The 549,727-nt window shown below is 43.7% G+C and overlaps 2 protein-coding genes across 4 annotated transcripts; one reads left to right on the top strand and one right to left on the bottom strand.

Annotated features, from left to right (window-relative positions):
* Positions 1–76,249: 76,249 nt before the first annotated feature.
* On the bottom strand, positions 76,250–253,469 carry TEX55 (testis expressed 55). Of its 3 annotated transcripts, none has more exons than XM_066599348.1 (6): positions 253,446–253,469; positions 109,027–109,076; positions 98,926–99,783; positions 89,134–89,271; positions 88,571–88,633; positions 76,250–77,770 (listed from the first exon to the last, which is right to left on the bottom strand). In XM_066599348.1, the coding sequence occupies exons 2-6, from the start codon at positions 109,072–109,074 to the stop codon at positions 77,735–77,737; spliced, it is 1,143 nt and encodes a 380-aa protein (XP_066455445.1). In that variant the 5' UTR covers positions 109,075–109,076; positions 253,446–253,469; the 3' UTR covers positions 76,250–77,734. The 3 variants fall into 3 exon arrangements, with proteins under 3 accessions (XP_066455445.1, XP_066455446.1, XP_066455444.1); XM_066599349.1 differs by lacking the exon at positions 253,446–253,469 and adding an exon at positions 194,701–194,739; XM_066599347.1 differs by lacking the exon at positions 253,446–253,469 and adding an exon at positions 111,696–111,822.
* Positions 234,220–476,384, top strand: IGSF11 (immunoglobulin superfamily member 11). The gene is made up of 7 exons (XM_066599345.1): positions 234,220–234,963; positions 460,605–460,768; positions 461,979–462,186; positions 468,607–468,762; positions 470,253–470,375; positions 471,345–471,492; positions 471,853–476,384. The coding sequence occupies exons 1-7, from the start codon at positions 234,900–234,902 to the stop codon at positions 472,301–472,303; spliced, it is 1,314 nt and encodes a 437-aa protein (XP_066455442.1). The 5' UTR covers positions 234,220–234,899; the 3' UTR covers positions 472,304–476,384.
* Positions 476,385–549,727: the final 73,343 nt, after the last annotated feature.

Below are 549,727 nucleotides of genomic sequence, written 5' to 3'. Positions count from 1 at the left end.
ACATGATTCCTAACTTGAAGCTCCTGGCCACTTTAGACTGTCTCACGAAGAGAATGCAGCGGATAGCGGTGGCGTTGAGTGCATCACTCTGTCATTCGTGGTTGGGAATTCGCCACGTATGACGAACATCACTGGCACTGATTATGTGACCATCCCTGTTGACCAGAGGAAAGGACTGGTGGTCAACGCTGCTGCTATGGACTGCACTCAACACTCAGCCTAATTTCACACAGGCGAGCGCGATGTTGGTCCGTGAAACTCGGCCTGATATCCCGAGCTTGGGAACGTACAATTTTCCCAGAGATGCAAGGCATTTTTGTGTCAAAACTCCCCCCGCATGACTTCAGGGAAGTCTCGCTGTACAATCTTTGCCCGCACCATTGAAAACAATGGGCGATGCATCCGAGAAAAAGGACATGCTGCAATTATTTTTCCCGCAATGTGACTTGGGAAAAAAATATCTCGTATATATTCCCCCATTCGAAACATATTTGTGCGAGAGTTGTGCGTCTCACAATGCAGGAAATCTTGCACGATTTTCTCGGTCTTGTAAAAGCAGCCTCATCGTAATAGAAAAAAATTCCTTCCATACGAAGAGTTGTTGGACTCGAATGAAACTTTCTCTGTGTGATTGTAAGTAAGTAATTACAATATCAGAGCTAAAGGATAGTTTATTGCAGAAAACTGACCTCTTGAAGGGAAGCTCTGGTACTGCCTCTATTTTGGATACAAGATGTGATACGGGCGGGCATGGAGGCTCTAGTACCCTGTTCTAGTTTGGATACAAGGTGTGATACGGGCGGGCATGGAGGCTCTAGTATCCTGCTGTACCGCCTCTAGCTTGGATACAAGATGTGATACAGGCGGGCATGGAGGCTCTAGTACCCTGTTGTACTGCCTCTAGCTTGGATAAAATATGTGATATGGGTGAGCATGGAGGCTCTAGTACCCTGTTGTACCACCTCTAGATTGGATACAAGATGTGATACGGGGGACATGGAGGCTCTAGAACCCTGTTGTAGCGCCTCTAGCTGGGATACAAGATGTGATATGAGTGAGCATAGAGGCTCTAGTACCCTGCTTTACCGCCTCTAGTTTGGATACAAGATGTCAAACAGGCGGGCATGGAGATTCTAGTACCCTGTTGTACCGCCTCTAGCTTGGATGCAAGATGTGATACAGGTGGGCATGGAGGCTCTAGTACTCTGTTGTACTGCATTTAGCATGGATACAAGATGTGATACAGGAGGACATGGAAGCTCTAGTACCCTGTTGTACCACCTCTTGTTTCGATACAAGATGTGATACAGCAGGCATCAAGGCTCTAGTACCCTGTTGTACTGCCTCTAGCTTGGATGCAAGATGTGATACGGGCGGGCATGGAGGCTCTAGTACCCTGTTGTACCGGCTCTAGCTTGGATACAAGATGTGATATGAGTGGGCATGGAAGCTCTAGTACCCTGCTGTTCCGCCTCTAGCTTGGATACAAGATGTGGTACGGGCAAGCATGGAGGCTCTAGTACCCTGTTGTACCACGTCTAGCTTGGATACTGGATGTGATATGGATGGGCATGGAGGCTCTAGTACCCTGTTGTACCGCCTCTAGCTTGGATATAAGATGTAAAATGAGTGGGCATGGAAGCTCTAGTGCACTGTTGTACCGCCTCTAGCTTGGATACAAGATGTGGTACAAGCAGGTATGGAGGCTCTAGTACCCTGTTGTAGCCCATCTAGCTTGGATACTAGATGTGATATGGACGGGCATGGATGCTCTAGTACCCTGTTGTACCGCCTCTAGCTTGGATACAAGATGTGATACGGGTGGGCATGGAGGCTCTAGTAATAATAATAATAATAATAATAATCTTTATTTGTATAGCGCCAACATATTCCGCAGGTAGTACCTTATTACCGCCTCTAGCTTGGATACAAGATGTAGTACAGGAGGCATGGAGGCTCTAGTATCCTGTTGGGCTGCATCTAGCTTGGATACAAGATGTGATACGGACGGGCATAGAGGCTCTGGTACCCTGTTGGGCTGCATCTAGCTCTGATACAAGATGTGATACTGGTGCATGGAGGCATGCAGGTTCTGTATGGTATCCTGTAGCATATCGGTTCACATTTGATGTAACTGAGCCTCTAGATTGTGCAAACTTGAAGACTGACGAAGTTGGTGACCCAAATGGTCTCATACATGTTTTATTGGCGATAAATCTAGGGAGGCCACAGAAGTATGACAGAGTTGTGGGGACATTCCTGAAGACAACCTAATTCCACTCCGTAGCAGTCCAATTTATTTGTTCACAACACCACTGCAATAGTGAGTGTCAAAGGTCGTACACATAATGGGTGCCATGAGACCAAAATGTCCTTTAACCAAGCGCTTGGAAATGGTTCCGACAGATGCAGAGGCCTGTAAAGATGGCGCCACCTGTCTCTGCATGGTGGACAATAAGGTGATTGGAGCTGCTTGTGCTTGTCGGACGATCAGATGATCATCTCTAATGGTGGTCTGTCGAGGGCATCCTTAGCCTGGTCGCCTTGTGTGCCCTCACTCATCCACTGGTCCCCACACCTCTTAACAGTCTGGTCAGAACAGCCCAGGTAGCGGCAATTCGTTGATAAAACCATCCAGCTTCTCAAACTCTGCTAACTGGAGGAAATTTCTTCTCTGCGACGTAGAGGCATCTAGCGGTCAACAAGCTCTACACAAGCGGAAGAAGAGGTCCCTGCACACAAGGAGCCTCCGAGAGCCCTTTTTATAGGCCGAGGGTGAACCACTTTTAGGGCCTCTAATTGTAAGACCGTTCATCTAATCATGCCACAACTCTAATCACTTGCATAACTTCCTGAGATGTAACTGCATGCTGAGTTTTGCAGCAAAACGACAATTCTTTTTGGGTGTTTGATTTTCTTTTTTTACAAAGAATGTATTTATAAGACCGACTATACCACAAAATCTCCGGCAGCCACCAACTAGCAGGTACCATCTATAATATTTATCTGATGTGGCAGAGGGGCACCAGGGCCCAGTTAAGATGGCTACCTCTGGATCCCTTATGGCAGAGGCGATTGCTTGAAAGGACTGAGTTGCCATACCTAGCACAACCACACAAAAAAGGAAATCATTAAGCCAGGTAGCGCGATGAATGGGGCAGCCGGATCACATAACATTCACACGATATAAAATAACAGAAAAAAACGTTATTTTGTTAATCAGGATAATTCTCACTGTGACATCTCAGATCTCATTGAAAAAGTTCAGTGGTGTTCGAAAGCAGCTTCTGCCATCTTGCTGACTGAAGTAGAAAATGACACAGTGTCCACTTCCTTCCCCATTTAGAGGTAGTAAATTGGGGGAGGTTCTGGCAAAATCCTGCTTCTTGCAGTTGCAGTAGGCTGCTACCTGAAAAAAAGTTTTTTGAGCATTCTTCATGATCTTCTAATTAGCTTACAGAAGAAAAGAGTTGAGCTGACCATAGACCTAAAATGGCTGGCAAATATCTGCTATAATATTGTCCCTGATGTAAAAAATATATACTTCTGCCCATATGTAAAAGAATATAACTACTATAATACTGCTCTCTATGTACAAGAATATAACTGCTATATTACTGCCCTCTATGTAGAAGAATATAACTACTATAATACTGCCTCCTATGTACAAGAAAATAACTGCTATAATACTGCCCCAAATGTACAAGAATATAACTACTATAATACTGCCCCTATGTACAAGAATATAACTGCTATAATACTGCCCCATATGTACAAGAATATAACTACTATAATACTGCCCCCTATGTAAAAGAATATAACTACTATAATACTGCCCCGTATGTACAAAAATATAACTACTATAATACTTCCTCTTATGTACAAATATATAATTAGTATAATACTGCTCCCTATGTACAAGAATATAACTGCTATAATACTGCCCCTTATGTACAAGAATATTACTACTATAATACTGCCCCCTATGTAAAAGAATATAACTACTATAATACTGCCCCCTATGTACAAAAATATAACTACTATAATACTTCCTCTTATGTACAAATATATAACTACTATAATACTGCTCCGTATGTACAAGAATATAACTACTATAATACTGCCCCCTATGTACAAGAATATAACTACTATAATACTGCTCCCTATGTACAGGAATATAACTACTATAATACAGCCTCCTATGTACAAGAATATAACTACTATAATACTGTCCCCCTATGTACAAGAATATAACTACTATAATACTGCTTCCTATGTACAAGAATATAACTACTATAATACTGCCTCCTATGTACAAGAATATAACTACTATAATACTGCCCCTTATGTACAAGAATATTACTACTATAATACTGCCCCCTATGTAAAAGAATATAACTACTATAATACTGCCCCCTATGTACAAAAATATAACTACTATAATACTTCCTCTTATGTACAAATATATAACTACTATAATACTGCTCCGTATGTACAAGAATATAACTACTATAATACTGCCCCCTATGTACAAGAATATAACTACTATAACACTGCTCCCTATGTACAGGAATATAACTACTATAATACAGCCTCCTATGTACAAGAATATAACTACTATAATACTGTCCCCCTATGTACAAGAATATAACTACTATAATACTGCTCCCTATGTACAGGAATATAACTACTATAATACGGCCTCCTATGTAAAAGAATATAACTACTATAATACTGTCCCCCTATGTACAAGAATATAACTACTATAATACTGCTCTCTATGTACAAGAATATAACTACTATAATACTGCCCGCTATGTAAAAGAATATAACTACTATAATACTGCCCCCCTATGTACAAGAATATAAATACTATAATACTGCCTCCCTATGTACAAGAATATAACTACTGTAATACTGTCCCCTTATGTACAAGAATATAACTACTATAATACTGCCCCATATGTACAAGAATATAACTACTATAATACTGCCCCATATGTACAAGAATATAACTACTATAATACTGCCCCATATGTACAAGAATATAACTACTATAATACTACCTCTATGTACAAGAATATAACTACTATAATACTGCCCCCTATGTACAAGAATATAACTACTATATTACTACCTCTATGTACAAGAATATAACTACTATAATACTGTCCCCTATGTACAAGAATATAACTACTATAATACTGCCTCCTACGTACAAGAACATAACTACTATAATACTGTCCCCTATGTACAAGAATATAACTACTATAATACTACCTCTATGTAATGGAATATAGCTACTATAATACTGTCCCCTGTGTACAAGAATATAACTACTATAATACTGCCTCCCATGCACAAGAATATAACTACAATAATACTGCCCCTATGTACAAGAATAAAACTACTATAATACTGTCTCCTATGTACAAGAATATAACTACTATAATATTGCCCCCTATGTACAAGAATATAACTACCATAATACTACCCCCTATGTACAAGAATATAACTATAATAATACTGCCCCTTATGTACAAGAATATAACTACTATAATACTGCCTCTATGTACAAGAATATAACTACTATAATACTGCCCTCTATGTACAAGAATATAACTACTATATTACTGCCCCCTATGTACAAGAATATAACTATAATAATACTGCCCCCTATGTACAAGAATATAACTACTATAATACTGCCCCCTATGTACAAGAATATAACTACTATAATACTGCCCCCTATGTACAAGAATATAACTACCATAATACTACCCCCTATGTACAAGCATATAACTATAATAATACTGCCCCTTATGTACAAGAATATAACTACTATAATACTGCCTCTATTTACAAGAATATAACTACTATAATACTGCCCTCTATGTACAAGAATATAACTACTATAATACTGCCTCTATTTACAAGAATATAACTACTATAATACTGCTCCCTATGTACAAGAATATAACTATAATAATACTGCCCCCTATGTACAAGAATATAACTACTATAATACCGCTCCCTATGTACAAAAATATAACTACTATAATACTGCCTCTATGTACAAGAATATAACTACTATAATACTGCCCCTATGTACAAGAATATAACTACTATAATACTGCCTCCTATGTACAAGAATATAACTACTATAATACTGTCCCCTATGTACAATAATATAACTACTATAATACTGTCCCCTATGTACAAGAATATAACTACTATAATACTGCCTCCTATGCACAAGAATATAACTACTATAATACTGCCTCCTATGTACAAGAATATAACTACTATAATACTGCTCCCTATGTACAAGAATATAACTACTATAATACTGCCCCCTATGTACAAGAATATAACTACTATAATACTGCTCCCTATGTACAAGAATATAACTACTATAATACTGCCCCCTATGTACAAGAATATAACTACTATAATACTGCCTCCTATGCACAAGAATATAACTACTATAATACTGCCTCCTATGTACAAGAATATAACTACTATAATACTGCCCCTATGTACAAGAATATAACTACTATAATACTGCTCCCTATGTACAAGAATATAACTACTATAATACTGCTCCCTATGTACAAGAATATAACTACTATAATACTGCTCCCTATGTACAAGAATATAACTACTATAATACTGCCCCCTATATACAAGAATATAACTACTATAATACTGCCTCCTATGCACAAGAATATAACTACTATAATACTGCCTCCTATGTACAAGAATATAACTACTATAATACTGCCCCTATGTACAGGAATATAACTACTATAATACTGCTCCCTATTTACAAGAATATAACTACTATAATACTGTCCCCTATGTACAAGAATATAACTACTATAATACTGCCTCTATGCACAAGAATATAACTACTATAATACTGCCCCTATGTACAAGAATATAACTACTATAATACTGCCCCTATGTACAGGAATATAACTACTATAATACTGCTCCCTATGTACAAGAATATAACTACTATAATACTGCTCCCTATGTACAAGAATATAACTACTATAATACTGCTCCCTACGTACAAGAATATAACTACTATAATACTGCCTCCTATATACAAGAATATAACTACTATAATACTGCCTCCTATGTACAAGATTATAACTACTATAATACTGCCTCCTATGTACAAGATTATAACTACTATAATACTGCCTCCTATGTACAAGAATATAACTACTATAATACTGCCTCCTATATACAAGAATATAACTACTATAATACTGCCTCCTATGTACAAGAATATAACTACTATAATACTGCCTCCTATATACAAGAATATAACTGCTATAATACTGTCCCCTATGTACAAGAATATAACTACTATAATACTGCCTCCTATGTACAAGAATGTAACTACTATAATACTGATCCTGCACAGTATGATGCAATGCTATGGCATTACATCATACTGTGCAGGGACTGGACAGACTTCTATCAAGCCTGATTGAAGCCTGTCCGGTCAGATCGCGGGACACAGTGTGGTTGCAGTGCAGCCTGGGGCCTTCTATCAAGCTGTGCGCGGGACACTGTACGGGCCCCCTGAACGCCGGGATCCCGCTTCGTACAACCTCGGGTGCCAGATGTTTCTTACAGACGGACCTGGCGGCAGCAGTTTCGACTCCATACAAGCATTTGTTCGGACTTGCGAACCAATGGACTTGCGAACAGGCTCCTGGAACGGAACCTGTTCGCAAGTAGGGGACCAACTGTAGTTGTTACTTCCCTTCAACCATAACTAGCAGATCAACAATTGGGTTTTAGGGGAAAGCAGGATCTCTGAAGAAATTTCCTCCCTGGTCAGAGAGAATATGAAGTTCTGCTCTGTTCTGGGGTGTAATGGGTGGTGGTGGCTGTTGGGTATAATGTGTGTGTGTGTATGGGGTGGGGGTATTAGAAGTGATTCAGATGATTATCATATCTTTATGTAGATAATTTACTTTTACTGCAGCATTCTTGTGGGTGACTAAAGATGATTTTTACAGTTACTTGGTATTGACTCCTATTTTATAAGGTTGGGAGTCATAGCTGAGTGTCCCCAGATGAACTGCGGATGATGATATTAAAAGATTATTTTTTAAATAGCCATATTTAGGACATATGAGGATAGAAATTCGAGCACAGACACACAGCATTGACCGTAATCTGAAGCAGAGTCACAAGAACGCCTGTGTTCAGATTTGCTAGCAAATTGTCAATTTTGTTAGATTTGACAAGAAGTTTAGTACAACAGGTGGAGGTATTTCTCCTAACCAAATGATGGATGCCAGCCCTATTGTACACTATGTCATTGGAGTATGTCAGGACCAGTGAGAGCTGGTATATAACAAATGTGACACTGTGTCATGGCTTCTGCTCTGTGAAAGCCATAATGCAGATTTGAATAGCGCCAAAGGTGGAGACCAGATGACGCCAACAATGGGCACAAGAGTGACAATCATCTAATACCTATGGCCAGTATTTATGCAGAACTGAGATGTCCTCTAAGGGCCCTTTTATATGGGCCGATAGCAGTCATTTTGATGATCACCGATCAACTCGATCAACTTGATTGGTACTCATTTAAATGGCCTTTACACAGGCCAATATTGATTGTATTGGATATTGACAACCATTAATGTGATCATTATACCCCATACACTTTCATTGGTGTCTGCAGCAAAAATCCCCCGTTCACATGGGAAGATGTGCGGTTAACATTTCCTGAACTTAAATGACTCAACCTACCCATGAAAAAAGCACTTGCTTGCTCATCAGTTGATTGGGAGCATATTTATATGGCCTGAGGATCGTACAAACAAACTTTTCTAGGCGAATGTTCTTGTCTGACCATGTAAAAGGGCCTTTAACCCCTTAACGTAATCTGACATACATGTTTACAGCATATGTGTGCGATTTATATGGAGCAGGCAAATTCCTATCCCACAGCCAAGGAGTGGGCGGGGAAGATAAGGATTACTTTAGCCATGGTGGCTGTACCAACTCCTCCCCTGGGGGTAGCATGGGACCCGTCCAATTCACTACTGGGGGAGGTCACAGAAAAGTAACGGAGAGTTACCTTAATGTCCTTTTGTCACTCGTGACCCCACTGTTCTGTCCTCTGTGGTGAAGCTGGATGCCATCAATAACTCAGTCCACACACAGGAAAACTTTATGGACAAACCGGCAATGGTTGGTAATGTCTGTTTATTGTAACTGGTTGAACCTTCAGAACATCAACAGGCTAGCACAGATACAATGAAATAAAGTGGTGTGACAGGGAGGCTTCTTGGGATATTGCAGACGATCCACAGTCCCAGTTATCTGTGTGATCCCACTCCCGGCAACTCTCTCTCTTTCTTGCTTTCTACCGGTCCACACTCACATTTATGGGTCCTTAATTTCTGGCTATGCAGTGGTCCTTCTCTCATACTCAGTACTTAAAGGTAGTACTGGAACACTCTAGAGGAGCTAGTCCCAGTCCAAGCAGTAGGAATCGCTCCTCTTCCTCCATTCTCCACACACCGGACGATCCTTCAAGTCTGGATGACCGACTTCTCTCACTTTTGCAAGCAGAACCCCTCTCTCTTCTCCTCTCACTACACCTTTCAACCACATATGTATGTGTGTATGTGTGTATATATATATATATATAATATATATATATATATATATATACAGTCACATGACATACAACATGATACGTTTCTCAGACATAACCCAGACATTTACCCATTCAGTGCTGCAGAGGTGCAATACACATTACAAATGCACACTACATGTAAGACACTGACAGTACAAATGCACAAGACAAACATCCAACATTATGGAGGGGCCCCACTAACTTCGGGCCACTACAAATTACTAACAGTGGCATTTAAATGGCCTCTTAGAAGGAGGGAACTCCCTCTGTTTCCCAAGTGGCCCACCCACATCACAAAATTAAGAGATGCCATGTTCATTTCATTTTGTGTTTTGTTTGCCATGACATCCTAGAGCCTTGTGGATATTTACTTATTAGGCCTTGCCTGTAGCAGGAATTAATAGGATGCATGCAAAAATACAATATATTGCAGTACTAAAGAATTGCACTATATTGTATAATCAATCTAATAATTGGAAGTTCAAGTCCCTTATGTAGGTTTAAGACACCTCTTTTATAAATGGCACTTTGTAGGTGGGTGCCTATTAGAGATTTTGCTCTAGAGTCCAGAAGCTTTGGGTCAAAAGAGTTGGCATACTTATTCTTAAGACTCTTTTAACCCTGCCCCCAGCCCACCCAAGAACACCAACAAAACATCCATGAAACATCCACTTTTATGCATTTTCACTAGAGATGAGCGAGTATACTCATTAAGGCACATTACTCGAGTGAGTAGTGCCTTGCCGAGTATCTCCCCGCTCGTCTCTAAAGATTCGGGGGCCGGCGGGGGGCGGGGAGCAGCGGGGGAGAGCGGGGAGGAACAAAGGGGAGATCTCTCTCTCCCTCTCTCCCCCCCTGCTCCCCGCCGGAACCCACCTGTCACCGGCGCCGGCCCCCGAATCTTTAGGGACGAGCGGGGAGATACTCGGCTAAGGCATTACTTGCTCGAGTAATGTGCCTTAGCGAGTATACTCGCTCATCTCTAATTTTCACCTATGTCATGTCTAGTTTGTGACCCATTTCATGGGATTATCATGTGAAAACGAAACTGTTGGGAAGTTTGGAGTTGGACCCTTCTATATCACCACAACCTCAGTATTTGTCATCCAGTACTCACATCTTAATGCCCCCACTCCCTTGTTCACTTCTATAATGTCCCATGACACATAAGTGGATGCAGTTCCTCTTTATCCAGACCATGAACCCCCAATAATTATGACTGGGAAGGGATGAGAGGGTAAAACACTGACAACCTCTATGGACACCAGTTTGGGATCTCGAATTTAGTTGTCTCTTCCTCCTACCAACAGAGGAACTGAAGAGGAAGACATTTCTCCTGGTCCACAAAGAAGACAAAGAGAATTTATTAACCTTATACAAACTATAAAACAATTTTTTGAAATGCAAAAAGTTGTAATAATCTAAAATCACATCCACTGAAATTCAGTCCAGAGATGTGAACAGTAATCTTGTGTGTCTGGCCTCCAGCCAGAACAATAAAATAATCTAATTACCTCGCTCTAATTCCTGACGGGATGGAATGTTTACTGACTTCTAATATGTTCATAGAAATTATAGAGCAGCAGTGATTACTTAGAATTCATTAGTCGCCATTAAATGATTGCAAAATAATTTCTGGGCAAGGCAACACCCGCATCTGTCCAGACATCCAGCAGAGCTTACAATCTAATTTCACCATACACTGAATAGGGCCAATTTCATTTGTAAACTTCTATCTATCTATCTATCTATCTATCTATCTATCTATCTATCTATCTATCTATCTATCTATCTATCTATCTATCTATCTATCTATCTATCTATCTATCTATCTATCTATCTATCTATCGACCCAGAGTAGGGTCCCTCCATCGTTTTGTAAATTTGTTTGCCTTTGAGTAAGTTTGTTCGTCTCCCTGTCCCATCAGTGTGTTGTGATTGGTGGTTGGAGAGAAGTGGGAGGAGCTTGTGAGTAAAAGAGTGGGAGAAGAAGTATGGTGTGGTTGTAAATCGAGGTGCACGCAGGAGAGACGGGCTGATGCTCCTGCCGGAGCTAGGCCGCGGCTATGTCTCTGCGGCAAGAAGGCTTATCTCCTCAGGGGACAAAAGCACAGGAGATGCTGCTTAAGACTTGGTGTGGGAATGCAGGAGCCACATGTGCCCCTGCTGAACTGCATCTGGAGCGGAAGTGCAGAAATCCGTTATAGCCAATAGCTGAAGTGAGTTGGATTTGAGAGACCGTGTAACACAAGAAAGTGTCCTTCAGATAAGAGCAAATGAGGATGCGTGTATTTCTTGAGAAGAGGCTTTTATCGACAACTGTGTTCAGAAAAGGTAGAGTTCAGAAATCTGTTCTGAAGCCGGTATCTTCATGTTGAGAAAATCAAAGTTGGAACGTGAATCCAACTGTGTGTCCCCTGTTTTGAAAAGCACTTTTTTGTCTGTGAGCTCATTTATTTATCGTGAGTAGCTCATAATCCCACGACTTATCTAGGGACACTGGCATCATGATAATTATTTAGAACTGAACTGCAGTTATCAAGTCTGCCAAAATCTTATCTCCCTTGCCAGTGACCGAGTTGGGCTATACTTCAGCTTTTGGAGGAAGGAGACAATAGAGCTACCATGAACCGTTGCCATCTTGTACCCGACTGTCTCCTCGCCTGAAGGCCTGGTTCTCGGTCATTGCATCTATCTATCTATCTATCTATCTATCTATCTATCTATCTATCTATCTGTCTGTCTGTCTGTCTGTCTGTCTGTCTGTCTGTCTGTCTGTCTGCCTGCCTGTCTGTCTGTCTGTCTCCTGGATCCTGAAGTGCCCTATAGTTCTCTTCTGCCACATAAGAAGACACTAATACTATAAATGGTGTGTGGTAGATGGGGACTTTGTTACAGATTGTGCAATGGAGCCCAGGAGCTTCAGGTGACTCTTCTGTTGTCCATAGAAGGAACTGTGTTGAATGAACTTTTGAAAAGTTCAGTTTGGTCAGTCCGCTGAACTTTTGCAACAAGTTTGGTTCGGTCCAAATTAGTTTGAACAGAATCAGACGTTCACTGGTGTATAACCAGGGGTGAATCTAGCTTCTCTGCTGCCTGAGGCAAACTATAGGAAGTCGCCTTCCCCCCTCCCTTCATCCAGGTCACATCAATTTCCCATGAGGCAAATTGGGCCACTCACCTGAGGCAGCACACCCTTGCAGGAAGTGGGATTCAGTGTAGTGGTGTATAGTGGTGGGGTTCGGTGTGTTATCCAAGTATAAGCATTAAAAAAATCAAAGCAAAAAATAACATAATTAGTATCGTCCCGTCTGCAAAAGTCTGAACTATTACAACATTGAATTACCTATACTTCGTATTAAATATCATAAAAAATGCACAATGAATAGTAATATAAAGTTATCAAAAAGTTGTGTGTACTCAAAAATGGTACCAATAAAAGCTACTAGAGATAAGCGAGCATACTCGCTAAGGGCAATTACTCGACCGAGCATTGTCCTTAGCGAGTACCTGCCCGCTCGGAAGAAAAGGTTCGGCTGCCGGCGGCGGGCGGGGAGCGGCCGGGGAGAGTGGGGAGGAACGGAGGGGAGATCTCTCGCTCCCCCCTGCTCACCTCTCACGCGCGCCGTCAGCCGAACCTTTTCTTCCGAGCGGGGAGATACTCGCTAAAGACAATGCTCGATCGAGTAATTGTCCTTAGCGAGTATGCTCGCTCATCTCTAAAAGCTACTGCTCACTCTGCAAAAAACAAGCCCTCACACAGCCCTCTCCTTGAAAAGAAAAAGTTATGTCTCAGAATGAAGTAAAGAAAGCAATTTTCTGATTTTCTTTTTACTTTAAGAAGTAATATAATAAAAAAAAGATATTAAATAGTTATCACTGTAACTGTACTGATCCACATAAAAAAGTGAACATGACCTTTTAGGGCATTGTGCCATAAAAACAAAGCCCATCAATGCCACAATTGCATTTTTTTTCTATTTCGATTCATTTTTAAAACTTTTTTTGGAACTTATACAATATATTTTATGGCATTTTATATTAAATTAAGCCAGGAATGAAAAAATTGAAAAAGAAAAAACAAAGAATGTCAGATCTTCAAGGGGTTAAGGAAGTACATGTTTAAGGATAGTTTCACACCTGCATTGGGGATTTCGCTTTCCTGCTTCATTTGGGGAATAGGAAAAAGGAATCCCTGTGACTGAATGGTTTCATCCCTGGATGGAACCAAACATTGTCGGACGGACCGCATTGCCTATAATGGGGGTGCATCCACTTTCTACCCACTTTTGGATAGAAGCTTTGGTATTTTCAGCCGAATCTGTGACGGAACCTCTGGCAGGAGGTTCTGATGTAAATGAACTTTTAGCAAAGTCTGACCTGAAGCAGGGTTCTACTGGTTCAGTTCACTCAACACTAGCCAGGACCTTAGAGGTTGTCTAGACTGGATACACTACAGTATTGAGTGACGACGGGTTTTCAAGCATCTGGATGTATGTTCCATCCACTGACAAAAAGTAGAGATCTTGAAAACATTGAACTGAAGTACAAAGTAGATTATGTTAAAGGCGTTTTCCAGAACTGAACTGTTGATGACCTATCCAAAGCATAGATTATGAATAGTTGATCAGTGGTGGTCTGACATCCAGGTCCCTGTCGATCACCTGATTGCTGTAAATAGGAACTGCGCCTGCAATACCATCCTGGACCACTACAGTGTATATGGAGCTCTGTGTTTCGGGTAACATATTGGGTCCATACACTAGTCCAGTGGCCCAGCAATGAGTTAATTGGTAGGGGTCCTGGGTGGCAGACACCTACCGATTAACAATTCATGACTTATCATAATGATAGGTCATCAATAGTTCAGTGCTGGGAAACCTCTTTAAAAAAGGTGCGTGGCTTTTCCATAAACAACACCCGAAGCCCTAAAATGATGAGCTCACTCCTTTGTGGACACTTTCGGACAAGATGATACATCAAGTGTCTTCTTAGCACTTCTGGTAGGTCCTGTTACCATAGTAAATGCCTTTTTGGAACCTTATTTATACCTCCTTCAGCTTTACACAAGTCAAAGTAGGAAATATAGAAAAGGAAAAGGCAACACTTGGGCCATTTTGGGGCTTCTGGCTGGACGAAAGGAGTCACTAAAGAGTGGACTTCATGTTTGAATATATTTTTCATCTTAATATTCCTAATTGGCATTACATAGATGCCATTAGCTTGGATTTACAAGAGCCCTGACTAGTGACAGATCCTCTTGAAATGCTTTTTAACCCTTTCCAATCCACTGTCTGACTGTACAGCTCCGATGTTGGAAGACGTCCATCTGGGTTCTCTTACTGTATATTGCCACCCTCTCTGCTGTCGGAGCCTATCCAATGTGTCACCTCATGCAGTACTGGCTTTAGCCAGCATATAGCGCCGTTGTATAATGGCAGAAAAAGAGTAAGCCCCCTAGGAAAACCAGGATACAACTTGGATTGGAAAGGGTTAAGGCAAGACTGAAGAAGTCTCAACAACTGCTAAGATGGCCCCTCATTGTGGAGTGAGCATTTTCCACCCAGGGCAAAAGGGATTGGGGATTGTTTTCCTTTCTCAGTCCTTTTCATACCAATTGGGTCTATTTCAGACCCCCTTGTTTGCTAAAAATGCTTTTCCTCAGAAGACAAGAGTCTGCAATTGGGTATTGGATCGGTCAGGACCAGACTCCTTCTCTATTAGGGGTCCATTATAGCTGCCCTTGTTTATGGAGGTTCTTTTATCATACACTAGCTTGGCTTTTGCTCTGAATGTTATGGCCACCATTACTGACTCCTCCACCCCAACATTAGTGCTAAGGGCATGAATCCTAGAGGGTATGACCCCATTGTTTTCCCCTAAGGAAATTCTACAATTTCGACCTGCAGAAGTAAGGCTGCCAATATGTTTTAACCGTTGTCGGGCAGCTATCTCACCTGGCACCCCTATACACATGCATGCTGGGCATGGCTGAGAGTGCATGTGGTCTTTTGCTGCCAGGCACCTCTGTACTCTCCAGACGACTCTGGCAGCAGCATATCTACTGAGAGGAAAAGGATACAGCAGTTGAAACCCAACTGTTCAATTCTTATCTCCTCAACATCTGCCACCAGGGGAAAGTTTGGAGACCCCCAAATGCATTAGAATATTGGCTGATCCCACCAAAATTGTTGGGTTCAGCTAATCTAAATCTAATGGGTATGACGACCCTAAGTTGATGCCATCAAGACTCAAAACCTTAGCATAGTCTTCAGTCATTGACTGGACAGTTCGAAGAAGCCTGAGAAGGAAAGAATAGTGGACTGGGAGTGGTTGAGGGGGTTTCTGTAAAACCAGTTTGGTGTGTTTGCCTGGGAATGTGTCCCTATTAATGTGAGGAATGAAGAATTTCAGCATTTCAGGTTTCAGCACTTCCTAGACAAAGAAACATATTTACTACTGATACAAAGAAGACAAGAAGAAGCCACTTCTGTATCTGCTGGGGTGACCTGATGTGTGACCTGCCCGTGCAGATACCATTTTGCATAGCAAGTCTTCTCAATCCCCCGATCACGTATATCTACAGAGGGGTGACCTGTTATTAGCGAGAGACTGTGGAAACCATGTCCATGCAGCATGGGAGTCATCATGTATTAATAGCGTCCTGTTACTACAGAAAATGATTCATGGAGGTTGTGTGGCTCTTCCGGAATTTTAGCATTTGAGCTGGAAAGAAACCAATATGATGGGTCTCGTCTGTAGAACTTGAATCTATTTTTCTTGCCATAATCACTAAATCACAATATTGCCAAAGTCACTCCTCTTTCAAAAATGTTGCATTAGTTGGAATATGAAGAGAAGAGGATAAATTAATGTATTAATTAATGCAAAGTAACAGGTGCCATATTCATAAAGTTAGGGAGACGCTTGATAAACATGGTGTTCATACTGCACCCCATAGTTACAGAACTCATGAGATTGTGGAAAACTCAGATACTGCAACCTGACTAACCAGGGATGGAGTCTTAAGGAACCTACTACTCTCTAAAGGATGTATGGAGATCTCCAGATCATGGCACCCTCCAGCAGTTACCAAGTGACGTCAGATCTGTTACTGGAGCTACAAACATAAAGAAATACAATTCCTCTTCCTCACTGAAGGGTATATATTATATTTATTAAAGGGGTTGCCCTACTAAAGCCAGTTATTCCCTATTCAGAGGATAGGGAATGACCTACTGATTGGTGGATGTCCAACTGCTGGAATCCCCACTGATCCCGAGAACGGCTGTCCAGGGTGTTTCTGAATGAACGGAGCGGCCCAGCACATGTGTGCTCACTGCCAATCCATTATTTCAATGTCACCGCTTGAGATAGCTAAGTTCAAGCACTCGGGATTGATGAAGGTCCCAGTCGTCAGTTCCCCACCGATCAGTTCCCTTTCTAGTGGATGGTGGGGCAACTATCTAAAGTTTCCATTGTTATAAACCAGGAGATACAAAATGTGTTGCTTTATGTTATATGTATTTTTTATATAAAATGTATTTGATTAAACTATTTTATTTAAAAAAATTTTTTTTGGCATTTTTGTACATTTTACGTTTTTCAGTCAGCAGTATCGTTGCATACCTCGGCATACCAGCATATTGTACCTGTGCAGAAAAATATGCACAGCAGCCTATTAAGAAATATTACAAATTTAAGCATACACATGAGATAGCGCTTGGGGACTTTTGTGTCTCCGTGATTATGCCAGCCCCGCCTATGATGCCACCAAGACTGGCAATCACCATTACAACGGGGCTTCCTCCGTTACACTGCACTGTAATTATGTGTGATCACAACACTGAGGGGGTTGTCTACAGACACCTAAGTTTGCTCTGATCCCTACAGCAGTAGGGCTGTAAATTATTACCCCACTCCTGCCGCTGATCCCGCAGGTGCACTGACAACACCATCATCAACATCAGCAAGTTAAAGCGGTAGTACCACGACACGTTTTACCTATCATGAGATATGGCAGCCACAGCTTATTTCCAAAAGAAATAGGAGCGGATGGCCGCACATATACATGGCCACTCAATTCACTTAATGGGACTTCCGGGGACCATTGACCCGGCTTTCTCTGGGGGTCCCATTGAAGTGAAGGGAGCGGTGGTGCGCATGCACGGCCACAAACTGCCATTCACTTCGAAACTGAGTAGTAGCTGGGTTGTCTCATGACTGGTAAAACCCTTTATCACAGAGTTTCCTGCTGCTGAGACCCCCAGCGACTGGCTGTAGTCTGTACACAAGCATGGCAATAGTTTATTGTAATCAATGAAATGTTTATGTAATGCATGAGCATGTTGGGTCCCCCAAAGAAAGAAACACTTTTTGTATCCGCTGTCTGCTTCATCTAGATATAGCTGAGCACCACTGGCATAACTATAGGGGATGCAGGGGATGCGGTTGTATCCGGGCCCAGGAGCCTTTAGGGGACCCATAAGGCCTCTCTTCTCCATATAGGGAGCCCAGTACTATGAATAAAGCATTATAGTTGTGTGCCCCGTTACAGGTTTTGCATTGGGACCCTGAAGCTTCAAGTTATGCCTCAAGTTGCGTTAAGGGGTTAAGAGAAGTTGGGGGCCCCAAGATAAACTTTTGCACCCGAGCCCATGAACCTTTTGCTACGCCCCTGCTGAGCACCCTATATTAACTCAGAATACCAGACAACTCCATTAACATTTCTAGTCTATGGCCACTCGTCGGTATATCATGAATAATATTTTTGTTGGTGTGGGCCTTATTAGAGTTCCTTCCATATCAGCATTTGGGGTAAATAATCTGCAGGATAAATAATGTTTGTTATGACTATGATTATTCTTTATTAGTCCAGAGTTATGTATTTCACGCCTGGCTGCTGATGAGTGACTGGAATGCTTCCCTAAAATGACTCACGAGACGGTTTTGTGTGTATTTGGCACACAACTGCAATGTACTACTTGCCTGCACATCATAAGACCAGCAGACAATGCCTAATTTCAGGAGTCTACGTGTTCTTCCCGTCCTTCCAGGTCCTAGAAAAATGATAAACGCTATCCTAATGTTAGACTCTCGACACGTGATTGAGATGTCATCATTTGTTTGTATGTATCACATTCTTCGTGGTATCTGCTATGGACTTGTTACCTGTTGGAGATTTCTGGCAATGTACTGTACAGGTTGTTAATGGGTATTGGCTTTTATCATACTTGCCAACTCAACCCATCATGGCTATCTGGTCTTCTCAGTCCTTCATGTAGTGTAGGTAGTATTGGATGGTACCATCTGATATTTACTTGAGGACCACGCTAAACCACCACTGAGCCAACGGACCTTCAGCTAATGTCCATGGCAAGATTGACATTGAATGGAACATGTTCAGAGTGGATCACGATTACTAGTGGGTACCATAGGAAGCAATATTGGGTCTCATGGAATTTAATATATTTATTAATGATTGTAGAGGGATTGCACAGTTCATGATCTATTTTGGCAGATGTTAGCAAACTGTGTAAAGTAGTTAACACAAAAGAAGACAGTATTTTGTTACAGCTTTACCGATGCCTCCGCATTATGCCACTTGCTGCATTGGCTGCTCATTTATTACAGAACTTAATTTTAAACTCATAACCCTCACTCTCAGAACTCTCCCTCCTGTCCATACATCACCCAGTCCGCTCGTTCCGCTCTGCCAACACAGTCTGACTAGATGTCCCCCTAATACAGACCTCACATGCTCGCCTCCAGGACTTTACCAGAGCAGCACCGATCCTCTGGAATGCTCTACCCCAAGATACCCTTATAATCCTTGACACATGGAATTTCAGAGTGCCCTAAAGACCCACGTCTTCAAAGAAGCATACCAACTCTCCTAATTTACTCCCTGCCCTCAAATGACGCCCTCCTGTACACTCCCTACCCCACATCTCCTGTACTACCCCATCTCGCCCTGATTGAGCTCCCCATGCATCAAAGCATTTCAGAATAAGTTGGCGCTATACAAATAAAGATTATTATTACAGATGGATCTGGATACGTTGGAGATTTTCGACAGAGAAGAGGCCAATGTGGTTAAGCACAGATAAATTTAAGGAAAAACACATGTCAAACATACTTGGGCACAGATGCCCGACAGGTCATCCCATCAATAATTGTTCCTATGCTTTTACACAGGAACGAGCATCACTGAGTAAATGGTGGTGGAGCGAGCTAGGGATCGTTCACCTCCATTCACAATAAACAGGCAGTCGTTCATAAGTCAAGACTGCCTGTTTACACTAACCGATTCGTCATTCAGTTTTCTGCATGCAGAAACTGAACGATAAATGAGCAGCTAACAAATTTTCTTTGGTCGTTCAATTGGGGCATGCATTTACACTGAATGATAACTGTTCAGATTCCCGCTGGATGCAGGAATCCAAATGATTTATTGACCCATATAAAAGGGCCCTAAATAAGAAAGCACTGGGTCAAACTCACATGGAAGAACTTAGGGATATTAGTTGACCGTAAACTTAACTGGCAGAACCAGTGTTTGGCAGCTGCTGCTAAGGCAAATAAGATCATGCGGTGCACCAAAAGAGGTCTAAGGGCGCATGACAAGAATATAGTTCTATTATTCTTTAAATTACTAATGAGACCACAAATAGAAATTTTTCATAAATGAGGTGCATTGTTCTAACAATGAAACTGTCCAATCAGAGCATAGCTTTCATTTCTTAAAATGCCCTGGAAAAATGAAAGCTGAGTTCTGATTGGTTGCTATAGGCAGCATGGACAATTTTATTGTTCTTTTACACAAGCTGTTTATTGAGGCTGAATGTTCCTTTGATTGCTCGTTCACCTGACAATCAAAAAGGACCAATGATCTGCTGAAGAACGAGTGAGCGCTCTGTCGTTGGCTGATTGTTTAGTTTCAGAGAACATAAAAATGATTTCTGATTAGCAATATGTCTTCCTTTGTGACATGTACCTACAACCTCGCCCTCCACCACGCCAAACAAGTCTACTTCACCTCTCTAGTCTCCTCACTATCGCACAACCCTAAACATCTCTTTGATACTTTTCACTCCCTTCTCAGCCCAAAACCACAGCCCCCGGTGACGGATCTCAGTGTTGTAGAGTTGGCTGCTTACTTCAAAAAGAAAATTGATGACATTCGTCAGGAAATAACTTCCCAATCCCAGACTAGCCCTGACCCTAGTCTTGTCAGCACTGTATCTAGCGCCTGCTCACTGTCTGTACTCACGACCAGCAACAGAGGAAGAAGTCTCCAAATTGCTCTTCTCTGCTCGCCCCACCACCTGCGCTAGCGACCCCCTCCCCTCACACCTCCTGCGATCCCTCTCCCCAGTGGTCATCTCTCATCTCACCACTAAATGCAACCTCTCTCTGACCTCTGGCATCTTTCCCTCTTCTTTCAAACACGCCATCATATTCCCACTGCTAAAGAAGCCGACTCTGGATGCGACTGATGCTGCCAACTACCGACCTATCTCAAACCTCCCCTTCATCTCCCAACTACTAGAATGCCTGGTTTACTCCCGCCTTGTAAGCTATCTATCAGAGCACTCTCTCCTAGACCCCCTACAGTCTGGCTTCCGACCTCAACACTCAACAGAAACTTCCCTTACAAGGGTATCCAATGACCTACTGACAGCCAAATCGAGGGGCGATTACTCCCTACTGATCCTCCTCGGCCTCTCTGCAGCATTTGACACTGTTGACCACAAACTCCTCCTCAGTATGCTTCGCTCCATCGGCCTGAAGGGCACTGCTCTCTCCTGCTTCTCCTCCTACCTATCTGACCGCTCTTTCAGCGTCTCCTTTGCTGGCTCTACCTCCCCTCCTCTTCCCCTTGCTGTTGGGGTCCCCCAGGGCTCGGTCCTCGGCCCCCTCCTTTTCTCTATCTACACAGCCCCAATTGGACAAACCATTAGGAGATTTGGCCTCCAATACCACCTGTACGCTGATGACACCCAGCTATACACCTCTTCCCATGACATCTCTGCACCTTTCCTCCAAAACATCACCGACTGTTTTTCCGCTGTTTCTAACACTATGTCCTCTCTCTACCTAAAACTAAACCTCTCTAAAACTGACTTACTGGTATTTCCACCCTCCACTAACCAACCTCCTCCTGACATCTCCATCTCAGTGTGTGGCGCCACCATAACTCCTAGACAACATGCTCGCTGCCTTAGGGTCATATTCGACTCTGATCTCACTTTTACCCCCTACATCCAATCTCTTGCCCGAACATGTCAGCTGCACCTCAAGAACATCGCAAGAATCCGCTCTTTTGTCACTGTGACCACACTAAAAACGCTTACTGTTGCCTTCATCCACTCTCGGGTCGATTATTGCAACTCGTTGCTGATCGGCCTTCTCTGCACCAGCCTCTACCCTCTCCAATCCATCCTGAATGCGGCAGCCAGGCTCATCTTCCTGTCCAGTCGCTACTCGGATGCCTCTGCCCTGTGCCGGTCACAGCACTAGCTGCCTGTTAAATAGAGAATTCAATTTAAACTCGCTACCTTCATCCACAAAGCCCTCCATAGCGCAGCGCCCCCCTATATTGCCTCCCTCATCTCAATCCATCACCCAGCCCGGGCTCTCCGCTCTGCTAACGAAACCCGACTAAGCGCCCCTTTAATTTGAACTTCCCGCCTCCAAGACTTCTCCAGAGCAGCACTGGTCCTCTGGAACGCACTACCAAAGGCTACCCAAGCAATCCAGGACTTGCAGAACTTCAGGCGTGCTCTAAAAACACACCTCTTCAGGGAGGCATACCGCATTCCCTAAACAAACCCCTCAGTACTCCGCCTGATAACATGTTCCCTGACCTATTGACTGCAATCCCCACCATAAACCGCTCCTGCAGTCATATCGATTCTGCCATCACATGGCTAAATGTCTGACCATTGTCGATGTGTATAGAATCCCCCACTGTCCACCTCGCCATACCGTGCACATCTCCAGCCCTTTACCTTCTGTATCACCCCATTACTTGTAGCATGTAAGCTCGTTGGAGCAGGACCCCCACCCCTATTGTTTCCATCAACTGATTACTATGTAAACGTGGTTCTGTAATGTTTGTACTTTTGTCTTTCTGTATCCCCCTGTCTATGTAAGCGCTGCGGAATATGTTGGCGCTATACAAATAAAGTTTATTATTATTATTATTATTATGTACAACTGGCCTATGGGGACGAACTATCATACTAGCTCTTCCTGGTTCGTGTATATGAGCAACGATCGACATGCATGTTGAACAGTGGTCATTAGATTAGGTTGAGAAATAAAATAAAATATCATATTAAAGGGGTTATGACATGAATAATGTTTTTATGCTTTAGCAGCCATTGTTCCCTGGTCTGCCTAATGGACCCAGGGAACCCATGGGTTAATGGCTGCTAAAGCATAAAAATCTTATACTTACCTGTTCTCCTGTTGTTGTTGACATCGGGGGGTCATCTCCCGGCAGCATATTAGCACTTTCTGCTTAGGTTAAGCAGCCTGACTAGAGCCACCTGATTGGTGCACGCTGTGCAGTCACGTGGTGCCGAAGAGCCAATCAGGTGGCTCTAATCAGCAGCGCTGCTTAACCTAAGCAGAAAGTGCTAGTATGCCTCCCAGCAGGCAGTCTTCTTCCTCCAGCAGCCGCGCCGCTCCGGGATCGCGCGCATGCGCAGTGAAGAGGTGCCCTCTGACAGGAGTCAGGACGGGCCGCGTCTCCACTGCGCATGCTCAGCATTTCGGAGTTCAGCCAAAACGGACGGGCCGCCCACAGCAAGCACTGCTTGTGACGTGCTTGCTGTGGCGGTCCGTCCGTTGACCTCGGAAGTGCCTGACGGACGGACCAGAGCAGGAAGCGGTCTTATTGACCGCTCCTGCTCTGCTTTAAAGGCACAGAAGAAGATGCCGGCTGGAGGGGACATGCCTGGCGATCGGGCCAGGTCAGGCAAGGTGAGTACAATTTTTTTTTTTCATGTCAGAACCCCTTTAAGACCAAATACATTTTATATGGCTCTAAAATTTAGGACCATGATTTTAAGTGGAAAGATACTTCCATACAATACTTAGGGGATTCGTCTTCCTGCAGACACAGAAGAAGTGTTCCCATTGAACTATAAACAGAGTCTGATCTTAAACAATAGAGTAGACTTCCACTTTTCTGGTTTGGTAGGATTGGTGCTCTAAGGATGGATGTCCACCTGAGGATATTATATATCTTCCAGACTGTCCCCTGGGATCTACCCAAAACATTTCTCGGCAGGCTTCGAAAGATGGTAGCTAGATTTTTATGGAAAGATTTTATGCCATGCCAAGTTATGGGTTGTTGCCTCAGTCAAAATTAACTGGAGGACTGACATCTTGATTTATACAACAAAGGGACCATTTGTAACTGTGTTTTTGACCATATGTATCATAACATGACCAAACTTTGGGTGCCGATAGAACATGACCTAAGTCCGGTAACTGTACAGGAGATGTTCTGGATCCCTAGGGGGAGTTATTGGGATAACCTAGGTGCTTCACCTTTCCTGCTTAGTCTAATGAGATCCTGGAATACTTTGGCTAAGCGTTATCGTCTGGTCTCCTCTCCTGGCTCCCTCAGTCCTTTAGTGGAAAATAGTTCTCTGTTATTCCTACCTGAATTTCCTTATACTTGAATATGCAATGTAATAGATTCTACAAGGTTGAGAGCTCTCTCGGATCTATCGAGTAGACTGAGTATCTCGCTAGGGTCTGGGTTGCCTTAACTACTTCACCGATTCTTGTTTTCACATCTGATTTAACCCCTTTCGAAAAACTGTGCTTCTTGATGGAAGCCCCTTCACATTTGGTGTCTTTGGTGTATAGGATCCTGCTGAGTGAGCATACCAAGGACTTTAATCCTAAGTGGATGGAGATGATGGGCTAGTACGTTTCTGGGGAACATACAAGAACCCTGGATAATAAATAACTCTTACTCTGGTTTGTATTTTTCTTGGGCTGCCTGGAATGATTTTGGGGACTGTATATGTCTTCTCCAATTGGCTATCTCATAGTATACTTCCATCTTAGGTGTCTACCAAATTATAGCACTGTGGCTTGACCATTGCCAGGGACACCATATTTCTTAATTCTCTTTTCTTTTTCTTTCTTCCTCACTGACCTTGCTGTCTACTTTTGTTTCCTCTCCTTGGTCACCTGAGGTTTTGGTTATGTTACTATCTTTGATATCTCACTATCACTTCATTTGTAAGTCATGTTATAGATTCCACTAGTGTTACGAAGAGATTCTTTCCTTCCCATTTGTCATTGACCATTGCTTTTTGCCATTTCATTGTAATTCATGTGAAAGTGAGTTGTCGAATAAAAATTTCTTGAACGAACTATCCTATCTATCTATCTCATATCTATCTATCTATCTATCTCATATCTATCTATCTCATATCTATCTATCTCATATCTATCTATCTATCTATCTATCTATCTATCTATCTATCTTATATCTATCTATCTCATATCTATCTATCTATCTATCTATCTATCTATCTATCTATCTATCTATCTATCTATCTATCTATCTCCTATCTATCTATCTATCTATCTATCTATCTATCTATCTATCTATCTATCTATCTATCTCATATCTATCTATTTATCTATCTATCTATCTCTCCTATATCTGTCTATCTATCTATCTATCTATCTATCTATCTATCTATCTATCTATCTATCTATCTATCTATCTATCTATCCTATATGGGCAGGTCTTCCTTCTCATCAATAGCATTTGGGGTTTTCTGGGAAAATGCTATTGATGACCTAACCTCAGGATAAATAGTTGATTGGCTGAGGTCCACTGCTCAAGACCCCAGACGATCAGCTAAGTAGGCATCCACTGTCCGTTCCACAACACACAGGGGTACGTAGCGGAAGCAGTTACCTCTGACCCCTGTGTAATTGCTGGCGCTTGTAATTTAAACCAATGATAGTGGTGCTTGCAATTACCAGCTGCGGCCACTACACAGGGTTTGGAGCTAACTGCTTCCGCTCTGTACTTTGCAGCACAGGAATCATTTTTGCTGTATAATCCATATATTATAGGATCTTTAGGGAGATGATATTTAATACAGATCTTCTGGTTATTGTCTTTAAGCTGGCATTTTATGGGCAACAGGAGCATATATGCAGGTAATGCAGAAAATATTATAATTTAAGGTTTATATCATGACACATGGGAGAAATCTCTGGGTGTTGTAGAAACCAAAGTCTACTGCCTGCCAAAAATATTCTATAAAATGTAAATTGCTGCAAGCAGAGGTATAAACGGCTCCTATAAAACTAATTGTATAATTATACTTTTATATCACAGGATGACTTTTCTTTGTTGCTTAGTAATAACCGGATTAACAAATCACGAAAGCTAGAATCTATTGAATATAAATAGAAATCTCCATATTTATGTAATATCTACAGAATTTCCCATCTATCTATCCCACTGATGACCAGTTTCTGCCTTGTGACCATTCCTTCTATCTGCAGATCTTGTACCTTACTATTTCCTAACAAACTTTAAAAAATGGTATGAATTGGGTAGCGCCATAGTCATACTGACCACAGAATAACCTTAACATGTCATTTTTACTCCACTATGAACGCTATTAAAGCAAGACTCCCCCCCAAAATGTCTGAATTGCATTTCTTCTCCATTTTAATCCAACTGGAAACGTTTAAAAGTTTATTAATACATTAAATGGTATGTTGTATGAAACCCTTCAAAAATAAAAATCACCACCACAAAAAAACAAGCCCTAATACGGCTCTGTCATCAAAGGAATAAAAAAGTTATAGCTCTTGGAATGAGAGGATGAAAAAACAAGAATGAAAAAAAAAAATACAAATATGGCTGGTAATTAAGGTGTTAAACGTCTGCTTCAGTCCTCTTCCTCCATCTTCCGCTGGTCTCCATCACTTAGGGATTTACATCTAGGAGCGATAACATGTTATGTATGGTGCGATCACTCCAGTAGCCAATCATCTCCAGTGAAGTTTCATTAAGAAAAAAAAATTGCCTTCTGCCGCTACTTTCTGACTCATAACTTTTTCATTTTTCCATCGATGGAGTTGTGTTAGGGCTTGTTTCCTGTAGAGCGAGATGTAGCTATTATTGATATCATTATGAGTTACATACAACTTTTTGATCAATTTTGTAATGACATTCGTGTGCATGAGTGACCTTCACTCTGTTCCTTTGGAGACCGGACTCCAGCTTTCGGGATCGGTGGGGGTCCTAGTGGTCGAGGCCCCCACTTCACCTAATCAGTTGATGAGTTAGAGCTTGAAAAACCATAAAGTCTCTGGAATACCCCTTTAAAATATTGGACATTGACTTGAAGGGAAGCTACATTCCAGTAGCGATGATCGCTAAGATCTATCATTGGCCGCAGCAGTCTGTTTATGGGACGACACAGGCTGCTTGCAGCCTACAACCATTATGTCATCAGAGAGACCTGGTGGGCAATGAGCAGGGGACCCGAAAGTAAGAGGCATTTATTGTGTTTTGCACACCATGGACCCGTTTTTATATAGAAGCTGTATCTCCTAGAACCCCTTTAAGTCCTAGCAGCTGGTGAGTATCTGTGTAGGCAACTACAACAAAGGGGAAAGTTACGGAGGAACCATGTGGTCCACCAGGCCATTGTCTCTAAAAACCAGGAGGAATATGACAATCATGTAGAAATTATTTATTCTGGGTGAGTCACCATTTATAAATCATCATAAAGTTAAATTTTGACCGCTCATCAAACGTATAAACCTATCATCTATACAAAGCCATAAATCCACAGGTGAGGCAATATATCTGTCAACACTGGCGAGTGATGAAGCAATATGATGAGACATAAGACTTTGTTATATGGTAACTTGTAGTTATGACGAATTTAAAAGGAGCTTTCCATATGTCCTATTAGCACATCTTTTAAAGGTAGAGGGGGTCCTGCAGCCAGGACCCTCCTGAACTATCTAGTTGAGAGATTTATTCAACATGGCTCTTGGTACTGGTGAAAAAGAGGAGTCTATGGATGTCATACATAGCAACATAATAACGTAGTATGTTACGCCGAAAGAAAACAACGTCCATCCAGTTCAGTCAATTCCCCACCCCCCCTTGTTGATCCAGAGAAAGGCAAAAAAATATCCATTCAGTGTAATTACTACAGTGTTGTGTTTCCTTTATGCCCTTCAGAAAGAGCCCATCGGGGGGTTCTTACAAGCAAACACCCTATATTTAGCATAATCTGGAAAGGGGTTGTCCAGACCAAGCAAACCCTTGAACAGTTGTTCATGCTCAATGATGGGCTAACAAAATAGCTTTCATGGCAAAAAGCAAGGGGAACCCCATCGAAGAGGGACATCAATACTTGTCTCACATCTTAATAGTCCTGAAGAGATATGGGATACTGTTTTATGCAGGGCTGTGGAGTTGGTAAGCCAAACCTCCAACTCCGACTCCTCAATTTTCCCAGACTCTAACTCTGACTCATGACTCCTTCATATATGACTCATGGTTTTTTAAATGGTAAACACAGGCTTTTTATCACCATTACGATAGAATAATCAAGCTATTAAGATAGAACATAAAATATAATTATTAGATTACAATTTCAGAACATAAATCTTTACTAAATTCCTATAAAACGAAATACGCAACAAATTCTGCATTGAATTTAATTAGACCATATTTATAATATATATCTTTCATAAGCCTTACATGTCTATCATATCTGACTCGACCAAAATTGGACTCCAATTCCACAGCCCTGGTTCTATAGATAACACAAAGCTTTCAAAAATAAAATCCAAAATCCGATTCCACATGTGGTGGTGATAGCAAGATTGTTACTTGTGTAACCATATAGGTCCACCTAAATAGGTTGCATTGGTCTGTCTAGTCATTTTGCTTGTTAGAGTCTTTGGGGCATCTGGTCTTCTCCCTTGCTCCCCTCAGGGCATTGGATTTGACTATAAGATTCCCCCTGGTTATGCCCACAGAGTGACTGCCGACAAGTAATCAGATGGAAAGGAGACCAGGAGGATGGTGGAGAACAAGCCGGGGCTTGGTACAGAGTAGTCAAAGGAAAACACGGGAGTCAAGACATCATACATTGTTTCCGTCTTCTTGGCCACTACTTAACCAATGGTGCTCCTATCTTGGCCATGTATGGATAGGATAGGAACATCACATAATTATGCCTCCTCTTTTTTTTCAATTTAATATGGTTGCTGGCCATCACTAAAAGTTGTATGTGGCTAAAAAGGTGCAGAAGGTTGGGGGAACTTCATTCTATATGAATATAAAAACCTTCCTATCACAGAAAGTTTTAGAATTTTCCTTATCGTTTTTCATCTTTGTCTTCCAAGACCCATAACGTTTTTTTTATTTGTTCCTAGACATAGTCATATGAGAAAAAAAGTTGTATTTTTAAATGATAAACAGAATATGTTGGTGCTATACAAATAACGATTATTATTACTGATAGCATTTAGAGGGGTTGTCCAAGATCATTTTTATATATAATTCAGCTCCCCCTGCCATAAAACAACAAGGAGGCATATACTCACCTCTGCCAACTCCCTGCTGTGTTGGGTGCTGCCGCTCCATCTGCAACACACCAGAGGGATGACCCCGGGCACTTGAGCTGGGAGGGGTAAGTGTTGGCTTGCACGGCGGCACTTATCGACTCCTTGTCCCAGAGAGATGATACGCATCCAAGGCCAGAACAGGATTGCAGGCCAGCTTTGACACCCCTAGGATAGGGAATGCCAATAGACGGGTTGATGGAGGTAGTAGTAGTTATCACTCGTGACGCCACCGTTCCCACACATCGGTATGCTACTCGGCGGAGAAATAACACAGAGACTTGTGTATAGTACCTCGGGTCCCCAGAAATGGTTAGGGCCCCGTATAACTTTACTTGAAGAATAAACTTTTACAACAGGTATTTAAAGCAATGCAGGTACAATTCTCTTAAGTGCAAGTAGACTAGAGCTCAGAGGTCAGGGAGGAAACGCAGGATGAAACTGGTCCTGCAGTCCATGTTATCTGAATGGCACCGCTCCTGGACTGGGAGCATTCCAGAGGTGGAAGGGGGTAGGGGTCACTTCACAGACACGCTGGCAGACAATTATTTAATTGAAAGGCTTTAACAATAACACCCCACACTGCAGGCGCGTGGGTGGGACTCAGTGGTGTACCTCTGTGCAGTGATCCTGAATCACAGGAAAAGCTTGTAGTGTGAATTGGTACCTGTATGGTGGGTTCCTCTATACAGAATTATTTGGGGATGCTTTCTCTCACTAGAATCTTGGGACTCATTCCATTTACATCAAAACTCCAATCGCTATAGGATATCGCTCCTCTTCCTCCATCTTAACCTACATGGAAACTGAAGGTGCTGTGTTAGCACTCTCTAAGGTAGACAAAATGGACCCCCTTTCCCGCTCTCAAGCACTTCTATTTATACCTTCACTCACACCACATGACAAGACAAACTGATACATCTACATGCAGGCAGTGATTTTATTACTGTTAACCTCTCATGTGCTGCAGCTGTGCTACACACACACTGGATATGACAGGACAAGCTTTTCACAGCACATCTACATAAGATAGACATGTATGACATTTATGGAGGGGACCATGATGGTGTTCTGGGACACTACACATCCTCATTCCCATTGTTTGTTTACAGGCTGCAGTCCAGCCTGTTTACAGGATATCACAGGCTGCGGCAACCAATGACAGAGGTCAGCGCTCAATCAATGAGCTCTGTCATTGGCTGCAGCAGCCAGTGTCATCCCATAAAGAGGCTGAGCAACTTGTAAACATAATGTCAGAGCACAGTGTGGAATACAGTGGGGAGCAGGGAGAGGTGAATATATGCCTCCTTAAAGGGGTTGTCCCGCGGCAGCAAGTGGGTCTATACACTTCTGTATGGCCATATTAATGCACTTTGTAATGTACATTGTGCATTAATTATGAGCCATACAGAAGTTATAAGAAATTTTTCACTTACCTGTTCCGTTGCTAGCGTCCTCGTTTCCATGGAGCCGTCTAATTTTCAGCGTCTAATCGCCAGATTAGACGCGCTTGCGCAGTCCGGGTCTTCTTCTTTTCTCAATGGGGCCGCTCGTGCCGGAGAGCGACTCCGTGTAGCTCCGCCCCGTCACGTGCCGATTCCAGCCAATCAGGAGGCTGGAATCGGCAATGGACCGCACAGAAGCCCTGCGGTCCACCGAGAGAGAAGATCCTGGCGGCCATCTTCAGCAGGTAAGTAAGAAGTCACCGGAGCGCGGGGATTCAGGTAAGCGCTGTCCGGTGTTCTTGTTTAACCCCTGCATCGGGGTTGTCTCGCGCCGAACGGGGGGGGGCTGTTGAAAAAAAAACAAAAAACGTTTCGGCGCGGGACAACCCCTTTAATGTTCTATGGAAGGGAGAGATAGGTTTCATATGTATAAAAAAAAAAAAAATTTGGACAACCCCCGTAATGTACCATATGGTATATTAAAAAAGATTAAGAATTTCCATGTGCACCAGATTGACAGCAAACAAGGACTGTTACATCTATGTGCAGCTTTAGTGTATATTATATTGGGTTTACATTGTAACACAGGAACAAAGCTGTGAGACCTACATGGACTGAAGCTGCAGACTCGGCGCTATCCCTGTATATTTCTAATACATTTCATCCTTATTATGAATTACAGGGAATAAGCAACTGAGTCATTGCTATTAAATGGGATTTGCAGAGATTATTCCTGTTTTAAAGGCACTTACCGTACATCAGACCTGCGGCCTAATTGGCATAGAAGTAGAAGGCAATATATACGTCTTCATGAAGCAATAATGTACAAACTAGTGCTGCCGTCACATTTATTGCAGTTTTCACTTTTACCCCATACATTCTCTTGTAAAAAATTATTTCTTGACTGTACTTGGTCACAGATATAAATATTGTTCATTGTCGTTGATTTTTTTGCCCAATTTGCAGCCTCGAGAGAGAAGGGGGGGGGGGGGGGGGGTTACTGTTACACCAAATAATCATCTGCAAAAAACAGTTGGTTGAAGTCCAGCTAAAAACTTCTTCCTTAATTATAAACTTGGGTAAAACAATACAGCTGTGATAGGAAACACTCATCTTACGTGTTTCTAACTTCCAGGGTCCTTAGTCAAACCATGAGTAACTGGTATTAAAACCAATGTTAAATACTTAAAGGGGTTGTCCCGCGAAAGCAAGTGGGTCTATACACTTCTGTATGGCCATATTAATGCACTTTGTAATGTACATTGTGCATTAATTATGAGCCATACAGAAGTTATAAGAAGTTTTTCACTTACCTGCTCTGTTGCTAGCGTCCTCGTTTCCATGGAGCCGTCTAATTTTCGGCGTCTAATGGCCAAATTAGATGCGCTTGCGCAGTCCGGGTCTTCTTCTTTTCTCAATGGGGCCGCTCGTGCAGGATGCCGCCTCCGTGTAGCTCCGCCCCGTCACGTGCCAATTCCAGCCAATCAGGAGGCTGGAATCGGCAATGGACCGCACAGAAGCCCTGCGGTCCACCGAGGGAGAAGATCCCGGCGGCCATCTTCAACCGGTAAGTAAGAAGTCACCGGAGCGCGGGGATTCAGGTAAGAGCTGTGCGTTTTTTTTTTTAAGTCCCTGCATCGGGGTTGTCTCACGCCGAACGGGGGGGGGGGGGGGTTTGAAAAAAAAAAACAACCCGTTTCGGCGCGGGACAATCCCTTTAAAGACACTGTTGCAAGCACCTATGATAGTTAAAGGTGTTTCCTATTGGTGCTCTATACTCAGGATAGGTCATTAATAGCAGATTGCTAGGGGTCCACCACCCGGGATCTCCACCAATCAGCTGATGAGAAGGAGGCTGCGGCTTGGTAATGCAGCTCTCTCCCATTCACTTTGAATGAATAGAGCTGTACCAAACCAGGCGACTGCGTTACCGATGGAGTATTGAGAGGCTTTGCCATCCAAAGCTCCTAGTTACTTGGCTGCTGTGGTTCCCCGGTGACGTTCCCCACAGATCTACCATTGGTCACCTATCCTGATGATGGGCAACATGCAAAGACAAAGGATGAAAGGATGAACAGCACACCTGGAACTAATTTTATTACTAGAGAATGCTCGCTCCTCAAGTAGAAATAGTCCAACGATAACCCAACTCAGAACTTGTAAAATAGAAAAACAGAAAGCAGCATCCTAAATTCAGTTTCAGAGAATTCAAAATTCCATTTAATTCACAAAATACAACGTCTCAGTTATTGTTATGCTTGAAAAAGGCAAAAAACAACCAACTCTTTGCATTTTGTGGATTGAAGGTGACCCGTCATCACCTATAAGCATCATAAACTAAAATTAAGGGTTTATAGGACAGGGGCTGTTGTGCCAAATTTAATCCACTTCTTGCTGACCGTCTTCACTGTGTTCCCTGGTATATGTAATGCCTCGAACATGTTTGGTCCCCGTCTCCGACCCATAACTTTTTAAATTGTCCATAGACATAGTCGTATGAGAAAACAAAGTTGTATTTTTTAATGATACACAGAATATATTGGTACTATACAAATAAAGATTATTATTATTACTGATAGCATTTAGAATGGTTGCCCAAGATTTTTTTTATATATTATTCAGCTCTCCCTGCCATAAAACAATAAGGAGGCATATACTTATGCCAACTCTCTGCTGTGTCCGGTGCTGCTGCTCCATTCTCATTCCCATTGTTTGTTTACAGGCTGCAGTCTAGCCTGTTTATAGTGTAGTAGCCCAGCACATCATCCTGGTCCCCTCCATAAATGTCACACATGTTTTGTCCTATGTAGATGCACTGTGCAAAGCTTGTCCTGTCATATCCAGTGTGTGTGTTGCACAGCTGCGGTGCTTGAGAGGTTAAAAGTAATAAAATCACTGCCTGCATATACATGTATCAGTTTGTCATGTCCTGTGGTGTGTGAGAAGATATAAATGTGAGTGCTTGAGAGCAAGAAAAGGTCTTCAATCTGTGTCTTCCATCTTGTCTACTGAGAGAGTGCTAACATAGAGCCACATAGAAGCACCTTCAGCTTCCATGTAGGTGAGGATGGAGGAAGAGGAGAGATATCCTGTAGTGCTTTGAATCTGGAAGCGAATGAAGTGAGTCCCAAAACCCATGAGAGAGAGCATCCCCAAATAATTCTGTATAGAGGAATCCACTGTACAGGTACCAATTCACACTTCAGGCTTTTTCTCTGCGGCCGTCCAGAGTCAGGATCACCACACAGAGGTACGCTACTGAGACACACCCACACGCCTGCCATGCAAGTTGTTATTGTTTAAGCCTGCATGTAAATAATTGTTTGCCAGAGTGTCTGTGGAGTGACCCATACCCCCTTTCCTCCTCTGGAGTGCTCCCAGTCCAGGAGCCTTGCCATACAGATAACGTGGACTGTAGGACCGGTATCATCCTGTGTATCCTCCCGGACCTCTGAGCTTTAGTCTACTTGCACTTAAAAGAATTGTAACTGCATTGCCTTGAATATTTGTTTGACAAAGGTATTTTCTTCAAGTAAAGTTATCCTGGGCCCTAACCGTTCCTGGGGACACGAAGTAATATACACAAGTCTCTGTGTTATTTCTCCGCTGTGCAGCATACCGGTGTGTGGGAACGGTGGCGTCACGAGTGATATCTACTAAAGATGAGCGAACACCAAAATGTTCGGGTTCGCGTTATTCGAAACGAACTTCCCGCGATGTTCGGGTGTTCGTTTCGAATAACGAACCCCATTGAAGTCAATGGGCGACCGGAACATTTTTGTATTTCGCCGATGCTCGCTAAGGTTTTCATGTGTGAAAATCTTGGCAATTCAAGAAAATGATGGGAACGACACAGCAAGTTCTCCTCTGCCACAGCTGTAACAGCTGTGACAGAGAAGAACGATGTTAGCCCATTGAATTCAATGGAGCCGTCAATACAGCCGACTCCACTGAATGCAATGGGCTGTCGGCGATCGCGGGATGAATTGTCGGAAAGGGGTTAAATATATAAGCCCTTTCCTGCAATTCATCCAGAAATGTGTAAAAATAAAAAATATATATATACTCACCTGGTGCCGGCAGACGGAGTTCAGCGCGGCAGGCTGCAGTTCTCCTGAACTGCTCTGAACAGCTGTGAGTAGTATTCAGCAGCCGGGGATTTAAAATCCCCGCCTGCTGAATAAGATGCCTCTGAATGGTCACAGCCTGACCAATCAGAGGCCAGCCCTCACTCACACCCATTCATGAATTCATGAATGGGTGAGTGAGGGCTGCCTCTGATTGGCTCAGCTCTCCTGCCCCTGAGCCAATCAGAGGCAGCCCTCACTCACCCATTCATGAATTCATGAATGGGTGTGAGTGAGGGCTGGCCTCTGATTGGTCAGGCTGTGACCATTCAGAGGCAGCTTATTCAGCAGGCGGGGATTTTAAATCCCTGGCTGCTGAATACTACTCACAGCTGTTCAGAGCAGTTCAGGAGAACTGCAGCCTGCCGCGCTGAACTCCGTCTGCCGGCACCAGGTGAGTATATATATATTTTTTATTTTTACACATTTCTGGATGAATTGCAGGAAAGGGCTTATATATTTAACCCCTTTCCGACAATTAATCCCGCGATCGCCGGCAGCCCATTGCATTCAGTGGAGTCGGCTGTATTGCCGGTTCCATTGAATTCAATGGGCAAACATCGTTCTTCTCTGTCACAGCTGTTACAGCTGTGGCAGAGAAGAAGGATTTGTCTTCTATATGTTCTCAATGGGGTTGGCGCTGCTGCCGCCGGCCCCATTGAGCGCATATAGAAAAGATTTCTCAGGGAAGAAAGTTAAAGTAACCCGAACATCCGAACATCGTGTGGTGTTCGTTACGAATAACGAACATCCCGAACACCCTAATATTCGCCCGAGCATCAAGCTCGGACGAGTACGTTCGCTCATCTCTAATATCTACTACTACTCCCCTCATCCCGTTTATTGGCATTCCCTATCCTAGGGGTGTCGAAGGTGGCCTGCAGTCCTGCTCTGGCCTTGGGTACGTGTCATCCCTCCAGGACTAGAGCCTGGTAAGTGCCGCCGTAACAAGCCAGCACTTAACCCTCCCAGCTCTACACAGTAGTCAAGTGTCTGGGGTCATCCCTCTGGGATGTTGCCACAGGACATCACAGGCTGCTTCAACCAATGATAGAGTTCAGCGCTCAATTGATAAGCTCTGTCATTGGCTGCAGCAGCCAGTGTCATCCCATAAAGAGGATAAGTAGCCTGTAAACATGATATCACAGAGCAGATCCAGAGCAGCAGTGCGGAACACAGCGGGGGAACAGGGAGAGGTGAATATATGCCTCCTTGTTGTTCTATGGCAGGTGGTATGAAAAATAGTGTATATTACATTGGATTTACACAGTAACACTGGAACAAAGCTGTGAGACCTACATGGACTGAAGCTGCCGACTCGGCGCTATCCGTGTATATTTCTAATACATTTCATCCTTATTATGAATTACAGGGAATAAGCAACTGAGTCATTGCTATTAAATGGGATTTGCAGAGATTATTCCTGTTTTAAAGGCACTTACCGTACATCAGACCTGCGGCCTAATTGACATAGGAGTAGAAGGCAATATATACGTCTTCATGAAGCAATAATGTACAAACTAGTGCTGCCGTCACATTTATTGCAGTTTTCACTTTTACCCCATACATTCTCTTGTAAAAAATCATTTCTTGACTGTACTTGGTCACAGATATAAATATTGCTCATTGTCGGTTTCTTTTGCCCGATTTGCAGCCTCGAGAGAGAAGGAAGGGGGGGGGGGGGGGGTTACTGTTACACCAAATAATCATCTGCAAAAAACACTTGGTTAAAGTCCCTTTGAAAACTTCTTCCTTAATTATAAACTTGGGTAAAACAATACAGCTGTGATAGGAAACACTCATCTAACTAATCTTTCGTGTTTCTAACCTCCAGGGTCCTTAGTCAAAGCATGAGTATATAGTATCAAAACCAATGTTAAATACCTAAAGACACTGCTGCAAGCACCTATGATAGTTAAAGGTGTTTCCTATTGGTGCTCTATACTCAGGATCATTAACCCTTTCCAATCCATTTATTTTTTCTCACCCATTCTCCCCAGCTCCAAATAAATTGGAGCTGGGGAGAATGGATGAGAAAAAATAAATTTTTCCTGCACCCTCCTGAACTGACAGAGTTCAGGAGGGTGCAGGGAGGGACCTGCTTACCTGTCCGGCGTCTTCCACTTTCTCCTTCTGCCTCCCGGCTCGGCGATCATGTGACCGCTGGGGGCAGGTGGCACCTGGCGGTCACATGATCGCCGGGCCCGGAGGCAGAAGGAGAATGCGCAAGACACCGGTCAGGTAAGCAGGTCCTCCCACGGTGCAGGCTCCTGGCTCGGCGTTCATGTGACCGCTGGGGGTCAGGTAACACCGGCGGTCACATGATCGCCGGCCGGAATCTCTATGCATTGCATAGCGCTAATTGAGCGCCATGTAATGTGTAAAGGAGAGGGCAGAAAGGGTTAAAAACTCTTTCTGCCTTCTCCTCGGGGGTCCTCGATGAGGACCAGTGCAGGAGTGCATCTGCACCCGATGTGTCTGATGATTGGGTGCAGATGCACTCCTGCACTGCAGTGTCGGGCCTGTCCCAAAATCGGAGCTGTGGAGGAAAATGATGATGTCGGGGCAGGCCCGACATTGGATTGGAAAGGGTTAATAGAGATGAGCGAACATGCTTGTTCGAGCTTGATGCTCGTTCGAGTACTAGCATACTCGATGGTGCTCGTTACTCGAGCGAGTACCACGCTATGTTCGACCCCTTCTCGTTTTGACCCTTTCCCGCATTACCACTTCCAGCTGTGACGTGCCAGCGTGCGCACGTCCACAGCAGTATGTGGCTGGCTGGGGGGAATGGGGAGAGAGAGAAAAAAAAAAGCTCGGCACCCGGAGGGTCCATTGCAAAAAAGCTCGGGTCTCCCATTGACTTAAATGGGGTTCGTTACTCGAATAGAGCTCTCAAATATTACGAAAAGCTCAACTCAAATAACGAGCACCTGAGCATTTGGGTGCTCGCTCATCTCTAGTCATTACCAGTAGATTGCTAGGGGTCCACTACCTAGGACATCCACCAATCAGCTGATGAGAAGGAGGCTCTGGCCATCCGGAACTTTAAAAATGCCATCCAAAACACAATAATATGCTTGGGTAGTGCAACTCTACCACTTTCACTTCAAAAGAAGAGAGCTGTACCAAACCAGACCACTGCGTTACCCATGAAGTATTGAGAGGTTTTGCCATCCAAAGCTCCTGGTTACTTGGCTGAAGTGAGTCCCCGATGACGTACCCCTACATAAGCACCATAGACTAAAATTAGGGGTTTATAGGACAGGGGCTGTTGTGACAAATTTAATCCACTTTTTGCTGACCGTCTTCACTGTCTTCCCTGGTATATCTAATGCCTTGGACATGTTTTGGTCCCCGTCTCCTGACTGATACCTTCCAACAATCAGACCCCTGTGATGTGCTGTAAGATCTTTATGGCTTTTGCTGAAAAATGCAAATAAGAAAATGTCAGGAAAATCAAAACTAGAAGAGCTGAACTTTATATGGAGGAGATCAGAATCCCTGTAAATAATGGCAGCAGAGTGCTGACTACCATCTAACATGAGCTTAAATGTGATTGGCTGATTCTGAACACAACCACATCAACCACGTTCACACTTATCAGCCACATTATTTTAGTTTTGCTATTTTTATTTTTCCACCCTAAATGATTTCAGTTTGTTTTTCAATGGAATTGTACAGATACGGGGTCACAATGAAGGTGGACATAAATCTGTAGAGTTTTTATATTGTAGAGTTTTTATATCCACTGTAAACAACTAAAAATGTGCTACTAAAACATAAAATAAACCCAAATGTAAGTATTTCCCTACTTGTTTAAGATGAAACCTGTTCTATGGTTCAGTTCATATGGAAACGTAGTAGTTAACATAAGAATGCCGAATCCCTCCCTGATGTATAGGGCTCTGCTCCAGACTCTGCCTCTGGCCTTGGCTGATAAAGGCAATGATACATAATCCGAGAAACGATAACATTAATCCGAGCCATCCTAAATTGTTATCCCAGGATATTGGAACAGATCAGCACTTCTTTCACGTTAATAAGAAACTTTGCGTTCCTGGAAATAATATGGGAGGCTTACAAAGCTTTCATATGGGGTATTTGTTTTGTCAATTGATATCAAGAAAAATGAAAGATCCAGGGGATACACTAAAACAAGTAAAGGCTGCCTGGGAGCACACACCGAATCCCTCAGAGGAGACGAAAACATATTGGCAAGGAATTCAATCATGCTATGAAAATCTCCGGAATCAAGAAGCTTTACAGACTGTTTTTGGTAAATCCGGGGTGTTTTACCTAGAGGGAGGGAAATAGTGGAAAATTTCTGTATTATTAATTAAAAATCAAGAACAAGCGTTATTTATTGCTGCAATTAGAGGCACCAATAAGGAAATATATAATTATCTGGGGGAAATTTTGGAAGAATTTGCTTTCACCTTTAAGGATACTTCTTCCAGTGTCTTCAAGGGACTGTTATGCTCTCAGGTCAGCAGGGCTGGCTGCATAGCTTTGCAACTACAGCCCCACTGACTCTATTGCAGCTCATCTTTTGAGTCTACTCCCCCTATCCTGCGTCACAGAAGGGGAAACAAAAAATTAAAAACAATCACAGAAAATGGCCGTTACTTACTGGGTGAGGAGTGCATATAGCTGCATCCTCTCACCATGCAGGTAACTGACCACCAAATGGAGCAGCCAATAACACCTGTGAGGGCAACGATAAGACAACCACTCACACTGCCTCTTGATAATGAGGGGGGTGGCTGCTTGGCGTATACTCCCACACATAGTGGATACAGGGTGCCAGACCATTCTGATATATGTAGCTCACCATGCAGACCAGCAACCTATTAATGACGCCATGATAATTCGGTGGGTTGCCCTGCATTTCAAACAGTGAACCACATTGGTATTGCCACCTTGGGCTCCCCCTGGAGTCTTAAAGCCACACTGCAGGTGAATGACAGATAATAAATGCAAGACATTGGTTGGATGTTGGCCAAGATACATGAGCCCACCAACCACTTCACGGTTCCTTGCGTTGTAGTGGGTCCCTACACCAATATAAATGCGTCACACAAGGGGAAACAAAAAATTAAAAACAGTCACAGAAAATGGCCGTTACTTACTGACTGAGGAGTGCATATAGATGTATCCTCCTCTCACCATGCAGGTAGCCGACCACCAAATGGAGGAGCCAATAACACCTGTGCAGGACACCGATGAGACAACCACTCACACTGCCTCCCAATAATGAGGAGGGTGGATGCTTTGTGTACACTCACACACATAGTGGATACAAGGTGCCAGACCATCCCCCTATCCTCCATTATTTTCGTCTCCCAATGCTGGAAATTTGTCAAGTGGGTGGTTTACTCCATCAATGTTAATGGATGACATACAGGTTTCCCCTGCCCACTGATATCACCCAATGACAATAAGTAGAAGAGACCGTCCACTTGACATATTCAAATCATTGGATGCCAAATCTAATGTGGATCGGTGCGGGAGAACAGTAGAAATAGGCACAAAATACAAAGATCCACTATAGTTAGCAGGGTCAAAGCTACAAAGATAACTCATATTTAGATACAGTATGATTTCCTTTATTATTACAAGAACATAAACTTAGATGCTGAACTCAAACTGGCCCTATAACATCCATAGGAGTTTTTTAACTTATCAATATCTAACCCTAGACGAGTTCATCCTTACTCTGGAAGACACACAAACACAGTCTTCTCAAGTCTATGTAGGATACTCCTATTGTAGTGATTAGTGATGAGTCAACTTTTCATAGATTTGGCCAGTTTGATGAACGTTTACAAAAAAAGTGGTTCAAATTAGTTCAAAACAAACAAGAAGGTCACCAAATCCCCTAAAACTAGTGTATAACACGGTCTAAAAGCCATAGAAGCCCTGCACAACACACTGAGAGTATACAGGACATTTATGTGATGCAACTCATAAATTGGCCAAAATCTACGCCGCTCCATTTTAATCTGTTTTAGGCCTCAGGCCTTAGTCAGACGGGCGATTTTTCGCGCGATTTGCGGATCGCATGACGGATGCGCATCCGCAAATCGCGTGACCGGTGCGCGCAAGTCGCCCGCAAATCGCCCGAAAATCTGCTCCTAGCCGCGTTTCATTAGAAACGGGCCGGAGCTGTCCAGCGCATTGCATTCAATGGAGACGGCAATACAGCCGTCTCCATTGAAAGCAATGCGCTGCGGGCGAGCCCGGGATGAATTGTCGGTAAGGGCTTAAATATATAAGCCCTTCCCTGCAATTCATCCTAAAATGTGTTAAAATAAAAAAAAATTGTATACTCACCTTCTCCCGGCAGCCGGAGCTCCGCGCGGCCGTCCTGCAGTGGGTGTGAAGGGGGTGCGAGTCAGACCTGCCCCCTGATTGGCTCAGCGCTGAGCCAATCAGAGGCATGCCTCACTCACACCCATTCATGAATTCATGAATGGATGTGAGTCAGACTTGCCCCTGATTGGCTCAGCGCTGAGAGGCAGCAGTCACTCACCCATTCATGAATTCATGAATGGGTGTGTGAGTGAAACCGGCCTCTGATTGGTCAGGGCTGTGACCAATCAGAGGCAGATCATTCAGCAGGCGGGGATTTTAAAGCCCCGCCGGCTGAATAGTGCCGAGAAGCAGTTCAGGAGAACTGACAGCGGCCGCGGTTGGACTCCGGCTGCAGCGGAAAGGTGAGTATACAATTTTTTTTTATTTTAACACATTTTAGGATGAATTGCAGGGAAGGGCTTATATATTTAACCCCTTCCCGACAATTCACCCCGCGCACGCCGGCAGCCCATTGCTTTCAATGGAGCGGCTGTATTGCCGCTCCATTGAATTCAATGGGCAAACATCGTTCTTCTCTGCCACAGCTGTTACAGCTGTGGCAGAGAAGAATGATTTGTCTTCTATATGTTCTCAATGGGGTCGGCGCTGCTGCCGCCGGCCCCATTGAGCGCATATAGAGAAGAGAACAGGAATCGCAGATCGCAGATAGGTGCGATCTGCGATTTTTTGTTCTATAATTTATCGGACGAGCGCATAAAAAGCGCTCATGTGTCCGATACCATTGCAAAGCAATGGTTTTATAAAATCGCCGGACGCATGCGCATGCGCAAATCGCGGCTAAAAACGCCCGTCTGACTAAGGCCTTAATTGGCGTTTACTAGGGAATCTACAGTTTGTGGGCTTTTTTCATTTAGTTACATATAATTTCTAGAGTTGAGCGAACATACTCTGGTGAACTTGATGCTCGTTACTCGAACGAGCATCAAATCGCGTTCGACCCCGCCCCAGCTTTTGGCTCCTCCCTGCAATGACGTGCCCGTTTTGGCCCCTCCCCACCGCGACGCAGTGCGCGTCATTTGAAAATTTTTAGTCTGGCAGGAAGGGGAAGGGGGGGGGGGGAGAGAGAGAGAGAGAGAAACACGAACCAAGGAAAAAACAAAACAAAAGCTCGGGACCCTGCGTTCCACATACAAAAATGCTTGAGTCTCCCATTGTAGTCAATGGGGTTCGTTCCTCGAGTAGAGCTCTTGAATTTTACGAAAAGCTCGACTTGAATAACGCGGACCCGAGCATTTGGGTGCTCGCTTATCTCCATGATTTCTAAGAATTAGCAAACTTGTGTTTTTCTTAACATTTTATCCTTATTAGAAGTCCTGTGACATAATGTAAAGGCTTGAAACAATGTTCTACTCTTTAGGGCCTCCAGGTTCACCGTAGTAAAGATGGCAGTACTTCCCATGGAGTTATGTGTTCAAGGCAGCTCTCTTAAATGGGTTCCAAAAAATTCTTCACAATGTTAGAATCCATTGTAAATGGCAGGGTAAAGGGGCCTGCACAGAGTATTGTTAATTATGTCTTCTAGTGGTAGAAGTAGGATTTGAACCTCCAGATTTCAAATGATACTTTTTGACAAGTCAAATAGAGTAAAACATTTCACAGATTGGAATTACTTGTCTGCTAACAGGACAATCTTAAATTTGGGAAACTTCAGGTATTTCATTAAAATTACCTTTGAACCAAAACTCATAGTGTATCATCTGTACCCCAAATCTGGGTTATGTTTCAAAAAAAAGGTTGGAATGCTCTTTTTTTAAGCGTTACACCATATTTTGCACTTTAGACTGATCTTAGATAAAAATATATGGAAACAATGGGGTATATATAAAGTTTTGCATTTATTCTACTATGGCAATATCAAATATTTTTATGTTTTATAGCAAGAATTTTGGATATTTTTGTTAGCTATAAATTAAAGGGCCAGCCTGGCAAAAAATAAAATTAATTCATCATATAACTAGTCCCCCGGTATATATAACTAAGCTAGTATTCCTTCTTTCCTATCTGAGAATTCCTGTACTCTTTCTCCTCAGTTGGGTCATGTAATCTCAATGTGACTATCTGGGAATTACTTGTCTTTCTATTCTCTTCAGGAATCACTATTTCAACCACCAAACCTTCCTGGATGATGAAACGGTATGGACTGTACCACACAGGCTCTTCACAGGGTCCTTCTATCACAGTTATTGCTGATGTTATAATGAAGGCGATCACAGTTCATCCTCCTTGTCTGTACACTTATGGCCTTCAGCTTATTTAGAAGAATATAGAGAGTAATGATATTTACACTGTCTTCTCAGCAGGCAGAGATGGTAGTGGCTATAGCTTGTCATGTGATGCTGTGCTGGTACATCATGGGATTGCTAGCACAACATAGAAGAAGAGAAAGCATGGGAAAATCTAACAATCGAGATTGTGTTCAATAAGTATCAGACAGGAGGCTGCACTGCATGGAAGTGACTGCAATGTACAGAACCCCAACTTGTTTAATAATTAGCCAAATGCCACCCCCACCCCACCTCTCTGACATGTTTTGCTTCTAACTGGTGTCTTCATGGGTCTTAGAGCAATGCCGAACTGTCAGGCAGACAGATACAGATCCACCTTGCTACATAACATCACTTGGGAAGCCCCGTTTTTTAAGCCTGACCCCTCCAAATGGAATACCAGCTTAGCTGCGGGGTCCCTAGGCCATTACACAAAGAGATAGTCCCGGTAAGTGGCGAAGGGGCCGAGGTGCGCAACCTGCAGGTCTGAACAGCAGAGTAGTGGAGAGACGGGCTTGAGTCATGGTTGGCAGCACAAATGCATAAATATGGTCCAGGCTGTAGATCAGGGCAGGCAGCAGAAAAAGGCAGAGTCGAAAATACAAAGCTAAGGCCAGGCAGCACAGAATTCAGAATCGTTGATAATCATGCACATGCACCAATTGAGGTTTTGTCACAGTGGCTAATGAGACCAATTACTTAGGCATCCTCCATGAAGGGGATGGGAGCGTGCACAAGAGGACTGGGAGTGAGCAGAAGCATAGGATAGATGGCGGCACCCAACTGCAGCCCCAGGTGCAGGTAAGTGAGGTGAGCAGCGGCGGTGCATCGTAACAGGAATACCATATTTGAAACTTAAATAACCTTATAACCGTGTCACGGGGGGGGGGGGGGGGGGTTCTAATGAATAACCAATGACACTCCGAGAAAAGATGCCTGATGTACGAATGTATGGTCCAGTCTCATTCAAGTCAGAAGACCGGCAGACACTAACAATGTGCGCACCTGCACCAGATCCATGCAAGGTAACATCTTACATCATTTTACAGTGTGCGTTAGTGGCTCGACATTCAGGATTTTTCTTGCAGTTGCACTGTATCATGTGAAGCGTTGTGCCATGTGGAGCCTATTAAAAGCTGGTGTGACCGGTTTTAAACCAGAATCTAGTTTCTCAGAGAGCATTTCATATGTGTGCCAACTCTCTTACCTAAAAAATGGCGATCCATTGAGCTGGCATCACCAAAGTAGTCACCGTAATAACACACCATGTAAATAGTCACTTATTTATAGGGGTGTTAATAAAGTATTATCTAATTACGTTCAGCAGTTTTCACAATATACGTTAACTCATCGATTATATTACATACCTAGACGGATGTTTCATATTGGATGGAGCGAGTCTTCTTCCTTTCCCAAATATTGTATGTTAGTTGCGGATGTTGTACACATGACTTGACGAGATTCAAAATTTTATTGGTACCGGACTCAATTAATTAGATACTAAAGATCTACATTCCATATTGATGTAAAGGTAATGCTACTACTCCGGCTTCTGGGCGATTAGTCAGAGAAGTCTTATTTGAGGGATAAAAGATTTATAGAACTATTGCTACAACCAGTATCGGACTGGTTGCCCAGTATGTAAAGCTGAAGAAGACACATGTCCATCGAGTTCAGCCTATTACCCCCTCCTCAATGTTGATCCAGAGGAAGGCAAATAAACACCAGTAAAATTCATTCTGAACGCCCCTGTACAGCTACATGCAAATATTTCCTGATCCTCATTAACTAATTCCTCATCACTATACTTCAATAGAAAGGTGGCTGCGTTTGCATGTGGCCTTTTTCCACTGAAGTATATGGAGAATGAAATGTGCAAATCCTGGGCACAGCTCATGCGGGGATAGGGACTGGTGGCCCATCTTGGCTCAGAGCCCACTGGGAGATTCACCTGTTCCCCTGTGGGCCAGTCTAAACCTGGTAACAACTGCTGTTTTTGTCTCACTTGTAGGTATAGGGGGATCCTAATTAACCACTTAGAAGCCTGTTTGCACCTTAATGACCAACCAATTTTTCTTTATCGTCGCATTGCAAGAGCCACAACTTTTTAATTTTTCTAACATAGCCGTATGAGGACTTTTGTGGGACAAGTTGTATTTTTAATTGCATCATTTTTGGGGACATATAAAGCATTGTATAACTTTTATTAATTTTTTAAGGGAATTGAGGGGAAAAAAAGAAATCCTGCCATTTGCTTTTTTAATTTCATTTTTACAGCATTAAAGACTCAGTTAGACGAGCAATTTTTTTGTGCACCTATGTGCGCAAATAAAAACGCTCTAGACATTAGCAAAATGCACGTGACCATGGCTCCATGCCCATTGCTTGCAATGGGGCCGGTGCTACAGCTGTCAGCCCCATTGAAAGCAATGGTCTGCAGGCAACCCCTGCAGTGATTATCAGGGAAGGGCTTGAAATATAAGCCCTTTTCTGAAAATCATCCATAGCTGGTGTAAAAAATAAAAGAAACATATACTCACCTGTCCACCGCTGTCGGGGCTCATTCGCGTCATTTCTCTGCAATCCCGGCAGTGTTCTGAAGCTCTTTCAGCAGGCAGGGATTTAAAAATCCCCACCTCCTGAAAGGGCTGTGTCTGATTGGCTAAGCGCTCAGTCAATCAGAGGCAGCACTTAGCCATTCAATGAATGACAGCTGAGCGCTGCCTGTAATTGGTCACAGCGCACAGCCATTCACTGAATTCTTTCATCCCCATGGGGAATCCCCTTGTCACTGAACACTGTGACAGTGCTGTCACAGTCTTCAGTGATTAGGGGACTCCCCGCGGGGAATCTTTATGCGCAGCATAGACCTTGCCGCTGCACGCATGTCCTATCTTTTGCAGGTGCAAAGATTTTGGCCCTGTCAAAGACGGACATGTGAACACATCATAGCGAACCAATGGTTCTATCAGACGCGCGTTTATTGCACACATTGTAGCGTGCAAAATCTGACTTTGCCCTCATTGGGCAAAATAAATAATGTGATAACATTATTTTCTGGGTCAGCACAATTCCAGATTCGGCGGCGGCTCCTGCAGCGGAGCTTCGCCGTGGGATACCGCATCGCCCATGGGCAGCCGGCCTTATGTGAACACCAAATCGATAGATGGTTTATTTGGTTTTTGTTTATATATTTTTTGTTTATCGCTGTATTCAAAGACTCCTAATACTTTTCCTTTCCTGTCAACAGTGCTGTGCAAGGGAGTTTCTTTTTTTGCGGGATGAGTTGTACTTTTCAATAGTACCAATTGTTGATCCATGCGATGTTTTGATAACTTTCTATTCTGTTTTTGTAAGGTGAGATAGGCAAAATTAGCTATTTTCACCGTGTTTTATGTATTTTTTTCATGACTTGCACTGTAAGAGTTAAACAATATACCAACTTTTCCTTGGGTCATTACGAACAGATTATTTAGATTGCCAGATTGGAGTCAGGAAGGAATTTTCCCCCTTAAATAGGGAGAATTGGCTTCTACCTCATTGTTTTTTTTTGCCTTCCTCTGGATCAACATTGGGGGGTAATAGGATAAACTGGATGGACATATGTCTTTTTTTACAAATACACAGAAAAGTGTACTGTATCCCTTGATTAAAATTACAATTTTATTAGTAATGAAATTATATATATATAAAAAAAAAACTGCACCCTATAATATCCCAAACTATAATGTCTGGATGAGCAAGTGGAGTAACCATCCCGAAAAGAGCGACCCCACACTGAAACCTGACCTGCTTCTCCCTATATATCCCTAATTAAAGATAGGGAGGGGATAAGCGAAGGTAGAGTTATCCAGGTCAGGACAAAAGAGACCTGATTCAAATAATAATAATATATATATAAATTCCCCCAAAAATTAATAGAAAATAGCACAACCAAAATGAAAAAATACCCAAATAAATTATATATATTTAGTATCAAACCCTCATGACAACATTATTTCCTCATGACTTTTTTATTTCCTACACGTTTTGCAACTAAATTCAAAGGGCTCAGGAGGGATCTTCACTCAATAACAGATATCATTTATAATATATAGCCAGATATTATCAGTTATCAACTACATATGATTACATCATATGAATATATTTTGGTTCTCCATACGGTCTATTGGTACCTGGAGTGATGAGGTAGAAATCATATGTAGTCGGGAGCCTTTTCAATCTGGGATTTGATTCCTTCAAATGTTGTATTATTTTTTGATAACTTATAATATCTGGCTATATATTATAAATGATATCTGTACCTGGCATCAATCATTGAGTGAAGATCCCTGATGAACCCTTTGAACTTAGGCGTGAAACACATGGAATGAAAAGGAATCTCTATCGTTTGATGTCATGAGAGTTTGATGTTTTATATATATATAACTATTTTTTTGTATTTTTCATTTTGGTGGGGGCATTTTCTATTAATATATTTTGGATTTATTATTCTTTTTCATTTTTTGGATCAGGTCTCTTTTGTTCTGACCTGGAAGCTAATACCACCCCTTCTCTTTTTCCCTCCTTATCTTTAATTAGGCAAGTCAGGTTCCAGTGTGGTGTTGCTCTTTTCGGGTGGTTACTCCACTTGCTCATCCAGATATTATAGTTTGGGACATTATAGGGTGCAGTTTTGTTTTTTATATAATGTGATTACTAATAAAATTAGAATTTTAATCAAAGGATACAGTAATTTTTTCTAAATGAATGTATTTCTAAAAATGGGAATTTCTGCTATTTACACTGAACGATCAGCTCATCGTCATCCTTATGTTTATGCAGCATAAACGATGGACAATGAACTATACGACTATTGTTCAGTGTAAATAGCAGCCGTCCAGTATTGAATGGCTGCTATGCTAAGTCAATAGAGAGGGGCGGGGTAAAGCGAGGAGAGAAATCTCCTGCAGCTGCCCCATTGTGATCCAGCAATACTCACAGCAGCAGCAACATGAGAGCAAGTATGCTTTAGTTCCATTTTTAAAGGGAAAGGGAACGGTATTGAAAGGCCCACTTAAGAGCTTTACCCACTAAAATGGAAATGGATTGCCTATTCCAGAAGCTGGAAGCGTCTCACAAAAGGGACATCTGCTTTATAGCAGAATATACATCACATAGGTCAGAGACTGTTGACAGTGGTGGAGCCGCAGGATAAAATAATAGACACCATAGACTCTCACAAAAAGGCTATACAGGAACAGGCACTACAAATCTCAAAATTATTCATGCAACTGCGTGATTTGGAAAATCTCCATCGGAGAAATAATATCCACATTAGAGGTCTTAGTGAGTATATTGGGAGTTCCCAGCTGGAGGCATGGGCCCGAAACATTCTCCAGAGTTTCCGTAAAATATCGATTGAAATTGACAGAATTTATAGTTCCTCGGCCCTAGGACCTCTGACCCTGTATGACCCCATTACATCATTTGCTGCTTTAATTTCTATAAAGAGAAAGAGTTGATCGTGAAGAGGGTGAGAGGTTCTGAGCCCCTGTTTTTTAGGGACCTCACTTTCTTATACACCCCCACCTTTCACACAATTATACTGGGCTCTGAAACCCTTGCTGTCTGCTGAGCTCATCGCTGATCTTTTATGCTGCATAAACGATGAGCTCATTGCTCATTGTTCAGTTTAAACAGCGGCCGTTCAGTAGTGAACTGCCACAGTGTTATCTCAATAGAGAGGGGCGGGGGAGCGAAAGGAGAGAAATCTCCTGCACTGCCCCGCCCCCCTGCTGGCCACTCCATGAGTGAGACAGCTCTGCTAGCTCCCGTACAACAGTACAAGAGCGAGGAAACACAGGGACGAGTGTTGGGCATCGGTTGCCCGACATTCGTACCATGTAAATGGACCTTAAAAAAGGAAAGGTCAGTTAAATTAAAAATTCTCCTAGCTGATCTACATATCAAGGGAACTTCTAATAAAATAGAACCCCTAGATATGTTAAAAGCTGAGAAAAGGTGTCTTCCCTCTGACAACAAATCTTATCATTACTAGACCAACGCTCCCTGGGTTACAGAGACAATATCCGCAGAGGCGCATTTGAATACGGGGATAAATGTTGGCACTAGTTGGCCAGAACACTCCACCCAAAGCTACCTTAATCCCACATACCAAAAATTCACTCTAGCCATAGAGCAATTATCCACTCCACCTCAGATATAGCAGAGGAATTTAGATCATACTGCAATAAACTTCACAACATAAAAAAGATCCTTTGGTTGTTGGGTCCTCAGAGAGTGGTAACATGGACATTTACCCAGATAATCATGCTCCCAACATGACAGACGCAGAGGATGCTCAATGAAACCAAATTTCTCAACTCCTGAGTTATAGGAATTAATCAAAAATTTAAAAACAGGCAAGAGTCCAGGCCCCAATGGTTTTTCAGCTGGATTCTACAGAGTGTTTAGGGAGATTTCCCCCTCATTCTTTATTCTTTCAACTCAATTTCCAGTGGGTGCTCTTTTCCCCCACAATGCATACAGGCCCACATAGTGGTCATTCCAAAGCCAGGAAAGGACGAGCCAGGATTTGGAAACTTTAGACACATCCCACTTATAAACATTGATGTAAAAATGTTCTCCAAACCGTTAGCAGATCAGTTACAATCCCTAATTCCAAATCTAATTCATAGAAAACAGGCGGGATTTGTCCCAGGGAGGGAGGCTAGGGACAACACTATGCCATGCCCGGGACACCAAGGACATGGATCTAAATCAGGCTCCCCTCTATGCCTCCTGGCGGTGGATGCAGAGAAGGCTTTTGATAAAATTAGTTGGGATTTCCTAGAAGTGACTCTAAACAAAGTAGGAGTGGGTCCCCGCATGATAGATCGGATAATGGCTCTATACAATGAACTCACTGGTAGACCAAGTCAATGGGTCCTGATCCAGAATGGCACAAAACAGGGATGTCCTCTGTCTCCATTCCTCTATATTTTAATCATGGAATCCCTGGCCATCACGATTAGACAAAATGATTCCATAAGGGGGTAGCGGTGGGCCAAACAGAACACAAGATGTCACTCTTTGCTGACAACCCTTTCTTATATTTGTCTTGTCCAAGGATGAGCCTTCCAGTGATAATCCATGAGTTTAGAAAATTCAGTGCAATCAGTAATTTTAAGGTAAATCTTTAAAAGTCTGAGATTTTGAATATCTCTTTGCTGCAGACCGAGATGTCATTCGTAGAGAGACAGTTCCCCTTTTGATGGAAACATTTCTCTATAAAATGCTTAGGGATTCACTTGCCAGATGATCCCAATGAAGCCTTTTCCCTGAACTTCATACCATTTGCCTCCAGTTTGGAGAAGGATTTGGATAAATGGAATCCCCTCTTTCTGTCCTGGAGTGTTAGGGTAAACGCCATTAAAATGAACACTCTTCTGAAGTTCCTGCAACTATCTCCGACTATCCCAGTGCGAGTGCCCAGGCCTTTTTTGCAGCGTAGTCCTACATTAATCACCAAATTTGCGTGAAGTGCCAAGGACCTCACTTTATGCTATAATCTTCTCACATGTACAAGGGAATCTGGAGGCCTGGGTCTCCCAGGATTTCTCTCTATTCTATAAAGCCAATATTTGCAATTGTGTCCTAAACCTACTGAAACATTTGTTCACTAATAGTTATGGGTACCAAAATAATGAGTTAATATAGGAAACATTCTGGATCCCTGGTAGCCTCCTGGGAAATAAGCTTACCCTATCCCTATTCCTCACTCAGATGGTAGATGTTTGGTATGGATTAGCCCCCAAATACAATTTGATTTCCTTACCAGGCCTTCTTATACTGTTAGTGTATAACCCTAATTTGAGGCCATTACACATAGCTCCTCTCTCCTATCGCTCCCCACCTTTCCCATACCTTGAATTAGAGACGCCATGACCAGGTCGGGTCTTAGACTGCTGGTAGACATTTTTAGAGACACTACATTTCCCCTTAGGGCCTGGATGCAATACTTCCAGTTAAGGGGGCTTTATAAAATCTCTGACATCTGAGGGGAACATGACTAAGCCACTTACTCCCTTCAAGGAAATGTGTTTGTCCTTGGATTCTCCCAAATACTTGATCTCTATATTATATTAGATGCTGCTGTCCTGGGAGATGGGGAATGAAGCTCCAGGGTACGTGGAGGCATGGAGGAGAAAGCTTGGTAGGTGCCTGCCACGGGAACTATGGCATAAAGCTCATATTCTAACACACAATATGGCAGTCTCATGTAAATTGCAAGAACTCAATTACAAGATTCTTTCTAGGTGGTATAGAATTCCTGAGAGATTGAATAAAATTTTTGATCAGATCTCCCCTTTGTGCTGGAGATGTTCTGGAGCTATTGGCACTATGATTCAAATCTGGTGGGAATGTCCCTCCATATTTGCTTTGTGGTGGGATATTGCGGCCCTACACAATTATACATGTGGATCAACCATCAGGCTTACCACTAAGGCTGCCCTATTACCTATATTCCCTGGTTCTGTTTTACTTATTAGGAAAGGCCTTCTATGGTTCTTTGTCTTTGCAACTAGACAAATTATCACCAGGAAGTGGCATTCCTCCACTCCCCCTCTAGGGTGATGTGGGTTGATGTGATGAATACCCTCATGAGGTTTGAGGAGATGAGAGAAGATGAGGTAAATACACACCTACACTTCTATGCTGCCTAGCAATCTTGGATTTCTATTTGGGTATCCTAGAGGTTTGATAACTGGATCACAACGGGGAGCCTAGGCATGAGTAATCGTATATTGATTGTTCCCATGATAGACTGGATAGTCTGGGACCAATGTCCTGTCCTGCTTTACCCCGCCCTGTTCTTCCCTTTCCCTTTTCTCTAATACATTGGGTTTAGTTTTAATTATTTTTATCGTCTAAATCTATTAAAACATTTGGGGCAGTGGTATCTCTCCAAGCATGTATTAGCACTTCTCAATAGAGATTGAGTAATATGACACTTCTTTGATGAAAACTGTCTACATAAATGATATCTGAGAGACTGCTGTCTTAAAACTTTTTTTAAAACATAAAGGGATTTTCCAGTAGAAAACTACTTGTGACCCATCCTCAGGATAGGTCACTAATAGCAATGGCAGCAGTGCATTTCTTGGGACCCCTGCTGATAAGTTGATTAGAATGAGCTGTGAACTGTCAAAATGCTATCTGTACAGTGATACAAAAACCATAATACAACCTCAAACAATGACCATATAGAAGTGTAAGCCGAATCTAAACAGACCTTCTGCAGATCGTACAAGTGATTACAATAACATTATATTCAATGATCACAGGTAACATATCCTCTGACTGGAGTCGTTCACTTTCCTTTTTTTCTCCACTGGGCCCAGACTTCCATGATGACTTCTATCAGTGATAACTTGTTTCTGAAGAATTTGACACTCATACATCTTTGACTCCTTAATTTCCTAGCCACCTGGCTTCATTTTCCAAATGTCTACACCAGTGGCTCTCAACGAGGGCGTTATTGCCCCTTGGGGGGCGTTTTTACATCTTAAGGGGCAGCAGGAGGGCGTTGGAACATAAAGGGGGTGTTAGGGGGCCGTTCCGTGTTTGCTCTGTTGATATTTTTCGGCTAATAACTACATTTTTCTAAAAATTAGTAGTGATACCTCGGTTTTCATCGATAATCTGTCCAAAAACAATCAGTGAAATCCAAACCAACGAAAACCAAGGCAATTATTTCTATATGAATCACTTACATGTAATGGGAGTTGTGTGCAGCCTGCGTGCCTCTATCCTATAATGTATGACTTTTATAACTCCATGACTCCGCTACAGATCAATCACACTTCATAACACTGGATAACCTACAGCACAAGCTAACCCGCTATATTCCATAATGCCGCTGATTGGCTGGAACCGCTTCAAATTTTCACTTGTGTGGGACTCTGGGAGTTGTAGTCTTAGTGGACGCCATGTGTCTTTTCAGAACAGTGATATAAACTACAATTCCCAGAGACCCACACAATTGAAAGTTCCAGCTAATCAGCGGCATTATGGAATACAGTGGGTTATGTTGTTCTTTAGGTTATCGAGAGTGACTGATCTGCAGCGGAGTCATGGAATTATAAAAGTCATACATCATTATATGATAGAGTGACATAAGCAATGCATTCTTGAAGCATACTTTAAAAAATGGCTGAGAAGAAGAAGTGCCGCCAATATTCAAATGAATACTTGAAATACGGATTCATCCCTTCTTCTATACATGAATAGCTTACCTTGTGCCTCATTTGTCAAAAGGCATTTTTGAATGAAGCCTTCGAGACTGAGTGATCACTTGAAAAAATGCATTCAGACAAAGTGGGTAAGCCTATTTCATTTTTCCAAGGCTTACAGTCACAGTTTGAGAACCGCAGCACTGTAGGCAAGCTATTTGGAAAATCTGCTCTCAATGCTGACAAAGGCTTCTTTGTTTCCTATAAAGTCTCTTTATTAATAGCGCAATGTGGCAAATTACATACTATTGGGGAAAGACTTGTGTTACCCACTAGAGATGAGCGAGCATACTCGTCCGAGCTTGATGCTCGTTCGAGTATTAGGGTGCTCGAGATGCTTGTTACTCAAGACAAGCACCACGCGGTACTTGTCTCGATTAAATGAGCACTGACCATTGAATTCAATGGAGCCGGCAATACAGCCGGCTCCATTGAAACCAATGGGCTGCCGGCGATCTCAGGATAAATTTTCGGGAAGGGCTTAAAAATATAAGCCCTTACCTGAAAATCATCCTAGAATGTGTAGAAAAAAAAATGTCAGCATAAAGATCGTTCTCCTCTGCCATAGCTGTAACAGCTGTGGCAGAGAAGAACGATGTTAGCCCATTGAATTCAATGGAGCCGGCAATACAGCCGACTCCATTGAAAGCAATGGGCTGCCGGCGAGCGCAGGATGAATTTTCGGGAAGGGCTTAAAAATATAAGCCCTCACCTGAAAATCATCCTAAAATGTGTAAAAAAAATAAATAAATTTATGTCAGCATAAAGATCGTTCTCCTCTGCCATAGCTGTAACAGCTGTGGCAGAGAAGAGCAATGTTAGCCCATTGAATTCAATGGAGCCGGCAATACAGCCGGCTCCATTGAAAGCAATGGGCTGCCGGCGAGCGCGGGATGAATTTTCGGGAATGGCTTAAAAATATAAGCCCTTACCTGAAAATCATCCTAAAATGTGTAAAAAAAAAAAAAATGTATACTCACCTTTCCGCTGCAGCTGGAGTTCAGCCGCGGCCGGCGGCAGTTCTCCTGAACTGCTCTCTGTAGTATTCAGCAGGTGGGGATCTAAAATCACCGCCTGCTGAATGAGCTGCCTCTGATTGGTCACAGCCTCACCAATCAGAGGCAGCTCTCACTCACACCCATTCATGAATTCATGTTACAGCTGTGGCAGAGGAGAACGATCTTTATGCTAACAGTGCGGGAGGGGGGCACTCTTGCCGCTATTGTGGCTTAATAGTGGGACCTGGGAACTTGAGATGCAGCCCAACATGTAGGCCCTCGCCTGCCCTATCCGTTTCTGTGTCGTTCCCATCACTTTCGTGAATTTCCCAGATTTTCACAAATGAAAACCTTAGTGAGCATTGGCGATATACAAAAATGCTCGAGTCGCTCATTGACTTTAATGGGGTTCGTTACTCGAAACGAACCCTTGAGCATCGCAGGAAGTTCGACTTGAGTAACGAGCACTCGAGCATTTTGGTGCTCGCTCATCTCTATTACCCACAGTTAATAATAATCTTTATTTGTATAGAGCCAACATATTTCGCAGTGCTTGCAAAGACAGGGGGAATACAGAGAGACAAGAGTACAAAAATTTCAGAAACACGGTTACATGTAGTTGTCAGTTGATGAAAACAATATGGTTGAGCGTCCTGCTCCAACTAGCTTACATACTACAAGTAATTGGGTGATACAAAAGGTAAAGGGGCTGGAGATGTGCACAGTATGGTGGGGTAACATAGTAACATAGTATGTAAGGCCGAATGAAGACAATGTCCATCTAGTCCAGCCTGTCTATCCTACTGTGTTGATCCAGAGGAAGGCAAAAAACCCCAAGGCCAGAAGCCAATTAGCCCTTTTGGGGGAAAAATTTGTTCCCGACTCCCTAATGGCAATCAGACTGTTCCCTGGATCAACCCCTAATAGTTCCTACCTGCCTATATACCAGGATTGATACTTAACCTAATATTTATATCCTGTAATATCCTTCTTCTCCAGAAAGACATCAAGTCCCCTTTTAAACTCCTCTATGTATTTTGCCATCACCACTTCCTCCGGTAGAGAGTTCCACAGTCTAACTGCTCTTACAGTAAAGAATCCCCTTCTATGTTGGTGATGAAACCTACTTTCCTCTAATCGTAACGGATGTCCTCTTGTTACCGTCGTGGTCCTGGATGTAAACAGATCCATGTGTTGTCCCCTCATGTATTTATACATGGTTATTTGGTCGCCTCTTAACCTTCTTTTTTCTAGAGTAAATAGTCCCAATTTGGATAGCCTCTCTGGGTATTCCAGTCCCGTCATTCCATGTATTAGTTTAGTTGCCCTTCTTTGAACCCCTTCAAGCACTGTGACATCTTTCCTGAGCACCGGTGTCCAGAACTGTACGCAGTATTCCATGTGAGGCCTGACAAGTGCCTTATATAATGGAAGGATAACGTTCTCGTCCTTCGCCCCTATACCTCTTTTAATGCACCCCAAGACTTTATTTGCCTTTGCAGCAGCTGACTGGAATTGGTTACTCCAGTTTAGTCTATTATCCACTAATACCCCCAGATCCTTTTCCATATCACTTTTCCCTAGTGGTACCCCATTAAGTGAATATTTGTGACATCCGTTCCTCCTGCCCATGTGCATAGTCTTACATTTTTCAACATTGAACTTCATTTGCCATTTTCCTGCCCAAGCCCCCGACTTATCCAGGTCCGTTTGTAGCCGCACATTGTCCTCCGTTGCATTAATTATATTGTATAATTTTGTGTCATCTGCAAATATTGATATTTTGCTGTGCAGCCCCTCTATCAGGTCATTGATAAATATGTTGAACAGAGTGGGGCTTAGTACTGAACCCTGTGGCACCCCGCTAGCGACTGTGGTCCAATCAGAGTATGAGCCATTTATTACCACCCTCTGCTTTCTATCATTGAGCCAATTTTTTACCCACTTACACACGTTTTCGCCCAGTCCGAGCTGCCTCATTTTGTATATTAGCTAGAGATGAGCGAACACGTTCGGCCCCGCCCCTTTTTCGCCCGAACACCGAACTTTGCGAACACTTCAGTGTTCGGGCGAAAAAGTTCGGGGGCCGCCGTGGCAGCGTGGGGGGGTGCGGCGGGGAGTGGGGGGGAGAGGGAGAGAGAGAGGGCTCCCCGCTGTTCCCCGCTACTGCCGCCCGCGCCGCCGCGCATCTCCCCGCCCCCCGGCGGCACCCGGACCTTTACGCGCGAACACTGCAGTGTTCGGCAAAGCCGGTGTCCGGGTGCGGATGTGTCCGTAACGGACATGTTCGCTCATCTCTAATATTAGCCTATTATGTGGCACGGTGTCAAAGGCTTTAGAGAAGTCCAGATATACAAGATCAATAGATTATCCCTGGTCCAGCTTAGAGCTTACTTCATCTTAGAAACTGATCAGATTTGTTTGACATGAGCGACCCTTCATGAATCCATGCTGGTGAGGAGTTATTCCCTTAATCTCCTTGAGGTACTCATCGATGGCGTCTCTCAGAATCCCCTCGAAAATTTTTCCCATTACTGAAGTGAGACTTACTGGCCTGTAGTTACCAGGCTCACTTTTGCTCCCTTTTTTGTAAATTGGAACCACGTTGGCAATGCGCCAGTCCAATGGTACTACTCCGGTCTTGATAGTGTCTAGAAATATTAGGTATAGCGGCCTAGCTATCTCGTCACTTAGTTCCTTTAGTATCCTTGGGTGTAATCCATCTGGGCCCGGCGATTTATCAATTTTAGTTTTCTTTAGACGCTTCCGCACCTCCTCCTGTGTTAGGTATGAGATATTTTGTGAGGGGTTCGTTTTATTCCCCTGCATCTCGTGTGGCATTTCCTTTTCTTTGGTGAATACACTTGAGAAGAAACTGTTTAGTAGATTTGCTTTCCCTTCGTCATCATCAATGATTTCTCCTGCATTGTTTTTTAAAGGGCCAGCGCGCTCTCTGCAAATCCTTTTGCTGTTAATGTAGTTGAAAAATAGCTTCGGGTTGTTTTTGCTCTCTTTTGCGATCCGTCTTTCTGCTTCCTCCTTGGCAGTTTTGATCGTATCTTTGCATATTTTGTTTTTTTCCCTGTACGATTTTAGCGCTTCTTCGCTGCCTTGTTGCTTTAGTAGTTTGGGTGGAGAGTAAGGGTTTCTATACACATAAACAATCGTCAGACAATAAGGCCGTGTGACGGCAGGATCAGTGTGACTGCAAGGAGAATTTGATGGTGCCCAGCAGAGATTGCAGTTAATAGGTCAGGGAGCAATGTTATCAGGTGGCGTACAGATGGGTTTGGTTTAAGAGATATGGTATGCCTCCCTGAAGAGGTATGTTTTTAGAGCACGCCTGAAGTTTTGTGAGTCATGGATTGCCCAGATAGCCTTTGGTAGTGCGTTCCAGAGGACAGGTGCTGCTCTGGAGATATCTTGGAGGTGGAAATGAGAGATTTGAATTAAAGGGGCACTCAGTCTGGTTTCGTTAGCAGAGCAGAAAGCACAGACTGGGTGATGCATTGAGATGAGGGAGGCAATATAGGGGGGTGCTGCACTGTGGAGGGCTTTATGGATGAAGGTAGTGAGTTAAAGAGATTGTCAGTACTATGCTGGGGCCTGATGTGTGTGCCATGGTGAAATCGATTCCTTTTTGAGTAATGACACCGTTTCAAGAAGAATTGACGAGATGGATTGCTTTGCAATCAAAGCTACAAGGAGACAAAATGAATTCCCGTAAGGCTAAAGGTATAATCTCTGCCTTCATTGCCAAACTGGACCTTCATACCAATAACCTGAGTTGATGCAAGCTCTGTCAGTTTTCAAGCCTTTCAAGAAATTGCACGCGAAGGCGGAGACAAACTTCAAGATGCAGACTTAGACGTTTTTTGCTCACACCTCAAACAAGCCAAAAAACACAAGCAAACTAGGTTTCATGATCTATGTACCCTTGAAATACCAACATGGGTACTCAATCCATTTTCAGCAGATGCAGGAGAGTTTCATCCCAGATTACAAGAGCAGTTGGTCGACTTGAAACACGATAGTGAAGCCCAAGCACTTTTCCAACAATGTGGCTATGAATGTTTTTGGGTGAAAGTGAAGAATTCCTATCCTATCCTGTGGCAAGAAGTTAAGTTGCTCGTGTTAGCTTTTCCATCTACATACTTAGTTAAGAGGGGCTTCAGCGCAGTTCAGCAGCTCCTGACAAAAGCAAAAAACAAACTTCAGATATGTGTAAGGGGCAACTTGCTGACGAAGAAAGAACAAGATATCACAAAATTGTCGTCTGCTCATCAGGCCCAAGGCAGCCATTAATGACAGATTGATTGTGGCAAACATTATTATTATTAGTTGAATTTAATTGTTGTTGAATTTTAATTAGTATTCTGACCATTATGGATTAAAGTGCATCTTGTATTTCTGATTTATCATAGAATGATAATTAAAGATGGTATTATTATTATCTTCTGCAATAAAGCCTATTATTTTTGTACCCACAATTAACCTGTTTTAAAATATTCATCTCCTACGTTTTAGCTGCTACAATTTAGCTGACTAAAATACTTCTCTGGTAATTTTTAGAGACGTGTTTTCACAATTAATGCTAATTTTTTAAACACTATCAAACTTTCCGAAAAAAAGAATCCTGTGTTTTAATTTGTACTTTTAACTTTGTAAACAAGGTAAACTTTGCCTGGGTTTAAACTAGTAAGGCTTGGGGGGGAGGGGGGGGGGGGCGCTGGTCACCATCCCAATACTAAAAGGGGGCGCTGGGATGAAAAAGGTTGAGAACCATTTGTCTACACAATCTCTCTATCCATAGTTCCCCATGTAGCAATAATGCCATTGATGCTGTCCCACAGATTAATAGTACCCCCCTTTTCATGCTCAATGTAGGTTCCACATAGTAAGTGCCACTTTTAGTGCCCCGCACATAGTGAAAATGCCTCCACTCAGTAATAATGCCTTCTTATTTCCCTCACTCGGTAATAGTGCCACTCATGGCCTCTATTAAGCTGAACTTTTGTACCTGGGCCCCTGAGCCTTTAGCTATACCCCTGTTGCAGACCAACATCTTCTATCAGAGTTGGTCTGCACAATAACCTCAGGTCTAGGCACCTGTTCAGAGAAGAACACCTTCAATCTAAGTCTTTTAAAAAAGCTTCGCAGATCAAGATCCAATTGGAACCAATCCCCATTAGATGTCAGAAAGACAAACCTTTCGATAATATCGATACCTGGCTGTCAGTCAAAGATTTATATGAAATATTCACCACAATCAATGTCTGACCATTTATACAGGTCTTTGGAACACTGATTGGGAAATGAAAACAGTATTACAAACATCTGAAAAAAGGGTCTGACATTGATTTGCAGGAATACTGCCATCCAATCGGTGGCGCTGCAGAGATATTGTTTCATCTTCCTTATTTGCATATATACCCCAGAGTAGCATGCATGGCATTGTAAGTCTTCTCACTCACCTCCTAGATGCTATCTTTAAGCAGTGATGATACTTCTCCCGACTCACATCCTAGGCCTCTCACTAGCCAAGCCAGAAACCTACTGCACAGTGATTAGGGGCAAAAACACTGAAACAGCTGTCTGTGTATGGATTCTGGATTGGTTTTCAATTCCCAATTAGTGTTACAAAGACCTGTATAAAGTGTCGGACAGTGATTTGCAAGAATGTTGCTATCCAATAGGTTGTGCTGCAGACATATTGTTCCATCTTCCTTATTTGCATATGTGGTCACTCTACCTGGAAGTTAGCCAACAACCCATGCAGCACCTACTGCAGAGTCCAGGAGCAGGAGGAGTGATGCAGGGGAGTAGAACTGTTTTTTTGTTTATTGTAGAGCACTCCCACAACAATTAGTTTAAAAAAATATATCAGGCTGGGCCCCGCAACCCACTTGGGCCTTTATACAGCCAACTGGCTGCACAGGCGCTATGTCCGCTCCTGGTACTCCTATATGTTACACTTCAACAGCACCACATATGATACAAGACATCCAGGAAGTAATGCTCATTTAGCTGTTCTACCCTCTGGTTAATAGATGAGGACCTTTCCCTCTATTAACCCCTTTAATGGTATACCCAGAAAATCTCTGGGGCTTGCTGCACTGACCATGCAGTTAAACCTCGGAAAATTTCCGTGGACAGCTCTAGTGCTGAAATGCTGGCCAGGACACACAGTTATTGTGCCACTGTACACGTTTGCCACTTCGAATTACCTCAGAAAAATCTTCGGGGCTTGCTGCGCTGACATGGTAATAATAAACCTGCCACTGAAGGGGTTACATCAGAATGATTAAATATTTGATGGGAATTCTCAACCAGTCTATGCCTTAAAATGGTTAGATGATTTTCAAAGGTTGCGTTTCCATTGGCATGTCTAGTTGGAATGAGGGTCATATCCATCTTATTTCCTATGGTAGCACAAACTGCAAATTAAGTCACAGCCTTGTAGAGTGACCCCGAATAAATCTTGTCCCATCTCCGACCCGCTAGAATAAACCATAGATTTATAAACTAAACCCACAGCCCCATCTCTGCCCAGCAATGCTCTGCGCTGTGCCACAAGTATCCGTGCACTGAAGAGTTTACGATCTAGGAAAAGCACTGATGCCAGGCATGTGGCATTCACCTGACGTGTCTTGACAATTTTTGGTTTATGGGGTCAATTTCTAATTATATGTTAATGAGCTGACACTTCACGAGCTACAGCTTTAAAGCAGCAAATAAATTATTTTTGGCGATAGACTCGTTCCTCCAGCATTACTCACACAACAGTAAAGTGCGAACCTCTGACAGTCAGTCCCTAATTACTGGTATATGTCTGTAATTCCACGAAACCATAGCATGTTCTGTGTCCTGAATGACTGGACTAAATATCTGGATATTCACAAATGCATCCCACAATGGTCATCATGTCCCATTTACAAGGAGATAATAGAGGGATGCCCCCATTTGGATCCTCTATATTAAAGGGGCACTTCAGTGATTTTTTTTTTTAATTCTGTTTTATTATATAACTAGCCCTCAAGCATTTATAAGTCCGCTAGTATTACGTTGTTTGGTTACACATTTCTATTTGAACCTTCTGCAGTTCTCCTCTGCTGGTACATACACTCATTGTAAAAAAAAAATCTCTCCCCTAGAAGGAGTTGTCGGAATGGAATGAAACTTTATACGTGTGATTGTAACGTTGGTATAAGCAAGTGAATGAAAGATCAGAGCAAAAGGATAATTTTTACTATGTTGTACCACCTCTAGCTTGGATACTAGATGTGATACGGGTGGGCATGGAGGCTCTAGTACCCTGTTGTACCACCTCTAGCTTGGATACTAGATGTGATACGGGCGGGCATGGAGGCTCTAGTAACCTGTTGTACCACCTCTAGCTTGGATGTAAGATTTGATATGGGCGGGCATGGAGGATCTAGTACCCTGTTGTACCACCTCTAGCTTGGATGTAAGATGTGATATGGGTGGGAATGGAGGCTCTAGTAATGTGTTGTACTGCCTCTAGCTTGGATGCAAGATATGATACGGATGGGCATGGAGGCTCTAGTAACCTGTTGTACCGCCTCTAGCTTGGATACTGGATGTGATATGGGTGAGCATGGAGGCATACAGGTTCCGTATGGTATCCTGCAGCATGTTGGTCCACATATAACATAGACTCTAGTTTGTGCAAACTCGTAGGTTGTCGAAGCTGGCATCACATATGGTCCCCTACATGTTCTATTGGTGATAAATCTGGCCACCGGGCAGCGACAGAAGTGTGACAATGTTGTGGGGGCTTCCTGTGACCCCCTTGTGTGCGCGGCCAAGCATTATCCTGCTGCCTCTTGGAAGCCGCCATGAGAGGAACACATGTGGCTGCAGGATGCCCTGAACATATGCTGAGCTGTCATTGTGCCTCTACCACTGCTAGTGGAGACCGACTGTCATATGACACAGCAAAGGCAGGATTCTGGCGTTCACCCAGAGGTCCCTAGACATGAACACGGCCGTCGTCAGCGCCCAAACTAAACCTGGATTTGTCGCTATAAGCAACCCAGTTTTGCCGTTCCTAAAACCACTGCAAACTGAGGGGATGGAGGATGTTGAAGGCCGTACATGTAATGGACGCCATGAGAGATGTCCTTTGGTCAAGTACTTGGAAATGCTTCCCACAGACACAGGGGCCGGATGGTGGATAACAAACAGTTGGAGTTGCTGGTGCTTGACGGACAATCAGTCTATCCTCTCTACTGGTGATCTGTTGGGGGGTCCTGAGCCCTGTCGTCTTGTGTGTCCTCACACATCCACTGGTCCCAACACCTCCTAACAGTCTGGTCAGAACGACCCAGGTGGTGGGAAATTCATCAATATGACCATCCAGCTTCTCACATCCCAATAATGCGCCCCTCTCAGACTCTGGTAACGGAGTGAAATCTCTTCTCTGCGCTGTAGAGGCGTCTAGTGGTCAACAAGCTCCACACAAGTGGAAGAAGACGTCACTTCTTAAGTGGCAAGACTGTTCATCTAATCATTTGCATATCTGCCTGAGATGTAACTGCATGCCTAGCTTTGCAGCAAAACGACAACTTCTGGCAGCCTTGTAGGGTGTATCCGTCCTGCTGAAAGAGGCCAACACCATTAGAGAATACCGCTGCCATGAAGTGCTGTTCTCAGTCTGCAAAAATGTTTATGGTATGTGTCACTATTACATCAATAAGAATGCCAAGGCACAAGGTTTATAAGCATTACACCACTTGCCTTCTTTCCAAGTTACATCAAATGGGAAGATGGAACAATACCTCTACAGCGCCACCTATAAGAAGGTAATATTCCTGCAAGTCAATGTCTACCCCTTTAACAGGCCTTGTACAAGACTCTGGCTCTGACTTATATTCCCAGCCATTGTTTTAAGGCTTGTTAAAAGGTCTGACATTGACTTGCATGAATGCAACCTTCTAATAGGTGGCGCTGTAGAGGTATTATTCCATCTTTGCATTTGCATAAACTTCCCAGAGGAGCAATTCTTTCTAATTTTCCAGCTCATTATGTATATTATAAATAATCCTGAAAGTCTGCAGTTTTCACGCTGACCAATAAGGATCCTTTCACATCTGCGCTGGAGACGTTATTTGGAGCCTCTGGTGCAGATCAGGTAAGCTTTTCAGCAGTTATCTCATTGCCATCACAGGCAGGATGGCCTGATTGCCACTGACTATCCCGTATGACATATAATATCGGTCCTGTATGTAGCAGCTGAGCTCCGAGGCAGTGATTGTGAGAGAATTCATCAGGGAGACACAAGGCTATTTCCATAAATTAATCCGCATCCGGGGAAAATATCAATAAATAAATCATTTGTTTTCCTCTTACAACTTATTATACCCAGTATTAGGAAACTAATGTGTGTTACTGCTGCCATCTACTGGTCAACAGTTGTATTAGCACCATTATGACAGCAGTCCCCAAGGTGACAGCTTAAAGGGGTTGTCCCGAGGCAGCAAGTGGGTCTATACACTTCTGCATGGCCATAATAATGCACTTTGTAATGTACATTGTGCATTAATTATGAGCCATACAGAAGTTATAAAAAGTTTTATACTTACCTGCTCCGTTGCTGGCGTCCTCGTTCCCATGGAGCCGACTAATTTTCGCCCTCCGATGGCCAAATTAGCCGCGCTTGCGCAGTCCGGGTCTTCTTCTTTTCTGAATGGGGCTCCGTGTAGCTCCGCCCCGTCACGTGCCGATTCCAGCCAATCAGGAGGCTGGAATCGGCAATGGACCGCACAGAAGCCCTGCGGTCCATGAAGACAGAGGATCCCGGCGGCCATCTTCAGCAGGTGAGTATGAAGACGCCGGACCGCCGGGATTCAGGTAAGCGCTGTGCGGGTGGTTTTTTTAACCCCTGCATCGGGGTTGTCTCGCGCCGAACGGGGGGGGGGGTTTAAAAAAAAAAAAACCTGTTTTGGCGCGGGACAACCCCTTTAAGGCTAGTTTCACACAGGCGATCGTGATTTTGCAAAATTTCGTCTTTGTTCCCGTGATTTTTGAGCGGCAGTGATACTTTTTCTTGAGAACAATCTTGCATTGCATTGCTGCCGCCTGCGATAAAGTCGCGCAGTTTTTGTTGCAATAGTGAGTAGGACTCTGTAATGTTAAAAATGCATTGCATCGCATGAAAATCGCAAGTTCGTGAGTTGTGATAAAAAGAAGTCTCCATAGGGAAACATGGGAGATAAAAAAAAATAAAAAATCACACATCGTAGAAAGATAGAGCATGCACAATTTTTCTTCTTGCAACATCACAAAAGTGAAAATATGGCATATGTGAAGGAAACCATGGAAAAATCATTGGTTTCATAGTTCTGCATTTTTACTCACTCTTGCATCGCGCAAAAATCGTGCGATTTTTATAGCCTGTGTGACACCACCGTAATGGACAATGAGAGAATATAGTAACCGGTCATTATACTTGTGACACCAGCCCTTTTATCATTGGCGCTTCCTTGTATGGAAATTAGACCTGAGCAGCATAAAGTCAAGCGATATGTTTTCTGTGGATCGGATTCAACGTGAATCCCCATTACAATGGGCAGACAGAAAAATGTGAGCGACATTTGTGAGAAGACATTGTCGCCAATGCTAGACTAGCCGGGGTCAGGATTTCATACTCTGATAACCTTGTGGGGTTGGACGGGTACAACGGGGTGGAGGGTAAACTGAGAATAAAGTGATCAAGGAAAGGTATCCAGGGAAAGGGGACAGTGGACATAGACAACTTACTAACAAAAGGGGTCAGAGGAGGATGTCAAAAATCGTTCCGCTGCGGAAGAGCGGTAAATAGGCTAAAACAGCAAGAGGAACAGTTGAGGTATCATTGGAACATTGAGACAGACAAGAATGCAATAGGCAGAGGCAAACATTGTATCACTGAGCAGTGGAAAAACATTCCCTGATCAGATTTCTGGTGCACCGTGCTGATGGGCAGTCCGATTTTGGTGCAAGCAGCATGAATCGATGACCCCTTCCTGTCAGCTGGTCAGAACATGTCAGTGCTTCCATCTAATTTGTGGCAACTCCAAAAACTTCCTGTCCACAGGGGCCAATAATGTTTAAGAATTACTTCATCACTTAGTGGAATCCATGCCGGTGTGAAGCCCAAAGAAGGTCCAACGTGCTACTAGATGGGGGTCTCTAATAACGTGGCCATTCAGTGTATCCCACATCTACTATACAATAGTTACCTCTCGGTGTGCCCTAGGTCCTACCGATTGAGGCAACATGTCTGATGTGTGGTTTCTGGTACCTTCTGGACTACATCACCCTAAGGGAAGGGGCAGTCATGGCCTTTGTATAACCAGGGCGTTCACAGGTGGCGGTAGGTGTACACTTGACGGTACAGAGCGTAGTTGCGCCTGAATGAGGGAAATTTCTTCCCTTTCCCTGGCTTTTCAGACACAGGAGTTTGAAAAAAAACCACGGGCAGATAGGTGCCGCCCGAATTTCCCCGCATGATGTATTCACTATGTGCGGAGGAGATGGGGCAGGTTCTATGTTTTCTCGCCCGTACAATTAACAGGTGAGAATACCGCTAGTGGAAACAAAACCACAAACCACTGAAATCCTATTGAAAATCAGCGGTTTTGTTTAGTCCCGTTATGCGGATGCGATTATCACGGCCGCATAACGGCAGAAATTCACATTCGTCTGAAACCAGCTCCTTCACACTGGTGGTCACTATATCGGAGCGAGAAAATCACAGCAAAATCGCGATTGTTTTTCCTGTGATTTTTGAGTGTCGGCGCTGCTTTTTCTTGCAAAAACATCACTTTTCCTTGCGCTTTTGTTTCATGTGATTTTGGCGTGATATTTTAGCATGAAAGTCAATAGGGCTTTCTAATGTTAAAAAACGCATCACACGAAAATTGCAAGTTCGTGCTTTGCGATGCGATAAAAAGAAGGCTACATAGGGAAACATGGGAGATTAAAAAAAACATAAAACGCTCAAAGAAAGGACATGCTGTGATTTTTTTTTTCTCGCAACATCGCATGTGTGAAAACATCGTAAATGTGGAGGAAACCATTGAAAATCATTGGTCTCATAATTCTGATTATTTTACTCACTCGCATCGCACAAAAATCGCGTGATTTTATCGCAAGTGTGAAAGTGCCCTCAGGCTGGGGCGGAATCCCGTCGGAAATAAAAAAAACTGCGAGATTTCCGCTGGGAGAAGCGCTGCTTCAAAACCCGTGGCACTTAGCCGCGGGTTTTAAAGCGGCCTGGCCGCTCGCTCTTCCGCTGCAGCTGGCGCTCCCATAGAGGAGAGCGTGGCCGCAGAGAAAGAAGAAAAAAAATGAACATGCTTCTGCCAGCTTTGCCGCGGTGGATTCGCCATCCCGTGTGGACGAGATTTCTGAGAAATCTCGTCCAGATGGCTGGCTAGTCCCGGCATTAGCAGCCGCAGGCGGAAGTCCGGACGGAATTTCTGCGGCAAATCCACCCCGTGTGAACCCAGCCTTATACTGTATAACCACTAGGAACCACAGCATGAATATAATGTAGATGGCTGCTAAAAAACAAAACTCCCTCAACCACCTCGGATCACTTGGGAATCAAGTATTAACCCCCTGCATTACCAAAGACCACTGAGAAGTGGATATTAACACCCCAAATTCCCATGTTACTGTACACACAAGGGACGTGGGCAATAACCCACCCCACCACTACTTAAACTACAGGGTGGGCCATGGAAAACCAGGCCGGCACTCTTATGAAAGCTGTCTGAAAGACATCGGTCTTTGTTGTCCATAGCAACCAATCACAGGTCAGCTTTCATTTCTTACACTGCTGAGGTAAAATGAAAGCTGCGCTGTGATTGGTTGCTATGGGCAACAGAGACAGATTTTCTTTCAGACAGCTTTTATAAGAGTGCGGTGCCGGCCTAGTTTTTCGTGCCCCAACCTGTATAAAGACAAACACTTAAAGGAATATTCTGACTAAGGACCTCATATGTCAATACAGCTTCACAGTAAGAATGTCCCTGTCAGTCACAGCAACCAATTACAGCGAAGCTTTCATTTCTTATACTGCTGAGGTAAAATAAAAACTGCTCTGTGATTGGTTGCTATAGGCAGCAAAGACAGATTTGGTTTTAGAGAGCTTTTATAAGAGTGTGGGGCTGGCCAAGTTTTCCATTATTAACCTGTACCAGGGAAACTTTCATTAGCACTACCCTAGAATCAGGGGCATAACTAAAGGCTCAGGGGCCCAGGTGCAAAAGTTCAGTTGGCCCCCCTCTATTTGTACCTATACTCAGAGGCGTAACTTGAAGCTCCTGGGCCCCAATGCAAAATCTGTAACAGGGCCCACAACTCTAATGATTTATTTATACTACTAGGCTTACTATATGGAGAAGAGAGGCCTTATGGGCCCCCTAAGGCTCGTGGGCCCGGATGCTACTGCATGCCCCTACCAAGAATACTAGGAAAAAGGACATTAAGCTCCCAGCTATCAGCATGGGTGGTGGTAATAATCCTTTCCACTCCACTATGGTGACCAGACGTCCCGATTTAGGTGGGGCAGTCCCGCTTTGGGACCCTGTGTCCCGCTTTCCGCCAGTACAGCTTTTGTCCCGCTTTCGGGATGTCAGGTCACCATTATAGTGACTACTGGCTGGGGTGCCGCAGCTCACCAGCTGGTAATCACTCTGCAGCACTGCAGGCTGGATGCATACACGGACGGCAGTGTGTGCATCTAGGATCTTCCTCCTCTCTTCTTTCGTTTTGCAAGAGAGGAGAGGGGAAGAGGTGCTGCGGCAGGCGCACACAGTGCTGAAAGGAGCAGCTGCGCTGTGAAGACCAGGAGGAGCGTAAGTATATGGGAGTGCAATACTATTGGAGCTAGTGTGTGTGTGTGTGTGTGTGTGTGTTCACTATTATTATTGCTGGGGCTATTGTGGGGGTCACTATTATTGCTAGGGCTACTGTGGGGGTTCACTATTACTACTTTTTTCCCTGAGGCAAAGTCAGAGCCTATTGTCAGAATTTTTATGCCCTTCACAGTATAGAAGTAACTAAAATATGTAAACACACAAACATACATGCATACACACGATATACAGGGAACCTTGAGATGCTTGTGGTCCACCATGCTTTATCACAGCATTTGATTATTTTACGTCTATGATTCTAGACCTTATGGGCTGGGTGATCGTATTATTATACTCGTCTTGAGCCACAGATAGACATTAGGCTGTGTTTCTCTTTTTGCTGCTAGCAAACTTTTGAAATCTGTAAGATAAGTGAGGAATCCTATGCGCAGAGAGCCTTAGACCAAGTGCCTACTTAGCTGTCCTCTCTATCCACCCTTTGAATATCTATAAGGGAAGCATACTATATTGAACCCTAAGCGCTGATTGAATATTTATCACCGGTCTAGGATCATCATAGAGAGAACCTTAACTGCTGTGCAGATCTTTGAATAGTCTTCACTCACTTTTTCTCCTTGTCTATCTGCTAGAATCGCCCTAAGGCCTCATGTCCTTATTAAGGCCTTATTTTAAATCCGCAGCGTTTTTCCGGCACGTGGATCGCGCCTCATAGGGATGCATTAGACACCCGCAGGTAGTTAAATACCTGCGGATGTCATTTTTCCCGTCAGGCACGGATCCGCGTGCAGGAAAAAAAATGGACATGCTCCATTTTCGTGCGGATCTCCCGCAGGCTTCTATTGAAGCCTATGGAAGCCGTCCGGATCCGTGGGAGACCCGTACCAGAATTAAACTCACCTGCTCCGGACGATGCAGATCTTTCTACTTTTGCGGCCGGATCTTCTTTCTTCGGCCCGGCGGATGTGCCTGACACATGCGCGCGGCATGCTGCCGGTGTGCCAAGCACATCCGCCGGGCCAAAGAAAGAAGATCCGGCCGCGAAGGAAGGAAGATCCGCATCGTCCGGAGCAGGTGAGTTAATTCTGTTTTTTAGGCCTCATGTCCGCGGGGCAGGAGGGACCCGCTGCGGATTCTACATGTAGAATCCGCGGCGGGCCTGATTTTCTGTGTGGACATGAGGCCTAAGTGTTCTAGGTCTTTACATCTATTTGGTTCAGTTTCATCAATTACTATATTGCAAGTCATTGCATCTTCACCTCTCTTCTAGTCAGATGAACGTCCATACGGTTCCTGATGAACTGTCCAATTAGACAAGGAAACGCGTCGAACCTTCTAGAATGAACCTATTAGAATTGAACCTACTAAAATGAACCTATTAGAATTGACTACCTAGGAGCATATTATGTGCTCTGATCGAGCATCTCTCAAGAATATGCTTGATACTATTTGAGTTATTGTACTAACAATATTATTATTATTATTATTATATGTACTGTTCGTTGTTATAGGGGACCTTCATCCACACTCTTTTGCATCTCCAGTCTGTGTTACTGGGGTGTTTAGGTTCCCTGTATATCATATGTATGTATGTTTGTCTGTTTCAGCCCTTAATTCACTATTACTACTGGGGACACTGTGGGGGGTCATTATTTCCCCAGCAAATTCCGCATCTAAAAAAAACTGTCAAAATATGTATTATTGCTACAGATATCCGCAGCTGACTCCTCCGAAGGCTTTTCGCTGTCAGCGCTCCCTGGCTTCCAGTTCCCTGCAGCCTAGTCGGGTGCAGCGTCGCTGGTCAGGTGAGGCCACTACAGGCTGCTGGGAACCAGAAGTTGGGGAGCGCTGTCAGCGGGAAGCCTACAGAGGAGGTGAAGGGGAGCGCCGCATAGTACGAAATCAGCTGCGGATACGCGACTGATTTCCAGTCTAAATCTGCAATCAAAGTATTTCAACTGTTTTTTGGATGCAGAAATGCTGCAGAATTTGCTCCGTCTTTTTTTGAACCAACCCTGCACTTTTTATAACGACGGAGGTAAAATCATATGTTGTGTAAGCCCCTCCCCTGACCACACCCCTTTGTCCCATTTTAACCCTGGAAAAATCTGGTCACCTTAAAGGGGTTGTCCCGCGCCGAAACGGGGTTTTTTTTTTTTTCAATAGCCCCCCCGTTCGGCGTGAGACAAACCCGATGCAGGGGTTTAAAAAAAACAAAAAACGGATAGTACTTACCCGAATCCCCACGCTCCGGTGACTTCTTACTTACCTTGCGAAGATGGCCGCCGGGATCTTCACCCACGGTGGACCGCAGGTCTTCTCCCATGGTGCACCGTGGGCTCTGTGCGTTCCATTGCCGATTCCAGCCTCCTGATTGGCTGGAATCGGCACATGTGACGGGGCGGAGCTACGAGGAGCAGCTCTCCGGCACGAGCGGCCCCATTCAGAAGGGAGAAGACCGGACTGCGCAAGCGCGTCTAATCGGGCGATTAGACGCTGAAATTAGACGGCACCATGGAAACGAGGACGCTAGCAACGGAGCAGGTAAGTGAATAACTTCTGTATGGCTCATAATTAATGCACAATGTACATTACAAAGTGCATTAATATGGCCATACAGAAGTGCTGAACCCCACTTGTTTCGCGGGACAACCCCTTTAACTACACTAGACCAGCAGGGAAGTCTAAATCAGCATGAAATCTTTTTTTTATTTCCTACTGTCTACACCTGCGGGCGAAAGATAAATTGTAATCAAGCCTAAGGCTACATTCACACGGGCGATATCGGGCCTAAAAACCCGCTTGTCAACGTGCGTTTTACCAGTGGATGTGTATGTGTGTGTGTGTGTGGGGGGGTTCATGTAAAAATGCCTTGCATCACTTCTGTGAAAGCCCAACCTTCCGGCGCCTGTTTCACGCTCGTCAGCGGATCGGCAAGTGTTTCCTATTGATTTCAGTGGCACGGCGTGCGATATGTTTGACTGTCCCATTGAAAACGAGTGATGGACGCGAAACGTGGGACATGCAGCAATGTTTTTATCTTGCAGCATCGCTGTTAGGGAAAACATTGCTCATGTGTGGGACTGCATTCAAATGAATCGCCAGTGTAAATACACCTTGACAGTAAACACTGACAGCAAGCAGAGATCTTAAATACGTTATTGAACTGAAGCAGAAAGTTTATTAGAACTCTAAAGCAGAACTTTATACGATGATTAAGCTTTATTCACAGAAGACCGGACGACCGTTTAATCCTCAGCGCAGCCCCGGCTCATTTTTCTTCTCTTTTCAGCTAAAAAGCGAGTTTTCTAGTGAGAAAGTACAGAATTTCAGCCCACTGGGGAGAAGCGATGGCGGGGGACTGTGAGGCTGAGGAAACAAAGCCAGAAATCTCCGAGATTCTTCACTGTGCAGATATAGCCGCTCGTTCATTAGACGTGTTCTAGCATATGGTGAAAAGTCGATAACGGTGCCGCTCCCTGGGGACGTCATTACCGCGCAGTAACAAACATGAAGTGGAGCCGAGCACGGACCGCTCACATCTACACCGCTACCTCATCCTCTCGCAGACGCCACGTGTAACCGCTGGTATTAATCCTGACACCATCATGACCAGAAGATGCTTCATCTTATCTATTCCAGCACTTACATGGATGTAACCCCGCGGATGCTGGATATTAGTTACAGCAGGGGAAGCGCTGCAGGGTGAGGCCCATCTACACGAGCCGATAGCAGTGAGAGATGAGTGATGGTCATCAAGATCAGCATTCATTTAACTGTCCTTTAACCCTTTCCAGCCCAATTTTGGATAGAGGGTTTCCTAAAAGGCTTCCTCTTTTTGCTGTTATACAACGGTGCCATCTGCTGGCTAAAGCCAGTGGTTGTGTGCCAGAGAGGCTTCGACAGCGGAGTGGCTGGCTATAGACGGTAAGAATACCCTGTCGGACGTCTTCTGACATTGTAGCTGTACAAGCTTCAATTAGAATGTAGGAAGACGTCAGGCAGTGGAATAGAAAGGGTTACAATACCTGTATTCTTTCTGCAAGATGCACCCAAGGCCGGATTCACGTGAACATATGCGTATTCGCATGCGCTTGAACAAAGTGTTTTTGCGGAACGAACGATGGCTTTTTGCGGGTGCATCGTGTATTTTACTGTACTTTTTCCACCCACAGGTCATGTTCATTGGCAAGCGGCAAACAAAAACGCATTGATTAAAACGGCTAGTTCGTGTTACGAGTTCCAGATGTGTTCCTTTTCCAGCAGAATTGCGCAGCCTATCACGTGGGTGTATTTGCATGTGTATTTTCGCCTGCAGAATGCAGAGAATAGGACCCAGTGATATCAATGGGTTTATTCTCATTTCTCCTTTTTTTTGCATTTACATAAAATACAATCTGCTCTATTTTGTGCACAATTGCGCATCGAAGGGCCCCATAGAGGCACGTGCAATCTGCAACGAAATGTGCAAAACCGCGGGGAATAGAACCCATCTGGACCTCATTAGGCTGAATAGCCTTTTAAATCAGGGCAGGGGTTCGTCCCGCGCCCATGTGAACATGCCCTGCGGGCGGAAAAAAGTACAGTAAAATGCACAGATACACACACAAATCTACCCCGTTCATCGGACAAGTACATTGTGCTAAAGCATACGCAATTGCACATGCGCTCGTCTGAAAGAGCCCTAGGAGGCATTTTCAACCGGACAGAATGGGCCAGGTGACACATCAAAACCCACAGGCTACTCTGCAGATTTTGGTGCGGAGTATACTTTGCAGTGCATCGTGTGGTCTATTCTGTCCTGTGTGAAAAGTCCCTTATGGCTCCTTCAGACGAGCGTATGCGCAATTGCGCACTCTTCAGCAATCAATTACTAAATACCCATCAAGAGGATAGAATTATCAATTGTTTTTGGAAAACCCATTTAGGGTAATTTCTCACTGAGAGAATTAGTCATCGTGGATATATCTGCATCCCAATTGTATCCCTATGGGGCTTGAATTCGATACATGTCAAGATCCGTGTGTTACTTCAAAACTGCAACATTATGGTTGCTTTCACACGGACTACAAAATCACGTCATTTTTTTCGCGATGCGACGGCGCTTTATATCGCATTATGTGGAGCCCATGCTTTCCAATGGGTACCTTCACATTAGCAATGTTTTGTGTCATGGGTTAAGGCAGCAGTATGCAGTCCTAAGCTCTCACTCATGACCTGAAGGTTGCGGGTTCAATCCCTGCATGGTTCAGGTAGTGGCTCAAGGTTGACTCAGCCTTCTATCCTTCCAAGGGTTGTAAAATGAGTACCCAGCTTGCTGGGGGGTAAAGATGACTGGGGAAGGCAATGGCAAACCACCCTGCAAAAACAGTCTGCCAAGAAAATGTCATGATGTGACATCACCCTAGGAGTTGTCACGACTCGGTGCTTCCACCTGGGGACTTTACCTCTTTATCTTGCAAGGAAAAAAATTAGTGACGTGCTCTATACAGCCACGTTTTACGATTTTTTTGTAACCCATGTTTCCTTCCCATGTTTCCTTCCTTTGAGTTTCATTGCATTGTATGAAATTCCGGTGCAATGCAACTTTAACAGTAGGAAGCCTAAAGTAAGCAGCTAAGCAGACAGTAACCCTCTTGATCAGCTTAGATACACCAGAGACTTGGATGAAGATATAACACGCTGACGATACAAGAGAATAATCTGATTTTTATTCTGTGCATTGAGCTGAATGAGGCATCAGATGTGTAGTGATCAGCCTCCCTTCCTGTCCTGCGGCACATCTGTACGTGATGATGTGCCAGTTGTGAGGCGCCACAATCAAGAGCCTCGTTTGCATAGCAGTTGATGTAGAAGTCAATCAGACAACATGGGATTCATGATTAGATGGGAAGACAAAGTGCGGCGACACGGTGTGAGACAGGAGCAGGCGGAGAAAGGAATTATACATGATTAACTAGTGGAAAACATGGTATATGTACAGCAAGAGGCACTGAATACGATCTACTGCTCCCTGTTATCAGTCATGCAAGACAGGGAAAATGCTAACTTAAGAACAGGAGGATTTCAGCCGGTGAAACGGAGGCCATATTCACACAGGGAAGAATTCCAAGCGACTTCTCTCCATGTCTGAGATGGACGGTAAAATGTGATTGTTCTCAGTAAGAGAAACGACGTAGTCTTGTAGATATGATACCTTTTAATGGCTAACAAAAATACATGATGTAATAATAGCGAGCTTTCGTACCAACGCAGGGTACTTCTTCTGGCTTATGGATTGGATCTGAAGAGGCATGCATATTTATACACACTTATAACATATGATGGACGGAACTTATACGGAAAAAGAACCCGTTCATTTGATTGGGGTTCAATCACAGCAGTGATTTTCTCACTCAAGTAAACGGTCCGAGTTTGAAAAAATGCTGCATGTCCTAAGATTGTGTGGGTCTCGTACGAGAATAGGAAATGGCATTGCGTGGCGCCGGCAAGCATGGTTGTGTCTACGCTCGTCTAAATCCACCATAAGAAATACAACACAGGCTAAGGGTACATTCACTCCTTTACGATTTCTGCTGCGAGTGCGATGTGTTTTGTGAAAAACGCATCACATCTCTGCAACATGCGATTCACAGCATGAGGGCTTATTCAGACGACCGTACATCGGCCGGGTTTTCACGCCTGGCCAATATACGGTGTCCCTCTCTGCAGGGGAAGGAGGCTGGAAGAGCTGGGAGGAGTGAACTGAGCTCTTGCTCCCTCTCCGCCCCTCAGCACTATTTGCAATGAAAGGGGAGGAGCTAAATCCCAGAATTTAGCTCTGTCCCCTCCCATTGACAATTGCGGTGAGGGACGGAGAGGGGGCGGGAGCTCAGTGCACTCCTCCCAGCTCTTCCAGCCTCCTCCCCCTGCAAGCATTTTGGTGCTCGCTCATCTCTAATAGATAGATATGAGATAGATAGAAATAGATAGATAGAAATAGATAGATAGATAAATAGATAGATATGATATAGATAGATAGATAGATAGATAGATAGATAGATAGATAGATATGAGATAGATATGAGATAGATAGATAGATAGATAGATAGATATGAGATAGATAGATATGAGATAGATAGATAGATAGATAGATAGATAGATAGATAGATAGATAGATAGATAGGAGATAGATAGATAGATAGATAGATGGATAGATATGAGATAGATAGATAGATAGAGATAGATAGATAGGAGATAGATAGATAGATAGATGGATAGATAGATAGATATGAGATAGATAGATAGATAGATAGATAGATAGATAGATAGATAGATAGATAGATAGATAGATAGATAGATATGGGATAGATAGATATTAGATAGATAGATAGATAGATGTGGGATAGATAGATATTAGATAGATAGATAGATAGATAGATATGAGATAGGTAGATAGATAGAGATAGATAGATATGAGATAGATAGATAGATAGATAGATAGATAGATAGATATGAGATAGATAGGAGATAGATAGATAGGAGATAGATATGAGATAGATAGATAGATATGAGATAGAGATAGATAGATATGAGATAGATAGATAGATAGATATGAGATAGAGATAGATAGATATGAGATAGATAGATAGATAGATAGATATGAGAGATAGATAGATAGATAGATAGATAGATAGATAGATTCTAGTATCCACATCAAATTGTTCAGATTTGCCAGTGCAGATATTCCTGAGGAAGCTGACAAACAGAAATGGGTCAATGGTCTTGAAATCCTCACTTATGGATTTGGCTGTGGATTTACTTGTGGATTCGTTTCTTCCCAATTGAAGTCACTGGGAAGAATCTGCAGCACATCCGAGTCCAATCCACAGCAGATCTGACATGTTCAAAATCTGCAAATCAGGTGAAAACATGTCATAGCACATAGCTGAGATTTCCCACAAATCCACTGCAATTGCACCATGTACTGTACTTTCAATTAATAACCCCAGTGCCACGGTCTCCTATGCTTCTGACGATATGTTCCACTGCCGATTTTCTGATTGATAAAGCCTGACCTGATTCCACTTGCTCATAAGGTACACTGCTGCTTGCTGTCAGTGAATGGAAGCATTCTAGTTTACATCCAGAGACTGAAATCATCTATAGACCAAATACTTCTAAGGCTAACTTCACACGGGCAGGGGATATATGGGGCCGTGAATCCCACCCCTATGTCACACTTGCAATCCACGTGAAATTCCTGAGGATGCAAGGCACTTTCATGTGTAAATAGCCTTGCATTACTTCGGGGATGAAGAAAACAGCCATGGCAGACGAGTGTGGAGTTTCTCCCATTCCTTTCAATGGAGCTGTGATGCGAGATCGCGCAGCTAGATAGGACACGCCACGATTTGATTCCCGCATCGCATCCCGGTGCCACGTGGAAAAAAATAAATAAAAATCGCTCATGAGTATGAGCTCATTCAAAAGGATGGAGTTCATATTTGTGCATGTCGGTCTTACAGATGACTTTTTTTTTGCAGTTGTATCAAGTCTACACAACACTCTGTACGTCAAATACATCAGCAGCACAAGTCTTCTTCCTGTCCTGATGGTTTGTTACAATGTATCAGTGAAGGTATAATGTATCAGTCTGGAGTTTAGGATTATTTACTTCACATGGGATGGAAGCAAACCTGCAACTAGGAGAACTTTTTGGTCCTGGCCAGTTTTCAGCCACTGGTTGTAAACAAGAATATTCCCACTGACAGTCAGCAAGCAGAGATCTTGAAAATGGTGAGGAATTAAAACGAAGACTATAAGGAAAGCTCATGATCACTCCCTTACAAAGCTTGATTAAAAAAAAATCAGGTAGGACGATGTGCCCATATATAACTTAGAGGGCGTCATTGACTGTCCCGGAGGATTAGTATCACTAGAAGTTAGAAGTCTCTCCTGATGTTACATGCTCCTTCATAGCAGAGGCCGCTGAATCCAATGGTTGAAACGGGGGTATTTCTTCCCAACCGGCACCGCAGATCATTACTGCTCCTCCTTACTGGCGATCATAGACTGGACCTAGAAACAAAGATAGATGGGCTCAGAGGTGTAACTTGAAGCTCCTTGGCCGCAATGCAAAGCCTATAGGACCCACACCTACAATGTACCATTTAGAATACTTGTACCTTCTTACATGGTAGAGGGGCCCTTTATGCCGCCTGGCACCAAGGCCAGCCTACACTATGTCCATGGATGGAGTGAATTACAGTATTGGTGCTTAATTTTGCTCCAAAATTCATGAGACAGATCACCTATATATTCTTGAGGGACAAACAAAATTCAAAAGGGAATTCCAGCTATATACAATTATACAATCCGGCGAGAATCTGAAAGATTATCTTTCAGTGTACATGCACGCACAGACCGAACAACGAACGATAATTCATCCGCCTATCGTTCGTCATTCAGTTTCTGCATGAATGAAAACTGAATGACCATCGGCCCGTGTAAACAGGCAGTTGTTCATCTATGAATGACTGCCTGTTTACTGTGATTGGAGGCGGCTGGCCCCCTTTATGACATAACAAGAACAGAGAGAGGGGCCATTCCACATGCACCCGGTGTCGAACCAGGCTGGAAGTGGAGGTTCGAAGCCGCAGGTTTGTGTAATTATTTAGCCTCCTTGGACAAGTCCTTTAAGGTTCCGAGTGAAGCTAAAGCAACCCACCACTCCTGGACAAAAAAAGATGGCCGCACTACATCTCTGACTACCTGATGCACACTGTATATAGAGGCAGTCTAAGACACTACGTGCGGCTCCGACTGGCTGGTACTGCTCATGTGGGCAGCACCCACCAATATAAGCAGGTGTAGTCACTGAGGGTGATCTGCAAATCAAGCCGCCCATAGGGATGCATGGGCATCCACAAATTAATTAAATCATGCAGATTTAATTTGCAGACCTTTCAGTCCGGAAAACTAATCATAGTCTGCTCAATTTTTCTGCAGATCCCAAACTGACGGCTTCCATTGAAGTCAATGAAATCTGTCCGATCTGCGGCACACCCGCAGCTGACACTGCAGACGTGTAACGGATCCGTCAAGAGCAGAAGATTAAAAAAAAAAAAGTACTGCGCATGCTGCGCACCGGCACGCATCCACTGTGCAGAAGAAAGAAGACCCGTACCGCATCCAGACAGGTAAGAAAATATCCATGGGCATGGGCAGGGTAGCATCCGCTGCGGGCTCCCGTGGGCAGAATCCGACCCACCCGTGGACCTGAGGCTTTAGGGTCCTTTAAGAGGAGACTATTCTCGTTTGAACAAGTGAATGACGTCACTGTTAACTCATTAGGCAAATTCATTGTTGTCTCATTCAAATGACAATAGTTCAGAATCGTTAACTCCCTGTAAAAGCGAATAGGAATGACTGAACGGACGCTATTTATATTATCGTTCATTTGAAGGTTAATCGTTGCGTCTAGAAGCACGCTTAGACTAATAATGCATACTGGCACACAGTGTGCATCAGGCAGCCAGAGATGCTAAGTGCGGCCATCTTTGTTTGTCCAGCGCTGGAGGTTAACCCCCGTTTACACAGAACGTTATCGTTTAACTGAACGAACATGAACGACAACTGTTCAGTTTAAACACAAGCCGACGACTAACAAGAATCACGCACTTCTCGTTGGTCGTTCAGCTTCGGTTGGCATAAAAACCAGCGCCTGCTCGGGCACTTATCATGCCATTCAAACACAGATTGTTTATAAGAATCTGAAACACTGAAAGATAAGTGTCCGAGGACCACGTGACTCTCCAGGTATTGTGCAGTCTAAACACAACACCCGTGCGTGGGGGACCCCTCATGATGAAGTCACCAGCTCATTCCATTGGGCAAACGAGAATCATGAGATTCACCGCTCGTGCGAAAGGGCCATTGCCTTAAACTTTTATGTTACTATCTCTTTAAAATTGGGAGCTCTAATCACAAACAGTTAACGATAATGACACATAGCAAAGCTGAGGAGAAGATTTTCATACCATTAGTGAAACAATGCATTCTACCTGGTCCTTGTAACGAGAATATGAGTGAATAAGCAGAGTATACTGCCGAGGAATGTTCCTAATCAGCAAGGAACATGTATTGTATTGTGTGATGTGAGGCTGTGGCACACTGCACTGTCAATGCTGAACCCGTCAGCTATTAGGGGCGCTATGGTGGATAATTTCTTTGTACAAACCAGCGTGAGGTCATGTCAGATGACATCATGGAGAATACAACCAGAGATTAGACAATAAGAATAGCACAATAGTCAATACAATTACATGGTGATGTGAACTGTTAAGAAAAACTTTGTTGTTATACTGATATATTTAATTTTTATATGAATACTAGAAACAGAAAAAGTCATATATATTCAAATTAACTAAGGGATTCCAACAACGTTTCCCAAACTCACAATAATTATGTCACTTATGGAAAAGAATATAGTTACTATAATATGCCCACTATGTACCAGAATATAAGTTCTAAAATACCGCCCCCCTGCGTACAATAATATAACTACTATAATACTGCCCCCTATGTACAAGAATATAACTACTATAATACTGCCTCCTGTATACAAGAATATAACTACTATAATACTGCCTCCTATGTACAAGAATATAACTACTATAATACTGCCCCCTATGTACAAGAATATAACTACTATAATACTGCCTCCTATATACAAGAATATAACTACTATAATACTGCCCCCTATGTACAAGAATATAACTATTATAATACTGCCCTCCATGTACCAGAATATAAGTTCTAAAATACTGCCCCCCTGCGTACAATAATATAACTACTATAATACTGCCCCCTATGTACAAGAATATAACTACTATAATACTGCCTCCTATGTACAAGAATATAACTACTATAATACTGCCCTCTATGTACAAGAATATAACTACTATAATACTGCCCCCTATGTACAAGAATATAACTACTATAATACTTTTCCCTATTTACAAGAATATAACTACTATAATACTGCTCCTATGTACAAGAATATAACTACTATACTACTGTCCCCTATGTACAAGAATATAACTACTATAATACTGCACCCTATATACAAGAATATAACTACTATAATACTGCTCCCCCATGTACAAGAATATAACTACTATAATACTGCCCCCTATCTACAAGAATATAACTACTATAATACTGCTCCCCATGTACAAGAATATAACTATTATAATACTGCTTCCTATGTACAAGAATATAACTACTATAATACTGCCCCCTGTGTACAAAAATATAACTACTATAATACTGCTCTCTATATACAAGAATATAACTACTATAATACTGCCCCGATGAAGAATATAACTACTATAATACTGCCCCCTATGTACAAGAATATAACTACTATAATACTGCCCCAATGAAGAATATAACTACTAAAATACTGCCCCCTATGTACAAGAATACAACTGCTATAATACTGCTCCTATGTACAAGAATATAACTACTATAATACTGCCTCCTATGTATAAGAATATAACTACTATAATACTGCCCCCTATGTACAAGAATATAACTACTATAATACTGCCTCCTATGTGCAAGAATATAACTACTATAATACTGCCCCTATGTACAAGAATATAACCACTATAATACTGCTCCTATGTACAAGAATATAACTACTATAATACTGCCCCGATGAAGAATATAACTACTATAATACTGCCCCCCATGGTCAAGAATACAACTGCTATAATACTGCTCCTATGTACAAGAATATAACTACTATAATACTGCCCCCTATGTACAAGAATACAACTTCTATAATACTGCTCCTATGTACAAGAATATAACTACTATAATACTGCTCCCATGTACAAGAATATAACTACTATAGTACTGCCCCCTATGTACAAGAATATAACTACTATAATACTACTCCCTATGTACAAGAATATAACTACTATAATACTACTCCCTATGTACAAGAATATAACTACTATAATACTGCCTCCTATGTACAAGAATATAACTACTATAATACTGGCTCCTATGTACAAGAATATAACTACTATAATACTGCCCCATGTGTACAAGAATATAACTACTATAATACTGCCTCCTATGTACAAGAATATAACTACTATAATACTGCTCCCTATGTACAAGAATATAACTACTATAATACTGCCCCCTATGTACAAGAATATAACTACTATAATACTGCCCCCTATGTACAAGACTATAACTACTATAATACTGCCCCCTGTGTACAAGAATATAACTACTATAATACTGCCTCCTATGTACAAGAATATAACTAATATAATACTGCCCCCCTATGTACAAGACTATAACTACTATAATACTGCCATCTATGTGCAGGAATATAACTACTTTAATGAGTTTGAACTGACCCAGCATTTGCGCTTCTCATAATTTAATAAGGTTATTACTTTTGTGTTCTCTGGTAAACTCATGTTTATTCGTACATTTCACCTTCATTTCCTGCTCTCTTGGCTTTATTATTAGGTTGCAGCCTCATTCCCGGGACTTGGGCTGTGTAGCTATTTGTGCCTCTGTAATGTTGGCTCTGTATTATCTAGCGTGGTTTATAATGTGTGTTTTGCAGATTACGGTAATGTCTTTGTGACTATATATTGAGGTTGTTTAGCAGTAAAAACAATAAGAGGCGTATGTAGCGCAGCTTTATTTATTCTAACGCATGCTCCGATATTGATATTTGCATTAGAGGTGCGAAGTAATGGCGGTACAGTGGCTGTAACCAGACTCTCATTAGTGCCGGCAAAACAGCCCCGAGATTAACGTAGCAATCAATATCATTTATCGCTGCAGAATCTACCCAACGACAGCGACTTCGCTAAGTGTATATTTCTCAGTGTTCATATTTTCTCACTGCAACTCACCAATATTGACTTTTTCCTTTCTACTAAGTCTGCTGTTTGAAAATAAACTGCAGGGAGATCCTTGATTACATACAAGTAATGTAGAGATTATAGAGGCGCTCTGTGGGGATTATATTACAGAACTGTGCAAGTATCTCTATTCTAATAGAATGTGCAGTTTACATGGCAATTATAGGGATATATGGGGCAGAGCTATAATAATACTAGCATCCTGGTACAAAGAGGGCAGTATTATAGTAGTTATATTCTTGTACATAGGGGGCAGTATTATAGTAGTTATATTCTTGTACATAGGGGGCAGTATTATAGTAGTTATATTCTTGTACATAGGGGCAGTATTATAGTAGTTATATTCTTGTACATAGGGGGCAGTATTATAGTAGTTATATTCTTGTACATAGGGGGCAGTATTATAGTAGTTATATTCTTGTTCATAGGGGGCAGTATTATAGTAGTTATATTCTTGTATATAGGAGGCAGTATTATAGTAGTTATATTCTTGTACATAGAGGGCAGTATTATAGTAGTTATATTCTTGTATATAGGAGGCAGTATTATAGTAGTTATATACTTGTACAGAGGGGGCAGTATTATAGTAGTTATATTCTTGTACATAGGGGGCAGTATTACTGTAGTTATATTCTTGTACATAGGGGGCAGTATTATAGTAGTTATATTCTTGTACATAAGGGGGCAGTATTATAGTAGTTATATTTTTGTATATAGGAGGCAGTATTATAGTAGTTATATACTTGTAAAGAGGGGGCAGTATTATAGTAGTTATATTCTTGTACATAGGAGGCAGTATTATAGTAGTTATATTCTTGTACATAGGGGGCAGTATTATAGTAGTTATATTCTTGTACATAGGGAGGCAGTATTATAGTAGTTATATTCTTGTATATAGGAGGCAGTATTATAGTAGTTATATACTTGTACAGAGGGGGCAGTATTATAGTAGTTATATTCTTGTACATAGGAGGCAGTATTATAGTAGTTATATTCTTGTACATAGGGGGCAGTATTATAGTAGTTATATTCTTGTACATAGGGAGGCAGTATTATAGTAGTTATATTCTTGTACATAGGAGGCAGTATTACTGTAGTTATATTCTTGTACATAGGGGGCAGTATTATAGTAGTTATATTCTTGTACATAAGGGGGTAGTATTATAGTAGTTATGTACTTGTACATAGGAGGCAGTATTATAGTAGTTATATTCTTGTACATAGGGGGCAGTATTATAGCAGTTAGATTCTTGTACATATAGGGCAGTATTATGGTAGTTATATTCTTGTACATAGTGGGCAGTATTATAGTAGTTATATTCTTGTACATATAGGGCAGTATTATAGTAGTTATATTCTTGTACATAGGGGGCAGTATTATAGTAGTTATACTCTTGTACATAGGGGGCAGTATTATAGTAGTTATATTCTTGTGAATAGGGGCAGTATTATAGTAGTTATATTCTTCTACATAGGGGGCAGCATTATGGTAGTTATATTCTTGTACATAGGGGGCAGTATTATAGTAGTTATATTCTTGTACATAGGGGGCAGTATTATAGTAGTTATACTCTTGTACATAGGGGGCAGTATTATAGTAGTTATATTCTTCTACATAGGGGGCAGCATTATGGTAGTTATATTCTTGTACATAGGGGGCAGTATTATAGTAGTTATATTCTTGTACATAGGGGGCAGTATTATAGTAGTTATATTCTTGTACATAGAGGGCAGTATTATAGTAGTTATATTCTTGTACATATGGGGCAGTATTATAGTAGTTATATTCCACAACCTCTTCACCATCAAACACTTCATCCTGCTCGCCCTCACCGAAACCTGGATACAGCAGTCCGATACCACCTCCCTTGCAGCATTGTCCTATGATGGCCTGAAGTTCTTCCACACCCCCTGATTGGACGACAGGCCCGGAGGAGGAGGAGGTGTTCTCCTATCGCCAAAATATACCTTCCAAGTCATTCCCTCGCCTCCCTCGCTCAACTTCCAGTCATTCGAAGTTCACACCCTACGACTTTTCCGCCCACTCTCTCTGCCCATCTGCCGGCCCCAGCGGACTATTCCTAGACCACTTCACTGCCTGGCTCCCCCACTTTCTATCCTGTGAAATCCCAATCCTCATTCTTGGAGATTTCAATATCCGTACTAATGACCCCAGCTCCTCATCTGCCTCCCAGCTTCTAACTCTCACCTCCTCCCTCGGCCTATCACAACTCAGAGGCTCCCCCACTCACAGAGATGGCAACACTCTCAATTTAATCTTCGTCCGCCTGTACTCTGCCTCCCTCGTTACTAACTTCTCTTTTCTGCTCTCGGATCACAACCTCCTCTCTTTCTCCATCAGGCACCCTAGCATCTCCCCTGACCCTCCTATCTTTTGCACCTGTAGGAACCTGCAGAACGTTCACACCCAACATTTCATCTAACCATCCACTCCTCCCTGTCCCCTAACTCTCTCCTCTCTTGCTCTAACCTAGCAGCCGAACACTACCACACAACCCTCAGACGTGCCCTGGATGAAGCAGTACCAGCAGTGACCCGAGCCATTAACCGCAGACCATGGCTACCTCGGCTCATGTCCCAAATGTGCTTCATCCGGCGGTGCTCCAGGTGTGCCAAAGGGCTGTGGAGAAAATCAAAGTCGCCTGCAGACTTCCTCCACTTCAAATTCATGCTTAATACCAATAACCTCGCTCTTCACCATGCCAAAAAGATCTACTTCATCTCCCTTGTCTCCTCACTATCATTCAAACACTCTAACATATCTCCTTTGCTAAAACAAAAACAACCATTGACCAGACGAAAGCTGTCAACTACCGACCAGTCTCAAACCTCCCCTTCATCTACAAATTACTTGAATGCCTGGTCTACTTCTGCCTCATACGCTTTCTCTCTGACAACTCTCTCCTAGACCCCCTCCAGTCTGGCTTCCGCCCTCTATACTCGACCGAAACTGCCCTCACAAAAGTATCAAAAGACCTAATGACGGCAAAGTCTACAGGCAACTACCCCCTACTAATCCTCCTCGACCTCTCTGCTGCATTTGACACTGTCGACCATAACCTCCTTCTCACTATGCTCCGCTCTATCGGCCTAAAGGACACTGCTCTCTCCCGGTTCTCCTCCTACCTCTCTGACCGCTCTTTCAGCATCTCATTTGCTGGCTGTATCTCCTCTCCACTTTCTCTCGCTGTCGGGGTCCTTCAGGGCTCAGTCCTTGGTTCCCTTCTCTTCTCTATCCACACAGCCCCAATTGGACAAACCTTCCGCAAATTCGGCCTCCAATACCATCTCTACGCTGATGACACCCAACTATACACCTCCTCCCATGACACCTCTGAACCATTCCTCCAAAATATCACCAACTGTCTGTCCGCTGTCTCTAATACTATGTTCACCCTTTTTCACAAACTTAACCTCTCTAAAACTGACCTTCTCGTCTTTCCACCTTCCAAGTGACCTCCCCTCAACATCTCCATTCCAGTGTCTGGCACCACCATAACCGCCAGACAGCACGCCCGCTGCCTTGGGGGTCACACTGGACTGGGATCTCTCCTTTACCTCCCACATCCAATCTCTGGCCCGAACATGCCACATGCACCTCAGAAATATTGCTAAAATCTGTCTGTTCCTCACCACAGACGCGTTAAAGACACTTGTTGTCGCCCTAATCCACTCCTGACTTGACTACTGCAACTAAGTATTCATTGGCCTTCCCTGCACCAGACTCGCTCCACTCCAATCATTTCTCAGACACCTCTACACTATGCCAGTCACTGCATTGGCTGCCCAACCACTGCAGAACGAAATTTTAACTCCTCACACTCACCCACAAAGCTCTCCATGGCGCCGCGCCACCGTACATCGCCTCCCTCCTGTCCGTACTCCACCCAGCCTGCACACTCTGATTCGCTAACAAACACTCAGACTAAACACCCCTCTAATATGAACCTCACATGTTCGCCTCCAGAACCTCACCAGAGCAGCACCCATTCTCTGGAACGCTCTACGCCAAGGCATCCGGACAATTTCAGACGTGCCTTAAAAACTCACCTATTCAGGGAGGCATACCAAATCTCCTGCTCTCTCCCTATAGCTCCCCGTACCTTCTACCCTGCTTATTGCATACGACCTCTACCCCTGCACCTCCTTACCGCCTCTTCCCAGTTTGCTTCCTAATAACTGATTTACATATGTAATTCCTGTACCGCCTGTGTTCTGCAGTATTACAGTAGTCATATTCTTGTACATAGGAGGCAGTATTATAGTAGTTATATTCTTATACATAGGAGCAGTATTATAGTAGTTATATTCTTGTACATAGGGGGCAGTATTATAGCAGTTATATTCTTATACATAGGGAGCAGTATTATAGTAGTTATATTCTTGTACACAGGGGGCAGTATTATAGTAGTTATATTCTTGTACACAGGGGGCAGTATTATAGTAGTTATATTCTTGTACATAGAGGGCAGTATTATAGTAGTTATATTCTTATATATAGGGAGCAGTATTATAGTAGTTATATTCTTGTATATAGGGAGCAGTATTATAGCAGTTATATTCTTGTACATAGGGAGCAGTATTATAGTAGTTATATTCTTGTACATAGGGGGCAGTATTATAGTAGTTATATTCCTGTACATAGGAGGCAGTATTGTAGTAGTTATATTCTTGTACATAGTAGGCAGTATTATAGTAGTTATATTATTGCATATAGGAGGCAGTATTATAGTAGTTATATTATTGTATATAGGAGGCAGTATTATAGTAGTTATATTCTTGTACATAGTAGGCAGTATTATAGTAGTTATATTCTTGTACATAGTAGGCAGTATTATAGTAGTTATATTCTTGTACATAGGGGGCAGTATTATAGTAGTTATATTCTTGTACATAGGGGCAGTATTATAGTAGTTATATTCTTGTACATAGGAGCAGTATTATAGTAGTTATATTCTTGTACATAGGGGACAGTATTATAGTAGTTATATTCTTGTACATAGGGGCAGTATTATAGTAGTTATATTCTTGTACATAGGGGCAGTATTATAGTAGTTATATTCTTGTACATAGGGGCAGTATTATAGTAGTTATATTCTCGTACATAGGAGGCAGTATTATAGCAGTTATATTCTTGTACATAGGGGGCAGTATTATAGCAGTTATATTCTTGTACATAGGGGCAGTATTATAGTAGTTATATTCTTGTGCATAGGGAGCAGTAATATAGTAGTTATGTTCTTGTACATAGGAGGCAGTATTATAGTAGTTATATTCTTGTACATAGGAGGCAGTATTATAGTAGTTATATTCTTGTACATAGGGAGCAGTATTATAGTAGTTATATTCCTGTACATAGGGGGCAGTATTATAGTAGTTATATTCCTGTACATAGGGGGCAGTATTATAGTAGTTATATGCTTGTACATAGGGGGCAGTATTATAGTAGTTATATTCTTGTACATAGAGGGCAGTATTATAGTAGTTATATTCCTGTACATAGGGGGCAGTATTATAGTAGTTATAGTCTCGTACATATGGGGCAGTATTATAGTAGTTATATTCTTGTACATAGAGGGCAGTATTATAGTAGTTATATGCTTGTACATAGAGGGCAGTATTATAGTAGTTATATGCTTGTACATAGGGGGCAGTATTATAGTAGTTATAGTCTCGTACATATGGGGCAGTATTATAGCAGTCATATTTTTGTAAATATGAGTTATTATAATAATAATTTTATTCTTGCACATAGGAGGCACTTTAACATAAAGTCAATACAATTGCAGATAATATTGATGAACGTGAATTGGGATCATGACAAGTACAATATTTTATTTGGCTTGAATTGCACTCTCAGTATACAGTACAGTTGGGGTTGCAATTTATGATTCACCTTTCCAAGCATAAATCCCAGTGGATCCTCAGGTTTTTCGAACACTAGGTCTTCTGTGATCTCCTAAAATAAAGCAAAGGATAAGGAAGAGAAAATTATAATAAACAGTTGTAATTCTATTAGAAGGTGCCATCAGTAACTAAAGCATGAGTCGGGAGGGGTATTGTGTCTCCTTGAGGAGAGCACCTTGAAGGTGAGTGAGGAGGCTTATAAGGCCATGCATGCTTCTCTGGTTAATATGCAAATAAGGAAGTTGGAACAATGCCTCTGCAGCGCCACCAATTGGATGACAGCATTCCTTCCAATCAATGTACACCCCTTTATACAGGTCTAAACAAAGTTTGGAAATTCATAACCATAACTAAAACATGAGATAGATAAAGATCATTTACAGCGCTGCAATAACAAGTATGAGCACATAGGGGCAGTATTGTTTCACAAACCTTTTCTCTGAAAGGATACAGTATAAAGGATACCTTTGCATCTGCAATCTGGAGTGGAGAAGCGCCTAATATTCTAGTGGTTCCCATATTCTGGGTAGTGGGATATCTGGGATATGTTACCTGAAATATCTGCAGGATGTTGTGTTTCTCCATGTACTTCAGAGAACGATCAAAAGGATCCTCATAAACCAGGGGGTTGGGAAGTGTGGAGCTCACCAGGTGACCTATCTCTGTGATCAGAATCGAATGACCATCCATCTACAGAGAAGAGAACAACGGGAGGAGAAATCACTCAACAATGAAGAAAATTCTGGACTATCAGTAAGGGTCCGTTTACACCAAACAGATACATCGTTGGCTCGTTCCAACGTAAAATCATTCAGTTGCTCTCAATCGCTGTATAAGGCCTCGCTCACACGAGCATTTTTTGGCACAGTCGTGTGTGTGCACAAATCCGCACGTCCACGCACGTGCCAAAACATGCGTGAACGAAGCTGCATGCCTATTGCCGTTAACGTGTCCGCTGCTATAGGATGCCGGCAACCCCGCAGTAATTTACAGGGAAGGGCTTTAACCCCTTCCCGCTCCATGACGTACCGGTACAGTGCGGGCGTCAGCTGTTTATAACAGCTGACACCCGAGGGCAATAGCCGCAATCGGACGTTCGGCCGATCGCAGCTATTAACCATTTAAATGCCGCTGTCAATTCTGACAGCGGCATTTAAATCCCCCGAATGATGTTGTGGGGGTCTCGCACGGCCCCCCCCCGCGGTGAGATCGGGGGAGCCGTGCAGGTGTCATGGCAGCCGGGGGCCTAATGAAAGGCCCCAGGCCTGCCTTACCAGACTGCCTATCAAGCCATCCCCGCGGGGTGGCTTGATAGACTGCCTGTTAAATTGCAGTATGACGTAATGCTATAGCATTAGCGATCAAAGCAGGAGCGATCAAAGCATCGCATGTTAAAATCCCCCAGGGGGACTTCAAAGTAAAGTAAAAAAAAAAAAAAAACAATAAAGTTTTTTTAATTGTAAAAAAAAAAGTTATAAAAGTTTAAATCACCCCCTTCTTGCCATATCTATTATTAAAAAATCTAAATTATAAAAAAAATTAGTATTTGGTATCGCCGCGTCCATAAAAGTCCGATCTATCAAAGTAGCGCATTATTTTTCCCGCACGGTGATCGTCGTCCGAAAAAAAAGAACGCCAGAAATGCACTTTTTTAGTTACCCTGTCTCCCAGAAAAAACGCAGTAAAAAGCGATCAAAAAGTCGTATGTACTCCACATTGATACTATCGGAAACTACAGGACATCCCGCAGAAAATGAGCCCTCGTTCAACTACGTCAACAGAAAAATAAAAAAGTTATTGTGCGCACAAAATGACCGCAGAAAATAATTGAAAAAAATTAAATGTCTTTGAAAAAAAAAGAAAGAATAGTATAGTAAGAAAAAACCTATACAAGTTTGGTATTGTAGTAATCGTACCGACCCATAGAATAAACTTATCATGTCACTTTTGTTGCCGTTTGTGCGCTATAGAAACAAGACGCACTAAAAGATGGCGAAATGTCGTTTTTTTTTTCATTTTACTCCACTTAGAATTTTTTAAAAGTTTTTCAGTACATTATAGGGTACTTTAAATAGCATCATTAAAAAATACAACTCGTCCCGCAAAAAACAAGCCGTCATACAGTGACGTCAATGGATAAATAAAGGAGTTACCATTTTTTTGAAGAGGGGAGGAAAAAAAGAAAATGGAAAAAGAAAAAGGGGCCGCGTTATTAAGGGGTTAAATATAAGCCCTTCCTTGAAAATCATTCCTAGCTGTAGTAAAAAATAGAAAAATATATATACTCACCTCTCTGCTGCTGTCGGGCTCGGTGCGTCTAGCCACTTGGTCCCTGGCACTGTAATGAAGTTCTTTCAGCAGGCGGGGATTTAAAAGCCCCGTTCAATGAAAGGGCTGTGTCTGATTGGCTGAGCACTCAACCAATCACAGGTAGCGCTCAGCCATTCATTAAATGACAGCTGAGTGTTGCCGGTGATTGGCAGAGCGCTTAGCCAATCAGATACAGCTCTTTTAGCAGTCAGGGATTTTAAATCCCCGCCTGCTGAAAGCTTTAGAGCAGTGTAGGGAGACAAGGGGCTAGACGGCCGAGTCCTGGCAGTTGCGGAGGGGTGAGTATATAATTTTTTTATTTTTTAAACATGCCAGGGATGATTTTCAGGGAAGGGCACATATTTTAAAAGTCCATTGCTTTCAATGAAGCAGTCTACGGCAGTGGCGGCTCCATTGAAAGCAAAGGGAGAACATTACGATCCTCTGTCACAGTCGTCACAGCTGTGACAGGGGATTACTTCATCCCCACAGGGAGTCCCCTCATCACTGAACACTGTGACAGTGCTATGACAGTGTTCTGTGACAAGGGGACTCCCTGCAGGGAACATTGATGAGCAGCACAAACCTATGGTCACGCATGTCCTACGTTTTGCAGGTGTGCACCTTTGCACGCCTGTAAAACATAGACATGTGAACACATCATAAGAAACCAATGGTTCTAATACGTGCACAGTTTTGTGCGTGCGTATGTGCGCATGTAAACACGCTCTTGTGAACATGGCCTTAGGTTTGCTTCACACGAGCGTGTGTTTGCTCGTACATAGGTGCGTACATAAGTGCGCACCCATGTACATGCAAAAACACGCGTGAATGCAGGTCCATGCATTGTTTTCAATGGAGCTGCCGCTGCTGCCGGCGGCTCCATTGAAAACAATGGTCTGTCGGCACCCCTGCATTCTTTTTCAGGGAAGGTCTTTACATATAAGCCCTTCCCTGATAAAGAAAGATTTTAGTGTAAAAAAAAAAAAGTAAAAAATATACTTACCTGTCCGCCGCTGCCGTGACCTCTGCGGGGATGAAGAACACATCTGCCGCATGCGGCAGATGTTTCCTTTATCCCAACTAGTATAAAGAATTCCCTGCTGCTACATCTGCCACATCTGTGACAGATGCAGCAGAGGAATTCTTCAATTCTCTACCGCAGCTGTCACACCTTAGCCCTGGCGGACAGGTGAGTATATATTTTTTACTACAGCTAGGGATGATTTTCAGGGAAGGGCTTATATTTACAGGCCTTTCCCGAAAATCACTGCAGCAGCGGCGGCCCCAATGAGAACAAGGCTCTTAACCCAATTTTTGTCTCTTAAATTAAATAATTTTTATGGATCAATCATCTGTTTGAATGAAGCCTTGAAAGGATAATAAAAAGAACTAAAACAACCTACACATAACTGGTATCACCACAACAAGAGTAACTGTAAAATATACATTATTTATCCAGCACCGTATATTCATTAAACAAATGTAAAAATAACACTTCATCTCGCTTACCCAAAAGAGGAATAAAGAATTAATGGACCTTTCTCACAGGACGGAATATTCCGCAAAAGCATTACGCTACGGGGCTGCAAGAAATCGCTAAATTACGAAGCTAATGGCTTCCAATGGCTCATTTCACATTTGCAAAGCAGCATGAAAACAAAATCACACCATGTCCTATCTTTTCGCAATCTCACCCATTGTTTTCAATAGGGCCGACGACAACAGCGCCAGCCTCATTGAAAGCAATGGAAGATTATCACGATCCCCTGCTGCAGATGTGACAGCTGCGCCAGGGGATTCCTTCACTTCCCCGTGAGTCCCCTCATCACTGAACACTGTGACAGCAGCAGCAGGGTGTTCAGTGATGAGGGGACTCCGAGGGAGTGGAATTTCCTGCCGCACCTGTCACGGCAGAAGCAGGAGATCTCCCTATGTTTTCAGTGGAGCAGGCGCTGCTGCTGCTGTCAGCCCAATTTAGAACAAGGTTCAACCTCTGGATGTGACAGCATACCAAGGAATCTCCTGCTGCAGCTGTTACATCTGCAGCAGGAGATAGCGATCCTCTCCCATTGCTTTCAATGGGACCAGCGCTGCTGCTGTGCAATTGAAAGCAATGGGAGAACACACAATCTCCTGCCGCAGCTGTGACAGCCGCAGCGGAGATGAAGGGAATCCCTGCAGGGATGTGAGGCAGTTTCCTTGTGAAAACGCCTCGCACCAAGGGGGTTTCTGAGGTTTGCGAGATCACCTACAATTATGCTTCCGCTTTGAACCCTGTGTATTTGCAGTGCTGACAGCATGTACAGTGACCGAGGTGACACTTGTCCCGGTGGCTCTACAGAACTCTTCCCCTAAGGGACGTGTGCAACCTCGGCCAAGGCACTGCTAGGCCTCTTCCAGGCAACGCTGCGGCAACGGTTACCTGAATAAATTGTGTAGTGGGCTTGAATAAAGATGTCACGGGTGATGCCACCGTTCCTTACTCCGCAGGATGTCCAATGGGAAAAGTAAGAAAGTCCACACACAGATTTGACAACTTCAGTCACTGGGAACGGTCAGAGACTGGAACTTTACTTTCAGAGATTATGACTTCACACACCAGTGCAGGAAGAACAGGTTAAAGAGGTCAGGGAGGAGAACGCAGGATGAAACCGGGGCTACAGTCTAGGTTATCTGTATGACTCCGCTCCTGGAAACACGCAGACCGGAGGCGGACACAACACTCCACTAACACTCAGTTACAGACAGGTGTCTGAACACTGCACGGCAGCTCCTTCTCTGTTTCTCTCCTAGTATAGGGGTCCTGGGGTTAACTCATCCGGGAACCTCTCTTCCATCCTTCATCACTTGAGGGTTGAAGGTACCCCCATGCGGCCGACACTCTCCCTCCACACTCAACCATTGAAGAAAATGGAACACCTTTACTTTCACCTTCCACTCCTATTTATAACTTACATACCCACGTGACAGGACAATTGGTTACAATTTCCAGACATATCCCAGACATTCACAGACATTAACCTTTTCCATGCTGCAGCTGTGCAAAACACATAACTAAAGACAAGACAATTTGCATCCACATAAAAGACATGACATGCATGACAGCTATGGAGGGGCCAGACATATGTACTTCGGGACACTACACATGTACTCGCTTAACTGAACAGCCAGGTTCCCGAGCGCTGGACCCTGGCCGATCCATTATTGATGACTTATCCGGAGGGGTTAAAAATGTACTTAAGGAGACTGAGTTCTGCACCAAATATATTTATATGAGACATAAATTCAAAATTTACAAAAAAAAAAAGTGACATTTTCGGGAGTTTTTTTTCAATTTTGACGTGACTGTCGGAGGTTAAAACTTTAATGTGCTATTCAAAAGTGGCGGATTGTGCCTCGTGTCTCATTTATTTTTATACAACCCTAATTCTAAATGGCAAATGGCAAGTGGAAGTGACTCCGCAGAATGAGCCTTTCCTGTCCAGGCTGCACCGGACCTCTCCACCGTAACCACATTTGCGCAGCTGGAGCAGAATCTAAACACCTCTAGGCTGCACTGAAGAGATTAAACTCATCCCGTGCTTTAATTCACCCGCTGCATCATTTTCAGGGTCAGAGCATGTCTGCAGAGTGACGAGGAATACAATTACTTATACACCTCTGATGAGATTACTACGCCGCTGTCCCTGCGTCCTCCTGCAACTTTCCTAATATGCTCAAATTGGATTTACAAGCATGTTGGCGTGTAGCTTTCTATTGTGTTGCTCAGTGAATTGTTCCAGATTATTCCTTCTTATCGAAATGTTCCACTGACAGCTACTGAAAGGAAACTTGTTATCGCCGATGAGCACCATAAAGTAACAGCACGTGCGATGCGGCGGACTCATCTCTGCCAGCTATGTACACCACAATGTTAATACGCCTGCAGAGAGGACTCCACTGTACTTTCCCCACTTCCACAGTGACAGCACGGGAATGGGGAGCCAGGTAAGTAAAATTCCTGGACTCCATGGGACCTACCTTATGAGCACCATAATTTAGTTCATGGTTTTCATAGATGACAGGTTCCCTTAATCCCAAAACTAGACTCCCTAAATAGTGAGGTGGTGAGTTCTCCTTGGGAGGCGAGTGGAGCAGGTTGCCACGGGAGGTGGTGAGTTCTCCTTCAATGGAAATGTTCAAACAAAGGCTGGACAAATATCGGTCTAGGATGATTTAGTAAATCCTGCACTGAGCAGGGGGTTGGACCCGATGACCCTGGAGGTCCCTTCCAACTCTACCATTCTATGAATTAACACTAGACTCCCCCAATAAATATAGACCTCAGATCATACCCCTAAATATATACAGACCCCCTACATAAATACAGACCTCAGGCTCTCCAAAGTACTACATTCTACCCAATTAGCTGCCACCTCCCTCCTCTAGCCACCCTAGGCATTGGCTTCCTGCAGTCTGTATTAGAAATGCAGGACTTAGGTTAATTTAAGAATCAACCAAAGTGTGATGAGATTGTACTTCTCTTGTGAGGGAGCTCTTCGCCTTCCTGTAGTGCTGGATGTGTAGGGAATGAAATTGTCTTTTTGTTCCTTCATGTAATATGTTATATTTATAGCGCGATTGTGAGAGGTAACGTCTAGAAATGTTCCATGGAGCCCAGCAGAATGCAGACACTTATAGTGATATGTTAATAACTCCTTCGCTGGTACTAACTAGAACAATAGACAGAGGTAATGTTCCGTACCAGAAGACACTGCGCGCAGTAAAACAGACACGATGTAGCAATGTACTTGTTTTTAGAAATGCAATAAAGGCAATAGTGCTACATACATATCTCCCCAGTGGTAACTGGAGTAAAACCAGCGGCAATGTCTACTTCATCTAGATCAGCGGTTGTCAACCGATAGCGTTATGGGGCATCACATGCCACTCCGGGTTCCTTCCAAGGTCTGTACTCTACACTACATTCATTGTCTCTGCCATCACTCTCCTATATAGTGTATAGGAGATATGGAGAAGGCCAGTTGCATTCCTATAGAATGCTGGATTAAATACAGTGATACCTTGGGTCAAGAATGCCTCAGCTTACAAACTTTTTGACTTAAGAGCAGGCTCTCTCCCGAATTCTTGCTCTGATTTAAGAGCAAAAACTTGGGTTAAGAGCCTTGCTCTCAATGGGGCCGCCGCTGCGGCCGGTGGCCCCATTGAAAGCAATGGCCTGCCGGCAACACCAGCAGTGATTTTTGGGGAAGGGCTTTAAATATAAGCCCTTCCCTGAAAATCACCCCTAGCTGTAGTAAAAAATATATACTGCCCTGTCCGCCGCTGCCGGGGCTCAGGCGTGTCTAGCCGCCGCTTGTTCTACCTGCATTTTTAATCCCCGCCTGCTGAAAAGCTTCAGAGCAGTGCAGGGAGAACAAGCGCCGGCTAGACGTGCCTGAGCCCCGGCAGACAGGGGAGTATATATATTTTTTTAATACAGCTACGGATGATTTTCAGGGAAGGCCTTATATTTAAAGTCCTTCTCCGAAGATCACTGTGGGGGTGCCGGCATCCTATTGCTTTCAATGGGGCAACACCATCCCCATTGAAATCAGTGGGAGAGCTTTGCAATCCGGAACAGATTAATGGCTTTTCCATTTATTTCAATGGGAAAAATTGATTTGACTTACAAGTGTTTGGGGTTAGGAGCTCCATCAAGGCCCCACTGTACTACATTTTTAAGTACTTTTGCCAAATCTTTCCCTCCCAAAGGCATCAGCAACACGGTGCAACTAAAGTCACAGCACTTTATACAGAGATTGCTACCTACATCCATATACAATGATATCCACAAGGTTCCTAAATGCAGTGTTAGTCACAAGCTTCTCACAAACTGTGCCCCCGTGTGTAGTTATATGCCCCATATATAGAGTCCAGCATTTCCCCACATACTGTGGGCAGCAACATTTGCCTCCTAATAGGGAAATCATGTCCTATGAGGATCGGTTAAAGGATCTGCGAATGTTTATCTTTCAAAAAAGAAGGCTGAGAGGAGACTTAATAGCTGTCTACAAATATCTGAAGGGCTGTCACAGTGCAGAGGGATCAGCCCTATTCTCATTTGTACAAGGAAAGACCAGAAGCAATGGGATGAAACTGAAAGGGAGGAGACACATTCGATATTAGACAGTGAGGGTGATCAATGAGTGGAACAGGTTACCACTGGAGGTGGGGAGTTCTCATACAATGGAAGTGTTCAAACAGAGGTTGGACAGACATCTCTCTGGGATGATTTAGTGAATCCTGCACTGAGCAAGGGGTTGGACCCGATAACCCTGGAGGTCCCTTCCAACTCTACCATTCTACGATCTTATGAGTGTAGACATACACTGGGGGTGGACAAGAAAATAGATATACAATACGAAATGCATGCCTTAAATTACATAGTACAAATAAATCACATTTCACAATACTACCAGTAAATATTAACTAGATCAATAAGACATGTAGAGACTGATTTTAAATGGAGGCAATATGACACAGATGCTGCCGGGCAGAATATCTGCCCAAACAACAAGGTTCCATTGGTCAGGGGTTTCCATATTTTTGTCCAACCCCTGTATTTATCCTCCCATTATCGAGTCCAGCATATCCCCATATAGAACGCAGCCACATGCTTCCCTTTAATGCAGCCACATGTCCCCCCTATATAGACTACAGCCACATGTCCCTCATGCACAGTGTAGCCTAATGCCCAAATATCTACAAGCCCTCTCTCCATTATGTATAATATTTAGCTCACCTGGGCTGCAGCCTCCTCCTCTCCCCAGTTCTCGAGAGAAAGAGAGAGAGAAAGAGAGAAAGAAAAAGAGAAAGAGAGAGAAAGAGAGAAAGAAAAAAAGAGAGAGAAAGTAAAAGAGAAAGAGAGAAAAAGAGAGCGAGAGCAAGAGTGAGAGAGAGACATTACAGATAATGAGGACTGTATGCACCATGATACCCAGAGTTGCCTCCCTGCCTCACTACTGAGAGAAGTTGTTCTAAAGCCAACCCTCCATTGCGAGAACTGTTGTGTATTATTCCTGTTGGATGTTCCAGTAAAGAATGGCTTTACCGACCGTTCTCAGTTTAGTCTATTTAAAGTACAGCCCTGTGTGTGGACTATTAATTGCACCATCGTCTGAGTTCACCGCAGTGGATGGAACGGTGGCGTCACCCGTGACAAATACCCAAGTTCATCTACAAAAGTTTATTCAGGTAATCGCACCACCAGTGTTGCCTGGAGATGCCTGTCAGAGACTTGGTAAAGGGTTGCACGAGTCCCTCAGGTGAGGAGATGGTAGTGCCACCGTGACATCCCTAGCAGCTACCCTGCCATCTCCTCAGCTGTGGCCCCTGCACCTCGGTCACTGCAGAAACCCCTTTAAAGGGGTTGTCTGAGGTTACAAAAACATGACTGCTTTCATCCAAACACATCACCACCCTTGTCCGTAAGGTTGTGTGTGGTATTGCAGCTTGACTCCATTGAAATGAATGGAAGCTGAGGTGCAATACGAGACACAATCCACGGATAAGTGTGACACTGTGTTTGAAAGAACGATGCCATGTATTTGCAACCCTGGACATACCATTTAAGATTTATTTATCTAAAATCTGAAAAATCCCTTTAAGAAATCCCTGGCCATCTCTAAAACTGTCTTGCCGACTAACTTGCTATTTGGTTGCAATTTCTGACACTATAGAGTTCAGACAGCATATAGGATTGTGTACAGAACAATATGTAGACAGTAATCTCTGGAGTCATCTGAATAAATTCATCAGGCTTCAAAACTTTCTACGTCTTACATAATCACACTAGTAAGAATACCGTGAGACCTTGGCATGTCACATTATACAATATTTAATTAGATTATTCCCCAAGCTTCTGGCAAAATTACAACTCCCTGCAGCTGTCAAGGCATGCTTTGAGTTGTAGTTTAGTAAAAGCTGGAGGACCACCGGTTGTGAAATATTGACCTAACATGACTAATAGTTCTAAATAAGTCTACTTACCCCCTGAGCAGGAGGCTGCAATGGACTTGCAGTGACAGTCTCCCGATCAGAGTCTGGAAGCTCAACATCATTGTTGATGCTTTCTGATGCCTGTTCCTTCTCCACAGTCTCAGCAGATTGTATGGTTTCTTCTTCTGTGGTGTTGTCTTTCTCTACAGTAGTTTCGTTGGCTCCTGAAGGTTCAGTAGAGTCAACCATATTGTTGCTGCCTATAGTTTCCTCAGAGTTGACTGGTTCATCTCCATCAAATTCTTGTGCAGAGTTTACAACCGCGTCTACTTTGGAAGTATCAGTGGATTGTACAGAGTCGGAATCCAAGGTGGAGTTGCCTTGACTGTCATCTGTGTCAGTCACTTTTGAATGTTCAATTGCTGGATCTGAGGCTCCTCCGTCAGTAGATGCTGGTCCTAATTTATTAACCAGATAACTGGTTTCTAAGTTCTGCTCATGTACTGGCCCAAATTCGCCCTTAGATTCTTTTTCAAGATGAAAAGATGCTTCTGAGGTATCTTCCATAAGTAGAGTCTTCTTGTCCCCATGGCTAGACATAGTGGTGATGTCATCTTGCAAGACCCCTAAATTTGTGGGGTCTTCTACCGGAGCATCATTTGTGGATATGTTCGCGGCCAGAGGTGGAGATATGCTTTCTTCTTGTGGTATCTCTTGATTTATTGTCATAGCGGAAGCTTCTCCATTGGTCCTGGAGGACAGGTCAACTTGTTCGTCAGAAACAAGGTTCTCCGGTACAGATGTCTCTTCTCCCAACTTGACTTCTTTAGGTTGAGTATCCGGAGGATGTGATAGTGTCATCGGTTTAGAAGTTGTTCCATTCTCTGCCCTTTCGTCAATTATAACTTCCTGATGTGAACAGAAAGAAATGAGATAGTACTAACACAGCTCTATGTAATTACTACTGAATACAATGACAACTTACCTATCGATTACAGCATTCAATATACCTGTGTACATGGTTTAGAGGTAGACTAGATCCTCTTAGCCATTATCAATCTGGAGACCTCAACAACAGAGGTTGGCATAGACAGCCGAAAGTCCTCAGTCAGAAACTGTATTTGGGTCCCATCCTGTCTAGGAGCATATTTACCTCCATAATGCCCTAGTAGATCCTCCACCAAAGTGCCAGTTTTTCATCTATATTTTAGTACTTTTGAGTCCCAGTTCCTTGACTTAAGTCATGGAAACCAACAAATTGTTACCCCAGTCCATTCCTGGTATCAGATCTAATGATTTTTCTCTTAAGCTTATGTCTAATGATGTGGTACGTGGTTGTCTTTTGACAGTCATGGCTTTCTCCATTATCGGAAACAGACACTTTCTACTTTGTGACAGGAAGTAGTATCATATTGACAAACGAGGTGGGGCTATATCTAAAACAAATGCCAATATTAATTAATCTGTCCGATTGTGGGCCCTTTAACAAATTGACCATAGACAAGTTGGGCAATTGACTCTTTGTAGACATAAGGTGTTGGTGGTAAGGCACAGTACCCCCAGGACCTCTGTGAATAGTCTGCCCTGGTTCATCCAATGCTATGTTTGTCCATTCTGTTCCTGAATCTCAGTAGTTTGTAACTACAATCTCTCTCTGGTATGGAAGGGCACTAGGCTCTTACTGAATGTCTGTGATACGAAAGATCAGTGTAAAATGGCTGTAAAGTAACAGCTACTTCACTGTCTATGACGAGTCAGGCACTTCCATGGGAGAGCTCCCATATCAACTGGAACTGCAGTATATGTGGAAGGCAGGCCTATGTTAACGAATATGGGCCAATTAAATGGTCATCGTAGTTGTCAATGGCCCTGTAGCATCACATGCGAGGATGGTATTTGGGAACGAGGTCTACGGTACATTAATCACTACGTTTAAATGTGAGCCTATTTTAGTCTGTCTTTTAGTAAAACGGGTGGGGTGGGCCCACTTACCCTCTGGGGCCCTATATAGTATTACTCCAGTTGCAGTGTTATATTAGCCATAGATTCAAAGATCATCATTAATCATAACTGATCAGTCTTAAGAACGAAACGTGGGAAGATCGGTTGTGTACAGAGAAGAGACGAGGGGCCTCATAGCAAAAATGAAAATGGGTCCCCTATTATGGTGGTGGGTTTTGCCAACAAGAATGGAAGGGCTGGCGTCTGCTTTCCTCTCTATGCCCCCTACACTTCCTTGCATGGCACAGGTTCTCACCATCTAGTACTAAAACAGGTGGGACCAACCAGGCTTGGGACCCCTCTTTCCCAGTGCCCCACAGTAGCTGTATGATCTGTCTTTATAGTATCTATGCCCTTAGTTATCATTGACGTTTTTCTTCTTTTTCTCGCTCGTTCTGGATAAACATACACTACGCTTGTCAAGCCAAGGTTGGGAAAACAATGGCCCGTTAGGACTCTGTCGCCCGCATACATTTGGTCCTGACCCTTTATCAACCTCTCATTTTTATAGACTCTGGCAAATGATGAGAGCGAAACTTCTATTCCCCTCGGTGAAGTCTATCTCCATTCCCCTCTGGAGAGGAACTTGTCCCGTTTCCAGGCCCCGTCGATGCGGCGCTCTCAGTTGGAATCACAACAGTTACTTTAACAACCTGACAATAATCAGCCGGGAACGGCCCGGGATCTGCTGCTATGCAGCGCATTTTTAAATAGCTTGTGTCTATTTTAAGAGAATGCAGCAAAATCGCCCTTGTTGCAGCTATTTTAAACCAGGAGACAAAAGGCTGATAAGGCTTGTCACTGCCAAACATCTCTATTATGGCTGCTCATCCTATGCGGGCAAATCATCTCTCCTCTCTAGAAGAAGCGGGCGTCCCTATCGTAATCAATGCGTGGCATTATAAGAACAGGGGGACACTGCAGGGCCGCAGCATTAGCAGTTCTTTCAGATGCAAATCGATCAATTAGTTTTCATTGTATAATGAACAGACAGATAATACAATCACATAGGATAGGGATTTAAAGGGACCCTGTGCCAGGACGCGATCTCGTTAGAACGCTATTATACCTTATAAAACTGAACCAATGGCCATAACTGTGCCCAATAAAATACCCATAGAAAGGTAAATTTGAGGACAAAAGATGTTAGCTCCGCCCTTGACTTCTTCAAACTAAGCTCCTCCTATTTCCAAGAACACGGGGCCAAAAGAGGAGAGTATCAACTGACTGCTGTTGGCTCTGCTGAATGGCTAAGAAGAGAGGGGCATATGGCATTTTCTAGCTCCTTAACCCTTTCCAATCCAATTTCCCTGCCACCAGCACGCTCCCCAGCTCTTATTTCTTTTGCATGGGAAAGCGCGTTGTAGATTCCTTTGAATTACAGAAACACATAAAAATGACCCGTCATGATGTTTTTATTAGCAGTTTTTTGAAAATTAAATGTGAGTTAATGTGTATATTACTGTGTTTCCTTGAAAATAAAACCCTGTATTATATAATTTTTCACCCCAAAAGAGGCGATAGGTCTTATTTTTGGGGGGTGTATTATTATACTTACCTTGTAGACTCGGTCCAGATCCCTCCCGCTGCTCTCTGGAGCTCCAATGTGCTGAGCTGCAGCATTGATTGGCCAATTCATAAATCCTGCCTCCACAACGCGATGGCTGTGATTGGTGCTTCGACCGCTCCTCAGCCAATCAATGCAGGGCTCGTTGAACGAATCACAGCCATGGCTTCAGTTCATCGAGCGCTGCAGTGGTCGGCTGGGCAGCACTCGAGAACCAATCAGAGCTGTCGCTTCCTAAAGGTAGGATTTATGTATCCGGTAACCAGGAAGTGATCTGCGGGCGACCAAGGACTGCAAGAAGTGTGTTGGGGCTCGGGAGAACAGCAGTAGGGACTTGGACAGAGCCTGCTAGATAATGCATTCTTTCGATAATGCATTTTTGTTCATCTAATGGAGCTAGGGCTTATTTTCAGGGCAGGGCTTATATTTAAAGCCTCCCCGAAAATCTCAACAAATCTGCATAGAGCTTATTTTTAGGGTAGGTCTTATTTTCAGGGAAACGGTAGACTATATGTGTATTATTATATAATATATATGTATATTACACTATATGTATATTATATATTACATAGATATTATTATATATGTATAATATACATATATACTGTATATAATATATGTATATTACACTACGCAGTAGAGAGGTCTGACATTGGACCTCCCTCCTGCATACCGTAATATACATATACAGAAGAGAACTTGGGACTGCATGGGAGCTATGCAGGGACATCTCACGAGGTCCGACACTGGATTGGAAAGGGTTAAATAGGTATTCCAGGCACAAACTAACATTTTAATATCTAATGTTTACATGGGGAGATGTGCAGCCGAGCAGCCAATCAGTTGATGAATAAGCATTTGGTCAGCTGATCGTTGGCCCCTTTACACGTTCCATCTGTCGGGTGAAGCAGCATTCGAAGGGACATTCGGGCCCGATATTCAGGCCGCGTTAAAACACTTACGTTTGTTTTCCGTTTTAAAGAGGAAATAATAGCGCACATTGTTTAATAGTACTCCATTGTTTCCGCAAGAAAAATGAAAATTGGAAAGCCTTCCTTTTTTTAACATAATAGTCACTGATTGACAGAACTTAATGAAAAAGTTTCCATTTGGTTCCGTTGTTAGCGAATGTATAACGGATCAGTGGTGATCAGTGATCGGTGGTGATCAGTGATCGGTGGTGATCAGTGATCAGTGGTGATCAGGGATCAGTGGTGCCCTGCCTATAACTCATCACTTCAAAGGGCATTAAAGGGCAGATTTGCAGCCTCTTATCCTAGGTTGATATGGTATTGGTGCTTTGCCCTCCTCTAACTGCCCATGTCCTGATATCGCCCCTTTAAGGGACAGATCCCCAAGTAAACAATCTTATTTTTAATATCCACCATTTTTTTTGCTACCATTTTCATGATAATTCTAAACGGCTTGGACTCGCCATAAACTAAATTGCCGGCGCTGCTGAGTGATTTAATATAGTAATTACCCTGCCTCCTGCATAATATGATCTGCGTAGATCAGGAAGGCTTCAGCGGCTGGCACTGAGGCGGACGGGGTTAAATTCTGTGGGTACACTCCGATTCATAACTTAGCCGGCACTGCGTGTAATCCTAAATCTACTTGACTTCTGCCATCCGGATTTATGATGCGCTCCGGCTATTTTCTATTATCTGCGAGGCAGGTCTCCAAGTGCTGGGGCTGCAGTTTTAGGTTAACCATGTTAACCCAAGTCGGCTGCTTCCTACGGCTCAAGGAAAATGGCATACCCATCGCTTTTATGTGCCAGCTCCACTGAGGAAGAGGGTGGCGAACGCTCAATGCTGCCCCCAACAAACTGGGGCATTTCCAAGGAGGGAGAAACAAAACTGTACATTATACAGTACAGAACCGATAAGGTCCCGTTCACATCTACCTTACGTGTGCCAGCTTTTAACAGATCTGCTATCAAATTAACCCCTTAGTGACAAAGCCTGTTTGCACCATAATGACCAACTCATTTTTCAGTTCTTTTTTTTTTTCTTTACCGTCGCATTCCAGGAGGCAGAACGTTTTCATGGGACTAGTTGTACTTTGTAATGGCATCATTATGGGGGACATATAATGTATTGGATAACTTTTGTAGACAAAAATTCTATAGGGGTATTGGGGGGAAAAAAGAAATTCTGCCATTAGTTTTTAGGACTTCATTTTTATGGTGTTCAGGGTGCAAAATAAGTGATGTGATAACATTATTCTCCGGGACGGCACGATTCCGGCGACACCGGGTTTATACAGTTTTCCTATGTTTTGCTATTTTTGTATACAAAAAACACATTTTTTTTTTTAAGACCTGCTTTTGTGTCGCTGCATTCCAAGAGCCTTAGCAGTTTTATGTCGATGGAGCTCTATGAGGGCTTGCTTTTTACAGGGGGAACTCAAGTTTTCATTTATATCATTTTTGGGAACAGATAACATTTTATTTGCTCTTTATTCTATTTTTTTATGGATTAACAAAATCTGCAATTATGGCATGTTTTTTCTTTTTAACAGAGCTCATCATGGAGTATAGATTATATGTCAGATTAATTCTGCAGGCCGCTACGATGACGTCAATACCACATTTATACAGGTTTCATGCACATTTTTCATATATATATATTTGTTTTTGTTTTGTTTTTGTTTATCGCTGCATTCAAAGATCCATAACATTTTTCTTTTTTTCTCAATGGTGTTTTTTTGTTTTTTGCGGGGTGCGTTGTACTTTTTAATGGTACCATTTGTTGATCCATGCAACGTTTTGATCACTTTCTATTCCATTTTTGTAAGACAAGATAGGCAAAAGTAGCTATTCTTGCCATTTCTTTTTCTTGACATCCCCTGTGCGGGTAAAATAATGTGCTAACTTCTGAATGCATCAATACCACATTTGTTTTGTTTTTTACCTAGTAAAGGGCAAAAGGTGAGATTTTGGCATTTTTATTATTAATTTTACAATTTTTTAAAATACTTTTTAAACTTTTTATTTGATTATCAGTAGAGATGACTGAGCGTACTCGCTAAGGCTAACTACTCAAGCGAGTAGTGCCTTATGCGAGTACCTGCCCGCTCGTCTCTAAATATTCAGGTGCCGGCGGGGAGGAACGGGGGAGGGGGGGGATCTCTCTCTCCCTCTTTTCCCCCGCTACCCCCTGCTCACTCCCGCAATTCACCGCTCTCCCCCGCCGGCATCCGAATCTTTAGAGACGAGCGGGCAGGTACTCGCATAAGGCACTACTCGCTCAAGTAGTTTGCCTTAGCGAGTATGCTCGCTCATCTCTAATTATCAGTATCTTTAATCATTCTTCTAATACAATACTATACCTCATGGCCCCCCCCCCGTAGCTGTCAGATCCAGAGGCTATATTCAAGTCTCCAGGTGCCATAGCAACCCATTGGGACCTCGTGATCACTGACCGCACCGCGTAAAGGGTCAAAGGTTTCTTCAGTACGCACTGTTAGAGCAAGTGTCCGTCTGAGACCTGCGCCAGGCTTCTAATGCAGCGCTGTCAAGAGCGTCGATATTGGTCCATAGCAACCAATCAGAGCTGAGCTTTCATTTCTGAAACTGCTGTGGTAAAATAAAAGCTGAGCTCTGATTGGTTGCTATGGGCAGCAAGGATAGTCCTACTAATATTGGACAGTTTTGACAAATGAGGCTCATTTGCCTATGTAAGTACTACATGGTGGCCACAGAAAAGTATCCCAGCACCAAACTGTTATGAACGCTGTCTAAAAGAGCAACCAATCACAGCACAGTTTTCATTTTACCACAGCGGTATAAGATATAGCAACCAATCACAGCACAGTTTTCATTTTACCATAGCGGTATAAGATATAGCAACCAATCACAGTGCAGCTTTCATTTTACCTCTACAGTTGAAGAAATGAAAGCTGCACTGTGATTGGTTGCCATGAACATCAAAGACTGATTTTCTTTTAGACAGCTTTCAGAGGAGTGTGGGGCTGGCCTATGTTTCCGTGACCGCCCTGTACTACATCTCCATCTTGCCGTAATCACCCAGTCCTGATAACGTCATCCATGAGGGCCAATCTGTCAAAGAAGCGCTGCTCTATATAGACACAAGAGCGGAGCAGCAGTGAGATGTGCGGATGCACGGCCTGAGAGCTTACAGAAGGCCAGCAGAACTATGAATGCAGCACTGGATGTGACTAGAGAATTGCCCATGTCATGTATGGAAATGTATCTGAAGCCATCGCTGAAGATATTCGACTTCTGGACGTCCTCATGAAGACCACTGCTCTTCCAAGACTTAAAGGGGCATTTCGGTTCCAACAAGTTATCCCCTTTTGAAGGGATAGGGAATAACTAGCTGCTCAGTGGAGGTCCAACCACTAAGATCCCCACTGTTCATGAGAACGGGGACCCAGTCGGTCCCCCAATGAAGGAAGCGTAGGTCGGGCAGGCGCACCGCGCTCCATTCATTTCAATGACAGCGCCGAAGATGCCAGAGTCAGGCACTGGGAATCTTCAGCACTCTTATGGAGTTGAATGGAGCGCAGTGCGCCTGCCTGACCTACGCTTCCTTCATTGGAGGACCGACTGGGTCCCTATTCTCGAAATCAGTGGGGGTCCCAGCAGTCGGACCCCCACTGATCCCCACCCATGGATAGGGAGTAACTTGTTGGAACTGGAACACCCTTTTAAAGTGGTTTTCCGACAAAAGTATTTATTACCTATTGACAGGATAAGCGATACATATTTGCTAGCTGGGGGTTCTGACTACTGGGATCCCCAGGAAGCATTAGAAAGGTGCCCCCCGAGACCCCCGGAGCAGCAGTGCGAATGCATGGCCCCCACTCCAATGAAATCTATGGAATTAAAGGGGTTGTCCCGCGCCGAAACGGGTTTTTTTCTTTTTCAACAGCCCCCCCGTTCGGCGCGAGACAAACCCGATGCAGGGACTTTAAGAAAAAACCGCACAGCGCTTACCTGAATCCCCGCGCTCCGGTGACTTCTTACTTACCCGGTGAAGATGGCCGCCGGGATCTTCTCCCTCGGTGGACCGCAGGGCTTCTGTGCGGTCCATTGCCGATTCCAGCCTCCTGATTGGCTGGAATCGGCACGTGACGGGGCGGAGCTACACGGAGCCGCTCTCCGGCACGAGCGGCCCCATTGAGAAAAGAAGAAGACCGGACTGCGCAAGCGCGTCTAATCTGGAGATTAGACGCCGAAAATTAGACGGCACCATGGAGACGAGGACGCCAGCAACGGAGCAGGTAAGTGAATAACTTCTGATAACTTCTGTATGGCTCATAATTAATGCACAATGTACATTACAAAGTGCATTAATATGGCCATACAGAAGTGTATAGACCCACTTGCTGCCGCGGGACAACCCCTTTAAGGCTGCATTCAGACGACCATATATCGGCTGGGTATTCATGCCGGCCGATATACAGCGTCTCTCTCTGCATGGGGACGAGGCTGGAAGAGCCGGGAACAGTGTACTCTCATTGGAAATAGTGCAGAGGGGGTGGAGAGGAGGCAGAGAGGGGGCGGGAGCTCAGAGCACTGCTCCTGGCTCTTCCAGCCTCCTCCCCCTGCAGAGAGAGACGCTGTATATCGGCCGGCGTGAAAACCCAGCCGATATATGGTCGTCTGAATGCGCCCTAAGAAAGATAATCAAGCACATCGCTCTGCTGAGTCCCACAGAAGTGAATATAGCAGTGGTTTCGTATGCACACCGCCACTCCATTCTCTAGTGGGCCTCTGGGTACGCCATTCTCATGATACCTGGGGGTGCCAGTAGTTGGACCCCAGTGATTAAACATTTTAAACCCATCTTGTGCATAGGTGATAAAGGTTTTTGGTGGGACAATCCTTTTAAATGGCTGACAACAGGGAACAATAGATTGTTTTCATCAGCAGAACACTAATAGGTTAAGCTTTAGGGTACTTCTCACAAATTTTGACGTGGATCCGTGGCAGGAAGGGGTAAAGTTGGCTACGGTTTTGCATCAAAATCTGCGCCAATGTTATGCATTGTGACACTTTTTTTGGCGAGGATTTTTATACGGCTTTTGGTGCTGATTTTCGGCTGCAGAAAATCCCCACCAGTTCGGCAATGTGTAAACATACAATTAGGGTCCTTTTAGACACGCTGAGTCAAGAAGAAAGTTTGGGCCTGTTAACCCTTTCCAATCCACTGTCTGACGTCTTAAGACATTCTGATTGAAGGCTGTACGGCTCCGATGTCGGAAGACATCCGGCAGGGTATTCTTACTGTATATTACTGGCCGCTCTGTTGTCAGGGGCCTCTCCAGCATGTCCCATACCGCAGTACTGGCTCTAGCCAGCAGATGGCGCTATTGTATAATGGCAGGAAGAGAAAGCCCCCTATGAAACCCTGAATCCAAAATTGGATTGCAAAGGGTTAATGCCCATGTAAAAGGCCCCTTAAATAATGCAGAACGCACACAACCCTCGGCTGAATGACATTTTCTGCATGAGAGTCCTGCACACTACATCTCCCACAATGCAGGACAGCTGGCCGATTCCCAGGTGGAGCTTCACTTGTGCACAGAGTAGCTGAACTACACAAACTTACTTTCTCTGGAGGTAAGTTTTCAGGGAGCGCCCCTTCTGGCTCGTCCATATCTATCGGTAGAAGAAGAAAGGAGGACATAGTCTTAAAGGTGGAGATCTAAAATATAAGGCACTATAATAACAGAGTAGTTCGTTCCAGATGAGGGGCGCCTCTTTACAGACCCAACCCCACAATGGGGGCAGGAGTTATATCTCTTATGCCAGCCTTGTGTGGATGGATGCAATGTCTGGCACTACCATCACACCCGCAGAGCTGCTTCCCACAGTACTGCCATGTGCAGTGCACGTTACTGGTGTCACCAGAGGGGGCAGTAATGCAGTTTATGATCTGACAACGTCCTCATGCATATTCATACATGTGATACTGAACTCGGCATGTGATGCAAATGAGATGGGACACTCAGCTCTTTCACTCTGTATGACTGAGTGTATGAGGCTAGGGACTGGCTGCCGCAGTCACATGCCATCTAACGTGATCGGAGGTGAGGAAGGACGGGGCTGCGGCAGGAGGAGCAATAGAGGGATCTTCTTTATTTTACATAAAGCGAGACATTATCACTGATGGGGCAAAAGGCAGCAATATTAGTGATGGGGGCATTAGGCAGCACTATTAGTGATGGGAGAATAAGGCGGCACTATTATTAAGGGGAGAATAAGGCGGCACTATTAGTGATGGGAGCATAAAGGAGCTTCATTAGTGATGGGGGCATAAGGCGGCACTATTAGTGATGGGGGTATAAGGTGCCATTATTATTGATGGGAGCATAAAGGGGCATCATTGGGGATGGTGGCATAAGGTTGCACTATTAGTGATGGGAGAATAAGGGAACAACATTAGTAATAAGGGCATAACATGGCATTATTAGTGATGGGGGCATAATAGGGCATTATTAGTGATGGGGGCATAAGGTGGCACTATTCAGTGATGGGAGCATAGGGCGGCATTATTAGTAATGTGAGAATAAGGCGACAATATTAGTGATGAGGGCATAAAAGGGCATTATTAGTAACATAGTAACATAGTTTGTAAGGCTGAATGAATACAATGTCCATCTAGTCCAGCCTGTCTATCCTCCTGTGTTGTTGATCCAGAGGAAGGCAAAAAACCCCAAGAGCAGAAGCCAATTAGCCCTTTTGGGGAAAAAATTCCTTCCCGACTCCCTAATGGCAATCAGACTGTTCCCTGGATCAACCCCTAATAGTTCCTACCTGCCTCTATACCCGGATTAACAATTAACCTAATATTTATAGCCTATAATATCCTTCCTCTCCAGAAAGACATCAAGTCCCCTTTTAAACTCCTCTATGGATTTTGCCATCACCACATTCTCAGGCAGAGAGTTCCACAGTCTAACTGCTCTAACAGTAAAGAACCCCCTTCTATGTTGGTGATGAAACCTACTTTCCTCTAAACGTAGCGGATGTCCTCTTGTTACCGTCGTGGTCCTGGGTATAAACAGATCCTGGGAGAGATCCTTGTATCGTCCCCTCATGTACTTATACATGGTTATTTGGTCGCCTCTTAACCTTCCTTTTTCTAGAGTAAATAGTCCCAATTTGGACAGCCTCTCTGGGTATTCCAGTCCCGTCATTACATGTATTAGTTTAGTTGCCCTTCTTTGAACCCCCTCCAGCACTGTAACATCTTTCTTGAGCACCGGTGACCAGAATTGTACGCAGTATTCCATGTGAGGTCTGACAAGTGCTTTATATAGTGGGAGGATAATGTTCTCGTCCCTCGCCCCTATACCTCTTTTAATGCACCCCAAGACTTTATTTGCCTTTGCAGCAGCTGACTGGCATTGGTTACTCCAGTTTAGTCTACAATCCACTAGTACCCCCAGGTCTTTTTCCATCTCACTTTCCCCTAGCAGTACCCCATTTAGTGTATATTGGTGACATCCGTTTCTCCTGCCTATGTGCCCATGTGGAACCACGTTGGCAATGCGCCAATCCAATGGTACAATCCCAGTCTTGATAGTATCCAAGGGGCATAAGGTGGCACTATTAAGTGATGGGAGCATAAGGCAGCATTATTAGTGATGGGGGCATAACGTGGCATTATTAGTGATGGGGGCATATTTAAGGCATTATTAGTGATCGGGCATAAGGTGGCATTATTATTGATGGGGGCATAAAGGGCCACAATTAATGATGGCGGCATAAGGCGGCATTATTAGTGATGGAAGAATAAGGCGACATTATTAGTGATTGGGGCATAATGTGTCATTATTATTGATTGGAGACTAAGGGGCACAAATAATAATGGGGGTATAAGGTGACACTACTAGTGATGGGAGAATAAGCTGGCAATATTAGTAATAGGAGCATAAAGGGCAGTATTAGTGATGGGCGCATAAGGCGGCATTGTTACTGATGGGTACATAAAACAGGACATTATTACTGTGAGGGCGCACCATTACTATGTGCAACACAAAGAGGGCACTATGAAAGCAGGGGCGCTAATACTGAGTGTCACAAGAAGGACAGCAGGGTCAGTGTTTAATTCCATTTCCAGGTTTCCTAATCACATTTAGTTTACACTCCACCTAACCAGTACAATGTAATCAGACACGCCACTGCTGATGGGGAACTACAGGTCTCAGCATGCCCTGCCAACTAAACTACTATTCCAGCCATTAGAGCTGAGCGCTACCACCCTGCACCTACCTGCTGTGCACTGGATGCGTTTCTGATGCCGCTCTCAGGCGCCAGGTGAGCGCTGCCGTCTACAAATGTCCATTAGCGGCCGCCTTAGTGTGGACGCTCAGGCCGTCGCCATGGCGACTCTCCGCAGTAGGACGTCTAGGAGGCGATCACGTGATAACGCTCGGACGCCGTAGCAACAACATAGCAACAGTGTGGCTGCGCGCTTGTTTCGAAAATGTCCTCTCGGGGCTCCCGTCGAATGAACTCCGAGCTCGTCACCATGACGACGGGGAAGTGAGCGCTTGGTAACGCTCAGTCGTCATAGCAACGCCTTAAAATCTGAACTTCTTCTTGTTTACAGTTGAACTTTTGTACTTTTAGTTACTTTCAAACAAATCACTCGCATGTTTCTATATTTTTTTTCTGGCAATTCCTAATTTCGGTGGGTTCTGTGTTTTATGGCGGATGAAAATACAGTAGATAGAGCCCATGCATATCCGCTGATATTCTGAGTACACCTAGTGGTTGCCATTGGTAATTACAGCTACCCTTAACCCTTTCATGACCAAGGGTCAATGATGCTCTCTCGTTCAGGTGACATTCTGCAGTTCTGGTATTCCTACTTTTGTTATTTTCCGGATGACATACCTACACGAGGGTTCGCTTTTTTGGTGGGACGAGTTGCATTTTTCAATGGTACCATTTAACGTATTGGGAGACTTTTAAAAAAGTGGAGCAAAATGAGAAAACACCAGTAATACAATGGCAGGGGGTGGGGTGGGGGTAGGATTTTTATGGCGTTCATGGTGCAGTCCGATTATAGCGATATCAAATTTATATAATTTTTTTAATATGGTAATGCTTAAAAAAAACTTTTTAAAACTTATTTAAAAAAATGACTTGCTCTCTTCCACCATCTTTTGACTCCCGTAACTTTTTCATTCTTCCATCTGGGTGAGGGCTGTTCTTCATAGTTTGTATTGTTACCCATTTGCAAAATATTCAACTTTTTTATCACTTTTTATTTAATTTTTGCTTGGAGACAGAGTGACCAAAAAAAGCGGAATTCTGCTATTGCATTTTTTTTTAACCATGCAGGATTAGTAATGCAATATATTAATATACTTAACCTGTACAGGTGTAGCGATAACAATTTTTAGGTTTTTTTTCCTGTTTTTTTTTTTAACGTGACCACTAGGAAAAAAGTTTATTATTTTTTTTAAGGTTTAATATTTTTTAAATTTTTATAATAATTAACAAATCTTTATTTTACTTATTTCCTTTCTTTTTTTTTTCATTATTCCCCACAGTGGACTTGAACTTGCAATCGTTTGATCACTCATACAGTATAACGCAATACTATGGTAGTGCATTCTGCTGTATTTTAACAGGCTAAGTATTAAAGACCTACCACGGGCTAACTATTAGACCTACCCCCCACGATCTTATCAGGGGCGGGGGCATTTAAAACTTGTAAATTCCAATCAATTGTGACATGTAAAGGGTTAAAAGTAGCAATTGCGTTATCTCTAATTGTGGCTGTTGTGTGCAAGTGTCAGCGGTCAAAGACAGTGATGCCCTCCATATACCCTCCCAAGCGCACTCCTTACATGGCATATGCTGTGGATGGCTATAGACATCTGTAGCCATACCTGTCATTTCTGTTCTTCATCTGTACTGCGGATGGACCCAGCAGCTCACCATCTGACATGCGCAGTACAGATTTTTTTAATCAATTGTTTTTCCGCGCCGTCGCTAGGCAAAGACGCGGAATCCAGAATCTGTCCACAATATTAATTATGGATGGGCCATTGCAAGCCGTCTGCGCGGAATCTGTGCAAAAATAGAGCATGCTGAGATTTTTTCTCCGCTCATGTGCAGGAAGAATCGATTTCCCATTGCATGCTATGGACGGTACTTGCTGCAGATCCACAGTGCGTTCGGCCGCCGCCGATTCCATAGCAAAATTCTGAATGTGTGCAGGCGGCCTAAATAGAAATTATTGGTTAACTTAAAAAAAAAATATATATATATACACTTATTTTTTGGGGGGGAGGGGAATTGAAACTTCCCACTCCCCCCACAAACTGAAACTTTAAATTTGAAATAGTTTTTCTGAATCTTTTGCTCTGATGCTCTCTTTCTGTTGCATCTGCTGGCTGGTCCTCTGTATCTCCAGGTATCCTCTGAGCTTTGGCCCCCCGGTCATCAGGGCCCTTTCACTCCCAAGCATGGGCATATAGTCACTCATGTTGATCTCTGATTAGCGGCCGCTCCCTTGTCACAGGTCTCCCCACTGCTGTGCTGCGTCACACTCTGTAGGCTGCATCCCCCTCGTTGCTGGCTTTCTTCTTGTGGTGCAGCTTTAATTCATTACATACCAGGCGCCTGAAGTGCTGAGAATGTTCTGGCTTGTTCCCTTGAGGCGTGGCTTAACTCTGCATTATCCCCTATCATGGGGACAGTATTTAGAGAGGTGACGCACTGGTTGCATCACTGCTGAGTCAGTGAAGGGGCGGAGCCTACTCCTGGTAGTGTTTTTTCGGGCTGAGCCAATCCGAAAATTCTGAATTCACACGAGTGTAAGCGTATTTGTGACACAATTTTGCGGAATGGGTGTGGTGTATTTGCGCGCCCATTGGAGTATTTTACTGTATTTTTTGCACACGCAAGTTGTGCACAATGGTGCGCACAAAGAACCCCGCACACACGGATTCTCTCAGCCATTGAAATGGCCAATAGTTTCATGAGTTCAGAATGTTTTATTCTGCTGTTTTGCACGCGCATCGGAGTATTTTACTGTACTTTTTGCGCATGCAAAGAATTAGGCTACTGAGTTCCAGATGTGTTCTTTTTTATGTACAATTACGCAGCGTTTCACACATCTCCTAGCATATTTTGCGCATTCCCATTGACTTCTATGGAGACTTTGAATGCGCAAATGCGCAGGAAAATAGGGCATGCTGAGCATGTTTTTTTGTGTGACCGAGATGCGCAGGAAAAATATGTTCATGTAAATAAACCCATTGCGATTCTTTACATATTGCGCGTGCAAATATTACATGTGCAAATATGCTTGTGCGAAGGGGGTCTTAGGCTAGTTTCACACAAGTGTTTTATTGTGGCGATTTTGGCACAATAAAATACCGGACAAAAATCGCGACCATCTGAGACATTGGATTCCAATGCATCAGTTCAGATGGGCAATTTTCCAGCATGTAAATTGGCTGGCTGGAAAAGATAGCACATACGGTTCGCATTCTGGCTGTCCGCTTTTACATGCGACTAGAAAAGATAGGACTTGTCCTATTTTTAGCGGGAATACGCTGGCTGTTCCCATGGACTTCAATGGGAGTCTATGAGAAACATTAGAAAAGGGGAGGTGGAGTTTAGCAGCGGCTCACGTTGCTAAAGTCTCTCCCCCTGCCGGTAGCTCCCATAGGCTGGGGAGTGAAAGTTTAGCACGACTAGTTCTGCTAAGCTCCCGCCCCGTCCCATCCTGTTGTAGGCAGGTGACAAGGGGTGGAGAGGGTGAAGGAGTTTAGTTCATTAGCTCTGCTAAGCTCCCACCCCCTCCCTTTGCCAGCAAGGGGTGGAGAGGGGGAGGGAGTTTAGCAGAGCTGAACTTTCTCCCCCAGCTGATGATATTCCAGGCTGCAGCGTATATACGCCGCAACTGGCTGTCTGAATGGACGAGAAAATGGGAGATGCAGTCACAACTTGGTCGCAGCTGCCTCTCGTTCATGCAATTTTCAGCCGCGGTGCGGTAAGCCGAAAGTCGCAGGTCCTGTGTATAAGAGCCCTTAGACTGGCATTTCATATGCTGATCTAAGTAAACTGTGCGCCCAGTTATAAGCAATAAATGTTTTGCAGCAGCCGGCATTAGTCGTTACAGGGGAGACATCGGGGTAAAAGCAAGATAGATTTTAACGGTGGCTCCGCGGTCCCTCCCCGTAATGGCTGTGTTGGGCCTAGCTCGGTCACACATAGGGCAATGTCAAACTAGCAATGAAAGTGTTTGATAATGAAATGTCACATGACGCCAGTACTTTTGAGGGGCGAACGCGGATAAATGGTGAAATAATTGAGGCAAGTGCACTCAGCTTTTGTGGTAAACTGAAGGTACACAGTTTACTCAATGCTTATTGTACAACTAAGCAAATACAGTTCACTGTTTGCAAATTTCAGTTAGCATCCACTTTAGCCAGCATTTGGCAGCATAAATAGCAAATTTCTTTTTCTTTAATGCTCTCTCTCTCCTTTAGTTACCAGAGATGAATCCACCAGTCTCAGTTATCTGGGGATTTTCCTTAAGAATTACTTTGTAGAAATGTATTAAGACACAGCCATCTGTAATGTTGCTAACTTGAGATTCCCAGGCGCAGATCATGCTCACAGTTGTGGATACTGTAACTAGATCCTCTCTTCTACTCTGTGCTGATTCCGGTTCGTTTTCTCTCCACTCCACTCTAATAAACTCGTTAAATCCTGCAGAATCGCGCTGCACCTCCTCACTCGTCCACCTCCAGACAGCGACTCCTCCTAACTGCTCCTTCACTTCCTCTAGTTTCCTGCACTTCTCCTCCAGACCCGGACTCATTTCCTGCCTCACCCTGCTCACTTTCCTGGGCTTCTCACAACTCCTCCCCCTCAACCAATCTGGGGAATTAATGACAACCAGCCAATCAGAAGCAAGCTGTTGCAGGGAAAATAGATTTAACCCGTACATTTAGGGGAAAGACAGGGTCTCTCTCCTGTACAATACCTTCGATCTCTCCTGAGGAGCTCATAGACAGGTATACACACCGCTGAGTGTCTGACTACACTGTAATACCCTCTGGGTCTCTACAGTTGCCCCCTATTTGAAACACAGCCGTCCTCAGCGTGAAGATAAATCCGAAGACTTGTGACAGTACATTAATTTTAAAGAATTAGAATACTTGCAAGTATAAAAGTTTTTAAGGGAACACGTCGGGCAAAGACGGAGACTTAAGTCCCGCCTAGCTATGGAGCCCTTACATTTGATGCGGCTTGTCGCTCGCAACAGCGTTGGGACATGGCATGTTATGCAGGACAAGGGTTAATGCACATTGTGCAAAGATTTCTGATTGCTGTCTCTCTATGCTGCATGGGTGCATGCTGACTATTAGTCATTCCTGGGAGAAGGTTGAGGGTGTGGTTCTCTAGTTGCTCTTCGAAATCAACTGGTGTGGAGAGCTTTATATTCTTACCCCTCTCTTTACTCCCTACTGCTTATTCAGTTCTTTAGAGGAGAGGTTGGTGTTGGTGATCCTCTAGCCTGGGTAAATTGCTCCTTATTCAGATAACTGCTTTATTGTCTTGCTTTGTGGTGTCAGTTCATCTCTCCAGGGGTTCCTACAGGGATAGTCAGGGCCCAGGAAGAAGACACCGGGACTGTCCTTATCAGGACAATTACTCCGCTTTCAGGCAGGGACCTTTCGCCTCCCTGCTAGGTTATGGACAGGCTTCTATCTTCCTGCAGTGGTGCTTACTGTACAGCATGGAGTGGTGTACTACTATTACCATCAGTGTGAACATCACCCTATGCCAGTGCTGAGCGTGGTGCTCTTGTGCCGGACGAATAAGACATACAGGCTTTCATCTTCCTGGTGTGGTGCTCACTGTCCTACAGTGCATGGTGTAGTACAACTGCATTAAGTGTGAACGTCACCCTGCGCCCGTGTTGAGCGTGGTGCTCTTGTGCCGCACGAACGGTACAACATTATTCTTCTCCCCACATTCTGGCAGACTTGCATAAACCACATTAATGCATGAAATAAAATTTTCAAATATGTACTATAAAGTAAAAAAACTGGAAGGAGAAGAATTCAAAGGTTAAGCAGTAGTCAAAACATCATGACTATAAAGTCTTCTCAACGAGTCCATATGCATGAAGATAGCATGTAAGGAAAACATGCAATCTGACATTACTGAGTCCAAACTTGCAAACCTTCAGGATGACCATTCTACAAAAGGGTGAAAACAAGTCCAGGATGCACCTTGCGGTACTTTAGTCCAGTGACTATGAAAACAACAGGTACAAGTGAATGAAGGAAACAAAATAGAAACAAGAAACACACTATTTAACTCTTTAAGCAGTCTCTTGAGGTGCAATCTTTAACGTTGCCAACTTCTCTGAGAAGCCTCTCAGGGTGCAACCTTAGTATTGTAAGCCCATAAATTAAGGGATAGTTGTAGTTCACGGAAAACAAATTACTCCAAAGGTGTAGCGAAAAACAGATTGACCACAAAACTCCGATGAAAATTAAAAATACATTTGTGCACAACAACAAAAACAAAAATAGAAAACTGGGAATTCGTCTAGTTGCTAGCACTGAAATGCCAGACTATCTTCTAGATGCAGGTGTGACTGGAGCAGGAACTTGTGGTAGAACCAGTGGTGGAAGCAGTTGCTATACTTGTGGGATTGGTGACTGCAAACTTGCCAAGGGGTTTTGATGCCACAGAATCAGATTGTTGAAGTCAAATGAAGATGGACATGGAATTTCTTGGAGTTCCTCTGTCTCAGCCTCAGAAGCTGTATCTGCCTCCTCAGTTCCGGCATCTGTTGATCCAGGCGAAGATGGGGTTTCAAAGCATATTTTTAAATGCATCCGATGTACTACTTAGGAATGTTTGTTAGGCTGTTCAATGCAATACAGTCCTTTCTTTTCAGACGGTACAGCTGAAATAGTGTAGGGTTGTAGTTCCCACTGAGAATCGAATTTCCCTGTACGGTGTTCCTTGCGGAGCCATACTTTGTCTTCAAGCATAAGGTGGGAGCATGAGCATGTTTATTAAAGTCTCTTTCCTGTTTTTTCCGTACATCTTCCAATCGAGCATCTACAATAAGTTGAGCCTCTTTAAGACATCATTGGTGATCTTGAACCCATTTAGTGGTGGGCAAAGGATTTATCTCATCTGGGACTTGGATTCCCAATTCTAGATCAGCAGGTAGTTTCCCTTGTCTTCCGAACATCAGATAATAAGGAGTATACCCAGTAAAGCAATGAGGGTATTGTTGTAGGTATAAATTAGTTCAGGAAGAAGGTCAGGCCAACAAGTTCTTTGACTCGGGGGGATAGTTCTTCATAAATGTAGAATGGTTTGGTTGGCTTTTTCACAAAGTCCATTCTGTTGTGGGTGATATGGGGTAGTTCTCAGCTTTTGACATTTGTACACATCACAAAGTACATGAAATAGTTGCGATTCAAAAGCGGATCTTCTGTCAGATAGAATTTTTTCCGGACAACCATAACGCAGAATAAAGTATTTCCATACGATTGCTGCTGTAGTTTCGGCAGTTATGTCTTTGACAGGGATGGCTACGGTGAACTTGGTGTAATGATCGATTAACGTCAGAACATAGCTGTGGCCTGAAGAACTACTTTCTATTTTCACATGGTCGATAGTCTTATAGTTCTAGAGGTTTGTTGGCAATGATGAGATGAAGAGCAGCTTTTTGATAATTTTTTACTCATCGTCTTGTCTCACAAACAGGACTTTCCTGACACTACTTTTCGATATCATCTCGCATTCCTATCCAATAGAAGCGATGTCGGATAATGGCTTCAGTTTTATGCACACCAAAATGTCCAGAATGATCATGGTATGCCGTCAGGACCTGACTAGCATCTCAACGTGGGATTAGGATTTGGTGGATGCGATTGCCAGAGATAGGATCGGTAGAATTTCTGACAATGAGATTTTTTTTTTAGAAAAATTCTCTGTCTCCAGAGATATTACAGTTCTGGATCACGGGTTCAGCGGGGAATGCCTTTGGGGGCCGCACCAGACATTAGATACTCTTGCAGATCTTCAAAAGTCCTACTATCTTGCTGTAGCAAGAGCCATCTTTGGTGATTATCAAGAGAGTCCAATGTGTTTGGGGATGGCTTGTTGGAATAGGAGCTAGTTTGTTGTGCTTGACGAACTCCGAAGTCAGGCATCTCAACATCTTCCCACTGATCTTCCTCAGGGAAGTAGTCTACTGCTTCAGGTAACCTAGAGAGAGCGTCAGCATTGGTGTTGACTTTACCAGCTCTGTATTTGACAAGGAAATAAAAGTTAGCAAGTCTTGATAGCCATCTCTGTTCTAGTGCTCCTGGCTTTGCAGAGTTCAGATGAGCTACTGGGTTGTTATCAGTATAGGCTATGAATGTTGCAGGGGCTAGATAGTCCTTAAATTTCTCAGTTATAGCCCAGAATAATGCAAGTAGTTCCAGTTTGAAAGAGCTATAATTCTGAACATTACATACAGATGCTTTCAGGGAGCAGCTGGCATATGCAGTTACTCTTTCTTTCCCCTCTTGTACTTGACTTAGTACAGCATCTAGCCCTTTGAAGCTGTCATCTGTGTATAGATTAAAGGGTAAGGTATAGTCCAGATACGCTAAGATTGGAGGCATGACAAGTTTCTCTTTCACAGACTGGAAGACTTATTCTTATTCCTCCTCCTTTGGGTATCCGCCTCTCAATATTTCTTGTAAAGGAGCAGCTATGCTGGCAAAGTTGGGTATGAAGCGCCTGTAATAGCCTACAAATCCCAAGAAGCTGCGAACATCTATAAGTGTTTTAGGCGTGGCCCAATTTTTGACAGCATCCGTCATTTCTGGATAAGGGTATACACCATCAGCACTGACAATGTGACCCAGTTATCACACCTGTGTCTGCAGTAGGTGACACTTGGAGGGTTTTATTTTGAGGCCATGGTTCACTAGAATCTGAAAGACTTCACTCAAGTGTTGCAAGTGTTCTTCATAAGTTTTTGAATAGACAATCACGTCGTCCAAATAGAGTAATACTGATTCAAAATTTTTGTGACCTAGACATCGTTCAATCAACCTTTGGAAAGTGCCGGGGGCATTACAAAGTCCAAATGTCATGAAATTGAATTCGAACAGACCCATTGGGGTAGTGAAAGCTGTTTTTTCTTTGTCTTGTTTGTTCATGGGTACTTGCCAATACCCACTAGTACGATCCAAGGTAGAGAAATTGGCGGCTATACCGGTTTGCGGTATCCTTCAATCCGGGGAAGTGGATATGCATCCTTATGCGTAAAGTTGTTGAGTTTGCGGTAGTCAACGCAGAACCTTATGCCACCATCTTTTTTTCACAAGATCAATAGGGGCAGCCCAACGACTGTAACTTTCACGGATGATGTCATTATCCTTCATTTCTTTTATCATGGCTTTCACTTGTTGGTAAGAAGAAGGGGGTATGGGACAGTATCGTTCTTTGATCGGATCATGACCATTTGTGGGGATAGTGTGCGAAATACCTTTCACATAGCTAAAGTCCATACTGTGCTTACTGAAAGCTTCCTGCTTCTCTAAGGCTACATCTCGTACACCTTGTATCTAAGCTTCGGATGTCTACGAATCCCCTATGTGTAAGTCAGTTACCCAGGATTCTTGGTTGGAGGACACTGAGTTGGCCTGTTGGGTATACTGTCGTACATTTTCCTCTTCACATTTCAACACATCTTCTGGTGATAGTAACGAAACATGTGCTGCAGCAGTATATTTTTTTAATTGGACAGGGACATTTCCAATGTTAATTAGGCGAATGGGGACTTTCCCATCCGTGACGGTAACAAGACTCTTGATGGCCATTAAGAAGGGATGTCCATCAATGTGAATAGGCTCTACTAATGCCTAGAATGCTTTTCCTTGTAGGCCAGGACGAGTTTGACACCAGAGCAGGAATTCAGATTCAGGGGGTACAAATACTGGCCTTACATCTTTAACCCTTGCTCTGCTTACATGTCCTTTTGGATTGGTGAATCGCTGCTGTGCCGATAAGGCTTTGATTGCTTTTCTTAATACTACACGCTGTGTTTGGGATGCTGCTGGGACAGACTGTTGTAGCGCTTCTAGCATTTCTGTATAAGTGTTACGAAGGATATTCATTTGCAACGTAAAAATGGGGGCATTTTTGTCAGGAACGTCTACAAGGAGGATGCCTTGCTTTGGCAGCTCAGCTCTTCCCACTATAATGGTGGTCTCCCAATACCCGACTATGGGTACCTATAATCCATTGCTAGCGATAATATTTATCAATAGTTTCGGGGGGCAACTTAACGCATCCAGCGTCCAATATTTCTCAAAGTCTATTTTACGGATGGTGGTCACTTGAGACCCCGTATCTAGCAAGGCGGGTAAAGGAATGGCGTCCACATAAAGGGTTATTTCAGGGTGTGGACCGACATATTTAGCGATCCGGTTGGACCTATTTTTTGTCCACCCGGGGGGCAGTCCTACTTCCCGGGAGACACCTGTTTGCAATGCGGTCTTCTAACCCGGCCAGCTGGGGTTCCATTCCCAGTACCTGGATGGCCAATTCTTTAAATTCTATAGAACTACTATCAAGATACTGTATGGATAGCATTTTTAACCGCCCTACAGAGGGTTTCAGCCAGAGGCCCTTCAATAAATTGTTCTCTCAATGCCTGGTCAGACCCATCAGCTTCCTTGGGATCAGCATGAACTACCTTTCTTCATGTCTTCCTGGAGCGATAGAGCATATTCCTTTATCTTCGACATGGTATATACATCGAAGATACCTTGCAGTCTCTCAAAGATATCACCTACTGTCTTTTTGTGTTCGCAGGGCCAGGTTTTAACTTCCCGAGTGGCAGTTCCCTCTAGCTGTCCTATGAGAGCTTTGTTTTTTTGCTCTGCAACAAGGGAATAGAGCAGAAACACAGCTCTCATTTTACTTTTAAAATCCCTCAGAGTGTGCTTTTCTCCATTGTATCGCAGCAACCATGGGGTATCTAAGCAGTACGGCATAGTTAATGGCGCAAAAGTGGACATATTTGGAGCTATCGGGGCAGCTGTTACAGGAGGAGTGACAAGCGCGGGCTGGCCACCAGATTGCTCCACTTCTTCGTCAGACGTTTTAAGTGGATATTTGACGGCTGTTGAATTTTTGGAGCATTATTTTGAAATGGAGGACTGGCCCTTTGAATTTCAACTTTTGAGCAGTACTTCGAATTAGGTCACAGAGGCAATAGATCCTGTTCGTGACGCCAAAGCTTGCGGCGTCTAAGCAGGCATCGCCCATTATAGGGGAGACATTGGGTGAATTAATTGCAAAGGGCAGTGCCGGTATTATTAATGGCTGGTAAAAAATAGTCAGCTGTGAGCACCTGCAGCTGGGCAGCAACTCGGTACCATCCTGTGGATAGGGCATAACTGGGATAACTTGTATTTGTGGTACAATCCCTTTAAATCGGCTGCAAATCCGTAGCATTTTCATACCAAAATCCACTACTAAAACTTACCATTTGCAGTATTTTCTTATGTTGCGGATTTTCTGCCCATTCTTCACTGTGGAAGACCCACAACTTATTTGCATCCGTATCCTTTAAGTACATCAATAGAAATTCGGAGTAGCAGTCACTATACTTCTGTCCAAACCTGGACACAGAAATTGCGATTGCCACACACATCAGACCAGCTGGGGATTGTGAGTGCCAATTAAAAAAAAAAAGGCACTATTTTGTAAAACCGCAAACTGCCTCAAAATTGTCACTTTTTACATGCCCCGTTGTTATATCAGACGCAAGGGGGTTCTAGACCGTGTTTCGACATCATATGAGTTTGTGAAATAAATACCCGAGTTGCTGATTATTCCGTCCAGGATGTATTTTTACATTAATTTAGTGCCCTGCCCCAGTAATGTCCATAATTGTAATTAAAATTTCGTGGGATGGTTGGTGCTAATCAGGTTAATGAAGGTGCATTAGTTAATGGCACAGAACATCCTGATTAGATTATGATGCCGGTAATCCCTGCCGCCTGCGGACTAGATCTTCTCCGCATCTAAATCATAAATGTCCACTTCTGAGCGGTCAGCGCCGAGGTCTCCGGATCAACATGGGGAGCAGATTTCGAGCACATGTGGATTAGTGGATTATTATTACCGACACATCATGTACTCTAAAATAAATGAAGTTCAGTATTGTATAATCACTTGTCCTAGAGTCGTCCTCTCCTGTCTGGAAATGCTGGATGAGGCACCACTGTCACAGCAGCACCCATGGGGGTTGTCACCTAGCTTTTCCACGTACGATTTTCACAGCATGATGCGTTTTTGATTAAAAATCACAATGTTTCTGTGAAATTGCGATCTTCACGTGCGGATTTCACATGTGTGAAAGGATTGCAAGTGTTTCCCATAGACTTTAATTGGAAAAATTGCATCGTATTGGCATGCACATAACATGGTATGCGAGTGCCATGCAAAAAAACAATGGACGAAAGCCCAAATGGAGGAAAGCCCAAAAATAGGACATACTGCGATTTTTTTTTTGGTTCCGGCATTTGAATGTATCAACTCAAAAGAATTTCACAGTGGCTGTCAGTGGCTAGTGCCATTGTGCAAATTACATATAGGCTGAGGAAGAGCATTTCTATAATGAAGTCCAGCAGTGGGTTAGTGCAACATCTGGGGCCACAAAGGAGAGCAGTATGGGGCAACACTGGGGAGCAATTTGAAGGACACAGAGATGAGTACTATGGTGGCCATAGAGAAGAGCACAATCTGGGCTACATGGGGGGTACTATAACTTAATGTGGGAACTATTAGAAAGTCCGGGCCACAGAGGGGGTATCCTTTTTTTGTGAACCCATAGAAGGTGCACTAGTACTATGGAGGCCACAGAGGGGGCACTAGTACTATGGAGGCCACAGAGGAGGCACTAGTACTATGGAGGCCACAGAGGGGGCACTAGTACTATGGAGGCCACAGAGGGGGCACTAGTACTATGGAGGCCACAGAGGGGGCACTAGTACTATGGAGGCCACAGAGGGGGCACTAGTACTATGGAGGCCACAGAGGAGGCACTAGTACTATGGAGGCCACAGAGGGGGCACTAGTACTATGGAGGCCACAGAGGGGACACAAGTACTATAGAGGCCACAGAGGGAGCCCTAGTATTGGGGAGGCCCCACAGAGGGGGCACTAGTGCTATGGAGTCCACAGAGGGGGCACTAGTACTATGGAGGGGTACTGAGAGATTCATTGAGGGTAGTGACAGTATTGGGAGAGTGTACAGAGTTGAATAATGGGTGTAAAAAATCTTCACTGCTAAATCCCTAAACCTGCTAGCTCTAACAGAAACATGGATACAGCAGTCTGACACGGCCTCCCTTTGCTGCACTGTCTTACAATGGCCTGCAGTTCTCCCATACCCCAAGACCGGAAGACAGGCGAGGGGGAGAAGTAGGTGCGCTTCTCTCCTCACAATGCACTTTCCAGGTCATACCCCTAGTACCCTCACTTACTTTCCCATCATTTGAGGTACATGCCCTACGGCTTTTCCGTCCGCTGTCCATGCGAGTAGCAGTTATCTACTGCCCCCCAGGTGCTCCTCGCTTGTTTCTGGACCACTTTGCCGCCTGACTCCCCCACTTTCTTTCCTGCGAAATCCCAACCCTCACCTAAGAGATTTCAACATCCCCACTAATGACCCCATCTCCCCATCTGCCTCTCAGCTTCTATCTCTCACCTCCTCCCTTGGTCTCTCACAGCCTCTCCCACTCACAGGAATGGCAATACTTTGGATCTGGTCGTCTTCTGTCTCTGCTCTACTTCCAACTTCACTAACTCCCCTCTCCCGCTCTCGGACCATAACCTTCTCTCTTTCTTTGTCAAGCTCCCTAACATTTATCTGTCCCCTATCTCTCTCTTCTCCTTCCCCAACCTGGCTGCCACACATTACAACACCACTTTCAAACATGCATTGGATGAAGTGGTGCCCCCATAACCCAAGCCATCCGATATAGACCGCGGCAACCCTGTCTCACGCCTCAAACGCGATTCATCCGCAGCCCGCAGACTTTCTCCACTTTAAATTCATGCTCAGAACCTACAACCTTGCCCTTCACAATGCCAAACAAGTATACTTCACCTCTCTCGTCTCCTTACTATCCCACAACCCTAAAAGACTCTTTGACAGTTTCCACTGCCTTCTCAGCCCAAAACTGAAGCCCCCCGTGACAGATCTCAGTGCAGAAGAGCTGGCTGCGTACTTCAAAAAGAAAATTGATAACATCCGGCAGGAAATAACCTCCCAATCCCAGACTAGCCCCGACCCTAGTCTCGGCAGTACTGCATCTAGCTCCTGTTCACTCTCTGTACTTAGACCAATAGCAGAGGAAGAAGTCTCCAGACTTCTCTCCTCCGCTCACCCCACCACCTGCACTAGCGACCCTCTTCCTTCACACTTCCTGCGCTCCCTCTCCCCGGTGGTCATCTCCCACCTCACCACTATATTCAATCTTTCTCTGACCTCTGGCATTTTCCCATCCTCATTCAAACACACTATCATTTCCCCGCTGCAAAAGAAAACGACTCTTGACTCGACCGATGCTGCCAACTATCGATCAATCTCAAACCTCCCCTTCATCTGCAAACTACTAGGACGCCTCGTTTACTCTCGCCTCATAAGCTATCTTTCAGAAAACTCTCTTCTTGACCCCCTACAATCTGGCTTCCGCCGCCTACACTCGACAGAAACCGCCCTGAAAAAAGTGTCAAACGACCTCCTGACTGCCAAATCGAGGGGCGACTACTCCCTACTGATCCTCCTCGACCTCTCTGCAGCATTCGACACTGTCGACCACAAACTTCTCCTCACTATGCTTTGTTCCATTGGACTAAAGGACACTGCCTTCTCCTGGTTCTCCTCCTACCTATCCAACCGCTCCTTCAGTGTCTGCTTTACCTCCCCTCCTCTTCCCCTTGCTGTTGGGGTCCCCCAGGGCTCAGTCCTTGGCCCCCTCCTCTTCACCATCTACACAGCCCCCATTGGACAGATCCATCAGGAGATTTGGTTTCCAGTACCATCTCTATGCTGATGATACCCAGCTATACACCTCCTCCCGGGATATCACAGCAACATTCCTCCAGAACGCCACTGACTGTCTGTCTGCTGTGTCTAACACTATGTCCTCTCTCTACCTAAATTCTCGCAGCGGGACCCGACCCATGCCCCTGCAGGGACCACTGCGGGTCTCACCTTCTCCCGTGGCTTCGGCTCTCTGATGTGCCGGCTGCTGGCCAGCCGGCGCATGCGCAGAGCGGAGCCGACGACCCGGGAGTGACATTTCTGTGCGGGCCTCTGCGAGACCCGCACAGAAATAGATCATGCCGCGATTTGTTTTCCGCTTGTGATTTTTTTTTAATGCAATCCTATGGCAGCTTCCGTGGGCGGAAATTCTGCAGGAAATCCCACCGCAGAATTTCCGCCCGTGTGCAGGGGGCCTGAACTGAACCTCTCAAAAACTGACCTACTGTTATTCCCACCATCTACTAACCGACCTCATCCTGACATCTCCATCTCAGTGTGTGGCACCACCATAACTCCCAGACAGCATGCCCGCTGCCTTCGGGTCATTTTCGACTCAGATCTCTCCTTCACCCCCTACATCCAATCTCTGGCCTGAACATGTCAGCTGCACCTCAAGAACATCGCTAGAATATGCCCTTTTCTCACTGTAGCCACGCTAAAAATGCTCATTGTTGCCCTCATCCACTCTCGGCTCGACTATTGCAACTCTCTGTTAATAGGCCTCCCCTGCTCCAGACTCTACCCTCTCCAATCCATCCTGAGTGCGGCAGCCAGGCTTATCTTCCTGTCCGGATGCCTCTGCCCTGTGCCAGTCACTGCACTGGCTGCCCTTCAAATACAGAATACAATTTAAACTCACTACCCTCATCCACAAAGCGCTCCACAGTACCGCCCCGCCCTACATTGCTTCCCTCATCTCAATCCACCAGCCAGCCCGGGCCCTCCGCTCTGCTAACAAAATCAGACTGAGTGCCCCTTTAATTCGAACCTCTCATTCCCGCCTCCAAGACTTCTCAAGAGCAGCACCTGTCATCTGGAACGCGCTACCAAAAAATATCCGGGCAATCACTGACACAGCCCCTTTACCTGCTGTATCACCCCATTATCTGTAGTATGTAAGCTAGTTGGAGCAGGACACTCATCCCTATTGTTTCCATTAATTGATTACTACATGTAACCATTGTCTTGTGTTATTTCCCCTGTATTGTAAGCGCTGCGGAATATATTGGCACTATATAAATAAAGATTATTATTATTATTCATTGTAGTCTGCTCCCGGACAGAGAAGAATCAAACTGTTGAGAATCAAACTTCAAAGTATGTTTATTCTGAAGTGCTGCAGTATTTCAGAATAAGACATACATGGGCGCAGTGTACATATCTGTTCCAGGCTCATGCTACCTATGATTTGGGCAGAATAAACCTGATAACAGGTTCCCTTTAATAACTGAAATTTCTCAAGAAATATTGCGACATGCTTGCAAAACCCTTGAATCCTGAAAGCCACAACACAACCACTGGGTGGCCACAATGCAATGGTGTGGCTATAGGGGGCACAGTTGCGACCAGATCCTGAGCCAGGGGGCTCAATAGCCAACCTTGCCACTGGGGATACAAAGGGAAGCACTGTCCTTGTGTATCGGGCACTGAAAGAGGCATTAGAGGTAGCAGCAGTATGGAGAGAGTGTACAGAGATTAGTCGTGAAGAAGTCTTCATAGTGGTCTGGGTCCAGATAAGAAAAGGGAAAACAGATAACTGTAATCAAAGGAGATGTCACTTGATCAATATATTTTGTGGTATTAGGTGTGATTAGAGATGAGCGAGCACGCTCGGTTAAGGCAGATACTCGAGCGAGCATGCAGATTCGGGGGGTGGGGGGTGGCGGGAGGGAGCTGCGTGCTTGCTAATCTCTAGGTGTGATAGATATCTAAGGACTATATATATATGGTGGTATTACATGTGATAGATTGATAAGCAGTGTATGATAGTATATGTGATATATATGTGGGTACTATATGGTGGTATTACTGTATGTGTGATAGATATGTAAGTACTACGTTGTGGTAGTATGTATGATAGTAGATATGTTGTGATATTTTGTGGACATCTTAAAGGAATAATATCTTGATACTCTATAATATTTGGTTGCTACATGTTGGTATTATGTTAATAGATATATGGGCACCATGTTATGGTAATATGTGGGTTGAGCCACAGTTGTTTGAGAGCTGGTTGAGCCAATCAGAGCCAGCACTGGATACGTCCATTTGCAGCCATTCAATGAATGAATGGCTGTGATTGGACACATCCAGTGCTGGCTGTGATTGGCTGAATGGGCTGTCACTCAGCCAATCAGAGCAATATCTTGTAGGAGGCAGGGATTCATATCCCTGTCACCAGAGAAAAAGTTCCCCTGCCAGCTGAGAAGTCCCGAGAGTGCTGCCGGTGACAGCGACATCATCTGCAAGGTGAGTGTTGATTTTTTTTTTACTCAGGCAGTGTAGCTAGGGTGTTTAATGCTGCCAAAAGCACAGTACCAAATTGTGCCGCGTTTTCGGCAGCGCTTAAACCGCTGTCCCTTCATTTCAATGGCAACATAGGGCTGAAAATGTCCAAAAGTAGGATATTCAACGCTGTCAAAGTGCAGCGTTGGAGATGCTGTGTTTTCAGCTTTGTATGAGCAGGCGCATTGAAATGAATGGGAGTGTTGTACAGCGTTTAGCGCAGTGCTGAAAAACGCCTGTTTGAGGGAGGCCTAACTGCATTTTTTGCCACTTAATGCAAATTTTAGCCATTGTATGGCAGTGTACGTACAAGAATCTATCTAAAATAGTGGTGGCGGTTGTGTGTGTGATGACTGGGGTCCCACTTTTATAACGCTAGACCTGGACCTGCAGCAACCCTCTCACTATCCATTATTAATTCTGTCTTCCTAGTAGATGACGTGATTGACTGACAGTCCTAAAGAGGGTTATCCGTTTGCCCTCCAGACTCCGGAGTTTGCAGCAGACAACCTGAGTGGGCAAATGTGACGTAACAGTAAAGAGTCACCTGTGGGTGCAGTGGTGACCTCGGCTGATGGATGGCACGGCTCTGCTGTGTAGTATTGATGGTAGGATAGTTAATGGTATCTCTGTCCTGTGTATTAATTGACCTGTGCAGTCTTGTGGTATCAGATTTCCATTTATCTGTTCTAACACTGGAAGTCACAGAGTTATCTATCAGTCCCCAAGTGACCGCGCATGTAATGACTCTGTCAGCACACCCTCATTACTCCGAAGGAAGCCGCTCCTAATAACTCACCGAGGACTCAATAAACAAGGCTTAGTGTCCCCTCGTCTCTTGCATCATTAATCTTTGCAATAAATGGCGCTCTCGTAGGGACACATACAGACCTTGTATAGTTCATCATACATACTATCCGCAATATCTCTGTTCCTAGGAAAGGAATATTATGGTCTCTGTTAGACTTTCCACTGGGGGCATTACTACATGGCAGATTTGCCATTCAGAAGTCTGGGAAAGCCGGTTGACAACCTCCATCGTAGGTAACTAGACTGACAATATTACATGAAGAAATGGCTGTACGCTCCCCTTTTTCCCTTCCCCTTCCCTTCCCTTTTGCTTTCCCTTTCCCCTTTCCTTTTTCTTTTCCCATTCCTTTCCCTTTAATTTTTCTTTTCCCATTCCTTTCCCTTTCATTTTTCTTTTACCATTCCTTTCCCTTTGCTTTTCTCTTTCCTCTCCTTTTTCATTTCCCCTTTCCTCATTCTTTTCCTTTCCACTTTGCGTTTCCCCTTCCTTTTTCTTTCCACTCTCCTTTTCCTATTCCTTTCTTCTTTCCCTTTCCTCATTCTTTTCCTTTCCACTTTCCTTTTTCCATCCCTTTCCCTTTCCTTTTTCTTTTTCCATTCCTTTCCCTTTCCTCTCCTTTTTCTTTACATTTCCCCTTTCCACATTCTTTTCCTTTCCACTTTGCTTTTCCTTTCCTTTTTCTTTCCCCATTCCTTTTCTCTTTCCCTTTCCTCATTCTTTTCCTTTCTACTTTCCTTTTCCCCTTCCTTTTTCTTTCCCCATTCCTTTCTTCTTTCCCTTTCCTCATTCTTTCCCTTTCCTCATTCTTTTCCTTTCCCCATTCCTTTCCTCTTTCCCTTTCCTCATTATTTTCCTTTCCATTTTTCTTTTCCCCTTCCTTTTTCTTTCCACTTTCCCTTTCCCATTCCTTTCCTCATTCTTTTCCTTTCCACTTTCCTTTTCCCATTCCTTTCCCTTTCCTTTTTCTTTACATTTCCCCTTTCCTCATTCTTTTCCTTTCCACTTTCCTTTTCTCATTCCCTTTTTCGTTTCCCATTCCTTTGCTCATTCCCTTTGCCCATTCCTCTCCACCCTTTTCTTTTTTTTCCCCTATTCCCTTCCCCCTGTCTTTTCTTTTCTCATTTCTTTCCTTTCCTTTTCTTCCTAGATGCCTGCACTTTCATGCTGGAGCACTCATGTTCCATCGGCAATTTACAGCTCTTTCCGGCAGCTGAAGATGGCCACACATAGCTCCATACAGCATTATATGGGGCCCTCTTTAGCTACCGGGAGAAGCCAAGAATGGCCGAAGGAACACGAGCGCTCTACGTGAAAGTGCAGGTACTCTTTAACACAGCAAAAGTAATTAAAAAACTCAAGTTAAAGTTTGCTACATGTATATCTCAATGTCTATCGATCTGTGATGCTGTACGTCTCATTTACACTTGTGTAACTTAGGAAGTCACATGTGATTGGCCAATAACTGGTCCCTTCCTCTAAAGCGATAGCTAGATAGAAGCAATACATATGATTGCTGTTGCGGTAATAAAGTGAATTATTGTGGAATTCTTATCTTTATCATTACTATATCATCACTGTAGGTGTTATGTCAGGAGTGAGCACTGGGGGCGCTGTGGCACAGGACAGCACACCAGCTCCACTACTTCTGTGAAGTCCAGCATTACCATACTATATCCTATTTGTAGTCTTCCCACAACCCTCAGCGGGATCCTGTTCCGTGCAATGTGTTTATCTCCCGGCAGCTCCCTGAACACTTCACAGCTGAACTAAGTCCAAGAAACGGAAATCTTAACCCAGATCATAATAGTCCTGGAGGTGGTGGGTTCTCACCGGGGCGTAGAATATCGCACTTCAAAAACTGAAGATTGAGATAGACCTTAAAGGAGAAGGACAATATAAGAGACATAGGTGCAAAGGACCAATAGCGCCTGGCAGGTGGGGGCTCTTACATAGGGGCGCAAGAGCCTAAAAATACAGAAGTGTCAATGAGTGAAGAGAGGGGTCTGTCTCCAGCAACCGCCAGCTAAGGGTGGCTTCAATTGCGCACGCTTCAGTGCAATATAGTCGTGCTATGAACAAGGTAGATTTGCGCATATATCGACGCATTTTACTGTACTTTTTGCTCATGCAGGGTTTTTTGTGCATGGGATACTACCACATTGCGATTTAAAAGGCTATTTAGTGGTCCATACGTGTTATTCTCTACGCAGAATTGCGCAATTGCGCATGTATCGAATACCTCCTATAGACTTATATGGGAACCTTTAGTGCATACTGCAAAAGCACACACAAATCTGTCCATATGAAGAAGCCCTAAGACCGGCTTCACACGGGCATAAGTGTATTTACACAGGCATTTGCGCAGCATTCATTGCATTTTTGCGCTCATACTGTATTTCTTGCGTGCGCATGCCCTGCATACCTGCGTGCCTATAAAAAAGCTCGCAAGCATGCTACCTTTGTTTTCAATGTCCAAGTAAGCTTAACAATCGTTGGATCGTGCGAATTTGAATGATGATTGTTCAGTGTAAAAACGGGCACTGAATGAGAATTCATTCACTTCATTTTATGCAGGCATACATATCATCGCTCGTTTACACATTGATGCATGTAAACAGCCATCGTTTAGTCGTTCGCATTCACTGTTAGCGCTCTTTCACACGACTGTATGCATCTTTACGTTCACTCGTATGCTCTATAAAACGAGCATTAATGAAGAATTGCCACGATCGAGTCCCGAACTTCAGCCGCGTATGTTCTGCTGTTCACCCTTTTTTTCCTGCTTCCATTGAAGTCTATGGGAGCTTCCTGTGTATCTCAGCAAAAGATAGGGCAAGATCTATCTTTTGACGTGGCGTGTAAAATCGGTAAACCAAAAATGGCCATGTTTGTGCTCCTTCTCCTTGCACCCAAAAATTGTTTATTTCAATGAATACATTGGAATCCAACGCTTTGGATGGTTGCGTTTTTTTTGGCGATTTTGTTTTACGCAGCTAAACAGCAGTGTATATACAGTCGGGTGAATGAGGACTTACAGTGAATGTGAATGAATATACAATAAATCTGCCTGTATAAATAGGCGGCACAAGCGAATGACAAATCGCTCCATGTAAAAGGACCCTTAGGAGTGCTTCACACGGGCATATTTGCACGCATATTTGCGCACGTAAGATTTACGAGCCCTATATGCAGAGAATAGAACCTATTGATCTCAATGGGTTCAGACACATTTCTGTATTGTGCACACACCTAAGGCCTTAGTCAGACGGGCGTTTTTTCGCGCGATTTGCGCATGCGCATGCGATTCACGCATATATAGAACCAATGGTTTGCTTTGGTATCGGTCACATGTCCGCTTTTTATGCGGATATGCGAAAAATTATAGGACACGACGATTCGCAGATCGCGCCTATCTGCGTTCTGCGTTTTATGTGCGCACCAAAATCATTTTTTTCGCCGGCCAGTCTAAGTTTCATGCGCATTTTGATGCGCACGGCGATTTTTCTCCGGTCAGACGGGCGTTTTGCTGCGCCGATTTACGTGGCTAGGTGCAGATTTTTCCCGCGATTTTTCGCCTCCGGACAAGCGATTTGCGCATGCGCATGCGACATGCGATGCGCAAATCGCGTAAAAAAACGCCCGTCTGACTAAGGCCTTATGGTCACGCAGAATGCTCTACTTTTTTGTGCATTTACGCACCAAAGGTCCCCATAGAGGCCAATGGGGGGGGGGGGGGGGATGCATTCGCAATATGCAAGGAAATGTGTAATATGCTGCGTAATTCCGCTGGGAAAAGAACACATCTGGAACTCATTAAATTAAATTAGCTGTGTGTCTTGTTTGCTGTACAAATGAACATACCCTACGGGCGGAAAACTGAGATGTGCTGGTATGTGTGCAAAAAGCCTTGTTCAGTGCGCCAAAAAGTTGCACTGAAGAGCGCCAAATGCACATACGCTCGTGTGAAGTAGCCCTTAGGCATTAATTCCTATATACAGAGACAAGACATAAAAGTCAGTGGGGATTATTGACTTAGACTGGCGTTTCACACACAGATGTACGTAAAGGCAGTGCCCAGCTATGAGCCTAATACATTTGTGTAATCTGTCAGTACCGCCGCGTGCAAAATGAGAAACCTACTTTACCAAGGAGCTGGGGTCAGCTTTTACTATAATCTACGCCAGTTTCTAGTAAATATGATACGCCATGTGTGGCCACACCCCCTATAGCCGGGCTCCACTCTCTTTTTTAAAAAGTGTCAAGGCGCACAGTACAAGCCCCAAAAGTCACCGTTTTGGCACTGGCGGCAAACCTGCAACTTTTGGACGCCAGAGGTTCTTATGCAGGCCCCATTGACTTTTACGGAGGCAAATGAAGGGGGCTTATTTATTAATGGCCGGATGCCAGAAACTGGCTAGATTATACCGAAAACTTATTCTAGTTCCTAACTGGAGCAGGTTTTTCATTTGGTGCACGAAGGTGCCGCCAGATGAAACCAATGTATTAAGAGGCTTGCACCTCTGAATACACTTGCTTCTGGGACATGGCCGCAGCTTCATTAGACTGGTATGCAGAACGCTGGTCTAAAGGTGCTTTTACACAGAACGACCTGCCGGGTGCAAGATGCCCAACAGCTCGTCCCAGCAATAATTGTTCCTTTGATTGTACACAGGAACGATTATCGCTAGTGGTTGGAGATGGAGACGTCCAGGGATCGGTCCACCCACCTCCATTCACAATAAACAGGCAGTCGTTCATAAGGCAAGACTGCCTGTTTACACGGCCGATTCATTGTGCGGTTTACTGCATGCAGAAACTGAACGCAGAACGAGAAGCAAGCGAATTGTCGTTAAGTCGATGCATGCATTTACACTGAACGATAATCATTCGGATTGTCGCTGGATCGCAGGAATCCAAGAAGTTGGCCTGTGTAAAAGCATCTTTAGTAGAGATGAGCGAGTATACTCGCTAAGGCACATTACTCGAGCGAGTAGTGCCTTAGCCGAGTATCTCCCCGCTCGTCTCAAAGATTCGGGGGCCGGCTCGGGTGACAGGTGAGTTGCAGGGGGGAGAGAGGGAGAGAGAGATCTCCCCTCCGTTCCTCCCCGCTCTCCACTGCCGCTCCCCACCCGCCACCGGCCCCCAAATCTTTAGAGACAAGCGGGGAGATACTCGGCTAAGGCACTACTCGCTCGAGTAATGTGCCTTAGTGAGTATACTCGCTCATCTCTAATCTTTAGTAAATATGCCCCAAGATGTTTTATACAAGGAAGCTTTAGATGAGACGTGTCCTCTCTACCCGTTATTAACAGCACACTGTCATATATAATGAGAGATATCACCTATACATTGCCGGATATATCCTCTTTAGAGATGAGCGAACGTGTTTGTCCGAACTTGATATCCGTGCGGATATTAGGGTGTTCGGGATGTTCGTTATTCGTAACGAACACCATGCGGTGTTCGGGTTACTTTCACTTCCTTCCCTGAGACGTTAGCGCGCTTTTCTGGCCAATTGAAAGACAGGGAAGGCATTACAACTTCCCCCTGCGTCGTTCAAGCCCTATACCACCCCCCTGCAGTGAGTGGCTGGGGAGATCAGGTGTCCGCCTAATATAAAAGTCGGCCCCTCCCGCGGCTCGCCTCAGATGCCTTGTGAGTTAGTGAGGGACAGTGCTGTTTGTACCGGAGCTGCTGTAGGGAAAGAATTGGTAGTTAGTGTAGGCTTCAAGACCCCCAAAGGTCCTTATTAGGGCCACTGATAGCTGTGTGTTGGCTGCTGTTAGCAGTGGCAATTTTTTTTTTTCTCAAAATCGGCTCTGCAGAGCGTTGCACCCGGCATTAGGGACAGAAGTGTTGCATAGGCAGGGAGAGTGTTAGGAGTGAGTGTAGCCTTCAAGAACCTCAACGGTCCTTTCTAGGGCCATATTTAACCGTGTGCAGTACTGTGCTGGCTGCTGTTAGCTGTGCTGCATTTTTTTTTCTTCTCAAAATCGCCTCTGCAGAGCATTGCACCCTCCATTGATACTGCAGGGAAAGAATTGTGTAGGCAGGGCCACAACACAGTTATTATTCATTGAATATACGCAGTGCGGCCTTTTGCTTGTAAAACAAGTGAAAAAAATCTATTTGTCCTGCCTCTGTCCGTCCTAAGGGCTGTGTGTACGTGTCGGCTGTGTGTGCAACGTTTAAAAATCAGACGCACCCAGCTACGTTTTACTGCTGGCTTCGCCATTTGCTTTCCTTAATTGGGAAAAAAATACCTGCTCTGCCAGAGTTATAATAACTCTGCTACCCTCACGTTCTGTGACACATTAGCAGGGCCACAGCACAGTTATTAAACTTCTCATGTTCATTGAATATACGCAGTGCTGCCTTTTGGTGGAAAAAAACTGAAAAAAAATCTATTTGTCCTGCCTCTGTCCGTCCTAAGGGCTGCGTGTACGTGTCGGCTGCGTGTGCAACGTTTAAAAATCAGACGCACCCAGCTACGTTTTACTGCTGGCTTCGCCATTTGCTTTCCTTAATTGGGAAAAAAATACCTGCTCTGCCAGAGTTATAATAACTCTGCTACCCTCACGTTCTGTGACACATTAGCAGGGCCACAGCACAGTTATTAAACTTAGATTATACATTCACTAGAGGCAGTGGGGCCTTTCGTTTTCAAAAAAGGGAAAAAATTATATTTGGCCTGCAGTCTTGCGCCAATTTATTTCCTGCCTGTGAAATCAAATCACTGGTAATACAGCATGCTGAGGGGTAGGGGTAGGCCTAGAGGACGTGGACGCGGCCGAGGACGCGGAGGGCCAAGTCAGGGTGTGGGCACAGGCCGAGCTCCTGATCCAGGTGTGTCGCAGCCGACTGCTGCGCGATTAGGAGAGAGGCACGTTTCTGGCGTCCCCACATTCATCGCCCAATTAATGGGTCCACGCGGGAGACGGTTATTAGAAAATGAGCAGTGTGAGCAGGTCCTGTCCTGGATGGCAGAAAGTGCTTCGAGCAACCTATCGTCAACCCGCAGTTCTGCGCCGTCCACTGCTGCAAATCCGAATCCTCTGTCTGCTGCTCCTCCTTCCTCCCAGCCTCCTCACTCCACTACAATGACACCTGCTCAGGAGCGGGAACACTCCCAGGAACTGTTCTCGGGCCCCTGCTTAGATTGGGCAGCAGCGGTTCCTCTCCCACCAGAGGAGTTTATCGTCACTGATGCCCAACCATTCGAAAGTTCCCGGGGTCCGGGGGAAGAGGCTGGGGACTTCCGCCAACTGTCTCAACAACTTTCTGTGGGTGAGGAGGACGATGACGATCAGACACAGTTGTCTTGCAGTGAGGTAGTAGTAAGGGCAGTAAGTCCAAGGGAGCAGCGCACAGAGGATTCGGAGGTAGAGCAGCAGGACGATGAGGTGACTGACCCCACCTGGTGTGCAACGCTTACTCAGGAGGACAGGTCTTCAGAGGGGGAGTCAAGGGCATCAGCAGGGCAGGTTGCATGAGGCAGTGCGGTGGCCAGGGGTAGAGGCAGGGCCAGACCGAATAATCCACCAACTGTTTCCCAAAGCGCCCCCTCGCGCCATGCCACCCTGCAGAGGCCGAGGTGCTCTAAGGTCTGGCAGTTTTTCACAGAGACGCCTGACGACCGACGAACAGTGGTGTGCAACCTTTGTCGCGCAAAGCTCAGCCGGGGAGCCAACACCAACAGCCTCACCACCACCACCATGCGCAGACATATGATGGCCAAGCACCCCACAAGGTGGGACGAAGGCCGTTCAGCGCCTCCGGTTTGCACCCCTGCCTCTCCCCCTGTGCCCCAACCTGCCACTGAGATACAACCCCCCTCTCAGGACACAGGCACTACCGCCTCATGGCCTGCACCCACACCCTCATCTCCGCTGTCCTCGGCCCCATCCAGCAGTGTAGTTCAGCGCACCGTCCAGCCGTCGCTTGCGCAACTGTTGGAGCGCAAGCGCAAGTACGCCGCCACGCACCCGCACGCTCAAACGTTAACCGTCCGCATAGCAAAATTCATCAGCCTTGAGATGCTGCCGTATAGGGTTGTGGAAACGGAGTCCTTCAAAAGTATCATGGAGGCGGCGGCCCCGCGCTACTCAGTTCCCAGTCGCCACTACTTTTCCCGATATGCCGTCCCAGCCCTGCACGACCACGTCTCCCGCAACATTGTACGCGCCCTCACCAACGCGGTTACTGCCACGGTCCACTTAACAACGGACACGTGGACAAGCACAGGCGGGCAGGGCCACTACATCTCCCTGACGGCACATTGGGTGAATTTAGTGGAGGCTGGGACAGAGTCAGAGCCTGGGACCGCTCACGTCCTACCCACCCCCAGAATTGCGGGCCCCAGCTCGGTGGTGGTATCTGCGGAGGTGTATGCTTCCTCCACTAAAGCACCCTCCTCCTCCTCCTCCTCTGTCTCACAATCAAGATGTGTTAGCAGCAGCATGTCGCCAGCAGTCGGTGTCGCGCGGTGTGGCAGCACAGCGGTGGGCAAGCGTCAGCAGGCCGTGCTGAAACTACTCAGCTTAGGCGATAAGAGGCACACGGCCCACGAACTGCTGCAGGGTCTGACACAGCAGACCGACCGCTGGCTTGCGCCGCTGAGCCTCCAACCGGGCATGGTCGTGTGTGACATCGGCCGTAACCTGGTGGCGGCTCTGCAGCTCGGCAGCCTCACGCACGTGCCATGCCTGGCCCACGTCTTTAATTTGGTGGTTCAGCGCTTTCTGAAAAGCTACCCACGCTTGTCAGACCTGCTCGTAAAGGCGCGCCGGCTCTGCGCACATTTCCGCAAGTCCCACACGGACGCTGCCACCCTGCGCACCCTGCAACATCACTTTAAGCTGCCAGTGCACCGACTGCTGTGCGACGTGCCCACACGGTGGAACTCTACGCTCCACATGTTGGCCAGGCTCTATGAACAGCGTAGAGCTATAGTCGAATACCAACTCCAACATGGGCGGCGCAGTGGGAGTCAGCCTCCTCAATTCCTTTCAGAAGAGTGGACCTGGTTGGCAGACATCTGCCATGTCCTTGGTAATTTTGAGGAGTCTACCCAGGTGGTGAGCGGCGATGCTACAATCATTAGCGTCACCATTCCTCTGCTATGCATCTTGAGAAATTCCCTGCAAACCATAAAGGCAGCTGCTTTGCGCTCGGAAATGAGGGCGGTGGAAGACAGTATGCCGCTGGATAGTCAGGGCACCCTCCTGTCTATTTCTCAGCGCGTACAGGAGGAGGAGGAGGAGCATGAGGAGGATGAGGAGGAGGGGGAAGAGACAGCTTGGCCCGCTGCTGACGGTACACCGGCTGATTGCCTGTCATCCTTTCAGCGTGTATGGCCTGAGGAGGAGGAGGAGGATCCTGACCGTGATCTTCGTAGTGAAGACAGCCATGTGTTGCGTACAGGTACCCTGGCACACATGGCTGACTTCATGTTAGGATGCCTTTCTCGTGACCCTCGCGTTGCACGCATTCTGGCCACAACGGATTACTGGGTGTACACACTGCTCGACCCACACTATAAGGAGAACCTGCCCACTCTCATTCCCGAAGAGGAAAGGGGTTCGAGAGTGTTGCTATACCACAGGACCCTTGCGGACAAGCTGATGGTAAAATTCCCAGCCGACAGCGCTAGTGGCAGAAGGCGCAGTACCAAGGGCAAGGTAGCAGGGGAGGTGCGGAGATCGAGCAGCATGTACATCCCAGGCAGTGCAACAGTCTTTAAGGGCCTGGCCAGCTTTATGGCTTCCCAACAAGACTGTGTCACCGCTCCCCAGTCAAGGCTGAGTCGGCGGGAGCACTGTAAAAGGATGGTGAGGGAGTACGTAGCCGATCGCACGACCATCCTCGGTGACGCCTCTGCCCCCTACAACTACTGGGTGTCGAAGCTGGACACGTGGCCTGAACTAGCGCTGTATGCCCTGGAGGTGCTTGCTTGTCCTGCGGCTAGCGTCTTGTCGGAGAGGGTGTTTAGTGCGGCTGGGGGAATCATCACAGATAAGCGTAGCCGCTTGTCAACCGACAGTGCCGACAGGCTAACACTCATCAAGATGAACAAAGGCTGGATTTCCCCAGACTTCTGTTCTCCACCAGCGGACAGCAGCGATACGTAAGCAATACGTAGGCTGCACCCGCGGATGGAAGCTACGTTCTCTCTCACCATCCAAAACGGGGACATTTCTGCTTCATCAATCTGTGTCTAATATTCCTCCTCCTCCTCCTGAAACCTCACTTAATCACGCTGAACGGGCAATTTTTCTTAGGGCCACAAGGCTCACTCAAATAATTTTTCTGAACAATTTTTATAAGTTTCAATGCGCTTAAAAGCGTTGGAACTTTAACTTGAACCAATTTTTCGTTACACTGGGCTGCCTCCAGGCCTAGTTACCACTTAAGCCACATTAACCAAAGCGATTCACCTGCCATCTTGGTTGGGCATGGCCAATTTTTACTGAGGTACATTAGTACTGTTGGTACACCAATTTTTTGGGGCCCTCACCTACAGTGTAATCATAGCAATTTGTATGTTCTTCGCCTGCACTCATGGTACAGAAAGGTGTGTGGGGTTGGCCTACACTTTAGCTACATAAATGTAACTTGGGCCTTGGCTATACTAAGGCTACTGAAATGGAACTAAGACTGCGCTCCCACTATACTGCTGCTTCAGAATTGTTACTGGGGCCTGTCTTGAGTGCTACTATTGCTGACATGGAACGAAGACTGCGCTCCCGCTATACTGCTGCTTCGGAATTGTTACTGGGGCCTGTCTTGAGTGCTACTATTGCTGACATGGAACGAAGACTGCGCTCCCGCTATACTGCTGCTTCGGAATTGTTACTGGGGCCTGTCTTGAGTGCTACTATTGCTGACATGGAACGAAGACTGCGCTCCCGCTATACTGCTGCTTCGGAATTGTTACTGGGGCCTGTCTTGAGTGCTACTATTGCTGACATGGAACGAAGACTGCGCTCCCGCTATACTGCTGCTTCGGAATTGTTACTGGGGCCTGTCTTGAGTGCTACTATTGCTGACATGGAACGAAGACTGCGCTCCTCCTATAATGCTGCTACTGATATGTTAGTGGGGCCTGTCCTAATGCTACGGCTGAAATGTTACGAATTCTGGGCTCTGCCTATACCGCTGCTAATGGTATGTCTCTGGGGTGTGGAAACAGAGGCTTCCCAAAGACATGATGGCGGCGAGGCCATTTCCCACCAACGCGGTTACTGTTAAGGTGCATATAACCACGGACACGTGGAGAGGACACGTAGTGCCTCAAAAACATCCCCCTCCTCCTCCAACAGGGAAAACATTCTTGGCAAATGCCTTTGCATTGGTTCGTCTGGTGGCAGTCCAAGAATTTCACCTTTACCGACACAACAAGAAAGCCCCCACACCATCCCCCCGCCACGGCCCACTTAATCCTGGCCACATTCCGAAAACCAACAAAATACAACCGTGCTACTAGGTCCGCAGTCACCACCACATTACCACCAACGCGGTTACTGTTAAGGTACATATTACCAGTCTGACTGGGGCATGCAGACACCTTGACAGAATGAATAGTGTGTGGCACATAGGTTCCCCATTGCTATGCCCACGTGTGCAGCTCCTGATCACGGTGGCACAGGATTCTATTTCTCATTGCTTCTGTACAGCATTGTGGGCTATCGCCCCGCCCCTTTTAAAGAGGGTCGCTGCCTAGCCGTGCCAACCCTCTGCAGTATGTGCCTGCGGTTCCTCCTCATGGCAGACGCACTTCTAAATAGACATGAGGGTGGTGTGGCATGAGGGCAGCTGAAGGCTGCGCAGGGACACTTTGGTGTGCGCTGTGGGGGGGAGGGGGGGCGGTTGGTCAGCATGTAACCCAGGAGAAGTGGCAGCGGAGTGTCATCCAGGCAGTGATTGTGCTTTGTTGTAGCTAGTGTGGTGCTTAGCAAAGGTATGCCATGCTAATGAGGGCTTTTCAGAAGTAAAAGTTGTTGGGAGGGGGGGGGGGCCCACTCTTGCCGGTATTGTGGCTTAATAGTGGGACCTGTGAACTTGAGATGCAGCCCAACATGTAGCCCCTCGCCTGCCCTATCCGTTTCTGTGTCATTCCCATCACTTTCTTGAATTGCCCAGATTTTCACACATGAAAACCTTAGCGAGCATCGGCGAAATACAAAAATGCTCTGGTCGCCCATTGACTTCAATGGGGTTCGTTATTCGAAACGAACCCTCGAACATCGCGGGAAGTTCGTTTCGAATAACGAACACCCGAACATTTTGGTGTTCGCTCATCTCTAATCCTCTTCTTTCTGTATTTTACCTTTGCATCCAGTGAGTGGCTGAAATGTGAGGATTACCTAAAGTAACACGACTAAAATAATATATACCAGACATTCTGCTGCGGGAGCCAAATAAAAAAGATTGATTGGCTTGAGCACAATCCAAATGTGTCGGATAAATCAGAACAAGGAGGAAAACTGGTATAAACTTTATATACACTGAGCGGCTGTGTGCGTTCCACAGGAAAACACTACTATTCCTAAGATATGCCATCACTTAATTTAGGTGATACTCAAAGGGTATCATAGCCTTATCCATCAGGTATGCCTAATTATATACACGATGCATCGGAGAAGAATACGGTGAGAAACAGCACTTCTTCTGCTTTATTGCTATATACTTCTCTCTTAGTAAATCATTACAAAGGTTAATTGTAACAGATCTCTATGCTCAGCACGTCATATCCTGTTGGTTAAATTTCACTACCATGCATGTCTTTTGCACATATACATCTTGCTATGAACGCGGCTCACAAATATTATGCATACGACACTACCGCGTAAGATATAATTTAATACTTTCACATTTTATAAACGCTGGGGACCCCCACTGATCTGGAGAATGAAGGGGACACAGTGCTGGTTTAACACTATGGCCCCTTCTTTTTTTCCTTTGCCACTTGATATGTAGGGAACTGCAGCATATCCACAATAGAGTGTATGGGGCGGGCTGCAATTCCCTGCACAGCCAGGTAGCCGGGGGCGCTGTTGTGCATTAAAAACTTAAAGGGGATGCAGTCTACACAAGCATTGTGTCTCTTTTGTTCTGATTATGATGGGGGTCTCCGCTGATCATATAGTGATAGCATATCCTAGCACGGTATAGATATACTTAAAATTCAGTATTTTTCTATATCCTTCTACAATTTCACTCACTCCAGTATTCATATCTGGCTCTATATGCTTTATTGGCTGATCTTCCTAGCCTATGAATAGAATGTAAACCTACAGTTAAGACTGACACAAACTCAGACAATGCTTGTGAGGATGCATTTACACGGGTAATTTTATTATGTGAGTCTTCTGCACTGCAAACTCAAGATACAAAGATTGTGGCATGTCCTGTTTTTCTACAATTCTGCAACAATTTGTTCGCTATTTTCTATGGGTGAGTAAAAGAAAAAGAAACGCACTCGCTTGTACATTCACGTTTCATGCGAGTGCGATGCGATTTTTAGATTCTCTTAATGAAACAACATTTTCACAAAACGCATTGTACTTTCTTATGTAGATTTGCAAGTGTGACAACAGTTCGAGTTTCTCGAACCAATATTGTACTTGCTCGTGTAAATGCACCTTAAGGCCTTATTCATACAACCGTATGCTTTTACACATTCACCCGTACGCACCGTATAATCGCAGGAATTAAGAATTACCATGATCGTGTCCCGATCTTAACCCCTTAGTGACGGCCCTATAGCGTTTTTACGTCCTGCTGTTGCAGGACGTGTATGGACGGAGATAGCGCTGCTATCTCCCTCCATTTAGCGCGGGCGTCAGCTGTTTATTACAGTTGACACCCGCGGGCAATAGCTGCAATCGGCTGTTTGGCCAATCGCGGCTATTAACCCTTTAAATGCTGCTGTCAATTCTGACAGCAGCATTTTAATCCCCCGACAATGTTCGGGGGTCCCGTACGCGCACCCCCCCCCCCCCCCGCGGTGAGATAGTTGGAGCCGTGCAGGTGTCATGGCAGCCGGAGGACTTCTGAAAGGCCCCAGGGCTGCCTTAGCTGACTGCCTATCAAGCCATGCCTGTGGGGGTGCTTGATAGACTGCCTGTCAAAAAGCAGTATGATGTAATGCTATAGCATTACGTCATACTGCAGGAGCAATCAAAGCATCGCTGGTTGTGGTCCCCCCTGGGGACTGAAAGAAAGTATAAAAAATAAGAACAAAAAAGTTTTACTAATTATTAAAAAAAAAAGTAATAAAAGTTCAAAAAAAACAACTTTTGCCATATTTGCAATAAAAAAAATCTAAATAATAAACCAAAAATACGTGTTTGGTATTGCTGCATCCGTAAATGTCCGATCTATCAAAGTAATGTATTATTCACCCCGCACGGTGAGTGTGGTCTGAAAAAAAAGGAACGCCCGAAATGCACTTTTTTGGTCACCCTATCTCTGAGAAAAAATGTCATAAAAAGCGATCAAAAAGTCAATTTATCCGAAAATGGTACCAATGGAAACGACAGGACATCCCGCACAAAATGAGCCCTCACATAACTATGGCAACAGAAAAATAAAAAAGTTATTGTGCGCAGAAAATGGACACAGAAAATAATTAAAAAAAAATAAAAGTAGTACAGCAAAAAAAAAAAAAGAATATAAGTTTGGTATCGTAGAAATCGTACTGACCCATAGAATAAAGTTATCGGGTCATTTTTGTTGCATTTTGTGCGTCGTAGAAACAGGACGCACAGAAAGATGGTGGAATTTCGTTTTTTTCCCATTTCTCTCCACTTAGAATTTTTAAAAAGTTTTTCAGTACATTATATGGTACAATAAATAGTACCATTGAAAAACACAACTCGTCCCGCAAAAAACAAGCCCTCATACAGCGACGTTGATGGATAAATGAAGGAGTTACGATTTTTTAAAAGGGAGGAGGAAAAAACAAAAATGGAAAAAAGCAAAAAAGCCCGGTCACTAAGGGGTTAAGGTTTATTAGCGTATTGTATGCCATTCACACGGGCGGCTGTTGCGTATCGGCAAAAAAGTAAGCCAAAGCAAAGAAAAACATTGATTGTTGTAAAATGCTCGGAAGGACTAATAATGCTTAATTAGGGCAAGCTGTATTCTTTCCCCAGCCTTGTGTGCAGAGAAACTCCTTCGCTCTATGAAAGCTTCCTGCGTATTTCGGCAAAGGACAGGGGTAGACCTATCTTTTCACGCAACGTATAAAATGGTTGCCCATGCGCTATTTTTCCTGCCATGATTTATTTACACGCCCAAAAATCGTTCATCTGAATAAATACATTGGAATCCAATGGTTTGGATCTTCGCTATTTTTGGGCGATTTTTTGCGGGGTTAAGTACCTCTGTAAATACGGTCGTGTATGGGGGCCTACCCACTAGTGATATTTTTTGTTGCGATGCGAGAGCGATGATTACAAGACCAATTATTTCCAATGGTTTCACACTAATTTGTGATTTTTTTCTTAAGTCTCGCAGCGCAGAGAAGAAATCTACGATATCACTGAGTGTTCTCAATGGGGCCGGCGGCAGCAGTGGCAGCCCCATTGAAATCATAGTGGGTACATTGCGGACTTCTGCCTGAGCTGTGACAGCCATGGCAGAGGATTCCTTCATCCCAGCAGTCCCCGAAGGAATCCTCTGCCACAGTTGTCACAACTGTGGCAGAACTCTGTGATGCTATCCCATTGCTTTCAATGGGGTTGGCACTGCTGCAGTCCTATTAAAAACAGTGGATTGCAGGCAACTCGCACAGCTTTGATTTTTGGGGAAGGGCTTAAAATGTAAGCCCTTCTCTGAAAATCAGCCATAGCTGTGAGAAAAAAAAATTATTCTCACCTACAAGAGCTGTTCAGCTCTTCTGTCCGGCACGGCAGTCTTCTTCTGTGTTCTAGAGGCCGGGGATGGAAAATGCCCGCCCCCAGAAAGCACTGGTCTCATTGGATGAGCGCTCAGCCAATCACAGGCAGCACTCAGCCATTGAATGACTGCTGAGCGCTGCCTGTGATTGGTCACAGCGCTCAGCCAAATCACAGGCAGCGCTCAGCCATTCATCAATGAATTTTTCAATCCGCGGCCTCCAGAAAACAGAAGAAGGCTGCCATTCCGAACAGAGGAGCTGGACGGCTCTTCTAGGTGAGCGTAATTTTTTTTTTTTACTTTTTTAACACCTGTGGCTGATTTTCAGGGAAAGGCTTACATTTCAAGTTCTTCCCCGATAATCATCGCTGCGGGGGTTGCCTACAATCCACTGTTTTCAATGAAGCCACAGCAGTGCCAGCCCCAATGAAAGCAATGGGATAGCATCATGGACTTGTGCCACAGCTGTGACAGAGGATTCCTTCACCCCTACGATCCCCACGGGAATAAAGGAATCCTCTGCCATAGCTGTCACAGCTGTGGCAGAAGTCTGCGATGTACTTCCTATTTTTTCATTGAGGCTGGCGCTACTGCTGCCATCCCCATTGACAACAATGAGTGATATTGCAGCGTTTTCTGTGCTGCGAGGCACTCGATCTCACATCGCTAGAAAAAATACCGCTTTTTAGGCACCCTTAAAAAGAGGTAGCAGAGGGTGAATACAGCTCTGCATGACTATCCACTTTTATATGCCATTCTGGGTTCGTGAAAAGCTGGATGCATTCTTAAATAGATCCGCCATACTTTACTCTTAGTAGACCAAAATAATTCCGAAACAACTGATTAGAATTTTAAAAGGCTTCAAAAAGAGGAGAACAATTTCCAAGTATAATTTTTCGTGAAGCGGAATACGTTTTGCAACAAAAGAGCTTATTTTGAAGAAAATATGTATTTTAATGTTGTACTGAAAGTCTGCGGTGTCCTGGGAACGGCCGTGCTTCCACTAATCGCCCTACAAAACTTTGTGATCCCGCAGCCTCCTGGTCATTACGTATTCTGGAGGGGGGATGTAATTAGCTTATAAATATACATATCAGTGTTTTATGTGAGTGCAGATTCTCGCTTCAGATACTTTCTGTGCTGGAACTGTCTGATCCACTTTATGTCTCTGCTCTTCATATGAAGCTGCGTTGTGTGAGGTACCAGCCTGGCGGGGAAAGTCGAAAAGGCAAATTGCTGAATGTGTCAGATCCACAAGCGGGAATTTAAAGGAAACCATTCAATGTTTTATTTTTGTAATATTCTCTGTTTTAAAGTGAAAGTTGCTTTTAAACACTTTTTTTAGTACATTTTTTGGTCCAAAATTCTGTACTAATTGGTTTCTAAAACCACCGCTAGGACCAGTTGGGGAGTTTAATGGACTTCCATGACAGTTCATGTCAGGATCAGCAAATGTGAACCCGTTGAGCCACATGTTGGTTTGACTTTGGGTTAAATCCTGATGCGACACTTGAGGAACCCTAAAGACGTATTATCAGCAGCACTCAGTATCATCCAATAAGATAGGACCCAATTAATGCAGCAGCCGTTTCAAAGGACTTGAGTCATCGTCCCGAAGAAAGATTCCAATAGAGAAAAGGACAAAGACAAAGACCTGACACTAGGGTTGAAACATAGCACTTGTTGTAATGGCTGTGGAAGAATAAAACTTTTGGATATTTTTTGCACCACTGTATGCTGCCGCGAATCCTTTTCTCTATTGGAAACTTGAGGAACCCTAGTCTTCATCCAAACAGTTGGGATCTGGGTTTCCATTGCAGGTGGTCCTAGTTATGTGGCAGCTGGCACAACAATAAACCATGGCATGGTACTGTAGCGTGTGAACAGAGTCATAGTTAGAGAGTTGCGGGTCATGGTTGGTGGCGTAACTTCAATACAAAGGACAAGCCAGAGGTCAGGGCTCACAGAGTAGTTTCAGTACAGTACGATAGGTCAGGAATCAGGGCCAGCAGCAAAAAGGAGAATGGTCAATAAAGCAAGACAAGGTCAGGAGTGGAGAATGCAGTGAAGGCATGTATAACCATAGTCAGAAATCACAAAGTTAGCACAAACATATAGGCCTTCAGCTGGACCAGAAAGACCTAAAGCTTAGGCACCTTCCTCATGGGGAAGGTGCCTGATATAACCATAGGTGCTCCATGATTGGAAGGGGATAGAAAAGGAAGGTGCTCGCTGGCTTTTAAAGACTGCAAGCGAGTTTACGCACGAGCTCTTCAAGCAGCAGAGATGGTCAAGTTGAAGCACAAAGCCAACCGCCTGCTGCAGCCATGGAGAGAATGCGAACCGTGGCCGCCAGTGTAGGGAAGGTGAAGTAAGATGGAAATCATAACAGTTCAATAGGAACTGTACAGATTTGTATATTGTGAGCTCCCCCTAGTAATAACTGCAGATAGTTAGGATTTTATCATTCACCTTTATGATTATTCGGAAAAGTTTCAAAAGTTTTAGGTTGTATTTACACGCTCGAGTCCCATCTAATAGCAATATGGATGGGACTCACATGTCAAAATAGCACGTTAATTTCAATGCGATTATTTACATGAGTGATTTTTTTTTCTCAGACCAATGGTCCGAGATAGAAAAATCGCAGCATGTCCAATTTTTGGCGAATTCTTTTCAGGAATCGCCCATTACTTCGTATAGGGGGAAAAATAAATCACATTGCACTTTCATGTAAATGTGAGATTCATACAAGTGCAATGTGATTTTTCTATATTTATTATCAAAACGTGATTTTCACGTGCGTAAAAAAAAATTCATCGGACCAATATTGTTCTCACCCATAGACATACAGCTTTAGGGCTCCTTCACATGAGAGAATTTACGCAGCTATCTTACCTGTGCAAAATAATGTGACTATTTGAATCAATGGTTTCCTATGGAAACGTTCAGATGAAGGAATTTAAGTCGCGCCAAAAGAAAAAAAAAAAACTAAAAAGATAGGACATCAGTGACTGAAATTCAGCAACCGAAATTCCTTGCTGCATGAAAATAAAGGTCTGTGGCGTGCAAAGCACAGGATTGTCCATGGACTCCTATGAGAGCTGGAAAAAAAAGATGGGGGAAAGGAGATTAGCAGTATTAAACTAAACATTTCCATTGTTTAGCTTAAACTGCTAAACAATGGCAATAGAAGGGGGAGGAATTAGTAGTGCTGAAGCTAAACATCCTATTGTATGTATGTACTGTATATAGTGTAGTGAAGGTTTTGTGCTGCCCAGACAAAATCTCTCAGCAGTGCATTTTTTCAACAACACAACGCTATGATCATGTGAAGCCTCATGTGGTGCAGTCCTAAACTCTTTCTCACGCCTTGAAGGTTGTGAGTTCAATCCCCACTTGGTTTAGATAGCTGGCTAAAGGTTGACTCAGCCTTCTATCCTAACGAGGTTGGTAGAAGGCTGAGTTGGAGGGTAATAAATAAAAATTATCTGAAAGTGCTGCGGAATACATTGGTGCTATACAAATAACAACTTTTAATGGTCGATATTAACACTAACGAGGCCCACAGGAAAATCGCCCACTTACACATTTTGTGGCACAAACATTTTTTTTGTGCGATTAGGTCCCACATTAGGTCCCATTTGGCTAGCACAAAATACCAAACCTTTTTCTTCCGCACACCTCTAAAGCCATCCCTGATTAGTACCAATATGGTTGTTATCCTACACATATAATTGAGGATTGCTATCCACTATCCCTTTCCATATAGTCATCACATATCAAGGCCTATTTTTAGTCAAACACAAGCAGATGCGGAATCTTGTTTCTCCTTAAACCTATTTAGTGTGCAGCTCGTTAAAAGCTTTCATTGTGTTATAAAAATTTACATTAATTAATCATTCAGATTCATCTCCATTTATTCACCGCCTTCTATTGTTCAATAAATTATCATTTTTCACCATCTCCATAATTCATTGGAAAGGCTAAAAATACTTCTGTATTTCTTCGCACTTAGATTAAAATCTGTTGAGAAGACGGCAACGAAAAAGGGATACGAGCCAAAAAAGTGCAGACGAGGGCAAGAAGTCACCTAGAAAATCTGTGGATGACGTTGTTTTCAATTTTTTTTATTACTTTTACTTTATTTTTCTAGTTTCTCTTTTCCTTTTTTAAATTTTTAAATTTTTTAATTTTTCTCTACATTAAAAGAATCTGAAAAATCTAGCAGGTTTCATCTGCCAGGAACACGTTTCCTGTGGCGCTCAGGAATATTGTGTGTTGCTATTAATTTTTAAAATGCAGCCTATTTTTAACTTAGTAACTTAATAAACGAGTAGAGGTCATTATCCTGCTTACTGTCTTCTCTTCTCTTACAGTTGCAATCAACATTATACATCCTCCGTTGCAAATTAAGTGTATTTGCCTGATTTACAAATTTTCAGCGGTTTGTGAAAAGAAATCCCTGAAGATTTGGGGGGGGGGGGGGGGGGGAGAGTGAGGTGAGAGATCTCTCTATCTCCCTCCAGATCCCCTCCGCAACCCCCTGCTCACCCCCGCAGCCCCCCCCCCCCCCCCCCGAATTTTCAGGGACGAGCCAGCAGTTACTCGAAAAAGGCAATGCTCTCTCTCGAGTAAATCACCTTACCGAATATGCTCGCTCATCTCTAGTCAACACAACTAATATAATAAGGGATTTGTCCGAATTCAACACAAAATTCCACTTTTAATGTTCCTGAATTATTCAACTCTCTGAACAAAACCCCTCATCAGAGCACACATTTGCAAATCAGGTGTTCTCACAAGCACACCCGATGCAACTAATCAACGGCTTCACTAGTTGCATCAGATGTGCTTGAGATAAAACACATCAAATACCTGGACTGGCTAGGACTTTGGGTGCTATTATACACTATGTTATTGCACTGCAAAACACTGGGGGAGCTACACTGATTACAACCGGTAGTTAGATTTCTCATAGTCACTGAACTAAGACATTCCGCCTCCATTCACTTGAACAACTATTGCTCCTGTGTTAAGCACGGGTGTGATAGTCGGGTGGTGTGTTTTCATAGGCGCAGGGCCTTGTACATACTAGCAGTTGAGCTGGTACAGCAGGTAGTATTTCTACCTGACCCATTAGCTTACTGCAGTACAAGTGCTGAGGTCCTTTCGTCATGATGATCAGAGGTCACACCCCCACTGATGAAACAAGAATAGTCCATCCATGGTATAGTCCCATGGAAAACCATTTTAAAGGAGTTGTTAACTTAGGACAACCTTTGTCTTGCCAACAGCTCCCCAGGCCACATGCTGATAGAAGGGAGTCCAACTCCTTGGATCCTTAAAGGGATTATCCAACCTCTAGCTGTATTGCTGCAGGAAGCAGATGACTGTACATTTTGCAGTGGCCTAGGCTGTACTGCAGGCTGAGTGCCATTCACTTCAACAGAAGTCAGCCTGCAGTACCAACCCGGGTCACTGCACAATTTATGGAGCTGTTTGCTCCCTTAAAGGAGTTGTCCAGCTCCAAATGATTGATGACTTACCTTTAGGTTAGGACATCAACAGTTGATCAACAGGGGTCCACTGCCCAGGGCATACGGCGATCAGCTATTGAGGACCTATCCTGAGGATAAGTCATCAATCATTTAGAGCTGAGCAACTCCTTTAACCCTCCATATATTAGTGAATCAGAAGATTTATCTTGTTATTCAAGGGATGTTGTTACTTTTTAAGGCTAGGGCTATATGGTGACTTTTGGCTATGACAGGGGTTTCATAGCCAAATACATTGTGTAGTCTTGTGACCTTGAACTCACATGGGGTCGTAATGCAATTCGCAGCTTGTCATTACTGCAGGTCACAGGTTGCAAAAAAATCCAACCTCAGTGGATTTTTTTATGACTTGCAACCTGAAGTCATGACAAGCTGTGACTCGCACTGCGAACCCATTCATTTCTAGGTTGTGGAGCTACACAGTGATTTTTGGTCATTCATCCCCTGTTATTGCCAAAGGTCACTATGTAGCCAGCCTTATTCTGCCAATTTTTGCAAAATTTAACAATCAAAGCATCACAGTCTGTAACGTCTAAGCAACTGCCCTTTTCTCAGGATGTAGCAGATATTAGTGTGACATTTAACATGTTATGATAACATTACCTACAATGCACTACAATGCTGTAAATGGAGATATCATGCTGTTCCAATCAATTTAATGATTGCTACGTCTGTACTGTGAATTACAAGTTGGCAGTTTATCAAAATACTGACAACCAATTTCTGAATTAGAGCTCCAAATCCTCTGCATAGACATAGAGTCACATGTGAAAATTCTGGCTTCCTGCGGTCACCACTAGGGGGAGCTTTTTTTGCGTACAGAAGACACATATTAACCCTTTGCAATCCAATTTTGGATTCAAGGTTTCCAAGGAAGCTTTCTCTTTCTTCCATTATACAATGGTGCCAGTTGCTGGCTAGAGCCAGTACTGCGCTATGGGACATGCTGGAGAGGCCTCCGACAACAGAGCGGCCAGTAATATACAGTAAGAATACCCGGCCGGACGTCTTCTGACATCGGAGCAGTACAGCCTTCAATCAGAATGTCTTTAGACGTCAGACAGTGGATTGGAAAGGGTTAAAGGGGTTTTCAGGCAATTGTTATTGATAGCTTACATTCAGGATAGGTCATCAATAGTTTATAGGCTGGGATCTGAGTGGTTGAGCACCCGTTGTCATCGCCACAACACACAGGATAGGAAGCAGAAGCAGTTAGCTCTAACCTCTGTTGTGGCCGGCGCTCATAATTGAGATGCAACTCCCATTGATTTTAATGAGAGCTGCGCCTGCACTTACCAGACATGGTGACTACACAACGGTCAGAGCAATCTGCTTCTGCTCTGTACCCCTCTGTGTCATGGTGCTGACAGCAGGTTCCCAATTAGCTGATTGGCTGGGGTCCCAAGCGGCAAACCCCAGCCAATCTACTAGTTCATCAGTAGTATTTGCCTGGAAAACCCCTTTAAGTTTAATTAGAGCTTACCTCCCCCTAGTGATGGCTGCAGACAAGCAGATTTTTAAAATATAATTCTATGACTATAGAGGGGATTTGAAACTCTGTATCAGAAAAATGAAGCCCCAATCAACATAAAGATGTATTAAGAACTTAATAAGGACCGTGTTTTCTCTAAATAAGTATTTCCCGCATGGAAAGAACGACCACCAACACTGATCTGCATATAACCAGTAATTAAGACAACAAGATAATTTCCGGATCAGTGGTAATGTATTTTCTCTATTCTTTGCACAAAGTACACATTGCTGTTAAGAAGACAATTAGAAGACCCCAGGAAATATCTTATAGGGTGGCACTAATTGAGGGGTACATCATTTGTAATTATACACAGTTAAAGTGCTGCTCCACCTCTGATTCACATCGTCTCTATAGTCATCAGTGTACAATCCAGCATCTACAATAGGCTACATCTATATTATATTTTTGCTGTTTTCACTTAGTTCTTAGTTTCCAAGCGAAAAAAAAAGAATATCCTCCTCAGCCATCTTTTTTCTAAACTAAATAACCCTAATTTTGATAACCTCTCTGGGTATTGTAGTCCGCCCACTCCATTTATTACTTTAGTTGCCCGCCTTTCTACCTGCTCAAGCTCTGATATGTCCTTCTTGAGTACCTCTGCCCAGGACTGTACACAATATTCCACGTGCCATTTTTAGGCATATGCTGGATTGCGTGATTTAGGCTCCACTTTGCTTCTCTCAGCCATGCATGAACTTAAACAGTTATCTTATGTCCTGGACAGAGAGCTAAAGTCTATGATTATGGATATGGAGTATCAGAAAAGAAGTATTTATGGTTGTGTAATAAAATGTAGATGTGTATGTCTTAAGTCATGTTATCATACGTCCGGGAGGAGGATCAGCTGCATATATTTTAGATGAAGATTGCACACAATCTGTCTCATGGCCTAAAATGATGTCATTTTGTCATGAAGACTAAGAAATCGACACTTAGGCATTTTTTGCTAAGATAATATAAAGGTTTTACCTTTCAAAACTAAGTCAGAAGATATTCAGACAAGCGAGGGAATGCCCTACTTGACTATTTCCTGGAGAATTTCTCAGTCTTGGCACCGTTTGAAAGTGGGCTTCTCTAGCTGCTGATATACAAATTAGATGATGCTACCTCCCAGTGATATAATATAAATTCCTGGAGAAGGTTCTCTAGCAAGCCAGATGCTACTACATTCCAGTGATGCAATGTAAGTTGTAATCTTTATACTTTGTGATGTGATGTAAATTGCAACCTTTATCATATATATATATATATATAAAAATAAAAAAATCTATGTATATATAAAAAAAAAAAAATATATATATATATATATATATATATATAGAAGCAACCAGGGAGGACAGAGTGACTGTGAATCAATTTTAAGTAAAGGGGAAACCCCTTTAATAAATGTATTTAAAAAAATTGGGCCCAATGAGGCCCCCTGTGCTACCCCACTAGTAATGCTGACCTAATCAAAGTATGTAGCATTAATATCCAACCTTTGCTTTGTACTTTGATTGTATAGTGGTTTCTTGTAGTAAGGCCATCCTCACACATGGGGGAAATTCTGTGGAACTTCCACTGGCAGAGTCACTGTGGAAATTCCACAGCATTTACAGTACAAGCCATGTGGAGGACATTTAACCCATTAAAGACCAAGCGCTGTAAATTTACAGCGCTTGGTCCTGGGCTTTAATCCCACCCAATAGTAAAAGTACAGCACGGAATTAAAGCCCCTGTTCTGCAATCCAAAAGCAGGTCAGCTATCAGCTGTTAGTCACAGCTGAGAACCCTCAGGGAGAAGAGAGAACTGTTTTTTAACCCCTTCTGCCTTCTCCTTTATATAACTTCCACTACACGAACTGGCGGTCATGTTAGGCGGATCCCCTGGTACTGCAGAGCTACAGGGTCCTAGCAGACCCTGATCAGCTCCTATGGATGCCCCGGCTACAGTGCAAAAGTGTGTAATAAAAAAAATGAATTTTCCCCAAAGGTCTTATCTGAAGTTATAGTAAATAAAAATAATTACATAAATAAGTAAATAAATATATATATAAAAATATAATAAAATAACACAAGGCCAACGCCAACCAAAACTGTTCTCATATGCGCCCTGTTATCCAAATCCGTACATATTATATATCAAAACATCCAAAGCAAAATGAGGAACCCATTCTCATACTTTATTTTAGCCTAAATTTACTAATTAAAACGAAAATAACTATAAATGTTAAAAAAAATCATTTTTTAGCTTTCTACCCTCAATAAAATGGAAAAAAAACCTGAAAAAAGTCAGTCAGAAAGATATTTTAAAAATTGCCCTTTCAATTGTGTTTCAAAAATGTCACGGAAAACAGAAAACGCAGCACAAATAATTTTGGTAGCTGAGGGAAAAAATATAGCACAGTTAAACAACCACATGGGTAAAATCCCTAAAAAGTGTCTGGTCCTTAAGGTACAAAATAGTCTGGTCCCGAAGGGGTTAAAAAACATCCTTCGCATGGAGTGGAAAATTTCTGTAAGGAATCTGCAACATTTTTTTAAAAAGTGCGGATTCTTAATCCACAGCATGCCTATTTATACTCAATATTTATGCTGCGTAAATCAATCCTGGAAATACAGAGGTTAAATTCTGCATCACATCCACTTAGGTGCAGATTTGGCCTCTGCGGGTTTTCTGCTGTGGAAAGCCCACAACAGATATGCCACATGTGAAGGCACTGCCTCGCTCTCTCTCCCCTCCTTCCGACCATGAACGAGTCCTTGGACTTTACGACTCCGGTTAGTGCTTGGTGGAGCACACGGGTACAAGATTTATAAAGCACCTTGAGGAACCAGATACAAGGATATAGAACTTACAATTAAATACCACTAAAGCAGGAAGGTCCCTCATAATAGCCAACCCACGGAAGGTCGTGAGAGACCCGGAAACAGGATTTAACCAGTTTTATTCGTTCCTTTTGTTGATGATAAATTGTTGCTAAAAGCAGTGATTTCTGCTTCAGGGCCTTATGTGAGCTATTCAGGGAGCCTATGGTCTACTGCCACCAGCCAAGCTCATTTTCAGATCTGGCCTGCTCCCGAATCGGTATGGTCAGAACCAGGACCTAAGTCCTTACTGACACACTTGTCTGAACATGTGGATAAGAGCAAGATGGTCAGAGTTGGCCTGGAACTCCTGGTCCTAGAACTGGAACTCTTCAATCCCTCCTGAAGCGAATCCCCATTGCCTTCCTGAGCCTGATACTAGGGTTCTCTCACACTTGGAATATGTCAATTGGGTGGTCCTCACCACTCACTATCAATTTGTGACATTGAACTTGATTGACAGTGAGCGGTGAGGACTGCCTAGTTGACAAATGTACAGTTCTGAACTGAACTGGCTCTTCTAAAAAGTGCCAATAAGGACAGTTGTAAGTACGCAAAAACAAAAAAGTGTGCCACTAATGCCAGTTTGATCATGGCTACCGAACCGTGTAGCAAGTCCTGCCGACATTACCCCATGATGACCTTGGAGACAATTAATGTGAACTGATTGTAGTAAAATAGTAATATGTTCCTTCAGCAGTTCTCAAAACTACTAGAGGGTGGCCTTGGAAAAGTAACCCAGCACCACACTCTTCTGAAAGCTGTCCAAAAGAAAAAAAAACAAGCACTGTTGCCATAGCAACCAATCACAGCGCAGCTTTCATTTTTACCTCAGCAGTATAAGAAATAAAAGCTGTCCTGTGATTGGTTGCCATAGGCGACCAAGGCAGATTTTCTTGTTTTTTTGTTAGGGCTTAGTCACACGGGCGCATCGGCAGGTAGAAGACGGACGCACTTCAGGATGGACGTCTCTCTGCAGCGCCGGAAGAAAGAACATGTGACCGGCTTCATTGCCGGTCATGTGTTCTTTCTTCAGCGCTGCGGGGAGTCGTCCGTCTTGAAGTACGGCCGTCTTCTTCCTGCAGTAAGGGCTCAGTCACACGGGTGCATCGTCTCCCGTGTACGGGTGCCGATGCACCCGTGTGACTAAACCCTCAGAATGTATACGGTAAATAAAAGACAGAAAATACGAAACTGACACACATATCATTTTACTGACTTTACATAGCACCTGAAGACATGTTACAGGGCTTCCCACCCAAGAGAAGCGAGTTGTGAGGACGTGACCTGCCCCTCCCCCGCACCAGAGTGAGTTATATTTACTACATTTTATACCGCAGCTGGTGATCAATTTTCCCTCCGCCAACAAGCAGTAAAAATAGCAGAGTAATGCGTTCCTATATAGTACGATATCATAACGTAAGAGACCGCTAAATGCAACATTTTCCTCCAATTAGAAAGCATCACTCGTTAGCAGTTCCCAGCAAGGTGGGAAAAGTAATGTTTCACTTTTCTTATTCCGTTGCTCTGGCAACCGCTGCTTCTCGGTTCACACTTGGCAGCTCGAAGAATCAAAGTTCTACCTTAAGATTCTGACAAGGTGCTCCGCGGGTCACTGCCCACAAAGGTGCCAACCTACTGCTGGCCCTGACAACTGGCAGTCAGTGCCACATACTGCCAACAATACATGCCCCCCCCCCCCTCAACTCAATTTCAAGGTTCATATCTGGAATATTGATCAGCAAAATGTGCAATTTCATTAACCTTTCTTCCTTTATAATTTCTCCACAATTGAAGGATTCTTGGCAGCGTCTTAATCCTTCTTGTGTTTTTTTTTAATCACCTTAAAATCCTGCATTAAAAAATCTGCAATTTAAAAGAAAGGAGACATTTGAGGACGAGACACTAATGTCATTACTGATGAAATCCTTTAAATGTCAAGGCTTCCCTATGTAAAAGCTGCAAGTATCGTTCCAAGGTTAAAGGGGGTTGTCCACAAATAACTGATCACATGATATCCCATTACTGTGATCCTGTGATCGGTGGAGGAGCTTGACAGCAAGTGTTCAGTTTCCCTAGAGTGCCACCACAGGATATATGAAGTATTACATGCTGTTCATTGAAATCAATGGGTTATTCATGTAATGCACAGGCATGGTGGGTCCAGACAGAGAAACGGTCTTTTATAACTGATCTCTGCTCTGTCTAATTCATGAAGGAGCGACTACTCTCCCACTTCAGAAAGCCCTTAGGGCTACTGTGCTTCCCCGAAAATAAGACCTTCTTTTTTATTAATTTTTGGCCCAAAAGAGGCACAGGGTCTTATTTCCGGGGGGTGTCTTATACTCACCTAGCAGGCACCGTCCGGGACCCACCCGCTGGGCTGCGACAATCCGTCAGTCATCCTTGCAGTCCTCAATGCCGATGGAGCATCTCTTGCAGGTGATGGGGCTTGAATACCCCGCCTCCAGGAAGCGATTGCTCTGATTGGTTCGGGAGCACCGTCCCAGCCAATCAGAGCCAGCACTTGATGAACCAATCACAGCCATTTAATGATGTCTTTCAATGAATGGCTGTGATTGGTTCATCGAACGCCGACTCTGATTGGCTGCGGCAGTGCTCCTGAACCAATCAGAGAAATCGCTTGCTGGAGGTGGGATATTCAAGCCCCATCACCAGGAAACGATGCTCCGTTGGATTTGAGGACTGCACGGAAGCCTGCCTGAGCACTGCAGCCCGGCGGGAGGGACCCGGACGGCACCTGCTAAGTGAGTATTCCTTTTTTTATTGTCCTGTAGTGTAGCTGGGGCTTATTTTCGGGGTAGGGCTTATATTTTAAGCCCTCCCTCGAAAATAAGGGTAGGGCTTACTATTGAGGTAGGTCTTATTTTCAGAGAAACACGGTAATTCACATGTGTATTCTCAGTCTGTGTGCTATCCAAGTCTACATACAAACAAAGCTACACATGGGCTTATGCGTATGTACAAGTGATTCAGCACACATATTTGCGCTATGAACGAGTACTTTTTGTGCACATATCGTCGTATTTTACTGCAGTTGTGTCCACAGGGCATGTTCATTTGCGTGCGGTAGATTATTTAAATGGCTATTTAGCGTAATGAGGTCCAGATGTGTTTTTTTTTCTTGCGGAATTGCGCCACGTGTTGCGCGCGCATTTATACCCCCCTTCATAAACTTCTATGAAGACCTTTGGTGTGTTCTAGCTTTTGTGCACGCAAAAGCAGGAAATGTGTACGACATTGACATCCATAGGCTCTATTCTCTGCATATTGCTTGCGTAAATATGTCCGTCTGTGAAGGAGCGCTGACTAGGTCCTGGCAGCACATGGACCCGTAGTCGTGAATGTGCCAATTCCCAGATCCGTTTCCTCACTTAGACACATGGATCACATTCTCTTAGTCAGACATCTCCTTTAAGACTCATGTATATACCATCCTTCTATAGATCTGCAGTAATCTGTACCCAGCTCCAGTCCATTCTATAAAATTGTGCTTAATCAGCAGTGCATCATGGGAAATCCCACAGGCATAAATTATCCACCCTCCCGCATTGAATATTTAAGATGAGCAGTACGAGATCGGTTGGCGGAGGCTCAGGCCATAAAGATTATTGGCAGATCTGCTCTACATCACATTCACTACACATAATTGAAGAGACGTTCACTTTCTATTTCTAATTAAAACGCGCGGCAGCATCAAAACATATTTATTAATGGCGCAGAATTGAAATATAATTAAATGGGGCGTCTACTTTGGCCCTATGAGGGCCAATGAGGGTGATAACGGGACTCAAGCTGTATTAGGCAGAGCAGAGGGGTACAACTAAGGGCTCTTTCACACGAGCAGATATACGGCGACTGCGTTTTTACACCTGCTCTGTATAAGCGCCTGAATGGGCGTTTTCCACGATCATGGCCAGCGTTTTCTCGACCATTCACATGACCGCGAGTGTGGCTTTTAGTGAAAAAATACGCCGCACCCCGGAAAACCCTCACTCTGCCAAAATCCTCAGGATGCCTTCCAGTGCCTATATAGAGGCACCTGTTGGACGCTGCTAAACTGCCTCCCCCTCCTTTTTTTCCCCAGCTCCCATAGGAGTCTATGGGAGCTGCCAGCGTATATCGGTTGATAGATAGAACTAGAACTATCTTTTTACCCAGGTATAATAGCAGGCGTGGATTTCGGACGTTTATGTTCTATATTTTATGGTGCAATGTTTTAACACGCCGCAAATTCGGCCATGTGCACAAATGCATTGGAAACCAAAGCCTCAAATGGTCGCGTATATCGGCCGGCCCGCGAAAACGCCCAAACGTAGATACGTATATACGCTCATGTGAATAAAGCCTAAAGCTCAGTCAAGAGTATAAATGAATAAAATAAAGAGCAGTCACTTAGCTTTCCTGCAGTCCCGAATGATACATAGTGCTAGTTGTACAGCAGACATCGCCTACATATGCTGCATACTGTATCTCCAAACATTTGAATCCCAAATTGTGGGACATTTTAAGACATGGCTCCATTCATTTTGGGAACACCCAAAACAGTGATTAGAAACACCTCTTTTATGCAGATCTGCACCTCTCCTTCATTGGTACCATTTAGGGGTACAGAAGACTTTTTGATCACTTATTGTTTTGCACATGCTTGTGTGCGCACAAAGCCTCATGTCCATGTATGTGCCAAAACACTCATGAATGAAGCTGCATGCCTATCACCATCAATGGGCTCAGGCACGTCTAGTCACACCAGTACCATGATAAAGTGCTCTCAGCAGGTGGGCATTTAAAATCCCTGCCTGCTGAAAGGGCTGCGTCTGATTGGCTGACTGCTCAGCCAATCAGATACAGCCCTTGCAGCAGGCGGGGATTTTAAATTTCCGCCTGCTAAAAGAGCTTCAGAGCAGTGCAGGGAGACAAGCGGCTAGACGCGCCTGAGCCCTGGCAGTGTCGGAGAGGTAAGTATATATATTTTTTATTTTTTACACATGCTAGGGATGATTTTCAGGGAAGGGCTTATTTTTAAAGCCCTTCCCCGAAAATTACTGCAGGGGTTGCCGGCAGCTCATTGCTTTCAATGGGGCTGCCAGCAGCAGCAACAGTCCCATTGAAAGCAATGGGAGAACATCGCGTTCCTTTGCCACAGCTGTGGCAGGGGATTCTTTACTCCCCGAGGGGAGTCCCTTTGTCACTGAACACTGTGACAGCGCTGTCACAGTGTTCAGTGATGAGGGGACTCCCCGCAGGAAATATTGACCTATGGTGCAGGCGTGTCCTATCTTTTGCAGGGTAATTGGGGAAAATTGAATTTTATTTTTCTACTTTCGTCTTCATTTATCCAATGTTTGGGAACATGTAACATTTTGATTGCCTTTTTACCATTTTTTCTAAAGGCAGGGTTAACAAAATCTGCATTTCTGGCAAGTTTATTTATTTTTAACAGCATTCACCTTGCAGTATAAATGATATGTTAAATTAACTCTGCAGGCCAGAACGATTACACCAATAATAAATTGATTTATTTATATTTTTGCAACTTTTTCATGCTTTCATCACTGCATTCATAACTTACATTTTTCTTTTTTGTCAACAGTGCCACGTAAGGGATTTTTTGGGGGATGAGTTGTACTTTTTAATGGTACAATTTGTTGATCCATGCAACATTTTTTTCACGCTCCATGGCATGAATTATTATGAATGTGTCGATAACAAATGTGTGGGCTTTTTTAATTTGCATTTTCCAATTATAAATGAATTTTTATTGCATTATTTAGCTTCCGGCTGCCATGGCAGCCAATGGCACATGGCTATCAGATAGCGAGGGCGCTGATGGGGTGAAGCAGGGAGCCCTCTCCAAATCTGATAGATTTCACAGTCTGCAGTAACAGAGGGTGTAAAGGAACGGTGGCGTCACGAGTGACAACTTCTCAAGTCCACTACATCACTATACAGGTAACCGTTGTTCCAGCATTGCCTGGAAGAGGCCTAGCGGTCCCTTGGCTCAGGCCATATGCATCCCTCTGGGGAGGAGTTTGGTAGAGCCACCGTGACAAGTGCCATCTCTTCTCCCGCCATCTCCTCAGCATGTGCCTCGTGTCTCCGTCGCCACAGGACTAAACCTGTTCTTTTGGCATCCCACGAACAGGATAAAACGCCTCTGTGCTGCATCCATGTGCTTGCGTTATCGCAGGAATTCAATTTTTCTTCTGGCGTGCTGGGAGAGAATTCAAATCTCCGAGTCAAGTTTCCACCATGTCTTTATCCAGTACCCAAGAGGACTCAGACGAGTCGGGACTGAGTCTCATGCTTACAGTGAAAAATCAAACAGGAAAATTCCTCTCAAGCTGCAGTTACCAAAATGTATTATACTATGAGAGATAATGTTATAAGGCTGTTGGACTGTATGCAATTGATGAACTTTGTTATAGAGCCCCACGTGAGTTCCAACATGGACATCCAAGATGGTGCCCAGCCACCTTGTTTTTCTTGTTCTTCTTTGCAAGAGTTCCTGCCAAATATTCCCCACCAGGAAGTTCCTACCTTGGCTGCAGAAAAAGTAGGGCGTGGGACGAACCCCAGGGAGGAACTTCGGTGTGAAAATCAGGACCGCCCCCAAGAGGTGGAGCCCTATGCTGTAGAGGAACTGTTGGACCTCTTCGCTCAGAGGGCCTTGAACAAGTCTTTTAAGAAGATGCTTCCTCTCCAGCGAGAGACCCAGGGTGCCAGGAGGATACAGTGGGCATGCCTGCGAGATACCCTCCACAGCAGCCGTGGTTTTATTGGGGAGACGAACCGGAGCCCCTTGGTCTGACAACACCCCTGTCGACTCCTCTTCCTCCAAAGAAGAGTGCAGGGGAAGCTCCTGGAAGAAAATTTATTTGGCCAGGGACCCTGAAGCAGACTAGCCCAGAAAACGAGTGTGGCCTACCCGCACAGAAGAAGTCCCCGCATCGGCTGCAACCCGTCGGATCTATCCTTACCAGAAGGGACCCATGATCCTGCCCCAGATCATTATACACCAGTAGAACCGGGTGGCCCGTGATGCGATACCCCCAGGGTTGCGTTCCTTTGTCAGGGACTTTGAGGACTCAGGGGTAAAAGTTTTGTTCCATTCCAGTGAGCATCTGCACTTAAGGAGAGAGATACGGCAGCCATTAGTGGGACGACCTGGACAAGAGACTAATTCAGATCAAGTCTACCGTGAGGAAATTCTGAAACAATTAATAGGACATTGTCCACAAGATATAGTGTCTCCTAAAAGGCATGTGGAGAGATGAGTTCGGGATCCTGATAGTCCCTCATCTGTAGCTTCACTGGGGATCAGCACATGGTCGAGTCTGCCCACCCCACTGGCTGGTCTATGGACTCTGATTCTAAAGAGCCAATTCCTGCCCACAGAGTGTTGTGACCTAGGAACTGTTTAAATGTTAATGCATAGACTATTTGTGTAAGAGACATTTCTGTTTGTTCTGTTCAGTAAGCCCCTTAAAAATTAAGAACTGCAAAGTTTATATTTTCCCCCATATGCATAGTTTGATGCTGCTACTTGTTTATACCGTACATTATGCTATTATGTGCTAAAATGTTATTGCAACGTTAAAGTTAAAGATTATGTGCAGGAAGAGAAAACAGTAATAAGTTAAGTGAAGTAATTGTTAATATGCTGAAAGCTCCTGTTTGAATGTGACCGCGCAAATGGCGTAAATGCCTAACTGTGTATGTTTTGTTCCCCACCGTGCGTCTTTTGTGCCAGTGTCTGTCCATCATCCTAACTGTCCCAGTAGGTGGGGCTTCCTTTTCACCTCATCCTCTAGTCCCAGATAGGGGGGTTTTGACTTAAGCTACCACCCATCACGGAGTCTTTTCCTTTTCAGAGAAAGTGATGGTCATTCCACTTGTCTCTTGTTTTTCCTGCCAGTCACCCTTCTCTATTCTCTAGTACCGTATCAGTGTTATATTCTCTCTTTTCAGAGGACGTGATATTCATTCCACTTGCCTCATATCTTTTGTCTTTGGGAAGAAGGGCCATGTACATGCCCCATAGCTATGTTAGTGTATCCTGAATTCAGTTCAGCCTAGCAGAAATTCTTTCATGGTTTTGGCCAAAACCATTTCACACAAGCTGTCATAGTGTAGTGCATTACTAAGAAAGTAACATTCTTCAGGTGATCTCAGAACACTAGAATTGGTTAATTTTCTGTATAAATAACCAGAGGGTAGGAGCTGTGTTTATAGGTTTCACCTTGCACACTCCAAGACTGCGCAGTGTTCCTAGAGGTGAACTGGATAAGTACACTGAGATATCCTTACTATGGATATTACACTCTGTTTTGGAGGCACCGGGTTTGGCTTATTTTAAAGAGGGGGGAACTGTAGTGGCCCCAAGTCTATATATCTGGCCCCTTCATAATTGTCATACATGTCATGTCTTCAGTGTAGATGCACTGTGCAAATTGTCTTGTCTTTAGTTATGTGTATTGCACAGATGCAGCATGTAAGAGGTTAATGTCTATGAACGTCTGAGATATGTCTGGAAATTGTAATCATTTGTCATGTCACGTGGGTATGGAAGGTATAAATAGGAGTGCAATGTGTCCAAGAGAGAGTTCAGAGCCGTTGCTTCAATGGTAGAGTGTGGAGAGAGAGTGCCGGCCGCATGGGGGTACCTTCAATTCTTATGTAGTGAAGAATGGAAGCTGAGGAGAGCTATCCTGTTGTTCCTGTCCCAGGAGCCCTACCTAGAGAGTGTGTTCTTCCTGCACTGGTGTGAGAAGTTTGCATTGGAGAAATAAAGTTCCAGTCACTGCCCATTTTCAGTGATTGAGGTATTCAAATATAACTGTGTGTGGACTTTATTATTTTCCTCCAGACAACCAACAGTGTGTAGGAACGGTGGCATCACAAGTGACAACTTCCTAAGTCCACTACACCGCTATACGGGTAACCGCTGTCCCAGCATTGCCTGGAAGAGGCCTAGCGATGCCTTGGCTCAGACTGTATGTGTCGCTCTGGGGAAGAGTTTGGTAGAGCCACTGTGACAAGTGCCATTTCTACCCCCGCCATCTCCTCAGCATGTGCCTCCTGTCTCGGTTGCCACACAACCGTCATCGCATGTCACCAAGGGGTTAATAAAGTGTACGTGACAATGCTGGCTGGAAGGCAGAATTGGACTTTAACTATATCAGTTGCATTTCCCGGGTACTAACAGTGTATCCAAATACCCCGGTGCCAACAGGGCCTTACATGGGCTGATAGTTTTTTAAGAGACTGTATGAGCGCTGACTTCACCGCTAAGGTCGTCAGAACTCGTGCAAAGCATTTAATCTGTAAGACTTGCCGCAGGATCGCAGGTTTCTTGTCTGCTTCTCGCTCAGCGCTCCACCTCCTACGGGAAGCTCTGAGCTGGAGCATACTAGGGCCACAACTATATGAAACAGTTATCAACACTAGTAGGTAACAAAGATACAAGACTAGGAACTCACCAATAGATGACAGGAACAGAATGGTGATAGTAATCAGATGAGGATGAGGATAAATTAAGATAATGGAGCCCATGAAGAACCGATAATAAACTGACAATAAGTAACCCTATCTGTAGTTTTCTTTAAGAGCTCATTTACACGCAAAGACAATCTTTTAAACGATTGAAAGATTGACAGTTCTAGCGATCATTTTGCATAAATTGCTAATGGACACTAATGCCCATTAGCACTTTATTAGCTTCATTAGCATGTAAGTGAGCTTCCTGGAGCTGCTTGCAGAACTCAGCAGATGGTCTGAGCTCTGCAATCAGTTCCTTAGTTCTCTCAGGAGCTGTCAGCTCAATACAATGTAATCAGCTGCTCCCATGCAGAACACAGCTTGTGGTCTGTGTTATTGACTCTCAAGCTTAAAGATGGATTTTAAACTCACCTTAAAATCATCGTTCAGCTGATGAGTGAATGATGGTAACATTTACACACAACGATTATTGCTCATATGCCATTCTTTGAACGAATTTTGAGCGATAATTGTTGCGTGTAAATGGGGCTTTAGTCTTTCCCTAATCTATCCCTGACCCTAACACCAGACACCCCTGTCCCTGAGTATCCCTAGAGATATTCCCTAATGGAGACTGTATATAAAACCCTGATCCTGACAAACAATCAGTGAGCACTTAGGGCGCTTATACACAGGCCAAGAAATTATTCAGATTCTCACGATTAGTGAGAATCGAAACGATTGTTGTTTAGTGTAAAAAGCATGCGCCAACTGAATGACTGACAATAACTTGTTCGCCATTCAGTTTATGTATGCCTAAAAACCAAAATGACCAATTGGCCCATATACACAGGGAGTCATTCATCTATGAGCGATGGCTTACTTATACTAAATGGAAGCAGGTGGGCCAGAACTATCCCGATCCCACTCTGCCTCCATTCACTGAGTGATGGAATGATCATCGCTGGGACGACCTGGCATGCATCTGCGCCCAACAGCTGGGTTTAAGTGAACATAGTTTATGAGAGTCCAGCATGAGGATATTTTTGCATTATACTTAATTATTGGACATTCTGGACCACCAGAGCTACCGAGAAGTTGCCAGATTACTAGAATGTTACTATATATGCATATTCCCTCAATATTATATGTAGATTTATATTGTCTTCCAGAACAATACACTTGAAGAAGGAAAAAGAATGGCAGCGAAGCTTTACAGTTCTTCTACGCACTGATGTTATAGAGGGGCTTCATAAAAGGTGGAAACCAGGAAGAAACCCTGTTAGCTGCAGTACCAAGACTTCATAGGATGCCGCCCACTGGGGCCGGTGTGAAATGTGAGCTGGAAAGTAATGGCTGGGAGTTAACCAAGTGAGGGTCAAGCACTCCAGCCAAAGCCTCGGAACCAAAGAGCGTGGTTTTAGAATTTGCCCATTTACCATCTTGAGCATTGGCAGCCTGGTTCATGAAGATGTCTTTATATAGGACCTCTGAGGCTTCAGGAAGGATAATGCAGAAGGTGCTGATCCTCTGTGAGCCTGCCAGCCAGCCAGCCGCATTGTGCAGAAGTAGTTTTATAGATACTGAAAGGTCTGTCAGGAGCAATCAGAGGATCCCATCATAGAAAAACTGAGAAGGGACAGCGCCGCTCCTCACGTCAATGGATAGGTGGCTGCGATACAGAAATGTTTGCATTAACCCCTCATACCCTAAGTGGCTACTTAGGCCCATTATATATTAAATCGCATTGCACTTGGCAATAAAATGCAGCAGTGCTGGTTCCTCTTATATAGCGGTGCTGGGTTTGTCACACGAAACAAGAATTTTACATAGAACTGCAAATAGAAACCCAATACTACACCTTTATTTAACCCCTTCAGTGGCAGGTTCAGGTAGTCGTCAGCATATTTCAACACTGATTTTTAAGAGATTTTCTGGGCGTGCCACTAAAGGGGTTAAATGAATCTTCAAAGACGTAGGTTACAAATTCAGCTCTGCTACATCCAAACATTCAACGTTACAAATCCTGAATGGCAAATGTGCTCTTGCATTCAGGTTTTGCCGCTTTCCTTTCACATCCCTGTTTTATATCAGTTTATAGTCCAAACACCCAACACGAGATTGATGGGAGGCGACCATAACACAGCTATTACCTTGCGTAATCAGATAAATGCTTTCTAAGCATATCTTGTGGCTTCACATATCTACCGGCCGTTTAATTTTGCTAATGTAAGTTAAGCAATGCAGCAATACATTACCTCCAGAGCAACGCTCCTGATGACATTTTTCAAATTCATTCTTTTAATGTAATCGTAAAGCCAAGATAACCTTTATGGAGTCTTGATAAATCGTTGTCTCCGTGCTGCACTAGTAATTGCCTACGTGATGTTTACATTAAAGGGATTCAGATTACTGCAGATATACCATAAGAGATGTATGAGGAGCTGCTGGGGTGGGGGATTGGAGGTAGAATAGCAATGTGGTCACATAAGGACAAGATGCTCAAGGGCAACTCCACCAAGGGACACTGCATGAACAGAGGAAATAAATAGAAGAAATAATGCAAATATATTCTTAAACATAGAGAGCAGCATGATGGTAGATATATTCTTGTATATGGGGGGCAATATTATAGTAGTTATATTCTTGTACCAAGGGGCAGTATTATAGTAGTTATATTCTTGTACATAGGGGGCAGTATTATAGTAGTTATATTCTTGTACATAGGGTGCAGTATTATAGTAGTTATATTCTTGTACATAGGGGGCAGTATTATAGTAGTTATATTCTTGTATATAGGGGGCAGTATTATAGTAGTTATATTCTTGTACCTAGGAGGCAGTATTATAGTAGTTATATACTTGTACATAGGAGGCAGTATTATAGTAGTTATATTCTTATACATAGGGGGCAGTATTATAGTAGTTATATTCTTGTACATAGGGGCAGTATTATAGTAGTTATATTCTTGTACATAGGGGCAGTATTATAGTAGTTATATTCTTGTACATAGGGGGCAGTATTATACTTGTTATATTCTTGTACATAGGGAGCAGTATTATAGTAGTTATATTCTTGTACATAGGGAGCAGTATTACAGTAGTTATAGTCTTGTACATAGGGGGCAGTATTATAGTAGTTATATTCTTGTACATAGGGAGCAGTATTATAGTAGTTATATTCTTGTACATAGGGGGCAGTATTATAGTAGTTATATTCTTGTATATAGGGAGCAGTATTATAGTAGTTATATTCTGGTACATAGGAGGCAGTATTATAGTAGTTAAATTATTGCACATAGGAGCAGCATTATAGTAGTTATATTCTTGTACATAGGGGGCAGCAATATAGTGGTTATATTCTTGTACATAGGGGTCAGTGTTATGGTAGTTATATTCTTGTATATAGGGAGCAGTATTATAGTAGTTATATTCTTGTACCTAGGAGGCAGTATTATAGTAGTTATATACTTGTACATAGGAGGCAGTATTATAGTAGTTATATTCTTATACATAGGGGGCAGTATTATAGTAGTTATATTCTTGTACATAGGGGCAGTATTATAGTAGTTATATTCTTGTACATAGGGGCAGTATTATAGTAGTTATATTCTTGTACATAGGGGGCAGTATTATACTTGTTATATTCTTGTACATAGGGAGCAGTATTATAGTAGTTATATTCTTGTACATAGGGAGCAGTATTACAGTAGTTATAGTCTTGTACATAGGGGGCAGTATTATAGTAGTTATATTCTTGTACATAGGGAGCAGTATTATAGTAGTTATATTCTTGTACATAGGGGGCAGTATTATAGTAGTTATATTCTTGTATATAGGGAGCAGTATTATAGTAGTTATATTCTGGTACATAGGAGGCAGTATTATAGTAGTTAAATTATTGCACATAGGAGCAGCATTATAGTAGTTATATTCTTGTACATAGGGGGCAGCAATATAGTGGTTATATTCTTGTACATAGGGGTCAGTGTTATGGTAGTTATATTCTTGTATATAGGGAGCAGTATTATAGTAGTTATATTCTGGTACATAGGAGGCAGTATTATAGTAGTTATATTCTTGAACATAGGGGGCATTATTATAGTAGTTATATTCTTGTACATAGGGGGCAGTATTATAGTAGTTATATTCTTGTACATAGGGGGGCAGTATTATAGTAGTTATATTTTTGTAGATTGGTGGCAGTATTTTAATAGTTAAATTCTTGTACATAGGGGGTAGTATTATAGTAGTTATATTCTTGTACACAGGGGGCAGTATTATAGTATTTATATTCTTGTACACAGGGGGCAGTATTATAGCAGTTATATTCTTGTACATAGAGGACAGTATTATAGTAGTTATATACTTGTAGATAGGTGGCAGTATTTTAATAGTTAAATTCTTGTACATAGGGGGCAGTATTATAGTAGTTATATTCTTGTACATAGGGGCAGTTTTATAGTATTTATATCCTTGCACACAGGGGCAGTATTATACTAGTTATATTCTTGTAGATTGGTGGCAGTATTTTAATAGTTAAATTCTTGTACACAGGGGGTAGTATTATAGTAGTTATATTCTTGTACACAGGGGGCAGTATTATAGTATTTATATTCTTGTACACAGGGGGCAGTATTATAGTAATTATATTCTTGTACATAGGGGGTAGTATTATAGTACTTATATTCTTGTACGTAGGGGGTAGTATTATAGTAGTTATATTCTTGTACATAGAGGACAGTATTATAGTAGTTATATTCTTGTACATAGGGGCAGTATTATAGTACTTATATTCTTGTACGTAGGGGGTAGTATTTTACTAGTTATATTCTTATACATAGAGGACAGTATTATAGTAGTTATATTCTTGTACATATGGGCAGTATTATAGTAGTTATATACTTGTACATAGGGGGCAGCAATATAGTGGTTATATTCTTGTACATAGGAGTCAGTATTATAGTATTTATATTCTTGTACATAGGGGCAGTATTGTAGTAGTTATGTTCTTGTACAAAGGGGGCAGTATTATAGTAGTTATTTTCTTGTACATAGGGAGCCGTATTATAGTAGTTATATTCTTGTACATAGGAGGCAGTATTATAGTAGTTATTTTCTTGTACATAGGGAGCAGTATTATAGTAGTTATATTCTTGTACATAGGGAGGCACTATTATAGTAGTTATATTCTTGTACATAGGGGGCTGTATTATAGTAGCTATATTCTTCTACATAGGGGGCAGTTTTATAGTATTTAAATTCTTGTACACAGGGCAGTATTATAGTAGTTATATTCTTGTAGATAGGTGGCAGTATTTTAATAGTTAAATTCTTGTACATAGGGGGTAGTATTATAGTAGTTATATTCTTGTACATAGGGGCAGTATTATAGTATTTATATTCTTGTACACAGGGGGGCAGTATTATAGTATTTATATTCTTGTACACAGGGGGCAGTATTATAGTAGTTATATACTTGTACATAGGGGTTAGTATTATAGTACTTATATTCTTGTACATAGAGGGTAGTATTATAGTAGTTATATTCTTGTACATAGAGGACAGTAATATAGTAGTTATCTTCTTGTACATAGGGGCAGTATTATAGTAGTTATATACTTGTACATAGGGGGCAGCAATATAGTAGTTATATTCTTGTACATAGGAGTCAGTATTATAGTATTTATATTCTTGTACATAGGGGGCAGTATTATAGAAGTTACATTCTTGTACATAGGGGGCAGTATTATAGTAGTTATATTCTTGTACAAAGGAGGCAGTATTATAGTAGTTACATTCTTGTACATAGGGGGCAGTATTATAGTAGTTATATTCTTGTACAAAGGAGGCAGTATTATAGTATTTTTCTTGTACATAGGGAGCCGTATTATAGTAGTTATATTCTTGTACATAGGAGGCAGTATTATAGTAGTTATTTTCTTGTTCATAGGGAGCAGTATTATAGTAGTTATATTCTTGTACATAGGGGGCAGCATTATAGTAGTTGTATTCTTGTACATAGGGACAGTATTATAGTAGTTATATTCTTGTACAAAGGCGGCAGTATTATAGTAGTTATTTTCTTGTACATAGGGAGCAGTATTATAGTAGTTATATTCTTGTACATAGGGAGCAGTATTATAGTGGTTATATTCTTGTACATAGGAGGCAGTATTATAGTAGTTATTTTCTTGTTCATAGGGAGCAGTATTATAGTAGTTATATTCTTGTACATAGGGGGCAGTATTATAGTAGTTGTATTCTTGTACATAGGGAGGCAATATTATAGTAGTTATATTCTTGTACATAGGGGGCAGTATTATAGTAGTTATTCTCTTCTTCATAGAGGGCATTATTACAGTAGTTAGATTCTTGTACATAGGGAGCAGAATTATAGTAGTTATATTCTTGTACATAGGGGCAGTATTATAGCAGTTATATTCTTGTACATTGGGGGCAGTATTATAGTAGTTATATTCTTGTAGATAGGTGGCAGTATTTTAATAGTTAAATTCTTGTACATAGGGGGTAGTATTATAGTAGTTATATTCTTGTACATAGGGGCAGTATTATAGTATTTATATTCTTGTACGCAGGGGGCATTATTATAGTATTTACATTGTTGTACACAGGGGCAGTATTATAGTAGTTATATTCTTGTACATAGGGAGTAGTATTATAGTACTTATATTCTTGTACGTAGGGGGTAGTATTATAGTAGTTATATTCTTGTACATCGAGGACAGTATTATAGTAGTTATATTCTTGTACATAGGGGCAGTATTATAGTAGTTATATTCTTGTACATACTGGGCAGTATTATAGTAGTTATATTATTGTACATAGGGGGCAGTATTATAGTAGTTATATTCTTGTACATAGGGGGTAGTATTATAGTATTTATATTCTTGTACATAAGGGCAGTATTGTAGTAGTTATATTCTTGTACAAAGGGGGCAGTATTATAGTAGTTATTTTCTTGTACATAGGGAGCCGTATTATGGTAGTTATATTCTTGTACATAGGAGGCAGTATTATAGTAGTTATTTTCTTGTACATAGGGAGTAGTATTATAGTAGTTATATTCTTGTACATAGGGAGGCACTATTATATTAGTTATATTCTTGTACATAGGGGGCAGTATTATAGTAGCTATTATCTTGTACATAGGGGGCAGTTTTATAGTATTTATATTCTTGTACACAGGGGCAGTATTATAGTAGTTATATTCTTGTAGATAGGTGGCAGTATTTTAATAGTTAAATTCTTGTACAAAGGGGGTAGTATTATAGTAGTTATATTCTTGTACATAGGGGCAGTATTATAGTAGTTATATTCTTGTACATAGGGGCAGTATTATAGTATTTATATTCTTCTACACAGGGGGCAGTATTATAGTAGTTATATTCTTGTACATAGAGGACAGTATTATAGTAGTTATATTCTTGTACATAGGGGCAGTATTATAGTAGTTATATACTTGTACATAGGGGGCAGCAATATAGTAGTTATATTCTTGTACATAGGAGTCAGTATTATAGTAGTTATATTCTTGTACATAGGAGGCAGTATTATAGTAGTTATATTCTTGTACATAGGGGACAGCAATATAGTAGTTATATTCTTGTACATAGGGGGTAGTATTATAGTACTTATATTCTTGTACATAGGGGGTAGTATTATAGTAGTTATATTCTTGTACTTAGAGGACAGTAATATAGTAGTTATATTCTTGTACATAGGGGCAGTATTATAGTAGTTATATACTTGTACATAGGGGGCAGCAATATAGTAGTTATATTCACAGCAGACTCCTTAACAGCAGACATGTACAGCAGAAACAGAATGTACAGTATGGACTTTTCCAGCCAGCAAGGGGAGCTCACAACAGCACGCTCATACAGCACAGCAGGGACAGGATAACAGCAGACTGTCTGCAGATCTACCTATACATCTGGAGGTAGGAGACAACGGGGATGGCAGCAGGGGACAGGCCTCTTGACTTGCCTGCACACTTTACTATGCCTTACTATAGGGGGTGCCTTATATTTGAGACTTCTGCAAATTTCAGGGGGTGCCTTATTTTCGGGGAAACGCGGTAGTAGTTATTTTCTTGTACATAGGGAGCCGTATTATAGTAGTTATATTCTTGTACATAGGAGGCAGTATTATAGTAGTTATTTTCTTGTACATAGGGAGGCACTATTATAGTAGCTATATTCTTGTACATAGGGGGCAGTATTATAGTAGCTATATTCTTGTACATAGGGGGCAGTTTTAGGGTAGTATTATAGTACTTATATTCTTGTACATAGGGGGTAGTATTATAGTAGTTATATTCTTGTACATAGAGGACAGTAATATAGTAGTTATATTCTTGTACATAGGGGCAGTATTATAGTAGTTATATACTTGTACATAGGGGGCAGCAATATAGTAGTTATATTCTTGTACATAGGAGTCAGTATTATAGTAGTTATATTCTTGTACATAGGGGACAGCAATATAGTAGTTATATTCTTGTACATAGGGGGTAGTATTATAGTACTTATATTCTTGTACATAGGGGGTAGTATTATAGTAGTTATATTCTTGCACATAGGGAGCAGTATTATAGTAGTTAACTTCTTTTACATAGGGAGCAGCATTATAGTAGTTATATTCTTGTACACAGAGGGCAGTATTGAGAGGCCTATGACGTGGGTTGGCAAGAATTTCGAGTAGCCCTATAAGGCCACCCAACCTTTTCTGGGAAAGATGCTGGTACTGTTGTCTATCAGTAGGTGGTGCTGTAGAGGTATTGTCCCATCTTCCTATTTTCTTTGTTTTCCAGAGGAGCATATATGGTCTGATAAGTGCAGATTCACAGAAATGTATTTGTACAGCATTTTGCATGTGTGATAGACGGTGTAAAGAACCCATTGATTTTCTGCTTTTTTCTTACTGCGCATAAAAATAGCGCACATTGAACTAATTAACTTACTTGCACATCTCAATGAATGGGAGCATGGTTGTGTTTTTTTGCGCATGCATGTGAAGCAAAAAATGCACATGCATGTGCAAATACTCAACAACCATTGCGCAAATTCTCAGTGCAAATGATCGCACAAATGCTCTTCTTTAACATGTGACTCCATCCTAAGGGCGCCTACCCACTTGCGATTTTTTTTCCTTTGCGTTTTGCGTTTTTCTGATGAGCAATTAGGATAGAATGTGTTCTTGTCCATTTGCGTTTTTTTTTCCGGTCCGTTGCAATTTTTAACATAGGAACTGTCAGTTGCATATGTGTCCTTATTTTTCTCTTAAAGGGGTTGTCCCGCGCCGAAACGGGTTTTTTTTTTTTTTTTTTTTAACCCCCCCCCCCCGTTCGGCGCGAGACAACCCCGATGCAGGGGTTAAAAAAACAACCCGCACAGCGCTTACCTGAATCCCGGCGGTCCTGCGTCTTCATACTCACCTGCTGAAGATGGCCGCCGGGATCCTCTGTCTCCTTGGACCGCAGGGCTTCTGTGCGGTCCATTGCCGATTCCAGCCTCCTGATTGGCTGGAATCGGCACGTGACGGGGCGGAGCTACACGGAGCCGGCATTCTGCACGAGCGGCCCCATAGAAGACTGCAGAAGACCCGGACTGCGCAAGCGCGGCTAATTTGGCCATCGGAGGGCGAAAATTAGTCGGCTCCATGGGAACGAGGACGCCAGCAACGGAGCAGGTAAGTATAAAACTTTTTATAACTTGTGTATGGCTCATAATTAATGCACAATATACATTACAAAGTGCATTATTATGGCCATACAGAAGTGTATAGACCCACTTGCTGCCGCGGGACAGCCCCTTTAATGCACCCATGAATGTCAATGGAAATTAACGGAAAAGGCGCGAAAAAGCCACGGAAAACGCTGCGTTTTTCACGCACGAAAATCGCAAACGCAAGTGGGTAGGCCACTGCGATTTTTTTCCCTTTGCATTTTGCGTTTTTTCTGAAGAGCAATTAGAATAGAATGTGTTCTTGTCCATTTGCGGTTTTTTTTTCGGCCCGTTGCAATTTTTTACATAGGAACTGTCAGTTGCATATGTGTCCTCATTTTTCTCTTAATGCACCCATGAATGTCAATGGAAATTAACAGAAAACGCGCAAAAAACACAGCAAAAAACGCGCGGAAAACGCGCCAAAAACGCTGCGTTTTTCACGCACGAAAATCGGCAACGCCAGTGGGTAGGCGCCCTAAGGGTCAGTTTAGACCTGCCGATTTCTAATTTGAACGATCGAACAATGTCAGGGTTCGCTCGTGCAGCCTGTTTATACAGCAGATACATCGTTAGCTCATTCAAGCGAGAAATAGTTCAGTCGTTTGCATTCTCTGTAAGTGACTGCGAACGACGGTAAGTTTGGCATTTAAACCGAACGATAAGTGAACGATAATTTTAATGCTGCATGGAATGAACGAAAATCAAACAATTCATTGTTTTAACTCGTTTGAACATTTTTTTTAACCCTAATTGTTCCGTGTAAAAGGGCCTTAAGGAGAAACTGTACCCTTCTCGACTCAGCAGGGGGCAACACTGAGCAGAAGAGAAATCTCTAGCCATGGTAAATAGAAGCCGTATTCATGTATTCTACAAAGCCTCTTATTGTTCTGTAGATGTTCTTGCTTACGATCGGTTCTCCATACTTAGCAGTATTTGGCGATAATACGGTAGTGCTGCTCCCCCCCTCCTCAACCCCGACCATCCAATCTAATAATCTTCCTATACGAGCGTCTTACAGACGTGACTGAGTAGTTTTACATGTGATTAGAGCCTGGGAGCTGACAGTCATATCAGCGGTGGGGAAATGCTTAATGATCCATTGTAACATTTTACATCCTGACAAATTGGTGCCCCCTCTGGGACTACAGATATATTTATCAGAGCCCGTTGTTAAATAGGGTGTTCAGACAGGATGAGGTTGCTAAGAGACTCGGCGCTGACGATCGGTGAATTTATCTCTTGACTAGGACGGCGGCGACGACTGGAACGGTGACAGACAAGGGAGATTAGTGACGTGACGGGTGAACTGTGACAAGACGATCACTGATAAACCTTTGGTGACAAGTTACCAGCATTAAGTCTATCAAGACGGGAGAGCAGATCGCGGTCATATAAGAAGCGGATGGAGAAACTGCTTTTTCATTCACAAGCAAAATATAGAATGAATCATCTTTGTCATTAAATTCTATACCTCATGTCACACAACTAGGGTCCACAGTGTGAGGGTCCTAATGCTGTCAAGCTTGGCAACTAGTAATTGGCGTTGACCTGTGTGGTCACTGAATGGTGTGCTAAAGATGGCCTGGTGCCTGATGCTTATGACCATCACAGATTGTTGAAACCTGTCACTTGGTTTATGCTGCCTCGACCATGGACAGCACGAATTCAGGACAGTGTATCCATGTATGTGCGGCAGCATTTCAGAATAAGCACACTTTAAAGTTTGACTCAGAATGGAGATCTGAGTCAAAAAGGTGGGCCGCACTGGCTGCTCCCCACCCACAGCATGCTGATTGACAGTCTTCTCCCTATACACAAGCATGGAAAGGAGGTGTTAGTCAACATGCTGCAAATGTGGAGAAGCCGGCATGACCCGACTCTTTGACTCAGTATAACATAGTATGTTAGGCTGAAGGGAGACAATGTCCATCTAGTTCAGCCTGTTTCCACCCCCCCCCCCCCCCCTTGTTGATTTAGATAAAGGCAAAAAAAACAATGAGGCAGAAGCCAATTTGGCCCATGTGGGGGAAAAAATTCCTTCCTGACTCCATAATGGCAGTCAGAATAATCCCTGGATCAATTTTTTTAAAGTTCCCACCTGACTACAAGACCCGGATCAGCAACCCTGCTGGTTATTTAATGTCTATATCCAGTAAGGTCATAGCGCGCTAGAGACGCATCTAGTCCCCTCTTAAACTCCTCTACCAATTTTGCCATCACCATTTCCTCGGGCAGAGAGTTCCACAGTCTCACTGCTCTTACAGTAAAGAACCCTCTTCTACGTTGGTGAAGGAACCTGCTGTCTTCTAGACATAGCGGAAGCCCTCTTGTTAGCATCGCAGTCCTAGGTATAAACAGATTATGGGAGAGATCCTTGTATCGTCCCCTCATGTATTTACACATAGTTACTTGATCGCCCCTTAGCTGTATTTTTTCCAGGGTGAATAATCCCAATTTTGTTAGCCTCTCTGGGTATTCTAGTCCTCCCATTCCATTTATTAATTGAGTTGCCCGTCTTTGGACCCCCTCAAGCACTGCAACATCCTTCCTGAGCACCGGTGACCAGAACTGTGCGCAGTATTCCATGTGAGGCCTGACAAGTGCCTTAAAAAATGGGAGGATAATGTTCCCATCCCTCGCCCCTATACCTCTTTTAATGCACCCCAAGACTTTATTTGCCTTTGCAGCAGCTGACTGGCATTGGTTACTCCAGTTTAGTCTATAATCCACTAGTACCCCCAGATCCTTTTCCATATCACTTTTCCCTAGCAGTACCCCATTTAGCGCATATTGGTGACATCCGTTTCTTCTGCCCATATGCATAACCTTACATTTATCAACATTGAACTTCATTTGCCTTTTTTCTACCCAAGCCCCCAATTTATCTAGGTCCACTTGCAGCCGTACAATGTCTTCTGTTGTATTAATTATCTTGCATGGTCTCTGACAGTCAAGCACGAGACCTGTGGCTGCAAAACTCTCCTTGTAGGAACCTTGGTTTTGTGGTGCTAAGGAATAAAAATCTAGGCCAGAAGTGTACAATAGCTTATAGATCCTGGGCCCCAGTGCAAAATCTGTATTAAGCCCCCAACTATCATGTGCCATTTATAATACTGATGTCTTCTTAGCAAAAAGGCAATATCGGGCACCAGGACCTGGGTGTAACTGCTACCTCTGTACCCCTATTGGTACATCCACCAATCTGGGCCTCAGCATTAAAATAATCCTCAGTTTGATATTTTGGGGTCTAATATGAGCCAACAAGACTCCTTCCACCATTCCAGCGCCACCTCCAGGCCAAACTGATGACATATAGCAGGATGGATACGTGGATTTCAACCCTTCCGTCTGCATCGTGCAGCAGAAGCATTAACATCTATTAGACCCCAGATATATATATATATTTGGTCAGAAGCTTTCTTCCCACAACACATCTGTAGCAATCTCCGAGCGGCTGGCAACTCGCCATTTACCGACTTAAGAAGGTTATTTTTAGTATGACCTGCGAAGGAAAGAGCTTAACCAAAGATAAAAAATGTCATGACTTTTTATTGGACAGATTTTATCATCGATTCTGCATTTATCCGACCGGCTGTTGATTAAAGATCTGTATAACAGAGTACAATCTGGAGTCCGTATTCATAATTAATGAGATGACTACGTGGTGTGATTCCTGACCATTCACTGTATATGTTCATCTCTTTGTACATCCTCAATTAGAGATGAATGGTAGAAGGATGGCAGGTGCTGATTATTATTGACATTTCTGTAATATTCAACTGCTCAGTATTAAAGGGTTATCCACTTGGGTAATCGCTTTTTGCTAGATGCTTATCTCATGGTGTGCCGCTGCTGCGATCCCTAGTGATCAGCTGTAAAGGAACCTGGCAGTAAGTGTTTCATTTTCCTGCAGTGCCACCACAGGGGAAATGAAGCATTGCATAGAGCTTATTGAAAAAAATGAGATGTCTTTCCAATACATGAATATGCCAGATCCTCCAGCGTAAGAAAATCTCTTTTTACCCACCCTGATTTAGATGAGAGTCCTGGATTTATGCCACCCCCGCCTCCCCATAGTTATCTATGAAGGAGTATACTTACCCGATCCAGTCCAGGGTCCAGTGGTGTCAACACCTTTACTTTCAGCCCAGTTCTGGCACCTTGTCGCATTTTATGTAGTCTTCCTCCCCACCTCATTGTTGTTGAGGTCATCGTAGGGTGCTGGCTGACTGTCTCATTAACTTAAGCAATAATTTTAATAGGTAAGCCAGACCTCTTCTCTATCATGGTCAATACAGAGATAAAAGTACCCTGTTTCCCTGAAAAGACATAACCTGAAAATAAGACATAGCATGATTTTCCAGAATTTTTGAGGATGCAAAATGATTTTTCAGGCTTTTTGAGGCTGCTTGAAATAAATATAAGCCCTACTCCAAAATTATGCCCTGCTAACAGTTAATTTAAAAAGTCAATTTAAATAGTGTCCAGGCAGCTATACATGTAAAAAAGTTAAACCTTTTTGAACAAAAATTAATATAAGACACTGTCTTATTTTCGGGGAAACACGGTAGTTTGGCTTACTTATTGAAATAAACCAGCATTGTCAAATTATGTCATTGACAACTGGGGGAAAGAAGGGATGCAGGGTTATAGCTGAAGGCTCATCGGTCCTAGAACTCATAGTACAGAATTTCAGCTTGCCCCCTCACCACCAACACTATGCAATGTTTCTTCACGATTGCCAGCCTTTATAATCTAAAGCGTTCAGGGACCCAAGCCTCCAGACAAATGTCTGTCTGCCCCCCCCACCCCCAAATTAAATTATACTCAGGAGACACAGCATAAGACAGCTTTTATAAGCAGGCCCAGGTACAGTGGCTCAATTATATGTATAATAGTATGCCTCTAAATAAAGCAGTCACCAAGTAATGGTCAGATACTAGTTCTTTACAATGACAGTGGTTACAGTGCAGTTACCTCCAGTGATAACAGGTGATGTCTGTTTTTCTTTTTCTTCTCAATCCTGGCCCAGACCATAATGCAGACTTCTTCCATTTACAGCTCATCTCTGAACAATCTCCCCATCCTGTTAATATCACAACGCTTCTCTCAGTGCTGCCATAGTAGTAGAGCTCCCTCTGTAGCCCCATTTTCTAATAGTGCCTCCTCTGTGCCACCACAGCCTATGGGGCCCCCTTTGTGCCCCAACAATCATATGGTGCTCTATTAAGGCCCCCACAAACTCTTGGTGCTTTCTTTGTGCACCACAAGCAATGGTGCTCCCTCTGTTCCCCCACAATCATATGGTGCCTTTTTTATGTTCCCACACAATCTTGGTGCGCTCTTTTTGCTCTAGAAGAATACAGTGCCCTCTTTGTCCCCCCCCCCCCCCCCCAAGCATATGGTGCTTCTTTTGTACCTCCCCAATCAAATGTTGCTTTCTTTATGCCTAAAAAAAATATGGTGCTCTACCTGTGCCCAAAAGCACAAGGTGCCCTCTTTTTGCCCTAAAATGCATATGGTTCCCTCTTTATGTCTCCACAAGCCCATGGTGCGAGTTTTTGTGCCATCACATGGCCTTTTCTACATGTCCATGTAGTAGTAGAGAACTTTAATATATAAGCTCAACTTTCACCTCTCTGATCTGTCCCATCTTCCACACGGCTGCAGCAACTTGATGATAGAGCCTCTCAATGCATACTCTTCCCCGGCTCTGTCTCCTCTGATTTGCCTCAGAACATCAGAGAGAAAAGAAAAAAGGCATATGCCAGCCGCACAACCTGGATTGCTGTTACCAGTGAGGCAGATAAAAAATGCACAGTCACAAGCAGGAGCCCAAATCAAGGGTGCACTAATGTAACAAATAAAAGAAGTAATGTGACAACATAAATGGTGCAAAGAAGTAAAAAATTTACTTTATTCCTCCATATGAATAAGCAACGTTTCGACTTAGTAGTCTTTATCAAACAGTAGCTTAACGTGCTTGATGAAAACTACTACTAAGTCGAAACGTCGCTTATTCGTATGGAGGAATAAATCTTTTTTTTTCACCATTTATGCTGTTATATTACTTCTTTTTTTGCAACATCAGAAAGTAAAAGACTCCTCCTCCTTTCTGCTGTTCTTAAACCTGGATTAGAGAAGAGGGGGCCACATAGAAGAATGTACAGTATTGAGGGGCTCGTCATACAGTCAATATGACTGGTCAGAGGGCTGAGGGTCGAGACATCTATATTAAAAAAATACAAAAGCATTGCTGACAATTTTCTGGTGTGAAGAAGGGATTCTGCAGTGCCATAGCTAAGAGGCCTTGTCGTAACTGCATCCCCTGTGACCCCTATAGCTATGCTATTGGTGAGGAAGACTCCATACCACATTACCTGGTATCTAAACTTGGTCAAGAGTGGAGGTGCTGACATTTCTGGGCCCAGACTACACTGGATACTTTCCTCCCTGGATAATCCCTTTAACCCTTTCCAATCCAATTTGTATCCTGGTTTTCCTAGCGGGCTTACTCTTTTTCTGCCATTATACAACAGCGCTATATGCTGGCTAAAGTGAGTACTGCATGAGGTGACACGTTGGATAGGCTCCGACAGCAGAGAGGCTGGCAATATACAGTAAGAGAATGCCGATGGATGTCTTCCAACATCGAAGCTGTACAGCCTTAAATCATAATGTCTTTAGACGTCAGACAGTAGATTGGAAAGGGTTAACTTTGAATTTTCAAATATCGTATATACTCGAGTATTAACCAACCCGAGTATAAGCCGAGTCAATAAGTTTTACCACAAAAAAAGTAAAACTTATTGACTCAAGTATAAGCCTAGCTAGACTCGAGTATATACTAGGTAAAAAAAAAGGCAATACTCACATCCCAGCTGGCGTCTGTGTCCCCGGTGGTGCGGCAAGCTGCTTGAGAATTCTCCCTGCTGTCATCTCCCTGCTTGGCTTTGAATTCCCCCGCCATCAGCATTGTGTAAGTAAGCACTGTGATTGGATCGAGCGCCAGCCAATCAGAGCCAGCGCTCGATAAACTAATCACAGCCATTCAGTGATGTCATCCACTGAATGACTGTGAATGATTGACCGCTGGCTTTGATTGGCTGGCGCTCGATCCAATCACAGCGCTTACTTACACAGCGCTGATGGCGGGGGAATTCAAAGCCGAGCAGGGAGATGACAGCGGGGAGAATTCTCAAGCAGCTTGCCGCACCACCAGGAAGACTATCGCGCCGGGGACACAGACGCCGGCTGGGAGGCAAGTATTGCAGGTTTTTTTTTACCTCCCTCAAGTATAAGCCGAGGGGGGCTTTTTCAGCATAAAAAATGCTGAAAAACTAGGCTTTTATTCGTTGCCACCCGAAGAAAACCATGGGCTGGTTAGTTTGAAAGCTCAAGGTACAACAATTCCTTAGGTATGGAACCCACTGATTGATAGTGCCATATACTTTCTCATTTTTAAGTGCACTTGCCTCTATTTTGCCTGGGCCTTTTGACTTGGCTTCACATGGAATATTCTTTAGCTTTCCCATCAAATGTTCCCTTGTATGTCAAATGTTCACGTCCAGCACTGTGCAAAGGTTATAGGTAGTTACCAATGTGGTTCACTCTTTGAGGTGCAGGGCAACCCGCCTAACTATTATGGCATCATTAATAGGTTGCTGGTCTGCATGGTGCACCACATGTATCAGACGGTCTGCTACTTTGTATCAACTCTGTGTGGGAGTATACACCAAGCAGCCACCCCCCTCTATATTAAGAGGCTGTGTGAGTGGCTGTCTCATCAGGTGCCCCTCACAGGTGTAATTGGCTCCCTCATTTGGTTGTTTGCTACCTGCATGTTGAAGGGATGCAGTTCTCTGCCCTCCTTAGTCAGTAAGTATATGGCCACTTTCTGTGATTGTTTTTATATTTTCCCTTCTGTGATGTAAAGGTTATAGGCAGGAATGAAAAAAATGCTAAGCATGTGTTATGTGTTAATAGTTTACTTTTGTCAATTAAAAAAATGCAAAGTGAATGAACAAAAAAGAAACCCAGATAAAATTAATATTTGGTGACCACTAGAGATGAGCGAGCACCCAAATGCTCGGGTCCGCGTTATTCAAGTTGAGCTTTTCATAAAATTCGAGAGCTCTACTCAATTAACGAACCACATTGACTACAATGGGAGACTCGAGCATTTTTGTATGTGGGACGCCGGGTGCCGAGCTTTTTCTTTTTTTTTCTAGGTTCGTTCTCTCTCTCTCTCTCGCCTGCCAGACAAAAAAATTTGCCAATGACGCGCGCTGCGTCGCGGCAAGGAGGGGCCAAAACAGGCACGTCACAGCGGGGAGGAGCCAAAAACTGGGGCGGGGTCGAACACGGCTTGATGCTCGTTCGAGTAATGAGCACCATCGAGTACACTAATACTCGAACGAGCATCAAGCTCGGCAGAGTATGTTCGCTCAACTCTAGTGACCACCCTTTGCCTTAAAAGTAGCATCAATTCTTCTATGTACACTTGCACACAGTTTTTGAAGGAAAACGACAGGAAGGTAGTTCCAAACATCTTGGAGAACTAACCACAGATCTTCGCAGGATGTAGGCTTACTCAAATCCTTTTGTCTCTTCACGTAATCCCAGACAGACGGGGGGGGGGGGGGGGATGTTAAGATCAGGACTTTGTGGGGGCCATACCATCACGTCCAGGACTCCTTGTTCTACTATATGTTGAAGATAGTTCTTAATGACATTGGCTGGATGTTTGGGGTCGTTGTCCTGCTGCAAATCAGTTGGTATTGCATCATAGATAAGCTTCTGCCTATATTTCTATATAATCCTGATCAAATTCCCAACACCATTTGCTGAAATGCAGCCCCAATGCAGCTCCAAACTTGCAAGGAACCTCCACAATGCTTCACTGCTGCCTGCAGATACTCATTATTGTACCACTCTCCACCGTGCTTCATTGCTGCCTGCAGACATTCCTTATTGTACCATTCTCCACCATGCTTCACTGCTGACTGCAGACACTCATTATTGTACCGCTCTCCACCATGCTTCACTGCTGCCTGCAGACACTCATTATTGTACCAATCTCCATCATGCTTCACTGCTGTCTGCAGACACTCCTTATTGTACCAATCTCCACCATGCTTCACTGCTGACTGCAGACACTCATTATTGTACTGCTCTCCAGCCCTTCAGCAAACAAACTGCCTTCTCTTACAGACAAATATTTCAGATTTTGAATCCTCATCCCAGAATACCCGCTGCCATTGTTTCTGCTCTGCAGGTCCTATGTTTTAGTGCACAGTTTGACTCACTTGGCTTTGTTTCTACTTCAAATGTATGGCTTTTTGGCCACTCTTCTTTCATAAGGATCACTTTTGGCCAGACTTCTCTGAGCAGTAAATGGATGTACCTGGATCTCACTGGTTTCTGTCAGCTCTGAGCTGATGGCACTGCTAGACATCTTACAATTTTGAAAAGAAGTAAGCTTGATGTACAGTATCTTTCATCTACTGCACTAAGTTTCCTTGGCCCACCACAGTGTCTAAGGTCCTTCATGTTGCCTGTTTCTATATGCTTCTTCAAAAGAGCTTGAACAGCGTGTATTAAAACCCCAGTCTGCTGTGAAATCTTTGCCTGGGAGAGACCTTGCTGATGCCATATAACTATCTCTGCCTTTTTGGCTGTGCTCCGTCTTACCATGGTGTATGACCTGTGACATGAAACTGTTTTCCACAACCTCACCTTTCTAGCAGAGGGTGGCGATTCCTCACCCAGTTTTAAGCCTCCTACACAGCTGTTTTTTTCAGTTATTGGCTGTATTCCCAGCTACATATGAAAATGCTGATCATTATCACCTGTTTGGAATAAGTGGTTAATCAAACACCTGATTAAAATCCTACAAAATCCCTAACTTTGTGCAAGTGTACCTAGAAGAATTGATACTGTTCTAAAGGCAAAGGGCGGTCACACCAATCATTGATTTAATTTACATTTCTATTTTGCTCATTCACTTTGCATTTTGTTAATTGACAATAACAAACTATTAACACTTCTACTTTTTCAAACCATTCTTTGCAGCATTTTTCCCACTTCTGCCTAAACCATTTATAGTATATCTATCTCAAGGATCTTTCCTGCTCCAATTCCTTATGCCAAATTAACCTTGATGGTCTACAGATTAAAAGTTTGACCTTTAGGTTCTTCAAAGTCCTACAACTACAACTCCAGTGTTTTTGGCAGAGCCAAACCTAGACTTTGAGCCCAGGTGAACATTTGGGCAGCAATTTAACCAAACACCAGACCACGAATGGGCTATTCTAAGCTTCGATGAAGGTTGACCACTTGTTCTTGGCCTTTGTGAAGCATTGTTGCTTGGACGGTTAGGAAATGGTCAATGCCCTTACTCAGAGGCATAACTTGAAGCTCCTGGGCCCCAATGCAAAACCTGTAACAGGGCCCCCAACTATAATGCTTTATTCATAGTACTGGGTTCCCTATATGGAGAAGAGAAGCCTTATGGCCCCCCCAAGGCTCCTGGGCCTGGGTGCAACCACATCCCCTGCATCCTCTATAGTTACGACCCTGCCCTTACTCCTTTTAAAGATGGATTCTGCATTTTTTTGTGATTTATGCCACTTTTTTGTACTTGAGTAAAAGAATTATATTTTTGAAGCCCACAATATTATTGTTATAGCATTGCAGTCCGGGGCAACTGAGGACACGTACAGTATGATCATCTGGAAAACTTTCCGTGTCTTTTTCTACTTTGTCAAGGAAATTCCTTCTCCTAACGTCCACCCGTGACCTCATGTATTTTAAGTTCTGACGCACTAGGCTCTTTTGAATGCCATCCTAGTGCAAAATAAAATCCTGAACCACAGCACAAGATACCGTACATATAACCTGGACTTTATCTAAAGACATAGCTCTCTCCAAAATGCCTTTCATCATTATCCACGCGCCAAGGATCCAGGAACCCCATGAAACGCAACAATGGCCATTTCAAGTTTAATTGGCGGATAACTTGTGCACGCATTCATAGAAACTGCAAAGAATAGCTCAAAGCCCGAAACAGGGAGAATATCATTACCATTCAATAAGTGCAGGAGAAATAATGGCATTCTTTCTGCGGAGATAGATGGGGGGAGGGGGTAAATCTGATTTGTATGTTCATACACATCAGGCAGATAAAATTAAACATATTTAATTACAATTGACATAAAAGGCCAAATATCTAAGAATACTTTGGAATACTTTTGATGTGTTGGGTTGTCATGGGAACACAAATAGCCGAGCTGAACTTTTCAAATTATGATCTATGGCACGACGTGGCGATAATAATGTTTTTTCTCATTTTTTCCCTCGGCTTCTCGCATTGCAAAGTGGCGACACACCGCTGATTACAGTGTACATGATCTCATTGTTTGTGTGGTCAATCATTTAGACTGTAGAAGCTTTCAGAGTGTCGGTAATGAAACCTGCTCCTATGTCAAAGTCATACATTAGAGTAAATCAGGATTTGTGTTTTATTATATTGAAAGGGGTCATCTGGTTAAGGGATTATTAAGGGATTCAGAGATAATAGACGGGGGAGGAGGTCTCATCTATTAGTCAAATTGCAAAGTGACTAAAATGAGAATCTCTCTCTGCATTACATGGACTGTCCATTGATTGCAATGAGTAGTGTGTAATACTACTTTTCCCCTGTGGTGGCACTGCAGGAAAATGAAACACTTGCTATCAGACTTGCCTGCGGGTTAAGGTTGATCGCTAAAGATCAGTTTATTTTCCTGCTCTCTTGTTTTCATAAACAGTGTTGGCACCATGCTTTATAAGGTGGTTACCACTTAAAGGGGTCTGATTAAGGCATGATTCACACTGCAGGGCATACATTTAAGTCCTGGGTGTGCGGGGTTTATATGGAGTGGGATCCAAAGCTGATAGCAGACACCCGCCTGCAACAGCATTGCGGATGTTAACCCTCTCAATGCCGCTGTCAATTCTGACAGTGACATTTAAATGCCCCAATCGCTGATTGGGGGTCCTGAATGACTTGCTGCGATGCAATTATGGGGTGCTGTTCGATTGCCATGGCAGCTGGGGGCTGTCTGGAGGCCTGCAGGGCTGCCATGTATAAATGCCTATGAAGGCATGTCACAGACTGCCTGTCAAAATACGGTAAAATCTTGTCATGTCTGGTCACGATGCACTGAAGCCTGTCCCCTGAACAGTTCCTGGGCTATGTTGACACAGTGGAACAAAGAACATATACTATCATAGGAAATTTGTGGAATAACAGATGGAGAGGGGAACTTTCCCAATATGACTTAGACCACACCTGCCTATAGCAGATGTCCCATCCTGGTAAGAACACACCCAACCCATGATCCTCAGCCACTCACGATCCCTATCAGAGACAGAAGTAAATAGCTAAGTAAGAATACAACTTCCACCAATAACCACAGTACTTAGCTTGAGATGAGCAGGGAAAGGCAGGAGACCAAAATCCAGCTGTGAATCCAACAACCATCAGATGAAGATTGAGAATAATCAGTAAAGGTCCACAGCCAAGACAGGAACAAAAGCCCTTCCTAATTACTAAGCAGGTAGCAGAACACTCCCATAGATACTCCCACTAGTGGTAGATCAAAATCCAAAATAGTGCTAGCATAAACCAGACCTCCGTAAGCAAAAACCAGAACCTATCCAAAACCAGAAATGGGGACTAAATAAAAAAAGGAAAAATAGATTAAAAAAAGTTTTTTAATTATTGAAAAAAATAGACGAAGTAAAAGAGTAAAAGTAAAAAAATTTTTTCCCATCTTAATAATAACAATAAAATAAATAAATAAAATAAATGCATATTTGATATTACTGCATTCATAAAAGTCTGATCTATCAAAGTAATACATAATTTATCCTACACAGTGAACGTTGTCAGAAAAAAAAATAACACCAAAATGGCACATGCCGTTGCAAAAAATGTAATAAAAAGTGATCAAACAAACTCCAAAGTGATACTATTAGAAACTCCAGGACGCCCCCCAAAAATAAGCCTTCACACCACTAACTTGAAAAGTAAAACGGTTATGACTGTCAGAATTCGGTGGCAGAAAATTAAGGGGGTTTTATCAAGATTGCTAGTTATCCCCTATCCATAAGATAGAGGATAACTAGCTGATTGGTGGGGGTCTCACTGCCAATCTCCAGAACAGGACTCCTATGTCCCGTTCTGCCTGTCACTGGGGGTTCACTTCTTCCCCCACAGTAACATCAGCATAAGGTTGCACTGGCTGAGCAAGCACGGTCAGCACTCCATTCATTTCAATAAGGCTGATGGAAATGCTCGAGTAGGTGTGGATATCTCCACAGCCCCATTGAGAGTGAATGGAGCGGTAGTGCGCTTGAATGACCAGTGTTCCATTCAGTCTCCTTATTACTGTGGGGGGTTCAGAAACCTTGCAGTAAGGAGGACGGGGAACATAGGACCCCGTTCTTGAGATTGGCAGTGGACTAAGCAGTGAGACCCCCACTGGCCAGCAAGTTATTCTGCAGTATTGGTATACCCCTTTAGGGAACTCTGAGTTAATAGAAGGGGATCCATTATTTGTCATATTGAAAAGTTACTAAAGCAGTGTCTTCTTGCTTTGGAGGACTTGGGCTCACACAGGCAGCCCAATGATTTTATTCTGAAATGTGTAATACCTGATTTTTCCTGTGGTGGTGCTGCAGGAAAGCAGAACACTTGCTATCATTTCCCTGCAGATTACCGCTGATTTCAGGAAATTGTCTTATTTTCCTCTTCTGTTTTTATATAATAGGAGTGGCAACATTTTTATAGTCTGGTTAGACCCAATACCATGTAACCAATATAGGCATGAGGCCTACAGAGCAGGGAACAGCCCCAACCATCCTACTCACAAAACCTCTACTCTATCCCCCCAACCACCAATAAGAATCTTCATACAAACTCATACTATCACATGAACACTGGCAAAAGCGCTTTGATGATCATCTAACTTCACTCTCTCCTGCTGTCAGAGTACAGTATTCAGGAAAGTGAGGAGTTGGATTATGCTCAGAGCGTTTGGTTAGTGTATGTGTGATTTTGTATGAGCATTCTTGCTTGCGCCTAGCATATCAGTGGGTGGAATGGGACTCAAGTCCATCATTACTAAGCAGGGGCCAGTGTTACTAAGTGGAGACCACAAAGGGGGATACTGTTAGGGCTGTAGGTGTGGACCCACTGTGCTAACCAACAAAACCTAGCTTTTAGACCAGACCTGGTATGGCTGGCAGCTGACCCCAGTGACCCCAGAGGTTCCGAGTCAGGGAAAACTCTGATGGGTAACTTGCCCTTAGCTAAGCAGGAAGACCCCTGCCTATAAGCAGGGTAGGCGTCCTGATAAGAACGGCCCCACGTTAGAACCTTGGGGCTGACTATCCCTGACAGAAAAACAGGGACAGTGTACACAAAACCCAGAACAGTACTGACTACCACAGAAACGTGAATGATGCATAGTCTGGACAGCAATGGACAAATGCACACAGGCTAAAGCATAAGGCAAAGAACATACAAAATAAACAGATACCGGCTCAAAAGACAGAACAGTCTTAAGGGCTCCCACACACTTGAGTTTGTTTAACGCTGCTTTTTTTTAACGCGAATGTCAATGGGACTTTCTAATGTTAAAAACACATTGCAATGCAGGATGCGTTTTTAGCATTAGTAAGTCCCATTGACATTAACAACTGAACCCTAAGACACACAACCTAGATGTTCTGGGCGTCTGAAGCAAAGACACATCAATTCTGAGGCAAAGAAGGAGGGTCCTCAGCTCACTTAAGGCCCATTTAGATGGGACAAATGTCGGGCAAGACATTTCCCCGAGACTCATCCCCGCATGTACTTGCTCTCGTGCTGCTGCACAAGAGCTAGTATTGCTGGCTCCCAGCCGGGTGGCTGGAGGAGATTTCACACCTCGCTCTCCCCACCCCTCTCCATTGACTTAACATAGTGGCCATTCAGTCCTGTCTAAATGGGCCTGTAAATAGGAGAGTAATTGCTATTTAAGCTGCAGCTGGCCTGTAAACTCTGAGAGGAGTTAACTCCCTCATTGCTGATAGAAAACAGAACAAAGAGTACATTTTAGCCGGGATAGCAAGAGGGCGGCAGACATAGGTAGCAGACCTAACAGATACTATTACTAAGTGAGGGCCACAAAGGGGGCACTATGACTATGGGGGCATTGAGGGATGGGGTGCAGTGTGCAGTGCAGAGTGCGTAAAAATGAGTTGTGGCTGAAAGAATTCTTCATGGTGGCCTAGACCCAGATAAAGAAGAGATCATCGGAGTGTTGTACTAGAAAAGAATGGTGACAGGTACACAGGAAAATAAATCTATAAGGAGGCAGTTTTTTTGCTTTTGTGTTAAAGCCGGTAATCCAACAGTGAGCTCTACTGCTTACTTGTTCTGTGATCTACAAGTACATCATACTCTACTGCTTGGCTACCACTGGTCTATACCATTCTAGAATGCTAATATTATCTTGGCTGTCCAACATATTTTTCTTTTCTCCTTCCCATATTCTTTTCTTCTCCTTGAACATGCTGTTCTATGAACCTTTTAATTTTGTATGGTGGTCTGTATTGTTCCTTGTTCTTGTTGACTACTTTTGATGGTCTATACCATTCTATTTCCCTTGCAACATACTGTGATGGTGTTCTAAGATCAATGCTGTCTATTGTCGTGTTATCTTAATATTGCCCTATGGTAGTTTACACTAGTATGATATTCTAGCCGTCATGGTGGTTCGTACTAGTGAACAATTCTCTCATTGACCTATTCATTACTATTGTATGATCCGCTTGCCTCACTATGGTAGTCCATAGGACTCTGTGATTCTATCTTTGTATTAAGGTGAAGGGAGGGGTCTATAGAGTTCTGTAGAGCTATTCTTGAAGTATAGCGATGGATAGAGCTCTGTGGTTTTCTATTCCACTCTTTCCGCTTGGTGAGCAAGGTGATCTTCTTTATGACCTATGTTGTGCCCTCTGTTGGTCTACGCCATTCAGTGATCCTCTTTATGATGTGTGGTTCAGCTGATCTTCGGTCTTTGCCATCTGTTGGTCTTTGTCGCTCTATGACCCTTTTATCTGATTGTCCCATTATAGTAATGTATTGTTGTTTTTAGGATTATGAGCAGTTTTATTAAAAATGTAAGTGCTAACACTGATTTATTTTGTTAAAGTGCACTTGACTTTATCTATCTGTGAGTAACTTAAGTATAGGTGCACAAAAAAATTGTGCCTATATTGCGCTAAAAATCGCATAATTGGGCAGCTGCTCATTGGAGCAGCTGCGCTTAAAAAGCATATCTGCTCCAGGAAGAAAGAGTGAAGAAGTCCCACAGGGCTTCAGGATTTTCCCATAGCAGGAAGAGAGAGAGAGCAGTGCTATGGGGGTTAAACCAATAGCCCCACTCTGTCTCTCCCTGCTAGGGGTAATCCCCCATAGCCCTGCTCTCTCTCCCTGCTATGGTGGATTAATCCATAGCCATAAACTCTCTCTCCCTGCTCTGGGGATATCCTCAAAGTGCAGATAGAGTAGGCGGTGCTAGAGAGAGGGAATGGGGCTATAAGGCGTCTTATAGGGATTCCTGATAGCAAAGATAAAGGGGTGGGGCTAGAGGGTGGATTCTTCTAGCCCCACCCCCTCCTCCCACGCTCTCAGGGAAGCCCTGTAACCCTGCCCCCTCTCTCTCACTGCTATAATGAAATTCCTTGGGGAGAGAGGTAGAGGGAGTCCCCTACTGCCCCTCAGTGGGGCTGGAGGAATACCTCACTGCTTACAGCAGGACATTTAAAATGTGCTGCCAAGAAGCACATTCTAAATGTCCTGTTGTAAATTCCTGTTAGTCCCCAAGGGGATTAAGGGAACCCTCGGGAAGTCCCCTGATCCTGTGGGGACTAACAGGAGTTTACAGCACTTCTGGGCAGCACGTTTTAAATGTCCTGCTGTAAGCAGCAAGGTATTCCGTCAGTCGGCAGAAATCCTCTTTTCCTGCACAAGAGTTTCCATAGACTCCTGCTCCCATAGGAGTCAATGGAAACTCCTGTGCATCGCACTCCAAAGATAGGGCTGGTCCTATCTTTTCTCGCAGCACGGACCTTAGATGTGGGCATTGTAGCCACGCATGTCCTATCTTTGATCGGTGCAAGTATTTAGTATGTCTAAAATTCCCTTATGTAAAGACTTCTATAGGAAACCATTGGTTCTTATAGAAGCACTCTAATGCACGAAAAAAGCGCTTGTGTGAACTAGGCATAATGGTTTAAAGCACATCATTCTTATGGCCATTTTTCAAACTTCACAAAGCAGCGGGTCAGCAGTGAAAAAAAAATAAAATGTATAATAATGAATTCTTCTTACAAATAAATGTCCTTGTATTCATAATCATGCTTCTAGATATTTTGGCATTTATGTACTGGATGTCTCATTATCAAGGCTCCAAGACCTTAGAAGTGGAACATCATGTAAGAATGCTCTGCTACTAGACCCATGAATATGCAATTATGGATAAATGCTTGTGTATGAAGCCATGACTCGCTATGAAATGTCTATTGTATTTTGGATGTTGGCGGGGTGAAGTAGCTCATGAACAACTCTTGACAAGTGCTAGAAATGTAGCTATAAAATAAAGCAATAAAGAGGACCTTGGAAGCATCACTTGAGTGTTTTTCACTGTATTCTTCTCCGGTGCATTGGATAATAAATAGGCATACTTGATTGATAAGGCTATGATACCTGTTGAGTATCACGTAAATTAAGTGATTACCCCAATAATCTATCTATCTAAGGGCTTACACCCACTGGCGATATTTTCTTTCTTGTGCCGCGAGAGCACATGAAAACACTCGCCATGCAGCGCAAGAAAGACACCGGACTAAGGCCTCCTTCCCACGAACGGATTTCCGCCGCGTAATTCGCGGCGAAAATCCGCTGCGTTGCCCGCAGCTATTAGGTTCTATTGAACCTAATAGCACAATGCTCACGATGCGTAATTCCACCGCGGAATTACGCACCGCGATTTCTCCCGTCCTCACCCGCAGCATGCTCTATTTTCTGCGGGTGAGGACGGGCTGTACGCACTGACGGCTTCCATTGCAGTCAATGGAAGCCGTCCGTTCACGCTATCTCCCGCTGTCACCAGCGGGAGATAGCGTGAAAAAACGCTTTCCCGCCCACCGCCGCGCGTCATATGACGCCATATGACGCGCACGGCCGCGTCACGTGACACGGCCGGCCGCGTCACGTGACACGGCCGGTGACGCGCGGCGGTGGGCGGTGACGGGCGGTGACGCGGCGGCGGTGGGCGGGGAAGCGATTTCACGCTATCTCCCGCAGGTAAGTATAGGGGCTCTGGGGGGCGCCGTGACGGGCTTCGCAGCGGAATATTACGCTGCGGAGTCCGTCACGCTCGTGGGAAGGAGGCCTAAGACCGGGATATCGCCAGTCTTTTCAATAGGGCCAGGGGCAGCAGCGCTAGCCCCATTGAAAAGATATGGAGAATATCGTGGACTTCTGCCACAGCTGTCACAGCTGTGACAGCTGTGGCAGGAGTTTCCTTCATAGTGCTTAGCTATTGGCTGACTGCTCAGCCAATTACAGATAGTGCTTAGCTATTCATTCATGAATAGCTAAGCACAATCTATAATTGGCTAAGCGCTCAGCCAATAGCTAAGCACTAGCTGCTATTGGCTGAGCGCTCAGCCAATCAGCACAGCCCCTTCAGGAGGCGGGGATTTTTAAATCCCCGCTTGCTGAAAGTGCTGGACAGCAGTGTCGGGGAGCCAGCCGGAGGACGCGTGTGAGCGGCGGACAGGTGAGTAATTTTTTTTTACATTTTTTTACCATTTATTGATGCTTTTCAGGGAAGGGCTTATATTTCAAGCCCTTCCCTGAAAATCATACTGCAAGGTTTGCCACAAACCACTTCTTTCAATGGGACCGACAGCAGGGCCGATCCCATTGAAAGCAATGGGATAGCATGCTGCACTTCTGCCACCGCTGTCACAGCTGTGACAACTGTGGCAGAAGTCCGCAGTATTCTCCATATCTTTTCAATGGGGCTAGCACTGCTGCCACTGACCCTATTGAAAAGACTGGAAATATTTCGGCGTGATCCCGTTTTTTTTCTCGCACGGCGAGGCGACAGTTTTCACTTGCTCTCGCAGCGCAGTGGAGAAAAAAATGCCAGTGGGTGTCCGCCCTTAGGAAGATGAAACAAATCAAATGAGAACATGCTAATACCAGTATAATAGTATCCTAATGGCCCATTCACACGGGCATATTTTCTGTCCTTGTGAGGTCCACATTCTTTACTGACAGACTATGGACAGCACACAGACCCACTGTAGTAAATTGGTGTATTCAGATGTGCTTTTCTCATGTGGACCAATGTTGCCCATAATAAAAATGCATTCTGTCCTATTTTGGTCAATATTTTTGGACCAAAATTGCCCATGAAAGTCTATGGTAGCATAAAAAATTGCAGCATACACAAATGTTACATGCATGTTGCCAAGAGTCAGTGATAACAAAAAAAGTTAGAGCAATTGCACCTTCCTGCATTTTTTCTGTTAGTGTGAAAGCACACATATGTAAAAATAAAATGCACATACGCAATAAAAACGCATGTAAGATGCACATACACATGCAATAAAATTGCGCCATTACCTTCTATTTATTTCTCCGTCCACTGACTGAGACCACATGGAAAGATAAGCTTTTCTAATCTGTTCATGTGGCGTGATGTTGCATGGTGGTTATTGACTTGGTGGTGCCGTGTCTATACGGTGGTGTGGCCCTGGGCTAAATGGACTTTGTCTGACAGCAGGAGTGTTGTTGGGCTGTTCAGGCGCTCCACTGTGAAGATGGTTAGTGGGTTTATAGAATTTGATCAAAATGTGTATTAAGAAGTTCATGTTCATGCTTAGAAATAAAACAGAATGTCACAGTATAAAGATAATAAATACTGATGCCACTGTACAATGATAAAATAGTGATGTCACAACAGCCAGATGATAAACAAGATGATGTCACAATAATAAAAATACTGATGTCACAGTACAGGGATAATAAACACAGTTATGTCACAGTACAGGGTTAATAATAAAAAGTGATGCAACAGTACAAATCTCAAAACACATTAATATCATAATACAGTACAGGGATAATAAAAAGCGATATAAATAATAGAAAACACAATGATGTCATAGTAGTACAGCACATGGATAAAAAACAGAGATATCGCAGTATAGAGATAGTAAAAACAGTGATGTCACAGTACAGGGATAGTAAACACACTGATGTCGTAGTACAGGGTTAATGAAGCAGTGATGTCACAATACAGGGATTATAAACACAGTGATATCACAGTACAGAGAGATAATAAACAATGATGTCACAGTACAGTGTTAATAAAAAGTGATGTCAAACAAAGCAATAGTAAACAGACTGACATCACGATATAGAAATAATAAGGAGTGACGTCATAGTACAGACAGAAATTGCAGAGTAAAGAGATAATAAACACAGTGATGTCACAATACACTGATAATATACACAATAATGGCACAGCATAGGGATAATAAACAGTGATGTCACAGCAGAGGAATTGGGCAAACAAAGCCATAATTCCAACTAGAGATGAGCGAGCACCAAAATGCTCGGGTGCTCGTTACTCGGGACGAAATTTTCGCGATGCTCGAGGGTTCGTTTCAAGTAACGAACCCCATTGAAGTCAATGGGCGACTCGAGCATTTTTGTATATCGCCGATGCTCGCTAAGGTTTCCATTTGTGAAAATCGGGGCAATTCAAGAAAGTGATGGGAACGACACAGCAACGGATAGGGCAGGCGAGGGGCTACATGTTGGGCTGCATCTCAAGTTCCCAGGTCCCACTATTAAGCCACAATAGCGGCAAGAGTGCCCCCCCCCTCCCAACAACTTTTACTTCTGAAAAGCCCTCATTAGCAATGCATAGCTTAGCTAAGCAACACACTACCTCCAACAAAGCACAATCACTGCCTGCATGACACTCCACTGCCACTTCTCCTGGGTTACATGCTGCCCAACCCCCCTCCCCCCCCCGCACGACGCAGTGTCCACAGCGCACACAAAAGTGTCCCTGCGCAGCCTTCAGCTGCACTCATGCCACACCACCCTCATGTCTATTTATAAGTGCGTCGGCCAGAGGAACCGCAGGCACACACTGCAGAGGGTTGGCACGGCTAGGCAGCGACCCTCTTTAAAAGGGGCGGGGCGATAGCCCACAATGCTGTACAGAAGCAATGAGAAATATAATCCTGTGCCACCGCCATCAGGAGCTGCACACGTGGGCATAGCAATGGGGAACCTATGTGCCACACACTATTCATTCTGTCAAGGTGTCTCTGCATGCCCCAGTCAGACCGCGTTTTTTTATAAATAGTCACAGGCAGGTACAACTCCGCAATGGGAATTCCGTGTGCACCCACAGCATGGGTGGCTCCCTGGAACCCACCGGCTGTACATAAATGTATCCCATTGCAGTGCCCATCACAGCTGAGGTAACGTCCGATTAAATGCAGGTGGGCTTCGGCCCACACTGCATGCCCCAGTCAGACTGGGGTTCTTTAGAAGTGGACACATGGAGTTACAACTCCGTGTGGACGGACAGCATGGGTGGGTGCCAGGAAGCCACCGGCGGTACATAAATATATCCCATTGCAGTGCCCAGCACAGCTGATGTAACGTCAGCTTTAATGCAGGTGGGCAAAAAATTAATTGTATTACACTGTAAGCGAGGGCCCCAAAAACTTGGTGTACCAACAGTACTAATGTACCTCAGAAAAATTGCCCATGCCCAACCAAGAGGGCAGGTGAAACCCATTAATCGCTTTGGTTAATGTGGCTTAATTTGTAACTAGGCCAGGAGGCAGCCCAGTTAAAATAAAAATTGGTTCAGGTGAAAGTTTCAACGCTTTAATGAGCATTGAAACGTATAAAAATTGTTTACAAAAATTATATGACTGAGCCTTGTGGGCCTAAGAAAAATTGCCTGTTCGGCGTGATTACGCGAGGTTTCAGGAGGAGGAGCAGGAGGAGGAGGATGAATAGAATACACAGATTGATGAAGCAAAAAGGTCCCCGTTTTTGATGGTGGTGATAGAGAACGATGCTTCCATCCGCGGGTGCAGCCTACGTATTGCTTAGGTATCGCTGCTGTCCGCTGGTGGAGAAGAGAAGTCTGGGGAAATCCAGGCTTTGTTCATCTTGATGAGTGTAAGCCTGTCGGCACTGTCGGTTGACAGGCGTGTACTCTTATCCGTGATGATTCCCCCAGCCGCACTAAACACCCTCTCTGACAAGACGCTAGCCGCAGGACAAGCAAGCACCTCCAGGGCATACAGCGCGAGTTCAGGCCACATGTCCAGCTTCGACACCCAGTAGTTGTAGGGGGCAGAGGCGTCACCGAGGACGGTCGTGCTATCGGCTACGTACTCCCTCACCATCCTTTTACAGTGCTCCCGCCAACTCAGCCTTGACTGGGGAGCAGTGACACAGTCTTGCTGGGGAGCCATAAAGGTGGCAAAGGCCTTGGAGAATGTTCCCCTGCCTGCGCTGTACATGCTGCCTGATCTCTGCGCCTCCCCTGCTACCTGGCCCTCGGAACTGCACCTTCTGCCACTAGCGCTGTCGGATGGGAATTTTACCATCAGTTTGTCCATCAGGGCCCTGTGGTATAGCATCACTCTCGAACCCCTTTCCTCTTCGGGTATGAGAGTGGAAAGGTTCTCCTTATACCGTGGGTCGAGCAGTGTGTACACCCAGTAATCCGTAGTGGCCAGAATGCGTGTAACGCGAGGGTCTTGAGAAAGGCATCCTAACATGAAGTCAGCCATGTGTGCCAGGGTACCTGTACGCAACACATGGCTGTCCTCACTAGGAAGATCACTTTCAGGATCCTCCTCCTCCTCCTCCTCCTCCGGCCATACACGCTGAAAGGATGACAGGCAAGCAGCATGGGTACCCTCAGCAGTGGGCCAAGCTGTCTCTTCCCCCTCCTCCTCATGCTCCTCCCCCTCCTCCTCAACACGCTGAGATATAGACATGAGGGTGCTCTGACTATCCAGCGACATACTGTCTTCCTCCGCCTCCATTTCCAAGCGCAAAGCATCTGCCTTTATGCTTTGCAGGGAACTTCTCAAGAGACATAGCAGAGGAATGGTGACGCTAATGATTGCAGCATCCCCGCTCACCATCTGGGTAGACTCCTCAAAGTTTCCAAGGACCTGGCGGATGTCTGCCAACCAGGCCCACTCTTCTGTAAATAATTGAGGAGGCTGACTCCCACTACGCCGCCCATGTTGGAGTTGGTATTCCACTATAGCTCTACGCTGCTCATAGAGTCTGGCCAACATGTGGAGTGTAGAGTTCTACCGCGTGGGCACGTCGCACAGCAGTTGGTGCACTGGCAGATTAAACCGATGTTGCAGGCTCCGCAGGGTGGCAGCGTCCGTCTTGGACTTGCGGAAATGTGCGCTGATCTGGCGCACCTTTCCGAGCAGGTATGACAAGCATGGGTAGCTTTTCAGAAAGCGCTGAACCACCAAATTAAAGACATGGGCCAGGCATGGCATGTGCGTGAGGCTGCCGAGCTGCAGAGCCGCCACCAGGTTACGGCCCTTGTCACACACGACCATGCCCGGTTGGAGGCTCAGCGCCGAAAGCCAGCGGTCGGTCTGCTCTGTCAGACCCTGCAGCAGTTCGTGGGCCGTGTGCCTCTTCTCTCCTAAGCTGAGTAGTTTCAGCACGGCCTGCTGACGCTTGGCCACCGCTGTGCTGCCACGCCGCGCGACACCGACTGCTGGCGACGTGCTGCTGCTGCTGACACATCTTGATTCCGAGACAGAGGTTGCGTTGGAGGAGGAGGAGGGTGGTTTAGTGGAGGAAGCATACACCGCCGCAGATACCAGCACCGAGCTGGGGCCCGCAATTCTGGGGGTGGGTAGGACATGAGCGGTCCCAGGCTCTGACTCTGTCCCAGCCTCCACTAAATTCACCCAATGTGCCGTCAGGGAGATATAGTGGCCCTGCCCGCCTGTGCTTGTCCACGTGTCTGTTGTTAAGTGGACCTTGGCAGTAACCGCGTTGGTAAGGGCGCGTACAATGTTGCGGGAGACGTGGTCGTGCAGGGCTGGGACGGCACATCGGGAAAAGTAGTGGCGACTGGGAACCGAGTAGCGCGGGGCCGCCGCCACCATCATGTTTTTGAAAGCCTCAGTTTCCACAAGCCTATACGGCAGCATCTCCAGGCTGATCAATTTGGCTATGTGCACGTTTAATGCTTGAGCGTTCGGGTGCGTGGCGGCGTACTTGCGCTTGCGCTCAAACAGTTGCGCTAGCGCCGTCTGGACGATGCGCTGAGAGACATTGCTGGATGGGGCCAAGGACAGCGGAGGTGAGGGTGTGGGTGCAGGCCGGTAGGCACTCGTGCCTGTGTCCTCAGAGGGGGGTTGGATCTCAGTGGCAGGTTGGGGCACAGGGGGAGAGGCAGTGGTGCAAACCGGAGGCGGTGAACGGCCTTCGTCCCACCTTGTGGGGTGCTTGGCCATCATATTCCTGCGCATGCTGGTGGTGGTGGCTCCCCAGCTGATCTTGGCGCGACAAAGGTTGCACACCACTGTTCGTCGGTCGTCAGGCAACTCTGTGAAAAACTGCCACACCTTAGAGCACCTTGGCCTCTGCAGAGTGGCATGGCGCGAGGGGGCGCTTTGGGAAACAGTTGGTGGATTATTCGGTCTGGCCCTGCCTCTACCCCTGGCCACCGCACTGGCTCGGCCTGTGCCCACACCCTGACTTGGGCCTCCGCGTCCTCGCCCGCGTCTACGTCCTCTAGGCCTACCCCTACCCCTCAGCATGCTGTATTACCAGTAGTGCAGAAACAGAACGCTGTAATTAAATGTGCCGCTTATTGGCCTGTGGTTGGAGGCTGACTTCGCTTACGGAATGCACAGCAGAGGCAGGAAAGAATTTTGCGCAAGCCTGCTGTAACACTTAGCTGGCTGCGTATGAATTAGGACAACTACCCCCAGCAGAGACCCAGTACACTTGTGGACAGGAATACAGCGGTGATGTAAGAGGCAACACAGAGGCAGAAAAGAATTTTGCGCAAGCCTGCTGTAACACTTAGCTGGCTGCGTATGAATTAGGACAACTAGCCCCAGCAGAGACCCAGTACACTGAGGACGGTCACAGGCAGCCCAAATAGATTTTTTTTCCCAAATGTTTTTGGAAAGGCCCACTGCCCATATACACTAAATATGTCTTCTGTCCCTGCCTCACCACTACTGGCCCTGGACAATGTAAAATTACTGCAGGACGCAATGCTCTGCACGGCCGATATACAAAAAAAATAAAAATGTGCAACACTGCAAAAAGCAGCCTCCACACTACTGCACACGGTTAGATGTGGCCCTAAGAAGGACCGTTGGGGTTCTTGAAGCCTAAAATAACTCCTAACGCTCTCCCTATAGCAGCTCCGGCACCAGCAGCACTGTCCCTGATCTCTGTCAGAATGCATCTGTGGCGAGCCGCGGGCGGGGCAGATTTATATACTTGGGTGACACCTGATCTCGCCAGCCACTCACTACAGGGGGGTGGTATAGGGCTTGAACGTCGCAGGGGGAAGTTGTAATGCCTTCCCTGTCTTTCTATTGGCCAGAAAAGCGCGCTAACGTCTCAGAGATGAAAGTGAAAGTAACTCGAACATCGCGTGGTACTCGTCTCGAGTAACGAGCATCTCGAACACGCTAATACTCGAACGAGTATCAAGCTCGGACGAGTATGTTCGCTCATCTCTAATTCCAACGTAAGCCGTTATAGACATATTAGACGGAAAATGTTTTAGCTGTTTTCCTTTCCTAAGGTTTTCATCGCCTATGCAGATCTTGCGGTAGCTTTCAAGTTTTGTAAATAATTACAATGAATTTTGAGATTTGGAAAGGAGATCTATTGGGTACTAGAAAGTGAGAAAAGTTATGAAGTATTTTGTTGATGATGGTGATTTATCTGTTTAGTCGTTGCCGACTTTCGGTCACCTTGTGGACCCACATACGTCATACTTCTCTGTCTTTGGCCGCTTCCTTCAGATTTTCCACAGTCATGTTTGTGTCAACCTTGATTGTATCTAGCCATCATGGTCTTTGTCATTCTCTTCTTCTGGACCCACTCACCTTGTCAAGCATTAATGTTCTTTCCAGAGAATTGGCTTGCATGACATCAAGTATGAAAGCCGTTGCTTGGTAATTTTGCTTGACCTACTTGAGCATGCTAGAGTCACTTCCACTATGACCTGACCCCTTTGCTACTTTACACCCAAGTGATACGCTGAGACCATAGTATATTCGTTGGATACTTTGGCCATAGCAGCCATCTTATTTAACAGAATAACAATATATATTAACTCCTTTTAGCGTACGGAGAGGAGGTCCTAGAAGCCACAATAAAAAGGTCTGGTGTTTCACACATAAAACCAAAGCTTAGCTCCAAATGTACACCTGGCGCGGAGACACCACTAACCCCACCCCCAATGGGCGGCTAGAATATAAAAAAATGATCAAGGCCACACGGGATCCCTTCTCTTGCCTTACCCAATACATCAGATCCAGCCATGATAAACAAACAGGTGGGGAAGTCTTAAAGTTGAGGCCATACCCATCAAACTCCCTCCACATAATACAAAAACCTGGCTCCAAGGACGCCCCCGACCTGCCACAGGCTGCCAAGACATGACATGCACAATTTCCACCATACCTATTGGTATCACTTGAACTTCTTAAACTCACGGAATGACCTACACTCACCTTTCACCTCTCCAGGGAGGGTGGGCAGGACTCTTCTCATTTCTTCTATCCTAAAAAGGCGCTTCCGCCTAAAACTTCCCCCTTTTATCACTTTTTCTAGCTCACTTCACTAATTCTATCTCCCCCAATCCCCATCTTTACCTTCCTTAACCTCCATGCCCCCGTTTACCTCATACACTCTCCTATTAACTCTTTCCCCCCTTAGGGATCCCTGGGCCCTCAGATCTGCCCCTGTACTTTATAGTCCACCTTTTGGTCTGACACGGTCTAGGATCGCCCTATTTGTGACCATCTCTGTCCATGATAAGCACAGCATACACCGCCAGCACCACAGCTCAGAGGCCTCAATCCTTCTTCTGTCTACTTTCTTGAGTGTCCAACTCTCGCATACATAGGAAGTTATTGGGGAAATGATGGCATTGATTATTCGGATCTTTGTTGTAATGCTGATGTCTTCGCTCTTCCATATCTTCGCCATTCCTTGCATTGCACTACAATCAAGGCTGATTCTTCGTTTGATTTCAGGCCCCGATTCGCCACTGCAGTCGGTCTTGGATCCAAGAAAGGTGAAATCTTAGACTCAAGACTTAAATTGCGATTTTGCGCGATCGCGATTTTAACATTACAAGTCCCATAGACCCCAGGAGAAAAAAAATGCTGCGAATTTCGCAGGGAAAAAAAAACGCCAGTGGGTGGGCGCCCTTAGACTTAGATTCAATTTCTTCATTGTAGATTGTTATGTTTGTCACAACATTGCTTGCTGTTGTCATCAGCTTTGTTTTCTTAATATTGACCTACAGTCCCATGTGTTCGCTTTCTTCTTTAAGTCTTCGAATTAGGTATTGAAGGTCCTTTTCATTTTCAGCTAGTAGTGTTGTGTTGTCAGCATATTGAAGACTGTTTATCTTTCTTCTACCAATTTTCACTCCAATTGGGGAATCATCCAGGTTGTATCACCTGCTGGTCATTTCGGCATACAAATTGAACAGGGCTGGGGGTGGAATGCAGCTTCGTTGGATGCCTTTCCTGATTTCAAACCAGTCAGTATAACCAAAAGCAGTCTTGACTGTGGCTTCTTGGTTCTCATAAAGTGATCTTGTCAATTCTTCCAGATGCTCTGATATTCCCATTTGCTTTGGGCATTTCCACAGCTTGTCATGTTCGCCACAGTCAAAAGCTTTGCTGTAGTCGATGAAGGACAGGTATATGACCATTTGCTGTTCATACGACTTCCCAATGACCCAGCGCAAGTTTGCGATTTGGTCTCTGGTTTCATGCCCTCTGCAGGACCAAAATTAAACATCAGGGAGTTCTGCTTCAATAAAGGAGGCCATACATTTTGGAATGATCTTTAGTAGAATTTTACTTGTGTGTGTTATAATGGTCCGAAAATTGCCATCAAGTATTTCGTTACAATGTGTCAAAAACTCACATGTGTTTCTGTTTATACTGCTAATCATACTGTAATATTCCATATATCTATATCCATATATCCCATGTCTCACTTCTTATATCTTGTTAGTTGAGTCAAAAGAAGTTACCGAAATTCTTATCCTTGCCCTAAATCTGCTATTCTGTTGTGTGTATATTGAGAAAAAATAATAACACCCCCTATCCATAGAGGTCACGTTCTCCAATCTGGGTATTAAGACAACTGTGTAACAGGATTATAGCTGCTCTCGGTCATATAAAGAGAGAAGTGGAAATTCACATCTTGGAATTACAACCTTCGTAACAAAGACATTATTTGTATAGGAACCAAGAGTAAGTCAGGTGACTGCATAAACTGTTTGCTTTACATTGAGTGGTAACCCCATCTGTTCCACTGTTTTCCAGACCACTAGGTATAAAGGACTGGAGCCAGACTGTAAAAGATTCCTAAAAGCTAAATTTATATGCAGCTTTACTGGCAGGACTGACCGAGGCACTGAGCTGCGCTGATTGTAGAACATTTACTAACAGCATCAAAGGAAACAAAGTCTAAGGTCCAGGAAAAAATGTATTATCACCATCTACCAGCTGCAGAAGTGATCCAACATCCAACAGTCTGGCAGGATTAACAAAAGAGCAGTGCCAATCACTACTGATACTAATATTATCCTATAACATGTCAACTATAATACTGCCATGTATTTGCAGGAATTTAGCTACTATATCTTCCTATGTACAAGAATATAACTACTATAATACTGCCTCCTATATATAAGAATACAACTACAATAATACTGCTCTTATGTACAAGAATATAACTACTATAATACTGCTCCCTATGTACAAGAATACAACTACTATAATACTGCTCCTATGTACAAGAATACAACTACTAAAATACTGCTCCATATGTACAAGAATATAACTACTATAATACTGCCCCCTATATACAAGAATATAACTACTATAATACTGCCTCCTACGTACAAAAATACAACAACTATAATACTGCTTCTATGTACAAGAATACAACTACTATAATACTGCTCCTATGTACAAGAATACAACTACTATAATACTGCCTCCTATGTACAAGAATATAACTACAATAATACTGCCCCCCATGTACAAGAATATAACTACTATAATACTGCCCTCTATGTACAAGAATATAACTACTATAATACTTCCTCCTATGTACAAGAATACAACTACTATAATACTGCTTCTATGTACAAGAATACAACTACTATAATACTGCTCCTATGTACAAGAATACAACTACTATAATAATGTCTCCTATGTACAAGAATATAACTTTGATAATACTACTCCAATGCACAATAATATAACTACTATAATACTGCCCCTATGTACAAGAATATAACTACTATAATACTGCTCCCTATGTACAAGAATATAACTACTATAATACGGCCCCCTATGTACAAGAATATAACTACTATAATACTGCACCCCATGTACAAGAATATAACTACTATAATGCTGCCCTCTATGTACAAGAATATAACTACTATAATACTGCCTCCTATGTACAAGAATATAACTACTATAATACTGCCTTCTATGTACAAGAATATAACTACTGTAATAGTGCCCCCTATGTACAAGAATATAACTACTATAATACTGCCTCCTATGTACAAGAATATAACTACTATAATACTGCCCCCTATGTACAAGAATATAACTACTATAATACTGCCTCCTATGTACAAGAATATAACTACTATAATACGGCCCCCTATGTACAAAAATATAACTACTATAATACTGTTCTCTATGTACAAGAATATTAATACTATAATACTGCCCCCTATGTACAAGAATATAACTACTATAATACTGCTCCCTATGTACAAGAATATAATTACTATAATACTGCTCCCTATGTACAAGAATATAACTACTATAATACTGCCCCTTACGTAGAAGAATAAAACGACTATAATACTGCCCCCTATGTACAAGAATATAACTACTATAATACTGCTCCTATGTACAAGAATATAACTACTATAATACTGCCTCCTATGTACAAGACTATAACTACTATAATAATGCCCCCTATGTAAAAGAATATAACTACTATAATAATACCTCCTATGTACAAGAATATAACTACTATAATACTGCCCCTTACGTACAAGAATAAAACGACTATAATACTGCCCCCTATGTACAAGAATATAACTACTATAATACTGCCTCCTATGTACAAGACTATAACTACTATAATAATGCCCCCTATGTACAAGAATATAACTACTATAATACTGCCCCCTATGTACAAGAATATAACTACTATAATACTGCCCCTTACGTATAAGAATAAAACGACTATAATACTGCCCCCTATGTACAAGAATATAACTACTATAATACTGCTCCTATGTACAAGAATATAACTACTATAATACTGCCTCCTATGTACAAGACTATAACTACTATAATAATGCCCCCTATGTACAAGAATATAACTACTATAATACTGCCCCCTATGTACAAGAATATAACTACTATAATACTGCCCCTTACGTACAAGAATAAAACGACTATAATACTGCCCCCTATGTACAAGAATATAACTATTATAATACTGCTCCCATGTACAAGAATATAACTACTATTATACTGCCTGCTATGTACAAGACTATAACTACTATAATAATGCCCCCTATGTACAAGAATATAACTACTATAATACTGCCCCCTATGTACAAGAATATAACTACTATAATACTGCCCCTTACGTACAAGAATAAAACGACTATAATACTGCCCCCTATGTACAAGAATATAACTACTATAATACTGCTCCTATGTACAAGACTATAACTACTATAATACTGCCTCCTATGTACAAGACTATAACTACTATAATAATGTCCCCTATGTACAATAATATAACTACTATAATACTGCGTCCTATGTACAAGAATATAACTACTATAATACTGCCCCCTATGTACAAGAATATAACTACTATAATACTGCCCCCTATGCACAGGAATATAGCTACTATAATACTACCCCCTATGTACAATAATATAACTACTATAATACTGCCCCCTGTATACAAGAATATAACTACTATAATACTGCCTCCTATGTACAAGAATATAGCTACTATAATACTGCCCCTTACGTACAAGAATAAAACAACTATAATACTGTCCCCTATGTACAAGAATATAACTACTATAATACTGTCCGCTATGTACAAGAATATAACTACTATAATACTACCTCCTATGTACAAGAATATACCTACTATAATACTGCCCCCTATGTACAAGAATATAACTGCTATAATACTGGCTCCTGTGTACAAGAATATAACTACTATAATACTGCCCCCTATGTACAAGAATATAACTACTATAATACTGTCTCCTATGTACATGAATATAACTACTATAATACGGCCCCCTATGTACAAAAATATAACTACTATAATACTGTCCTCTATGTACAAGAATATTAATACTATAATACTGCCCCCTATGTACAAGAATATAACTACTATAATACTGCTCTCTATGTACAAGAATATAATTACTATAATACTGCTCCCTATGTACAAGAATATAACTACTATAATACTGCCCCTTACGTAGAAGAATAAAACGACTATAATACTGCCCCCTATGTACAAGAATATAACTACTATAATACTGCTCCTATGTACAAGAATATAACTACTATAATACTGCCTCCTATGTACAAGACTATAACTACTATAATAATGCCCCCTATGTACAAGAATATAACTACTATAATAATACCTCCTATGTACAAGAATATAAGTACTATAATACTGCCCCTTACGTTCAAGAATAAAACGACTATAATACTGCCCCCTATGTACAAGAATATAACTACTATAATACTGCCTCCTATGTACAAGACTATAACTACTATAATAATGCCCCCTATGTACAAGAATATAACTACTATAATACTGCCCCCTATGTACAAGAATATAACTACTATAATACTGCCCCTTACGTACAAGAATAAAACGACTATAATACTGCCCCCTATGTACAAGAATATAACTACTATAATACTGCTCCTATGTACAAGAATATAACTACTATAATACTGCCTCCTATGTACAAGACTATAACTACTATAATAATGCCCCCTATGTACAAGAATATAACTACTATAATACTGCCCCCTATGTACAAGAATATAACTACTATAATACTGCCCCTTACGTACAAGAATATAACTACTATAATACTGCCTCCTATGCACAGGAATATAGGTACTATAATACTACTCCCTATGTACAATAAAGTAACTACTATAATACTGCCCCCTGTATACAAGAATATAACTACTATAATACTGCCTCCTATGTACAAGAATATAACTACTATAATACTGCCCCCTATGTACAAGAATATAACTACTATAATACTGCCCCTTACGTACAAGAATAAAACGACTATAATACTGCCCCCTATGTACAAGAATATAACTACTATAATACTGCTCCTATGTACAAGAATATAACTACTATAATACTGCCTCCTATGTACAAGACTATAACTACTATAATAATGCCCCCTATGTACAAGAATATAACTACTATAATACTGCCCCCTATGTACAAGAATATAACTACTATAATACTGCCCCTTACGTACAAGAATAAAACGACTATAATACTGCCCCCTATGTACAAGAATATAGCTACTATAATACTGCTCCTATGTACAAGAATATAACTACTATAATACTGCCTCCTATGTACAAGACTATAACTACTATAATAATGCCCCCTATGTACAATAATATAACTACTATAATACTGCCTCCTATGTACAAGAATATAACTACTATAATACTGCCCCCTATGCACAGGAATATAGGTACTATAATACTACTCCCTATGTACAATAATATAACTACTATAATACTGCCCCCTGTATACAAGAATATAACTACTATAATACTGCCTCCTATGTACAAGAATATAACTACTATAATACTGCCCCTTACGTACAAGAATAAAACGACTATAATACTGTCCCCTATGTACAAGAATATAACTACTATAATACTGTCCCCTATGTACAAGAATATAACTACTATAATACTACCTCCTATGTACAAGAATATACCTACTACAATGCTGCCCCCTATGTACAAGAATATAACTGCTATAATACTGCCTCCTGTGTACAAGAATATAACTACTATAATACTGCCTCCTATGTACAAGACTATAACTACTATAATAATGCCCCCTATGTACAAGAATATAACTACTATAATACTGCCCCCTATGTACAAGAATATAACTACTATAATACTGCCCCTTACGTACAAGAATAAAACGATTATAATACTGCCCCCTATGTACAAGAATATAACTACTATAATACTGCCCCCTATGTACAAGAATATAACTACTATAATACTGCCCCCTATGTACAAGAATGTAACTATTATAATACTGCACCTATGTTCAAGAATATAACTACTATAATACTGTCCCCCATGTACAAGAATATAACTACTATAATACTGCCCCCTATGTACAAGAATATAACTACTATAATACTGCCCCCTATGTACAAGAATGTAACTATTATAATACTGCACCTATGTACAAGAATATAACTACTATAATACTGCCCCCTATGTACAAGAATATAACTGCTATAAAACTGCTTTCTATGTACAGGAATATAACTACTGTAACACCACCTCCTATGGGTGCGTCATTAAATCTGCTTTGGTTTTGTATTCTACTTTTAGATAACAGAAGTATTTTCATTATTTTTTCAGGATAAAGAGAACTAAAATATACTAACAATAGAATCTCTGTAATGTATGGATTGCTGTAGAGAGTTGAGGACTGGTCTTTCTTTACCCCAGGAGCAGCTGTGTAGTCACATTGGCTACAGACACCTGGTCTGTTTGAGAACGTACTTTTCTCGTATTATGCAGCGCTCATCCTGCCACAGTAACCATATTATAGTCACTGAGATTAATGTGCAGGATGCCGTCATGGGGGAAAATCAAGTTACACTTCTACCTGCTCACAGCAATCAAGAGCTTCGGAAAGTCACATCAATATCATGATGAATTCCCCTTGTTATGATGGAGAAGAGAGGTCCACCTCAACTGCACCCAATTTGCTTAACTAAAACTACATGAACAGGGTATAACAGGGTCTTTTCCTGCTGTTGACCTGTAACCTCACACACCTTATACCCCTTTCAATCCACCTTTTCCTTAAAAAAAAACACAAATTATTATTTAAATAATTTGGCCACAACATTCATTTTATCATATTTAACATAAATAATTATTTCAACTAAAATAATTAACATTCCACCTACGGAGGGAGGTCCTCGCAGACCCAAAATTTGGTGCCTCAAGTTTTAAAGGGAAATATCCCATTTACCTTTAGCCGCCAACCCAGGCTCGGAGGCACCACTAGCCCTTATAGGGCTAATAATAACCCACCATCTCTGAGGAACTCCACCCCATCAGAGCCAAAAAGGGGGAGGTGGGTTATCCTCACCCTAACTCTCCTCCAACCAATTTTATAACTGACTTCAAGGACCTCCCACTCACCACCGTTGGTATGACTTGACAGCCTCATGCCTGCGATGCACCCCACAGCAACAATGCTCTTTCGATTCCTTTTTGCATCGCCAATGCCCATAACTCAATTCCCACGGCATTAAAGTTGACACCATCTTTGCATCAGAAATGACCAAGGGCAGATTCCATATCTGAGTGTCTAACCGCCATTCCCCAATTCTGTGCCTCAAAACCCTTCACCTGCGCTTCACCTGCGCTTCATGAATCCCCTCTACCGATCACAATGAAACCTAATCTTTTTGTTGCCAAACCATTCGGCCCATAATGTGACTGCGACAATGATAGGGAAAAGCTCAAGCATCACCAAATTCTTCACAAATCATAACCCAACCCAGCCTTCTGGCCATTGACTGGCGCACCATTACCACTGAAAAAATGTGCCATACCCAAAACTGCCAGCCGCATCTGTCAACAGCTTGCAGTCAAAATTCTCATTCGACTCCGCAATCATCAACAAATTTCCATTATAATATTCTAGAAAGTACATCCACACCTGCAAATCTTCCTTATGTTCCTTCCCCAAAGGACTATAATGATGGGTCGCTTCTTCTCCAGACATGGCAGCTGTCAAACTTCAACAAAAAACCCTTCCCTTGGGCATTATCCGACACACAAAATTAAGTTTTCCCAAAAGAGATTGCAAACCTCGCAGCATAATCTTATTGACCCACCGGGTCCTATTGACCTCTTGCTGCTGTGTCTATAGTAATATCAAGGAAGTTCAAACAAATAGAAGGCCCTTCTGTTTTTTTCAGAAGTTAACGGAACCCCAAAGCGTTCTACGGTAAAAAGGAGAGTAGAACGTTTTGGCGAATAGCCAGGCCTAAATAAAAAAATTGTCCAGGTAATGAATAACCGAGCCAATACCCAATACATCTCTTATTACCCACTCCAAGAATTAACTAAACACCTTGAAGTATGCTCAAGAAATCGAACAACCCACAGGCAAATTTCTATCCGCAAAATATGACTCCTGCCAATAACATCCGAACAAACGGATGCATTCCAGATGAACCAACCAAAGGCGAAAGGCCGATTCAATATCAGTCTTTGCCAGTGATGCCCCCCTTCCATATTTTCACACCCAAGTAACCGCCGTATCAAATTACGTATACACCATGGAACAAAGCTCTGGATCTATGCTGCCATTGACCGACACACCTTTTGGATTTGATAAATGATGCATCAGCTGAAATTTATTTTGCTGTTTTTTGGTGACCAGACTAAGCAGGGAAACTACAAAATTCTGAAAAGGAGGTTTCCTGAAAGGCCCCAACATGCAACCCAAAAGCACTTCCTTTTCCAGTTTTTCCCTGATTACTGCTGGAAACATTAGTGCAGACCGGAGATTTTGTATTGGAAAAGGGGTGGGATGTTAACCCTCCCAAAAACCTAAAAACAAAAGCTCCACCTTAACCCTATCCATGAACCTAATTAGGAACAGAACCACTAGCTGATCCCCTCCTTTTTCCTTTCTTAAAGGGGTTGTCTCACGCCGAAACGGTTTTTTTTTAAAATTCAATAGGCCCCCCGTTTGGCGCGAGACAAACCCGATGCATGTGTTAAAAAAAAAAAACGGGTAGTACTTACCCGAATCCCGGCGCTGCGGCGACTTCTTCCTTCTTCTTACTTACCTTAGTAAGATGGCTGCCGGGATCTTCACTGTGAGGTCCATTGCCGATTCCAGCCTCCTGATTGGCTGGAATCGGCACACGTGACGGGACGGAGCTACAAGGAGCAGCTCTCCGGCACGAGCAGCCCCATTCAGAAGGGAGAAGACCGCACAGCGCAAGCGCGTCTAAAATCGCCAGAAGAGGCGATTTTAGACGGATCCATGGAGACGAGGACGCCAGCAACGGAACAGGTAAGTGAATAACTTCTGTATGGCTCATAATTAATGCACGATGTATATTACAAAGTGCATTAATATGGCCATACAGAAGTGCATAACCCCACATACTTTCATGAGACAACCCCTTTAAAGCACCGGGATGCCCTGTGGGATGTTCTGTTATAGTAGGAACAGATATGTTTAAATCTGCAGCTTCCAGAGAACTTACATTGACCCTCGTTAAATGGCCAACACAAGCCTGACTTTTGCCCTGCTGATTGCCTAGACTGCCCGGAAATCTGGGAACTCCTAGGCGAGTCGGATGATCCAACTTCTCCTGTAAAGGACTGCCTGTATCTTACCAGGGTCATCGCCCTCAACCACAGGCTAATGTCCTTGTGATCCTATCTAATATTGGGGCGCACCACTTTTCTTTGCCTGATCTGTTTGCCGTAACGCACCCTTGTTTACCTACCATATACCTGATAGGCTTTCTCCTATAGCATCCATACAACAAAAGAGAAGGGAACAGTTTTCCGGCACCTTTTTCCCAATGATGCTGACTAAAATGTCGAACACCTGCAACCAATTTGTAAATGTCTGCAGGATTAAGCACCAAATTTTTGTCAAACTTTTCCTCTGACCTGTTAGCGGACCCTCAAAACATGTATACACCTCCCCATTCGCTTTGTCGTCCAACCCGCATCCTTCTCTGCCTGCCTGAGGTTGCGCGAGAGAGGCAGCGGGTGAGGGGTTGCAGCAGCGGGTGAGGGGTTGCGGTAGCGGGTGAGGGGTTGCGGTAGCGGGTGAGGGGTTGCGGCAGCGGGTCAGCAGTTGCGGCAGCGGGTCAGCAGTTGCGACAGCGGCACAGCGGTTGCGACAGCGGCACAGCGGTTGCGACAGCGGGTCAGCGGTTGCGGCAGCGGGTCAGCGGTTGCGGCAGCGGGTCAGCGGTTGCGGCAGCGGGTCAGCGGTTGCGGGTCAGCGGTTGCGGCAGCGTGTGAGCGGAGTGTGAGCAAGTCTATCTTCACTACTTCCACAAGTAAATTGTAGATCCCCATTAGGATGAGCTCCATGCCTGGCAATGTCATCCAGTGTGCTACTTGTGCAATGTATGCGGTCCTTGATCAGCCGATCGAGGGTGCATACTGTTGCGCAAGATGCATGCACGTTGCAAATTTAGAAGCCCAAATTCTGGATCTAAATGGGCAACTGGCAACACTGAGAGCCATTGACATCATGGAAAGGAGTTTGGTGCTCACTGAGCAGGCACTCGCTGGGGTAGAGGCGGGGGCGGATGGTAGTACGGAAGAGCAGGGGGAGCAGGCAGTCAGCTGGGTGACAGAAAGAAGGAGGGATAGAGGGAAGAGAACCAGGGAGGCTAGTCCTGAACTGGCACAACCCAACAAATTTGCAAGATTGGCAGATGAGGGGGATGCCATTACAGAGCCAGCACCGCTGCAGCACGACACGCCCTCTGAACGCCAGGGGGATGACTGCTCCAGTGAGACGGGGACGGGAAGCGCAGGACAGGCTAGACAGGTTCTAGTGGTGGGGGACTCAATTATTAGGGGGACAGAGAGGGCAATCTGCCATAAAGACCGGGATCGTCGAACGGTGTGTTGTCTTCCTGGCGCTCGAGTTCGACACATCGCGGATCGGATTGACAGATTACTGGGGGGGGGGCTGGTGAGGATCCAGCAGTCATGGTGCACGTTGGCACCAATGAACAAGTTAGAGGTCAATGGAGGGCCCTCAAAAATGATTTCAGGGACTTAGGGTCCAAGCTCAGGGCGCGGACCTCCAGGGTAGTTTTCTCGGAAATACTACCTGTACCTAAAGCCACACTAGAAAGGCAGCAGGACCTTAGGGAGGTAAACAAGTGGCTCCGGAGTTGGTGCAAGAAGGAGGGATTTGGGTTCCTGGAGAACTGGGCTGACTTTGCGGTCGGCTACAGGCTCTACCGCAGGGACGGGCTGCATCTAAATGGGGAGGGTGCAGCTGTGCTGGGGGAAAAGATGGCTAGAAGGCTGGAGGAGTGTTTAAACTAGGGACTGGGGGGGAGGGTAAAATGAGAAATAGTGGGGTAGCCAGTGTAATTAGCGATCTGGGTCCAAGCAAAGGGAATGGGGGACGAGCAGGGGGTGGGGTTAGTACAGTTAGAACTGATAGATCAGCCATAAGTACGAATAGCAACAAAACAAATTTAAAAAACAAAAAAAATGAAATAAATTGTATGATCACGAATGCACGAAGTCTGATCGGTAAAGTGGGTGAGCTTGAAGCAAGAATGACTGATGAAAGTTATGATATAGTCGGAATTACGGAAACATGGCTTGATGATAAGTGCGATTGGGCGGTGAATTTGCAGGGGTACAATCTCTTCAGAAGAGACAGAAGGAACCAGAAAGGGGGAGGGGTATGTCTGTACGTCAAATCGAACTTGAAGCCGAGGCTACGGGAGGATATAGGGGTAGGAGACGAACAGGTGGAATCTCTGTGGGTAGAAATACAGGGAGGAAAAAATAACAAAATCCTGATAGGGGTCTTCTATCGACCACCAAAAGCAACAGAAGAAACTGAAGACTTACTACTAAGGCAGATAGAAGAGGTGTCAAAACGATACGAAGTAATTATCATGGGGGACTTTAATTACCCAGATATAACATGGGAGAACGAAACCTGCAAATCTCACAGGGGTGATAAGTTCTTGAGAGTAATTAAAGACAATTACCTGAACCAACTTGTGCAGGAACCAACAAGAGGGAGAGCCATTCTGGACCTAGTGCTAACTAACAAACCGGAACGTATAAAGGGGGTGCAGGTTGAGGGGCACTTGGGGAACAGCGACCACAATATAATCAACTTCCAGCTGTCAATCAATAGGAAGCCTTATCAGGGAGAGACAAAGAAACTAAACTTTAGTAAAGCAAAATTTGATGAGCTTAGAACTACTATCGGTAACATTAATTGGGACAGCATCCTCAAAAATATCAGTACGGAGGACAAATGGGAAAAGTTCAAAAGGATCCTAATCACCTCATGTGAGCAGTTCATTCCCTTTAAAAATAAAAGAAACTCAGCTAAAAGGAAACCAATGTGGCTCGACAAGACGGTACGAGGGGCAATAAACGAAAAGAAGAAAGTGTTCAAACTACTAAAGCAACAAGGCAGCGAAGAAGCGCTAAAATCATACAGGGAAAAAAACAAAATATGCAAAGATACGATTAAAACTGCCAAGGAGGAAGCAGAAAGACGGATCGCAAAAGAGAGCAGAAACAACCCGAAGCTATTTTTCAACTACATAAACAGCAAAAGGATTTGCAGGGAGAGCGCTGGCCCTTTAAAAAACAATGCAGGAGAAATCATTGATGATGACGAAGGGAAAGCAAATCTACTAAACAGTTTCTTCTCAAGTGTGTTCACCAAAGAAAAGGAAATGCCACACGAGATGCAGGGGAATAAAACGAACCCCTCACAAAATATCTCATACCTAACGCAGGAGGAGGTGTGGAAGCATCTAAAGAAAACTAAAATTGATAAATCACCGGGCCCAGATGGATTACACCCAAGGATACTAAGGGAACTAAGCGACGAGATAGCTAGGCCGCTATACCTAATATTTCTAGACACTATCAAGACCGGAGTAGTACCATTGGACTGGCGCATTGCCAACGTGGTTCCAATTTACAAAAAAGGGAGCAAAAGTGAGCCTGGTAACTACAGGCCAGTAAGTCTCACTTCAGTAACGGGAAAAATTTTCGAGGGGATTCTGAGAGACGCCATCGATGAGTACCTCAAGGAGATTAAGGGAATAACTCCTCACCAGCATGGATTCATGAAGGGTCGCTCATGTCAGACAAATCTGATCAGTTTCTACGATGAAGTAAGCTCTAAGCTGGACCAGGGAGAATCTATTGATCTTGTATATCTGGACATCTCTAAACCATTTGACACTGTGCCACATAATAGGCTAATATACAAAATGAGGCAGCTCGGACTGGGCGAAAACGTGTGTAAGTGGGTAAAAAATTGGCTCAACGATAGAAAGCAGAGGGTGGTAATAAATGGTTCGTACTCTGATTGGACCACAGTCGCTAGCGGGGTGCCACAGGGTTCAGTATTAGGCCCCACTCTGTTCAACATATTTATTAATGACCTGATAGAGGGGCTGCACAGCAAAATATCAATATTTGCAGATGACACAAAATTATACAATATAATTAATGCAACGGAAGACAATGTGCGGCTACAAACGGACCTGGATAAGCTGGGGGCTTGGGCAGAAAAATGGCAAATGAAGTTCAATGTTGAAAAATGTAAGGTTATGCACATGGGCAGGAGAAACGGATGTCACAAATACTCACTTAATGGGGTACCACTAGGGAAAAGTGATATGGAAAAGGATCTGGGGGTATTAGTGGATAATAGACTAAACTGGAGTAACCAATGCCAGTCAGCCGCTGCAAAGGCAAATAAAGTCTTGGGGTGCATCAAAAGAGGTATAGGGGCGAAGGACGAGAACATTATCCTTCCATTATATAAGGCACTTGTCAGGCCTCACATGGAATACTGCGTACAATTCTGGACACCGGTGCTCAGGAAAGATGTTACAGTGCTGGAGGGGGTTCAAAGAAGGGCAACTAAACTAATACATGGAACGACGGGACTGGAATACCCTGAGAGGCTATCCAAATTGGGACTATTTACTCTAGAAAAAAGAAGGTTAAGAGGCGACCAAATAACCATGTATAAGTACATGAGGGGACAACACATGGATCTCTCCCGCGATCTGTTTACACCCAGGACCACGACGGTAACAAGAGGACATCCGCTACGATTAGAGGAAAGTAGGTTTCATCACCAACACAGAAAGGGGTTCTTTACTGTAAGAGCAGTTAGACTGTGGAACTCTCTACCGGAGGAAGTGGTGATGGCAAAATCCATAGAGGAGTTTAAAAGGGGACTAGATGTCTTTCTGGAGAAGGATATTACAGGATATAAATATTAGGTTAAGTGTCAATCCTGGTATATAGGTAGGTAGGAACTATTAGGGGTTGATCCAGGGAACAGTCTGATTGCCATTAGGGAGTCGGGAAGGAATTTTTTCCCCAAAAGGGCTAATTGACTTCTGGCCTTGGGGTTTTTTGCCTTCCTCTGGATCAACACAGTAGGATAGACAGGCTGGACTAGATGGACAATGTCTTCATTCGGCCTTACATACTATGTTACTATGTTACTATGTACTGCCACTGTCATTGATGTCGAGCGAGATCCTCTGTCATACCAATTTAAAACTCCAGCATAGACTCGACTATTAAACCTTCCCACTCTCTGTTAACCCAATCACATGGGCCTTCACCTACGGCCCTTAGGCATCTGTTATGGGCCTTACCTTATATACGATATGGGGAGGTTCTCACAGAGCTGGTTGCTAAGTGTAAAAATTTCTTTCAAGTACTCAGTGTTTGAGATAAAATGTACTAATGTGATAGCCAGTTTGACAACTCGTAAAAGTGAAAAACCCTTTATATACCGAATGGAATGTTTCTTCTGAAAATTTTTTATAAAGTGCTAGCCACTAGGTCTCCCTTCCTTGCAATTTGCTAAAATCACATCTACACTATCCTACCAAAGGTATTTCGACACCCCTATCAGTAGAATGAACTGTGTCTTATTAGGAAGTCACGTGTCCTAAACCCTGCTACATCAGATGCAGACCCTCAGAGGTGTTGGCCATAGTTTGTAATGGGAACTACCTACTATTGGATATACAGATTATACCGCTGCTCACAGGCTATGTATGAACAAAAAGCAATGCATCCGCCTGTCTACAATGGTGTCATCATTGGACAGTTGAGCAATGGAATAACTTTCTGTGTAGTGATGAATCGCGCTACTCCATCTTCAAATCACATGGACATACCTGGGTGTGGAGGACACCTGGGGAACACCTTTCACCTGAGTGTGTTGTGCCAACAGGTAAGTACAGTGGAGGTTCCATTATGGTCTGGAGATGTTTTATGTGGCAGATACTATCAGAAACTGAATGAATCTTGGAGGGGGGTTTTTAGACATCAATGGAGATTATGAGACATGAGAAACCCAGAGCAGAGGTAACACATTGGCCTTGTGGTGACCCGTAACATGAATTCAGAGGCCATAAAACTTTCATATTCCTTTTCACTGGACTAATTAAGTATTTACTGTTATGCTCATCCCTTTCTGGTATTTATATAAGTGCTATTAATCACAACATGTTTGTGCCCTCTTATCCTGTTCTGAAATTCATTTTAAAGTGCAAATTAGGCACACCATGTTTGTGCCCTCCCATGCGATCATGTGTATATATTTTTATAGAAATACGTCTTTAGATCTATTCCATAAGCCTGAGGAAGAACCATGTGTAGGTTGGAAAGCTCGCCATAACATCTTGTATTTTTGTTAGCCATTAAAAGGTATCATATCTACAACATTACTTTATGTCTCTTACTGAAAACAATCACACTTTACTGGTACTACAATTATTTTGTTTGAGATATCCAGATATGGGATAATATGTTGGGGCACATCTAGGGGTTTATGGTCCTTAGAGATGACTCCCTGAGGTTTGGCATGATCATGCTACTGTTTCCAGATATTTAATGATATGTGGGTCAGAGGGGAAAGACAAGAAGGCAGAGGTAAATTCCATAAGGGAATCACAAGTAAGGATTTAGTTGAGACTGAAAATGCTAAGTGATTCTTTATATGGACACGATATTTCTCTGTTTCAGACTTCCAATATGGAGCAAGTTGGGAGATATGCAGAGCTATATAATAATAATACACATCTGGAAGACCCAAACTCCCTGCCCATCTGTCCTTTGTATTGCACTATGCATGATTTATGTTGTGCCCAGATAAAATGAGATACAGTCCGGCTCATGGCAGTAAAGAAAAGTCTTGGTAGTTCAACAGGAAGAGTACAAAATAAATACTGTAGATTCGGTAACAAAAGCATTTTAACTAGAGATGAGCGAACGTACTCGTTTCGAGTAATTACTCGGACGAGTACCGCCATTTTCGAGTACTTCAGTACTCGGATGAAAAGATTCGGGGGGTGCCGGGGGGGAGGGAGAGGCGTGGCAGCGCGGGGGGTAGCAGCGGGGAACAGGGGGGAGCCCTCTCTCTCTCCCTCTCCCCCCCACTCCCCACTGCTAACCCCCGTGCCGCCACGGCGCCCACCGAATTTTTTCGCCCGAGTACGGAAGTACTCGAAAATCGCGGTACTCGGGCGAAAAAGGGGCGTGGCCGAGCATGTTCGCTCATCTCTAATTTTAACCCCTTAGTAACCAAGCCCGTTTGTGCCTTAATGACCAGGCCAAATTTTGGAAATCTGACATGTGTCACTTTAGCATAGAATAACTCCGTAAAGGTTTTGCATATCGAAGCGATTCCGACATTGTTTTTTGCCACATATTGTACTTCACTTAGGGGGTAAAAACAGACTGATAGAATTTGTGTATATTTATTAAAAGTGCCAAAATTGTGAACATTTTGAAATAATTGTCATTTTTTTCACACTTTAATTGCAATATCTCAAATATGTGCAAACATACTGTACACATTTTTGATAAGATATATATTCCCATCTGTTTACTTTATTCTGGAAGCACATTTGAAAAACTTTAGTTTTTTTTAACCATTTAGGAGACGTACAAATTTAATAATACTTATTAATGTTTTGAGGAACATTTTGTTTTCCTACACCAAGCCAAGATTGCAAAGGCTTATAGGTGTCAGGATGATAGATACCCTCCCACAAATGACCCCATTTTAAAAACAACCCTTAATGTATTCATAATGAATATTTAACCCCACAGTTTTTTCTCAGGAGTTAATGCAATTTTGAGGAGAAAATAGTGCATATGAAAAGGAGGATTTGCACCCCAATATGGATACCCGTGTTTGTTCTGTGTTTAGAAACATACCTGTTGTGGCCCTAATATTTTAGTATGCACAATGGGGCCCAAACCAAAAGGCCGGTGGTTTCAGAACAGACATTTTACTTGAAGATCTTTCAGGCCCCCATAGCACACTTGTAAAACCCTTGAGTTGCCAAACCCCTTACAAATGACCCCATTTTGAAAACTAGACCACTTAACAAATTCATCTAGGGGGTACTGAATATTTTGAACCCACAGTTTTTGAATGAATCTAAGCAAAGCAGAAGGGAAAAATTATGATTTTCATTGTTTTGGCAATTGTGTCAATTTAAAAACAATTTTTTTTTGTACAACACACATATAAATGAAGACTTTCACCCTAAATGGATACCCCTGTTTGTCCCGTGTTCAGAAACATACGCATTTTGGCCTAATCTACTTATAGGACACATGGCTAGGCCTATAATGTAGGGAACATCCATTGGATTTCAGGGCACAAGTGAATAAATTCCAGGCCTCATTGCCCACTTGTGCAGAAAAAAATTTGACTCCCTAAAAATAACCCCCCCTCCTTCACGCCCTTTTTGGCATTCCATAAATCTTAGATAAAAGTATTAATGTAAACTGTGTGGTATGTCCGAAGACAGGGTAACTACGGGGGCTGGTTGGGATGGGCGCATGGGGTAATAAAACCGGGTATCCCTTCTCCTCTCATGCATTTTTGGGGAGTATTTCTTGACCTCAGTGTCAGGGATGGGGTGTAAAAAGTGTCGCTCTGTGAGGCTTTGTAATGTTGCTGAGGAACGGCGGTCTCACATTGAAGACGCCTAACAAGCTGCTCCTGGAAGGCGAGCGTTCCCGGGGCTTCTTGTAAGCGATGTATTACAGTTAGCGATCTGAATAATGGTGGGCTCACACGGCCATATGTGGAATCCGCTTGCGAAAGCCCGCAGTGGATCCCAGATGTGAGCCCGGCTGTGGCGTTGCGTACGGCCGCGTAATGTACTGCACATAACTGCCTACTCACGCAGGGAGTCATGCGCAGTACATCGTTTTTTGTTTGTATTTCCTGCACTAAATGGCTTCCATATTTTCTTCAGAGAAGGAACCTTCCATAGTAGCTAACTGAAAGGCTTTACACATGAGCAGGGATAAAACCTCTCGAAATGTTTCGTAATAGGTATTAATAAACCCATATGGTGATTTACCAGCTGGTAGAGAATTGATATGATCCAATACTTCTGCTACTGTAAGAGGGGAGTCAAGAGCTTCCTTTTGGGCTCCAGAAAGGTTGGGAAGCTTTATTTTTTGGAATTCTTGGATATGATGTGTTATGCTTGGAAATATAAAGGTATCATCTTTCACGTTATACAGGGGGGGGGGGGGACAAAAGTAAGGAAACACCATATGAATTACCTGGGATTTTAACCATTAGCACTGAGCTGCCTTTTGGCCCCTGCTTGGCTGAAAGCTTTCCCTCCAAATTTGTGTTTACTTCACCTCTTGCCCTTCTCTGGGTGATTTTGGGAGCCAATAGGTAACAGCAGCTGAGTGACTTAAACCCCCAACCAATGGAACCTTGTTGCTCAGGTAGATGTTCACTTCTGCCAGGCAGTATCTGTGTCATATTACCTCCACTTGTTACATAGGACTATAAATCATATTTAATAAGGCATGCATTTCATACGGTGTTTCCATATTTCTGCCCACCCCCTGTATAAGTCCAAGTAATAGTCTCTAAAGCTATCCGCTATGTCTACTGGGTTTGTTAGTTCTTCCTTATTATTCTGGCCAAGTAAATATGGAATACAAGATTTGAGGTGCTGAGCTTTAATGCGAGTGAGATGACAGCAGTTTTTCGGATTTATTATTTTACTAGTAATATTGGGCTTTAACTCTTTTAACCCTTTGCAATCCAATTTTAGATTCAGCATTTCCTAGAGGGTTTTCTCTTTCTGTCATTATACAATGGTGCCATCTGCTGGCTAGAGCCAGTACTGCGGTATGGGACATGCTGGAGAGGCACCCGACAACAGAGCGGCCAGCAATATACAGTAAGAATACCCTGCCGAACGTCTTCCGACATTGGAGCTGTACAGCCTTCAATCAGAGTGTCTTTAGATGTCAGACAGTGGATTGGAAAGGGTTAATTTCCTCGCCTAATTTTGAAGTAGGGTATATTGGAGTTTTTGCCTGTATTGAAGGAACTCCTCCGCCCACTGCGGTGCTTGCGTCAGCTTTTTTTTGTGCTTCTAGTATTTTAATTTCATCAATCAACTCATCTAAAACCTCGATCCTTTATTTTTTCCACATAATGAATAACCCAACCTAAGAAACGAGTCCTTCATATAAGTGTTATGAGCGTTCCGTAAAATATGGGGGTTTATATTAGTGAGTGCGTTGAGAGTGAAATATTCCTCTAGGTCTCTCTCTAGATTGTTATGTTGTAGTATGGGCAGTTAGGAGTAGAAGGAGTAGTATCTCTCCTTCTAGTAGAGCTATGCATCGCTCGCCCTACTTCAAAGAGCTCCTCCCTCCACGTGTCGCCCAAACATTGGACATAAATTGGAGGTTGTGTCCAGATTGCATTAAAATTGCCACAGTTGAGAAGTTTCCCCTGCTTACATTTAGAGAGAAAGCAAATAATTTAGTGAGTAAAGCTCCGCTGCTTTTTGTTCGGCGCATAAACTGAGGCGAGCGAATATACTGCATTATTTATAGGACAGACTATGATAACATATCTACCTTGCGCATCTGTTTTTTTCTAGCATAAGTTGATACACCGTAGAGTTTTTTATGGCGATTAAGATTCCTTTAGATTTATAGGTAAATTGGGACGTTGTAGGAGAACGCGGATGTTTTAGGGCGCCTACCCACTGGCGATTTTTTTTCCTGCGATGTTTTGCGTTTTTTCTCAAGAGCAATTAGTATAGAATGTGTTCTTGTCCATCTGGGTTTTTTTTTTCCGTTTCGTGGGGTTTTTTCACATAGGAACTGTCAGTTGCATATGTGTCCTTATTTTTCTCTTAATGCACCCATGATTGTCAATGGAGGGCTGCAAAAAACGCGCGTTTTTTGCGTCATTTTCGCGGCGTTTTCCACGCGTTTTTTTGCGCGTTTTTTTGCAGCCCTCCATTGACAATCATGGGTGCATTAAGAGAAAAATAAGGAGACATATGCAACTGACAGTTCCTATGTGAAAAAACCCCACGAAACGGAAAAAAACCCCCAGATGGACAAGAACACATTCTATACTAATTGCTCTTGAGAAAAAACGCAAAACATCGCAGGAAAAAAAATCGCAAGTGGGTAGGCACCCTCATACGGAAAAACGCATCTTTTGAAACTATATGCAATTCTTGCGCACAAAAACAACCTGGAAGTAGCGCTTTGACACATGACCACATAAATGCTGTTTTCTCCCTTGGCTGTTGACCCCCTTGACAGTTAGTGATACGACCTTAATCACCATCATGAATAGTAAGAAAATAAGGCATAGTTACATTGCTTCTCATACAGTCAAGGCGGTAACCCCTAAAGACATGGCCCTTATTTTTTTTTCCATTTTCGTTTTTTCCTCCCCCCTTTTAAAAAGTCATAACTCTTTTATTTATTTTTTATTAATTAGTAAAACTTTTTTAAGCTTATTTTTACTTTTTATTTTAGGCCCCATAGGACACATGAACTTGCTGTCAGGACAGGGTCCGGGATAATGGAAGTCCCTGAGAAAACCCGCAACACCTGTCCCTGCCTACTTGCCTCCCTGGGCTAACCCCCAGGGCGGCAACTGGGCGGCGGTCCCTACACTCACTAGGGAAGCGGGACACAGGAAAGACAAACAGACATTGGAGACAAACAAACAGTAGAATGGTCAGACTATCTGGGTCAGCAATAGGAGGGTACGCGGTACAAAGGGGTCAGGCAAAAACGAAGTCGAGTCCAAAAGCAGAAGTCAGAAGGCCGGGGTCACAACAGGAGTCAAAATAATACGCGGGTGCAGATGGAAGACCAAACTAACACTGGCAATGCTGGAAGGAAACAAAGACATTTAAATGCTGTCAGAACTCCCGCCCCAGCAGCTGATTGGGGCGGGGAGCCTGGCAGCAGCAGGACCCAATCAAGGAGATGCTGGGAACACCGCCCCCAGCCTTGCTGAGCAGATGGATGCCAGGGAAGCATGCCTGGTAGTCATGGAGATGGGGACGCGCGGGGCGGCACCTGCTGCATCCCTAGCAACCCGGCGGTGACCAGAGTTACAGCGGCCAGGGGATATCACTAGAACCGGAGCTCCCCTGCGCCGCACTTCTGCAACCCGGGTGGTAGGACTGGCAGTGCGGGCACAGAGGCCCCCGAGAGTTGCCAGTTCTGACACTTGTGATGCTTTGATCGCTCCTGCAGTATAATGTAATGCCACAGCATTACATTATACTGCGGTCTGACAGACATTCTGTCAAGTCGTGCCATTTCCCTTTAAACATACCCCGCAGCTGCAAGACATAACTGTACGTCCTCTGGCGTTAAAAGACGTCATCTCAAGAGTGTCCAGTAGGAGGCAGATAGGCTAGTGGAAGAACCTGGCATTTGGCAGAAAGAGAAAAGACAGAATAAAACAACAGCAACAGCGAACAAGTCTTCACGAGGCTAGAAGTGAAGAAGCCGACGAAACAGTTCTTCCAGAGCTGAGCTTCATGTGTGGGGGTACGAGTTCTCAGGTGTTTCTGAATTTTGTCGGTGTTCAGTGCTACACACCAACATCAACCAATCATTATTATAAAGACTTGTATAAAGGGTCTGACATTGATTTGTAGAAATGCAGCCTTCCAATAGGTGGCGCTGCAGAGGTATTGTTCCATCTGCCTTATTTGCACATATTTCCCAGAGGAGCTTGCATGGCCTTATAAGTCTTCTCACCTATCTCCCTAGGTGCTCTCCTTAAGGAGAGACGATACTCTGTAAAAGGGGGTGCTGAAAAGTATTGAGCCATACCCAGAAAAAATTGAGCTAGGAAGCTGAAACTGCCAAATTATTCTACATATTCCCCCAGGATGTCAATGCACCTGTGCCTTCTCTCCTGCAGCCTTGTAAGTCCCTGCAAATAGAATTCTTCCAACTACTGGTCAAACCTCTTATTTGCAGCAATATTTGCCTCCAAAACACTCCCAAACCTTTGTCCCTTTAGGTGTTTTTTGACATTCGGTAACAGATAATAGTCAGACATCCTCCTGCTGCTGTTGCGGAGACTCCCGTCTAGTCTATACGTGGCTTCCCTGCGAATCAAGGTGGAGTTGCAAGTGACTCTTCACAGATTTGAAGTGCAGTCTTGCTATCCAATAGAACAGAGTGGGGGAACGTTCTGCAGGCGCTGATGCAGGGTAGCTCTCTTGCGGGTTTTCTGGCTTCGCTATCTTGGTCCTACTCTGGAGACCTGGAAAAATAGGAATTGAGTGGCTTCTCTTGTTTCATAGTCAATTACTTCCCTTTTTTGGCATCCTGGATGTGAAGGTGGCAAGTAAGGCTCGTTTAGTTGAGTAAATACCCCTTTCAAGTTGCTAAAAGCCCATGGTGGTACAGGAGCTCTTTGCGCAGGCAGCCATTCACTTTGGCAACCATGCCCCCCACAATTATCCAAGTGGTGGCTTGGCTGACTACTGACTGCCATGCTCCTGCTCTAACAGCCAGGAATGAAGAAAACTCATATCCTGTAGTTTATCTCCTTATATGCCACAATCAATAGCAATTGCAGAATGTAAGCAGCTGACACAGTGAGTGGGCCCCTCCTGTCACCATCAGCACCCTGCAATTCAATTGCAAGGTACCAGTGGATTTCCATGGCAGCCAGAGGCCTGACATAGGCTTAGGTGTCTCCCATGTAACTCAGTCTATTAGACCCCACCACCAGCAGAGTCTTATAGGCTGATGTCATTGACATGGTAGAATGCACTATATAAGTAATGCAGTCTACTATCTTGGCAATCGAACAATTGCATCCTCAAGTCCCATACAGGGGCTAAAAATTAGTATCAATAAAGTTTTCTAAATAAAAACTCCAGTTAAAAAAATGTGCATTTTTCCCCACAAAAACCTTTTTTTACATGGATAAAATACCAAAAAAAGTTTTGAGAAAAGCAAAACACAATAAGTATTACCATGTTTGTAACGACCTAAACAGTGAAAATATTTATATCGCATGATGACTGCCATAAAAGTAACTTTAAAAAAAGTAATGTCAGAATTGCTATTTTTCCTTCGCTCACCTCCCAAAAAATACTGAAGAAATTAATCCAAAAGTCACATCTACTTCAAAATGGTACCAATAAAAACTACAACTTTTCCTGCAATAGACAAAGTCTCACATAGCATGATTGCTAGAGAAATAAAAATGTTATGGGTCTCAGAATTCGGCGATGCAGAGTCAATAGTTTAGTTTTTTTTAAACGTGATTTTTGTGCTGAAGTAGTAAAAAATAAAACCAACTCCATAAACTTTGTATTGCAGTAATCATGTATCAGAATCATACAGTTGGAAGGGACCTCCAGGGTCATCGGGTCCAACCCCCTGCTCAGTGCAGGATTTACTAAGTCATCCCAGACAGATGTCTGTCCAGTCTTTGTTTGAACACTTACATTGAAGGAGAATTCCCCACTCCTGTGGCAACCTGTTCCACTCATTCATCACCCTCACTGTAGTTCCAGATAAGAAAATCATCATGCCATTTTTACCCAATAGTGAATGCCATGAAAACAAAACCCCAAAAGCAATGTAATATAAATTATACAACACATTATATGTACCCCAAAGTGGTGCCAGAAAAAACAAACAAGCCCTAATATGTCTATGTCCATTAATTATGTCTCTTGCAATGTCACAATGGAAATGACTTGGTCCTTTACGTACAAAATAGGTTGGTCATTAACCCTTTCCAATCCACTGTCTGACCTCTGAAGACATTATGATTTAAGGCTGTAGAGCTCTGATGTTAGAAGACGTCCGTGGGGGTTCTCTTACTGTATATTGCCAGCCTCTCTGCTGTTGGAGCCTATCCAACGTGTCACCTCATGCAGTACTGGCTTTAGCCAGCAGATAGCGCCGTTGTATAACAGCAGAAAAAGAGTAAGCCCCCTAGGAAAACCAGGATACAAATTGAATTGGAAAGGGTTAAGGGTTAAGGTAATGGGGGGCATTTAGCGAGTGTCCTGTGTAACACGTCAGGTAGTATTGTGGCAGCACAATTAGCTCCGTATGTAATCTCTATATCTGTATGTGAATTAAATCTTTTCCTATTCCGACCAGAAACAGCTGTAGTATTGGGTTGTAATAAGTTTGCAATTATATTTTGTAATTATCAGACAGGCAGATTATTAGGGTTGCTGCGATTAGACCTGTCGCAGGATTAGCATCCATGCTTTGTGCCGAGGCTTGTATTCTGCTCAGGTCACTGTCTTATCACACGTACAATGGATCCAAAGTCATTTTCTGCGGTGTATTTTTCCTTTCCTGCGTTAACAAGAAAACTCCCGTCTTAATGTATTTTCCTTCCGCTCACACACTCAAGTATTAAATTGCTGCTTCAGTGACCACTTCAGAGATATTACCCAGACTGGCAGCGTCATAAGCTTCATTTAAATGCTAATTCAGAGGCCTTCAAACAGTTAATTAAACGTGATTGTCACTTTCCTTCTGTACTCTGCTTAAGAGACTCAGGATATAAATGTGCCACTCTGGCAACCATCCCAGGCAGGTACAAAATACTAATGTACCACTCTGCCCACCACCCTGGTAGATACAAGATAGTAATGTGCCACTATGTCCACCACCTCTGGTAGATACAAGATACTAATGTGCCCCTATGTCTGCCACCTCTGATAGGTATAAAACACTAATGTACCACTCTACCCACCACACTGGTAGATATAAGATAGTAACGTGCCACTTTGTCCACCAACCTCTGGTAGATACAAGATACTATTGTGTCCCTATGTCTGCCACCTCTGAAAGGTACAAAACACAAATGTGCCACTCTGCCCACCGCCCTGGTAGATACAAGATAGTAATGTGCCACTATGTCCACCACCTCTGGTAGATACAAGATACTATTGTGTCCCTATGTCTGCCACCTCTGATAGGTACAAAACACAAATGTGCCACTCTGCCCACCACGCTGGTAGATACAAGATAGTAATGTGCCAGTATGTCTACCACCTCTGGTAGATACAAGATACTATTGTGTCCCTATGTCTGCCACCTCTGATAGGTACAAAACACAAATGTGCTACTCTGCCCACCGCCCTGGTAGATACAAAATAGTAATGTGCCACTATGTCCACCACCTCTGGTAGATACAAGATAGTAACGTGCCCCTATGTCCACCACCTCTGGTAGATACAAGATACTAATGTATCACTATAGCCTGGTTTAGACACAATGATTATCGCTCAAAAGATGTCTTTTGAGCAACTTTTGAGTGATAATCATTGTGTGCATTTAAAGGGCAAGGTGATCGCTCAAATCAGCGGATACTCATCTCTTTCCACTCCCTGCCTCTTCTCCGCGGCTGGCTCCGGTATCCGCTGCCTTTGTTTACTGGCTGCTGTAACCTCCTGTAAATTTGCTGTAGCAGCCAATGACAGAACTCAGCTATGATCGTTGATCACTGTCATTGGCTGCAGCAGCTTGTTTGTGGATGGGCCCAGACTGACTGCATGCAGCCTGTAAAGTGACATCTCGGGAAGATCGGAGCCAGCGGCGAAGCAGGAAGAGGTGAGTAATTGCTGCTTTGTTATTTTAAGGCATGTGGAACAAGGTGACAGAGGTTTCAGTAACTCAGACAACTCATTTACTTTTAGAGAGATGTGCATTGAAGCTGTTGGAAGGATCTAGAGCACACATGTCAAACACAAGACCCGTGTGCCCAATTTGGCCCACCGCCTCATTTAATGTGGCCCGCTGGCCATGCATTAACCCTTTCTAATCAACTGTCTGACATCTAAAGACATTCTGATTGAAGGCTGTACAGCTCCGATGTCGGAAGACGTCCGGCAGGGTACTCTTACTGTATATTACTGGCCAATCTGTTGTTGGGGAGATGGTGCCATTGTAAAATGGCAGAAAGAGAAAGCCCCCTAGAAAAACCCTGAATCCAAAATTGGACTGCAAAGGGTTAAACCTTAACCATGGTTAGCCAGGCAGCGCCCACTGGTATATACTGGGGTCAGAGCGGAAGCTGCTGCTCCAACTCCTGTGTAGTAACTGGCGCTCGAAATTAGAGGCGCAGCTCTCACTGAAATCAATGGGAGCTGCGCTTTTAATTGCAGGCTGGCATCCAATTGATTTCAATGAAAACTGCACTTGTAATTACGAATACCAGCCACTAAACAAGAGTTGGAGCTGTGCATACACTCCAACCCCAGTGTATTCGTTGGCCACTGCCTTGATAACGTCTTTAATGGAATTCTACTCACCAGCCTGCATGTCCGGTTTGGCGGTGCAGTACAGAGTCTGTGACCTGTGACCTCTGCTCCGAGGTGGGAGGTCAATGGTAACAAACTCAGCAGCAACTGTCACCGCCAGACCGGAACTGCAGGCGGGGTAAGAGGAATGCCTGTAGGGATGCTGCCTGGCCAGAAGCCAATAGGGGTGTTGCCATTGGCCTTTGGCCAGGCAGCATCCCAGGGACCACTATAGGGGTCATTATTACTACTAAAGCCACTATAGGGCCACTGTTATTACTAGGGCCACTATGGGGGCAGTCACTATTACTACTGGGACCAGTATGGGGGTCACTATTACTACTGGAGCCACTATGGAGACACTGTTATTACTGGGGCTACTAGCATGGCTACTATGGGGCAGTTACAATTATGGTCACTATGGGGGTCACTATTACTACTGGGACCACTAGGGTGGCATTGTTACTACTGCGGCCACTATGGGGGTCATTATTAATACTGAGGCCACTATGGGGTCACCATTAGGGCTCGTTCACATGTCTTTATGTGCACAAATACACTGAATATTTGCGTATGCAAAAAAGAATGCAGACTGACTCCTTGAAATTGTTCGTAAATGCGCAGGTTTCTTGCATATTCACTGCATATTTACACCCACCCATTCACTCTATTGCCTATTGTGGTATGTAATACTTACCAAAATAGCTCATGCTGCATAGTTTTTCACGCTATTGTACATCATGTGAAAAATATGCTCATGTGAACGAACCCATTAAAATCAATGCGTTCTATTCACTGCGCATTACGTGTGCAACAATCGCAAGTGTAATATTGTGCATAATCGCTCATGTGAACGAGCGGCTTACTATACAATTACAATCAGTCCTTTGAAGGCAACCATAAGGGCGGTTTCAGATGTCCTTATGCGCACCTACGCTCACCACTATGGAGTATAGTTGCACATGAACGGCTTGCCCCCCTTTTCTGGCTTTTCAAACTCTGTGCCATAATGCAGGAGTTGGAAAAAGAATAGCGGGAAGATGGGACATGGCCTATCTTTCCTGAATGTAGTATTAACAAAGTCTCATAACGAGAGTAAAACACGTCTATCTGTTTAAGCCCCCAGGCTGCTGTCGCCCTCGGTGAAAATGAGTTTGACACTCCTGGTCTAGAGATTTCCTGGTCCTGAACCTTCTGCTGTCCATGGTGCTGAACCTTTGTGAGAGCAGTGGGAGCTCCATCTTTGACGTAAAACGAAAAAAGTTTGGTACCATGTTAACCAGTAGAGCAAAATGTGATTGTTCCCAGCAAGAGAAACCAAGTAATCCTGTAGATATGATACCTTTTAATGCCTAACAAAAATACATGAGGTTATAGCGAGCTTTCCAACCTACTCAGGGTTCTTCCTCAGGATAGGCCTGTATTAGTGCATGCACTCATGTGCTTTTGCCCTTAGATGCAAACTGCTGTTTACATCTCTTTTTATCTAGATAATCTACAAATTAGTGGTTTGGCAAATACCCTACATTTCTGTCTAAACATGTTGAGAATAGAGCACACATCTCTTGATTTTCATGTCCTGTGAAGAGTTTTTTGCTGTGTTCATTATTGGCTACCGCTGAGCAGTGTACTAAGTTAGAGTAGGTGGAAGGAAGATGACAACAGCTTTGAAGAATACTTCTGGCTGTTGTCAAAGTTCATGTCTATTCAGCTTCTCTCCTGACAAACTAAGCTGAATATTGTAACCACACTAGAATGAGGTGGCAGGGAGGAGACAGAGAAGAAGATGCCAGGAGGAGACAGAGAAGAAGGTTCTATGGAGGGACAGAATAAGGTGCCATAGGGGAGAAGGATGAAGTGCTAGACCAGAAGCAGAGGAAGAGGAGTCATAGAGAAAACTGGAAGAGGAGCCAGGAAGGTGAAAGAAGATGACATGCCAGAAAAGAGACTGAGAATGGAAGCCAGGGAGGAGAAAGAGGATCAGTAGGCGGGAAGGAGATGGAGGTTGAGAAATCAGGGAGGAAAAAGTGGATCAGAAAACAGAGGATGAGGAGCCAGGAAGACAATGAGGATGAGGAGCCAGGGAAGACAATGAGGATGAGGAGCCAGGAAAGACAATGAGGATGAGGAGCCAGGGAAGACAATGAGGATGAGGAGCCAGGGAAGACAATGAGGATGAGGAGCAAGAGAAGACAAACAGGATGAGGAGCCAGAGAAGACAAACAGGATGAGGAGCCAGGGAGGAGACAGAGGATGAGGAGCTAGGGAGGAGAAAGGCATTGAAGAACTAGGGAGGAGAAACAGGATGAGGAGCCAAAGAGGAAAAAGAGGATGAGGAGTTGGGGGGAAGAAAGGATGAGGAGACGGAAGGGTGTGTGTGTGGGGGGGGGGGGGGAGGAACCAGGGAAGAGCTGGAGGACCAGTAGCCATGGAGGAGATAGAGTATGAGGAACCAGGGAAGCGAGGAAGGATTAGGAGCTAGGAAGAAGAAAAAGGATGAGGAGTAAGGCGAGAAAAAGAGGACGAGGAGCCAGGGGAGAGAAGAAGTATCAGGAGCTAGGGAGAAGAAAGAGGATGAGGAACAGGTGAGAAGAAAGAGGATGAGGAGCAAAAAGGAAAAGGGTGAGCAGCCAGGGAAGAGAAAGCAGATGAGGATCAAGAGAAAAGAAGAAAGAGGAGCAAGAACAGAAGGAGCCAGCAGGTTCGAGAAGGAGAAGGATAAGGAACAAGGGAGGAAAAAGAAAAGGGGAGTATCATCTGAGGGAATTGGAAGGGACCTTCATAAACATGTTTTTTCCCTATCAGCTGGTATGTCCCATTACAGAGATACATCTACCTACAATACAAGTACAGTATGTTTATCTATAGTGTTACAGGGGCGACTCTGCAGTAGTGTTTGAGGCAACCTCTGAAACATCTGCTACAGTGTCTCACTGCTCCTGACAAATGTTTCTGAGGACATGTTCAGGCATTTTTGGTACTACCTCTAGATGCCACTTGCACATCCTGTATACGGCTGGTTTCACATCTACATCGGAATCTCCAGCCGGAGGTTCTGTCACAGATCAGGATCATAATGCCAGAAGAAAAAGCACTGCATTCCCCTTTCCTGCTCCCTGAATGGAGTATGCTAGGAGATGCGTAAAACACTGTGTAATTGTGCAGGAAAAATAACACATCTGGAACTTTAATTAGCCATTTAAATCGGTGCGCCTTTGTTTGCTGTGCACAAAATGAAAATGCCTTGTGGTTGCAAAATATGATGATGCGCATGCAAAAATGCATTGTTCAGTGCCCAAAAAGTTGTGTTGAGGCACGCGCAAATGCACAAATGCTCGTATGGAGAAGGCCTTTGAGTAGCCTACATGCTATGCTAAGCAGCTATATGGTATATAGAGCACTTTGTACAGAGTATCCTGTGTTCTGTGCAGAGTGGTATATATAGTGTATACTCTCCAGAGCAGATAGGAGGATGTTACAATGCCTCTACAGTGCTACCTATTGGAAGGCAGTGTTCCTGCAACTAAATGCCAGAACTTTTAACAAGCCTTGTACCAATGACTGGGAATTGTGAGCCAAAGCCGAATCTTCGCCAGAAGGAAAAGATAACTATGTACAGAAGACTGTTTCAGGCTGATTGCCCCTCATCAGTGTACAGTAGTTTGCTAGCTGGCTAATGAGAGATTGTTTCATATTCCTATTTGCATATTTCCCAGGGGCACATGGACAGCCTTTTAAGTCTCCTAACACCTTCTAGGTGCTCTCCCTAAGCAGAAACAATACCCTTGCTGATCCTCTCCAGAGCACCTGGCATGCTTAGTAGGCAGAACATCTTATACAATGTGCAGAGCAAGTCTATACTGTTCAGGACACCCTGCTTGTTGTGGAACGTATCTGCATACTGTAATAGACAGAACACCTTGTATAATGAACAGAGCATCCTAGTGCAGAACACGGTGTACACTGTGCAGGTCATTCTGCATACTGTGGTAGCACCCATATAGTAGGCAGAGCACCTTATATATGATGTTAGCAATCTTATATAATATGCAAGGCATCCTGTGATCTATGCAGGGCACATTGTATACTGTTCCGGTTCCCCTGCATGCTATGAAAGGCACCCACAGAGGAGGCAGAAAACCTTATATACTGTACAGAGCAAACTAGAACTATACAGAGTACCCTAGAAATATGCAGAACACCCTAGAAGTATACAAAGCACCCTAGAACTATGCAAAGCGCCCTAGAATAATGCAGAAACCCTAGAACTATACAGAGAAGCTTAGAACTATACAGAGCACCCTAGAACTATGCAGAGCACCCTAGAAATATGCAGAGCACCCTAGAAATATGCAAAGCACCCTAGAACTATGCAAAGTGCCCTAGAATTATGCAGAAAACCATAGAACTATCCAGAGCACCCTAGAACTATACGGAGCAAACTAGAACTATGCAGAGCACCCTAGAAATATGCAAAGCACCCTAGAACTATGCAGAGCACCCTAGAAATATGCCAAGCACCCTAGAACTTAACAGGGCACCCTACAACTACACAGAACACATTAGAACTATATAGAGCACCCCAGAACTATACAAAGCACCCTAGAACTATACACAGCACCCTAAAACTATGCAGAGCACACTAGAAATATGCAGAACACTCTTAACACTCTGCTGATAACCTTGTAATGTGCAGAACAGCCTGTTATCTCTGCAGAGCTTATTGTATATCGTCCTGCAGCAGCACCCATATAGTATGCAGCAGATGATCCTTGTATAAGAGCCCCCTACAACACATCCATTCTGCAGCTCGTCTCTCCTGTCACATCCGCCTGCAGCATCCTGCACTCCGCACCCGTCCCGCTGCCGCATCCCATCGCACAGGGCTGCAGCTCTCACATCTGACCGGCAGAGGGCGCCATAATTCACGGCAAAACAAATGCAGCCTGAGCCCCGGGTCCGGGCAGGCGGGGGTGGCGGCGTCCCCGGGTTGCTCGGAGACGGCTCTGTCAATGGAGAGAGGGGGAGAGGGAGGGAACACGTGTGGAGCGGACACTCCGGAGACAGCAGTGCCCAGCACAGGGCTGGAGTGCCGGCTGCTGCCTTCTGCATCCCTGCCCACCCTGTGCATGCCAGCTGCAGCCCTGCAAGCATCAACCTGGAGCCTTCTATAACGGGATCGGAGCTACTCTCTGCACCCCTGATACCAAGGGTTAATCTTGTGCATGCCCAGCTGCAGCACTAGAAGGGTTAATCCTGCCTGAGGAGCCTGGGTACCCCAACATAGACTCCTCTGCACCCCGACCTTCATGTGCATGCATGCCCAGCTGCATCCCTGCAAGGGTTACACCTGATCCCACCTTGGCCAGGGGCCCCTTATCCCAGGGCCACGTCCCTTGCATTGGTTTTCCCTCTGGCAGTGATCTCATCCTTTGGCACCCTCAGCGGATGAGCTCAGCCCGGGTGCCCTGCAGCGGGTGATCGGGTGTAGTGTGGACCCCGCAGTGCCCCCCAGCTCCAGGTGGGTCTTGTGCGCATCCTCTCTGGAGTTGGTGCAGGATCCTCCTTGCTCCGGGATTCCAGGGATCCAGTGGATCACAGCCCATGCTCTGGCCAGCTGGCACACCTCAGGAGGGCACCTCACCCATGCGCTGTGGATTGTGCTGCTGACTGCTGGATTTAGGAGTATTGGAGTTTTTCAGGGACCCCCCCTCCGGGCACAGGTGCCCCCTGCAGGATGAGGAGGAGGACGGGATCTTGGGGGATCTGCTTGGTCCTGGGCGCAGTGACTGCTCTGAGAGGTAAGTGATGCTGCCGGGATAGACTGGGTGCAGATGGCAGGAGGCTGCTGTCCATTGTCTACAGACATGTGTCTGCCTGGTACAGACGAGGTCTGCTGGGGGCATCAGTGTACACTGTGTGCCTAGAAGTATTGAGGTACATGAGGCACGAGGCTTATTATCATGTGTCTGTAGAGGGGGCATCAGAGGACTGGTACCCCCAGCACTGCAGCTGAAAACTGGGCAACTTGTCACATTTTGTGTATTGTGTTACTTGCAGTATCTGGATATTTGCTGATCCTTCCTTGTGTCTTACATTGTGTTAGTGTTGATGGGATATATACATGGATGGATAGATATAAGTTAGATAGATAGATAGATAGATAGATAGATAGATAGATAGATAGATAGATAGATACAATTGAATAGATAGAAAGTGATAGGGAGATACATAATATCAGATCGATAGATAAATTGTGATAGATGGATTGATAAATATGATATAGATAGATATGACGTAAATAGATAGATATGAGATAGATATGAGATAGATAGATAGATAGATAGGAGATAGATATAAGATAGATAGATATGTGATAAGTAGATATATATGAAATGGATAGATAGATAGATAGATAGATAGATAGATAGATAGATAGAAGAGAGATAGATAGATAGATAGATAGATATGAGATAGATAGATATGAGATAGATAGATAGATAGATAGATGGATAGATAGATAGATAGATAGATAGATATGAGATAGATAGATAGATATGAGATAGATAGATAAGAGATAGATAGATAGATAGATAGATAGATAGATAGATAGATAGATAGATAGGAGATAGATAGATAGATCGATATGAGATAGATAGATAGATAGATCGATATGAGATAGATTGATAGATAGATAGATAGATCGATATGAGATAGATAGATAGATAGATAGATGTCTTTTTATTGGTTACAGTAAAGATGAGATTTTTTGCATTCCCCAGACTTCCTGTTCAGATGGGGGGTATATAATTACTCCTCAGTGGAGTTTAGTTTGAGGTCTCTCCAGTTTGCGCTGTAATAACCAATCTTGAACCCACAAGAACCGTAATCTCTGCCTCTATCTGCTCTGGTCCAGAACTTGGTACAGCAATGCCCAGATATGGAGGCTATCAGCAGACTACTCCGCCAGTGTTAACAATAGACCTGTCCGGCTTGTGAGGGTCACTTACCGGCAGCTCTACCTCTGACTACCGTGTGTTGGGATAATATAACCTCTTTTATCTGATATCTTTGTTATTTTTTTTGCCATGTTAAATTATTTTTTTTGTTTATTTTGTACAGTTTAAAGGGAAAACCACCACCAATCGGCGTCTGACTGATCCTTTGCTCTTCATAGTAGATGCTGTACTGTTCCCAAACCTGCTCTCTGATGAGCGTACTTTTACTCTGTGTTTTGCGGACCGTAATACGGAGTTATTGTAAATTTATGTGCCTATGTATGTGGGCGTACTTTTCGCGCCGTGTTTAAAGAACGCAGCTTGCGCTATTTTTGTTCGTTTTTACCTCCGTATTTCCATTCATTGATATTATTTCCTATTGGGCAATGAGTTATCAGTATATGCCCAGTAGAAAATAAAAAAAAGTGACAGGCAATACTGGTGACATACGGCGGTAATGTCATCTGTGACACATTTGTATTATGGACCTGTGACAATATGTAACTGGCCAAATGGTCTGTTGAGCTAATTGGCTCATTAACACCATAATACTCTAACAGTCCTGACTCATCTGGAAACCCCTTCTTAGAATTAAGTCTGATCGCTGTGGGTGTGGCTTCTTTAATCGCAATCAGCTGTTACTTCTGTGGGAGGCTGTGTGCGGTCATTGCGGGAGAGATGGACTACTACATGATGGTTCCTAATAAAATGAATGGAAGACGGGGTAATACACAGCAACAAAATCCGGATGATCATGAGCGACTCTTTGCTGCAACTCTATGATTTAGTATGGGCCACAGGAAAGTAGCCCGCCACCATACTCTAAGGGTGCGTTCACACAAATGTATTTATGCGTGCAATGTGAAGAGAATAAAACCCGTTGATATTAATGGGTTCGTTCACATGCGTGTATTTTTCCTGCGCATTTCAGCTACACAAAAAACCCAGCAGCATACTCTATTTTCCTGCGCACCAAAGGTCCCCATAGAAGTCAATGGGGATGCGCAAATGTACGCGCAATATACCAGATGCGTGAAACGCTGCGCAATTCCACTGTCAAAAAATAAAAACCACATCTGGAACTGATTAACCCTGTCCAATCCAATTTGTATCCTGGTTTTCCTAGGGGGCTTACTCTTTTTCTGCCGTTATACAATGGCGCTATCTGCTGGCTAAAGCTAGTACTGCATGAAGTGACACGTTGGATAGGCTCCGACAGCAGAGAGGCTGGTAATATACAGTAAGAGAACCCCGACGGTTGTCTTCCAACATCGGAGCTGTACAACCTTAAATCATAATGTCTTTAGACGTCAGACAGTGGATTGGAAAGGGTTAAACTAGTAAGCCATTTAAATCAATGTATTTGTTGGCCGTGCGCAAATGAACATGCTTTGCAAACGCAAAAAATACAGTAAATTACGCCGATACGCATGTAAAAAAGCCTTGTTCAATCTGCCAAAAAGTTATGCTGAGGGCTCCTTCACACGAGCGTATGCGTTTTTACAGTCGCCCGCACACGCTGTAAAAGTCCCAAGCTTAATTAGCGTTTTCTCGTCCATTCACACGACCAGGTGTGACATATTAGTGCAAAAATACGCCGCGGCCTGGAAAGCCCTCGCTCGGCATAAATCCTCGGAATGACTTCTAATGCCTATATAGAGGCACCTGTAAGCTTATCTCTGCGCTGGCCGCTGCTAAGCTGCCCCCCCCCCCCCCTCCCTTTTTTTGCAGCTCCCATAGGAGTCTAGCGTATATCAGTCACAAGATAGAGCAAGACCTTTTCTGGCAACGTATAAATTTGGTCGCCAATTTCGGTCGTGTATGTGCTAAATTTTCCAGCGCAATGTTTTTACGCAGCTAAAAATCGGTCATCCGAACAAATACGTTGAAGTCAATGCTTCAGATAGTCGCGATTTTCAGCCTACGTAAAAACGCTTGTGTGAATAAAGCTTCAGGTGCAGGTAAATGCGCATATACTCGTGTGAAGGGGGGCTTAGGGTACCTTCACATTTAGCAAAAATTCAGCATTTTTTTCCGAAGTTGAACATTCCAATTCAAAATCCGCAACATTTGCCCATAGAAAACAATTAAATTCCGCATTGGTCTGGATTTTGACTTGGAATTAGCTGTGTGTCTGCAGCTCCTTTCAGCCTGCCGCTCCTCTCATATGACATATAGCATCTGCTTTGGTGAGTCTGTGATGTTCTTTCCTGTTTGTTTTTATGTATCAGTTTATATACCCTGTTTCCCCGAAAATAAGACCTACCTCAAAAATAAGCCCTAGCTACACTTCATGAAAAAAAAGAAAGAATACATTAGCTAGCAGGCTTGGTTCAGGTTCCTCCCGCTGCTCTCCAGAGGTTCAGCATGGTGCCTGCAGTCCCCCGCCTTTTACAACATTACTTCCTGGTTACGGGATTCATAAATCCCACCTCTAAGAAGTGATGTCTGTGATTGGTTCTTCGACCGCTGCTCAGCCAATTAATGTAGCGCTAGATGAACCAATGCGATGGCTGTGATTGGACGTGGCTCAGCCAGTTCATAGATCCCACTTGCACAGCACAATGGCTGTTGATTGGTTCTTCCACCGCTGCTCATCCGATCAATGCATCACCTTGGTTTATCCAGCACTTGTTCATCGCATTGGTTCATCCAGCGCTGCATTGATTGGCTGAGCAGCGGTTGAAGAACCAATCACAGCCATCGCTTACTGGAGGTGGGATGTATGAATCCTGTAACTGGGAAGTGATCTTGTATGAGCAGCTGAGGACTGCGGGAAGCGCATCGGAGCTGCGGAGAGCAGCGAGAGGGACCTGGACCAAGCCTGTTAGGTAAGTAAAATAAGACCTAGTGCCTCTTTTGGCGCAAAAATTAATGTAAGACAGGGTCTTATTTTGGGGGAAACATGGTATTATATACATGGAGTTAATCGTTAGTAAGACATATTATTATTACTAGTAGTAGTACACTGTTTGTCAAAACAAAAATTGCGCCCCTAGAAAAAGTTGTTTTTTTGCTGTAAAACTTGTCCTGCAGTTCCATCTCAGGCAAATATGCAGATAATTAGATGAACGATCTTACCACCTGATGCCCTATAAGTGGTCCCCCCTTGGCCTACAAAGGCTCTCGGAGGCTCCTTGTGTGTAGTGACCTTTTCTCCCGCTTGTGTAGAGCTTGTTGACCACTAGACGCCTCTACGACGCAGAGAAGGGATTTCACCAGATAATAGAGTTAGAGAAGGGAACGTTATTGGAATATGAGAAGCTGGATGGTCATATCGATAAATTGCCCGGCATCTGGCCTGCTCTGACCAGAATATTAGGCGGTGTTGGGACCAGTAGATGTGTGAGGGCACACACATAAGGCGACTGGGCTCAGGAAGCCCCCTACAGACCACCAGTAAAATGGATCATCTGATCATCCCACAAGCGCGAACAGCTCCGACTGTGTCATTGTCCACCATCCAGAGACAGGTGGCGCCAAATTATCAATGTGTCTGTCGGAGCAATTTCTAGGCGCTTGGCTGAAGGACATTTGGTCTCACGGTGCCCATAAAGTGTCCTGTCTTTGACACTCACCGAACTTCGCCTCAGTTTGCAGTGGTTTTGTGAACAATGAAACTGGATGCTACAGAGAGAAACCAGTATGTCTTCAGCGAGTTTGGGCACCAATGCCATGTTTGTGTCTGGAGACCTAGGGGTGAGCTCCTCAATCCTACCTTTGCTGTGCAGTGACACACTGCCGCCTGCTGATGTGAAGGTCGGTACTCTTGTATCTTGTCTCTACCGGAAGCTAGGGGCTGACTGCCCTTTTTTTTTGCAGTGTATGCACCCTGTCATGCCCCCAGCTTCTGATTGGGTGCTGCTGTTCGGTTCCCATGGCAGTTCTGCCCCCACACATAAAGCTATGGGGCCAGCAGAAGACAGCGGGATGGGTATGTAACTTTGCTCCCCACACAGCATAATACCGCTCTGGTCTGCTTAGTTTGAGCCGAGTGCTTGCTAGTGGCGCTGTTAGTCTGGGTGCGCCAACTTCGCTTCTCTGCTACTGAAGGCGGCATGGCTGCCCCAGTTCCCAGCTGTCAGTGTTATTGGCGGACTGCCTGCTATGTCCCCACCGGTCACTGTGAGCGGCGGTCTATGTGTGCTTCCATTGGGAGGGCAGCGCTGACACTGACAGCAGGGGAGCGCAGCGGAGCTGCTTGCCAGAGTTTGTTGCTGTTCTTCCTAGCGGTGTAAGTGCCAACACTGACACCAGGGGACCGCGGAGACAGTCACAATGAGGGACCACGCCAACACTGGGGGAGCACAGCGGAGCCGCTCTGCCGCGTTACTTCATCAGCGGCGATACAGTAAGACCGGAGCACACCGCCACCAATACTAAACACAGCGCCCTGGTGACTTACAGGACGCTGGAGGGAAATTGGTGGTTGTACAGCAGGGAAAGTCACAGGAACCCCCAGCGCAACACTTACAGCAGGCAGGAGGCTAACATGGGGGACAGCACACCTGCATCAGTGAAGTCACTGTTGGGGGCATCTCCTGGCCCTTTCCTGCATCAGCCAATCCATTGCTAGGGGCGTCAACTGTCACTGATCCAGCACAACTTATGTCTCCACACCTACGTCCGGTCGCGACAAGATACAACAATACCATGATGGTCTGGGGGGGCATCGCATACAACAGTCGGTCACCCCTAGTAGTGGTACGAGGGACAATGACAGCTCAGCATATGTTCAGGACGTCCTGCAGCCACATATTTTCCTCTTATGGCGGCTTTCAAGGGGCAGCAGGATAATGCTCAGCTGCACACACAAGGGGGTCACAGGAATGTCCCCACAACATTGTCACACTTCTGTGGCTGCCCGGTGGCCAGATTTATCACCAATAGAACATGTAGGGGACCATCTAGGATGCCAACTTCAGCAATCAAATGGTTTTCATGATTCAGAGGCTCAGTTAGAATAAATGTGGATCGATATGTTGCATGATACCACATGGAACCTGTATGCCTCCATGCCTGCCCGTATCACATCTTGTATACAAGCTAGAGGCAGTAAAACAGGGTACTAGAGCCTCTATGCCTGCCCGTATCACATCTTGTATTCAAGCTAGAGGCGGTACAACAGGGTACTAGAGCCTCCATGCCCACCTGTATCACATCTTGTATCCAAGCTAGAGGTGGTACAACAGGGTACTAGAGCCTTCATGCCCGCCTGTATCACATCTTGTGTCCAAGCTAGAGGTAGTACAACAGGACACTAGAGCCTCAATGCCCGTATCACATCTTGTATCCAAGCTAGAGGTGGTACAACAGGGTACTAGAGCCTCTATGCCCGCCTGTATTACATCTTGTATCCAAGCTAGAAGTGGTACAACAGGGTACTAGAGCCTCCATGCCCAACTGCATCACATCTTGTATCCAAGCTAGAGGTGGTACAACAGGGTACTAGAGCCTCTATGCCCGCCTGTATTACATCTTGTATCCAAGCTAGAGGCAGTACAACAGGGTACTAGAGCCTCCATGCCCGCCCGTATCACATCTTTTATCCAAGCTAGAGGTGGTACAACAGGGTACTAGAGCCTCCATGCCTGCCTGTATCACATCTTGTATCCAAGCTAGAGGTGGTACAACAGGGTACTAGAGCCTCTATGCCCGCCTGTATTACATCTTGTATCCAAGCTAGAGGCAGTACAACAGGGTACTAGAGCCTCCATGCCCGCCCGTATCACATCTTTTATCCAAGCTAGAGGTGGTACAACAGGGTACTAGAGCCTCCATGCCTGCCTGTATCACATCTTGTATCCAAGCTAGATGCGGTACAACAGGGTACTAGAGCCTCCATTCAATTGTTTAGTTTTCTGCTATAATTTCTCCTTTTGCTCTGATATTGTAATCACTTACTTTTAACAACTTTACAAGCAGATAGAGAAAGTGTCATTGGATTCCAACAGCTTTTTCTAGAGGGGGGATGGTGTTGACACTCAGTGGTCTCTCAGTCTGCTGGGTCACATTTTCATCTCTGGATCATGAAAGAACTTATTACTGATATTGTATATAAATCACTTGACTTCCCCCTTGGAGCAGCAGCACCGCATATCATCTGTCAGGCTCTACATTGTAGCCCATCTACTTGCTGATTGTGTGCACTTCCATCAGATGCCTTATTCCAAAGTTATTACATTTCTAATATAAATTCTGTGTCTGCCATCACAACAAGGGTGGCACTGTTCTAATGAGTTCTGGAGTAAGATTAAAAAATGAGAGGATCAAAAATTGCTAAAAGAACTGCAACACTTGAGCACCAGGGGCTCTGAGGCAATGACACACTGACACTTGGCCAACGATCTGCTGACCCTTTGGTTGCATGACAATGACTCAGTGACACTTGTGGTAAAGAATAATGACACTGAAACTTGGGGTACAGAACAATGACACACTGACACGTGGGATGAAGGACAATGACACACTGACACGTGGGATGAAGGACAATGACACACTGACACGTGGGATGAAGGACAATGACACACTGACACTTGGACAACAATCTGCTGACCCTTTGGTAACATGACAATGACTCAATGACACTTGTGGTAAAGAATAATGACACTGACACTTGGGGTACAGGACAATGACACACTGACACTTGGGGTGCAGGATAATGACACACTGATACTTGGGATGTAGGACAATGATACACTAACACGTGGGGTACAGGATAATGACACAGTGACACTTGGGGTAAAGAATAATGACACACTGACACTTGGGGCACAGGATAATGACACACTGACACTTGGGGCACAGGATACTAACACACTGACACTTGGGGTAAAGAATAATGAAACTGACACTTGGGGTACAGGGCAATGACCCACTGATACTTGGGATGTAGGACAATGACACACTGACATTTGGGGTACAGAAAAATGACACACTGACACTTGGGGTACAGGATAATGATACACTGACACTTGGGATGTAGGACAATGACACACTGACACTTGGGATGTAGGACAATGACACACTGACACTTGGGGTATAGGATAATGACACACTGACACTTGGGGTACAGGAGAATGACACACTGACACTTGGGGTACAGGACAATGACACACTGACACGTGGGGTACAGGACAATGACACAGTGCCACTTGGGGTACAGGATAATGACACAGTGACACTTGGGGTAAAGAATAATGACACTGACACTTGGGGTGCAGGATAATGACACACTGATACTTGGGATGTAGGACAATGACACGTTGACATTTGGGGTACAGAATAATGACACACTGACACTTGGGGTAAAGAATAATGAAACTGACACTTGGGGTACAGGACAATGACACACTGACACTTGGGGTACAGGATAATGATATACTGACACTTGGGATGTAGGACAATGACACACTGACACTTGGGGTACAGGATAATGACACACTGACACTTGGGGTACAGGATAATGATATACTGACACTTGGGATGTAGGACAATGACACACTGACACTTGGGGTACAGGATAATGATACACTGACACTTGGGGTACAGGACAATGACACACTGACACTTGGGGTAAAGAATAATGACACTGACACTTGGGGTGCAGGATAATGACACACTGACACTTGGTGTACAGGATAATGACACACTGACACTTGGGGTACAGGACAATGACACACTGACACGTGGGGTACAGGACAATGACACAGTGCCACTTGGGGTACAGAATAATGACACACTGACACTTGGGGTAAAGAATAATGAAACTGACACTTGGGGTACAGGACAATGACACACTGACACTTGGGGTACAGGATAATGATATACTGACACTTGGGATGTAGGACAATGACACACTGACACTTGGGGTACAGGATAATGACACACTGACACTTGGGGTACAGGATAATGACACACTGACACTTGGGGTACAGGATAATGATACACTGACACTTGGGATGTAGGACAATGACACACTGACACGTGGGGTAAAGAATAATGACACACTGACACTTGGGCTGCAGGATAATGACACACTGACACTTGGGGTACAGAATAATGAAACTGACACTTGGGGTACAGGACAATGACACAGTGACACTTTGGGTACAGGACAATGACACACTGATACTTGGGATGTAGGACAATGACACACTGACACTTGGGGTACAGGATAATGACACACTGAGACTTAGGGTACAGGATAAAGATACACTGACACTTGGGGTACAGGATAATGATACACTGACACTTGGGGTAAAGAATAATGACACACTGACATCTGGGGTACAGGATAATGACACACTGACATCTGGGGTACAGGATAATGACACTGACACTTGCGATGTAGGACAATGATACATTGACATTTAGGGTACAGGACAATGACACACTGACACTTTGGATACAGGGCAGAAATACACTGATACTTGGGTACAGGACAATGATACATTGACACGTGGGCTACACAACAGTTGCAGACACTTGGGGTGCATGACAATAACACACTGGCACTTTGGGGAGAGGACACTGACACCTGGGGTAAGGGACAATGACACTTGGGATAGAGGACAATAACATCCTAATACCTGGGGTGCAGTACAATGGCTCACTGACAATTGGGGTACAGGATAGTGACACACTGATATCATGTAGATTCCTCTCCCATCTCTGACATTATTTACCTGTCCTTTCTGGGAAGCGATCAGTCATATAATAGTAGAATTTAGCTAGTTTCCATGATTTACAGGGCAGGGAGCCCTCGGGGGGCACTTTCCTCCTGCCCGGGCCACGCTGCTTCTCTTAATTGGTTTGGTAATTTAGGAGTGTACTCAGTAATGAGTTATGTGGTTAAGGACCATTTAAGACTGTGACACCTACTCAATACAGCTGCAACCAGCTCAGCGGCAATGAGACAAGCCTGGATCTTACTCAGCACAACTGCCACCGGGGCTAAAGGCAAAGGGTTAATGTCCCCGGCTTAATTAGCTAGAATGGAATATAGCTTGTGGCCAAGGGAGCGGAGAGCGCACTAATAGCTTCCACCGCAGAGCATGGAGCCTCATGGTGACTCCACCACCCAGGAGCAAAGTAGTCTTGTCTACAGGAATTGTGGCCATAGTGTAAAATCTCGTATGTATCAGCTATACTTTATATCATTGATTTGAATTGTGGTAATTAACCCTTTACAAATCAGGGGATATTTTGGATTTCTTACTTAGGTTCACATCGAGTAACATATTGATTTCAAAGACTGTTCAAACATCTTGGAAAAATGGTTTCCAAATACTTCAGTCGGGTATTGCTGTAAATCTGTCACCCAATTTGCATACATCATTAATTGTCAAGACGATTCTGTGAAATGGTGCACTTTCTTCCTCAAATTGGAGATGGGAAAGTGAAGGTAATGGACATTATATCTGCCAGAATACCCCCTCCTCTTCCCTAATGGAGTTGCTTACGCTGAAGTTCTTAGCTTAGGGCAGCTATATTGAGTAGGTTTACACTGCTAAGTCAAGAACTTCAGCGAAAGTCAAGAACTTTTGTTGTCTGTAGAGTTACTAAAAGTAGTTGCTGGAGCGTACGAATGACTGTTGTTTTGTACTTTACACTTGTTCCATTTTGCGATCCTTGAACGAACTGTCAAGAGGATTTACAGGGGCCAAAATATCATTAGTCAACTAGTTAGAGATGTGAGGGTCTTTGGCAGGCATGTATTTGCAATTCCGATCCAGCCAAACTCATGCTGATTGGTTGCTGTGTCCACTGAACACACGTGGGAGCAGTCATGGAGTGAATACTCGCGGCAGTGGTCTCTTGGGGGTTCGACTGAACAGCCAGTTTTGTAGTGAGTGTATCTTCAAAAACCTAAACCAGCCAAAGGCCATAGTAGTGAGTCTTCTTTCGAAGACCAGTCAAGGATCACTCATATGTATTGACTAGCTGATATACCCGGCTTCGCCCGAGTTAATTTGGTACTGGTGTTTATCTGGTGTTCACACGGAAAATCTTATGAAGTCGTGGTTACTTTAGAGATACTGAGGAAAAACATATGTTCACCATTTTGCATAGTTCTCTGCGTTACCCAGGAAACACCACGTGGAGGTAACCATGTGACGTTTCCTTCATATAAAATGACATCAGGAAGTGAAAGAATTAGATTACATACATAAAATTTGGACACTAATTCTTTTACGCATAGAATTGAATAATCGAGTTGGGACCCATTAGCTTTTCCTATTTATGACATAATCAATGCTTGTGCCAAATTTCATGTTTCTATGACATTGGGAAGTGAGAGATTTAGATTCTGTATGTAAAATTTGGACGCTAATGCTTTTGCGCATAGAATTGAATAATGGAGTTGGGACCCATTAGCTTTTCCTATTTATGACATAATCAATGCTCGTGCCAAATTTCCCGTTTCTATGACACCAGAAAGGGATAAAATTACATTCCGCACGTAAAATTTGGACGCTAATTCTTTTGCGCATAGAATTGAATAATCGAGTTGGGACCCATTAGCTTTTCCTATTTATGACATAATCAATGCTCATGCCAAATTTCCCGTTTCTATGACACCGCAAAGTGAGAAAATTACATTCCGCACGTAAAATTTGGACGCTAATTCTTTTGCACTAGAATTGAATAATCGAGTTGAGAGCTATGAACTTTTCCTATTTATGACATAATCAATGCTCGTGCCAAATTTCACGTTTCTATGACACCGAAAGTGAAGAAATTACATTCCGTACGTAAAATTTGGACGCTAATTCTTTTGTGCATAGAATTGAATAATCGAGTTGGGACCCATTACTTTTTCATATTTATGACACAATCAATGCTCGTGCCAAATTTCATGTTTCTATGACATTGGGAAGTGAGAGATTTAGATTATGTATGTAAAATTTGGACGCTAATTCTTTTGCACATAGAATTGAATAATGGAGTTGGGACCCATTAGCTTTTCCTATTTATGACATAATGAATGCTCGTGCCAAATTTCCCGTTTCTATGACACCGGAAAGTCAAAAAATTACATTCCGCACGTAAAATTTCGACGCCAATTCTTTTGCGCTAGAATTGAATAATCGAGTTGGGACCTATGAAATTTTCCTATTTATGACATAATCAATGCTCCTGCCAAATTTCACGTTTCTATGGCACCAGAAAGTGAGAAAATTACATTCCATACGTAAAGTTTGGACGCTAATTCTTTTGCGCATAGAATTGAATAATGGAGTTGGGACCCATTAGCTTTTCCTATTTATGACATAATCAATGCTCGTGCCAAATTTCAAGTTTCTATGACACCGGAAAGTGAGAAAATTAGATTCCGTACGTAAAATTTGGACGCTAATTCTTTTGCACATAGAATTGAATAATGGAGTTGGGACCTATGACCTTTTCCTATTTATGACATAATCAATGCTCGTGCAAAATTTCACATTTCTATGACATCGGAAAGTGTGAAAAATACATTCCGTACGTAAAATTTAGACGCTAATTCTTTTGCGCATAGAATTGAATAATGGAGTTGGGACCCATTAGCTTTTCCTATTTATGACATAATCAATGCTCGTGCCAAATTTCCTGTTTCTATGACACAGGAAAGTGAGAAAATTAAATTCCGTACGTAAAATTTGGACTCTAATTCTTTTGCGCATAGAATCGCATAATGGAGTTGGGACCCATTAGCTTTTACTATTGATGACATAATTAATACTCGTGCCAAAGTTCCTGTTTCTATGACACCGGAAAGTGAAGAAATTACATTCCGTACGTAAAATTTGGACGCTAATTCTTTTGCGCATAGAATTGAATAATCGAGTTGGGACCCATTAGCTTTTCCTATTTATGACATCGTCGATGCTCGTGCCAAATTTCCCGTTTCTATGACACCGGAAAGTGAAAAAATTACATTCTGCACGTAAAATTTCAACGCCAATTCTTTTGCGCTAGAATTGAATAATGGAGTTGGGACCCATTCGCTTTTCCTATTTATGACATAATCAATGCTTGTGCCAAATTTCACGTTTCTATGACATTGAGAAGTGATAGATTTAGATTATGTACGTTAAATTTTGACGCCAATTCTTTTGCGCTAGAATTGAATAATCGAGTTGGGACCCAATTACTTTTCCTATTTTGGAGATAATCTATGCTTGTGCCAAATTTCATGTTTCTACGACATCGGGAAGTTGGAGAACTTTTGGTGAGTCAGTGAGTCAGTCAGTGAGTCAGTGAGGGCTTTCGTCTTTATATATATATATATATATTAGCTGATATACCCGGCTTCGCCCAAGTTAATTTGGTACTGGTGTTTATCTGGTGTTCACACGGAAATCTTATGAAGTCGTGGTTACTTTAGAGATACCGGAAAAACATATGTTCACCATTTTGCATAGTTCTCTGTGTTACCCAGAAAACACCACGTGGAGGTAACCATGCAACGTTTCCTTTATATAAAATGACATCAGGAAGTGAGAGAATTAGATTCCATACGTAAAATGTGGACGCTAATTCTTTTGCGCTTAGAATTGAACAATCGAGGTGGGACCCATTAGCTTTTCCTATTTATGACATAATCAATGCTCATGCCAAATTTCATGTTTCTATGACACCGGAAAGTGAGAAAATTACATTCCGTACGTAAAATTTAGACGCTAATTCTTTTGCGCTAGAATTGAATAATCGAGTTGGGACCCATTAACTTTTCCTATTTATGACATAATCAATGCTCGTGCCAAATTTCACGTTTCTATGAGACCGGAAAGTGAGAAAATTACATTCCGTACGTAAAATTTGGACGCTGATTCTTTTGCGCATAGAATTGAATAATCGAGTTGGGACCCATTAGCTTTTCCTATTTATGACATAATCAATGCTCGTGCCAAATTTCACGTTTCTATGACACCGAAAGTGAAGAAATTACATTCCGCACGTAAAATTTGGACGCTAATTCTTTTGCGCATAGAATTGAATAATGGAGTTGGGACCCATTAGCTTTTCCTATTTATGACATAATCAATGCCCATGCCAAATTTCACGTTTCTATGTGAGAAAATTACATTTCGTACGTAAAATTTGGACGCTAATTCTTTTGCGCATAGAATTGAATAATGGAGTTGGGACCCATTAGCTTTTTCTATTTATGACATAATCAATGCTCGTGCCAAATTTCACGTTTCTATGACACCGGAAAGTGAGAAAAATACATTGCGTACGTAAAATTTGGACGCTAATTCTTTTGCGCATAGAATTGAATATTCAAGTTGGGACCCGGTAGTTTTTCCTATTTATGACATATTCAATGTCCGTGCCAAATTTTAGGTTTCTATGTGAGAAAATTACATTCCGTACGTAAAATTTGGACGCTAATTATTTTGCGCATAGAATTGAATAATCGAGTTGGGACCCATTCGCTTTTCCTATTTATGACATAATCAATGCTCCTGCCAAATTTCACGTTTCTATGACACTGGAAAGTGAAAGAATTAGATTCCGTACGTAAAATTTGAACGCTAATTCTTTTGCACATAGAATTGAATAATCAAGTTGGGACCCATTAACATTTCCTATTTATGACATAATCAATGCCCGTGCCAAGTTTTAAGTTTCTATGACATTGGGAAGTGAGAGATTTAGATTATGTACGTTAAATTTCGACGCCAATTCTTTTGCGCTAGAATTGAATAATCGAGTTGGGACCCAATTACTTTTCCTATTTTGGAGATAATCTATGATCGTGCCAAAATTCATGTTTCTACGATATCGGGAAGTTGGAGAACTTTTGGCGAGTCAGTCAGTCAGTAAGTGAGTCAGTCAGTGAGGGCTTTCAGCTTTATATATATAGATGTGCTGTCAGGAACAAATGGGCATTAAGTGGGAGGGCAAAATGTTCAAAAATAGCGGAAGCCAATCAGTGTCCAGGGGGAGGTGCACGCCAAACACACAACTACCTGCAAAGTTGTTGGCTAGTAGTTGAAAGACGACAATTATCTAATTACACCTGACAATTAATTAACCAGCGACTATTATTAGGTGAGCTGAAACGAAGCGACTAGCAAACGAACTTGTGACCGTCACCCGGTTGTTGGCCGTGTTTACAACTGTCACATTTCATCTATTGAGCGACTATTCGGACGATAGTTGTCCCGTGAAGAGCCCCCCTTATGGATGCCCCCTGACTGAGATGTATCCTATGTTAATATAGTATGTTAGGTGCAACTTTTTCATGTATTAATTATTCCTGTTTGGGACTTTTAATGAGGATTTTGTATTCTTTATTTCACAGAGCAAGCGATGAACTAATCAGCCATAACTTGAGGGTAGATACACTACATTGGCCCTAACATTGGGCCTTGTGATCTTATCTGGGACCCAGGGCTGTCTGATGGTAGAGGGAGCTCCGGCTGATGACATCACTGGGGTTCCCTCTACGATTAGCCCCCTTTGGATCAGTAGTGATGGTGCTGGTTGAGGCTCCTTGGATGTGCACAATTAGGAGGTTCTATTCAGGGACCATAATGCACTTCTGCATAGCAAAATAATGAAAACACATCCCACCAGGATGAGTCCTACATTTATCTTAGCAGAACCGTCTTTCTCACCATGTGTGGGTGAAGGGAAGTGACAACCCCTATGGGCACCACAATATGGAGTCCAGAGTTGTCACATTTATAGTATGGCCAGTTACACTCAGGGCTGTAACTATAGGGGATGTGGTTGCACCCGGGCCCAGGAGCCTTAGGGGGCCCATAAGGCCTCTCTTCGCCATATAGAGAGCCCAGTACTATGAATAAAGCATTATAGTTAGGGGCCCTGTTACAGATTTTGCATTGGGGCCCAGGAGCTTCACGTTACGGCTCTATTACACGGTAAGGGCCATGAAATAATCCACTAAGATCGGTGTTATAACAATGCAAAGTATCTCCTGTGTGGAATATGATTACATTGGTGTTACTACAGTAACAACCAACATTGCCTCAATGAATTAATATGTTCAAGTAGGGTATTATATGCTCAGTGTGTGGGGCCATTATATGCTCAGTGTATGGGGCCATTATATGCTCAGTGTGTGGGGCCATTATATGCTCAGTGTATGAGGAAATTATATGCTCAGTGTATGAGGACATTATACGCTCAGTATATGAGGACATTATATGCTCAGTGTATGAGAACATTATATGGTTAGTGTATGGGGACATTATATGCTCAGTGTGTGGGGACATTATATGCTCAGTGTATGAGGACATTATATGCTCAATGTATGGGGACATTATATGCTCAGTGTATGAGGACATTGTATGCTCAGTGTATGAGGACATTGCATGCTCAGTGTATGAGGACATTATATGCTCAGTGTATGAGGACATTATATGCTCAGTGTATGAGGACATTATATGCTCAGTGTATGAGGACATTATATGCTCAGTGTATGAGGACATTATATGCTCAGTGTATGAGGAAATTATATGCTCAGTGTATGAGGATATTATATGCTCAGTGTATGAGGACATTATATGCTCAGTGTATGGGGACATTATATGCTCAGTGTACGGGGACATTATATGCTCAGTGTATGAGGATATTATATGCTCAGTGTATGAGGATATTATATGCTCAGTGTATGAGGACATTATATGCTCAGTGTATGAGGATATTATATGCTCATATGCTCAGTGTATGAGGACATTATACGCTCAGTGTATGAGGACATTATATGCTCAGTGTATGGGGACATTATATGCTCAGTGTATGAGGAAATTATACGCTCAGTGTATGGGGACATTATATGCTCAGTGTATGGGGACATTATATGCTCAGTGTGTGGAGCCATTATATGCTCAGTGTATGGGGACATTATATGCTCAGTGTATGGGGACATTATATGCTCAGTGTATGAGGACATTGTATGCTCAGTGTATGAGGACATTATATGCTCAGTGTATGAGGATATTATATGTTCAGTGTATGAGGATATTATATGCTCAGTGTATGAGGACATTATATGCTCAGTGTATGAGGACATTATATGCTCAGTGTATGAGGATATTATATGCTCAGTGTATGAGGACATTATATGCTCAGTGTATGGGGACATTACATGCTCAGTGTGTGGAGACATTATATGCTCAGTGTATAGGGACATTATATGCTCAGTGTATGAGGACATTATACGCTCAGTGTATGAGGAAATTATACGCTCAGTGTATGAGGACATTATATGCTCAGTGTATGGGGACATTATATGCTCAGTGTATGGGGACATTATATGCTCAGTGTATGAGGACATTATATGCTCAGTGTATGGGGACATTATATGCTCAGTGTATGAGGACATTATATGCTCAGTGTATGAGGACATTATATGCTCAGTGTATGAGGACATTATATGCTCAGTGTATGGGGACATTATATGCTCAGTGTATGAGGACATTATATGCTCAGTGTATGAGGACATTATATGCTCAGTGTATGAGGATATTATATGCTCAGTGTATGAGGACATTATATGCTCAGTGTATGAGGACATTATATGCTCAGTGTATGGGGACATTATATGCTCAGTGTATGAGGACATTATATGCTCAGTGTATGAGGACATTGTATGCTCAGTGTACGGGGACATTATATGCTCAGTGTATGGGGACATTACATGCTCAGTGTGTGGAGACATTATATGCTCAGTGTATAGGGACATCATATGCTCAGTATATGAGGACATTATATGCTCAGTGTATGAGGACATTATATGCTCAGTGTGTGGGGACATTATATGCTCATATGGACATTATATGCTCAATGTATTAGGGATGGTAAACTCTTGCAGGCAGTACAATTTGATTATTGGTTTTAGAATGTATGTAAAGTCTGACTTGGTCTCTATATGTACCCTCTAATTTGTAAAGCTCTGCGTAATGTGTTGATGCCCATACACTGATCTTATAATATTAGCCAAGTAATGATTTGGCTAATAAGATCTCTGTATGGGGACATTATATGCTCAGTGTATGGGGGCATTTTATATGCGGTCTATTGGGACTTTATACATATAGTCAGTATATAGGATCATTATACAATATGCTCCGTCTGCGGGGACATTTACGGAAGCTCTAGCTTACATTACGTTGATATAATAAGCTCTCACGGTGAATATAGCACTACTAACAATGCGCCCATTCAGTGCGGGGGTGTGGGTACAGTTGGTCAGAGCGCTGCCATCTTCACACAGCCAGCTGACAGATTATCAGACATTACCTAATTAAGCAGCCACTTACGCAACGTCCTCGGAGAGCAATAGCTTCTTCACGTTCTGTGGCAGCTCCCTGATTTTACAAGGAGCCTCTAAGTTTCAGGAAAGCGTCTTAATCCTTGCTCATTAGCACAAGCCTATTTATTTTGCCTTTGGACGTCCTTTATTAGATTCCCTGCACTAAGGAGTCTGGTCTCTCTCTTTCTGCCGCAGCGACCTTTACGTCCCGCAGAGTCTGGAGCCCGTGATTCCTGCCATGTCAGGCATTTTTAAAAGGGTCTTTGTATCATCTTCAATTTGTCTTGTATACTTGTAGCGCGCGTCCGGCAGAGCTCCAGTGCTCTCTGTGGATGCCCAGAAAATCTATCCCGATGTTTCTTATGTATACCTGTTCCTGGAAATACTGGGTGACCATATAGCTATAAGTGTCCAAATAGTAGGTCACTCCTAGGTGGTCGAGCCCCGGGTGCATCCACACTGTCTATGTAACTAGAACTTGAATCCCCACCACCATGCAGCAGGCCTGCTGGTTAAGTCACTAGTGGTCTGCACAACTTCAGCTTCTTCTGAGGCCGGCCTCACGTATGACCAAATGCAGAAGTACTCTTAGATGTCATCTCCCCCTCCCAGAGTGGGAGCTCTGCAGCACAGTCCCATGTTCTCTCACAGTATAGCACTTATATTCTTAAAGATAGGGGGCAGTATTATAGTAGTTATATTCTTGTACAGAGGGGGCAGTATTATAGTATTTATATTCTTGTACATAGGGGGCAGTATTATAGTAGTTATATTCTTGTACATAGGGGGCAGTATTACAGTAATTATATTCTTGTACATAGGGGGCAGTATTATAGTAGTTATATTCTTGTCTATAGGGGCAGTATTATAGTAGTTATATTCTTGTACATAGGAGGCAGTATTATAGTAGTTATATTCTTGGATATAGGGGGCAGTATTACAGTAGTTACATTCTTGTACATAGGGGGCATTATTATAGTAGTTACATTCTTGTACATAGGGGGCACTATTATAGTAGTTATATTCTTGTACATAGGGGCAGTATTACAGTAGTTATATTCTTGTACATAGGAGGCAGTATTATAGTAGTTATATTCTTGTACATAGGAGGTAGTATTATAGTAGTTATATTCTTGTACATAGGAACAATATTATAGTAGTTATATTCTTGTACATAGGAGGCAGTATTATAGTAGTTATATTCTTGTACATAGGAGGCAGTATTATAGTAGTTATATTCTTGTGCATAGGGGGCAGTGTTATAGTAGTTATATTCTTGTACATAGGGGACAGTATTTTAGTAGTTATATTCTTGTACATAGGGGGCAGTATTATAGTATATTCTTGTACATAGGGGGCTGTATTATAGTAGTTATATTCTTGTACATAGAGTGCAGTATTATAGTAGTTATATTCTTGTACATTGGGGCCGGTATTATAGTAGTTATATTTTTGTACATAGGAGCAGTATTGTAGTAGTTATATTCTTGTACATAGGGGCAGTATTATAGTAGTTATATTTTTGTACATAGGGGGCTGTATTATAGCAGTTATATTCTTGTACATAGCAGGCAGTATTATAGTACGTATATTCTTGTACATAGGGGGCAGTATTATAGTAGTTATATTCTTGTACATAGGAGGCAGTATTATAGTAGTTATATTCTTGTACGTAAGGGACATTATTATAGTAGTTACATTCTTGTACATAGGGGCAGTATTACAGTAGTTATATTCTTGTACATAGGGGGCAGTATTATAGTAGTTATATTCTTGTACATGGTAGGCAGTATTATAGTAGTTATAGTCTTGTACATAGGAGGCAGTATTATTTTAGTTATATTCTTGTACATAGCAGGCAGTATTATAGCAGTTATATTCTTGTACATAGGGGGCAGTATTATAGTAGTTATATTCTTGTGCATAGGGGGCAATGTTATAGTAGTTATATTCTTGTACTTAGCAGGCAGTATTATAGCAGTTATATTCTTGTACATAGGGAGCAGTATTATAGTAGTTATATTCTTGTACATAGGGGGCAGTATTATAGTATATTCTTGTACATAAGGGGAAGTATTATAGTAGTTATATTCTTGCACATAGAGAGCAGTATTATAGTAGTTATATTCTTGTACATAGAGGGCAGTATTATAGTAGTTACATTCTTGTACATAGCAGGCAGTATTATAGCAGCTATATTCTTGTACATAGGGGGCAGTATTATAGTAGTTATATTCTTGTACATAGGGGGCATTGTTATAGTAGTTATATTCTTGTACTTAGCAGGCAGTATTATAGCAGTTATATTCTTGTACATAGGAGCGGTATTATAGTAGTTATATTCCTGTACATAGGGGGCAGTATTATAGTAGTTATATTCTTGTACATAGGAGGCAGTATTATAGTAGTTATATTCTTGTACATAGGGGGCAGTATTATAGTAGTTATATTCTTGTACATAGGAGCAGTATTATAGTAGTTCTATTCCTGCACATAGATGGCAGTATTATAGTAGTTATATTCTTGTACATGGGGGGCAGTATTATAGTAGTTATATTCTTGTACATAGAGGGCAGTATTATAGTAGTTATATTCTTGTACATAGGGGCAGTATTATAGTAGTTATATTCTTGTACATAGCAGGCAGTATTATAGCAGTTATATTCTTGTACATAGGGGGCAGTATTAAAGTAGTTATATTCTACATTACTTCTCTTGTGTATAAGATTTTGGATATGACTGCCATTGGATGTATTATGGGTTATAAGTTGGTGTCCTATTTATGACCCGTACATTCTATGAAGCTCTTTGCTATGATTTCTGCAGTAAGTGAAGTACTATTACAGGGAAGTGAATCTGGGTGTTATTTTGGGACATGTTTGGAAGTTTAGTTCCCAGTGAGATGGTGAATCACATTGATCTATCAAATATGTCGGTATATGCGTTATTATCATACCCATGCTTGACGCTGCTGTCAGACGGAGTTGGCAGATGATTTCTGCGTGGAGCATTGGTGTAATTTTCACTGTTACAGCAGCTTTAGAAAACACTGTCATTTTGATATGCAACACCTGAAAATAGGCTTTGGCTTCTGTGGGTTTTTTTTTGTGTTTTTGGGGAGGGATCTAATAGACTGGGAATACAGTGTATCGGATGTCACCATTATTCACATGTCATATAACAGTGCCTGCACATCTTCCGTGTCTTCGTGCATTTAGCGCACTGTATGCCAGGGATAATCATACTAAGTCTGCCATCGGAAGTGCCGGGCTTTATGAATTTCCCCTGTAATGTCTGTCTCATAGGGTCTACATAGGGCCTCCCTGTATGCTGTAAGCCTGGAATAACCTTGGTTGCGCCATTTCATTAGCGTAATGCCTGTCCGGGGGAATATTTCCTTCCTGACTCTATTGATAAATGTTTGGAGCCTCCGCTTTAATTATCTCACAATATGTTTCTGTTTAAAAAAAAGTACAACTGATTTATATTCAATAAATGAGATTAATTCTATTTGCCGCTCGGGGCTGTGGTGGGGTGCACTTACTAATGAACACATCATGGACTTGTAATTGAATTTTGTCAAACCAGGGCTCGAATGGGTAAGAGCCAAAGGAGAGAGAAACTAAGAGCGAGCGAGCAGGATTGAGGCCGTATTTACACCGGCGAGTGCGATATCGGTCTGAGAAAAGCAAACCGATATTGCACCTAAACCTGCGATTTCTTCTGCGATTGCGATACATTTACGAGAAAAACGCATCCCATCGCTGTGCTTGTGATTTTTTATGTGCGTTTTCCACGTGCGTGAAAAAAAAATCACATGTTATTCCAATAGGAAGTGAATGGCATGTGACTGCGATGAGTTTTTTTTTCACTCACCCATGGGAAATAAAAAGTGATTCTTGTACAAGAACCACCCAAAAATCGATCTGAGAGTAAAATCCCTTGTGGGTTATTTTCTTGTGCGATCTCCATCCACATCGCAATCGGAGGGAACTCGCACTAGGAAATTGCCCATGTTAATAAACTCTAAAGTTTTGTTATTTCAGCAAGCAGCCACTAGGGGCATCAATCTTTGCTGTGTGTTCATAAGGTAGGGTGGGGTGGGGTGCATTTTCGGTCTGCGTGGTATCCCTATATTCTGAAAATTGCCGGAAATGAAATGGCATCCCAACAGAGGTATTTGTCAGATCACATAGCTGTAAAGTGTACAGTAAACGCCTGAAAAGCATAAAAGTGCAATGCAGAACGAACGCCAGTGGGATCTTTGTTCCTAGGATCTTGTAGTCTAGATTATGGGGGTGCATGGGAGAACATTTGTAGACGATTATGTGAGGAACAGAGTAGAGGAGAGCAGAAAAGGAGGTCTTACGAGGACTGGAGGTTATCTGAGAGGATATATTGGGATATTAGGTCAGAGACGTATGGAGAGGACAGGTTGTGTATAGCCTTGTATGCCATTGATGACATGGGTGTAACTATAGGGGTAGCCGTAGGGGCCTCATAACGCCTCTCTTCTCCATATAGGGAGCCCAGTACTATGAATAAACCATTATAGTTGGGGGCCCTGTTACAGGTTTTGGATTGGGGCCCAGGAGCTTCAAGTTACGCCTCTGATTGATAATGTCTTCAATTGGATTCTCCAGACAGTGGGCAGCCAGTGAAGAGGTTTGGCATGGGAATAACAAGGGGAGAGGTGGATTAACCAGTTGAAAATGGATTGGAGGGCCACAAGAGTGTTGGATGGAAGGCTTGCTGAGAAGGATGTTGTAGTATCCTAAATAGGAGATCATGAGGGCATGCACTAGCATTGATTTGAGGTTCAGGAAAGATCATATGCGTGAAATGCTTTGGAGCTGGGGACAGCAAGAGGTGGAAAGGATTTATGTGTATGGTTTGAAGGACAGGGCAGAATCAAATGTTACATCAAGACAGCGGACTTGTGAGACTGATGAAAGTATGGAGCCATTCATTGTGATTAATAAGCCTGGTGGGAATGTTGAGAGAGAAGGGGAAAAGATGATGAATTTAGTTTTCTCAATGTTGCATTTTAGAAAGCGGGAAGAGAAGTAGGAAGATATATCCAATAGACACTTTGGGATTCTGGATAGTAAAGAGGTAACATCTGAGCCAGAGAGGTAGATTTAAGTGTCATTTGTTTTAAAGGTGGTACTGGAAGCCATGGGAGTCTATGAGCTGTCCTAGGCCAAGGCTGGTAGATGGAGAAGAGTAGGAGGCATAAGATAGAGCCTTGAGGAGCACCAACAGAGAGAGGGTGAGACGAAGATATGGTGAGTGAGTGGGAAACACTAAATGTTCAGTCAGTGAGGTAGGAGGTGATCCAGGAAAGGGCCAAGTTTGTGATACGAAGGGAGGAGAGTAAAAGGAGGAATTGAATGACTGCATCCAAAGGTGGAGGACAGGTCTAGGACAAAGAATATGGAGTAATGTTTTCGGGTTTTTGCGGTTAGCAGATCGTTCGTTAGCGACTTTGTTTAGGGTGGTGTCAGCAGAGTGGTGGGGTCGGAAGCCGGATTGCAGTTGAATGATTAGTGAGTTGGATGAGGTGCGAGCACAGTTCAAGGTGGACATGGTGTTCCAGGAGTATTGATGGAAATGGAAGCAATGAGATGGGGTGATAGCTGGACATAGAAGAAGGATTGAGGAATGGCTTTTTGAAGATGGGTGTGATGGATGCATGTTTAAAGGGCGAAGGGAAGATGCCAGCAGTTAGTGAGAGGATGAAAAGTTGGGAAACATGGAGATATGGTTGGGGATAAAGTCAGATAGGACTGGGTCAAGTGCGCAGGTGGTGAGGTGTGATTTGGAGAGAAGGGTGGAGAGCTCGTAGACTATTAAGGGAGGAGAGGATTGAGTAGCTATGCAGAGGAGTTGTGGGTATTGTAAGTTAAAGCTCTCTCTAATACTGTCGATCTTGTGTTTGAAGTGTGTGGCAAAGCCCTTGACGGAGATCAGAGATGTGGGAGGGGGCATTGGGGGATGGAGAAGAGAGTTGAAAATGTATAATAGCTGTCTGGGGTTGTGGGAGAGGGAGGATATGCGAGTAGTGAAGTAGTGCTGCTTGGCAGAGGTGAGTGCAGATTTGTAGTTGAGGATAGCTTCTTTGTATGCTGTGAAGTCTTCCTTGGAGCGTTTTTTTCCCCCCCAATGCCTCTCTGCAACCCTGGAAGCAGACCCTGGCACAGGTGCCAACAGTCCTGGGAAACGGGATGAGGTTTCTGTGGTTTCTTGGCATTCCTGTTCATTTGCCGGTGGTCCCTGAGGCAAGACTTCAATGGGATCTCCAGGGATAGCTAGTTGGTCACCTGCTACCATGTATTTTGGAACTGAGCCGTGGGTGGGGTGTCGGCATGACAGCTAAAAGCTATTATGAGACAACCGCTGCAGATATACTAGGTTATATATCATTTAATTATCATATTAATTTCCACTCAGCTTTCTCAAGGATGGACTTCTGAAGAACTTATGGGGAATTCAAATTTTTGATTTTTTTTGTATGGGGTTAACACCCTTTAAATAAAGAGGTTAGTGGATATCATCACGTTAAATTATAATCACTATCTATATATCAAGTCAGCGTCTTATCATATGCTGCCCCCCTCCCGCGTGCAGGTAGGAAATGACTGCTGCAGCAGCGCTTTTCTATGATCACTAATCAAAAAAAAAAAATCCGCTGTAGCGAGTGTTATAAGCTCATTCTGGGCCCTTGAAGCTGTTTTACACCTCGCAGTCTTCAGTTCTCTGACGCTCGATGCCAGACAATCTCCGATCTGGCATTCGGTTACCATGACAATACTAATAATGGTTGAGGTACTACTCAAAATAGTCTTGTGTGAACACCTCTATTTAAGTATGCGGCGCAGTCACGGAAGATGTTTTTCTGACAAAAAGCTCATGTCGTATCTGTATAAATACTAATAATGCTCATCTTTTCCTTCACATTAGAGTGAGATATAAAAAATAGAGAAAAAATGGTTTAAGGCAGAATCTTCTAGTGAAAGATGGTTGAAGGTAGAATTTTTGCATGGCTTTTTGGTTTTTTTTTGTTGCTTGTCATGACACATAGAAGGCTAGATGGATAGAATACCCGGATACAAGGAAGTACGATATTTGTAGGGCTATCATGTAGTCAACCTACAGAATGCTGGACATGTGCCCCGGGGCTTCCAAAACCCACCATCAGGGGCGTAGCTAAAGGCTCATGGGCCCAGGTGGAAAAGTTTTTTAACTTCTCTTAACCCCTTAATGCAGAGGCATAACTTGAAGCTTCTGGGCCCCAATGCAAAACCTGTAACAGGGCCCCCAACTATAATGCTTTATTCATAGTACTGGGCTCCTTATATGTAGAAGAGAGGCCTTATGGGCCCCCTAAGGCTCCTGGGCCCGGGTGCAACCGCATCCCCTGCATCCCCTATAGTTATGCCAGTGCCCACCATCCTCTCTGCCAAAGGTGGTCCCCCTGATGCGGTGATTAACATCACAATGCTCCTCCCCTAGGTAAGACCGGTCTCACACGACCTGATTTGAATGGCAGATTCCGCGATTGCTGTCCACGCGGACGATACACGATGATATGCGGGCATTGAAAGGCATGGATGTGCAGGAAGGAACTGCAACTTCCGCGAGCGGAAGAAAAATCGCAGCATGCTCTATTCTAGCATGGATTCCACACATATGGGCTCCATTGATCTGTATGGATGTGGCATTGCGTACGGGCATGGATTTGCTTGCAACTTGCCAGGAGTCCAGATATAAGAGCCTGAATTTTGGGATAGAGAGAATATTATCGCCTGCGATGTTCTGATGCCACTCCCTGCTTGCGAGATTTCTTCTCGACTATACACTGTCCATATGCGACATCCATACAGAAAACCGCACGCATATGTTTCCACGATCACTCACAGGTCTTCTGCTGTGGATATCCCATTCACGTGAGCCTAGTACCTTTTCATGGGCTTGTCCGAATAATAGCTTGAAAGAGCCAATGCAAGCGATAGTCGTTCCATGTGAACACGGCCACCAACACGTGATAAATCGTTCACTAATCGTAGGACATTTTGTTTCAGCTCACTTAAAAAATAGTCATTGGTTGACCAGAAGTAGTCTGGTGTAAAGTTGCAGTTGTTCGCATTTCAATGACTTGCAGACGGATTTGCATGGAGATTCTCCCTACGGTCGATATGTTGACAAGCAACTAATGAACAACATGCGCTCTGTGGAAAAGCAAACAAGCGACTGTCGTTCGTACGCTTCAGCAACTTGTGACAATAGTCGCTCAGTGATAAGATACCCTAATGTGATAGGCAGAGAGAAGGAATTCGGACGAAGATAGATGTTAAACACGATCTATTACTAACATTACATAAGTTTAACTAGAGTCTGTGAGCTGAACGGCTAAATACATTAGTTGTAGTCAAGAGAGACTCAGGCAATTCATTTGTCAGAAGACAGAGTCACGAGAAGCATATACACTATCCTACCAAAAGGAATTGAGCAAACTTCTAAAATAGTATTTATTTCCATATGTTAATACTTAGTGGGGCTCCTTTGGCTCTAATGACGTTAGATACTCTCCATGGCAACTTTCTACTAACATCTGATACACTTCAGCTGGTATTTCCCTCCATTCATCCTGCAAATGTCTGGTGAATTGTGTCAAAGAAGTTGCAATGGCCCGTCTATAATGGGGAAAGGAGCATCGTGATTTGACAGTTGAGCAATGGAAGAATATTCTGTGGCGTTACTCTACTCCATTTTCAAATCACATGGACAAACCTGGGTGTGGAGGAGCCTGGGAAACACCTTTTGCCTGAGTGTGTCGTGCCAACAGTATGGTGGAGGTTTTGTTGTGGTCTGGAGATGTTTTATGTGGCATGGATCTCGATCTGTTGGTTGTAGGGGCAGGAACCATGAACACGGAGTTATACCTTGACATTCTAGACAATAATGTGCTGCTGACAATGTGACAATACTCTGGGAACGGTCAGCAGTACTTCGAACAAGACAACGCGACTCGTCACAGGTCTAATGCTGTTTTACATTGGTTTGAGGATATGAATGTTCCACAATTGGACCGGCTGCACAGAATCCTGACCTGAACCTACTGGACATCTTTGGGATGTACTAGAACAAACAGGAAATATAAACAGTGTTCGTCTTCTTTTGAAGAACTGGGCAGACATTTGCAGGATGAATGGAAGGAAATACCAGCTGGCTGAAGTATATCAGATGTTAGTAGAGAGTATCCAATGTCATTAAGGCCAAAGGAGCTCCACTAAGTTTTAATAAATACTATGCTTGATTCTTGCTCAGGTGTCTCAATACTTTGGGTAGGATAATGTATAAAACATAATTGGTTAAATTAGTAGGCAAGGAGCTTCCACTGTGTACTGTGACTGACATCCAACTGGAAATAACATTTGGGAGAAACATTGCAAGGTGAGTGTTGTCTACCAGTTGCACTTAGCCAGTCAGCTTTCCTGAGAACATTTCCAGTGATGCTGATTGGCTAAGAGCAGCTGACATCTAGGACTCTCCTCACATTGCTCCTCCCAAATGTCCTGTTCAACTGGATACCAGATACTGTATTTAACTCCCAAACTCTAATTGTGAGAACTGTATAGTGGGATCTCTTAGCAGCAATGATATAAACCAAGTGGTGAGAACAGGGAACAAGAAATTAAAGGGTTATCCAGTTATTAACTATTGATGACCTATCCGCAGGATAGGTCATCAATAGTAGATCAGTGGCCGCTTACCACCTTGGACTCCTGCTGATCAGCTGTTTGCTGCTGTGCTTCTGCACTGCCCTGATATCTGCAGGAAGCAGACAGCCCTGTCTCCACTGCAGTGGCCAGACTTGGTATTGCAGGCTATTCACTTGAATGGGAACTTTGCCTGTAATACCAAATCATGGCCACTATAGTACAATCCCTTTAAAGATGGGTAGTGTAAATGTCCCCAGAGTATGGATGGCCCAATGTGGTTGGTAGCTGTACATTATCGTTATGTTTATCGATGAAATCTGCGTGTTTGGGCAGTTTTATACTGTGCACATATTTATGTGGACATTTTTGGACCCCATGGCATTTCTGCATTACTAGCAACTTCCTAATTACTGCACAGTAATGGGGACTCATCTGATGATAGCTCTTTCTATCATATCCCAGTCTGACACATTTTACAGTACGTGAATGCCCCATCACACAGAAGCTCTATGGATAATTTTGTCTTAATGATGTATATCTGGATTTCGGTTGCAATATTATGCGCTTCGTCAGGGTAATATCTGCAGCGAGAGTTGGGCTGCTAATTATCACATGATGTGGAGGAGTTAAGCACAAAGATAAAGGCCGATCTATCAAACTGCACAATTCTGTTTTCCTGGCATTTAATTCCTCTGGAGAGACACTTGAATACACGCCAGTTCATCCGGCACATTGTATTCTACATTTTTGTCTTTGTTCCTCTGTCATAATGAAATCTTTTCATCGATGCCTTGGTAAGAATTAGAGATTTGCTAATTGCCCAATCAGAAGAGTCTACAGCCGGCATTCAGTCACTGAAGCCCTGCAATGTTTTTGTCCAGAACCCGGCTTGCAGAACGAATGAGTAAAAACAAAAAAAACACAAAAATGCTAAATATTGTAAAAAGTCAATCTGGTGGAGATGAAGTCGAGTTGATAGAGATTGTGTAATGCGTCAGGGTTATGTTTGATGAAACCCCGCTTCTCGGATCCCATTGTAGAGTGAGGACTCTACAGAAAACCAGCTTCATGCTTAGACTGCCTACATATGGGAGAGCTTGATATCGGGGCATGAACGTGGGAATTTACCCGTGTTTTTAGGCAAAAATGCATTGCATCTATGAAGTTTCGATGAGCTTCTCACACGATAGAGGATCAGAAGTGTTTTTTCCATTGATTTAAGGCAGGGGTCCCCAACTCCAGTCCTCAGGGACCACCAACAGGTCGTGTTTTCAGGATCTCCTATAGTAAGAACCCCTGTGGCAATGTCTGAGGACTGACGATAATTACATCACCTGTGCAACACTGAGGAAATCCTGAAAACCTGACCTGTTGGCGGTCCCTGAGGACTGGAGTTGGGGAACACTGATTTAAAGGACCGAGCCACCATGCTTGAGGAACAAGGTAAAACTAAATCCAATGAGAACATGTAGCCTACAAGCAGATATGCATAGTCAGATCATGATCCTAGAACCCCAGTGTTGCAAGGTATGGTGGCTCCGCCATTAGCACTGTTGCCTTGTGGTACTGGAATTGTAGGTTTAAATCTGACCAAGGCTGACGTCTCTTTTGGCTTTTTATGTTCTTTTTTCTTTATATTCATCTTGCTCTGCTATTACTATGGTAGATCATGCAGCGTGGCTCAGTTGTTAGCATTGTCGCCTTCCAATACTGGACTAGTAGTTTCAATTCTGACCAAGCCTGATGATTGTATGGAGTTTATCAAAGTTGATGTTGCCTTTGATGACATTTGAACCTAAAACCCAGCATTGTAAGACAACTGTACTAGCTTGTTGAACAACAGCATTATCAATACTGAAAAACGGATATAAGCAGAAAGCTTTATAGCCTCGCATGGCTCAGAGTGCTAAGGCAGGAGAATGCAGTCCTAAGCTCTCGCTCACAACCTGAAGGTTGCAGGTTCTCTGCTTGGTTCAGGTAGACGGCTCAAGGTTGACTCAGCCTTCCATCCTTCGGTAAAATGAGTACCCAGCTTGCTGGGGGTAATAAACAAATTACCTGAAAGTGCTGTGTAATAAGTTGGCGCTATACAAATAACAAGTCCCCCCCTCTTCCCTAGATGACTTCTATTTCTCTTCCAGGTTTAATAAACCTGGATTAGTTGAAAAAACCCCAGTGTGACGTTAGCCATAGTGACATACATTGTAACAAATGCAAGTGAAAATTGGACCTCCAGAAAGCACATCTGATGTCTGTTTTCCACATAATGATCACCCATCGCACCCTCAAGATCGTTGCAAGCTTGGAGGCGCTAAGCCACATTTCCGCACGCATCCCTACACGCCTGAACTGGAATGTTATTGAATTCCTCAGTGATAGCAAGCTTCAGTTGCAACGACGAGTGTTGGGGACTGACGAGGCCAATTTCCATGTTTCCGCAGGACTTGACAGACTCAACTGTGTTTATTGGTGACCTGGAAACCGTGAAGTGACAATTGAGGTGGATAACAGCAGTCCAGGTGTGATGATCTGGGCAGGAGTTTCGTATCGAGGATTGATAGACCCGTTCTTTTTCCCTGTTTACCCCATCATCCGGGGATATTTTCCCCAACATGCGGTCGCAGCAGGACAGGCCCCATCTTATTCTGCACTCTATGCTCTTGACTATTTAGTCAAGACATTTCCAGGTCGTTGGATAGGCAGATGTGGGCTAGTGGACTGGCTGGTTTGCTCCCTGGATCTTCCCCCACCTAACTTTTTCCCTTGGGGCAATCTTAAGGATAAAGTATATGTACATCCCATTCCAACAGTCAACAAATTGAAGCTTGCTATCACTGAACAATTCATTAAGATTCCAGTTCATATGCGTAGGGATGCGTGAGAACATGTGGCTTATGGTCTCGAAGTTTGCATCAATCTTGACGGTGCAATGGTTGATCATTATGTCGAAGACAGATGTTTTTTCTGAATGTTTAATCTTCATTTCCATCTGTTACAATTTATGTCATTGAACTGGTTTTGTACTTGCATTAAATTTATATATCTACTTCTGCCCCACCATATAGATTTTATTAGAAGTTATTTCCTATCCACCACCAAGGTCCACACTGATCCTGAGAATGGGAATCCCATGTCCCCCTCTCCTCATTTTACCCCACCCGCATTGACATCAGAATGAATGGAGTACTGGCCGTGCATGTACAGCTGCCACTCCATTCATTACGCGGGGGTTGACAGAAATTGTTGAGCACTTGTCGTTGGTTATGTCCAGGAGTCCAATGGATCAGCACCATGCTGCTCCATTCAATCTCCTTCTCACTTTAGATTCTGCACCTACATCCTGGTCGGAATTCATTTGAATGCTATGGATATCCATAAAAAGAACTTACATAGGTGGCCGCACGGGTATTTTCCTCATTGACTTGGCTAAATCTGCATGCAGATCTGTGGCAGAACTCCGATAAAGGCTCTACATAAAACACAATATGAGCGAGGTCTTTCAATAGAAGCCCCTAGGATTAACGGGTGCAGAAAAAAATCCATGTAGAAACCGCAGTGGAATTGACATGCGTTGCGGATTTCACATCCATGGTATATCAATTAATGCTGTGCAATTTTTAGGATTCACTTCTTCAGTTGAGGAGGTGAAATCTGTGCCAAACCTTGTACCCAAATCCGCATCTTACTTATGGATTTTTGTGCGGATTTTCATGTGGGTTTGACCTGCACCCTAATCTGCAACAGGGGTTTAGTAGCAGGAACCTCGCGACGTGTCAATGTAGACTGAAGCCTAAATAAAGTCATATCCATGTCAGATACTGTATTTCTGATGTGGATATGACAGAATTCGGAGACTGAGCCTCGAAGTTCTGCCTTGGATTTTGCAAATGTAACCCTACATAAATGGGGCAAATCCAGCTGTGGCTGACACTGTCCAAGCCTGGAGAAGGCAGTATGTTCTTCTGATATGTCATTGATGATATGAGTATTGACCCTTTTATGGCTACGTAATGATTGTTCTGTCCCCGGTCACTGATCTCTCCACAGGGAAGTTCGTAGATGGATTACAACCAGTTGTTTTTTTTTTTTTTGGCCGAGCGTCATAACACATAGATCTGGAGTCCTGAACATGATTAATGTCTCCGCTGCCTCCTCGCTGCTTGCCACCGAATTATGCTGCCTTGCACTTTGTAGACCTCATTCTGAATTTCAAGTCTTCAACATACTTCACCTGCATTAAGGTTTGGACTCATTTTCTACTGAGTTCAGCAGGTATCCATCTAGCGCCAGGCCTTGACCTGCAGCCGTCTCTGCTAATTAAATGATTATAACTGGCGGCCATCCCGGGGTATCCAGGCCCCCACCTATCAATCACGCCCATGCTGTCCTGCGCTCCTTTGGCCTCAGCAGCAATCATCTAAAAAAATCACATAATAATATATTTGGACCCCCCATAAATCTTATAACCAACTGTGTTATTTATTACTCTTACTTGCAACTTTTTGCTACATTGTTGCCATTTTCAGATGGTTGCCATACTGTACAAGAAGCTGGTTGAAGGACTCTGCATGCACCTTCTTTAGACTCTCTTCTTAACATTTTCATTTGGCTTTACGTTTTTAACTAATCCCTCTACAATCCTAGAAATAAAGTCCAAAAACAGATGCCAAACCGAGACAAACGATACTAAGTTTTTCAGTTTTCTGACATATCAGTTGGATGTCTCCATCCAAAACGGGAACATTAGCTTCCCTTGAATCATTTTGGCATCTGCTTGTGAATCCATGTATAGGATCCGTTTTTTTAATTTGCCTTTCTAGTTTCCTTCTGAGCAAAGAAAAAATGGATCTGTTAAATGGAATAAGTGACAGATACACTCCACTGAGGATAACTTGCAATATTGGTACAACCCCTTTAATCTCTTTTATTACTCATGTCCTATCCTCAGTTGAGCCATCAGTATTTTATTAGTGGGCGTCTGCCGCTCAGGATCTTCCCGCCACCACACTTACTTGATTTCAATGGGAGTTGTATCTTTTATAGCACTTCCGGCTTCGACCGCCCACCCCATTTTCCCAATGTAGATACCTGCCATTCGACTACTGATGTACTATCCCGAGGACAGGTCATCAGTACTGCAAGAAATTAAATGTCCGGAATACACCTTTAAAACGACCCTCTGGGCCTGGAAAAACAACTCTGTATTAGTATACATCAGTAGTCCAAGACCCTACACCTGCTTTGATTGGTCAATGCTACCCATGTGAGCAGTGCCGAGCAGTCAGAGTAGCATGTAGTGTCTTAGGGCTCAGTCACATGGGTGCCGACCCACCCGTGTTCCTGCACAATAAGACCGCTGCACTGCAGGTGCAGACGACTCTGCGCACCGGCCGGAAGAAAGAACACATGGCCGGCAATGGAGCCGGTCATGCAGAGAGTCGTTCGCAAGCGGTGCGGGCATCTTATCGTGCAGAAACAAGGGCGTATATGCGCCCGTGTGACTGAGTCCCCTGACTGCTGATGTATACTCTTCCCAGTGTGCCTCAGGTAGTCGGAGAAGCGGTTCAGCCATCTCTGTTTGTCCAAGCCCGGAGGGTCGCTTTAATATATGTGTGCGGTATGATCTTGCAGTCATGCTCCACACCCTTAGCTGAGAGACGAGAGAACTATATGACTGCATGATCACACCACACACAGGGTTTGTTCACAGTGTCTATGGAGACGCATAGGTCTAAACAGGAGCTGTATGCTCAAAACAGTAGTAGATTTTCAATCAAAGACTGCTGGCAAGTTTGCATTATTTCCTATTTTAGATGCATTCAAGCTGAAAAATGATGGTTGCAAAAGTCTACATACCCTTTAGTTTTTTTTTACTTCTAAGGCAAGCCACCTGACCCGCCCAGACCATAGAGTCAGCAGCACCCAATTCACCCTCAAGCAAAAGTGGGCAACAATTTGCATATGTAGCCAAAGGCAATCCAGAGTCACCAGATGTGTGCTCTGCAGTATTTAACAAAATCGGAATAAGCCAAGCTCTGGTACTCAGATATTTTCGTCAGTCCCCTTTGAAATGAATAGAGCTGCAGTCGTACATGCCCCGCCACCACTCCATCCAACGTTCATGTCACTGCAGTGGGTACAGCAAGCCCCCAGTGAGGAGAGAGACTTGGGAACCCTGTCCTCAGGATAGGTGGGAGTCTCAATGGTAGAAACCCCACCATTCAAACTGTTATCCCAAATCTTGTGAATAGGTGATAAAAGTACATTTTAGGACAACCCCATTAAATTGTTTCAGAAATAGCGCCACCTATTGGAAGGCAGCATTCCTTCAAACTAAAGTTAGACTCTTTATACAAGCCTTGTAACAATGACGTGGAATTAAAAGCAAAGCCAGACTCCATGTACAGACAGCTGTTTCAGGGTATTTATCCTATGTAGTGTACAGTAGGCGTTTTAGGAGGCACTTGTATTTTCTGGCACCTGTATGGATGTAATGACCAAATAAAATCTCTTTTTTAACATTAGTTTTTACTTGTATTTTTGCATTTTACAGGGGATAAAATGATGCCGATAAACAACACATAAGCCAAATAAAGTCTCTTAAAGGGGTATTAAAAGGCAGGTTCCTGTTCATGGCCATAGAAGAGATCCACAGCAAAGAACAACACTTTGAAGGACCGTTCCCGTCTGTCTTCATCCTCAGGCCCCCAATCTTATGGCTAATCAACCTAAGAGGACTGCCTCTTTAAGACAAATTTGCAACTGATTCCCCCTCATCACTGCCAAGAACAAATATTTGCCATTGTGACCTGTACTGTCATTGTCACTATGTAACATTATGGCCGGCTTATCTTCTTGCCATGGAGCATCTGATAAACCTTTTATAGTAAGACCATCTCCTCGAAGGAACAACTTTCTCAGCCCTCCAGGCGACTCTTACTTATTCCTGCCTATGTATGCCTCCAGCAAACATGTCTTAGTGAGGCCCTAAAAGGCTTTATTCCGATCGCTGGGCTGTTTACCTGACAATTAGAGTCTCCTCGTGTTAACTCTTCTCTGTCAGTGGAAGGCGTCAATGCCCCTTCCAGGTTTATAAATGGCTTTAGCTTGGGGGTATATTAAAGTTTAGCAGGGGGCGCATGGTATAAAAGATGGGAATCACGCTGTACAGAATGTATTTTTGCAAGCATTTTGCAATCATCTCCAAGCTGAAAAGACCAGCAGCATCTAATAAAACCTCTGCCAGCAGGTGGACGGGGGAACTGGCAGCCGTACAGCCGCCATTAGGAAGAAGAGGACATAATCTGGCCATAATTATTTCAATCCCATCTTTAGATATAATTACAATAACAATTTAGCAGAGGAACTGTGCTTTATGTAACACCTTGGAAACATGAGGCCCCGTAGATTCCTACATAACATCCTATTTACATCTCATTTCACTGGAAGAGGCGATAGAAGAAATATCTATATATGATTTGATGCAGCTTGGAATGGGGTTTTTTTCTCCCTTTTTTGGTTGTTAATGAGTTGACCCAACGGGACGCTGTTTCTGCTGGTGTGATATATAGATTATGTCTGGATATTATGAGATCATTTCAGTCGCTATTGATCTGAGCATCAGTGGAGTGACAATAATGGGAAAATCTTTCTCCTGTTCCCAATGCCGCCCTTTGCAAGTACTGCGTTCTGTATGATCTGCTGAAAGAAGTGGGCATGATTTTGAAAATACAGTGTTTTGGCCTCACAAAAACTGTCATCTGCTATAATACTGCCCCTTAAATTCAAAAATATAACTACTATAATACTAATCCCCTTTACAAAAATATAACTACTATAGCACTGCTCCTATGTACAAGAATATAAATACTATAATACTGCTCCCTATGTAGAAGAATATAACTACTATAATACTGCCCCCTATGTACAAGAATATAACTACTATAATACTGCTCCCTATGTACAAGAATATAACTACTATAATACTGCCCCCTATATACAAAAATATAACTGATATAATACTTCCCCTATATACAAGAATATAACTACTATAATACTGCTCCCTATGTACAAGAATATAACTACTATAATACTGCCCCCTATGTACAAGAATATAACTACTATAATACTTTCCCCTATATACAAGAATATAACTACTATAATACTGATCCCTATGTACAAGAATATAACTACTATAATACTGCTCCCTATGTACAAGAATATAACTACTATAATACTGCTCCCTATGTACAAGAATATAACTACTATAATACTGCTCCCTATGTACAAGAATATAACTACTGTAATACTGCTCCCTATGTACAAGAATATAACTACTATAATACTGCCCCCTATGTACAAGAATATAACTACTACAATACTTTCCCCTATATACAAGAATATAACTACTATAATACTGCTTCCTATGTACAAGAATATAACTACTATAACACTGCTCCCTATGTACAAGAATATAACTACTATAATACTTTCCCCTATTTACAAGAATATAACTACTATAATACTGCCTCCTATGTACAAGAATATAACTACTATAATACTGCTCCGTATGTACAAGAATATAACTACTATAATACTGCTCCCTATGTACAAGAATATAACTACTATAATACTGCCCCCTACGTACAAGAATATAACTACTATAATACTGCCCCCTATGTACAAGAATATAACTACTATAATACTGCTCCCTATGTACAAGAATATAACTACTATAATACTGCCTCCTATGTACAAGAATATAACTACTATAATACTGCCCCCTATGTACAAGACTATAACTACTATAATACTGCCCCCTATGTACAAGAATATAACTACTATAATACTGCTCCCTATGTACAAGAATATAACTACTATAATACTGCTCCCTATGTACAAGAATATAACTACTATAATACTGCTCCCTATGTACAAGAATATAACTATTATAATACTGCCCTCTATGTACAAGAACATAACTACTATAATACTGCCCCTATGTACAAGAATATAACTACTATAATACTGCCTCTATGTACAAGAATATAAGTACTATAATACTGCCACAGATGTACAAGAATATAACTACTATAATACTTTCCCCTATATACAAGAATATAACTACTATAATACTGATCCCTATGTACAAGAATATAACTACTATAATACTGCTCCCTATGTACAAGAATATAACTACTATAATACTGCTCCCTATGTACAAGAATATAACTACTATAATACTGCTCCCTATGTACAAGAATATAACTACTATAATAATGCTCCCTATGTACAAGAATATAACTACTGTAATACTGCTCCCTATGTACAAGAATATAACTACTATAATACTGCCCCCTATGTACAAGAATATAACTACTACAATACTTTCCCCTATATACAAGAATATAACTACTATAATACTGCTCCCTATGTACAAGAATATAACTACTATAACACTGCTCCCTATGTACAAGAATATAACTACTATAATACTTTCCCCTATTTACAAGAATATAACTACTATAATACTGCCTCCTATGTACAAGAATATACCTACTATAATACTGCTCCATATGTACAAGAATATAACTACTATAATACTGCCCCCTATGTACAAGAATATAACTACTATAATACTGCCCCCTATGTACAAGAATATAACTACTATAATACTGCCCCCTATGTACAAGACTATAACTACTATAATACTGCCCCCTATGTACAAGAATATAACTACTATAATACTGCTCCCTATGTACAAGAATATAACTACTATAATACTGCTCCCTATGTACAAGAATATAACTACTATAATACTGCCCCCTATGTACAAGAATATAACTACTATAATACTGCTCCCTATGTACAAGAATATAACTACTATAATACTGCCCCCTATGTACAAGAACATAACTACTATAATACTGCCCCCTATGTACAAGAATATAACTACTATAACACTGCCCCTATGTACAAGAATATACTATAATACTGCTCCTATGTACAAGAATATAACTACTATAATACTGCCCCCTATGTACAAGAATATAACTACTATAATACTGCCCCCTATGTACAAGAATATAACTACTATAACACTGCCCCTATGTACAAGAATATAACTACTATAATACTGCTCCTATGTACAAGAATATAACTACTATAATACTACCTCCTATGTACAAGAATATAACTACTATAATACTGCCACCTATGTACAAGAATATAACTACTATAATACTGCCTCTATGTACAAGAATATAACTACTATAATACTGCCCCCTATGTACAAGAATATAACTACTATAATACTGCCTCCTATGTACAAGAATATAACTACTATAATACTGCTCCCTATGTACAAGAATATAACTACTATAATACTGCCCCCTATGTACAAGAATATAACTACTATAATACTGCTCCCTATGTACAAGAATATAACTACTATAATACTGCCCCCTATGTACAAGAACATAACTACTATAATACTGCCCCCTATGTACAAGAATATAACTACTGTAACACTGCCCCTATGTACAAGAATATAACTACTATAATACTGCTCCTATGTACAAGAATATAACTACTATAATACTGCCTCTATGTACAAGAATATAACTACTATAATACTGCCCCCTATGTACAAGAATATAACTACTATAACACTGCCCCTATGTACAAGAATATAACTACTATAATACTGCCCCCTATGTACAAGAATATAACTACTATAATACTACCTCCTATGTACAAGAATATAACTACTATAATACTGCCACCTATGTACAAGAATATAACTACTATAATACTGCCTCTATGTACAAGAATATAACTACTATAATACTGCCTCCTATGTACAAGAATATAACTACTATAATACTGATCCCTATGTACAAGAATATAACTACTATAATACTGCTCCCTATGTACAAGAATATAACTACTATAATACTGCTCCCTATGTACAAGAATATAACTACTATAATACTGCTCCCTATGTACAAGAATATAACTACTATAATAATGCTCCCTATGTACAAGAATATAACTACTGTAATACTGCTCCCTATGTACAAGAATATAACTACTATAATACTGCCCCCTATGTACAAGAATATAACTACTACAATACTTTCCCCTATATACAAGAATATAACTACTATAATACTGCTCCCTATGTACAAGAATATAACTACTATAACACTGCTCCCTATGTACAAGAATATAACTACTCTAATACTTTCCCCTATTTACAAGAATATAACTACTGTAATACTGCCTCCTATGTACAAGAATATAACTACTATAATACTGCTCCGTATGTACAAGAATATAACTACTATAATACTGCCCCCTATGTACAAGAATATAACTACTATAATACTGCCCCCTATGTACAAGAATATAACTACTATAATACTGCCCCCTATGTACAAGACTATAACTACTATAATACTGCCCCCTATGTACAAGAATATAACTACTATAATACTGCTCCCTATGTACAAGAATATAACTACTATAATACTGCTCCCTATGTACAAGAATATAACTACTATAATACTGCCCCCTATGTACAAGAATATAACTACTATAATACTGCTCCCTATGTACAAGAATATAACTACTATAATACTGCCCCCTATGTACAAGAACATAACTACTATAATATTGCCTCCTATGTACAAGAATAAAATTACTATAATACTGCTCCTATGTACAAGAATATAACTACTATAATACTGCCTCTATGTACAAGAATATAACTACTATAATACTGCCCCCTATGTACAAGAATATAACTACTATAACACTGCCCCTATGTACAAGAATATAACTACTATAATACTGCTCCTATGTACAAGAATATAACTACTATAATACTACCTCCTATGTACAAGAATATAACTACTATAATACTGCCCCCTATGTACAAGAATATAACTACTATAATACTGCCTCTATGTACAAGAATATAACTACTATAATACTGCCCCCTATGTACAAGAATATAACTACTATAATACTGCCCCCTATGTACAAGAATATAACTACTATAATACTGCCTCCTATGTACAAGAATATAACTACTATAATACTGCCTCCTATGTACAAGAATATAACTACTATAATACTGCCCCCTGAATAAATAAACAAGTGCTGATCCACACTGGCATTGGCATCTGTTATAGATTTCCAACTGTGCATTCCTATTGATTTCAATGTCTTTTTTTTTTTTTTTTTAAACTGCGGTATTTATTCCATTTGAAAAATGGAAATGAAACAGAAAGGAATAAAACGAAAATAAACTGAATTTTTCTCCGTTTTTAATAAAAACCCATTAAAATTAACGGGGAACGAAACAGAAGCGTTTAATTCCGTTTTTCTTTTAGCTTAGCTGCTCCTCAACAGAGAAGCGGAGACGTATAACTGAGTCTAGCGCCTCTGTGGATGAGCCCTTGCTTCATTGTCTGTTTCCCTGCTGTGTACATTGTAAGAATCAGCGAGGAAATTCTGCATTTGGAGATTTTTGGTGGACATGTAAGTAAAGATTCATTCTGATATGGGCGCACAAGAGAGCAATACAGTTTCAGCAGTGTCGAGGGGAAATCATTAATCTTCTGTTGGTGCTGTGGGAGCTTGCTGTGCAGATGCTAGATCATACAGGAGAGGGAAGAAAACAAAAGAGACAGTCACACAATTTTATCTATAATTTATCGGTTATAATGTGGACTGCATCCTATATATATATATATATATATATATATATATATATATACACTACCGTTCAAAAGTTTGGGGTCACATTGAAATGTCCTTTTTTTGAAGGAAAAGCACTGTACTTTTCAATGAAGATAACTTTAAACTAGTCCTAACTTTAAACAAATGCACTCTATACATTGCTAATGTGGTAAATGACTATTCTAGCTGCAAATGTCTGGTTTTTTGTGCAATATCTACAAAGGTGTATAGAGGCCCATTTCCAGCAACTATCACTCCAGTGTTCTAATGGTACAATGTGTTTGCTCATTGGCTCAGAAGGCTAATTGATGATTAGAAAACCCTTGTGCAATCATGTTCACACATCTGAAAACAGTCTAGCTCGTTACAGAAGCTACAAAACTGACCTTCCTGTGAGCAGATTGAGTTTCTGGAGCATCACATTTGTGGGGTCAATTAAACGCTCAAAATGGCCAGAAAAAGAGAACTTTTATCTGAAACTCGACAGTCTATTCTTGTTCTTAGAAATGAAGGCTATTCCATGCGAGAAATTGCTAAGAAATTGAAGATTTCCTACAACGGTGTGTACTACTCCCTTCAGAGGACAGCACAAACAGGCTCTAACCAGAGTAGAAAAAGAAGTGGGAGGCCGCGTTGCACAACTAAGCAAGAAGATAAGCACATTAGAGTCTCTAGTTTGAGAAACAGACGCCTCACAGGTACCCAACTGGCATCTTCATTAAATAGTACCCGCAAAACACCAGTGTCAACATCTACAGTGAAGAGGCGGCTGCGGGATTTTGGGCTTCAGGGCAGAGTGGCAAAGAAAAAGCCATATCTGAGACTGGCCAATAAAAGAAAAAGATTAAGATGGGCAAAAGAACACAGATATTGGACAGAGGAAGACTGGAAAAAAGTGTTGTGGACGGATGAATCCAAGTTTGAGGTGTTTGGATCACAAAGAAGAACGTTTGTGAGACGCAGAACAAATGAAAAGATGCTGGAAGAATGCCTGGCGCCATCTGTTAAGCATGGTGGAGGTAATGTGATGGTCTGGGGTTGCTTTGGTGCTGGTAAGGTGGGAGATTTGTACAGGGTAAAAGGGATTCTGAATAAGGAAGGCTATCACTCCATTTTGCAACGCCATGCCATACCCAGTGGACAGCGCTTGATTGGAACCAATTTCATCCTACAACAGGACAATGACCCTAAACACACCTCCAAATTGTGCAAGAACTATTTACAGCAGAAGCAGGCAGCTGGTATTCTATCGGTAATGGAGTGGCCAGCGCAGTCACCAGATCTGAACCCCATTGAGCTGTTGTGGGAGCAGCTTGACCGTATGGTACGCCAGAAGTGCCCATCCAACCAATCCAACTTGTGGGAGATGCTTCTAGAAGCGTGGGGTGCAATTTCTCAAGCTTACCTCAACAAATTAACAGCTAGAATGTCAAAGGTGTGCAATGCTGTAATTGCTGCAAAAGGAGGATTCTTTGACGAAAGCAAAGTTTGATGTAAAAACAATGTTATTTCAAATACAAATCATTATTTCTAACCTTGTCAATGTCTTGACTCTATTTTCTATTCATTTCACAACGCATGGTGGTGAATAAGTGTGACTTTTCATGGAAAACACAAAATTGTTTGGGTGACCCCAAACTTTTGAACGGTAGTGTATATATATCATATATGTGTGTGTATGTATATATATCCCATTATAGAACTTCTACACATTATGACTGCTATGTATGGTAAAGAGGAAACTGCTAGAATATAATCATTAATAGTGAATGAATAGGCTGCGTTCTCAGTGATGTCACAGCTGCTCTCTAGTGAATGGATAAGCCGCATTCTCAGTGATGTCACCACTCTCTAGTAAATTGATAGGCTACATTCTCAGTGATGTCACTACTCTCTAATAAAGGGATAGGCTGCATTCTCAGTGATTACTCCACTCTCTAGTGAATGGATAAGCTGCATTCTCAGTGATGTCACCACTCTAATGAATGGATAGGCTACCTTCTCAGTGAGGTTACCCCTCTCTAATGAATGGATAGAGTACATTCTCAGTGATGTCACCGCTGCTCTCTAGTGAATGGATAAGACACATTCTCAGTGATATCAATGCTCTCTAGTGAATGGATAGGCTGCATTCTCAGTGATGTCACCACTCCCTAATGAATGGATAGGCTGCTTTCTCAATGATGCTACTACTCTATAGCGAATGGATAGGCTACAATCTCAGTGATGTCACCGCTGCTCTCTATTTAATGTATAGGCTACATTCTCAATGATGTCACCACTGCTGTTTAGTAAATGGATAGGCTGCTTTCTCAGTGATGCTACTACTCTATAGTGAATGGATAGGCTACAATCTCAGTGATGTCACCGCTGCTCTCTATTTAATGGATAGGCTACATTCTCAATGATGTCACCACTGCTGTTTAGTAAATGGATAGGCTGCATTCTCAGTGATGTCACTACTCTCTAGTGAATGGATAGGCTGCATTTTCAGTGATGTTACTATTCTCTACTAAATGGATAGGCTACATTCTCAGTGATGTCACCACTGCTCTCTAGTAAGTAGATAGACTGCATTCTCTGTGATGTCAACAGTCTTTAGTGAATGGATAGTTTTCTTTATCATTGATGTCACTGGTCTATAGTGAATGAATAGGTCTATTCTTAGTGATGTCATCTGTCTGTAATGAATAAATAGCCTCGAAAATATTATTCAATGTTTTTATATATGTATGTATGTGTGTATATATATATATATTTTTATACAGAGTTAATTTTTGATGTTCACGAAATGTAAAGTGATTGTTAATGTGTACTTAATTGAATGTAGATTACTCACAGGCTCTCTTCTGGCGAGCTGTGCCTCATGGTCATGTGCACAGTGGCTGAATGGATGCCTCCCTAAGGCAGCTCTGTTGATATTTCCCATGATTGAATTGCAATCTGTTAGAATATTCTATTTCCATGTACACAATGCTGCTGGAGGATTTATACACAGACACTTGGGCTGAAGTCGTGAATGTCTGGGACTCATTTTTCTTCAATGCCTTCGGGTTAGGCTTCTGAAGATGATGTGGACTGTATGAAGGAACGCATGGTTCCTTACAATGTAATAAGCTTAAAATTAGAATCTCTAAATTTCTTTCAACTATTTGTCCAGGATTTGGAGTTTGCAGATTGATGATCCACGGGGGCAAATTTCATTAGTGGTTAAGTCAGGTACACCTTCAGGGCTTAGTCACACGGGCGTTTATTGCCGCGATTTGCGCATGCGCATGCGTCCGGCGACTTTTTAAAACCATTGCTTTGCAATGGTATCGGACACATGAGCGCTTTTTATGCGCTCGTCCGATAAATTAGAGAACAGAAATCGCAGATCGCACCTATCTGCGATCTGCGATTCCTGTTCTCTTCTCTATATGCGCTCAACGGGGCCGGCGGCAGCAGCGCCGACCCCAATGAGAACATATAGAAGATAAATCATTCTTCTCTGCCACAGCTGGAACAGCTGTGGCAGAGAAGAACGATGTTTGCCCATTGAATTCAATGGAGCGGCAATACAGCCGCTCCATTGAAAGCAATGGGCTGCCGGCGTGCGCGGGGTTAATTGTCGGGAAGGGGTTAAATATATAACCCCTTACCTGCAATGCATCCTTAAATGTGAAAAAATAAAAAAAAAGGATGTTCTCACCTGCTCCCGGCAGCTGGAGATCCCGGCGGTCGGCCTGCAGTGGGTGTGAAGGAGGTGTGACTCAGGCTTGCCCCTGATTGGCTCAGCCTGAGCCAATCAGAGGCTGAGCTCAGTCACACCCATTCATGAATTCATGAATGGGTGTGACTGAGACTTGCTTCTGATTGGCTCAGCGCTGAGCCAATCAGGGGCAAGCCTGAGTCACACCTCCTTCACACCCACTGCAGGCCGACCGCCGGGATCTCCAGCTGCCGGGAGCAGGTGAGTACATCCTTTTTTTTTATTTTTTCACATTTAAGGATGCATTGCAGGTAAGGGGTTATATATTTAACCCCTTCCCGACAATTAACCCCGCGCACGCCCGCAGCGCTTGCATTCAATGGAGCCGCTGTATTGCCGGCTCCATTGAATGCAATGCGCTGGACAGCTCCGGCCCGTTTCTAATGAAACGCGGCTAGGAGCAGATTTTCGGGCGATTTTTCGGCCGATTTTTCGGCGCCGGTCACGCGATTTGCGCATGCGCATCCGTCATGCGATGCGCAAATCGCGTGAAAAAACGCCCGTGTGACTAAGGCCTCAGTCAGCAGATCAGTCAGACACATCACCAGTCAACAGATCAGTCAGTCACATGATAAGTCAGAAGATATGTTGTACCGTATGCATGATCAGGCGGGAAGCAGTGGAACACATCATCTGTTACATCTAGATATTTCAAGCACACTTTCAGCCAGGAGATGGAATAGGCATAGTGTTTCTCAGGATTTACATTGGACTTACCTTTAGTCAAGAAAATATTCTTATTAATATAGGATAAAAATAACAATAAGTTGGACAAAACTGTATTCAGGAGATATTTTGGGCATACACTACCCTACCAAAAGTAATTGGACTACTGAGCAAGAATCAGAAGTAGTATTTATTTCCATATGTTAATACTTAGTTGGGCCTCCTTTGGCCCTAGTGACATTGGATACTCTCCATGGCATACTTTCTACTAATGTCTGATACAATTCAACTGGTATTTCCCTCCATTCATCCTGCAAATGTCTGGTGAGTTCTCTCAATGAATATGGACGCCGTTTATACTTCCTGACCTGACGTTCCAGTTTGTCCCAAAGATGTTCAGTAGGATTCAGGTCGGGACTCTGTGTAAGGCCGCCTGCACGCGGCTGGGTTGGATTCCGCATGCGGTATATCGCAGCGGAATCTGACCCTGGTCCCGGCCAGTGACCCCAGCATACCTATTCACTGTCTTTTATATCTGTGCTGCGGATGTGCCAGCTGACGCACATGCGCAATACAGGTTATGTGGCGCCGTCGCTAAACGATGACACGGATCTCGATGATTGCGAAGGGTTGCGGGGCGGACAACTTTCATTGACTTCAATGGAAGCCATCTGCATGGAATCTGCACAGAAATGCAGCATGCTGCGTTTTTTTCTCCGGGAGCGGAAAATCACAATCAATTTCTGCTCGTGTAGAGAAATTTGCGTTTTGCCATAGCATGCTATGGGCGGCGTTTTGCCATAGCATGCTATGGGTGCTCTGGATTCCACAATGCAAATCTGCCCATAAGCAGCCAGTCTTAGCCAGTGCAATCGTGGAGCATCCATATTCCCAAACAAGTTGGTCTGACTTTCAGTCATGAGATAATTGGATATTGTATTGATCAGGAGATAAGTTGGGATCACCATCAATAAAGAGATAACTTGGGTACCCCATAGATCAGAAGTTGAGTACAGAAATTGGGTACATTATTGATCAGGAGAAGAGTTGGTCAAACTTTCAGTCATGAGTTGTCTTTACCATGAGTCAAGAGAATTGTTAGATACACCATGAATTAAGAAATCTGTTGGGTATGCCATCAATCAAGAGATGCATTGGGTACAGTAATTGATCAAGAGATAAGTTAGTCTTAATTTCAGGAATGAGGCAAGTTTGGTACACCAGGAATCAGGATGTGAGGTACCTATACACAAGCCAATAGTTGCCCAAATAATCACTCAAACGAGCCCCCGATAGGGCACTGAACAAGTTGTCGTTCAGTAGCCGTTGTTCTGGTTCAGCTCACTGAAATCGAACAACTACTTAGGGGCTTTTTGCTTAGTGTAAAGAGGAGTTGCTCAATCTGTGAACCACTGCCTGTTAATAGTGAATGGAGGTGGGCAGCTGGAAGAGATCTCCGGCCTCTCCACCTCCATTCTCTGGCACATAAAAGCACAGGAGCGATAGTCGCTGGGAGGGCTACCAGGTGCTTATGTCCCAGACAGTAGTCATGTGTAAAGGTACCTCTACAAGAGATGGGTCATCAATTAGGAGATCAGTTGGACACACCATTGATTAAGAGATAAATTGTATATACTATAGAGCAGAAGATAATTGGGTACACTATTAATTAGAAGATAAGTTGGTCTTTCTTTCAGTTATGAGCTAAGTTGAGTACCCCATGAGGCAGGAGACCAGTTAGATACTGAATCAATATAGAAATGTGTTGTGTGATTGTTCTCAGTGAGAGAAACCAAGTAATCTTGTAGATATGATACTTTTTAATGGCTAACAAAAATGCATGATGTTACAGCAAGCTTTCGGGTCTTCTATCGATCCTTCATCAGGCTAAAATGAAACTGTTTTGTATGGGGCACATACATAATATACAGAGAGGACACCCCTCTTGATTGAAATACAAATATTGAGACTGTTGTGCACTCAAAACTTAAAACACCAGACAAACTGAGCTGAGAGATAAATACTTAATCAGTCCACTGAGCTCAGGAATGTGACAGTTTTATGGTGTGTCTTATCTCTCTTTTAACCTGCACATGGAAGGTGATGCAGCACCACCTATTAGATGGCAACATTGTTAAAAGTTAAGTTCTGAATTTTCATGAAGTTAAAAAAATGATTGGGAAGAGGGCATCCCTCTTGATCTCCTTCAGACCTTTCATATTCTCCACTTATGCAAGAATCCTGGGCTGAGGTTCATTCCCTTCTTAAGGGTATCAAATATGGCCATAAATTTGTATTCCCAAGTTCTTCTGTGACGCTGTGACTTGAAGTTGCCCTTCAGTATGATAATTCTCATCTGCTCTATGCTGTGTTCCTGACCACAAAAATGTTTTGCTACAGGTAATTTAGTCATTCCCTCTCTAATTGAGTGTCGATGAGATCTCATCCTGGCTCTCAGTTTCTGCCCTGTTTCCCCAATATAAAGTCCCCCAACAGGTCATTTATTGCACAGGATCAGGTACACAACATTGGGCGTGGAACATGTAAATGTCCCTGGGATCTTAAAGTCCTGCTGTGTGTTGGGAATCCGTATCATGTCCACGGTCAGTATATGTGAGCAAATCTTGCAGTTCCTCACATTACAGGGATACGTTCCTTTTTGTGTGTCAGAGGGCAATGCACTCCGGATTATAAAGTTCCTCAAGTTAGGAGGTTGCCTGTAACATAGTAGGGAAGGGTCCGGGAATATGGTTTTCAGACAGTCATCCTTGTGTAGGGTATGATGGAGTTTCTTTGAAGTCTTCCTTAGTATCTCTAGCTGTGGATTGTAGGTCACTACTAGAGGTACATGTCTGTTTTTTTTTTCTTATATTGGAGTAGTTGATTCCTGGGTATCCTGGTGGCTCTGGTGATTTGGTCATCAATTGAGGTGGGATGGTGGCCCTGATTTAAAAATGTCCTTTTAAGATGGTATAGATGTTCCTCTTTGTCTGTTGGGTTGGAGCAGATCCGGTTGTATATGATGGCCTGGCTGTAGACAATGGACTTTTTGATGTCTTTAGGATGGGAACTGTCCCATCTGAGGTATGGGAAATGTGTTGGGTACACCATATATCAATCAAGAGATATGTTAGGTACACTATTGACCAGGAGATAAGTTGATCTTACTTTTAGTTATGAGATAAGTTGGGTACACCATGAATCAGGAGATAAGTTGGGCACATGATTGATCAATACATAAGTTGCGCAGACGATCATTTGCGATATAAAGGCCCTTTTACACTGCAAAATAAATTGGAATGAGCAACACTCGACTTATCAAATATTTATATGATAGTTGTGCTGTATAAAAGGCCCTTAAGTTTGGTCCACCATAGATCAGGAGATAAGTTGGTCTCACTTTCAGTCGTGGGATAAGTTGAGTATACCAAGAACCGGAACATAAATTGGTCTTAATGTGCTTAATATGGCCAAACACATCAATCTAAAGTCGATCAAAATGGACAAGTTGAATCAAAAAGCTTGTTCGTCGGGTGCAATCTAATGACAAACATTGTTTTGTAGCCCACCGATGGCAGACTGCCATTCTTTAGAAAGAAGCTGGCAGAGTTTTACATTTTTGTTGGATAGTTGCTAGTACTCCAATGGCAGGAGCCCGTACATTAAGGAGGGATCCAAATGGGAATATATACATCCCATTCTTTGCTTCGGTTTTGGTGGGTGTTGAGTTTCAGTATTTAAGTACTTTAATAAAAGTTGAGTTTATGTCTGCTAAATGTTGCTTTGATACAGAAGGCCATGGCCGAATAACTTATCCACCACTCTCAGGTAAAGTCTCATTTATTTATCTATCTGTATTGGCTAAGATGTATCAAGATGTTTATATGTATGTGCTATACTCCCATGTATACAGTATGGTGTAGTCATTACATGAATAATCATTTATGGACAAAAGTTCCCATAATGAAAGATCATTCGTCCGGCAAAAGATTGTTCATTCCTCCACCGATATCACTGAATATACGTAGCAGCGCCAACATGCCTGCTATTGCATGACACTAGGCATTGGGGGCCATAATGGCAGCTGCTACATCTGTACGTCCAGTTTGAACAACTTTCACTACCTATATGGACTAAAATGCACATGGCTAAGTTGGTGAAAATCTGAAGGAATTGGCCAAAGACACGGAAGCATGGCGTATGCCGATCTACAAGGTGACCGAAAGTCGGCAACGACTGATCGGAAAAATCATCAAGTTGGTGAACCAGTCGATTGTTGTATGGTTACTCAACCATCAGCCTGCTTCCATCTAATGAGTATGGCCACCAGCTGGGTGCACGATTGATCAGAAGATAAGCTGGGTACACCATGAAACAGAACATGAGTTGGAGACCCAATAATGTTCTTGCAGGTTATCTACAGTAAATAGTAAGGTCCAAGCAGAACCAAAAACAGTAACAGCCCAGACTTGTTCTTGGTTCTTTTTTTCGGACTAGACGTACCCTCCAGGGACCGCATTGTTCTGTGCCCAGCATGTCTTACGGAGCACGCACTGTGACTACCAGGCCTTGTTTCTGCCCAGCAGTCTGCAGTACAGCTGCCCCCATGGTCTGGTAGCCAGGCCTGCACTGCCAGCATCACGTCACCCCTCCCTTGGCTCCTACCAGGCAGCTGCGCTCGTTTTGCTTGACTACTTCTGTTAACAGGTCAAAACATCTTCATCATCAGTTTTACAAGCTGTGTGCACTTAGCATTTCCCACACATGTGGAGGGTTTTTGTTAACTCTTTAGTGCAGCAGACAATCGCTTTGAGTTATCATCATTTCTGGACTTGGGTGGATCAAAAATTTTTGAAACAAACTTTTGCTGTCAAGTTTTCCATGTTCTACGATTGAACCTGTGGGCGCCATATACTTCAGATTGATGCATATTATAGGGGGTCTGTGCTTAAGGAAGTGGTGCTCATAGACATCAATAGAGAGGGGGGTGTAACCTCATGTGATACTACTCTCTGCACCGTAAGTGAGGCTTACTGGGGGGGGGGGGGGGGGCAAATGTTGGAAATCTAAAATATCACTTGCTCTACTTAATCTCCACAAACCTGGCAGGCAAAACAAAACGGGATCTGGAAAGGGGAGGAGTAGCTCAGAAAGATACACCCCAACCTGGTTGCTACTTATGGGGCACCAAATCTACGTGCGCTAATCACAGACAATAGTACCCATTGATTTCATGGGTTCGTTCTCATAAGCACATTTTTGCGTGTTAAAACTCTGTCCGAAAATCCCGACCATCTGATGCTTGGATTCCAGCATCGCTTTACCTCTTCTTTTTGCAGTGGGGGGCACTTTAATTATCATTAGCTCCTATAGTCTTCTAAATAAGCTACAGCCTATAAGTATACACTCAAGAGCTGTAATCTCCTCTATTATAGCTGTGTGATCATCATCAGTAACCGTGAGAGGAATGGTTGTGCTTCCCCCTATAGGCAGGTCCATGTAACAGCATCACACAGACTGAGAAACTGACTAGAAAACTAACACATAACCCCAAGTAGATCGGAGCTGGTTAGAACTGTGATCACATGACCATATGAGGATAGAGAGAAATAACTAACCAAAGTAACACTAGCCGACATATATACTGGGGGGATAACTACATCATGAATGAATAAAACAATCACCAGACTGGCCCTTTAAACGGACCTTTTGTATGTAAGCGACTTCGACCAATAAAATGCAGAACGGTTTCATTGCATGTTTTACATCCATGTGTTATCCATTTTTCATGTGTGCAAAAAAAAAACCCAAAACAAGAGAAAGCCCAGCTCATGTTCGCTGGTGGGTTTTTATACACTTCCATAGACTTTCGGGGGCCACTGTGGTCCGTGAATGGTGGACGAAAATAGGACGCACTGCGATTTCTTGTATACGTAAAATCAGTGCGCATGACAAACGCAAGTTTGAATACACCAAATTGCTTTGAAGGATCCATGTGCTGTCCGTCTTTAGTGAATGGGCCCTTACTCAACATTTGATGTCCCCTTGGAGAATTAGTGTTGGGAGCAGCACTGCCTTCATGTCTTCCTACGGTTCTTGGTGATCCGGAGAAGGCGGATGGCAGCAGCTCATCATTTCATTCGCCCACAGGACTATTGTTCTCTCAGCGCTACGCCAAAGGTGAGCAGATCCAGTAAAGAGCCCCCGTTTAGACACCTTCACATGGTTATAATTGGGTTGCCCTATGAAGCCCTTTCCCTTTTTCAGCTGTTGCTCTTCTGTAGTTCTGGCATTGTAGACTGAGGATGAGCCGAGCGGCAGCGGATGACATTGTGGGAGAACGCGGGGATACACGGTCGTCAGATAATGGGAATTACAGATTATCCACGGGGCTCCAGCAACAGAGCTTGAATTTTTGTATGAAGTCTAGAAGTTTCTGCCCTCAACCATTGCAAGCACATCTGGCACAGCGCGGCGAATGTCCATCCGACTTATGATAACTCCCAGCATTGCGCACATCCTGCAGTACATTCTAGAATGATTCAGCCGCTCTCATCACTCGATTACCCTTAGTTATTCATGCAGCAGAGCTGAGTTTGTCAGATGTTACTGACCTTAGCTATATGATAAAGTCAAGTTAAGGTAAGGGTGTGTTCACACAGGGGGCGATATACCCGTGCGAGTTCTATCTGATTCCGACAGCGAAAGAACTTGCACGGGCACAGAACCCGATCGCTTGAATAGTTTAGTTGCGTGTGAATATCGCATGTATATGAAAATAGCAATATTGTGAAAAATCGCATAAAAAAGAGTTACTATTCAAAACAGAATGGTTTTCAGGTGTAAATTGCGCCACAGAACTATAGTACCTCGTTGCATGATATTTATTATGTGTTTTTAGACATTTTTGTACAGTTTTTTCTGACTTGTGGAAAGAAGTTTCGGAGCTTCGTGAAAAGATCCACAGCTTAACTTGTGCCAAAAATTGCACCAAAATTTTGGTGCAATTTTTTGGAGCAAACTAAGCCAACTAATTGGTTGTCGGGCTCACTCAGGCGGATTTGTGCTGCGAGCCTTTGCAGTCGTTCGCAGTACAGTTTGGAGAGGTACGCAGGGTCACCTGACGGGACACATCAGTTTTTTTTTACACGGACTGCGAGAAAAAATTAATGGCTTGCACAATTCTGATACGATTCAGGGACAAGACTAACCCATCCAGGTCAATGGGGATACAAAAAAATGGACATCAGTCGGACGTAGAGATGAGCGAGCATGCTCGTTTAGAGCAATTACTCGATCGAGCATCGCTTTTTTCGAGTAACTGCCTAATCGGGCGAAAAGATTCAGGGGGGTGCCGGGGGCGAGCGGGGGGTTGCGGTGGGGAGTGGGGAGAGAGCTCCCCCTGTTCCCCCTTGCTACCCCCCACTCTACCCCGGCGCCCCCCAAATCTTTTCGCCCGAGTAGGCAGTTACTCGAAAAAAGCGATGCTCGATCGAGTAATTGTCCTAAACGAGCACGTTCGCTCATCTCTAGTCGGACGCCATCTGCTAGCAGTTTGTGTCTTTTCCGTACTTCATCATATTTCATAAAAGATGCAAAAAACTAGAATTGGGCCGTTTCTGTTTTTTTTGTTTTTCTTTGTGGATTTGAAAAGGAATGACATACAGAAGTACAAAAACGGACACGTGGACTGCATGCTCTTTTTGTGGGTGCAACACAGGTGAGCTCTTTTATGCCACTAGCCTTTGTAGAGATGTGTAAGGGCTTATTCACACCAAGGGATTTGTGCAGCATATTACTCCCGCGATAAGCAGTTCATAGAACCCATTGATTTCAATGGATTTGTACACATACACGTATTTTGTGCGTGCATTTCGTTTGTGCCATAGCTTGCTCTATTATCCTGTGCATTTGCTCAGGATGGCACATATTGAACTAATGACACTAATTGCTCGTCAATGGGAGCACGATATGCACGCCTTGTGCATGCAGAAACGCAGCACCCATCGCGCAAATACGCAGCTCGAATGTGCTCATAGATGCGCTTATGCCTGTGTGAAGCCTGTCTGAGGGCGCCTTCACACGGGGAGTCCAAAATCTGATGGTGCGGATTTTTGTGTGGATTTGCTGGGGGTTTCAAATTTTGCATTTCAAAGACTACAATCCGCTGTCCGTCCGCCGCACGTTAGTTGTGCCGTGGGCTTTTTAAAATCTGCAGTCGATTTGAGATATGCTGCAGAATCCATGGTGGATGTTCCAGCTGTGTGAAGGCACCCTTAGATGTAGCAGAGCTCGGCTTGTTAAATGTGGCCGTCGTTTATCACATATTAGCAGTGAGGAGATTTCCGGATGAAATCAGCTGGAATTCCGCTGGCTGCACACGACCAGGTTGGATTCCGTATGTGGGATCCCGCAGCGGAATCCGACCCTCTGCCTGGAGTGACCCCTGAGTACCTCTCCGGATTCTCAGTAATGATTGCGGAAGGGCCGTGGGTCGGACGGCTTCCGTTGACTTCAATGGAAGCCGTCCGCACGGAATCTGCCTAGAAATAGAGCAATTGATTTCTGCTGGTGGACAGGAAAAAGCGCTTTTCCATGGCATGATATGGGCAGTATTTGAGGCGGACGCCCGCTTCGGTTTCCACAATGCAGATCCGGCGTGTGCAGCCGGCCTTAATTACGTGTAGTTAAGTGGAGTTTGTCAGATGTCTTGTAGCTGGCCTGAGGTTGTCGAATGTTGCAAACTCAGACGTATTTGGCTGGAGGTTATCTGGACTGATGTAGCAGAGATGAGTTTGTCAGCTGTAACAAAGTTGAAGCGATCACGGGTAACCAGATGTAACTGAGCTGAGTTTGTCAATCTGTCAGTTGTAGCTGTCTGCAGTTTGTCATATGTAGTTGCACTGAGTATGTAATTTGTACAGCACACTTTTATAAGGCCTCCTTCACACGGGCAACACGATATCACTGCAAGAAAATCGCAGCGATATTGCATCGGTGGTCTATGTCATATCGCTGCAATACCGCAATTTTGTGGCACTACAAAGTTGCAAGTGGTGCTACAAAGTTGCGTGACTTCATAGCACCACATGCAAGGATTTTCGGGAGGGTGGGAGAGCCTGAAATATAAGCCCTACCCTGTAAATAAGCCCTAGCTACAGTAAAAAAAAGTTAATAATATATCACCTAGGAGGCGCTGTCATCTCTGGTGCGGGTCTCCTCTTCAGCTCCAGGACTTGTCTTCAGTCTTCTGCCAGCCCTTTCTGAATTGGAGAATCAAAATACCCGCCTCCAGGAAGGGCCGGCTGTGATTGGTTTACGTGTGCTTTGGCTCAGCCAATCATTGCCAGCACTCGATGAACCAATCACAGCCATTCAGTAATTCATTGAATAGCTGTGATTGGTTCAACGAGCACTGGCTCTGATTGGCCGAGCGTTTTTTTTAATCTTACGACATAGCATCAGTGAAAACATCGCTAATGGGAAGGAAACCATTGGAAAGCATGGGTTTAAAAAACATGCAATTTGCAGTGCTGTTGCATCGTTGGAAAAATCGCACGATTTTGTTGCCCATGTGAGAGCGGCCTAATGTATCATGATCTGGTGTGAACCAAGGTGAACCAATTTACTTACCTTATGACAAATTCAGCTCAACTACACGTGTATGCGAATGATGACATCACTTATCTCCGCTGTCATCCCTGTAAACGTAAAGTGATTTGTTCCACGTTCAGCATAGCCTCTCTCATTCCCCGCGCCCCATTCATAATATTTACCGTGCCGCGAATGGATTCTGGATTTCACCATAATTGGTGTCAGAGGATGTATTACTCCAGGTAGGGCCGGTGCTCAGCGGGGGCTCGTTATGGGCTCCTAGTGCTGCTAAATGCCTGGAAGATGGATTACGGCGCTTTCCATTGTACCGTCTGCAGCGATTATTTCGTATAATTAATACTGATAATTAGCGTTCATCTATCTGCTGCTCTCGTACAGGTGTGGCAGAGTTAAACGTGCCGTTCATCTCGTGAAAACTGCGTTGTTGTGTGAGGTCGAAGAACTTCAGTAGGTTTAGCTGCAGTCCCATGTGACTTCATGAGGAGCGACCGACTCAGCTCAGCTACATCTGACATACTCAGCTCTGCTGCATTCTACCTAGAGAACATCTCTATGCACGCTCATACACAGCAGACGTGTTGTGACTGTCCTATTCATCTGTACGGCCGGTGTCACATGGGTGGAAGCGTATTCGCACGCGTGTTTTACTGTACTGTTTTGAGCGCACAAATTGTGCAGATTAGCGCATACAAAAAAAAAAAATGCAGCCATGCTCCCATTCATTGAAATTAAGGTAATTAGTTCAATATGTGGTATTTTCGTGCGCAAATGCGTATTATTTTGCGAAATGTGTGTGAAAAATACACGTATGTGAACGAACTCAATGGGTTCCATTCACTGCGTATTGCAGACTTCATACTACGCAGATATGGGATTTCCTCGGCCGTGTGGAAGCGGTCTAACACAGAGGTTCACTTACTTTTTCTCCTTGTGCGGTGGATTACCCGATCTTCTCAGGTTAGTTCTTCGTCTATCAATGACCTCATTTTATTAGCGGTGCGGAAATCCAAGTTATTCCCAAGAGGTTCACTTACTTTTGCTTGCAGCTGTATATATATATATATGACACACGTATATGATATTATTGATAATGAGACTGCTATAAATAACGGACGCCGGCACGCGCTGCCAGAGGTCTCCTCCGTAGATTAACTCCGCCATGACCGCCGTACCTCTCGCCTGCGATCGAATTAGAAGAAAGCGACTTTAGATGTCAGGTTGCCATGGTAACGTATACCTAATATATTTAAAATTATTCATTCTGTCTGAGTTTGTAAATGACAGCAACCTCTTAGATGCGGCGACCTCGGGGGGATCCGAACGCTCCGTACGCTTCGCAGGAATGTGATATGGATTCGTCTTCAGACAAAAGAGCTGTCTCACCCCGGCGCCCATCAAACATACGGATGTTTTAATGGGATCGCGAAATTCCTCTTGTGGGAACCACTTTGTTCCACCTTTGCAACCCGCGTTAACTTCAGATCACCGTGTCAAGCGCCTGAGAAACTGCGCGGCGAGCGGAGTCGGTGAACTGCTTATGTGAGCAGCCGACGAAATCTGCTGCTGGCACCATCACAGGGCGAACGGAGGCGACGGACGGGCAGTTTAAGAAAGGTTTCCCGACAAGAAGTCTATACATCAATGTCCGCGGCTGTCATGGCAGTCCTTTTTTTTTAAGATTACCCACAATGCTCCTTTCTGGCAGTCTGGCGGCTTCTTCCCTGATGATCTCCGAGGTTCTGCTCCCAAATAGGAGAAATGCCATTCGCCTACCTACCCAACAGCCCCATTTTTAGCGGGACTGTCCCATGGAAGGACAAGGGAGTGGCAATTTTTTGCATAATTGCATAAACATGGGTGTTTCCATCTAGTTAGGGGTGGAGCTTAAATGGGATTTGATTTGGGATCCAAATGCTAGGAGCTATGACTTTAAGGAGGTGTCACACTATGGGTCAGGAAGGGAATCATCTCTCCTTAAAGGGGTTGTCCCGCGCCGAAACGTTTTTTTTTTTTATTCAATAGGCCCCCCCTTCGGCGCGAGACAAACCCGATGCATGTGTTAAAAAAAAAAAAACGGATAGTATTTACCCGAATCCCCGCGCTGCGGCGACTTCTTACTTACCTTGCTAAGATGGCCGTCGGGATCTTCACCCTCGGGGGACCGCAGGTCTTCTCCCATGGTGCACCGTGGGCTCTGTGCGTTCCATTGCCGATTCCAGCCTCCTGATTGTCTGGAATCGGCACACGTGACAGGGCGGAGCTACAAGGAGCAGCTCTCCGGCACGAGCGGCCCCATTCAGCAGGGAGAAGACCAGACTGCGCAAGCGCGTCTAATCGGGCGATTAGACGCTGAAATTAGATGGCACCATGGAGACGAGGACGCTAGCAACGGAACAGGTAAGTGAATAACTTCTGTATGACTCATAATTAATGCACGATGTACATTACAAAGGGCATTAATATGGCCATACAGAAGTGTATACCCCCACTTGCTTTCGCGGGACAACCCCTTTAAGGACTTATAAGGCCATGCATGCTCCTCGGGCTAATATATGCAAATAAGGAAGATGGAACAATCCCTCTTCAACGCCATCTACTGGATAGCAACATTCCTGCAAATCAATGCCAGACCCTTTAAACAAGTCTGCAAAAACCCTGAAACAGCTGTCTGTGTATGGTTTTCTGGCTTGGATTTCAATTCCCAATCATTGTTTTAAAGACTTGTTTAAAGGGTCGGATATTGATTTGCAGGAATGCTGCCATCGGATAGGCGGCGCAGAGGTATTGTTCCATCTTCCTTATTTGCATATATGTACACGCCACGCCAACATGCCAAATCCAACCGAATGCTCTTGAATCTAATCACTCACCTCAGGGCAGCTTCATACGTATGTGCGGATACGCGCTTTTCACCGAAACATATTTGCACAGTGAAAGAGGCGCTTTTGCGTAAAATCGGGAACGAACCCATACAGTATTATTTAGCAGTGTACAGAGGTATTAATTGGGAACTGAATTGCAATTTATTATCTGAGAACTATATGGCAGTATTATGTTGCTTCTTTATACTTGCATACTGTAAATTGGTTGAGCACTGTATGGCGGTATTATATGGGCTGTTTATAACAGTACTATCTTGCCACTATATAGCAATATGATATGGACTGTTTATGGCAGTATTAGCTTAGCACTATATGGCTGCATTAGGTGGACTTTATATGGCAGTAATATTTTGGCAAGAGTTGGTTATATTATGTGGACTGTGTATGGCAGTATTATCTGGTCACTGCATGGTAACATTGTGTGGGTGAAATAGAAATATTGTCGTTGCATTATATGGCTATATTACACAAACTCTATATGGCAGTATTATTTTGGCACTATATGACTGTGTGATGTGAACTGTATATTGCAGCATTTTCTTAGCACTGTATAGTTGCATTACGTTGGCTAAATATAGCAATAAAATGTTGGCACTATTTAGCTGTTTTATGTGTACGGTATATGGCGGTATTATCTGCACGCTGCATGGCCAAATTACAAGAGCTGTATGTGTCGTAGAATTATCTTAACATTATATGACTATATTATGTGGACTGTATATGGCAGTATTATCTGAACAGTATATGTCTGTGCTTTGTGGGCAGTATTATATTAGCACTATACGTAAGCGGTAGTATTATCTTGACACTGTATGACAGTATGCTGGTATTACATGAGCTGAAATTAATAGAAGCAAGTGAAGGGCACTAATTTGTTGCCCATGGACACATTTTCTTCAAGAATGCTCCTACCCTACAGAACACGCATCAGGACTAATGGCACCAGCAGTGTCCTCAAGCAGATGGGTGAATCCCGGCAGTGGGAAAGCTGCAGCCCAGACTCAGTCCTATGTCATATACTTCCTCCGCAGACTTCAGAGGTTCTTGAGTGTGTACCTCTGAATGGTGGATCAGAGGACCATCTGCCGCTTCACTAATTAGTGGAGAAGTGCTGGCTGTCTCCACAACGGAGGCAGGAGAAAAATTTAGCAGGGACTTCTTGAACCGCTCCTAACTCTTCGACATTGGCATTTGCAGTGTGATGCGGCAGAGGCCATCCTCAGACCCCTTGACTGGTCAAGAGGGAGATGAGCCTGCTGCCTGGAAGCTAACCCTCCCCCCCCCCCCCCCTTCATATGACCCTGGAGCCACCCCTGTGTGACTAGACGCCCTAGGCACTGGCCCTCCAATGCCTGGTGGAAATAATAATGAGTGCCAGCAAAAACCTTAATGTCACAGCATTTTTGCAGAGTCGGCACGTCTGCATTTATACCAAAGGATAGTAGATTGGAAACAGCTCACCCATGTATCGTCTTGTTATATCCAGGTATACTGAGCCTAGTGCCACCATTATGAAGGGCTATATGGAGTCCCCTTAAAACATGCAGCTTTTTCCTAGACGGGTTCTTAAATGGTTTTTAATCATATTTAAAGGAAACTTGCAGTTTTACGGATATTGCGGTGCTGATCCTTTAATAGCTTTTCCTACATATTTCTGCATTTCTGAAGCTTTACACCTGTTGATTGCCCATTTAAGTCACTGAAGTCAATGGGAATCCATGTAATCCATGACCGCATTAGTCAACTAGCTCTAAAGCCACTCTTTGTAGCATCTCTTTGCCCTGCTTAATGGGAGGGTCCTTAGGAGGGTTCTGCAAATTTGCACTAATTACTTCATGCATTTTAAAGTGGACAACCATTAATGGCTAGAGGTGATAGTAATGTAGTTATGTGGTTGGTATCAAGTCCTCTTTTGTAGGTGCCATTCAAAAGTGTGTCTCGTAAACCAGTTGGGCATAGAGGCACCACATTCTTCATGGTTGTGACTCCTTTTGGGACATAAGTACTGTGGCTGAGACTACAGGATACTTCTTACGCCAAGCGGTGCCCTATATCGAGATCGGGTTGTCATTCAGCAAGTGGACCGCAGATTGATACACGTAATCTGTACTGATACAGTGTAACAAACTATCAGAGAGGATCGGAGAGAGATTTGCACTGTTGATCTGTTTAGCTCACAGAGGATTGTCTAGAATGTAGACAACTGTATCAAACCTCAGTATAAACAAGAACATTCTCATGTTCTGACAGCAAGCAGAGATCTTGAAAATGCAGTGGAATTGAAACACAAAGACTACTAGAAAGCTGCGGAACTGTTTGATATAGGTGGGTTGGTGGGGGGGGGCACTGTAGTCTGTGGCCCGGCTATAGGCATCACGGCCTCCGATGATACGGATGCGCTCTGCCTTTTCTCTTTACAATGCAGCCTCTGATGTGAACTGAACTGGGAAAAACTAGAGCATAAACACGTAATAATTTAAGTTGCAGCGAGCAGAGAGAAGAGGAGCGTCAAGCAGATGGGGCCTTCCACCCTGATTATTTTTTCCAGCTAAATATAGAGTATTTTCATTAGAATGACCCCGAGGCTGGGGGAGAGGGTGTCAGGCAGCGGTAACTACTGCGAGGAACACTCGTGTCATGCCGGCTTCATCAGGGCTCTCCACTCTCGCTGTTTAAGCCCATCTCTCCTTTTTGCAGGTGGAGGATACGGGCAAAGGGGGCTCATGTATCTGTCTAGCTCTAATAGAAAAATAGTGCAAGTCAACATATCAGTGGTATGTAACAATGTATCGCTCCCCCCTTCCTATGTAATCCCATCTGCTCAGGTTAGTGGAACTTTCAGGGGTCGGTAACATAAGAATAAACTTGCCCTTATAAACTTTATTTCTATTTGGCTCTAGATACAGTCAGCTGATCACGTATATCCAGCCATAGTAAGGCGTATTTACGAACAATATAACGCACATATTTTATACCCATGTAATACAGAGAGCTTAAACCCCATCAATTTGCATTGGGGAAATCAGATGTGTTTTTCACTGCAGCATGTCCTATATTGGTCCATAGGCCGGGCTCACACTATATGCGTAAAACCATATGGCAGCACTATTGTACTGTGCATGACAGCGTATATCACGCACGATGCCATGCGCAGTCTTCCTGCTTTTTTTTTGTTTACATTTCCCATGCTGTTTGCCTTGCAATAGCGTGTATATACGCTGTCCATATGCAATATAATTGCGTAAAAATAGCGTTCATCATGCGCCCATAGGGAACAACGGGCTATCTCGCGTGTAATACGCGACTAAATAGAACACGTTGCGTTCTTTTTTGTGCTCACGTATTACGCAATGCATACACATGAATGTGAGTGAAACAGCGTACGGCAATGTATTTGAATACCTGCAAATTTCTGCAGATCACACGCCCATAATACGTATAATGTGAACCAAAATTGCCTGTTAGAGGTTCTTCACATGACCGTAATTGCATTTTGTGCATGCTAAATATGTACGCGCTAAAAACAGATAATAGGACGCACTGATTTCAGTGTGTCTGCTCTCATGAGCGTGTTTTGCACGAACGGAAAAAGTGGGATCTGTTCTATTTTCCTGCATTCTGCGCAGCAAAGGCCCCCATAGAAGTCTATTGGAGGTGCACAAATATGCAAGGAGATGCGTGAAACACTGCGCAAAAACGCAAGCATGTAATTAGTTCAATATGTACTCTTTCCCTGCACAAATGCTCAGGAAAATAGAGCATGCTGTGTATTTTTTGCACATTTCGTTGGTTTCGTTTTGCACAATACGCAAAATATGCCTATGTGAATGCACCTATTGAAATCAGGGGGTTCTATTCACTGCATATTGCACACAGAAAGCTTTCGTGCATAATACATTGCAAATACATTTGTGTGAATCCGGCGTAAGGGCATTTTCACACGGGCGCTTTTGCTCACTGTTTCGCGTGCAGAAATTCAGCGATGGGAACCGCAACCATTACGAGCGATAGGTCTCCATGGATGCACTCACATTGGTCGATCTTCTGTGTGCATTTTTGCCAATGGCGAAAACATGTGACATGCTCCACGTTTGTGCGCATTTGCACACCTGAAGCTTAATACAGTAGGAGTCTGTGGGGGTACACAAATGCGCCCCAGTGTGCATGAAATCGCGCTTGTAACTGCGCGATTTTGTGGTGTTAATTAGTAACAAGATGACTAATAGCACGTGTGTGTCCCGCGCGAATGTGAACAGGAACGGCAGTGGGGCAAAGTTCAGTAAGGAGGGTGGATCGACTTGCTAGAGCAGGGGTCCCCAACTCCAGTCCTCAGGGACCCCCAACAGGTCGTGTTTTCAGGATATCCTATGATAAGAACACCTGTGGCAATGTCTGAGACACCGACAATAATTACATCACCTGTGCAACACTGAGGAAATCCTGAAAACATGACCTGCTGGTGGTCCCTGAGGACTGAAGTTGGGGACCCCTGTGCTAGAGGATGTGATACTCCAGTTTGTGACCATACCGAATCTTAATATAAGCGGTATAGCATATTATGTGGACATTGTATCGCACTGTTGTAGAGACCTGGCCTAGCACTACAGAATACAAGTACTTTACCTGCAAGTTAAAAGCAACTGTTCTAACTACCAGTTTAATCAACAAAGGGTAGTTATGCTGGACTTCATTTAATAAGAATATGGAGTTAGGAAACTAAAGCCTTAAGGTTGTTTAGGCACCATCATAAATCAGTTAGTTTGTGACAAGCTCTGGAGTGAGGAAAAAAGGAGGGGGCTTCTTCTGGCTCATTTCGTATTGCGCAGTTGTTTATGATAAAACAGTGTTAGAAAACGGAAGTCAAGGGGCAGTATGGAGGGAGTATGGAGTTAGCAGTTCAGTCGGAGAGGAGCCGAGATGGACACGGAGGAAGCTGACAGCCATGTGAAACCCTAGAACACTTCCCCTTCTCTGTCATGCTGTAATTAGAGCAATCCTGGGTGCAGCTGCTCATAAATTACCCTGATGCAGAAAGAAAAAGTTTGTTTTCCCAATCCTGATGTCCGTTCAAGCCAGCTCTGCTTTCTACTGGATAGCAAGACAGCCACAAAGCTTCAGACAAGCAGTATAGAATCTTTATAGAAACTCTGTGAGTACTAAAGATAACTTGGGCACAGTGTTTCAGGAATGACAAAACTGTTGGAGGGGTTGATAGGGGTATTTTCTCGCCAGTTCTCACTCTATAGTTATTTCTTAGCTCAAATGCTGCCTCCTCAAAGTTTGTTTACCTGTGTATAAAGTGTTAAACATTGTATATGCAATTTCTGGCGCTTAAAGGGGTTGTCCCGCGAAAGCAAGTGGGGTTAAGCACTTCTGCATGGCCATATTAATGCACTTTGTAATATACATTGTGCATTAAATATTGGCCATACAGAAGTTATACACTTACCCCCTCCGGTGTTGGCGTCCCTGTCTCCATGGTGCCAACCAAAGCCTTCTTCTGCCTGGATTAGACACGCTTGCACAGTCTGCCCTCTTCTGTCCGGCTCCGGCGTGCTCGCGGCGTAGAGGTCTTCTGCGCATGCGCAGAAGACCTGTGCAGCGCGAGCATGCCGGAGCGGCCCCTTCAGCGCAAGCGCGTCTAATCCAGGCAGAAGAAGGCATCGGTCGGCGCCATGGAGACGGGGACGCCAACATCAGAGGGGGTAAGTGTATAACTTCTGTATGGCCAATATTTAATGCATGATGTATATTACAAAGTGCATTAATATGGCCATACAGAAGTGCTTAACCCCACTTGCTTTCGCGGGACAATCCCTTTAAGATTAATGCAGACAACCACGGGCCTGAAAGTAAATGGTGTGCCTGTCATTTACCTACAGAAAAGATCAATGTAGATATCAGGCAGCATCCATAAAATGGTTAGTCCTCAGAGGGCATTCTTTATTCTTCCAGAAACACAGGCATTGCAATGTCTGTGTTTCTGGAAGAATAAAAAATGTCCGCTGAGGACTAACCATTTTATGTATGCTGCCTGATATTTACATTGATCATTTCTGCGCATTTGTGGGGAACTAGGATCTAGTTCCCATTCCGGCGTGCATCCTCTGCCCTTCTGGGCTGTGATTTTCCAGCGGGTGCTGCTTACATCATTGATTTCTTCTGTCATTTACCTACATACGTGTGTTAGTCTTATTTTGTTACCAAGCGCTTTTAATCCAGGCACTGGCGTCACGATCACCTAATTCCATTAGTCGTCCAGATTCTGTTGTATACTTTCAATGGTGCTTGAGATTACAAAGAGTGGACTGCACTCATTGCTACTGTGACATGACTCCTCAGCCACATCTTAGAAACCGTTCAGAGAGTGCAGGCCTCCTCCCTCTTGTCGCTCGTTGTACTGCTATTAGAACAATTTATGGAGCTGGTATTTGAGTACTGCACGATGGAAATTGTATGGTATTACTGCTTACATATCGTGCAGTGTATTATTTTTGCAGTGTATGATGGTGGTGACACTATATAGCATTGTTGTGTAGGCAAGTGTTTAGGTTACCTGACATTGTTATGTGATTATTTCTATAGTATAACTTAGCTAACCATTGAATTCTATGGAGAACTAAGTCAGATTCAGTAGAATTTCTTGGGGTCTAAATTCTAAAATGCAACTAATATGTAAGCCCATCAATGGTATCACTCTGATTTATTGGACTCGTTTACTCAATGAATATCTCTTTTTTTGCTCCCTTTAACTTATGCACTAAGTAAACTTTTGTGTAGGAAGTGGCAGCTCCCTGAGTTGGGTGCTAAAAATAAAAAAATTATAAAATTATAATATTCTTCTGTTTTCCTCTTAAGCTGACTCATCATCTCTTACCTGAATAACACCTTCTGTTCTCAAATTCGTGACTTTTTTTTAACATGTTATGACATCATCATGTGCGGGCACTAGGCGCTGCAGTCATTCAACAAGGCGTAAGTGTCAGATCGTGAGGGGTTTTGTTTATAATTAAGACAAATGTTTTTTTGATTGCTACAGTCTACTTAAGTGTTCACATTTATTCCACAATATGGTATGTTCAGTCCTTTCTAGGCCATGAAGAACATAACTTCTGAAATACTGTCCCTCTATGTACAAGACTAAAACACACTTTAATAACACATCTGTGCACAAGAATGTAAGTATAATAATGCCCTTTATGTACCAAAATACAAGTATTATAATACTGCCTCCTATGACTGCCTCCTATGTACAAGAATATAACTACTATAATACTGCCCCCTATGTACAAGAATATAACTATTATAATACTGCCCCCTATGTACAAGAATATAACTGCTATAATACTGCCCCCTATGTACAAGAATATAACTACTATAATACTGCCCCCTAGGTACAAGAATATAACTACTACAATACTGCCCCCTATGTATAAGAATATAACTACTATAATACTGCCCCTATGTACAAGAATATAACTGCTATAATACTGCCCCCTATGTACAAGAATATAACTACTATAATACTGCTCATATGTACAAGAATATAACTACTATAATACTGTCCCCTATGTATAAGAATATAACTACTATAATACTGCCCCCTATGTACAAGAATATAACTACTATAATACTGCCCCCCTATGCACAAGAATATAACTACTATAATACTGTTCCTATGTACAAGAATATAACTACTATAATACTGCCCCCTATGTATAAGAATATAACTACTATAATACTGCCCTCTATGTACAAGAATATAACTACTATAATACTGCCCTCTATGTACAAGAATATAACTACTATAATACTGCTCATATGTACAAGAATATAACTACTATAATACTGTCCCCTATGTATAAGAATATAACTACTATAATACTGCCCCCTATGTACAAGAATATAACTACTATAATACTGCCCCCCTATGCACAAGAATATAACTACTATAATACTGTTCCTATGTACAAGAATATAACTACTATAATACTGCCCCCTATGTATAAGAATATAACTACTATAATACTGCCCTCTATGTACAAGAATATAACTACTATAATACTGCCCTCTATGTACAAGAATATAACTACTATAATACTGCTCCTATGTACAAGAATATAACTACTATAATACTGCCCCCTATGTACAAGAATATAACTACTATAATACTGCCCCCTATGTACAAGAATATAACTACTACTATAATACTGCTCCCTATGTACAAGAATATAACTACTATAATACTCCTATGTACAAGAATATAACTACTATAATACTGCCCCCTATGTACAAGAATATAACTACTATAATACTGCCCCCTATGTACAAGAATATAACTACTATAATACAGCCCCCTATGTACAAGAATATCACTACTATAATACTGCCTCCTATGTACAAGAATATAACTACTATAATACTGCCCCCTATGTACAAGAATATAACTACTGCAATACTTTCCCCTATGTACAAGAATATAACTACTATAATACTGCCCCCTATGTATAAGAATATAACTACTATAATACTGCCCTCTATGTACAAGAATATAACTACTATAATACTGCCCTCTATGTACAAGAATATAACTACTATAATACTGCTCCTATGTACAAGAATATAACTACTATAATACTGCCCCCTATGTACAAGAATATAACTACTATAATACTGCCCCCTATGTACAAGAATATAACTACTACTATAATACTGCTCCCTATGTACAAGAATATAACTACTATAATACTCCTATGTACAAGAATATAACTACTATAATACTGCCCCCTATGTACAAGAATATAACTACTATAATACTGCCCCTATGTACAAGAATATAACTACTATAATACAGCCCCCTATGTACAAGAATATCACTACTATAATACTGCCTCCTATGTACAAGAATATAACTACTATAATACTGCCCCCTATGTACAAGAATATAACTACTGCAATACTTTCCCCTATGTACAAGAATATAACTCCTATAATACTGTCCCCTATGTACAAGAATATAACTACTATAATACTGCCCCCTATGTACAAGAATATAACTACTACTATAATACTGCTCCCTATGTACAAGAATATAACTACTATAATACTGCCCCCTATGTACAAGAATATAACTACTATAATACTGCCCCCTATGTACAAGAATATAACTACTATAATACAGCCCCCTATGTACAAGAATATAACTACTATAATACTGCTCCTATGTACAAGAATATAACTACTATAATACTGCCCCCTATGTACAAGACTATAACTACTATAATACTGCTCCTATGTACAAGAATATAACTACTATAATACTGCCCCCTATGTACAAGAATATAACTACTATAATACTGCTCCTATGTACAAGAATATAACTACTATAATACTGCCCCCTATGTACAAGAATATAACTCCTATAATACTGCCTCCTATGTACAAGAATATAACTACTATAATACTGCCCCCTATGTACAAGAATATAACTACTATAATACTGCTCCTATGTACAAGAATATAACTACTATAATACTGCCCCCTATGTACAAGAATATAACTCCTATAATACTGTCCTTCTGTGGGATATTAGAAGTATTATAATACTGCCACTTATGTATATGAATATTACCTGATGTGAAGGCGGTAGTATTGTTTTGTATATAATGGGGTGTAGATTATAACACCTGTATGGTCGGTCAGTAGAAGCAGTGCTTATCTCAGCAGCAGATCGCTGTATGTTATATGACAGCTTGTTATGGCTTAAAGCTGCGCACATCACATATAATTACAGTGCAGAGATGGTGGCAGTTACATTCTGCCGGTGACTGACGTATGACTGGTATGATACTGGGAGACATTTCACAGATTTGATTGATGGCTGATGTGTGTGATACTGGCAGAGTTATTATAGAAGGTTTACATAAGGCGTTACTCCTACTGTATATTTATCTATTTGGTGGTTTTACTGACAACTTAAGGAGAACTTAAAGGAGAACTCCGGAACATTTTACACTGCAGCTTCTATAATGTATCTAAGGGGGAGAAGGCAAAAACTTTCAGAATATCCTATCACTCTTGGGAGTTATCAGCAGTTTAGTTATCATCCTGCTTCCTATTTCATACTATGCTTATCTCCCTATGATAACACTTACTGTCACTGCTCTGAAAATAGCTGGCATAGACACACTACAGCTCATACTGACCAATCACCATCCAACTGTCATTCGCGTAGTTCATGTAAGAACATAAATCAAAAGATCTGGTTGGCTGCTATGAGGTCCAGTGTCCCTATGATACCTCTTAAGCTACTGGAGATACAGCCCAGACATACTTTGTGTTTAAAATGCCTGAACCATATTTACATGCAGCATGTCACATTTTTTGTGTAGTTCTCCTTTAAAGATGACTCTAGTCACCACCAGAGCTGCACTGGGATTCTGCCGGGTCCCATTTACCAAAAAAGCTGAGTATTGTTTTATTCCAGAAATGTTACAATTGCATGACTTGATAAACAGCAGAATCATTATATTATATGAGTGGAAGTCTGGCCATTTTTGAATGCAGCTCTGGAGGTGACTGGAGTATGACATAAGTTTTTTCCAACTTGTTGCAAATTTAGCAAAAGTTTACACACTATCTGTTCCAAAAAAACAAGGGGCATTGTGGATGGGACTTCAGTCATAACTAACCATCGCTTGGATTAGCGTCCTTCGGAGAGTCGCCGCATAATACGGACATGATGAATGCAGTGTAGGTGCAAAAGTACATCTCAGCGACCGCAGAGACTGCAGAACATACATTGTTATTAGAGCATGCCACTGATACAAGGTATCTTGTCACCCCATTACAAAAATCCCGTCCCTACGCTGCAGACAAGCTGCACGAAAAATGACATACGGTGCAGAATTCAATCCGCAACATCTATAATTGTATAGCCGCTTCCGTGGCAGACTCTCCTCTCCCTATGGGGAGAGATTTCCGCAGCAGGATAAAGTCACTTCAAAACCCGCAGCAAATGGCGCAGGTTTTGAAGAAGCCTTCCGCTGCAGAAATCTTGCGGAATTTCCATGCGGTCCTGCTGCAGACATTCTGCAAGATTTATGTCCTATGGGAACACAGCCTAACAGTCCCTTTTGGAGAGGTACTCCCCCTTGTCCACCTCCATCATTGTCCCAGTAGTGTGCACACAGAAATGGTAGAGACCGGTCTACCGTGTCCTAATAATTAGTACATGGCCCGATGAAAGGCACGGTCAGATACTTATAGAAACAAGTACCATGCTGGAAGGGAGCCCCCCATTCCTTCCACATGGCATGTCATCTTTGGCCCTCGGGTCGTCCAGGCCCTCTTGGCCTCTGTTCACTCGGACCTTGGCCTCCCCAGCATTAAAACTGGTCACATTACTGTTTGTGCCACTTTCAGCCACTTACACAGTTCCATGCTGCTCTCCTTTACAGCGGCCTCCGCCACTTTTGCTGATGTGCTGCATTACAGCATTGTAGCCGCATCACAGAACATGGCTTTTTCTATAAGGAGCCTATGATGTCAAGATGGTTCTTGCTCCTTTGGAGGAAAGGGCGTATCCCATTCACCATTCCCTATCACAGGGCTGTTCTTCGGGGCTGATGTGCTGGCTGAGCCGCCGTTATGTCAGAGGCGGAGGTGGAGCCTCTTCCCAGTGCGTAAAGCGCCATCTCCATCTCTTCCCACCATGGCTGTGTCACTGGTTAGCGGTAGTTTTTTTTTGGCACAGCACAGTAAGCGCTCTCTCCCTCCGCTTCTCCTGTCCTGTCTGATAAGGGGCAGCTTTAGGCGCCCGAAGTCATCGCAGGGTGACAGAGCCACTGTGGAAAGAAGACATAAAGGCTTACCTCTCTTATACATGTATTATCCATGTAGGACATGAACAGCATATGGCACCGTAAATCTGTCCATGTGATTGGACCTAAAGGAGACATACAATCTGTCAATGCAGCTCTGGATGTGGCTGGAGTATAAGAGGGTTCTTTTCCTGTTCTGCTAGATAAAAGTTGGTTGGCAGAAAACTAATTCGTTATTTACTAGAACTTTCCTTATTTACTTCTGGGGATTTCACTTCGACATAAACTTAATGATTCGTTTAATTGGTTAATTTAAAGGTTCACTAAACCTAAATACTGACGACTCCATTCACATGTACTTACAATAACACCCACCAGTACAGCTGGGATCCTGCAGGACAGAGGAGCCACGTATTAACCCACGAAGGGACCAAAGCCTCCAAATGTCATTGTCTTAGGATGGAGGGGAGGTGGAAACCATTGTGAGCGCAGCAGGTATCAGAAGGAATGAATGCTGCTGTCCATCTGGGTGACATTCTTAGCCGTTCATCATACAGACTGTGAAACAATAGAAAGGGAATTAGCCGACAGGAGAGGCTCACAAGAAAAAATCTGAGTGATGCCTCACAATTTGCAAAATCTGTGCTTGCTGACAGTGGAAATGAAGACATTCTTGTCAGAACAGCCCATTATAATGTAACTCAGGATCAGTACAGGATAAGTAATATATGTACACAGTGACTCCACCAGCAGAATAGTGAGTGCAGCTCTGAAGTATAATACAGGATGTAACTCAGGATCAGTACAGGATAAGTAATATAATGTATGTACACAGTGACTCCACCAGCAGAATAGTGAGTGCAGCTCTGGAGTATAATACAGGGTGTAACTCAGGATCAGTACAGGATAAGTAATGTAATGTATGTACACAGTGACTCCACTAGCAGAATAGTGAGTGCAGCTCTGCAGTATAATACAAGACGTAACTCAGGATCAGTACAGGACAAGTAATGTAATGTATGTACACAGTGACTCCACCAGCAGAATAGTGAGTGCAGCTCTGGAGTATAATACAGGATATAACTCAGGATCAGTACAGAACAAGTAATGTAATGTATGTTAACAATGACACCATTAGCAGAACGGTAAATTCAGCTCTGAAGTATAATACAGGATGTAACTCAGGATCAGTACAGGATAAGTAATATAATGTATGTACACAGTGACTCCACCAGCAGAATAGTGAGTGCAGCTCTGGAGTATAATACAGGGTGTAACTCAGGATCAGTACAGGATAAGTAATGTAATGTATGTACACAGTGACTCCACTAGCAGAATAGTGAGTGCAGCTCTGCAGTATAATACAGGACGTAACTCAGGATCAGTACAGGATAAGTAATGTAATGTATGTACACAGTGACTCCACCAGCAGAATAGTGAGTGCAGCTCTGGAGTATAATACAGGATGTAACTCAGGATCAGTACAGGATAGGTACTGTAATACATATACACAATGACTTCACCAGCAGAATAGTGAGTGCAGCTCTGAAGTATAATACAGGATGTAACTCAGGATCAGTACAGGATAAGTAATGTAATGTTTGCACAGAGTGACTCCACCAGCAGAATAGTGAGTGCGGCTCTGGAGTATAATACAGGATGTAACTCAGGATCAGTACAGGATAAGTAATGTTTGTACACAGTGACTCCACTAGCAGAATAGTGAGTGCAGCTCTGGAGTATAATACAGGATGTAACTCAGGAGCAATGATAATACAATGATAATACAATGAGGCTCTTTATGTAGAATCATTGCCTCCTTATTGGTGTGTACTATCTGGTATGTGAATGAGGGATGCGTTGATGTCTGTAATGCAGGCTCTTATACGAACATCTATTGCAGATTATATCAAATTTGCTGGAAACTGAGGTACTCAATTATACATCAGAGGTGTCTGTAGGGCTCCATTGGTGTCCATCGCATGAGGGATTAAGCACTGTGTCTTGGTTTTCATTGTAGACCAAAACTATGATTCAGATTTGAACAGAACCTTAAGGCCCCCATACACCTTCATCAACTATCGGATCAATCATCCGACAGCTGTTCCTACCGGCTCCTCCACACGCATGAACGTTCGGCTCCGCCAAGCATTATGCGTTTAGGGAGGTAAGCTGCAGCCAGACACCTCTACCAACGGCTTATCACCGTGGGGAAAAAAAGGATTGGGTGTTGAAATCCCATATCTCGATCCTTTTCCACCCAATATCCTCTGTTGGGGAAAAGTCGAGCCGCCCCAATGCCCATTAGAGAGTTGTCTGACGCCCCCTACCACCTCTTCTTCCCCGGTATCAGCAGGTTCAGCCAACTATACTGTATTGTGTATGGGGGATTGTACTTTGTGGTCTTGTAGAAGTAATTGATTCTCCTAAACGTACGGAATATAAAAAACAAATGAGGTTTGGAGGCCGTGCAGTAAATAATGTGGTTTCCAGCCTCGCCAGCATTGACGTTGGACTGTCACTTTAATGCAGTGTAAATTTATTCAAAGTTGACTTTGTTGTCATGTGAAACTCTTCTTGTGAAGTGCGTATGTCAGGGGTTTAATTAGACAAAACCGAGCTAATTGCTTGCACCTCTTCAGAGATGTTACAGAGTAACGTGATGGGAAAAATATCCTTCAGCATAAAGTCATAATCATACCAAATAGTAATAAAAAAAGAAATCAAGAAGTGCTGCTTGTCATATATACAGGAGAGATGCCTGTATATACGAAATGTATCTGTATATGTACTACATCAATAAGGAACGCGTGTCTATATGGTGTATGAACAAGATGTGCGGGTCATGTACTATGTGTATAAATACTGTATAAATGCCAATCATGTGTGTAAATCTACTTTGTATACAGCAGTGATGGCGAACGTTTTAGAGACCGAGTGCCCAAACTGCAGCTCAAAACCCACTTATTTATTGTAAAGTGCCAATATGTCAGGGGCCGGGGCTTATCACGACGTATCATTTTTACCTCGTCGTTCTTAAAAGGACAGGGCTGTTTCAAAATAGACAGGGTGCAGATTTTGACTTCTTTTTAATGCGGAAATGCTGTGGAATTTGCCACGGAAATTTCCGTTGAGGACATTCTGCAGCATTTCCACCTCGTGTAAACATATCCCAGCAGTGATATTGACCCCCCAGAGCGGCCCCAGCAGTAAGGGTGACTCTCCCCAGAGCAGCCCCAGCGCTAATAGTGACCACCCAAAGCGGCTTTAGTGGTTATAGTGACATCCCACAGCAGCCCCCAGTAGTAATAGTGACATCCCACAGCAGCCCCCAGTAGTAATAGTTACATCCCACAGCGGCCCCAGCGGTAATAGTGACACTTCACAGCATCCCCAGTAGTAATAGTGACATACCACAGTAGCCAATAGTAATAGTGACATCTCACAGCGGCCCCAAGTAGGGATAGTGACATCCCACAGTGGCCCCTGTAGTAATAGCGCCCCCCCCCCTCTGAGACCCAAATCCCCCCCCCCCCCACCTCCTCTGCTTGGCGCTGTTGCTGTCACTGATCTTAGGAGCACACTGTGACATGCTGCCGGACACCTCCTCCCTTCCCTGTTCTCGCGGAACCAAGTAGGAGACGTCAGAGGAGTGGGGAGGAGGATCCCGCCTGCACACTGACATCACAGTGTGCGCCGGGATCAGCGCCTCTAGCAGTTCTGCTGAGTGCATACCAGCAGGGGAGCTGTGGCACCCCTGCCGGTATTTACTAATGTGGCGAGCAGCCGACAGTGGCGAGTGCCAGCTGGGAAGGCTCTGAGTGCCGCTTCTGGCACACGTGCCATAGGTTCGCCACCACTGTTATACAGTAACTATTATATAACTAAAGGACCTGTGTACATGTACTGGATGACTAAACTTGGGTATATCTACCATATAAAGAAACGCGTGTGTGTATCTGCTACATATGTAACAAATGTGTCTACATCTAATATGGAAATTAGGAATGTGTTTGTAAATATAAGGGCAAATTTACTATTGCAGATTTGCCAATTTCCTGCAGTAGTGAACCTTCTCAGGTACTTTGCACCAAATGTATGATGTCTTTTCTGGCAGCTCCAATAGGCTCACATAGGAGTCTATTCGAAAGGATGGCGTATTTTGGCAAAAGAGAAGACAAGTGCTGTTTTTTCCGACCGTGCGTAAAAGCGGCTGGCCGGAATGTGCACTGTATGCGCTATCTTTTCCAGCTGGCCGATTTTTGCGCACCGGAAAATTGCCCATCTGAACAAGTACATTGGTATGCAATGATTCGAATGGTTCTGATTTTCGGCAAAATTGCCGCTATAAAACGCTTGTGTGAAAGAGGCTTAAGAAAGACAACTGCACACTATATACATAAGACTGCTGTATGTTCAGATATAGCAGTTGTAGAATCCTAGAATGGTAGAGTTGGAAGGGACCTCCAGGGTCATCTGGTTCAACCCCCTGCTCAGTGCGGGATCACTAAATCATCCCAGACAGATGTCTGTCCAGCCTTTGGTTGAATACTTCCATTGAAGAAGAACTGTGGTAACCTGTTCCACTCATTGATCACCCTCACTGTCTAATATCTAATCTGTGTCTCCTCCCTTTCAGTTTCATCCAATTGCTGCAGGTCTCTGCTGGTACAAATAAGAAGCTCGCTGCAATAACTCAGTTTACACCATTGTAGTACATTGCAGTTAAAGAGCTTGTAACAAGATTGCACGTTATCCCTATCCACAGTAATAGCTCACTTTCAGTAGGACTGTGGAGATACCCGAGCCGCACCCACTTGGGTTTTTCTGTCAGTCCCATTGAAATTAATGGGACATGCTCAGCCAGTGCTTCATTCATTCTAACGTCACTATGGGATTAAAATGCCCCCCCAACTCCCCTCCAGTGACAGGTAGACGGGACATGGGAGGTCCTTCTGGAGATCGGTGAGACCCCCACCGATTAGTATGTTATCCCCTTTCTGTAATTCTGGTACAATCCTTTAAAGTTGTCATAATATTCTAAATGTCAAGTTAACATTTGCTACATTTGTGTACAACGCACAACACGGCAACATAGTACATAAGGCTGAAAAAAAAAAGACTTCCGTCCATCTAGTTTGGCCTATTACCCCCCACCACCTCCAATGTTGAACCAGAGGAAGGCAAAAAAAAGTCCAATGAGGTAAAAGCCAAGTTTTCACATTTAAGGTAAAAAATTCCTTCCCGGCTCCAATCTGGCAATCGGAATAATTTCCGGATGACCGACCCTTCTGAGTAATTAGTGACTATAAGATGTCATATTATTATACTCAAGGCGTCCTGGCCCCTCTGAGACTCTTTTATCGAATTGGCCATTCCATTACCGTATCCTCAGGTAGTTTATACCAGTGAATTACATATTAAGGGGAGTTGAAACTTTTTGATCAAACCATTCTTTCTACGAATCTCATAATCCGGCATCGCTTGTCTCTGTCTCTCCAAGGCTCTGTCTTCTGGGACGGTTCTGTTCTCCATGCAGCCGATGTAGCAGAGCCGGTGACGAGGGGGCAGATCTCTCATTACCATCTGAATTGCTAACTTTCTGCTGAACACGCTGTGACCATTTCTTGTACACAAGGCTTCGTCTGTTCCGGGACTTGAACCCGGTGCCAGTGCTGACGAGGGCGATTTTCTTCTCCGTGAATATGGGTTATTCAGGGTGTTCATGCGAGGAGGGGGCACATCACTGAGCTTCTGTTATAAGGGGCATTCTTCTCCGATCTGCAGCGAAAAACCTCTCAGACTCCTGTTTGTGTCACATGGATCCAGATTTATCTAGATAATCCCCTTGCATCAAAGACTCCTTCAGGGAAGCATCTTGAGACCAACACCCCGGTGCCTAAATATTCACGCTGCGCAGTTAACCCCTTAAAGGTGAAATCCAGTCAAGATGACCTTTGGATACATCACAGATACATACAGAAGGCAGAGGGGTCCGGGACAAATGCCACATCAGCCCCCCGAGGTTGGATACGTCACAAGTCCGTGATCTCTGTCTTCAGTTCTCTGTACCCGTTAGCACCGCTCGGAGCTTGCGCATTCTACAGCGCGCTGCCGTATATTGGAATGGACCTCTGCTCTGATGTTTAATAGCTGTACTAAAGGGGTTCGAACTCACATAAGTGGTGTTTTCTACGTATTGCGCGCACAAATACGTCCGTGTGAATCTAGCGTTCACTTGGATGACTACGATTGGGTATTTTAGTCGGACTGACGGCCGATATAACAATGCTTGTAGGGGTTGACCCCGATTGATCACCTGAGTGGGCGCATTCTGTCAGCGCCACAATAGCACAGAGGCCTCCGCGCCGACCTGTGTGCAGTGGCTGCCGCTTGTAACTGCAGGCACGGCTCTCATTGAAATCAACGCAAAGTGTGCCTGCAGTTACAAGCTCCGGACACCATACGCAGGTCGATGTGGAGGCTTCTGCTCCGACCTCTGTGTATTTGGAGAGGGAGCCTCTGCGCCGACCTCCCATGTAGTGGCCGGCACTCAGCTGATTGGTCAGGATTAGAGATGAGCGAGCATACTCGCTAAGGGAAATTGTTCGAGCGAGCGTTGTCCTTAGCGAGTACCTGCCCGCTCGAGAGAAAAGGTTCGGCTGCCGGCGCAGGTGACAGTTGAGTTGCGGCAGTGAGCAAGGGGAGCGGTGGGGGAGAGAGAGATCTCCCCTCCGTTCCTCCCCGCTCTTCCCCGCCGCTCCCTGCCCGCCGCCGGCAGCCGAACCTTTTCTCTCGAGCGGGCAGGTACTCGCTAAAGGCAATGCTCGCTCGAGCAATTGCCCTTAGCGAGTATGCTCGCTCATCACTAGTCAGGATCCCGAACGACAGACCCCAGCCGATCAACTATTGATGACCTATCCTGATAGGTCATCAATAGTATTTTACTGGAAACCCCTTTAAGTATATTTCAGATTCGGAAGTTTAGGAAAACTAGGCAACAAGCAACATAGCCACCCCCCTCTGCCCCCTTGCGGTTACCACTCAGCTTTCCCATAGTCGTATATGACAAAATCACTTAATTGTACAGGGATACATCTTCTTATGCTTTATTACTGCACAGTTAGACAGATTTGCCATTCTGGATCCTGGGAAAGCTGGGTAATTACCTATATGGCCGTTCTTACAACCTATATGGTAGTCATATAGCTTCCCATATGGGTTGTTATGCAGGATTCATAAAAGGGGAATGTGCCCAATTATTCAAGCTCGTATGTGCATGCCATATGCAGAAAAGAGAACCCATTGATTTCAATGAGTTCGTTCACAGGCGAGTATTCTGCGTGCGCATTTTGATTGCGCAAAAAAATAATCACGAAGTACAATAAAAACGCAGTTTTGCATGCGAATACGTAACGCCTATTCCGTAAAAACATGGCGCAAATACGCATACGCTCATTTGAATCCGGCCTTACACGGGGCTGTCATTCAGGAGCCTAGGAATGCTGATCTCAGCGCCCCCTAGCTGTCACCTGGACTGTAGAGCAAAAGTATTAAGTGACTAAAAATATATTAAAATTCATTCCTGGAAATGATTCTTCTTACTAATTGCAGGAAGCTGAATCTACAAAGCCCGGTCCTCCCCCCGGGACAGCGCTCCTCCCGAGGAAAACTGCGCAAAAAATCATAATCCCCCTTTCATCTTCTTCTCTTCGGGCCAGAACATCTTATTAAATAAGATAACACAAAAGGAAAGAGGATTATGGGGGAGGGGGAAAATTAAGGGAGAAGGGGATTAGGGGGGAAATGACTGGTGACATATTTAATTTACAGTAATGCCAAATATTGGAACATAATAAGAGTTCAGCGCTGATTATGGGACCGTATAATAATAATCAGCGGAATAAAACGGTATTAGCGCATGTTCGATGGGGTTAAAGGGCAACTCCAGCCACCGCTGATATTAAAGGGGTATTCTGGTTATTTCATCTTTTTTCAAGTTTTCCCCTATCCACTGGTGGGGGTCCAACTGACTCTGTGAACGGGGTCCTGCTTTTCCCGTCCTCCTTGCTGCAGCCCCCGCAGTGAGGAAGAGATTGGATGGAATGGCAGTCATGCTTGCCATTCCATTCATTTTCAATGGGACTGCCAGAGAGCTCCATTGAGATAAATGGAGTGATGGCCCCATATTTGTGACCTACCCTCCATTCGGTGATGTCACTGCGGGTGGGGCAAGCCACATGGAAGCGAGGAGGAATGCGGGAGCGGGGGCGAATTGATGAGAACTATCTAAAAGAATATTTTTGTTGCCTACAGTAACCAATCACAATACAGATCGAATTTTTCAATAGCGTCACACGGGCGTACGTGCATTAGTGCGCACGACATTTTATTGAAATGCATGTGCATTTGTGCGCAGCAAAAAAAATATGCGCCGATTGAAATAGTTAATTAGTGCGATGAGTTCTACATGTGTTCTTTTTCCTGTGTGCTGCTTTACGCATCGCCTAGTGTATATTGCGTGCATTTGCGCACCCCCATTGACTTCTATGGGGACTTTTGGTGTAGACTGCATGAAAAAAGAAAACTGCATGAGGTTTGTGCATTGCGGGACGAATATGAACCCCATTCTTTTGAATGGAGTCATACGCATAAGCAATTTTTTTTCCTGCATCGTGGTGCGGGAAAAAGTTGCGACACGTCTTATCTTTGGGCGTTTGCTGAGAGCGCATCGCCCATTGTCTTCAATAGGGCCAGCAAAGCATCACACAGCATGAGAGGTGCCGCGAGGGTTCCCACTGAAAACAATAGCTGCTTCCCTGGAGGGATGTGAGGCACGTTTGACACTAAAACGCCTTGAATCCGCAGGAAAATCGCACATGGCGAGCGCGATACTGGGCCAAGTGTCACGGATCGATATCACACTCACCCGTGTGAAATTAGCCTAAGAGCTCCTGCACACTGCAGACGCGGATTCCACATGGTGAATCCGGCCCTGGGAGCAGCGGCGCCCGCACGTACCTGTCACGTACCTGTGCACCATCCGCAGTACAGCTTTCATCTGTACTACAGATGGTGCACACGGGCGGATTTGCATTGCGGAATCTGAAGCAGGCATCCGCCTCCGGATTCCGCAGCAAATCCACTGCATATAACTGTAAGCTAGAGTGATATGGCATTCAGGAGTTCGGGAAAGCTGGGTAGCAAACAATATGGCTGCCATCATAGCTTCAATGGGCATTGTTACCTAGACATTGTAATTGTAATGTCCCTTTATTCTGCTGGTAATCAGATTTGTCATTCAGGAGTCTGAGAAAGTTGTGTGACAACCAAAGTGAATGTGTTGATATGCTGCCCTGTGGATATATCTATGAAACAGTTCCATTTCTCCGCTTCCTCTGGGTCACATGAGTATGACAGCAGCGAATGTACATTATAATGTGACACTGCTTATTATGACCTTAGTTTGGAGCTAGAGCGCCGTTTCCCTTTAAATCGTGATCTCTGCCATAGTGACGTATATGTATATACATCCAGCATATGCAGGAGTGAGCTATTGATTTTCTCCCCTCTGCTGAAGGCTACGTGAGGCCAGCACTTTAAGTCTGTCGTGCTTGTTACAAGATTAGTTTAAGGTCTGTGCCAACTTCTCAAGGTCCCCGTCTGTGCATGCTGGCAGCGGCGCACTGCACCATTGCACCAGGGTGTGCTGAGCTGGGATACATTATGTTTTTGTTGTTTTTTTTTCTCTCCGCTGCATTCCTCATGCTGCCTGGAGAATCTCATTACTGGGGTCCGAGGCGGATCTGGAGTGACAAGCCCCCTGGACATTTTTACAAATTTGTCCTTCAGATAATGTCAGGCAGAAACATAACCCTGGTAGGATAAGTGATGGATCTTCTCCGCTGACCTAAAATCAGTGCGGATGCTTCATCAGCCGATATTAGTCTCCATTATGCTCTAATTTAATGTGGGATTTGAAATACTGAAGTGGGATCTGACACTAGCATTGACCCCCGCTTCATATTTCAAGGGGGATTCTATGTTATTAGTACAAATTTAAAGGGCATGTCCATCCTTCAGCACACAGTTAGAGCTTAGATATCATCTACGTAAAAAGTTAAGTAAGTTTGGTAATACATGTCATTTACTTATCCTGTACTGATCCTGAGTTACAGCCTCTATTATACTGCAGAGCTGCACTCACTATTCTGCTGGCAGAGACACTGTGTACATTGATTACTTATCCTGTACTGATCCTGAGTTACAACCTGTATTATACTGCAGAGCTGCACTCACTATTCTGCTGGTGGAGTCACTGAATACATACATTACATTACTTATCCTGTACTGCTCCAGATTTACATCCTGCATTATACTCCAGAGCTGCACTCACTATTCTGCTGGTGGAGTTACTGTGTACATACATTACATTATTTATCCTGAACTGACCCTGAGTTATATCCTGTATTATACTCCAGAGCTGCACTCACTATTCTGCTGGTGGAGTCACTGTGTACATACATTACTTATCCTGTACTGATCCTGAGTTACATCCTGTATTATACTCCAGAGCTGCACTCACTATTCTGCTGGTGGAGTCACTGTGTACATACATTACATTACTTATCCTGTACTGATCCTGAGTTACATCCTGTATTATACTGCAGAGCTGCACTCACTATTCTGCTGGTGGAGTCACTTTGTACATACATTACATTACTTATCCTGTACTGATCCTGAGTTACATCCTGTATTATACTCCAGAGCTGCATTCACTATTCTGCTGGTGGAGTCACTATGTACATACATTATATTTCTTATCCTTTACTGATCCTGAGTTACATCCTGGATTATACTCCAGAGCTTCACTCACTATTTTGCTGGTATTCTCTCTCACTCTTCCTCCTGCTCCGCTCTCCTCCCCCCAACCCCCCCCCCCCGCCCCCGCAGCCCACCCGAGCATGCTCTGATCACTAAACAGTTACTCGAGAAGAGCGATGCTCGCTCGAGTAACTGCCTTACCAAGTAGGCTCGCTCGTCTCTTGTCGTAACGCTACTTAGATATTGTAGGTAATTAGGTAGTCTAAAGAAGGCAACGGCCATCTTGGCTGCCTGCAAGCAGAAACCAGAATCGGTGGTAAGGATTGACGAGCCAAAAAAAAAAAGAAGTAGGGAAATATACCCCCCCAACCCCCGTCTCCACCTTCCGGTCTTGGGACAGAACTTTATGCCAACTTTGTTACATCCAGGTGCTTAAAGTAACCGGAGGGTTACTCTAAGCATCTGTATATAAACCAGAATACTCCAATAAATCAGAGTTTTAACACAACATATATTAGATGCTTTGATTTGATTATATAGAGAATAAGCTTTATGAAATATGTGTCTGGCGAAACGCGTCGGAACCACCCACAATAATACTTTCTTCCCCTTTAAGAGACTGTTGTACCATTCACCACTATATGGCACCATGCACGGTGCTTACAGATTGCGGCATTATTCAGTGTTACACCGCTATGTCAGTAATCACCCTTCGTTAACCGTTTCAGTCACAGGACGCCATGGACTGTCACGACAATAAAGCCAAGGATATAATATTTAATTTCTTCTGCCATTTCCATCCTCCAGAATAACACACATATTTCCCTTGCTACAAATTCAAACCTAATTGGTAATTAAAACCTGGCTTGCTGCCTCCTGGGGTTGACGGCAGAAAGTTAGCAGGAAGCGCATAGAGAAATATTGCAGTAACAGTGGCTCCACGCTACTCAAAACAGCTTTATTAGCTCCGAACGGCAATATCTGACTGGGCACGACAAAGGTTATCCAGGGCCAAAGAGAGCCGGAGGCGAAAAAAAGGCAAAAGCTGCAGTTAAAGGGAATCTCCACCTATAGTACATATACTCATCAATGCAGACACCGGCATGCATTATGGAGAGTGCCAAAAAATGGAACCATGATGCACTGCAGCGGAGTACAGTAGTAACAACTTTCCACTCTGAGTAAACTTCATCCCATTTGTTAACAGTGCCCCTGCAGGAGAAACAAAGCATAGCAATGTGTTCCCATCAATCCTCTAGATCAGGTTGTCCTTCCTGTAAGACGTCACCATAGACTATAGAGCCCTCCGGCCGTTGGGATCTGCTACATTGTGTCACACCTGGCGGAGGCAGTGCAGTTGTGTAGCTCTTTTCGGACATTTTTGCACCCCTCGATTTAGTCTTCTATTGGTATCACCCATTCTCCACCTTAAATTGGCAGCTAAGCTGACGAAAATGGTTGCAGCTCAAGTTGTAAGGCGACGCGGATTGAAGCAGACGTCTCCTCTCAGGATGCACCCGTCGCCCATCGCATTTGTCTTTTCGATGCCACAGCGCATTTTGGTTCAGTCCTTTGTTTTATCTAAGCTTTTATGAGTTTCGAGAGATTCACATAAAGTATTGGCGTCATATAAATCCGGCAGAGAGGATGTGGCATAATCTCCCTCTGACTAATGATCACTATCAAACCCGATTAATACGTTGCTTACATATGACACAGCTGCAAGTGGAAAATGAAATCCAGATTGCTTTCTGTCACAACATTGCCAGCATTGCGGTGATAAATAGATGAGCAGCTCTGGAGGCTGAATGCAGAGGATACGTTGTAACAGCGTCATTATATCATAAGGCAATTAGGTGGAGAATCCGCAATGAACAATGGCAACTAGATACCAAGGGATTCAGGGGAAACGTGGGACTCAGCTGCTTTGCTGATGCAGGGGAATATTTAAAGCGCACCTCTCGTTCTATATGACTATGAACACTTTGCTATGGATTAGGCTGGGAAGTTGTGATTCTTGTCTTCAGAGCATTGATCCTCTATTAGCCCACACCGTATCTATGTCCTCCACTAGGGCTCCTGCCTCAAAGCAGGTCCAAACTAGTGAAGATGAATGAAGCAGCTCTTCTTCTCTCTACCTCAGCAGGAAGTCCCAGCACTGGCTAATAAGGATTTGTAAGCTTTGTGTAGACACAGAACAAGTAAAGAATGCTTGGAGATTCTATCTGTAAATGCTGCAGAATAGTGAGTGCGCTCTGGAGTATAATGCGAGTCAGATGTAACTCAGGATCAGTACAGGATAAGTAATGTAATGCGTGTACACAGTGACTCCACCAGCAGAATAGTGAGTGCAGCTCTGGAGTATAATACAGGATGTAACTCAGGATCAGTACAGGATAAGTAATATAATGTACGTACACAGTGACTTCACCAGCAGAATAGTAAGTGCAGCTCTGGAGTATAATACAGGATGTAACTCAGGATCAGTACAGGATAAGTAATGTATGTACACAGTGACCCCAGCAGCAGAATATTGAGTGCAGCTCTGTAGTATAATACAGGGTATAACTCGGGATCATTACAGGATAAGTAATGTAATGTGTGTACACAGTGACTCCACCAGCAGAATACTGAGTGCAGCTCTGGAGTATACTACAGGATGTAACTCAGGATCAGTACAGGATAAGTAATATAATGTACGTACACAGTGACTCCACCAGCAGAATAGTGAGTGCAGCTCTGGAGTATAATACAGGATGTAACTTAGGACGTAAGTTACATAATGATTCTAAAATGATACTTTATAAGAGCTTGAAAATATTGTTTGGGGTCGGGTGTTCCTATTATGGCATATATGGAGTATAGCTGGGGGTTTTCTTGTATCTATATAACTAATGTATGGTGGACACTGATCTCGTCAGGTTTTTGATATTTTTAGTCACTAGCCCTTAGGATGTACTTGATCTGGGAACATTTGTTAGGTCAGAGCCTTAAGTTACTTCTGTGGTCCACGTAAATAGATAATGCATGTAACATAATGTCCATATATGTGCCTGCTCCAGAGAACCACTGGTGACATCCCCCCATGTGCTTGGAGGGGGATCTGCAAGTTATAGGAGGTCTTATAAATAGACTTATCACTGTCTTAAGGTTACATTCATCTTGTAAAGTCTCAAGTTTCCGTACAAGGGGCAGATGGCACTGAGCTGCAGAATGCTTGATAAACGATGGCTCCTGAAAGCTGCATATTCGGTTCCCCATACAGTCGTTGTCACGGGACACTACAACGCCTGGACACTGCTGCAATTGCCATACTTCTCCTATTGCATGTAGTGGAGTGCCACCTCTTTGGAAGAAAGTTCAATTCTAGGTACTGATCCCTTTAAGATGGATGGGAAGGGGTGCAATTTGGGTAATTAAAGACACTTTTTAGACTTTAAAGAAAGATCCAAAGTTTGTGCCTACTTTTATTCTCACTTTGCTCCTCTTTTGCTCCATTGATTTCTACTGAACTTTACGGCTACATTCACAGTGAGGCGAAACACTTTTGATTAAAAATTGCATGGCTTCCGTGAAATTGCGCTCCTCGCCCACATGTTAAGATCACAAGTGTTTTCGATTGACTTCGGTGGGAAGCTGCATCGCACATCACATTGTATGCAGGTGTCATTGGATGCCTTTTATGGCTTCGACAGACGAGCGTGTTACACAATACACTCGCTCCTGCGCAATTTTTTTTTAGCAGTGAACGAATGTCTAATTAGATTAATACTAGAGATGAGCGAACGTACTCGGTAAGGGCGATTTCGCAATCGAGCACCGCGATTTTCGAGTACTTCACAACTCAGGTGAAAAGTACTCGGGTGCGCTGTGGGTGAGCGGGGGGGTTGCAGCGGGGAGTGGGGGGGAGAGGGAGAGAGAGAGGGCTCCCCCCTGTTCCCCGCTGCTACCTCCCACTCCCCTCTGCAACCCCCCGCCCCACAGCGCACCCGAGTACTTTTCACCTGAGTAGTGAAGTACTCGAAAATCGCGGTGCTCGTTTGCGAAATCGCCTTACCGAGTACGTTCGCTCATCTCTAATTAACACGGTGCCGGTGGTCGCAGCTATGCGCAGCGTTTAGCACATATCCAGATGTACGTGTTTGAGCACCTCCCATGGACTTCTCATAGGATAGAGCAGGTTCTATTTTTTTTTTTGCACCTGCGAAAGCAACTAGTGATAAAAAGAAGTGAGAATGAACTCCTTCACATCAATGGGTTCTATTCTTCATGTTATTTTCCTGCGCTTAAAATCGCGTGGTAATACGTTCGTTTGTGGAAGCCGTTAAGGTCCCATTGAAAACAACGGGCGAGGCGTGCCAAGGGGACACCCAAAGATAGAACGTGTTGCGATTTTTATTTTTTCTCCCTCACAGCATTGTTCATGACTCACAAATCTCGCGCGAATATGAACCCCATTCTTTTGAATGGAGTCATATACATGGGTCCTTTGGTCAGTGATTCCGGCAATTCTATCTCTGCAGTGAGAGGGAGGAGGACACTTCTCTTAAGCGGCCGTAGACATGAGCGACCTGAGTGTTTGTCTGACCGCTGTTGCTTCTGATCCATCCATACATGTACGTCCACCCAAACTTTATCTCCCCCAGTTGAGGTAGAATTAGGAGCCCTCATGTTGTGCGGAATGTCTTGCGGAATTTCTTACGTTCTTTCCGCAGACTTTAGGTGTGGAATTACATCTTCTGTATGTTAGAAATCCACCAGAACAATTCCACAAGGCGAAATTGAATCTTGCGGTTTTGAATTAAAGACATACGAAATTAAACAGGTGCGAAATTCAAGCCCCATAGGGATAACATTGTGACGCAGAAATGTCCGCAGGGACTAATTCCGTCCTGTGGGAGAGCATCCTAATAGCAGCCCCATGAGTACTAATATGGCCGATAGTCGGGGTCCCAGAAATTGATAAACCTGGAGCACAAGCAACTGAACTTATAAGACACGGAATTTACACATTAAGGGCTTATTCACACGGGCGAGTGCGATTTACTTTGAGGGCATTCCATTTTTTTGACGCATCCATTGACTTTAGCGGACAATTCTGGTGCATGAAAATGCCCCAAAATAGGATATGCTGCGATCTTTTGACACGGGCCAATCAGACCTGTGAATGACTTTAACTGTAATGGGTCCCCGTTCTGTCAGCTGCATCCTTGGACGGAACTTAGACGTTAAACTCGGCTGTATGAGTAGATGATACATAAGGGGTCAGGAGCTCAGTTTCAATTACTTCTTTACAAACTTGGCTTTTGTTTTCTTAAAGGGGAAGTCACACAATCATTATCATAGTGACATATCAGAAGGTGTTATGGGGTGGTCAATAAATCAGACCCATTCTGATTCCCTGAAGAGTTGGCTTTTGGTGGCTTTTTCTACCATTAGTAGATCAGCAAGGAGCCACCTCTCTCTAATTAGCTGTTTGTCGGGCCAATGAGCTGATTTCTGCTGGAAGCAAACAGCTCCATTTGCACTGCTTTGGCGAGATGTGGTATTACACTTATTCACCTCACTGGGAACTTTGCCTGTAATATGAAGGCGGGTGTTAGGTTGTGCTGATGGGACCTGTTGTGCTATGGGTTTCCAGAAGCACACTTCCACTGGTGTGGCATGTTTGTGCCCGCTGGGTGTGGACTTCTCCAGCCAGCCATTCACCACAGGTCTATTACATATAAATACCAGCCCCACTGGCTAGAGGTAGCTGGTTTCCTCATTCCCCTTGGTGTTTGCATTTATGCATGTACTTCTATAGGTGTGAACAGTGATGTGTTCTGTGTGTCTGTGCAAGTGGTGTGAACAATCCTGTTCCATTTTGGATGCATTCCAGGATGTGTTGGTGCAAATTGTGTGCTGTGCAGCTGGGATTGTTTACCATCAAGGGTGTGGCAGTTCCTTAGGTTCCAGTGTGGGGCTGTCCCTTTTGGGATGATTGCCCTTCTTGCAGGCAAGATTCATAGGGATAAGTTGTCTTGTTAGAGTAGGGACCTACAAGACAACGAGGACCCTTGCCGGTGGGCTCGTGGGCTTAAGTATCTTGGCCAAAATACAAATCAATACCTCGTACCATACCTATTCGATCTGTGTACGCATGCAGGTATGCCAGATGAGTGTTTGTGGTATTTTTCAGTCATTCTGTATGTCTGCCCGTGAGTCCAGTTCGCAGCTTACTGTCCCTTGGTGTTCCATTTGTGCTTTTGTGTAGTATTCCAGGGGCCACTGCAATGAGAACGGCACTGTCTGCTTCCTGCAGAAATCATTTCAGTGCACTCATGCACAGACTTGGTGAACAGCTGATTGACGGGGGTCCCATGTGGCAGACCCTCACTGATTTACTTATGATGGTCTATTCTGCAGGTAGGGCATCAATAGCTAACAGATGGGCAATCCATTTAACTCTTTGCATGGTGCACATGCCAACTTTCGTAGGTGGAAATCTCTGACACAATTCTTGTGGTACTCCAACATTGAAATTTAGCGCTCTACAGAATTAAATTTGGCGCTCTACAGTGTTAAATTTCCTTCCATCTCTCCCCTATAGACCTGCTTATTCGTGCAGGGCCCTGCACTATAAAACCATCGATCCCTCCACTTGACCTCCTCCAGTAGAAGACGTCCTACAGGTCACCACTCCCAGTGGTCACCAGTATAATGCCATCAGCCTCCTCTCTACTTCCAGTACAGGGGGAGCTTTTCCCAGCGAGTGGGCTGCAAGCTTCATGATGCATGGGTAATGCTCTTACACAGATAAACATTAGCCAACTGCAGGCCTTCCGAGGAATGAGAGATTATCTAGAGAAGTGGCTGGGAAAGGTCAGCTTCTTCACAGGGAAATGTGTTTTGAAAGCTGCACTTTCCCTAAGCTGTGATTGAGATAAAAAATACATAAATATTCACAGAAGGCGCTAAGATTATTGCAAATGCATGAATGTATTAAAATGATACATTGTGGGTAGTAACTTGTGCCATTTGTGTTGTGACTTTGCGCCAATTTTAAAATTAAACAGATGGTAAAGCCCATCACGTGCGCCATTTTTGTAGTCACTTTCTCTCCGAGAAATAAATGGGAGTTATAAAATGAGAAAAAAAATTGGCGTCTGAATGTCTATAAATTTGACACAGACAACACTGTCAACCTGCAGCCTGGTAATATTTTTTGTAGCATGCTAAAAAGTACAATTTTTTTAAACAGTGCTTATATTCGTGTAGAGAATGTAATTATATACTATATATACCACATTTCTCCAAAAATAAGACCTACCTTGAAAATAAGCCCTACCCTGATTTTTCTGGCTTTTTGGTGGAGGCTTGAAATAAAAGCCCTACCCCGCAAATAAGCCCTAGCTATATTACATTTTTTAAAAAAGGAATACATTACCTAGCAGGCTCAATCCAGGCCCCTTCTGCTGCTCTCCAGAACTCTGACATGCTTCTGTCTGTCCTCATTCATAAATCCTACCTCCAGGAAGCGTTTTACTGGTTCATCGAGCACTGCATTGATTGGCTAAGCAGCTGTCGAGAACCAATCACAGCCATCGCTTCCTGGAGGTGGGATTTATGAATCCCGTAACCAGGAAATGATCTTCAGCGGGCGGCCGAGGACTGCAAGAAGCGCTTCGGAGCTTCGGAGAGCAGCGAGAGGGACCTGGACTGAGGCTGCTAGGTAAGTATAATAAGACATCCCCTGAAAATAAGATATAGTGCCTCTTTTGGGGCAAAAATTAATATAAGACAAGGTCTTATTTTCGGTAAAACATGGTATATATGTATATAATTGTTTTTCCTTTTATGGAGGCAGCCATCTTGCCTAAACTACTGCAATTGCAAGTGTAGAGATTTGCTGTACAACAGGCACTTGAATGAGAGAGTGGTATGAACATGCTGTGTACAGAGAGGGAGGAGGGAGGAGACGCTGTCCACTGTACCTGTAACCTCAGCACAGGCAGACTCTACATTTGGCCCATATTGTTGCGGCAGGGATTCCGCTTTCCTGTTCCATTCAGGGAGCAGGAAAAAAGAATCTCTGTGGCTGAGTGTTTCCTTCCAAGGACGGGAACGAACAGCATCAGACAGACCGCATTAGCTATAATGAGGTCCGCCCACTTTGCGCCCAGCTGCCTGGCTTTGGACAGAAGAAAAGGCATTTTCAGGCAGATCTGCGACCGAACCTCCGGCCTGTATGATAATACCTCCTATCTTATGCTGGCAACAACGTCACAATAAAGTTTGAACCTTCCCGCCAACATCCATTTTTTTGCCATGTGACAGCTGGCAGCAAGAGGGACAGTCTGACAAGAAAATGCGTATAAAGCAAACTTCTGTACTTGAATTCCTCCATATGAAAAAAATTGCACCCATTGACATTCATTGGAACTTGCTGAACTTTTACAGACAGCAACCAGTGGAATTAGCAGAGTGTGGCGTGTCTCAAAAGTGACGTGAAAGTTTGGGACTGACCCTCGTACAAAGAGGTCGCTGCATGGGACGGTCGCTTTCACATTAGTCAGAAGTAAAAATGACATATATTGTGACCATCATCATATAATGCACCCGCCATTAATCGAACCTGAAAATACTCGGTAGTGGAGATACAACTTTCCCCACCTTCTTAGCAGGCATGCCTAATCAAACTCCAATCCATACATCTCCCATTCTGCCAGGCAGGACCAATCGATGGCTGATCAATACATTAGCACATTCGCACACTTCATTGTAATCTGATAGGCAGGGCTAATCTATTTATGATTGATCGCGTGCGAGGAGCGGAGTCAGCACTGCGCACAGTATTGGGAACGGAATGTTGCTGTTGTTACCTATTGTTATGTAGTGCGGAACGTTACAATGTAATTGTTTTGCTCTCGAGTATTGTACACGGCGGCGCAATCAATGGGCCTCATTAACACGAGCTGACGTCTTTATGTGTCGTCTGAGATTAATAAAATGGCAATGTAACATTTTGTTTTCTGGATTGCTTTTTTTTAATACTGGAATAATGAAATGGGAAACCTCTCCGTTCGAACACAGACGATACGCAGACAGACCGCTCAATGTCCGTAGAGCACAGGGCTAGGACCAGGGCGGGCGTAAATAAAATGGCAGTATATTATATCCACGTATTAATTTTTTTGTTATGCCTTTCTTTATGTGGTTAAAATTGTACGTGTTTTTAAAGGGGTTTTCTGGGCAAAAACTATTGATGACCCATCTTCAGTATAGGTCATCAATAGTAAATTGCAAGAGACCCATCGCTCCGAATCCCCAGGGATGGAAGCAGAAGTGCCGTAGCTGGCCTCATTTCCATTTAAATCAATAGGAGCCGAAGCTGGTTATTATACCACTGGCACTTCCGCCTCTGACACTGGGGTTGTACGCAAAAGAGTAATAGGAGACTTCAGCTCCCATTGATTTCAATGGGAATGAAGCAAGCTATGGCACTTTCGTTCCCAACCCCGATGACGATGACCGGCTCGCTGCACTGACAGCTGATCACTGGAGATCCCAAGTGGTGAGTCCCCAGCGATTAACTATCCATCAATAGTTTTTGCCTGGAAAACCCCTTTAAGGACCTTCCTGGGAGGTCACATGATGCAATTGAGTTTAGCTCTGGTGCAGTAAGCAGCCAGAGAACAAAGAAAAGGACCTTTGGTCCAACTCCTCACATGACTCTGTATGGCAGCCCTCTTGGAAAAAGGGCATGTTTGCCCAAATAGTATTAAACTACAGCTCCTAGGCTGTAGCTTCACCTGTCTTAGTGTAGGAATGGTCAGGAGGATGGAGAGCGCAGGTGAAGGATATAATAGCTAATAGCTGCGCCACAGGCTGAGAGTGACACAGCAGTTTTTAGAGAGACTGTGATGCAGCAGATAAAGAGAGGAATAGTGAATTTTACGTAGCCAGCCAATCAACCAGCTTGTTGAAGCGGCAGAGGCCACTGCCATTACGGAGTGTGGCACAGACCATGGGGTAGCCTCAATCTATACCACAAGTGGAGTAACACGGCTAAGAATGCTCTGGGCAAAAGAGAATGTGCTATACTCCACTGGGGTGCTTTGAAATTCAAGAGCCAAGAGCTGCTGAACCGAGCATTAGGCTGGGTTCACACAGGGCGGATTTGCCGCGGTTTTGCCGCAGAAGAACTGCTTCTGCGGCAAAACCGCTTCGAAGGTTAATTTGGGCTTGCAGATTTTTCTGTGGATTTTCGCAAGCGTTTTTTTCCGTAGCGCTTTTTTACTTTTTGCCGCGGATTTGGTTGCGTCCATAGAGAGGTCTATGGACAAAAAAGCGCTGCGGAAAAGACCGTAGAATGGACATGCTGCATCTTTTAAAACCGCGCCGTAGTTGCATTTCCGCACTGCGGCTGTGTGGAAAAAATCCGCACTGTGAGAACAGCTTTTTTGCAAATCTCATTTGTGCTGCATTGCACTGCAAACGCAGCGGTTTTGCCACAGTGCGGATATGCAACGGCAATCCGCGGCAAAACCGTGGCAAATCCGCCCTGTGTGAACCCAGCATTATACCGAGTGCCGAGCTGACTGCTAAAAGTATTACTGACAACTTTGTACTGAGCGTGATATGCTGAGATAGAACGGATTCTGTTGGCAGCCGGCAGTGTGCTGCTAGGCCATCAGCTTAGAAACTGCTGCAAAAGAATGAGCTCTATGGATAGATCTATATCCAGCGAAGTAAAAAAAAATCTTGCTATTTGTATAGCGCCAACTTATTCTGCAGCGCTTTCAAGTAATTTATTTATTACCCCCCACCAAGATGGGTACTCATTTTTCTGACGTCGGAAGGATGGAAGGCTGAGTTAACCTTGAGCCAGCTACCTGATCCATGCAGGGATTGAACTTGCAACCTTCAGGTCGTGAGCGAGAGCTTAGGACTGCATTTCTGCTGCATTAGCACTCTGCATAACTATCGTGAGCGCACTCTTACCCCCGATTCTGTTATGCACAACATCCCTGGCCACGATAAGGGTCTTGGACAACATGGGACTACCCAAAAGCGGTAATGCCACCGAATGGTGTTAAATTTGATACCATCTTTGGTGCAAGGTCTGGCATAGTTAGTTAATAGGATGATGTAATGGTTATTTGTTTTTCACAATTACTATGGCACAGCAAAGCACACAATGTAATATAAAAGTAAAGACCGGTAGTGAGTAGCGTTGTGCAGCATCCCAAAGGGTAACTCAGGACACGGGGCACACACTGTGGAGCTGGGAGGGTAAGGCTTGTGACGGTGGCACTTACCAGACTCCTCCCCAGAGGGACACACGCAGCCTCGGCCAGAGTATCGCTTGGCCTCTTCCGGACACCCCTCAGAGAGGGATGGCCAATATACATGCCGAAGTATTTTAGATTGTGACGTGTCCCACCGTTCCTTTACTCACCGGAATGAACCTCGGCGATAATAAAGAGAGTCCACACACGATTTAGTGGTTAAGTTCCTCAGTCCCTGGGAACGCTCAGGGCCTGGCAAAACTTTACTGGAAAACTTGGACACTTCATAATTTAAGAATACATAGTGCAGGCAAGACAAAAGAAAGGAGGTCAGGGAGGAACTCAGGATGATACTGGCCCTACAGTCTCCGTTATCTGTATGGTGCCGCACTTGGAAGGGGCAGGGGATAAACTCTCCACAGACACTCATGGATAAAGTACCTCTGCACTGTGATCCTCACTCGCTCTTGTACTTGTGCCCTCTCTCACTCTCTCTTTACTCTCTACTGGCTGCTGGCATTGGGGTACTGAAGATATCTCTCTTCATCTTCTATCCTCTTTACCACATGAGGGTTAAAGGTAAAGGGATGTACAAACCATTGCAGAAAAAAAGAAATTACGTTACCTTTACTTTAGGCCATTTTCCAACGGGCAATGAAATGCACGATTTTCTTGCAATGCTACAGCACTACAAATCACATGTATGTAAAGCCCATGGCTACATATTAGCGATGTTTTGTAGACTGCTACATTGCGAGAAAAAAAAATTGCAGTGTGCTGAATATTGCCATAATTTGCTATATTTTGTAGCCCATGTTTCCCTATAGAGCCTTCCTTTCAGTTTCATTGCATCGCATGAAAATGTGGTTTTCGTGCAGTGTGATGCAACTTTTACAGTAGAAAATCTTACTCTTTCCCCTAAAATAATCCATAGCTGCATTAAAAAAATACAAAAAACAATACATTACCTAACAAGCTCACACTTGTTTGAAGTCTTCACCCAGTGCTTCCTGGTCAGGGGTTTCAAAAACCCGGCCTCTAGCAAGCGCCGGTTCTGATTGGCTGAGCCACAGCGCTCGAGAACCAATCACTGCAGCTCTCGACGAACCAATCACAGCCATTCATTGCGATGGCTGTGATTGGTTCATCGAGCGCTACAGTGATTGGCCGAGTCGCAGTGCTCGAGAACCAATCAGAGCCATCACTTCCTGGAGGCGGGGATTTTGAACCTCCAAACCAGGAAGTGCTGGCTGAAGACAACAGACAAGTGTCTCGGAGCTTCAGAAGCAGACAGCGCCTGTTAGGTAATGTATTGTGTTTTTTGCTTGTTGTTTTTTTTATGTAGCTAGGGTTTATTTTCAGGGTAGGGCTTATTGCTACGATTTTCTCGCGCCGATATCACTGTCTCCCTGTGTGAAAGAGGCCTTAAAGAAAGATGTTCTATACTGCTGTGTGATGTTGTTTAAATATACATACCCTCCTGTGGAGCGCCAATGTAAATAATACGTTTTTGTAAAATAATGTTCTAGCTGCAACAAAATCTCTCTGCCTCCATCCGTCAGCTGCTGCGCCATATCTAACACCCGCCTGTTACATATATCCATGTAGCAACCAATCACATCACATCTTATATTTTCTAACGAGCGCTGTAAAAATAAAAGCAGAACGCCGATCCTCTTACTCCTCGTTAATCCGTGTCACATGACTTCATCAGCGGATGAAATATCATCTAATAAACACATTGTGCTGTGCGTCTAACGTAGGGCTGTCGCTGGTTCAGGGGATTCGACACGACCGCCTCCCATCCGCCATATTGAAGACTTCCATTCAAACTTCTTCACTTAGAAATAATTGTATTTCTGTATGAAACTGCTAAAGTTTGTTGGAAGCGCTCCAAACGCTGGCGCCAGATGATGAATGAATCTGTGGCGCAGCGGGTACAAATAATCCGTCTCATAAGACTTCAGCTAACACGGCCAAAGACATAAAGATCCCCCTGATAAAAATGAGCATTTTGATTTGTTTTCAAAGGCGCATACACTTCCTGATATTTACAGCAATATGACTTATACTTCCAGAGGATGCAGCGTGGCTCCTCATTGCCGTCCTCCACACACATTTTTCTTGCGCCGTAACAAACGCCACCAAGAACCGAGAAAATTCTGTATTGATCAGAATCCGCCTTTTTTTAAACTACCATCGACATAACGATTAGCAATATCATCCATATAAATGACCGCTATTCATTGCGTCAGACTTACGCGATTCTGAAACCTTAAAGGGGTAGTGGGTGTACTAGATGGATCGCTGGGACCCCACCAATCTTAAGACCCCAGAACCCGTGTTACCCTTACTTCCCAATGCAGAGTTGCTTCTCCCTATTTCCCTAATGTAGCAGCAAATAGGTTGCCGGTCGCTCATGCACTGCCATTCATTTGAATGGGGCACATAGATAGCCGAGCGCTCCATTCATTTCAATAGGACTGACGGACATAACCATGTGCGGCTATCTTTGTCTGCCCCATTGTAATGAATGGAGCCACAGCTGTGCATGCATGACCAGTGGCCCATTCGCTGCTTCATTAGGAAAGAAGCAACCCAGCATTGAGAAATAGGGGGACACAGATCACAGCGGTCGGATCCCACCGATCCATACAGTGGATGGGTGAAAATTTGAGATTACGGACACAAAATGGAATACCCCTTTAAGACACTCTTCAGTAAAAATGAATGATAGAAGTTGTATATCTGTCTTCACGTTTATTGTGGTTGGATTGGAAAGCGCACTCAGCTCTGCTATGTACGGTATATGCAGTAACACAGCACACCAGACATTTGTCACCCATTGGATTGCCATGGTGTCAGCTAAAGGTGTAGCTAGAGAGGGTGTGGAAGCAGCAGTTGCACCTGAAGGGCCCTAAAATATTACAAAGGGCACATGGTAGTTTGGAGGCTCTTGCATTGGGACCCAGGAAATTATAGATCCACAGATAATCCATTATGTGCATAGATGTAGCAGAGCTAAGTGTATCGCCCAGAGGAGGCCATGTTGGAAACGGGTAAACTGTTTTATTGCAAATACCCACAGCAGTTCTTAACAAAACCGAACCTGAAACTTGCTGTACCCGGTTGCCCAGAGAATATCGGTAGAAGTGGGACTAGAGGGGTTAGGCCTCATGTCCACGGGCTTAAAATCCGCAGCATTTTTCCCACACGCGGATCCGCGCCCCAAAGGGATGCATTGGACTCCCGCAGGTAGTAAAATACCTGCAGATGTCATTTTTCCCGTCAGGCACGGATCCCCGTGCGGGAAAAAAAATGGACATGCTCCATTTTCGTGCGGGTCTCCCGCGGGGACGGCTCCCGCAGGCTTCTATTGAAGTCTATGGAAAATCCGTACCAGAATCAAACTCACCTGCTACAGACGATGCGGTTCTTCCCGGCTGGATCTTCTTTCTGGGCACGCTGGGCCGAAGAAAGAAGATCTGGCCGCGAAGGAAGGAAGATCTGCATCGTCCGGAGCAGGTGAGTTTATTCTGATTTTTAGGCCTCATGTCCGCAGGGCATGAAGAATCCGCAGCGGGCCTTATTTTCCCCGTGGACATGAGGCCTTAGTGGCGGTAGTAGTACTTTACTTGTGAAATTCTGTTTATCCAACTCTGCTGTTTGTATGGAAATGGTCCTTCTCCTCTCTCAGTGGCCAACGATTCTTAGGATCAAGCACCACAATCGCCATACAGCGGTGCTCCGGAGAGATACTCCTCCTCTCAACTCCCTCACTTCCTGTTCTTTTGCGCGCAAAAAGTTTTTAGGGTGCGTTCACACAGGCGACGAAAAAGGGAGTTTTGTGCATTGCGAGACGCACAAAACTCGCATGAAAACGTAACCCATTATTCGTCATTTGTGTATTGACATGGGCGATTTTTTTTGTCGCAACGATGCTGCGAGACGGAAAAATGGCAGCATGTTCTATTTTCGTGCGACTCTTGCACAAGAATAGAACATGCAGATGTGCCGTCTTACATACAGAGTGTCCATGTGTTGTTTGAGCGAGTTATGCCTAGAATGTCAGGTGCGACTCGCTCTCGCACAGGTGAATGCACCCTATACATGTTCTATAGTGACAGGCGCGGTATGGAACATGACCCCCCACACCTTACGCTTTCCCCACATAAGGCAGATATACTATAGACGGCACATGTCGGTGCTGGAGATGTTACACTGGGACCCAGGAGCTTCTACCTACTGTTGGCAGACCAACTACATGGCTAATGTAATGCAAAATCAGAGCAACCACAACGGGGAAAATTACAATTTCAGCTCTGCTACATCTGATGAAAAGTCTTCCATCATCACATATGTGTCACATGCTTGACGTTTCAGGCTCCAGTAATTACATTTCGCTCCCTTAAAGCGACACAGAATCATCAAACCGTTTTCCCAGTTTGTCCACATGAACGAATCTTTCCCCCCACCAGTGATCCGGCCGAGAATAGCGCTAATTTCTGTAATTGACGATATTTTTATTCGGCTGCTTACTGTCGCTCTGTTCCACTTATTTAATTCCTTGTGATATGGTAATATTACACACATGAGGCGCACACGTCGGAGGATACTGCTAGGGGGCACTTAATTAAGTTATAGGCTCATCACTTTCCAGGAAAATCATGTCCTCAGGTTGAGAAAGTGAGGGGTGGGGGGGGGGGGGGGGGGGGTGATTAAATAAAAGGAATTAATGTAAAAACATGAAAAATCAATGATGACGTAAACGTAGAGTGTCCTAATACATAACGTTTTCGTACGTTATTTAGAATCTTGTTTTGCACCTCTTTTCTGGGTCCCACAGTTAATAAAAAAAGCTATTTAAATAGTGTCCAGGCAGCTATACATGTAAAAAAGTTAAATCTTTTGGAGCAAAAATTAATATAAGACACTGTCTTATTTTGGGGGGAAACAGGGTGTATATATATATATATATATATATATATATATAAATCAATTATTCTGCCCATATTTACAATATGCACGGTGGCATGCGTAGAATAGCACAATTAACAGCTATATACCGCTATGAAGAATATAGACCAGTGAATAAAGTCAACATGAGGGCCGAGAACCCACCAGAGCACCTCTGTTAATACAAAACCAGACACAGCGCCTCCTCTTGACTTGTGAGGTTGTTAACTGGAACCTAGAGGACCGGTAACATGTGTTGTGGTCCGATGACTCAAGGTACTAATTGTTTTGGGTGGATGGTAGGGTTCGTGAGTAGTGTGGACGGCATGAAGCCATAGACCCCAGTTGTCTGTAAGGCAATGTGTAGGCTGGTGGTGGTTCCATACTGGTGTGGCATATGTTCTCATGGCATGGGTTGGGTCCACTGCTCTCGATAAACAGCTCATTGACCGATGCCCACCACATTTCACTGCTTCCACAATGATGGGATATTCCAGCAGGATAATGAACCATGCTAAAAGGCCCAAGTTGTCCAGAATTGGTTTGAGGAGCATTCTGAAGAGTTCCTATGAATGGTGTAGTCTATATGCTCACCCGACATGAGCCCAATTTATGGGATGTGGTGGAGAGGTCCGTTTACACCTACAATTCAAGTGGGTCAAGAGGGGTGTCATCTCTTCTTAAGGAGAGCACCCAAAAAGTGTGTGGAGACATCTGTGGGGTGAGTGGATCGGGGAATGGCTGTCTCTCTCCAAGGAGAGCACCCGGAAGGGGTGTGAGAAGACACCTGAAAAGTGAGTGAGGAGACTTATAAGGCCATGCACGCTCCTCTGGGTAATATATGCAACTAAGGAAGATGGAACAATACCTCTGCAGCGCCACCTATTGGATGGTAGCATTCTTCACCTACGATTCTGCACCTACAAATACCACAGAGCTGTAGGTGACTATCCAGGCAGCATGGCTCAACATCCCTCCAGACGTCTTCCTTCCAGTTGTGGAATCAAGGCCATGTTGAGTTGCTGCACTTTGCTGGGCCCGAGGGGTCCCATCACTTTTGGCATGTCAGTGTACAAGCAGCATGCATAGGGGTTAGCGCTGAACTGGTAAGTGATGTACAGACATGCAGTACATGTTAGTTGGTTATTTAGCAAGAGATGAAAAACATTGGCGCAGTCAGCATAACACATGATGTACATAATCCACCTGGCAAAAGTGCACAGGTATACGCCTAAGATCCAAGATGGAGCAAAGATTAAGGGACCCTTCACACAGGACAGAATATTCCTCAACTGCTAACATGCAGATTTTGATACAAAATTGAAAACAGCAGAATTCTGTCGGTAATTCCGCAGCATAATCCGCAGTTAGCGGTGCAGATTTTGGTGCGGAGTTCCAAGACGACGTATTCCGCAATGCTGCCTCAGAATATTCCATGCTGAGTGAAAGGTCCCTATAGCCGCGAATGTATGAAAAATCCATGTAGCAGCATAAGCACAGATGGTTTATACGGTAGTTGAGAGTGCGAATGCTGCTGTCATCCCGCCCAGTGGAGATCCGCTGCTATCATCCCGCTAAGTGGGAATCAATTGACAAGACAAATTAAAATCAAATAGGTCAGTAAAGCTCCTTTTAGACTGGCCAAATTCTTGGTCTGATGTAATGAGTGCCGATCGACAGGTATGTCGATCAGTGCTTGTTTAATTTTCCTTTACATGGGCAGAGAAATGGAGACTAACAATCGCTAGTACAATCATCTGTCCCTAAAGGCCAGCTATACACTAGCCAAGCAAAAGTAATTGGACACCTGAACAAGAATCAAAAGTAATATTTATTTCCATAAGGTTGGGCTCCTTTGGTCCTCATGACATCGGATACTCTCCATTGTATACTGACGTTTCATACACTTCAGCTAGTATTTCCCTCCATTCATCCTGCAAACGTCTGCTGAGCTTTCTCTATGAAGATGGATAGTGTTTCCTGACATTCCTGTTCGTCCCAAAGATCTCCAGTAGGTTCAGGTCCAATAGTGGAACATCCATCTTGTCAAACCAACGTTGGATTTTTGACAAGGCGCATTGTCTTGGAAGTATGGCCGACCATTCCCAGGGTATTACCCCATTGTCAGCAGCACATTATTGTCTAGAATGTCATGGTATGCCTCCGTGTTCATGGTTCTTGCCACCTCAACCAACGGACTGAGACCCACGCCAGGTCAACCATCCCCAGACCACAACAGAACCTCCTTCGGGTCCTCAAGATTCTGGGAAAGCTGTGGAGTCTCTATAAGTTCTTGACTTGTGTTCTTTTGTTAAGTTGCCAATATCTAAGTCGATTATTTCTCCTTTGTCCACTTCTAGTTAACGACCAATACGGCATCCAATCTAACGAGTTGTAGGAGCAAAATCTGCATTGCAGTTTAGATTTTGCTAGTTAGTTGTATCTGTTCTAGGGAAGTCTGGGTGACAACTGGGTGTCACTTATCTTTCCCCGAATGACAAAGCTGGAGCAAAGAATGCATCACTGTAGGTTTCCCATTAAGAAGTGTATAAAAGTGAGATGACAACCCCTGTCAGTGCTTGGATAGGGAAAGCTGCCATATTGGTTGGCACTCAGCTTTCCCAGAAACTGATATAATGAAAAACAGCTGAATAGAGTTTTTTGAGGGTTGGGAAGGGGGGGTGTTTATTATAAGACATGGTTGTTTATAAACAGCCGGATACACGGCGGCGTTCTGACGGTTACTGATCACGTTACGCTGCTTGCGAGAAGCTGCAGTGAGCACTTGTGGGTTATTTTTAGCTCAGACGGAAAAGCGCATACAATCGCTAATTAACAACTCTTCTGAACGAGCGCCCCTCAGCAATTAGAGAAGCATCAGATATAGAAGTTCTGCTGCAGTTGATAGAAAGTCATCAGATTTCAGAAATGTATTTCTAAACACGACTACAGTAACTTACAGTAGATGTCACTTTCTGATGATGCCCCCTCATCACGTAATATTAGGGGGGTGAAATAGGAAAAAGTCTGTACAGGTACATAATAGAGCCAGGGGCGTAACTATAGGGGATGCAGGGGAGGCGGTTGCACCCGGGCCCAGGAGCCTTAGGGGGCCCATAAGGCCTCTCTTCTCCATATAGGGAGCCCAGTACTATGAATAAAGCATTATAGTTGGGGGCCCTGTTACAGGTTTGCATTGGGGCCCAGAAGCTTCATGTTACGCCTCTGAATAGAGCGATATAAAATGTGATATAGAGGTGTGTTCATATCAGCATTTGGTGGTCCGTTTGGGAAGCAGATCCATTTTATAATGGAACTGAAGGGTGCTGAACATACCCCACTGACTATAACGGGGTCCGTTCTGTTTGGCCTTCTGGCTTATTATAGGACCAAATAGTGCAGCATACTAAGCTATTTTGTCCTGCTTTTGAGTGGAACGTCCGACGCTGATATGAACTAGCACTTATTTAATGTAATACAAATTAGAAGTTAATGTACTGTAGTGTGATATAATGTAATATAATATGTGATGTAACTAAATATAGAACGTAATATGATAAGTTACGTAATGTGTTATATTACAATGTGATATAACAAAATGTAACATCCCTGGTGGTCTAGGCAAGTGAAGCCACGTCAGCAGCCCTGGATGTCTATGGAAGTGAAAAGGTTTACTTAATGGGGTTGTTAATCAAAAGCAAGTTATCCTCTATCCACAGAATAGGTAATAAAACTAATCGTGGGGGTTCTACCTTTGGCATCAACTATGATCCCAATAATCAGGGTTTGGTGTGGAATGAAAAGAGTGACAGTTGCACATGTGTGCTGCCACTCTATGCATTTCAATGGGACTGCTAGAGATAAACAAGTTCAAGTACATGGACTTATTGGACCATTGTGTCTCGATTAGTGCGAGTCCCAGAGGTCAGATCCCCACCATTTAGAAAGTTATTCCCTATCTTGTGGGCTAACTTTCCTTTGTAAGTATCCCTGGTGGTCTAGGGTAGTAAGTGGTTAATCCTTAGTGGCCTGCTATAGTAACAGTATGGTCAGTAACCTTGGTCAATGTCACTTACCAGCCAATTGGCAATCCTAATCTGCAGTATTGACACATGTGCCCCACTATCTCTTAAAGAAGATTTCTTCCCAAAACATAAACTTGGTATCTGATTTTTTTTTTATTTTGGAGTTTTGCCAACTAGACAACCAGAAAAGTCAAACCTATCTGACCATGTCTGACATCACCCATATCCACTGGTGTAACTATAGAGGGTGCAGGGGATTCGGTTGCACCTGGGCCCAAGAGCCTTAGGGGGCCCATAAGGCCTCTCTTCTCCATATAGGAAGTCCAGTACTATGAATAAAGCATTATAGTTGGGGGCCCTGTTACAGGCTTTGCATTAGGGTCCAGGAGCTTCAAGTTATGCCTCTGTGTTAAGGGGTTAAGAGAAGTTGGGGGGCCCCAAGATTAACTTTTGTGCTCCCGGGCCCATGAGCCTTTAGCTACGCCCCTACCCATATCCATCAGACCTTTGGTGGATCCAGGAACATTATGAGATCTGACAGCAACTATACCCTGTCTTTTATTGTCTATGTATCAGACTATAAGATGTGAGTGTATGGAAGATGACGACCACAGCTGTATGCATAAACTGTCTTCAGAGATGTAGCCAATGCCCTTTATCCACATAGAAGTATCAAGGTACAACATTTTGGAAGCACAACATATCAAATTAGGAAAACTCTTTCGTGAAACCAACCTTACACTATCCTACCAAAACTAATTGGAATCCTGAGCAAGAATCAAAAGTAGTGTTTATTTCCATATGTTAATACTTAGTGGTGCCTTCTTTGGCCCTATTGACAACAGATATTCTCTGTGGTATACTTTTTACTAATGTCTGATACACTTCAGCTGGTATTTCCTTCTATTCATCCTGCAAACATCTCAAAGAAGATAGATGTTGTTCATATTTTCAGCCCAACCTTGCAGTTCATCCCAAGGAGGTTCAGTAGAGTTCATGTCCGACTCTGCACATCCATATCCTCAAATCAACGTAAAACGCTGGTGGATTTGTGACGAGGCGCGTTGTCTTGTTGGAAGTATGGCTGACCATTCCCAAGTATTACCACATTGTCAGCAGCACATTATTATCTAGAATATGAAGGTACACCTCACTGTTCATGGTTCTTGTCAATAATACCAACAGACCGAGACCCATGCCACGTAAAACATCCCCAGACTGTAGCGGAACCTCTGCCGTACTTAACAGTTGGCCCAACACACTCAGACAGAAAATGTTCCCCAGACATCCTCCACACCCGGGTACAGCCATCTAATTTAAAGATGGAGTAACATGATTTGGCACTCCACAGAATGTTCTTCCATTACTCAACTGTCCAATGACAATGCTCCTTGGACGGGCAGATGCATATTCTTTAAGAGAACTCCCTAGACATTTCCAGGATGAATGGAGGGAAATGCCAGCTGCTGTGTATCAGACATTAGTAGAAAGTATGCCACAGACAGAATCCGATATCATTAGGGCTAAAGGAACCCCACTGAGTATTAACATATGGAAATAAATACTTTTGATTCTTGCCCAAGTTTCCAAATACTTTTGGTAGGATAGTGTATAACTTTGTCATGAACACAGAATGTATCTATGTATATATTCTGGCTGGTTGGCTACGCCCTGTAACTTGCCATAGTTGTCCTTTAATACACCCCCATTGCTATGGAGCTCTATCACTACCAGCGCTTTACTTTAGGCATCTTTGTCTAATTGTTCCAGCACCGATGATACATTACCGCTGTGGTGCCCTGTGCGTTATGACAACTAGAAAGGACTGATAAATGCATCCGTTGTCTTCTCCCCATGTCTTGCTTTCCCTAGCGGAAAAATCCTCCTTCCCCTTCCTTTACATATCTCCCTGAGACGAGTCCTCAGAACGGATGTTTGTAGTTTTTCAGAGAAAGAAGTCATTTATTTTCTTCCATTGATCAAGTTGTTGACGTCTCTCGGTCATACGCTCCTTAATCTGTTCCCCATCTGCCTTCTAAGGCTCCTTGTAATCCCCGGAACTTTATTCTGCCTTGTCAAGTCCACGGTGTCACCTAAGGTTTCAAGACTTGCTTAATTGTGTCTGAATTTGACATCTGTCCACAAAGCCAGGCAGCAGGAGAAGCAAATCTTTGACGTTTCACGTTGAGCCTCGTCTTTAAGATGGTCTTATTTTATGTACTCTGGGTCTGAGATTGAACATCTGTGCCAGGCGCTGCCCTCATAATAAGCTTTCAAGTTTACTTGGTTTAAAGTTTGAGAAGTTGAAGATTTTGATTTTAAGGAAAAAACTTTAGAAACTCCGGTGCAAAGTATGCACATCCTTAGCCTTTACACCCCCACAAGGTCAACATTGTCTACTCCTGAAATAATCTGCACTGCTGGGGACCCTGCTCCTTCCACTCTCTCTGTCACCCCCCCTCAAGATCAATACATGGCTCTATACCCTTTTACTATGTCATTATCAATCTTCAATCTCCTCCATAGGATCACAGCACTCCTCTCCTGTTATCCTCTGTGCTGCTCCTTTTAGTATGTAGCCCTCGGTCTGTGTCCTCCCACTTGTCTCTGTCCCCTCTTCACATCACGACATGGTCCTTGTCACATGCAGCCCTGTCCTCAAACACTATCCCATGAGTAGACAGGTTATTGCCCCCCACAAGACCAGTACACTTATCTCCTGAAACACTCTGCACTGCTAGTGGTCCTACTGCTATCTACCGTACCAAAGAGATGTTTTAGGCTGGTGTGGAAAAAATGCTGCAAAGTAAGAATAACTTCAAAACTAGAAGTGTTAATAGTTTATTTTTGTGAATTATCAAAATGCAAAGGGAATGAAATCAATATTCGAAACAGCATTGATTCTTCTAGGTACACTTGCACTCAGTTTTTGATGGAACTCGGTAGGTAGGTTGTCCCAAACATCTTGGAGAACTAACCCCATATCTTCTGTGAATGTAGGCTTACTCAAATTCTTCTGTCTCTTCATGTAATCCCAGTCAGACTGGATGATGTTCTGATCACGGCCCTATCATCACTTCCAGGACTCCTTGTTCTTCTTTATGCTGAAGATAGTGCAGCGTCCGAGGAGCAGGCCACAGCCTAGGAGACAGCGCTGTAGAGTTTGGGAATTGTCATGGTGTCTCCACCGTCTCCCACCCGGAGGGTAACCGGTGACACGTCCAAGGGAGACATCACAGGAGAAACCACAGCCAAATTTATCTGTAGGTCCTGGCCCGGCACTGCGCTTGCTATCCTCTCTCACTCTCTTCCGGTATACACTCACGAGTAGAAACACGCTGAAGAACTTCTGGGTTTGACAGTCCCTGACAATCACTGGTCCATTCTCTCAGCTTCCTCCATTCTGTACCACACAGGTTGAAGGTACCTGTGTGGGCTTCCTGCGGAACTACCAATGCTCCTCTCTCTGACAGGACCAGTACACAACTCTGAAATCTCTACACACAGCTTGCCAAAACATATATTAAACATCATCACATGACAGACAAAAAGATACAAAACCCAGACAGTCATCTCACATACCCAACACCTAAACCTTTCAGTGCTGCAGCTATGCAATACACATCATTCCTGCAACACAGAAGACAACGACAAGACAAATGCATGCATACAGTTATGGATGGGTCTTGTTGTACTGGGCCACTACAGTTCCCCCCTACTTAAAACCCCAGTGCCTCCTAAACAGAGTGCATTCGTCATTGTGTATGCAAGGCAAAACCTGTAAACACAACTCACCCTCCGGTGCTATCTAGAGCTTATCCATCACAGTGTACTCAGACTAATTATGACATCACGTTTTGTGTCTAGCGTTAATTTTTATGACAGCGTGTGCTGAAAGTGGTATGGCCATTACCACAAAAATTCTGTTAGACTGGACAGTATCCAGGATGCACTAACATTGCCATGGGGCACTTACATAATTCTTCTCCCCAAGAACTAGTAAAAAGAGACACAAGGCATCATACCACTGCTAGTAACAAAACTGAGAAAGGGTTGACTGGTAGTATTAACACAGAAAAAGTGGGATTATTCATCACTATTTCAGAAGGCTATCTCATGAAGGGTAGTAAACTGAGGTATATTCTCCCCACTGAGCTGAAGAAAACGTTTATTGTGGATGCCTCCCCTGGGACAGGAAGAAGAGCATACCCGCACACTTACACAGCTAGAAAAAGACTTTGCAAACACTCCTCACTCAATTTGCATACAATTACTTCACCAGACATTCATTAGAGAGACAACCAAACTTTACTAAGCATTCTTTCTTTATCCTCCTGCACAATAGCTTAAACGTTGCATAACACAGTTTTTTTTATGATGAAGGTAAAGAGCATTGTATTTCCAACACAATTACTTGAATAACTTTAAAGCCCTTCATGATAGCGTTCGAGAAAACAGAAGTCTTTGAAATAGCGCACAAAGTCTCTTACTAAACTTCGAAAACAAGATAATAGCAAAAGTTCTTGAATAAACAGTCTCACCACGAGGGAGTCTCTTAACTTAAAAATCTCTGAACGACGATTCTTCAGACTTGTAACTGTACCCAGTGGATGTGAGCATACTGCTCCATGAACTCATGCCGATGGGGAAGCAAAGGGATTGGTTCAGGCATAAGAAGGCCCTTACCTCATCATCCTTGGAGTGTACAGAGTCCCCGAAGGAAGACGCGACAGGCGTGAGCCCAGTGTGTGGCCGACAGAGTCCAATCCTGGGCACATGATGTTTCCGGGCCTGGAAGTAGCACAAAACCTTAGGGTCTTCAAAGTCCCTCAAATGGGGAAGCAAGCCAGGAGGGATAGCAGCCCTAACCTTGGCATTATCTCTGTGGATGATGATCCAAGGCTTGCGAAAAGACTCTTCCCTCTCTCTGGACCCCGAATTGGGGCCAGCCAGATGCCGCTTCTTCCCAGAGAAAATAGAACTGGAGGCAACCTCCCCCGGGTAGGCCTCAGGTTGCGGCGCTGGACCAACTCTCATCGAGAAGGCTCTTCCAGAAACCCTTCTGGCAGTGAAGAAATAGGGGATGGTAGTGGCATCTCCAACCCCTGTAATTCAGGCTCGTTGCCCCAGTAGAACCTGGGCTGCGGTGGTGGGTATCCCGCCAGAACACCACATAGCGAGGTATAGCTGGCCATGTCCTCACTCTCTACGACTTGCATGCGTGTTTCCTGTGACAAGATTAGCGGCTCTCTGGAGGCAGAGGGAATCTTCTGCTCTGAGCGGTCCCAGGCTGCAGACTGTTGCTCTGCAGTGGGGGCGACCGCCCGCCCCTACTTTTTCCCCAACCTTGGTGGGAACCTTTTCAGTGCTACAGCTATGCAATACACATCATTCTTGCAACACAGACGACAATGACAAGACAAATGCATGCAAACAGTTATGGAGGGGCCCTGTTGTACTGTTGTCTTAGTGACATTGGCTGTATGTTTGGTGGTGTTGTCCTGCTGCAGAATAAAGTTGGAGCCAATCAGACACCATTGCTTCACTGTTCCCTGCAGACACTCATTATTGTACCGTTCTCCACCATGCTTCATTGCTACCTACAGACACTCATTATTGTACCGCTCTCCACCATGCTTCACTGTTCCCTGCAGACACTCATTATTGTACCGCTCTCCACCATGCTTCACTGTTCCCTGCAGACACTCATTATTGTATCACTCTCCACCATGCTTCACTGTTCCCTGCAGACACTCATTATTGTACTACTTTCCAGCCCTTCTGCAAACAAATTGCCTTATTTCACATTTTGACTCATCAGTCAGGAGGACCAGCTGCCATTTCTGCAACTATACAATAGTTGAGTCTCTTAGCCTTGTTTCTACATTGAAGCCATGACTTTTTGCCTGCTATTCTTTCTTGAAGACCACATGTGGCCAGATTTCTACGAACAGTAGATGGACATTCCTGGGTTCCACTAGTTTCTGCCAGTTCTGAGGTGATGGCACTGCTGGACATCTTCTTGTTTCGAAGAGAAGTAAGCATGATGTGTCATTCCTCTGCTACACTACGTTTCCTTGGTCGACCACTGTGTCTACAAACCTCATCATTTTTGGAGCTCCCCCTCCTTTTCCAGTATTCCTGGGTGCTGTCATATTGTTAATAGTTAATCAGATTTTATATAGCCGGTGTTGAGTCAATGTCAGAAAATTATTGAAAACAAGCACATGGCTATATTGAAGGCAGTGACCTCTGCAGATGGCAGATTTCATGTTGTGCCATCGATTGCAGTTTTAGAAGTGGCATTATTTTGGCACTACATTTTCTTTCAAGATCCATTAGCAACAAACTGCAAAAATTCCGCTCCGGAGACTCCAGCTCCTCAGATCGATGCAAATAATTTCTCAGACTGGCACAGGAGTCTGGAATTCTCAGGGCACCACAATGGGGGCTTTGTCCGCCCCTCAGTTTGTACCATTATTCTTAAAGTAAACACTTTCTAAAAAGAAAGCAAGTGAGAGCCCTCGTTACCCAGTAACAATCCGCCTTTTGTCAGGAATCCCTCACTCCGTAATACTGAGAAATTATAGAGATGATAAATTAACCTAACATTCTTCCCACTTCAAAGCCGTCTCCTTGTTCTCATGGTTGGATGCAGGGGCACCAGCATTTTTGCTCCGTAGCTCATTAAAGAACTTCAGTAAAGGATTTTCCTATGCCCAGTATAGTAATTGCGTGTTTGCCAACTTTTGAGAAGATACATTCGGGAGATTCTGAAAAGTGATGCAAAATATTTGGCCTTATGTCCCACCAATTTATATAGGACACTCCCTCAATCTACAATGTTTGAATCAAAAGGGGCGAATCTGACCCCAGTCATCACACCCCAAAATAAATACAGTCCTTTCAAATAATACGGATCTCATGAAGACCCTCCTAATACAGACCCTAGACCAGACCATCAAAGCAAATTCAGACCCACAGGAGACCCATATATACCCTAAACCAGTGCCAGCTTCAGGTTAGATGGCACCATGTGCGGAATTTTTTTCGGCATCCCACCTCTACCCTTGTCAAAACAATATATACAATATTGCACTTGTAGGCAGTCTGCCTGTATTTTGCTTGTGCAGAAGGCAACAATATAGCAGCATTACAGTACCAGAACATCTCAGTAAATAAATAATGTACCAGAACCAAGCTCATAACACAAATACAGCAACTGAACCAAGCTCAGTACATAGATACAGTATCAATATCAAATATAACTAAGCGATTATGTTTTGTTTTGGGGTCACCTCTGAACATCAGAGGGGAGGAGACAGAACCACGAGGAGAATAATTCATGTAGCTCCACAGGAAGCTGCCACATAGAGAAAGGAGATCATCTGGCGGGGTGGACTTAAGGGGGGCCCCCAACCTATATGCCCCTCCTACAAGCCAGTGGCGGGTGCCATGTGCAAATGCACGGGTCACATGTAGTTAAGTCTGGCTATGCCCCAAAGCAAAGCAGCCAGACCCCAACTGATAACTCATTTAAAGCACATCCTATCATACCGTCACAGGGTTTCTCTTGGATTTATTAATGACATCCTAAAGGTACGGTATCAATAGTTGATTGGTGGGGTCTGTTGCTTTGAATCCACTTCAATCGTCTGATCGCAGGCTTGCTATCAGTGTCTACGGCGATGGAAGCATATAGCGCTGCCAGCATTGCAGGTGCCTGGTTTGGTACTACCGGCACGGCTCCCAATGAATTAAAAGGGAACTGTGCCTGTAGTACCAACCCGGTCCGCTGCAATACAGACAGCGCTGTCCACTCTGACACTGGGCCCAGCAATCAGCTGATCGGCGGGAAATCTGAGTGGCAGACCCCTGTTGATCAATTATTATTGATGACCTATCCTGAGGATAAGTCAATAGAAGTCCCGGAGAACCCCTTTAATGGAATTGTCAGGGACTTTTACATATCACCATTATTAAGGTAAAATTCCAATAAACCGGCATCCATTATAAATAAGATATTTCTAACTATCTAATGGACCTAAATTTTGGGTTCCTGCACTTTAATCCCCAGAAGATGACTTCATGAAGTACCAGACTATCAGAATTCCTCGACTATCAAGTGCTGGATTAATGGATTCTATGTCTCTGTTACAAAACTGCATGCAAGACATGAGCTCATTACATACAGATGATTGAACTCTGGGCTCTTATTTTCTACAGTAAAATTCCTTTAATCCGGCATCTAAAAAAAATCAGACACAATTAAAGAAAATATTGATATGCTGATCCTTCTTATAGACATTGTGATACCCGCAGATATAAGGGATATATATTTTTAAATGACATCTGATAATCCAGAAAATCTGCTCTCAAGTCTCATAGATGTTGGATTAGAGGATTTTTGTAGTGACCCAGTAGCCCTTCTCAGTTTGTGGCCTCTTCCTGTATCCTCTTGACATTGAGAGCATCAGTATGTAGAGCGGCCCCATAACTACCGTCCGGTAGAGCTCAGCAGCGTCCCCTGTGCTGCACTAATAAGGCCGGGGCTCTGTGTATCTCTATCTGCATAAGACATAAGTCCATTCTTTATGAATCACAACGACATATCAATCATCCTCGGCGGCCGCTTCTCCAAGGACATTGTTCTTCCGCACAGGCACCTTGGCTCCGGCAGGTTTTATAATGAGAGCCAGAAATTCTGCTGCGTTGTCTTACGTATGAGAATTTTGGAAGAAAATAAATAATTTTTCAAGCAGACATCATATCTGCTCCTGAGAAAGCTGAGTGACGGCCACTATGGACGATATTACAGACTGTTCTCACAACTTTCCAAGAGTCCTGAATAGCAACTCTGCCTCGCTATGGCCTTATCAACACAAACTCAAGCAGATTTGGAATACCCATACCTAAAAGGGTTCCCAAAATCAACTTTTATCACCTGTCCACAGGATAGGTGAAAAAAAATAATAGGTGGGGATGTCACTGATGAGACCCCGACCAATCCCAAGAACTGAAGTCCAGTGTTCCACTCTACTCCTCATGGTGGGCTCACTGTACCCACCTGCAGTAACGTCAAGATTGAATAGAGAGGTGGTTGAACATATGCGGTGCCGCTGCAAACATTTCCCTGGGGCTGACGGAAATGGCAGAGTACAAGCAGTCCCATTGAAAATCTGTAGAGGGGTGCAGCGCATGCACGACCGCCACTCAATTCAATCTCATCCACACCGCGAGGGTTGCTGTGCGCGCACAGTGAAAAGGAGAGGGGGACGAGAGACCCCTGCTTTCAGGATCTATGGTTAGGGGAGAAAAGTTGATTTTGGTACAACCCCTTTAACTAAGTACATTTGCCATTCAAGGGCCTGCAAAAGCTGGGTGACAATCTATGCCAAGCCCAGAATTCTATATATGCCTATGGCCTCATTCACACAGGCAATGCGATTTTACGCCGTCCGCAATCAAGTCCCAAGATTAATTAGTGTTTTCTTGTCCATTCGCACGAGCGTATCATGTGAAAAATACTGCAGGGCAGAATTCCATCGGTCGTCAGAATTTCTCGTAATGACTTCTAATGCTTAAATAGAGCCAGCTGTCTTTTTTTCCGAAAACCGGACGCAGGTAAACTCCCTACCCTCCCTTTTTTTCTGGCACCCATAGGAGTCTATTGGAGCATTTTTCGTCATCTGCTTCGTGTGCTGTCTAGTTGCAGCGGGCCTGGGAATCAGCTGATCGCTGGGGATCCTGAGCGGTGGACCCGGAAGATCATCTATTGATCTATTGAGGATAGGTTACCAATAGAAAAAAATCTATGGACTATAAATAGGTTATAAATAGAAAAAAAATCCCAAAAGTCACGGACAACCCTATTAATTTTGGGGTTTCTGATTAACAGAATTACGGAGAATTAATTAATTCCTTGTGACCCCCCTTCCTCAGTCGCAGCATAGATTAACACCCTCTATGCGTCTTGGGGAGTAATAGTAGACCAGATAGAACCCTGAAGTATCTTTGGGAATGTCGCCGCTGGCTCCTGGCGTAAAGGTAAATCTGTACCAAAAGTTCGTCCAGAGCCGCCTGAGGAGCTGCTGAGTGGAACGACCGCCACACGACAATGAAGAATTGAAATCGTATAACTAATTGACTGGAAAATGTGGACCACAGCTGAGCTCACTCTGCATCATCATGTCACTGCTCGTGCGTTCAGCAGGAACGGGGATTTTACTTGTATCCAGCAACAACAAGTGCGACTTCATAGAAGCAAGGAAAAATCTCTAAATGCAGACCCCAGAATAAATTCTCATCCAAGACATGTGCAGACCCCAGACCAGGCACCAAAATACAAAGTACTTGTCTCTTCGGGATTTAAAGTCCTCGCCACTCCCAGCATCACTGCACATAATGTCCTGAAAGAAGTGCTGGTTGTACCCGGTGTCAGGACACTGTATCCAGGAGATCTGTGTGGTCTTCCAGGAGATCTCTCCTTTTTTGAGTTTCTTGGACATTGTAGAAGATTAAGCAAGTATGTTATTGGTGTGTGGGGAGGGCCAGGACTTCTTGTGAGGAAATCATGGCTGGCATTATTAATAGTGCTATCCATGGAGCAATTTGGCCGGTATTGTTTATGGGAATGTGGTGGGCTAAGGTACACTACTGGTCAAAAGTTTTAGATCACCTCAATGTTTCCAGTTTTTTATTGATATTTACGCAGTTTAATGTCTCAAATGACTTTGAAATGAAAACATAGAACAAATAAAAATGATGAAAAAAATAATGGATTAACTTTGTTTCACCAAATTAAATCTAGGTTTTTGACTCTTGCAAGTCGCCCTCTCTAGGTGATAGTACAGATTTACACAATTAAGGTATTCTTTCTACAATTGCATTCAGATATTGTTCAGAAATTTCTTCCCAACATTTGTTGCAGGAGTTCTCACAAATGTGCTGCACTTGTAGGTTGCTTTGTTTTTATCCTTCTGTCCAGTTCATCCAAACAAGCTCAATGGGGTTTAATTCTGGAGACTGTGTCGGTCATTCCATTCTTTGAAGCCTATCAGTTTCTTCCCATCATCTTAAGTAGTTGTGACATAACCTAGAAGTTTGTTTTGGATCATTGTTTTACTGTAATATGAACCCCTGACCAACTAGGCGGACACCAGAGGGCATTGCATGGTGTATAAAAACGCCATGGTAGTTCTTTTTGTCAAGTTCGCCAGTCACCCTGTGCATGTTGTCAGCTCTAGATCCAGAAAAAGAGCCCCAAACCATCACGCTTCCTCCTCCATGTTTGGCAGTTAGTATCACATACTCAAGAACCATCCTTTCACCTACTCGACGGTGTACACAAACCCTGCATAATGCACCAAAGATGTCACATTTTGATTCAGCAGTCCATAAGACCTTCTTCCACTTTTCAGTAGTCCACTGGAGCTGCTGCTTGGCCCAGGCAAGTCTTTTTTTATTTTGCAATCCTAGCGGTGGCTTTCTTACTGATGCTCTACCTGTCAAACCTGTAGATAGAAGTCCTCTCTTTACGGTAAATGGAAACTTGTTTATTTATGGCTGCCATAAACTGTGTTTGATGATTTTGTGCCGTGAAGCTCTGATTACGCAAACTATTGACTCTCAAAAACTTGTCATCTGATTTTGTAGTGGCCTTTGGTATGTCAGACGTCTTCCTGCCAGAGTTTCCTCCAGTTTCCAAGTGCCTCTTGATGGTATGTTCGGTGCAGAGTGTTAAGACAGCATAAAAGCAGTGCTAAGCTCTCGTTCATGACCTGAAAGTTCAGGTAGCCGGTTCAAGGTTGACTCAGCCTTCCATCCTTCAGAGGTTGGTAAAATGAGCACCCAGCTTGGTGGGGTGTAAAAAGATGACTGGGAAAAACAGTGGCACATTACCTGCAAAAATAGTCTGCCGAGAAAATCTCACATTGTGATGTCACCCTAGGAGTCAGTCACCAGGAAACTTTACCTTACTGACTGTCACCTTGGCTTTCTTGGCAATTTCTTTGTAGGATAAACCTACACTACTAAGAGTTATAATTGACTATTTGCCTTCTTTGGTGTGTTAAGGCAACAGAAATGCAGTTCTAGTCTCTCACCCACGACCTAAAGTTGCGAGTTCAATCCTCGCATGGTTCAGGTAGGCAGCTCAAGGTTGACTCAGCCTTTCATCCTCCTGAGGTTGGTAAAATGAGTACCCAACTTGCTGGGGGGTAAAAAGATGATCGGGGAAGGCAATGGCAAATCACTCCAAAAACAATCTGCCAAGAAAACGTCACAATGTGACATTACCCTCGGTCATGACTTGATGCTTGCACCAGGGGACTTTACCTTCTTTGGTTAATTGACTTTTTTGGTTAATTTGACTATTTTGATAGCATTGTGCTCTGTCCTGAATGGCAAAATTGTCCAAACCGTGCCCTAGAGGAGGTTGAAATGCAAGCCGTTCCAACACTGGTTATATAACATCAGAGAGTTTGAAAGTAATCTACAAACATTGAGACACCTGTAGGAATAGTTTGCATCCAATTTGCTTTTTGTGCTGCAGAGCACCTGTGCTTGATGTGTTCCATGAAAAAGCTCTTTGGTTAAAAACATTAATTCAGACTATTGTTGTTCTTCAGCTTAAAATGTCATGATGCTTTTTATGTTTTTACCTTGTTTGAACTTGTACCATTTCACATTATTTGCTGGACTTGAACTGTGTTAGGCGACCTGCACTAGGGCGGATTTGCATTGTGGAATCCGGGGCGGGTGTCCACCACTGGGTTCTGCAGCAAATACTGTCCATAGCATGCTATGGAAAAGTGATTCTTCCTGCACACGAGCAGAAACCAATTGCGATTTCCGCTCGCAGAGGAAAAGTCGCAACATGCTACATTTTTGTGTGGTGCCTGCACGGATGGCTTCCATTAAAGTCAATGGAAGCTGTCCGACCCATGGCCCTTCTGCAATTAACATTGCGAAAAGGTCGCAGGACCCGCGTTATTGCCTAGCAACAGTGCTGGAACATCTCTACTGCGCATGTCTGACGGTGAGCTGTCTGGACCATCCGCAGTTCAGAAAAAGAAGAGGAATGACATGTTCACAGGGACTCTGCTGCGGATTTCCGCGTGCGGAATCTGGCTCTGCTGTGTATATGCAGCCCTTGATGTCAAAAATAACTGGAGAAATTCGGATGTTCTAAAACTTTTCCCCGGTAGTGAACGGCGAAGCAAAATTCAGGATATGATGCAGCAAATGGAGTAACCAAAGTGTACAGTATTCAATTTAAAACTAGAAATAAAAGTGAATAATAGCTGGTAATAGAAAAAAGACAATTGAACGTTCCCTTCAATTCACAATGTGTGATTAGCTATTGCATAGTCACACCTTCTAAGCAATATCATTAACACTCTGCTATCAATACAAACTCTTAGGAATAGAGCTTAATGAACACACTTGCAATGTCTCTTTTTATCTAAGGCTCGCCTGTTACCCAAGCCGCAATTTTACTTTCCACTTTGCAAAAATATTTCAGTCTATGAAAGGGAGTTTGAGCAACGAAAAAGTTATGAACAGTCTGATTTCCACAGTGTAGCTCCCTGCAGTCTAACTAGTTATACGCTACTGATGTGTACACCTGCATAAGAGATGAGGCTGGCCTCACTTACGATCATATGCACAGAAGTTGAAACTCCTACTGACCCACATTGGAGCTGGCTACGTTGTCCAGTGTCGGCAACACTACACTTTGCTCTTTTCTTGGTCTCCCAGTTAGTGCTGATGAATCCAGCTGCTTTCTATTCCCAGCAGCACCACCCCCAGCTCCCACAGTCTCAGTTCTGTGCAACCTCAGTTTCTCACTCTCCTTCTCCTCACAGTCCTGATGCACTTGCTTCTCCCCTCTGTGGCGCAGCTCAAAACTCTTTTATATGGCACCTGAGGTGCCAAGAAAGTTCAGGCTCGTTCTCCAGGGGGGTGGAGCCTCCTTTCTCTCCTGTAAGTCCCCTGGTCTACTTAGTGCTGTAAGAGCTCTGCTATTCGTTTGTTTGCTGGTGCCAACTCAGTCTCTTTTTTTCCCTCTTGCGCTACCCAGCTGCATCACTGACCGGAGGAGACTTGGTTTAGCACTACCATCAGGCTGTTTATCAGAGCAGCTTTGCTGCTGTGAATAGTAAAGGGGGGCAGGGCACTACTCACACCGCTTACATCAAAACTTCGGCTGGCATTATTCAGGTAGTAACTCTAGCTAACGCTATTCATGGGAGCGCTCTGAATAACAATATTCATGGGAGCACTTTGGTTAACGCTGTTTATGGGGCACTCTGACTAACAATATACATGATGGCACTCTGACTAACATAATTTGTTGGAAGAACACTAGCTAACACTATTGATGGGGCACTCTCATTAACAAATAGAGATGAGCGAACGTACTCGTTTAGGGCGATTTCGCAATCGAGCACTGCTTTTTTTGAGTAACTGACTACTCGGGCGAAAAGATTCGGGGGGCGCCGGGGGTGAGCGGGAGGGGAGTGGGGGGGGGGGACAGAGAGAGCTCCCCCCTGTTCCCCACTGCTACCCCCCGCTCCACCACGTCGCCCACCGGCACCCCCTGAATCTTTTCGTCCGAGTAGTCAGTTACACGAAAAAAGCAGTGCTCGATTGCGAAATCGCCCTAAACGAGTACGTTCGCTCATCTCTATTAACAAACTATTCGCAGTGGCATACTAGCAGACGCTATTTTGGGGGACACATGGGGCAAACTAACACTATTTATGTGGGTCATTCTGGCTAACACTATTTAGAGATCGCTTTGCCTAACACTATTTGAGGGCACACTTTGGTTAAAGGAGATGTCCCGCGCCGAAACGGGTTTTTTTTTTTTTTTAAACCCCCCCCCCCCCCGTTCGGCGCGAGACAACCCCGATGCAGGGGTTAAAAAAACCACCCGCACAGCGCTTACCTGAATCCCGGCGGTCCGGCGTCTTCATACTCACCTTCTGAAGATGGCCGCCGGGATCCTCTGCCTCCGTGGACCGCAGCTCTTCTGTGCGGTCCACTGCCGATTCCAGCCTCCTGATTGGCTGGAATCGGCACGTGACGGGGCGGAGCTACACGGAGCTACACGGAGCCCCATAGAGAAGAGGAGAAGACCCGGACTGCGCAAGCGCCAAAAATTAGTCGGCTCCATGGGAACGAGGACGCTAGCAACGGAGCAGGTAAGTATAAAACTTTTTATAACTTCTGTATGGCTCATAATTAATGCACAATGTATATTACAAAGTGCATTATTATGGCCATACAGAAGTGTATAGACCCACTTGCTGCCTCGGGACATCTCCTTTAACACTATTTGTGGGGACTTTCTGGCTTGCTCTGTTTGTGGAGTCATTGTAGCTGGCACTATTCAAAGAACCCTATACTTCTTGTAAACTTACAATATACTACATGCAAAACTTAGTAGGAGGCGGCACTGAGTGCAGGAGACTCATGGGGGGGTGTAGAGAAAGTGACAATTTCTGCTGTGCCCTGAAGGATAATGGGTGTGACTAGCAGTGTGAAGACATGGGAACTAGCTGAATGTATGCTTTTCAGATGAGCTTGGTCATGCCTGTGTCACATGAGTGTGCGCATCTCCCTAGAACAAGGCTTCTTATGTAGGGATGTCCTGGAGTAACAAGGTTTTCGTTATCTTCTAGACAGCATGTGACCTCTTCTGCTCTTAGTGTCCAGATCCGACATCTGATACATGGCATTTCTCTTCGCTTGATTACATGAATATTGCATCGGGGTTTTTTTTTTTTTTACACTAAAGTGCTTTATTCAGATGTTAAAAATTCAAAATAGAAATGTAAAATATTCATTTAGAGATTCTGAAGTGAAGAAAGAAAATAAAACCTTTAGATTAGCGCCGCGGTTATGATGGATTTTATACGGAAATTTGGGTGTTTTACATTATGTGTTCTGCAATTGGAGTGCTCTGTGATTTAAGTGAACCTGTCATCTCCGCCGACCGGAAACTTTCACCCCCGCCCCCTTACAAAATTAAAACTTTATATAAATTCTTCAGTCAAGTTTTCAAATACTCTGTTCAATTTTTTCTTAGCCATATCTGCGTCTGGAAAAGCTTGGTGACATCCAATATGGCCGCCATTACAGCTTTCCCAGAATCCAGTGGGGCTGAGGTCACCCACTAGAGGAAATGGTTTTCAGAGCTCCCCCTCCATCCATATAGATCATGTACATAAATCAAGAGGATATTTGTGAATCATCCCCTGAATTACAATACTTGATGAGAACTAAACGGCAGTATCATGAAGGAGTATAATTGGGAAACTGCATATTGTATCTGTACTATATACTGGTTTTGCATGTCTTATATATGGCGGTATTATGTGGACACTGTGTAGAAGCATTATTTAATGTAGATTTAATGCATTTTTGGGTGTTTTATTTAGACATTGCATGGACGGGGGACAACTTGTAATTTTGTTGCAAGGCTTGTTAAAAAGTCTGACATTGACTTGCAGGAATACTGCCTTCCAATAGGTGGCGCTGCAAAAACATTGCTCCATTTTTATATTTGCATAAATTTCCCAGAGGAGCATGGATGGCCTTATATGTCTCCTGACTAGTTGCTCTCCCAAAGGAGAAACCATACCATTGCTGACCCTTTAAGGCATGAGTTGCAGCAAACCAACCACCCAGAGGTGTAACTTATAGTTGCTGTGTCCAATGTAAAGTCTGTAACAGAGCTCCCCGTTTAGAGCACTTTATTTATAGCACTGGTCTCTTATGTGGTAGAGAGACCCTATGGGCCCTCTAAAGCTCCAAAGCCCGGGTGCAACTGTTGCACCCTTTACATCCATTATAATTACGCCCTTGCCCCATCTCAGTATTTATTTATGTTTCTAGTATATAGATAAAATAGAATTGGAACAGGAGATAATCAGAATCTTCTTCTGCGTCCCATTACGACCCCCTGACTGGGACTCGGTCTTATGGCTGTATTTGAAGTCTGTGTTCTCTCCAGTTTTTGGATTCTACTTTGCCATAAACAGGAATGGATCACAGAAGGTTTCCGCTCTTCCTCCTTCTTAGGGCTGTTCCCACTATTTGCCAAACACAAATACAGTGGGAGCTGAGAACTCAGAACGACCGTGTAAACAAGTCCTTAAAGGGAGACTCCGGTAATAAATGAGGTTTCCCAATGCATTTATTATAGTTTCCTTCGATTTGATTAGCAGCAGATTTTTTGGATCGGTCAGTCATTGCGGTGTGCTCACCGCCACCAGCTGCGTTTTCCATCCAGCACTAGAGAAGGAATGATAGGGCTACTGCTGTTAATGTCAGACGACCTACCTGACTTCATGTCACCTGTCTGTTGTTCTCCTTTACGGACCTTTCAGACGGGTCGGAATATTCAACAACAGCTTTGCAAAATTTGGAAATTCTGTACCAAAATCTGCACGGCGAACTGCAAACTTTGGTGAGGAATTAATGGCAAAATTCTGTCATTTCCAGTTCTGCACCAAATTCCGCACATTAGTAGTGCAGATATTCTGCAGGAGGGCGTATTCTGTAACATTGTTGCGGAATGTTCCTTCCCTTGTGAAAAGTCCTTTCAGGTAACTCCTACAGCCTTGGATGCAGTCACAAGTCACATCAAGATATTGCTAGGAGTTTTTCCAAAAAACAAACTCAGCTCTGCTACGTCTGCAGATTACTCACACAGTAGAAATGAGAGAACTCGTAAACCCAGCAATTACATTGTAAGATTCGGTTACTCTGCCGTCAGTCCCATAATTGACCATATATCTCTTTACTTTTATAGTTTTGTGTTCATAAACCAGAGTTGACAAGATATGATAATACTGTCGGCTTCAGGAAGACGCCAGAAAGTTTTTTTTCCAAAATAATCCCCATCCTCAAATACAGGACACGTTTCCTACAACAACAGTCCACACTAATATAGTGGCAGAGTGCCCTTATAAACAGTCCAAAACGGGGGTCCACCATTATCAGCGGCAGCCAAAAGAGCTTCCAGTAGACAGTGCCCCACCATAGAGTTCCTCTATATATTGTGCCCTACTATAGAGCTTCCCCATACACAATACCTCACCATAGACCTACCCATGTACAGTACCCCACAACACACTCCCCCCTACACAGTACCTTACCGTAGATATCTCCCATACACAATGCCCCACCATAGAGCCCCCATACACAGTTCCTTACTGTAGATCTATTCCATACACTATGCCCCACCATAGAGCTCCCCATACACAGTCACTGTGGATCTCCCCCATACACAGTTCCTCACTGTAGATCTACCCAATACACAGTGCCCCACCATAGAGCTACCCATACACAGTTCCTTACCGTAGATCTCTCCCATACACAATGCCCCACCACAGAGCTCCCCATACACAGTACCCCACCATAGAGCTCTCCATACACAGTGCCCCACCATAGAGCTCTCCATACACAGTGCCCAACCACAGAGCTCTCCATATACAGTCCCTCACTGTAGATCTCCCCCATACACAGTTCCTCACTGTAGATCTACCCAATACACAGTGTCCCACAATAGAGCTCCCCATACACAGTGCCCCACCATAGAGCTCCCCCATACACAATGCCCCACATAGAGCTCTCCATACACAGTTCCTTAGCGTAGATCTCTTCCATACACAATGCCCCACCATAGAGCTCCCCATACACAGTGCCCCACATAGAGCTCTCCATACACAGTTCCTTACCGTAGATCTCTCCCATACACAATGCCCCACCATAGATCTACCCAATACACGGTGCCGCACGATAGAGCTCCCCATACACAGTGCCCCACCATAGAGCTCCCCCATACACAATGCCCCACCATAGACATTACCCATCACAGTGCCCCACCATAGAGCTCCCCATACACAGTTTCTCAGCATAGATCTCCCCTCCATACACAGTGCCCCACATAGAGCTCTCCATTCACAGTTCCTTACCGTAGATCTCTCCCATACACAATGCCCCACCATAGATCTACCCAATACACGGTGCCGCATGATAGAGCTCCCCATACACAGTGCCCCACCATAGAGCTCCCCCATACACAATGCCCCACCATAGACATTCCCCATACACAGTGCCCCACCATAGAGCTCCCCATACACAATTTCTCAGCATAGATCTCCCCTCCATACACAGTGCCCCACCATAGAGCTCCCCATACACAGTTCCTCGCCATAGATCTCCCTATACACAGTGCCTCACCATAGATCTGCCTCATACACAGATCCTCACCATAGATCTAACCCATACACAGTGCCCCACCATAGATCTCTCTCATACACAGTTCCTCATCGTAGATCTACCCCATACACAGTGCTCCACCGTAGAGGTCTCCATACAGTTCCCCTCCATAGAGCTCCCCAATACACAGTGCTCAACCATAGAGCTCCCCATACACTGCTCCATAATTGAGCTTCTACCCTTGAGCTATCCTATATGCCCACTCAATGTGCCCAACTGTGCTATGGCCAGAGTGCTCCGAAACTTGGCATCCCAGACAGAGAATGCTCCCACTAGTAGTAGCAACCAGATAGTGCCCCATTAATATAGTCAACCAGAGCGTGCCCCTAAACACAAGCACATGGGCCCAATTAGAGTGCAGCCATAGAGAGCGTCCCAGCCACAGTCTCCTACAGCACTTACCAGATAGTGTTCCAATTAATAGCGCTACAGCTATAGAATGCCCCTATAAACAGCGCCCTGGGCAGAGAGCTCCCCAATGCATAGCGCCATATGTATAGCTTGAACCTAAATGACAGGAAGACCGTAAATCAACTATTAAAAGGACACATTCCAAACCTATAAGGTATGTGCCCATTGGTGCCCCTTTTTGAAATTAAAGGCATACACACCATAGAGGAAGAAGGCAATTCTAAGTTTAGGCTAAATCTATCATCTCACAGCAATTAACTAAAAAGTGAGGAGGAAAGGGACTGGGAAAGGCCATAAGAGCCAGGCCGTCCAGTTGCGTGGGGTAGGGTGCTGGCATGAGCCCACAACTGTAGGATGATCTATTTTATTATGATGCCCCTTCAATTCTATGTTGGCCATGTTTCTAGGATCTCAAAAATAGACATCCGATGAAACAAAAATTCTCTTTTATGTCTGGGAACCATTTTTCTAGCAATTCTCAGCTGAAAATCTCCAGTTTATAAACGGTTTGTGTGAAGATCTGGCCCCCATATTAATCTACAGCAGAATTCTCGGACTCCTCCGTGTACACATCAATTTGCGTCCCAGAAGCCTCATCTCGCTGGTGATTACAGCGATAAATCTGACTAGGGCCTCTTGTGCCATCATCATTTTTTCGCACTTTTTAATATTTTTATGTGTCCCATCTCAGGTGTATGGAGAATCCAGGACTATTTATTACATTCAGATAATCAATGCTGCTCGCCGGAGCCGCTCGCTGATAGATGGCGGAACAGGAGCAGGATAGCTTTATGGTCTGATTAAATGATACTTATTATTCATGGCCTATCAAAGGAATCATCGTTACTGATGTCGAAAATTAGGAATTGATTATTGTACTTCCCCAGCAAGGTTACAGCCCGAGACTCGGGATTGATTTTCAGGTCTTTTTGGTTTGTCTAAGCATTTATTCTTCTCTCCGTGTGGAAGTTCTAGCCTTGAGATGTCAGTGACGAGGGCTAGTTGAAGGGGCAGAAAAACTGGGCAACCTAGATGCAGGGGCGTGTCTAAAGGCTCATGGGCCCGGGTGCAAAAGTTTATCTTGGGGCCCCCCAACTTCTCTTAACTCCTTAACACAGAGGTTTAACTTGAAGCTCATGGGCCACAATGCAAAACCTGTAACAGGGCCCCCAACTATAATGCTTTATTCATAGTACTGGGATCCCTATATGGAGAAGAGAGGCCTTAAGGGCCCCCTAAGGCTTCTGGGCCCGGGTGCAACCACATCCCCTGCATCCCCTATAGTTACGCCAGTGGGAAGGAGGACTTCATGACTTACGGTTGGCTGAAACAGACTTGACCCTGTCCACTAGACTGAGAATGGACATTTTAGTATATCATACATGGTCACTTGAAAAATAAGCTTGAGTGGGGTATATTACCTGCAGTTGCTCCCTGCCACCTCTCTGATCCACCCATTTCAGGCCCTGTTTTCAGCCATCCGAGATGGCTGCTACAATTTTCTAACTACCTAATAAACACTGTGCACTGATTGGCCAGTGCTGATCACCTGAGCAGCTCTAGCCAATCCGAGAGCACTGTAGGGATTAGGTACTCTGAAGATTGCTTCAGCCATCTTGGATGGGCAAAAATGGGACCATGAACCGATGGATCTGAGGGACAGCAGAGAAAAACAATCACAGGCAATACACCCCCCACCTCTTCCGGTCTTGGAACAGAGTTTTATCCTGAAACCGGAGGTTCCCTTTAAGAATTTCCACATTAGTTATCTCTGCTCAGTCTTCTATATTTGGATGTATAATATTCCACATGATGTAATCAACTAATTTCTGTGCTGGTAAAAAGTGCTGAATTATCAGATTTTATTCATGATCACACTCCAAGTTAATGAAATTTCACTGCATAGAGTTTAGAAAACTTTACAGGCGGCTCTGTTCATGCATCCATTGAACTAGCACTAATAGGAGCCATAGGAGCCACAGATGATCAGGTTCTCTGGACTATGAGGTGCCGGATTAATGGAATTTCATCTATTTGTGAAAAAAAAAATCCACTATGCCTGATGATTTTGCAATTTAAAGTGATAGGTCTCCTTTAACAGTTGGCGTTTTTGGGATAATACCGATAGAATGTGCTCCACCCCCACACTTTGTAGATGGCACCTTGGTGGTGTTCAAAACCTGTATACCACCACTGGGACTGGGATTTTTTCCCACAGTTTTGCTATGATTTGTGTTGATATTCACATTTGGAGCTGCTGTGTTAATGCTCAGTTTCCTGTGGGTACAGTGCGGCATAGCCCAGATTCCAGTAGGTTGGCACTGCCATGACGGTAACATACCTTGACGTGTTCTGGGATTGCTCTCAAAACCATGCTTTCCCCTGACCTGACAGTCATGCTGAGGTCTGGATGAGGATTAAGGAGATCCTCTCGCTATGCAGCTCGCTCCCAAAATAAATGACCATCTGCTCTGCTCTTTGGGTAGCCGGAGGATTAGTTTGGGGTTAAATCTGATCCGTATAATTAACCTAGATTGTATTTTAACCACTTTTTTGTGGATTTTACTCTTGTTCTGTAGTTGGAGTGATTATGTGAGCAGTACTTTCAGGGGATGCTGGGGGTTGTAGTTTGTTAGCAGCTCGGGTGATGCTGATCGGAGACCACTTATCAGAGCGATTACTTATTAATTACTTCATTATTAATTATATAGAGCAGAGGCGTAACTTGAAGCTCCTGAGCCCCAATGCAAAACCTGGAACGGGGCCCCCAACTATAATGCTTTATTCATAGTACTGGGCTTCCGATATGGAGAAGAGAGGCCTTATGGGCCCCCAAAGGATCCTGGGCCCGGGTGCAACCGCATCCCCTGCATCCTCTATAGTTACACCCCTGACATAGAGGGTTATTACAAATGATCTTCCCGATGTGAACCCCTCATCACTGCAATTTAATCAGACACAAAAATTTGATAGAATTGGAAACAGAAACTCAAAAAGTTTTGTTGCACGACATCAAAAATGTTTTCCACAGTAGAGGTGCTCAATGGGACCTCCTTTGTCACTCAATAGACATGGAGTCTGCAGTCAACTTCCTGCCATATACATTGTAGCGGATCACGACTGATTGATGCATTGGCCACTGTGATGCCACGGATCCTGTATGGTGGTGGTTGCCAAGTGAGGAATCCCACAGCGGTTTCCAGCCGTGCCCACAGCTATGAGGCCAAAAATTATGTTTTACTCACCTGTCCAGGCGCTGCGCGGGTATCCTCCGCCACGGCTGGATCATCTTCCTTCGGCATGGTGGATGCGCTCAGCATACCAGCCTGCACCTGCCGTTCTTTGTTTTTTAAATCTCATGCTTTCCAGCGAAAGCCATCCATGGGGGGAAACTGCAGAAAATGAAGCATGCTGCGGTTGTTTTCCTGCGCGTGCGATCCGCACCGCGGGAAAAAATGACATCCACAGGTATTTAATTACCTGCGGATGCCCAATGCATGTTCATGGGCATATTGAACTGGGGATCATCCGCGCGAGTGAGATTTCTTCAGCTGAAGACATTTGGCGCGGGTTTTGAAAGCGACTTATTCCGCTGCGGCCATCTCTCCCCATAAAGAGAAGAAAGCCCACAGCGGAAATGGCGGTACAATTGACATGCCATGGATTTGAATTCTGCGCGGCATGTCAGTTTTTGCACAGCTTTTTGCAAATCTCGACCACTTTGCTGCTTAGTCTCAGGTTTAAGACTGCAGGCGGAATTTCCGTGCGGAAAGTCTGCACGGAAATTCCGCGGCAATTCTGCCCCGTGTGAACCCAGCCTTGGACTCCTACTGACTGGAGAACATTCATACATCATGTTTCATTTTTTATTATTTAGGTATTTTGTTATGTGCCTCGACTCATACTTAGATCTTTCAGGCGGAGAGTTGTAGTTGCAACATGCGAGAGCTAAAGGGTTTTTTGCACAGATTCCGCTGCAAAAACCATGGCAACAATCCGCCGCTGAGTTCTCTGCCATAGATCTGCACTTGTATACCTGCAGCTCTGCACGAGGATTTAGCCCTTTTCAATGGGCAAATACATGTGCAGATTTCCACATGTGGATTCGGCTCGGAATCCGTGTTAAGAAGTCATGTCACTTCTCTTTATTCTGCATGTAGAGAGCATGCTGAAAAGAGTTGGATTTTCATGCCATGCGCCGACTTCAGAGAGAGACACCGCTAGATCCCCGGAGTGGGTGAGTATAAAAAATACATCACCCGGCTCCTTGTCACTGTCAGGTTTGTGCTGCTGGGATCTGTGGTTCTACAGGTTTCTGAGAGCACACTTTCACAGGTGTAGGATAAATGATCTGGCTGGGTGTAGAGTTTCTCTAGCCAGCCCATCTCCGCTGGTCTGCTGCATAAAAATACCAGCTCCTCTGCCAAGGGAATGCTGGTCATTTTACGCATTCTGCTCTATTGCCACTCAGAGCTGGAGGTCTGCATGTTAGTCTAAAGTTTTTCTCTCACCTTCCCTGAGGACGGTCTGGACACCTGTTGTCCCCATCTGCATCTTATGTGAACCCCCTTCTCCCTTCCCCTTAGACAGGTATGGCCTCCTGACACGATTCCCTTTATGTCAGCACGATGTCTGACTATCTTTCCCTTTAGTGTGGGGACACTTTGACTAGCTATGGTTTACTAGCTTTATGCATGTGAGCTCTGAGGGAGGTTCCTATTCTGTGTGGTATGCATTTCCTGGTGTGTTGGTGTGAACAGTGACATGTGCATTGGGTTTGTGCAGGTGGCCAGACATGTGGTGTATGAACAGCTGTGTTCTGTGTGTGTGAACAGTGGCGTGTTCTGTGTTTGGTGCATCTCTCCAGGCTCCTAATCAGGGATAACCTGGTCCCAGATGAAGACAGTGGGGCTGTCCTTAATAGGGCACTTTTCCCGGTTTTAGGCAGGGCTGCCCCACTTCCCCTGATTCCCCTGACAGGTGTCCTATCTTTGCCTGAAGTGGTGTAATCTGTACTTGCAGATACTGTGAGAGTGTTTGCGGGTTCATTAGAACACCATCTTGCATCCGTGCTGAGGCGCGTTGCTTTAGTGCGCTGTACGGACGTAACAGTCACGTCCTCTAATAGCACCATTACTTAATTTGTGCTGCTGTGGGGACATGACAGGTTTCCTCTAAAGTGAGGGGGTCATCGTGAACTTTAAGAATAAATTAGAGAACCGCTTAAAGTAAACTCCCACCTTAAGCAAAAATGGCTGAACTACTTCTCTGACTACCTGCATTAGTATCCATCATTAGTGTAAGACACTATAAACTTGCTTTGATTGGCCAGTCACACCACCATGTAGTGTCTTGGACTACCAACTCACACAGTGCACATCAGCTAGTCAGAGAAGCAGTTCGGCCATCTTTGTTTCTCCAGGACTGAAGAATTGCTTTACATTATCTTCTGACTTATCACTAAGATCCCTAAGAACACACAGAGGAATTCAGAAGTGCCATTGATTTCAATGTGCTGTATATGAGGGGAGGTGACATACAAACCAAACTTCTCAGAACCCGTTCTTTTGAGAACTGACATTGGAAAAGTCAAGGATTAAGTGAAGTTTTTAACCCATGTCATGCCCCAATCTAAGGCACTTGAATCACAAGCTAGAGTGTAGCTATAGGGGTGTAGAAGTAGCAGTTTCACCTGGGCCCTGGTGCCTGGGGGGTGGGGGGGGGGGGGGTTAAAAGCCCCTTTTCCATATAAGAAGGTATCAGTATTATAAATTGCACATGGGAACTGGAGGCCTGTTACAGATTGTGCATCAGGACACAGGAGCTTCAAGTCACACCATTGATCACAAATGGCCGATAATGGACCCCAGACCACACCCCTAAAATAGGTATATACCCCAGACCATACCCTCTAAAAACTAACCTCATATCAGACTAAATAGAGACCCCAAAGCAGATCCTCTAAATACAAACCCCAAACCATAAATAAAGACCTAGACCCCCTGAACACAAACCCCAGACCCGTTAAGTGATCAGATGATCTGTGGCACTCAGGAGTGAAGAAGACTGCAGGAAGGAGAAGAGTGCAGTAGTTAGAGAGGTTGTGGCGGCTTGGAAACTTTAGAGTACTTCTTTCTGATGATCAAGGAGGTTTCCCCGGTACTGTTGCACCTTGACGCCACCGGAAGCTAGGGATTTGACAGGAGGAATGCCCCTGTCACGCCCCTAGCTCCCGATTGGTGGATTTCTCAATGTTCCTAGTAGCAGTGTCAACATAGATTTTTGCCTGACCTGGAGGGTTGCGGTTAGGGTTCATTTTCGTGTTTGGCTTACATTATATGTTAGCCTAACAGGAAAAGTAACCCTAACCCTAACCCTCCAGGCCATGTAAAATTAAATGCAGATGCTGCTGCTATGACCTGTGGTTCTCCTGCCGCCACTGCTGCCGGTCTCCTCCTTCCGCCACTGCCAGCGGCTCTCCCCCAGCCGCCGCCACTCCCTCTCGTTCTGCCGCCACCTCTCCTCATGCTGCTGTCGCATCTCGTCCTGCCGTCACGCTGCCACTCCTCATGCCACACACGGCCACAGCCAGTCAGAAGCTGGCGGCGTTACTGTATGTCAACAGTGCTGTATTATGTCGCCACCCCTAACTTCCGGTGGCAACATAGTACAACAGTACCGGTTTCCCCTTTATCTGAGAGCCACTTGGATGTACTAGCAGAATATAATTTCATATACAATGGGATGTAACATATGTATCTAGTTCAGTAGATCCCAATGACCATGGTCACGTCGACTGCGTTTCTTCGCTTCCTCTTAAAGCTTGCCAAATGTGCGCTATTTTGACTCCAAGTTAATTTGATCCATTGTTTATAGAGCTGATACATCAGATCTAGTTTCTCTGCCTGACTCGTTATAACGCATCAGCTATAACGAGATGTATTGATGATTTCAGCTGCTTTATCTTCTCTGTAGTAATTCCAATGTTATTTTTGTACCTCGTATTTCATAGCCAAGTGCCTGATTGGTGATGTCAGAGGTATTTATATGGTGATAAAAAACATCTCTTTCAGTTTAATTGCTGGCTTCATATCTATCACGGTTTTACGTCTCTAGTCTGTGGACATCTCTGAGGTTGGAGGTGGCAGGACAGGTGGATGGCAGGCAGATTATGGGACATGAGGGTGACTCCATGCAAAGCCCTCAGGCACCTGCTGTCCCGAAGCCCGGCTGATTCATGTGGGCGAATTTAAAAAGGCCAAATGTCTCAGACTTTGCTGTAAGACAGAGGCTTGAGATGCCAAGGAGTTTCACTCCAGTGGACACAGCTCTTAGGGGGTAAAGGTTGATAAGTGAGACACTTGGCTTCCTGACTAGTACAGGAAAGCCGTAATTGAAAAGGGCAATAAGGTCCTGAGCTGGTGACAGGTGCAGGATGCCCAATGTGCACCGCGATGGGTACGGGAGGAATCCTAATATCATTTTATTATCATCATAATTCCCATAACCACTGATCTACTGCAAGATATAAAACACCTGCTAGATGGCAGAAGATATAGGGCAGTAATATAATACAATGTGGTACATGGGGGGAAGCATTATAGCAGCTATATTGTTGTACATACTATAAGTGCAGTATTATAGTAGTTATATTCTTGTACATAGGGAGCAGTATTATAGTAGTTATTTTCTTGTACATAGGGGGCAGTATTATAGTAGTTATATTCTTGTACATAGGGAGCAGTATTATAGTAGTTATATTCTTGTACATAGGGGGCAGTATTATAGTAGTTATATTCTTGTACATAGAGGGTAGTATTACAGTAGTTATATACTTGTACACAGGGGGCAGTATTATAGTAGTTATATTCTTGTACATAGGGGCAGTATTATAGTAGTTATATTCTTGTACATAGGGGGCAGCATTATAGTAGTTATATTCTTGTACGTAGGGAGCAGTATTATAGTAGTTATATTCTTGTACACAGGAGCCAGTATTATAGTAGTTATATTCTTGTATATAGGAGGCAGTATTATAGTAGTTATATTCTTGTACATAGGGGCAGTATTATAGTAGTTATATTCTTGTACATAGGGAGCAGTATTATAGTAGTTATAGTCTTGTACATAGGGGGCAGTATTATAATAGTTATATTCTTGTACATAGGGGGCAGTATTATAATAGTTATATTCTTGTACATAGGAGGCAGTATTATAGTAGTTATTTTCTTGTACATAGGGGGCAGTATTATAGTAGTTATATTCTTGTACATAAGTCGCAGTATTATAGTAGTTATATTCTTGTACATAGAGGGCAATATTATAGTAGTTATATTCTTGTACATAGGAGGCAGTATTATAGTAGTTATATTCTTATACATAGGAGCAGTATTATAGTAGTTATATTCTTGTACATAGAGGGCAATATTATAGTAGTTATATTCTTGTACATAGGGGGCAGTATTATAGCAGTTATATTCTTATACATAGGAGCAGTATTATAGTAGTTATATTCTTGTACATAGGGGGCAGTATTATAGTAGTTATATTCTTGTACATAGGGGACAGTATTATAGTAGTTATATTCTTGTACATAGGGGGCAGTATTATAGTTGTTATATTCTTGTACATAGGGGGCAGTATTATAGTAGTTATATTCTTGTACATAGGGGGCAGTATTATAGTTGTTATATTCTTGTACATAGAAGCAGTATTATAGTAGTTATATTCTTGCACATAGGGGCCGTATTATAGTAGTTATATTCTTGTACATAGGGGGCAGTATTATAGTAGTTATATTCTTGTACATAGGGGGTAGTATTATAGTAGTTATATACTTGTAGATAGGGGGCAGTATTATAGTAGTCATATTCTTATACATAGCAGGCAGTATTATAGTAGTCATATTCTTATACATAATATCAGAGGTGACTGGAAATGCTGTTAAGAGCGGAAGCGCTGGAACAAGGTGTTAACTCCTTGTTAAGTGTGGAAGATAATGAGACAATCTATTCTTCCCCCACACTGTTGTCACATATTGGACAGTTAGTGCATTAAATGAAGGCGACATCAGTACATTGTCTTCTCCCCTTGTATGATGACTCTTGATTTTATGTCTCCACTGGAGAAGTGCTAGTGAAACACTGCAATGGCTGCCAGCTTTCACCTTCTTGATTAAATAACAAAATGGGCCTAAAAAGGAATTACGATTAGAGATGAGCGAGTACCCAAATGCTCGGGTCCTCGTTATTCAAGTCGAGCTTTTCGTAAAATTCAAGAGCTGTGTTCGAGTAACGAACCCTATTGACTTCAATGGGAGACTCGAGCATTTTAGTTTGGGACCCGCCAATTACTGAGCTTTTTTTTTTTTTTCTCTCCCTCTGTCTCTCTCAGGGGGGTCAAAACTCACACGGCGCAGTGAATGTGAACGATCACCGTTCAGTGTAAACACGGTCAACAATTGAACAATGATTGATAATTCATTCGCTTATTATTCATTTCATGCTAGCATAAAAATCATTATTGGCTCATTTGCTAAACGTTTGGTTTAAATACCGGTCGTTGAGTCGCTCTCATTCACTGGTACAGCGGACTGAATGACTAAATGATCCTGTTAAAAAGAATAGACAATTTGCCTTTGCATTTATGCTGACCACCCGAAAGAACAATTATCGCTGCGATACTTCTGAAGATTATGTAGATATGATGCCCTGGGGATCTATCTAAATTATCACATTTGTGCTTCCTTGATGTCCTTTGGAAGCTCTTTCACTCAGCCGAGGGTCCACCAGTGGAGTTCCCCTTTAAGTAACACGCACAGCTCCTCAGTCCCCTCTCTACACGGTCTTCTCGCAGTCAGACTCTCTCTGAGCTGAAGTGCGGAGCTGTATTATAAGATCCCTCTGAGCGATGCTGATATTATATGTCCTCGTTGTTTCCATGGAAACTCATCATCAAAACATGATTCTGCTGAAAATGGCAAATGCACTAAAAATTGTTACTATCAATCACATACAAGTATCTACAAATGTCTTCCGAGCGCCGTCTACAGCTGAGCGTCCTGACAGGTGAAACGCTAAGCAAGCTTATCCAAAAAACGCCAGGAAAAATGCAGCTCATCTTATTATATAGAAGATTTCCGAGCAGAATACCGATGTGGATTTGGTTGGAACTTAAGTTTCTTTAAGACAGTATCACACATAACAAGCTTAGATACACCAAATCGGCAGACAGTATCCAACATGATAGGATTAGATACAGCAGCTCAGCAGACAGAATCACACTAATAGGATTAGATACACAAGTATAGCAGACTGTATCACACATGATAGGCTTGGCATGCTGTCAGCGCCGCAATAGCACAAAGGTCGGAGCAGAAGCCTCTGCGCCGTACTCCGTGTAGTGGCCGGCGCTTGTAACTGCAGAAACAACTCCCATTGATTTCAATGGGAGTCATGCCTGCCGTCAAAAGCGCCGGCCACTATAAAGAGGTCGGAACGGAGGCTTCCGCTCTGACCTTGTGTATTTGGAGCGGAAGTCTCCGCGCTGACCTCCTCCCATGTAGTGGCCGGCGCTTATAAGTGCATGCACGGCTCTCATTTATACCATTGGGTGCCGTGCCTGCAGTTACAAGCTCCGGCCACTACACAGAGCGGCAGACCCCAGCGGATCAACTATTAATGACCTATCCTGATGATAGATCATCAATAGTATTTAACTGGAAAACCCAATTTAAATATGTGCGCGAAAGATAGGGCAAGTCCTATATTTTCTGGCCCACACTATTAGGGCTTAGTCACACGGGCGCATGGGCACCCATACACAGGCGCCGATGCGCCCGTGTGACTGTGCTCTTACTGCAGGGAGAAGACGGTCGTACTTCACAACGGACGACTCCCCGCAGCGCAGAAAAAAGAACACATGACCGGCAATGAAGCCGGTCACATGTTCTTTCCTCCGGCGCTGCAGAGAGACGTCCGTCCTGAAGTGCGGCCGTCTCCTTCCTTCAGTAACACGGGCACCGATGCGCCCGTGTGACTAAGCCCTTAATGGGGGAGAAGACCGCTGGTGAAAACGAAGCCATTGGAATCAATGGTCTTGTTTCATCCTGTTATGCAACCGTGATTATCTCGACGGCATAACGGGATGGAATCACGCCCATCTGAAGACGCTCCAAGGGTGATTGTAGACAGAACGATTATTGTTCAAACGAGCATCAGTGATCGATCATCGTTCGGTCTAAACGCGGGACAACGACTGAACGAGAATCATTTGCTTTTCGTTCGTCCGAAGCGCGAATGTGTGCGGCAGTGTAATTGATTGCCTGCGAGTTACCGTATATCACACCGGCGTACAGAGCCCGCGTAATATATGGTAGACATACGGTCGTGTGAAGCCGGCGTTAGATACAGCGGCTCAGCAGGCTGTATCACACACAGTATATTGTGGATAGTCTCCTGCAAAGGGTTATACTTAGAGAACAGAACTAAATCTGCAGCTTCTGCTGTTATGTTAGATGTTCTCCGCAGATTTGCCCATTGAAGTGAACTCTACCAGGATTCCATCATGCGTAAAATTACCTAATTAGATTTATTTTAATGGCATGTCTTCTGTATATTAATGTTGGCTGCAGTTACTGGATATTTGGCAACAAAACTGTCAAAAACATAGAGTATTTACAAACAGAAGGGGAAGGAGTTGGTGAGAAGTTCATGTCTGTGTAGAATGACTTGATGTGACTGCTACACAATTCTTGATTTGGGCCTATACAAATGAATGGAGAGAGTCACATGACGCTCATTCAGCTGGCTTATTCACCAATCACTTCTGCTAATAAGTGTTGAGACAAAGTTGTATCAAAGTGCAAAACTGTAGCTTCTAGTGTGAGCTGAAGTTATCATGTAGCCAGGTCTAGGGGAGCAAATGGTTAGGCTGACCAAGGAAGCTGTGATGCCTCCAACTTGGGTCCTTGACTTCATCATGATTTTCTCAATTATGCAATATTAAGCAAGAGTCTACTGGCCAACTAACTTCATGCTCAGCTTCAGACTAGTTAAGTCATTATCATCAGGGTGCATCCAGTGTGATTTAGGTCAATGCCTAGTGCAGCAGAAATAGAAGTGTTTATAGGAACCTCTGGAGTGCAGCTCTGGAGTATAATACAGGATGTAACTCAGGATCAGTACAGGATAAGTAATGTAATGTATGTACACAGTGACTCCACCAGCAGAATAGTGAGTGCAGCTCTGCAGTATAATACAGGATGTAACTCAGGATCAGTACAGGATAAGTAATGTAATGTATGTACACTGTGACTGCACCAGCAGAATAGTGAGTGCAGCTCTGCAGTATAATACAGGATGTAACTCAGGATCAGTACAGGATAAGTAATGTATGTACACTGTGACTCCACCAGCAGAATAGTGAGTGCAGCTCTGGAGTATAATACAGGATATAACTCAGGAACAGTACAGGATAAGTAATATATGTACACAGTGACTCCACCAACAGAATAGTGAGTGCAGCTCTGGAGTATAATAGTGGATGTAACTCAGGATCAGTATGGGATAAGTCATGTAATGTATCTACATAGTGAGTCCACCAGCAGAATAGTGAGTACAGCTCTGGAGTATAATACAGGATGTAACTCAGGACCAGTACAGGATAAGTAATGTAATGTATGTACACAGTGACTCCACCAACAGAATAGTGAGTGCAGCTCTGGAGTATAATAGTGGATGTAACTCAGGATCAGTATGGGATAAGTAATGTAATGTATGCACACAGTGACTCCACCAGCAGAATAGTGTGCACAGCTCTGGAGTATAATACAGGATGTAACTCAGGATCAGTACAGGATAAGTAATGTAATGTATGTACACAGTGACTCCACCAGCAGAATAGTGAGTGCAGCTCTGGAGTATAATACAGGATGTAACTCAGGATCAGTACAGGGTAAGTAATGTATGTACACAGTGACTCCACCAGCTGAATATTGTGTGCGGCTCTGGAGTATAATACAAGATGTAACTCAGGATCAGTACAGGATAAGTAATGTAATGTATGTACACTGTGACTGCACCAGCAGAATAGTGAGTGCAGCTCTGGAGTATAATACAGGATGTAACTCAGGATCAGTATGGGATAAGTCATGTAATATATGTACACAGTGACTCCACTTATTTTGCAGACTAATTTTATCTCAACTGGAATATCACACAGGTTCACAGTATTCTGAGGCAGTTATATGCAGATTAGTAGTATGGGTTTATGGGCTAGGCCTATGCATTCTCTCTGTTCCTTCTGAGCACACAATCCCCTATTACCCCAAGAACAAATGTATTGTACTGAAGGAACAGAGTGAGTCCCTGTGCAGTCGGTGCAGACAGCCCTAAACATTGTATTTAGATGATGTTCTGCCTCAGAGACGTTTGTGCTGAGATTACTCGAATGGGAAACTGCTGTACAAACCTATCAGTCATTGTAATTGGTGCTGTCATGGCGGATCTCACTCAAACAGACATCAATTCTATGAATGAGATGTCACCCGAGCCAAATGCTGCATGTCTATGCATGGGTTCGAGGGTCATTAGAGTAATATGGGTGACGTCACCACTTTCAGAATGTTGAGCATGGTCGGCTGCGTGATGTACAGAACATATCCGGGAAACCTTCATTATATACAACTGAAACTCTTCACATTTTTTTCATGCTGTGGTAATTTTCTTTAAGGGCTTGTTCAAGATGAGAAGAAGATGGCTGCTGTCTTCCGAAACAGCGCCACATCTGTCCATACATTGTGTGTGGTATTGCAACTCAGTCCAATTCACTTCCGTGTAGCTCAGCTGCAGTACCAGACACATCTCATGTGGTGCTGTAACTGGAAGAATGTTTTTCTAACCTGGACAACCCCTTTAAACATCCCTTGTTGGTCCTCCATCAATTTTATGTGCAACACATACTCCTATTGCAAGACCCAATGCACACTGGCATATTTGCACTGCAGATTTCGGAGCGGGCGTACGACCCTGGAAGCCGCAGCAAATACTGCCCATAGACATGCTATGCAAAATTGCTTTTCCATGTCCACGATCGAAAATCAATTCTGATTTTCTGCTCACAGAGGGAAAATTGCAGCATGCCCTTTTCATGCTTGAATTCTGCGTAGACGGCTTCCAGTGAAGTCAATGGAAGCTGCCCAATCCACGGCCCTTCCACAATGACATTACAGAAGGGTCACAAATTCCGCATCATTGCTAGGCAATGACGTAAGAAAAGCGGCCGGTTTAAAAAAAAAAATTGTACTTCGCATATCATACGGCTTGCTGTGCTGACTATCCACAGTACAGAAGAAGCAGCAGGTATACGTGGATGCCAGCCATGGGCAGGATCTGATTCCGCTGCCCGCGTGCTAATGGCCTTACCTATAGTTTAATAACCATTGCTGTAATAGAGATCAGATTTCTATATACTGAATTCTGGCTTAGACATAGCAGCCAATCTGAATAAGCAGAGCTGCAGTGTAAAGCATGGATAAAACATACAGGTTGACGCTACCTATCTGTACCTTCTAGATTTCAGCATTTTCAGAATTTCTATTTTGTACCCGGAAAACCCCTTTAAGCAGAAGAAAGAAGTTCTATTATATAAAACAGATTTGTGAGAGGAGAGTTGCTGCGACACAGACAGTCATGGGTGTTGCTTTCTGCAGGGTTTTGTTTGTGACTCAACACTGAGACCCCCATTGATCTTGAGAACGGGGGTCTCATGTCCCCCACTCCTATATATTGCACCCCTCCGCAGTGAAGAGGAACTTTAATGGAGTGGTGCCCAAACATGCTGGATGCTGCTCCATTAATTTTCAATGGTGCTCATTGAGATACTGCAGCCAAGCACTCAGCTATTTCTGCCAGCTCCATTGAAATGAATGGAGCGGCCGCCACGCCATTTAAGTACCTCCTCACTGCAATGAAGAGGAGAGGGGGACACAGGACCCCATAGAATGCCCAATAAATCAGCCCTTGTGAGATACCAGTTAGAACAGATTAAAGGACTTTTACTATATAACACTTTGACTAGAACGCTGACTTTTGTTCCCTGGCTACCCCAGTGGATACATTGACCATTTACACTGGAATATTTACACTGACAGGCAAGAGGTAAGCGCCTTCTGAACACTTTGTCCTGAGATGTTGTTTCCGCTTCAGCAGTTTAGAAATGGCAGAAGTCGGCGTTGGCCTTGTGTGTGCAGATTTTTGATGAACAGACTGTACATGTCCGTAGCGATGGGGAAGACAGTGCTTAATGTCTGCAGTGCGAATCCGGGCTATGAGCGAGATCATTACTGAAAACAATCCACAGATTGTCGGCTGTCTGGCCGCATCAGTCTTCAGGAACAGATTCGTACTCAGCGTGGCGAACGCCTTGTAATGCGGAGGAGGTGCTGGATTGTGCTATCCATGAGCCAGGGAGTTACCAATACCAGTATGAAGCACAAGGGCCACCAGGGTCACAATATGTTGAAACCACATGAGTGCCATCTTTATTATTACACATTTAGGAAACATTCAACCACTTGCCTATCCTATGTCTGCTGCAACTACAAATCTCAGCATGTCCTATCAGCAAATGGAGAACGAGGGATATAATTTAATTGTACTTGAAAGAATAGTACTATAAGAAATTATCTGTTTAGAATAAATATTATACTATTTCCCCCAAAAGAGCGTATAACTACAATAATACTGCACCCTATGTACAAAAATATAACTACTATAATACTGTCTCCTATGTACAAGAATATAACTACTATAATACTGCCCCCTATGTACAAGAATATAACTACTATAATACTGCCCCTATGTATAAATATATAACTACTATAATACTGCCTCATATGTACAAGAATATAACTACTATAATACTGCCTCCTATGTACAAGAATATAACTACTATAATACTGCCTCCCATGTAGAAGAATATAACTATTATAATACTGCCTCCTATGTACAAGAATATAACTACTATAATACTGCCCCCTATGTACAAGAATAAAACTACTATAATACTGCCCAGTATGTACAAGCCTATAACTACTATAATACTGCCCCTATAAACAAGAATATAACTATTATAATACTGCCCCCTTTGTACAAGAATATAACTACTATAATACTGCCCCCTATGTACAAGAATATAACTACTATAATACTGCCCCCTATGTACAAGAATATATCTACTATAATACTGCCTGCTATGTACAAGAATATAACTACTATAATACTGCCCCCTATGTACAAGGATATACTACTATAATACTGCCCTCTATGTACAAGAATACAACTACTATAATACTGCCCCTATATACAAGAATATAACCCTTATCATACTGCAACCTATGTACAAGAATATAACTACTACAATACTGCCCCCTATGTACAAGAATATAACGACTATAATACTGCCTCCAATGTACAAGAATATAACTACTATAATACTGCCCCCTATGTACAAGGATATGCTACTATAATACTACCTCCTATGTACAAGAATATAACAACTATAATACTGCCCCTATGTACAGGAATATAACTAGTATAGTACTGCTCCTATGTACAAGAATATAACTACTATAATACTGTCTCCTGTGTACAAGAATATAACTACTATAATACTGCCCCTATGTACAAGAATATAACTACTATAATACTGCCCCCTATGTACAAGAATATAACTACTATAATACTGCCTCCTATGTACAAGAATATAAATACTATAATACTGCCCCTATGTACAAGAATATTACTACTATAATACTGCTCCCATGTACAAGAATATAACTACTATAATACCGCCCCTATGTACAAGAATAAAACTACTATAATACTGTCCCCTATGTACAAGAATATAACTACTATAATACTACCCCTATGTACAAGAATATAACTACTATAATATTGCCCCCTATGTACAAGAATATAACTACTATAATACAGCCCCTATGTACAAGAATATAACTACTATAATACTGCCTCCTATGTACAAGAATATAACTTCTATAATACTGCTTCTATGTAGAAGAATATAACTACTATAATACTGCCCCTATGTACAAGAATATAACTACTATAATACTGCCCCCTATTTACAAGAATTTAACTACTATAATACTGCCCCCTATGTACAATAATATAACTACTATAATACTGCCCCCTATGTACAAGAATATAACTACTATAATACTGCCTCCTATGTACAAGAATATAACTACTATAATACTGCCCTCTATGTACAAGAATATAACTACTATAATACTGCCCCCTATGTACAAGAATATAACTACTATAATACTGCCCCCTATGTACAAGTATATAACTACTATAATACTGCCTCCTATGTACAAGAATATAACTACTATAATACTGCCCCCTATGTACAAGAATATAACTACTATAATACTGCCCCCTATGTTTAAATATATAACTACTATAATACTGCCCCCTATGTACAAGAATATAACTACTATAATACTGTCTCCTGTGTACAAGAATATAACTACTATAATACTGCCCCTATGTACAAGAATATAACTACTATAATACTGCCCCCTATGTACAAGAATATAACTACTATAATACTGCCTCCTATGTACAAGAATATAAATTCTATAATACTGCCCCTATGTACAAGAATATTACTACTATAATACTGCTCCCATGTACAAGAATATAACTACTATAATACCGCCCCTATGTACAAGAATAAAACTACTATAATACTGTCCCCTATGTACAAGAATATAACTACTATAATACTACCCCCTATGTACAAGAATATAACTACTATAATATTGCCCCCTATGTACAAGAATATAACTACTATAATACAGCCCCTATGTACAAGAATATAACTACTATAATACTGCCTCCTATGTACAAGAATATAACTTCTATAATACTGCTTCTATGTAGAAGAATATAACTACTATAATACTGCCTCTATGTACAAGAATATAACTACTATAATACTGCCCCCTATTTACAAGAATTTAACTACTATAATACTGCCCCCTATGTACAATAATATAACTACTATAATACTGCCCCCTATGTACAAGAATATAACTACTATAATACTGCCTCCTATGTACAAGAATATAACTACTATAATACTGCCCTCTATGTACAAGAATATAACTACTATAATACTGCCCCCTATGTACAAGAATATAACTACTATAATACTGCCCCCTATGTACAAGAATATAACTACTATAATACTGCCTCCTATGTACAAGAATATAACTACTATAATACTGCCCTCTATGTACAAGAATATAACTACTATAATACTGCCCCCTATGTACAAGAATATAACTACTATAATACTGCCCCCTATGTACAAGAATATAACTACTATAATACTGCCTCCTATGTACAAGAATATAAGTACTATAATACTGCCCTCTATGTACAAGAATATAACTACTATAATACTGCCCCCTATGTACAAGAATATAACTACTATAATACTGCCCCCTATGTACAAGTATATAACTACTATAATACTGCCTCCTATGTACAAGAATATAACTACTATAATACTGCCCCCTATGTACAAGAATATAACTACTATAATACTGCCCCCTATGTTTAAATATATAACTACTATAATACTGCCCCCTATGTACAAGAATATAACTACTATAATACTGTCTCCTGTGTACAAGAATATAACTACTATAATACTGCCCCTATGTACAAGAATATAACTACTATAATACTGCCCCCTATGTACAAGAATATAACTACTATAATACTGCCTCCTATGTACAAGAATATAAATTCTATAATACTGCCCCTATGTACAAGAATATTAATACTATAATACTGCTCCCATGTACAAGAATACAACTACTATAATACCGCCCCTATGTACAAGAATAAAACTACTATAATACTGTCCCCTATGTACAAGAATATAACTACTATAATACTACCCCCTATGTACAAGAATATAACTACTATAATATTGCCCCCTATGTACAAGAATATAACTACTATAATACAGCCCCTATGTACAAGAATATAACTACTATAATACTGCCTCCTATGTACAAGAATATAACTTCTATAATACTGCTTCTATGTAGAAGAATATAACTACTATAATACTGCCCCCTATGTACAAGAATATAACTACTATAATATTGCCCCCTATGTACAAGAATATAACTACTATAATACAGCCCCTATGTACAAGAATATAACTACTATAATACTGCCTCCTATGTACAAGAATATAACTTCTATAATACTGCTTCTATGTAGAAGAATATAACTACTATAATACTGCCTCTATGTACAAGAATATAACTACTATAATACTGCCCCCTATTTACAAGAATTTAACTACTATAATACTGCCCCCTATGTACAATAATATAACTACTATAATACTGCCCCCTATGTACAAGAATATAACTACTATAATACTGCCTCCTATGTACAAGAATATAACTACTATAATACTGCCCTCTATGTACAAGAATATAACTACTATAATACTGCCCCCTATGTACAAGAATATAACTACTATAATACTGCCCCCTATGTACAAGAATATAACTACTATAATACTGCCTCCTATGTACAAGAATATAACTACTATAATACTGCCCTCTATGTACAAGAATATAACTACTATAATACTGCCCCCTATGTACAAGAATATAACTACTATAATACTGCCCCCTATGTACAAGAATATAACTACTATAATACTGCCTCCTATGTACAAGAATATAAGTACTATAATACTGCCCTCTATGTACAAGAATATAACTACTATAATACTGCCCCCTATGTACAAGAATATAACTACTATAATACTGCCCCCTATGTACAAGTATATAACTACTATAATACTGCCTCCTATGTACAAGAATATAACTACTATAATACTGCCCCCTATGTACAAGAATATAACTACTATAATACTGCCCCCTATGTTTAAATATATAACTACTATAATACTGCCCCCTATGTACAAGAATATAACTACTATAATACTGTCTCCTGTGTACAAGAATATAACTACTATAATACTGCCCCTATGTACAAGAATATAACTACTATAATACTGCCCCCTATGTACAAGAATATAACTACTATAATACTGCCTCCTATGTACAAGAATATAAATTCTATAATACTGCCCCTATGTACAAGAATATTACTACTATAATACTGCTCCCATGTACAAGAATACAACTACTATAATACCGCCCCTATGTACAAGAATAAAACTACTATAATACTGTCCCCTATGTACAAGAATATAACTACTATAATACTACCCCCTATGTACAAGAATATAACTACTATAATATTGCCCCCTATGTACAAGAATATAACTACTATAATACAGCCCCTATGTACAAGAATATAACTACTATAATACTGCCTCCTATGTACAAGAATATAACTTCTATAATACTGCTTCTATGTAGAAGAATATAACTACTATAATACTGCCCCTATGTACAAGAATATAACTACTATAATACTGCCCCCTATTTACAAGAATTTAACTACTATAATACTGCCCCCTATGTACAATAATATAACTACTATAATACTGCCCCCTATGTACAAGAATATAACTACTATAATACTGCCTCCTATGTACAAGAATATAACTACTATAATACTGCCCTCTATGTACAAGAATATAACTACTATAATACTGCCCCCTATGTACAAGAATATAACTACTATAATACTGCCCCCTATGTACAAGTATATAACTACTATAATACTGCCTCCTATGTACAAGAATATAACTACTATAATACTGCCCCCTATGTTTAAATATATAACTACTATAATACTGCCCCCTATGTACAAGAATATAACTACTATAATACTGCCTCCCATGTTCAAGAATATAACTATTATAATACTGCCCCCTGTGTACAAGAATAAAACTACTATAATACTGCCCAGTATGTACAAGCCTATAACTACTATAATACTGCCCCTATATACAAGAATATAACTACTATAATACTGCCTGCTATGTACAAGAATATAACTACTATAATACTGCCCCCTATGTACAAGGATATACTACTATAATACTGCCCTCTATGTACAAGAATATAACTACTATAATACTGCCCCTATATACAAGAATATAACCATTTTAATACTGCAACCTATGTACAAGAATATAACTAATACAATACTGCCCCCTATGTACAAGAATATAACTACTATAATACTGCCTCCATTGTACAAGAATATAACTACTATAATACTGCCCCTTATGTACAAGGATACACTACTATAATACTGCCTCCTATGTACAAGAATATAACTACTATAATACTGTCCCTATGTACAGGAATATAACTAGTATAATACTGCTCCTATGTACAAGAATATAACTACTATAATACTGTCTCCTGTGTACAAGAATATAACTACTATAATACTGCCACTATATACAAGAATATAACTACTATAATACTGATCCCTATGTACAAGAATATAACTACTATAATACTGCCTCCTATGTACAAGAATATAACTACTATAATACTGCCCCTATGTACAAGAATAAAACTACTATAATACTGCTCCCATGTACAAGAATATAACTACTATAATACTGCCCCTATGTACAAGAATATAACTACTATAATACTGCCCCCTATGTACAAGAATATAACTACTATAATATTGCCCCCTATGTACAAGAATATAACTACTATAATACAGCGCCTATGTACAAGAATATAACTACTATAATACTGCCTCCTATGTACAAGAATATAACTTCTATAATACTGCTTCTATGTAGAAGAATATAACTACTATAATACTGCCCCCTATGTACAAGAATATAACTACTATAATACAGCCCCCTATGTACAAGAATATAACTACTATAATACTGCCCCCCTATGTACAAGAATATAACTACTATAATACTGCCCCCTATGTACAAGAATATAACTACTATAATACTGCCCCCTATGTACAAGAATATAACTACTATAATACTGCTCCCTATGTATAAGAATAAAACTACTATAATACTGCCTCTATGTACAAGAATATAACTACTATAATACTGCCCCCTATGTACAAGAACATAACTACTATAATACTGCCCCCTATGTACAAGAATATAACTACTATAATACTGCCCCCTATATACAAGAATATAACTAGTATAATACTGCCCCCTATGTACAATAATATAACTACTATAATACTGCCTCCTATGTACAAGAATGTAACTACTGTATTAGTACCGCTTATAGATAAGTATATGCCCTCCTCTAGTGTAGCACTATATGTATGCCTACGGTTGTGCAGTACATTATATATAAGACACAATATATGACACATGAGTTCTAAATGAAGCAGCTGATTAATCTCTTCTAAGACAAGAGAATGCAGGATTATCATAGTGTAAAGTGACGCACTAATCCTCTCATCAGCTAAGTGCTGGATTATAAACCACGTGCAGCTATTGGCGTTTACGTCGCTCCATATAGTAGAAGACGTTCCCTCCAGAGGGGACTGAAGACGTTGACGTTAATCTTCTCGCTGTCTTCTCTGCACTTCAGTCCTTGCATGTATCTATGGGCTGAGCCGCCGCAGGATAGATGAATGATTAATGTGAAATATCTTCATCCCTTCCATGGCTGCTGCGTCCTCTTCGTTCAGGTGACAGGCGGCAGCTGCTTGCTGCGCAGTCAGTCCGTCTGAATGGTGGTGTCAGCGAGTTTTCTGCGCAGGTAATGTCCTTTCTGCTTCCAGAACTTCAATCAGATACATTTTCAGCGTAATGGAGCGCGAGCAAATGAATGGTCACTGGCGTCGTGGAGAAGCCGGCGCTAGGTGGCGGATACACCCTTTACTATCCAAAACACAATCATCAAGGGTTTAGATACAAAACAGATAGACCATTCAGCTATCATTGGGCCCTTGAAGGAAGGGGCCCTTCTTTAGCTCCACCCTTTTTCCCATTATGTCTCCGTAGAAACTGCATTGTTGGCCAAGAACAGGTGGGGAATTGACCCTGGAGAATTCGCTTTCACTAGCGGAATTCTCGGGCTTTATTACTACGGTACATGAGAGAAAAGATACGACTTGCCCTATCCTTCACGCATGTAGTTTTTCTAGAGGACCTATCTTTCCGCTTTTTATTTCACATTCATGCACAATTCTGGAAAAGTTTGAATACCTCAAAAAAAAAAACCCTGATTCGTATGCTAATATGCTCTGTAGTGGCGAGCGTCTTAGCACATACGCCCATTTGTTTAAGCCCTAAGTAATATTTGAAAAAAGAAATAAAATTGCGCCCCCTTCAGGTGTTTTTGTGCATGAAAAAAATGGATAATACACAAAGTAAAAAAAAACGGACACGTGAGGAATGACTGACACACGTGTTGACACTTGGAATATAATCGCCCGATTTTTGTCGGTCAAAAACGGACATGCTTGTCTGAACAAAGCCGGCTTCACGTGGACATATGTGTGTGTATTTACGTGCGCAATACGCAGTGAATACAAGCCATTGATTTTAATGCGTTTGTTCACATACGCATATTTTGCACACGCATTTCGGCCATGCAAAAAAAGATAGCATATGCTTTATTTTCCAGTGTATTTGTGCACCAAAAGTCCTCATTAAAGTCAACGGAGAGTGCGCAATAGTGTGCAAGGAGATGTGAAACACAGCAGTTTGTAAACTGTTTGCGTGCTGCTTTGGTGAAAGTGTATCGTGAGCGGACAAATGGCACCGGTGGGAATAACCGACGGAGCACCATGTGCCATTGATAGGAGGTGAAGGACGTCTACAAAGGTGCGCCGACCAATACACTACAGTGGAGCAGCTGACCATGAAAATGAATCAGGGGGCTACCTGACGTGTGCCTAAAACAACAATGAAGCCTACAGTGTACAGGGCGCCGAAGCAGATGGATGGTCACCGCACCGATGCTAACAGAGGTACATCAGAAGAAAGGGCTTTAATTTTCACACTGGTATTGGAATAGGACCACCACCAATTGGCAAAGGGTCGCCTGCACCAACAGATGGATGTTGGCGTCTCAGGCGAGAAACATCAGAGAACAAACACCCTACAACCATTGCTGGAAGAACAGAAGCTGGTGGCGGCAGCGTTATGGTCAGGGGAAGTCTTTCATGGCATCCTATAGGCTGCTCATCCATGTGGAACGCAGTCTGAACCGATTTGGTTATGAATCCATCCTTGCGGGTCACGTACATCCATACATGCTGCTTGTCTTCCCTGGGGCAGATGGGATCTTCCACTAAGCCAATGGGACATGTCACATGGCTATAAGGGCCTGACAGTCGTTGGAAGAGCACGACCAAGACTTCCAAGTACTCCTCTGGACCCTAATCCGCCAGACTAGAACCCAATAGACCATCGATTGTCTTGTTCGCTCTCTGGATCTTCCACTAAGACAATGGAACATGTCTCACAGCTATAAGTGTCCAACAGTGGTTGGAAGAGCACGACCAGGACTTCCAAGTACTCCTCTGGACCCTAATCCGCCAGACTAGAACCCAATAGACCATCGATTGTCTTGTTCGCTCTCTGGATCTTCCACTAAGACAATGGAACATGTCTCACAGCTATAAGTGTCCAACAATGGTTGGAAGAGCACGACCAGGACTTCCAAGTACTCCTCTGGACCCTAATCCGCCAGACTAGAACCCAACTAACCATCGATTGTCTTGTTCGCTCTCTGAATCTTGCACTAAGACAATGGAACATGTCTCACAGCTATAAGTGTCCAACAATGGTTGGAAGAGCACGACCAGGACTTCCAAGTACTCCTCTGGACCCTAATCCGCCGGACTAGAACCCAATTGATAATCTGTGGGATCATCTCATTCATCGTATTCGCTCTATGGATCCTCCCCCACACACCCTCCAGCAAGGGTGGGATGCCCTGCAGTCAGCATGACTCCACATACCTGAGACCACCTACCTGCCCCTTACTGAGTCACCCCCAGCCCGGCTAGCTGCTGTCCGTGTGGCACATGGTGGTTAATCTGGATATTAGCTGACGGTCGTAATAATGGGACCCGACTCTGTATATCAGATCTGCATCGGAGACTCCAGATGGAACCTCTGTGGCTGATGTGAACACGGCGGCATCTTTTTGGCTCACTTACAGTACAGTACTAATAAACCACACGTTTTTAGTTATTTTTTTGTTTGACGGCACTCGGCACACTTTTGAATGCAGCTCTGGATGTGACGTTATATATGTTATAGTTAGCCCAACATATTTGTGCTTGTATTCAGTAATTTAGGTCAATTTTCTGGGATTTCAGTCCAGTGGTATTCATATTGGGGTCCGCACTGATTGTCACCCAGGTTTGCTACACAAATGGCGGACACCAGGATTTGCGCTTTTGTCCTCAGACTTTCCCTGCAGTAGATATTCGCACTTATTGCTCCTCGGGCGCACGTTTATAGCTATGTGGTCCATGTAACTAGATGCAGCTAGGATGTGATAGGGCTGTGGACCACAGCGCTTATTAAGACCATGACTCACCTGGATTGAACTGTTCTTATTTTCGGGGTCTGTTGTGTAGGGAAAACGGAGGTCAGACGCACCACAGAGACCAATAACGTCGCAGTGACAGATGTTCCAGCGGTGGCCTCCGCGCTGCAGACGGAGCTAGTGGCACCTGAGGTTAAATGCGGTGGCGCTCACACTACGTGGATGACCCCTGAGGGGCTTTTCCATGTCCTAGGAAGAAGCGTCTCGTCTTTTTATCACACCCGCTAGAAAAATGATATGAAGCCGTGTGTTCTTCTGTCCTGTACTGATTAGCTTCTCCTTTTAGGTACAAAACTATATAAAAGCATATATGTGGAGTTACAGCCGGTCTTATATTCCGTTCACACCTAGAGCTGCGTTTACTATCATTCATTTTTGTAGATCATTCATCTATATCATTGTCAATTAACAGTAACACCAAAAGCCACATTCACTCCAAACTTCACTGTCTTGTATCAATTTTTGAGTTAAATTATATTTTATACTCTAGTTACATCTAGAGCTGCATCCAAAAATGCATCAGTTTGTATCCATCTTTAGTAACATCATATATTTCTATCACATCTAGAGCTGCAAAACATTTCCTATTCTCCACTCACATTCAAAGCTGCATTTAAAATGTAGCTGGCTTGTACTGGTCTTTGGTTAGGTCATGTTGCCTACTTCAGTTACATCTAGAGCCACATTTAAAAGTGTATACAGATATACTGACCTTATCTTATACACTAGTTACATCCCTAGCTGCATATAAAACCCAATGGCTTGTATTGTTTTACATGTTTTTTATATTCCAGTCACATACGGAGCTACATTTAAAAGCGTATTCGGTTATGCTGACCTTATCCTATGCACTAGTTACATCCATAGCTGCATATAAAACCCAATGGCTTGTACTTGTATTGATTTACATGGTTTTTTTTATACTCCAGTCACATACGGAGCTGCATTTAAAGCCCCACCAAATGTACTGATATTATGATTTATGTGGTGACAAGCTTGTACAGCACCGCAGAATATGTTGGTGCTATATAAGCAACAGGAAACAAATAATCTACTGATCATGAATTATATCAAGCCTTATACTCTAGTCACATCCCAAGCTGCACTGATAATTTTGCACCATTTTTTAAACCCCAATCACATCCAGAGCTGCGTTCAAACTGCTGTTTGCTTTTATTGATCTGCTACTTGTCTCCATTCATATTTTGTATTATACTCCAGTCACATCCAAAGCTGCATTTGCAATTCTTCTGGCTGCCATTTGAAATCAGCATTGAAAGACGCAGCAAGGTTCCCTAGTGCGCATCCCCCATACGGGGAAGTGTCTTCTACACCATGATTGGTAGACACACTACATCTCCCTCAGTGCAGTACAGCAGGCTGGATGAAATAAACTGGGTGTAGCCCCTTAAGAGTAACCAAAAAAGCTTTGCAAAAAAAAAGGGCAGTTTTGAGCTCCTTGATGTTTTTGAAGATTTTTTTTGTAACAACCTTCTTGGAAAGATGTAAAATAAAGCAGAAGACGTGGCGCGTCTCGTGTCTAATACCAAACCCGGGGAGAACAGAGCGGCGCGGATTATTCCGAAGCATCACAGTAAAATTCTTCGCTTCATTTTAATTTCATGCTGCTCCGTCCAATGACTTATTTATCACAAAAGTAGCACAAAAGTAGCGTCCTCCAAGGAGCCGCAGCCATGAAACATTCATGTCCAACGTCACAAAGAAAAATAGTCGTAATGTGTGCGGATGTATCCCCCCAGACCCACAGAGACCCTCTCACTTCACATCATAATAACATGGCTGAGGCGCCGCTGCTGGATTCCTGCTTTACAGCTAACTTTGTGACCCAGTTTATCCATCCATCCAGGGGTGCACTGGGAATCTGAAGTGGCACTGGAAGAATATTACAAAGTGGCCCCGTGTTGTAGGTGGGCCAACCAGCAGCAAGTGGGGTAAACGCAAGTAGGCAGCAGATTTAGGCCGAACGCACACGGTCAGATTTCCATTGCGAAAGTCAATGGAAGCCGTCCGACTCATGGCCCTTCCGCAATCATCATTGCTGAAAGGGCTTGGGATGCGCTTCATCGCCTAGCAATGGCGCAACATAATTTGTACTCCGCACGTGCGCCTGTGCGATGGCCGGCACATCCGCAGTACAGATTAAAAAAGAATCCGCACAGGGATGTGGGATCACCGGACGGGCACAGGATCGGATTCCACTGCGGAATCCCATATGCAGAATCTGACCCGGTCATGTAAGGCGACCTTAACCCTTCAATTTTGGATTTAGGGTTTTCTAGGGGGCTTTCTCTTTTTGTCATTACACGTTGGCGCCTTCTGCTGGCTAGAGCCAGTACTGTGGTATGGGACATGCTGGAAAGGCCCACGACAACAGAGCGGCCAGTAATATACAGTAAGAATACCATGCCGGACGCCTTCCGACATTGGAGCTGTACAGCCTTCAATCAGAATCTCTTCAGACGTCAGACAATGGATTGAAAAGGGTTAAGGTGACACCTATTTTTAACCCATTAAGCCTCCATGACATAAATGAACATCATAGACTGTCTTGCGTTAAGCTTTAATGACAGACCTTTATGTCAAGGGTTCTGATTACGTTCTAGGTTGACTTTGCAGCCTGGCTCTCCCTTAATGGGCAGGATCAGAGAAAACTCTGATCCTGGTCATTTAACTCCCTAGAAGCTGCAGTCAATAGTGGCCACAGCATCTAGGTGGTTAGACAAAGGGAGGGGCTCTTTTTTGCCCAATCCCAATAAATGTTAATAAAGTTTATTTAAAAATGTTAAAAAATGGTTTGATTTTATAGAAGTGAAAAAAACCACCCACACAATATCTCTTCAGTCATGACCCATTTAATGACCTCCATACAGTGACTGTACAACACCCACTATACCAAGATCAACATTACCAGTATAACACTATATAAGGGGCAAATAATACCGCCACACCATGACCATATATTTCCACCACATAGTGATTAATATCGCCATACTGTCACTAAACAAAGACCACTACAAAGAACGATATTACCAATGATAATACTATATAAAGACCAAATTATACCGCCACACCATGATCACATATTACAACATAGTGATGAAATAATACTACCGTACTGTTACTGAATAAAGACCTTGACAAAGATCAAGATTAACAATAATAACACTGTATGAGGACCAAACTGTGACCAATAAGTAGCTTCCATACTGGAAAAAAACAGTATGCAAAGACCAATAATACTCCCATATAGTAACCATACATTGGTAGATACCAGTTTACCAGTTTGCAGTAATAGCACACAAGTGCTCTGCAAACTGTATAAAATATTATCCGGTGTGTCTTCTAGCAGTTCCCCCGCTTAGCTGTCATTCAATGAATAGCTGAACACTGCCTCTGATTGGTCACAGCGCTCAGCCAATCAGAGGCAGGGCTTTCAGGAGGTGGGGATTTTTCAATTCCCGACCAGAAGAGAAGCTGAAACAGAGTGCTAAAATATGCGCCAGAGATGATAGCACTTCTAAGGTGATGTATTTTTTTTTTCTTTCTACAGCTAGGAATTATTTTCGGGGTAAGGCTTATATTTCAAGGCCCCCCTTCCCCCGAAAATCCTTGCTGCGGGCAGTCCCCTGCCACTGTTGTCACAGCAGTGGCCAAGGATCGCGATCATCTCCCACTGATTTCAACGGGGCCGGCGCTGCTGCCGCTGGCCCCTTTGGAAGCTATGGGCGAGATCAAAAAAGAATGAACATGCTGCGATTTTGTTTTCACGCTGCATCGCAAGCGTTTAATCATCGCACATGTGAATGAAACCACCGGAAGCCATTGGCTTCATAATTTTGCAATTTCTTGCAGCCTCGCAGCAAGGCACCCTGAGGTGGTTTACTTTCCATTTTCTCCTCCATCCGGCTCAGACCGCAATCATTACTTCTCCAGGTCACAATTTGTTTCTGCAGAATTAGACATCTTTGAGTCTTCAATTTTTCTGCCACATACCTTGGTTGTCCACACCTTTACACAACCTTCCCATGCATAATTCCCCAGATAGTAATAATGCATAATAGTATCCCTTTTTTGTTCTCTCTTTAGGCTCCACACTATCAGTGCCTCTTTTTATGCCCCCGCTCAGTAGCAATTCCCCTTGTGGCTCCTTTTTGTAATAATGCCCCATTCTGTCTCTTGTATAGTAATAATAGTGCTCCTCACGCCCTGACTTTAGTAATAATAATGCCTCTTCTGGCCCCCTCTTGGTAATAATAATGCCTCTTCTGGCCCCCTCTTGGTAATAATAATGCCTCTTCTGGCCCCCGCTTAGTAATATTAATTCCCCTCTTGGCCTGCATTAAGTAATAATGTCCCTTAGGGACACTTTTAAGTAAAAATGCCATCCTGACTCCCAGTTAATAATAATGCCCCTCATACTCCCCATTTACTAATAATGTCCATCATGGCCTCCTATCTATCTAAAAATCTAACTAACTATCCATTCAGTGGTTTCTTGCAGCGCTGGGGTCCAGTGTTCAAATCCAACAAAGGGCAACATCTGCATTAAGTTTGTGTATGTTCTCCCCATGTTTATGTGCTCTATCTATCTATCTATCTATCTATCTATCTATCTCATATCTATCTATCTATCTCATATCTATCTATCTATCTCATATCTATCTATCTATATATCTATCTATCTATCTATCTCATATCTATCTATCCATCTATCTATCTCATATCTATCTATCTATCCATCTCATATCTATCTATCTATCTATCTATCTATCTATCTATCTCATATCTATCTATCTATCTCATATCTATCTATCTATCTCATATCTATCTATCTATATATCTATCTATCTATCTATCTCATATCTATCTATCCATCTATCTATCTCATATCTATCTATCTATCCATCTCATATCTATCTATCTATCTATATATCTATCTATCTATCTATCCACCCATACAAATCCAGTTGTAAGGGGGTACCCTAAAGTCTTAAAGTATTGCTGTAGCAATGGACCAGGAAATCCAACACAAATTACGTCAAAATACTGTTTGCACCAGAAATTGTGCCAAATTTTGGCACAGTAGGATTGAGCATGACTAGATGGCAGTTTCTGACTACCTGCGACTCTTGCTATAAAAATGAGAAGTCTTGCTGAACCGCAGGCAGAGTGTATGGACAGAGGCTCCAGGTGCTGTCAGAGATCTACAGACTGGAGTGCAAGAGTCTGCAGATGAGATGGGGACTGCGAGTTAGAGGAGCTGCTGCTGGACTGGCGCATGGACAAGAATCTGCTGATGCAGATAGTAGCCATGAAGAGACCAGGGAGGGAGCAGGATTGTGCTATAACAGCAATGGATCAAAATCAGGAAGGAGATCGCAGAGTTTGTTGGTGATGACTTGAAAGTGAGGCCGGCCTCAGTAAAACTACACAACAATAGGGACTATGCATTAGCAGGCCTATTCCAGGTGCTCAAACCTGGTTGTAGGCTGTATTATTTAAAGGGAACCTGTAACGTTCTCATAGCACCATAAACTAAGTTATGGTGCTGTTAAGGGAAGTGATAGGGAGCCAGGTGATGGATGTTCTATACTGACCCACTCCCACAATTTAGTAGTGGCTCCCTCTAAAGTCAGCATGTGGAACGAAAATCTGACTCTTTTCAGAGTCTTGAGTGCACACTCTTCCATGGACTTGCATAGGAGAGCGAGCACATGGGACTCTGAAGAGAGTCAGATTTTTGTGATCTGCGCTAAATTTAGAGGGGGGCACCGCTGAATCGCGGGTGAGTATAAAAACTACATCACCCAGCTCCCTGTTATGCCCACTAATACCACCATAACTTGTTTTGTAACTCCCTCGGCTGCATCATATTCTGAATTTGTGTTGCAATACCACGACCTGTGACACAATCTTGGGATTTACTATCTGTCTGTCTGTCTATATATCTGTTTGTCTCTCCATCTATCTGTCTGTTTATCTGTCCATCTATCAGTCCATCTACTCCGTGGTTTCTTGCAGTGCTGGGGTCCTAGGTCCAAATCCAACCAAGGGCAATATCTGCATGCAGTTTGTATGTTCTCCCTGTGTTTGCGGATCTATCTTCCACCCAGTTTGTTCTCCCCATGCTTGCATGCTTCATCCATCCATCCATCTATCAAAAGTCATATTGTAATTTCTAGGGGCGTTGCTGCTGGATTGTTGTATCTTGTATGATAGCCTCCCTCCGTGGTCCGCTCAGTTCTACAAGTCCCATCATATAAATATTAGTAAAACTATTTTAGCTTATTTAGTAAAATTTTGTAACAAATGTGTTTCTTCTAACCTGGTGGAAAAAAAAAACATGAAAGAAAGCTTTAATGTACCTCATGTGTTTTAATAAGTTCCCTGAAGTATACAGATTACAAACTCACAGGAAAGTACATATTGTCCTGGGGGAGAGAAAAGAAGCAGAAGCCAGACAGGTAGACTGTGGAATTCTGATGAAAATAGGAAAATTAATTCACACATGATTACAAAACCAGATTGGTAATGAAAGTGTTAATCAACAGAATAATGAGAATTAATACTGATATTTTACCTTTATAAAAAGCTGATATTTCTCATGTAATTGATACAACTCTTACTATACTATTCTACATAGGAGCAGTATTATAGTAGTTATATTCTTGTACATAGGGGGCAGTATTATAGTAGTTATATTCTTGTACATAGGGGGCAGTATTATAGTAGTTATATTCTTGTACATAGGGGGCAGTATTATAGTAGTTATATTCTTGTACATAGGGAGCAGTATTATAGTAGTTATATTCTTGTACATAGGAGACAATATTATAGTAGTTATATTCTTGTACATAGGGGGCAGTATTATAGTAGTTATATTCTTGTACATAGGGGGCAGTATTATAGTAGTTATATTCTTGTACATAGGAGGCAGTATTATAGTAGTTATATTCTTGTACATAGAGGGCAGTATTATAGTAGTTATATTCTTGTACATAGGAGGCAGTATTATAGTAGTTATATTCTTGTACATAGAGGGCAGTATTATAGTAGTTATATTCTTGTACATATAGGGCAGTATTATAGTAGTTACATTCTTGTACATAGAAGGTAGTATTACAGTAGTTATATTCTTGTACATAGGGGCAGTATTATAGTAGTTATATTCTTGTACATAGGGGGCAGTATTATAGTAGTTATATTCTTGTACATAGAGGGCAGTATTACAGTAGTTATATTCTTGTACATAGGGGAAGTATTGTAGTAGTTATATTCTTGTACATAGAGGGCAGTATTACAGTAGTTATATTCTTGTACATAGGGGACAGTATTATAGTAGTTATATTCTTGTACATAGAGGGCAGTATTGTAGTAGTTATATTCTTGTACATAGGAGGCAGTATTATAGTAGTTATATTCTTGTACATAGGGGACAGTATTATAGTAGTTATATTCTTGTACATAGGGAGCAGTATTATAGTAGTTATATTCTTGTACATAGGGGCAGTATTATAGTAGTTATATTCTTGTACATATAGGGCAGTATTATAGTAGTTATATTCTTGTACATAGGGGGCAGTATTATAGTAGTTATTTTCTTGTACATAGGGGCAGTATTATAGTAGTTATATTCTTGTACATAGGGGGCAGTATTATAGTAGTTATATTCTTGTACATAGGGGAAGTATTATAGTAGTTATATTCTTGTACATAGAGGGCAGTATTATAGTAGTTATATACTTGTACATAGAAGGTAGTATAGTAGTTATATTCTTGTACATAGGGGGCAGTATTATAGTAGTTATATTTTTGTACATATAGGGCAGTATTATAGTAGTTATATTCTTGTACATAGGAGGCAGTATTATAGTAGTTATATTCTTGTACATAGGAGGCAGTATTATAGTAGTTATATTCTTGTACATAGAGGGCAGTATTATAGTAGTTATATTCTTGTACATAGGGGAAGTATTATAGTAGTTATATTCTTGTACATAGAGGGCAGTATTATAGTAGTTATATTCTTGTACATAGGAGGCAGTATTATAGTAGTTATATTCTTGTACATAGGGGGCAGTATTATAGTAGTTATATTCTTGTACATAGGGGAAGTATTATAGTAGTTATATTCTTGTACATAGGGGAAGTATTATAGTAGTTATATTCTTGTACATAGAGGGCAGTATTATAGTAGTTATATTCTTGTACAAAGGAGGCAGTATTATATCACTTATTATGAAGGGGTGCACACTTTTTCCAGTTACCAAATAGTGAAGAAGCGGTATGTTTCAGTGCTATATATATATATGTCTTGTTATCCTCCCGTTCTGTAACAGTTCTACTTAACCGTTTTTGAAATAGAAAATGTATGTTTCTTAGACAGGTCTCGGAAAAATAGGTTTGGGAAATGGGTTTCACACATTACACGGACCTTGTTAGTCCTCCAGCAGAGTATGCCGCCTGATATTAACCCGCAGATTGCTGAACCCATGCTGTAATTCTTTTTGCAGGTTCAGTGCGGCTGCAGCCGTCCAGAGGAAATCATTTAACTCTGCGATATCAGCAGGAAAAATACCCGTGATTGATACAACAATTATCAAAGTCCTCTTAGATCATAATGGTTTTCCTGGAATGAAATGAGATTTTTCTGCTCACGTCAGCCACCGCTGGGTTTGTCGTTTTGACTGTGTCCATTAAAGATGATTTAAGCAGCAGAGTTTACATTTATAAAATGATATTTTAGTCTCAGTTTATTCCAGTCTCGTTCTTTTGCCCAACCAGACAAAAAAAAAAAATTCACTTTATATAGAAGTTGTCCTACCTCTTTTTAATGGGGTCCTGTCGTCATACTATATTTCACCAAGGTGGGGTTGGTGTGTGGTGGTGTGGAGTGTTGTGGGGGCAGCTGTTAGATCACATACAGTACCCTTTGAACATAACCACTTCTTGCCCCTACACCACATCTGGATCACTGAGTGATCCTTGTCGCTGGGATGACTTTTGGGTGCTGAATTGCCCAACAGTTGTCCTATCTGAAAGGACCCTAACTCAGAATAGACTGTAAAAGTAGGTCTCGCCATGGGGTCTACATTCGTCCCACCGATGGCCCCAGTAAGATGGGAGCCACCACCCTGTTGCCTTCCCGCTTCAATTTTCTTTTTAAGTTTCAGCAATTTATGGTTGTGTTCCTTTAGCATTGGCAGAGTTAATTTGTCTGGTTTGTCAATTTGTAACAACTGATGGAATTATATAATTGAGACCCTGTTTGCGTAATGACAAATTGATTGCAGCTGAGCAGCATCTATGTCCTACATACAATACCCCTTATGAAGCAACAAGCTTGCTGATGCCACAGAGGGTCTAAAAGGAGATTGTACTAATTGATGAGATGATGTCTTTGTAGGTAGAGACCCTATATATCAAAAAATGACCCAAAAATTGGAACTTATTCTTTTTGCTCTGCAGCATCAAGTTCACAAGTGGATGTTTTTGAATTGACCACAACATTTTTAGGGTGTGTTGTATTTATTTACACCCCAGCATGTCCTATTCATGAGTGTTTTTAAGAATTTTTAGCATTGAATTTAGCCTAAGCACATATTCAATTCCCACATAATTACCCGCAATGTGGTATTTCATTGGATTGGCCCCAAGTTTGTATCTACAAGACCATCCCCACGGTCACACCCATAATACAACAAATTATGTTTTCTATACATGGTATGTGGATCTCAGCACCAAAATATACCATAACCACATTAGAACCATACACAAAATGGCCACTTTATCAGAGACATCTGCAGCATAGACTTAACTGAGCAAGTTTTTTATGTGAATTCACCTTAGAATGGCAAAATCAAGTGATCCGAGCGACTTCCAACAAGGTCGGGTCATTGGCGCTCAATGAGCCTGGCCGACATTTCAAACTCTACCAACCTTGTGGGATTTTCTCATGTAACGGTGTGGAGAGTATTCCAAGAATGGTGTGGATGTAAACAACTGGCCAATGAAAGGGATCAGAGGAGGTTGTCAAGAATCATTTTGACAAATGTGCTGCACAGACAAGGAAATTTCAGCTGACTACAACGTTGTGTGTTCTAAATATCGTTTGGGCTATAACAGCAGATGGCCATCTCTAGTACCATTACTGTCTAGGAGAAGTGGAAAGGCGAAACTCCCGTGGGCAAGAGAGTGCAAAAAAAGAGTTCAAGAGAGGTGAAAAAGCATCACCTGTCCAGATTTCTGTTGCACCATGCTGAAGGGGGGGTCAGAAGTTGGCGCAAGCAGCATGAATCAATGAATCCTTCCTGTTGGGTGTGAGCAGTTCAGGCTGGTGGAAGTGGATTAATGGTGTGGTTAATGTTTTTCGGCACACCCTGGGTCTTGTGGTACCTAAAAATGGATGCCATGAAAATTTGATGGAGTTCTGAAGGTCAAAAGAGGACCAAGAAGATAGCTGGCTTTAATAAAGTAACTGATGAGTGTACCATACTTGGGTTTAAAGTATGCATATTCAGTTAAGGTTGATACATAAGACTGGATTCAGAGCAGCGGTGCACAATTTGAGGCCTGAGGGCCAAATGTAGCTCTTGGAGCTGTTCTGTGTAGACCCCAATCATGTTTTATGATTTGAAAGACTTGGCTGTCAAAAGACAATAGGCTAGGCTTTTATGATATGATAGTGGAGGCTCCATCTCCGGGGCCCACAAATATTGGGAGAATGGGAGTACAGCTCTCTCCATTGTGGCGTATTGAAGTTTTTAATCATTCAAGTGTTTTTATAACTTCCTTAAATTGCAATAGAAAGAGCTGTAATCTGTGGAGGAGCAGGATATCCCTATTCTTCCAATAGAAGTTTAGGCCACAGAATGGGTGGAGTAGTAGAAGAGCAGGAAGAAAAAGTAAGTCATTGGAGGGAGGCAAGAGTATCAGGAGGAATGAGAGTCTTGGGGAAAGTCAGCCCCGAGGGAGGTTCTGTGGTTCCTGGGCAGATGGCCCCAGCACTCGGTGACTGGTTCGCCAAGATGGTACCCAGGCCTTGTCCAGCTGCACCTGATGGGAAAATAAGCGGTGAAGTTGGCTGTCAAGGGTCTGCTTCCACCCTACTAGAAGGTGTCTGCATAGGAGCTTACCCCGCACTTATGGAACAGCGAGACAGGCCTAAGTAATGTGGGTGGCTCGTAACCTTATCATCAAGAAGTCAATGTACTTCTGTCAAGCTCCGGCAGTTTTCCCTACACAGGTAAGCTTAGAGCAGGGATCAGATAACTCAGACTGACCAATGCGGCTGTGTGATCAAGACAAGGAAAAGTAGACCATGGGAAGGGAAAGTTAGAGCAATAAGGACTATTGTTAAATCACTGAGAAAACGACTGTTGGATACAACTGTTTAGAAGAACTGTTTTTGTGGATGTTATCATATGCAATTTACAAGCTACCATAAAACTGTGTACCTCCGGTTTTGCACACACTGACTTGGCTTGGACTCTCTTATTACATAATAAGGTTACTCTTAGAGGTACTGGCGTCACGTGACTATTGCTCTAACCCCATTATTGAGTGATCTGTTGGCTGCAGGTCGGGTGGCCACCACTGTGAAGCATTTCGAAATCTTCCCACTCGGGCCACCCCTGCCGTCTTCAGGCCACTGCACATGCACTAGGTCTATGCAATCAATGTTGTATACGGAGCACCCCCATTTGTTTTACAGTACTTTGCCCCTCAGAAGGGTTATATTCGGACAATGTGGCCCTCAAACAAGAATGTGCACCGCTAATTTGAAAGGAAATATCAGCAAAAACGTATTAGAATTGTCACAGCTCGCCGCCGCTACTCACCTGCTGCTGGTACTGCGGTTATGCATTGCTGAAATTTGCGCTCTCAATGATCCCCTTCTGCTCACCCCAGACTTCTGCATGCTACCGCCAAGCTTCTAAAAGAGCCGGTGCCTGCTCCCATTATAGTAGTGTAGCAAGGCACATCCAGATCCGCCTGCCTGACAATAATTATTCATTAGGGTTGAATATTATTGCAACAAGTGCTGCAGGCATATTTCATTTAATTATCTCAGCTTTGAAGGGATCTAGGGAGAATCAACTGATTATTTTTTACCTTTTTTTAACTAATCAATCAATGTTTGTTTTTAGACTAAGGCCTTATTTACATAAGTGTTTTTATGCAGCTGCGTTGAAAAATTGCGGCCATGTGAAGCATTAGATTCCAATGCATTCACATGAGCGATTTTCATTTGCATAAAAAATTGCGCCGCCAAAACAAAAAAATTGGTGACCGATGCGGCTGGCATGAAAGCGCATACTGTTGTGTGAATGAGGCCATAGGCATTAATGAAGAATAGCCATGATCAAGTCCTGAGCTTAATTAGCGTTTTCTCATCCATTCACACGGGCTTATCGCAGGAAAAATACGCAGCAGCGCAGAAATTCTTTGGTCGTCAGAAATCCTCGGAATTTCTTCTAATAGCTTCAATAGCGGTAGCTGTCTTCTTACCTGAGCACCGGGCCCAGGTAAACTCCCTCCTCCTCCCTTTCTTTTTCAGCTCCCATAGGAGTCTATGGGAGCTTCCCGCGTTTTTCGGCAAATGATAGGACAAGACCTACTTCTGAATGCAGCAAGAAAAATTGCCGACCAAAACAGTAGCCGATTTCTCATTTTGATGGTGAGTTTTTTTTACACGACCAAAATTGCTCATATGAATGAATGCACTGGAATTGAATGCTTTACATGGTCATGATTATTCAATGCAGCTCCAATAGCTGCGTTTAAATGCCCGTGTGAATGAGGCCTTAAAGCGACCCCCCAGTTTCAGGACAAACTGTCCCGGGAGCAGGGGAGTCAGGGGGAATATTACCTGCAGTTGTTCTTTTCTTCTGTCCCTCTGATCTTTGCAGTTCCAGGTGCTGTTTTTGTATATGCAAGAAGGCCAATGCAATCTTCAGACTACCAAATCCCCACAGTGCATTGGTAGTGTAACACTACTACCGTGTTTCCCCGAAAATAGGACCCTGTTTTATATTAATTTTTGCCCCAAAAGAGGCACAGGGTTTTATTTTCAGGGGATGTCTTATTTTACTTACCTAGCAGACTCAGTCCACGTCGCTCCCACTGTGCTCCGGAGCTTCGACGATCTTCTTTCAGTCTTTGGCCACTGACAGAAGATCACTTCCTGGTTACGGGATTCATAAATCTGATTGGTTCTCGAGTGCTGCTCAACCAATCAATGTAGCGCTCGCTGAACCAAAGCGGCGGCTTGATTGATTCTTCGACCGCTGCTCAGCCAATCAATGCAGCGATGGAAGAACCAATCACAGCTGTCGCGTTGTGGAGGCGGGATTTGTGAATTAGCTAATTAATGCCATGTGATCAGCACTAGCCAATTAGAGATCAGCGCACAGTGTGCTTTAGGTAGTTAGAAAATCGCTTCAGCCATCTTGCACAGCCGAAAACGGGACCCAGAACTGGTGGATAGTAGCGGCAGAGGAGAACAACTGCAAGTGATGTACCCCTCTCCATCTTTTATTTCAGGGGGATAAGGTTTCCTCTTTATTGCGTTGTCCACATTCTCAAGAAATTGCCTAAGTCCTATCCGCCACCCAAATGATGCGGTGAAAAAGAGATTTTTGGTTTTCTTTTTTTGGCAAGGTGCCATGGGGCATTTTTCTTGTGGTTGAGGGATTGGGGATTTAGGGTTAAAGTTACCCTCACCCTTCCCATAACTCAGACCACTCATCTTATCCCTGCACATTTACCCCCATGTTGATTGTTTCACATCAGTCTGCTGTACAGCAAATAGAATGTCTTGTTTCTTTGTAATTTCCTGTTTTACCATCTAATGGTTGGTCTAAAAGAAGTCTGTGCAACACTGAAAGGAACTTAACCCCTTAAGGACCAATCACAGTAAATGTACAGCACTTAGGCGTGGGCTTGATTCCAATCTGGATTAAAGCTCCTGCTCTGTAAGCAAGCAGGAGCAGGTAAGGATCTCGGCTGGTAGTCAGACTGGAGGAGAAGGAAGAAGGAAGTTTTTAATCACTTATGCCTTCTCCTTTACAGAATACATAGTAATCAATGAGCGCTACATAGTGCAGTGAGAAAGCGAAAGTGTTACTTTCGCTATTCGACCTGGCGATCATGTGACCATCTGGTGCCTCCTGGCATTTCAGAGCTGCAGGCTCCTAGCAGACCCAGATCAGCTCTGTTAGTGACTACTGTCACCACAGAGAGATGTTTTCCTCCTTAAGGTGCATTCAGATGACCTGATATCGGCTGGGTTTTCACGCCCAGCCGATATACCGCATCTCTCTCTGCAGGGGGAGGAGGCTGGAAGAGCCGGGAGCAGTGCTCTGAGCTCCCGCCCCCTCTCTGCCTCCTCTCCACCCCTCTGCACTATTTGCAATGAGAGGAGGCATAACAGGGGTGGGGTTAAGTTTTGGGAATTAGCCCCGCCCCGTCCCGTCTCTCCTCATTGAAAATAGTGCAGGGGGGTTTCCATTGATATCAATTTATGTATCCGAGTGTCATTAACCCCTTAAGGGCCAAGCATCGTAAATTTACGACACTTGGGCCTGGGCTTTAATTCCACCCAATCACAGAAATACAGCCTGGGATTAAAGCCTCTGCTCCTGCTACCAAGCAGGTGCAGGTCGGGTCTTAAGCTCCTAATCACAGCTGAGAACCCAGAGGAAAAGGGAGAAGTGTTTTTCAACCCTTTCTGCTTCCTCCTTTCCCTAGCACACAGCACTCAATGAGCGCTGTGTACTAAAAAGTGAATGTTGAAGTGTTTCTTCCACTACGTGACCCGGCGATCATGTGACCCCCCTGGATACCATGGCACAGAAGAGCTGCAGGGTCCTAGCAGACCCTGATTAGCCCTGCCAGTGACTAATGACACAGGGAATATTTTCCCTGTAACTGGGGCTTCTATGGATGCCCCAGCTACAGTGGAAAAGTGTCAAATGAAAAAAAACAAACCCCGTGTGAGTTTCCCCCAAAGGCCTTATATGATGTCATGCAGGACATAGATAGTAAAAAAAATACTTACAAAAAGAAGTAAGAAAAAATTACCGAAAAAATAAAAAAATATGCATAAAAAGAAGAATAACAATTAGCCATAGGGAGGTCACCTGGACAGGAGGCCCTGTGGCTTCTAGTACTGTACTCTGCAGAGTTCTCTAAGGCTGGCTGCACATGGCTGGGTCGGATTCCGGATGTGGCGTCCGACCCTGCGCCCGCTCGGCCAGCCTGTGTACCTGTTTTCTTTCTTTTGTACTGCAGATGGTCCGGACGGCTTGCCGTCGGATATGCTCAGTACAGAATTCCCAGTGCCATCGCTAAGCGATGATGCGGGTCCTGCGACATTTCTGCAATGTTCATTCAGTCAGTCGGGGCCCGCACAAAAATAGAGCATGCTGCGATTTTTTTTCCTCCACGAGCGGAAAAATCGCAATTGATTTCCGCTCTTGAGCAGGTAAAAGAGCATTTTCATAGCATGTTATGTGCTAGATGTTCTGAGGAAGCCACGGACGAACTCCCGCCACGGATTTCAAAATTTAAATCCGGACGTGTGCAGCCAGCCTTAAGGCAGTACTTGTACTGCATGTGTGCAGTCCGGTATTAACTACTGAATTCCTGGGACAGTACAGGGAGCTTTTTCTCCCACAGTTTGTGATGTTGGCAACGGGCAGCAGATTCCCTATTGGTTGCCCAATAGGACTTGTGTGCCCTGCAGGTGGCAGCTGTTATGTGGAAACTAGGACAGGAAAAGTTATGGGCACATAGTAACTAACACTGGTACAGAGACCCTGTTACAGGGGTTTGTGGGCGGCAATATTTTAGAGGGCACTGTAGCAGTCAATTTTTTTGGACCACTGTGGGTGGCTCAGTCATTGGAACATTGTGGCTGCAACATTTATGGGGACACTGCAGGCAGCACTGTTATATGGTCACTGTGTCTACTACTGTTACAAACCCACTTAACCTATCATTCTTATGGGGGCACTGTGGCTGGCACAGTTATGGGCCCACTGTCATCGCTCTTATGGAGTACTGAGCCTACTGTCATTATCACTCTTATGGGGAAACTGTGGCTGGCACAGTTATGGGCCCATTGTCATTATCACTCTTATGGGGGCACTGTGGCTGGCACAGTTATGGGGCCACTGTCATTAACACTCTTATGGGGACACTGTGGCTGGCACTGTTATGGGCCCACTGTCATTAACACTCTTATGGGGCACTGTGGCTGGCACAGTTATGGGCCCACTGTCATTAACACTCTTATGGGGGCACTGTGGCTGGCACAGTTATGGGCCCACTGTCATTAACACTCTTATGGGGACACTGTGGCTGGCACTGTTATGGGCCCACTGTCATTAACACTCTTATGGGGGCACTGTGGCTTGCACTGTTATGGGCGCACTGTCATCACTTTTATAGAGCGCTGTGGCTGGCACTGCTATGATCTCACTCTCATTATCACTGTTATGGGAGTACCTCGGCTGGCACTGTTATGGGCGTTCTGTGGCTGGTACCATCACATAGACGTATTTGCACACAAAATATGCAGAAAATAGAATCCATTGATTTCAATGAGTTCATTGACATGTGCGTATTTTGGCAGTCGTATTTAGGCAAGGCAAAAAAAAGAGAAAACATGCTGTATCTTTCTGCGTATTTGTGCACCAAAGTTCCCCATAGACATCAATGGGGGGGGGGGCAAATGCGTGCAACATGCTAGGAGATGCGTAAAATACTGCGCAATTCTGCTGGAAAGACAACACATCTGGAACTCATTAGATGAATTAAGCATTTCAAGCGGTGCGAGTTTGTGTCCCATGTGCAGGAAACATGCCCTGCGGGCAGTAAAAGTACGGTAAGATACAGCAAAACACACACGCAAAAAATTTTTGTTCGTGGCGCAAAAGCATTTTGCTATGGCGTGCAATTGCGCATGCACCCTTCTGAAGCCAGCCTTGATAATCATTAAAGGTCATTAAATTAGTAATGCCTTTTGGGGGTGGGGCCTATATATTAAGGGGCTTATAGCAATGCCAACCATATCACCCTACAGTGGAATCAAACCCTTGAGCAAATCTCCACCTTCTCACATAATGTGATGTACAGGTCCTAGATTCTGCGATCAGTAATTTCTACATATCCATATGGCTGCCGGAGCTCCATTTAAAAAAAAAAAAAAACTCCAAATCCGACATCGAGTTAACAGATAACATGTTGTCTGCTTGCAGCCACCACTAGAGGGAGCTCAGGAGCTTACTGTATACTGGTTTTAATAGCGGAATAGGCAGTGAGCTCCCTCTAGTGGTGGCTGCAGGCTGACTTTTATCATGTCACTATAGTTATGCTGGAGATTTGGAGCTTTGTATTAGAAAGCAGCTCTCACTATTCATTGAATGTTGAAGCTATTAGAGATAAAGAAATAGTGTTCAAAAGTGGACATTCCCTTTAAGTCTGTAGCTGACCTTAGTTTAGAATCACGGTGCAAAATGCAATAATTGACCCTTTTAGTTAAACACTCGCCACCTGTGTTCCCCACGCGTTTCCTCTTGACAAAGCTCCGGTTATTGCTGGCAGCGTGGAACAGATTTCTGCCTGGTCAGCGGTCACATGGCCAATTCATCCAACTCATTTACTGCAGTGCAGAAAGTGAATTGCCTCTATTCCGAGAAGTAAATTAACTTTTCTAAACGAGGAAACCATAAATTTTGTGCCTGTAAGTGATCCAGAGGTTCGGTATTAAAAAGCATAGCGCAAGAATTTAGGAATCGGGGATCAGTAAAAATATTGTAGCCGTAAGCTATATAACCAGAGCGGAGTATTGGGCTTCGGTGTCCATGCGGCGCTTGAAGGGGATTGTAAAGCAGTGCATCCTATAAAGTGCATTTTATGGGAACATTGCGGGGATTGAACCAGCCGGTGTGCTAATCGCTACTGCCAGACTGACTGTTAGCTCTCTCTCTCTTACACCTCATTCGACAGCGAAATGCATCGTAAGCTCGTTATTGGGAAACGTTAAATGAACCGTGCAGATACAAGTTTATAGAAGAGTGAGTAATGGAATAATGACGCCTAATTAAAGGGATTGATTCATTAAAGGGATGTGTCATAAATCTTGCAAATGTATGTTTCTTTTATAGATCTTCTTGCTGATTTAAACAAGAGGTGTACTACATTTTTGAGATGCTCTGTTATAAAGGTATTGTCCTTCAAAGATCAGTATTTTGACAGATTCTTAGATGGATGTAGGGGTTCTAATCTAGGCAGGTGTTTTGCTGCCACCAGTGGTGAAAAATGGTACTACAATATTAATTCTGAAGTACATTGTAAGAAGATGTGGCAGGTGCCATACATTAAAGGTGCAAATGCCAGCTGGCTTCTGGATTTTGATCTATCTTGGTATAATGGTTTTACATGAGCTTACATACGTTAGCCTATGTATGTGTATATATATATATATTCATACATGACAAAATTCATAGGACAGGAGCTAATATTGTGTAGGACCTGCTGTAGCCCAGCAGCTCGACATGGCATGCACTCACATCTCTGTTGTATTTGTGGGTGCAAGATCTCAGATGAGAGCAGACCTCTCCACCTCATGACATAAATGCTAGACTGCGCTCATGTAATGTCAGGAGAATCTTGTGTGATTTTGTCTACTGAGTCACTGTATCTAATCTTATCTTGTGTCATACTGTCTGCTGAGTCGCTGTATCTAATCCTATATTGTGTGATACTGTCTCTGAGTTGCTGTATCTAATCTAATCTTGTGTGATTTTGTCTGCTGAGTCACTGTATCTAATCCTTTCTTGTGTGATATTGTCTGCTGAGTCACTGTATCTAATCTTATCTTGTGTCATACTGTCTGCTGAGTCGCTGTATCTAATCCTATATTGTGTGATACTGTCTCTGAGTTGCTGTATCTAATCTAATCTTGTGTGATACTGTCTGCTGAGTCTCTGTATCTAATCCTATCTTGTGTGATACTGTGTGCTGAGTCACTGTATCTAATCCTATCTTGTGTGACACTGTCTGCTAAATCACTGTATCTAATCTTATTTTGTGTGACACTGTCTGCTGAGTCGCTGTATCTAATCCTATATTGTGTGATACTGTCTGCTAAATTGCTGTATCTAATCCTATCATGTGTGATACTGTCTACCAAGTCGCTGTATCTAATCCTATATTGTGTGATACTGTCTGCTGAGTCGCTGTATCTAATCTTATATGTGATACTGTCTGCTGAGTTGCTGCATCTAATCTTATATGTGATACTGTCTGCCGAGTCGCTGTATCTAATCTCATTTTGAGTGATACTGTCTGCTGAGTCGCTGTATCTAATCCTATCTTGTGTCATACTGTCTGCTGAGTCGCTGTATCTAATCTTATATGTGATACTGTCTGCCGAGTCGCTGTATCTAATCTCATTTTGAGTGATACTGTCTGCTGAGTCGCTGTATCTAATCCTATCTTGTGTCATACTGTCTGCCGAGTCGCTGTATCTAATCCTATCTTGTGTGATACTGTCTGCCGAGTCGCTGTACCTAATCCTATTTTATGTGATACTGTCTGCCCAGTCGCTGTACCTAATCCTATCTTGTGTGATACTGTCTGCTGAGCTACTGTATCTAATCTTATATGTGATACTGTCTTCCGAGCCCCTCTGTCTTATCCCATCATGAATACCAGTGTCTGCTGAGCCTGTATCTAAGCCCTCTGTGATACAGTCTCATAAACCTCACACCTCCGCATTCATCATCCTGCATTATTGTATTCTCCCCACGAGTGGATCAGAGGAAATTATAATTTGGGTGTCGGATTGTCTCCGTCGGGGTCCTCTACTATCGGCAATTCCAGTTGTCAAAAATGTCTGTTTCTGGGAAAGCTGGGTGACGCAAGTCATTTACAGCTTATCACCCAGAATTCAATTGGCACATCACCCCGTAACCTGACAGATTTACCTTTCCATTGCCGCTGTACTGAATGCCATATTGATTATATCCCTGGGCAGTTTTGGGAACCCATCCATCAGAGCGGCCTCATTGTTTGCCACCCAACTTTCCCAGGTGACTAAGAATCCCTCGAACGTGAGAGAATTTTTGGGATTTTATCAGTACATTTTTGCGCGTGAAGGCTGAAGAGCCATTGTGCGCATTACATTTACCACCCCGGCGTCTTCATCTTCTTGTATATAGCCCCATTGTCCTCTGCGGCAGAGGCGTAGACATCACGGCCATTCTTCCCCTCAGCATGGCGTCAGTCCCGCTTCACATTGATTCCTCTGTGCCTTCGTTACAGACAAATGCCCCGTTCTCGCATTCGAATAACTTTATTGAAGGCGTAGCGTAGCAGCGGTGCACCTAGACACTACACGGGCTCCGCGCCGCACACAATAGCTATAAATAGCACCGGCGCCAGGCGTGTAAACCGTGGCAATGATCTCGTACGTTGCGGCGCCTCTGAACAGATGGAGTTTGTTCAGCCTGTAACCAGACTTGCTGCGTACTGGAAGGCTGACGCGAGATCGCTTTTAATTACGGCCTAACGGTGAGCAATTGTTAAATCATCAAAGGTGCCTCACAGATTTACTCCCAGCGTGGAGGTGGAAGCTGACCCGCTGTACCTGCCGCCTTTGAGAGAGGCAGCCGCCCATACGGGCGCATTGTGATAGCGGCAGACGGAAACGCGCCAGATAAAGCTGTTTTATGTCTGTACAGGGCGAGTGAAGTGTGAAATATATTCATTGGAATTTATTACAATGCGGCCGAGCTGCAGGACGGGGAATATGGCGTGGGATATGGACAGGAAAATGACTTACAATTTACCGTCTATCCTACAGACATAGACACCAGCCTGCCGGGATATAAAAGCAATTCCGTTAGTGGGCGAAGGGAGGTGGAGTCGTTGGCGCTGCACGTGGGGCTCGTGGTCCGTGTTGGCATACATTTCTGATATAATGTATGCTGGTTTCTGGCGTGAATTATACGTAAATCTGTACCACCGTGACCCCTCCTTTTTAAAAAACGAAGCTGGGGCGGGGCAGAAAGGAGAAAAGCCGCAAATTTACAAGTTAGCGCAAAATGTAGCAACTTTTTTTTTACGCCAGGAACCGGCCTAAAGACCTTTATAAATGTGCCCCTGTGTTTATGTAAGTTGACTATTAGGGGCACCATTCTATATCGCCATAGTTACTTCGAGTACGGTTCTACAGTTAGTTGTTCTGCATGGTTTGGCAAGTAGGGGTTGTATACTGTTTTAATATAGTATGACCACTAGGGGCGCTGTTTTATATTGCCATCCTTACTAGGAGTACAGTTCTGGAGAGTTATTTATTATGCGTGTTTTGACAAGTAGCGGTTCTATACCATGTTAATATAGTATGACCACTAGGGGCGCTGTTTTATATTGCAAGAGTTACTAGGAGTACAGTTCTATAGTTATTTATTCTGCATGGTTTGACAAGTAGGGGTTGTATACTGTGTTAATACAGTAGGACCACTAGGAGCGATGTTTTATATTGCCATCCTTACTAGGAGTACAGTTCTGGAGAGTTATTTATTATGCGTGTTTCGACAAGTAGCGGTTCTATACCATGTTAATATAGTATGACCACTAGGGGCGCTGTTTTATATTGCAAGAGTTACTAGGAGTACGGTTCTATAGTTAGTTATTCTGCATGGTTTGACAAGTAGGGGTTGTATACTGTGTTAATACAGTATGACCACTAGGGGCGATGTTTTATATTGCCATCCTTACTAGGAGTACAGTTCTGGAGAGTTATTTATTATGCGTGTTTCGACAAGTAGCAGTTCTATACCATGTTAATATAGTATGACCACTAGGGGCGCTGTTTTATATTGTCATAGCCGTATCATTTATAGTGCTTTTCTGCAGCTGTTATACATGGTTTGATGAATAGCATGTAGCATGACCACTAGGTGCACTATTCTCAGTGTATATCCTAGTTTGTATAGCTGTATCGTTTCTACTTCTGCTCTGCAGTTGTTATACACGGTGTGACCAGGGGGAGTGCTATATTATATTCCTATAGTAATACCACTCGGGATACCTTTCTATATTGCCATTGTTGTTCTAGCAGTGGTCTTCTTATATATAGATTGATCAGTAGGAGTGTTATATATTATATTTAGATATTATGGCCATTAGGGGTGCTGTTCTGTATTGCATGATTGCTGTTCCACAGATATTATGTCTGGATGAACCAGTAGAAATACTATACCATGTTTATATAGTATGACCACTTGGGGTGCTGTTCTATATTTTATTGCCATAGTTATGTCACGAGGTGTTATTACACAGAGACTATTTATGGTTTGACCAGGACTGCTTTACCACAGGAGGGATAGACATTTATTGAACTTTTATAGCATATCGCATGCTAAACAATGCCAGATAGCATGCAGTAAAGCCATCTGTATTTGTGAGGCCAGATTATGCAAAAGTCCTTCCAAATATTCTAGAAATCAGGATCATTGTGTATCAGGGGCGTAACTAAAGGCTCAGGGGCCCTGATGCAAAGCGTCAGCTGCCCCCCTTCCCCCTTCTATCTCTATCTGTACCCGTACCCATACCTAAACCATGCTGCTCAGAGACATAACTTGAAGCTTCTGGACCCCAATGCAAAACCTGTAACAGGCCCCCCAACTATAATGCTTTATTCATAGTACTGGGCTCCCTATATGGAGAAGAGAGGCCTTATGGGCCCCCTAAGGCTCCTGGGCCCGGGTGCAACCGCATCCCCTGCACCCTCTATAGTTACGCCCCTGTTGTGTATGTAACCTGAAGATCTAGCTGAAGCTCAAATGCAACTCCAACTGACTTAAATGTCCTATATGTAGCAGAGATGAACTATGGTTGGAGCATCACACATGACCCAATGTAGATTAGGTTATTGGTCACTGTGGTGGATTTAGGTTACCAAGTGCATTTTGGTGTAGATCTGCACCAAAACGTGTCAAAATCTGCATTGGGACCTGCAGCTGATTTAATCTTTTCAGATGAGGATGAAGTTTGCTGCGGTTTGCTGGAACTGGACACGGATTTTGGTGCAGATTTTTCATTGTGCAAAATCCACACCAATTCCGCAATGTGTGGAAGTGCCCTAAAGGGGTTTGCTGAAACTACAAAAAAATTGCGCACGCACTCCTCGTTTTTGATCAGCGTTTTTTTTTTTTTAATGCAAGCATCAATAAACAAACGCATGGAGTCTCTGAAAAAAACGTATGCATTTTTTTTTCGGCCAAAACTCGTGCAGCTGAGCGGAAACTGAAGAACCCCGTTATAGTTGATGGGGTCCGTTCGTCGCTGTACGCTTTCATTCTGAGACAGAGCTGTTCCGCCAGGGAAATTATGCTTTCCTGCTCCCTGAACGAAGAAGAAAAGCGGAACCCCGAGTGCGGATGTGAAAGCACCCTGATTGTTTGTGATGAATGTAGTATTGTCCCCTTTAGGGCTCTTTCACACGGGCAACAGCGATATTACCGCGAGAAAATTGCAGTGATATCGCATTTGTGTTCTGTGTGATATCGCAGCATTTTCTCTCGGCAATATCGCGCATTGTAGCGCTCTTTTGCCGGGGTATAAGCCCTACCCCGAAAATAAGCCCTGGCTGATTTAAAAAAAAAAAAACAACAAAAAACAAAATCTACGGCAGTTAGGTAGCAATTGTTTGTAGTCTTCAGCCAGCGCGTCTTGGTCAGGGGGTTCAAAAATCCCGCCTCCAGGAAGCGCTGGCTCTGATTGGCTGAGCTGCGGCGGTCAAAAACCAATCACTGCAGTGCTCGGTGAACCAACCACAGCCATCCATGAACCAATCACAGCCGGCGCTCGAGAACCAATCAGACTCAGCGCTTCCTGGAGGCGGGGTTTTGAAATGCATAGAAAAACATGGGCTCCAGATATATGCGATTTGTAGCGCTGCCGCATCGCAAGAAAATCACGCGATTTTGTAGTCTGTGTGAAAGCAGCCTTAGCCAGACAGATGTAGCAGAGCTGAATATCTCATTGGACTGCCCATTTTGTATGTTGCTAAGTAGAGAGTGTACTCGTAATCTTATGTAATATATGTAACCCCAAAGATTACACATCCTGATATCAACATTTGTTGCGCCAAATAGCAAAATCAGCCTTGCAGCATCTGACAAGCTAAGCTCTGCTACATTTCTACTCAGCTCTGCTACATTTCTACTCACCTCTGCTACATTTCTAGAATGCTTTTGCGAATACGAATGTCAATAACCATGCATGGATTAAGGGAAGATTCCTCAATGTGTAAATACGAGCGGGCCCTAGGATATTGCTTCCCGGGCATCAGAAGAACGCAACTGTCAATCACATGTATCCAGGGACAGCGATATGATAACGAGCTAGACATCAAAACCAACATGTATATTAATCACCCGGCTCCACATCTGCATAATAACACTGATAACAGTCAGGGAAGAGAGAGGCAGAATAATGAAGAGCCGCACGCGCTATGGTAATTAGTGGTATTATGCACGACGCACCGGTGTCCTACTGCAGGAAGACAAAGGAGAAGACAATCAGCCCTGCTCTGCTTGTTTTCTAAATATGGTGAAAATGCTTGAATGTATATATATTGATACTTTATGTCCCCCAACCATCTCAGATTCAGTGTGGCAGTCCTGTATTTTGAGGTTGTCCCGCTGTCCCTGGAGACATTTTTCATAGGGGCCGCCAGCAATGGAATAAAATAGAAAAACAGCCAATATTCAACCCTTTCGCTTCCCCCGTCGCCCTGGCCTGTGCCACCCTGGTGCCCTGCTCACTTCTGGGTGGCATGAACATGTACCATCTAGCATGTGATTGCTGTAGCCAATGACCAGTCTCAGCCGCACCAATGCTAAGCCTGGGGATTGCCTATAGTGATCATATGATTGTGCTCCCAGATATGGAAGGAGGACCAGGGCGGTGCAGACGGGAGCGGCCGGGTGAGGAAAAGAGGCAAGTATTGGCTGTTTCTTCTATTTTACTGTATACAAGGGGACGTATTGTGTCGGACGATTAGGGGGCATTATTATTGGGGGGGGGGGGGGCATACAGAGACAGTACTACTGTGAGACAACCACTAACATGGACTATTGCTGCAAGGTAACGCAAAGGGTGTGGCTCTTGGACAACCCCATTAGGGCCCATTTAGACCCAATAATTCCTGCTTAGAAATCGCGCAAAGCTGTCTTTTGAGCGAGAATCGTTGGGTCTAACTGCATGGATATCGTGCTGTATACCAGCTGAGGGCTCCAAGAACATAGCAGGAGTATGCAGAAGACAGTGCTCCAGCTGTGTTCTGCATACCCCGCTCAGAGCGCTCAGCTGGTATCTCAGCTGTATACCAGCTGAGCACTTTGTGAACACAGCAGGAGTATGCAGAAGACAGTGCTGCAGCTGTATTCTGTATACCCCACTCAAAGCTCTTAGCTGTATACCAGCTGTGCGCTCCGTGAACACAGCAGTAGTATGCAGAAGTCAGCACTGCAGCTGTGATCTGCATACCTCGCTCGGAGCGCTCAGCTGTATACCTGCTGTGCGCTCCATTAACACAGCAGGAGTATGCGGAAGACAACGCTGCAGCTGTATTCTGTATACCCTGGTCAGAGCTTTCAGCTGTATACCAGCGGTGCGCTCCATGAACACAGCAGGAGTATGCAGAAGACAGTGCTCTAGCTGTGTTCTGCATACCCCGCTCGGAGCGCTCAGCTGTATACCAGCTGAGCACTTTGTGAACACAGCAGGAGTATGCAGAAGAGAGCGTTGCAGCTGTGTTCTGCATACTCCACTCATAGCGCTCAGCTATATACCAGCTGAGTGCCTTGAGAAGAAAACAGCTGTATGCAGAACATAGCGGCCACGCTCCTCTTCTGCATATAGCGTGAGCCTTCATTTACACACTTATGCAAACTGAACGCTCAACACTGTCACTCAAACTGCCGTTTGAGCGAATTGTGAGCAATGATCTTGCCATGTAAATGCACACAACGATTATCACTCAAAAGATGCCTTTTGAGCAAATTTTAAGCGAGGATCGTGTCTAAATTAGGCTTTAAGCTCAATAATAAAACAGTATGTAGTGAGCTCCCCCTAGTGGTGGGTGCCAATAGAATGTTATTATCATTTATCTCTGCAGGGGATTTGGCGCTCTGTATCAGAAAAGCAGAACTCTAAACGCTGTAAAAATATAGTAAAGAATGAATCAGGGCAAAAATCTGGACCTAAAAAGAAGATGATGATAATTGGTGGAAATTGATGGAAAGTCATTTTAAAGTCAACCATGAAATGAACAGCTGGTAGATCCGGAACATTTCAATGGCCAACACAGAACATAGAAGAAAGCGGCGCGCTTCCTGGCCTGAGGAATCCCCGGCAGTTCAATCATATGACTGTCATCTGTCTGTAAGAAATCAATAGTAATTACACAGATATAAATTAAACAGGCGCGGACGGACATGTGACCCGGATGCCCCGATAGGATTTTGCTCATGTTGGTGTGGGAGTGTATATTGATCTGTCCGATGCTTCATTACAGATCAAGAGTGGTACATACAGTGCAAATGTCAAACCAGAGCAACATTTCATTAATCTGCGCACGCAGTTGCGGTTATATTTATTTTCATGCTGTGATAGAGTTGCATCTCCAGTTTTACGTCTGTTGGAGCCCCTTTACATGGCCGCTGTGGAGGCGAACACTGATCAACGACATGAACAGGTTGACTCTGGCTGTTTTTTGCGGTCGGTGCAAGTCCCAGAGGCAGGACCCCACCGAACATAGAATGATGGCATATACTACAGTGAGTCAAAAGTCTGGACACACACTTTTAACTGGTGTAATCGTGAGAAAATGGACTTCTAGTGTGTGAAAGCATTAATTGGGTGGGAGGTTTCATTGTGCTTTACGCGTTGTGTTCACCATGTTGTTGGATGTACATGGTTAAAAGTTTAATCCTGTCTTCATGAACACGCTGCAGAACTGCAGGTGATATTTCTTCACAGCACTGTAAGATTCGCCATTTCAAGTCAACCATATTTTTTCCGCATACACAAGGGGCTTTAAAGGGCCCTGGAAATAAAAGTCCTAAGACGTTAAGTACGATAACCTTGGCAGCCATTCTAGTAGACCTCTATGCCCAGTCCAGTGCCCAGGTAATTGAACATCCAGCCTTCTACGCACAGCCACAGCAAAGTCCGAAGGTGCGCCATCTTGTTGAAAGTAATTCTGGAACTCACTCTTGTCATGGCGCATAGATGGGAATATGGTAGGTAACATCAAGGTAATTATCACTGTTAAGTGATCCGTCAATCAAAAAAGGCCCTGGATGCCACACACAATTTACTTTGCCCTCACTTAACTCCTAAACAATAGAGGGTCAGCTGCCAACCATACCGGGACTAGCCCAAAGCCTAACCAGTTGGTTGGTCCAGTGGGTCCATACTCTGTGTCCGTAACAAAGATAGGTTTATTACATGACGCCCTTCCTGTTTGAAAAATCTGAGCTGAGTTCATAATGGCGGAGTTCAAAATGGCCGCCAAAAACATCTCCACCAAAAATGCAACCTCCCTGCCAATTAAAGCTTTCACACATTGGAAGTCAATTTTCTCATTACTACACCAGTTAGACGGGTGTGTCCAGACTGTTGCCCCACCCTGTACTATACAAGATGGCATACAAAGGGGTTACACAGGATTAAAAAAAAACAAAAAACTGATTGCTTTCTTCTTTCAGAAACAGTGCCACTCCTGTCCACAGGTTGTATGTGGTATTGAAGCTCTGCTCCATTGACTTAAGTACTACCTACGTTTGTCTTTGGAGGCCTCAGTTCAGTTCCCTAGTACTTAGTGTCAAGTGCTGTAGTGCTTTATAACCCCATCTGTCTTGTCTTTTCCCAGTCTTTATCCTGGTAGTCTAGTCTTTCAAGATATAAGATTGCTGTCGCGGGTGCTAGGATTGCAGATTCAAGATACAGTGCAGCAGAAGGAGTTACAAAAAGATGCAATATTTATTGAAGAACAGAAAATTGCAAGTAAATAATAATATATCAGCAAGTAAATAATCAACCTTTACCGCACAGATTTACTGAATGCTAAGTAAATCCTAGGATTACTAATACGTTATGCATAAAGCACAATGATACCATCAGAACGACATCAATAATGCTGAACGAAGATTAGTCCTGTGGAACAGAAATATAAATCACACAACGTAATAAAGGGTTAACACTCTGCTATTATCCAGGCAGTCTATTATAAATACAGTGCTTAAACTCGGAGTAAAAGTATCTCTATTCTGAAGACTCGCCCTCCTGTATCCTATCTCAGTCCATAACTGTGAACAATATACTTATTTGGTCAGCCCGAGTCCTTTGATGTAACACTCTCCTATGCAACAGGCCTATTGATAGCTAAGTCCTTACACTGTGCACTCCTAGTGGTTATATTGAGGCCGGCCTCACTTACAATATGGGTGGAACTCGTCGACTGATTCGGACTGTCTTAGATCAGGGGTGCAACTTCACCACGTCGTTCCCCTTGCTCTGGGTCGCAGTCCAGATACTCTGCTGGGTTCGTGTAGTAGCCGCTTTCTCTTCTCAGGCTCCATTCAGTAGGCAGACCAGTCCCACACTGCACCTTCCATGCAGCTACTTCTGCACCTTTTCTGGTTCTGTTCCCAGCAGCACTTCTGCTCTTTGTCACAGTCACTGCACTCCACTCCTCCTGTGGCGCAGCAACAAATCCTTTTTATAAGGCATCTGTTTCACTGAGAATATTTTGGCACATTCCCCTGGAGGGAATGTGTGTGGGGGGGTGGGAAACTCCAGAATTGACAGTGGGTCAGAGTCTAGGGTGGGCAAAGTGGTCGCTTGTCAGAGCCATTGCAATAAGAAAAGGGAGCGGGCAACTTACATAGCGCTGTCACTGACCGACTCAGCATGAAACTCAGAAAGGTACTGGAGTTCAGTTTGACGATTTAGAGGGATGTATGAAATAATGACAATAATTGCAAACCTAAGTGAAATTTTGAGGATTTTGCCCAATCTCCAGAATACCCCTTTAATGGAACATGAAATGTGGGCGTTCGATGTTCTTATTTGGCACCAAGTGGTAAGCCTAGGTGGTATGATCCAAGTCATGAAGAGTTAATATGCTTTAATAAACTCTACAAATGTCGCTCAGTGAAGCATAACGAGCATATTCTCCTGCTCACCTTCTGTGTACAAAGTCAACACTAGCTCTCATTATGTGCTCACAGCTAATTGGTGCTGGAATTAACAGCTCTGTATCAGCACATTTAACAGCGGCGTGAAACAATGTCATGTTGTCATCTGCGTAGAGGGGAGGAGGCTGTGTCAGTGACAAGTACAGAGGGGAAGAGGGGGATATATATCACAGAGAATTTTATAACATCATTATTATTACTATGCAAACTTAATTTACATGTCCAGTTCAGTCACTATTTAATTATATTACATTACTTGTACTGATCCTGAGTTACATCCTGTATTATACTCCAGAGCTGTACTCACTATTCTGCTGGTGGAGTCACTGTGTAGATATATTACATTACTTATCCTGTACTGATCCTGAGTTACATCCTGTATTATACTCCAGAGCTGCACTCACTATTCTGCTGGTGGAGTCACTGTGTACATACATTACATTACTTATCCTGTATTAATCCTGAGTTACATCTTGTATTATAATCCAGAGCTGCACTCACTATTCTGCTGGTGGAGTCACTGTGTACATACATTAAATTACTTATCCTGTACTGATCCTGAGTTACATCCTGTATTATACTCCAGAGCTGCACTCACTATTCTGCTGGTGGAGTCACTGTGTACATACATTACTTATCCTGTACTGATCCTGAGTTACATTCTGTATTATACTTCAGAGCTGCACTCACTATTCTGCTGGTGGAGTTACTGTGTACATACATTACTTATCCTGTACTGATCCTGAGTTACATTCATTCAGTCTCCTCCTTGCTGTGCAGTAGCCCCACAGTGAAGAGGATGAGAGCACAGGACCTCCGTTCTTGAGATCAGAAACGGTCCCAGTGGTGAGACCCCCACCGATCAGCAAGTTACCCCCTATTCTGTGGATTAGGGATAACTTCAAATTCTGGAACAACCTCTTTAAGCATTTAGTGATTCGTCTGCCTTCAGGCCTGCTGGCTGTTTGCAACTCTGTGGAGGGGTATGGTGCATGCTATCATGACCTCTACCCAATAATGGGCATTTGGAGCCTCTCGTTCTCAGCAGTGGTGGTTGGACTTGGTCTGGTCAGTTGCATTCTGGGAAGTGTCATCCCAAAACCAGGTGCTGTACAGGGGCAGAATGTAGATTGTTACAGAATCAAGCATATTAATGCGTAAGTCAACTTATTTGCCTTTCAGGATGGTGGAAAGTTGGGTGCCAACCCTCGCTGGAGCTAGCCATTTTTTGTAGTCACCTTGCCTTCCCAGAAACTGCTGAATTATGACTTTAGGGCCACTTTACATAGGATGGCTGTTGGGCGCTTTAGCGCATGACTGCCACCCCAGCGATGATCGCTCCTGTGTTTTTATACTTATCACTCAGTGAATAGAAGGGAATCATTATTTGGTTTTACGCCTACACGATACAAACGGCGAACGATAAGCAAACAAGAGATTGTTTATTGGTCAGATCGTGCGGGCATTCACGCTGAACGATTATCGTTCCGATTCCTCTAATATGAAGGATTACCGTTCCGTGTCGTTGGGCCTTGACTATTATTTCCCTGATGGTCTGAGCCACTGGGGTTGGCACTTCCTGGGCGCAGCCCCATGCTTCCTCACCATACAGACTGAACGGAGGAAGCGGCGAGACAGACAGCGCACACTCCGTCGCCGCTGCAGACGATTACACTGTGTGACACTAGAATGTGATTTATTCCGCACACAGAAGAGCGCCGAAGAAAATCCATTCCCTGAATAAGAGATGAATGAAAGAGTGCAAAGAGTTGTTGTGGGGCTGCACCATTCTGTGAGACAGTATCACACAAGTTGGGCTTGGATACACAAGCTCTGCAGACAGTATCATACCTGAAAGGCTTAGGTACACTAGTTTAAACAACAGTATCACACTTGATTAAAAGGCAGCAGCTAAGCAGACAGTATGACATGATAGGATTAGATACATCACTCCAGCAGAGAGTATCATATATGATAGGATTAGATACATCACTCCAGCAGACAGTATCATATATGACAGGATTAGATACATCACTCCAGCAGAGAGTATCATATATGATAGGATTAGATACATCACTCCAGCAGACAGTATCATATATGACAGGATTAGATACATCACTCCAGCAGAGAGTATCATATATGATAGGATTAGATACATCACTCCAGCAGACAGTATGACATGATAGGATTAGATACATCACTCCAGCAGAGAGTATCATATATGATAGGATTAGATACATCACTCCAGCAGACAGTATCATATATGACAGGATTAGATACAGCAGTTCAATAAGCAGTATCAAACATGAAGAGATTAGATACATTGGAAATTAGATACAAGGGACAACTATCTTCCAAATAATTGCTCAATGGAGCGAATGTTCCGTGTAAACACGGCCACCAACTGGGGGGGGGGGGCGAGACACAATTTAGGTGCTAGTTTTTCATTACAGCCCACCTAAAAATAGTCGCTGGTTGATTAATTATCGTCTGCTGTAAGCAGGTGAACATTTCCTTTTAAGGACTAGCCAACAACTTTGCAGGGAGGTGTGCCCTTGTTTGGCGGGCGCCTCCCACTGAACAATGATTGGCTCCTGCCTTTTTTTGAACATTTTGCCCTCCTACTTAGCGCTTATTCAAAAAAACTAACCCTTAACTGAAAAGTCCCTGCTGGTCTTCGGAAGAACTCTCGCTGCTGTGGCCTCTTGCAGACTTCACTTGACCACTTGCTCGTATCTCTGTACTTTCAGTGGACTCGCCAACGAAGGAGCGTGCGTTGAGGAGGGGTCGAAATTTCAAATACCTACCCGTCAAAGAACCTCACGTTCCTTAACTAATTGAAGAACGATATTTTGGCTCCCAACAGCTTGTTCAGCCATCGTGAAATTGAACAAGAAAAAAACAATCGCTTTGTGTGTCAGTTGCTCCCTGTAGAGCCACCCTTAGTATGGGTTTTCCCTGAAAATAAGACCTACCCTAAAAATAAACCCTGCACTGACTTAGGGGGATTATCAGGCAGGCTTGAAATAAAAGCCCTACCCCCAAAATAAGCCCTAGCTGCATTATATTAACAAAAAAAAAGGAATACATTACCTAGCAGGATCGGTCCAGCTCCCTCCCGCTGCTTTACGGAAGTCAGGCGTGCTTATTGCAGTCCTTGGCCGCCCACAGAAGATCGCTTGCTAGTTATGAGATTCATAAATGCCACCTCCAGGAAGCGATAGCTCTGATTGGTTATCGAATGCTGCTCAGCCAACCAATGCAGCACTCGATTTACCAATTCGAAACCTTTGATTGGTTCATCTGAGCAGCACTCGAGAACCAATCAGAGCTATCGCTTCCTGGAGGCGGGATTCATGAGGACTGCGCTGAGTTTGCTAGGTACTTATAATAAGACATTCCCCGAAAGTAAGAACTTGCGCCTCTTTTGGGGCAAAAATTTATATAAGACAGGGTCTTGTTTTCGGGGAAACAAGGTAAGGGCTGTGTTCAGGTTCCCGCTGTCCCACTCTGTTACGGGAGTTGAAGAACTGAATCCCAGCTCTGCCCTGCAACAAACCAAAATGAACACCATGGATTACAATGGCGCCTGTCCAAATTCCTTTAAGCTGTCTGGCATTCTGCTGGATGGAACAGATCAGCATGTTGTGCCATTTAGTCTGGACGGATCTGCGCCGGAGGTACTGACCGCAGCCTCTGATGCAGGTGTGAACCCAGCCTAAGGTTTTGTTACACGTTGAGGAAATGCTGCGGATTTTGATGCAGATCTTGGTGCAGATCCGCAGCAGACTTCACTCCTTCGGCACCACAATCTGCACCAATGGTGTGCACTTTGCTACGGTTTTTGCTGTAGAATTACTGTGGATTTTGCCGCATCCCTCAGGGTATGTTCAGACGGCGCAATTTTCCTCAACGAATTCTTCCACAAGAAACTTCGTCAAAATCTGTTACTTTCTGCCGCGGTTTTTGCTGCGAATCCACGAGCGGATTTAGTCCTGTCGCTAAGCAAAATCCAAATGCGGAATTCTGCGCAAAAAGTCACGTTCTGCTAGTTTCTGTGTCAAGAAGTGACGTGTCACATTTCGATAAAGAAACATCTGTATCCGAGGTGGAGTTCTGCATGTGGATTTTGCCTGTTGAGAGCGCTAACTCCACGTGCGGATCCGCAACAAAAGCCACATCAGAAAGATGAGGCGGAAAATTGCAATTTGAATTCTGCCATGTGAACATACCCTTAGACAGGGGCGTAACTATAGAGGGTGCAGGGGATGCGGTTGCACCCGGGCCCAGGAGGCTTAGGGGGCCCATAAGGCCTCTCTTCTCTATAGGGAGCCCAGTACTATGAATAAAGCATTATAGTTGGGGGCCCAGTTACAGGTTTTGCATTGGGGCCCAGGCGCTTCAAGTTATGTCTCTGTGCAGCATGGTTTAGGTATGGGTACAGGTACAGATACAGATAGAGGGGGGGCCCCAGCTCACGTTTTGTATCAGGCCCCCTGAGCCTTTAGTTACGCCCCTGGTCTTAGATACACCACCTGAACAGACAATGATAGCATTAGATACAAAGCTCAGCCGACAGAATCACACATAACAGGCTTAGATACAGCAGGTCGGCAGATAGTATCACAAAAGGCTTAGATACAGGACAATACTATTCCTGTGTGTGCTGCTGAACATAAAGGGTTACAGATGCCGATGCTGCCTGCCTATGGAGACGGTGCAGCATCTTCCTGCACACAGGACTTATCATTTCCATTTTGCTAACGAGGGTGAACAGAAGCTTACGGTTCAGTCCTGGCATGTACAAGAGATTTCACTAATCTCCTTACAAAACACATTAATCGCAGGATTAGATCCTATCATCCGTGTAGCCCTTTCTGCGCTGACTTTCTGTCCCACTTGTTTCATTGCTAGTGGGAACGTACATCCAGAGGACTCATCCCCAACACCTACCTGTCTGTGGGGCTTATTCTCCACTCCATAAAGAATACCTACACAGAATAAGCAATTCTAAGCATTTTGAAAGTTTTATTTGCCTTTTTTGTACATTTCTCTCACAAAACCCCTCTTCAGCTGTGCTGCTAGGTGCCAGATAGCAGTGTACACCCGATCCACTGGATCCGGCGGAGAACGAGCGCTGTGAGGGGAGAAGCTGTCTGCAGAACAGAATGGCTTCTCCTTCACAAAGCCAGGGAACGAGCGTGACGGGAGAGCAGTAAAACACATGTAGAGTGATGGGACAGCTTGGGGGCACAGGGTTTTCGAAAATGAATGCTATGTAATAGAGACACTTATTAATAAAGTTTATTTTCAGTCAAAATTCGCACCAGTGGCACGGATTTTGACAGTTTTTAAGGTGAAGAAATGCTGCGCAATTTGCTCCGCCTTTTTTGAAACTACCCTGTACTTTTTATAACGACGGTGGTAAAATCATAGGTCACGATAAGCACCGCCCCCTGACACACCCCTCTGTCCTTCTTTGACCGTGGGAAAATCTGGTCACCTTAAGCCCTCATGTCCACTAGCTAAATGGAATTGCAGAATCCGCAGCGGATTTTGCCCATAGGGAATCATTGGCCATCTGCTGTCCATTAAATTGATTTTTGCACCTGCGGATGACATTTTAAGGCCTCATGTCCACGGGCAAAATAGCATTTAAAATCCGCAGCGGATCGCCCGCATGCAGATCCGCACCCCATAGGGATGCATTGACCACCTGCGGGTAGATAAATACCCGCGGATGGTCAATAAAAGTGATTTTTTTAAAAATGGACATGCTCCATTTTCGTGCAGGTCTCCCACAGGCTTCTATTAAAGACTATGGAAGCCGTCCGGATCCGCAGGAGACCTAAAATAAGAATAACTTATCCGCAGCGGACCGGTCAGTTCTTCTCTTCTTCACGGCCGGATCTTCTTTCTTCGGCCCGACGGATGTGCGCCGGCCGAAGAAAAAAGATCCAGCCAGGAAGAAGAGAAGATCTGCCCGGTCTGCTGCGGGTGAGTTTATTCTTATTTTAAAGGAACTACAGAAAAAAGCTATGGACCTGCGCTGCTTAAAATACCAAATCAATTGTGCATGTCTCAATAATCAGTGTTTCCAAGAGAGACAAACAAAACACTTTTTTATTTTATACGAGTAAAAGAAATGAGGTAACAACCTCCTCAGTTTGATATATAAAAAAATATACTTGCGGGATCCTAATACATGCGACGCGTTTCGGCGCAATATACGCCTTTATCAAGCATACAAAAACATTGACAAACATGGGTATAAATAGGACTAAACAAATTACATACCTATTGCAAGGTATCATTCATCAAGTGTGGGTGGGTTGCAGGTCTTGGCGCCGTTGTGGCCAGGAAGGATGACGTATTAAGCATCTCCACGCTCAATACGGCGCTCCGGATGTTACATATGCGGCCGTCATCCTTCCTGGCCACAACGGCGCCAAGACCTGCAACCCACCCACACTTGATGAATGATACCTTGCAATAGGTATGTAATTTGTTTAGTCCTATTTATACCCATGTTTGTCAATGTTTTTGTATGCTTGATAAAGGCGTATATTGCGCCGAAACGCGTCGCATGTATTAGGATCCCGCAAGTATATTTTTTTATATATCAAACTGAGGAGGTTGTTACCTCATTTCTTTTACTCGTATAAAATAAAAAAGTGTTTTGTTTGTCTCTCTTGGAAACACTGATTATTGAGACATGCACAATTGATTTGGTATTTTAAGCAGCGCAGGTCCATAGCTTTTTTCTGTAGTTCCTTTGGATTTATCCGACCTCCTAGGAGGAACGGAGTTATATTGTGACCCGCAGCTCTCCAGAAATTTTGGATTTTCCTATTTTATTTGTCTTTGGTATACCCTGGATAAAGTAACTTTTACAAGCACACCAGGATGTCAGGTGCAGGCATAATCACCTGAGAGTGATATGCCTTGCACCAGGTGAGTTACCACACGAGCACCATTGTGGTATATTTACATAGTGTGTTGGCGCTCTCCGTGACCCCTATTATTCTTATTTTAAGCGCTCATGTCCACGGCGCAGGAGGGATCCGGGCCTGATTTTCCCCGTGGAATTGCGTTTTTCACGCGCGGGAGAAAAACGCAGCATGCTCCATTTTGCGCGGATTGTATTTTTCTAGTGGCCATGAGGCCTGAATCAACTGTAATATGGGTACAGAACAGCTGTGTCTGCAGCTGTTCGATAGAGAACTGTGCAGACACATCTGGAGCGCCCTCTACTGTTATGCAACTAGGTAAAGGTCTTCTGAGCCCCGTCTTCATCCAGCTGCATAGCAGAAGAGGGGTTTTGTAAGAAAAATTTACATAATAAGCTAATAAAACCTATAGCAAAAATGCTATTCTCTACCTTAAAAAAAACATTGTGGGTGTCAGGGAGCTGGGGTCCGGGCAAGGGGAAGTCCCTGAAACTACCCACAACCCCTGTCCCTACCCACTTCTTCCCCTGGGCTAGGCCCCAGGGCGACAACTGGGCAACAGTCCCTAGTCTGACTAGGGATGCGGGGCAGGGGAGTCAGACTAACAGACAGATATGAGACACAAACAAACACAAAGGCAAGTCAGGCAAGCTGGGTCGGCAACAGGAAAGAATGCGGTACAGTGGGTCAGGCGAAAGAGAAGTTAAAACAGAGCAGCAGATTCAGGATACGCGGGTGTAGCAGGAAGACCGTACACACACTGGCACGGTCTACAGCAAAGTGAGCAGTTTAAATGCTGTCAGAACTCCCGCCCCAGCAGGTGATAGGGGCGGAGAGCCTGACAGCAGCAGGACCTAATCAGAGGGCGCTGGGAGAACCAGCCTCCAGAGCCTTCTACAGACAATCAGGGACGAGGCAGCGTGGCCCGGCGTCATGGCAACAGGGACACAATGTGGAACGGACCCGCCGCGTCTTTAACAACCCGGCTACCAAGGCGCCTGCCGCCTGGGCACAAGAGCATGTGGCCGGAGCTGGCGGCCAGGGGAAGTCGCCAAGACCGGCGTTCCCCTGTGCTGCACCCCCGCAGTCTGAGTGATAGGACCGGCGGTGCGGGCACAGAGACCCCAAGAGCCACCGGTCCTGACAGTAGGTACTCTTTAACAATTCCCGCCACAGGGTGTTACTGTACGTCCTGGCAGAGGGCTACTTAATGAAACAAGACGTACAGTTACCTCCTGAGGATAGCGCGAGATCAGAAGAAATCTCGCTCTATCCAGCAGCAGGAGCCAGCTGTCACCGATAGCCAGCCTCCTGCTGCAACAGCGGGGGTGCATCGGGACAGTAACCCCACTGGTAACCCCTTCCCTGCCGCGATTTATGTAGATTGCGGCATGTAAAGGGTTCACTGAGGGATGTCATCAGACCCTCGCATTGGAATTGCGGGGAGGGCCGACGGGTTGCCATGGGAACAGGACGCCACATACAGGTGTCCTGCATTGCCAGTGCCTATGATTGCTATTACTAGCAATAAGGCATTGCAGGACAGAAGTCTTGCAATGCTTTATCATAGCGATTAGAGATGAGCGAGCACCAAAATGCTCGGGTGCTCGTTACTCGGGACGAAATTTTCGCGATGCTCGAGGGTTCGTTTCAAGTAACGAACCCCATTGAAGTCAATGGGCGACCCGAGCATTTTTGTATATCGCCGATGCTCGCTAAGGTTTTCATTTGTGAAAATCGGGGCAATTCAAGAAAGTGATGGGAACGATACAGCAACGGATAGGGCAGGCGAGGGGCTACATGTTGGGCTGCATCTCAAGTTCACAGCTCCCACTATTAAGCCACAATAGCGGCAAGAGTGCCCCTCCCCCCCCGCACTGTCAGCATAAAGATCGTTCTTCTCTGCCGCAGCAGTAACAGCTGTGGCAGAGAAGAACGATGTTAGCCCATTGAATTCAATGGAGCCAGCAATACAGCCGACTCCATTGAATTCAATGGGCTAACATCGTTCTTCTCTGCCACAGCTGTTACAGCTGTGGAAGAGAAGAATGATTTCTCTTCTATATGTTCTCAATGGGGTCAGCGCTGCTGCCGCCGGCCCCATTGAGCGCATATAGAGAAGAGAACAGGAATCGCAGATCGCAGATAGGTGCGATCTGCGATTTCTGTTCTATAATTTATCGGACGAGCGCATGAAAAGCGCTCATGTGTCTGATAAAAATTCGCTGAACACATGCGCAAATCGCGCGAAAAACGCCCCTCTGACTAAGGCCTTAGTCAGACGGGCGTTTTTTCGCGCGATTTGCGGATCGCATGATGGATGCGCATCCGCAAATCGCGTGACCGGTGCCCGAAAATCGGGCGGAGCTGTCCAGCGCATTGCATTCAATGGAGCCGGCAATACAGCCCGCTCCATTGAAAGCAATGCGCTGCGGGCGAGTGTGGCATGAATTGTCGGGAAGGGCTTAAATATATAAGCCCTTCCCTGCAATTCATCCAGAAAAGTGTTAAACTAAAAAATATATATATACTGACCTGCTCCCGGCAGCCGGAGTTCCGCGCGGCGGTCCTGCAGTGGGTGTGAAGGGGGTGTGAGTCAGACCTGCCCCCTGATTGGCTCAGCACTGAGCCAATCAGGGGGCAGGTCTGACTCACACCCCCTTCACACCCACTGAATGGGTGTGAGTGAGACCGTCCTCTGATTGGCTCAGCGCTGAGCCAATCAGGGGGCAGGTCTGACTCACACCCCCTTCACACCCACTGCAGGACGGCCGCGCGGAACTCCGGCTGCCGGTAGCAGGTCAGTATATATATATTTTTTAGTTTAACACTTTTCTGGATGAATTGCAGGGAAGGGCTTATATATTTAAGCCCTTCCCGACAATTCATCCCGCGATCGTCGGCAGCCCATTGATTCAATGGAGTCGGCTGTATTGCCGGCTCCATTGAATTCAATGGGCAAACATCGTTCTTCTCTGCCACAGCTGTTACAGCTGTGGCAGAGAAGAATGATTTGTCTTCTATATGTTCTCAATGGGGTCGGCGCTGCTGCCGCCGGCCCCATTGAGCGCATATAGAGAAGAAGGACCGTTGGGGTTCTTGAAGCCTAAAATCACTCCTAACACTCTCCCTATAGCAGCCCCGGCATCAACAGCACTTTCCCTCAGCTAAGTGAGAACGCATCTGAGGCGAGCCGCGGGCCGGCAGATTTTAATACTCGGGTGACACCTAATCTCGCCAGCCACTCACTGCAGGGGGGTGGTATAGGGCTTGAACGTCGCAGGGGGAAGTTGTAGCGCCTTCCCTGTCTTTCTATTGGCCAGAAAAGCGCGCAAATTTCTCAGGGAAGAAAATGAAAATAACTCGAACATCGCGTGGTACTCGTCTCGAGTAACGAGCATCTCGAACACCCTAATACTCGAACGAGTATCAAGCTCGGACGAGTATGCTCGCTCATCTCTAATAGCGATCAAAGCTGCTATTGTACAAGTCACCTACAGGGACATAACAAGTGACAAAAATAATGTAAAAAAAAAAAAAGTAAAAAGCCTACCCCCTTTTGAGCTTTTTTCCATATTAGCAACAATCCCACATATTTGGTATTGTCATATCCGTAACGATGCGTATAATAAATTGCACGGCAAAAAGTGTACAAAAAACCTTTTAAAAAAACAAGGCAAAATGCTTATTTTTTTAATTTTGGCTTCCAAAAAACACAATAAAAGTGATCAAAAAGTCGTATGTACCCCAAAATGGTACCAATAAAAACTACAGCTCATCATGCAAATAATAAGCCCTCACAGAGCTCCGTCCATGGAAAAAGAAAAAAGTTACGGGACTTTGAATGGAGCGATTTCGGGGAAAAAAAATTCCAAAAAGGTGTTTTTATTACAGAAAAGTGAAAAAAACTAAAAAAGTATAAGAATTTTGGTATTGTTGTAATTGTACCGACCAGCAGAAAAAATGTATTATGTCATTTATGCTGCATGATTAATGCTGTAAAACAAACACCAAAATCTATGACAGAATTTACCATATTTTCCGGCGTATAAGACGACCTTTTAACCCCGAAAAATCTGCTCTGCAGCCAGAGGTCGTCTTATATGCCGGGTATACATGTACCCCTCAAAAAAATCAATACTCACCTCGTGCATGCTGGCAGAGCATTGCCTTCTGCAAGCAGGGCTTGAATGCCCCGCCTCCAAAAGCTAATGCTCTGATTGGCTAACTTACTCTGGCGTTAGCCAATCACAGTCATTCATGACATCATTGAATGGCTGTGATTGGCTAACGCCGGTCTAAGTTAGCCAATCAGAGCATTAGCTTTCTGGAGGCGGGGCATTCCTACCCCGCTTGCAGAAAGCAATGCTCTGCCAGCCACAGCCTGCAGCAGCGCCGCCGGAGGTGAGTATTGATTTTTGGAGGTGGGGGGTTGAGATGTTAATCTTGTCACGGGCTCTACCATCTCCTCCCTAGGGGTAGCTCTGAACCCGACTTCATTACTGCTGGGGGAGATCACAGGGGCAGTAACCAAGGTTGACTGTAGTCCAATTAGCTGGTGACTGAGGTTCCCCTTTTCATAATAGATCACAGGACTTTGTCTGAGTATAGCACTTCTGGATGTAAGGCATAGCCGGGCTGAACTTTGTTACCGTTAACCCCTAATACTTTAAGTTTCTTTATATGCTTGATAAAGGGCATTTGAGCCCGAAATGTTAATGTTACCTTAGCCTTATGTGAACATCTGGACTGGCAAAGACATTTTTATTTGCATTCAATAACTAGTGTGTGCTGTCCAAGGCGTTTATTTTTGATACCGATAGAGTCTGGGACGGAGGGACTGTGGGACACTGCACCACATTTGATCTGCATGAGGCAGTGCTACCAAACGCAGTTTTAACCTGTAGTCCAATTTGTCACTTGTGACGCAAGTGTTCCGTCCTTTGTAGTGGATTCCTCCGATGGCAATACCAGGTATAATAAAGTAGTCCACGCACAAAGTATATTTTTTGAACAGGGACCGGGGACGTTCAGCTCTGCTTGTTTACTTAAACATGTATCATTGATAACTTTCCAACAATTCTTACAATGGTGATGCAGGGGGGATTCACAGGGTATTTGTATTTCTACAGTCCCAGTTATCTGTAGGCATTAATTCTCCTGGGAACTATCTCTCTCTCTCTCCTGTCAGTCACTCACAATTCTCTCGCTTGCTAGCGGTTCCTTTCTTCCTCTGTGGAATCATGCGATTTCCACGTGTTTCTTCCAGTCCAGGCACATTCACGTCTTCTAGAAATGGAGGCTAAGGAGAGTTCCTTGGAAAGGCTAGGCCAAGGCGGGAACAGCAGACCACCTCTCAGACTCTTCCATTTTTCCTACACCTCCGGTTCTCTCACTCAGGCTGACTAACTTCTACACTGACTCTCTCTCTCTGACCCGGACAACAACAGAAACCGCAGCAGACCGGCTGACTGGGAACCAACCTACCACACATCACATGACCATGCTTTTATACCACACCAGACAAAACGATACATTTTCCAGACAGTTACCCAGCTTTCTCTATCTCCCTAATGACATTGAGGGAAAGAAAAAAAAAACTGGTGAAAAAGGCGCAATACTTCTAAAGCCCCATTTACACAGGATGAATGTTGGGCATGTACTCGCTCCCGTGCAACAGCAACATTATCGTTGGCTCGCAGCGGGACGCCTAGAGGAGATTTCACTCCTCGCTCTCCCTGACCCCTCTCCATTCACTTAACACAGCGGCCGTTCAGTACCGTTCAGGCGGGGGAGAGCAAGGAGTGAAATCTCCTCCAGCTATCCTGGCAAGCGCCTCTCTGTCAGAGAGCCAGCTATACTCGTTCCTGTGCAGCAGTATGGGAGCGAGTATGTGCGGGGACGAGTGTCGGGCATCGTTTTCCCAACATTCGTCCCATGTAAATGCGGCTTTCGTTTGGTACAAACTGAAGGTCATGGATGCGGTAGTGAAAGAACTTCTCTTTTATTGGACAACATGAAAAGCCATCAAACAAAAACGCGTTTCAGAGTCAGGCTCCTTCGTCAGTTCAGCTGGATAAGAGTTAATGACCAGTACAAAAAAATAAAATTCAAAAAAGTGGATGAGAAAATGGGAAAAAGTAAATAGAAAAAGATTGGGGAAAAATAGGTACATATATACATAATAAATGAATAAGTATCAAATACAGTAAAATACATAGAATAAAAAAGATAAAAAAATAATTAATATATAAAGAATAAAATATATACGGTATACAGAATGACATAAATCTATACAACAGAGAATATCTGATATAAAATGGAATAAAATCAAATATTAATATTAATAACAAAAGATCAGTGCTAAAACAAATAAATAAAAATAGATCTATTGCTTTGGAATAGTCAAAGCCAAATAAAGATTCGGGACCACTGGCTTCTAATAGACGTATCGCATATTGGGGGGGTGCCAGATGATTGTTTCACTTGAAAAGGTATATAGTCGGGGAAGGGTTATAGGCAAAATATGTATGGAATTAAATAAAAGTGTGTATCAAAAATTGTATATATATATATATATATATATATATATAGAAAAATAAATCAATATTTGTAAATTGAATTTTTAAAAAATCTGCTTAAGTAGGACCTGATTAATCCCCAATCTTGTATTGCTGTATATCTACGGTGAGTCTCAAAAAGCGAAATCGGTCACTCCCAGAAACCAATAGAACAGAACGAACATTTTGAAGATTTATCAGAAGACAATGACACATCAGTTAACTGAAATATATGTGCGATTGTACTGAAAACCAGCAAACTGTGAGCAAGACAGAAAATATAGCAGAAGTAGAAGAATGTGCTGGAATCCTTTTGTCTTATAAAAATGAATAATTATGGATACAGTGAATATAATAACACAAGCACCGCAATACTAATAATAATGTCTGATTGTTATAAAAGTATTATGTATTCTATAGGCTGTAATACTGAGGATGCCTAGCAACATGGTTACATTCTGGTACATAGGGGGCAGTATTATAGTAGACATAGTCTTGTACATAGGGGGCAGTATTATAGTAGTTATATTCTTGTACATAGGGGGCAGTATTATAGTAGTTATATTCTTGTACGTAGGAGGCAGTATTATAGTAGTTATATTCTTGTACATAGGGGGCAGTATTATAGTAGTTATATTCTTGTACATAGGGAGCAGTATTATAGTAGTTATATTCTTGTACATAGGGGGTAGTATTATAGTAGTTATATTCTTGTACATAGGGGGCAGTATTATAGTAGTTATATTCTTGTACATAGGGGGCAGTATTATAGTAGTTATATTCTTGTACATAGGAGGCAGTATTATAGTAGTTATATTCTTGTACATAGGAGGCAGTATTATAGTAGTTATATTCTTGTACATATGGGCAGTATTATAGTAGTTATATTCTTGTACATAGGGGGCAGTATTATAGTAGTTATATTCTTGTACGTAGGAGGCAGTATTATAGTAGTTATATTCTTGTACATAGGGGGCAGTATTATAGTAGTTATATTCTTGTACATAGGGAGCAGTATTATAGTAGTTATATTCTTGTACATAGGGGGCAGTATTATAGTAGTTATATTCTTGTACATAGGAGGCAGTATTATAGTAGTTATATTCTTGTACATAGGGGGCAGTATTATAGTAGTTATATTCTTGTACATAGGGGGCAGTATTATAGTAGTTATATTCTTGTACATAGGAGGCAGTATTATAGTAGTTATATTCTTGTACATAGGAGGCAGTATTATAGTAGTTATATTCTTGTACATATGGGCAGTATTATAGTAGTTATATTCTTGTACATAGGGGGCAGTATTATAGTAGTTATATTCTTGTACGTAGGAGGCAGTATTATAGTAGTTATATTCTTGTACATAGGGGGCAGTATTATAGTAGTTATATTCTTGTACATAGGGAGCAGTATTATAGTAGTTATATTCTTGTACATAGGGGGCAGTATTATAGTAGTTATATTCTTGTACATAGGAGGCAGTATTATAGTAGTTATATTCTTGTACATAGGGGGCAGTATTATAGTAGTTATATTCTTGTACATAGGGGGCAGTATTATAGTAGTTATATTCTTGTACATAGGAGGCAGTATTATAGTAGTTATATTCTTGTACATAGGAGGCAGTATTATAGTAGTTATATTCTTGTACATATGGGCAGTATTATAGTAGTTATATTCTTGTACATAGGGGGCAGTATTATAGTAGTTATATTCTTGTACATAGAGGGCAGTATTATAGTAGTTATATTCTTGTACATAGGTGCAGTATTATAGTAGTTATATTCTTGTACATAGGGGCAGTATTATAGTAGTTATATTCTTGTGCATAGGGGGCAGTATTATAGTAGTTATATTCTTGTGCATAGGAGGCAGTATTATAGTAGTTATATTCTTGTACATAGGGGGCAGTATTATAGTAGTTATATTCTTGTACATAGGGGGCAGTATTATAGTAGTTATATTCTTGTACATAGGAGGCAGTATTATAGTAGTTATATTCTTGTACATAGGAGGCAGTATTATAGTAGTTATATTCTTGTACATATGGGCAGTATTATAGTAGTTATATTCTTGTACATAGGGGGCAGTATTATAGTAGTTATATTCTTGTACATAGAGGGCAGTATTATTGTAGTTATATTCTTGTACATAGGGGGCAGTATTATAGTAGTTATATTCTTGTACATAGGATAAGTATTATAGTAGTTATATTCTTGTACATAGGGGCAGTATTATAGTAGTTATATTCTTGTACATAGGGGGGCAGTATTATAGTAGTTATATTCTTGTACATAGGGGGCAGTATTATAGTAGTTATATTCTTGTACATAGGGGACAGTATTATAGTAGTTATATTCTTGTACATGTGGGACAGTATTATAGTAGTTATATTCTTGTACATAGGGGACAGTATTATAGTAGTTACATTCTTGTACATAGGGGGCAGTATTATAGTAGTTATATTCTTCTACATAGGAGGCAGTATTATAGTAGTTATATTCTTGTACATAGGGGGCAGTATTATAGTAGCTATATTCTTGTACATAGGAACAGTATAATAGTAGTTATATTCTTGCACATAGGGGCCAGTATTATAGTAGTTATATTCTTGTACATAGGGGGCAGTATTATAGTAGTTATATATTTATACATAGGGGGCAGTATTATAGTAGTCATATTCTTATACATAGGTGACAGTATTATAGTAGTTATATTCTTGTACATAGGGGGCAGTATTATAGTAGTTATATATTTATACATAGGGGGCAGTATTATAGTAGTCATATTCTTGTACATAGGAGGCAGTATTATAGTAGTTATATTCTTGTACATAGGGGCTGTATTATAGTAGTTATATTCTTGTACATAGGAGGCAGTATTATAGTAGTTATATTCTTGTACATAGGAGGCAGTATTATAGTAGTTATATTCTTGTACATAGGGGACAGTATTATAGTAGTTATATTCTTGTACATAGGAGGCAGTATTATAGTAGTTATATTCTTGTACATAGGAGGCAGTATTATAGTAGTTATATTCTTGTACATAGGGGGCAGTATTATAGTAGTTATATTTTTGTACATAGGAGGCAGTATTATAGTAGTTATATTCTTGTACATAGGGGCCAGTATTATGGTAGTTATATTCTTGTACATAGGGGGCAGTATTATAGTAGTTATATTCTTGTACATAGGGAGCAGTATTATAGTAGTTATATTCTTGTACATAGGGGACAGTATTATAGTAGTTCTATTCTTGTACATAGGGGGCAGCATTATAGTAGATATATTCTTGTGTCATAGGGAGCAGTATTATAGTATTTACATTCTTGTACATAGGAGGCAGTATTATAGTAGTTATATTCTTGTACATAGGAGGTAGTATTATAGTAGTTATATTCTTGTACACGTGATACAGCATTATAGTAGTTACATTCTTGTACATAGGGGGTAGTATTATAGTAGTTATATTCTTGTACATAGGGGCAGTATTATAGTAGTTATATTCTTGTACGTAAGGGGCAGTATTATAGTAGCCATATTCTTGTACATAGAGGGCAGTATTATAGTAGTTATATTCTTGTACATAGGAGGCAGTATTATAGTATTATATTCTTGTACATAGGGGGCAGTATTATAGTAGTTATATTCTTGTACATAGGAGGTAGTATTATAGTAGTTATATTCCTGTACATAGGAGGCAGTATTATAGTAGTTATATTCTTGTACATAGGGGGCAGTATTATAGTAGTTATATTCTTGTATATAGAGGGCAGTATTATAGTAGTTATATTCTTGTAATTAGGGGGCAGTATTATAGTAGTTATATTCTTGTACATAGGGAGCAGTATTATAGTAGCTATATTCTTGAACATAGGGGGCAGTATTATAGTAGTTATATTCTCTTACTTAGGGGGCGGTATTATAGTAGTTATATTCTTGTACATAGGAGGCAGTATTATAGTAGTTATATTCTTGTACATAGGAGGCAGTATTATAGTAGTCATATTCTTGTACATAGAGGGTAGTATTATAGTAGTTATATTCTTGTACATAGGAGGTAGTATTATAGCAGTTATATTCTTGTACATAGGGGCAGTATTATAGTAGTTATATTCTTGTACATAGGGGCAGTATTATACTAATTATATTTTTGTACATAGGGGGCAGTATTATAGTAGTTATATTCTTGTACATAGGGGGCAGTATTATAGTAGTTATATTCTTGTACATAGGGGGCAGTATTATAGTAGTTATATTCTTGTACATAGGGGGCAGTATTAAAGTAGCTATAGTCTTGTACATAGAGGACCGTGTCATAACAATTAAAGTATAGCAGTTAAATATTCCCCACTGTAACAGTTGATTAAAATTTGTGTATAGACCTTTTGCATGTTAGATATGTAAGTAATATACATGTAGTCTTTATCATATCTGCTGTACACCGCAGGCAGCACACCGTGTGATAAAGTGACATTCAGCCACCTCCTTATTACAGCTTCATGGAGTTCGGGTTGACTGTTGGTTATTTAGAGAAGGGGGAGAGGGTATTTATTCTTGATACTCCCCTTCCCCTTCAGTGTAATTGTAGGCTGACGTCTTCTCCTGCTAGATGACATCAGTTTTAATAATAGAAGATTGAAAAGGCATTAATGTTAATTAAATTCGACACTAAAATGGCTGACACCGGCAATCGGAAAACCACTTCATAAAGTGAATTTGACTTGTTTAATGGATTCTTTTTAACCCTTGCCCTGCTCTCTGCGGTTTCTATGCAACAGACGGAATTGCTAATGCTATACAGTAATAATGTTGTGTTATTAGGAACTGGGCCCTAGTGCATCTCTAAAATCTATTCTAAGAGTTACGAATCTATATCATCTCTGGGAAGCCCTTAAGCAATGATGACAAGGGGTCATAAGGCGAAAGAAAGCAGACCAGAGCTATGCATTATATCCATATAGATAATGGATAGAAAATTGATAGAAAAGAAGGCAACGAGCGGCCGCCAACTGGATCACATATTGCCTGCCTTGAACTTCAGGGTTAACAGTCCCACACACGAGGCAGTTTTATTATCTTTACTAGCTGTTTATGTAATGGAGAGATGGATTACAATAGCACCTATAAAGAGCATTAAAATAACACATATAAGATTTCTATTAGCGGGGATCTAGCAGGCCCCTTAGCCCTTCTGCAATTTACTTTTGCCAGCTGCAGTACCACATCCTACCACTGACAGCGGTAAATCCTCCCCATTGAATGCATTTCAGCAGCGCCCACAGCTGTCGGAGGGAATTTAGAACAAACAATTCTTATGAACTATTATAAAGTAACAACAACATATCTTGAAATGGATGATAGAGATGAGCGAGTATACTCGCTAAGGCACATTACTCGAGCGAGTAGTGCCTTAGCCCCGCTCGTCTCTAAAGATTCGGGGGCCAGCGCGGGTGCCAGGTGAGTTGCGGGGGGGGGGGGGGGGAGAGGGAGAGAGAGATCTCCCCTCCGCTCCTCCCCACTCTCCCCCGCCGCTCCCCGCCCCCCGCCGGCCCCCAAATCTTTAGAGACAAGCAGGGAGATACTCGGCCAAGGCACTAGTCACTCGAGTAATGTGCCTTAGCAAGTATACTTGCTCATCTCTAAGGGATAACCACCGCTATAATCTATAAGATAAGATCTACAATATATGTCTTTTCAGGAAAATAGTGCTGCTGTCCCTTTAAATGGGTCAGGACTGCCTTTAGCATCTATTTATTCTATAAACAAGCATCAAGCATCTCTTAGGCCATTGTGATATTCAGCAGAAACACGCTGGGAACATGTAGCGCTCTGTCTTTAATAAATGGTTCCTCCGCTTTAATGTGACACCCTGATTCATTGGGGCTTTAATTGGAGGAAAACAATGGCCACGTTGCAGAGTCTTCATTTCTGAGTTTGCATTTTTTGCATTAATGCTTTTCAGTAAATGAAGCTACATATGTACAGTACGCATCGCAGAACTTTTTAATTAAATGTGCCAGCTGCCTCGTATTAATCCAGTTTTTGTGCAGGAGAAAATAAATGTTTTAGAAGTGAATAGGAGAAAAAAAAGTTGTTGCGAAGTCAAAAACTTTGTGGTTTAGAAGGGTAAAGTTTGGATAATTCTCTTACCTTTGGGGGCAATTTTTTTTCGGGTAAATGCAAGCATTTTTGGCTGACAATCGTTTTTAATAGTAATTTAAAAAATAGTTTTTTCAGATTCTACATAAGACCAAATATATACTCCTCAATATTGAAATTGGAAAAGTCACGGAATTACGGAAATTACAGGATCAATAGACAAAATTTGCACTTGCAGAGAATAGAACCCACTGATGTCAATGGACTTACTCAAATTTTCTTTTTTGTGCATGCATTTCTCACGCGCGCAAAAAAAAATAAAAAATAGAGCACGCTCTATTTTGTACGCAGTTGTGCATTAAAGAGCCTTACAGAAGTCTATGAGGGGTGCGCACAATACGTAAGGTGATGCATGAAATACAGCGCAAAACCGCAGGGAAAAGAACACATCTGACCTCAGTATGCTAAATAGTCTTATAAATCAGGGCGACGGTGTATTGCGCATGTATGAACAGGCCCTGCATGCGCAAAAAAGCATGGTACAATGCGCAGATGTGTGCATATCAACCTCGTTCATAGCACAAATACGTCGCAATGAAGCATGCACATTTGCTCATACGATCGTGTGAAGGAGCCCTAAGACTGGCATTGGAAATGTCAGTTTTAGTAAATTTCCCCTTAAGTGTCCAGAACATGAGTAGTGCATGTGTGGCATATGTACAGCGTGTGAATGGCATGGGCTTGACATATAAATACTACATACAGTGGGCACCATGTGTCAAGTGTGTAACTGGCACCTAATATGCAAATAAGGGAGATGGAACAATATTTCTGCAGCGCCACCTATTGGAAGGCAGCATTCCTGCAAATTATGTTAGACTCTTTATACAAGCCTTGTAACAATGATTGGGAACTGAAAGCCAAGCTAGAACTCATACACAGACATATGCAAAGGTATTGTTCCATCTCCCTTACTTGGATATTACCCAGAGGAGCATGAATGGCCTGATACGTTTCCTCACTCACCTCTTAGGTGCTCTGCCTAAGGAGAAAAGATATCATTCTTGATCCACTGGCATGTAAAGAACATGTTCATTGTGTGATTGGCACATGTGCGGCATGATTTGCAGCATGAAAATGATTCATTAGGGGTCTACACAGACCATTATGCAGTCAATGCCCTTGCTCTACACAGGTGCTGATCAAAGAGGGTGGGGACAAGAGGAAGGAGGTCCACATTCTGGAGAATCATTGAGTCATTTCAAAGAAAGTGAAGCATTGCATGGAAATCAGTGGGTGGAGTGCTTCTCAAAAACGATAGATCTTGCGTACGTAAGGGAACCCCCTCATTGGGACCTCATTTGATCAGGAGTTACCCAATTACCCTCCCAAGTGTCAAAGCATCTCGGTATTGTGGAGCCATGGCTCCCTGTAGAGGTGGTTCCTAATAGAGCGGGTAACGTGTGCAATAGACAACTATAGACACCTTGTTGAGCTTAGATCTACTGACTGGAAGCTGGCATGGGATGAGAGATAAAATAAAGTTAAAGAAAAGCTCATTTCGGAGGGGTGTGCCGACTTACGCAACGGGGGCCAAAGATTCATTTAAATAAATTTTACACAAATCTCTCACGAAAGTAACTGATTGTCAAAGGAAACTCAATATTCTCACCCAAAGCAAATCCTTTTACTTCTCTCCGTGAAATGAAAATGTCTTGTACTCGACAACCCAGAGTGAGAAACCTGATTTATGTTGAATAATGCATGTGACTTGTAAGATTTCCAGACGGTATTCATATTTAATCACATATGAAAATTTAACCAGAGACTCCGGCTCAGACCCTACTACACCATAATTAGCGTGTTTACTCACAGATGGCGCATTCCAGGGCAGCGTCTGGGACATTACGATACCCCTAGTAGCATTCTTATTTTAGGTTTCCGGTGAAATCGCACCCGAAGGTGTAACAGACTGATGTATGTGTGAGAGGGGACGATGAGGCAGATGGTATAAATGGAACATTAGTTAATAATAGCTCAGTTGAATGTAGGCAGGTTAGATGTTGTCTAGAAATTTCATCTTTCAAAAATAAGTGCCCCCTCATTGAAACTTTTATCAATATGAAGTAGTTACTTGATAATCTTCTGTTTGTCACTCCTGGTTTGGTTACGTATAATCTATTATGACTTTACTTTCCATGTGCTGACTTCCTCCTTCTGAGCCTAAGTTGAGTTTGGAAGAAAAAAAAAATCGAAGCAGCAGTGTAAAGCATGGAGGTTCGGCAGGGCAGCCATCTCTGATGTGGTTGGTGGTGGATTTTGGAATTGGCTGTAAAAGCTGTTTTAAAGGACAGATACACTCTGGTTGAAAACTTGGAGAATAAAACTATCAATAATGAAACTAAACAATGTGGAAAGAGAAAATTAAACCCTATTATACGGTATGGAAAAACCCTTTCTAGAACCAGGGTGATGCCCTGATAAGGGCGGCCCCACATCTGGAACCTGTAGGCAACCTAGACTGTCCCTAGATGGAAAAAAAAGGGTAACAATGACAGATGGAATAACAATAGTCACAATAGTATTGGGTAACAGATCTACATCAGCAAGTAAAAGTAAGAACACCAGGGACTCATCTAACTGGGATGAACCCAGGAGGACCAAACCAGAACTCCACCTTGCAGAGGAATAACTGGTAACCTCTGAAAAGAGGGGCTGGAATATATGTACCATAACAATCATTGATTGGCCAGCTGGGGAAACCACCTCCCTGCCAACCAATCAAACCCCCCTCACCAGCAGATTAATGTTCACTTATTGGTGCCCAGCACCAAATAACAGGGCGCATACGCCGATTCCGCAGTCACGTCGGCTGTCGACCCAAACCCGTTTCCGAATCTTGGAAGTTGCGCTGGGACAGTGTCGTGAACTGCACGCCACGACACTAATAACAGATAAACAGTACCCAAAGATACTAACCTATATATACAATCTTTACACATCCCAACTAGACATCTGGACTAATAGACTGGTCAGATTTGTAAGTGTAAAGAATCTATTAGGGAATTGCATAAATAATCGTACTCTAATATAATATTATTGGAATGATCTTCTTTAGCCATGGTAGTGACCTAATTATAATCTCCAGGTCTAGGGTTCAGTTGCCTTCAAAATGTAAAACAGTAACATAGTATGTAAGGCCGAAAAAAGACATATGTCCGGCCAGTTCAGCCTGTTACCCTCCGCCCCTTCAATGTTGATCCAGAGGAAGGCAAAAAAGAGCCCAATGAGGTAGAAGCCCGTTTTCCCCATTTAAGGGAAAAAATGTGTTCCCGACTCCAATCTGTCAACCAGAATAATCCCTGGATCACCGACCCTTCTGAGTAATTAGTGACTGTAATGTGTAATATTGTAGCGCTCAAAAAGGCGTCCAGGCCCCTCCTAAACTGTTTTATTTTGAGGCGGTTGTCTGGTTTGGCCAACTCCATGTTTTATTTTAGGACCCCCGTAGACCTACTGAATGTAAGTGATTTTGATGTTGGTAACTCTCCATGATCAACGTGCATGGACTCTCAATGTCAATGTTTTCCAACAGTGCCCTTAGCATTGGCGTTACTCTAAAAATGTTTAGTTTTGAAGTTTTTTATGTTTTGTAGGGTTTCTTTTCTGCCTGTGAGGATTTATCATTGCCCGCTCAGCACAAATAATGATAGACTCTCACACATCACACACAGACAGTTATAGTATCATGAGCTTCTCCATCTGCGGAATTCACTGCTACATATGGAGTAGTCCTCGTAATTATGCCTATTTTCTGGCCGTGGTCCGGAAGCCACCACAAAAGCTGCCAGTCGTCCGTCCTTTGGAATCTGCTGAACCCTATAAACATTGCTGTGTAATGAGCGCCATTCTTATAGGACTTCATTGTTGATCGGAGCCTGGGCACTGCGCCAATGTTAGGTTTTGTAGGATTCTGGGAGGAGAAGGGGTTTTAAATGCCGATCTTGAAGAGCTCTCATCCTTGATCACTCCTGGCATTTCTTATGTACAGCAACCACCTGCAAAGGGTTTATTTCCTTCTTGAGAGATAAAGCTTTAATTGCAATCATTTAGAAATTAGCAAGAGCTTTTTTCTGTAAAGCCCTATAATCAGCAATCACCAGCCTGGTTCTGCCCACCCTCTGCTGTTCTGCACCCCTCACTGTAAGTACCTGAGACTTAATCCCGTTTGAGTTTAATACGGGTGCAGACTTGTCTCTGAGATATTACATTTGCGTAAGTATTCACACCCTTTACTTACTTTTGCAGCCACTACAGCCTCAAGTCTTCTTCTGTATGATACTAGACACACTTATATTTGGGGATCATGCTAGATGGGGAGCGTCAAAGCTGCCATTTTCCCGGGGTCCAGGCTTTGGCTGGACCACTCCAGAATATCCTCAAATCTCTCCTAAATCCTGATAAGTCTTCCAGTTTCACTAGTCCTTAGACTCTTGGCCATTGGGCTTATCAGGACATTCAATGCGGGACTTTCACGAGACTCCATGGTTGACTTGGATATTGTAAACTAGTGGCACCACAGATATCATAACATTACTAGAACTTTCTTATACATAGCTCCAAATCCGACGCTTCCTTTCACCAGCTATAGAAGTACATGACAACATTTTATCTGCCTACTGGTGGTGTATTGGTAGTCTAAAAGATTATATGCCCCTATGATTGGCTAGTAGAGATGAGCAAGCACGCTCGGTAAGGTCAGTTACTCGAGCGAGCCTCGCTCATCTCGAGTAACTGCCTTCTCCTCCGAGCGTGCTCGGGGGGGGGGGGGGGGCAGCAGGGGACGGCGGGGGAGAGCGGAGGGGAGTGGGGGAAGAGTGAGAGAGATCTCTCTCTCTCCCCCTGCTATTGCCGCTCACCCCTGACACCCCCCCTCCCCAAGCACGTTCGGAGGAGAAGGCAGTTACTCAAGATGAGTGAGGCTCGCTCGAGTAACTGACTTTACCGAGCTTGCTCGCTCATCTCTATTGGCTCGCACTGATCACGTGAGCAGTGCTGCCCAATCCAAAAGCAGCATTCAGTGTATGACTACCGATGCATGATGTGTATTGAGAAGTCGCAGGAGCATTGCGGCGAAGCTGAAAGAATGATGAGGGGCCCAAGGAACTAGTGGACAGATGGTTAGACAAGGAGAAAGTATGGCATCAGGTTATAAAATCTTCACCCCCTTTCTCTGTTATCTGAACAGATTGTGTTCCCAAGACCAGAGGATTGCTTTACGATCCATCTAGTGTTGGCTGCAGGCAGACACAATGTCTAGGTCTGTGCAGGATATTTGGATCTATGTATCACAAAAATGAAGTTCCAATTGTTATAAAGATATACTAGTTTATTTACCCGTTACCATTAACCCTTTTCAATCTACTGTCTGACATATAAAGACATTCTGATTGAAGGCTGCACAGCTCCAATGTCGGAAGACGTCCGGCAGGGTATTCTTACTGTAGATTACTGGCCGCTCTGTTGTCAGGGCCTCTCCTGCATGTCCCATACCGCAGTACTGGCTCTAGCCAGCAGACAGCGCCATTGTATAATGGCAGAAAGGGAGAGCCCCCTTGGAAACCCTGAAGCCAAAATTGGATTGCAAAGGGTTAATGCCCGGGTATATATCTCTCTATATAGGTATACAGTGGGATATTTTGCTAATAGGTTTCCATTGTAAAGAAAAGCCAAAAATGTAGCTGTCTGCATTTGGTTTTTTTACCATATACCTTTGTATAGATGAAGCCTAGTCTCCTATGCAGTTGTATACAACAAAACCAAAAATATGTACTGTTGTATGTTGGCCCAGTGGAACACAAAGGATGCTCTTTTTGACTCTCTTGGATGTATGGAACCCTATGGATATATTTGATGTATTTAAAAAAAGAGAGGGAAAGAGCTAGGCCATCAAGGGCTGCAGAGACCCTAGAACAGCATGAGGCCTGAATTCAAAAAAAGAGGGAAAGAGCTAGGACATCAAGAGCCGTGGAGACCCCAGAACAGCATGAGGCCTGAATTCAAAAAGAGGGAAAGAGCTAGGACATCAAGGGCTGTGAAGACCCCAGAACAGCATGAGGCCTGAATTTAAAAAGAGAGAAACAGAGGCATCAAGAGCTGCAGAGACCCTAGAACAATATGAGGCCTGAATTTAAAAAAAGAGGGAAAGAGTCAGGACATCAATGGCTGCAGAGACCCCTGGAAAGCATGGGGCTAGAATTCAAAAAGAGAAAGACAGAACCAGTGCATCAAGGGCCACAAAGCATTCCAACTTGTTGCTGGAAGCTTTTCAATATGTACCTGACAAAGCACTATGATGATGTATATACTGGATAAATGGACCAAACACAGTATGTAGCTACTGTCAAGCCAAGAAATTAAAAACCATACCTCCTGGAATCTGCTGTAGGAGCAGAATAATGCCGCCATCTTACCTGAGCAGCAGTTAACAGCATTTAAAGATGCTTTACCATAGAACTCATGAGCCATTCATACAATGGACAGGAGCTGACCCATTGACTTCTACGAGAGACTCTTCTAGAATTGCTCTGTCACATGTGTCGGGAGGGGGAGTAGATACCTCATTCGCTCGCAGTAATTTTTTTCTTTGCTTTTGGCTGGACTGAAATAAAAACTAGCAAAAAAATGGCTCTTGGGTTTTACGTGTGAGACAGAAACCATATTTATGACAACAATATTGAATTGGTTCCAGGATAAAAATTTCATCCAATTCTGAAATTAATATTGGCAGCTTTTTCTTTGCTATTTCCTTAATTAAACTCCGCTGTAAATAAACAAGCATAAAAAAAACACAGTAAAAAAACAGCAATTTTGAATAACATGATAAAAATAAGATCACAACTAGAGATGAGCGAGCACACTCGGATAAGTCAGCTACTCGAGTGAGCCTCGCTTTTCTCGACTGACTGCATTCTTGTCCGAGCATGCTCAGGGGAGCGGGGGCGGCGGGTGGTAGCAGGGGGGGGGGGGGAGAGAAAGCTCTCTCACACTCTCCCCTGCCTCCCGCTATCCCCTGCCGCCCCCCTCGAGCACGCTTGGACAAGAATGCAGTTACTCGAGAAGTTCGAGGCTCGCTCGAGTAGCTGACTTATCCGAGCGTGCTCGCTCATTTCTAATCACAACCATGCTTAGGGCTCCTTCACACAAATGTATTCCTACACCGTGCGCAGCTTTTGCGTGTACATTACGCGGTAGCAATCTGCATAGGCTCCCAAGTTGCTGAACATACATATTGCGTAAAATAAAGTACAATAAAGATCGCAGCATGTCCTATCTTGGCAGGTATTACGCGCTCACGCACGCACGCCAAGATTGTTTATGGCAATTGGCAGCCCGCAGATAGTATGCAATGTCATTGTGTACTTGCTCTCTGCCGCACGACTGTGGGCGCCATGCAGTGGATTACGCTCGTGTGAAGCCGCTCTTAGAAGTTGAGACAAAAACCGAGAATAATTACATGCGTGATTTGATTAGGTTTACCCCAGTGTATATATTTTTTGCTATATACTTGTGGACTGACGCCGAGTCCTTCTTTTTATAGCGTGGCTCATGTTTGATGTGTTTTATTGATTGAATGTAACATTTGATTTAGAGTACAACGCTGTGTTTTCTTTGTGTTGGTTGCGGAAGCGGAACTCAAAGTCAAGTTAATATTCAGGGTCACTAGCAGAAAAGCTGTGACGGTGACGACCTCCTTTATCTGAGTTCTTGTCTATACCAACTGCTGCTGAGTGGATGACAACGCAGGTCTCCCTCCTCCTGTGGGGCACCACAATGAATAATTACCTACCTGGTAATATATGTATGAATTGACAACTGCTGTCACCATTCTTATAATATGGCGCTACATTCTAAGGCCCCTTGTGTGCCAGTCGCCAATGCCTCCTGTATTGTACGCCAGCTAGCGATGGACCTATAGTGAGGATCTAGCCCAGGGGCATAACTATAGAGGATGCAGGGGATGCGGTTGCACCCGGGCCCAGGAGCCTTAGGGGGCCCATAAGGCCTCTTTTCTCCATATAGGGAACCCAGTTTTATGAGTAAAGCATTATAATTGGGGGCCCTGTTACAAGTTTTGCATCGGGGCCCGGGAGCTTCAAGTTACGCCTCTGATCTAGCCACAGTCACCCTCCATAACAAGCAACTGGCCGCTGAGACCTTCATAAATATGTACAGGTGGTTTGGGGGCTACTATATGTATACAGCTTTTATAACATAATGGGTTCAGATACAGCAGCTCAGCTTTAGTATACCTGTAAATAAAGCAGTCACTATATAATAGTCAGGTATTTGCTCTACACAGTGATAGTGATTACAGTGCAGTTACCTCCAATGATCAAAGGTGACATCTACTCTGATTGGTGAAATCCACTTGAAGACTTCTTGCAGCCATCCTGTCGGTACCCCCAATTAAACTCTCAGTATATGCCTCATTATACTTATGTTCTTCTGTGGCCCCATAAAGTTATAGTGCCTCCAACTATTAATACTGTCCCCCTCAATGGACCCAACTAGTAGTAGTGTCCTCTCAGTGGCCCAAACAGTAATAGTGGCCCTTCTCAGTAACCTAATAGTAATAGAGACCCAGATATTAATAGTGGACCACCCCTCCATAAATTACTCTAATAGTAATAGTGTCCCTCTTAGTGGCCCCATTAGTAATAGTGGACCCCCTTAGTGGCCCCAAAGCCAGTTCCTCTTAATAGTCTCAATATTAATAGTGCCCTCCCAACTTGCTAGCTCCAGCCGGGCAGCAACCGTCCAGCCAGGGTTGTCACTTAACTGATGTCCAGTTCCAGACGTAGATGTTGGACTGACAGAGGAGCCTAAATTCCTCTCCTTGGCTTCTGCGCCGCATACAATACGTTTAGAAATCGGGGGGGTTAGAATCCCCTCTGAGTGCAGCGGCATCCAGGACAGAACTTCAGTTACGTGACAGCGATGGTTGTCTAGCTGCTGTCCGGCCGGCAATATTCTAAGAAAGCAACTATTTTTACTGACCTTTAATATGGGGACCATTTTAGCGGACACATATGGGGGACCTAGGGGAGCAGTTGTCGCTGCATTGCATTGACTTGATCCAAACCCCTCCCCATGTCCTGCATACCCCTCATGTCCCAACCCTCACTAACGAGCTGTTAAACCATTCGCGGATCATATATGCTTTGATATCAAAAACTGTTTAAAAGCCTATAGCTTTAAGTACCCATAGGCCAGAATGGGTCAAACGTAGGTAAAAATGCATACTTTTGATAACATTTGACCTCCCTTACTTTTATGTATTTGACATATACGTTTTAAGAACATTTAGGCACTCTTAAATGGCGTATCTTTGTATACATTTTTTTGGAAGTTTAATGCATACATTAAACATACATGAAAATCCTAATGTGAACATTACCTTAGTCAGACTAGACCATTAGCATAACGGGTGCGGCATGTCACCAACCCAACTGGCCAGGCATAAAGTGGCAGCAGTGCCCATGTAAGGTGTTGGAAGTATAAAGAGTTGGACATTGATTTGAAGGAATGCTGTCACCCAATAGGTGGCGCTGCAGAGGTATTATTCCATCTTCCTTATTTGCTTATATTTCCCAAAGGAGCATGCATGGCCTTATAAGTCTCGTCACACCTTCTAGGTGCTCTCCTCAAGGAGAGATGATACCCCTCCCGACCCATGTAAAGTATTGGCAGATGTACAGTACAAAAAAATCATGGGCAGCTATAAAGGCAGCAGAAAAAAAAAAACACCTGGGTTTTACAGACTGTTTGCACTGTAAATTTACGGACACCCCTGTAGTTGGGAGTCCTGTTTCGGATTTTGTATTGGGCCACTTTGGATGTGCCACCACCCTGCAGTATTTGTCAATGAGGTCAGAGGAGACCAGTAGGAAATGTGTTAGATCATGGAAAAAATCTGTATTACGGAAATTGGCCTACACTGCGGAATTTATATCTGCAGCACGCCAATTTTAGGGTCGGATTTGGTGCAGAAAACTTGAGGATTTCTGTCATACACTTCAATGGAAAAGCTGAAATCTTTTGTCGGAAGTGTAGTGGCTTGAAGTTGTGGTGTGGATGCATTTGAATGACTGTTGTGAGTGATTCTTGTGCGTGTGTTCCTTTAACTGCGTGAGTGACGTGATTGAACGTCTCGGGTAGTTGAGAGGCGGAGTTTAGTGGAGAGAGAGTGGAGAAAATGTAGTCGGAGGTGGTGGACGTTCCTGTGCAGGACTAGGCATAGAGTAACGGGTCTTCTGCCATGACAAAAAAAGGGAAGCCACTGAGAAGCCTTAGGCCGCCTGCAGACGGGCGGGTCGGATCCGGCTGCGATGATTCTCGCCGCGGGACCCGACCCGAGCGCCTGCAGAGAGCAGCGCGTACTCACCCGCGGCTCCAGCTGTTTAATGTGCCGGCTTGCTGGGCAGCCAGCGCATGCGCAGACCGGAGCCGGCGGCTGGGCAGTGACGTTTCTGTGCGGGGCTCTGCGAGACCCGCAGAGAAATAAAACATGCTGCAGTTTGTTTGCCGCGCGAGATTTCGCGCGGACAAACCGCGTCCGTCTGCCTAGGATTGCGTTTGCTAACGCAATCCTATGGCAGCTTCCAAGGGCGGAAATTCTGCGGGAAATCCTGCTGCGGAATTTCCGTCCGTCTGCAGACGGCCTTAGAACAAAATAGAAAGCTTGAGTGAATGCTGATTACTGAATCGGGAGTGACGGTCTATCAGATAACTGAGACTGAAGACGTCTAGATTTCGGAAGGAAGAGTGTCTCCAAGAAAGCGTGTAATATGGAAGGTGTGGAAGAGAAGTGAAAATCTGTAAGGGAAGATTTGTGATTTCTGCACAGCATACTACTTGTAGAGGAATCAAAGCTGCAAAAGTTGAGAGTAAAGTGCAACCGCGCACCTCCGGTTGCTTTTCTAGAAATTCGTTATTGGACTGTGTGAATAGCGGCCTAAGAGAGATGCTGGCGTCATGTGACAAATTCTTCAATCCTACGTTTTTCCTGTTCACTGTGGGCGACCGAGCTGGATCAAGCTGGCATTGCTAGCAGGAGAGATTGCAGAGCCACCTGTGACATCCATCTTGTTTCCCCTTGGTCATTCCTGTCACAGCGGACCTCCCGCTCGGGTTGCCTCATTGCAGAAGCCACCATAATGCTTTATTCACAAAAGCGTTTTTACGTAGCTATTTAGCCGCCTAAATACGTTTGTTGAAAAAACGCATCACCCGTGTGAAGGAGGCCTAATACCGTCTTACAGTAAGGCCTCATTCACACGAGCATTGCGATTCCGGGCCGCCTGCATCACAGCCGGAAATTGCATGAATGAGAAAGCCGGGATTAAGTCGTGGCTAAATCTTGCGTTTTCTCACCCATTCACATGGCCATGTGTGGCCTATAGACGCCGCATCACGGAATTCCATCAGGTGGTATAAAACCTTCAACTGGCGCAATACAGCCAGCAAACTTCCTCCTCCTACTTTTGCCAGCAGCTTCCATAGAAGCCTATGGGAGCTGCCAGCTGATCGCGGTTGATAGATAGGGCAAGATGCATCTTTTCCGTCCGTGTTAAAATATCACGAATATTGCCCTATCTTCGCTGTCTAGATGTTTTTACGCGTCTGTAAATGAATGAATTGAAATCCAGTGTTTCACATGGTCGTGTGCGTTTGTCCATGGCAACCAATGAGATCTCGGCTTTCATTTCTTAAACTCCTCTGGGAAAATGAAAGCTGCAGTGTGATTGGCTGCTATGGCTGACAGCAACAGTCTTAGGCCACTTTCACACACGGAGGCAGCAAAGCGCTAGGATTTTAATCGCGGTGTTTTGCCGGGATGTTTATCTATAAAAGCGTCTATACAGCGTTCATTAGCGCTTTTTAACGCGCCCCATCATTGTGATGGGTAATGAGGTGTGTTAAAAAGTGCAGAAATGCGCAAAATAGAGCAGGCAGCGCTTAAAAATTGCGGCATTAGAAAACACCGCATTCGAGGGCGAGTCTGCAAGGCCCCATAGAAATCAGTGGCAGCGTTGTACCACGATTACCGCGGTTGTAAAAAGCGATTATACAGTAAAGTAGGCCGGCACCGCACTTTTATGAAAGCCGTCTGAAAGAAGATCTGCCTCTGTTGTCCATAGCAACCAATCACAGCACAGCTTTCATTTTGCCGCAGCAGTATAAGAAATGAAAGCTGCGCTGTGATTGGTTGCTATGGGCAACAAAGACAGATTTGCTTTTAGAAGGCTTTCATGCGTGCGGTGCCGGCCTAGTTTTCTGCGTACCCCCCCCCCCCCCCTGCAAATGATCATTCCTGATAACAGATAGCAACAGCAAAGACCCTTAAAAAAATACACATTTGGCCCATTTAACCCTTTCTGTGTCTGTGAGCTGTTTATGAGAATATTTATGATGAGGGAGGGGAGGATGGGGTTCTCCTATCCTTTCCTCAGTAATGGCTGCCTGGGTTATGAAATGCCTCGCTCCCCCTCAGGCCTCGCAACTGTATTCATAGAGAAAGTTCACTGGCCTCTCATAAAGCCGCACAGTCAGCCATCAGATCCTCCTCTCTTATGTATTCCGCTGCTGGGAAGGTGACAGCAACAAAGACATGGCTGCAGACGGTGCTGTTATTATGTGCGGAGCTCTGCAGAAGGAACAACTCCACCATGTATAAACCCCGACTCCTGGCTTAGGCCGGCGGCACACAAACGAGTCGGATTCTGCATGCGGGAGACCACAGCGGAATCCGGCTATGACCCGCACACCTGTCATTTCTGTAATGCGGATGACCGCGGATGCTCGCCCTCATGCGTAGTACAGATTCTTTAAAATATTTCCTTCTCCGGGACCGTTGCTGGTGATGATGCAGCCTATTCGGATGGGCTGCGGGTCGGACAGTTTACATTGACTTCAATGCAGGCCGACCGCGCTGATTCCGCACCAAAATAGAACAGGCAGCAATTTTAAATCCGCTGGCGGAAATCGCAATTACTATCCGCTCATCTGAGCAGACATGCGAAACACCTATCCTTATAATAAGTGCGGATTACGGCATATTGCCCACGCGGATGACGATCGCGAATTCTGCAATTTAAATCCAGTGGCCTAAAGTTGCCACCTGGCCGGTAGTGTCACCAGCCTGGCCGTTAATCAAGTCCAAAAGCTGATGCTGCTATTTTTTTGATGCGGCCATATTAATGTGACCCCTGACGTCTGCATTGCTGCACATCCTGTAAGCAGGGCAGATGCTGGGAAGAGAGGCCAGGGGTCACAGGCGTTGACCACAGCATTGGTGGTCAGACCAGAGTTGCGGAGGGAATTTAATGTATGATGGTGTGGGGTTGCTACTCAGCTGGATGGGGAGGGCACAAAGAGGGGGCCCTATTTCCACTGGGCCCAATAAGGGGGACACTTACTACTGAGGCCGCTAATATTGTACAGTATCATTATTGGGCTGATTTTGGGTCTGCATTACCAGGGGCTGGTTTTAGGATCAGGCAAACTGGACAATTGTGCAAGATCTCCATTTTCCAGGGTCTGAAGCAGCAACCTGAATTCACTCTTGAACCCTTCATTGCCCTAGACCACTAGGGAATATAAAGTAAACTACTCTAGATCTATCAGGGTATTTATACTTTACCTGTTGACTGCACTTGACCACAAGGGAATGTAAAGTAAACCTCTTTAGCCCACCATGAAATATATAATAAACTTTTCTAGACCATGAGAAAATGTACTATTTACCTATTCACTACCCTTGACCACCAGGGAATGTAAGGTAAACCTCTTTAGGCCATCAAGGTTACTCTATTACTAGGGAATGTACAGTAAATTTCTCTAGACCATCTAGTAAATGTATAATAAACCTCTGTAGACCACCATGGAATTTACAATTTATCTATCAAGTGTTCTTGAATGCCAAAAAAATGAAAAATAAAAATCTCTAGCCCAACAGGAGCTTTGAAATTATGAGAAAAAAAACTAAAACTACTCAATGTTTGTGTGTGGGGAAAGAGGAGAGGGGTTTGCTTGTTGGGCCACTTTGCAACCTCATGTCGCCCTTAGGCACACGGTAGGGTTTGTATTACCAGGGCTAGTTTTAGAATAAGGCAAACTGGACAAAAGCCTAAGGCACAGTGTTCTCCGGAGGATAGAGCCTGCCAATGGTAGCAACCTGAATTTACTACTGAACCCTTCATTGCTCTAGACCACCAGGGAATGTAAAATATAGCTCTTTAGCCCACTGTGGAATGTATAATAAACTTCTCTAGACCATCAGGAAATTTACCTATTCACTATTCTTGTCCACCAGGGAATGTAAGGTAAAGCTCTCTAGACCACCAGGGTTAACATATTCACTGCCCTTGATCATAAGGAATGTAAAATAAACCTCGCTAGACTATCGGGGAGTTTACCTGTTCAGTGTCATGAACCACCAAGAAACAGAATAAAACTCTCTAGCCCACTAGGGTTAACTTATTCACTACCTCTGATCACTATAAAACGTAAAATAAACCTCTCTAGTCCACCAGGGAATATATAATAAACCTCTCCAGGCCATCAATGAAATTTACAATTTACCTATTAAGTGTCATTGAATATGCAAGAAATGTAAAATATACTTCTCTAGCCCACCAGGAGCTTTGATATTATGAGAAAAACTAAAATAGCTGAACATGTGTTTGTGTATGTGTGTGTGTGTGTGTGTGGGGGGGGGGGTTGCTTGTTTGGGGACTTTACCACCTCATGGCCCCTGTGGTTCTACTCAAGCTTAGAAGGGGTTGTCTCATCCGATCACCAGGGATCTTGTTCCTGGCTGCTTCTGAAATTAGCTGACTCTGCCTGGAGAAGTCTGCAGGGGAAATATTGTATTATACGACTGCCATCCGGATGGCAGTCATCCATAGCGGGAGCCACTTTTCACGGTGGTTCATAGAAGGGCAGCCATATTATGTCCATCTGAAACCAGCATGACTTATAGTGTCCTAAAACAGAGACAGTGTTCCTGTGCAGGACAGTGTTTTTAGGGGCAACATCGAAGCTAAAGTCAATGAGATATACAATACTGGATGACATACTTTTTTCAGAGTGCGTGATGTTGAGCGGCGCCTCCTTCTGCTTTCACACGCCCCAAACCACTAAATGTCACCTAATGTGAAGGCAGAGTAAATATTTCATTTGCAGCAGCAGTCCCGTAATGCTTTGCTTGTACTACTCATTCCAGGCAGCTCAATGTGTGAACACAGGAGGTAACAACCTCAGCATATGAGATTTGGAAAGTCGTGGGCAGCGCTTGGCACCGTCTTTGCATTTTAACTAATGTGAATCACTCAAAATGAAAAAAAAAACAGAAAAATGCAAATTTTTTATACAGTAGTTGTAAAGGGGGCATTAAAGGACATCACCTAAAAAACCCTTTTAATTCGGTTTTTGGTGGTGGGTGTAGCTGCATTGATAGAAAATGACTTGTAGCACTTCTCAGTGAAATCAGGCAAAGGTTCACCTCAGGACCAGCACTTTGCCACCCTTTAGACTTTAATCCTTTACAATCCAATTTGTATCCTGGTTTTCCTAGGGGCTTACTCTTTTTCTGCTGTTATAAAATAATGCTATCTGCTGGCTAAACCCAGTACTGCAAGAGGTGACATGCTGGATAGGCTCCGACAGCAGAGAGGCTGGCAATATACAGTAAGAGAACCCCGATGGATGTCTTCCAACATCGGAGCTGTACAGCCTTAAATCATAATGTCTTTAGACATCAGACAGTGGATTGGAAAGGGTTAATATGATAGGCAGGGGTATACCTGGTGTAAAGAGAGGACATGCCACTTGGGCCTGGAAAGGTCAGTAGATGGGGTTAGTACCATCCCATAATCTTCCAGAAGAGCAAATTCTCAAAAATGGTGTCTGCCAACGGCTTATCCCACTCTCTACTTTAGGAACACCTAGCCGAACTGAGCGAACATGATCTGCATGGTGGGATCAGTAGGGATAGCTTTCGGCTAAACATTCATTCGTCCAACCGACTGCTATCTAAAGTATATCTCCAGTTTAAAGAAGTTGTGCCAAGATTTTCTTTTATCATCTATCCATCAGATCAGTTGGGGTCTCACCACTATGACCCCTGCTGATCCTAAGAATGGGTCTCCCACGTCCCACTCTTCTCCTCAACCCCACAGTGAGGAGGAGATTGAATGGAGTGGCAGTTGCGCCTGTGCGGTACCAATCCATTCATCTTCAATGGGATAGCCAATCACTACGTTATTTCCATGAGCCCCATTAAACACGCCACTCCATTTGGTCTTCCCATTGCTGAGATGGTGCATCAAGTCCACCGTGATGAGAAAAGACGGACATAGGAACCCAGCTCTTGGGATTGGTGAGGGTATCAATGGTGAAATCCAGACCAATCAAACTTTTAGCACCTGTCCTGTGGATAAATGATAAAAGTTAGTCTTGGCACGACCCCTTTAAGAATCTGCCACTTATAGAAAGGATTGTTGAGGTATCATCTGACCCTAAATGCCAGTTAGTGTCGCCAAGATGGTGAAGAATGTGAGTTTATGAAATTTATGTATTCAATTATTTTGTTGATAAAGTTATTTTGTCAAACTACAAAATCTGTAATTTTGCCATAGCGCTCGTACAGCTGCAGCGAGAACATTTACGTGCTCAGTCTTTGAAAAATCCCATGTAAAATTAATAGCCGCTTACTCAGCGCGTTTCTGGCTGAGGATAAAATGTGTAGGTAAAACCATTACATCAGATTACAGCCTAGTGTTACTTTACAACTAGGTCTTCTCTATTGCTCCTTGTGGAGGCAATGAGACATAGATTACAAAGTGGGATTGCAAAAGTAATGACGCCCATAAAATCTTTGGGGAAGGGGACAACAAGACAGTCAATGAGATGTCAATGAGGAAAGTGAAGACCCAAACAGGATGTTCTGGAGGACCCAAATAGAAGACTCTGGAGGAGCTGTACTCATATTGTCACCAGGACTTGACGACATATTACCAGGTCTTCAGCCCTGATCTTACTTCCCTTTCTTTCACTGGAGCCAGATTTACCTTCCTTTATGTTTTTCAACCCTATAAAAAAAGGAAACTTTTGGAACTATTTTTGAACTTTTTGAAACTATTTAGCCCAGCAGTAGATGTTTTAGTAGTATCTATGGTGTTTATGCAAGGCTAAACGGACATAGAATGGGACAAGTCCATTCAGTTACATTTTTTTTCACTGTTTTGTTTGTTTTTTTCACTCTAATTTCAACATTTTGCCCCATTGTGAAGCCATTCTGTAGACCACACCAAAGTTCACTTGATGGCATCTTTATATTGTTTCCTTTGTTCTAGGAAGAGTTAAACTACCTGAAATTTTCTGGTCGGCACAATATCTTTAATGATTTGGATTCCTTGGACCTGTACAGCTGGCACCTGCGGGGGCCTTGCCTGCCCTGTTCTCTGTGACAGGAGGTCAGGCAGATGGTTATGGCTCTTGTTCTGCTGTGAGAGGACACTTATTAGCCAGCACAGGAACCCGGAACAGGGAATCTTTTTGCAACTCAAGGCTAGAAACTTCCTTTCTAAACTAATAAGATGCAAGACATCCAATCATAACTGTGCTTAAAGGGCCACTAACCCCAATTTTTCGCCTATTTTTTATATGATATAATAATCTGTTTTTATGTTCTGACTTGGAATATATTTATATTTCTACAGAACAAAGTAGTCAACCATGACAGATCTCATTGGGGTGTCTTGATCCCTCTCAGGGCCAGTCTAGGGATATTGCACAAGAGAGTAAGTCACATGAACTGGTTCCTGAGGCTTGTGATCACCATTAAGCTTAAAGGGGCTTTCCAGGGCTAAGATATCCTCGGGAAGTCTAATACGTACCAGATCAGTGGGGGTCTACCGCTCGGGATTCCCTACTGATCTGAAGTGGCTGTGGTGCTTGGATGGGCGCTGCAGCCATTTCCCTGCATACTAGGCACAGCTCTGTACACTTCAGAGTGGCTGTACGTGGTATAACAGCCAATCCAATATACTTGAATGGGCCTGAGTTATTCTTAGGCCTTGTGACTGATGAATATGACGTCACCGATCTGAGAAGAGGCCGTGGCGCTCACTGAACTGTGGCAGCCTCTTCAATCAGCTGATTAGTGGGGATCCTGTTCAATGTGATATTGATGACCTATATGGAAAAAGTACAGTAAAATGCGCTGATACGTGTGCAAAAGCGCCTCTTTCACAACGCACATGGATTGTGCTTAGGCGTGTACAATTGCGCATATGTCCAAGTGTAGGAGCCTTAAGGTGAGTTTAAATAGAACGATTATCATTCAAAAAAATAGTTCAAACGAACAAAAGCAGGCGATAATCGTTCAGTCTGAACGCGAGCCAACGACGAATGAGAACTTGTTGTTCCATTTAAACAGCGCTCGTTCGATGTTTCACATTCCTATGTGAACGATTCTTAACCCTTTGCAATCCAATTTTGGATTCAGGGTTTCCTAATGGGCTTTCTCTTTCTGCCATTATACAATGGCGCAGTCTGCTGGCTAGAGCCAGTACTGTGGTATGGGATATGCTGGAGAGGCCCCCAACAACAGCGCGGTTAGTAATGTACAGTAAGAATACCCTGCCGGACGTATTCCGACATCGGAGCTGCATAGCCTTCAATCAGAATGTCTTTAGGCGTCAGACAGTGCATTGGAAAGGGTTAATGATGATCTGCATGTCTAGACAAGCTGCATGAGCACGAATGATCTGGTTATGATGTCATCAACACGCTCGCTTGTGCAAACAAGAATTGTTTAGTTCTTGTTCAGTGTAAAAAGGTCATTAGCATTAGTCAATCAGTGTTTGATTGATAGGGGACTGACCTCCAGGACCCCAACTGATTAGCACAGCCACACATATAGATGACTTTGGCTGGAGCCCATGGCTGATCCCCATAAGGATAGGTCTTCAACATTTTGGTCCCCGAAAACCCCTTTTAGTGCTCTCAGTGTACTCTGTATTATAGCTCACCCCTCCTACCACCACAAGCCAACTATAGTAATGCTAAGTGATGCTATCCTCTTGGCACCTTGTACCCCTCCGGCTCCCTCTGTGCTTCCTATAGCTACATCACTATGGGAATAGGTAAGGAAAACAGAATGAGAATCTTAGCTTTGTGGGTTAAGCCCCTTTCAGTTGTGAAAGGGTTAAACATGTTACCATGGATTCTAGAATTAGTTTTTATAAATCTGATAATTCCATTAATGAGACCGTAAAAAGATGACGCTGCATGTTAATGACAAACGGATCCGGTTGGCGTATTAGTGCTGAGGTAGCAGTGTGCAATCAATGCCCAGCGTCAGGCGCACAGCCCTTCGTTAATGTAATTAATGGCTGTGACCCTGCTGTGTTGTCTGGATCACTCAGGGAAGTGCTGACATCTGACGGAACAATCTCTTATTGAATGCTGAAAGGCAGGTTTCATTGGAGCCAGAGTCACTGCGAGACGTGGGGAAGGAGTTGTCAAGATACAGAAGTCTTGTGCAGAGGGATCAGCCCTATTCTCATTTGCACAAGGAAAGACTAGAAGCAATAGGATGAAACTGAAAGGGAGGAGATACAGATTAGATATTAGACAGTGAGGGTGATCAATGAGTGGAACAGGTTACCATGGGAGGTGATGAGTTCTCCTTCAATGGAAGTGTTCAAACAAAGGCTGGACAGACATCTGTCTGGGATGATTTAGTGAATCCTGCACTGAGTAGGGGGGTTAGACCCGATGACCCGGGAGGTCCCTACCAGTCTATAAGAAGTAATGGTTGATGAAGCTCAAGATTTCCTTGGAGGACTATCTATCTATCTATCTATCTATCTATCTATCTATCTATCTATCTATCTATCTATCTATCTATCTATCTATCTGGGTTTTTGTCCCTCCATTGATTGCTGGACTCAAACTGTCTGTAAAATAGGTGATCGCAGGTGGGGTTGCCACCTATATCACCAAAAACTATTATCCAAGGTAAAAGGGGTGTGGTTATTGGCGTCACTCATAACAATGTACAATTTGACCTCTTTTATTCCAGTGGCCCCTGAAGTAATAGCACCTCCTCTCCATGGCCTCAGTAGTAATAGCGCCACCTCTTTGTGGATCCAGTAGTGGCCTAAATAGTAATAGTGTCCAGTCAATGTCCCTAACAGTAAAAGTGACCACAATAGTGAGAGTGCTTCCTCTAAGTGGCTCAAATCATAATAATGTCCCCATTAGTGGCCCCAACCAATAACCTCCAGTGGTCTAGCAACCAAATCTGCAAGTGCTTAAACTCACCGAAGCCTCTGGGCCAGATGCCACCATTGTATTCAGTTAAGGCCCTTACTCCTCTTTCTGGCCTCTGTGCCGTGTACACTATGTGCAGGAATGTAATTCAGGTGCTTGGGAATAAAGTTAGCGTCTTCACTGAATACTGAGGCGGCATCCAGACCAGAGTTTAGTTACGTTAAAGTGCTGGCTGGTAAGATTGCTCCCCAGCCTGAGGGGCTCGCAGCAAGGAAGTACTTTTTACCAGCCAAAACATTGGACAACGCCCTTAATAGTAAATTAACTGGTAGATTTACACGCTGTATTTTAACCCTATCGCAGGGCTAGCGACCAATGGTATGAGACTGCAAGCACAGTAATACCTTGGGTTAGGAGTGCCTCAACTTAAAAGCTTTTTGACTTGAGAGTACACTCTCTCCGGAATTTTTCTTTGACTTAAGAGCGAAAACTTGGGTTCAGAGCCTTGCTCTCAATGGGGCCGCTGCTGCTGCTGATGGCCCCATTGAACGCAATGGCCTGCCGAAACCTCTGCAGTGATTTTCGGGGAAGGGCTTTAAATATAAGCCCTTCCCTGAAAATCATCCCTAGCTGTAGTAAAAAATATATACTCACCTGTCGGGGCTCAGGTGTGTCTAGCTGCCACTTGTTCTCCCTTTTTAATCCCTGCCTGCTAAAAAGTTTCAGGGGGAGAACAAGCGGTGGCTAGACGTGCCTGGGCCCCGGCAGCGTGGACAGGTGAGTATATATTTTATTTATTTTTTTACCGCAGCTTGGGATGATATCAGGGAAGGGCTTATATTTAAAGCTCTTCCCCGACAATCACTGCAGGGATGCCGGCGTACTACTGCTTTCAATTGGCAATGCCATCCCCATTGAAATCAGTGGGAGAGCTTCACGATCCAGAATGGATTAATGGCTTTTCCATTCATTTCAATGGGGAAACTGGTTTTGAGATAAGAGTGTTTTGGGTTAAGAGCTCCATCATGGAACAAATTAAACTCTTAACCCAAGGCACTGCAATGACTCAGATCACCACGTGTCTCAAGAACCAAATGCTTTTTACTGTAGACTAATAAAACCGGACAGTCTGTGTGCTTACAGAAGGAACCGGGTAATGGGCCGGTGATGTGGGTCCAAAATGGTGCGATGGCACCTTGATAGTTCTCCACAGAGACGTTGAAACAAGAAATGGAGTATCCTGAGTAATGATGGGCCCTGTGGCTTGCCTACAGCACGCACTGCGAGCTCTTTAACAATAGCTTTTACTCTTCTGGAGACTAAGGTGCTTTCACACTAGACAAGTGTTGGGTGATTAAGCGTTGGAACGCCATCCGAACGACTCATGCTTGTGCTTTCACACAGGAGCGATAGGTGTTCAGTGAGAGGAGGTGGAGCAGGCCGGGGATCTCTTCTGGCCACCCGCTTCCAATCACTGTGAACAGGCAGTCATTCATAGATGAACGACTGCCTGTTTACACTGACCAAGAAGTCGCTCAGTGGTTACTTTGTTTCAGTGACTAGCGACTAATGAGAGATTTTTCGCTCGGTCTCCTATTGGATCCAGCTTTTAAACAGGACACCTATCGCTGGAAATAGTTTGTTTGAGCGGGGTTTTTTTGGGCCGATAGTCGACCCGTGTAAAAGTGCCCCAAGGCTGGGTTCACACCGGGTGTATTCCCGCCGGAAATCCCGCGGTTTGGCCGCAGCAAAAACCGCGAGATTTCCGCCGGGAGAACCGCCGCGGAAAAACCTGCGGCGGCTTTGAAGCGGCCCGGCCGCTCGCTTTTCTGTTGCGGCCGGCGCTCCCATAGAGGAGAGCGCGGCTGCGACAGAAAGAAAAGATAAATAAACATGCTGTATATTCTGAGACTGCGGCTGCGACGGCCGCAGCCGCGGTTCCAGCCTGACTTACCGCAGCGGATTGTCCGTCCCGTCTGGACGAGATTTCTGAGAAATCTCGTCCACATGGCTGGCTAATCCCGAGATTAGCGGCCGCGGGCGGATTTGCCGCGGCGAAATTCCGCGCCGCAAAACCACGGCAAATCCGCCCTGTGTGAACCCAGGCTAACTGCGCCACAACTGCTTACCCTCAACTGCCCTACAACTATTCAAACCATCAGGACGGCTTACCCCCCATGCCACTGCCTGTCACTCATACTAACTGTTCACCCCAGAGACATCCTCCCCTTCCTGTACATAACACTGCAAAGTAAGCAGAAGAATAACTACCGTAGTAGAGACTTAAAATGTGTTTCTGACCTTCTCACATACCCCTTCTAGGACGCAGGGAGATGAGAGGCTGTTATCAGACTGTAGAACAATCTAATTCAATCTCAACGCAAATCTTATAAGTCTGCAAGTCATTGATGTATTACGGTATTATATAAGTTTACATTCTCCCGTGTGGGTGTATGTACAGTAAAATTCTATTGATCCCTCACTCCAGACATAACTCTCATGCCAGATTATCACATTCATCTCAGATATTGCAACTCTTGGACAAACAATTGACAGATTGTGCGTCTCCTTGAGATAACTCAAGAGGATACTAAATTTTGTTGTCTTTATTTCCATCACACACTGAAGGGTAACTTTATTGGAGCCCCCAGCCCTTTTTATGAATGCAGCTTCTCTGGAGTGAAATCAGTGACAAGTTTTGCATGGATCAGTTTCAGCATGAATCAATGGAAAAATCCAGTGATCTCAGTGACTTCCAACAAGGTCTGGTCATCGGGGCTAGACCAGCCGAGGCCAGGATTTTACCGACAGCTTTGTGGGGTTTTCTCTTACAGTGGTGTGAGAGTATAACAAGAATAGTATGATAGAGGAAACACATCCAGCATAAGTGGATTCAAAACAAATTGTTGAAGAAAGAGTGAAAGGGGTCAGAAGGAGATGTCAAGAATGGTGGTGCTTAATCAAGCAAATTGCAGCCAAAAACAATTCTGGTGCTCCAACCTAAGGCTTCACACAAGCGTAACTCGCTGCGTGCCCCCCCGCATGTGACAGTCTCCAATCGCCAGGCACTATCTTGCAGATGGACGCCACAATGAATTGCTATTGTTCTGAAGGCCAAAGGAGGTTCAATGTGCTACTAAATGAGTGTCTCTAAGAAAATGGCCATGCAGTGTATATATTTATAGGGGTTAGAGCTGCTTTCTTTCTGATGCTGAGCATTATCGTTGAGCAAACCAAACCAGTAGAACCCTATTACAGGCCGAACCTTGCTGAAAGTTTGGTTCAGCATGAACCTAAACTGAACCTTTAGCAAAATTCAACAGGGTTCTAGTGGTTCGAATCACTCACCACTAGTCCTGAACAGCGATGTATAACACAGTCTAAGGGCTTATTCCCACGGGTGTATTCCGGTCGGCGTTTCCACGGCCGGCCGATATAAGCTTCTCTCCCACTCACCAGCTTTCTGCTTCTCTCCTCCCTTGCTAACGGTTTGCAATGGGAGTGGGTGGGGCGGGGCTAAGCTTCGCCCCCGACCCTCCCATTGCAAATGCCAGAGTGGAGGAGAGAGCTGGTGAGGGGCATGGAAGGGGGACTGCTTAGATGGAAGCGTATATCGGCTGGCCGTGAAAACGACAGCCGATATACGCTCAAGGGTATAAGGCCTAAGAGCCATAAAGGCCCCATATAACACACTCAGACTGTTCTATGGGTTTTTATGGTTCTTAGAAAGTGTTATACATCGGTTTTAGGGGATTGGGGAAGTTTCGATTTGGTCTGAACTTTTCAAAAGCTCAATCATCATTACAGAGCTCCAAATCATTTGCTTCCCATTACAACATGCTATATTTAAATAATAAAATTATGTTTACTTACAGCCACCACTAGGGGGAGCTCTCTATATATGGATTTATACAGCTTGCATTAAACCAATTAGAAGCTGTAAACATTACCATGCAGTGAGCGCCCCATGGTGGTGGCTTCAATAACTGATTTTCTGTAGGGAAACAACAAGAGCAGAAAGCGCTCCATAGCAGTAGTGTGGTCAGTCTCCATCTGCACTGTCATTAGTGGATGCGGAAGGTCTTCCAGAGCTCAAATTTAAAGCATTTTATGGCATTATCACTTTGAGCAGTGATTATTGCACCTGATTAGCGGACCACCCAATGTACAAAGTGATTACTGTCCTCACACAAACTATGGTAGAAGTCCGATGATCCGGCACACGAGAACAATCGGATTATCAATCATTTGTAACCAGATTTCAGCTCCACTTTGGATCCGGGGAATTGTAGTGAATTTTACAACTTTTTAAGTATTAATATTTAGTTTCTTTTTCCTTCAGCTATAGTGCTAAGGCTCATGGGGGCTTTTCTGTCCTTTCCATATTTATGTGAAGTACTGAAAGGATCTATGGGGAGATTTATTGTATCACTCCATACATGTTTTGCTTTTGGAATTCATAAAGCTTGGGAATTTGGCTTTTCTTGAATCGTCCATCTTTCTTCTGATGCGGAAACGTCGCCGGGGAAATTTTCCAGAATTAGAATAAGTTATGGGAATAGGATTGGAGGCCCCTTTAGCAAAACTGCTGTGGGCCGACAAGTATTTAAATCAGGTGGCGAGCGCGGCGGCGGAGGGCCTGCGAACTTCATCTTTTAAACATCTGAACAGATTGTGCTGCTTCTCCTGCTGCCAACATGTATCTATGTCAAAGCGGAGCCCGTCTTCTGCCCTGTTTATCACAATGAGATTTATGCAACCAGCTAGTGAAGGCACGAGGGGTCCAGGAGTGAAAGAGGCTCACAGGATGATAGGACTAAGAGTCTACTAATTAAAAGTTCTAATAAGAATACACTAATGAAATAATAACATTATAATACTATAACTATAGTTATAGCCGGTTTATTAGAGACACCGTCCGTTTCACGGTTGGAGTTTCCATGTATGGAAATCAGACACATGACCCCGAAGTGCAGCATAAAATCAAGTGATACGTTTTCCGTGGATCAGTATCCATGGGAATCCACAACTAATGGAAAAATTCAGCGACTTCCAACAAGACCCAGTCGTCAGTGCTAGACTAGCCGGGATCAGGATTCCACTGCCAACTTTGTGGGGTTTTCTCATGTTCCTTCCTGCAGTTGATTACACGTCATGTGAGAGTAAGGGATGCTCAGGTGACGTCACTATTGTACCTGGTGCCCCCGCAGTCGTGTGATTGACTGCCGGACCCCTGCAGGCGAGCCTTGGGTCATCATTTACTATATATCCATGTACCTTTTACTATACTATATGCTTGATAAAGGCATTTTTTACATGTCGAAACGCGTTGCATTTTATTTTGTGCTTGCTGCATCATCTTTTATGTAAGATTAAAGCATTTGGATATACATCTCCTATATATAGTGATATGGATCATGCTGGTATAACCTGGGTATCTCCTGTATATAGTTAGATATGTACAGCTGGTATAAGTTATACATCTCCTGTATATAGTGATATGGACCATGCTGGTATAACCTGGGTTTCTCCTGTATATAATTATATATGTACAGCCGGTATAAATTATACATCTCCTGTATATAGTGATATAGAGGATGCTGGTATAACCTGGGTATCTTCTGCATATAATTATATATGTACAGCTGGTATAAGTTATACATCCTGTATATAGTGATATGGAGGATGCTGGTATAACCTGGGTATCTTCTGTATATAATTATATATGTACAGCTGGTATAAGTTATACATCTCCTGTATATAGTGATATGGAGCATGCTGGTATAACCTGGGTATCTCCTGTACATAATTCTATATGTACAGCAGGTATAAGTTATACATCCTGTATATAGTGATATGGAGGATGCTGGTATAACCTGGGTATCTTCTGCATATAATTATATATGTACAGTTGGTATAAGTTATACATCTATTGTATGTAGGGATATAGATTATGTTAGTATAACCTGGGTATCAGCTGTATATAAATATATATGCACAGCTGGTATACGTTATACATCTCCCTGTACCTAGTGATATGGACCATGCTGGTATAACCTAGGTATCTCCTGTATATAATTATATATGTATAACTGGTATAAGTTATACATCTCCTGTATATAGTGATATGGACCATGCTGGTATAACCTGGGTATCTTCTGTAGATAATTATATATGTACAGCTGGCATATGTTATACATCTCCTGTGTATAGTGATATAGAGGATGCTGGTATAACCTGGGTATCTCCTGTCTAAGGCCGCCTTTAGACACAGCAACTCAGCAGACACTGTTACACCCAATAGGTTTAGATACAGAAGCTCCACAGACAGTATCATACATCATCAAATTAAATACAGTGTCTCGGCATACACTATCATACATGATGCAATTAGTTACACGGACATTATTATAATGATAGACTTAGATACTGTGATACCATGATACAGTATCATATGATAGGATTAGATACAGCATCTCAGCAGACAGTACCACACATCATAGGGTTAGATATAGCAGACAGTATCACACATGACTCGGTACCACCCATGATGCATAGTGTATTGCGGAGGGTGGCTTCTGTTTCTGGAAGGCGTTCATTGTGCGTCTTGTAAGTACCAGCCAGTGACACTGATTTTCGGAGCTGAGAGCAGCTGGGCCCATTGACACGCTTTGTATTGGTTTTATGGAGCATGAAGGGAAAGTGAGTGGCCTTCCGGGCTCAAGTCTATTATTCCTTGTGTCATAATCTTCTCCGTCCACATATCTAAGGCTGCATCGTCTTCATATCCCTAATGAAAGAGCTCCAGAGTGAGAACATGTAGTGGAGATATACAGATGTAGCAGAGCACAACATGCAATGATATCAGTGATTTCTCCTAGAATTGCAGTATGTCAGGTGTCAGACAGGACAACGAATGGGCTTACATCAGAATCCAGCTCTGCTACATCTGTACATCTATATTGTGTATCATGGTTATATTTTTGTTTTGCCTTTAGAATTGTATAAATAATCAAGTTTTGTTACATTGTGAGTTGGAGGAACTACAAAAGTTGAGACCCACCACATATTTAGCAGCTGATTGCAGGAAGGGGCGGAGTCTTGCACATGATTGGATATTAGCATAGCTGAAAGTGTAGTAGGCGGCAGGGGCGTAACTAAAGGCTCAGGGGCCCTGATGCAAAAGGTGAGCTGGGCCCCCCCCCTCTATCTGTATCTGTACCCGTACCCATACCTAAACCATGCTGCACAGAGGCATAACTTGAAGCTTCTGGGCCCCAATGCAAAACCTGTAACAGGGCCCCCAACTATAATGCTTTATTCATAGTACTGGGCTCCCTATATGGAGAAGAGAGGCCTTATGGGCCCCCTAAGGCTCCTGGGCCCGGGTGCAACCGCATCCCCTGCACCCTCTATAGTTATGCCCCTGGTAGGCGGCTTCACCTCCATTGATTTCAGTTGGAGTGGCACTGCCTCTGAGACTTCCTGTACTGACCCCGATGCGATTACCTAACCCTGCTTCATTGACAGCCGGCCAGATGACCAGCTGACCGCAGGGCATCCCAAACTACTGATCCCCAGCGATCAACAATTGATGACCCAGCCTGAGCATAGGTTATCAATATTATTTGCCAAGAAACTCCCTTTACTAGTGTGAATATTTGTGTTGGTTGACACTTTGGGCTTTAGCTAATCCGATCTCCCACCATCAGATCTACAATACACATCAGAACACAGATGTGATTGGGAGCCCCTGAAAGTACGCCCTGTTTACAATAATGAAACTGTTAATAAGTGCGGGAATTGCTCTCTTTGGATCCAGCAGACCAGAAGAATATGAATGGCATTGATCCCTCCAGAGAACACATTGGAATTCTCCAATGGCTTTACAGCTGATGACTGGCATTGAACTTACTAACATCATAGTTGTGTTTACTCCCAATCCATGAAACTTTCAAGAACTTTCCTTGTGTTGACATACCTTCCAAAGGCCATGATGTTCCGCAGCAGAATCCGACCCTGTGCCCAGTCGGTGACCCTACACGCCTGTCCGGATTCTTCGTTATCTGTACTGCGGATGTGCCGGCCATCACACCAGTGCACATCTGCAGTATAGATTGTGCCGCACCGTCGCTAGGCGATGACACGGATCCCGCGACCTTTCCGCAATGAGAATTGACTTCAGTGGAAGCCATCCGCACGGAATCCGCCTAGAAATAGAGCATGCTGTGATTTTTCCCCCATGAGCGGAAAATCGCAATTGATTTCTGCTCATGGGCAGAAAAAAGCGCTTTTCCACAGCATGCTATGGAAGGTATTTGCTGTGGAATCCAGAGGCGGACGCCCACTCCGGATGAATGGTGGCTGTTGTGGCGTGCCAGTTAGGCTCCGGAAGTCCAGGATGACGTCATGACTTCAGTCCTTTCCCATCCCATGTGATCGCACCACTGGCACACGTGCACTGTTATTCGTGCTGGGCACCGATGTATGTGCATTCATCTGCAGATATGGGGTCTAATTGGTTGCCGAAGAGGCGGTTCCCCCAGCTGACCAATCAACTATTATTGCGGTGTATTTATTCTGATCCCTCCTCTCACAGGGTGCTGGTTATGCATCTACCTGGGGCAGTTTTGATCAGGTCCATGTTCATTTGGTGACCTCACACTTACAGATAAGTCTATTGTTTGAGCTGTATAACATCTGCTACTTTGTACTGATGTGATTGTGTATAACATCTTGCAGTTGTCACCACCTAGAGACAGACAAGGTAGCCTGAGGTTCCAGACATGGGGCGGTCTTCCTTAGGACAATTGTCCCACTTTTAAGGAGGGATTCCTCATATTAGTATGTTAGAGTAGGATTTCCCTTTTCCCATTTTAGTTCAGTTCTATTAACTTTTTTTCTCAGGCCTTAGTCAGACAGGCGTTTTTTCGCGCGATTTGCGCATCGCATGTCGCATGCGGATGCGCAAATCGCATGCGCATGCGCAAATCGCATGGCCGGAGGCGAAAAATCTGCACCTAGCCGCGTTAATCGTCGCAGCAAAACGCCCGTCTGACCGGAGAAAAATCGCCGTGCGCATCAAAATGCGCATGAAACTTCGTCTGACCGGCGAAAAAAATGATTTTGGTGCGCACATAAAACGCAGAACGCAGATAGGCGCGATCTGCGAATCGTCGTGTCCTATAATTTTTCGCATATGCGCATAAAAAGCGGACATGTGACCGATACCATAGCGAACCATTGGTTCTATATATGCGCAAATCGCATGCGCATGCGCAAATCGCGCGAAAAAATGCCCATCTGACTAAGGCCTCAGTGTGTATTTTCATCCTTTTGGGACAACTATTTCGTCTGATCCACACTAGGTATTTGGATGTAACAGCAGTGTTCTGGTGAACATTACTGAGCTCTTCAATGGTTACTAAGCTCTTCAAGGGTGACCCACACTGTTACTAATGTTTCCTAGAAGGGGTGCAATGTAATGGTGCAAATGCCTTTGGCCGTTTCTTTATTTTATCATAAACTAGTGTATATTGACACACAGATGTGCATAGATCACGTGTTATAAAGATTTCTAAGGACAGATACACAATATATAACTCAGCAAGGTTATTGTTATTTTTAGCCTTGTTTAGTTATTATGGGTGGTGCTGTAGTTCGAACTCTTGTCTTGCAGCACTGAGGTCGTAGGTTCAAATCCAACCAGGGGTAACATCTGTAGAAAGCATTTATGTTCTTCCCATTTGTCATAATAACTATAAACCACATTGCAGTTTAATAATATGTCTGAAAGGGGCTGGTAAACGAAACCGATGTCATAAATTCCAAGTGAAATATCGCCCCCCAGTGGCCACTTTGTTTTATATACTACAATTTACCAGTACTCTGTTTATTGAAGAGTTCTATATAAACTTATTATAGCTCTAATCATTATTATATTCAGTTATGATAGATAGATAGATAGATAGATAGATAGATAGATAGATAGATAGATAGATAGATAGATAGATAGATAGATAGATAGATAGATAGATAGATAGATAGATAGATGTATAGATAGATAGCGTTGTCCCTTTAACTGGATCCAGAACAAAGGACAAACCTGAGAATGAGATATTCAATATCCCGTTCGTCCACATAATTGGATATCTATAATAGACTGCTGTGTAATGTGAATAGACCTCTGCATCCTGTAAGCAGATTTTAGATGCATTTGATTAGACTCAGCTTTATATATTCACAAGGTTATCAGGACAGTGTTCCAGTAATGGATTCTTGTATTGCAGGTTTTGTGACCGCCCTGCAGGTGATGATGGACAAGGATAGTATACAGGTCGCCCGCGGTCAGTCTGCAGCACTCTTATGCACGTTCACCACAAGTGCGGCGCTCACCAATCTCAACATCATCTGGACCGTGACCCCTTTGTCCAATGCCAATCAACCCGAACAGGTATGGTAAGGGTTCGCTTAAAGCCCATCTTCACTTTTAGCTACAAAAATGTTGCAAAAACTTATATTCTCGGATATTTTTTTTTTTACTGTTTTTTGAGTTACACCGTAGCTTATACACCAGTTACATCCAAAGCTGCATGCAGAATTGCCCTAGTTGCCTTAGGAGGACTGTGAGAGACATGTGGGCCAATTGCTTAGCATTAGCCATTGTACTTATATTCTGCTCTGGACACAGGAAACAAGCAGTATTATGAACTAAGCTTGGGTGTGAATGGAGAAGTTTCCCCTGTTTCCCCGAAAATAAGACCTTCCTCCAAAAATACGCCCTACCCTGATTTTTTTTAGATTTTCGGCGAGGCTTGAAATACAAGCCCTATCTCAAAAATAAACCCTAGCTGCATTACATAAGAAAAAAAGGAATACATTACCTAGCAGGCTCGGTCCGTGTCCCCCCGCTGCTTTCCGGAGCTTTGCTGCGCATCCTACAGTCCTCGTTCGCCCACAGAAGATCACGGGATTCATAAATCCCACCTCAGCCAATCAATGCAGCGCTCGATGAACCAATGCAATGACTGCAATTCGTTCATCCAGCGCTGCATAGATTGGCTGAGCAGTGGCCAAACAACCAATCATTGTGGAGGCAGGATTTATAAATTGGCTGGGCCGCGGCATTGAGTGGGCAATTCATAAACCTGAACGAGGACTGCAGGATACGCGGTGAAGCTGCGGATATAAGCTGGAGGACATGGATCAAGCCTGCTAAGTGAGTAAAACAAGACATCCTCCGAAAATAAGACCTAGTGCCTAACCTTAATATAAGACAGGGTCTTATTTTCAGGGAAACAGGGTATATGCAATGACAAATTCTGTAACTTTCTGTTAGGCTGTCTTCACACCTGTGTTAGGGTCAGTTCAGGTTTTCTGTCCCTCTACGCCATTTTTGGAGACAGAAACTGAAATAAAATGGTAAAAGATGGATCAGTTATTAAAAAAACCCCAGAAACCTGAATCCTTTCCATTTGCTTTATGTTTTATTTCATATTCTCTCCTGAAATAATTTTGCACATCTAATAGGCAGCGCAAACGCGTTCCGGTGAATAAGCCTCCTTGGCAGCCCCCTGAGGTTGTGGGGTCAGTGTAGACAGTGCAGAATATCCCTCTAGATATCCATGTATCTACAGTAATAAATAAAATGTCCTTTTTTTCAGATCATTATCTATCAGGGCGGCCAGGTTTTCACCACGGCGGCGCAGTTCCAAGGACGAGTGGGTTTTATGCAAACCATGCCGAGCACCAACGCTTCAATCTACATAAATAACACTCAGCTGTCCGATACAGGGACCTACCAGTGTATGGTCAACAACTTCCCTGATCGAGCACTGCGCAATATCGGCGTAGTGGGATTTACCGTTTTAGGTAAGTTACGGTACAATCATTGCGGTAGGATATATAAGGTTGGGTTCTATAGGCAGATTGGGTGATATCCTGCTCAGGTCCGGGGACTTTTTTGTTAAGCTATTGATGAAATTTCTGCGGTCAACAATGTATATTTTTGCCATTTTTTATGCATCATTTTTGATCTTTTAGGCTAATTGTTGGAATATTTTGCTCTTTTACGCTCCACATAATTTTTCTGGTCTTCATATATTGTTTCCCTTCTCCCTTCACTGCGACAGGCCCTTCTTAGGTCCATCTCATGGAGCTATCAATGTGGCTAGTGAGTGGTCTTCACTGCTCACGGTCAATGGGTGAAATCAGACTGGTAATCAAGTTCATGACCCCAAATGACTCAAATTACCAGATCTTTATTAGGCACAAAAAGCATGGATCATCAGACACAATAAAAGAATTTATAAACATACATATTACTGACCAGACATAAAAAATGCAACGTCAGGTTATTACAGATGTACCTATGATTAGTGCAAAAGATCTAAAGTATATAATCCACCTGAAAAGCCCTACGCGTATCACCTATTGAGTCTTCATCAGGGGTAATATACGTGGTCCTAGAGGAGAAATACATACCTGAGTCTTGTTTGCCGAACAATGAACATCTCGTGTAGTATCATCATGGAGCCCATAGAGAGATGGCAAATGCACATGCCCAGTATGCACACAGAATGCACCTAGTTCAACTGCGATGTGTAGAAACATATGGATAAAACATATTTAATGAATGGCCAACGTAACGTATCCCAAATTACAAAAACAAGAAGATAAGAATGTTCATATAGTGCAAACAGAAGCAAATATCTTTCTGCCTGTTGATGTGGCTCCATGATGAGGCCTTGGTCACACTGGCGATTTTTCCCGCGATTTGCGCATGCGCATGCGATCTGCGATTTTATAGAACCATTGCTTTGCAATGGTATCGGACACATGGGCGCTTTTTATGCGCTTGTCCGATAAATTATAGGGCACAAGAAATCGCAGATCGCACCTATCTGCGATCTGCGATTCCTTGTGTTCTCTATATGCGCCGACCCCATTGAGAACATATAGAAGACAAATCATTCTCCTCTGCCACAGCTGTAACAGCTGTGGCAGAGAAGAACGATGTTCGCCCATCGAATTCAATGGAGCCGGCAATACAGCTGGCTCCATTGAAAGCAATGGGCTGCCGGCGAGTGCCGGATGAATTTTCCGGAAGGGCTTAAAAATATAAGCCCTTCCCTGAAAATCATCGAAAAATGTGTAAAAAAAAAAATATATACTCACCTTGTCCCGGCAGACGGAGTTCAGCCGTGGCCGGCCGGCAGTTCTCCTGAACTGCTCTGAGTAGTATTCAGCAGGCGGGGATTTAAAATCCCCGCCTGCTGAATGGGCTGCCTCTGATTGGTCACAGCCCCCACCAATCAAAGGCAGCTCTCATTCACCCATTCATGAATTCATGAATGGGTGAGTGAGTGCTGCCTCTGATTGGCTCAGCGCAAGGACCAATCAGGGGCAGCTCTCAGCTATTGAATGACAGCTGAGAGCTGCCCCTGATTAGTCCCTGCGCTCACATTGGGCTGTGACCAATCAGAGGCAGCCCATTCAGCAGGCGTGGATTTTAAATCCCCGCCTGCTGAATACTACTCAGAGCAGTTCAGGAGAACTGCCGGCCGGCCGCGGCTGAGCTCCGTCTGCAGGGACAAGGTGAGTGTATATATATATATATATATATATATATATAATATATATATATTTTATTTTTTTTTTTTACACATTTTTGGATGACTTTCAGGGAAGGGCTTATATTTTTAAGCCCTTCCCGAAAATTCATCCCGCGCTCACCGGCAGCCCATTGCTTTCAATGGAGCCGGCTGTATTGCCGGCTCCATTGAATTGCAATGGGTTGGACAGCGCTCCTGTGATCGGGCCCGTTTCAACGAAAACGCAGCTAGTAGCAGATTTTTCCGGCGATTTTTCGGCCCCGGTCACGCGATTTGCGGATGCGCATCCGTCATACGATCCGCAAATCGCAGCAAAAAACGCCCGTCTGACCGAGGCCTGATACTGTAGTGGCCCGGAGTCAACGGGGCCCCTCCGTAATGTGTAAATGCATTTACCTTTTGCCCATGTGTTGATAGTGTCTTTTATGTTGCATGAATATGATGTGTATTGCATAGCTGCAGCACTAAATGGGTTAACTGTCTGGTATGTGGGATGTCTGGAAAATGTATGGTCACATCTCTAGTTTCGTTGGTAATCTGTCCGAAAGTGATCGGCCAAACTTGAAACCAATGAAAATCGAGGCAATTATTTCTATAGGAATCAATGTAAATCCAATTAATTTGTTCTAGACATTCCAAAAAATGCACCAAACCACATTTAATGGAGACTAAATATGGGGTTTAATACCAAAAACAATAATAAATGAACATAAAAGACTACTGTAAAGAATAAATGAACATTTAACATGTTATTGAACATATCACTGTGCTCTATATGCTGTTACATAGGACTGCAGGTGGCATCATTATCTGTCCTCAGTGTTATCACTGTGTTCCCTGTGCTGTTACATAGCACTGCATGTGACATCATTATCTGTCCTCAGAGTTATCACTGTGTGTTATCTGTGCTGTTACATAGGACTGCAGGTGACATCTACTACATCATCTGTCCTCAGCATTATCACTTTGTTCTCTGTGCTGTTACATAGGACTGCAGGTGACATCATTATCTGTCCTCTGAGTTATCACTGTGTGTTATCTGTGGTTAAGGCCCGATTAGACACAACGATTATCGCTCAAAATTTGTTCAAAGGCAATCTTTTGAGCGATAATCATTGTGTGCGTTTACGCACTCTGAGAACTCCTGTGTTCTCGAAGCACTCAGCTGGTGGCCTGCTGAGCGCTCTGAGCGGGGTATACAGAAGACAGTTAGAGCGCTGTCTTCTGTATACTTCTGCTGTGTTCTCGGAGCGCTCAGCTGGTATACAGCTGAGCGCTCTGAGCGAGGTATGCAGAACACAGCTGGACCGCTATCTTCTTCATACTCCTGCTGTGTTCTCCGAGTGGGATAGCAGGTGAAACAATAGTATCAGCAGGGTCCCGCTGAAAACTCAGCAGGCAGCACTGATAAGGCTCATCGTTGTCTTTCAGGTAACGAAAACTGCACAATGACCGCGCCTTTAGACACAACGACTCTCGCACAAAAGAAGGCTTCTGAGCAAATTTTGAGCGATAATCGTTGTGTCTAAATGGGCTATTACATAGGACTGCAGGTGACATTATCTGTTCTCAGCATGATGACTGTGTGTTATTTGTGGTGTTACACAGGACTGCAGGTGACATCACTGTGTTATCTGTCATCAGCGTTATCACTGTGTGTTATTAGTGGTGTTACACAGGACTGCAGGTGACATCACTGTGTTATCTGTCCTCAGCATTATCACTGTGTGTTATTAGTGGTGTTACACAGGACTGCAGGTGACATCACTGTGTTATCTGTCATCAGCGTTATCACTGTGTTATCTGGGTAAACATGGCCACTTACATTACACTACAGTACTGTTAGTACTGTTTTTTACTAGTGCCGACAGCGATGCTGGAAAATGGTGGGTAGCGTTTCAGCATCAGGAGGAGGAGACGTTGAGCAGGGGATCATGTGGGCTGCATCAGCAATGCAGCCCTGTGGGCCTGTGGCCCCAAATGAAACTAGAGGCAGCCAGTGAAATTAGAGGTTTGACTGTATCTTGCATATCATGTGATTGTGCTATGTATATGTGATTGCAAGGTGTCTGCAAGTCAGTCCGTTCCAGTCTGTCTTTGCAAGGGAGAGGAGCATTTGAAGTTCTGCAAGTGAGCCACACAGACAGCATCAGTTCTGTGTGGTCTGGAATGGAAGAGGCTGAGAGATATCCACCAGCCTGCCCTGGGCCTGCTTTACCCAGGAGATGCCAGTGTTACCTCTAAACACTGTGAGGGAGAGAGAGAGAGGAACCGCCATGCAGCGTGGAGTGCCTGTCTTCCCAATATGAGTGCTGACCGGTAGAGAGCTGGAGAGAGTGAAGGAGTTTGTACCGGGAATAGAACCCCGCAGATAACTTGGACTGTGGACTCTTCTGATATCCTGTGATTTCCTCCCTGTCGCACCACTTTGTGGTTAGCACCATTTTCCTGCTGGCGTGAGTTTATGCTATTGTTGGACTGTAACTAATTCTTCCAGTAAAGACGCACTGCCGATCATTCCCGGCTTTGCTTTAAATGTTGCCCTGTCTGTGCATCACTTATTTTTCTGCATTCACCGTAGAGGAAGGAACGGTGGCGTCACGTGCGACAGGACTTTAAGGTAAACCGCCACAAAGGTTTTTTTCCATGTGAAAGTTTGCCCAGAGGTAACTTGGACGGGTCCCATGCTACCCCCAGAGTAGGAGATGGTAGAGCCCCGTGACGAGGGCCAACTCTACCCCGCTATCTCCTCGGCCATGGGCCCGCTCCTCGGACACTGCAATACTACATGTGATCTTTTCCCTCTTAGATGTTATTTATTTAGCAAACAAGACTCAGGTATATATTTCTGCACTAGGACCATATATATTAACCCCGCTGAAACCTCTATAGGCGAAACGCGTGGGGTATTTCCATGTGTGTTATACTACGGGTTTTACTTTGACGCAATCTGTATATTCTTTACCACATCACTTAAATGTATCACTATTGATTAGGTGTCTTCTGTTATATTGGCACTTTATATGGGTTTGTGTGTGGGACTGTATTATATCTATGGTGGCTATGTTTTAGATCTTTTGCACTAATTACTTCTTGTGATGCCCATCAGTATGTTTGTCAACCAAGTCCGACATCACACATTGAGAGTGAACATTAGGGACCACCCTCTTGACGCATTGAAAGCTCTGAGATCTGTATCGAAGAAACGCCCTTCTGGGCAAATGGAGGGGAGTAAAAAACAGGGATAGAGTCAGTGGTGTCTTGGTTGCAGGGCTATGCAGCCGGCGCTGATGATTTTTTCCCAAGATAGGTCGTCCTTAAATGGTTAAACAAAATGATCTTGATTGCCCTTATATAATTCAGTATGTAAGTTTGTATCCATTTTTATCAGAACCACTAAGGTTAGATGGCAGCTAGAGATGAGCGAACGTACTCGATTCGGGGGTTTTTGCACTCGAGCACCGCTTTTTCCGAGTAACTGACTACTCGGACGAAAAGATTCGTGGGGCGCCGGGGGGTGGCGTAGTGGAGCGGGGGGTAGCAGTGGGGAACAGGGGGGAGCTCTCTCTCCCCCCCACTCCCCTCTGCAACCCCCCGCTCACCCCGTCGCCCCCCGAATCTTTTCGTCCGAGTAGTCAGTTACTCGGAAAAAGCGGTGCTCGAGTGCAAAAACACCCGAACCGAGTACGCTCGCTAATCTCTATTGGCAGCCTATCTGTACAGTAGAGAGCAGCAGTGACATCACTAAGAATGCAGCCTATATCATTGAGAATGCATCCTATTCATCCACTAGAGAGCAGTGATATCACTGAGAATGCAGGCATCAGCAATATACATATATATATATAGACTCGCTGTAAAGACAAATCCCTCCTCTAGAAGATGTTGTTGGAATTAAATGAAAAACTTCCTCTGTGTGATTGTAACATTGATATAAGTAAGTGATTACAATATCGGAGCAATACTGTGGAAAACTAACCCCTTGAAGGGAGGCTCTAGTACCTTGTTGGGCCGCCTCTAGCTTGGATACAAGATGCGATACAGGCGGGCATGAAGACTCTAGTACCCTGTTGTTGGAGGGGGAAGAGAAGGAAGAGACTTGTAGCGCCAACTAATTCCGCAGCTCAGGTAATTTTCTGTATTAACCCCCAGAAAGCTTCGTACTCATTATACCAACCTTGGAAGGATGGAAGTCTGAGCCAACCTTAAGTCGGCTACCTGAACCAAGCCGAGATTAAACCCACAACCTTCAGGTCTTGAGTGAAAGCTTAGGACTGCATTCAGCTGGCCTAACACTCTGCACATGGAGGCATTTAGTTGTTAACAAGCTCTACACAAGCAGAAGAAGAGGTCACTACACACAAGGAGCCTCTGAGAGCATTTTTATAGGCCAAGGGGAAACTCTTTTAGGGCCTCAGGTGTCAAGACCGTTCATCTAATCACCACAACTCTAATCATCTGTATATCTGCCTGAGATATAACTGCAGGACACGTTTTACAGCAAAGCGACAACTTCCTTCTAGGGGTGGGATTTTTTTGACAAAGTGTTGGTGTCTATATATACAGTATGTGTATGTATATTTATATATATTGATATATATCTGTGTCTCTTTTATCATGACATCTTAAGGGGTTTTGATTAGTTGATGCAAAAACTTGTTATTCTGCCGTTATGCAGTGCCTCCCTCTGAACCCCTCTGCAACATTCAGGGATCCCTGGATATTGGGAGTGATATCACTCTGACTTGCAGCTCGGAGGAAGGCATTCCCAGACCAACGTACTTGTGGGAGAAAATCGATAACAATCCAATCCTTCCTGCATCAGTAACACAAGGTGAGTGCTTGGATTTCAAGGGAATGTCCTGAAACAGGAGTCAGAAGATTGGGACAGGGATCATCCTAGAGCTGAGGTTACCTTCCATTCCCAAATTATAGAATACCCTGTGTTCATAAAAAAAAAAAAAACTAAATTCCTTTCGGGGAGGTTAGAAATTCTTGTTACTCCTTTCTATCTGTCAAAGCTAGGATATCTTTAAAATTCAATTAGCTGCCAAAGCCCTATATCTTCATACTCTGCCCATGGCAGATGGGCATGTTTGGGGCGATTCCTCTATGCTCTACCAGCCTACCCTAGGTACACCGCCTTAGCTGCCATAGCCCTGTATCTTCATACTCTGCGCATGGCAGATGGTCATGTTTGGGGCCATTCCTCTCTGCTCTACCAGCCTACCCTAGGTACACCCCCTTGGCTTTAGGGTAGGTAAGAAGGGTAAGCAGATGTAGTGGCAAAATAGTGCAGAACCAGCAACCATAAGTCTCATAGGAGCTGTATACAGAAAACGGTAGAAGATTTTGTACTAAGACGTTTGCATGGTTGCTTCATTTTTTCTTATTCCAGTTGCATTGTATCAATTAAAATTTTTGCAAATGTATGCATACCCCTCAATATTTGTCTTGCCAGCACCACCCCTTCGACTTTTCCACTTGTCTCAAATTCGCTGACAGAGACATAGCTTGCAAAGCATAAAATTAATGAGTTTTACTCTATCATAAATCATCTCCGAAATCCAGCGTGTAATGACTCACGTTGTCGTTACTCATTTCCTACTGGACCTCATGATTTAGGTGCCTCCAGTATACTGATAGATACGGAGAGAGTCGATATAATAACCCTTATTAATTCAAGGCACCTTTATTTTCGAATTGATTGCAGTCAATGGCCATACGATATGTAGAGGGGACGAAATATCCCCAATAACTTAAATACCATAGCTTTAAGAAATACACGATAGTACCTGTTTATTTTAGATTGTTCAGTTCTTATGTTGCATTGATAGTTTATAGTCTTCCTAAGTTACGTTATAAGAGAATGTACACTTGCACTCAAAAATATTCAACTCCCACCTTCTCCCCATTACAATTTACTAAATTTACAAACCTTTAACTGTTTCCAAAAAAAAAAAAAAAAGAATCAAACAAACCACAAAAAGTGGTTTCTCCAAATTCAACACAAAATGTTGCTTTCGATGGCTACTGCAGTTCTGAAATTTTCAACTCCCTGAGTGGAATCTCTCATTGGAGTACACATATGCAAATCAATTGTTGCCTCAAACACACCTGATGCAACTAATCAAGGGCTTCCATAGTTGTATCAGGTGTGCTTGAGGTAAAACACATCAGATACCTGGACTGGCTAGGGCTTTGTTGAATGGTCATTTCTTTACCTGTACACAATCTTCTTTCATATACACAAAGTTTTTGACATCTGTACTTGTCACTGCAATCTGATTTCAGCATTTTCTTGATAATGTCTTTCACTTTCAGACCAATTTCAAGGTACTATCTTACTGAAGAATATAAGCACTGCATCCTCAGGGCGATATCAGTGTATATCATCCAATTTAATGGGTGCTCGAACCTGCCTTCTAGACCTGCAAATAGTTGCACGTAAGTTTCCCGTTTTTATCAGCATGTGGCCTTCTGTAAAAATGAGAATAGAAAAAACATGTCCCTGTCAGTTTTGTGGTTCATAGAATATTTCCTTGATGGTATATTGGGCTTGTAATGATATACTTTGTATTTATGCACTACAACACCATGGACATATGTATTGTTTAAAAACTATCTCTTGTGCTATTGTAGGCTAATAAATCATATACATGGTGCTCTTGTGGTCTTATCATAGTATTCTTGTTAGTCTACTGGTTGGATTATATTATCCCTAATCTAATGGGTTGATATTAGACTTCCTGGGCTATCATAAATGTATTACCATATAAATCTATAACCTTACACATACAGATGTAGCAATGTTTAACTTGACACAACCTGTCAAATGCATTGTGGTACAGAACTTTCTTGCCTTTCAACAGATTTTTAATGTTTTTTGTTGCGTTAAGATAAGAGGACTTGTTGCAGCAAGTTGTCTGTGTTGGGTTAAAGTTTGCTACACATGTAGTGGGGTAGTAATGTTCCTGGTGGCTAGTGGGTTCATGAATAATATATTTAGTGTTAGCATTGTAACGTTCCTAGTGTCCGTGGACAAGTGCTTTGCTGGTAAGGGAATGCTTTAGGCACTAAAACAGAAAATGTAAAAGGGTCGTTCAAAGAAGACACCCATTTTCATTTGGCCTATTAGTCAGAGTGTTGAACAGATGGTAAAAGTACAACAGCTCCTATTGTGGTAGACCATGTATTACATAGTCCTCCATCCATTCTCTTGCACCTTGCTTCTACTGATTAGGAGGTATAACATCCAGACAGTGATGACCAGCTGATCACCTGAGTAGCTTTCATGTAAGGAGATATTGTCAAGATTGGACAATCCCTTTTAAAGCCACATCTTTCATGGATTATACTCTTGGATTTCTTCATCTAGTAATACTGTGGTAATTATATTTACTCTTATGTTTCCAGCTCAGCACCAGAGCATGGGTCTTATAGCTGGAGCCATCGCCGGGGGAGTGTTGGTGCTGGTCATCTGTATAGTCGTGGTGGTTTTTGGGTTGTTCTACTGGAGGAACAGGCACAAGGAAGAGGAAGATGAAATCCCTAATGAAATAAGGTATGATGGATGGAGAAAATTCTTGGATTGTCTTTATTACCCTACAATTTCCATTTTTATGGAGATTTACAGTATGCCTCATTTATCTTCATAATCAGCTCAATTGTAAGGTTGAGTTTGCACTATTGTTTGTGAAATTATGGCAAGTTCATGATGCATTTGGCCCAAGGGACATTTACATTATGTTCGGAACGACTACTGCCTATAGGATTCGTTCCACTTATGAATCACAGATTGTGTACCACATTATGCATTTATGGTCATTACACCTACATAATGTCAAGTTGAAGATAATTTATGGTGAAGTCAATGCAAACTTGTGTCTCCGTTATTCATCTCTTACTTTTCTTCTTTTTTTAGAGAGGATGATCTTCCTCCAAAGTGCTCATTGTCTACCAAAGTCTTTCACCCTGATGCCTCCTCCTCTGAGCATGACACGCTAACGTCCACCAACACAAACACCTATAATGGTCACTACTGGAATAATGCCAAGTCCAATTTCAACACTGGTTCTTACGTCCATTACAATTGCAATGGTTGCCGCCAACCCTCCACCCGTTCAGTCACAGGTCATCCAAGACCAACATATGCTAATGGTGGACAACCTTCTTCAGGTCCTCCAAAGACATTGGTGGTGACAGCTAACACAGCTCCTTCTCCAAAGACTGGAGGCAGAAGCAATGGCACGGTTGGCAGAAAAGCTAAGCCGTCTCAAACTAGGTCTTATGCTGTTAGCCAGGCCACATTGGAGAGGATAGGTGCTGTACCAGTTATGATACCAGCTCAGAGTAGAGCTGGTTCACTAGTATAGAAAGAACATAAAGTCATGGGGCAAAGAAGAGTCTTGTTAGCATGTGGGATGAAAGAACATCGCGTGTGCTTCTCTGTTCCTTCCTATCATCCAGGCAATCTATGAATGGAAGAGGCCGGTCCTTTGCTCTTGTGGGAGCAGACATACCCTGGGATAAGGATTAAACAGGGGAAGTGTGGACGGTTTTCCCAAGATTAGAACTTGTCCTTGTAGTGCCAAGCACAGCCCCGGGGCTTCCAACACAGAATAACATATGTGCCTCCCGTACTCTTGTTCAGCTCCTCTCACTCACAAAGCCCCATTAAAGGCTTTATTTTTGTAACATCTACTTTGCTTGGAATCCAGCTAGTTATCATGTTCATTGAAGACGGTGCTAAGGAGCCCCACAAACCCACCCATCTCTGCCTCCCTACAAATCACCAGCTAAAGAAGTAAGCATCCCATACCCAAATCACTCCAGCACTTTATTCATACAGTCTTACCTATCTCCATGGAAGAACATATAACTGGTCAATATATTGTAAGACCACCACCACTGAAAATAAAAAAGGATTTCATCATAAAGAGAAGCGGCCAGATCCTATAAACTGCATCAGTTCCACTGAGAGATTCCTAAGATCTAGATTTTTTTTCCTTCAAATATTCGGTCATATTTTCAGATGATCGACACCTAACTTGTTTTGCATTCTTTTACAGAGTTTATTATCTATAATTTTTTTTTGTGGTATTTCATTTTTTTAGGGGCTCTGTAGTCATCATTGTATCAATGTTCTAAAACTAGGCCATTGTATTGTGTATGACAAGATGTATTTACATATTTTCTCCAACAAAAAATCCCATTCTAATTTTGTTTTATTTTTGAATGGACTTGCAGATATTTCTTAAGCAGTTGTAGAACTAGATGTCCTATCTTGGTCTTTCAGTTCCTGGTGAGGCCATGAATGAACCTTTAGTTCCACCATTTCTCAGGAAGAAAGAGTTGTCCACTTTAGATGAACATGTAATAGGATGTATGGAAGAATTTTTTGAAATTGCTGTGGTCTACAGACGGTTCCGTCCTGGTGATGTGATCTTGGAGTCGTACAAAGTTTCGGGTGGTATTATGATGAACGAATGGCAAGGAATTCAGATCTGTTTGGTCCACTAAATGCAACACGTTCTAGTGATTGTCCTACATGAGCACCAATGGATCGACCAGCCTCCACGTTGAGCCTTTAAATCCCGTCTTCACACCCAGTGAGGGACTGAAGCTTTCATGTATCACTATTATTCAGTGGGCAAATGCAACTTACAAAGAACAGTTGAATCGAATCTCATTATGCTGCAAATTGATCCGAGTGGCAACGGAAAAGGGGAAAAACACCATTTGAAGGATACACTAAGTGGACTCTTGATTGAAATACTGGATCTCCAGTGTTTATGTGCCTGAAAATTGACGTCTGCAGAGTTACCGTATTATGTACACAAGAGCCAAACTTTATAAAGTTCGAAAAATTTTATTTACAGATTACAAATGTTCTATACCTCTCTCTATATTATATATATCTATATTTAAGATTGCAATTTCTTTTTCAAATTTTGCCAATGTCTTAACCAAAATCCGGAATATATATTTTTTCATGGTATCCCACGATCATTACTTAACTGAAACTGGCCATAATCATGCTCCGACCATGCCAAACATGCAAGATATTTCAGTAGGAGGTCATTACCTTTAGGGGAGACTAAGGGTTGAATTAGATGAAACTCGACCCATTGCATCCTTATTTTCTTTAGACAATCCCCATAGATATTGGGACCGTCTCTAAAAAAAAATCTAATGCCTATGGCTAGTTTTAGTGCAGTGGTATGGGCCTCACTAAATGGCCTCACATTTCGGTAGACGAGATTTGGAAAAATGTTTGTGATATATGCACCCACCACCCGCATAAAGCAAAGCCTATACGGGTCCCAAGACTGTTTCTAAAGAATCATGGGACTTTGGTCCTTTGGGGTTATTTTATTGGGTGCAGTTCGCTCACTAACTGAGCTTTTATGAGAGGATCGAAATAAGGGGAACCCATCCTGGTGATAGGTCCCCATTAACAGTCAATTTACCACTAATCTCATACACAATCCGAGCTAAGCAGACTAGGTCGAGGATTCCGAGTGTATTTTTGCTAAAATTTACATAGGTCAATAGGAGATCAGATCATTATTCCTTTAATCCCTGTTACAGTTTCATCCAAATCTTAGAAAAATGTCTTATTCACCATTCAGTTTCTGTTTCCCCTTCTGAAAATGATGTCAATTAACCAACTGCTGCATTGTTATAGTAGAGCATTAACTCACCGGCACAGTAATGGGTTCCAGACAGGTGCTGCCTATACCCTGATATATCCCTTGTCTAATCTATTCTGGATACTTGGGTGGTGGGGTGGGGGTGTTCTAATATTTTTGGAAATCGAGAAAAAAGAAAAAAATAACTTCAAAATAATCCATGCATACATTTTCTGAATTTTCCATATGACCACTAAAAAAAAATATGCATTTTGGCCGCGAAAGAATGTCTCTAATAATATTTCTAATATTACCAGGGGTGCATATACCTTCTTAATGACTTGAATACAAAAACTCAATATCTACAGCAAAGCTTTGCGGCATTTGATGTGCCAGCCACCTGTGGGGTGGAATGCTTGGCAGCACACTAACGTGGGTATGTATGGCTTGCATGGTAGTAATCTATAAACTGTATGGATACCACTATTTTTATGGGGTAGGGTAGTTCATTTGGTTTGATTAATACAATAATTGGGTCAGAGGTTGCACTTGCTCATAGGTCTTTTACCACTCAGAATTGACATTAATGAAATCGATAAGTTCCCCTTCCTTTTAGCACTGCTGAATGGGTGCTGGGCACCTACTTAAACATGGGTGGGGTGAGGGATGGGCTATGCCGGAGTGCGTCTTCTGTACACACTCTCGAATGACTCTCTGATTGTTGGGTTACCTAAGCAGTCAGTAATTAATATCGTCCTCCTGCTATGTTTACATTTGCTGTGGCAGATTTAAAAAACTAAAACCGTAAAACTCAGTTTCCTGCATCCTGCATAATACTTTGAGATGCCCGGCCTGCCGCATGAAATCCTGTTTCTTGAGTGATGTTGGTAAAAAATAAGAAAAAAACAAACAAACAAAAAAAAGAATGTCCGGATTGCTTTTCTAATGCATAAACATAATACGACCAGAAACTTTGATACTTTGTATCACTGAAGGCAACTGAATTGTAGGGGAGGAATGGGTCGATGGCCTTGGAAAATGTTGACATTTGCAGTGAAGCTGTAGAAAAAGTACGAATTATAGAAGTAGGAATCAACAGAATCGAGTTACCGCATTTCGAGTCCTAAGGATTTATGATTCTATTAGTAGAGTTCCCTCTCCATCCGGTAAATTGCTTTGCCATTTTTAAGTGAATCGAGATGTCAAGCTTTTCAAAGTCTTCTATGATCCCATAGATCCAACACATCAAGCAGATCAGTTTCCTCTCCTTTATAGAAATAAGAAGATGGTGGACCAACGTGGAATGTTGAAACCCTTTCTTGACCTACATATCTAATATTAGCTCTTGAACTGATGATCACCAGTGTAACTTTTTGAATAATCTAGCTGAACATGATTTCCTGGAAGGTACCTTGAAGAACAGATGTAGCAGAGCTCAGTTTGCCAACTGATAATTGATTCCAGCTCAACATAGTAGGATGGTATGTTATCTATATTCTTCCATAGACCTGCAGGTCAACCTTAAATATAGGACCCCGAATAAATAAAATAGAATGACCCACAAGTTGCCACCTTTGAGAAGAGAAAGTCTTAATTTCATAGCTATGTTCATTTCAGGTCCCAGAGAAAATTTAGAAGGTACCACTACTACCAAACTACCATGTTTCCCCAAAAATAAGCCCCTGTCTTATATTCATTGTTGCCCCCAAAAGGCCCTAGGTCTTCTTTTAGGGGAGGTCTTATTATACTACCTAGCAGGTCCTTCCTGCTGCTCTCCAGAGGTCTGGCGTGGTTCCCGCAGTCCTCAGTCCCGCTTGTACAGCATCACTTCTTGGTTATGGGATTCATAAAACCTGCCTCAAGGAAGCGATGGCTGTGATTGGTTCTTCGACCACTGCTCAGCCAATTAATGCAGTGCTTGGTGAACCAATCACAGCCATTACATTGGTTCATCTAGCGCTGCATTGATTGGCTGAGCAGCGGGTGAAGAACCAACCAACAGACATCGCATTGTAGAGGCGGGATTTATGAATTAGCTGAGCCGCAGCGCAGACAATTAATAAATTCCTCCTCCACAGAGCAAAGGCTGTTAATTGGTTCTTCAACCACTGCTCAGCTAATCAATGTAGCGGTCAAAGAACCAATCACAGCCATCACATTGGTTCATTAAGTGCTGCATTGATAGGCTGAGCAGCAGGTGAAGAACCAATCAACAGCCATCGCATTGTGGAGGCGGGATTTATGAATTAGCTGAGCTGGGGCTCAGCCAATTCGTAAATTCTGTCTCCACAGCGCAATGGCTGTTGATTGGTTCTTCAACCGCTGCTCAGCCAAGTAATGCAGTGGTCAAAGAACCAATCACAGCCGTCTCATTGTGGAGGCTCAGCTAATTCATAAATACTGACTCCACAATGCGATGACTGTTCATTAGATCTTCGATCGCTACTCAGCCAATCAATGCAGCGCTCGATGAACCAATGCGATGGCTGTGATTGGTTCTTTGACTGCTGCTCAGCCAATCAATGCAGTGCTCAATGAATCAATGACAGCCATTACTTCCTGGAGGTGGGATTTATGAATCCCGTAAACCATGAAGTAATGCTGTATGAGTGGTTGAGGACTGCGGGAAATGCGCCAGACATCTGGAGAACAGTGGCAGGAACCTGGACCAAGCTTGCTCGGTAATGTATTCCTTTTTTTATGTAGTGTAACTAAGGCTTATTTTTGGGGTAGGGCTTATATTTGAAGGTTCCACAAAAATCCTGAACAATCAGCCTAAGGCTTATTTTCAGGGAAACACGGTATTAGTGATTTTGTTAAAGACCCCAAAAGTTTTTGAACATGTCCATTTTTTGCTGGTCTGAGAATGAAGCCCAACATTGTGAATGAAGGAGACACTCTCAGAGTTTGTTCTCTTTTCTGATAAAATGAGGTCCCAAATGGATGATCCCCTCTCTAGGTCATCTCTATCCGTTAATAGGGCATAGGGAAAAGAGTTGTCTTTATGAGAAAACTAGTGTTGAGCAAACCAAACCATTTACAGTAGAACTTTGTTTCAGGTTCAGCATGAATCTGAACCAAGTGTTTAGCAAAACTCTACCTGAAACTGGGTTCTACTAGTTCCATTCGCTTAACACTACTCCTGTGTACTGGTGTATAACACTATTTAAGAGCCATATGAGTCCCGTATAACGCTCTCAGAGTGTTAGGGCTTTTATGGCTTTTAGACAGTATTATGCACAAATTTTAACGGTTTTGGCAAATTTTTTGGTACAGCTCAAACTAATTTGGACTGAGCCAAACTTTTTGAAAAAGTTCAGTGAACTTGCCAAAGTGAACTTTTCAAACGTTCGCTCATCACTACAGACAACCTCTTTAACCTATTTCAACTGTAGCATGGAATTAACGAAGAATAACCCATAGTCTCAGAGTTTGGTAGCAGTATGAAAATGACCCTCAGGTAATCTAAACCGTTGTGACTTTACATAGTTAATTATAAGAACTACTCCATCGACAATGATGCTGTTTGTAACAGGATCTGGTGTGACAGTCAACTAATCACTGTGGGTGCAGCTTTTCTAATCCCCAGTGATCAATTGCTATTGGGTAGCATGGGTGGCCCAGATCCATCAGAACAGTGGCAGTTTTTATCGAGAGGTTCTCCTCAGATTTGGTGACTTCCCTTTATGATGTCTTCACCCCTTTAAGGCCTCATTCACATCTGCATTGGATATTTCATTTGGAGCCTCTATCTCAGATTTCTATGAAAGTCCAAGATTAAATAGTGTTACATGCCACACTATTGAGTGCGGTAAAATGCTAGCAGGCATAATAGAAGCTGAATGGACCCCATTAACATCAATGGGGTCCATTTGGTGCTGTTCGTTTCCATCTAGTGATCAAAAGGGTTTTGGAGGAACAAACAAGATGATAACCTAAGGGTGATGTGAAAAAGCCCTAACCTGATGAGCAAAGACTATAGAATGAGAATGACTAAGGGTAACCCAGGGTCATTCTCAATCTTTGGCAATAGTGTGAGAATGACCCTAGGTAACCTTAGCTATTCTCAGTTCACATAGCTAATCATAAGAACTACACCATGGAGGCTATGAATACCTTTCGTAAAGGTCAAAGTTGTTAACAATTTTCGTTTGCTCCTGATCCTGCTTCGAGGGTCGCAGTGGTCCTAAATTAATTTACTCATCCCATATCACAAATTACAGTCTATTGGATCAACTGCCAAGGTTGTTTCCAAGTAAAGGCAAGAAGGAGATTTGTATATATTTCCCTGGAGTTAGTCTGTTCAGTGTTTTATACTGTGTTTTATAATATATTACCTTGTCCTTTTTTTCGCCTTCACACATAAAGTTGCATAAAGTTCACCCTCAGAAGAGATAAGTCTATACGGCTGCTCACTCTCTGCCTTTCCTTTTATATTGGCGAGGTAGCAGGGTCTGTGAAGCATTGCGACTCTCGAACATCAGTGTCCCTGGCTGCAGTACAATGCAGTCGAGGGAACGGTAGACACTAAGACACTGCAGAAACATTAGCACCAGCTGTCGTCACTGAGCAGAGGAGTCTTATACTGAGCAGTTACTGGGATCCACCATGACCTTGCGTCTAGTATTGTATATCAAGTTTTATCTCAAGCAGCATGCACACAGTTTACTCAATAGTCACTTATTGGCTTAAATATAACATTAAAGGGTATGAATACTTTTGCAAGCATTTTATTGCGCATCTAAAATAGAAACTGAAACAATGCTGCAAACGAACTCCGTGTACAGTCCGATCTTGCAGTCATGGATATTCCACACTCACAACAGAAGAATGGGCAAAAGTGAAGGGAGTAAAACATGACAGCAGGATCAGACAACAGTCTGTTTGTAGTTTGTAACCATGGAGACGCATTGGTCTAGAATGATAGATGCTGTATAGAGAAGGCAGTTGGAGATTTTAATCAAGACTGTTGGTAAAGTTGTTTCAGTTTTTAAGATAGCAATAGGTGTATCGGTGCAATAATAATGGTTGTACAAATCTACACACCCTTTAAAGAGGAAATCTCCCCTAACATGTACATGCCTCCACAAAATTCTTCCAGGACCTATACAAACCACTGCAAAATTCTTGCAGGACCTGTACATGCCACCACAAAATTCTTGCAGGACCTGTACAAGCCACCACAAAATTCTTGCAGGACCTGTACTTGCCACCACAAAATTCTTGCAGGACCTGTACATGCCACCACAAAATTCTTGCAGGACCTGTATAAGCCACCACAAAATTCTTGAAGGTTCCATTGCATGCTGTATAATTGAGGAATTCCTCCTTAGAAGAACAGCTTCTAGGGGAAAACATCATGCAGCTTGCAATATGGAGCTTTAAGGATTCCATATGTAGCCACAGTAGTAGTAAAGGCATAAAGCTAGAAGGGATTTTCTGACTTTAAAAATACTCATCCTTCAGAAGGAAATGGCATAAAAAATAAAATAGCCCTTAGTCACGATTCCACTGTGTCTCTGGCCCAGTGCCACTGACCCAGTCACTTCCCCTCTGGTCTCTGCTGAGACAGGAAGTGATGAGGGCATGTTCATTGCTCACTAGATCATCGCAGCTAATCCCTGGCCTCAGTGGTCACATGCCACTCATGCACATATGACCACTGGCTGTAGCAGTCACATGATCAATGAACACGATGCCATCACTTCCTGTTTTGGTGGTGACTGGATTGGTAGCGATAGAGTGAAAGCATAGTAGAAAGGTTAGTATTTTATTTTTTATAGCATTCTCTACCCTAGGGCAAGTTTTTTAAAGGTCGAAAAAAAAAAGCCTATAGAACATTCAAGAACAGTAACCCTTAAATAAATTATATATAAGTCCTCCAAATGTTAGTGAGCTGTTAATATTAAACCCACTTGATGAGGATAGGCCGTCAACCCTAATAATTTTTTTGGTTGTTACCTCTACCACCACTTTTGGCCCAAAATTTTAGTTCAAACACTGATTTCAGCTAATTTTCCATTTGCACTGTAGAAAAAAAACTTTATATAGATTATTATTTAGGGACGAAGGTTCTGGCAATCATTGAGGATCAAGAAGGTTTCTTACGTACCGGAGGAAAATCTATGCATTTCTGGCCAGCTGTAGCCCTCCTTTTTGTGTAAGTACTATGTCTTTAACGGGATCTTGGATATAGTGTCTTATGTCCTACCCCCTCCTATTTTCACTGACCAGGGAATGGTCCGCAGGGAAGTATGGGGCCTAGAAGAGGTGATGGTTTCCTTCATGTTACAAAGTATCTGTTTCTCAAAAAGTTTCAAAAATTTGCTTTTCAACTGTTTACAGAATATTTCGATGAGCCAAATAGGGGGGGAGTCAAAGTCTGGGTCACAGTCATGAAGATGTGAAATGCATTTATACACTGTAAGGCGCAGTTCTTATATAGCAGTCCTGACATAGAGTGGCTCATTTGTCGTCCGTGTTATTTTTTATTTTTTTTTTACAAATCGGGAATCGGATCCAAGAAAGACTCTTATGGATCCGGATCAAGCTATGCAAAAAAAAAAAAAAAAAACATAGCAAACTTCTCTCTGTCCCAACTGCTATAGGGGAACCTAGCCTCATAGGGCTCAATAGAATCTAGCACCACTAACCATCTGCTGTCCACTACTTAAAGGTCCTTCTCAGAATGTAGCAGATTTATTCGGGATTGTTCCCATCTGGTTATGGGATGGTAATGGCTTATAAGATACTGTAGACGCATGAGACCTACAAATCAGGGAGCTTCATCATGTGTTATGAGCATGTAAACACCTTGGAAGAAGCGGTAAAAAATTTTTTTGTATATTTTGTAAAAAAATAAAATAAAATAAAAAAATTAAAAGAAATATACTAACAGAAAATAATTTCCTGGACTTTCCTGTTTTCAGTTCTGTATTATAACAGTTGATAAATATTCTTAATCAAATGACGAATTCGTGTTTATTTTCTATTCGCTATGCTGTGCTGCCACCTGCAGGACATTTGCAAAAAAAAAGTTTTTTTTCCCATACAGTTCAACAAAAAAGAATTTCAGCTTTGAATATGGGAAAGAGTGTGGATTGTATATAGAACCAAGGACTATAATACAGGGTGCTGGATAAGGGGACAATGAAGTTGTGGTCCTGATTAAAATGGTCTTCACAAGCTCATAGTCAATCTTCTTCAAGTGCAGTTCTAGATTTATCAGGGTGTTACGCTGCACATTCTAAGTATCACTTAAGATAGGGGAAAGTCAAAAGTTAAACCCCATGTGCTTCAAATAAAATCCTTGAAGAGTAACTGCACTTTTTAAGAACTTTTGACATGTCAGAGTGATGGTCCAGGTGCTAAGTTCCCGCTGATAGCTGAAATGAAGAGGTTGTGGCGCTCACCGGAGCGCTGTACCCATTTGGCTGTCTTCTCTGCCTGTCTGCTCCTCTCGGCAGCTGAAGACAGTTGCATAGATTTCTATAGAAATCTATGTGTGTGTCTTCAGCTGTTGTGAGGAGCCAACAAGCAACAATCATAGCCGAAGAGGCACATTGCTTGGGTGCACAGCGCAGTAGCCCCTTCTTTTGAGCGATCATTGGGGGTCTCGGCATCACTCTGACATGTCAAAAGTTTTTAAAAAGTGCAGTTACTCTTTACATCTCCGCCTGTTAAAGTTTCTTAAGTAATAGTTTTTTGGAAGGCAGAAGTTTTTGATGTCCTTGGTTATTATTAGAGATGAGCGAGCACCAAAATGCACGGGTGCTCGTTACTCGGGACGAACTTTTCGCGATGCTCGAGGGTTCGTTTCGAGTAACGAACCCCATTGAAGTCAATGGGCGACCCGAGCATTTTTGTATATCGCTGATGCTCGCTAAGGTTTTCATTTGTGAAAATCTGGGCCATTCAAGAAAGTGATGGGAACGACACAGAAACGGATAGGGCAGGCGAGGGGCTACATGTTGGGCTGCATCTCAAGTTCCCAGGTCCCACTATTAAGCCACAATAGCGGCAAGAGTCCCCCCCCCCCCTCCCAACAACTTTTACTTCTGAAAAGCCCTTATTAGCAATGCATACCTTAGCTAAGCACCACACTACCTCCAACAAAGCACAATCACTGCCTGCATGACACTCCGCTGCCACTTCTCCTGGGTTACATGCTGCCCAACCCCCCCCCCCCCCCACGACCCAGTGTCCACAGCGCACACCAAACTGTCCCTGCCCAGCCTTCAGCTGCCCTCATGCCACGCCACCCTCATGTCTATTCAAGTGCGTCTGCCATGAGGAGGAACCGCAGGCACACACTGCAGAGGGTTGGCATGGCTAGGCAGCGACCCTCTTTAAAAGGGGCGGGGCAAAAGCCCACAATGCTGTACAGAAGCAACGAGAAATCCAATCCTGTGCCACCTCCATCAGGAGCTGCACACGTGGGCATAGCAATGGGGAACCTATGTGCCACACACTATTCATTCTGTCAAGGTGTCTGCATGCCCCAGTCAGACCGCGTTTTTTTATAAATAGTCACAGGCAGGTACAACTCCGCAATGGGAATTCCGTGTGCACCCACAGCATGGGTGGCTCCCTGGAACCCACCGGCTGTACATTAATGTATCCCATTGCAGTGCCCATCACAGCTGAGGTAACGTCCGATTAAATGCAGGTGGGCTTCGGCCCACACTGCATGCCCCAGTCAGACTGGGGTTCTTTAGAAGTAGACACATGCAGTTACAACTCCCTGTGGACCGACAGCATGGGTGGGTGCCAGGAAGCCAGCGGCGGTACATAAATATATCCCATTGCAGTGCCCAACACAGCTGAGGTAATGTCGTGCTTAATGCAGGTGGGCTTCGGCCCACACTGCATGCCCCAGTCAGACTGGGGTTCTTTAGAAGTAGACACATGCAGTTACAACTCCCTGTGGACCCACGGCATGGGTGGCTCCTTGGAACCCACTGGCGGTACATAAATATATCCAATTGCATTGCCCATCACAGCTGAGGTAATGTCGTGCTTAATGCAGGTGGGCTTCGGCCCACACTGCATGCCCCAGTCAGACTGGGGTTCTTTAGAAGTAGACACATGCAGTTACAACTCCCTGTGGACCCACGGCATGGGTGGCTCCCTGGAACCCACTGGCGGTACATAAATATATCCAATTGCATTGCCCATCACAGCTGAGGTAATGTCGTGCTTAATGCAGGTGGGCTTCGGCCCACACTGCATGCCCCAGTCAGACTGGGGTTCTTTAGAAGTGGACACATGCAGTTACAACTCCCTGTGGACCGACAGCATGGGTGGGTGCCAGGAAGCAACCGGCGGTACATAAATATATCCCATTGCAGTGCCCAAAACAGCTAACGTCAGCTGTAATGCAGGTGGGCTAAAAATTAATTTGATTACACTGTAGGCGAGGGCCCCCAAAAATTGGTGTACCAACAGTACTAATGTACGTCAGAAAAATTGCCCATGCCCCACCAAGAGGGCAGGTGAAATCCATTAATCGCTTTGGTTAATGTGGCTTAATTGGTAACTAGGCCTGGAGGAAGCCCAGTTAAAATAAAAATTGGTTGAGGTGAAAGTTTCAACGCTTTAATGAGCATTGAAACGTATAAAAATTGTTTAGAAAAATTATATGACTGAGCCTTGTGGGCCTAAGAAAAATTGCCCGTTCGGCGTGATTATGTGAGGTTTCAGGAGGAGGAGCAGGAGGAGGAGGAGGAATATTATACACAGATTGATGAAGCAAAAAGGTCCCCGTTTTTGATGGTGATAGAGAACGATGCTTCCATCCGCGGGTGCAGCCTACGTATTGCTTAGGTATCACTGCTGTCCGCTGGTGCAGAAGAGAAGTCTGGGGAAATCCAGGCTTTGTTCATCTTGATGAGTGTAAGCCTGTCGGCACTGTCGGTTGACAGGTGGGTACGCTTATCCGTGATGATTCCCCCAGCCACACTAAACACACTCTCTGACAAGATGCTAGCCGCAGGACAAGCAAGCACCTCCAGGGCATACAGCGCGAGTTCAGGCCACGTGTCCAGCTTCGACACCCAGTAGTTGTAGGGGGCAGAGGTGTCACCGAGGACGGTCGTGCGATCGGCTACGTACTCCCTCACCATCCTTTTACAGTGCTCCCGCCGACTCAGCCTTGACTGGGGAGCGGTGACACAGTCTTGCTGGGGAGCCATAAAGCTGGCAAAGGCCTTGGAGAATGGTCCCCTGCCTGCGCTGTACATGCTGCCTGATCTCTGCGCCTCCCCTACTACCTGGCCCGCGGAAATGCGCCTTCGGCCACTTGCGCTGTCGGATGGGAAGTTTACCATCAGTTTGTCCACCAGCGCCCTGTGGTATAGCATTATTCTCGAACCCCTTTCCTCTTCGGGAATGAGAGTGGAAAGGTTCTCCTTATACCGTGGGTCGAGCAGTGTGTACACCCAGTAATCCGTAGTGGCCAGAATGCATGTAACGCGAGGGTCACGAGAAAGGCATCCTAACATGAAGTCAGCCATGTGTGCCAGGGTACCTGTACGCAACACATGGCTGTCCTCACTCGGAAGATCACTTTCAGGATCCTCCTCCTCCTCCTCTGGCCATGCACGCTGAAAGGATGACAGGCAAGCAGCATGTGTACCCTCAGCAGTGGGCCAAGCTGTCTCTTCCCCCTCCTCCTCATGCTCCTCCCCCTCCTCCTCTGGCCATACACGCTGAAAGGATGACAGGCAAGCAGCATGTGTACCCTCAGCAGTGGGCCAAGCTGTCTTTTCCCCCTCCTCCTCATCCCCCTCATCCTCCTCCTCAACGCGTTGAGATATAGACATGAGGGTGCTCCGACTATCCAGCGACATACTGTCTTCCCCCGCCTCCGTTTCCGAGTGCAAAGCGTCTGCCTTTATGCTTTGCAGGGAACTTCTCAAGAGGCATAGCAGAGGAATGGTGACGCTAATGATTGCAGCATCCCTGCTCAGCATCTGGGTAGACTCCTCAAAGTTTCCAAGGACCTGGCAGATGGCTGCCAACCAGGCCCACTCTTCTGTAAATAATTGAGGAGGCTGACTCCCACTACGCCGCCCATGTTGGAGTTGGTATTCCCCAATAGCTCTACGCTGCTCATAGAGCCTGGCCAACATGTGGAGCGTAGAGTTCCACTGTGTCGGCACGTCGCACAGCAATCGGTGCACTGGCAGATGAAACCGATGTTGCAGGGTCCGCAGGGTGGCAGCGTCCGTCTTGGAGTTGCGGAAATGTGCGCTGACCCGGCGCACCTTTCCGAGCAGGTATGACAAATGTGGGTAGCTTTTCAGAAAGCGCTGAACCACCAAATTAAAGACATGGGCCAGGCATGGCACGTGCATGAGGCTGCCGAGCTGCAGAGCCGCCACCAGGTTACGGCCGTTGTCACACACGACCATGCCCGGTTGGAGGCTCAGCGGCGCAAGCCAGCGGTCGGTCTGCTCTGTCAGACCCTGCAGCAGTTCGTGGGCCATCTGACTCTTCTCTCCTAAGCTGAGTAGTTTCAGCACGGCCTGCTGACGCTTGCCCACCGCTGTGCTGCCATGCCGCGCGACACCGACTGCTGGCGACGTCCTGCTGCTGACACATCTTGATTGCGAGACAGAAGTTGCATAGGAGGAGGAGGAGGGTGGTTTAGTGGAGGAAGCATACACCGCCGCAGATACTACCACCGAGCTGGGGCACGCAATTCGGGGGGTGGGTAGGGTGAGCGGTCCCAGGCTCTGACTCTGTCCCAACCTGCACTAAATTCACCCAATGTGCCGTCAGGGAGATATAGTGGCCCTGCCCGCCTGTGCTTGTCCACGTGTCTGTTGTTAAGTGGACCTTGGCAGTAACCGCGTTGGTGAGGGCGCGTACAATGTTGCGGGAGACGTGGTCGTGCAGGGCTGGAACGGCACATCGGGAAAAGTAGTGGCGACTGGGAACCGAGTAGCGCCGCCATCATGTTTTTGAAAGCCTCCATTTCCACAAGCCTATACGGCAGCATCTCCAGGCTGATCAATTTTGCAATGTGCACGTTTAACGCTTGAGCGTGCGGGTGCGTGGCGGCGTACTTGCGCTCGCGCTCAAACAGTGGCGCTAGCGACGTCTGGACGCTGCGCTGAGAGACGTTGCTGGATGGGGCCGAGGAGAGCGGAGGTGAGGGTGTGGGTGCAGGCCAGGAGACGGTAGTGCCTGTGTCCTCAGAGGGGGGTTGGATCTCAGTGGCAGGTTGGGGCACAGGGGGAGAGGCAGTGGTGCAAACCGGAGGCGGTGAACGGCCTTCGTCCCACCTTGTGGGGTGCTTGGCCATCATATGCCTGCGCATGCTGGTGGTGGTGGCTCCCCGGCTGATCTTGGCGCGACAAAGGTTGCACACCACTGTTCGTCGGTCGTCAGGCGTCTCTGTGAAAAACTGCCACACCGTAGAGCACCTTGACTTCTGCAGGGTGGCATGGCGCGAGGGGGCGCTTTGGGAAACAGTTGGTGGATTATTTGGTCTGGCCCTGCCTCTACCCCGGGCCACCGCACTGGCTCGGCCTGTGCCCACACCCTGACTTGGGCCTCCGCGTCCTCGCCCGCGTCCACGTCCTATAGGCCTACCCCTACCCCTCAGCATGGTGTATTACCAGTAGTGCAGAAACAGAACGCTGTAATTAAATGTGCCGCTTATTGGCCTGTGGTTGGAGGCTGACTTCGCTTACGGAACGCCAGGAAATAATTTTGCGCAAGCCTGCTGTAACACTTAGCTGGCTGCATATGAATTAGGAGGACTACTACACCCAGCAGAGACCCAGAACACTGAAGACAGTCACAGGCAGCCCAAATAGATTTTTTTCCCCAAATGTTTTTGCAAAGGCCCACTGCCTATATTCAATCAATATGTCTTCTGTGCCTGCCTAACCACCACTTCTGGCCCTGGAGTATGTCAAAGAACTGCAGAGTGTTGCACTGTGGACTGCAATACAGCAGTGATTTAATAGCCCAGACAGAGCCAGGAAATAATTTTGCGCAAGCCTGCTGTAACACTTAGCTGGCTGCGTATGAATTAGGAGGACTACTACACCCAGCAGAGACCCAGAACACTGAGGACAGTCACAGGCAGCCCAAATAGATTTTTTTCCCCAAATGTTTTTGCAAAGGCCCACTGCCTATATTCAAGCAATATGTCTTATGTCCCTGCCTAAGCGCTTCTGGCCCTGGAGTATTACTGCAGGGCGCAATGCTCTGCACGGCCGATATACCCCCCAAAAAATATGTGCAACACTGCAAAAAGCAGCCTCCACAGTACTGCACACGGTTAGATGTGGCCCTTAGAAGGACCGTTGGGGTTCTTGAAGCCTAAAATACTCCTAACACTCTACCTATAGCAGCTCCACCAAGACAGCACTTTCCCTAAAGTATGTCAGAACGCATCTGTGGCGAGCCGCGGGAGGGGCCGATTTATATACGCGGGTGACACCTGATGTCGCCAGCCACTCACTGCAGGGGGGTGGTATAGGGCTTGAACGTCGCAGGGGGAAGTTGTAATGCCTTCCCTGTCTTTCTATTGGCCAGAAAAGCGCGCTAACGTCTCAGAGATGAAAGTGAAAGTAACCCGAACATCGCGTGGTACTCGTCACGAGTAACGAGCATCTCGAACACGCTAATACTCGAACGAGTATCAAGCTCGGACGAGTACGTTCGCTCATCTCTAGTTATTATGTGATAGATTCCATAAAGATTCACCAAAAGTCTATGTTCACACAGTTTTTGCAGTAGAAAATCTGCTGTGGATTTTGGTGCCGCTCCATGGAAGAATCCACATCAAAATCCACATGTGTTAACCCTTTCCAATCCACTGTCTGACGTCTGAAGACATTGTGATTTAAGGCTGTATAGCTCTGATGTTGGGAGACATCCGTCAGGGTTACTGTTTATTGCCAGCCTCTCTGCTGTCGGTGCCTATCCAACGTGTCACCTCACGCAGTACTGGCTTTAGCCAGCAGATAGCGCCATTGTATAACGGCAGAAAAAGAGTAAGCCCCCTAGGAAAACCAGGATACAAATTGGATTAAAAAGGGTTAAATGTAAGTTTTGACGCAGATTTCACCCCTTCATTTGAAGAGATAATGCCCACGGACGGATGATTGCTGCAGAATTCGGGGTCAGACACCCGCAGCAATGTCCATCCATAGACATACCATGCTAAATGATTCTCCCCTGCCCACGAGCGGAAATCAACAGCTATTTCCGCTCGAGGGGGGGAAATCGCAGCATGTTCTATTCTGTGGGAAAATGCACGGACGGCTTCCATTGCAGTCAACGGAAGCTGTCCGTCCTGCGATACTTCCGCCGTGAGCACAGCGGAAGTATCGCGGGAATCCGCGTCACAGCCCAGCACCGGTGTGTCATGCACTGCACTGCCCATGCGTGCCGGCTCAGCAGACAAGACACTCGTAGTGGATCCTGAGAGGTGAGTATAGGGTCTATAGGGACCGCCGGGTTTGATTCCGCTGCGATATTTCACAGGTGGAGTCCAACCCGGCCGTGCTCATGAGGTCGAAATCTGCTGTGAAAACAATATTCAAGGTCAATTTACAATGTGGATTTTTTTCTGCAGCATGTGGATGAGAGTTCCTGAAGTCCGCTCCACCCTGCCTGCACAGTAAGGTGCTGCAGATACTCCACAGCTAATTCCACTGCAGAAGACTTGCAGCATTTCCACAATGTGTGAAGATACAGAGTTCATCAATACATCAAAGTTTTGTAACACTTGAGCCCCTGCTTGCCATGCATCATTACTCGTTTCATGGACTATGCATAAATCATCTATCAGTCTGTATGAAAAGAAAAATGAGAACACACATGTCAAACACAAGGCCTGCTGGGAAACATCATGTTGGAGCAGAAGCTGCTGCTCTGACTTCTGTGTAGTGGCCGGCACTTGTAATTGCAGGCACAGCTCTCACTGAAAACAATGGGACCCCAGCCTACAATTACAAGTGCAGTTCCTATTGATTTTAATGAGAGTTGTGCTTGCAATAGCGAGCGCCGGCCGCAGGGGTCATTGCAATTCTTCCACTCCAACCCTGGTGCATCCTGGCACTGACAGCTGGTGCTGCCTGGAAAACTACTTAAGAATTTGACTCACCCCGCCTGCAGTTCCAGTCCAGCGGCGCAGTGCAGAGTATGTGACTGCTGATTTTTTCCGACTGCTGATGTCTACACTGAGGTGAGAGGTCAGCAGTCACAGACTCAGTTGCAAAGCCTATAGAGATGCTGCCTGGATAGAAGCCAATAGGGGGGTTGCTACTGGCCTTTGGCGAAGCAGCATCCCTGGGACTACTATGGGGGTCACAATTACTACTGGGGCCAATATAGGGGACTCTCTTTCTACTGGAGACACTATGGGACTCACTGTTACTACTCGGGGCCTATGGGGGTCACTATTACTGCTGGGACCATTATGGGGGTCACTTACTACTGGAGCTACTACGGGGAGTCAATATTACTATCACTACTGGGGCCACTATGGGGGTCACTATTACTAATAAGACTACTGTGGAGGTCATTATCACTACAGGTGCATTAGGGAGGCAATGTTACCACGGTGGCCACTATGGATGTCACTACTAGGGCTCATTCATATGGGTGTAAGTGCATTTTGGTCATACAAATATGCTGCAGATCACCCTCGTTGACCCAGTGAATAGCAGAAAATAAAAAAGAGAGGGGTCTACTATCAAGGCTATAGGTCACACCACTCACTCTCCTGAAGATCCGCTAAGTCAGCGGTGAAACGCGTCATGTTTGTAACCTCTGAGTGTGCTTAGCGTAAATTGTTTGAGCCACTGTATTAAACCTAGACCCTGCGTCTACTTAGAATTTTGGGGAAAGACGCCACTTTTATGGGTCTAGGTATAAGTTGGTAACTCCCGAGTGTGTTTAGCTTAAATTGTTGGAGCCACCGTATTAAATCTAGACCATGCGTCTACCTACTATTTAGGGTAAGACACTATCTCTATGAGTCTAGACATTAGAGGAACCAATACCTACTGGAAATCAGACTGGGCTAAAAGGACTCGTTTTCTATTAAAACACAACATCAAATCCCGCTAAGGGAGCCACTAAAGTGTCCTCGACTTACAGGTCCTCTAGTCATTGACTTTATGTGCTTATGTCTGAGTGTGTATTAAGTTTGTTGTTGTCTAACTGCCCTGTTGATGCACCCCCTGGTCTTCCCCAATTGAGGGTGCCTTCTAGGGTCTGTCTCTGCCTGTGTATGTGTGTCTTTTTAATTGAATTTATTAGGCAACAATTTTAGTAATAGTCTGCTCTGTGAAGGGCTTTTCTGAGTTTCTTACACAATCCTGCACTCTGTGACTATGCCCATCTTTCACTGTTCGGCCAAACGATGAATTTCAGTTCGCTTGAAATCTATCATTTGGCAGAAGAGCTGATAAGCAGGACCTCATGCTTTGTCCTGCACAGGGAGAGCTGATAACAGCTGATTACACTGTCTCAGCTGTCAGCCCCATGGCAGAACAAAGGGGATTTATTCAGAGAACAGCGGGTGGTCCTCTGAATAAATTCAGCTCCCAGCAGCTCATTAGTACCAATTAGTAGATTATGCAAAATGATCACTCAAAAGCCATCTTTTAAGCTATTATCTTTGTGTCTAAGGGCTCAGTCACACGGGCGCATCGGCGCCCATGTTCCTGCACGATGAGACGGCCGCACTGCAGGTGTGGACGAATCTCTGCACCGCGGGAAGAAAGAACACATGACTGGCTCCATTGCCGCTCGTGTGTTCTTTCTTCCAGCGGTGCGGAGAGTCGTCCGCACCTGCAGTGCGTCCGTCTTCTTCGTGCAGGAACATGGGCGCCGATGCGCCCATGTGACTGAGCTCTAAATGCACTTTTAGGCTGATGGGGCCCTTGGTTAAACTGAATTGGACACCTCTGGCTTAGAATATCCTGGAAGTCTCAAAAGACCAGACAAATATTTATATACAGGCAATTTTTCTGATAATTTATGTTTAACCTTTAAAGGAAACCTGTCACTATTTTTACACCTATAAAACCCTATATACCATTTACTAGGTAATAAAATGGACATAAATAGGTATTTTCACACCCATGGGTCTTGCATACCTGTAAAATCAATGGTTTAAATATTCCCTCACTGCATGCAGATGATGGGTGATCTGTGCGGTGGCTGTCCTGACCATCTCATTTATTTCATGAAGCTGTCTGGATCAGACATGTACTGCACATGTGCCAATGACATTGCTCACGGCACTTTTGAGAGATTTAGAATGCGGCAGCAATAGCATGCAATAACATGCACGGTGTGGGTCGGTGTTTGGGGAGGCATGCAGGCCTCCCAGATGGTCAGGACCACCCAGTGCGGATGACCCACCATTTGCATGTAAATGCCCATTTTATCACCTATTTAATGGTATAAAGGCTTTTATAGGTGTAAAAATGGTGACAGTTTCCCTTAAATCATAAGATTAAAAAATAGATAGAGATACCCTAATAAATTCCTAACTCAGCACTACCTAAGCTGAGCCCTGCCCTTATTCAAGCACCCCACTTTCCAACCTTCTCCTTATCGGAAATTGAGACAGGACAATATAAACAGCAGTAGCTATAAGTCATGTAGTAGGTGTAATAACACACTCACTGGAAGAAAATCAGGGTTCTGATACATTGTGCCCTAAAATAACTGGTTTATTAGAGAACCTACACTACATCCAAGTAATATCCTCACACTAATAGGCAAGTCCAGATGCCTCTCATCCAAAAATTGTAAGGCCCAATCTCAAAGCCTACCTGACTTTTCAGATAATTTTTCAGAATAAGCTGCTATGTTTGTTTACATGAAGAATATCACTATTTCTGGCAATTATATGACATGTATCCTGTATTTTTTCCCTATGTTCCCCTCTGCCGGCTGTACGTCTAATTCTGCACGTTCTTAGGACTGGTGGGAGGAGCCTGTTACTCTGTTATGTGTGCTGTGTTCTATAGATTGTACACAAAAAACTGCATAGATTCTGGTCTCTGTTACACACACAGACATAACCTTATCATGTAGAAATGTACATGTGTATAAACAGCAGCAGATAGCTCACCATTAGCTCTTGCAGCAGGCATGTCTGTGTGTGTCTCTCCTCTCTGCTCTTTGCATACAGTTCAAGGAACAGGGTGACCTACCCCTGTCCTCTGCCTTCATCATGGCCCCTAACAATCATGTGAGTGCAGACAGTGGACGGCAAGGTAGGAAGCACTTTAGAGTAATTTTTCAGCACAAAAACACTATTTCACGTAAACAAAGTAAATTGCAGTTTTGCTAATTATTACACTGGCTATCATAGGGTATCATAAGACATCCCAATTTAGATGGGACAGTCCCACTTTGGAACTCTGTGTCCTGCTTTCTCCAGGGTCCCTAAGCTGGACAACCGTCTTTGGGGACATCTGGTCATCTGCCACAGCTCCCTGGCTGGTAATCACTCAGTGGCACTGCTACAGGTGCACAAACTGACGAGAGGAGGAGTCTGGGTGTGCAAACGTATGCCGGCAGCAGCGCCGAGCAGAGGAACAGCGGCGCTTTAAACCCAAGGAATAGGTAAGTATATCTGTCTCAGGGGGTTGCTATTAGTACTGGGGCTACTGTGACGGTCACTATTACTACTGTGGTTGATATAGGGGACACTATTAGTAACAGTATCCCCTCTATTGGCCCCAGTAGTAATAGTATTACTACTGAAGTCAATATAGGAAACACTATAACTACTGAGGCCTCTGTGGGGGTCACTATTACTACTGGGGCCGATATAGGGGGCATACAATCATAAGCAGAATTAGATAGTAGGACTATACAGTGAAACAGGCGTATATCAATAGCCATCCAGCTCTCTAGTTAGGAAAAACCACAGGGCGTTCCTCCCTGTCTCTTTTGAAATGTCCCTGTCCTTTTTATTACGACAGAGGTAAAATCATACATTATGATAAGCCTCTCCCCCTGACCACACTTCTCTGTCCCGCTTTGACCCTGCGAAAACTTGATAACCTTAGCTATCATATAAGCACAAGTTGTTTGAAAAGTTACATTAAAGTGTCCATTTAAATATGAGAAAGACATTTCATACGAACTATCAAGATATAATCAGAGATGGTTTCATATCAAGGGAAAACAATCAATAAATCCTTTTATAGCCATTGAAAGCAGCAAAGGTATCAACAATCCATATTGCTATATACAAGAACAATTCATCAGCCGCTTCATAAACATCAAAACAGCTAGAAATGTGTACAATTCATGTCAAAAATATGCAGTTTGTTCTGTACTATGAAAGGGCAAGTCATAAGCCATAAAAAAAACGAAAAAAACCCAAGGTGTGTAAATTAGAGATGAGCGAGCATACTCGCTAAGGCTAACTACTCGAGTGAGTAGGGCCTTATTCGAGTACCTGCCCGCTCGTCTCTAAAGATTTGGCTGCCGGCGCGGGTGACAGGTGAGTTGCGGCGGTGAGCGGGGGGGAGAGAGGGAGAAAGAGATCTCCCCTTCGTTCCTCCCCGCTCTCCCCCGCCGCTCCCCACCCTCTGCCTGCACCCAAATCTTTAGAGACGAGCTGCCAGGTACTCAAATAAGGCACTACTTGCTCGAGTAGTTTGCTTTATCGAGTATGCTCACTCATCTCCAGTGTAAATGTAATCATACACGGCCATAACCCATAAACCCCAACTTGTATTGCCCACAAACGATTTAGTTTTGATAAGTTTTACTCAGAACAATCCAAAGACACAAAGAGGTCAACTAGGCAGTATCCACCAATATACATGACATGCCAGAAGTCATGGGACAGCGGTATTGGACATTTCATTTGTAAAGTTGTACATACATTTAACATTGCTCATTCCACAGTGTCACATGTGTACAGGGAATATGTCATAGAAGGCATTACCACCTACGGTGCACAGTGCAGTGGTCATCTCAGAAGGGCTTAATGATCACGACCAGCAGCCTCCAGCTAAAATTGTCCATGTGAACAGGCAAGCAACTCTGGCAGAAATCACATCCACATTTAAAGCAGGAGGCCCCAAACACATCCCACAGGTCACTGCAGGGTTCTTTACCTTCCATGAGATATGGAAGCAGAAGACCCACCAGAATGTCTTTGCTAACACCACAACACTGGATACGTTGTCTCACCTGGGCTCATGAAGTTGCTAACTGGACCCTACAGGACATATAGCAGGGTGTGACGAGTCACAATACCAATAGTTTTCGGCTGATGGTAGGGTTCATGTGTGGTACAGACTTCATGAATCCATGGACCTCTGTTATCAACAAGGCACTGTGCAGGATGGTGATAGTTTCATACTGGTGTGGCATGTGTTCTCATAGCATAGGTTGGATCCACTGATACACCTAAAGATATCATTTCTCACTAACTGCTTGGTGCCCATTTGAAGCCTTTCATGAACTTCATATACCTCCACAATGATGGCATAGTCCAACAGGATAATGCATCGTACGATCAGGCCCAAGTTGTCCAGAATTGGTTTAAGGAGCATTCTTGACAGTCCCTAAGAATGCTGTGGCCTGCATGTTTGCCTGACACAAGCCTAATTAAGTATTTATTGGATGTAGTGAAGTGATCCATTCGCATCTGAGATCCTGTACCTACAAATACCACAGTGGTGTGAGTGGCTCAATATTCCTCTAGACATTTTCCATCCACTTGTGAAATCAATGCTGCAGCAACCAATAACCAAGCCTTCAGCTGGGGAGACAGCGGGGTATAAGATGGCAACAGTTCATGGTGGCTCTACTGTTTCCTTTCCCAAAAGTCCAAAGTATAACCTGACTCAGTCACTAGCAACGGAGATAAGATTTTAGCAGACTTGATTACCACAGATCAGTCCTAGATTATTGTCGTGACGCCAGTGTCTCTAGATAAGCGATACGTCACTTGCGATGAATAAATGAATCCACAAACAAAATGATTTTCAAAACTTGGGACACGCGGTTTCCTTTTAGTCACAATTAGAGATGAGCGAACGTGCTCGGCCACGCCCCTTTTTCGCCCGAATACCGCGATTTCCGAGTACTTCCGTACTCGGGCGAAAAAATTCGGGGGGCGCCGTGGCGGCACGGGGGGTAGCAGTGGGGAGTGGGGGGGGGGGGAAAGGGAGAGAGAGAGGGCTCCCCCCTGTTCCCCGCTGCTACCCCCCGCACCGCCGCGCCACTCCCCGCCCCCCGGCGCCCCCCGAATCTTTACGCGCGAGTACTGCAGTACTCGAAAATGGCGGAACTCGGGTGCGTAACTACTCGTAACGAGTACGTTCGCTCATCTCTAGTCACAATCCAACTTTGATTTTCCAAAACAGTCAATTACTTTTACTTTTCAACATGAAAATTAATGCTTCTAAACAGATTAACGGGTAACGGGTTTTTGCACTTCCCCTCTGGATGCGGTTCAATGGGGGAGCGTGCTGTACTTGCACTCCCACACCAACTCCTAGGCAGCATCTCCTGTGCTTCCATCCCCGAAATGGACAAGCCTCCTAACAGAAGAGACATACCGCGGCTTAGCCCTGACAGGAGCATAAGCCAGTCTCTCCTGCACGCACCTCCTTCTCCGACCACCAACTACTCTCTTCTTCTCCATGTCTCTCTCACAGCTCCTCCCCAAATTCCCAAACTACCAATCACACCACTCTAATAGGATAGGGAGACAAAACAGACTTACACAAGACTTACATCACTCACCCAAAGACAAACGATGGAGGGAACCTAACTATGGGTCACTATTATGCCATGTTGAGTTCCTGCACTTTGCGGTGCTAGAAGGGGTCCCACAGAATATTAGTTCCAGTCTCATGACATTTGGCATGTCAGTGTACATCCCTTTCTGATGGAGCATGTCCTGGTGCCGCTCCTTATTGATAGGCTCTTCACTTACTTATCTATATTTTAATTTTATTATTAACCCCTTTATGCCACAGGATGTAAGGTAATGTCATGGCAGGGTGGTGCTTAAAGGGGTTGTCCTGCGCCGAAACGTTTTTTTTTTTTTCAATAGGCCCCCCGTTCGGCGCGAGACAAACCCAATGCATGTGTTAAAAAAAAAAAACGTTTAGTACTTACCCGAATCCCCGCGCTGCGGCGACTTCTTCCTTACCTTACTAAGATGGCCCCCGGGATCTTCACCCACGATGCACCGCGGGTCTTCTCCCATGGTGCACCGTGGGCTCTGTGCGGTCCATTGCCAATTCCAGCCTCCTGATTGGCTGGAATCGGCACACGTGATGGGGCGGAGCTACGAGGACCAGCTCTCCGGCACGAGCGGCCCCATTCACCAGGGAGAAGACCGGACTGCGCAAGCGCGTCTAATCGGGCGATTAGATGCTGAAATTACACGGCACCATGGCGACGGGGACGCTAGCAACGGAACAGGTAAGTGAATAACTTCTGTATGGCTCATAATTAATGCACGATGTATATTACAAAGTGCATTAATATGGCCATACAGAAGTGCTGAACCCCACTTGCTTTCGCGGGACAACCCCTTTAAGGCAACATGACGAAACCTTACGTCACACGGATCTCGCGGAATCTGAAGAGATCCCACATCATCCAGCAGCAGGAGTCGGCTGTTACTGATAGCCGGCCTCCTGCTGCAATGGCGAGGGTGCATAGGGACAGCGACCACCACTGTTAACTCCTTACACGCCGCGATCTATGTTGATCGCGGCATGTAAAGGGCACACAGGGAGAGCGTACCCCCACTGTAACGTCATTGGACCCCCGCGATGTAAACGCGGAGAGCTGACGTGTTGCCATGGCAACAGGACATCAGAAACAAGTGTCCTGTTTTGCCATTGCCTATGATCGTTAACGTAAGCAATAAGGCATTGCAGTACATTAGCCCTGCAATGCCTTACAATAGTGATCATAGCTACTGTAGTTCAAGCCCGGCTTCAGGGACATAAACAGTAAAAAAACCAAAAGAAATAGTGCAAAAAAAAAAAACAAAACCTTTTTTTGCTCATTTTCCCCTATTTGATTGAGAATTTAAAAATTTAAGAAAACCCCCACATATTTGGTATAACCATGTCATAACGACCTGTACTATAATTTGAGTACACTAATTATCTTATGCAGCAAAAACCATAAAAAACAGAGGCAACATGCTTATTTTATTCATTTTACCTCCAAAAAAAGCACAATAATAGCCATATGTACCCCAAAATGGTACAAATAAAAACTACAGCTGGTGACGCAAAAGACAAGCCTTCACAGAGCATCCGTCCATGGAAAAATAAAAAGTTATGCGACTCTGAATGTAATGATGCAAAATTAATTATAATTAAAAAAAAAAAAAGGTTTTATTGTGCAAAACTGGAAAAACCTCCAAAAATTATAATGTTTTTGGTATCGTAATCGTACTGACCCACAGTAAAAAAAAGAATTGTGTCATTTATGCTGTTTGATTGGCGCTATAAAAAACAAATTAAAAAACAATGGCAGAATTGATGTGTTTTCTATCCCTGCTATCAAAAAAATAATAAAGGTTTTACAACACATTCTATGTACCCAAAGATGGTACCAATAAAAGCTACAGTTCACCACACAAAGGAAAAGCCCTTATACAGCTGTCTCAAAAAATAAAAAAGTTATGGCTTTTGAAAAGCAGAAAAGAAAATCCCCCCAAAATTGTAGCGTCCTTAAGACCAAAATAGGCCATGTCCAGAAAGGGTTAAAGTTAAAATTTTAAATAATCAGAGAAGGTGTTCCTATATATGAGTATTTATTTTGTAGAAAAATAGAACAGAGCACAGTATATATTAAAAAATTACCTATTGTAAGTTACAATCACTATTATAATCCTCTGCAGGTCCAGTGCTGCTCAGCCCCTCCTAAGTTAGTCTTTCTTTTACATACTGCAGTAGAGATGTGTCCATATACACATGCGTCTGTTGCAGCAAGTCTCAGGCCCTAGTGGGCTCTATCTGTACACTGCTGAGGCCCAGTGATTGGCTGCACCAGTCAGGTAAACAGTATTTCGAATGGCAACTACAGCGGTGCTGAAATAGTGGGGGATCGGCAGGTGGAGTATAACTTTGTTATTTTTAACATATCTTTACTTCTGTCCAATTTTACCTTGGGCATCCCCTTTAAAGAGGTTGTCCTCTTAGATAAAATATATACTATATGCCACTTATGTACCAGAATATAACTACTATAATACTGCCCCCTATGTACAAGAATATAACTACTATAATACTGCCCCCTGTGTACAAGAATATAACTACCATAATACTGCCTCCTATGTACAACAGTATAACTACTATAATACTGCCCCCTGTGTACAAGAATATAACTACTATAATACTGCCTCCTTTGTACAAGAATATAACTGGTATAATACTTCCCCCTGTGTACAAGATTATAACTACTATAACACTGCCTCCTATGTACAAGAAAAAAACTACTATAATGCTGCCCCCTGTGTACAAGAATATAACTACTATAATACTGCCTCCTATGTATAAGTATATAACTACTATAATACTGCCCCCTATGTACAAGAATATAACTACTATAATACTGCCTCCTTTGTACAAGAATATAACTACTATAATACTGCCCCCTGTGTACAAGAATATAACTACTATAATACTGCCTCTTATGTACAAGAATATAACTACTCTAATACTGCCCCCTGTGTACAAGAATATAACTACTATAATAATGCCCCCTATGTACCAGAATATAACTACTATAATACTGCCCCCTGTGTTCAAGAATATAACTACTATAATACTGCCTCCTATGTACAAGAATATAACTACTATAACAATGCCCCTATGTACAAGAATATAACTACTATAATACTGTCCCCTATGTACAAGAATATAACTACTATAATACTGCCCCCTGTGTACAAAAATATAACTACTATAATACTGCCTCCTTTGTACAAGAATATAACTACTATAATACTGCCCCCTATGTACAAGAATATAACTGCTATAATACTGCCCCCTGTGTTCAAGAATATAACTACTATAATACTGTTCCTATGTACAAGTATATAACTACTATGATACTGCCCCCTATGTACAATAATATAACTACTATAATACTGCCTCCTCTGTATAATAATATAACTACTATAATACTGCCCCCTGTGTACAAGAATATAACTACCATAATACTGCCTCCAATGTACAAAAATATAACAGCTATAATACTGCCTCCTATGTACAAGAGTATAACTACTGTAATACTGCCCCCTATGTTCAAGAGTATAACTACTATAATACTGCCTCCAATTTACAAGAATATAACTACTATAATACTGCCCCCTATGTACAAGTATATAACTACTATAATACTGCCTCCTAAATACAAGAATATAAGTACTATAATACTGTCTCCAATGTACAAGAATATAACTACCATAATACTGCTCCCTATGTACAAGAATATAACTACTATAATAGTGCCCCCTATGTACAAGAATACAACTACTATGATACTGCCTCCTAACTAAAAGAATATAAGTATTATAATACTGCCTCCAATGTACAAGAATATAACTACTATAATACTGTCCCCTATGTACAACAATATAACTACTATAATACTACCCCCATGTACAAGAATACAGCTACTATAATACTGCCCCCTATGTACAAGAATATAACTACTATAATACTGCCTCCTATGTATAAGAATATAACTACTATAATACTGCCCCCTATGTACAAGAATATAACTACTATAATACTGTCCCCTATGTACAACAATATAACTACTATAATACTGTCCCCTATGTACAACAATATAACTACTATAATACTACCCCCATGTACAAGAATACAGCTACTATAATACTGCCCCCTATGTACAAGAATATAACTACTATAATACTGCCTCCTATGTACAAGAATATAACTACTATAACACTGTCCCTATGTACAAGAATATAACTACTATAATACTGCCTCCTATATACAATAATATAACTACTATAATACTGCCTCCTGTATACAAAAATATATCTACTATAATACTGCATCTATGTACAAGAATTTAACTACTGTAATACTGCCCCCTATATACAAGAATATAACTACTATAATACTGCCTCCTGTATACAAAAATATATCTACTATAATACTGCTCCTATGTACAAGAATATAACTACTATAATACTGCCCCCTATGTACAAGAATATAACTACTATAACACTGTCCCTATGTACAAGAATATAACTACTATAATACTGCCTCCTATATACAATAATATAACTACTATAATACTGCCTCCTATGTATAAGAATATAACTACTATAATACTACCTCCTACGTACAAGAATATAACTACTATAATACTGCCTCCTTTGTACAAGAATATAACTACTATAATACTGCCCCCTATGTACAAGAATATAACTGCTATAATACTGCCCCCTGTGTTCAAGAATATAACTACTATAATACTGCCCTCTATGTACAAGAATATAACTACCATAATACTGCCTCCAATGTACAAAAATATAACAGCTATAATACTGCCTCCTATGTACAAGCGTATAACTACTGTAATACTGCCCCCTATGTTCAAGAGTATAACTACTATAATACTGCCTCCAATGTACAAGAATATAACTACTATAATACTGCCCCCTATGTAATACTGCCTCCTAAATACAAGAATATAACTACTATAATACTGCCTCCTATGTACAAGAATATAACTGCAATAATACTGCCCCTATGTACAAGAATATAACTACTATAATACTGTCCCTATGTACAAGAATATAACTACTATAATACTGCTCCTATATACAAGAATATAACTACTATAATACTGTCCCCTATGTACAACAATATAACTACTATAATACTACCCCCATGTACAAGAATACAGCTACTATAATACTGCCCCCTATGTACAAGAATATAACTACTATAATACTGCCTCCTATGTATAAGAATATAACTACTATAATACTGCCCCCTATGTACAAGAATATAACTACTATAATACTGTCCCCTATGTACAACAATATAACTACTATAATACTGCCCCCTATGTACAAGAATATAACTACTATAATACTGCCCCCTATGTACAAGAATATAACTACTATAATACTGCTCCCTATGTACAAGAATATAACTACTATAGTACTACCTCCTATGTATAAGAATATAACTACTATAATACTGCCCCTATGTACAAGAATATAACTACTATAATACTGTCCCCTATGTACAACAATATAACTACTATAATACTGCCCCCTATGTACAAGAATATAACTACTATAATACTGTCCCCTATGTACAACAATATAACTACCATAATACTGCCCCCTATGTACAAGAATATAACTACTATAATACTGTCCCTATGTATAAGAATATAACTACTATAATACTGCTCCTATATACAAGAATATAACTACTATAATACTGTCCCCTATGTACAACAATATAACTACTATAATACTGCTCCCTATGTACAAGAATACAGCTACTATAATACTGCCCCCTATGTACAAGTATATAACTACTATAATACTGCCTCCTATGTATAAGAATATAACTACTATAATACTGCCCCCTATGTACAAGAATATAACTACTATAATACTGTCCCTTATGTACAACAATATAACTACTATAATACTGCCCCCTATGTACAAGAATATAACTACTATAATACTGCCCCCTATGTACAAGAATATAACTACTATAATACTGCCCCCTATGTACAAGAATATAACTACTATAATACTGCTTCTCTATGTACAAGAATATAACTACTATAATACTGCTCCCTATGTACAAGAATATAACTACTATAATACTGCTCCTATGTACAAGAATATAACTACTATAATACTGCCCCCTATGTACAAGAATATAACTACTATAATACTGCCCCCTATGTACAAGAATATAACTACTAAAATACTACTAACAGTACAGAATTAATTTCTGCAGGAAGCAGACAGCTCAGTTTCTACTGCAGTCAGGCATTGTATTACAGGGCCAAACTTTAGTGAATAGGCACTTTACTTGTAATACTAAGGTGGGCCATTGCAGTGGGAATAGTGCTGTCTTCTTCCTGAAAAAATCAGGATAGGCCTTTAGTAGTTTTACAAGTGAACAACCCCTTTAATTCTGTATTAACCCTTTCCAGTCCACTGTCTGACGTCTGAAGACATTCTGCTTGAAGCCTGTACAGCTCCGATGTCGGAAGACATCCGGCAGGGTATTCTTACTGTATATTACTGGCCGCTCTGTTGTCAGGGGCCTCTCCAGCATGATAGCAGATAGCAGCATTGTATAATGGCAGAAAGAGAAAGCCCCCTAGGAAACCTTTAATCCAAAATTGAATTGCAAATGGTTAAAAGGAAGGTGGGCCCTATAAAATCCACTTTGACACTAAATTTACATCCATGACACACATCTGATAATGCGGCCTCTTTGATGAATTTCATTTATTGCCTTCATTTAAATTATATTTTCTAGAGTTTGTTATCAGAGAAATTCGATGAAGTTTAAAGCTATCATCTGATACCACATAATCTTTGGTGATTCTCCTGCTGGAGAACGATGATGATCAAGCCTTAAATTATAGATAGGAAATATATACATATGGGGAGGAGCATGGCATATTTGCTATTAGATTCTCATGTAGAAAACCTTACTGCAGGGCTTCTTGCACATGTCCGTGTGCTGTCTGATGTATGGGACCCCGCATGTGTGTGTGCTATTTTAATCCGAGAATCAGCCAAAAATAGGACATGCTGTAATTTTTTCCCCAAATTCGATCCGAAATATTATCGGTGTGCATGTACCCTGATAGTCAGTCTTTATTGTGTGCACATGTTTGAGCTCCAGGTGATAAGTGGCAATCTGCTGCACTACTATAGTGAGCTTACAGTATACTGTGTCATTATTGAGTGCAGTGTATATACAGTATGCAGTAAGCGCCCTCTACTGGCGGCTGTAGGCAGACAACATTTTTTGGTTTAAACAGGAGACTTTGGAACTCTGTATCAAAAAACACATTTCTAACCCTGTAAAGAAAAATGTTGAAATTAGTCATCACAAGATTTTGAATCTGTTAACTGACAATTAAGAAAACATTGCGTTCTTAGTAGTCTTACTAAGCCGGGAGATAAAATCGGGCTGATTTTTGCTAAACCAGATAGAATTATCCTGTTCTGATTTTTAGCAAAAATCTCCACATATTGGCTTTTTGCTTAGAGCAGAAAGGACAGGTGTGTCAGCTTGGTGTTGCCACCATGCAGTGTTGTAGGTTTGAGTCTGACCTTGACTAGGATTTGAGCCTGTGACCTCACCACTGCAGGGCAGCAGTGCTAACCACTGGGCCACCACAACTGCTGTTGTTCAAGGAGCCCAAATTAAAGAACCCGATTTTCACTTCTGTGGATTTCAATGGACGTCGGAATGGGGAATCTCGGTTCACAATTATTTTTTTTTAATCGAATTGTCACTCCCGACCCCAATATTCAATAACGGCTCAACACTAGTGCTTAGTGGACAATCCCTTTAAGACTCAGTGATTTACACTGATTAATAAAATCCCTCTGCAGTGTGTAATAAAATTTGCCCCCAGATGATTTCCATCCTCTGTAAGCTCAATACTCCTGACCCGGCTTCACTATATAAGTCCCATGGAAGATTCTGCTTTAGAAGTTGCTGAATTATTAAAATCTAATATACGGCAGCGGTGCCCGCTGGGGGTCATTTCCATCTCGTTAGATTGGAGAATAAGGATCATGTAAATTCCCTTTTCCCGTATATAGATTTGGCCCAATATAACTGAGGTTATTGACAAGAAATGTCATCAGCTTCATAGTCACGGATAGAGAAATGTGTCAGAAGGATACACAGAACTCATCAATAATGTATATCCAGCTCCTCTAGGAGGATGCGTGATATAATGCTGAGCTGGGAGGGGGGTAGTCATATCACAGGGGAGGGGGACTTTGACTGTGTGACTCTTGATTAGAAGCTCCTCTCCAACCACTCTATGCACTACAGACTAACAGATGTATAACTTTACTAATCCTATTTGATGAATGCAATGCTAGAACTGCAGTGAAGACTGACAGTTATGGAACCATCTAAGTCACTGTTACTAGTTGGGTATCACAGAGGGTAGTTTTGGCCCTGTTCTTTTTAATACAATTGTTGATGACTGTTTAAAGGGATTGTAGAATATGATTTATTTGAAGATAATAAAGTAATTAGTACAGAATGGAATAATCTTAAAGGGGTACTCCCATCTGAGATTTCATGGCAAATCCACAGGCTATGCCAGGAGAGTATGATAGATGCAGATCCCATCTTTGGGACCCACACCCATCCCCAATGCAGGCCCCTACTGACCCCGATCTGGCTGAAGGGGTTGGTTGGCACTTACTAAAACAGTTGATAGGGCTTCACTATGCTGTTTCCATAACTGCCATTTAAGTCAATGGGAGTTACAGAAACAGTGTGGCACACAGAACTACACTGTTTCCACAGCTCCTGAGTTATGGAAATGGTGTAGCTTGCTGTATTACACTGTTTCCATAACTTCTGTTGACATCTCTGGGAGTTAAGGAAACAGCATCAGGGAGCTGCTGCCAAGGCAGATAATATGGTAGGATGCATCAAAAGAGGCATTACGGGTGCACTGACAAAAACAAAGTTCTATCAGTCTCAAAGCACTGGTTGAATGCACTTGTAGAAAATACAGATGTATAGATTGTAGAAAAAAATTCTGCATAGTAGGAATGCTTTAAAGAATCTAAGTGCAAATAGTTTATTTTTGCCAATGAACAAAATGCAAAGTGACTGAACAAAAGAGAAATCTAAATCAAATCAGTATTTGTTTGGACCGCCCTTTGCCTTCAAAACAGCATCAATTCTTCTGGGTACACTTGCACACAGTTTTTGAAGCAACTCAGCAGGGGACCTTGCTCCAAACATCTTGGAGAGCCAACTACAGATCTTCTGTGGATGTAGACTTGGTCAAATCCTTCTGTCTCTTCATGTAATCCCCGACAGACTGGATGATGTTGAGATCAGGGAGGACCATATCATCACTTCATCACTTCCAGGACTCCATGTTCTTCTTTACACTAAAGATAGCACTTAAAGGGATATTCCAGTACATTAAAATATGGTAACAGCCTTAAAATGGAATAAAATAGAATATTCACCTATTCTGGTGGCTCCCTGTCCAGCGCAGAAGCCCCGATGCCGATTGCATGGACATATATTTTGGATATACAAATAAATTCAGTCTATTTGCAATGCATTTTGGCGCCTCGTTGTGCTTTATTAAGCATCTTCATAGCCCCCTTAAGCAATAATGAGCGCCCCCGTGGCCACCTTAAGTAATAACTTCCCTTATAACCCTTCCTGTAAGATGCATCAGCTCAGTCTAGTGGAGGTGGAGTAATGGTCAGGGGAACATTTTCTTGGCAGGCACATGATATCACTAAGGATTGCTGCAGTTTTGAAGGCTAAAGGAGGTCCAACAGGCTACTAGATGGGGGTCAGTGTATATTTTGGTCATTAGTCCCATGTAGAACCCTACAAACTGAAATGTCTGATAACAGGAAACAATAGATGGATTTTATTTATTATCACCTTAAGGATGACTGCACACGCGTGTAATTCGCTGCGTGCCACCCACATGTGACAGTTGCATGGCACGCAATGACATTGTGTAATTGCTGTGGCCCATTGATTGCCATGCATCTTGGCGTGTGTGCACGCATAATATGCACCAAGATATAATATGCTGCAATCTTTATTGGCACGTATTTCATACAATATGTGTGATCGGCAGCATGGGAGCTTATGGGAGATTGGTACAGCATATTCCGTACGCAAAACCCATGCGCAGAATACTCTGCACCAAAACAACTGTGTGAAGGTGCCCTTACATAGTGCATACATATCCCACAGCACTGTATACAGACTGCTCTTACTTGATACCAGGCTCGGCCTCCGTTGGGGCTCGCATCAGCAGTCGTACTAACCACTCCGCCACAATGCTGTCTAGTATTTAACTGCACGGCAATTAGAGGGAAGATAGATATAGAATCATGGGAATGGAATGAAAAACAAACGATAAATCTGTATGCATCGCCCCTCGTTCTGCGTCTGTGGTTTATCTCACAATAACCATTACCCGCCACTAGGTGGCAGCGTTGTCCTTTGTATAGAAGGACAGATCTATTTTTTCCTTGGTTCTGTACTGAGCGGTGTGATGTGTGTTAGGCAGGTGTCGGTGCTTTACACCTGTCTTACCTGCTATGTAAGAATGGAGAAGCCCGGTTATGTATATGTCCTGGGACTAATGCAGGATATAGAGGGGTTATCGTGTATGGAAATTGCTGTACATGAGAAGTAAGGAAATTATAGTAATAGGCTTAGGATTGCCACCCGGCTAGTTACTCACCGGTCCGGCTGGTAATTAAGTCCAAAGGCCAGTGCTGGTATTTATTTTTTGCTGACCAAATTAATGGCTGGTAAAAAATAATTGTCAGTGGAGAGCTAAGCTGGACAGCAACCCCACGGCATCTAGTATGTCAATCACTCCCTCTGTCTCTCTAGTTTCTGTCCCGCCACTGTAATCAGATTTGTGACCCCTGACCTCTCCTCCCGGCCTCTGTGTTCCTGCACATCCTGCATGCATCGCAGACGCCGGGAGGAGACGTTCTGATTACAACGGCCGGACAGAAGCTAGAGAGACAGAGCGAGTGAGTGACATACTGGCTGTGTGGGGTTGCTGCCTGGTTGGAGGTTCAGGGTGGGGGAGCACAGAGAGGGCACTATTACCTTTGGCACCATAACTGGGGGCATTATTACTACTGGGTCATTGTTACAATTGAAGACACAACTGAATGCACAGTATATGAGCCTCTACTGCGGACATTATTACTATTTGGGCAACAACTGTAGGCACTATTACTATTAGCGGCCACTGGTGGGGACACTATTACAGTTGAGGCCACAAATAGGGGCACTGTTACTATTGGCGGCCACTACTGGGGGCACTATTACAGTTGGGGCCACAACTGGGCGCACTATTACTATTGGGGCACAACTGGGGCACTATTACTATTGGGGCACAACTGGGGTACTATTACTCTATTACTATTGGTGACCACTACTGGGGACACTATTACTATTGGGGCACAACTGGGTACACAATTACTATTGAGACCACTACTTGGGACACTCACTTTTGTGACCACTACTGGGCGCACTATTACTATTGAGGCATAACTGGGTGCACAGTTACTATTGGGGATACAAAGTGAACTATTATGGCCACTACTAGGGGTAGTATTGGGGCCACTGAGGGGGTACTATTACTATTGAAGCCACTATTAAGTGAACTATTACTATTAGGGCCACTACTAGGGGTACTATTGGGGCCACTGGAGGAAAAAACGTACATTGTGATAAACCATGCCCCTAAACCACATCCCCCTTTACCTCGGCTGGTATTTGTTTGTGACAAGGGTGGCAACCCTAAATGGGCCATACTGGGGACACACACAGACATAGAGAGGCTATCATGGGATACAGATGCGTCCACCATTACTTCATATCTAATTTGGTCGAGAACTAAAATTTTTCATGAACCCAACTCATACAATCATCTACACATGTATACACGCACACATACAGAACAATGCCTTTGAAAGTGCTCATAAACCACAGCATCCACTTATAAGGGCGTCTTCAGATGACTGTATGCCCAAATACATTTGCCTCACTGCAACGTATTTGCGCAGTGAACGATGTTGATTTGCACACGTATTGGCGCATAGTACTGCACTTTTTGCGCACGCAGTGCCTGTTGACATGTGCACAAAACAAAGCCACCCTGATTTAAGAGGCTATTTATCCTAATGCGGTCCAGATGTGTTCTGTGTTTCCTGGAATTGCGCAGCGTTTTGTGTATTTGCACGTGCATTTGTGCACTTCCCATAAACTTCTATGGAGGTCTTTGCTCCGCAATACGCAGAAAGATAGAGCAGATCCCATTTTTTGCGCGCACAAGCACCTTGCATCCGTGGGGAAATCGCATGTTGGCGAGCGCGATATCGGCCCGATTTTCACAAATCAATATCGCACTGATTTTGGTGCAGAACTAACCTCCTCATTTGAAGAGATGGAATCCGCACTGCATATACGCCTCAGCTGACATGCAGCGGATTTCAATTCTGCTCCGCATGTCAGTTTCTGCAGGGGTTTGGGCTGGATTTTCTCTGCAGCGTGTGAACGAGCTTTTGAAAATCTCATTTACATTCCTGTAAATGCTGTGGATTTTCTGTGCAGACAGTCCATGAGGAGCCCTAGTAGTAAAAGTAACCCATTGGGGGCCCCAGTAATAACAGTGTCCCCTATATTGGCCTTAGAAGTGATAGTGTTCTCAATAGCAGCCCCAGTAGTAATAGTGACCCCCCCCATTAGTGGCCTCAGTTTACAGGGGTGTAGCTAAAGGCTCATGTGTCTGGGTCCAAAAGTTTATCTTGGGGACCCCCAACATCTCCTAACCCCTTAATGCAGAGGCATAACTTAAAGCTCCTGGGCCCCAATGCAAAACCTGTAACAGGGCCTCCAACTATAATGCATTATTTATAGTTCTCGGCTCCCTATATGGAGAAGAGAGGCATTTTGGGCCTCCTAAGGCTCCCATGCCTGGGTGCAACTGCATCCCCTACAGTTACGCCAGTGCCTCTGTATATAAAGTGTCCCCCATAGTTTACCTCCAGCCGAGTAGCAACCTTTACGCATTCAGCTCACTGGCCCCATTGCCCCTATCCGATGGCGGCTGCCACTACTGTTTTCTGAGTGTGCCCCCTGACCTCTCCGCCTGGCATGAATCTAATCAGAGTAATGGCAGCCATCGTCTGATGGGGTAATGGGGAAAGTGTGTTGAATGCTCATAGGGTTGCTGCCCAGCCGTCTCGCAGGTGCAGCTGGCAATTATGTTTTACCAGCCATTAATATGGCTGGTGAAAGATAATCACTGACCGGGTAGCAACCAGCCACCCCTTTGCGTTCCTGCGGACTACCGCCACAGGCGGCAGGCTCAGGTCACCTCATGATAGGGGCACCCCTGGCCTTACCCTTAAGTTGTCTTCACACATAATGGACTGTAGCAAAATCTGTAGCAAATTTGCATCAAAGTCTGTGACACAATCCACATCTAATGGTGAACCCGGTTATTAGTGATGCAGAGTTCACTGCCTAGCGGGAACCGCCGGATGCTATGTCGGATTAATGCAGAGACTGCACATGTGCGCAGTCTCGTCGCGAGAGTTCCTATACTAACGCCATGAGATAGCATGCATGCGCAGTCTCGGCATTAGCCCGACATAGCATCTGCCACTTTCTGCTAGGCAGTGAACGCTACGTCCCTATGACATCACCTACACTGATCTGCCGGAAGAAGACTGCAGCTGCATAACAGAAGAAGAGTCATCCGGTCAGCTTGCGGTGACATGACCCGGGGACTGCAGGAGCCAGTAGAAGGTCGGTGAGTAGAAGATGCGATAAGTAGACTGCCTGGGGAGGAATAGGTAAGTATAATTTTTTTTCTAATATCAAAACCCCTTTAAGGGGAGGTTAATAGGTTCATGTGCTCCAATTAAGTGCACAGGTAAAGTAGCATGACTGGTAAATGCATAGAGATGGGAGGTGCTAGCGGCCAGGAGGTGATGTTGGTGCTTCTGGGAACTGTAGTTTCCCAGTTGGAAATGTTGGTCATGTGACTGAGCAAAAGGACCACCATCTTTGTTTAGGGAAGAAACCATCACCAACAGGATTGACAGAGCCTAAATACATAGAATAGAGGAATGTAGTAAGGTCCGTGGGGCATATGGCATTCTACGTAATGACATTAGATAGGTATTGGGCTTTTGACAAAAATGCTGGATTGTGGGATAGCCCCTTGAAGGGTGAGACTCTTGTATAGGGCTTCCTTTATCAGGGCAATAGCCCTATTTGTCAAGCAGGGCTCTATAGGGCATTATTAGGGTGAGGTTCTTCCTACACATACTTTTCAGTAGAATTTGTCTTTTTCCATCTTAATTGCTGCTCTTTCTATGCTTAGGAGTCCAGTGGGCGGTCCTATCAGTTATTTCTAACTAACTCTGTATGTATACTTATACAAGGAGGGCTGTCAATCACTGATAGGACCGCCCACTGGACTCCTAAAGTAGAATGAGCAGAGATTAAAATGAAAATTGACAAAATTCTGTTGAATCGTTTCCAACAAAACTATCTATCAATCCGCTCAGCTCCTCCTGCTCTACAACATGCTGCCCGCAGATCGGATGTTATGTTCTACGTGACGGTTTCCCTTTAAGCAGTCACTATGCAGGTAATTGTTCAGTGTCTCTTTGTCATCATTGGAAGTGAACAGCTGCATTAACGGAAAAAAAAGAAAGCTTCTACAGATCCCTGTAGAATTGTACAATCCTCATAAAATAGCAATGATCATGAATAAAGCAAGGGGTGATGGGGAGGGAATGTGGGTATATATCACATAAGGGAGGACAGGGGGCCTGGCTGCACACACGGCATAGAAGCACCAAACATCTGTCACCAACAGAGAGGCCGACCTGCTCTACCGCGGGATCTTGCATGAGGACATCACCAAAATACCCTAATGTAGCTGACATCTGCTGCACGTGATAATCGCTAAGCTCCAGTTGTTCATACTGACCTGTTTCTTGCCATGCATCTATTGGAACATTTAAAGGGTTTCTGCTATTTCAGATCTTTTTGAATAGCAATATGAATATAGAGCCTTCTGCTAATTCTCTTCAGCAGCCTCCTGAATTCGGTTTTAGATGTTCAAAGCTGTGTTATCTGTGACCCTCTCCATGGCGACTCCTTTTGACAGCAGTGGATGCTACATTAAGGTCCCATCTCTGGCGTCATTGTTGCAGAAGAGACTGAATGGAGCTATGGATGCACATGCACAGTGCTGCTCCACTCATTTTCAATGAGACTGCCGGAGATATAGGAGTACAAGCGCTCAGCTATTTTCGGCAGCCCCACTGAAATAAATGGAGGGGCATCTGTTTATGCGCAGCCACAGCTCCATTCATTTTGAGAAGCAGCCCCATCACTGACACGAAAAAGGTACACAGGAAACCCCTTCTTGGGATCGGTGAGGGTCTCTATGGCGACACTCCACCTATCAGACTTTTATTACCTATCCTGTGTGATAAAAGTGTATCTCATACAACCCTTTTAAGGGTCCACAGGCCAAGCCTTTGATAGAAGCATAACTAGCAGGCTCACATACATGAGGGATGCTACTACACAAGCTCCTGACACTGGCCAGCGTAACGAACTTTAGTGCAGTAGTGTCCAGAAGTTAAAAACTATGGAAACCTTTGTGCATGAAAAATCAATACACATGTCTCATTTAATCCATGCAGAAAAAAGGAATGCACTTACCTGGTTTTTTTACATTGAGTTTTCCTTCTCATGCATTTAGAAAGCCTCATACTTAGTTTGCAGGCTCTTCGACATTCAAGTTTCTGGCTCGAGGTTGTTCCCAATACTGATCAGCCGGTCTCTCTCATCAACATGTAAAAGATCAGCTCCCCCTCTTTTGTCTTCTTTCGGAGGCTGTATAGCATAACAGGAGTATTCTTAACTCTAATGTGAGTGGAGTATGGTTACAATCCCTACTAATATTATAAATGCGAAAGTAACTCTGACTGTCAGTGTGTTATCTTTTCACGGCTAAACCACTGAAGCGATTTTGATGAAATTCGGCAGGGGGATAGCTGGCATCTTCAGGAAGGTTACAGGCTACTTTTTATCTTGAAAATGTATAGAGATCTCTAGGGAACGAGACAAGACAGATTTATTTGGTGATGCGCAGGTGCACCTCTGCTCCACCACTGGTGCTGTGCTGTGTGGCAAGACGGAGGGGAATGGGGTTCACATCATAAGCTATGCCTATACAGACATGTAAGGGCAGACATCATTGCCGCACATATGCGATTATTAAGTGCGGCGCAGTGGAGTGGAATGGGGTACACATCATAAGCTAGGCCTCCCCAAACGGTCAGACGTGTGAGGGCACACGTCGTTGCCGCACATATGTGATTATTAGGCTAGCAGGGATACCCAGTGTTGCCCGGGATTAAGATTTATACGAAAGGCAGATTAACATGGATTGAGATTTTAAAGAAAATCTGTGTTGCCCATAGCAACCAATCACAGGGCAGCTTTTACTTTACCTCAGCTGTGTAAAAAATGAAAGCTGGGCTGTGTGACACAAACAGACAGGTTTTGCCTTACAACTTGAATGAAAGACACATTAACATGGATTGAGATTGCCTTTTCACTTCAAAAAGCTCAAATTCCCTTTAAAAATAGCATTTGTGATGACGATCAATAAGACTCAAGGGCAAACACTTAAGGTAGCAGGTGTACATTTAGAAAAAACATGTTTTTCTGATGGGCAACTGTATGTGGCGGTTCACATGTATACAGCCCTCAAAGCCAAAAGCAGAAACTAACAAGACCAAAAACGTACCGAACTGTGCTGACATAGCAAATGGGAGTTATATTCCTTTCACTATTTCAGCTTTTACATTTAAAGGGGTTGTCCCGCGGCAGCAAGTGGGTCTATACACTTCTGTATGGCCATATTAATGCACTTTGTAATATACATTGTGCATTAATTATGAGCCATACAGAAGTTATAAAAAGTTTTATACTTACCTGCTCCGTTGCTGGCGTCCTCGTCTCCATGGTGCCGACTAATTTTCGCCCTCCGATGGCCAAATTAGCCGCGCTTGCGCAGTCCAGGTCTTCTCCTGTTCTCTATGGGGCTCCGTGTAGCTCCGTGTAGCTCCGCCCCGTCACGTGCCGATTCCAGCCAATCAGGAGGCTGGAATCGGCAGTGGACCGCACAGAAGAGCTGCGGTCCACGGAGGCAGAGGATCCCGGCGGCCATCTTCACAGGTAAGTATAGAAGTCACCGGAGCGCGGGGATTAAGGTAAGCGCTCCGGTGAGCTTTCTGTACGTCCCTGCATCGGGGTTGTCTCGCGCCGAACGGGGGGGGGGGTTGAAAAAAAAAAAAACCCGTTTCGGCGCGGGACAACCCCTTTAAATATACAGCAAAACACAGATAAGATAAAAAATTGCAAATTCCATAAGGACGAAGTCGCTGGTAATAATAAGCTAGTCTGTTATAAATCATCAGCAACACACTTTGAGGGTAAACGCTCACTGGCGATTTTTTCTTTCTTGCGCTGCGAGAGCATGAGAAAACTCTCGCCTCGCAGCGCAAGAAAGACGCCGGAATAGAACCGGCATATCGCTAGCTATTCATGAATGAATAGCTAAGGGCTATGTATCATTGGCTGAGCTCTCAGCCAATAGCTAAGCACTAGCTGCTATTGGCTGAGCCCTCAGCCAATCTGCACAGCCCTTTTAGGAGGCTCCCCGCCTGCTGAAAGAGCTGGACAGCAGTGTTGGGGAGCCAGCAGGAGGACGCGTCTGAGTGCCGGAGAGGTGAGTAATTTTTTGTTATTTTAATTTTTTTACACTTATTGCTGATTATCGGGGAAGGGCCTATATTTCAAGCCCTTCCCCAATAATCTTACTGTGGGTCTTGGCAGAAACCATTGCTTTCAATGGGATCGGTAGCAGTGCCGATCCCATTGAAAGCAATGGGATAGAATGCCGGGGACTTCTGCCACAGCTTTGACAGCTTCCATCTCTTTTCAATGGGGCTAGCGCTGCTGCCGCTGGCCCCATTGAAAAGACTGGCGATATGCCGGCGTGATGCCGTTTTTTTCTCGCACTGCGCTGCGAGACTTTAACTTTACTCTCGCAGCGCAGTGGAGAAAAAAATCACCAGTGGGTGTCCACCCTAACTGTAGAACACGTGCTAGTACCATCAAACGTTTCAACCAAGCAATGATGGTCGCCTGCACACAGTCTGAAAGTAATGCAAATACTGTTCAATAACTTTTCTGCAACTGGTGGATGAATATGTGTTACACGGGTGTCAGCTCGAGTTTGCATATTTTAACTGGCAGGCCTGCGTTTAAGTCACTACCTGTGTGCACGCAATAGGCATTTTTGGTGTTCTAGACTGAATTAATTTTGGGGTCCATTCTTGGGTCCAGATTTATTAAAGGGATTGGGGGCATGAATTGATTTTAGCATCTAATCTGGAGTTTATCCCCTTAAGGGCCCGGCTTCCCTCCCCTTCCCTCCCCCTCGCTGGCTCACCTACCCTCTCCTCCTCTCAGGTTTCTTGCAATGAGAGGAGGCAGGACAGGGGTGGAGCTAAGCTCCCGTCCCCTCCCCGACCCTTGTCTGTAGCCAGGAATGGGAGGGGGCTTAGCACCACCCCATCCTGATCCCTCCCATTGCAAACAGGAGAGGAGAGAGGAGGTGAGCGAGGCGGAGGGAAGGTTAAGACAGCTCAGATGGTAGTGTATAAAAAACTGTGGCCGATATATGCTTGTGTAAACAAGCCTTAAGGGCCAGACACTTTTTAGGGATTTTACTAGAGATGAGCGAACGTACTCGGTAAAGCACTACTCGTCCGAGTAATGTGCTTTATCCGAGTACCTCCCCGCTTGTTCTGAAAGATTCGGGGAGCGCCGCTGCTGACAGGTGAGTTGCGGCGGGGAGCGGGGCAGAGCGGACGGGAGAGAAGGAGAGAAAGATCTCCCCTCCGTTCCTCCCCGCTCTCCCCTGCAGCTCCCCGCTCCGCGGCGCTCCCCGAATCTTTCAGGACGAGCGGGGAGGTATTTGGATAAAGCACATTACTCGGACGAGTAGTGCTTTACCGAGTACGTTCGCTCATCTCTAGATTTTACCCATGTGGTGGTTTTACTGCCCGATATTTTTTCCTTCGGCTCCCAAAATTATTGGCAGCATTTTTTTTCTGTGACATATAGGCCTATTCTTTAATATATTTTTCACCAACTTTTTTTTTTCTTCAGTGTTTTTAGTTGTATTGAGGGTAAAAAGCTAAAAAAAATAGATTTTTATAAAACCTTTACAGTTATTTTTTTTAATTAGTGTATTTACACTAAAATAAAGTATGGAAATGGATTCCTCATTCTGTTTCAGACGGTTTGATATATAATATGTATGGTTTTGGATTACAGAGCGCATTCGGCGACTGTTTTAGTTGGCGTCGACTTTGGGTTATTTTCTTTTTTATGTATGTATTTTTATTTTATTCTGTAATTTTGTTTCACTTACTTATGGAATTATTTTTTTTGACTATCTATGTCCCCGATGACATCATGTAAGACCTCTGGGGGACATTCATGTTTTTTTTTTATTTGCCATTTTTCCACTGTATCCATAGGAGCCCTAGTTACAGGGAAAACATCCCCCTGTAGTGACAATGGTCACTGGCAAAGCTGATCAAAGTCTGCTGGGAGCCTGTAGCTCTGCTGTGCCAGGGGATCCTAGCAGTCATGTGACCACCGGCTCGCTTAGTGGAAGTTATACTTCCACTTTCACTATTTAGTACATAGCATTAATCGAGCGCTGTGTACTAGGGAAAGGAGAAGGCAGAGGCAGTTAAAAACCACTCCTACCTTCTACTTCGGGTTTTCAGCTGTAACTAACAGCTGACAACCCGACCTGCTTCTGATTGATTGCAGAACAGGGACTTTAATCCCTACCTGTATTTTTACTATCGTCTGGAAGTAAATTTACAGAGCTTGGTCCTTAATGGGTTAAAGTAACTTTGGAGCCTGAATCAGTTTTGGCGCCTGGTCTGGGGTTTGATGCCTTTCTTGTCCCTTTGCTGTATTTTCTACTTCTGTGGCTGATGATGTGCAGTACCATTTTCCCAGTATGCTCTGATCATTTGTTAGGTCATGTTGGCAGTTTTACTTTCTTAGAAGTTGTATTTTTGACCGGCAACTTTGCCCTCATCCTAACTTTCTCACAGAGCTGGTAAAGTACAAAAAAGTATTAGAAACTAGCAGCACAAAAGCTTTGGAGCAATTTTCTAACATATCTGATAAAGATCTATTGCTCCTAAGTACAGAGCACTGTTTCCCTACACAGAGAATTGTGAAGACCTCAGTTGCCTATTGTTGTCACTGGGAGGCAAACTGTATGCAGCAGCATCTAGGACAGGGGGTCCTGGAACTGATGATACGGCCCCCACAGAGCTCTGATCTCATCATCATCCAGTCTGTCCGGCATTACATGAAGAGAAGGAAGGATATGAGCATGCTACATCCACAGAAGATCTGTGGTTAGTCCTCCAAGATGTCTGAAAAAACTGCCCTGCTGACTTCCTCCAAAAACTGTGTGCAAAAGTGTTCCTAAAAGAATCAATGATGTTGTGAAGGCAAAACATGGTCACACCAAATATTGATTTGATTCACAGTAGGCTTCACTGAGCATTTTGTTAATCGACCAAAAAACTATTTGACACTTCTATTTTTGAAAGCATTCTTATGGCGACTTCAGGCGAACATATGCGCAATTGCGCACACTTCAGCCTAACATATTTGCGCAGTGATCGGCTTTGATTTGCACACATGATTGCACACAGTAATGTACTTTTTGCGCAGCAGGACCAATTCCCATGTGCGTGCAAACACCCCTGCCCTAATTTAGCCCCAATGAGTTCCAGATATGTTCTTTGCACAGTGTTTTACGGATCCCCTTGCAGTTTGCACATCTATTTGCTCACTTTGCATAGACTTCTATGGGACTTTTAATGCACAAATATGCAGGAAAATAGAGCAGGTCCTATTTTTTTTCGAGTGCATGAAATGCATATGCAAAAAACGTTAATGAGAACTAACCTATTCTCTGCGTAGTGGGCCTGCACTGTGCAAATAGGAGAGCCCCATTGCACCCATGATTACTAGTTCCGATGATTCAGTCGTCAGATTTGCAGTTACTATCAAAAAACACCATGGGGCATAATAAATGTCCTCAAGACTCGTCTCCTTTATGTTGGAGTATGCCACTGCTTGCCCTAACACCTGCACGGGCATATTTCTATGCATAGGCAAAATATACTGGCATACAGTACTTAACTGCAATGTATCGGTATATTGCAAGTAGAGGTAATCAGTGTAACTCAAAGTCGCTTTATCGGACCAAAATAAAAAACTAAAGTTTTACAAAAATGGATTAAAATAAAAAATTATATATTTTTTTTTTTATAAAATATAGTTTATATAATGGAACCTATATTGTATACAGCAATACAACTCACACTTGTTTAGTGCCCCCATTACCATCATTCTAATGCTACCCTCAACATGGGGCATATAGAAAATACAACTTGCCTTTCAAAATGCAAGACCTCATCAGCGCAAAAATGTTAAAAATATGAACCCTTTCCAATCCACTGTCTGACGTCTGAAGAAATTCTGATTGAAGGCTGTACAGCTCCGATGTCACAAAACGTCCAGCAGGGTATTCTTACTGTATGTTACTGGCTGCTCTGTTGTCGGGGGCCTCTCCGGCATGTCACATTCTGCAGTACTGGCTCTAGCCAGCCATTGTATAATGGCAGAATGAGAAAGCCCTCTAGGAAAACCTGAATCCAAAATTGGATTGCAAAGAGTTAAGTAGTAAACGATAACATGATAACATTTTAGCTGCCTGCAGCCACCACTAGGTGGGGTTTAGGAGCTTTTCGAAGACAGATTTATTATGACTCTAAATGGAAGTTCTATATGGTCGGGTTCACAAGGGATGGTATAAATCCAGCACAAACGTCTATGTGTGAACACGATTATTATTTTAGAAGACTGTTATTTCCTGAAGAGAGAACATTTTCGCCTCACTTATAGAAAATGGAAAGTTCTCTGTAAATTACAATGTAGAGTTCATGCATTGTTAGAAAACGACACTACAATTAAAATCTTTATTAAGAGTCCAAACAGATGGAATGACCTTATTCTGCTGCTAATAAATTTCACGCTGCAATAAAAATTAGTAAAAGCCGCTTCAGTTGCCTAAATGAATCACTTTCTACCCTAATAAATTGAGCCTTGGATTAAAACGAATGCCTGGATTCTGTACAATGTACCCTGCGCGCGGCGAATCCTCATAAATAGCTTTCCGTGGCCGTAAGTAAAAAATTAAATTAAAAAAGGAGAAAAAATATGCAATGAAATGTTATTTGAATGCCGTTCCTTTATTTTACAATGTGAAGAAAAATAAAGCAAGAAGCAGCTGAGCAGTAATAAATCCCGGAGTCTTCTGTTATTCAGTAAATTCATTTTTATGAGTTTTCTTTCATTTTGGAAGTGAAATTGGGGACAAACTTTTAGTTATCACCTTCTTGAAGAAAAATAATGATAACCGAGCCTAGACTTTATAGAAGAGCAGGTCTGGGAAAATCTTACCTTAGCAGGTCCCTAACTTCCCCAGTAGTCACAGCAGTGAGCACTACTTCCTCAGTAGTCACAGCAGGCTGTCCACCTACCCAGGGCCGTTTAAATAGACAGGTATTAAAACACCTCCCTGCTCCATCGCCCCCCCCCCCCCCCCATTCTATTCATTCCCAAAGTCTTTTGTGGGAAAAAAAATTAAAAACACTAATTCTCATGTAATCCAACAGGCTGCAGTCCTCAATGTGGCGTCCCCGTGGTCTCTATTCCCTTCCTGGTCCAGTGGCCACATGCCAGTCCAAATGTATGACCGCTGTAGCAAATCACTGGCCTTGATATGTCCTGAGATTGTTAACTGATGGCAGCAGTCATATGCTTAGAGAGGCACATAACTGCTGAACCCTGAAGTGAGCAGAAGCCGCAGGGACACGCAAAAGGTAGGTAGGACTTCTTTTATTATTTTTAATGCTCTTCAATGTTTTTCAATTGTATATGTGACCTCAGGACATGGATACAGTTGGAAAAAAGGGTGTCCCTGCTTCCCCTACAGATAATCAGCCATGCCTCTACCTAGTTAACACAACTCCCCTTGGTAGTCACAGCAGTCCCCAAAACTTCTCCAATATTCACATGAGCCTTCACACTTGGCTAGTAATGAAGGCATAATCCCACTTCCCCAGTAAGATGCTTGCTAGGTTGTGCTGCTGGAGTTTGTTGTTCTACAGGGTTCCAGGAGCACATCCGCACAGGTAGGGGTTAATTGAGCTGCCTGGGTGTGGTTGTTCAGGTCAGCCAATCCCCTAGGTCTGTGTGTTTGATGTATACCCCAGCCCCTCTGCAATGAGGAAGCTGAATTTCCTCAGTCTTGTCTGCTGTGTGAGTAGTGTCTGGTCAGCTTTCAGCTTGCTGTGTGAGTAGTGTCTGGTCAGCTTGCAGCTTGCTGGGTGATTGGTGCCCTGTGCTGCTTGTATTCCAACACGCAATCATATCCCAAGTGCTGAAGAAGCCGACTCTTGACGCGACTGATGCTGCCAACTACCGACCCATATCTAATCTTCCCTTCATCCTCAAACTACTAGAACGCTTAGTTTACTCCCGCCTTGTAAGGTATCTATCAGAGAACTCTCTCCTAGACCCCCTACAGTCTGGCTTCCGAACCCAACACTCAACAGAAACTGCCCTTACAAGGGTATCAAATGACCTCCTGCCAGCCAAATCGAGGGGCGACTACTCCCTACTGATCCTCCTCGACCTCTCCGCAGCATTTGACACTGTTGCCACAAACTCCTCCTCAGTATGCTTCACTTCATCGGCCTAAAGGACACTGCCTTCTCCTGGTTTTCCTCCTACTTATCTGACAGCTCACTCAGCGTCTCCTTTGCTGGATCTACCTCTCCTCCACTTCCCCTTGCTCTTGGGGTTCCCCAGGGCTCGGTCCTTGGCCCCCTCCTTTTCTCCATCTACACAGCCCCTATTGGACAGGCCATTAGGAGTTTTGGCATCCATGACCTCTACGCTGATGACACCCAGCTATACACCTCTTTCCGTGACATCTCTGCACCTTTCCTCCAAAACATCACCGACTGTCTGTCTGCTGTCCTTAACACTATGTCCTCTCTCTACCTAAAACTAAACCTCTCTAAAACTGACTTACTGGTATTTCCACCCTCTACTAACCGACCTCATCCTGACATCTCCATCTCAGTGTGTGGCGCCACCATAACTCCCAGACAACATGCTCACTGCCTTGGGGACATATTCGATTCTGATCTCTCTTTTACCCCCTACATCCAATCTCTTGCCCGAATGTCAGCTGCATCTCAAGAATATCTCAAGAATCCACTCTTTTCTCACTGTAGACATGCTAGAAACACTTATTGTTGCCCTCATCCACTCTCAGCTTGATTATTGCAATTCGTTGCTGATCGGCCTCCCCGGCACCAGACTCTACCCTCTCCAATCCATCCAGAATGTGGCAGCCAGGCTCATCTTCCTTTCCAGCTGCTACTCGGACGCCTCTGCCCTGTGCCAGTCACTGCACTGGCTGCCTGTTAAATACAGAATTCAATTTAAACTCGCTACCTTCATCCACAAAGCCCTCCACAGTGCAGCGCCACCCTATACTGCCTCTCTCATCTCAATCCATCACCCAGCCCGGTCTCTCTGCTCTGCTAACGTAACCAGACTGAGCGCCCCTCTAATTCGAACTTCTCATTCCCGCCTCTAAGACTTCTCCAGAGTGGCAACAGTCCTCTGGAACGCACTACCAAAGGATACCCAGGTAATCCAGAACTCACAGAACTTCAGACGTGCTCTAAAAACGCACCTCTTCAGGGAGGCATACCGCATTCCCTAAACAAACCCCTCTGTACTCTGCCTGATATCATGCTTTCTGACCTACTGACTGCAATCCTTGCCAACCACCATCAACTGCCCCTGCAGTCATTCCATTTCTGCCGTCACACGGCTAAATGTCTGACCATTGTCTATGTGTATAACATCCCTCACACGCCACCTCGCCATACCGTGCACATCTCCAGCCCCTTTACCTTCTGTTTCACCCCATTACTTGTAGAATGTAAGCTCGTTGGAGCAGGACCCTCACCCCTATTGTTCCCATCAACTGATTACTATGTAACCGTGGTTCTGTAATGTTTGTATTGTCTTTCTGTATTCCGCCTGTCTATGTAAGCGCTGCGGAATATGTTGGCGCTATACAAATAAAGATTATTATTATTATTGTGTCTTGTTAGAGTAGGGATTGCAAGACATGAGGAGCCATGTCACAGCGTTGCAGCTTAAGCTTATTGGCTGATGTATGAACCAATACCTCATACTTTTATAGCCATACCATCTGCTGTAGTGTGTGAGGTTGTGTGGTAAGTGAATTCGTGCATTTCATGTGTCAGTTGTGCCTGGTTGCGAATATCACCCTTTCAGGGAGAGCAGGGCTGGGATTCCAGCGTTGGGCCGCCATTATAGAGGCAATTGCTCTGCTTGTAGGTAGGGCCAAGTCATCTTTCCTGCAGCACAGGGTCAGTTTCCCCTAACCCATGTTTTTTGGGTCACGTTCTTGTGGGCCTGGTGCTTAGTTGCCCACACGAATATAACAATATTATTCTTCTCAGCAAGAGAAACCAAGTAATCTTGTAGATATGATACCGTTTAATTGCTCACAAAAATGCATGATGTTGTAGCAAGCTTTCGAACCTCACAGGGTTCTTCTTCAGGTTTAATAGAATAGATCCAAAGAAGCATACATATGTATATACAAATACATATGAAAATGCACAGACATGGTGTGATTAATTTGCACTTAAAAGAATACTAGAAAAGGATAAGCTGAGGAGTAAATACTTAATTAGTCCACTGAAAAGGATGTGAAACTTTTATATTCTCTAAATTAGTGTTAGGGGGTCACCAGGCCTGTGTGTTATCTGTGCTATAGATTTCTCATAATCTCCAGTGATGCATGAATCCGCTTCCAATGTTGATTCTGGTCTTGAGAGTGTTAAAAATGGTTATAAACTTGTACTCCCAAATTCTTCTATAGCGTTGAGATTTGAAGTTGCCTTTTACTATAGTAACTTTCATTTGTTAGCCATTAAAAAGTATCATATCTGCAAGGTTACCAGTTTTCTCTTGCTCTGAACATTTTGCTCTACTGGCTGACAAGGTGCCTACTTCCCCAGTAGTCATAGCAGTGCCCAAATAGTCACAGCAACCCCACACATCCCGAACAATTATGGCTTCCACAGCCATTTTACAGTAACCACAGCTCCCCTCTTCTCTTAGTAGTCAAAGCAACCTCCCATGTTTTCAGTAGGTGTCGTGCTGCGATCCAGTTCACCAAAAATCATAGCAAACTCCAGTTTCACTACTTTTTCATTTCCTAGCATGTTTTATCCACATTTCTCACTTACACTTAGCTATCTCTGTCAATTTCTATTGAAGTGAATGGAGCGGTGGCACGTACGCATAGCCACTGCTGTCAGAATTTAGGGATGGGCCAGAGGCAATATCTTAGGATTGGTGGGGATCTTAGTGGGTGGACCACCGCTGATCAGCAAGTTATCCCCTATCCTATGGATTGGACATAACATGCTGAGATGGGAATACCCCTTTAAGTGTGTGACCTCTATGAGAGACTGTAACTGTATGCTCATTGCTCCCACCGGAGTAAACTGCTGCTCAAATTAAGCATTGCCTAGTCTGCATTACTACAACTCCTTGGAGTGTGATACCATGTGATAATCTCAGTCCAAACATTTAGTCTCTGATCCTCTTAGAGTACTCTGTCGGGATCAGAATCGCCTGACACTCATCAAAATGACTATTGCTCTTTGCTTTCACACAGGAATGAAAGTCATTTAGTGAATGAAGATGGAGTGCGCTGGAGATCTCTTATGGCCGCCCATCTCTATTCATTTTGAACAGGCAGTCATTCAAAGATGAACAACTGCCTGTTCGTGCTAAGCGAGAAGTCACCCACTAGTTGCTTCATTTCGCTGAGCTGAAAATAAACAAATAGTGACTAATAAGCAGTTCCATGCTCAGTACCATGTCGGGTTCTGTGTTTACATGGGACAACTATCACTTAAAATCACTCTTTGAGCGATTTTTTTTTGTGGCTGATAGTCGGCTTATGTTGTTGAGGATATTTGGTCAAGAACCAACTAAACTCTTGAGTCTATAAGCAGCATTACAATTCTTCAGTAAATTGGGTTGTCATACTGCAGGCAATTTTTTGCTAAGGTGCAGGATATTACTACAGGTTTTGATCTCATGTTTAAATTATGATTATAGAATGGATGTCATGTTTGACCTGGGTGCAATGCATATCTTGCCCAGGACAAACGAAGACTGTGTCAACACCGGACAAATGGGAAACACAATGTCGCAGTAAAACCTCTATTCAACAAAGGAAAACACAAAATAAGAGGGAAAACAGTCCCTGCTCCTAACTGGAAAAGGTCCCTACTAGGGATGAGTGAGTATACTCGCTAAGGCACTACTCGCTCGAGTAATGTGCCTTAGCCGAGTATCTCCCTGCTCGTCCCTAAAGATTTGGGGGCCGCCGCAGCTGACAGGTGAGTTGCGGCGGGGAGCAGGGGAGAGCGGGCGGGAGAGAGGGAGAGAGAGATCTCCCCTCCGTTCCTCCCCGCTCTCCCCCGCAACTCCCCGCCCCGCGGCGGCCCCCGAATCTTTCGAGCGAGTAGTGCCTTAGCGAGTATACTCGCTCATCCCTAGTCCCTACCTAAAAGCAGATTGATCGCTCTGATAAGTGTGAAACTGCTGAATGCCTCGCGGCCTGCTACCTGACCCTAATGGGAAAGGGAGAAGACTGAACCACAGTATGAATAACCAAGAGTGATGGAAATAAACCACAACTTAACTGAAAAATGCACAGCTAACTCAAGGAGGACTTGGACACCACTCCAACCACACCAATCAACTGAACTGCAAATAGGACTTGCAAGCAGACATCCAACAATGAATGAAAACCACCAAAACACTTACCAAAAATACCAACACGCGTAAGCAGATGGAATAGCTTAAGTACGTACGAGGCATTGGTTCATGTTTTAGCCAATATACTTAAAGGGGTGGTCTCGCGAAACCAAGTGGGGTTATACACTTCCGTATGGCCATATTAATGCACTTTGTAATATACATCGTGCATTAAATATGAGCCATACAGAAGTTATTCACTTACCTGCTCCGTTGCTAGCGTCCTCGCCTCCATGGTTCCGTCTAAATTCGCTGGCAGCTTGCTTTTTTAGACGCGCCTGCGCAGTCCGGTCTTCTCCTTTCAGCACGAGCCGCTTCAGTGTGCTCCCCGCTACAGCTCTTCTGCGCATGCGCAGACGAGCTGTCACTGCTCGGGAGCGCGCTGGAGCGGCCATTCTGTACCTTCCTCTGTTAGAGGAAGGTGCAGAGCTGCCGAGCTATCCGGAGAAGCCGCCCAGCTGTCCCGCCGTCCAGCTGCGCCGGGGGGGGGGCTGTCGCTGCGATTGGGGGGGGCTGTCACTGCGACGGGGGAACTAGCGCTGGGCGGGGGGGCTGTCGCTGCGCCGGGGGAACTAGCGCTGGGCCGGGGGAACTAGCGCTGGGCCGGGGGGGGCTGTCGCTGGGCCGGGGGGGGGGGGCTGCCGCTGTGATGGGGGGGGGGGGGGTTGCGCCGGTTACCTTCTGCCTGGCGGTGGGTGACTGGTCAGCCGTGTTCACTCCAGGGGTCCGGTCGGCGGCTGCGGGGCGTCTGGTTGCCATGGAGACACAGCTGGTATATTCCGACTAGGACACAGTTCACATGCACAGACAAGGGACATCCTCCTTGAACAGGGAACTGATCATACCAAGTGTCTGGTCACCTACAAAGACAACAAACACTGCGCTGTTTATACCAACAAACAGGGAATCCCACCCAGAACCTCATGCAAGCAAGCAACACCACAGCAGAACATGCATGATTACAAAAACCAGGGTTCTGAAAAGAAATTAGGAAAATAGCAAAAAAAAAATAAATGACCAGCACTCTCTAGTAAGATGGCTGGTATTTATATGCAGCAGACCGGTGGTGATTGGCTGGCTGGAGCAATGCACACCATTAGCCACCCAAATCAACCACGTCAGCAGCAGTGTGCTGGAAAGCCATAGAGCTACAGGTATCAGAAGCACAGCGTGACAGCAACCTAACATTGAGTTCCGCTTGTGTAGACAGCAGGCTTTACTGCAAGCATCAACTCTTTTTTTCAAGAGATTGAGTATTGATAAAGAGCATCTTAAGGTAAACATGATCATCAGTCCTGGGTGCTAATGGCTAATTTAACTTTTTCTTTTCCAATTAGTTTTTCTCTTGCAGTGGAAAGTTCAATGCAGTCAGAGAAGATGTCCCCATGCACAGAAGTGGATAAGGTAAATGTCAATTTCCATCAAAGCAGAGACAATGGTAGAAATATGGACTTCGTTATTCTCTAATAACTTAAAATGAAATGGTTTTGTTGACTTGTCCCAGAATTTTGTTTTCTTGAAGTTGCAAATTACTTATTCAAATGGTGTTAAAGGAACACTGCATGTAGAAGATACAAAAAAAAAATTCGAACAATTTCTTCTTTTCAGTATTACATGTATGCTTATCTTCAGGATAGACCATTATTGTTCGATTGATGGATGTCCAACCTCTAGGACGCCTGACATTCAGCAAAGTGAAGAGGCCATAGTGCACATAGGCACACATTTCATTGTTTACACAGGCACAGTGGCTCATCCATAGGGAAGGCTATGTATAGTACTGCAGCTCATCCCATTCACTCTATATAGGTGAGCCACTGGCACTGTGTAAACAATGAGGGGGGGGGGGTGCTTGCAGAACTATAGTGTCTCCTTTATTTGCAGCCCTTGATCAGCAAAATCTATAGGTCCATCATGACCACTGACCACCTTGGAGTCCAAGAGTTTGGACCACACCAATCACTGTTTAAAGGTGTTCTGCCAAGTTTTAAAGTTATCACCTATCCACAAGATAGGGGATAATTTTATGATTAGTGGGGGTCTGACAGCTGGAACTCCCACATAACTGAGATTGGGCATTCGGTTGGTCTCCGAGTCAATGGAGCAGAGATCATGCAGGCACACTGCTGCTCTATTCACTTCAATGACAGCTCCAGAGATTGCTGAAGGACTTGAACTGGGATGGGGATAAGGAATAACTTTATAATTCGACACAACCCCTTTAAGCCCCAGAAAACACTTTTAATATTAAGGCATGTTTCTGGCTGTAAGGCAACTAACTTAGGGTGGCTTCACACGAGTGTGTTTTTGTGAGTACATAGGTGCGTACATAAGTGCGCACCCATGTATGTGCAAAAACACGCGTGAAATGCCGGTTCGTGCATTGCCTTCAATAGAGCTGTGGCCGCTGCCGGCGGCTCCATTGAAGGCAATGGTCTGCCGACACCCCTGAATTGTTTTTCAGGAAAAAGCTTTACATATAAGCCCTTCCCTGAAAAACAAAAATTTGAGTGTAAAATACTTACCTCTCCGCCGCTGCCGTGTCCCTGCGGGGATGAAGAACCCATATGCCGCATTCGGCAGATGTTTCCTTCATCCCTGCAAGGAAAAAGAATTCCCTGCTGCACCTGCCACATCTGTGACAGATGCAGCAAAGGAATTCTTCATCCCTGCAGGGAATAAAGCTGTCACAGATTGCAGCTGCGGTAGGGGATCCAGCTGCCAGCATCCTGTAATTGTTTTTCAGGGAAGGGCTTTAAATAGAGATGAGCGAGCACCAAAATGCTCGGGTGCTCGTTACTTGGGACGAAATTTTCGCGATGCTCGAGGGTTCGTTTCGAGTAACGAACCCCATTGAAGTCAATGGGCGACCTGAGCATTTTTCTATATCGCCGATGCTCGCTAAGGTTTCCATTTGTGAAAATCTGGGCAATTCAAGAAAGTGATGGGAACGACACAGAAACGGATAGGGCAGGCGAGGGGCTACATGTTGGGCTGCATCTCAAGTTCCCAGGTCCCACTAGTAAGAGTGGGCCCCCCCCTCCCAACAATTTTTACTTCTGAAAAGCCATCATTAGCAATGCATACCTTAGCTAAGCACCACACTACCTCCAACAAAGCACAATCACTGCCTGCATGACACTCCGCTGTCACTTCTCCTGGGTTACATGCTGCCCAACCCCCCCCCCCCTGCACGACCCAGTGTCCACAGCGCACACCAAATTGTCCCTGCGCAGCCTTCAGCTGCCCTCATGCCACACCACCCTCATGTCTATTTTTAAGTGCGTCTGCCATGAGGAGGAACCGCAGGCACACACTGCAGAGGGTTGGCATGGCTAGGCAGCGACCCTCTTTAAAAGGAGCGGGGCGATAGCCCACAATGCTGTACAGAAGCAATGAGAAATCCAATCCTGTGCCACCTCTATCTGGAGCTGCACACGTGGGCATAGCAATGGGGAACCTATGTGCCACACACTATTCATTCTGTCAAGGTGTCTGCATGCCCCAGTCAGACCGCGGTTTTTTTATAAATAGTCACGGGCAGGTACAACTCCGCAATGGGAATTCTGCATGCACCCACAGCATGGGTGGCTCCCTGGAACCCACCGGTGGTACATAAATATATCCCATTGCATTGCCCATCACAGCTGAGGTAATGTCATGTTAAATGCAGGTGGGCTTCGGCCCACACTGCATGCCCCAGTCAGACTGGGGTTATTTAGAAGTAGACATATGCAGTTACAATTCCCTGTGGACCCACAGCATGGGTGGGTCCCAGGAAGCCACCGGCGGTACATAAATATATCCCATTGCATTGCCCATCACAGCTGAGGTAATGTCATGTTAAATGCAGGTGGGCTTCGGCCCACACTGCATGCCCCAGTCAGACTGGGGTTATTTAGAAGTAGACACATGCAGTTACAACTCCCTGTGGACCCACAGCATGGGTGGCTCCCTGGAACCCACCGGCGGTACATAAATATATCCCATTGCAGTGCCCAGCACAGCTGAGGTAACGTCAGCTTTAATGCAGGTGGGCTAAAAATTACTAGGATTACAATGTAGGCGAGGGCCCCAAAAGATTGGTGTACCAACAGTACAAATGTACTTCAGAAAAATTGCCCATGCCCAACCAAGAGGGCACGTGAAACCCATTAATTGCTTTGGTTAATGTGGCTTAATTTGTAACTAGGCCTGTAGGCAGCCCAGTTAAAATAAAAATTGGTTCAGGTGCAAGTTTCAATGCTTTATTCAATTGAGAATTGAAACGTATAAACATTGTTTACAAAAGTTATATGAGTGAGCCTTGTGGGCCTAAGAAAAATTGCCCGTTCGGCGTGATTACGTGAGGTTTCAGGAGGAGGAGCAGGAGGAGGAGGATGAATATAATACACAGATTGATGAAGCTAAAAGGTCCCCGTTTTTGATGGTGATAGAGAACGATGCTTCCATCCGCGGGTGCAGCCTACGTATTGTTTAGGTACCGCTGCTGTCCGCTGGTGGAGAAGAGAAGTCTGGGGAAATCCAGGCTTTGTTCATCTTTATGAGGGTAAGCCTGTCGGCACTGTCGGTTGACAGGCGGGTACGCTTATCCGTGATGATTCCCCCAGCCGCACTAAACACCCTCTCTGACAAGACGCTAGCCGCAGGACAAGCAAGCACCTCCAGGGCATACAGAGCGAGTTCAGGCCACGTGTCCAGCTTCGACTCCCAGTAGTTGTAGGGGGCAGAGGTGTCACGGAGGATGGTCGTGCGATCGGCTACGTACTCCCTGACCATCCTTTTACAGTGCTCCCTCCGACTCAGCCTTGACTGGGGAGCGGTGACACAGTCTTGCTGGGGAGCCAGAAAGCTGTCAAAGGCCTTAGAGAGTGTTCCCCTGCCTGTGCTGTACATGCTGCCTGATCTCCGCGCCTCCCCTGCTACCTGGCCCTCGGAACTGCGCCTTCTGCCACTAGCGCTGTCGGATGGGAATTTTACCATCAGCTTGTCTGCCAGGGTCCTGTGGTATAGCATCACTCTCGAACCCCTTTCCTCTTCGGGAATGAGAGTGGAAAGTTTCTCCTTATACCGTGGGTCAAGCAGTGTGTACACCCAGTAATCCGTAGTGGCCAGAATGCGTGTAACGCGAGGGTCACGAGAAAGGCATCCTAACATGAAGTCAGCCATGTGTGCCAGGGTACCTGTACGCAACACATGGCTGTCCTCACTAGGAAGATCACTTTCAGGATCCTCCTCCTCCTCAGGCCATACACGCTGAAAGGATGACAGGCAAGCAGCATGGGTACCCTCAGCAGTGAGCAGTGGGCCAAGCTGTCTCTTCCCCCTCCTCCTCACGCTCCTCCTCCTCCTCCTCCTCCTCCTCCTCAATGCGCTGAGATATAGACCGTAAGGTGCTCTGACTATCCAGCGACATACTGTCTTCCCCCGCCTCCGTTTCCAAGCGCAAAGCGTCTGCCTTTATGCTTTGCAGGGAACTTCTCAAGAGGCATAGCAGAGGAATGGTGACGCTAATGATTGCAACATTGCCGCTCACCATCTGGGTAGACTCCTCAAAGTTTCCAAGGACCTGGCAGATGTCTGCCAACCAGGCCCACTCTTCTGTAAAGAATTGAGGAGGCTGACTCCCACTGCGCCGCCCATGTTGGAGTTAGTATTCCACTATAGCTCTACGCTGCTCATAGAACCTGGCCAACATGTGGAGCGTAGAGTTCCACCGTGTGGGCACGTCGCACAGCAGTCGGTGCACTGGCAGATTAAACCGATGTTGCAGGGTGTGCAGGGTGGCAGCGTCCGTGTGGGACTTGCGGAAATGTGCGCTGAGCCGGCGCACCTTTCCGAGCAGGTCTGACAAGCGTGGGTAGCTTTTCAGAAAGCGCTGAACCACCAAATTAAAGACGTGGGCCAGGCATGGCACATGCGTGAGGCTGCCGATCTGCAGAGCCGCCACCAGGTTACGGCCGTTGTCACACACGACCATGCCCGGTTGGAGGCTCAGCGGCGCAAGCCAGCGGTCGGTCTGCTCTGTCAGACCCTGCAGCAGTTCGTGGGCCGTGTGCCTCTTCTCTCCTAAGCTGAGTAGTTTCAGCACTGCCTGCTGACGCTTGCCCAATGCTGTGCTGCCACGCCGCGCGACACCGACTGCTGGCGATGTGCTGCTGCTGACACATCTTGATTGCGAGACAGAGGTTGCGTAGGAGGAGGAGGGTGGTTTAGTGGAGGAAGCATACACCGCCGCAGATACCACCACCGAGCTGGGGCCCGCAATTCTGGGGGTGGGTAGGACGTGAGCGGTCCCAGGCTCTGACTCTGTCCCAGCCTCCACTAAATTCACCCAATGTGCCGTCAGGGAGATATAGTGGCCCTGCCCGCCTGTGCTTGTCCACGTGTCCGTTGTTAAGTGGACCTTGGCAGTAAGCGCGTTGGTGAGGGCGCATACAATGTTGCGGGAGACGTGGTCGTGCAGGGCTGGGACGGCACATCGGGAAAAGTAGTGGCGACTGGGAACCGAGTAGCGCGGGGCCGCCGCCGCCATCATGCTTTTGAAAGCCTCCGTTTCCACAAGCCTATACGGCAGCATCTCCAGGCTGATCAATTTGGCTATGTGCACGTTTAACGCTTGAGCGTGCGGGTGCGTGGCGGCGTACTTGCGCTCAAACACTTGCGCTAGCGATGGCTGGACGCTGCGCTGAGAGACATTGATGGATGGGGCCGAGGACAGCGGAGGTGAGGGTGTGGGTGCAGGCCAGGAGACGGTAGTGCCTGTGTCTTGAGAGGGGGGTTGGATCTCAGGGGCAGGTTGGGGCACAGGGGGAGAGGCAGTGGTGCAAACCGGAGGCGGTGAACGGCCTTCGTCCCACCTTGTGGGGTGCTTGGCCATCATATGTCTGCGCATGCTGGTGGTGGTGAGGCTGGAGGTGGTGGCTCCCCGACTGATCTTGGCCGACAAAGGTTGCACACCACTGTTCGTCGGTTGTCTGCACTCTCAGTGAAAAACTGCCAGACCTTTGAGCACCTCGGCCTTTTCAGGGTGACATGGCGCGAGGGGGCGCTTTGGGAAACAGTTGGAGGATTATTCGGTCTGGCCCTGCCTCTACCCCTGGCCACCGCACTGGCTCTTCCAACCTGCCCTGCTGCTGCACTTGCCTCCCCCTCTGAAGACCTGTCCTGAGTAGGCGTAGCAAACCAGGTGGGGTCAGTCACCTCATCGTCCTGCTGCTCTTCCTCCGAATCCTCTGTGCGCTCCTCCCTCGGACTTACTCCAATTACTACTACCTGAGTGATAGACAACTGTGTCTCATCGTCATCATCCTCCTCACCCACTGAAAACTCTTGAGACAGTTGCCGGAAGTCCCCAGCCTCATCCCCGGAACCTGGGAACTTTCCAAAGGTTGGGCATCGGTCACGACAAACTCCTCCGGTGGGAGAGGAACCATTGCTGCCCATTCTGGGCAGGGGCCCGGGAACAGTTCCTGGGAGTCTGCCTGCTCCTCAGAATGTATAATAAAGGCAACAGCAGCACTCACGTGGATTCACTCCAGACCAGTCCCGGTCATTCCACCGCAAACAGTGCAAGTGAGGAGCAGGTGGATGCAGCAGCCCAGCTTAGTCAGGATCACGACCAACTAATCAGTGAAAATGTGCAGCAAAGACTAGGCAGCATCAGATGGATCTTCAAAACAATTTTCCAATCTTTATTCCTCCAACAAAGGTAAAACCTGCGACGTTTCGGTTTTGTTGGAGGAATAAAGATTGGAAAATTGTTTTGAAGATCCATCTGATGCTGCCTAGTCTTTGCTGCACATGCTCCTCAGAATGTGTCATTGTAATGGAGTGAGGAGGCTGGGAGGAAGGAGGAGCAGCAGCCAGAGGATTCAGAGTTGCAGCAGTGGACGGCGCAGAACTCCGGGTGGTCGATAGATTGCTGGATGCACTTTCTGCCATCCACGACAGGACCTGCTCACGCTGCTCATTTTCTAATAAAGGTCTACCGCGTGGACCCATTAATTGTGAGATGAATGTGGGGACGCCAGAAACGTGCCTTTCTCCTAATCCCGCAGCAGTCGGCTGCGATACACCTGGATCAGGAGCTCGGCCTGTGCCCACACTCTGACTTGGGCCTCCGCGTCCTCGCCCGCGTCCACGTCCTCTAGGCCTACCCCTACCCCTCAGCATGCTGTATTACCAGTAGTGCAGAAACAGAACGCTGTAATTAAATGTGCCGCTTATTGGCCTGTGGTTGGAGGCTGACTTGGCTTACGGAACGCACAGCAGAGCCTGGAAAGAATTTTGCGCAAGCCTGCTGTAACACTTAGCTGGCTGCGTATTAATTAGGACTACTACCCCCAGCAGAGACGCAATACAGTCAGGACGGTCACAGGCAGCCCAAATATTTTTTTTTTCCCAAATTTTTTTGGAAAAGCCCACTGCCTATATAGACAGTATATGTCTTTCACGTTTTTCACTGTCCCTGCCTGAGCACTACTGGCCCTATACTATGTAAAATTACTGCAGTGCAGACTGTTTCCCTCTGGACAGGATGACAGCAATGATGTAACGGGCAACGCAGAGCCAGGAAAGAATTTTGCGCAAGCCCGTTGTAACACTTAGCTGGCTGCATATTAATTAGGACTACTACCCCCAGCAGAGACGCAGTACAGTCAGGACGGTCACAGGCAGCCCAAATATTTTTTTTTTCCCCAAATTTTTTTGGAAAAGCCCACTGCCTATATAGACAGTATATTTCTTTCACATTTTTCACTGTCCCTGCCTCAGCACTACTGGCCCTATACTATGTAAAATTACTGCAGTGCAGACTGTTTCCCTCTGGACAGGATGACAGCAATGATGTAACGGGCAACGCAGCAGAGCCAGGAAAGAATTTTGCGCAAGCCCGCTGTAACACTTAGCTGGCTGCGTATTAATTAGGTCAACTACCTCCAGCAGAGACCCAGTACACTGAGGACGGTCACAGGCAGCCCAAATAGATTTTTTTTCCCAAATTTTTTTGGAAAAGCCCACTGCCTATATAGACAGTATATGTCTTTCACGTTTTTCACTGTCCCTGCCTCAGCACTACTGGCCCTATACTATGTAAAATTACTGCAGACTAAGGACGCAATGCTCTGCATGGCCGATATACAAAAAAAAAAAAAAATGTGCAACACTGTAAGAAGCAGCCTCAACAGTACTGCACATGGTCAGATGTGGCCCTAAGAAGGACCGTTGGGGTTCTTGAAGCCTAAAATCACTCCTAACACTCTCCCTATAGCAGCTCCAGCATCAGCAGCACTTTCCCTGAGCTATGTCAGAATGCATCTGTGGCGAGCCGCGGGAGGGGCCGATTTATATACTCGGGTGACACCTGATCTCGTCAGCCACTCACTGCAGGGGGGTGGTATAGGGCTTGAACGTCGCAGGGGGAAGTTGTAATGCCTTCCCTGTCTTTCTATTGGCCAGAAAAGCGCGCTAACGTCTCAGAAATGAAAGTGAAAGTAACTCGAACATCGCGTGGTGCTCGCCTCTAGTAACGAGCATCTCGAACACGCTAATACTCGAACGAGCATCAAGCTCGGACGAGTACGTTCGCTCATCTCTAGCTTTAAATATATGCCCTTCCCTGAAAAACATGAAAAAAGGTCATGAATGGATGAGTTCTGCCTCTAATTGGCGGAGCGCAGGGACCAATCAGAGGCAGCTCTCAGCTGTCATTCAATAGCTGAGAGATGCCTCTTATTGGTCAAAGTGCTCAGCCAATCAGAGGCAGCCCATTCAGCAGGCGGGAATTTTAAATCCCCAGCTGCTGAATACTCCTCGGAGCAGTGCAGGAGAAGAGCCGGCTGTACACGGCTGAGCCCCGGCAGCTGAAGAGGTGAGTATGTTTTTTTAGCACCTTTTTTTCATGTTTTTCAGGGAAGGGCTTATATTTAAAGCCCTTCCCTGAAAAACATTTACAGGATGCTGGCAGCTGGATGGCCTACTGCAGCTGTCATATGTGACAGCTGTGGTAGGGAATTCTTTATTCCCCGCACGGATGAAGAATTCCTTTGCTGCATCTGTCACAGATGTGGCAGGTGCAGCAGGGAATTCTTTTTCCTCGCGGTCATGAAGGAAACATTTGCAGCAGTGACAGATGTGTTCTTCATACCTGCAGGGATACGGCAGTGGCGGACAGCTAAGTATTTTTTTTATTTTTTTTACACTAAAATTCTTGTTTTTCAGGAAAGGGCTTATATGTAAAGCTCTTCCCTGAAAAACAATTCAGGGGTGCCTGGCAGACCATTGTCTTCAATGGAGCCGCTGGCAGCAGCTGCAGCTCTATTGAAGGCAATGTGTGCATTCCCTATTGTGAACACATGTCCTATCTTGACAGGCATGCACCTGCAAAACACAAACATGTGAACACACCATAGGGAATGCATTGTTTCTAATGGAAGGGTGTTTTTATGCGCACGCGTATGCACCCACAAAAACACACTTGTGTGAAGCCACCCTTTAGCAGGAGCCCTTCCCCTCTCTTTTTTACCTCAAGTAGCATACTAGGCATGCAGAAGCTCCTGAACAAAATTCAAAATCTGTACCATGGCACCCCACCTACCATGTGACAGGGAGGACCTTTTGGGTTAGCGCTCCATGCTATTTGATTTCTGCCTAGAGCATTATAGCCTCTAGGCAAAACACAAAAATGAGGTTCTATAGGAACCACGTCCAAGCAGAGGGCTATTGCCATTGGCTATTACATTTCCCTGGTCCCTACACCCTCTTCGACAAGCAGCTACTGAGAAGTCACTCAGCCAAATACTTTGCAAATACTTTCTCTAATCTAGTTCTGATATTTCACTCTTATACCTTTGTAGTGACTCAGCAGGATCCTACTCAAAGTTGTTGCTGTGGTGAGGTGGTTCAGGCATTCATTTATGGTTAAATGTAGTATCCATTAAGTGAAGGGAAATCTAAACAGCAACAGGGTCCAATAGACCCTTGCTATTGGTTGCTGGCAGCCCCATTTCTCATCTGCCTTATGAGGTTTTTCGGATCGGCTGATAGACAGTGGTGTGACAGAGAGAAGCAAATGGTGATTGGTCGAGGATAGAGAGAATAAAAGGTCCCACACAGGAAGACCGGAAGTGTGAAAGGGACTGGGGGTCATTCTAGGGAAAGCAAGTGGAGCAGATGTATCTGAAGTAGAGAGAGAGTGGTGAGAGATGCGATGAGGAGAAACCGGGAAGAGCGAGCGGAAAAGGAACAAGAAGCGGAGTGTGCAGAAGGTCTGGTACGGGTGAGCAGTCATGAGGAAGGAGTCTGGAGAAGCCATTCTTCTTGCCAGAGTGACGAGTGAGCTTGTAACCATGAGCCACTAAAGCCTCCTTTTCACTAAAGGCTATTTATTCCTTTTTTTTGATGCAGCACTGGCGTCACGACAAATTATCAGCCCACTTATTAATATCAGTTTACCCCCGCAGATGCTGATGTTTGGGAAAGTGCTGGTGATAGCTGCTGTGATCATCCACGCCATATCTAGCATACTGCACCTTTATCACTTAAAAAATTGCATTTAAAATTCTACTGGTTGTTACAAAACAGGAAGTGTGTTTGTTCTCAGAAAGAGAAACCAAGTAATCTTGTAGATATTATACCTTTTAATTGCTAATAAAAATACATGATGCTATATTGAGCTTTTGAACCTACTTAGGATCCTTCCTCAGGCTGAATGAAATAGATTCGAAGAGGCATACGTATATATACTGTACATATGAAAAGGCACAGACATGGATGTGATTATTTTGCACTTAAGAAAATACCACAACAGGATGAGCAGAGGAGTAAACACTTTGTTAGTCCACTGATAAGGAATGTGAAAGTTTTACAGCCTCTAAATTGATGTTAGGGGGTCACCAGGCCAGCGTGTTATCTCTGCTCCAGATTTCTCATATTCTCCACTAATGCAAAAAGTTCCCTCCCAGGAAGTGTGATGTCCTTTTGAATGCAGCTCTGGTTGTCACAAGAGTATATATTTCCTACTAGTCACATAGATCAAATCATGTTCCCTATTAGCCTCACTATTTACTATGGAAGCAACTGCCACTTTAGAGTCAACTGCCACCTGAAAAGTTAGCTGCTACTTCAGAGCTGGCTACCACCTGAAGAGCCAATTGTTACTCTAAAGGCAACTGCCACCTTATAGCCAATTGCCACTGTAGAGCCACATGCTGCTTTGCAGCCAACTGCCGCTTTACAGCCTACTGCCTCTTTAGAGTTAATTGCCACTTGAAGCCTGTAAATTGTGGCTTTCGAGCTAGTATGAAACTACAAGCTTTATCTTTCTAGGCCTTGCTAGGTATTGTATTCTCACAAGACCTGAGAGCCATAGTTTGCAGACCATTGTCTTAAGGCCCATTTAGACACAACGATTATCGCTCAAAAGCCATCTTCTGATCGATAATCGTTGTGTCTAAATGTGCCCATCTTTCAGTTTTCTGCCGAACGACGGTTTTCAATTCTGCTTGAAAACCATTGTTTGGCAGAACAGCTGATAAGCAGGCGCGCACACTGTGTCTGCTGTCCATGGTGCTGAATTCTCCATGGGGAGCTGGAGAGTACATTATTTTCTCTTAGCAGCCCATGGCTGAACAATGGAGCTAATTACAGAGCTCAGACCTACTGCTGAGTTCTTCAACAGCTCCCAGAAGCTCATTTGCATGCAAATGAAGCTGATAAAGTACTAATAGCAATTAGTGCCTATTAGTACTTTATGCAAAACAATAGCTGATCTTTCAATCTTTTTGAAAGATTATCTGTGTGTGTAAATGTGCATTATATAATTCTTTGATATATTAACACGGCGCCCCCTGCTGGTAGACAGAAAACAGACAAGGTGGTATAAACCAGGGATATTTAGCAGATGACTCCTAATATTTGCTAATTATCTACGTCCACGAACAAAGATGCAGTTTCATGTATTACTTTTCCAGTCAATTTTTGCCCTCCAATGTCAATTGATGTCAGCCCTCGCTGTAGATTTGTATGCTTTTTACCTATTTTGTGTCTCTGTTAATTGTCTGCAACCAGCTATCTCAAATGTGAGCACACAACCAGGAGCATGCATGTATTACAGCCCTGTGCGCCCATTAAATAATACAATATAGCATAAGTCTCTGCGTCATCGACAGCACAGAAGCGATTATCTCTACCTGTGTCTCCTTTACAAAGATGAAAGCTCAATCACAGATGACAGCGCAGTAAGAAAAGCCTATTATCAGCTATCATCATTATCGTGTGCTGCGAATGTCACCGATATGACAGGCTCGGCGGGTGAGGACGGCTTCAGCACCTAGGAGGCTTTCCAGAAAGTAGAACACATAAAAGGATGGTAGAAGCTGAACTTACTTAAAAAGTACTTAAAGGAGACCTAGTCTTACAGTTCTTTTCTTCTAAGGAGCCTGAAGTACAATCTATTTGGCGTATTTTCCTAATATACTTCTTTGTTATGAAACACTCCTCCTTTTTCCACTATACAGTAAAAGTCTCAACTGCCGGTTGCCGCCACTAGGGGGTGCTCTGTACCCAGTTATTTTAGTCTGCTAATGACCTGAAGTCTTTGTGCTGATGATAGTTCTTAATGACATTCGCTGGATGTTCTGGGTCGTTTGTTGTCCTCCTGTAGAAAAAAAAAATTGGATTCAATCAGATACCTTCTATTTTTCAAAAGCAATTCTTGCTTTCAACATTTTTCCACACCTGCCTAAAACTTTTTCCCACTACTGTATATTACACCTGTTGGCCTCTCAGTGATTGAGCAGTGTTCACATTGATGTGCTGTATAACTCAACTAGGACTCTTTCGACGAGAATCTGTATGATATTGTTCAGTATAAGGCCTCTTTCACACGGGCGACAGCGATATCGCCGCAAGAAAGTCGCAGCAATATCACATCTGTGTTCTGTATGATATCGCTGCGTTTTGTCGCAGTGATTTTGCGATTTTTCTGTCGCTACAAAGTTGCATGTGACACTTCAAAGTCTGTGATTGGTTCATCAAGTGCTGCAGTGATTGGTTGAGCTACGGCGCTCTAGAACCAATTGTGGTATACGAGAGGAGGCTGGCCATTGTGGGGATAGTTGTGGGGAAGATGGTTGTCACGGGTGGCTCTGCAACCTCTCCTGACAATGGCGGAATATGGCCCAGCTCGGTCATGCGTAGTGCAGAAACAGGCAAGAGCAAACGGTGGCAATAGTCCTTAATAGTATGTCACGTGACACCAGTGCCTCTGCTCATGTAAACGGTCACTTGTTCCAAATAGAAGAGGCCACAGTTAAGAAGTTAGTTTCAAACCTGAGGCACGCGGTTTATGTTTACTCACATAATCAACTTTGATTTTCCAAGAATAGACTGCATTGACAAAACACTTTTGGCAAATTTCCTTCCTTTTCCAACTCTGGTACACACACATACACTTTCCAGGAGTCATTCTTCCTTCCCGTCATTTAGATCTAAGTTATCTAATAGACGATCCCAGGGGTACACCCCTGACACAGTTGATAACTCACAACTTTGCCTTTCTTTTTGCTTGCTAGGTACTTCCTCCAATTACTACAGCAGGATACAAAGTCCAAGCTTCATTCCCCGGAGGGGATACATCCCACGGCAAATGAGATAGGCCCATGGCTCTGCGCAGGCAGAAACATCAGAGCTCCAGCCTCCCACTGACATGTCCTCCTCCACCGACTACATCTTTCAACTCTCTCTACTCTCAACTCCGTCTCCCAACTTGGCTAACCCTCCAATCACAACACAGACACCAAGTTAGAAGAGACAGACTTGCCACCACAAAGCTTGTTAGTACAAACTCAGAACACAGACTGACACGAATACACCAACCAAACACACATGGCATACACTCCTCCAAAGACACCTAAACTCTGGGCCACTGCACAATCAGAGCCAGCGCTTCCTTGAGACGGGGTTGGGGCTTATTTTAGGGACAAACAGTAGGACTTGCTACTGTAAAAAACTCATCGCATTTTCGAGTGATGCAACACAAAGAAGGGTCAATTAGGAAACATGGGCGACAGAACATCGCAAATTGCGGCTGTATAGAGCACGCCGCAATTTTCTATTCTCGCAGTGTAGCAGCCTACAAAGCATCGCTGATATGAGGGAACCCATTCGAAAGCATGGGCTTCACATATGTGCGATTTGTAGTGCTGTCGCGAGATTTTGTCGCTGGTGTGAAATCGGCCTAATGCTTCAACTGAACGACGAATGCAGAAAACTGAGCCACATATTGGCCTGTGTAAACAGCCAGTCGTTCATCTATGAATGTCTGCCTGTTTAGGGTGGCTTCAAACAGGCATATGCATTTTTGCGCATGTCTTGGTGCAATATGTACGCCGTATATGCAAATATTTTTTGTCCATGTATCAACGCATTTTATTGCACCTTTTGCTCATGCTGGGCATGCTCATTTTGTATGCGGCAGACGAACACGCCCCAATTTAGATGTCTATTTAGCCTAACGAATTTGGGATATGTTCTTTTTTTGACAGATTTGCGCAGTGCTTCACATATCCCCCTGCATATTCCGTAGACTTCTATGGAGAACTATGGTGCACAGATGCACAGAAGGATAGAGCAGAATATATTTTATTTACGCGCAGAATAAAAGGAGATGTGAGTGAACCCATTGGTTTCTATTCTCTGCGTGTAGTGTGCGTAAATTTTGCACGTAAAAAAATACGCGAATGTGGGGCCGCTCTGTGAATGGAGGTGGGAGGGCTGGAACGATCCCCAGACCGCTCCACCTCCATTCACTGAATGATGCTCGTCCTATGTAAAAGCACAGAAATGATTATCGCTGGAACGACCTGTCAGGCATCTCGCTCTACAGGTGGTCCCATATAAAAGGCCCCTAAGACCCCTAAGGCCTATTACATCATCGTACAGGTAAGGGTTCAGCTTTGCTGCTTTTATTTGTTTTTTTTAGGTTATTTTTTACCATCTATGTACTGAAGGGCAGAGTTGGGTTGTATATGGTGCATTTAGAATATACAAAAGTGATCATTTCACAGCTTACATCATTGATTGTTAACTAATGGCTTCCGCGGACGGGCGCATTTGCAGCCGCAAGATCTGCGTAACGAATGCCAAGCACATAGAACTCATTGATTTCAATGGGTTCCTTCACACGTTTTTATCCACAATCAATTCAAGCACGCGGGGAAAAAAATGCGACATAAACTATTTCGGTGCCCAATCGTGCACCGAAGGCCCCCATCTGCCCTGCGTGTTTTGGCATTGTTAAGTGATAACACCTGGGACTACATCGGCTGGCCCTTCTACTATGTCAGCTACTCAAACATGGCGCTGCCGGGACTGCACCGATGTGAGCGGTCCTGGCAGCGCTAAAAAAATGTACAGTACAAAGCACCGATACAGGCACTGTAGCACGTGATTGGGCGCCCTGCATACTGCATATATATGTCACTTGATAGCGAGCGTATATGCGTTTACGCCCGTGTGCGGCCACACTAAGAAACTTCAGACAAATGTATGCGCAAACACACTCACCTCAGCACAATGTGTTTGCGCAGTGAGTGAGGCTGATTGGCATTGGCGCACAATAATGATTTGCATTATGTGCATTGGCGCATAATACTATACACATGGCATGTTCATATGCACACGCGACGCTCCCCCCCCCCCCCCATTGAGGTCCAGATGTGTTCTATTCTTCACTGAATTGTGCCCATAGACTTCTATGGAGCCCTTTGGTTTTCCAAATAAGCACAAGGATAGAGCAGGTTCTATTTTTTTGAGTGCGACCAAAATAGATGCAAAATAAAATCTTTAATGAGAACGAACCCATTGAGATCAATTAAGTTCTATCGTCTGCGTATTGCGTGTGCTAATTCCGCACACACAGGGCAAAAAATGACCTAATCCTAGGATTATTTTTCTATTCTCTGTGTGCTGGAATACCCGCTGCGATGCCTAGTCACCCCATGGATGTCTACTGAGAGGTTTATTCCTGCTTGCAGCTCTGTTTCCTCTCTATGGTCGCAAATTTATCGCCGTTCGCTGGAAGTTCAACAAAGCGTTTCATTACAGGCTGTTTGAGGAGATCACAAGTCATCTTGGAGATCTTTTGACACTTTCAACAGAGGGTTAAATTCATGTGTGAATGGGAAGTATGAGACATCTATAGCACAGATAACACTACTGGCCTGGTGACCCCCTAACACTAATTCAGGGACCATAAAACCTTCACACTTTTATCAGAGGGCTAATTAAGTATGTTTTTATTTCTCTACTCATCCAGTTGTATTATCCTTTCAAGTGCAAATTAATCACATCCATGTCTGTGCCTTGTTTGTGTATATATATGCATGCCTCTTCAGATCTATTTCATTATGCCTGAGGAAGAACCCTGAGAGATCTGAAAGCTCGCTATTATATCGTGTATTGTTGTTAGCCATTAAAAGGTATCATATCTACAAGATTACTTGGTTTCCCTTGCTGAGAACAATCACATCTTGGAGATCTGTGACGTCTTAGGAGAAGGAATGCAGGGAGCAAGGATGAAATGTTATAAAAATGAAGACTTTTAATTGAATTGAATTTCCTTGATATTCTGCAATAGAAGTTTTAATCATAGGTTCAAATACCAGAAAACACAGAGTATTTTAGGAGAAGATCATGCTGATCTTGTGCCTTGTTCACTCATGCTTATGTAAGGGAAGTTAAGGCTCCATATGGCGGTACGAAGGGAAATGAAGACCAGTGTACATAGTGGAGAGAAGGCTCAGAGCAGCACAGAGTATTTCTGGATAACTTTCCCCCACAGCTTGCACTGTTAGATCCCATTCAGAGCCTGTTATGCATGGAAACTGAGTTTTTCCTCCACGGTGGCTGCCCCGCGAACCGCACGTGACACTTGAACGCGGTATCATTCACTCCCTTCTATTCTTTTGGGTGCCTGCCAGCTTTTATTTGTATTTTCTTCACATCTTATCGCACCTTTCAAGTGGCAGAGAGAGAAGGAGAACGTGAACTTGCAGCAAAAATGTTGCCCTTAATTAATATCCTGGCAGAGAGATTGCTCATTAGCATGCAGAGGCAGCCGTGTGGTTCAGCTCATTAATGGGTTCAGAAAACGGTGGATGATAATGAGGGGCGGCCGACTGCACACATCACTACCACGCTGTGGCTTCACATGCTGCAGACTCTGTGCCGTTGTAGATACTATGTCTTGTCTGTTTAGTTTAGGCAAAACTCGTGTGTATATTTCTATCATTGCAGATCTTGGGGAGTAATAAGGGCAGGGCTGGCATCAGCGCCAAGCAAACCTGGGCAGATATTTCGTACGGTCCACTCAACTTCAGGAGGTGGGAAGATGAATATGTTTGTTGAGGCTATGGTGTCAAATATAGGGAGTCCATTGTCACTCTGGACCTGTTCTCCCAAAAGATAGAGGCGCCAGAAGTGGGACCATCAACAATCACGTATTTATGGTGTAAATGTATATGTTAGGAATATCACATACCCTACAAGAGCATTCTGAGCTAAACGGGTGTTCCAGGCTTTTACTACCATGCTTCTCCCAAAAAAGACCCTGTCTTATATTATTTTTTGCGCCAATAGAGGCACAGGTCTTATTTTGGGGGCATGTCTTACAATACTTACCTAGCAGGCGCCATCTGGGTCACTCCTGCTGGTCTCTGGAGCTCTGGCGCTCTTGCTTCAGTCCTCAGCCGCCAACAGAAAATTGCTTCCTGGTAGCGGCGCTCGTAAATCCAGCCTCCAGGAAGTGAATGCTCTGATTGGTTCTCAAGCGCCATGGCTCAGCCAATCAGTGCAGCACTCAAAGAAGCAATCAGCCATTGCGTTGATTTATTGAGCACTGCATTGATTGGCTCAGCTGCAGTGCTCGAGACCCAATCAGAGCCAGTGCTTGCTGGAGGCGAGGTTTACCAGGAAATGAGCTTCTGTTGAGCTTTTTTATGTAGTGTAGCTAAGGCTTATTTTTGGGGTAGGGATTATATTTCAAGCGCCCCTGAAAATCAGGATAGGGCTTATTTTAGGGGTAGGTCTTATTTTTAGGGGAAACACAGTATTAAAGCTATTAATCTGTCAATCAACTACTGAAACCCTTAGGATTGGTCACCAATAGTTGATTGATGAAGGGCTGCTGCTCTGGATCCCCACCGATCACTGTCCACTGTCAGTAAAGCAGGGACAGACATTGTCATCGGTGCTCATGGCCAGCAGTGTAATAGACAGCTTCACTCTCATCGAAACCAGTGGTAGCTGGGGCTCCTATTACACTTCCAGCTCTAACTGCAAAGAGGAGTCGAAAGTGGAGTAGGAGGCATCGCTTGAATTGATTTCAATAGGAGTGAAGCTGTATATTACCCTTCTGGCCATGACCACCGATGACGACATCTGGCCCCACGGTACTAACAGTGGGCCTGGAGGATCAGCTTATAGCCAGGGATCCTGAGTGGTGGACCCCAGCCAATCAACTACTGATCACCTATGCTGAGGATAGGTCATCAATAGTAAAAACCTTGAATATCCTTTTAATAGAGCGGTCCTATGCTCAAGAAAACTACCTATTAGCCAGAGTAGACAGTAGTAGATAGCCCACTGATTTCAATAGACATCATGTAATACTTCATTTCTAGAGATGAGCGAGCACCCAAATACTTGGGTCCACGTTATTCGAGTCGAGCTTTTCGTAAAATTCTAGAGCTCTACTCGAGTAATGAACCCCATTGACTACAATGGGAGACTCAACCATTTTTGTATATGGGACGCCGGGTGCGTCCTAGGTCTCTCTTTCTCTCTCTCTCTCTCTCTCTAGATATTAATAGCAGATTTACATGATTCTGCCACTTGGGACTCCAACGATCAGCTGATGTGAAGAAGCTTGATGATGGCTGGAATGTCACTTGTTCTGCAGAGAAGGTGGATCATAGCTGAAAATGCAGGAAGGAAGGAGATTACAGAGTTTTTATGCACCACAATCTGTATGCAATTTGTGTGATGGGCTTGCAGTTCATAGCTGCCGTGGCTGTGTCTGTGAGTTCAGGATAAGAGGTGGACACCGGACATACGTACAAATAGGTTTTTATTATAATGGATAACAGCAGAGAAATATGCTTATGCAAGGATACTAAACAGTAAATGTTTAGTAATAGAGATGAGCGAACGTACTCGTCCAAGCTTGATACTCGTTCGAGTATTAGCGTGTTCGAGATGCTCGTTACTAGAGGCGAGCACCACGCGATGTTCGAGTTACTTTCACTTTCATCTCTGAGACGTTAGCGCGCTTTTCTGGCCAATAGAAAGACAGGGAAGGCATTACAACTTCCCTCTGCGACATTCAAGCCCTATACCACCCCCCTGCAGTGAGTGGCTGGCGAGATCAGGTGTCACCCGAGTATATAAATCGGCCCCTCCCGCGGCTCGCCACAGATGCATTCTGACATAGCTCAGGGAAAGTGCTGCTGATGCTGGAGCTGCTATAGGGAGAGTGTTAGGAGTGATTTTAGGCTTCAAGAACCCCAACGGTCCTTCTTAGGGCCACATCTGACAGTGTGCAGTACTGTTGAGGCTGCTTTTTGCAGTGTTGCACCTTTTTTTTTTTGTATATCGGCCGTGCAGAGCATTGCGTCCGCAGTCTGCAGTAATTTTACATAGTATAGGGCCAGTAGTGCTGAGGCAGGGACAGTGAAAAACGTGAAAGACATATACTGTCTATATAGGCAGTGGGCTTTTCCAAAAAAATTTGGGACAAAAAAATATATTTGGGCTGCCTGTGACCGTCCTGACTGTACTGCGTCTCTGCTGGGGGTAGTAGTCCTAATTAATACGCAGCCAGCTAAGTGTTACAGCGGGCTTGCGCAAAAGTCTTTCCTGGCTCTGCTGTGTGTTCTGTAAGCGAAGTCAGCCTCCAACCACAGGCCAATAAGCGGCACATTTAATTACAGCGTTCTGTTTCTGCACTACTGGTAATACAGCATGCTGAGGGGTAGGGGTAGGCCTAGAGGACGTGGACGCGGGCGAGGACGCGGATGCCCAAGTCAGGGTGTGGGCACAGGCCGAGCTCCTGATCCAGGTGTATCGCAGCCGACTGCTGCGGGATTAGGAGAGAGGCACGTTTCTGGCGTCCCCACATTCATCTCACAATTAATGGGTCCACGCGGTAGACCTTTATTAGAAATGAGCAGCGTGAGCAGATCCTGTCGTGGATGGCAGAAAGTGCATCCAGCAATCTATCGACCACCCAGAGTTCTGCGCCATCCACTGCTGCAACTCTGAATCCTCTGGCTGCTGCTCCTCCTTCCTCCCAGCCTCCTCACTCCATTACAATGACACATTCTGAGGAGCAGGCAGACTCCCAGGAACTGTTCCCGAGCCCCTGCCCAGAATGGGCAGCAATTGTTCCTCTCCCACCGGAGGAGTTTGTCGTGACCGATGCCCAACCTTTGGAAAGTTCCCGGGGATGAGGCTGGGGACTTCCGGCAACTGTCTCAAGAGTTTTCAGTGGGTGAGGAGGACGATGACAATGAGACACAGTTGTCTATCACTCAGGTAGTAGTAATTGGAGTAAGTCTGAGGGAGGAGCGCACAGAGGATTCAGAGGAAAAGCAGCAGGACGATGAGGTGTCTGACCCCACCTGGTTTGCTAAGCTTACTGAGGACAGGTCTTCAGAGGGGGAGGCAAGTGCAGCAGCAGGGCAGGTTGGAAGAGCCAGTGCGGTGGCCAGGGGTAGAAGCAGGGCCAGACCGAATAATCCACCAACTGTTTCCCAAAGCGCCCCCTCGCGCCATGCCACCCTGCAGAGGCCGAGGTGCTCAAAGGTCTGGCAGTTTTTCACTGAGAGTGCAGACGACCGACGAACAGTGGTGTGCAACCTTTGTCGCGCCAAGATCAGTCGGGGAGCCACCACCAGCAGCCTCACCACTACCAGCATGCGCAGACATATGATGGCCAAGCACACCACAAGGTGGGACAAAGGCCTTCACCGCCTCCGGTTTGCACCACTGCCTCTCCCCCTGTGCCCCAACCTGCCACTGAGATCCAACCCTCGTCTCAGGACACAGGCACTACCGTCTCCTGGCCTGCACCCACACCCTCAACTCCACTGTCCTCGGCCCCATCCACCAATGTCTCTCAGCGCACCGTCCAGCCGTCGCTAGCGCAAGTGTTTGAGCGCAAGCGCAAGTACGCCGCCACGCACCCGCACACTCAAGCGTTAAATGTGCACATAGCCAAATTGATCAGCCTGGAGATGCTGCCATATAGGCTTGTGAAAACGGAGGCTTTCAAAAGCATGATGGCGGCGGCGGCCCCGCGCTACTCAGTTCCCAGTCGCCACTACTTTTCCCGATGTGCCGTCCCAGCCCTGCACGACCACGTCTCCCGTAACATTGTACGCGCCCTCACCAACGCGGTTACTGCCAAGGTCCACTTAACAACGGACACGTGGACAAGCACAGGCGGGCAGGGCCACTATATCTCCCTGACGGCACATTGGGTGAATTTAGTGGAGGCTGGGACAGAGTCAGAGTCAATTCTTTACAGAAGAGTGGGCCTGGTCCTTGAAAACTTTGAGGAGTCTACCCAGATGGTGAGCGGCGATGCTGCAATCATTAGCGTCACCATTCGTCTGCTATGCCTCTTGAGAAGTTCACTGCAAAGCATAAAGGCAGACGCTTTGCGCTCGGAAACGGAGGCGGGGGAAGACAGTATGTTGCTGGATAGTCAGAGCACCCTCCTGTCTATATCTCAGTGCGTTGAGGAGGAGGAGGTGGAGGAGCATGAGGAGGAGGGGGAAGAGACAGCTTGGCCCACTGCTGAGGGTAATCGTGCTGCTTGTCTGTCATCCTTTCAGCGTGTATTGCCTGAGGAGGAGGAGGAGGAGGATCCTGAAAGTGATCTTCCTAGTGAGGACAGCCATGTGTTGCGTACAGGTACCCTGGCACACATGGCTGACTTCATGTTAGGATGCCTTTCTCGTGACCCTCGCGTTACACGCATTCTGGCCACTACGGATTACTGGGTGTACACACTGCTCGACCCACGGTATAAGGAGAACCTTTCCACTCTCATACCCGAAGAGGAAAGGGGTTCGAGAGTGATGCTATACCACAGGACCCTGGCGGACAAGCTGATGGTAAAATTCCCATCCGACAGCGCTAGTGGCAGAAGGCGCAGTTTCAAGGGCCAGGTAGCAGGAGAGGCGCGGAGATCAGGCAGCATGTACAGCACAGGCAGGGGAACACTCTCTAAGGCCTTTGACAGCTTTCTGGCTCCCTAGCAAGACTGTGTCACCGCTCCCCAGTCAAGGCTAAGTCGGCGGGAGCACTGTAAAAGGATGGTGAGGGAGTACGTATCCGATCGCACGACCGTCCTCCTTGACGCCTCTGCCCCCTACAACTACTGGGTGTCGAAGCTGGACACGTGGCCTGAACTCGCGCTGTATGCCCTGGAGGTGCTTGCTTGTCCTGCGGCTAGCGTCTTGTCAGAGAGGGTGTTTAGTGCGGCTGGGGGAATCATCACGGATAAGCGTACCCGCCTGTCAACCGACAGTGCCGACAGGCTTACACTCATAAAGATGAACAAAGCCTGGATTTCCCCAGACTTTTCTTCTCCACCAGCGGACAGCAGCGATACCTAAACAATATGTAGGCTGCACCCGCGGATGGAAGCATCATTCTCTATCACCATCAAAAACGGGGACCTTTTAGCTTCATCAATCTGTGTATTATATTCATCCTCCTCCTCCTCCTGAAACCTCACATAATCACGCCGAACGGGCAATTTTTCTGAGGCCCACAAGGCTCAGTCATATAATTTTTGTAAACAATTTTTACACGTTTCAATGCTCATTAAAGCGTTGAAACTTGCGCATGAACCAATTTTTATTTTAACTGGGCTGCCTCCAGGCCTAGTTACAAATTAAGCCACATTAACCAAAGCGATTAATGGGTTTCACCTGCCCTCTTGGTTGGGCATGGGCAATTTTTCTGAGGTACATTAGTACTGTTGGTACACCAATTTTTGGGGGGCCTCGATACAGTGTAATCCAATTAATTTTTTTGCCCACCTGCATTAAAGCTGACGTCACATCAGCTGTGCTGGGCACTGCAATGGGATATATTTATGTACCGCCGGTGGCTTCCTGGCACCCACCCATGCTGTCGGTCCACACGGAGTTGTAACTGCATGTGTCCACTTCTAAAGAACCCCAGTCTGACTGGGGTATGCAGTGTGGGCCGAAGCCCACCTGCATTTAACATGACATTACCTCAGCTGTGATGGGCAATGCAATAGGATATATTTATATACCGCCGGTGGCTTCCTGGCACCCACCCATGCTGTCGGTCCACACGGAGTTGTAACTGCATGTGTCCACTTCTAAAGAACCCCAGTCTGACTGGGGCATGCAGTGTGGGCCGAAGCCCACCTGCATTAAACATGACATTACCTCAGCTGTGCTGGGCAATGCAATGGGATATATTTATGTACCGCCGGTGGCTTCCAGGCACCCACCCATGCTGTCGGTCCACACGGAGTTGTAACAGCATATGTCTACTTATAAAGAACCCCAGTCTGACTGGGGCATGCAGTGTGGGCCGAAGCCCACCTGCATTTAACATGACATTACCTCAGCTGTGATGGGCAATGCAATGGGATATATTTATGTACCGCCGGTGGGTTCCAGGGAGCCACCCATGCTGTCGGTCCACATGGAGTTGTAACTGCATGTGTCCACTTCTAAAGAACCCCAGTCTGACTGGGGCATGCAGTGTGGGCCGAAGCCCACCTGCATTAAACATGACATTACCTCAGCTGTGCTGGGCAATGCAATGGGATATATTTATGTACCGCCGGTGGCTTCCTGGCACCCACCCATGCTGTCGGTCCACACGGAGTTGTAACTGCATGTGTCTACTTGTAAAGAACCCCAGTCTGACTGGGGAATGTAGTGTGGTCCGAAGCCCACCTGCATTTAATCTGACGTTAGCTCTGCTGTCCAGGGCACTGCAATGGGATACATTTATGTACAGCCGGTGGGTTCCAGGGAGCCACTCATGCTGTGGGTGCACACAGAATTCCCATTGCGGAGTTGTACCTGCCTGTGACTATTTATAAAAATCCGCGGTCTGACTGGGGCATGCAGACACCTTGACAGAA

The sequence above is a fragment of the Eleutherodactylus coqui genome, chromosome 4 (genome assembly GCF_035609145.1).
Source record: "Eleutherodactylus coqui strain aEleCoq1 chromosome 4, aEleCoq1.hap1, whole genome shotgun sequence".
NCBI lineage: Eukaryota > Metazoa > Chordata > Amphibia > Anura > Eleutherodactylidae > Eleutherodactylus > Eleutherodactylus coqui.
Note: the sequence above shows the minus strand (reverse complement) of the source record. Positions and strands in the feature narration are given on the sequence as shown.

Excerpts from the sequence above, each read along its gene's own strand:
- TEX55 (XM_066599348.1), bottom strand. The coding sequence starts at position 109,074 with ATGGACGAGCCAGAAGGGGCGCTCCCTGAAAACTTACCTCCAGAGAAA. Across the intron at positions 99,784-109,026 it reads AAAACTTACCTCCAGAGAAA|GAAGTTATAATTGACGAAAG; the intron begins GTAAGTTTGTGT and ends TGTTCACATCAG. Across the intron at positions 89,272-98,925 it reads TGCAGCCTCCTGCTCAGGGG|ATGGATGGTCATTCGATTCT; the intron begins GTAAGTAGACTT and ends TCTTCTCTGTAG.
- IGSF11 (XM_066599345.1), top strand. The coding sequence starts at position 234,900 with ATGAGGAGGAGGACGGGATCTTGGGGGATCTGCTTGGTCCTGGGCGCA. Across the intron at positions 460,769-461,978 it reads ATGCCAATCAACCCGAACAG|ATCATTATCTATCAGGGCGG; the intron begins GTATGGTAAGGG and ends CCTTTTTTTCAG. Across the intron at positions 468,763-470,252 it reads TCCTGCATCAGTAACACAAG|ACCAATTTCAAGGTACTATC; the intron begins GTGAGTGCTTGG and ends TTTCACTTTCAG.